This window comes from Argiope bruennichi, chromosome 10 (genome assembly GCF_947563725.1).
Source record: "Argiope bruennichi chromosome 10, qqArgBrue1.1, whole genome shotgun sequence".
Lineage (NCBI taxonomy): Eukaryota > Metazoa > Arthropoda > Arachnida > Araneae > Araneidae > Argiope > Argiope bruennichi.
This window is the reverse complement of record NC_079160.1, coordinates 42870777-43447492: the sequence shown is the minus strand read 5'-3', so window position 1 is coordinate 43447492 and position 576716 is coordinate 42870777. Positions and strand designations below refer to the sequence as shown.

The 576716-nt window shown below is 29.2% G+C and overlaps 7 protein-coding genes across 8 annotated transcripts in view; 2 read left to right on the top strand and 5 right to left on the bottom strand.

Moving 5' to 3' along the window:
- LOC129987514 (uncharacterized) overlaps positions 1-116979 on the bottom strand; it is a 501789-nt gene extending 384810 nt beyond the window's left edge. Inside the window, exons 1-2 of the mRNA XM_056095487.1 lie at positions 116799-116979; positions 59770-59931 (exon numbers count right to left, since the gene is read on the bottom strand). Of these exons, the coding sequence (XP_055951462.1) occupies positions 59770-59931; positions 116799-116979 (343 nt within the window). The remainder of the gene's footprint in view (positions 1-59769; positions 59932-116798) is intronic.
- Positions 116980-157164: 40185 nt separating this feature from the next.
- Positions 157165-450217, bottom strand: LOC129987513 (uncharacterized). Its single transcript, XM_056095486.1, has 5 exons — positions 450136-450217; positions 416927-417053; positions 286985-287089; positions 157694-157869; positions 157165-157172 (listed from the first exon to the last, which is right to left on the bottom strand). The coding sequence occupies exons 1-5, from the start codon at positions 450191-450193 to the stop codon at positions 157165-157167; spliced, it is 474 nt and encodes a 157-aa protein (XP_055951461.1). The 5' UTR covers positions 450194-450217.
- A 20123-nt stretch (positions 450218-470340) lies between these two features.
- Positions 470341-495016, bottom strand: LOC129988838 (peroxisomal carnitine O-octanoyltransferase-like). The gene is made up of 16 exons (XM_056097114.1): positions 494683-495016; positions 491371-491515; positions 489124-489248; positions 488698-488876; positions 486939-487063; positions 485877-486085; positions 484477-484590; positions 483708-483809; positions 481919-482002; positions 480792-480902; positions 478470-478600; positions 478194-478317; positions 477002-477080; positions 475749-475842; positions 474710-474829; positions 470341-473780 (listed from the first exon to the last, which is right to left on the bottom strand). The coding sequence occupies exons 1-16, from the start codon at positions 494698-494700 to the stop codon at positions 473660-473662; spliced, it is 1881 nt and encodes a 626-aa protein (XP_055953089.1). The 5' UTR covers positions 494701-495016; the 3' UTR covers positions 470341-473659.
- A 31432-nt stretch (positions 495017-526448) lies between these two features.
- LOC129989490 (elongation factor Ts, mitochondrial-like) lies at positions 526449-535530 on the bottom strand. Its single transcript, XM_056098061.1, has 6 exons — positions 535347-535530; positions 534320-534467; positions 532757-532885; positions 531239-531358; positions 529824-530025; positions 526449-528418 (listed from the first exon to the last, which is right to left on the bottom strand). Exons 1-6 carry the CDS (start codon positions 535352-535354, stop codon positions 527964-527966), a joined length of 1062 nt encoding a protein of 353 aa, XP_055954036.1. The 5' UTR covers positions 535355-535530; the 3' UTR covers positions 526449-527963.
- Positions 535531-535742: 212 nt separating this feature from the next.
- On the top strand, positions 535743-549793 carry LOC129989043 (UDP-glucose 6-dehydrogenase-like). 2 transcript variants are annotated; one of them, XM_056097355.1, is made up of 13 exons: positions 535743-535826; positions 536997-537166; positions 537271-537408; positions 537708-537872; positions 539266-539463; positions 541924-542071; positions 542825-542919; positions 544288-544418; positions 544501-544596; positions 546097-546137; positions 546715-546806; positions 547658-547843; positions 548911-549792. In XM_056097355.1, the coding sequence occupies exons 2-12, from the start codon at positions 537008-537010 to the stop codon at positions 547826-547828; spliced, it is 1434 nt and encodes a 477-aa protein (XP_055953330.1). In that variant the 5' UTR covers positions 535743-535826; positions 536997-537007; the 3' UTR covers positions 547829-547843; positions 548911-549792. The 2 variants fall into 2 exon arrangements, with proteins under 2 accessions (XP_055953330.1, XP_055953329.1); XM_056097354.1 differs by lacking the exon at positions 535743-535826 and adding an exon at positions 535860-535981 and having other exon boundaries at positions 548911-549793.
- Positions 549794-551372: 1579 nt separating this feature from the next.
- On the bottom strand, positions 551373-563464 carry LOC129988388 (U3 small nucleolar ribonucleoprotein protein IMP4-like). Its single transcript, XM_056096611.1, has 9 exons — positions 563335-563464; positions 562096-562204; positions 561928-562008; positions 556304-556413; positions 554015-554147; positions 553069-553223; positions 552688-552782; positions 552013-552086; positions 551373-551600 (listed from the first exon to the last, which is right to left on the bottom strand). Exons 1-9 carry the CDS (start codon positions 563335-563337, stop codon positions 551476-551478), a joined length of 885 nt encoding a protein of 294 aa, XP_055952586.1. The 5' UTR covers positions 563338-563464; the 3' UTR covers positions 551373-551475.
- Positions 563465-563714: 250 nt separating this feature from the next.
- Positions 563715-576212, top strand: LOC129989071 (heterogeneous nuclear ribonucleoprotein A1, A2/B1 homolog). The gene is made up of 8 exons (XM_056097394.1): positions 563715-563848; positions 570492-570755; positions 570847-571057; positions 571155-571283; positions 571705-571818; positions 572898-573032; positions 574103-574185; positions 574723-576212. Exons 1-7 carry the CDS (start codon positions 563840-563842, stop codon positions 574159-574161), a joined length of 921 nt encoding a protein of 306 aa, XP_055953369.1. The 5' UTR covers positions 563715-563839; the 3' UTR covers positions 574162-574185; positions 574723-576212.
- Positions 576213-576716: the final 504 nt, after the last annotated feature.

Sequence of the window (576716 nt, the reverse complement as noted above, 5' to 3'; positions counted from 1 at the left end):
ATATCATTACATATATATGTGTGATGAAATTTCCCTTTCAAACGTTTATAAATTAATAAAAAAATATTCTTACTTTTAATTAAAAACAAACATTTTTTTAACAGTAAAACAAATCGAGACGCAGTTATCTGATATGTTATTATCAGCATTGCGTAAATAAAAAGGCATACTCTGTTTCGAATGATTGATATATCCGAATATTTATTGTAAAGGATGCATAGAAAAAGATCAGTATTTGTGGCCCTTGGTATAATCGCCAAGCAAATGAGAAATATCGCCAAGATGTTTGCATTATGTATGAGCATGACGAACTTAAATTCGTCAGATCATATCTTGATTATGAACTGGCATTATCTACTGGTACCAAAAGGTCTATAAATTAACGAATGCACATGTTACTTTTATTATTTTATGGAGTATATGAGAACTGGGGGTACAACTTCAGATACTTAATTTAAAACTATTAACGCTTTAAAAATTGAATTTTATTTAAATAAACTTAAAACATTAAGAATAATCAAAGATTCGCCATGCTTAAGATTACCGGAATTTTATAGTTATGCTTTTAGTATTGGCATATTACTTTATTTTGCAAAATAAGAACGAAACAATGATTAATTCATTTCATTGTTTTTTTTTTCAAAGCCTTCATCAAAGAAAGCTCGAATGCAATTTGTGCCTAAATGTAAATAATCGAGAACAAAACATTTCCAGCAGTGTGTGTAGTCGTGGGAAACTCTAAATCTGTGTAAACAGAAGAGGGATAATAACACTTAAAAAAAGAGTAAAAAAACCTCAACCAGTGGTCAGAAGTTCACAATCGTAACTTCCCATTCACATCTCCGGCAGCTACAACAATCCTTAATTTACACTCGCCAAAGAACGAAAAAAAAAAAAACTTGTTCCCAGAATAATCGTCTATGCACCTGAATAACTCCCTGCTTAACCCCTGCCGCTTAACAAGTATAGCTCAGTCTACCCTGTATCCGCGACATACAAAAAAATAAAAAGAATGAATATAATGCACCTTATTTCTGAACAGCATGAGTTCCCTAGCGACCCATAGAACAATACCGGGATGGATTGCAACATTCCTGGCTCTACTAAAGCATGACGCAAAAAGGTTTTTTTTTTTTTTTTTTTTTTTTTGCACGGCGTCCATCTCAAAGTTCTACCTGTACAGGGTGCATCAGACGAATATGTTGAACAAAGGTGCTGCTCACATGTACTTCTGCAGACGATAAAGTCAAAGGAACATCATTTTCCCCGGAACAGAATTCAATTGTTCGAGAGTTCCGTGATGGGGCCGTGTTCTACAAGTAGCGATTATTTCGGACGTGAGCTACGTGGTGTTTCGGATTCAAGAAAAGTTAAGCTCTAGAATTTTCCGGTGGAATAAATTGAATGTGTTTTTCTACACAAATTTCGCCTTCGTGTTACAATTATCTTGATTCTGTGAAAACGTCACGTTTGGTTGCTAAAACTGAAGCTTAATGAGGAGATGTAGCCTGCTTTCACGAGGATCAAGACCCTATAACGTGACATTTTTAAGCGCAAAAGTATACATTACTAAAAGCAAGGCCATTAAGTACTAGTATAATGAAATACATTATTTTAAGTCTAAGGAAATATGTATATCCTTTTTTGTTAACTAAGACGCAGACAGAATACTGCTAAAGTATCAGATCTTCTGTCTATAATTATCCATCAAAATTTAGCGGCAAGAAGATTGCAAAATTTTTCAAGATTTTTTGAAATGTTATTGTTGTTAAAAGCATTTGCAATTCATGAAAATTTCGAAATTTTATCAGCAAACAGTTTTATTTTTGGTGATCTAGCTCAAAGTATTCTCAAGTTATTGTGTTTCAGAGAGAATTATGCACAAAAAAACAAGTGTTTACTAATTAGGGAATCATAAATTAAAATTTGGCGGCAAGCACATTTCAAAATTTTCAGGATTTTTGAAATGTTATTGCTGTCATAAGCATTTCGCAAATCATGAAAATTCTTATTTTTGCTGATCTAGCTCAAAGCATTTTCGAGTTATTGTGTTTACAGAGATAATTATGTCCCAAAACAAGTGTTTACTAATTAGAGAATTATAAATTAAAATTTGGCGGCAAGCACATTTAAAACTTTCAGGGTTTTTAAAATGTCATTGCCGTCGCAAGCATTTCGCAAATCTTGATAACTTTGAAATTGCATCAGAATTTTCTTTTATTTTTGCTGACCAAGCTCAAAAAGTAGGCAAAGTTATGTACAAATGTATTATGTACAAAAAGTTAGTATGCATTTTCTAATTAGGAAGGTTTGAAATGCGACGATTCACCTAAATCTGGCGTTCGAATTCTTTGACGATTGCATTAATTCACATTCGCATTTATACGTGAGAAAGTAAAAATTTGGAATTCTGACCATATCTGAATCTTAATAACTCTGAATAATGCACGATGTTTAGAAATCAATTTTAGAACTAATATAATAAAAAAAAGAATATGAAAATAAAATAATCTAATTTTTATCATGTGTGACCATTGTTTGGGGTTTTTGGAGCCTCAAAATGCAAGGGCAGAAAATTGTGATTTATCGCTTTTAGGGTTATTTGAAAATAATAAAGAAAATTTGGCCACTTATAGCCAACGAAAAGTTATAACTTGGAGAGAATGTCCACCATTTACCGATTCTACTGTTTGGCCAATAAAGGTCCGAGTCGATATATATATAAATTTTCAATTTTTCTAGCTGGCAAAAAAAGTTTTGGAACCTCAAATAATCTTGAGATTTAAAAAAAAAACCCATCGCTTTTCTAAATATCGATGTATGCGTAATCTGACAGTCAAGTAATTGTTTTAACTCGGTTTTTTATAAAAAAATTCTGGCCTCGAGAAAAAAAAAAAAATTTGAATGATTTTGAAATGGTCAAAAACCATCGCTTTTCTAAATGTTGGTGATTGAGAAATATGAATCATGTGGAAGCATAATATTTTTCTGTCGTATTGATACCATGCGACTTAAAAAATAATATTTTCACATGATAACTTGAAATCTGTGATAGCAGATTTCAATACGTTTTATTTTTTTTTTCTGATCATCTTATATTTGAAAATTATCTGGACATATTTCCCAAAAGATTAATTAAATCAAAACCCAATACATTTCATTAAATATATCTCTCTCAACAATATATCGCATTAGTCCATTACATAACATTTTCTTTAAATTAAGAAATCATCTTTCACTTTTATCATCGAAATTCACTAGAAATCATTTCTCCATTACGTTACTTTTCTTTAAATTAAGAAATCATTTCTCACTTTTATCATCGAAATTCATTAGAAATTATAAGTCCATGACATTAAATTTTTTTTAAAATAAGAAATCACCACTCATTGAAATTCACTAGAAATTATTAGTCCATTACATTACATTTTCTTTAAAATTAGAAATCGCCACTCACTTTTATCATCAAAATTCTTTAGAAATTATTAGTCAATTATGTTACATTTTCTTTAAATTACGAAATCATTTTTCACTTTTATCATCGAAATTCACTAGAAATCATTTGTCCATTACGTTACTTTTCTTTAAATTAAGAAATCATCACTCACTTTTATCATTGAAATACACTAGAAATTATTAATCCATGACATTAAATTTTCTTTAAAATAAGAAATCACCACTCATTGAAATTCACTAGAAATTATTAGTCCATGACGTTACATTTTCTTTAAAATAAGAAATCACCACTCACTTTTATCATCAAACTTCACTAGAAATTATTAGCCCATCACGTTACATTTTCTTTAAATTACGAAATCACAACTGACTTTTAATGCAGTTCTTCCTAATAATCCAGACTCATTTAATATCTTTAATTTCCTTTACTATCCCAATCATTCCGGTACTCCTGGAGGGAATCGGAAGTGGGGTGACTTCCAATTATCCGCCCACTCTTCAAAACAAACACCAACAGGCAGTCGCCAGCCAGACGGGCCAGGCCTTCGGGCCATCTCATTCTCATCTGTCAATGACAGGGCGCATATAAATGCAGCATGCACCCCTTTAATCGGACACTACGATCTTCAGCGTTAAGTATTTTCTTCCCATTGTTTCCAATTCCTTTTGTTTGCCACTTTCGCGTGCGTCTATTAATATTTATACCTTCTGGGAAGACATGCATTATTTATTTCGGTATACGCAAAACGCCGCGGAGCCTGCCTATATTCTTTTTTTTTTATTGCTGCAGCACTTCCCTTTCCTTTCTTCTATTCCCGTCGGATTAAGTTTGATAAATTTCCGTCCTTTTTATAAGTTCAGATGCCGTTTTAGATGCTGCTAGGCAAAGGAATGTTATACAGCAAACCGCCACCTAAGGTGTATCGTTTTGGGTGTAGTGAGGGTTTGCAAGCGTTTTGGATATGCAGGTTGGAAATTTAATCATGCATCAAAAAGGCGATCATTACCGTTCATTGGATAAATTTGCTTCAATTTTTTTATGATTACTTTTATTATTCAATTAAAAGCATCATTGTTCTAATATTTTTAATGGTATATTTTGAAAATGAAGTTTTTGATTCAATAGTACATATAATCATTATTATTAATAATAATAAAAAATGATCTCTTGCTAGTTGGTCTGAGCACTCAGTACACCTATCTATGTCTGTACACATAAATTATTAATAATATGAAATGGGTCAGTGGGTACCGATCTAAATATCCAGCATAAATATCCATGTTTATATACAAATCGAGTTGTACACAAAATCATCCTTATAAATGGCATGAAAATGATCAGCAGGTGACTGATCTGAACGTTCAGTACACCTATCTATCTCTGTACACATAAAATCATTATTAATAACATGTAATTGGTCAATGGATAGCTGATCTAAATGTTCAGTATAAATATCCATGTTTGTACAAAGATCGAGTTGTACACAAAATCATTATTATCAATAACATGAAATTGATCAGTAGGTTGCCGATCTAAATGTGCAGTACAAATATTCATTTTTGTACAAGGAAACATTATTAACAACATGAAATTGGTCAGTGGGTAGCAGATCTAAATGCCTAGTATAAATATCAGATAGATCGAGTTGTACACGAAATCATCATTATCAATATCTGAAATTGATCTGTAGGTGACCGATCTAAATTTTTAGTACAAATGTTTATGTTTTTACACGGAAATATTATTAATATGATATTGGTCAGTAGATAACTGATTTAAATGTTCAGTACAAATATCTATGTTTGTACAAAGATCGAGTTGTACACAAAATCATTATCGATAACTGAAATTGTGACTGAAGTGACTGATGTAAATGTTCAGTACATATTTGTTCACGAAATCATTATGAATAACATGAAATTGTTCAATGGGTAGTTGATCTAAATATTCAGTACAAGTATCCATATTTGTGCAAGGATCTAGTTGTACACAAAATCGTTATCAACAACATGAAATTGATTAGTGCGAGGTTGATCTGTATGCTCACTAACAAAATATGTTTGCACATGTAAATGGAATTTTTAATAAAAACTTCAAGTTGCTCAATGGGTGAAGGATTTAAATGCTCAATAACAAATGTTCATATCTTACAAAAACTCAGTATGAATATTTATATTTTAACAGAAACTGGTTAGATTATATTATTCGGGGGGGAGGGTGCAGAGATTAAAACAAAACACTAAGGAGAGGCTGGTTGGAATTTTAATAAAGCCTTAAATAGAAGATAAAGACGTTTCATCGATTGATTGGATGAATTTGTATCAAATTTTTGTACAACTTGTTTTAATAGTTTAATGTTTAAAAATCTTATTTTTGCAATACTTTTATTTTTATAGCTTGTAAATGAAATTTTTGATCGAGTTACTCAAGGAATCATTATCGATAACAATAAATTGATCAGTGTATCGACTATTTAAAATTACAATAACAAATATCCATATTTTTCAATGATTTAAGGTAAACTTTCAATGTTTCGTGGTTTAAAAGAAACTAGGTGGATTATTTTACTTTGCAGCAGTGGGTGTAAAACGCTTATGAGAATATAGAATATTTTAATGATGTATAAAAAAAAGATAATTTTTTTAAATCTTATTGCTGCATAAAATGTGATTAAACTTTTGTTTGTTTGCATTTTTACTTAAAATGTTAACAAAATTTATCATTTTTATTTTTTTGATTTTAAATATCCGAGTGATACAATCTCCGATAAGTTTAACAATAAAAAAAACATACAAGTAACAATAATAACTATTATTTTAAGTATAGTACATTGCTTCAAACGATATTCTAGTAAACTTTAAATACCAGGATAAAACATTGCTATGGTTACCATTCAGTTAAAAACAAATCAAAAGAGAAAATGAGTTCAAGCATTAAGGTAAAGATTGATATAAATTTCGATTCAAATTCATTCACCACAAAGAATTTATTTTAGAACTTCGATTATTCAATGCTTCAAAACACTGTTGAGACAGTCCATTTTAATATTTTTAGTTGTATCTTTTATAAATTAAACTTATACTGAAATTGTACATGAAATTATTGACGCTGGTATGTTGTAAAGTAAATTATATTACCGTTTTTCCTATTTTTTCTTTTATTTAAAAAATAAATGATATGAAATAAATATAACTTATTATACTTATAATAATAAATCACACAAAATGTCCGAATAGTTGCAGATTTGAATTCAGAGTTTATTATTGCATTACTATGATGAGTGAGAGAATGTAAAACATAAAATCAGACATATAGAATTTATTTTCAATAGAAATAGATAATAAATGAATTAAGATATCATTAATTAATTTATTTCAGATAAATCGTTTGAATGTTTATGATCGTTGAATGAATCGTTTGCAATTTATGGATAAATTGCATTTAATAATTTTAGTTTCTTTGGGAGTTTTTTTTATCTGCAAATAAGAAAAAGGAAATTTATTATTGCAATGTTCTAAACCTTAAATAACATTAATCTTATTAAAGACTGATCACAATATTTTACTTCCGTATTAATGCATAACTTCTAAAAACAAAACAATTAATAATCATCCATCTTAAATTATTTTCAAATTCATTATATCATGTTTACATGGGATAAATTTTGAGTTCTACCACTAGTTTATACTTAACGATACGTTGATAAAGTCTCAAACTTCACTAGACAGGATGTTGCCATTATATTTTAAATAAATTTAATAAAAGAGAAGAAAAAAAAAATGAAACAGTTGTCGAGCAATCTGTTTTCTGTCAGTACCAAATAAACACATCTGCATATCAGTAAGGCAATAAACCTCCTGCTAAACTCTTATCACTGTTAAGTATCAACGAACGACGCCATAAAATTGAATATTAATTGCATAACATGAGCTGTTTAAAAGTATGTATAATGAGATAATGAAGCTTGACTTTTAGAAATAAATTTTAAACATCTTGTTCATTTGCAATAAATTTCAAGTATAAAATGCAAAGTTAAAATGATTTCAATTTATAACCTGCATAAGCGAAATTATTTTAAAACATTGGTATTATAATAAATATACAAGAATTATAAATAGTCAATTTACAGTAAGCAAGTTCCATAATTTTACTATATCTTTTCTGGAATAGAAAGATTACATTAACAAGAAAACAAACCGTTTTTCTGAATTCAGCTTATTTTTTTTTCAGATTATTTTGTATTTTATGACAGCTCGTTTGTAAGAGCTTGCTGATAATGTATCTATAAAGAAAACAAATATTTCTTTATTGTTTTTGTATTGAAAATTAAGATGAATATTTTAAAATAGACTTAAATAACAATATTTTTTATTACATTCGAAAAACTGCATACCAAAAAATTATGCTTAAATTTTCTTCAAAAAATTGAAAAATATTTAAGACCCACCCAAGAAAATGAAACAAAGGAGTTCTGTTGGATTAATTAATAACAATAAGCAACTCAGAAATAAGTTATTTCTTTTACTTTTGACTTAATGATATTAGAAAAGGAAATCAAAATACTTGTTAGTGCAGCTTTTTCCTTATATGTGAGTTATAAAATTAAATTTCAATTTTCTAGATAAGTTATTTAAATACCGGATTATTGAAAAGACTTTATTCATTTTGATTCCATCTTTGTTAATCATATTTTTGTAAAAATGCTTGAAGGCTGAAAACCGACGACAAATTAGCCATTATTTGGTATTTTTATAGTGTAATGATGTTAAGCGCTGAAGATTTCCCGGACAAATTCAGAATGCCAAATCCTGCTAAGCAAATCACAGGAATCTAGTGAAAAATCTCAGGTGTACCAGCAGTGGTACAGATTAACTTACTACCAGGCTGTATAATGCTATAGATCGCACAAAACATGCAAAAATGCAATCAAGCATGTCCCATTCTCTTCTCGAATGAAAGTAAGTAAAAAAGCCTAGTTTTTTACAGCTCGGAAACTCTAAATAACAAGCTGAAAAATTTCCCTCATATCCGCTTTAGATTGGTTCAGTATTATCTTGGATTTATCTTGTATAATAAGCTGAAAAAATGTCTCTGTACTTCCAGATTGTCCACAATCTGGAAGTTGAAGAAATCTTTGTTCTAAGGCTTACCATAATAGGTTGAAAGCTATATTTTTGTGTAGGATGTTCATTTCAATGATAAACTACATTCCAATCTAAGCATACCAAACCTGGTGTGCATTCTTCTAGGATCTACAGTCTTGAACAGTTAAAAAAAGGGAATCGAGACAGCAGAATTTGAAACTACATCAGCATATCCGAAAGTTGGATAATATGCCTTGTTGTCCAGATTGTTCATAAGCTGTGAACAAAGGACAATGCAGCAGGGCAATCTTTGCTGAAGGGTCTATTATTAGATGCAAAAATTTCCACTTCGATGCAGCACATTCTATTTGGAAATTAAACCAGTTTCCACACCTAAGTATGTCGAAGCTGATGTGTATTCTACTAAGATATGCCGTATTCCATTGCTTAAAGATGAATTTTAGCCTACAACATGGAATCATGCTAATCATGTTGGAGACAGTGCATTTTAATCAACGGGGTATACGCTGGAAAATTTGCTTTTTTTATGCCTTAAGCTGGAACTGAAGACAAGGCAGCTGAAATCTATAGATTAGGACCTAATATAGGATATAGAAAATTTCACTTTTATGTAAAATATCTGTCGGAAAATGAAACTTTATTATCTAAACATGTCAAATCTGATATGCATTTGGTTCAGATACGCTTAAATAAACTTACAAAAAAAAAGAATCACAGCCAGAGTTTGAAATTCCATCAAGCACATGAGAGAGATTGTTTCGATCTACAGTGAATGATGGAAAATATGCATTAATTTTTAAGTTAATCGAGTTGAAATATGCTGAATTTGTTACTTATTATGGGTGTATTTACCGTTATATGAAAAATTGAGAACTGTTTTTGCAGGTAATGTAAAGCAACTTTACAATCATCCTGTATAAAATCCTAATATCAAGTTTTTATATATTTGGCTGCTTTGGCAGCGATTTTACAAACGCTTTTCTCAAATAAACGCATAGTTTTAATAAAGATATAATATTATGTTAATAAATATGCTGAAAACCAACTTTATTTCAATGATTATAAACACTTATATTGATAGAAATATATCACTTAAATAAAAATAATTGAATTACCTGATTAGTACCATAATAATCTTATTTTTAAGATATTTGAAAAAGCATGCCACGACACATATTCAGAATTGACAAATAAAACTGATTAAATATTATATGTCATGCGTCTATGAACATTTGATAATTATATTTTGATTTTTAATTATATTTTATTTGAACATTTGATAATCAATAACTGGTATAATTAGTAATATTTATTTGAAGCAGTAAATCTAAATAAGTTTTGAATCCCTAAAAAAACTTAGTCAAACCTTCTGCCAGGTGAATTTTGATTATAAAATTTCGTAAACTTTAAACTTATAAATGTATTAAAATGAAAACTATTATTTCAGCTTTGACCGTTTTGAAAATACGAATCTGAAGATTTTTTTAGTTTTAAGTTATATTAGCGTCCAGTTTTAAAGCAACACTAAAGCTATTTTGGGAGGCACATCGTAACTTTGAACCGTGGTCAGATGATGAGGACGATACCTTAGCTGGAACCCCTCCCCCTCTCCAAGCTTTCACATCACACCAGCGGGAGGACGTTTGAGCCCCTACGGATTTAAAGTGCACCAGACACGCTTATACGGCGGTTCTTCTGTGGAAGTGGATCTCGAACATAAACCCTCTAGTTTCGAAGCCGAGATCTTACCAATAGGCCACCGAGGCCCTTACGAATCTGAAGAGCTTAATAGTTAATTTATTCAAAGATGCACTAAAAAAAGAAATAAAATGTTTATTTTATCTACTCAGAATTGCTGTATTTTAAATTTTTATGGCAACCTCTAAAATTTAAATCAGAAATCACGGAAATAAAATCATAATTTCTATAATTTAAGCATTATGAAAATTCTAGCGATAAGCATTAAAATGAAGTCCGGAATTAAAATAATGCAAACAGAACAAGAAATAACTTCCTTAACAAGGAAACGAATTTTCACCTGCAGAATAAGTAGATAATTTCTAGCTATTAAATATTTTAACTTTCCTTGCAATAAATAATTAAATTTGCGATAGAATTAGTAGCTTTGTAAAATATACAAATAATTAAAATGCAACGAGCATGCTTTAATAAATTACAACGATTCTTACTAAATTTTAAAACTGGCTATTTAATATATTATTTCATTAAAATGATTATTTTTAGAATGAATTGTTCAAATTCAAATTGATTGTTGTGAAGAATTTATTATCAGTATTATTAAAATAATTCCAGTTAATTATTTCTCGAATTCCTGAAATTGTTGTACGTGCTTTCTGGTTCAAATAAAAATTGACTTGGACAAAAGATAATTGAAAGTTAAAATCGGCAGCCATTTAAAAATGCAGCCATACTTTAAAAAAATCAAGCTGTTTTGCATTTAATTTATTTTCTATTCCAGATCGAAATTCAATATTTTCGCAATAAATTTAAATATGAAAATATAATAGTGCATTAAAATAAATTTTTGATTATATTTTTTTAAACATATAATAATATTTATAGCAACAATACATAAGGTATAAAATTAGCTTAATTGAAAATAAAAATAAACTGAAAGGCTATAATATTTTAAAATCTAAGATTCTACTAAGCGTCTGAAGTGTAAATAATTTTTTTTTTTTTTTTTTTATTATCCGATTTTTATTCTCTGTTCTCAAAACATATCTAAATCATTCGTTTCTTCATAGTACAAAAGTCATTAAAATGTGCAATTTTTTTTACTATCATAAAAATATAATAAATACTATTTTATATAAAAAAGCTCACATTTAAAAAAAATTAAAATTTTACGGTTTTTTAAAAAATTTAAGCCTACAGTGCATCATGTAACCGTTTGGTTAAATGTTTTTATTTTCATTCATAAGCTTCATATGACTGTTCCCAAGGACATCAATAAGTGTTAGAAAAAGTTTTTTTAAATGCTTTTTGATAAACATTTGTAGAAAAGGCAGATTTATGGCAATAGCAATAACTGGAAATTTGGGAAAATACCATGATGGCTGTTGAATGAATAGTTCTACCGTTAAAAATACTATCAAAATGTCTTTTACATTATAAAATATTATATTGGTAAAAAGGGTAATTGGTAATTTTTAATGCATTATAAGTTATAATAATATTGGTACCATTGGAATATTGTGTAGTTCTAAATGTAGCCATTTTGATTTGATTTTTTTTTAATTTCACAAAAAAATATAATTTTAATTTTTTTAAATATTTTTTTTAATTATAAGCAGTTATTTAAAACACATTTTTTGTAAATAAATAAAAATTGATTCATTGTAGGGTTAATATACTTTTCAAGCTTTTATAAATGTTAATCACAGCATTTAAGGCATAATTAATTTACTTTGATCACAAAAAAACGCGAAAAATTTATCTTATTAACAATCTTACATAATTATTTTTTTTAACATTAAATGCTGTAGTATTTATTTTCGTTGTGATTTAAAATGACATGAATGTTATAACATTCATAACTAAAAGCCACATTATCATACATTTAATTCCATAGAGCTTTATTTAAAAAAAATTATAATTCGATTTAACACGGTTGCAATGCTATAGCGTTTATTTTCGTTGTGATGCAAAATGACATTAATGTTAGAAAAAATCATATTTACAAGCTACATTATCACACATTTATTTCTATAGAGTCTTAATTTAAAAAATATCATTCGATTTAACACGATGACAATGCTATGGTGTTTATTTTCGTTGTGATGGAAAATGGCATTAAGGTTAGAAAAAATCATATTTACAAGCTACATTATCCCACATTTATTTCTATAGAGTCTTAATTTTAAAAATATCATTCGATTTAACACGACTGCAATGCTATGGTGTTTATTTTCGTTGTGATGCAAAATGGCATTAATGTTAAAAAAAATCATATTTAAAAGCTACATTATCACACATTTATTTCTATAGAGTCTTAATTTAAAAAATATCATTCGATTTAACACGATGACAATGCTATGGTGTTTATTTTCATTGTGATGGAAAATGGCATTAATGTTAGAAAAAATCATATTTACAAGCTACATTATCACACATTTATTTCTATAGAGTCTTAATTTAAAAAATATCATTCGATTTAACACGATTGCAATGCTATGGTGTTTATTTTCGTTGTGATGGAAAATGGCATGAATGTTAGAAAAAATCATATTTACAAGCTACATTATCACACATTTATTTCTATAGAGTCTTAATTTAAAAAATATCATTCGATTTAACACGATGACAATGCTATGGTGTTTATTTTCATTGTGATGGAAAATGGCATTAATGTTAGAAAAAATCATATTTACAAGCTACATTATCACACATTTATTTCTATAGAGTCTTAATTTAAAAAATATCATTCGATTTAACACGACTGCAATGCTATGGTGTTTATTTTCGTTGTGATGGAAAATGGCATGAATGTTAGAAAAAATCATATTTAAAAGCTACATTATCACATATTTATTTCTATAGAGTCTTAATTTAAAAAATATCATTCGATTTAACACGATGTCAAACTATTTCATTGAGTATTTCACCTTATTTTTTTTAATTATATTTCAAATATCCGCAAAAATATTAAAATAAATCCTTATTTATAACAGAAAGAATATTTTCTATCTAAACGGCAAAGTAATTCATTTGCATGTAAGAGCAATATCCACTTAATTTATTCCATACCCATAAGTCGATATGGTTCACCACTTTCCAATCCTTTTTGCATTGATTTTTTTTTTTTTTTTTTTTTTTTTTGCCATCATGGCAGCTGAATGCTGGCTCATTATACCGCAGATGGAACGCTGTTAAGACTAGCCCAAGAAAGCACAGAAAAGGAACCCCATTTACATCCAGCGGAATGACAGTCACCATTGGTTAATGATGAGGGTTGTCTTTAGCACGCTTTGTTGGCGCTGTGCTTGTTGTTTTGGTAACCGGATGGGCGTGGAGACAGTGTTTTCAATTGTTTTCATTTCGTTTCAGGTTGGGAGTCCTTTAAATGAATTCACTCATCCGTTGTCATCTGGTTTAAAAAGATTAATTAGCTTGGCGAAAGAAAGGAATGCATTAGACGGAAAGAGTTGAATTTACGGTCAAGATTAAATTACGTCCCGTCTTTGTCTGCGAATCACAGCCCAAAGGAAACAAATACAGAACTCTTTTGAAATAAAGGTAATTTAGGCAAATAATGGGTACATGCGAAGAAGCAATGCGAGCCAAAGTGAATCAACCTACAATTTTCATTAAACTTAGTCATGAATCTTGTCTTATAAGTTCTACTATCTGAAAGAGTTCAATTATTTTTCTTTATATATACCAGATTTGAACGAAAATATGTTTTTCATCACTGTATAATAGTGGGTAAAATATGCCGGCCAGTTCAATTTCGTCATTAATGTTTCATATGGATTAACTCTTTCAATACTGAAACGTCCATAACGCCCTTTGAAGCAAAGCAGAGCATGCGCCCATATATTTTAAAATTTCTACCCACACACACTCGTTAAGCAGCGCGTTTTTTCCCGTCTTTAAACTTAAACTTCTGAGATAAAAAAAATCTGGAAATCAAAGGATTAATAATTTTCTAATTATTAATTTAGAAGTACGCACATGTTTCGCTAAATTTAGCCATGCATTTTGTCTTATAAGTTTTACTTTCTGGTAGATATCAATTAAAACTCTTTTGATCTATTCTAGATCAGAACAAAAATATGTTTTTCTTATTTTTATTATGGTAAGTTAAATTTAGTAAAACTAGTCGACTTGTCCAATTTTGTCATCAAAATTTCACATGGATTAACTCTTTCAATACTGAAACGTCCATAACGCCTTTTCAAGCAAAATATGGCATGCGCCCATATATTTTTGTGAAATTTCCATAAGCTGCTTTTTCCTCCTTGAAGCTAGGTCGTCTGAGAAACCAAAAACTAGAAATCACAAGATTATCAATCTCCTAATTATTATTTTAGAAGTACGTAAGTGTTTCACTAAATTTTATCATGAGTTTTGTCTTATAAATTCTACTATCTAAAAGAGTTCATTTGAAATTCTTTTGACATAATCTAGATTTGGACGAAAATATGTTTTTCATATCTGCATTATGGTAAGTCCAGTTTAGTAGAATTTGCTGGCCTGTCCAATTTGGTCATTAATATTTCCTGTGGATTAACTCTTTTAATACTGAAACGTCCAGAACGCCCTTTTAAGCAAAGTAAGGAGATCATGTATATAGAGGGGTGCATTCAGTGCTTAGTACACTGAACAGAAACGTATAAAGTTTATAAAATAATAATATGAGTTATACGTACTCGTATTTGAAGTTTAAATATATTTTGACAAAGAAGCCATTAACAAACAGTTACACAAAATATTTAACTGAAATGTTTCTCACCCACCAATCCTGGTGAACCAACTGTTTGCCAAAGGAGGCTACTGAAATACGAAATAAAATCTTCAACTATGCACTTCTTGAAACACTACAAAACAATTAACCCTAAGTAAATTTCCCAAAAATTCTTTTCTAACTTAAAAAAGAAAATAAGGAAGACGAAACATTAAAATGCGTCCGCATTCTTTAAAAGAAATAAAATCTTAACAAATAATGCAAGTATTCTATGAAAAAGCATTTGACAAGCTGAAATTCTCAGTAAGGGAAAAAAAAAAGTATTTCGCCAAAGCAGCAATCTCCCGAATCTTTTAACTTAAAAATATTTAAAAGCACTTTCTGAAACAAAGCATTAAAGAAAATATCGCCAAAGCGCTTCAGACTAGACTTCTTAAGTAAGTTGCTCGAAGAGGATTAGAATTTAGTTTGAAGGGCTTGTTGAAGCGCAACTATCGATGCCTCCCTTTTACAGTCTCATAAAATTATTGATTGAGTTGTGGACTTTCTTTTTGAACAAAGAAATTTCTGCAACTTTGAGAAAAGAAAGAAGCTCTACTAATAGGAGAGTTCTGTCTTAGATATTTCAAAACAGAAACATCCGGGGAAGATTTTTGAATTGAATATAACGATCCCATTTTCTCTCTAAGCGTATAAATCGAATTGGAGCGTGTTACCAATTTGCAAGTATGAAATGAATTTCAACCCAAATTTTATTTTGTCATGAGTCTAATGGCTTTTAAAATATGAAATATATATATATATATATATATATATATATATATATATATATATATATATATATATATATATATATATATATATATATATATATATATATATATATATATATATATATATATATATATATATATATATATATATATTTGTTATTGAGAAAGGCAATTCTTACTCGTAGTTTTTATATTGGGAGTTAACAAGAATTCAGTATTCAATGAATGCGGGTAACGAGCCCGTAGGCACACAGATAAAATTTAATGACCGGACCATCGCTATAGCAACACTAGCGGGAGCTGTGGTTGGGCCCTAAGAGTCATCTCCGGCCAAAACACAACCCTTCCCTAGGGAAGTACGTCCAGTCATCGATGGGAGGTAACCAACTCCCAACTCTCCCAGCAAAACAGATAAAACTGAATGGCCCATACCATCAAGACAAAAACACTGAAGGGAACAGTGGTTGATTCCTAAAATCTTCGCCAGTCACGGCACAATCCTTCCCTATGTAAGTATGACCCGTTATCAATGGGAGGTAACTAACTCCCCACCTTTTCCAATAAAACGGATAAAACTGAATGACCGGACCACCACGACAGCAACACTGCCGGGAACTGTGATTAAGTCCTAAGAGCCATCGCCGGCCACGGCACAACCCTTCCCTAGGGAAGTACGTCTTGTCATCGATGGGAGGTAACCAACCCCCAACCTCTTTCTGTACCCACCAGGGCAGCGAGAACCAACCACCATACTGGAAGCTTCTTATCCTCATTTTTGAGATGCCCCTTCCCAGTGGGAGAGTGAGTGCTGGTAAAAGCACTAAAGATTACAATGGTTCAGAACCATGCAACAATGATAAAAAAATGTTTTAATTGAAGAGTTCAGAATTAAATATTTCAATACTGAAACATCCGCGAAGACATTTAATTATAACGATTCAGTCATCTTTCTAAATGAGTAAATAAAATATAAAACGAAATTAAAGTATAATTTAATTATTCCACTTATCGTAAAAGACTAATAACTTTAGAAATATGAAATAGCAATAAAAATATTGTTCAGCCCGGGAAGTTAATATTCGCATTTTGATTGCTGCTTTTAAATCAGGAATCAACATGCTTTTAGAACTCTACGAGTACGGTGAAAGTACTAAACAACACTTTGACTCTATTTCACATATGGTTCTGAAATTATATCTTAATGCAGCGAGTGCTATAAAAGCACTAGAGAGCCCTTTGGCTTTGAATCATATGTGGTTATATATTTATATTGAAGTTAGTGAGCTTTCAGAATTTAGAGAATGCTGTAATAATTCTAACGAGCATGTGCTCTCTCCACACTTCCACACCACACCAGCGGATGGACGTTTGGCCCCGATGGATTTAACGTGCATCTAACTCGCTTACTCGACGGTTCTTCAGTGAAATCGGGTCTTTAACCTGAAACCCTCCGGTTCCGATGCCGAGACCTTACCAACAGGTTACTGAGGCCATAATTATATCAGAAGTCAACGAGTATTTGGGATTCAATGTGTGCTCTGAAAGTACTAAAGAACAAAGTGGCTCTGAATCAATGTGCCTCTAAAGTAAAATGGGAAAGGAAAAGTACTTGAGTTTCATTTATAAAGGCTTAAACCTATCTATTCACATTATTCTTATTTTTTCATGCAGCTATTCATCTCTATTTTATATTATTTTTATTCGTATTTTCTTGTATAAGAATAAAAAGAAAGAACAAAAATAACATTACATTTCTATGTTTAAGGTCTCCCTGAACCCTCCCTCAAGAAAGTACATTTAAAATTGTCTATCTGACAGAAAACAAGATATTTCAAAAACATTATGATGGATGGAATTCGACAAATGCTTTTTATAATTAGAATTGGAAACTTACATCAGGTTTGGGATCAAGTGACTGACTACCTGTTGATCTGTGTGGTCGTTGGAATATGATTTCTTTTTTTCTGATTTAGATCTTTGTCACTAAAACAGAATATAATCTCTTGGATAATTTTTTTCATAAAATTCCAAAAAAAATTCTTGATCATTTTTGTGAAAAATAAATCGTTGCTATCTTCTTGCAGATTACTCTTCCGATCTCAAATAACTTATAAAACTTCTCATTAAAAAGTCTATACTTTAAAGAATTTGGTAATCATAAACTTTATATGTATTGAAAAACAAATTATTCAAGATAAAAGTTATCGAATGAATTATAAATCGTCAAAAATGACTACAAATTTTAAAAATTGGAGTAATTTTTAATTATATAATATTTAATTAATATAATATATTAATTAAAAATTATAATAAATATTAAATATTATATTAATTATTTTATTAATTAATATATAAAATAATTAATATAATATTTAATTATCGACATGACATAGTTAAATTGCATGAAAGTATTGATTAAAATACTATTAGTTGGTGGCCTTAAGTGTATGTAGTATAGTAATTTATATATTGAAATAGAATACCTCAAATCTTTTGTATGAATATTTCATGTAACGTAGATGCTTGTTCACCGCATTACAATGAAATATCCAGTGCTGAAAATGCTATCGATGTTACAATGAATAGAAGAAATATGGCACAGAAAAAATATTCACCAATCAAAGTTTTTTTTCGTATCGTAACAATGAAGAGAAGAAATGTGGCACAGAAAAAGCATCCACAAATCAAAGCTTTTTTCGTATCGTAACGATGAAGAGAAGAAATGTGGCACAGAAAAAAAATATTCACTAATCAAAGATTAAACCAACTCGTCTGTCGAAATTACAATGAATAGAAGAAATGTGGCACAGAAAAAATATTTCTTTATCAAAGCATAAAAACCAATTCATCTAGTATATAATTCGTCTATCGAGATTACAATGAATACAAGAAATGTGGCATAGAAAAAATATTTATCAATCAAATCTTTAAACCAATTTGTCTATCGAGATTACAATGAATGGAAGAAATTTGGAAAAAAATATTCGTCAATGAAAGAATAAAATGAATTCGTCTATCGAGATTCTAATGAATAGAAGAAATGTGGCAAAGAAGAAATATTCCTTTATCAAAGCATAAAACCTTCATCAAGCATCAATTCGTCTAGTATATAATTCGTCTATCGAGATTACAATAAATACAGAAATGTGGCTTAGAAAAAAATATTCATTAATCAAAGCTTTAAATCAAATTGTCTATCGAGATTACAATGAATGGAAGAAATGTGGTAAAAAATATTCGTCAATGAAAGAATAAAATTAATTCGTCTATCGAGATTCTAATGAATAGAAGAAATGTGGCAAAGAAGAAATATTCATTAACTGAAGCATAAAATTAATTCGTCTCGTACCACAACAAAAAATTTGCATATTCCACTAAATCTACATCTGACTTATTCACTAAATTGTAAACCAACTTATTTATTGAATTGTAATTGAATAATAAGTATTAAAACGTGAAAAAAAGAATAAAATCCATATATTTTCCCAAACATGACAGATGGTTCTTCGGAAATCTTATATAAAAGAGTATTTTAATGGAAGAAATTTCGTAATTGATCATATCCACCGGAATAAACTTAACTACCGTTTCTTCCAGGAACTTTCTTCACTATCTCAAAGGACACCTCGACTTTTATTTATCTCACGAAGATCTGAGATCTTTGCCGATTCAGTTCTCAACACAATGCGGCAACTTCTTGAATAAACTTCCATGAAAGGACCGAAGGCATACACAGAAGGGTGTTTTCTGCGAAAACTAAATTACTGCGATCGCGACATAGACAAAAATACCAATCTCGCCATTCTTGAAAAGAGAGATAGATCTTTTTTTTTCTCTGCCTCTCTCTTTTCCACCCAGATGGGGAGAGATTTGGCGCAACTGCTCCCTGGTAGCTACTTTGTTATTACTGAAGCATTTGATTCTCTGAATCACGGGTAAATTGCTTCTGGTCTAATCTGGTGGAAGCAATTACTATTCACTGGGTTCTGGATCGTTTCCGCGAATGAGAAATCTGCGAATAAACAGTATGGAAAAGTGGTCTACATCAACAGCATTCATTAGGGAAAAAACAAAGTCTGGATTCAACGGATGCTTCCGCCAATGAATTGGAATTGATTGAAAACATCAAATCGTTATAGAAATTTTACATTTAGGAAAGGACCTTGGAATTAAATCACAAAACGCTATACCGTTTTGCTTGCTATTACCGGATTTAAAGGAAGGCATAAGAAAAAACGTGGTGGTGGTGGCGGTTTCTTTTATTTGAATAGAGTCACAATGCTTCGAGACATAATTCTGACTTCGAATCAAAGACTTTTCAAATTTGTGATTTATTATCACAAGAGATATATGTCTAACTATTTTAAATTGAACTTGACGGCATTGTGTGAAATCTTGAATCTTTGCTATCCTTATACGATTGAGATTTAGTGGTTGTAGATTTTGCATTTCTGGATTCTAGGATCTCAGATTAGGCCCTCATTTGATTACTACTGAAGATTCAACATATATGCCAATTAAGAGGGTTTTAATCGTTAAAGGATCTCTAATTAGGTAATCTATTACTTTGTTTACGTCATCCATTCTACTTTAGTTATTTCGTTATTACTGTAGAATCCGATTCCCTAGCCGGCGTCCTGGCATAGGGGTAGCGCGTCTACCTCGTGATCTGGGCGTCCTGGGATCGAATCCCGGTTCGGGCATTGTTGTTCTTCATTTGTGTTCTATCTGTGAGGTGTGTGAATGTGCCCCCTGTAAAAAGGGGTTGTGCAAGCGAGTGTGTGTGAGTTTCATGAGCTAGAAGTCAGACTTCTGCCCTCGGGTGCTGAGGAGTCTTTACCCTCAGAAGCTACTGCACGCCGTTTCCATGGTAACACGGACATGACATCATCATCATCCGATTCTCTGAATCACGGGTAAATTGCTTCTATTTTAATCTAGAGGAAGCAATCACTGATCACCAGGAACTGGATCATTTTCATGAATGAGAAACAAAAAAAGAACGGAAAAGTGGTCTATATCGACAGCATTCATTTTGGGAAAAAAAGCCTAGATTCAACGGATGCTTTCGCCAATGAATTGGAATTGATTAAAAACATCAAATCGTTACATAAATTTACATTTCGGAAAGGACCTTGAAATAAAATCGCAAAACGCTATGCCGATTTGTGTGCTGTTACCGGATTTAAGAAGGGACACAAGAAAGAAAGTGTGTGTGTGTGGGGGTGGGGGGGTATTTGAATAAAGAGTCACAATGCCTCAAGAATAATTCCGTCTTCGAGTCAAAGAATTTTGGAGTTAGTGATTCACTATTATAAGAGAGCTGCCATATATGTACATCTAATTCAAATTGAATCCCCAAGTTGAACAATTGGAAATCCCCAGGTTTCAGATATCCCATTGTCCAAAAAACATTTATTTGGAATTATATTTGCCTGTTTATGAGCACGATAAATCGAAAATGCATTTTGCTTTGAGTTCAACATTGAGCACGAATCTCAGTATATTGTACTGAGATTCAATATACAGATACAAATACTCAGTATATTGTATCTGTATATTGTATACTCAGAAATATACAAACAGCAAGTTTGTATATTTCTATCCAATTTTGAACTGAATCTACTCAGGTAAAACTTGTCCTTTCGACTGCATTTGAGTTCTATAATTCAAAAACATAAAAAGCTAGAGAAATGTAATATAAAACATATTTTTATAATCAAATTTTGATCAACATATTGATATTTTTATAATCGATATGTTGATTTGTAATCAATTTAGGACCGAATCAGCCAATAAAGTGATTATCTATCATTTTATATATTTATATGTATGTGAAAATGCTAATTCAAAAACACCACGATTTAGATTCATGAAATTTAGTTTAGAAATCTTGAGACAAAAAGACATTGGCATGCGTTAAATTTTATATCCAACAAGAAGAAAGAAATTGTCCAAAATTCATATCAGCGTTTTTGCATTATTTTGTGTGAAAGAAAACAGGACGCATTCTATCTTTACACATGTAAAATGAGAATAAGAATAAGAGATAAGTGAAAGCAAATCCCTGCTTGCGGAATTTAATTTGACCTTTGAAGATTTGCTGCGTTCTGCTCCACCACTCGTGAAACCTTCAGGAAATGAACTCTTATATGGAAAAATTGCTTATTAGCTTTCCTATACCAGAAGTTTTACTCGTGAAACTTCAAAGAATTTGTGAAAGTATGTTTTATGTAGAACGAATTAACTCGGGTTGTGAACGTAATAACTTAATTCTTCCATCATGATTCTTAGGTATGCATCTAATCGTAAATATATGGAAGAAAAAGTGTTATTTTACTATATACAAGAAAGAAAGTTTTACAATCAAAAATACGGATGCTTGAAAATAAATTGAAATTAAAAAAAACAATTTAGGAAAAAAAGTTGGGTTGCCGTTCTATAGAAATCGATAATAGAAGTAAATACAACCATTGCAAACCAAAAACTAAATTCCAGAAAGAGAATAAAAGTAAATGCCTGATAAATGCCAAATGATAAAGATCATTTCATACTTTTCCCTATATCAAAAGTAATAAATTAAAAATTACTAACAAAATGATTTTCTTCTATGTAATTGCAATTTATAATTTCTTTTAGAACCCTATTTTAATATTTCAAAACGAGTGGATTCATTCGAAATATAATTTTTCTTTTTTTTATTAATAACAGAAATTATGCTGAAAAATAAATTTTCGAATATACGAAACATGTTTTTTTATTAATAACAAAAATTATACTAATATATATGAGCTCGGTATTAACTAATTTTCATTATTAATATATAATTGCATTTAATTGTGAAATATCATATTAAAATATTCAGACTTTACATGTCATGCAATTGTTCTTCGATTCGAGACTGCTTAAGTATATACTTAAAGAATTATTTTAGCAATAACTATTTAAAAAAATTAGAATATTATTAAATAAATTAAATTTCACATATCGTTTCCGTATAAGAATATGAATGTAATTACGAAATTTAGTATAAAATAATCTAACTAGAAAAATATGTTGCTGGAAAAACATATAAAAGTGAAAAAAAGGAAATTTTCATTTAAAGACGTTAGCGGATATATTTTATTTTATCCCGAGGAAAAAAAATAGTAAATTTAACTCAATTACAGCAGTAACTTTAACCATTTTAGAAATTGAGAATACTATTAAATAAATTAAATTTCAAAAATCGATTGACATTAAAAAAGTGAGAAATGCTATATCAAAAATCTTATATAAAAATATGTTATGAATAAAAAGGCAAATTTTCATTTAGAAATATACTCCGAGATAAAATGGTTCAAAATATTAATTACCATAAAATATCATTTGAATTGAACAATTTAACATTGGTGTAATTAAATTTCCCAATGTTAAGATCCTTGATTAAAAGATTCCAGGTTTCATTTATTTAATATTAGATTCAGTTAAATACTTTTTGTTGGTTTTTAATATGTTTTGAAATATTATTATCGGTTTCAAAATTTTTAAAATATTCATATCATAAAGGTATCATTTTCATATCATGAAAAATAATAAAAACATTCATATAATTTGAAACTATAGATATTTTTAATGCAACTTGATGCTTCTATTTTAATTTAATTAAACATAATCGATTTAAATTTAATTTTGCTAAAAAACTGAAACATTATTTAAATCCTTGATACAAGAACATTTATAAGAATAATGTCTTTAATTAAATATTAAATAAAAAGGAACAAAATAAATTAGAAGAAATTCACTAAATCTACATAAATTTCTGTATTATTTTTTTAAATAACGAAATTTGAGTAAATATATAAGATTAATTGATGATGGAAAAAGCTTTCAAAAATTTAAAACGAAACCTTTATTTTTGATTGCTGGAAAAATGATTTAAAAATATTCAAAAATTAAAATTTATATTTAATATAGCCAAATATATCTAAATACATTGAATTGATTCATATTAACTTCAAAAATGTGTATCACATTTAGTGACTTCAAAAATTCAATTTTAAGAGTAAACTTAAAATTTTGCGTCGTCAAGTTGTGCTTTAGAAAAAAATATTGACGCAAGATTCTAAAAACTCCAAGCAGTACACTTTTAAATCAGGAAACAACCTACCCTTATTCTTTTTAAGAAATAAGCAGCAAAATTTGTTGAAATTATTTAATATTCATTTAATATTAAAGAAACTTTAAATATTTATTTCATTACTTTCTAGAAAACAATTTTAGTTAAGTCTTCTCGCATTTTAAAGTCTTTAATCGCAAATTTATTCTTTATATAATTAGAGAAAAAATTTTATTTGTGTAATGCACAATAAACAGGAAACTGCAATTTTGATTTAATAATTGTTAATTGAAGATGAAACTTAGATTTTTTTTTCAGAAAGAAAATTAATAAAATGATTAATCCACAAAACGTAAACAAAATATAACAAACGATCAACAAATTTTTTTATATGTGTATTTAATAAATAAATAATTAAAAATATTTTTTAAAAAATTGTCTTGTAGAAATAATTTTATCCAAGTAATGGAAATTCTTTTGAACTTAATTTTTTTTAATATGAAAGTAGGAAAAAAAAAAATGCGCTATTTGGGTAAATTTATTTAAGAATGCATGAATTATTTTAAAGTAAAAGAAAATTTTCAAAAAAAATTCTAACATTGTAAAGTTTGATCAAACGATAAGCTTGAATGACTATTTCAATTAAAAGTTTTAATTAAAATATCTTTTTTTCATAGAAAAGAGAAATTTTAAATAAAATCCAATAAGAAAATTAATAATAAGAATGGAATATATCGTCGGAAAATGAAGTATATATCACATTAAGAAAATTAAATAAATTCGTTAAAATTTCATGAACAAATAATTCATCCATTAATTAATAACCGATTTTTTAAAGTAAGTTATTAAAAAATATTCAAATAATAAAAATTGATGACGTTTTATCCATTCACTTTTTATTGAAATGTTGTTAATTTTTTAATCGAATTTTTTTGGAATTCTGAAAAAATAGAACATTTCCCATTCAAGAATTTTTTTGGGACAGAAATTTTTCACAACGCGTATGTATAAACTAGCCCATTTTTTTTAAAAACAAAATACTTCTTTATTTAAATTCATTTTTTTAGATCAAAACATAATATTTATATAAATTACTTTTGACAAAATAAATATTTCCAAACTGTCCAGAAATTCATCTTCACGGAACCATGATAAATTGAGTTTTGCTGAATATGAAATGCACGAACAAAATTGTATAAAACGGTTAGCGATTAATAAAAAAAAAAAATGATAAAATGCCAGCTGTTGCAATTCTTGAGATTTTTAGATACATAAAAATAATCAAATTAATATTTCAGAAAACAATATCCATCGAAAATCTATACGAGAAACAATATTTATTTAATCAGTTTTGAATGTTTTTTTTTTAATTTCAAATAGAAAATTACAACTGGAAAACGCATATTATTAATTGAATATGCAATTATCATTACTTTTTCTTTTTTTTGAAAAAAATTAGAATACATGTATTAAATACGAAGCGAACACCTTTCAAAAGATTCTACTTTCCGTGAAAAATAGTTTTATTTTTAAAATAAATTCTTAAAATTAGTATTAAATATTTGAATTTTCTTTAATATTCAACTGAAGATATAGTATAAAATTAAAATAAACTTCTTCTATTATTTTATTTTGTAGTATAAAAAAAATCACTACGAAATTGTTTTAAAAAAAGAAGCTAAAAATGTTTAAATCTCCATTTCATTCCTCGCTTTTTATTAACTTATTATAAAAAGCATCTACTTATAATTAATTATTAATATTAGAACTAATATTTTACAAAGCAAATAGATCATTTATATAGCAAACAGATCATAAAATACGCAGAATCTGTTTCGAGCAATGAATTTTACAGTGAAAAAAATGTATTATTAATAATTATAAAATTATTTTTTAATATTATTTATTATTATAAAAAATAACTAAAGTGTTAAAAAAAAACTTACATTTAGTTTCCGATAGCACGATCCAACAACTTCACGTCACACCCGCACAAACCACCGCAACATAAAGACCTCTCAACCTGCTGCAATCGGATTGCGGCGAAGACTTGATCATTCCCATCGACAAAAACGAAGAAGGAGATTTCACTCTCCTTCGTTCCAACCCTAAAACGAGGAAAGAACGAGCAACACACGTCCGAACCCGGCGGATTCTACTCCGCATCTGCTCATCCTGAACGTCGAGCTGGACAGTCGCGAACCGACGTCGCCCACAGGTCGTTAGCCGTGTTCCCATTGGTCGAAAGGATTCATTCCTAGAGGGGGGTGGAAAGGCAACAGTGGCCCTCCCCTCTCTTTCAACGAGAGAGTGGAAAAGCGATGCACAGTGAGACGAAAAAGAAAAAAAAAAAAAAAAAAAAAGGGGGAAGGGTGGAAAAAATAAAATGAAATTTTTCTAAAAATTCTGGATTTATTTTAGTAAGGATTTTTCATGTTATTAATGACTTTAAGAAAAGATTCCTAAACAAGAATTCACTATCATAATTAAAGTTTTAATATGCAGTTTAAAAATGTACGAGTAGAAGCATTTTTTTTTTATTTATTTAAAGGAAGCTGGTGATAGAGAGAAACTAAAAAGGTATATAAAATATTGAGTTTTACGGTCGTGTCTTTAATTAGCAGTTCATGCAGGTAATTCGGTCAAAATAAATTCCAAGTCGACTATTTATCAATTTTGAAGCCCCCTTTTTCGCACGTCGCTGTTTTCGATTATTAATTATTATTTAAAGTTTATTAATGATTTTGTCTGGTTATTTTTCTTTGGTTTCGTTATGAGAGTTATTAATTATGGGAAGAGTTTATTTTATCAATCTTTTTCGTGTAGCTGGTATTTGCTCTGTAGATACTATTATCAGAAGCTCTACTAAAAGGATAAGATTTGGGAAGTTAAAAATAACTGAAATATTTAGTTACGCTTTTTTTTTTGAAGAAGAAGTATCACATATTTTTCATGTAAAGAAGAATTATTTTAAAAAATGAGAAAAAAAACTTCTTATTTTACTTCACGGAAACAACCTTTCGACACTCTATAATTCTTTAATGAAACTTACAGTGTTTTATATCAATTCATTTTAGTATTAAATAACATAACGTAAAAATGAAATAAATTAATTTGAAAGACATTTTTTTTACAAAAAAGGAAAACAAAAATCGTATTTTTAATATTTTAGCTCTAAACATGTAGGATTTTTTTACGGAATTCACATAAGAAAATAATAATTTCGAATTGATATTTAAAAAATTATGTGAAAGAGAAAATACATATAATTTTGATTAATTATATTTGTCGCGAAAGTCTGAAAAGAATTTGCATAATTTGTATCTTTTTGATTCTTTCGAATGTATACTGAAATTTTTCGTATAATGGAAATTCCACTTGTAAATTTTAGAAATTTCGAAGGAATAAAATAGGAGGAATAACATAAAAATGTTTCCTCCTATTATAAAAAATGTAATTTCAGTTAAAAATATATGCATTTAAAAAAATTAAGTCAATATTGTATTAGATTGTTTAGATTTTTAGAATTTTAAAATTCCAGATGATATCAGAACGCGATTACAAAAGTATAGAAGTACTTATAAGAATAATTTATAGCTCTTAATAATATATTAAAAAATCGTTCACAAACTTAAACAATGAAACTATATAGCATTTTAACAGAACTCAAATTGCTAAAATGATTATTTAAAAGCCAAATCATATTACGGCATTTTGCGAAAAATGTGTTCCATTTTTACATTTATTTCAGTCTATTCATACGATTCAAAGTAACGGAAATGCTTTATTCTAAAATATATCGAAACATCTCACGTATTAAAAAATTCACTAAGTAACTTTTCAGGAGGTTTCATTTTAAGCTGCTTAAAATGAAACATATTCTAAATCTATCTATTAATATTTATTCTAAGCGGGTGTTTTCATACCAATAACGAAATCTATACTCTACGTTTTCTTTTCTTCCTTTTTTTATAAATCTATTTAAAGCAATAAATTATGCTAATCTTCTTATCTTTATTTGATAAAAATATTTTAAAAAGGAACTGTCATTAAATTGAATTTGAGATTATTAATTTAAGTACAATTTTAAAAATTAAAGCCTTGCAAAACGATTAGTTCATTTAATGTAATTAAAGACTCCTCTAGTTGTGATTACATGTAATTAAATAATGTATAATAATCTTAATACTAGAGTAAAAATCAGAGAACATTTTATTGAAACATCTTCTTTCTTTTCTAAATAATTTTTTTAGAATAAAAAATTGCGCATTCCTTTCTTTGGATAAAAAAAAAAGAAAATCCCACTAAAAATATAGTTTATAGTCTGATTTAGAATAATTAATTAAATGATAATGTACTCTTGTTGATGTTAAAACAAAATTAGGAAAAAATTCTTTTGAAATTCATTCTTTCTTTTAACTGACATAAAAAATTCTTTTCGAAAAAAAGTTATGCATTAATTTCGTGTATGCAGAAAAAAAATTATATATTAAAATTTTATAGTAGATATAGTATTCCATTTATTTTTTAAAAATAAATTTTATATTTATAAAAAATATTTTAAATTATAAATCATTTTGTTTATAAAAATAATCTTATCTAATTGCATAAATTGATTGAATTTCTGCGCATAAATATTCTGTGGGAAAATTGATTTTAGAGATATCAACTCTGCAATTAATTATATTATTATATAAAATACCTGACAATTAGTTTAAAACTCTTTTATTTAACTTGACATATTCCCTGTTTGTAAAGATGGAATTTTATATTCGATTTTTGATTTACTTTATAATCTATAAGAAGTTTAAAATTTTGTGCTTCAGTATATTCTAGATGTCAATTCATTTGTTTTAAGATTTGTTTCAGAATTAAATTATATTTCGACTCCGTATCTCAGGAATTTTGAATTCACTCATATCGAAGAATTTAACGCAATGCTACAATTTTATTTACAAGATAGTTTACCAAATTTCATTTACTCTAACCCTTTAAAGGGACATTTTTTTCTAGTCATATTATGTTAAAATATTTTTAGGCTTGAAATTAGAATAAGAAAAGGGATTCATTTAACTTATTAGATAAATTTAATTTGAATAATTAATTAATTTGGTTGATTAATAATTAAGAAACAAATCAAGACATCATTTTGTGTGAGATAAAGAACTGAAGCATCTAAGTTTCTGACTTACTAAAAAAATTTGTCAGAACTTATGCCAACCTACATAAATTCATACAAAGATAGATAAATTTGGTGGGAGGCATACTTCCCACGACCCTAGAAAGGGTTAAACAAATGCGATTTCTATTTGTAGTATTCTATTTCTTCTATTACTTTATACTATTTCTATTTCTATTATTATATATTATTTAATAATATTATATTTATTATATTATTATTATTATTCATTATTATTATATATTATTATATTATTATTATTATTCATTATTATTATATATTATTATATTATTATTATTATTCATTATTATTATATATTATTATATTATATACATATCTATATTATAAGAAACAATTGTATTATTATAAGAGATTACAGATTGCGAAAGTACAGATTGACGGACGCTCATTTCTAGAAAGTATCGGATTAAAAATATAATATATATATTTATACATTTTATATTATGATACATACATTTTAGATCATGATTCTGTGCATCAAATCTTTTTTTATTTAGCTCTTTTTTTTTCTTTTTTTTTTTTGCAGTAATCATTTTTTAAAATTCCAACAACCAAACCGACATGATTCCTGTGAGCAGATTTCTTTCAAAATTTGATAGAAATTTATAAATTTTGCGTTAAGTCAAATTCATACCAAATTTCATTTATCTATTCCAAGCATATTTCAATTATCGTGTTCACAGATTAATAGAGCAAAAGATATAATTCTAAAAGTGAGTTCTTCGGTCACAGGGAAATCTGAAACGTGGAGATTCATCTAAGTCTGGAATCCGAATTTTTAGACGGTTAAACAATTCCCTTTTTGTACATTTCCCATTCGGGGAAGTAAAATAATCTTTTTTTACATGAAATCTCTAATGAGAATTGACTTTTAACCCTTTACATTCGCAAAAGTAATTCTATGCATTATTATTCAGTTAATACATGGACTTGCTTATTACTCCAAAAAATAAAAACACACTATTGTTTTAAATTGTGTTTCCCAGAAAAATTCATCTACATCATTTTACCACAATGTAAATATTTTTAATAATTAAATTTTAAATAAAATAATTGTCAAAATGATACGCCGTCTTAAATGGGGATTGAGAGAAGACATCCTAGTGCAAAGGGTTAAAATATCAATCAGTTTCGGACATTTGAGTTACATTCAAATCACTATTCAGTGTCCTTCTATCTGCTCTAAATATTCAAAGAATTTTAATAGAAATATTATTAGAAGAGGGTTTTAATAAACACAAAGGGCAGAGTGAAACTAAACCCATTCATTGTTGGAATGGATTAAGAAACAGAGTAAGTTTGTATGGAAGTAATATACCATGAAAGGAAAATTAATCTTTCAGCCTCTAGAAAAGTTAAACATTTATAGTTAGAAATCTGTCAGGGCTGAAAAATTCATTATTTTTCTGAGTATAAGCCCTTTGAGTCACCACGCTCGATGTATTTTAAAAAAGAATATTTTGTCTGCCCATTTTGTGTAAGAAAAATTAAACAAGAAAAAAAGTTCATCTCGACAAGCTGGAAGGCAAAGGTAGATTACTTTACATCTAAGTTACTATATGGCAACATAAATTGTTGATGTTAGAAACAGTCTTGAAAATCATGTTTCAGCTCCTAACTTCCAAGATATTGAAGTTATCTAAACACTTTAAGTGCAAAAGTTGTTCGTCTTAATGAGACACTAAATTGGCTAAATTAATTTATTTATTTATCTTCAATATTAAGAAAGTTATAGCAAAATGAAAATTTCAACCCACCACCATTTCTACCCCCTTTGAGATAGATGGATCATTTACGAATTTGCGCAAGATTTTTACATTTCTAACAACATATTCCTAGCCAGTTAAAATCCAAACAATATTACTGTAGTTAGCTTTATATTATATATTTTAACTCTAATTTCAATTTAATTAATTTTCAAGATTTTATCTTAATTTAGCCTATAGTAACTTCATTCTAAAATATTCTCTTATTTTGTGATCCAATTCCACTGTCTCTACTTAATTAATTCAAGAGAAGCTTTGTTAAATTGTTGAATCAGCTAAAATCTAACTTTCCCACACTGCGCGTGAAGAGATAAAATACCGCTGATCAGGCAAATTCTTTTTTAAAATCTCCCTGTGTTTCCCCTAACTTGTCCACGTGTGTAACGAAAATCCCTATCGAAATCTCATAATACATTAGCACTGTAAAGAAATATTTTCCCTATATAAATCATAGGTTATATAAGACCAGGGATAAAATGTCCAAGAGCTTTTTCCTCATTCCTTTTCTTTGTCGTTTTGTGTGCTCATCGCTTGTACATCTGCCTGCTTCTTCAAAATGAAATAAAACGACGTCACGAAATTAAAAGTATCTTGACTGTCTTCAAACTGCATCATGCTTCACAACAAATAATGTTACATATATATATATATATAATATGCGTAGGTAGTTTTGGATTATAAGGGACATGATTAAGAACTGAAGAAATTTTTCTTGAAGTCTTGTCATGAGAACTATTGGTATGTAGTCTGCCAATATGAAATCCTCCTGTAGGAATCTACCTAATACTCTGAAAGATGCCAATATGAGTTGATTTAAAAGAGTATTACTGTACCTTTCAGAGTATTACACAAGATCAAATATCGTAATAGATCAAATAATTCACATAATTTCATTGAAAAATGATCGAGATTCGGTTTTACTGCATTAAATGCAAAAGTAACTTTATATCGTGAAAAATTCATTATTGTCCTGAGTATAAATTACCATCTTTAATAAATTTTTTGGGTATCAATCTAAGCCTAATTAGGTTGATTCGTAACTAGTTGAAAGATTATATAGGGTGTTCATTAATTATTGTTGGGGTTTCTGTACCTCATAAATTTCGAATAAAAAATATTACGCAAAAACCGATTACGTATTCGTAAATTACAACTCAAAGAATTTTATTAGTGATATTAAAGTGTAAAGCTTGCACAATTTGCACTTTGTAATCATTCAGCTGAAGGCTATAATGTATTCGTAAATTACAACTCAAAGAATTACGTATTCGTAAATTACAACTCCAAAAATTATGAATACGAAAAGTACAACTCAAAGAATTATGAATACGAAAAGTACAACTCAAAGAATTATAAATATGTAAATTACAACTCAAAAAATTATGTATTTATAAGTACATAATTTTTTGAAGAATCAATAAAATTCTTTGAGTTGCACTTTACGAATACGTAATCGGTGTTTGAATAATATTTTTTATTCGAAAATTATGTGGTACGGAAACCCCGACAATAATTAATGAACACCCTGTATTACCTATTAACATTAGTGCTAAATAATTTGTATGTTTTAATAATAATGACGATAGTAAAGAACAGGTAAAACTGGTTGTTTATTTAATGTCTTTTATGTTCTTATAACATCAAAATAACTTTATTTTAATAATTTTAGAAATTGAAACAAAATAATATTTATCACTGTGTTTTAGGAATATACTGGCTTAAAAATACTATGTGATGGCACAATTTCACGAGAATTGTCTCTTATGCCATAAACCACACTAACTAATTTATGTAATTTAACATTTCTAACAGTTTTTAGTGAATTGTAATTTTAAGTGATCTAATTAAAGGATAGCAGCCAATTAAAACTGGACAAATATTTATTTTTTTAAAAAAATTATGTTAAATTAATTTTCAACATCAATGCGGGTTTAAGAAGGAGCTGTTCACAGCGGAATTCCAATTGTGTTGTTCTCATCATAAACCAAGTGTAGGCCAGTTCTACATAAAGACAACATGTCCAAAGTACCAAAATAAGAATTTTATCTCATTCTTACCTAGGCGCACCTAGGTACGAGAGGTACTTCTATGACTTATGAGCAAAAGTAATAAGACTTCTACATTAATATGAACCTGTGACTAGTGGATTTGGTTAGGCATAATAGAAAAGTAAGGTTAGAATCAATACTATTATAGCAGCCCATGCTCATAAGAAAAAAACATCTGCCGGTTCGACATTTGTATCTCCGGAAAGAAAGGTTTAAACAACTTTTGTGGTATGCGTTAATTTACGAATAGGTAAAGCCACTACACAAAAAAGAACATCCTGTTGTCTACAGACAACAAAACGCCGTAACCAATTTAACCTAAAAAATCGCAATCCTTAACACAAAAAGACTTCCAGCAGTCGTCTGGGTGCTAGAAAAGGCTGATGGACGATATGATCTTCCAAACAATCCACCACCAGCCAGCATTTGCATAGATTTCGAAACGACCACCCTCAAAAGAAGCCCTCATGATGCAAACCTGCTCATGCCTGGCGCTCAAAATTGCTAACGTAAGACTGTTTCATTAAGTGCCTGGCGGTTTAAAACTCATTGAAGCTGGAAGCGGACCTCGTCATAAGAGAAAACCTGGGAGACAGCTTATTATACGGTTTGATGTTAAAAGTAGTTTTGTCCGCACGCCTACGTGATTCAGCTATCTGAACCGAGGTCGAGCGGTCATCTTTTGTGCGACACCACTAGACCGTAATTCCTGAGATATGAGAGCGCATGCGCCACGCTGAGTGGTCATTCTGTTTTTAATCCTCTCGCCCCCCCCCTCCTATATTCCCTACCTCACTTTCATACACGTGCTGCACTCTGAAAAGTTTTGTTTTTTCTTTTAGTACAATTTATTTGTTCTTTTATTCATTTATTTATTTATTTTTCATCTTTTTATCATCAGTGAATGGCAACAGGTGAAAAACTAAATAGCGAAAAGGGAGGGGCGGATAAGAAAAAACGATTGAGCATTCCGCTACGGGTATTTGGCGCCTGTTTGAGAAATGAATGAGCCGGATAATTCTATTGAAGTGATTGATAAGAATGAAGTCTTCATCTGAATTTCAGCTATCCAAATTTCCAGTAATCCGAACGGCTTTCAATGGAAAAAAAAAAAAAACGCAGACAAATATTCACGAATAAAAATAACAAAACATCTGAATTTGATTGATATGATTAAACAATGTTAGTTTAATATATTTTGTGAATATATATATATTAAAAAGCATTACTTTTGTAGTCATTGATTACTTTTGCATTAGAAATTAGCATTATTTTTGTGGTCATTAATTACTTTTGCATTAGAAATTAGCATTATTTTTGAGGTCATTAATTACTTTTGCATTAGTAATTGGCATTATTTTTGAGGTCATTAATTACTTTTGCATTAGTAATTGGCATTATTTTTGAGGTCATTAATTACTTTTGCATTAGTAATTGGCATTATTTTTGTGGTCAGAAATTACTTTTGCATTAGTAATTGGCATTACTCTTGTAATTAGAAATTAATACACTATAAGTAAATTTCCTTTTTTATCCCATAAAATGTAACTTATTTTCGACATTTACAACAACTAACGTTCTCCGAATCGTGACTGATTCAGTTAATTTAGATTATAGAAATTTTACTGCAATGTAAATTTGTGCAATCTGAAAAAAAAAATAATTAATGGGAAAACTTTTAGAAGAATTTGGCGAAAATTTTAAAGCCATTAGTTTATTAAAAATTTGAAATTTTAGGTTTTCTTATTTGAATATTTAAGAGATTGAGAGATAGAACATAATAGCAAATATTTTTGAAAGCTCTTAAAAATTACTATGTAAAAACTCTCCAAGATGAGCCATTAAAAAAAAGCATGCTCTAGAGAAATTGGTATAAATTTCATAATATGTAGGAGAATGCCTTAATTCGTTTAAAAGTCCTCTGCGGCCTATTTGGTATTGAAAAAGTTGACGCAACAGAAATCTATTCCCACGATACTTACGTTTCATTGGTTATGGTGTTTTATTAATTGCATTTTTCCTCCTGAACTTGAAGTTTTATTGTTCACAACACTTGATATATCACGTTAACGAAACAGTTCTTTGAACACTAGATACTTTTGTTAATCTCAATAAAATCAATAATAATCATATGAAGTACATCAATGAAAGTGTTGCGTAGACAAATTTCTAAGAAATCTAGCACTATTCTTTTAATATAATTAGAAGTATCTAGCCTTCCCCCCCCCAGCCAAAAAAACAACTAAATATGAGGAAATCGACTTGGGCATTTTACAAAAAATATTACAATTAAGCCTGTTGAATTAAAGAGCGACGATTGTAACTAAAAAATTAGCTTTTTTTTTTTTTTTTTTTTTTACATAGAGCATGTAATTACTATTTTTATTTATCTTCAGTAGTAATACTTTTATTATTTCAATTTTGTTGTTGAATAGGATAGGAAATAAAGACAATTGCTCAAGTGATTTTAGCAGGAACACATTAATTTAAAAGGAATGAAATCATGGAAATTTCTAATATAACAGTTGTATCTATCCATTAGGCAATGTAAGATTTTGGCATATCCAACAAACACATAGTCCGAAAACAAAACAAAAAATTAACTAAACATCGTTAAATATCGATATTTTATTTTAATATATGCTATATATTAAAAAGATATTATACAATTTTCAAGAAAAATAGTCTATTGTATTTTTTATATTTATTTATAAATTCTAAATACTTGGAAATTTGTAGTTTTGCTTGTATTAAGTATTTTGTTGTATTTAAAACATTGCATTTTTGTACTTCAATTCCTCATTCTTGAAGATAAACAAATGTTTTTTTTAAGAAATCAATGAGGTCACATGATATTATGGGTTTTTAATTCACCTAAACATTATTCAAATAACTATGCGAGGCAAAAAAATGTTTTGAATGTTGAAAATTTTACCCTTAAAAGAAAAATCTCTTATCTGAAGAAACAATGGTTCAAAATATATCGTTCCTCAGAAAGTTCTAAAAAACCAAAAGGCAAATAATAAAAATCTCGCATTCTCAAACTCATAAATAATGTTTAAAAGCAAATAACAAAATATTGGAAAGAATGGAAAAATTTATTATGTGATATATTATGAAGATATTATATAATTTTCAATGAAAAAAATTATATTGTCTTTTTTATATTTATTTATAAATTCTAAATACTTGGAAATTTTTATTTTTGTTTGCAATTAATTTATTGTTGTATTTAAAAAATTGCATTTTTCAAATCAATTCCATTTCCTCGAATCTAAATAAATGATTTAAAAAAACAATGAGGCCACATGATATTATTTGTTTTTAATTCACCTAAACCTTTTTCAAATAATTATGCAAGGTAAAAAAATATTATTGATGAAAATTTATCCTTAAAAGAAAAACCTCATATTTGAAGAAACAATAGTTGAAAATATATAGCGCAATTCAGAAAGTTCTAAAACAACTAAACTACAAAAAATAAAAATCTAGCATTCCCAAATTCATAAATAATGGTTAAAAGCGAATAATAAATTATTGGGAAAAGTGAAAAAAAATTATTATGCTATATATTATGAAGATATTATATAATTTTCAAAAAGAGTAGCCTATCACTTTTTTTATATATTTATTCACAAATTCTAAATACTTGGAAATTTGTATTTTTGCTTGTATTTAGTTTATTGTTGTATTTAAAAAATAGATTTTTTTACTTCAATTCCATTTCCTCGAAACTAAACACATGTTATTTTTTAAAAGAAAATAATAAGGTAGCATGATATTGTGTGTTTTTAATTCATCTAAAAATTATTCAAATAACCACGCGAGGCAAAAAATAGAAGTTTTTGATGAAAATTTTATCCTTGAAAGAAAAATCTCATATTTGAAGAAACAATAGTTGAAAATATATCGTTTCACAAAAAGTTCTAAAAAAAATGCAAAAAATAAAAATCTCGCATTCCCAAATTCATAAATAATGATTAAAAGCAAATTATAAAATACCGGAAAGAATGAAAAAAAATTCAAGAAAGAAATTCCGAAATAAAACTTTTAGACGGCATTATCATCTCATCCTTTTATGCGTATTTTTTTCTCCTTCTTTCTTTAAAAAAAAATTAAAAAATGCCTAAAGACAAACATTTTAAACATTCTTAGAACAAAAGGGAAAAAAGTTTTAAACAGGTAAAATGATAATCAGATTCGTAGACTCTAAATCAGATTAAAACAAATAGAAGTATGAGAAAAAAATACAGCACATTTTTTACAAACGAAAGTGAATGTTACACAAATTAATGTATGCAAGAAAAAAAAAGAGAAAGAAAATCAGACACTAGATTAAAAATAGAAATAAAAAAAATTCAAAATCAATTACACTTTTATTTGCAAAGATTTTTTTCTTTTTTTTGCAAATAGAATTCTTTTTTTAACTCCATTTCCGGATTTATCATTGAAAATAGAAGTAAAATATCGTTTGTTAGTTAATATTTAAACTCGATAAATGATTAAAACAAGAATTATTTTTAAAAAATAAGGAAAAAAACTATCAGACCTCTGGCACCATTACTGTTATTAATTTTAAATTAATTCGAGTTTTTTAAAATTTTTGTTAAAGAGAAATTTCCTAATTCTTGATATAGTTTTCTTTTAAAATTTTACACCACCGAATATTCTCGATGACAAAATATTATTTTATTATTTTTAAAATTTTATTATTAATTAATTAACTACTTTAATTAAATTTTGATTCTGTAAATCTCAAATCTCAAGAAAAAATAATCTCAAGATTCGGTAATTTTTATAATAATGAATTGCAAATTAAAACTCTTTAGTTTTCTATTTGTAATTCATTTTTATGAATACTCTCTTTAGAATAAAAAATAATTCACAAAAAATTCTGAAACTAAATGACTAATACATTTATAGAAGCCTATATTTAAAAACTGGTTTCATTAATTTTTTTTAAGAATATATTTTTGAGATTTTACTAATTATCAACTTTTGTGTCTTATGAGAATCGATTTAAAAATTCTACAGATATTACATAAATATTACTGATACCTCTGCCTATTTTTTGATTTTTTTAATGATATTGTTTTTACATTACTTCAATAATTAATTAAAATTAACTATTGGGGGATGAAAAAGGATTTGAATTAATCCCCATCCAAGGCTTTATATTCAGTTTGTAAATTTTCAGTTGATAGTTTTGGATGCAGTTTGACTGCCTGGGAAATTTCTCCTTAATAGCTTAGCAAAGCTTTCGTTCGCTATTAGCTAGCTATCTTTATAGACCCACTTGGAGTCAGCGCCAAAGAAATTTTGGCTTCAATTATTTATCGCCAAAGAACAGACAGAAATCAGAATTCAATCTTTTTTAATCGGCATGGCTAAAGAAGAAAGGTTCTTTTAATCTCTTTAATTTTCATCTTTTATTTATATAATTCAGTTGTTTAGTACAATGATAATCTAACCTAAGGGTTGCGCGTCTTCCCCGTGATCTGGGCGTCCCGGGTTCGAGTCCTGGTTCGGGCGTGGTTGTTCTTTTACTCTTTGTTCTATCTGTGAGTGTGTGAAAGAACCCTCTTTTAAAAAGGGGTTGTGCAAGCGAGTGTGTGAATGTCATCTTCATATGAGACTTCTGCCCTCGGGTGCTTAGGACCTCTATCCTCAGAAGTACTGCACAAAACTCGGCTTAAAATCGCGGATTTAGTCAGCGGGATGGTCTATGTCAAATGCCATAAGTAACAACAACAATAAAATTTTAATTTCATATTACAAATGCATGTGTTTAGTACAAAATGTAGTTTGTGAGTGAATTTCTTTTGAAAACATTGAATCATTTTTTAAAAAGTTTAGCGTATTGATACAATTATTTTTTTGAAGATTCCTATAGAATTTTAAAAGTATGATCTTTAAGATGATTTAATAGAAATCTAGGACACAGTATTACGACTTCATGGAAATAAATGTGTGTTAAAATAATTTTAGATATCTAATTATAAAAATAAGAGATTAAAACATTATATATTAGTAAAAATACACAGTCTAATATATATATTCAAAAGGCATGAAATAGACCGGCTTACAGTAGGGTTAATTTCAATTAAAATATCTTACAATGTAAAAATTTACGAATGTATTCAAGAGCTTTTCCCTCAACAGTAAAAGCGCCGCCGGAAAACGACTATTACAGAGTTGCTGTGTTTTTCGTCATTTGATAGAGAAACTTGGGTTATATCTGGAAGTTTTCTACAAACCCAAGAGTATTAATGCCTTTAATTTTCCGTTCATGAAGTATGCAAAGAGGAAGTATTGTGATTGTTGAAAAATTACTTGCATAAATTAAAAGAAATGCATGGTGTACAAAACATAGCACAATATGTAAAAAATTATAATAGGTATATTACACAATTTAGTATGTGGCATCACACACACAAAAATGCATCTATTGTCACCGTACCCATTAATTAAAATTAAATTAAAATTTTCTTAAAAATTAAAACACAACAAAAAGTGAATAAAAAAGCGATTACACAATTCCGTCTTCATTTGAAGCAAGTAAAACTAAATAAAAGTGTTTCGAAAAAAATAATTTTATGTTTCAAAATTCTTGATAAAAATAAACAAATTTTATTTATTTCTTGTGTGTTACAAAAATTTACTAATCGCTTTCAAGAATGTCAAATAAAATCATTCTAAACTCAAATGCAATAGCTTATGTGACGGGAGGGAGGGGCTCCTTATAGATATAAGGCTCCCGAAGATTGTTATGGGAACAAAGTCCCGGATATGAGGCGATACTGTTGGGTGAAAGTGAAAAAACAGAATAAGAGGGAAATGTTGGGTCGGAGCCTCGCGATTTTTTCATTGCTTTATCGCTGCAATTTAATATTTTCCGATTTTTTTTATATGCTCTTCTATTGCAATCAGCAAAGCAACTCATTATAAGCCAGTTACAGTCGCAGGACACAGCTACAAAGCGGATAATTAAGTTTCGGTCTAAGAGGATGAGATAGAGAAAAAAAAAATCTTAAAATGAAGAATGAACACAGGAAGCCATTTTTTTTTTAAAGTCTAGAGTGTAAAGGTATGTCTGCGGAAAGAATTAAGAGATGAATGTCAATTTTTTGACATTAAATTCTTATTTGAAAAGTCTGAGAGACATTAACAACTTTATCATCTCATTTCTTGACTTTAAGGGTTTTTTTTAATATTTAAAATATCCTTTTTTATTCATTTATTTGTATAGCCCATTTTCATAATTTTGAATTTATTTCCCTTCATTTGATCATCAAGTCAAAGGAAGGTAGAAGCTATTAAAATATGATTTTGTTAAATATGCGAAAATAACATAATACCTTTAAATGCATTAAAGATTTAGAAATTTTGAAATTTCTTGTAGCAATAATTAGCTTTTAATAATGACATTATTTTCATACTATGTGCCGCAATGGGTTATCATTTGTATTCCCATCATATCAACCTAATAGGCATATATAATCTATAATACTAAATGATATTAAACAATATTCAAAATAATGCACAATATTATTGAACATTAAATAATATAATATAATTCCATACAATAATTGTGCCACAAGCTTTGCTACCTAACTTTTAGCAAATAGGCTGTGGGTCTCAATCGGGATTTTTTCCACATAATGAAATAGTGTTTTTTTAGATTTCTGTAAAAAATGAGGATTTGATTGGGATGGCCAACTATTTATGCTGTATCTGGAAGTCAAGAGCTTTAATAAGTAATTAAAAGTCCTCTCGATAAGCTGAAAGGCAAAACCAGATTCCATTACATCTAAGTTAATCTTAAAAACCACTTTTCAATCCCAAACTTCTAAAATATTGCAGTCATCCAAAACCTTTAAGTACAAAAGTTGTTTATCTTAATGAGGCACTAATTTGGCTAATTAAATTAATTTTTCTATCTTCAATATTAAGAAAGTTATAGTGGAATGAAAATTGCCACCCCCCTCTTTAAGCGAAATGGAACATTTACGAACTCGTCCAAGATTTTTACATTTCTAACAATATATTCCAAGCCAGTTAAAATCCAAACAATATTTCTCTAGTTGTCCTTTTCACAGGATAGCATGGGCATAGCGTTACACACGCCTATATAATCTTTTGAACGATGAGTGGTTTTGGGTTCTGGGGACCATGATCTGTAAAGAACTGAAGGAATTTTCCCAAAGCCTTGTCATGAGACCCACTGCAATAGGTAGTCTCTCTATAGGAATCTACCTAAAATCAATGAAATAGGAATAAAGTTTACATTTGGAAGATTGATTGTTTTTCTTAGACATTTTTTATAACATATATACTAATATATAGGATCTAATTTCAAGAATTAATTCCATTTAATTGTGATTCGAATCTAGATAGCAAGAAAAAGGAATTATTGTATTATTATTATTTTGAATTTATTCAAGAAGTAATAACCTCATCCTTTTATTATCAACACAATACATTTTTCATGTTTTATCTATGGGTTTCTTAATCAATTCCAAAGAATATCAAGAATTTTTTTTTTTTTCAAATCTTTCAGATTTGGATAACGTTTGCTTTAATCATATTTTAAAAATCAATAAAGGAAATAGAATAAAGCCATCATCATTTCAAAAATTTTGAAAAAAATTTCTGACTCTATGCCTTTATTATGTGATTAATTAATTTTTCATTTCTTTTTATTAATTTCTTTATATGGATGTATGGATTCTTTATATGGACACAATAAGGAGTAAACTACTCCTTTATGGGTCTCTTTATTCAATAATTGAAATGCAAATAAGTGGTGTGAACTGCAATCCAATGCCAAGAGGACTATGAAAAATTAATTTGGTAACAACACAGCATTTTATTAGGACGAAATTCTTTATAACTTCAGTATGAGATAGATGAAAACAATAAACGATTTTCAAGAACAGTTATTTCATTATTTTTCAAGTTTCACATTTCACGTGACAAAACAAACACGAACACGAAAAAATACGACAATCACTTAGAATACAAGCTTAATAATGATCTCAAAGAAGGATCATGGAAAATATACCTTGATGTTAATAAGGTAGCGCCATCTATTGTATCAAAAGGGAAGGTAGTAAAGTTATGTAACCGCTACAGCATTATAATTTAGTTACGTAATTACGCAAAAAACTAGCTATATTTCAAAATGTTGTTTTGGAGGTGGGTTTAATTATTTTAATGTATTAATAACATCTATGTTGCTATATAAAATTACTACACATATTTTGAAGCAAAAGTCTCATACAGCGAGCGTAATTTATAACTAGAATTCCGCTATCAGGAATGAATCGGAATTCACCATCAGATACTATTACGAATGATAAAAAAGTAGTGTTTATAATGAGTGAAAATTAAACCCGCTGTAGCATTGATGAAAATGTTAGTGCAAGTATATGCTTTTTCCCTTCTTTTCAATAATGGTACACTAGCCAATTCCAGTACTTTTTCAATAGTTTTAGACTTCTGTTTTAATAAATGAATGACTAGTAACTGAAGATATCAGACATGCTGTTCAGAAAAAACATTTCATGCAAGCAGTGGACATTATTGGGTATTTTTATGATATTCCCGGCGTTCCAGTCGCAGAAATTACTGCATTCCATAAATTACAGACTTATGTCATCCAATCGATAATACGTAAGAGTAAACAACATGTTTGGGTATGTGCATGGCGGCCATGAAATAACTTTCCCTGTTAGGAAGGATATGAAGCTAAAACTAATGAGCGTAAAGAAACCTATTTCATATTCAGACAGTAGACAGCACGAGAGAATGAATAGAACGTAAAAAGTACCAGAAATGGAACAATACAATTGGTTCGAATTCCAGGTTAATAATAGAAAATTAAAAAAAAAATTGCCAAAATGCAAGATTTTGTTGATAATCTATTTTAATTTGTATTTGTATCATTAAAAAATAATTTTTTAAATTTTGAAACGGAGTAAAATTTATTTTTGCCCATTAACATTTTCAGAAGTTATCTCAAGAAGGCGCCGATGTTTCTGTTAACTTTTAATTAATTTAAATTCTAATTAAAATCTCGAGATACACCTAATTCCACCCTAAAAATTTATATGTGCCATGCTTCGTAGGGTTTAAGACAAATGTTTTGGCTTGTTAAGTGTCAAGATGCATACACACAATCAGACACTCACACGCACACATCTTCCTCTTTATTGTTAGTAAAGATAAATGTAAATTCCATATAGTAATAGATAATTTAAAGATAAAACATAATAGATAAATAAAAGCAAATATATATTCCCAAATTAAATAAATAAAAAAATATTATCCTAAAATATATAATCAATTTGTTACATCTATTCTTATATATGAAATCAAATAAACCATCGTATTAAGAGAGAAGGTTTCATAATATATATTACTTAGGGTCTTAAAACATATTAAAGACTTCCGACTGTAATTCGAAGATGAGATCATGAATACATGGTTAATTAAAAATGATAAAAATGACCTGCTTGAATAAATCAGGCATAGTTGAAAGAAAAAACATTGACATTTCTTAATTTAAAACATTTTTAGCATTTAAGTAATTAATTTTAATCTCTCGAAAATGGCTGTAAACTAAACAAAGGAACATAAATAAACAACTGATTAACAAAGAATTAAAATAAACACATATTAAAACACTTCGCGATAAAATAGATAAAGAATAAATTATTCTTTAATAAAAATTGAATAAATAAAAAATATTATCCTAAATAATATAAGTAACTTGTTGCAAATGTACCTAAATGTGAAATTAAATGGGTCATCTTATTAAAAGAGAAGTATCATAGTATGCACTGTCTAGGATGTAAAACATACACATTACATACATTATAATGTGCATTACATAGATTATAATATATGCAATGTATCAATACAAAACATTGCATACATTATTCGAAGATGAGATCATGAAAACTTCATAAATCTGAGATGATAAATAGCCTAATTAAATGAATCATACATTGTTAAAAAAAATATTGACATTTCTTGATTTAAAACATTTTCAGTATTCAAGCACTAAAACAGTGAACTAAAACAAACAACATAAATAACTCAACAAAGAATTAAAATAAACACATAATAAAACCCTTTGTGATAAAACGGATAAAGAATAAATTATTCTTAAATAAAAATTTAATAAATAAAAAAATGTTATCCTAAATTATACAATTAATTTGTTTGAAATGTACATAAATGTGAAACTAAATGGACGATCTTATTAAAAGAGAAGTCTCATTGTATGTACTGTCTGGGGCTGCAAAACATACTTATAAAGTAAGTAATGTATCAAAACATTACGTACATTATTCAAAGATGAGATCATGAAAACTTGATAAATCTAAATAGATAAAAATGACATACTTGAATAATCACACATAGTTTAAAAATAAAACATGGACATTTCTTAATTTAAAACATTTTCGTCATTTAAGTACTTAATTTTAATCCCACGAAAAAAGCTGTAAATCAAAGCAAGCAACATAAATAACCAACTGATCAACAAAGAATTAAAATAAACACATATTAAAGCACTTCGCGATAGAACAGATAAAGAATAAATTACCCTTTCCAATTACCAAAGAGTTAAAAAAAATCAATCTCCTAGTTTTAAAAGTCAATATCCGTTGTATACTTATTTATCTAAACCCTTCCTGCGAAACCCGGGAATGAAATTGATGCCAGGGGTAGGGCTGAGCCCTCAAACCAAAATCACTCTCCAAAGGGAAGATGGTGGGGGGGATAGTGAGGAATATTTATTCTACGTCGACCCCATTAATCTTCCTCGCACCCCCTTGGAACACCCCTAACTTTCACCGCCCGGCGTTGATTTACGGCCTCAGATGAGATATATCGGCCCAGTTCCGGGTTTACATAATTATGATTATCCTTCACGGGAGTATAATGAATAAATCTTTTTATTTGTTTATATGTTTATCTGTTTATTTTTTATTCCTTTTTCCCACCTCTCGAGAGAGAAGATTTTCTCCTCGAATACCAATCCTTAAGGAAATTTAAGAGCAACAGCAGCAAGCAGAATCGGAGATTTCCCAATGAAGATTTCTTCTTTCCTTCGAGTGCAAATTTTCGGTAATTGCATTTGAAAAGGGAAAGGAGGCTTCCAGGATGACACGAAATTAATTTAGCAAACGAAAGTTTCTTTTCTCCCTAAATGGAGCGGGAAAAAAAACGGTGGATAGAAAGAGAGTATTGTTGTATCTACCCGTGAACAGTTGTTGAAACGTGCGACGACGGCGCGATGTGGACTTAGGCAAATCGGATTTCGAGAGTTGGAGTCTATCGACTATTCTTTGTTAATGAATGATAAGTAAATTGGACATTTCACTCACTGGCGATGTTCAGTTTGATCAATACCGAAAAGAGTTTTCTTTTTAAAACAAAGAATTTAACTTGTTCGAAAAGCTATTTTTATTGTAATTGTGTGAAACTCATTTTAACATTTATTATTGCTTAAGTTTTTGATTCTATAGGGTAGATGGGCATTAAATAAATACCAATACTCATAACCAGAAAAACATTTGGGAAAAGTTAGATAAATTTATATTACTAAAATATATACTATTAATTTATATATTTAAAATATTAAATTATTTATTTAAAATATATATATTTAATAATATTACTATATATATTATTAAAATATAATGATATTTTAAAATCTAATTTAAAATCCAAATTAATTTCCAAAGTTTTATCTTAATTTATCCCATGTTAACTTCATTCGAAAATGACATCTTATTTCCTGATCCAATTCCACCTTTTTCATTTAATTAAAGCTGCACGAGCTCTGTGAAACTGCTTTTGTCCGAACTTTCACACGCTCCAAGCGAAGGGATAAAAATTTGTCATTCTAAGCGAATTATTTTAAAAGATATATTTCCCTTTCCTAAGTCTACAAGTGTCAAATAAATTCCTATTGGAATCTCTTAGTATAAAATCACTTAGTATATAATCACTTAATTAAAGCTGCACGAGCTCTGTGAAACTGCTTTTGTCCGAACTTTCACACGCTCCAAGCGAAGGGATAAAAATTTGTCATTCTAAGCGAATTATTTTAAAAGATATATTTCCCTTTCCTAAGTCTACAAGTGTCAAATAAATTTCTATTGGAATCTCTTAGTATAAAATCACTAATGAAAATATTTCGTTCTCTTTTCGCTCTTTTCTTGTGTCGAGGACACTGAAGTATCTCGTTGCTTCTTTCTTGAATATAAATTATGCCTCCCGGGAGGGAATAAAGCGAGATTTTAAAATTTACAAAAGTGTCTTCTCTCTCTTTGGCAAGGCTACTGCTCATATATATATATACTGATATAATATATAATGTATATGTAATGTAATGATATAATCTGTAACGTTTAATCTAATTTAAGTCATAATTAATTTGTAATTTTTATCTTATGTTACCACGTTTTAATTTCATTCCAAAATGTTCTCTAATTTCAATACTTTCTGACGTTCCGAGTGAAAAGATAAAAAAAAAAATCTTTAATGCTTATACATTTCCTTTAAAGATACTTAACATTCCCTTTCCTAAATCGAAACGTGGCAAAGAAAACCTTATAAAATTCTAGTAAAATCACTGAAAGGAAATATGTCTCCTCTTTTGCTCTTGTGTCGTGATGTAGATTGGGACATCTCTTATCGCTTCAACCATATATATAATATGCCTTCCGTGATGTAACAATGTATATTATACAGTGTAACTCGATTATTTTATCTGCTAAACAATGCAATTACCTAAAGCAATTGAAAGTTTGGTTAACAGGATTTAACTGCCATGCTTATAATGAATATGAATTCATCTAATGTAATCAAGATCTATAATACCATAGTGTCATTAAGAGTATCTTATATTTATATTTTATTTTCTAATTACATGTAGTTTTTGGTGTTTATTGTAAATTAACTTCTTATTCTTAATGTCAATAAACCGCCTAGATAATAAACACAATCATTCTTCCTTGGTTTTTCCCCAATAGGAAAAAATAACCGTTAGATTAAATATTTAACGATTAAATAAGTAATGAAAATGTTGGGAATTTCATTGCAAAAATGACGTTATTGTTGAAAATTGTGACAAATTTTTTTTTAAATGTTTGAATTCGGAAAAAAATGACATTGCAGTTAAATTGGCGCAATTAAGGAGATAAAAATTTCTTTTTCAAAACAATGTAAAAATAAGTTTTATGCAATAACATTGTCGAAAGTAATTGCAGAAAAATGTCAAAATCGGATATAATTTGTAATAAACTGAAATTCTAATTAAAATATTTCAAAGAAAAGATCATTCCAGTTGCACATTTCTACCTTCTAAATTATATATATTCTAAATTGACTAACCTATATTAAACAGTTTGACCTACAGATGCACTCATAACGAATTTCTGATTCTGTTCCATAATAAAACATAGGCGAAGGAAAAGGAATCATAAACCACATTTTTCAACAATTTTTAAAGAAATGTGAAAGAGATTACAAGTAGATTTTTACTACACTAAGAATCTGTTGGAGATTTTAAAGGCAGCGGCACCAATTGAATTCGGATTTTTGACGAAAACTTTCAGACAAACATTTTGAATTTCGGCAATTATGTTTGAAAAGGGGGTATGACATCATCGGTTTAGAATTGATAAGGCAATTGGCTTTTAGGAAGATGCAAAATTAATTTATAAATTTAACTTTCTTTTCACTTAGGTTGGAAAAAAAGAAAAACTTTTTTTTAATTCATGAACACTTACTGAGATACATAACGGGGAAAGAGACGAATCATGCCTGGAGAATGTTATCTATCACACACACACACACACACACGCGCGCGCGCGAGCGCGCACGCACACACATTTCACAAGGGGCTGGAACTTTCCGAACAGTTGCCTTCATATAAACCACCAGATCGTTGATTGGAAGCCATTGAAGTTACATGGATCAGTAGGACATTGACAATTATTTACAAGCCATAAGTTCCTCTGAAGCAGATTTGGAATGATAAAGGGATTTAAAGACGAGTGATTGAAGTGAATGATAATGATGATGACAAAAAACAAAAATGCAAATCAGAATTGGAAAGCGCTGAATCTATGGTTTCTCCTTTTATAATGTATCTAGTCAAATTCATTTGATACACTTCTACTGAAAATACGAGTTGGATGGATTTCTTCGATACACAGAATCAAGATAAAAATGGAAAAGTCCATGAATATCTTTTGAAATGTATGTTGAGGTCAAGAAAGAAATCAGAGTTAGCAAGTGGTGAATTTATGGTTTCTCCTTTTATAATGAATTATACTTATATTTCCATTAAATGTAATTACTGTATAGGCAACGCAAAATGTATGTGCTGAATATAAACTTTAAAAATCAATACGTTATTTCATAGCCAGTCAAATAATACATTGTCTGGGGATTTTCCTGGATTTCATAAATATTGAGAAAAAATCGAGGTTCAGAAATCTGACATAAATATAAATCACATGATTTTTACTTCTTAAATACAAATAAATTTTCATATGAAGCATTCTATTTGCATTTCTATGATGGATATTTTTTACATACTATAATTTTATCCAATAATAAATTTTTTTACTCTCTTATATATGACATATACAGAGAGAAATAATTGAATTCATTAAAAAGATTCCAACTGGAGACTTTGGAAGAGTCAGAGTCAGTTAGAATTCCACATTTCTGAAAATAAGCCTATATCTGAATACAGTAATTCAAAAGTGCTTTAAACTAAAAATGAAACGATTTGAATGAACGAAATTTCATTTTGTGATCATGTGAGCGCGATTTCAGTTCTCTGTCAAGTTTTAATTTCAATCGATTGAAAGAAGTTGAGATTCAAAGGTTGAAATCGTCTAAAATATATATTCTGATACCTGTGTATTAACCGCATACCAATGATTTCACGGGGGAAAAAGGCCACGCGTTAATGGACTGTTTAGTAACTATTGTTCATAAGGATATTTGATTAATGCAAAACCACCAGTTTTGTTTATCATATTATGAAGCAAAAAACTCAGAAAATTAAAATTTGAACATTCATGTTGTTCTTGGTCTATAACTTTATTCTCAAAGTCTATGATCTTAATATAGACCTGATCCATAATATTATTTTCAAAGTCTCTAATAAATTTATACGGTAAGAATAACTCCTATATTAGATTGTATGCGGTAATGTTTTGGGGAGACTGGATTTATTACATCCCTTTTCTGTGATATCTAAAAAAAATTCCTCTAAAATATTAAGCTTATGAATAAAAATATTTTCATTGCTAATCCCTTATTCTTTTTATATACATGTTTTAATTTATAAGTTGAAACACGATAGTTTAGAGTTGAAATCATGTGCATATTTCTTATGTGGTATAAAAAAAAGGGAAATCGACCTAATGAAGGAGCTATTATATAGGCAATTACTAGACCCCATGAAGGTTTAAAATGTTAAGCTTATTAATAAAAAGATTTTCATTGCTAATCCTTTATTCTTTTTATAGACATGTTTTAATTCATAAGTTGAAACACGATATTTTAGAGTTGAAATCATGTGCATATTTCTTATAAAGGTATAAAAAAAGGGAAATCGACCTAAGAAATGAGCAATTATAAGACATGGGCAATTACTAGATCTCATAAAGGTTTAAAATATTAAGCTTATCAATAGGAAGATTTTCATTGCTAACCCCTTATTCTTTTTATAGACATGTTTTAATTTATAAGTTGAAACACGATATTTTAGAGTTGAAATCATGTGCATATTTCTTATAAAGGTATAAATCGACTTTGGTAATGAGCAATTGTAAGACATGGGCAATTACTAGACTCCATGAAGGTCGTTTCTGAAGACAATGAGCAAAAGTGGTGTGCGTCTCTAAAAATCAAGCACTGGCTATATACACTTAATACAATTTAAAACTGAAAATAAATCTAAATATATAACTAGGCGCAACAGATACAATTGAAATAAAAGAAATTCACCATTCCTGGCGAACAAACTGGTCCTCGAAAGCAGCTAGCTTTGTGTTATATCTGACAGAAGTTTTTTTAGAGTTCAGAATTAAATTGACAAAAATAAATCACGTTATCTTCTGTTATCGATATATATCCATATCACATTCTTTCAATTTACAATTAAGAAAACGATCTTTAAATAAAAAGATATTTCCCAAAGAAATAAAATACATGTCCAATTATTTGATAAACTTGTATAGAACGGCCTTTAATAAAACAAATAATTGTTATCTCTATATGATTTTCTTCATTGTCAACAATTACAATGAAGACAATATTACATATCATCCTCTTCTACTAGTTCATAATAAATTGAGAATGCTGGTTGAATATTATATAAAATATTCAAAATAATTTCGCCATTATATAAAAATACATTTCAGAAACGAATTCAATGCATATCCAGATAATTGATGAAGTTACATTATAGGGATTTTAATAAAAGAAATTATGTTATTGCTAAATAATTGTATTCATTATCAACCATTATTTATCATCCGCTTTTACTAGTTTATAATAAATCGAAAATCATGGCGCCATTATATGAAATATTCAGAATAATTTCACCATTATATAAAAATATATTACAGAAAGGAATACAATGCATGTCCAGTTAATTGATAAACTAACATAATAGAGCTTTTAATAAAACGAATTATTGTTATTGCTAAATAATATTCTTCACTATCAACCATTATTATTTCGCTTCTATTAATTCATAACAAATCGAAAATCATAGCGCCATTATATGAAATATTTAGAATAATTTCGCCATTATATAAAAATGCATTTCAGAAAGGAATACAAAGCGTGTCCAGTTAATTGATAAACTTACATAATAAGGATTTTAATAAAAGAAATTGTTATTGATAAAAGATTGTCTTCACTGTCAGCCATTATTTATCATCCACTTCTAATAGTTCATAATAAATCGAAATTCATAGAGCCATTATATAAAATATTCCGTACAATTTCGCCATTATATAAAGCATTCCGAATAATTTCGCCATTATATAAAAATGCATTTCAGAAAGGAATACAATACATGTCCAGTTAATTGATAAACTTACATAATAAGGCTTTTTAATAAAAGAAATTGTTATTGATAAAAGATTGTCTTCACTGTCAACCATTATTTATCATCCACTTCTAATAGTTCATAATAAATCGAAATTCATAGAACCATTATCTAAAATATTCCGAATAATTTCGTCATTATATAAAAATACATTTCAGAAAGGAATACAATATATGTCCAGTTAGTTGATAAACTTACATAATAAGGCTTTTAATAAAATAAATTGTTATTGATAAAAAATTGTCTTCATTGTCAACATTATTTATCATCCACTTCTAATAGTTCATAATAAATCGAAATTCATAGAGCCATTATCTAAAATATTCCGAATAATTTCGCCATTATATAGAATATTCCGAAAAATTTCGCCATTATATAAAATATTCCGAAAAATTTCGCCATTATATAAAATATTCCGAACAATTTCGCCATTATATTAAAAAATCCGACCAATTTCGCCATTATATAAAATAATCCGAACAATTTCGCCATTATATAAAACATTCCGAATAATTTCGCCATTATATAAAACATTCCGAATAATTTCGCCGTTATATAAAAACACATTTCAGAAAGAAATACAATACATGTCCAGTTAGTTGATAAACTTACATAATAGGGCTTTAAATAAAAGAAAGTATTGCTATCGCTATATAATTGTCTTAATTGTCAACCATTGTTATTCGTTTCTACTAACTCATACTAAATCGAAAATCATAGCGCCATTATGTAAAATATTCGTTTCCAAATTAATATAATATCTGTCGTGTTTTACATTAACTGCGAAATAGAATTTTCATAAAGCAAATTTAAAGTGAGTGATTTACATGATTATATTCTATTGTCGACATTTATTCATCATAACGTTTGCTAATTTCCAATAAAGAAAACATTATGCAACTAACCGAATGAGGACATCTACTGCCAAACGAGCACAACTTAAGCCCTCCATCACCCTAATATATTCTTTATCACAAACAGTCCCATTACATCCAATGAATATATCTCCAGTAGAAGAACAAGAATTTATTCATGCGTCCATGTCTACCATCCAATAGGGTTCCGAGTAAAAATTTATGCCTTAATTATCAAAGAGGAACCCCGCTTTGTGACTTACGTTCGAATCGAAATTAAATTTTCAACCCTAATTTCCCGCAAAACCATGTTCACCTTTCACTCTATATATGACAGATAGATATCTGTGCGGTTACAGAATGGTTCGGGTCATGATTAGGTTTTAAGGAAGATGGTTCGTCGCTGGTGTTATAAGGCATTACTTCTCGTTTTTGACGTATTATGACGTAATAAAAACGTCGTCATCAGTTTTGCGAGCAAATACAATTTGGGGGATATGAGAGTACGGTGATATTAAAAAGGAAATTGGGGGAAACTTTGCAGACAGTGTTTTACGGTACAGAAGAGGAGAATGTGAACTGGAAACGTAGGATGTCAAGTTTTTTCCTCTTTTTTTCATTCTTTTTTCCCCCTTTTGTCTGCAAGAAGCAAGCAAGGCCTCGTGGGCTGGCGGAAATATAATTATGGGATTATAAGCGGGGTTTTTGCTAGATTGTATGATGGTTCGTCCTTCTTTTTTGGTTATTACTGTTCTCGTTTTGCGCGGGAGGGGTAGGGGACTGGAGAGACAGGCGGAAAAAACGATTTGTCACAAAAGGCTTTTAATGGGTCAAACGGTCGATTTATTTATTTTTTTCACTTTATTTTTCTTCAGTTCTGGTTGAGATTCAATCTCCGTCTGACCTTATCAGTGGAACAATGAAATCGTTTTTTTTATTTGCGCATTTGGTAAGGTTTTATCTAGTTTGTTATATCAGGAGAGATAATGGTTTTTATTTCCAATCGCTATCTCAGACGAAAATAGCTTTATTAGTTTTACTTCTATAAAATAATTTTAAATAAATGAAAATATAACAATACGAGCAGCAATGAAAGAGCAAACACTGGAATTTAACAGAAAATATGTTGTTGAAAATCTGTTTTTTTTTTGTTGTTGTTTTTTTTGCAAGCCCAGTTGGTCTAATAATAGCGAAGAGGGATTGAGGGATATTTTTATTGGCTGCTAAATAGGTGCTAGATCAATGACCTATAACCTTAACGGTAGATTGAAGTCTTTGCGACGAATTCGCCAAATCTGGCGACACAAATGGAGGTTCTCAAAAATACAAGGATTTTTTCGATATCTTTATTAGGAGCTGAGATCCATCTATCCTTCTAGAAAACTCTACACTCCACAAAGAGAAATTTATCATAAAACAGTCGAGAGACCTAATGTATACCAGTCAAGTGATTTCTCTCTTTCAAGTGTTGATCGTAAGAGAGTTCTCTAACTGCACCCAGATAATTTTCGCATTGTTGATGTCGTTTAGTCAATGATTTACTGTCTGCTTGCGTATCTTTGTTTCTGCATGTTTTGTCTTTGTATACACTTGAAACCACCTGTGTTTGGCATTTTTGGAACCCTTTACCAGTCTTATTGGGAAATTCACACTATATACCTGCCAGAAAACTTAGAAACCCAAGAAATATCTTTCCATGAGTCCAAGATCTAACTCAGAAATAAGATTAAAAAACTAATAATTAAGGATTGGAAGATGATGGAATAATTCCATCAAGGGGCGAACCACCTATCGACATTTTAAAAACGTCTCGGTTAACCGAATTAAGGATGCTTTTTATCTTAATCAAGAATACGCTGGCCATGCTGTATTTTCTGTGCATCAAAGTCATTTCTTTGACTAAAGCTCGAATTGTCAGTATTGCACCTAAGAAGGATCTATAAATCATGTCATCAAAGCCTGTGCACTATGGTAAGAACTCGGAATCAGATGGCCAAGAAATGGTACATCTCTTGAAATGTAAGAACTCTTAAAAATTCCAGTCATTAAATCTTCTATTAGGGGCATATTGCTAAATCTTTTGCATTTAACTCTCTCCTAATGTAAAAAGTTAACACTCATTTAATGTATTTTATGGATTTTTAATGTTTCACAACTTAATATGAAATGTTTGTTTTTTCTCAATTCTTTGTCTGTACCAATATGCGTTTTCTCTAGAGGGTTCTGTGTTGCTTGTAAGGGTCCTATGTCATCAAGTGTAGTTTTTCCTTCGTACTAGGTGGGTTGCTCTGCGGTGGCCCCATCAATGGCCTCTGGATAGGTTGGGGCAGATTGGGACGGATAGGTATACTGTTCGATACCTGTCTGTCTGATAGGTATCGTGCAGTATACCTATCAGATGGATTTCCTATATTATCAAGAAAAGTAAATTATATCCAGAAAGGTAAGCTCCGTCCAACTGTGGCATCCGGAATTAGTTGCTGAATGTTAAAAGTTGTAGTAGAAAAGTAAATTCTAAAAGTAAGCATATGATTTTGTACGATGTTTCCACGACGTTATTCGATATTTTGAATGCTGGCCAATACCGGTGAGATACTGTAACAATGTTCTCGGGAGTATAAGTTGCATGTTAAGTAAAAGTAAGCTGTCGATTAAAAACAACAAATACGGATAACGCTTACTTACTTGATTAAGGTATCTGATTAGTTTCGGAGGAGAATGTTTAAGAAAATGATGAATAATTTTTTTTTACAGTTCCTGGTAGCAGAAATAGCCTCAAAAGATCACAGTAAGTCGAAAAAGAAATTTATATATTAACTGAATAGTTAATGTAATTGGAGCACAATTTTTAGTGTTAGTGAAACAGCAAAAATTTAAAAAAGTGATAGAAATGCATAATTTTTATATTATCTGTATCCTTTTCAAACTATTTAGGATGTCACAAACTTCAAAATAAAAACTATTTTGATAAATAAATATTTTATAAATATTTGAAATTGCCTTTAATGATTTGTTTGCCATGATTTCTCAAAGATTCTGTAAATCATGATTAAATAGAGCCATTTTAAAATACATAGTCTATTATACCCTCAAAGGTACTTCGCGCATACAAATCAAATTTCATGAAATTTTATTGAGTTGCTATTGTGTTATATTTTTCCTAAATAAATCACAATGAAATATTCATTCTTCAGAAAATAAGTGTGAAAATTGTACTTGCTGATTAGTTCATTCAAATATATTATAAACAAATTCCGTTTCAAACTTTTTTTGAACAGGATCGTGTGACATAAATAAGCATATGTGATTTTTTAGGCAGAGAGTTAATATTTTGAATATTATTTTTTTTTCACGAGGGTAATTTAGTGTATAATTTTATCTTTAAAACCTTAGGTTTATAAGAAATTTGAGGCCAAATTTGACAGTGTTTTACAGTCTTTTACAGTTAAAAAGAGGAGTCGAAATTATATAGTCAATTGCTCTTTAAAAAGCGATGGAGCTAAACACAATATGTACCATGTTGGAGAAGTATATGAGAAATTCCATGAAATAAAACTCCACCTGGAATTTTACTAAATTTTCAAACATTTATAATTTATTGTCTAATTCAAAATATATAAGAATTAAAAAAAGAAAGCAATAATTAGGCATGCATATTACCGCAGAATTCTAGATGCTGTTGTTAGAAGTATTGAAATTACTATCAGCGATATAAGTTCTAGTTTAGGGCTACACTTTCTTGAAGAGCACCCCTCCCACCCCCTCTCTTCTCCAAAAAATTTGTTTTTGTGAGCAATTGTTCTAGATACTAAATGTGTATTTAAAGCTGACTTATATCTGAACCGCAAAAGCCCTTATATATAAAATATCTTAGGGCCTCATGAATCCTAAATTCTGGTTGTAATTTAAATAAGAATTATTTGAAATTCATCTTTACTTTCTCGTATATGTAGTACAGAGAAAGTACAGTAATGTCCAAAAACTTCGAACTCAAGATTTTGACGAATCTCCACGTTTTAGACCTCCTTTAACCGAATGTCAGAGATTAGTAGCCAAAAAACCACGCCAAGAATCACAGAATAAAATCATTAAACAGTCTAAATGCTAAATTCACCCCAAAGGCTAACATTTCATAGCTATTGTATGCCAATTCCATGTAATGTGGTCTCTAGAATAACACCTATATTAGAGTTTTTTTTAGTTTAGTTAGTTATATTGATGTCCCGCTTTAAAGCAACACTAGGGTTATTTTGGGATGGACCTCGCAATTTTGAACCACGGTCAGATGACGAGGACGACACCTGGGTTAGCATCACCTTCTCCACACCAGTGGGAGGATGTTTGGCCTTAACGGGTTTAAGGTGCACCAGACCCACTTACACGATGGTTCTTCAGTGGAATCGAACCTAAAACCCTCCGGCTCCGAAGATGGGACCTTACCACCAGGCCACCGAGACCCACCCTTTATTAGAGTGTATGCGAGTAAGCTTTTAGGAAGACTACTCCAACTGGTTCATATTAAGGTAAAACCCTTATTCTCAGTAAGCCAAAAAAAAAAAAAAATCAATACAAAAATCTCAAATCAGATACATCTTTTTTTTTTACAAATTTAAATCTTAATTTATCTTCATTTAAAATATCAAAACTAAAATATCATAGCAAGAAGGATCGAGACACAATTCAAAATCTTTTACTTTAAAACAACTAGGAGAAACTTTGCAAACGTCCATGGATCATTTGCAGAGGAGCCCCGTGATCTCTATAGGAAACTACGCTAAATCCATCGTGAATCAATCACACAGAAGCTAATTAGAAAACTCCAGCGTGTTTATGCTATTTAGGTCCGCGTGCTCGTGCCAGAGAAACCCACCAAATCCGCTCCCTTAAAACCTTAGTCGTGCTTTCATTTCCGCAACGGATGGAATATATTTTTCGAAATCTTTAATTGTCCCTTGCGTCATTACCTCCCGATTTAACAGAAATCCCTCGGCGCTTCTCTGCTTCCGAGGCTCGTATTTTAGTTTGTCTCGGGTGGTAATATCCGTTTTTCCAGGGCCCCGGGCTGTACCATGGGGAGGGGGGAGATGAATTCGGTTACATGATTAAGTGGTTGGCAACCGTTCTCTCTCTCTCGCTTTCTGGTCTGCGGGTTGTTGGTATTGCACTAGATTTAGAATCGTAATCAGTTGATGATATTTTGCTTCGTTAAATTGGATATGTATACGAAATTTTTATTTAAAGGAAGTTTTGCTTCAGGTAATATTGCGGTATGGATATGATAAAATTTTTGAAAATAAACTGAGGCTTAAACAATCCTATCCTTAAGGGGTAAGTTTGTATCACAAGAATTATAGGTTGGAACGGCACTAATTGTTCTATTATTTAAACAATATTATTAAATCTTGGGAAAATCTGTGGCAGTTTCAGGGAACTTTTAATTATGAATATTTCTATCGACATGAGTGTAGGTCCAAAATTAAATTGGCATAGTTACACATTTTATGCTTATATTTTTCTATTGGATTGAGTTTTCCTTTATCGTAGACGATTCCTGCATAAAAAAAAAATATTTTAAACATCAAAACAATGGAACTCCGAATTTTGACGAATCTCCACGCTTCAAACTTCCTAGAGAGACATATTTTTGGAATTTTGTCTGTCTATCTGCCCTGATTCAAAAATGCTTTAATTTGACTAGCGACACAAACACTTTAACCCAAGTTCATAGACTTCTATAGAAATTTGAACGAAATCTATTCGGTGGAAGTCTGGTCGGCATCCAAGTATAAATGAATACTATAAGTACAAAAAGAAGGATAAAATTTGGCACACAAATTTAACATCTAAAGGGCAAATTATTGATTTCGAAACTAAATCCACCAAGGCTTGATAGTATCTCTGTCTGTACTTTCTGATGTATAAAAATGCAATAAATAAAAAAAAACGCATTGATTTTAATAAATGATATTTGGTATGTGATCTTATGACTGCAATTGCATCTACGTCAAAATTATCGATTGAATGAAAGGTGACAAAAATACATCTTCGATTTTCTAGTACTTGTATTAAAGATTAATCACCAAAAGTAGCATGTTAAATGTAGTATATTCACTCTGAAAATCGATCTTTTGTAATTATTTTTCGCCAATTTCATGCAGTTAATACACAATTTCCTTTGCTCTACTCCAAAACACACAACTATCACGAGAAAAAATAAAAATCTGTGCATTTGAGGGCTTCAAAGTCTTGCACAAGATCCATAATTTTAAACGGAAGGAAAAAGGGCAAGGCTTTTAATAAACACCATGATAGAAAATTTCTCTTGTTTTATCCTGATTTTCTCTCATATATTGAACTTTTAAATTAGCCATTATGCAATATATTACATTAGCAGGAAAGAAATTCTATAGTAGTTAATCTATAACTTGAACTATTTCCCTGTACTACAACCAACGTACTACAGTCCTTTAGTTTAGTTATATTAACGTCCCTTTTAAACCAACACTAGGGCTATTTCGGGGCAGACCTTGTAACTTGGAGCCACGGTCAGATGACGAGGATGCTATCTGAGCCGGCACTCCCTCTCCAAACTTCCTCACCAACGGGAGGATATTTTGCCCCGATGTATTTAACTTGCATGAGAAGCGCTTACACGATAGTACTTAGGCGGAATCAGGGATCGAACCTTGAAGCCTCGGATCCCGAAGACGAGGTCATATCACAAGGCAAGCACGGCTCTTGCTACATTTGTGATAATATCTTATCAAGTACCAGGATGTCTCATGTAAGAGTTCTGCTACATCAGTTTCATAAACTGAAGAAATTATATTGAATAATACAATCTTTTCTATAACTTTTATATAATTTGTTTTTACATTCTATTTTGATTCAGAAAATAATGAATCAATGCACGATGTTTTCTTGAAAACTTTGAAGACCTATCTCATTTTAACCTATTAACCAGGAAACTAACTTTTTAAAAATCTCGTTTTGCACTGGGGACATTTCATGCCGCGGAAAATTATTTATGCTTAAAGTGCTAAAAGAAAATTGCTTTTCACTTGTTGATTATTTATTTTGACAATGTATTTTATGACATATTTAGAAAATATATAAATAAAATATTGCAAATTACAAAGAATTAACTATTAAACTATTAATTAGAATTAACTAACTAACAAATTAAAATAATTATTTCGCGGTATAATATTTCTTGAAACAATGTTGCGTACATAAAGCGACAATATAATCGGGACATCGAGATCTCGATTCCTTTCTCTAATCTTTTGAATAACATAATTTACTCCTGGTTGCGTTTTCTCTTGAGGAATCAAGAGACATCTAATTTCAACGTATTCCAATTAATAAAGCTGGTTTTGATGCCACAGAAGAAAGACATGTAGCATTCGATGAAGACTGCCGTCCACTTCTGTATTTTTCAAAAGTGTTTTGCCTATTTTTCTTCCTCAAGATAACTACTAGTCATATCTTTAAAATGCATAACATGCAAACAGTGATATTATTAAAATGTAAAACATTCAAATGCACACGATAGAATATGCAATATTTATTTTTTATGAAATGTTTTGTGACGTTTGAAATTCAACTGTGCAAGTTTGAAGTATTTGCTTATAGCCACACCAACTTTTAATAGGTGAGAAAGACGTAAAACTCAATACAACCCACTTATATCTTTAAAAACTGCCTATGACGAAAAAAATCGTTATGCTCATTGGAACTGTCTTCGTTGTATGATGGTTTCGCCATACCAGTTAACAGGTTAAAGTGCCGAATGACATTCGAATGCCGTAATTATGGAGAGAATATTGATAATTAGAAGGAGGTGTGATATTGTATATGAAAAGAAAAATCACTTACGAATACTGTCATCTGATGTGAATGCTAAAGTTCTATTCCATTTCAGAATAATAGGATTCACTCTTCCGTATTCATCAACTTGCAATGGAATGCCATAATCAACGTGCTCTATGTTTCCACTTATAGACCAGTACGCGTCAATGGAGAGACTCGTAAGTAGAGCTGAAATAAAAGAGGCGATTTATATTTAGATCAAAATTCTTATAAAAATATACTTAAAAAATAAAATTATTCGAAAGTATTATATAATTTGACTACTTCCTTAAATAGAAATTTAAAAGATTCAATTAAACAAAAAAAAAATCAAATTACTGTTTTAAAAAAGAATTTTTAAAAAATTATAAATTGATCAACATTTTTGGACTTCTCTGTTAAAATAATTAATAATAATGATTCAATATAATTAATAATGAATTTTATAGCATTCGTAACATTCATTTCAATTTAATATGGCATTTCGTAATAACATTCATTTCTATATTGTATAACATTTCGTTATATCATTCATTTTCATTCCCATGCGTGAATTCGATAACATTCATTTTTATAGTGAGCAAAATGACCTGCATTTCATAGCATTCGTAACATTCTTTTAAATATAATATAACATTCCGTAATAACATTCATTTCTATATAGCATAACATTTCATTATAGCATTCATTTTCATTCACATGCATGAATTCGATAACATTCATTTTTAGCTTGAGCAAAATGACATGCATTTCATAGCATTCATAACATTCTTTAAAATATAATATAAAATTCTGTAAAAACATTCATTTCCATTCGCATCCATGAATTCGATAGCATTCATTTTCAGCATGAGCAAAATGACATGGATTCCAAAGAATTCATAGTATTCATTTCATTATAGTATAACATTTCGTGATAACATTCATTTTTATTCGCGTCCATAAATTCGATAACATTCATTTTCTGCGTGAGAAAAATGACACGAATTTCATAACATTTGTAAAATTCATTTCAATATGGTATAGCATTTCGGAATATTTTTTTATGATGATATAAAATGACATGAATTCCAAAGAATTTGTGATATGCGTTTTAATATAGTATAAAATTTGCTAATAGCATTCATTTTCATTCGCATCCATAAATTGGATAACATTCATTTTCAGAGCGAATAAAATGACATGAATTCCGCAATATTTGTAATATTCATTTCACTGTAGTATAACATTTCGTGATAACTTTCAATTTCATTACAATGTAAAATTATAAGAATGTTTTAATATTAAAATAGATAGTCACATTTTCATATTCTTTATTGCCTTATTTCTTTAAAAAAAATGTTCTCAACCTCAAAGTAATGGCTATCTATCTGGTTAACTGTGTACTTATTATTCTTCTTCTTTTTTAATTATATTATCCACAGAAATGTTAATTAATTCTTCATTTGATTAATTAATTCCTCGATTTTTGATTCATTGTATTTCTTGAAAATGGAGTAAAGAGTTTTTTTTTCTCTATAAATGGAATTGTGTGAGAAAAAATAAGAAGTTTTTATCCAACATGAAAGCAATGAATACAATATGAAGACATAGTTACAATTTAATTTGTTTCATATATATATATATATCCTGTTCTATACCAAATGTTCTTTTCTATTAACAGGCAACTTAAGGCTTAGCAGTATTCCTGCGTAGCATCGCTGTAACTGCAACTATCCAGTCACGCAATGAGGCAATTTTCATCCCAAAACTTAAACCTTTTAAAAACAAGGATTTAGCCGAATCTCGAGAAGAAATTATCGCAATGGAGGGAAAAAAAACTACGGAGTTCTACCACATCCAATATCTCTTAAATGTGCGGATTTCTTTACTTTTTTATGTTTGAAGATTTTTTTATCCATCCTTTCACACACCCACAACTTTACTCCCACTCCTTTCCCACTTTCCCCTTAACTCCTCACTTTCCTATCAGAAGATTCACCCCTCCTTTTTTTTATTATTTTCTACAATTTTCTTTTCAACTTTTGTTTTATTTTATTTTATCTTATTTACTTTTTTTAATCTTATTTTTATCTTCTTTTTTTTTAAAGTTTTCTTTTTTTTAATCCGCGCTGACTTCAGCATCCGAAGGAAAAAGGAATCACGGCAGCAATTTGCACCATAAAATCTAAAAAAGAACCACCACCACCACCATTGCTTTGAAATGGAAACGAAAAAGAACACACTTTTAAAACTCCAGGCATGAAAACCACCGAAACACGGAAGAGGGGGGTTACTGGGAGTGAAAAAAAAAAGAAATGAAAAGAACGAAATAGAAATAGTAGGGTAGAGAAAGAGAGGGAGAAGGCAAAAAAAAAAAAAAAAAGGTAGAAAAGAACGGAGAGGGGTAGGAGATGGGATTGCAGACGTTGAAACATAGAGGTGTATTTTTCTACATGTGGTTCTCCCCCCGTGAAAGTCGCTGACCGCTACCTCTGCAGAAAAGTCTCCCGCAGACTTCTGGATTCGAAACAGCTGCCGATTTCTGGCGATTTCCTCTCGAACCAAACGATTGTTTCTGTGAAATTCGAACTGTCGTTTTCTTTCTTTTGATTCCTTTTTTTTTATCAGTAGAAATAAATTCAGGCTTATTTTAAGTTATCTATAGGAAGATTAAACGGAAGAAAGTACCGTAAGAACTTTTTTCTTACCTCTATCATTTTTTTTAACTTTATTGTATATAAAGTATACAAAGAGAAATATAGTAATCGTAAAAATAAAAAAAAATATATAGATATAAAGTAAATCTGAATTCGGGATTCTGATGTATTTTGACGTTTCAGATTTTTCTGAATCCGAAAATCCCATCCTGGGGACTATTTCTGATTGTCTGTGAATACGAGATTAAAAAGCCGTATATCTACTATGGATTAGCTGGGTTTACTTTTAATAACTCAAAGTATGTTTTAAGATAGATGGATGTTATTAAGAATTAGGTCTTTACAGAAGTCTGTCTGCCCGAATGTTCCGGAATGATAATCAAACCTTTAAGGAATCGTATAGATAAAATTATGCACACGATTTTATTATCCAAAATACAGATACATATTAAATTTAAAAGTAAATCGGCCGAGGGGATGACCATCTGTTGATACTTTAGTATACATGTAAACGTGATGGCACAAAAATGCTAATACTTGCACATTTTCAAAATTTGAAGCGACGGTTATGGTTAAATTTTTTGCCAAATCCTGAAACCTTCTTTCAGTCTGAATTCTTCTGTTTTAATGCTATTGTGAGATAATGGAACTTTATTAGGAAAGCTCATATTGTTATGGATTGCACTACTGCTAAATCTGTAAAAGTCTCCGGGGTTCGCTTATAGTGGGTGTATGATTCGAAAACACAATCAGTAGGCCTTAGTAGAAAACAACAATGATGTTTATTTAACACGAATACAAAGAGGACAAATATGTACAGCCGAGACGAACACACAGCAGCACACTACAACACTACAACAGTGTCCCACAAGTTGAAATCGACCACAGCACACAAAGCGGCCAGACAGAATTCAGCAGAACATGGGATCCTCGGAACTCGCTCTATGATCTCTCCAAACTGCTGAAATTCTCCTGGCTTTAGCTGTATCCAGCTGCCGATTCACTACTCCACACACGACACGACACTGCTTCTACAATAAACGTCAGGACTCAGCACACAGAAGCACTCGCTTGGGCTCCACACAAAGCTGGATTATTCCATCGTTGCTCCGTTATTCTCTCGACGACTCGTTACTTATCTATGACTCCAACTACGCTTACTTGTAGCTTGAGGCTGCCGTTCTTTTATAGTTACCAGGAGGTGGGCCGAGAACCTTCTGGGCTTCGTTAAAATTCTAGAGGTTTCTAGCATTATCTATTTTGTCGCCAAATTCGCCGTCAAGTCACCAAATGAGCGCCAAGTTTGTCGCCAAGCTCTGAGAACACTAATACGGCATCCGATCAGCACCACAGGGCTCATCGTAAAACGGTCTTTCCAATGATTCAACTAACCGTGCTGGGAAACAACTTTACAGGCTTGAAACAATATATACAATAAACAAAACAGATGTGAGATTCTTAAAATAGGGTAGATTAATGTCTCTCGCAGTTTGTTGTATACAATTATTTTTCTTGGTGAATAGGAGGACATCAATGATTTAATTGAAATGAAACCCAACCAATATTGTCGGCAAACCATCTGATGGCCAAAGCTGCTGGTATTATTATAATAGTGGCTTAAAATCTAAAAGTAAGATTAAATCCTTAAAGTAGTCCTTAGACTCTTGCATTTGCTTGATCCTTGATCTTTTTAGCCTTAAGACTATTTTAGAAGCAGTTAGAACAAATTTATGATGGGCAGAGCAAGAAGATGCAAAAGTAGAAATTAAAGGGGTATTAAAGGATACAGAGACTAAGAAAAGATCTAGAGTGGAAATTAAAATGAAGAATTTCTGTAACAGAAGAATATTTCAGACAATCTTTTCGATATTCGATATGATTGTTTTTATAATATATTATTCATTTTTATTTTTTAAAGCAACTTTGAAAGTAAACGAAGTTTCTGACGAATTGCAAAATATAAAGAAAAGTTATTGTATGTCGAGAAAAATAACAATGAAAACGTTGGTAAAAAATATGGATTTTTTTTTGCTTCTATTTACTTTTAACAAATTCAATCAGATTATATGCAGTATTCTGAAAATCTATTGAGAAATAATGCTTTATTAAATTGGAATTAAACTTATCACTTTGAAAACTTGTGAAGAGTTGTGCATGAAAAACAATATTTCTAGAAAAATTGTAATATTTAACGAATTTCTAAAAAAAAAAAAAAAAACAATAAAGTAAAATAAAATAATAGGTTTTAAAATTCAGTGGAGCATTTTAAGAAATGTGAAAAACCATTCACAATTAATATTGATTTTAAAGCTAAATACATAAATAATTTACAGTTTCTAATTTAACTTTGTGTAACGAAGTACAATGCGCAATGAAATATATCTGCATTTCTTTCGTTTTTAATATTTCAAATTAATTTTTAATTATTAATTAATTAAACTGCTTATTTCATTTTTAATTTGAAGCACGAATGGTTTGGTTTTAATAAAAGACATTTTTTTTCAAGAGTTTATACTTTTTATTAATCATTTTTAATTAAAAATTAAGCTGACAGTTTTTTATCATTATTTCTTGCGTATTATTTTCGATTTATTTTCGCAGATTTACACAACTATAAATAAAGAGAAAAAGAAAAAAAAAACCCTCATATTTCAATCAAATTTTTTCCCTACAGGATTGAAAATAATTTAAGGTCACATGGAATTTTTTTTTCTCGTTTTAATATTTGATCAAGATATACTGAATCTGAGGTTTACGTATTTTTTAAATTTTAATGCTGAAAGTGGGAACAGAAGCTTGTATTATTATAATTGAGGAACTAAAATAATAAATAATCTAATTTTGCATAATATTTTCTGCTTAAATAAAAACACATAGAAAATGATATCAGATATATCTAGTTTGTTTAAGATTAAAGTATCTTTATGTCTAATATCTTTCATGGAAAACTTTGTTTAAATTATATTAATGCATAAAATCTTTTTATCGTCTGAAACATTTTTGAAGAATTAAAATTAGAATATCGTTTGTGCCAAAGGAATCTTAATATCCTACAAAAGATAATTTTTCTTATAAAATATTAAAAACTTTTAAAGAATGACATATAATATGACTAAACATTGGATGTGGCAACTCAAATATATATATGTCATAGCTATAAACCAAGTACACATAATACAGGGTGTTTATAAAGTCCCGGACCCATTTTGATGTTTAATAACTCATAAAATAATAAAGATAGATTAAAATTAATAACATAAATGGTTAAATAGACTCAAAAAGTTTCATGACCCTTGTCAATGAACTTCCACGTGTGCCCCCTTCGTCGCACGGAGAATATCAAGTCGATAGTCAATTTCACGCCAGGTAGCGACAAGCATGTCGGCATCCACAGAGCCATTTGCGCACTTTATGGCGATTAACAATGCCAGAAACATGAAAGGATGCTTCATCGGAGAACATTATGCTCTTCAGAAAATCAGCAGCATCTTCTATCCTCCTTAGAATATCTGTTACAAAGGCCATCCTCCTAGGCCTATCGTTCGGTTCCAAAACTTGAACAATTTGAACTTTCTATGCATGCAGTCTTAATTTTTTCTTAATATCCTTGTACACCATCGAAATTGGCATATCCGATTCTGTTGCCGCTGATCTCACAGATATTCTAGGATTGTGTAAGAATGTCTCTCTGACACGCTCAACATCAAAATCACTTGCGCAAGGAACGTTTCTTATCTTCGATACTTCCAATTTCTAGAAAATTCTTTTTCCACCGCAAGATGCTGTTTTTGGATGGAGGATCTTTTTGGTAAATTCTTCTGAAATTTCTCTGTGCTTGCACTATCGATTTCATTTCTATGAACCACCATAAAATCTGTGCTTTCTCTTGTGGTGTACGCATTCTCCTTAATATCCACTCGAATAAAACATCACATACAAAAGTACTACATAGAACAAACACGTCAAAAGTAAACATAACATTGCAATAGTTGCCAAAAACAAAAGAGAGAAAAATGCAATTAATAAGCAGACAATATTTAGAAAAGTACAGATATTTAGACTGGAAAATGAAATTATCTGAAAATAACCACACGTGCAGACGATATTTACAAAAGTAAAAATATTCAAACCTGAAAAGGAAAATATATGAGTTATTCCATCAATAAATGCCATAAGTTTGTTTATATCTTTATTATTTTACGAGTTATTAAACATCAAAATGGGTCCGGGACTTTATAAACACCCTGTATTTTCTTTCCGTAATAAAGGCCTTATTAGGGATTAAATATTCTTTTTAAAAATAGATTAAAGACATATTTCCTAATTAGTAGTAAAATTATCATTAAAGTAATTGTTGGGAATTCTTTATTAAAATATCTTGCTTCATAATACTTTTAGACTATATTCGAGAAAAAAAACTATTCAGTATTTTGGATTTTTATAGTATATAAACTTTTTTTACGTATTTTGTAATTCAAGTTTTTCCTATGCTTCACTACTATGGGATCATCATCTTTTGTACAATAATTTTTACTGCCATGATTCGAAAAATCACTCTCTTCTTTTTGATGTTTCTGCACCTGGTTGAAAATTGTCACATAGTATTTTTCCATTTTCTTTCTAGATGCCTTATTTCGTTTGGCAAGTGCTCAATAACCTTCAATGACCCTTAAGGTCACTCGCTGTTTCAGATAAATTGCAAAAAAATATGAAAATTAAACGATAAATTGCCTGCTAATTTATTGGAAAGATAACTATTCACTCTTTAAGATGGTATGTAAACCAATTCAATCCAAAAATTATCGCAGAAATTATTGATGATAAACTAATTTTTTTAATTTTTCAAACAAATCAACTTTATAAAAATCTTTTTTAAATTATTTTTTATAAATACATTTCTTAGAATATTTTTGTAAATCTCTGTGTGAATAGCAAATATTTCAAACAAGAATTAACTGCAAATTTAAATTTAAACTTTGCAGATGAAAAAATTTTGCAATTCAAAAACTGAATTATAAGATTTTATAAATTTCAAATATCGACGAATCAAGAATGTTATTAATTTTGTCTTGTTATTTTCTCGTATAGAAAATATACATAGTAAAAAATACTTTAATAGTCAAAAAAAAATTCTGAAAAGTTAAAGTATTGAAAATATTTTTTATCTATAGTATTAAAAAAAAGTGAAAGCATTGCAAAATTTCTTTATAAGAATTTTCCTTTAATTTAAAAAAAAACTGATTATCTCATACAGATATGGTGGTTTTAAAAGAAAAAAAAAATCTAAGATATTCAACGTATGTTTCAAAACAAATATGGTTGTAAAAAAAAGACAAGTCTTTAATTCAATGCTAATGGTTCATCAACCTAGAAATTTTGAATAACTTTTAATGAGCAGCTGCAGATAAGGGAAAGTTTTTATACAGAGTATGGCTTGTGAAATGAGCCTGCGTTCTTCTATTTTTATATAATCCAAATATTCCCTTATACATTTTTTCCTTTTTTACAGAATTACCCATAAAGTTCCTTTTACTTTTTTTTTATTTGTTATGTTAAAAAGCACGCTTTTATCTTTAAACAAAATTTTTTTCGTACCTTGCTTTTCATTATAAAAAGCATGCATAAGAAAAGTATTTTTTTTCTTAAAATAAATTTTATTTGGATATCGAAAAAAATATCGCGATGAAAATATTATTTTATTTACATATTTTCCATTGCCTAAATTTCTTTAGTATATTCGCAATTTCTTTCTATACAGTAAAAAGCTTTTTTGTAATATCTTATAATAATAAAACATATAACATGACATAGATTGAAACTTGGCAGAATTTAGTTAAAACTGTTAGTCCATTAGGTTATTTAAGGCGAATTTTCTTTTAATCTTGAGATTTATTTTCAATTTTTTAAATTAATTCTTTGAGATGCTTACTTTAGATATCTAATTAAGAAATTTCAAACATATCATCGATTGTATTTTAAAAACATTTTTAAAAACTTTTTCATATAAAAATCTAGTAAAAATCAAATTTAAATAATTGATTTTAAGCATTTGATGAATCATTACCTTTTCCTTAGTTACCAATAGAACTCTTAGATTTACATCTGTTTGTCAGTCTGTTTATGAAGAAGGGGAATTCAGAAATTCAAAGTATTAGAATGAGCAAATTTGCTATAGAATCTGCCCCAGCAAGGAGTTATCCTCATACTGCTTAGGTGTCCAGAATTATCTGAATGCTCATAGTCTCGCAACATAGGTGGAAGCTGAGATGTAATTCCGTCCTTAAATGATAAGTTCCGTCATCTAAGTGAAGGTAACCCAATAGCTTATTATTATTGCTATATCCACTAAGGAAGCAAGACCGTAATTATTTACAAGGTAACTTCTTTTTCATGTACTCGTGACATCCTTTCATTGGGAAAATTAGATTTTTATCTTAGCTTAGAATGCATAAAAGTTAAGTCTGTCTGTCTGTCAGTCCTCTAGTATGCAGGTGAACACAACAGAGCATTATATGCAAAAGCTTGAAATAAAATTTAGCCTAAGGTTTTTTTTGTTAGAATTGTAAATATATCGATTAATATTTATGATTAAGTTTCCCTTATCATATTTAACCTCTTTAAATATGATATTCATGTGTATATAACCTTGACAGCTCAAAACAAATCTCTAGGTGTGTGAATTTTAGTTCTTATGATCTTAACGTCAATACTGTAAATCAGTGTATAAACAGTTTCAAAACTATTTGCACTTCTCGTCAAACAGAGATTCAGAAAATGAGCGAATAAAACTCTAATAATATAATAGTACAAGTTGCACCATTCCGCCTGTACCATACTGGTACAGCAACAGGACCTGATGTGAGAAAACATTCAAAAGATGAGGCCAACTTGCTAACTCTAATTATATTACTAGAGTTGGAAAGTTGTACCAGTCATAAAGAAGAGGGAAAACTCATTGGGAAAAGATTATTCAGAAAATCCTGAGATTAAAATTCTAATGAATTAAAGCTATAAATTGTACCAGTTGGTAGAAGGGAAAACTGCTGGTGTTGGTCCTATCGATAATATAAAGATAAGAAAATAAGAAGTGCAAAATCTTTAAAGACTATGAAGTGAAGACTGCAGCTGGAGAAACAGCATGACATTAGAACTTCTCGATAGAAAGAAATTATTCAGAAAATGATGGAAAAATTCAAATGGTTTAATAGTATAGTTTGTATCAGTTTATTTAAATAAATAAAATTGCAAGCGCAAAATGGATATTTAGTCAGAAAAAATTTCAGAATTTGTGGTAAATGAAGTCTTAGTGACTTAATAGTAGAGGCTATACCAGCTGCAGGACAGAGAGGTTTACTGCTGATATAGAATAAGTATTGCCTTGAAGATTCAAATGATTGTAGCTGGAGAAACAGCATGTCATCAGAACTTCCCGATAGAAATGAATTATTCAGAAAATGATGGAAAAATTCTAATGGTTTAATGGTATAGTTTGTATCAGTTTATTTAAATAAATAAAGTTGCAAGCGCAAAATGGGTATTTAGTCAGAAAAAATTTCAGAATTTGTGATAAATGAAGTCTTAGTGACTTAATAGTAGAGGCTGTACCAGCTGCAGCACAGAGAGGTTTACTGCTGATATAGAATAAGTATTGCCTTCAAGATTCAAATGATTGTAGCTGGAGAAACAGCATGTCATCAGAACTTCCCGATAGAAATGAATTATTCAGAAAATGATGGAAAAATTCTAATGGTTTAATGGTATAGTTTGTATCAGTTTATTTAAATAAATAAAGTTGAAAGCGCAAAATGGGTATTTAGTCAGAAAAAATTACAGAATTTGTGGTAAATGAAGTCTTAGTGACTTAATAGTAGAGGCTGTACCAGCTGCAGGACAGAGAGGTTTACTACTGATATAGAATAAGTATTGCCTTCAAGATTCAAATGATTGTAGCTGGAGAAACAGCATGTCATCAGAACTTCCCGATAGAAATGAATTATTCAGAAAATGATGGAAAAATTCTGATGGTTTAATGGTATAGTTTGTATCAGTTTATTTAAATAAATAAAGTTGCAAGCGCAAAATGGGTATTTAGTCAGAAAAAATTACAGAATTTGTGGTAAATGAAGTCTTAGTGACTTAATAGTAGAGGCTGTACCAGCTGCAGCACAGAGAGGTTTACTGCTGATATAGAATAAGTATTGTCTACAAGAAAAAGATTGTAGTTGGAGTAACAACATGACATCAGAACTTCTTGAGGTAAATAAATGATGGAATTAAAAGTCTAATCTCATAATGGTATAGTTTGTATCACTTTATTTAGAGAAAAAAATTGCAAATACAAAATAGGTTTTTATATTTAGAATAAATTTTAGAAATTGTGCAAAATAAAACTTAAATGGCTTATTAGTTGAATATGAGCCAGCTGTAGCACAGAGAGGTGTACTGCTAATACAGCGTAAGTATTTTAGGCACAAAAAAAATGTAGCTGGAGAAACAGCATCACAATATAACTTCTCGATGGAAACAAATTATTCCGAAAATGATGGAATTAAAAGTGTAAAGGCTTAATGGTGTAGTTTGTGTCAGTTCATTTAGAGATAAAAATTGCAATTACAAAATAGGTTTTGATTGTTAGAATAAATTTTAGAAATTGTGCAAAATAAAACGTAAATGAATTTTTAGTAGAATATGTGCCAGTTGTAGCACAGAGAGGTGTACTGCTAATACAGCGTAAGTATTTTAGGCACAAAAAAAAATGTAGCTGGAGAAACAGCATCACAATATAACTTCTCGATGGAAACAAATTATTCCGAAAATGATGGAATTAAAAGTGTAAAGGCTTAATGGTGTAGTTTGTGTCAGTTCATTTAGAAAAAAAAAAGTTGCAAGCACAAAATAGGTATTTAAAGTCAGAAAAAATTTCAGAGAAAGTGGAGAATGAAGTCTTTATGACTTATTAGTAGAGGTTGCACAAGTTGTAGCATAGAGAGGTATACTCTAATTTAGCATAACTTTTCAGAATGCACACAGAATGAGGATATCATATTGATGCTATGATTTCTTTAGAAATTTCAAAAATTGCTGATCCATACTTTACTGATCGAAAGCTGAATCGGTTTTTAGACGATCCCTCCTCAAAAGTATCGAGAGAAACAAAATTCCTAAAAAAAAAAAAAATCACTTTTTTTTTTTCCTTTTCACTAGTTCTCTCCTCAGGTTTTCCAGCCACGCCTTTCGAGAATCCTTTTATATTTTTATCAGACTTTCCAAAGTTTTGATTTCTATATTGTGGTATTTCACAAGACCCTTTGTTTTTCTTCAACAGCAGAGGTCGAATTTCCGTTTTGAGCTATTTTTCCCTGAATTTTTTCCCTTTTTTTTCCCCTTGAATTTTTACATCAAGTGAATAGATTTCTGAGCAACTGTAATTTAAACTTTCGCTTAAAGGGAGAATAAGGTGGTTTGTAAAAACGAACTCAAAAATCTAAGCATTGTTTTGAAAGAAGTACCTTTAAGTCTGGGAAGGATTTTAAGAAAATCTATCTGTATATTTTTTCGATATATTTTACCAACTATCTTTAGTGACCAGAGGGTGTGCCAAGGCAAATGCTTACTAAATATCGCAGTTAAATATTTTATGTCATTTTCTGTTAAAGGTTTCTTCAAAAAACAATTTTAAATTTTATATTATGATAGACAGAGTTCGTACCATTTAAAAAAACCTTAACTAATTCTATTCCTTATCTCCAAATAAGGAATAAAGTTTACTTCTATAGTGGGTGTGTTGTGATTTTCTAAGGAACTGCCCTGTTTTAAATGCACTATTTTTAATTTCCACAAACACAGCTACGTTACAAAATTTACAAACACACATAGAAAATTAGGTTAAAGAAAACAGATTGGTGGAGGGATTCCACTGTTTCCAGCCGAAAGCATTCGGTGTTAGAGCAAGGGTTGCGCATAGAGAAAAAGTCGACCACAGGATGCAGGTCTGCCGTTCAACTACTTGTCTTCTGTAAAACGCCACGAGGGGGAGCTCACTGCTCAAAGGGAAAAAGAGGTACTACATCTCTAATTTTTTTTTTTTTTTTTTTTTTTTTTTTTTTTGTTATTTCATATAAAATTGGAACTTTAGAATGAAACTAAACTTCAGTTACTACTGAAATTAAACTTTATCTTCATGTATAATAAGATTTTTTTAAAAAAAATTATTATTAGCATGTCTTAAACAGAAATCGACCTAACATGGGAAAGTAAGCTGTATCCTGATATCTTCATTAACAACAATGGAAGAAAAAATCTGGGAGGAAATATTTGTCGTAAAACAATTTGAATATAATGCTAACGTTCAATTATATAATGGTAAAATCAACTTAAAATATTTTTTTAATTTTTTAACAATATACAAAAAATTGTACAGTAACAAAATTTGAATGGGCAATTGACAAAATTTAATTTTTGACTGATAAAAGAATAATTTTTGTACTATAGTAGTTTTGGAAGTTATTGTGAAAAAAGGCATCACAATTTTGTTAACCTTTAATAAAATACGAATTATTTCTTTAAAAAAAAAGTCACTTTTAAATGCACGCTTCCATCTGCCGAAAGATAATGTTCCGTAGAGTGGCAACACGTCTTTACTATTAATAAAGATGGAAAGAGTATTCTTAAAAGTATGTTGGATGTCTATATTAATCAAGGCCTTGTAGCTAATTTCTAAATTTTTAGAATTAGGCGTATTGCTCAAATTCGAAGAATGAATTAAGAAACATAAAGAAATATGTTTTATATTCAAATAAATAAATGTAATAATGAAAAAATAGGTCTAAAGTTTTATTCGATCTCCCGATCCTGTAAGTAATATATAAAAAAGTATTCTGATACATCAGCATTTTAAACATAGATTCCTGCGTCTGATAATTATCTCAAAATATTAAATAAATTGCAATAAATTTCATGAAAACTGATAAAAAAATATATAAACTTTATTTACCAATTCTAATTAATACAACTTTCTCCTGATTAAATCCTTTACTAAATCCAACCCTAAATATTCCACGCATTTACCAATTTTATTAACAACTAACCGCCTTTGGCGACCAGCCGGTTGGCCAGTATTAATGATCGCTAAAATTTTTCGATTAAATATTTCATGTAACTTGGTCTCTTAATAGCTTTTTCTGCAAAATATTTTTAAAATGTCCTTTACCTTTTTAAACTTTTATTTTGTATGATTGAATCATAGTTATATGATTCAATCATACTATTATGTAGGCCTTAAACAATTCTGTTCATTGTTCCACTTATATCTCTCTTTTTTTAAAAAGAATATGTCAGCGCCTATAAAATTTCAAATTCAAATGAAAGTGGAATGTTAAACTGCAATTAATATAAAAACATTTTTTTATTGAAACCAACCATGTCTTTTTTTTTAAATATGAAAATTTGAAGCAGAGTCGTTTGGCATTGAAGTTATATGTGTACTGTAGAAATTATTTTCGTAATTCTTATAAAAATTAACAATCATTTCATCAACAAAAATTTCTCTGATTCGACGTAAAATTCAGTTTTTATTTTTACTTTCAAAATATTTAAATGGAGTAAATAAAAATATCTTATTTCAGTCAATAAATGTAGGTATAAAAAATTATAAAATTCAAATTTTACACAGTTCTTTTTTTCTAAGGAATCATTTTCTGAGGAATACTCTTGACACTTCAACTTTTAAATAAATAAATAAATGTATCCATCTTCTTTTTATGTATTAATTTTAGAAGAATCAACATTTTCATTATCATAGGCCATCAGCCAGTCGAGAAACCTTGACAGAAGATTGGCTTCTTTAAGACGGTCGATGAAGTGGTCTAAAATCGACAGGTTTTATAGAAGAGTGATATTAAAATTTCACAAATTAGTCAGTTTTAGTGATTGATTTAGTTGATTGGAGTTCAACAATTTTTATTTAAGATAATGATGTCTGAAGAATGTTTTGTTAAATATGATTCAAAAGGCAGAGGATCTATGTAAAAATTTAAAATTAGTAATTTATCGGAGAATTTATTGATTCAAGTTACATAAAATGAAATTATTTAGTTCATTTAGACCATTTTGTTAGCAGATGTATGTCCCAAATTAGCAGATGGGCGCTGATTAGAGTGATTACCCTATATATGAATATTAAACCATGTTTGTCTTAAATTAAATTTTTTATTGAATTAATAATACAGATATTGTAAAGGATCATAGAAAACTTTTCTTCCATTTACTTTTAGAAAATATCATATCTTAAATTTTTCTCACTTCACGCAGACAGGTGCTGAAAATTATTAATATTAAAATTTAAAATATTTAATATTTAAATATTTAATTTGCATTTTTTATCTGAACTTCTGTCAATGAAAGGGCAACATTTTGATAAAAAGCGAATTTTTTCTCATTGATGGGCTCGTGCAGATTAAATTTTATTTTTATTTCGCACGAAATATATTGCTGAAAAATATGATTAAAATATTTCTTTAAAAATTCGTTAAAAATCGAAACTTAATTTATATGTTAAAGCATTGGTATCAACAAAAAGATAATTTTTTGATCTTTAACTTGGTGCCAAAATCAATTTTTTACAGCAATATTTTCAAAAGTTATAGCGGAAAAACGCTGAAATTTCTATTAATTTTTAATTAAAATCTAATTAAAAATTCGAAAATAACTCCGAGGTGTACATTCTCAGCCTCCATGGTATACACATGCCAAATTTGGTAACTGTAGGTAGAACGGTTTGGCCTTCAGAGCGCCAACACACGCACGCGCGCGCACGCACACGCACACGCACACACAGCTTCATTATAAGTATAGATTTATTTTTAATTCTAAACAAAGATTCATACTTCTGATAATTACCTCATAAAAATGAAATAATCTACAGTAAATTTCATAAAAATTATTAAAAAAAATGTATAAACTTTATTTGCCACTTTTAATTACTACAACTTTCACTTGATTAAATCCTTTAATAAATCCAATCTTAAACATTCCAAGCATTTAACAATTTTATTAATAATTTCTTTAACATTTAAATCCAAAAATCCCCCCCCCTTTTTTTTTCAAACATTAAAAAAATTAACGATAATCGGGGCAAGAGGCTTGCAATCAAACGAACACCCATTGTTAACATTTATGATTCTTTTATTTTTGTCTTACCTTCAAGAGCAGGTGCTAATCAGAGCCATAAAAAACGAGTAATAAAAAAAATGGCGAAGTTCTATGGAGCTCTGAAAAAACTTGTACGCGATTTTCTAAGTTCTTAGGCTGGAGGCATTGTCAGATCAGATTGCCCCCCCCCCTAGAAAGCTGTTTTGAAGATAAAAATTCTCAAATAACAGGAGAAGCAGAGATATATATATATATAAATTGGCGTCTTACAAGAACAATAAAAAAAGCTAAAAGTGGCTAGGAAACAAAATTAATCGGATATAAGGGAGGCAAAAAGTCCAGCAGGTAGCTCTGGTTAATTAACCTGTGTCATCCGTCTAGAAGATGCTGTGACAACCATTGTCCTAGGGCACTTGTCAGAGCTCCAGCTAGAGGTTTCTTTTTTATTGTTGTGCTGCTAATACATATCGCATATGTTCTTTGCCAGGAAAAATTTCTTCTACTAGATTCATGTTTTGATTTCGGGGTTCCCTTTTTTTTTGTTCCGCGGAGTCATTTTTTCTCCTTTATGTCCAGAAGTTTGTTGAAATATCATTCAGCTTTTTTCTCTCTGTTTTTTTCCTGCGTAAATCGTTTTGGATGTCCTTTAATTGGATACTTTAAAATTCATATGGAATATTATTTTATAATTTTTTTCGGAAACGTTTGTCAAGTGGGAATTTATTTAATTTCAGTCAGTAAACATGCTTGAATTTTATCAAATAAAAGTCTTTTATTATCCAGTAATTTCCTCTTTTTGCAGTTACACTTGCAGCGATTGTAAAATTATGGAATCATTTAATTCTTTAACCTTTGAAAATACTCCCTATGCTGAAATTGTAAGACAGGTGGGTGGCTACATCTGGAATCCGAAAATTTTGCTCACGATATCGGGAGACCAATTCAATAAAAAACAAAGCAGGCACATCTGTTGTTGAAAGAAAAATAAAAAAAAAACTTCGTCTCCAAGATAGAAGAATGACATCAGCGGCCATCAGAAGTCAGTTGAATGATGCTGGCATTTATGTCAGTTTAAGAACAATCAGCAGAAAATTATTAGATGTTGGACTAAGAGGTAGAATTGAACAAAAAATCCTCATCTCAATTTAAGCAGCGTATAAAAAGATTACAAATGGGCAAAGGAACTCATTAATTGCCAGATGATCAGTAATCACAAGTTATTCGGAGTGATGAAATTAACATATTGTTATTCCTTAGTGATGGTGAAAATAGGTAAGACATAGAATAGAATAGACGAAGAACTACATCCTGACTGCATTTAAGGAACTATGAAGAATTCAGTTAGTGTTATGACTTGGTCATGCATATCAGCAGACAATATTGGTCTCCTTCATTTTATCGATGGGGCATTAAATGCAAGAAAATACATTGATACTATTCTAGAGTCAAAATTTAAAACTCCCATCAGTGATCTATTTCCCAACAACGAATAATTTATTTTTCAGCAGGATTCAGCTCCTTGCTATACAGCAAATATATCGAAAGAGTGCTTTAGTACAAAGAACATTGAAATGTTATCATGGCCAGGAAACAGTCCCGACTTCAAAATTATTGAGAACTTATGGTACCGTTTGAAAACTCTTGTACATATGAAGTTTTCGTCAAATAAAAGAGAATTAATTGAGGCTATAATTCTTTTCTGGCATCCTGTAATAACAAAGGAAGAACTTAAAACTCTGGTCAGCTCAATGAAACATCGATGTGAAGCAGTAATAAAATATAAAGGCTAACCTACTAAGCACTGATAACTCACTGCAGTCATCAGCATCTAACGTATCTGGATAATTATTATCACTCAACATTTTTGTATTGCAAATATTTGAATTTTGTTTTCAGTATTAAATTCTCTTTAAAATGATACGCAAGAGTTTGTATTTTATGAAATGTTACATTTTCTATAACAGTTAGAAAACAAAAATTTCTGAAAGTTTTCACAATTTTGGCTACCACTGTATATCGCCGACACTTGGCGCTCTTATGATCATTATTACCTCTTTCTTTTTTATTTTCTACATTATTCCTAAATAGAAATATTCAACACTTTTATTACTGATCCGACTTGACTGGCCACCAAAAATATCCTTGCTGTACATCCTGCACCCTTCGTTTAAAACAGAAACCGACCCGCCAAGTTAGAGTTTCCCTGGCCGATGATGCCGGTGAAAGGATGGAATTTGATTAGTTCTGCCATGTATACCGCCAAAATTTAACGTTTGTGTAACTATAGCTTCCTTTTTTTCTCCTAATATTATTCCAAAATAAGGATAATTACGTCCTAGCTAATAAAAAATTTATATTTAAAAATAGAAAGAGCCTAATAAATTTATCCGTCAACAAAATAATTGAATCGCATCGCAATTATAAATAGAATAAAACTGAGCCAATATATTATATATATATATATATATATATATATATATATATATATATATATATATATATATATATATATATATATATATATATATTTACATATTATATATTTTTCTAATATTATTAGTAATAAGGATATTAAAATCCTACTTTCGAATGTTACATCTTAACTAGTGAATAATTTATATGTTTTTTTTTAAAAAGAACCTAATAAATCTGTCATCAAAATCATTGGCTCGAATCCTACTCTAAATAGCATGCAATTCATCCGATATAGAATATATGCATCTTCTTTTTATTCTTGTTGACTAGAGCTTTTTGTCCCAAACAGTTTTTTCTTCTTCACAATTTTTTAGAAACATACCATTACCTTTTTAGAAACATACCATTAAAAAAGTCAGTCGCCACCCATTTACAAGATTCATTCCAGGTAAACTAACCAGCGGGTAACTGAAAGCGACGCTTTTATGTTCCAGTAACACGACAGATTGCGCTGGTGCACAGTCCTGCTCTTGAAAAACATTGCTGGCAATTGATTAGAAGAAGCTGCATCCCTTAGCGGTCGGGGGCTCCGTGCGTCTGACAGATATTGCACAAACTGGGGCAGCTGCTTTAGAAAGATGGGTCGGATTCACGATCTTGTTTCGTCAGTTGCCAGAATAAAGGTCTCTGTGTGTAAGTTAGAGTGGATTCCCCGCCGAGGAGATTATTTCCCCTCAAATGCACCATCTGCAGGGTGTGCTAATAATTTAAGACTTTTTCGTGTGTCGGTGGGTCTTTTTTTTATGTTTCTGGGGATGATACCTTTTGAAAATAATATAATGGGAAGAAAAGAAATGGTCTGAAAATAAGTTGTCAAAATCGGTGCTTTAAATAGATAGATGTTTTATTAGCTTTGAATAGAACTGTTGCAGTTTTTTTAAGTCTATTGTTCCATGTTTTGCAATGACATAAATTCATAGACACCATTTGGCCGCATTTTTCTTTTTGAAAGGCCAAATGCCTATATTAGAGAATCCCAATATTATGAATGATAATATCTAGGATTTTCAAGATATTGCTATCATATTAACCCTTTCTAGGCCCATGGGAAGTATGCTTCCCACCAAATTTATCAATCTTTGTATGAAATTATATAGGTTGGCATCAGTTCTGACAAATTTTTTTAGTTAGTCAGAAACTTAGATGTTTCAGTTCTTTATCTCAGACAAAATGATGTGTCTTGATTTGTCAATTATTAATTAACCAAATTAATTAACTAATCAAATTAAATTTATCTAATAAGCTAAATGAATCCCTTTTCTTATTCTAATTTCAAGCCTAAAAATATTTTAACATAATATGACTAGAAAAAAATGGCCCTTTAAAGGGTTAAATAAAAAAGGATTAAGATTCTTAAGATCTGTTTATATCTTTTGAGGGAGATGAAGCATCTGTAGAACAAAATTCATTATCTGCTCAAATTCAGTGATATGAAAATCTAAGGAATATGGTGATTTAATACTATAGTTTAATAATTTCTAGGAATTTCAAGGCACTGTTATTATACTAAATGAAAAAGATTAGGATTCTTAGGATCGGCTTATATCCCTTGAAGGTAATGAAGCAAGTGTAGGGCAAAATTCATTATCTGCTCATAGTATACATCACCAGAGCAAATCGAATGCAAGAATTTCCACGCCATCGCTTTCTATTCTGAAATTAAAAGAAATCAGCAACCACATTTGTTCCAAAATATATTTAACACCCCCTGCTTCCCAGGTATACATATATCAGTTGTCCATTTAAGAATTACTTGATAACTACCAGTATTTTCAAGATGTTGCTATAACACAAAACCTCATATACTCAATCATATCTTTTGAGTAGAATAGAGCATGTGTAGAAAGAAATTCGTCACCAGCTCAAAATATATAAGATGTAAAGAGAATTTTGTGAAAATTATTTTATCATGATCTCTTAAAAAAGCATCGAAAATACTTGTTTGTAAGCTCACCAGAATATCTACGAAAATTATAAAAGCACAAACAAGTATGAAAACGACAGTTCACGATGCTTAAAATTTGATTCATGTTATTACAGCCGTATTAAGACTTCCTTAATCTGGACTTTCTTTAAGTATGTGTTCAATTTCAAATAAAATTTCTTTAAATATTCAAGGCTTATAACTGCTTTTGGCGACTAATAGTTCGGACCATATTTAGTACCGTATATTAGTACCATATTTAGTCAAGCCAATAAACTTCGATGAATTGCAGCTTATCACAGCAAAGTAAAGTTTTATTTAAATTGTTTAATAAGCTTAGGACAATCTTATTACTATACAAGTAAAGTGAGGAAATAAATTGGCAAAATAGGTCCAGCTATTGAGGCTGGGGGATGTTTAAAAATTTGGTGTTGCGATAAAAATGGTGTGCATTGGTGTCGTATCTAACATCATGAGTTTTCAAATAAAATAAAAATTTGATAAATATTTGAATGGTTGGAACTTAGAAACTCTATTATAGTCCCCCCAAGGGAATGCATGGTGAAGTACATTTTTTTAGATATTTTGAAAGGAGGGATGGAGAAGGTTGGCCGATTGTAAACAACATAAGGGGTCATGAATTTTAGGGGTATGAAATTAAAATTGGCGAAATAGGACCATATTTGATATAAGTTTGATTCTTTTATTTTTTAAATTATTTTAAATATATGGATGTATATCTTTTTACAATGGATGATTAAGAGATATCTAGGGATCATTAATTTTCATATAAAATAAAAATTTTGAAACTTGACCATAGTAGGGATAAATCTTTTTGCTTTTCTAATTATTTTAAATATATGGATATATGTCCTTTTGAGACGGTTGATTAAGAGAGAACTAGGGGGTACCTAATAATTTTTCATATAAAATAAAAATTGGCGAAATCGGACTATATATGGGATTGTAGTCTGATTCTTTTGTTTTCTTATTATTTTAAATATAAGGTTTATATCCTTTTACGAACAGTTGATTTAGATCGCATATATGTTTCTCTACGCAAAGATATTTGGTTCCGAAATATGCTGCATTTTTTTCACCATAGCATTACAAATAAATAATAATGTTGTAGTAGATAATAATGTAATAATTGCATTACAAGTAGATAATAAATGGAAAATGATGTTAACAACTTAAAAAATGACGCTGATTTATTTAATTTATTTACTAAATTCCAACTAGAACCTTCTACTATAATTGTTTGTTTGTTTCAAATAATTTTCATTTAATAGCATTAATTATTTTGTAAATAAAGTCCAGAATTTGAAAAAAAAATTAAAATCTATTTTAGAAATATGCAGGCATTTTGCATAAAAGTAGATATAATGTGCAAATATTTGAAAAAGATAAATCTTGTGATCTTAACACATGGTTCAGGAGCATTCTGAACACATGGTTAAGGATTTCATTCCCAAATATTACAAATAGAACTAATGAGTCGTGTAGCAGTTGCATTACTCTTACTTCTCTTTTGGATACTAGATGGCGTTGCCTGATTAGGCTATCCCATAGTGCATTGTGATTGTAATAATAATGAGATGATATGCTGTGCTATTAAACTGAATGTCTTGTCTTGTCGTGTTTGTTTAGTGTAAATGTGATTATTAAAGAAATGTTCCCAAAAACATACATCCTGTTGCTTCCTGCATTGATCATAACAATCTACATTCCACCACAAGTGTTTATATGCACTGAAATCCTATCATTCAATAATCTATAAAATGTCTAGCTATATTGGGTTATTTTTGAAAGTAATAATGAAAAGGCTTAAAATGGAATAAGTCTTGATACAGGCATTTTTGAAATATTTATTTTAAGTAAATTGTGAAAACATTTTTAATGCATACATTGCTTCGGAAAGACAAAGAAGTTTTAATAAAAATTAATATTCAATAATATTATTATCATGAAATGTATCACATTAGAAATATAAATTTTTAAAATTTTATTTTGAGTTCGATATTTTAATCTTTAAATTCAATCGTGAACCCGATTTGCATTTGAATGTAAAATAAATTTGCATTGAATATGTACATCATATAATTCGAAATATTGTCTTATAAATTTATCAGAAGAAAAATATTTGCAGGTATAAAATTATAATTTTTTAGTTGGATATTTCAACTTAAACGATAAGAGTAGATATACAGTGACTATTTATTATTTATCTCTTTTTGGCTTCGAATATATAGAAGATTTACTGATGAAAAAAAGAAATTAAGAGAAAAATAAAGAATAAAAAGAAATTAAAAATAAGCAAGTTATTTTTGATAAATCTTGTATCATAAATATAATCATCCGTTATTGTATTTTAAAATGCCTATAATTCGATTCTGAAGTAAATAAACGATTTAAATGCAATCCCAAAAATCCAAAAGAACCGGTCCCACTCAGCAGGAGAAAAAGGGGAAAAAAATCACTTCCTCACAGAAAGAAAGGAAGTCTTGAAGAAAGCCAAACACAACTCAACTCTCAGGTCCTCAAACTGAAATTACCGTCTGCTGAAATTAGATTTATAAGATTTGGCAACACATAAAGTGAAGCGTTCTTCGTTACTATGAAACGAAAAAATTGTTCCAAGATAGAGAAAAAGAAAAATTCGAAAAATGGCACAGGGAAAATTTCTCTCGACCTAAAATCAACTCAATACGTACACTAATGGCATCGGGGTTAATATATTCAGGATTTTCTGCGACGCATAACGTGAAAAAAATGGCGAAATGTAATTTAATTACACAACTTACTTCGCGTAAAATGTTCGCTCGAACGCCGCCATTTTCTCCCGCGCTTTCCCACTCCCCTCCTCCTCCTCTCCTCCGCTCTCTTCCATTATCATCTGCCCGTGAATTGTTCGTTTGGCGACAGTTAAAAATGGCGAGTTAAAACCTTGAACCACAATGTCAATTAAAGAGCAGCGTCGAACAGACAGTTTAATTAGCGATTCAGCTAGTTCTTTTGCGAAAAGAAAAGTGTTTTATTATTAGATCGCGAGCTATTATGGAAGAGACTTCATTAAAGGCTCGATGCGGTCATGCGTTGCCACATTGGGTTTTATATTTATTGGGATCTTTGCAGAATCTTTCATCAGAATGAGAAAGGGGAGGGCTCGAGAAATGAGAGGACGATAGCCGGGGTTAATGTGGGCAAATAAATTTTAATGAAAAAGGTCTTAAAAAGTAGATTTACAAAGGGCAAGCACGATTTGCGTTTATATGTGTTTGCTCTTTTTTACATTCGAACATAGAAGTGAAAGCAGATTTACTTTTATAAGTGTGGGAAGAGGCAAGAAATATATAAAGCCAGAATAAAAATTGTTCCTTTTTTTCTAGGGATTAATAAGACTTTGCTACAGTTCTATGAAAAATTTATTTTTTGTATTCCTAACCATTAGATTTTTGATGAAAAGAATTCTAAAGCTTAGAAAAGGTCTGAAAGCTCTGAAGCGTAACTTCTTAACAAGGAAAATAAAATAACAAAGTGAGAAAGAAATAAATAAAAAATATTTGTTTACTGCTAATATTTAAATCATGATTGTTCTTAAATGATTTTAAGAAATTTTTTTACATAATTCATCTTTTCATTGAGTTTTTAAATAAATCATTCTAATTATATAGTTTTAAATTTTAATTTATCAATGAAAAATGTTTTTGTTCCATAAGCTAAAAGCTTAAAACGATAAATTCTAATTTTGAAATAGCATTTAAGCAATGGAAATTCAATTTCGCAGAAGTTAATTGTATAAAACGATAAATATTAATTCAAAAATGGTATGTTAGCAATTGAAATTTGATCTAACAGAAGTGAATTGAGGTTTCATTTGATATGACATGGAGTGAAGATCGATTTGATATTAAAAGAAATTGATATAACCTGTAAGGGATCAAATTTAAATTTATTTTCATAAGTAAGAATTCTTAAAGCGATAAATGCTAATTCGAAAATAATATTGAAGCAATTGATATGATAGAAGCTGATTGACAATTCACATGACATAAAAGATTATGATTAGGAATTTTATTGTTTTAAAGACGTATTAAAGAAGTTCTTTTTATGGAAGAGAAAAGCATATTCTTTAGAGCCATTTTTCACAAAGGAAAAAAAAATATTTTATCTGAATATACTTAGCACCGATTTATAAAATATTAAATCTGACAACCAGCTTAAATTACACCAGATCTTAAATTCAAATATAAAATATGCAAACAAAAAATATGTTCTTATGATCAATGAAAAAAAGACTGCATATAAAAATAATGCACGGTATATGCCTAGCAAAATTTCTAAGTATTTTTGAGCCACAAGTCATTAATGATATCCAAAATGAATTTTGTTGAAGCAAAATAATGAAAATAACTAAAAAAAAGATATTAAAGTTTTTCTGTTCCGAGTATTGATACAGAAATAGAAATTCACTAAATATACGAATGCCAATCCTCGATTATACGAATTGAATCAGTTAACTGTTTCGCTCTCTTCGGAAAAATTGTGTCGCAAAAATTTAGGGATGTCACTACTTATTACTCCTGACGAATAAACTCGTCATAAAGCAAAGTGTTCTACTTCTTCCATGACGTGTATATTCGTCAAAAATAGTTAACTGGTTAAGAAAATAAAAATAAAACTGACTCAAAAATGTCTTAATGAATATACAAGCATCTTTGTATGTAAATGATTCAATTCGTAGTATAATAATAGAATCATAGTCGCAGTGCTTATTAATAAAGCAAATGCAAAAATATGTTTTTTGAATTATTCATTATCTATGTCTTTAACAAGTTTTTTCAGAAGGAACTTGAAAATCATTTCTTGATAACAATCGTCTTTCTTTCTAGTATTATTATGGCTAAAAAACCTCAAAATGAACGCACTTTTTTTATTCATAAATTTTGTGCTATTTATAAGCATAGCTTCAAACTATAATGTACGATGAAAGGAGACAAATACTTGCTCACTGTTTCATTGCGAATACAATTTAATAATCTGTTTCAATAACATGCGCATTTACGCTTAACATGTGATTGTCGAACAACACAAATTAATTCAATTATTGAGCAAAAAAAAAAAAAAAAAGTGAATAGGGCTAAACGTCATCTAAATTGGATTTTGTGATTATTGCTTAGATTAACATAAACAAGTTAGTTAATAAAACAATATGTAACATTTTCTCTCAAATGTTGACTCGCAGTCACCATTCAAGACTGCACATCATTTTCTATTTTATTTATTAAATTTCATTTTAATTATTACAAAATACCTACTAAATGTTAAAAAGATAGGGATTCATTTTCAGGGAATTTCAACTTAAAACAATTGCATGTATTTATTTTTTTGGTGTAATAAACAGAGCCATGTATTAACCCTTTCTAGGGCAGTGGGAAGTATGCTTCTCACTAAATTTATCAATCTTTGTATGAAATTATGTAGGTTTCCATCAGTTCTGACAAATGTTTTTAGAAAGACAGAAACTTAGATGCTTCAGTTCTTTATCTTACACAAAAGCATGTGTCTTGATTTGTTACTTAATTATTAATTAATCAAATTAAATTTATCTAATAAGCTAAATGAATCCCTTTTCTTATTCTAATTTCAAGCTTAAAAATATTTAAACATAATATGATTAGAAAAAAAATCGCCCTTTAAAGGGTTAAGGGATTATATATATGCACCGAATACATATGCACTCTTTCCGAGTGCAAAGTTTAAAATATCTTCAAAAAGTATAATTCCATACAAAAGATCGCCAATCATTGTCACTAACACTTTTTTCTTCTGCAAACTCCGAATTTCAAGTAGATTATAATTCCAATTTTTAATAATTAACAACTGCACCAAAAAAGACATCTTTCTCAGCACCTTAAACACTGTGACTAAACCCTTGGATTTACTACCCTGTTCTCAAAAGAGCTATGGAACTCAACGAAATAGTTGTGAACTTTTGGCGACGCAAAGCGCACTCGGTTTAATCGAAGAGAGTGAACCGTAGCCGTATTTCTCGCCAAATAGGCCGCAAGCTCGAGTAATGGCCGATTCTAACTTTGGAACGTGCTGCTTTTGCACCTCGTAAAATACGCCTTAAAATCCCTTTTATGCCTTCGCAGCTCTGAGGGAAAGGCGTCTTCAGCGAGAATCAATTAGGGCAGAAGGAAGGCAACAACTCGACTCGGAGTGTTTTAGAATAATTAAACGTATTCTCTTGGGCAGTCCGTTGACTGGGGAAAGTGACACCTATTGTTAGGATCAGAGCCAATTATGATTCAAAAGGAAACACTTCTTAGAAACATAAAAATTACAGGTTAATGTGTACTGGACACAATTAGGTTTGTACATATTTAATATGGCATGATTTCGATCAATTATCAAGATGTGGGAGGGGTAATGTGAATTAAAATGAAGTCATGATAAGTAAAACCAGCATTGGATTCAGGCTATTTTTTCCTAGATTGAAGAAAATAGAAAAGTGTCTAGATTTCAATTAACTATCTCGGAGTCTTCCAAATTTTATTCATAATTAAAAAGTCGACTTAATGACCAACGAATTTAACTCTTTAACCGGCTGTAACGTAAAAAGTCGCCCCAATGAAACTCTTATATAACGGCACGGATGTAGAAAGTTGTTCAACATTTATTATCCTAAAATCGGCTGAAATTGTCGGAAATCGTTTTCTGAAACGAATTTTTTTTACGAATGATTTTCTGAGACGAAAAATCATAAATGCTTTCCCCTTTTACTATAAGAGCCATTTTATGATGATGCAGATACTGAATAATAGACGGCTATTAGTTAAAATGGCTATAAAAGTTAGACTTTGATTAATTTCCTTCCATATTTTACTACATATGCAATACGGTCACCTTAATGAGGTCAATATGCATGTATCAATGTGAAGAAACCAGCGGGTCTGCTTTCTTCTAGACATCATTTAGTGAGACAATAAGTACTTCCTGTTCTTCTTCTATCCCCCTCTATATCTTCCGATTCATAGAAAAATGATAATGTATGAAAGAAAGCGTCAAACCCTCGAAGATTATGGCTCATAGCAGTCAGTATCCCTATATCAGCATATAGTGACGTAATATGGCGTTTAATGTGCTTCATAATACAGGGTGTTCATTAATTATGTCAGGGTTTCCGTACCTCATAACTTTCGAATAAAAAATATTACGCAAAAACCGATTACGTATTCGTAAATTGCAACTCAAAGAATTTTATTAATGATATTAAAATGTAAAGCAAATGCGCTAAGATCGCATTGTTGCAAAGTAGAATTCTTTGAGTTGTAATTTACGAATACATAATCGCCTTCAGCTGAAAGCCTACAAAGTGCAAATTGTGCAAGCTTTACACTTTAATATCATTAATGAAATTCTTTGAGTTGTAATTTACGAATACGTAATCGGTTTTTGCGTAATATTTTTTATTCGAAAGTTATGAGGTACGGAAACCCTGACATAATTAATGAACACCCTTTATAATAAAGAAAAATAAGCATGTATTTTGGAAGCCTTCGTTTCAATAGGTTGAATTATAAATTTGAACCAAATCTACAGTTTTGGAAACAAGATCCCACTTTAAATATCTAAGTCGGTTCGATTTTGTGTAATCGTTCGCAAATATATGGGAATATAAAGATCAATAAATAGCGATTCTTTGGTAGATTTAGTCCAAAATTTAATACGCGTATATAAAACTGATAATTAAATTGTATGTCAAATATCATCCAAATAGTTCTTTGAATTTTCAAGCCATCGGGTTCGCATCCAATTCGACAGACAGATTTTTTTTCGAGGATTTTTTTTCTGACAGAAATTTGCAAAGATAGTGTTGAAACTATTTTCCAAATTTTATCATTCTATTTCAATTAAGTTTTAAATAGATTTCTTTAGGAAAACTGCATATTGCATGGGTTCTCATGACAAGACGTTGGGGCAATTTCTTCAGTTCTTCACCGATTATGGTCCCTAACCCCAAACTACCCTTCGTTCAATATATTATATATATATATATATAAGCTTATTTTGGTTGAAGCAGAATGCAAGTTCGAAGACATAGATGAAACATTTTACATTTTAAATTAATTTTAATATCCATTCTGGAAAAACAATTATTTACAAGCAAAGACGTGGACAAGGCAAGTCCGCCACAGCGAGACACAAAAGCAGAAGTAAGAAAAGGAGGTAGCGAAACAAATGATAACATGGGATTTCCGGCCACGTGGCGATTGAATACACGTGTTGACCTTTGACAAGGGAAACGGAGAGTTCATTTTCACTCGATACGTAGAACTGATTGCGCAGTAATTTTAACACAGCTTCATACATGGAATGGGATCAGGAAACAAAAGAACACTTTAGAATGACATGGACCGAATTAGGCAAAAAATTTAGGAAATAAATTTGCATTAAATTAGATATTGAAATATATATATCTTGTAAACAGGATAATTAGAGTGATTTTGTTTGGTTTCTAATTGGGGAATATGTTGCTATAAATGCAAAAATGTCGGACGAGTTTGTAATTGGCCCATCTAGATCAAAGGGGCTAGAAATAGTGATGGGTTGAAATTTTTATTTTGCAATAACTTTCTTAATATTGAAGACAGAAAAATGAATCCAATTAGCCAAATTAGTGCCTCATTAAAATGAACAACTTTTGTATAGCTGCAATATCTTAGAAGATAGTAGCTAAAAAGTGATTTTCAAGCCCTAATATTTACTGGTTCTAACATTAACAATTTGTGTTGTCAGTAGTAACTAGGAGGAGGTTTGGCCCGGACGTATTTAAAATGCACCAGACCCGCATACACGACGGTTCTTTTCTTTTCAACTGTTTTCATTGGTTCAACTATTTTCTTTGCTTCATCAAATATTTAACATGATTTTCTTTCATTTTAAAAAAATTAATGGAAAAGAGATTCTTTTTATTACCTGGCTTACTTCAGGGGAAAAAAAGAAAGTTACATTGCTACGATTCCACATACAAAACGACAACAACCTTTACATACAACTGCATACAAAAAGATTGACCAAACAATTACGTTTCTAATGGTATGCCATGTATTGGATTTCAGTTCCATAAAGAAAGTTCATGCGCATGATATACAGCTGTTAAAACTCTTTTACGGCTTAACAAGTTTTTAATATATTTCACAATTGATAATTAAAAAGCTTTTGTTGAGGAAATCATGAGTATCAGATTTAATTGAATTTTAGAATCTCATTGATTTTAAGGGATTAGACTGAAAGTAAGTCCTAATCAATATTCCTTCGGATCCAGCTACTTCATAATATATGAATAAAAATAAATTTAAAAAAGAAAAGAGAAGAAAGATTAATTTAGCCTACAGTATTATCACATTATTGAGTTTCGAATAAGATATTTGAAACGATTTTATGTATTTATTTTTTTAAGTACTCGGTTTTAAATTAAAAGCTTTTAAAAATTTTGAAAACATTTTCAATTAAATCACCAAATGACGCTGATCACAACTTTATTTTTCAGTTTTCACATATAATTTTAAGGTATCCAACTCAGTTGAAAACATGAATTTGGTGGAAAATTCCCATTTTTATTTTATTACAATTCCAAAAAATAAGTACGTTTCTGTTTTCAATTATAGCTTTATTTTGTTTCTAGTCAATTAGAAGTTCAGTTAAAGTGAACTGTTGATATGTAAGTGATGCTTATTTATAAGCATTTAAAAACTTTAAATGCATTTTCTGAAAAACGAGTTTTTCATAATTATACTGTAGGAATATCGTCATATCTCGAAAAATAAGAAAGATATCTTAATGGAATTTATAATTAGGGCTCTTTATATTATGCAGAATATAATGAATCCTGGATTTGATGTTAAATGCTATAGAAGAGGATTTATGATTATTTAATGCAAATATTGTTGTAGAAAATTCCAAAATTTCAAAGATAATTTCATATATAGCACTAAAAAAATTTATTTTTGAATTTTATTCTTAGATAATAGTTATTTATACTCTAAGATATGTTGGACCATTTAATTTTATATGGAAAAATGAAAAACGTTACCGATTGTTTTTTCTATCCTAGTTTTTGCAAATAAATGCTAAAATTAACATCAAACATGGGCTTTTTCTTTAAAAAAACATATATATTTAAATAATTTCAGTTTTATTTATCAGTTTATGCTTATATCAATAAAAACATCAGATAAATATTAAAATAAAAATAATAGATTAATCAGTTTTATAATTATTTCAATAAAAATAGATAAATATTAAAATATAAGTAATAAATTAATCAGTTTTATACTTATTTCAATAAAATCATCAGACAAATACTAAAATATAAGTAATAAATTAATCAGTTTTATACTTATTTCAATAAAATCATCAGACAAATATTAAAATATAAATAATAAATTAATCAGTTTTATACTTATTTCAATAAAATCATCAGACAAATATTAAAATATAAATAATAAATTAATCAGTTTCATTTATCATTTTTTTTTTTGAAAAATCCCCGTCGAATTTAGTCGGATACCTTAAGTAAAATGTTTTGCAATAGAAGAACCCTTTAGATCCAAATACTGAATATCAGAATCAAACTCATTTTTTTCACAATCAACCTTCGAATAAAAGCCAACAGAATGAGAGAATATAAAATCAACTCACGATATCGCCTGAAAGCTGACAGGTGGTTTAAAATACAACAGATGAGTTCCGTCAACAAATCGGTGCCATGGCTTCCCCACGTCTCTCAATTACCACAAAGTACATTCACATGAAGGAATCTTACACGCTGAAAGATCTTCCTAGTATCATGAAGTATCAAATCATCCATTCACACAATACGAAATATCCACAAGGCCCTTTCCTGACTGAATGCATTAATCAAAAGTTGCCAAATATTATTCTATTGAGAGTGGAACCGAAAGGGTTACACACTTGTTGAGTCTTCCTCTGGAGGTTACAGGTGCAGTCTGCACGCCGAGCCGTGATGAGACAGGAATTACTTCACCTGGTCTTGCCAGTCGAATAATTGTGCTAAATCTTTGTTAACTGCACAATTAGGCAAAAATTTAAAGTCTAGACGATGTTCTGTTGCAAGCAGAGATTGGTTTTTAAGGACCAAGTCACGCTTTTATTAGAACTTACTGTGTGATTAACTGATGTAGATATGCGATTAGCAATTTATAAATATTTGCTTTTATTCGTATTTTAATGAAAAAAAGAATTTTATTTTTTATCTGTGTTATGCTAATGAAAATACTTCAAAATTGTTGCATGAATGGATGATATATTAATCAAATATTGGGATAGATTTGCATGTTTTTTAAATAAAATCATAAAGCGAATTAACAGACTAAGAATCTATTCAATATACAAAGAAGAAATTATTACAGAAAAATATTTTTCTATTAATGAATTATTATATGCTTAAAAGAATTTAAGAATTTTGAGTGATATGTATAAAAATATAAGAGTTATGGTTGACAATTAACTAATAATAACTCGACCTATAATTTGTTTTTCAGTCTATTACTATTTGAACTTCAACTTTTATTTTAGTTTTTTTTAAATTTCACCGATATATAATTGAATTTTGAAATTTCAAATAATAAACATTAAAACCTTTTCATAGTCATTTATATATATATTATTATTCTATTTAGAGGGCGTATAATTTTTATATTAATGATATGTTTTTAGTGTAATTTTTTTTCAAATAGCCAATTTTTATGGACATAAAAATATCCTCCAGATAGTAAAAAAACATTTAATTTTTAAGTAATAAGAATTACAATTCATTGAAAAACACGGTATGAGATAAACAAGAAAAACTGAAATAAGATTATTCTTAACGAATAATGCAAAGTTCCAAACGATTATTTGATATGCGTTGAAATTAATTTATTTTTAACTAAAACGATGCCAGCTATTAAATAGAAACTCCTCTTCGGGTTATAAATAAGAAAAAAAGTTAAAGTGCGACAGCAAATAAACGATGCAATTTCTAGGGTCCAAATAGCCACTTTAGTTTAGAATCTTTTCTAAAAGTCTTGACTTTATATTTAATTCTAACAGCTATATTTAATAAATAAATTCGTTTTCTTTCTGTTAGTTCAAAAATTTCCTGTATTAGATAATTTAATTTCACAGATTTATCATATAATTGGGTTTTAAACTAGAAAAAAAATTCTACTATTTGTATTTGTTAAATTATCCTTTTCTTTTAGCACAAAAAATTAATGTTTATTATCATTTTTTCTTCTATAAAATATCTGATATGCGTATTGAAACACTAAGTTACTAAGGCTTTATTCTCTTTGATGTACCAATTTTTGTGTCTCTTAATCATTCAGTTAATAATTTTAACCTGTCCTATTAATCACTTCCATTTTGCTAAATTTATTGTTTAATGAATAAAGGAAAAATAGAACAATTCAAATGTGGATAGAAAAGGGCTGCAGATAGAATATCGCAATAGCTTGAAAATAACGAATACTTTTGTACTTTCAGCAGAAATTCCATTTTAAAAAAAGACTCTTTGAGATTCTATACTCCTGTAATCTAAAATCTAATAAGAAACTAAATATATATAATTTACATTTTCTTTTTTTTTCAATTAAACACGAATTAAATTACATTTTCTAAACCAAGGCACATGCATCTAAATAAAGACCAGCCACATAAAAGAAGGAATTTGAACTCTAGTACTTGGAAGATATTTGGAAATTAAAATTATTTGAATAACCTGATGCCATATACGTAAAACGCAAGAAAATATTATAAATAACTGGAATTAAACTATTTTTGAATCACTAATTTTATAAAAATGATTATTAAAAACATAAGTAGCAACAAATATGCATCATCAACAAATTAAAAATGATTAAGCTTTATAGTTCCTATTTTTTTTCAACACATTTCTGTAAATCTATATTAAGAAAATCAAGAAACAAATTAATTTCAAAAATTATTAAGCACTTTATTAAATGTTAATCAGTTAAAAAGTCTATAAATATTTCATTAAATTGCTGCTATTATCAACTTTTTTATATTTCAAGTCAAATACATGAATAAATAGCTTAATGGATTAATAATTATTCTGTTCAAATATAACATTAAAAAAAGAAATGAAATTTGAATATGTAGCATCATTCAAAATTGTGTTTAAAGATCTTAAAATATTTATATAATGGCTCTAATATAATATAAATATTCCGAAAGATATTTCTAACGAAATTTCAAAATTTACTTTCTATTTATTATGAGCTCTAACTCTTATACGTGAACTCGGTTGCAATTCCCTAGACATTTCCTATAATCGATACGCAACTGTATTATTAAATATAGTTGATTTCTCTAGAGATAAATTTTTTTGTCAGGCTTTTCCTAAGAGTTAATTATTTTTTATAGCGTATTATCTTACCTTCAAACAATTCAAGTGTTTCAGTAGGTTGTTATTATTCTTTTTTCGTGGACTGGATAACAGGTGGTGCGAGCTTATTAGAATGTTAACTGATATTATGAAGTGATATTTTGTTACATTTCGCACTGTGAGGTTGCTGTAAAATATATTTAATAAGCAATTTGCGCCAAATACTAGATGTGAAAATTCACATCTGGATGTTGTTAGCAAAATTGATTATTTAATTCTGATTTTGACCAGCCTGGAAAATTGTTTTATGCAATTTCTATCATGTAAATTTAGAATATAGTATATAATCACTTCATTATGAGAAAAAAGAAATTTTTTTTCGTAATTTTATTTTTTATTTTTTTTGTAGTTTTATTTATTTTTATTTTTTGTTCGTTTATTTTTTCGTAAATTTTTATGAACCATTTTCTTTCTCTCTTTTTTTTTAAATAAAATTCATATTTTACGAAAATATTTTACTCGCTTAATCTTTTGAAGCTATTACTTTCATAATTTGGAAAAAAGTATCTGGCACAAAGTTTTAGTTGCTACAAATATACTATTCGTGTATATTCAATTTCTGATGCAAACCTCTCAATTTTGAAAATGCATATTTATCGTTCAAAGTTCCAACAAAATCACTATACATAATAAATATTTATTTTCTATTTTACTATATTTCATATATAATAAATTCTTATATTTAACAATTTTTTTTTATGCCGGAACTTTTCAAATTTATTTCAAATTCGGGTCGCGGTTTTTTTATCCGAGTTCCCTCATAGAAAAAAACCCTCTCTTCCTGGATATGACAATAAAGCCATTGATAAAATCTTCAGGCCGAGTTCATTTTTATTTTGACTATTATTTAATTAAAATCATTTTCATAGTTTTCATAACTGATATATATATATATAGTATATATATTTGATTAACACTTTCCGTTTTAGATGCAGTGGTATTTTGCAAGTTCTAAAGAAAAATTTCCTAATAATTTTTTGATAGGTCGAAGTCTTATAAATATTGCGTTTTTGGCTTTTTCCAATTATTTTATTCTTTATTTTAATGTGAAATAAATGTCATACTGCCATAAATTAAATTTTTGAAAAATTCAATTAATAAATTTAGTTTTCATGAAACTTATTTCACTTTTAATACAATTTGAATAGTTTTCCCTTCATACAAATTTTACATTTTATTGCAAAAATTATGTATTTCTTCAATTTAACCATAAATATACAGATACTCTCATGAAAGCTCCAAGATAGTTAAACAATGTATTAGAACAAAATTATTTTCTTGATAAGTTCTGCTGGTAAAAATTCAAAAATGAGATTTGTTGTTTCGTGCACAAAAAAGTCGTCTGTAAAAATATTGTCGCGACAAATAAATAAATCTTAGAACAAAATTTTATTTATTTCAAATCTAATGTAAAAAATAAAAACACATTTAAGCTTCGTGCATATAAATTATAATAAAATACATTCGTAAGAATTAAAACATGTATTTATTATTTCCAGATCTTGTTAAATCGATAATTTTTACACTATGTTGCCAGTAAACCTTTAATAACTTTAAAAAAAAACAATCAAAAACATAAACGTGCATCCAATTTGTAATTTCAAAGAAAGGATATAAAATAAATAGGGAAGTTTTATTTAATTGAATATGACAATATTATGATAATTTAAACAATATGTTTTCAATTAAATCTTTAATAGCTTAAAGAAAATTAACTAAATAAAAAGAACATAACCGTGACCCTAATTTGCAATTTCAAAGAATGAATATAAAATAAGTAGGAAAGTTTTATATCAATGAAAATGATATTACTGCGATACTTTTAACATTGTGCTTTCAATAAATTTTTAATAATTAAAGAATTTAAAGATATAATTTTTAAAAAACTAACTAAATAAAAGAACATACTAATTTGCAATTTCAAAGAAAGGATTTGAAATAAATAGATAAGTTTTATTTCATTGAATATGGCAATATTACGCATTAGCTGAATTGTATTCAGTTAAATGATTCACTGTTAATAAATGCACGGATGCACAAAAAAAAAAAAAAAAAAACTTGAAATATACATTCTTTACATATCAAAGCCCGTCAGAGTTTTCGCCCCAAAAAGTGCGCTTAGTCACCGAAACCGATAACCTTCCGCTTGGCAAACGCAGGTGCAAAATTCACGTTCTGGAAGTCCGCTGATGCCGAGGGTTCGTCCTCCAAGGGACAGGTTTAGGTCTTCGTGTGGAACAACATGCAAGGCAGCTGTCCGCGGTGTCAAAAAACCTCTGCTCAGCCGTCAAGTCTCTCTCTCCCGGGATCTGGTTTGATATATAAAACCTCTCGGCACGAAGGAGGGATTCGCAGCTGGTTAAGGAGAAAAACAAGAAAAGGCCTGGGGATGGCAAATCGAACGAACCCGCAGAGACTCTTCATAAAAGATTGAGTAAGGAGGGTGGTTCGGTTGCGTGATTTCACCGTCTTTATTTCGTGCATAATTTCTAGGTGCTTATAATAGTCAATTGCGTTTGAATGAGAATTTAGTTGCAAGTTAGTCAGATATGAAGCTATCTCTGACGTATTTATGCACTTAATTCTTTTTTCTTCATTTTTAATAGCGAAAGTGTGTTGTTAATGAATTGCGTTGTAATGCTTGATTTACAGTAGAAGATTTTTTTTTTAATTTTTGTAAATGTCACTGTAAGAAAATAGAAGATGCGAACAAGTTATTTATACTAGAAAAAATATAAAAAAATTGATTGAAAAATTTAGAAACTACTAATACTATTATATACTCCCTTTTACAGATTTGTTTCTTGCCCAATTCAACAGCTGAAACTTTTAATCTTTCATTTTTTTTATAGTAGTGAAAATTGTATTGTCTAATGAAGAAAACAATGTTACGACTTGTTAAAAGAAGATTATAGCTTGCTTATTGTAGTGCACTGAAAACCATTATTTTTTGCAAGCTATTCTATAGACATGAAGAAGAAAACTCAATCAGCCCACGGACATGCGAGTAATTTACAAACAATATACCCAAAATTTGCTCCGGCAAGCCAAACTAGGTTGATATTTAGATGCCTTCAGTTTCTATGGCTCTTACGTTTTAAATAACATGAAAAAAATATAAAAAAGAATTCGAATACTCATCTTCATTTCTGCATCTACTAAAAATAAACATACATGTGTATATATATGTCCCTCTCTTTCTCTCTATGTGTGTGTTTATATATGTCTTTCTGTGTGTTTTAACGGGGCCGCGGTGGCCTAGTGGTAAAGTCTCGGCTTCGGAACCGGAGGGTTTCAAGTTCGGGACATGATTCCACCGAAGAACCGTCGTGTAAGGGGGTTAGTTACACGTTAAATCCGTCATGACCAAACGTCCTCCCGCTGGTGTGGTGCGGTGTGGAGAGGAGGGTGCCAGCTCAGGTGTCGTCCTCGTCATCTGACCGCGGTTCAAAATGACGAGGTCCGTCCCAAAATAGCCCTAGTGTTGCTTCAAACGGGACGTGAATATAACTAAACTAAACTGTGTGTTTTAACACTCCACAGGCCAGAATATTTGACGTAAAGCTGACAAATTTTGCGCATATATACCTTAGAAGGAGATAGGAGCATTTTTTGAATTAGAATTTTTAATTAATTAAAACTAATTAAAATTCCAACGTCCCTCCATAATTTCCGAAAATATTAGATCTCAGAGGTTATTTTTTACTTCATCTTAACATTCGAAAAGTTATCATTTTAATGATATCAATTTAATACTTGTGCAATATTTTTTCTGAGTTTTGACAATTTTTAAAAAATTGCTTTCTTTCCTCTAAGATTCTTCTTTTTTTTTCTCTAAGATTCAAACTGTCTTCTTTATATCATCAAATATTTAATCGCTTGATGTGCCCCTATTTTTGAAAGATAAATAATAAGGATTCTTTCAAATGTCTGTGTTGCTTACAAAAAGAATAAAAAAGTAAATTACAGTGGCGTGGAATTTAGAAGATAGATGGACCTCACTTTTACATTTTTAATATAGCTGGGATGTCATGGAATTAGTTTTTATTAGAAAATGTACGCAATGAACATAACTTATGTAAGACAAATAAAATTACATGGTTTCAATGTCTGAGATATTAGAAAGATTCATACATTCAAATGAAAGAAATACCTGTAAGACAACTAAAACAACACGACTTTAATGTCTGATAATTGATGGAATCATTAATCATAAAATTATATCCGAAATGGTTTCATTTAAATTAAATCTAACCAATATTCCAGGCGAGCCAGCTAATCGTCAAAAGCGACTAATAAGGCATAATTCTAGTGTTTACATAAAAGAGTAGTTTATTGTATTGAAACACTATGGATATTAGAAGGTTTGCAAATAGAAGTTGTCTTTGTTGCTTACAAAAATATGAGTCTTAATTTAAAAACTGGAGGCCCAAAATTACAATGAATTACAGGTCCAATTCCATTCAATATCCAAGAATGCTCTAATAAAAATGTAAAATTAATAGGTAAATAGGCTTATTCCAACATATATCATTACCAGGGAACCGATCAAACCATTTCCGATGCTTTTTACTGCTGAAAACGGCTGTCAATGTCATGGTCTACTGCGCTGTATTAACCCGTTTTCCCTTATGCAACCCATATTTTACAAAAGTCTTTAGAACAGGATGCACAGCATGACACCTATTTAAAAATTTCCCTACAATCTAGACTTAAAAAAATCTAGTTTCTTAAAAAAATTGTACAAGCAAAGTTTGAATCTGGCATCCTACAAAATGTCTTAGAATGTTTTGTAAAATATGAAATGATTAATCTTTTTCATATTTCTTAAGCATTCTATGCAATCTCATATGACAAACTGTCGAAGTATGAAACATTTCTTTTTGAAATTATGTGAAAGAGCATGACTTTCTCAAACTCAGAATTTGTCTTTTGCATTTTACACATAGCTCAATTGTAGAATATATTATTTTTAAATAAAAATCTTAAATCATATTTGCTATTTTATATAATACCTAGTTATTACATACAATGCCTTTGAAACTATATAGCTTATTCTAATTACTCTTAAATTTCATATTAATCTAAAAGTGCCTAGGTTGTCTATAGAGTGATTGATGGCATTTCATACCTTGTTCTCACAAAAAAATCGAAGACATTTTGTTATTATAAACCTTTTTTAAAAAAATGGTAATATCGTCATGTGGAAAAAATGGCATAAAAATGCAATTAATGTTTATGTATTTGGAAAATCTTGAACAAAATGGAAATAAAAGTGGTCACAGCACAGAGTAGGAGGTTAAGTAATAAGCGCATGCGCTGTACGTTATACAATGCAAAATTAGTTGCATGTTCAGAAAACATGAGGAGATATGTTTAGCTTGAGAAAAATCGTATCGCATGAATTAATTATATATACATTTCAAATGAAATGAATTGGATCTGAGTATTTTATAAATTTAAAAGAAGTGATGATGAACTATAGTCGAAATACCAATAAAAGCGAGTAGCATATATAAACTTTGATTTTGAGTCCAATAACAAATACGATCTAGAAATTGGTCAGTTACAATAAAAAGTGACATTTGGCTTAAACTATATAATCTGGTCTTTTTATTTAATCAAACAAAGTACCTTGTTTTTTCGCCAACATATTTTTATTTCTGACACGATAACTATTATTGATCGAGAGCCAATTATGGATTCAAAAATAGCAAAATAATACCCTTTTTTTCTGTTTTACAAATCAATATAAAAGCGGAAAAAGTAAAAACTTATCCTACGCGTGATGTCTGATTGCATACTAGCTCTTATCTAATAAAACATTGAAAAAAAGTTATATACATCGAAAATAAAATTACATGCGCTTTAAAAGGCTCACAATTTTCTTTTGCGAACTGTGGAGAACATTGTAAGCTGTTATTAGGGAGAAATGTCTTTTTTGCAAGTTATATTTCATTGATTAATCTATTTCTGTCTCATATTACAACTTGTGTATGCAGATTATATAGCACAGTTACTAGCGTGTTTTTTGTAAGTATTAATCACTTGGTTCACAGTAAAAAATCAGCCATTGGCTGATTCGAAATGTGATAAAGTTTTTCTTTGCTATATTTGAAACAGGCTTCAAACCACTACTTTACAAAATGATATATAAATAAATGGCTATTTATAAACTATACATAAACAGAATTATTTGAAATTAAAGGTTGTATGGAACACTAAATGTGTATACGAGCGATAATAGTGTTGAGAGATGTAATAGGGGATGAAAGTTTGGCATTTACAAGAACAACAATAAAAAAAACTAGTTGTTAAGAGACAATGGTAATATTTTATAGCGCTCAATGCCAATTATCTTAATGGGTCAGCTTTTTGATAAACTATATACTGGCTTTAAATGTGGGTTTACACTCGGCCAGTTATAAGGTGCCAGTAGGGAGCGCATGCGTAGAATGGCTGAAAAATGCTGTTCAGTCCATAGCGAATACTTGTTTCGACGGGACAACAGAATATCGCTTCTTTTTTTTTAACTGTGCAACCATTCGCAGAATTTGGAATTGTTTTTTTGGCGCCTTATCATAAATTAATTCCGCCATTTTTTGCTCTTTGTTCTTTCTGATGTGTGTTTTTATTCATTTCATCTGCGATTTTCTTATAGTTTACAAATTTTGATATGCTGACCTTTCATTATATTTTACCCCATTTCTTTGAGTAAATATCCATAAATTTAATATGATATGCAGTGAAAAAGAAAAATTCAGGGACGCCAAAACAGCAATTGGCAGCCAAGCATGGAACGCCTGAATCTATCTAATGAAATTGTGGCAAACATAAATCAGTCCCTTTCTGCACATGCGTTGTCTTAAGAGCTGTCTTATAACTGGCCAAGAGTAAAACCACCACTGATGAGAATTTTTTTTTTTTTAAATTCTCAGTGAGTATCGTATTATATTATACTGTTTATCCCTAATTTTCTGCATCATATGCTATTTTCAAAAGAAAAAAATCGATAAAAACTATTCAAATTGAGATAAAAAGAAATTAAGACCTATTTTAAATTTTATTTGTTTTATAGTTTGACTTATAAAATTTAAATAAAAAAGCATTTATCTACTAAATAATAAATTATACAGCCAATAGGTTTGCATATATGTAAAAAATAGTGAATAAAAATATGATTTATAAATGTTATTTCCTTGTTCATTATATGTACATCAATTTCGAAATAATAATCATTTTCATTTAATTTTCTGTATGTTTTCTTTCTGTTCTATATTTCTTGTACATTAAATTCAGAATACGCCAGTATCGAAAAAAAAAATAGGCGAGCTTTTATAAAACAAATGTATTAGAAAATTGATGTTTTTAATCAAATTTAATAAATAAGGCATAAAAACAAAGCATTGATTTCTCACATGGGAAACAAAAAAATGTAAATATTTTTAATGATAAATAATATTTTTAAAGTCACGTGGGTATTAAAATGTAGTATATGGATTTTGAGTTTTAAAATGTAATATTAAAGTATCGACAATGATTATTCAAATTCTATTATTTTCTGGTACGTGGTTATAACCTTTTCTAATTTTTTTTTTTTTTTGAAATTTTGTGAATAAGATAAAACAAATATATCCCTCAAAAAGCAAATGCATATTCATTATTTCTTTTTTGTGAGATATTTACCTTTTTTATTGTTATTTCTCTTGGAAAAAAGGAATGAATTGTTGCTATTTTTTTCATATGGTTGAAGCATTAGAAAGAATATTTGCAATTGCGAAATATTTTTTTTGAAACACCAATTAACATATCTTGTAGCCCACACAAGCTGCAAAAATTTGATATATCATTAAAGTAACACATTTTAAGAAAATCTTTAAAAATGATCAATTTTTAGTGCATAAGCCTTTTTCCGTTCGTTTTCATAAAATCATAATTTTGCTTTTTTCTACCTTAATTTAATTTTTAAGAATTTAATTATAAGTTATTTTTTTACATAGTTTCTGAACATTTTTGGTAACTTGACTTCTTTTTTTCTCTCTCAGGAATTTTTACAAATTTTTAAGTTAGCTTTTTCTAATAAATCTTTTTTACATTTATTTTCAACCTTTTAGATTACTATTTTTCTGTTCCTGTAAATAACTAAATATATAGAGAAAGTAAAGTTTCTTTTTATTTTCTTGCAAATATTTTACTATTTATAATGATTTTCTTTTTAATGATAAGCAAGACAAACATTTGAGAATAGAAAAAATATTTTGTCTCCAAAATAATTCTTATTTTTTTAATTAAATTTGAGAAGTAAGCCATATTTATTTTCTACTAGATTTTCATTTTTTTTCTATTTTTTTCGCCAGATGAGAAAAAAATGAAAAGAAATTATACAAGGAAATAATTAGTTTATTTTAATTGTTCATCTGTTTTGGATATTTTTATTAAATAGAAATTTCCCTTTTAATAAACGTTTGTCTAATCAAACGTTTTATTCCATGTAAAATAAACTGCTTATGTTCTTTTTCGTCAGAGGAAATAAAAATCGTCTGAAAAAATTTAAATAATAATAAAATACATTATCATGAAAACGAGTGACATTGAAAATTCGTTCTATAAACCAATGAGAAAATAAACAGATTGCACTTTCTTCCTATTTAGATTTACTTTCTATTTTTCTCCACACACTTTTCTTATTATCTGAAAATTAAGATTTTTGCACATTAAAAATTTTTTGTTTTCATTTCTGAAATAAAAAATTGTCATCAAAATATTTATTTCATTTCTTAGTTGTGTTGTAAATAGTAAATTACTTTAATTTATTGTTTTCGATGGCAAATCATTTATTTCTTATAATGACTCATATGAAAACATTTCATACATTAGTATATTAATTATGGTATTTAAAAATCTAATTTTCTGAAATTGTATTATCAAAAATAAAACATAAAAATTATTGAACATAGAAACATGGAAATAAAAATTCTAATATGAATTTACTATAACGAATATTTTCTTCCCTTTTTTCCAAAAGAATCATTTAATATTTCAATGAAAAACAAGCAGGTGATATTTACAGTCAACAACTTAAAAATAAATTCTCACACATATGATTAAAAGCAAACGATCTTTGAGAAAAAAAAAATCAAGTTTTTTTTTTTTTTTTGTTCAGCAGGGGAAAAAAAAAAGTTCTATAAAAATAAACTTAGTAACATTTCTCCTATTTTAACGGATACTGATTTCTTTGTACCATTGTAAACCAAACATAACCGCATTCCAATTCCTTTAAGGCCCTACTTATTTATAAAGTAAAGAGAGATTTCAAAAGAGAAAAAAAGGAGAAAAAAATTGCTCCTTGCTCTTTTTTTTGTACTTATTTCTCTCCTGTTAACATATACTAGACTAGAATTTCAACGATTTCAGATAGTAGAAACCACACACACACACACATATATATATATATAGAAGGGGGGGGGGGCAAGGGTGCTTTACAAACCAATTACGATCCCAAATCGTAAAGTGGGGAGTTCAAGAGCAAAGAATAAAGGGGAAAAGTTATTTAGTAGCAAGTGAAAACATTTTCTTTTGAAATGTACTTTTGAGCAATTTGAGGAGTACCTCGTTTCGATATTTAAGAAAAATATCTAGAAGATTTGTATCAAAGTATCTTTCTTAAAGAAATGATTATTCTTTTTTTTATCCCTAAAGAATAAATAACTTTATTACAAGCTGTTGTATAATGAGTTTACAGAATAATGCAAAATAATAAAAAAAGTTCTTCACCAGATTATGTTAGGTTTTAAAGAAGTAAATATACTCACTAAAGAAAATAGTAAGAAAGAATGAAAAAATGCACGAAGCTGTAAAGATAGATGATAAATTTTCTTAGAATAAACTTATTGCTACATATGTTACAGCTAAAGTACAGAAATCAGTTATTCTGTAAATTTGCTAAGTATTCTCAACATTAACTAGGGTGCTCCGTTAAAGTACGAAAAATTGCTTCATTTCGCAAATTACCTAAGCAATCTGCGAATTATCTAGATAATCTCCACATTACTTACTAGGCACTCGTTAAAGTGAATATATGATCTTTGCTCGAACAATAGCAATGTTTCTGTACGTTTAAATTAATTGTTTATTTATTTTTATAGAATCAAGTTAATACAATCAAGAAATATATTAGTTGATAGAATCAATTAAAAAACTTCAACACAAAGAATCAAATTGTTTAAAATATTATTGCAATTGACATAATGTTATTTATTTATTTTTCGATTGCTAAAGAATCACGTTAATATAATCAAGCAATCCACACATTAGTTGATAAAATCAATTGAAAAATTATAATACAAAGAATCAAACGATTTAACATATTATTAAAATAAGGAAATAAATTAGCGAAACGTATGATAAAATTATGATCATTTATTAATGCAATTTAAAGATTCGTTGACAATTTGAATTGCAAAGAAATTGGTTTTTGCTACAAACACACCTATTTGTGGTACATTTAGTTTTGTATACACTTTTTAGAAACCCTTCTAGGGAACCAAGGGATTGTTTTATTGCTATTTGACAAAGATATTTCTATAGTAGGGATATCTTTCGTTAAAATCTCTTTTTGTAAACCCAGAATTCAAATCTCACATTCAACTTTTGAACATTAACTATACGGAAGCCTCTAATGTGTACATTATCTAGTTAAAATGTAGAAAACTCTTTATTCTGCATTTTAATGGAGCAAATCAATTAATATTTCAAATTAGCTATTTAATCCGCACATTAACGCCTTTCTAGCTTTAACGGTAACACATATAAAACTTTGATTTGATTTGATTTGTTCTACTATGGCAAACATGAAATTTTGTGATGAAGTTTCCACTTTTATCTTCATGCGTTAGAGAACTATGATTTTCTATTCTGTTTTGCCATTGATATTATAGTATTTAAATATTTCCAGATAGTAATTATAGAATAGAAATTTTACTATGAGTCTAATGCAAAATGATCAAATTACTGGCTCTTTTACAAATTCAAACCATAAAACATAAAACAATTTTCTTTAAAGAAATTTCAGTGTTCATTTTCTTTCCCGCTGGCTAAATATGTAAGCACAAAAACGCGTTTTACACTTTCGTTGCAGCGAAATAAATTTCCTTTTTTCCGAGACTTCATGTTGATTTTCTGAAAAATAAATTGCTAAATTTACTAGTGATAAATATAAAATGTGTGTGTGTGTATTGGAATTCTACAGGAAAGAATATTAGAGGGTAGAAGTGGGTTTCTCGGAGAGAGATTTTTGAAATTGTCATTAGAATGTTAAATAATTAAAATTTAAGCATGTTTATTTGCAATAGCATTTGAAAAGATTATTGCACAAAAATGACTATTATCATTTAAAAATTCAAATAAAGTATCTTTTTAAAAGGCACTATTTTATTCCTTACACAATTTTATTCTAATAACACAATTTTTTGGATTTTTTTTTTGCAACATTTTTAACAATATATTTTACTATCGCAATGAAATTGCTCATTAAATATTTAATTATTTGATTCTCTGTATTGTTAAAAAATAGAATGTTAATTAACTAAAATTTAAGATAGTTTATTTGCGATAATATCTGAAAAGATTATTGCACAAAAATGACTTTTATATCATTTAAAAATTCAAATAAAGTATCCTTTTAAAGGACATTATTTTATTCCTTATACAATTTTATTCTGAAGACCCACAATTTTTTAGATAATTTTTTTTTGCATCATTTTCAACAATATATTTTACTATCGCAATGAAATTGTTCATTAAATATTTAATTATTTGATTCTCTATATTGTTAAAAAATTAGAATGTTAATTAATTAAAATTTAAGATTGTTTATTTCCGATATCTTCTGAAACGATTATCGCACAAAAATATTTTTATATCATATAAAATTTAAGTAAACTATCTTTTTAAAGATAAATTTATTTGTTACGTAATTTTATTCTGATGTTCGGCAATTTAAAAAAAAAATAATTTTTTGAATTCATTTCAACAATATATTTTTCTGTCTCATCAAAATCAAAACCTTTTTCATTCTTCATTGAATATTTAATCATTTGATTTTTTATATTATTAAAAAATAAAGAATGATTTAGCTTATAATATTTTGATAGTTACAAAGAATCTGTAAGTGAAATAATATTACTGCAAAAAGTAACAAGAAATATGATTATCAGGACACTTAAGCTTTTAAAGGAACAAAAATGTTACGGAATTCTAATAGAAATTTTCATGTACTCAATAAACAGAACAGATGTAAGAGGATTTAATAATGATGACTTTAAGGACAGTATTACTCTGATACTTGTTTTGTTAAAAGAATCGTGAAATGAAATTTTGTTTTGTTAAAAGAATCGTGAAATGAAGTTTTGAAAAATTTTTAATGAAACTAAACACAACCAATGTTTCTTGCGAAACAATGGGTCGTCAAAACTTTTAGACTTTTTCGTCATAGAGATGTGCGCTTTATCTTTATATCTTCTACTAATAAAAAAATTAAATAAAGTGTTGGTTATTTATATGATTTTGTAATGATATTTTGTTGTTTCTTATGGCACTTGCCATGGACAAGTCCGCTGTTACGAAGACAACGATTTTAAGCTGGAGGGAGAGCGTCTCTTGTTTTTTAGTAGCGCCATCTAAGGCCAAGAGTACAACTTTGCTACTCACACATCACTCCTTCGCTTGCACAACCCCTTTTTACAGGAGGGCGCATTCACACATCTCACATATAGAACAGAGGAAGAACAAGCATGCCCAAACCGGGACTCGAACCCAGGACGCCCAGATCACGGGGAAGACGCGCTACCCCTACGCCAGGACGCAGGCGTAATGATATTTTAAACAATTTTAATCAGTTGAAAATGAAAGTATTTTTGACGTTTTTGCTCTGTAATATACGAAAATATTTTTGCAGAAAGATGAATTTTACAGCAGAAGGAATTTCCCAAAACTTTTTGCATACTCTCCAATAAAGATCTTATCCCTCTCCTTTCCGGCAAAAAATTGTGGATCTCGGGTAAGACCGCAATGCCTGGTAAAGCATTGGCAAACAGTAATTACGAAATATAAATTTTTGAAGTAAATATAGCATTTTTACTTAATCTAATCAGGAAATAAGTATTTTAGGCGGGGTTTTTTTGTTTGTTTTTTGTTTTTGTTTTTTTTATCTATTGGAACAAAAATTTAAAATAAAATTACAATTGTAATCAAAAGATCATATACCGAATTTTATTGATTAAGACATCGCATCAACTAATTATGGCGCTTAAATTCATGAAATGTACAGACCAAAACAGCAAACCCTTTGAAAAATTAGGTTCAAAATGTAATAATGACCAATATTTTAGTTTTTACGAAAAGATCGAATTTTATTTCTCTAGTTCTTTACGTTTTGTAGTTAACGATTTCTCTTGCATTCGAACAGCAAGACAAACTGTCTTCCTCTAAATGGATTTGATTCAAAATTTGCTAGACATCTACAAATTTCATTTTAAGTCCATGAACCAAATTTCATCTATCTAGATCAAAGTGTTTTACCGCCATCGTGTTCACAGATACTCAGATATAAAATTAAAAATGTGTTTTTTGCTCAAGGAAGTCTGATACTTGCATATTCGCCAAAATTTCGAATTCTATGTTTATGACGATTACTTCTAATAAAGAAAAAAAAAAAAATTTTAAATGTAATTTTCACGGCACCAATATAATTATCGTGCAGTTTTGTTCCTGAATTTAAAATAATTAAGAATATCTTTCAATATTAAATCCTATTGTTGTAATAAAACTAAAATCATTTCCACTGCTTCATCAAATTTAGTTATATCAACGTCCCGTTTTTAAAGCAACACCAGAGCTATTTTGGAACGGAATTCGTAATTTTGAACAGAGATCTGATGATGAGGACGACACCTGAGTTGGAAGCACCCTTATCCAAAGTTCCACACCACACCAACGGGAGAAATTCATCAAATTTGAATCGTACAATTTTCCTCCATAACTTGAAGTTGAGAAAGAAAAATTCTATTAATTATGCATGAGGAATCAGAAAGTGAAATGATATTACGGCATAAAACATTTTCACGGCATAAAACATTTCACACTGTAGGTACAGTGTGAAATGAATGACCCGAGTTCTGTAGTTTTTGATTTTAATATCATACAATGGGATTCGACTGATTTCAAAAAAAGTTCATGTACACAATACCCGGTAGAGATATTAAACTACTAAAATAACATGGTTTTAATGCTTGTCGCTTTTTGATACTTAAAAATCTCTTTATCGATGGAGTCATAAATATCAATATCTGGAAGACAAAACTCCGCTTGTTAGTGTTTTTTTTTTTTTTTGAGAAAATATTTAAATACAAATCATATGAATCTTATACTTATAACATATGAATATTTTGTAATCTTACCATGCATAGGAACTAATACTGGTTATTTAAATAAAATAACATTATGAATGCACTTAGTTTAAAATGTTATTTGGAAACAGTCTGTTACATTACAGTATTCATTTTACAGCGTATCTATTATTAGTTATATTTTTGAACTTACGCTCAGTTTCATCATGGTGAAATCGGGTCCGAGATGACACTGTATGACATTGTCAGCATGAAAGCAGACAGAAAAAGGCGGTAATAGCTAGTTATAAAAAAAAAATTGTGTGTTTGTGTAATAGCGTTTTTTTTTTCAAGAAATTCTTCTATACATATAAACTTTAAAAGCAAAAATATTAAATATTAAAAAGTAAAAAAAAAAAAAAAAAAAAGCGATAAACGCGACTCGAACCGAGGACCCACAACACACGCGTCAATCATGTTGCTCGGATCATTATACTGCATTGGCCAAACTTCGATTCAGAAGCAGAATATGCTTATTCTAATAGTTAGTTATAAAAAAAAAATTGTGTGTGGAGGGGGTGGGGTAAAATTGCTTTCAGGAAATACACCTATACAGATAAACAAAAATAAAACCCTTTATCTAATTATATAATTTGATCCAAATCGGTGGAGCTGTTTCGAGATACACAAAATAAATTTATATATATATAAGAATTAATTGCTTATTTAAAGTTATAAGGTATTATGCAAAATCGATTTGATTGAATTTAAATACAACCAATATTCCCGGCGAAACGCACACTGAACACTAAAATCGGTTGGTATGGTTGGTTGGTTTATAAATTCGGATATATTATATGTGATAGATTAGTGCAAATTTACATAGCTACTTCTGTTAATAATTATTTTCTAAATAAATGTAGTAATGTATTGTGTGTGGAGGGGTAATTAGTAATTAATCATTAGTAATTATTAATCAGTAATTACTAATTACTAAATTGTAAATAGTAATTTATTACTAATTACAATTTAAAATACCATTTCTTTTTAAAAAAACTTCCTCCTTAAAAAATGTACACATGTTTTAATTCTTTTTGATATCATGTTAATTTCAGTTAAATCTACTGGAAAAAAAAACATTGAAAATTCTCAACCACAGAATTCTAATTGAACAAGAACATCACCAAAATCTTCATTCATTCAAAAACAGGTTAGATGATATATTTCTTAACAATAAGGATATCATCATTAATTTCATGACGTTTCATTATCGAAACTAATAGCATTAGAGAATAAAAAATTACATCATTTCGAAAACAGGATCACACCTCTATCCAAAACCAATTTAAATATTTTACTTTTAAATAATATCCCATAAACTACTTTCATGTTTTGAACCTCTAAAATGAACCACTCCCATTTCCTCATCAGTTTCTCTCTCTTCATATGTAACAGTATTTACAAGTCAATAAAATATTTCACGTGCGTGGACATTGTAACAAATGATTAAATACTGTACTCACTTAAGCCATCGTGTCGCGTTTCGTTTAAATTGGATTTTCACTCGAGATATGAATTATGCAAAAATGTTGATCAGTACGTCATCGTGATAAAAGCGTTCCGTTGATAAATCGGGTTTTAGAGGCATGTTTATCATGAGATAAACCCAGTAATAAATTAATATAATTCCTTTCCATACGGATCTGATGTTAAAGTTCAAACATGTACTGGATGTAATTGTCAGAATAATAATAAATTTATTGTTTTATTCTATTAATTGTGATAATATTATTGGCATATTCTGCCGCAAGATCCTTTTGTACGATAAATTGGGCCTAAGCCTAAATTCAATAAGATAAAATTAAATAAAAATGTGCTTAAAGTATAAAACAAGAAAAAGCGAGAAGAAACGAAAAAAAGTGGGAGTTGACTTCTCAAAACTTTAGCAGATAAACTTACCTTGTCAGAGAGGGCCTTACATGACATGAGCGTACTATAGTTGCGAAATATTAACTTTTAGAGAGAGTTTAGCATTTTTGCTGAATCTATTGTGTCATCCTTAGAGAGTTGCAGTATCCAAAAATCGAATATGGGTTTTAGACATGTTTTTTCCAACCAATTGAAACAAAAATTTCACACAAAACTGTACTTGCAGTCACTAAACGCCGTACAAAATTTTATATACTTAAGTCATTGCGTTTTTAAGTTGCCGCGTTACGAAACTACAGACCGACAGATGATCAACTCGTAGCTGCATTTGGCTGAAAGTTTGAGATTATCTACAATATAAATGCACGTTCCACAGGGGCATCTCGAAATTGTGGATGATAAGCTTCCGGCATGGTGGGTGGTTCTCGCTATCCTTGTGAGTACACGAAAAGGTAGGAGTCTGGATCCTCCTATTGATGAAGGGACGTACTTCCTTAGGGAAGGGTTGAACCATGGCGGGTGATGGCCCTTAGAATTCCACCACAATTCTTGCCAGTGTTGTTGGTGCGGCGGTTCAGTCATTCAAGATTTTCCGTGTGCCTTCGAGCAGCTCGGAGAAGTTAGTTTATGATTACACTATAAATGTTAAATCTGTGTACAGAATTTTACTTTTCTGCTTCTCTTCGTATTGTAATTATAGTGTCAACAACTTATATTCGAATAGCCGCACAGAAACTTTCTCTGGATAGAATTTATCAAAATTTGATAGAAATCTGCAAATTTGGTGTAAAGACTGTATAATAAATGTCAAATGTCTATCTCAAAGCGTCTTTGAGTAGTTATCTTCGTCGCAGACAAATAGACAGACAGACATTTTCCAGAAATGTGTTTTTCTAACTCTAGGAAGTCTGAAACGCGGATATTCGTTAAAATCTCGATTTCGAATTTTTTTAACAATTACTGTCCTTTCTTTATGCAACGTATACGAGAAACTAAAATTGTACGACTAGTAAAAATCAAATATCATGTAAAATCATCTTGTTTTGAAGTCTCATGGAGTCTGTTTTCTGAACATTGGCCAAATTATGAAGAGAATCTATATCTGACAGGTTAGTTAATTAAGAGTAACGTCAAATTTTGAAGTTACAAATATCTTTTTTAAGATTAGACTGTGATTTCGAATCCTGATTACATGTTTAGTTTAGATGATGTGCCGTTTTAAAGTTTCATGGAGTTTGTTCTTCGAATTGTCAGATTGCAAAGACTAACTGCACCTGAGAATTAGTGACTTATGACTAATGTTCCGTTTTGAAGTTACAGAAAGCTAATTTTAAATTATACTGTAACTTTGAATCAGATCCAGATGTTTAGTTTAATTTAAATAAATGAATGTCTCATTTTGAAACCTCATATAGTCAATGTTTTCAGGCAACAGCCAAAACCTATTAGAGTTGAGGTATAACATCCTTATTAGAGTATCCGAGACAGACGACTCCCATCGGTTTAAACAGCTGTCACAAATTCAGAGATTTGCGAACAGTCACAAAGAAAAAAAAAATCTCATCAACAGCAAACAATATTGGCTCCCTTAATAAATAGACATTTTGACATTAATGTAGATAACCTGAAGTTGCTGAAAGCTTATTTTGGATTATACTATAATTTTGAATCGGATCCAGATGTTCAGTTTAACTTCAATAAATTAATGTCTCATTTTGAAGCCTCACATAGTCAATGTTTTCAGGCAACAGCGTAAACCTATTAGAGGTGAGGTACAGTGTTAATACAAATGATGGACCCGATTTAAAAAAATCATATTTTCGAAACTACCGCACATATTACAATAAGTGATACATGAATTTAAAGAGAAATACACCAAGTGTTTTTTCAGTTACAAATGTTCGATTTGTAACTCTCTTGTTACACGGTTACGTGCAATCTGTAATCCAGTTCGTTCCAAATTTTTTGTGGCATCACTCTGTCAATGGTTCTGAATGCTGCACAAATGCGTTCTTTATGTTCTGACAGCGTTTTCAGCATTGGTGGGGCATAAACAATGTCTTAATCACAAAATTTAAATCACAAAATCTTAAATCACTTAATTTACTTAAAATATTAAAATCACTTAATTTAGAAAGCATTTGGGCAGCATTCAGAACCATTGACAGAGTGCTGCTACAAAATGTTTGGAACGAACTGGATTACAGGGTGGACGTTTACCGTGTAACAAGAGAGTTACAAATAGAACACTTGTAACTGAACAAAACTTGGTGTATTTCTCTTTAAATTAATGTATCATTATTGTAATATGTGCAGTAGTTTCGGAAATATAATTTTTTTAAAAATCGGGTCCATCCTTTGTACACACCCTGTATAACACGTACTATGAAGGTACCTTCATTAGAGTATTCGATAAACTTTCGGTCAGACGATTTCCGTTGGTTCAAACGACTGTCACAAATTCGTAGATTTCCAAACAACCACAAAGAAAAAACACATTAATTCTCATCAACAGTAAACAATATCGGCTCCCTTAATAAACAGACATTTTGACATTAATGTAGGTAACGTGTGTCAGTTTTTGACGAGTTCACATGAAAATTAATTCTCTCCTCTTTCCTAATAGAGCACCGCTGGAGGAGAAAAACTCGTACGTTCTTATTACTTGAGCTGTCACAGGAGGCCGAGTAAGAATACCATTTATCTTTCAGATCTTTTTCCGGGAGTCATCAATAAAAATATCCATTCTTTCCAGCCGAGTCCCGCCCTGTACTGAGCTGGGTGAAAGTGTAATGCTGCTTGCTTCCTTCCACGAATGGAAATTATGAGTGATAATGTGGCCCTCCGTTTACTTGATTTGTTGTAATTTGAAAAATCGAGACTTTTCTTCGTTTCAGACTGATTTATAACCGCCGTGGTTTGTTAATGAGTTCTATTGCTCTAAACTTCGTTCGAAGGCAGCGTTTTATAAGTGTAATAGATGTAGAAAAAGGAAATTTTCGACACCAGGAGATGCATTGGTTGTTACAGCCACCTCTGTACTAAGGAAGAATTAACCTATGCAAATTATGACATAAAAATAATTGCTGTAGAAAAGTGTGATATTATATATGGAAATTGGTAATTTGGAGAAGCAACGTCACGCAATGCGATTATGTGGTAAACATACAGGGTTTATATTTAAATTAAATAATTCATTTAAATTCCAGCCAAGTTAGCTTGATGTTAAGATTGAACCAGATAATTTAGCTTGCCTTTGTCGAACAAATGTTGGTTGCGAATATTGTTTGCATTTAATTTAAATTATTAATAACTATATATTTATGATTCCCTCAAGAATGCATTTTCAAACATCAAATTGTAACAAAGATTATTTTAATAAACTTATTCCTGTTCTGCTTTTTATGTACATGAACCATCTTAATGTTATTGTTGCCCATGATATCATGGTACCATTAAAATTGTCATTATTTCAAATGTTATGTTATCTTCTACAGTAATAGAATTTTACAATCTGTTACATCTTCTTACGTCTAAATTCAAGTCAAGTTAGCTTTATGTTAAAATCGAACGAAACAATTTACTTTAACCTTAGTCTCTTTTGACAATCAACTGTCCGCTCCAAATATTGTTTGTATTTAATATCAATAACATTTTTTATTATTAAATTGATATTCAAAAGTAATATATTAATTGATTCCCTCAAAAAAGGCAACTCTAAGCATCAAATTGCGACAAAGATTAAGAAGTGGTATTTTAATAGACTTACACCTGTTCTGTTTATTATGTACATGAACCATCTTAATCATGGTGCCATTAAGATTTTAAGACACTATTTCCAATTATATATTATTTTCTACAGCAATAGAATTTCACTATCTGATTCATCTTGTTACCTCTAAATTCATATCAAGTTAGATTTATGTAAAGATAGAAAAAGGTAATTTATTTTAACTTTAACCGCCTTTGGCGATCCATTGTTCACTGCAAATATTGTTCGTATTTAATTTCAATCCTATTTCATATTATTAAATTACTATTTATGATCTTCCAAAAATGGTATTTTAAGCCTCAAATTGTGATAAATATTAAGAAGTTCTATTTTAATAGACCTGTTCTGGTTGATATGTACTTGAAACCATCTTAATATTATAGATGCTCGTGATATCATGATGCCATTAAAATCTTAAGTGTGTGGATATTTTAAACTGTTTATCTTCTACAATAAGGAAATTTCCTTATAATTAATGTTAAAATAATTCGCTATAATTAATTTAAATAATTAATTAAAATTAAATAATTTTACTATCCCTCGGCTAATTAATTGAATGTTTTATTATTATTATTATTTAGTTTTCATCAATGGAAGAAAAATCAAGCGATTAAATAACTGATGATGCAATGAAATTGGTTTAAATTTCAACAATGAAACGTTAAACTATGGGAAAATTGTTATTAAAAATTGTTAAAATTCAAAAGGAAATTGCAAGCCGATTTATTTTATAGCATTAGAAAGACAATTTCTTGAATTTCAAACTGATGCAAATTTTCTACAATAACATCTTCAAAAATTATCGTCGAAAAAATCTAACTATTTTTTTTATTTAATTAAAAGTTTTTAAAATATTGCCCATTGATGTTTAATCTTTCACATTAATCAATTTATATATTTTTCCATTCAAATTATATATGTGTTAAATTTTTTGGGTCTAGATCTAGCAACCTGACGTGTAGAGCATTATCAGGCACACATGCAAGCATTCTCCATGGTTATAAGTTACATTAGTTTAAGCTCCTAACATTAGTTATATCAGTTTACATACACGCATCCTAACCAGTTTCACAGCGAATGAACTTTAGATCGCTTTAATAAGGGCCAATACCATCTGTTTTTGAGAAAAAGTCCTAAAATTGCATAGAATTATGTATATTTGAGCTTAATATTGATTAACATGAGCTTTGAATATTTATTTTAATTTTATGAGCTCTGAAAATAATTGTAACTAAATTGTCACATGATGCTATAGACCTATGTGAGCTTTTAATATTTTTTTAGGCATTGCTTTCTGAAAACTGGGGGCAAAAACCAATGAATTATAAATATCTTTGAAGAATATTACATAAAGATCTATCAAATACAGAAGATCTGTTAAATGAACTATCAAGTGGCCATCTTATCTTAACCCTTCCCTTTAAAGGGCCATTTTTTTCTAGTCATAGTATATTAAAATATTTTTAGGATTGGGATTGGCATAAGAAAAGGGATTCATTTAACTTATTAGATAAATTTAATTTGATTCATTAATTGATTTGTTTAATTAATAATTAAGTAACAAATCAAAATATGGAATTTGTGCGAGATAAGGAACTGAAGCATCTAAGTTTCTGTCTTATTGAAAAATGCGTCAGAGCTTATCCCAATCTATATAACTTCCTTAGAAGATTGATAAATTTGGTGGGAAGATACTTCCCACGGCCCTTAAAAGGATTAAACAGTTAATTTCGAAACATCATTGGTTCTGTTCAAATTAAATGTTAGCTAAGAGTATCCACCAACGGCCGAACTTACACTGAGACAGTCGATTATCTGCATGAGCTCGCTTTCCCGAATTTAGTTATTTGAAACATAAATACAGAATTAGACAGAAAGTAGAAAGGGATTTGAGACTGAAGCTGTCAAGTTTTAATCCAAATATTAAATATCTCATTGTTGGCAAACAATGTCAGAAATTCATTGAATATTCCCAATCTTGTCTATATATCGTGTGTCTTTTGCTTTTACTTTCTTGTATACATAGTATAGAGAAAGCATAGTAATCGTCAAAAAATTCGAACTCTAGATTTTGAGGAGTGTCCACGTTTTAAACCTCCCTGATTGGTTTGGTCTGGTTATATTAACGTCCCGTTTGAAGCAACACTAGGGCTATTTTGGGACGGACCTCGTAATTTTGAACCGCGGTCAGATGACGAGGACGACACCTGAGCTGACACCCCCCTCTTCACACCACACCACACCAGCGGGAGGACGTTTGGTCATGACATATTTAACGTGCAACTGACCCCCTTACACGACGGTTCTTCGGAGGAATCGGGTCACGAACCTGAAACCCTCCGGTTCCGAAGCCGAGACCTTACCACCAGCCCACCACGGCCCTTAAACCTCCCTGAGTTCGTAAATACATTTTTATTAAATGTCTGTCTGTCTATGACAAAGATAACTCAAAAATGGTTTGAGCTAGGCCGTTGAAATTTGTTATACGGTCTTTACACCACATTTGACGATTTCTATAAAATTTTGGGTAATATCTATTCAGAGAAAATCTTTCTTATTCGAATATACACCAATGCCTTCAAGGCGTTCTCTGGAATAAAATCTTTATTAGGGTGTATGCGAGAAAGTGTTTGGAAGACCACAACCACTGGTTTACATTGTGATCGCAAGTAATAATAATGGATATTTTTTACGTCATAGGCTATACATTTATAATTATTTTAAAGGAATCTTTAATAATTTTAGACATATTTGTGCAAATAATATATGTTTGTACTTTTTTCATTTCCCAAAATATATTTTACATAACAGGTGGTCCACATAAACTAAAAGATTGGGAACCGCTGCTATGAAAGATTTTCTTTCAGAAACTTATCTTCTTACAAGGGATGTTCACATAAAAAGGTACGAAACGACACTGTGGGTATAAATGAAGACTTTATTCAAAGTATTCCCCGTAAGCCTGAGCACAACGATCCCATTGATTAACGAGCCGAAGGATTCCTTGTTCCCAGAATTCCTGTGGCCGTGACGGACCCAGTCCTTTACAGCGTTCTTGAGTTCGCCTTCCGAGTTGCAACGCTTCCCTTTCAGATGTTTTTTCAGATAACCAAACACATGAAAATCGCAGGATTCATGTTCAGGCTGTAGAGCGAATGGCCGAGCTGCTCCCACTTAAACTTGGCCAGTTTCGCTTATGTGATCCTGGAGACGTGTGGACGCACGTTATCATGGAGCAGAACCACACCCTTCGTGAGTAGCCGTGAGTTCTTGATGGACTTGCGTAGTCTTCGGAATGTCTCACAGCATGCATCGGAGTTAATGTTTCTTCTGTGCTCGAGGAATTCAACAAGTAGCAGACCTTGGACGTCGAAAAAGATGGTGAGCCTGCCTTTGGTTTTTTTTATGGGAAGATGACGACGTATGCTTCTACTGCATGCTGTACCGCTTTGTCTCTGGCTCGTAGTGATGGTACCAGCTCTCATCACTTGTGATGATCCGCTCCAGGAAAGCGGAGTCTTTATGATACCGAAATAAATGTTGAAGTGTTAGCCCCATACCCAGTTCCTTGTGCTGGTCTGCTCCTCAACCACACCCTCCGATAACCTCAACCTGTTGTGAACAATTATCCAAACTGTTCCAACGCTGACATCCACCTAAACCGCCAACATTCGCAATGTGACACGCCGATAATACATTTATGATGCTGTGATGACTGTGTTTGCCTGGCCTGGTCTCGGATCATCAACTAAACTCATACAGCCTACACGAAAACGGACACTCCATTTTCTCACTGTCTTGTCCAACACACAATCTTCCCCGTATACGGTGACCATCCGGCGATGAATAGCGGCTGGTGTAACAACTTCCGCTGACAGAAATTGGATAACGTTGCACTGATCTTCAATTGTCGAATTTTGTAATGTGAACGCCATCCTGTCTTCACATGAACTACCATGTCAATTGGACGGCGCTCTTTATAAAAGCCTCTCCTCTCTCCTGCGCATGCTCCGATCTACGCCGGAGACACAAATTGCATCAGATTACAAACACATCGCATTACAAACGTTTCGTACCTTTTCATTTGAATATCTCTTGTAAAAATAAAGAAAACATTTATAATATAATTGCATTACGAGCAATTTTATACAAAACCTTCATTCACTTACGACAAAATTAAAATATGTCTTTGCGAACTTCCTTTTAAAAAGACCCGGAAAATAATAATAAAAATGTTCTTTTTAAAGCGGAGATCGTTATCCGAAGAGAATCGAAAAGCCAAATAAATAACTACTTCAATCGAACAAAAAAATATGACCCCCATTATCGGACAAATATGGCTGATATCTGGGACCCAGAAACTAGAACTCTTACAAACAAATGCCAAAAAACAAAATTGTCATGGAATCCAGAGAGAAACCAATCCGTCTGTATAACAAAATAAATATTTCTACTCGAGCGGGTTTAAGGGAACCTATCGGAGCTCAAACAAACATTCTTTTTTTTATTTATTTATTTTGTTTTCTTTTTTTATTTTCTGATCATCTGCCTCGTTCGTCGTTCGAACATGTCGGAGCAACCCTTAAATGAAATGGAAAAAGCGGCATAATACGTTTCTGGGTAGCTGACTCGCACGTTTTTAAAACCCGTAAAATGACGTGAAAATGCAAAAGCTCTGTGATAGTATTTTCGCTCATTTATATAGTAAAAGAACGAACGGATTTCGGTTTACGTTGAACAAATTTATACTGAGTTCTTTTAGTGTCTTTTTGAAAAGTTCAAAGTTTAATATTTGGATGGAGAGATCTTTTATAATAGAAGGTTTTACAAGTTGCTCTTGCACATTGTTATCATTCTTATAGACTTCCTTGTAAGTGAGTTTATGCTTATTGTATAACCAACGATCTAGAAATTGCAATGCTCACGAATTTAATGCGAAAAACCTCGCGAGTACAAATTGAAATTTTACATTATTATTTTATTTGAATGGTTTGCAGTGGCACCGTGTTAGAAACACCATAAAATGCATGAAATATACAAAGAAGCTTACTATAAAATGATTTAAAATAACATATTTGAGAATATAAGTAAATTTTGTACTTTTTTTTTATCGTGCGACTATTTAAGCCAATTTTTTTGCGCAGTAGCTTTTGAGGCCCCTGAACACCCGAGGGCAGAAGTCTGACTACTAGCTCAAATGAAGATAGCACACACACACACTCGCTTGTACTACCCCTTTTTACAGGGGGCTCATTCACGCACCTCACAGAGAGAACACAAGAAAAAGAACAACCATGCCCGAACCTAGATCACGGGGAAGACGCGCTACCCCTAGGTCAGGACGCCGGCAATATTGTACTTATTCTCTATATAAAAAGCTATAATTGTTTTTTTAATAACTTGCTCAAAAATTGGATTAGACTAAAGACTACTGTCCGGTCGCCAAAATCGAATTAATTCCGGGCGATTACTTGTCAAATATTATCCTGACAATTTTTGTTGCAACCCTAAAATATTTTGCAACCATTTCTATCCTCTATATAAGGCGATAGACTTGGCGAATTTGTGGAAGACTGGTCTATATTTTGACGTACTTCTCGTGAAAAGAAATAAATTTTAATCCGTAATTTGAATTAAGTTGAGAATTGGAGGATTAATATGATATGAGGGATAATATATTAAGGATTAAATAGATAAAATATTTGATAGAAGAAATTGGAAAAATAGAAATTAAATTCAAATAATTTAGAGCTCACTATGTCAAAGAATGAGTTAAGTACTGAAAAAATAATAATTTCATATCTTTTGTAAAAGCATTCAAAGAATATTTGAATATCTTAATTAAATGACCAAAAATTATCCCTTGATTATACTCAGTGATTATAAGATCTCTTTTTCTAAATAACTTTACTATTTTCATAACCGATGAATTCGTACTTTAATGATTCAAATATTGTTCTGTTTAATGTTTTCAGAACATGTAAAATGGTAAGTGAGATTCATTTTATTTAGAGATTAAAATTAAAAATAAAAAGAATTAAAATGCTACTTTTTAAGACTTAGATACCGTATATTAATGTGAAATTCTAAAAGACAAATTTTTTTATATCCCCAGTATTTATCAATACTATTCAGAAAATAAATTCTAGTTTTTATTTTTGATCTATATGCCCATATATATGAAGATTTTCTACAATTTCTAGCTAGAAAAAGAAATATTCAGTCCCAAAAGAGCAATAAAAAAACCGATTTCTAAATTATTAAAAAAAACTTGGAGATGAAATGAAAGACAAACATACATTTTTTAAGAAATAAATTTCTTGTAACATTTTCAATAAAAATAATCATATTTAAAGGGAAAGTTATTTTGTCATTTTTTATTACTAGTTATATAAACAATTCAAAACTAAAATGCCTTAACATAAAATTTTATCGCAATAAATGTTCACCAAAAATCTAAATTACACTAAGTGCGAAGTTTTATACTATATGCACTTCAATAAAGATACCTTTATTGAGTAACTTTACAGTTAAGTAATATTTTTGATAAATGCAGAAAGTTTAAGAAAAATTACTGATTTTATCTGGGGCCGACTGTAGACATATCAAGCATTTTTTTTTTTTTTGAATAAAAAAGCAAAAATTCTAGAATACACGAGAGAGAAATTTGAGTTTCACTTTCAATCCCTGCGGTCAAAACGTAACTACATCAACTTTTACTTCTTTATGCCTTGAGGCTTATGTCGGCTGTATGTAGAAGAAGTAATAAAAAACGAATTACTTTCTTCTTTTCTCTCTCTCTCTCTCTCTATGAGTGTTTATTGCCTGGTATGCTGTTTCAAACAATTTATTTAAAAGTTACGACGTACTTTTTTTTTTCTTTTATGTTCTGAGAATTTTTATATAAATCTTGACGCATTTTTTCACTTACATTTGAATAAATCTTTTTATACAAACAGTTTTATATATCTGTGATTTGGTTAAAGCTCGGAAGTTATAATTTATATAATGTTCCAGTAATAATAATTAAATAAAGGTAAAAGAACGAAAAATGTTAACAGTTTTCTAACAGTTATATGAAGATAAAGTAGTGTATTTAGGGAACAAAAATGAAATAAATATATATAGTTTCACTTTTATCAAATTCATTTCTTAAACTTTATTTTTCTTTTCTTTTATGATGCAAATATATTTAATTTTTATGTTATTTATTTTTCATTTGCATGAAAAGGAGTCAAACTCTCTTTCAAAAACTAAACCAGTTTCAATTTGAAGCATAATAGTTTTTTATTTTTCAGAGCATTGTGGCAAGAATAAACATAATAACTTTTTTTTTATCCAAAAAACCTTGAATACAGACGAAAATAATTTTATATGATTGATTCAGACGATAATGAATGCAAAATGATTCAAATATTGAATGTAAAATTTAAAACATATTTCGATGAAAAAAGCAAGAAGCAGTTATTAAAATATATTTTTGAAAAGCTATTAAATAGAAATTAAGTTTGCATGAAATTTCAATACGTAAACCATAATCACAATATAACGTTAAGAATCTGAGAAAAGCAATTAATTATTAATTAGATTATATTATTATATTTATTTATTTAAGTGTCATACAATGTATCTATTAAATATTAAAAAATTCCTTAAAATAATAATAACAAAGATATAAAAACAGCAGAACATTTATTGAATGTCGACATTCTATTAGATTTGCCTTTTGAAATAATGCGAACTTTTGATAAAAGATTCTTAATTTTGCAAGATCATATGAAGACACCTTTACCTCATAATTTGTCTACTCTCATGTGTATATTTTCTCTATAGAATAGGAGGAAGTTTGATTGGAGTAGATAAATTTTCTTACGAAAAGGGTCCCAAACACAAAATTGAAGCTTAATTTATCTCGAATCCCAGATTCTCCAATTCAGTTACAAAACTAGTCAAATGACATTAGCACAGTACAACATCACATATATATAATTAGGGATTGCAATATCAGACCAAAATTTCAATACCGGTATTCGGTATTTTTTCGATCTTAATACCGATATTAGAAATTTTAGAAAAGGAAAGAACAAACATGTGTTTCTTTGTTTTATTTGCCAATTTTATTAGAGAGAGTAATTATCACAAAAAATAATTTGTAACTTATAAATTATAACAGTATATAAAGAATCACAAAAAAGTAAAGGAACATCTTATTTATTTAAATCACAAAAAAGTGTAAATATCACTATTCAGTCTGTGGTACTATTTCAAATTTTTGAAATGTGATCTTAAAAAACATAGTGCATCAATTGTACTGTCATTAAGCCTGGAACGTAATTTTGTGCAAAAATTATCAGCTGTCGAAAGCGCTCTTTCGGCATCTACGCTAGTTGGTGGTACTGTTAGCAATGAGCGATATACTTTTTCCAAGTATTTACCTCTAAATCCCTCATCTTCAAATAAATCGATTTATCGTCGGATGGTTTTGGATATAGCAGATTTCTGTATTGTATTTTGGTTCGTTGAAATTTTCTTATTTATCGCTAATTCTAATTATTGTTCAAGAGACAATTCCTTTTCACTATCGACATTAGTGTCATCATAATCTTCGATAACTGAACCGAATTCTTCTGAATATGAATAGGTTAGTAGGTAAAAAATTTTAAGAAAATTTACTGTAAACTTGATCAGATTTGAAGTCTCTTTTCTTCTTTCTTCAATTTCATTTTTAAAATCATTATAATCATGTAAATATCATAAGACATTATCTATTTCGATATGCCTTTTTCCTGTGCGATTTTTTAATGTAATATATAATTCTTCAGACAGTAATGTATGCTCCTCTTTCAGTGACTGCAACACGAAATTTATTGTTGCATTAGGTGTTAATAAATTAGAATCTCTCCGACATAATGCCTCAATAGTCAGTTTTATTGGAAGTAGAGCTGATATAGTTCTGGATATTAAGTCGAATTCACTATCTGAAAAATTAATTTGCAGGTTTAAGTAGATTACTGCTTTTTGGATTGGATTTATCAGTTTCAAAAATCGTTCCATCATTAGGAGTAAACGGCTCCAACGTGTTTTAGAATCTAATATTAACATATATTCTGTTTTACTTTCAGTTAGTATATATTTTAGTAAAATGTCATTTTTTATAGGGGAACGTTTAAACATCTTAACAATTTTTCGAACTTTATAAATTATAGGAGGCAATTCTTGATGGGCTAATATTTCATCCTCATTAGCAATATCTTCTTCAACAATTAAATTGTCATTATCTTCATTGTCTATATCACTCTCACTTTTACTCACTTCAAAGTTGGAATCCGAAGTTTCTATATCCACAATATTTAGATTCTTCTGTTCTTTATTTTTTTGGTAAATAACATCGATTACTCCTAATGGAATTCCATGAGCAAAGCACAATTGCTGATTTGCACCAATCAACTTTTCAACTATTTTCATAACTGTTGCTCCATAAATTGTTATGGATACAATAGCTTCTTTCAGAGATAATCCATGTTTCGCTAATGTAGATTTAAGCTATTAATTAGGCGATTAATTAGATAATTAATTACGCCCGTTAGGGAGATATAAAAATCAAAAACGTATACTATTTTGCTATGTTGGCCATCCCTGAACATATAGTGGAGACAATTTTAAAAATTTCTAGTAAATACCGAAAAAACGGTATTTAAACTTGTGAATACCGGTATTACAAAATTGTACAAATGGCTCGAAATACCGGTATTCGGTATCCCGGTATTGTAATCCCTATATAGATGAAGAGAAAGTATAGTTTGAGCGATAGTTAATATTATTTTATAGTTTACACAATAATATTTATTAACTCTTTCATTACTAAACCGGCTCAGTCGGCCTGCAAATTTTATACTGGCTTGATATTTTATTTTTGTTTGTATAGCGGTGAAGGATGTAAAGCATTGATATATTTGATGATAGTTTGCTTTACATTTTGCATCTCGCTTTCGAAATAGAAACCTGTTCGCCAGTATAGAAGCTGCACGGTCGGTTGGCTCAGTTTAGTAGCGAAAGGGTTAAATCTGTGTAATCTGAATGAATTCAGAAAAATGATACAGAAGTGTTGTATCTCACTAGATTTACTCTACAAATCATTTAAAATTTGTAATGTGCCCTGATGAAAGAACTTCGTAAGAGAGAAAGGATTATAAATATAGAGCACAGTAAGACACCTTCTTAATCAGTTTAGTTAAAAGTTATTTCAAGTATATTTAAAGTTTCAACGGTGTATTTAAAAATAAAAGATCTTGAAACGCTTCCCGCGTCTTTTTATGACACATTTATAATACTAAATAAACGTAATCATGAGACATAAATAATGAACAAATTTCTTCTAATAATAAAGGAAAACGTGAATTTTTCTCTTTGTATGTGTATTGGCACTTACAAAATAGACTGTTTAAATTAGAGTTTACCAAAATTGGTACAAATACAGACTAGATGATGGAAATAGGCATTTTGAATGATTTTAAAATATTTTATTTAAATTTCAATTAATTAAAAATTAAGAGAGGTGATGAAGCTTTTCAATAATAGTTACCGAAAATATCAATGCACACGACAAACATTCATAACAACTTAAAATTAAAAAAAATGTTATTTTAATAAAACCAATCAAATTGTTTCATGCATTCTGACAATTAAAAAAAATATGTATAATTTTCTAATATACACATCAGTGGTTCAATGAAATGCGAAATGTATCCAAAGTTTCATGAAATATTTAATCGCTTGATGATCTTTTATATTTCATAAGTTAAAAAAAGATAATTTTTATTAATTATCTATTCAGGTTTTTACGAGGGAAATCAGCTATTTAAATTTTTACCCAGATATTTAGATTCCCAATGCCCCTCTGATGTCATGGAATTTGAATCCATTAGAAAGGTTTATTTACATAATAAATAGAACCTGCGTAAGGCTATTAAAATAACATGGGTTTAATGATTTCCATAATTTGATGCGTCTAATTCTTTTGCTGAGGAAATCACTATCATGAAATCGTCCGCAAGAAAATTAATAGAAATAAACATAACCAATATTCCTGGTCAAAGGAATATTGGGCATCAAAAGCTGCTAGTAAATTAAAAAGAGTCAAGTTAGTTAAATACATAATCTTCAAAAGGTATGTATTATATTAGAAAGTGAAATTAATCATCCCATTCTTCATTTTTCATCAAATAATTTCACAAAAATATGTTCTCTTTTCTTCTCTCTAATTTTAAAAGTTCAGCACAAATCATCCAATAATCACAAATCAACGTCTAAAGAAATAACGATTCATTTCATGCGAGATCCGTTTCAACGTTTCATGCATAACTATTCCACCACCCCACCCCACCCCACCCCCCTCCCAACAAAATTGCTACCATCTCGACGTTGATTTATCTTTTCACAAAAATAATAAATGTACATATGTGGACTTATCGTGAACTTTTCTTTCCCTCCAAAAAGCTAGGGGGAAAAAAAGAAAGAGCCATCATGTGACGTCATGGGATTTGATACCATTGGAAAGGCTCATTTACATAATAAAAAGAACCTGCGTAAGGTTATTAAAATAACATGGATTTAATGTTTGTCATAATTTGATGCTTCAAAATCTATTATTGAGGAAACCAGGAGCATCAAATTATTGACAAGAAATTCAATAGAAATAAACATAATCAATACTCCTGGTGAATCTAATGGGCATCAAAGACGGCTACTAAGTTAAAAAGCGTCCTCAAGTCAGCTATGCATAAACTTCAGTGTTATATGTTATTACTTTGTTCAATCAAAACGACTTAGAAAGTAAAATTAATCATCCAATTCTTCATTTTCCATCAAATAATTTCACAAACTTATGCAAAGATATTTTCTCTAATTTTAAAAGTTTCCGCTGAAGACGCAACACAAATCATCCAATAATCACAAATCAACGTCTAAAGAAATAAAGACTCATTCCATGCGAGATCCGTTTTCAGGCATATGTTTCATGTTCAGGCAATGTTTCAGGCATAACTACTCCATCCCGGCAAAATTGCCTCCATCTCGACGTTGATTTATCTTTTTACAAAAATAATAAATGCATATATGTGGAAGAGGAGAGTCCGTCGTATTTGTTCTTCGCTTTTGGTCCTCACTTACCGTAAAACTCTTCTTTCCCTCCAAAAAGCTCGGAAAAATAAAAAAAGAAAGAGCCATCTATAAAGAATGCCGGGTATTTTCGCACCGAACATTTTAAAATCAAATCACGTTTATTTGAATTTCTGTGTTGGCTGCATTTTTAGTGGCCAAAGTGCTTTCTGAATGCGATTTGGCTCAGAAGTGAAGACTGAATTTTCCGAAACCTTTCAGGCAGGCACTTATTTTCCTTTATTTTTATAACTTCACATCCTCTCTAGCTCGGTGAAGTTTTAAGCTTCTGCAAAATGTAAGGGGGAAGCAAAAAGAAAAGGAAACTCTTTCTTCTTTTCTTCTTCTCTGGAAGCTCGTGTGTGTGTGTGTGTAGGTGGCGCATCTTCCGGGCTAATATCCCGCCAAAAGTTTTTTGCTGTTTCCGATTTGCATTTTTACGGAATATCCCTTCCTAGCCAAGTGATATGCCAGAGCTAGCTGCCTTACTTTGCATGCAGACTTGGTTTACGGTCGACCTGCTCTTAAACACTGAATTTTCACTTGAGGAAAATCAAATTACAATCGCTACTCACGATTTTTCGATCTATTTTGTTCGTTGTTTCTGGGAAGAGATTAAGTACCGTCCTTGTGTAGGAAACAATTATTTAAAACAAGGAGTGATCTTTCTGTAGCCAAATTGTGTTGAGAAATGTTGTATTTCCCTAAGTTTTACTCAGAACCCTTATATTGATAAGTCGTTATCTAGATTGATTTTATAAAACTCACAAATTTTTGACCTTTTATTGTGAGTGTCATAAGTTAACTTATATTGTGTAGGAAACAATTATTTAAAACAACAAGTAATGTATCCATAGTCAAATTTTGTATTTCCCCAAATTTTGCACATCTCCCTCATCTATTGATAAATAGTCCTCTAGATTAATGTTATAATTGAAAACTCTTTGACTTTTTATTAAGTTTGTGTTATAAGTTAACCTAAAAGTACCAAGATTTATATTTATTGTTTCGGAGATCTATTTTGTTCGTTGATTCTGAGGTGAGAATAAGAACCGTCCTTGTGTAGGAAACAATGATTTATAACAACGAGTGATTTTTCTACAGTCAAAGTTTGTTGAAGTATTTTGCATTTCCCCGAATTTTTTATAGCTCCCTTTTCTATTGATAAGTCGTATGTAGATTTATAACGGATTGATTTTATAACTGAAAAATCTATGATTTTTTTATTAAATTAGTTTTAAAAGTTTAGCTAAAAATATCCAATATTTTAGATATATTTTGTTTATTATTTTTTGAAAAGAGTTAGGCTATCATCATCACGATCGTAATTTCAAACAAAAATTAATATATCTAACGTTAAAATTTTTTGACTTTACACAGACAAGGTTAAGCACTTATGTGTAGAAAATAACTATTTAAAACTAATTGTAATCTATCTACAATCACTTTTTATTTATACATACTTTTTTTTAATTTAAAATCTACTTAAAACAAGAATTAGTATTATTTTCATGTGAGAAACAATAAAACAGAGAATGATCAGTACGGCCAGATGTTTTTTAATTTTTCATAAATCAAATTTTGCATTTTTTTCCCTATCTTTGAATCTATCTTCCCTATCTTGAATCTCTTTGAGCTTCTCTTAGCTCATGGTAAATCGTTTTCTTAAATACTTTTTCGTTAAATCGGTGTTAAATGTTAACTTAAAAGAACAAAGTATTTAATCGATTTTATTTGCTATTTTGGAAAGAAGAAAAAATGCCATTCTTTAGTAGGAAACAGTAAATTAAAATGATAATTTATCTATCAGCGACATTTTTTTTTTTTTTTACTCTTCTTAGATTAAATACCATTGTAGCGTAGACACAATACTTAAAACTAAGAATTATCTATTTAGATATACATTTTTTTAAATCTGCTTGGAACAAATTTGTATCCGCCTATTCATTTTAACAGCCAGTTAACAGTCAACCGTTTTCTCGATTATTATTATAACCGATAAATGTTTGACTTTTTATTAAGTCAGTATTAAAATTTCATGTCAAATTTCATGAATCAAGATTCACGATTGATTTGGTTTGTTGTTTTTGAGAAGAGATTAAGCATCAATCTGGAACATAAAACATTTGCTTGATGAAGAGACATATCTTTACGGTCAAATTTAATTGACTTTACTTAAATCAATTTTAAGTCCTATCCTCGTGTAGGAAACAATTATTTAAAATAAATTTAAGTTTAATACAATCACTTTATATAGACTCTACTTTAATCAAATTTTACATTACTTCCTTTATTTTACAAAACTCATTCAGTTAGTTCTAGCTTATTATGTTGATTGCTGTTACAACCGAAAAATCTTAAATTTTTATTTAATTCGTGTTCGGTTTGAAATGATAAGCATCATTAATATTTACCGCGATAATTTCTGAAAATCTTGCAATACAAAAATTACTTTTACATCTTAAAATTCAAAAACTATCTTTTGAAATGATACTGATTTTTGTTTGGACTTCACTTTTTTTTTTCTATTTTTAATTAATTTTTGAAAATATTTTAAGCATATATTCATGCAATATATTTTTTACTATTATTATAATAAAAAAGTACTTTCGGGGAATAATAAAATACAGAAATGTAAAATCTTAAAAAGGCAGAATGCATATAATTATATCAACAAAATCTGAGACGATACCACAGTATATAATATAGTCTCTCTGACAGTGATCGGCATATCTGATGTAGAAGTGGCTTAGAAGATCTGTCAGCGGGCTTATAAAGTGCCATAAACAATAACAACAACAACAGAAGTGGCATAGCAATTCACTATGCTTCACAGTTTCATATTACATAAAAAACCCCACCAAACTTCGGAAATGAAAAGTGAAAAAGTTGTCAGAAAAAGAAAAGTTGCCAATTATTTCTTTTACAAATAAAACTATTATTATGGTAGTCAAATTCATCAGTGAAAATACTGATCCTTCCCTCCATTCCTCCCCTTCTAATTTCTAATTTTTTTAAATCATGAAACTCAGATTTTAAATTCGATAACTCAATAATTTTTTTACTAAAAGCATTTCTGCAACTCATGCTATTTGAGATTTTGTAAACAGCTGCAGTAGAAAAGCATCAAATCCTATTTTTTAACACATTAAAATTTTTAAAAACTTTTAATAAAATAAATATCTCTATGGTGCACATTTCCACACTCCGAAGTATATTTGTACCAAATTTGGTACGTTTAAATTAAGCTATCTGTCATTTAGTGTGACAAACACATATTTTCCTTAAAAATTAATAGAGATTTCTGAAAGCTTTTTGGATTTCCAAAGTTTCAAATCCTTAAAGAATCTCGAAATTAAACTTTTAAAACTTATAAAACAAACATACCATCTATGTCACTTACCAGAGCTTTATTTAAATGGAAATGAATGTTTATTTAAATATTTCTTTCGATTCAGGAAATATTTTATTTTAGGTTTCCGTAATAATTTATACTAAAAGATAAAGACTGTTAATGTACTTTTCATGCAGCGTGGAACCAATGTAAATATACCAATATGGACAACAAACTCATAAATTTATAATTGTGGGCAAATTGAAGAATACCGAATGCATAAATTCAACATGTGGACATATATTTGTAGAATAAATATTAGATTAGGCACGAATTTCTTCCACTTTTAATCTCCCTGAAAAGATACCAGGAATTACATCCGAGACCCTAAAAAGAAAATGCTGTTCCGAACTCTATATCTTCTTTCAAAGAACTCAAAAATTCCACCTAGAACTCCAGATTTTAAAGAACTATTCTGTCTTTTATAACCAACACTAAAGTAAACGTCTCTGGTCCAGAAAGAAACAAATAAGACTCTAAAGTAAACACATAAATAAATAAATCCAGCGCCACCCCCCAAAAAAAGTTCCATTTTGATGGCAAGCGCTCAGAATGGAAAACTTCCCAGCAATTCCTATTTCCTGTTCTGGGTGACCCTATATTTCTTATCTATGATTTGTTACACTCATATTCGAAACAGAAAAGTTTAATATCTTTCCCCCTTCCCCTTCTGATCCCTGATAGGCACAAGTTGGATTTTTATGATATCTGTCAGAAGTACACGTACCTAGGTCGCGTTATTGGCAGAAACAAAGGCACTTATCAGACTAACAGGACATCGTTTGCAGCGCTGAAAGAAGAATCTTCTTAGATATATAATAAAAAAAAGTTGTTCCCTTCTTTCACTTCCGATTTGTTTTGTTGGATTCTAGAAGATATATTATTCGACACTGAAATCGTGAAAATATATGTTACGTTCTGCCATAGGGATGCACTATATTAAATCTAGGTGAAATTTATTGCTTCATGGTATTTCTTCTACTCACTTAAAGTGATGGACAAGGCATTCATGCGCTTCGAAAAGAATGGAATTTAATCCAATAATCATTCAATTTAAAGTCGGGGGAAAAGTTATCTGTTACTTAAATGAAGAGAGTATGGATTGCTGATGAATTTTATGGTTGAAAATTACTTCTTCATTTAGAAGGAGAATTTACAATAATTTTGTTATAGAATTTCAGTTAAAAATGATGTGGTTGTGAACTTTGTATATTGGTGTTTATGACAAAGTTTTGGAAACTAAAACGTTTCAAAATCGAAAATCGTCGAAATTTGAATCGTAAATAAATAGATTTTTTAGCATTTAGATATTATAATTGATGTAAAAATTAGAAAATATAAAAAGAATGATCTGCTTTCATTATTAAAAGGGCATAAAATTATCGAAAATAAAAGGAATTTAATCCAAAAACAATTGGAATTAAAATCGGGATAAAGGTCTCTGCTACTTAAATAAAAAGGACATGGATTGCTGATGAATTTTATGGTTGAACGTTATTTCTTCATTTTCATGAATTTTGTTTATTGGTGTACATGACAAAGTGTTGGAAGCTAGGGAGTTTCAAAAACGAAAAATTTCGAAATTTGAATCGTAAATAAAGGGTCTTTTTTAGCTAGTAAATATTATAACTGGTATAAAAATTAGAATATATGAAAAAAATGAATTTCTTTCATTATTAAAAGGGCATAAAAATATTAAAAAGGAATGGAATTTTATCTAAAAAATCATTCGATTTAAAGTAGGGGGGACAGTTTTCTTTTACTTAGATGATTGCTGACGAATTTTAAAGTTGAAAATTATTTCTTCATTTTTAAGTAATTATTACAGTAATTATGTTATAGAATTTTAGTTAAGGATGATGTAGCCATGAATTTTGTTTATTGATGTATAGGACAAAATGTCAGAGACTAGAACGTTTCAAAAACAAAAATTTTCGGAACTTGAAACGTAAATAAAGGGTTTCTTTAGCTAGTAAATATTATAACTGATGTATCCTTTACTATTATTATTAACAGTACTGGGTATTCCGAGTTTAAACTTAAAATATTTTTGAATCAAGTTGTCATTTATTTCCCATTAAATAGGCATTAATGAAGGTGTATAACTGAAACCCCTTAAATAGGTAAAAAAGAAAGTAAAAAAAGTATTATACTTAAATTATTATCATTTCAAAATAAAATAAGAATAGTTGAACGATTAAATATTCATTAGCATATGGCTGCTTTAAATCCTAATTCTTTATAAAATTATGAACAATTTAAAAGGTGATATAATAGTAAAAAAAAGTCACTTTATTTTTGAACTTTTAAAACAGTAATTATTGTTTAAAGTCGAGTTATTGAAGAAACACAAAAAACAAGGGGAAAACAAGAACTATACACATATTACTATACAAGCATTAAACTTATTTTTAAAAACAGTGTAAAAATAATAATATAATATAACGAATTCACAAAACATATTATACAAAATATTTAGTCTTAAAATTTCTTTACTTGAATAAACTCTCATTTAACTTTCTATTCTTATTCATAAATATACATTTCTGAATCTTTTACGAAAGATGCATTATTAAATAAAATAAAAATTAAACACATAACGGATAGCATAGCTTAATGACATCACTGTTTTTTCGTTCTTTAAACTTATTTGTTGAAATATTAAGTCATACGTAGCCCGTGCTCCTAGCTTAAGAATTCATTAAGAATTTTATGCTCGCGTTCTTTTGCTTTTGTGTGGCCATTACTTTACTTTTTGTTTTGAAATAAGTTATTATTCTCAGCTTCTTAGTCTTTTATATTTTGTTTGCTCCTAAAATCCTTCAGTTGACTGTACTTAATTACATTTAAATTCTTTTTTTTTTCTTTTACACTTCGTGCAAAAGTTTCTATTTTCAGTGGAAACGGCAGAAATAATGCACTTTTTTCTTCTGATTTAATTATGGCAGTCAGATTCAGAATTAAAAATAACGTATGTTGAAATTTTTGTTTCAACATTTTCTAGCAATGAATTAGTAAAAATGGACCTTTTTTTTAAAGTTATATTTCAAAAATGTAGTTCGTAATTATGTGTATATGGCTTTCTACTTAAAAAATGAAAATTTTAAGATTAATAGTTAATTAAGCAATTTCATGGTTCAATTACGCTTCGACTTCGGATTTCTAACCTCGATTAAGGAACCCAATGTTCGAAAAGTTAAATCTTATTCTCGTGTAAAGCACCAATAAGCCTCTATTCAAAAATAGGACATAAAATTATAATATTCAATATGTATCATTAGTTTATATAATACTTCATACGGTAATTATATTATACCATCCGGTAATATTTATCGAAACATAGCCGTCTTTGCCGGCCAGTTTATTCACATAAAATATTGGCTTTCCTATCTATAGTATGCAATTCTGTCAATAATTTATTAATGTGGTACATGTTTATTTAAAATTTCTATTTATAATTTGCTAAGACTGAAAAATAAGAATTTAATGGAATTTATCTACTGCAATTTACTGTACGCGCAAATAAAATTATGTATAATAATAAAAAAAAAATAATGTTTATAAATAAAATGTAATAAAAAGATGTAATGCATATAAATAATGAATATAAAATAAAGCATATAAATAAAATATAATAAAATAATGCAAGATATATAAATAATTTATATAAAACAATGCATATAAATAATGAATATAAAGTAAAACATATAAATAAAATAAGACAAGATATATAAATAATTTATATAAAACAATGCATATAAATAAAATAATATAATCTAATGTAAATAAATAAAATGTTATAAGATAATGCATATAAAACGCGTGCATGATTTAATTTAAACAATTCAACTCAATTTTTTGTAAAAAACGCAAACGATAATTTAAGAAACCTCTTTTGTAAGTATTAGTTTTATTAAAGTTCTTTTTTTGCAATTGAGCGTTATTTTGTCACATAAGCAAATTTACCTAGTTCCATATTAATTGTATGTATTAAAAGAATCTAATATTGGCATATTGGTAATTAGAGATGTTTTATTTATAATATTTTTTCAATAATAAATGCTGTTGTAATAATATGAAATTATTGTTACAGACTGAATGATCAAATCAATTTTTTTAAATCACTAAAATTAAACAAAATATTTGCTGGAATGAAGTTGACATCATTTATATTTTGAAATAGTGTATTTATTTACCTTTTTATTAACATATTTTAAATACGTTTTTGAATTTTAAGATGTTGACATAGACATTCCTTTTTTTCTAGATAAGCGCGTGCGCGAAACTTCATCAAAATTGGACGAAAATTGTTGATTTGGATAAAGGACGCGCAGGCATTAAAATATAAATAAACTGCATCGCACGCAAATAAAATTTGAATTTACTTTAAATATGGAATCGTATTTTGCGAGGAAATACCTACCATTTTGAAATCAGATATCTTAGAGATGTCCTTTAAGCAGCAAAATTTTACTGAGTTTGAATAGTAAAATATTACTTAGTTTGCGTAATAAAATTTTACTTAGTATATACAGTAAAATTTTACTGAGTTTGAATAGTAAAATATTACTTAGTTTGCGTAATAAAATTTTACTTAGTATATACAGTAAAATTTTACTTAGTCTATACAGTAAAATATTACTTAATTTGCACAGTAAAATATTGCTAAATTAAACAGAAATATTGCTTAGTTTGCACAAAAAATATTACTTAGTTTGCACAAAAAATATTACTTAGTTTGCACAGTAAACTATTATTAGATTAAACATTAAAATATTACTTATTTTGCATAGTAAAATATTACGAAATTAAACAGTAAAATATTACTAAATTAAATAATAAAATATTACTTAGTTTGCACAGTAAAATATTATGAAATTAAACAGTAAAATATTACTTAGTTTGCATAGTAAAATATTACTAAATTAAATAATAAAATATTACTTAGTTTTCACAGTAAAATATTACGAAACTAAACAGTAAAATATTGCATTCTAAGCAGTTTTGAAAATTTTCATGAGAATATTTCGTCAAATAAGTACAGTCAAGTCTTTTCAAAACACTGCAGCTTATGAGCCTAAAATTAGGAAAGTGAAAAGCTGACAATGCTATTCTTGCAAATATGATTGGAATGTGCCATGCAATAAATATCGTCAGACATTTCCTTGTCTATATGCTTTTATATAATTACTTTTTATTTCAAATTAGCTAATTTTTTTATTTAAAAACAGTTAATATTATATAAATTACTTAAATAAATAAATTAATTCGCAGGGGAAATATACATTTTATACATACATATCATGCACATATAGAGCAAATTTACTTTATAAGCAACTTTTATCGACTTTTATCCAATCTGTCTAATTTCATTTTTGGATAGATTTTTCACTCATTCTTGCAGTCCTACTAGTTTGATATTTAACACTCTGATGTATTTTCAATGACATTACACTTTTCGTAAATTAAATCTGAATGAAATTAATCATTTAAATTTGCTATATTTTGAATCTCTCTTTTAATTTTCAAATTCAAAAGATCTTCTGAATTTCTCTTGTCTTATTAATGAAACAACGGTAAGCAAATTTGAGAATGAAAAAATTCACAAAATTCACAGAGTTTTTAATCATAATTTATTAAAAAAAAACTACAGAGTAGAAAATAATTTAAATAAAAGTTTCTATTTTTTGGAACACTAAAAAAACACGTGTTTTCATAAAGTATTTTTAATAAATTTATTTATTATTTGACGTGGCTTATATTTCATTTGTGAAACTCAAATTTCGGGATATTTTGTTCTCATATTTTGCTGTGGTTAACTTGAAATTTTGCACGCCTATATTACCAAAAACAATGCATTAGCTTAATATTAATTAATGAAATTAAATTTTGGTCGATATTTTAAAAAAAATGATTCTGTAGAAGACAAGCCATCTGATAATCAATATTAGTAAGAATTTTTTCAAGAATTCATAATATTTATAACAATGAATCATAAACTAAAGATTAAAATGTAGAGCATAGTTAAAAGTAAAAATGAATTCTTTAACGTCTAAGCTCTGAAAACGTATGTTTTTAATATCTCTTTTTATGAAATCTTTCTCTTATTTAAATTATTATTTTATATCCATAAATTGATCCTTTGTAATTGATTATTCATTCGTTTTTCTAATATAATGGAATTTCGTAAGAGATTATTCATTCTTTTTCTAATATAATGGAATTTCGTAATTTATTATTCTTTCGTTTTTCTAATATAATGGAATTTCGTAATTGATTATTCATTCATTTTTCTAATATAATGGAATTTTGTAATTGATTATTCATTCGTTTTTCTGATATAATGGAATTTCGTAATTGATTATTCTTTCGTTTTTCTGATATAATGGAATTTCGTAATTGATTATTCTTTCGTTTTTCTGATATAATGGAATTTCGTAATTGATTATTCATTCATTTTTCTAATATAATGGAATTTTGTAATTGATTATTCATTCGTTTTTCTGATATAATGGAATTTCGTAATTGATTATTCTTTCGTTTTTCTGATATAATGGAATTTCGTAATTGATTATTCATTCATTTTTCTAATATAATGGAATTTTGTAATTGATTATTCTTTCGTTTTTCTGATATAATGGAATTTCGTAATTGATTATTCTTCCGTTTTTCTGATATAATGGAATTTCGTAATTGATTATTCTTTCGTTTTTCTAATATAATGGAATTTCGTAATTGATTATTCATTCATTTTTCTAATATAATGGAATTTTGTAATTGATTATTCATTCGTTTTTCTGATATAATGGAATTTCGTAATTGATTATTCTTTCGTTTTTCTGATATAATGGAATTTCGTAATTGATTATTCTTTCGTTTTTCTGATATAATGGAATTTCGTAATTGATTATTCATTCTTTTTCTAATATAATGGAATTTCGTAATTGATTATTCATTCTTTTTCTAATATAATGGAATTTCGTAATTGATTATTCATTCTTTTTCTAATATAATGGAATTTTGTAATTGATTATTCATTCGTTTTTCTGATATATTAGGCTTCGAAATTTTGCACAATTATATATGATCAATGATGATATACTATTTTGATATTTTCAGAACTTAATCAGGCTAATTAAATTTTTAAATCTCCGCTGAAAGGCACCATATGAGAATGAATATGAGAAGAAAGGATTTCAAGAAGTCGTAATATTTATAAAATAAAGTATAAAAGCAAAAAACTTGAGCATAATTAAAACTTTTAAAATTCACTTTTTTATTCATTATTATATCTACATCTGTTTAAAAACATTTTTTTATTAAATTTATTTCACACATAATTGATTTATTATTTTTTTATTTTATTTATTGCCTCATTTTTTATTAATAGGAAATTTTTATATATTTTTCTGATGTGACAGGGTTTTAAAATTTTATGCATCAAGATGTTATCAGTGATATAATACATTAATTTAATATTAATTAATTAAATAATATTTTGATTAATAACTAAACTGTCATTAAGTTTTCGATAAAAACTCAATTAGTAAAAATTAAATTTGATCGATGAATTTAATTAATTTTTTAATTCCATAGGGGTCTCGCCAACTGATAATAAAAGAAAAAAAATTTCATATATCTATAATATCATAAATATGATGGATTCTTGGAATAATTCTTTTATAGTATCATAAATTAACGATCTAACAAGCAAAACTTAATTTTAAAAAATGCACTTTTTGCACATTTATAAAAGTATTTAAAAAACAGTTTTTATTAAATTTATTATTAAAAAACGCGATACCCACAAAGTTAATGAACGAGACGAATCAGCTCATCCCACGACCTAAAATTAACCGAGAATTTAACAACCCCCTAAAACCCCGTTGTCAAATTCAAGTTCTTGATCGCTTCAAAATGGATGCAATTAGGAAAATCCCTCCGGATTTCGATTTTACGTCCGAACCGTATGTCTCGAATCCACGCAACAACCAATCAATGATCGATGTGTCGTCTCCTGCATTCTGCATTTTATTGCCATTTCTTCACTCGAAAAGAGGAGAAGGGATTATTATGATTTGGGATGGAGGAGAAGAGGAAAAATGCGCATTTATCGTCGAGGAGATTTGTCTTTCAGGTTTTATACCTCTGTAGATTGACAGAATAAAAAAGTGGTAAGAAGATGGAGTTCGCGTCTTTCCCAGCAAGAGATATATAATTAAGCTTTTTTTCCCCCCACTTTTCCCTTTTCGGCGAATGTGTTTATGGTTGGAAAAAAAGTAAATAAAAGATGTTTCACAAAGTGAAAGAGGATTATTCATATCGTTGTCGTTAGTGTAGTGTCTTTAAAGTAGAAAGGTCAGAAACAGAAAGCTTTTATGACTTTTTTTTGTGTGTGTGCTGTGCAGATTTATTTATTTATTTAAAAGAGGCAACGAGACGTTAATATCTTGATTAGTTGACAGAGCAATTTAAATGCGAGAGAGAATGTGTTACAGTTAAAAGAAGAAGGAAAGTAAAATTAAGACTTAATTGCGTTCCATTTAATAACATATTCCGAAATGAAGTGATAATGCCACAAGTTGCTTTGAAATAAATTCGCCAGAAAGTACTTTGAAGTAAATATGTTTTGAAGTAAAATATTTAAAAGATTCTTTTTATTTTTTATTTATTTATTTATCCATTTTTTTTGGTAAAAGAATTGCTCTTAAGAAAGATATATGAAAGAATTTTTCATTTAAAATGTATGCTTGGTTACTTCTTGTAGATTTAGAGTATCAAATGGAAGACTAAAATTTAGTTGTTCCTTTCCTTCTTCGTTTATTTTTGTTCTGAGGTCAGTTGTAAGCAAATTAGTGTTAGAAAATATTATAATTTTATTTTTTAATTCTTATTTAATGCGATTTAAATTCATTATTTTATTTTAAAAGACTATAATATTTCTTTAGAATTTATTTTTATTGATAAATACAGTTTCACAAATATTTTTGTAATCCAATAAAGTCAAAAAATTATTGAAAGTTGATCATTATATTTAGTTTAAATGTGTCGAAAAAAATCAGCATCGAAAAAGTAAAATAAATTATTAAAATAAAAATATTTATTTTGATTTGGTTTTAAAAAAATATTTTTATTCAATAGTATCATAAGATAAAATTTTTAATACTGGATAACCCAAGTATTTTTAAATATCTTTATTTAATTTGGCTTGTTTCACAACTTCAAGAATGGAAATTTGATATTTTTTTTTTCACTCGCTTCTCGATGTTCTAAGTTTTGGAACTTGGTACTTTCAAATATTCGCGATTTTCATATTCTATTTCAATATTTTCCAAAACTTTATAATCACTTAATTGAAGAATTTATTCAAGCGTTGACAACATGCACGTGGCGACACCTGGTAGTCAGTTTCTGAAGTTCATTTACAAATTCCATAATATTTATAATAATAAATTATAAGTTAAACAATAAAGAGCAAAGGATGACTGGAATAAAATAAATCTACGTTTTAATACACAAATAAAAGTGCTTTTTAAAAGTTTTTTTCTTGAAATTTCAATTTGAAATAGAAATATGGAGACACAATGAATCCTTCCTGTGACATCTATTTATGGGGACAGAATCTAATTCCAATTAAGATTCTGTCACCATAGAGAGAAGGAAAATTTCTTCCGAACTGTGTTCACTGCCAGTTTTCAGGTATTTGAAGATGAGATATTTCTTTGTAGAACCTACCATTTTCCTTCAACTATCCTGGAATTTTAACAACAATATCAATCAAATTGATCCTTGGGAGTTGGGTTTTAGCATTCAATGATGGAATATGGGAATTAAAGGCATTTACACAAAAAATCAGCATGCCAGTTAATCAAACCAATTAATCATCATTTATTGTTTGTTTGTTTCTTATGGCACTTGCCACTGACAAGCCCACTGTTACGAAGACAGCGATTTAAGCCTGAGGGGAACGTCTCTTATTTTTTATAGCAGCGCCAACTAGGGCCAAGAGTACGACTTTGCCACTCACGCATCACTCATTCGCTTGCACAACCCCTTTTTACAGGAGGGCACATTCACACATCTCACAGATAGAACAACAGAAGAACAACCATGCCCAAACCGGGACTCGAACCCGGGACGCCCAGATCACGGGGAAGACGCGCTACCCCTATGCCAGGACGCCGGCAATCATCATTTATTCATCAGCAAGCCATTTAAGCAAGCAATTTAAATACTAGATTTACAGTTTCGAATAACTGGTAGTGACATATTTCTGTACATAGCATATTTGGTTCTAATTTATGTTCCAAGGTTCTGAAAGGTTTTGTCATTAATGGGAGGGAGGGGAGGGTCAGTACACGATCAAATCTTTAGCATCGGCAAAGAACTAATGAACCATACAAACATCATTTACCGCTCATATGATGAAACTGAAGCATCATATCTGGATCACATGGTAGACTTTTGATGGCATTGGGTCATGAAACCGATGCTATCATAAAGACACTAGCGCTTTCCCAGTGTTAAAACTCATTTTTTAAAGAAATACTTATTGAGATTATAATATCAATGATTAATTTTACACCATTTTTTCTTTTCTTAACCATTCCTAAAATCATTTGAGTTCCGATACCTTCGAATATTGAAACGCCCGAGTTTCTTTTTCAGTGACTTTTGATGAACTCTTTTAAAAACCCTCAAAAACTACAATGTAGACTTGTGTCCCTAAAGGATTGATATAGAAAAATAAAAGACCCCGCTAGACTGATAGTAATTAATCAAATATATTTCCAGACAACTTTTGTGCTCTTAGAAAACTTCCTTGTCCCCAAATCTATCTGGGCGAACGTCTCAAACGGACAAGGCATTCACACGGGTATTCAAGTAAAAAGGCTAAATTCAAACTAAGATCTACATTACATAATTATTGCTCATAAATGTCTAGAAAGATATTAACGGTATTATCCATTATGCGGATGAAGGGAGATAAGATCTTTATTACAGAGTATATGAGATATTTTTAACGAAAAGGGAAGTGGAATTTTGCAGTGATATTTAGGTATTAAAAGCGTCCGGCGTAATTTCGTTGATCGGGTATTTATGCCTTTCAGCATTGAGAGAGTTAAATACTCACCGTAACAGTTTTTTTTTTTTTTGAATTTCAGAAATAATTTATTTGAAATTAAGATCATCAAATAAATAAATAAGAAATGGAGTTTTTGAGCAAAGAAATGGAGATATATAGTTATTATTATGTTTAATATCTCGATTAACAACAAGTAAAAGTCTCTTATTATATACTAGACCTTAAGGGAATTCTAGGAACGAATCTGTATATCAAAGCTAGAGATGATAAAAACTATTCTAGATCCATCGAAGTACAAGTGCACACACCAAGCGGAAAATAGGCAAAATAAAAAAAAATAAAAAAAAAATCCTCTTATCCACTACAATAGGGGCAAAAAAAAAAAATTCAAATCAATGCAAAGACATGAAAAGTAGCACACAAAATCGGTTCAAACATGAAATAAAGAAAAATACAAATTCAAAGAGCTTTTTTTTTTTTTATTATTGGAAGGAAAGAGGGAAAAAATCTAGAAAAATTCAACTTCAAGTAAAACACTGAAAGAAGTTTCTTAAACAAGAAGAACGGAAAAAGAATGCACAGTGAAAGGAGGGGTGGGTGTACATATACATAAAAAAATAAAATGTGGGGTTCTTCTATTTACATTTTTCAAACTCCTTCAAAATCGAACTCAGCAAATCTTTTTGACAGATAACACTGGTTTAGGCATCGTAACAGAATTTCGTACTTAAGAAAGTTGTGCGTGAATTTTCCCTCCTTTATATTTTTTTCCCCTTACTACCATTGTCATAAAATGTTGAGGGAAAATATAACGATATAATCGAACCCAAGTATATTTTCCCCCACTCTTCCCAAACTGCACCTCTCCACACGACGAGATCAATACTTTTTCCCAGAATGAATGAATGAATAAATAAATAAATAAAATATATATGTATAAATATCCAGAGGAAATATCGGAAGGGGGAAAAAAAGGGAAAAAAATCCCTTCTAGTTTGTCGTTAAAACTTGCCCCGATAGCTGGAAGCAAAATGCATGAATTTGGCCGTAAAAAAAGGAAATTTCCAGCGAAATAAAACCAGAAAAAGTGACACAGGCAGGGTAGCTGAGCATGTAGGGGGTGTTCATTTTATACGCGATAAAATTTCAACTGCTTTCTAGTACATATAGATATCGTAAAATTCGAGAGTGACAAGGATTTCCAATCTTTCCTGGATATCATGGTTTACTTCAGGCTTTTGGTGGAGTTACGATATATTTCTTGTTTCAGAGAGAGGTGTTACGGAAATAGATTCACTAAAATTTATGTAAAATAACGACTAATATGGGACTGTGGCGAGTTAATGTGCAGTTTGTTTTTTATAGTCTTCTGCCCTTCCATAGTGAGCTTTATGCAGCGTCGTTGGAAATCGTGTAAGTGGCAGTAGAAACGCTTAATATTCAGACGCTAAAAAGCTAAATCAGTTTTATTAAGTGTCTGGATAGGGTTATAAAAATAAGATGCAATTCTCCTGTTTAAAAAATATGCTCAGTTAATATTTCAGAATTAGTTTCCATGTGAGATTTTTTTATATAATAAATTTTCTATTGAATTAAGAAGCCATTTTTTTATTATTAAAAAAACTATAAACTATGAGAAATATTTTTGAAATACGATTAATACCCGGCAAATTTTTAAATACTTTCTTTCGTATTTAAAGAACTGAAAAGTTTAACGATAATTTTTTTAAAACAATCAATCAAAATTATATAAAATGATAAATTTCTAAATTATCAATTAAAATAAAGAAAAGTACAGATTACACATCTCAACTTATAATAAAGATGAATACGTGTGCGTCTGTTTCTGTATTTGCGTGCATGTCGGCAATTTACATGCTAGATCATTTAATCTGAACTTTTGAACATGGCACTTGAAAGCTGGAAATGTGCAGAAATTTCTTTCTGAAATTTTAATTAATTAAATGTTAAGCGAAATTCTGGCGTTTCTCCACGATAACTTCTAAAAATATTACAATACAAAAAAAAAGCTTTGCCTATCATCTTAAAAAAAAAAAAAAAAACTTTTATTTTAAATTATATAATTTTGTGCCGAATAATTTTTTTCTAATTTTAATTAATTTTAAAGAATGTTTTAGATGTAATTTACAACAATATGTTTTATTGTTGAAGTGACACTCAAATCGTTTTCAAATCCATAACTGCTGACTTTTTTTTTCCATTGTTGTAATCAAGATATGACGATTCAGCTTACTTTTGCATGCTGAGTTGATTTCGGTTTCACACAAGCTTTTAATTTTTTTCTTTTTAAATTTCGTTGTATTAAATAGTAAGGTTTAGTTTTAGAACTACACAGTGATGAAATATTTCAGAAATTTACCCATTTTTAAACGCTCTGCTATTTTGTATGATATCAATGGATGCACAAAGACATAGACCAACTATTAGGGAAATGTATAACTTAATGGAGAGTTTTAATTTAGTTTAGTTATATTAACGTCCCATTGTAAAGCAACACTAGGGCTATTTTGGGACGGACCTCGTAATTTTGAACAGCGGTCAGATGACGAGGACGACACCTGAGCCCCCTTTCCATATCACACCATTTGGAGGACGTTTGGCATGACGAATTTAACGTGCAACAGACTCCCTTACACGACGGTTCTTCAGTGAAATCGGGTCTCGAACCTGAAACCCTGCGGCTCACAAGCCGAGACCTTACCACGAGGCCACCGCTTAATGGAGAGAACGTAGCAAGATTTTTAAAATTGTATACTATATATACCAATTAAAATTTGAAGTTAAAGATATTTTTTGGGGAGAGCTATTAACAGCAAGTTTATTTTTAAATATTTATTTGTAATTTTTAACAAGTGTTAATCTTGGCGAACCTACGAGTAGCTAAAGAAGACAACTACTAAGTAAAGAAAATTTCATTTGTCCTTAATGTTAATTTCATAAAACCTGATCGTTGAGATTGTTAAGAATTAAAAATACGAGTTCAATATTATACTTGTAGCGAAAGTGCAGAATCTTTTTCGATGGCCAAAACTGAAACACCGTACTGAAAATTCCTTGATCAGAATAAGTATATTTCGCCAATGTTCAAAGATGGATACTTTAAATTCAACTATGCTTAATATCTATTTAAAAATTCCTCTCACCGATCTAGAAGGCAAAGGTAGATAGATTCCTGAGCTAGACGGGCCATTTACAAATTCATCCGAGATTTTTACCTTTCTTAAAAGATATTCCAAGCCGGTTAAAATCCAAACAAAATTTCTCTAGTTATCACAAGCCTTATATCTGTATATATACATAATTTTTAAATGGCAGGTGGTTTTAAGTTCTAGGGACCATAATCGGTAAAGAACTGAAGAATTTTTCCTACGTCTTTGCAATAGGTAATCTTCCTATAGGAATCTACGGCTTCGGAACCGGAGGGTTTCAGGTTCGTGACCCGATTCCATCGAAGAACCGTCGTGTAAGGGGGTCTGTTGCACGTTAAATCCGTCATGACCAAACGTCCTCCCGCTGGTGTGGTGTGGAGAGGGCGGTGCCAGCTCAGGTGTCGTCGTCGTCATCTGACAGCGGTTCAAAATGACGAGGTCCGTCCCAAAATAGCCCTAGTGTTGCTTTGAAACGGGACGTTTTTATAACTAAACCAAACCAAAGCAACCCAACCTATAGGGAATCTACCTGAAGTTAGATTCTTCTTACAAGCCCCACACTATTCCCACGAAAATCAATATTATACCTTTAATAAGTATAAAAAAATTCATTTCGAACAGTTTAGCTCAAACACCTTATAGATTTAATGAAACAAAATACAATTGTTCCATTTAACTTCAGGTTTACAATTATTATATTCTAAATACTGAACGTTCACTTCATTAAATTAAGTGTTTCATCAAGTCCATCTAAGTCCAATGTCCCTTTATTAAAATTCCATTGCTCTTACTACATCAGCTACTCAAAAATCAATATTAAATCATTAGAAAAACTAAAAGAATCCTTTTTGAATGTCTGAAATCAAACCCCATGCAGATTTCAGGAAGGAAAATTTAACTGTCCAAAGTTCCGTGCTCACAATAAATATATTACATCGATGCTCAACGCCCATTTCATTAAATTACGAATTTCACTTCCGTTAAACACTTTTGATCCTAGTTCACTTAGCAGACGTTTAAAACGCCTCCATGGTTGTAAATTCGGTACCGACCGTGTTTATATTAAATGAAACCGCCGGTAATGCAAATAAAATCTTATTGATTCAACCCCTGCGGCTGAAAACGGTGTTTAAGTCTCGGTAAAATGTTTATCAAAGATTTTTGTCGGGGATAAAGTTTGGATGGATGCATGAGTTTAATTTTAAATCCCTTCAACCCTCCCCTTTTCAGTAAATTTTTTTTTTTTTAACTTCTAGTTCGTAATCGTTACATAGCGCTCGAGGAAAAATTTTGCGCTGAGTTTGAAGATTTATTTAACTTTGTTTAGCAGATTTTAGTTTACTTTTTCGTGCCTTTTTATTTGTGTATCAATTTTTTTTCTTTCAACTTCCATCTGAATACTTAAGCTGAAATCAAACAGATAAATATTTTGCTAATTAATAGAAGTTTTATTTAAAATAACGAGGGCATTTCGCTTTGCTCATTGGAAGAAATCGTACATTTTTAGAAAAGGTTATGGAATTAGTGACTTCGAATGAAACGAATTCTTTGGAAAGATTTTTTTTTTTAATCTCAAACTTAAATTAGAACTTTGAGATCAGTAAACTGAAAAAATGTAAAGCAGTATTCGTTAGATTAAGTCTACCTTTTACAGCACTTTAATTACTTTCCTTTATTTATAAATATTTTTAGCTTTTGATTGAAATATTTTTATTTTATCATTGCATTGAATTCAACTACTCAAATCCGCATATACATTCAAAAGAAAAGTTGTTCTTTCATGAAATGAATAAAGAGGATTTTAGTAGATAAAATAATTAGATGGATGAGAAAATTTGGAAATATAAAACTTACTTGCTTACATTTTAATCAAAATCAAATAATTCTATAAACTATACTATTTTCAAACAATCATTTCCAAACTTATCTGAATAATTTAAACAATTCTGTGCATTACATTATTTTTAAACAATTAATTCCAAACAATAATTTAAGCAATTCTATACATTACATTATTTTTAAACAATCAATTTCAAACTTATCTGGACAATTTCAACAATTCTATATATTACATTATTTTTAAACAATCATTTCCAAACTTATCTGAATAATTTAAGCAATTCTATACATTACATTATTTTTAAACAATCAATTCTAAACTTATCTGGACAATTTCAACAATTCTATATATTACATTATTTTTAAACAATCAATTCCAAACTTATCTGGATAATTTAAACAATTTTATATATAACATTATTTTTAACAATCAATTCGAAACTTATCTGGTTAATTTAAACAATTCTATATATTACATTATTTTTAAACAATCAATTCCAAATATATCTGGAAAGCATTCCTTTTAAAAGCTCTGTTTTTGAAATTTTTATTATGGATAAGACGACTTTAGAGATAAGACGAAGAACTGAAGTTCCAGTTCTATAAAAGATCCAGTATATAAACGGTCTAGTACAGTTCTAATCCTTGGAGGTCAAATCTCAACTGTGTCGACAATCAGTGTCGAAGTTTCAGTGGATGGTGATAGTTCTAGTGCCGATATCGTCGTCTGAACATGAGTAATAAATCCTCTTTTAATTTGCAGCGAAACACCTCTTCAACACCCAAGAAGGTATTTTAATTCCAATAGTTGTACATATGTTTCTAGAACCTACATGTTCATACTTTGTAATATAATTTGTAAAAAGTTATATTATTTACTATGAATAGGTTCATTGGTATTGTTTTTCAACATAACATTCAGAAATAAAAGATAAATATCGACAATCATGCAATTGTTTAAAATTAAAATGCTGCATGCAATTTTATAAATTTGAAAAACAAAATACCGTTTTAAAATTATCGTACATGTAAGTTAAGCTTTTCTAAGCATGATAGCATACAGATAGAAATGTTTGTTCGCTTCGATTCTTTTAAAAAATCACTGTTTACTCAATAAAGTTTCATAACATTATAGACTCACAAAAAAAACCATTGAAAAAAACCTATAGATTGTTTGCTGTATTCATTTTTCACGTCCATGCTCTCCTTTCTCAAATTCGATTGTTTTGGCGGTTTTAGGATATAAATAGTCCACATTCGTACACCTTCCCTTCACATGTTCAATAATATTTTTTTTGTCTCATAACCTTAAATTTCAAATTTAAATATAAATCCTTAGAAGTGCTTTGAAGTAAGAATTTTTTATACTAATAGAACACGCATGACATTACAAATAATATAAAGAATGTCAGCGAAATCAAAACTAAAATAATATAAAATAAAACTGTAGGAATAAAGTAAAAAGTAATATTGATTTTCTATAAGCATTTATTTGCTTTCATTTCCATGGCAAAAGTTATCTTTAAGTGAACTGCAGACTATAAAAATTGAAACAAATATCTGAAAATGAAAATATGTTAAAAAGAGAGATATAATGATATTTGAAAGCAAGCGATTTTCTAGAATTTAAACTATATAAAAATAATTTTTTCTGATTCTTGATTATCTAATTTGGCTCTTTGTCAAGTCACTGAAAAAGCAGAATTTCAGAGAAATAAAAGTAGAGCCAAGAAAATAGTTAATGAAAACTTGATTTAAAAATCTAAGTTTGGTAATTTTTTTTTTTTTTTGTTTCAAACGAAAAATAAATAACTTTCAAAAATTTTAAAAATAAATTTTGCTTTGTTTTAAATAAAAGAGAAATGTTTTTAAAAAATCTCCAAATTTTTTTTTAAATAAATGAATTAAAATATCGGATGCAGAAATTTCAGTTATAATTCTTAAAATGTTATTGCGATACGTGACTATTTTTTTTTAATTCAAAATTCAACATATACCATCAAGCATGTAAACAAAATCTCTTTAGAGAGGTAATAATTTGATGTCATCAGATTATTATTTTCTACAATAATTAGAACTATTACTATAGACAAACACGAAAAAATTCTTGAAGGTTCGTGAAAAAAATTCAAGGTGCATTGAGCTACCAATACGAACAATTGTGTGATGAATTTTATTGTTGTAGGAACAATATATTTATCTGAACACTACAGATACCCTAACGGGTTATTACGAAGCCGGTTAATTAGATGCCGGAGAAGAGATATTGTGCTCTGTTGAACGAGAGATCCATCCCTAAGCTATGCTCATGAAGTTTAAAAATGGGACATACCTCAGGATGACCTAAACATTTAATAATCATTGAAATCATTATTCAGAATATTTGCTTTGGAAAATACTCCACAATTGAAATTATATAACTCTGGACATTTTTCACATCCTTCCAGAAAAAGAAGTTAATTGATTAGAACTAATTTGGAGCTATGATTGCAAATTCTATAATCCCCAGGAAAATCCTACACACAATCGAAATAAGTGACCCTAGACACTTTTCAAATCCCTCCAGAAAAAGAAGTTAATTGACTATAACCTATTAGGAATTATGATTGCAAACTCTACAATAGGCAGAGGAATTCTTCACACAATCGAAATTATGTCACCCTAGACACTTTTCAAATTCTTACACATAAAGAAATTAATTGACTAGAATCAATATGGAGCTATGATTGCAAACTCTACAATTGGAAGAAGAATTCTTCACACAATCGAAATTATGTAACCCTGGACACTTTTCACATTCTTCCAGAAAAAGAAGTTAATTGAGTATAACCTGTTTGGAGCTATGATTGCAAACTTTACAATTGGCAGAAGAATTCTTCACACAATCGAAATTATGTCACCCTGGACACTTTTCACATCCATCTAGAAAAAGCAGTTATTTGACTATAACCTATTTGGAGCTATGATTGCAAATTCTGCAATTGGCAGAAGAATTCTTCACACAATCGAAATTATGTCACCCTGGACACTTTTCCAATCCTTCCAGAAAAAGAAATTAATTGACTAGAATCAATATGGAGCTATGATTGCAAACTCTACAATTGGAAGAAGAATTCTTCACACAATCGAAATTATGTAACCCTGGACACTTTTCACATTCTTCCAAAAAAGGAAGTTAATTGACGATAAACTATTTGGAGGTATGATTGCAAACTCTACAATTGGCAGAAGAATTCTTCACACAATCGAAATTATGTCACCCTGGACACTTTTCCAATCCTTCCAGAAAAAGAAATTAATTGACTAGAATCAATATGGAGCTATGATTGCAAACTCTACAATTGGAAGAAGAATTCTTCACACAATCGAAATTATGTAACCCTGGACACTTTTCACATTCTTCCAAAAAAGGAAGTTAATTGACGATAAACTATTTGGAGGTATGATTGCAAACTCTACAATTGGCAGAAGAATTCTTCACACAATCGAAATTATGTAACCTTGGACATTTTTCACATCCTTCCAGAAAAAGCAGTTATTTGATTAGAGCCTATTTGGAGCTATGATTGCAAACTCTACAATTGGCTGAAGAATTTTTCACACAATCGAAATATGTAACTCTAGGCACTTTTCAAATCCTTCCGAAAAAGGAAGTTAATTTATTTTAACCTATCATAAAATAAGTATACTCGTGCACTGCGATCCATGTTTATTACACCGCTGATTTACGAATCAGTGAAATAAACGAGCAGTTAATGCAGCTGAATCACCAAGACTCCACCGAACCTATCACCTTCACTTAACTCCACGGCTAGTTATTTAAATAGGTGCCATAAAGAAGCAAGTGGACAAGGCACTTTCAGCACTTTCCACTTCAACGACCCTTCCTATTGAGAGGTCATCTTCACATAATTCTCGGACAGGCAGGCCACCCACATCCAGCAAAGTGGAAAAACATCTCTTGATAGATGGATGGTAAGGACGTATGGATGGCCAGTCTGATGGGGGGGGAGTGGGGGAGAGGTCAAGCTGTGGTCATTATACGAAGCGACGGAGGATGTACGGTTATTGTTGGGGTGTTTCATTCAGCCGTTATAAATAATTGGGCTGAGTGACTTTCGATGGCGGAGTCACAGGCGATGATTGGTTGGATGACGGAAGTTGCTTGAAAAGAACGTAGACTCGGGCAACGGAAGTAATTCTTTCGTAGAGGAACTTCTTTCTAGATGAGATGCATTTGGAAGCCATAAATCCTCTTCGAAATAGCAAAGAAATATCTGGCTGGTTCCTGTTCATTGGCTGCTGTTTGAAGAGAGTGGAAAGCTATTTTGATTTTACTTTTACTGTTACTATTGAAATCCATATTCCCTTGATGGACTTAATCATGTTGCCTTCCGAAAGAAAAATCAGATTTAACCATAGAATTTTTAAGTGAAGGAATGACAACTTAATATCTGTTGCATTTGTAAATAATGCCTTTTATTTAAAGGTATTCTTTATAAAGTATTATCTCTGTGAAGGAAAACCACAATTTAAAGGGCCCAAACTAAGAACTTTTTGCATAAACTTTAATAAAATATGATACTCTTAGATATGCCATGGGGGAGAATGTTATTTTAATCCATGTAAATAGCTTCTAAATTTGCAGTATTGCAATTTTATTTGTGGTTAACTATGTAATAATTTATTGTTAGCATAAAAATTTATTATATTGAATTACTCTTTAGATTACTCTTAATGTATTTGATGACTTATTGTTAGCATATAAATTTGAATGTTTGAATATTATAATTTTATATTATAGTTCTATATAGAATATATTAGTAGTAATAGTATCATTAGTCTATATAATATTACTATATAGAATATTATATTGAGAGTTTCAATAGTTAGTATTTGAATGTTAATAATAAAAATGAGTATTTATCTGAATTTCAAATGGATTAATTGTACTATTCGTTTCAGTATTCTGAGACGACCACATTTCGACGATTCTTTCTTACTAAGGGGTGGCACATGGAAGGATGTGCGCCATTTCCGGAATTTATTTTATTGTTAAATGTAAACAATTCCCTTTTTCCTCGCACCTCTATATTGCCGAATTAAACACATCCTAACGCATGCGCAAAAGCGCTGAGGGTTTTAGAATCCGTTGGCAAACAATATATATAAATGCTTGTGAAACTATCGATACTTTGTGTTGCAAGGGTTTGATTATATTTATATCATTCTATTAATATACTTTTTAAAACTTATTTTGTATTATTTATTATTTGATTCATAATTTGAATTTATAATTTCTTCTCTGAGTGTTTTGTGAGTTTGTTACTTTTGATGATATTCTTTGATTTTTGAAGCGATTAATTAAAATGAATCGTCTGCAGGTATATTGTTGAATTTGTGATTTTTAAATCCTTTTTTTAATGACATAAAAATAAAAATGAAATCTACGATTGCAAATTTCAAGTTATCATGTGACAGCATTATTATTTTTAAGTCATTAACCAGTTTAAACCGGTTTGAAACAATCACGAGACTTCTCTATTGGTCTCTATCCCTCTAAATATAATGATAATTTTTTTAAACTTTCATTTTCAATTTTTCTAGCTGGCAAACAAAGTTTTGGAGCTCGACCGATTTCGAGATGAAAAAAAAAAAAAAACACCCCATCGATTTTCTAAATATCGACGCATGCGTAATCTGCTAGTCTCGTGATTGTTTGAAACCAGTTTAAACTGGTTAATGACTTATTTCAGACGATTCGTAAGAATTAAGAGAATGAATAATTTGGAAATCAAGTAATAATTTTATTTGGCGATAAACCGCCAAGTATGACAACTTCTGCATTATTTTCTAATAACCCTAAAAGCGAAATATAAATCTTCAATTTGTTGCCTACGCATTTTGAGGCTTCAAAAACCTCAAACTAAAACAATATCAGGTTCTCATATGATAATAAGGTTCAAAGAAAACTTATCGAATAACAATTTCTGAAATAAAATAATTACTTTTGTCTTCTTATTTTTAAAGATTTACTACTCCAAATTTATTTTTCAAATCAAAATCTATTATTATATTGACCTTCAACCTTCAAACGATTCAAATAAAACTTCAGCATTCATTACAATTTCTTAAAAATACATTAAGGTATAAAAAGAACACAATTATCACTGATAGTAATACGAATTTTTATAAGATATTTACATTTTTTTGGTTCAAAACAAGAAGTATTTTATCGAAATATTTAATAAACCTAGAAAAATAATAGTTCTGAAAAGTTGCAAAGCTACCATGCTTAGAACATTTTATATTCCTTGCATAAAAAGGCGAATTATTCATTAAAAGGAATTCATTTACTTTCCTATAATATTATGTTATTCAGGTTAATTAGGAGACTTAAAAAAAGACAATAATTGACAATTTTTAACATATTTTTTAAGTATATATATCCTTATAAGCAGCTAACCTTTATGCATTGCATGTAATTTAATGGAGAATCAATCCTTTCGGTAAAAACATTTTCACGGATAAAATAATTAGAAGAATACTTTCTATAAAATGCTTAAATTTCTTTATTTAGAATAATGCAATTAAAGCATTTAATGAGCTCAAACAAGTATAATTCTTAGAATTTGTAAAGCTCATCTGCACTAATTAAGATATCTTTTAACCAAAATAAAAATTTCTCATTTTAACAACTTGAAGTAATTTTATTTAATGTTTGCTTCTCTCAATACACCTACGCAAAATGTTTCGTTAAAAAGGTAAGCTTTTGTTAAAAATCCTTAACTTAGATTCCTTTTTTTGTAAAATGCATTCATTCAGTTAAGTAAGAAAATTCATTCTATTTTTGTATAATAAAGTTATTTAACGATATTTCGTAAAAAGTAAGGCTCCATTTTCTGACAATACAAAGTTTGATTTTTGCTTAATATCCTACATTTGTTAAAACTTTAAAACAGTAAAAAGTTTCTTCGGATTTCCAGAAAAAAAAATTTTATAAATTGCAGAGAAAATGAATCGTTTGGAACAAAAATCATGTCTCATTTTGCAAGAATGAATAATAAAAAAAGAGATTGAGTAAAATAGTAGAAAAGAAAATTAAGTCTTAATGTTTTTACTTTATTCGCAGTATTTTAATTACATTGTAAATAATTTAGCTATAAATATTGTCTTTATAATGACTTGTTAACCTTTCTTGATCAATAAAAGATATAAAAATAGTCACATGTTAATAAATATATTCCAAAAACTTAGAGAAATTTCTAACGATAAACTGTCAGGGAAATTTATCGATAGTTTTAAATTTTTCTATTTTCTTCTCAGGCATTAATTTGTGCAACAGGCTTGTCAAACTTGCACTCCAATCGATAATTATGTTCATATCTAATAAGATCTTGTAAAGCTTGTAACGAAATTTTCTGATAAATTTTTCCTCTTAGATTTTATTTTAAAATCTTGTTGTTTGATTAAAATTTTATAAAATATAAAAAATATATTAATTGAAATGGTTCAAGATTAAAATTCGACTTCAGAAAAGCATTAGTATTTTTTTTAATTTTTATTTGACATTTATATTTTGTAGATTTCGTATTACAAAGACGATACCTTATCATTTGCAAAATGAAGACTACAAAATTCAGAATAATTTTTATTTTAAGTAAAAATTCAATCAACTTGAGAAGTCCAAATTTAATTACTGTTTATTTATCAGATTTGAAAACATTAATATCAATGTGAATTTCGCTTAATAATCGAGAACGTATATTGGTAGATTCTAATATTAATGATAAGAAATATGTTTCCTGAAAATAAATGGCATTCATTTGGGTTCATATGGAAAGCAATTATTTATATTAAAATTTCAATAAATGCATGAAAAGTGATAGCACAGAAGGTAGGTACTAAAAATATATCATTAATTCAAACAAAATCTACTGAGATTAAACTTAAATTATCAAAATTATCATAGAAAACATTTGTTTTCACATCAAAATCGACAATAAATAGCTTCAAATATGAAATGCGCTAGAAGATTAGTGCTACCAAAATTATTTTCAATTGGGAATCCAGATAATTTTGAGCTTTTCTTTTTCTTTAAACCCTCTTCCAGAAGAATTATATTCAGAAATAAACAACAAAATGTAACAGAATTTAATGACGATTAATTAATGATGAATTTTTTTTATTATTGTTTAATATTCACTCGGTAAGTTTTCATTTTCATGACATTTTTATTATCAAGATTATTTTCTCAACTAATTTTAATGAAAATGAAGATGAATATGAAACATGAAATCGGAGTGAAAATTAATATAACCCATAGCTCAAATTCCATATGATAATTTATTTTAATATCACCATACTCTCAAAACATAAATTGATGTTACTGATTCCCTAGTTGATGTTATTCTCTAGCAAAATAAATACCTTCTCCATCAATGGTTTGAAATTAAAAAACATGTCCTAAAGCAGATATTCTCATAGGATGTATTGAAACATAAATAGGTTGTGTTTAATCAAAAACGTGTACCAACACAAACATTGTTATAGGATGCATTGGAATATAAATAGGTTGTGTTAATTCATGCTATAGATCTTCAATTTCCCATTAATTTAGAATTTAAAATCCAGTCGCAACACCTACATTCTCGAAAGATAAATTCAAACATAAAGAAATCTTTATTATTTGTTTAAATCTTATCACACAATGAATGTTTTTTTTAAAACTCATCATCATTGGGAAAAAATAATATGTAATTATATAAAAATTTTCAAAAGATATATATTGGAACAAAAATAAATTTTGTTAACTCATGGGATGGATCCTGTCCTAATTTTACGGGTATTTAAAAATTTAATAACCTATGTCAAAAAATAACTTGTGCATTCTCAAAAAATGAATTCAAACACAAATATTGTTAATTCACATACAAAAAAAAAGTCTATTTTTTATATTCACAACCGATTGAGAATGAAATTATATATATTGACATGAACCTTATAGAAAGATATATTAGAATACAAATAACTCTTGTTGATTCATGAGATGGACCGTATCCTGAATACCTTGATGATTAAGAATTTAATAAGCTGTTACAAAACTCATATTCTCATAAGATAAATTCAAACATAAATAAATCATGTTAATTAACAAAAGGTATGCATTTTTCAAATTCTAACATGAAGATTCTAGAAAGATATATTGGAATACAAATAAATCTTGTTGATTCATGAGATGGACCGTATCCTGCATTCCTTGGTGATTAAGAATTAAATAACCTATTGCAACGCTCATACTCTCGAAAGATAAATTCAAATTCAAATAAATCGTGTTTATTCTAGAAAATGATGCATTTTTTTAAAATCACAACCAATTTGGAATAAAATAATATGCACTAACATGAAGTTTCTAGAAAGATATATTGGAATACAAATAAATCTTGTTGATTCCCGAGATGGATCGTATCCTGAATTCCTTGGTGATTAGGAATTTAATAACCTGTTGCAACACCCGCATTCTCGAAAGATAAATTCAAACACGCATAAATCTTGCTGATTCACAAGATGGATGCCATTCTAAATCCGCCATCGATTGGGAATCTAATAATCAAATAGTTAAACCGCTAGTTGTAACAGAATCGCAGTGAACATACCATTAATGTCCGCGAAGGGAGATTTCTAATCAGTAGTTCTGTTCTATGCGCGGTATAAGGTCCGAAATTAATGGAGAGAGCGCTCCCACAGTCACTGGCGACAGGTAATTAGCACCACCTGTCAGCGCCTGTCTCGTCACAAGACGCACGAAATTCCGGAACATTCTATGGAACTTGTCTAAGACCCTACCCTACCAATGGTGGTGTATTATCCCCAGTTCTAGTACACTTCCTGCCAATAGGAGCTGATACTTTGGAACGAAATGACTTGATGAAACACTGGGATGGTTACAGAACAACCATGGCATTTTGTGTCCATGAAAGATGCTGTTGAAATATTTAGAGCTGTGTTCGTTCATGGTGCATTTTCATGTTAATAATATTTGAATTGGACTGAAAGGAATTGAAATGGAGAAAAATTTCATTGGAAACTAGTTGGTTGATGCAGCAGAAGAAATAATTTTGGAAATGTCGTTTGAAATTTGAAATAGCCACCTTGTTTAATTAGAAATAACAGAAAGAATGGTGCTTATTTTCTGGATGAAATTGAATGACACATAAAAGGAGAAATATAAATAATATATCTATTTTTTTTAACTTTTATTATTCAAATATACGTTAGGGTAGACAATATTTTTTTTTCCGTTTTCAGCAAAAACAAATACATTTCTTGGCAGTCCGACTCGTGAGCATCCAACATACAAATGACCATGTGAAAAACATGGGTTTTCTAGCCTCACAGTCATTAATTTTATCCAATCGGATGAACGGTACGGCAAGGCATAAAATACGAACAAACAAAATTTCATTTTTATAATTTTTTATATATTAGATTTAGATTATAGAAACATATTTGTATCATTAAAGAGATTGGAGGTTTAAACAAAGATAAAAAATACATTATATTTAAGGGTTTTTTTTATAAATGCATTTATTATTTAATGTATGGACATATGATATTTATTTATGAATTAATAATTTATATAGTTTTACGGAAATAATTTTATTTTCCTTAAAACATTCTTCTCTACAGAACTTTGTAGCTTCTCAAATTTAATAAATCAATAATTTCAAAATGTTTTTTACAGCATCATTATATTTTTATGAACTTCCAGTAATTCGTTGAAAGTTATTATTCGATGGAATTTTACGGTGAAATTTTAAATGAATTAATTGTAACATTTATATATATGTTAGAAGCTGTAAAATATATAATTGGGAATAAATTTTACGCTTTTGGACAGTAGTACTCAGTAAATAATTATATAGGTGAACATCTTCACTTAAGTTCTTTCTATATCACAACATCGTAAAATAAGTTCAACAGTTTGATTAAGTAGCACTCATTTCCAATGCATAATTGTAGTTCCAGACGCAGTAGACAGTATAGATCTTGAATTCGATACGAAATTTGGCGTATTTTGTATTAAAGTGAAACATAGAAAAAAAAGCAAGAATTTATTAACAACAGGTTACGAATTATTGTAGTTATCTTTATTCAATATCCGATTCGTAAAAAAATTTAGCTCAGAAAATGATTTTCCCATATATTCTATGATAATCATGGAATTTTTTATGTCATTCCAACTACATCCATTCTAAAACCAAGCAATTTTGCTCATTTTATATATCCAGAAAACGAATGGAAAAATTCTAATAAAATTTCATATGGATTTCCACAAATAAGTGAGAAAAGCAATTACCATTCATTAACGATGATACGAATTATAATTGTCAAAAATAAAGCGTTTCAGGTATTCTTAAAAGCCAAGTAAAAATATTAAAGATGAGATAGCTCCTGTTACGATTCACTTTCTTAGTAATAGAATCTATCCTTTTTTTCAGAAAAATATAATATTTATATACTTGAAACTAGTATTTCATTATCTATATGTAAATATTGTTAAATTTAACTTTAACTGGATATCATTGATTTCTCAGTAAAAAGATAAAGCTTTTCAGATAATCCCTAACAATTTATTTATTTTCCTTTTACTTCGGAAAAACAAAACTTATATCAGTTATAGTCTTTAATCTCAAATTAATCAAATCTGAGATGAATAAATCAGTTTCAGTTCCTTGTATACAAGTTACTCATATAAAGTCTATGATAGGCGAAAGGTTTAAAAGTTGTTATTACAAACCATTCAATAAAAAACTGACTTTAAGATTAGGCATCAAGATAACGTTATTTTGCAGTTTAGTTGCTATAAACAAGAGCAACAAATTCACGGAGCTCTTTAAAAAAATTCATCAAACGACGAATAAGATACGACTAAATAAAATAATCTATAAAAAATAGTAGCTATTTTATTTACTGAAAGAAAAAAAGAACTTTGCCATTCAAAAACAATTTTACGAAAAATTCTTCACTGACCTACAATTTTATCAGATTACATTTACATTTTTTAAAATAATCGTTTGCGTTTTGATGGGAAAAAAATACTTTATCCGAATTGAGATGCAAAAAAATAAAAAATAATTCACATATGAGACAAAAAAATAATTAAATATTTTTACAGTACGAAACAGACGATTTCATTTCCCATGTTAAAGTAAATTAATAAAATGAAATGATAGAAAAGGGAAAAAATAAAATTGTACTGAAAGAAAAAAAGAACTTTGCCATTCAAAAACAATTTTACGAAAAATTCTTCACTGACCTACAATTTTATCAGATTACATTTACATTTTTTTTAAATAATCGTTTGCGTTTTGATAGGAAAAAAAATAATACTTTTTCCGAGTTGAGATGTAAAAAAATAAAAAATAATTCACATATGAGACAAAAAATAATTAAACATGTTTACAGTACGAAGCAGACGATTTCATTTCCCATGTTTAAGTAAATTAATAAAATGGAATGATAGAAAAGGGGAAAAATTAAATTGTACTTACGATGGTTTCGATAAAATTGTTTCACATGACATTGGCCATGAAATGTTATATTCATCATGGAAGAGTTTGCATTTTCTACGGTGGCTTCCAAATATAACTTTTCAATTTCAGGGCCATGTATAAGCAGAACAAAGGAGTAATGTCTTGGTTCAGCATGATAAACAAGTTCACTGCCTCTGAAAAATAAAAGGAATTGGTAAATGTATTTCTCTAATAAGAAAAGAAATGTTAATAATTTTTTTTAAATATCAGATAATGTACTTAATAACAACGTTTTACCATACTACAAGATGTATCCAGCAAAATAATGGAATGGTAAATTAGAGCTCATGGAATTCTATTTCGGAAACTGAAACAATTATTGATACATTTATTATTTTTTTTCTGGTCAGAATGGCTTGTTATTTTTTAAGTCTATAGGAAACAAGACTACATTAGCACTTAAATGCTAATTTTGAAATTTAAAAACTAAAATGATTAGAAGAATTGATTTTATTCTAATAAATTTCAACTAGCACGTTTGGTAAATTTTTCACTGCGAAAGATGGTTTAGTTGTGCTGGTGGATATGAAAAAAAATATGTGGAATCTAACTTGTAAATTATCACTTAAGAATTTGCCACAAAAATAATTTACATATAATCATTTTAATTGTTTTTTCATCAAGATTTTCCAAGATGTTTTATACGCATTATACACTTTTACGAAACAAATAAACAACAAAAAAAAAACTAAGTTGTATTACCAATTAAAGTTAACCATTTGAAGAAAAACGTATAATTTAATATGGGCCAGATTTGGTAGTTTTTAGATCAAACGATTTGTCTTGTAGTGAATATACATATTCTTTTTTATTATTAGAGATAGACATTATAATCCATTGGTTCAGAACTTTTTACAGAACCATCGGTATATCGTATCGGCATATTTCTAATTTTATCAAAAACTCCACTTCTTACCAATTAACAATTAAATTATGATTAGCAGCTGTCTCCTTATTATAAAATCAAGAGATAAAAAGAAATAAAAAAATATCTTGGAGATTCAGAAATTCTTTCTTGTCTGACCAATTTTTAAAACTTCTGAAAAATCTGTCCCTATTTGTAGTTTTACATCAAACGATCTGCCTTGTAGAGCGCGAACAATGCAGACTTTGTAGAACATATTCTTATTATTAGTAGAGAGAGAATATAATTCATAATTTAAGAACTCTTTTTCTGAACGATCGGTATATTTCAAATTTTATCACTCACTCCACTTCTTAGTAATGAACAATTAAACTACGCTTAACGGCTGTCTCCATATTATAAAATAAAGAGATAAAAATAACAAAAAAGTTCCCAAAGATTTAGAATTTTTTTTCATTTACGATCAATTTTTAAAAGTTCTAAAAAATCTGTCCCACTTGCGTTATTGATTAAGTTATATTAGCCCCTTACCCGTTTTTATTCAAAAAGTTTTTAGTCTTTACTCAGAATCGTTTCACCCAGGGTTAATAAAATCGTGCTCAAAAGAAGACAAAAAAAATCTTTTTCTTAATAAAGCCTATAATTTAGTGCTGACAAATTCCCTTATCAGAGATTTCCCTTAGAAAATATAAATCATGGTAAAAACTTATCTCTTAAGGCATTGAAATTCTGAAAAACATCTGCGTTAGAAATTTAAAAAGAATGAAAAAAAAAAACAGATCCTTACCTACAATGGGAAGAAGGCTAGAATGAAGCCACCTTGTTAAGGCGACGAGAAATGTCAAAACCGTTGATTAATGCATTTCCAATTTTCTCCGGCCCTCGTGGGACAGAGAAAAGAGGAAAAAAACATCAGAATAAATAAATAAATAAACAGGAAAATGAATCCTCTTTTGCCTTAAAATAAATAATAAACTTAAGGTAGGAACTTATTTCGCCGAAGATTTTCCCTGCGGATGCCGTGGTTCAACAAGCGTTGAAAATGAAATTGGCCTATGTCAGTTTTCAATGGAGGACTTCAAGTAAAGAAGATTTTTAATTAATTAATTAATCAATTGAGTCGTTGATTTTTTTAACAGTTATATTTCTTAACTGTTTTGAAGTCTCTTTCTCTTTTGAAGTTTGACAAAAGTTAAATTATAAAATTTATGCATATTTGAAATCATGTTAAGTTTATCTATGATTTAGTTTTAAATTAAGAATAGTTAATAAAATGAAGATATCTGAAAGGAATTTTCGAAAAAAAGAATTATTAGAAAATATAGCCCGAATGGATAAATATATTTAAACACAGATATAAATAAGAGGTTTTAATTTAAATTTAATTAAGATTAAATTAAAATTTATTTATGTTAATATTTTGATTGAGAAAAATATTTGCTTGAGAATTCAACATTTTTTAGATATTTGTCCGAACCATTTTGTTCCAAAAATTAATAATTCAGCTTTATGCACTATGCTAAAACTAAAATAATAATTAAAAAAACTATAGTTTAACAAAATTTTTATGTATTTTTATAATAAATTTTGCAAAAATCTTAAAGAATAGTCGGATTAACATTAAATTATTTGTAACAGATATATTTTAGCTGAAAGATTATTGGAAAATCATTATTAATTTATTGGAAAGAAAAATATTCAAAATAATTTAAATTAATCGAAAAACAAACGATACATTTTTGCTTCATTTAAGAAATGTCTACCAGACGATTTCGGTTTCCCATATAATTCTATACAATATGATGCAATGCAATTCGTATTCTTGGATTCTATTAGAATATTCTTAAAGTGTTTATTTGAATATCTTAAATAATAAAAATCCCCAAAATCTTACTGTATTAAAAAATATAACATCAAATATTTTAAAATGTTTGCAAAGATTTCAATAATAAAAATGTATGATACGAGTTTAATATTGATTTAATTCTTCAATGTAAAAAATAATGCAAATTAAATGAAGTTGAAAAATGATAGTTTTAAATATTATTGATAAATCAAATTGTTGAATTTTGTTTTTTTATCTAACTGCGAAATATACAACAATGCACACGAACAAAAAAGTCATATTTCGTCATTTTATTTCAACCAAAATCTTCACGATATGATTGTTATAATTATGGTAACAATCTAAAAACACATTAATAATATCATCCAAAAGACAATCAATTTAAATTTTAACTAATTTAAAATTAATTCCTTTTAACTTAATCAGTTGTATTTTGTGAACTCAATTTCACTCAGATTTATAACAGGATTAATTTTAGAGCTTGTATTTAAAAAAATTTATATTGCGCTCTGTAGAAAATAACGAAATCAAAAAAGGAAGAATAGGTACATTTTTTCTTTAACACATCATACCAGAAATCTATTATAGTTTTCTTTGTATTACATACAAAGCAATCTAGATAATAATTGGTAGAAAATTCTCAATTTTTTTTAAACGCATTCTCGAAAGAAATTTGTAATTTTTTTATTCATAGTGACCATGAAAAATAATAAATGAGAATCAATTCCCTTTGATATAAATATTTTGGTTATTTGGTTCATGTGCAGTTTCTCTTAAGATAAAAAAATATCAGTATATTTTTATTTTCATAGTCAGTTTAAATAAATAATTTTATACTGAAATAATACAATTAATCCATTTCAATTCCCGAAACCCATTCACATAAACACATCTGTTCAAAATGCAAGCGAATTTTTATGGGATGCATTAATTTGCAATAAATATTCAAAATAATTTTTGCTATAGGATTTAAAGAATTTTCTTTATTTCATTTTAAGACTTATTAAACTCAAGAAACTATGTAATTTTCACTACAAAAATTTAATATTATATTATGTACAGCATGATATCTTTCATAACTCATGAGAAATGAGTATAAAATCATCATAAAATGGCTAAGTTTTGTCTGGTTTAGTTATGACTTTAATTTTTGTTTTATTTTTAAATACTCCATTACATTATACCAAATAACGAATTTTATTAAACGAAATTATCTATATTAGCTTGCAAATCATATTTCCTTCATGCTACGATAATTCTCTCTGGAAAGTTAGTTCATGCTTTAAGAAATAATCTTTTTCTATTGACAAAAACATGAATGGTTTTGTTTCTAATAGCACCGCTCCAAAATTTAACAAATAGAGAGTTTGGTATTAAGAAATGAAAATAGGACAAATTATTTTGATTAAATTACAGTCCTTAAATAACAACAAAAATATAGTACATCAACAATTCAGCCTAAGTGCTTACATTGCTTTTGTTACTACTATTCCATTTACATTTTAGCAAATAGAAAACATATAGTAAATACAAATACATGGAGTTATTTACCTTTGTTTTCTTCAATGATTATTTTCAGAATATGTTTTTTTAAGTTTTCACTGAATGAGATTTGTTATTGAAACCATTGCCAATAAAATTTGTTTTATTTTTTAAAGATCAAGGATTTAAGAAAGATCAATGTATTGTATATTACAATAATATAAATATAAAAGAAAAAAATTAAGGAAATATTGTAAATTATAATCGTTTTTATAGTTAAAAATAATATTTCAAAATAAAAATATTATAAAAATTTCAAATCGATTTATTATGTTATGTAATTTTTTAAAGCTAAATACGATGTAACTTAATATTAAGTGTGCACTGCGTAATGATTCATATTTCAATTACTGCAAAGATTTACTTGCATAGCACTGTTTATGAATATAGTTTACAGCATTTTGTGTTGTACAAAGATGTACTTGCATAGCACTGTTTATGAATATAATTTACAGCATTTTGTGTTTTATACAAAAATTTACTTCATAGCACTGTTTATGAACAAAACCATTCAATGAAAAAACATGATTCAAAAAACAACGACATATATAAAAGAAAGAAAAAAAAACTTTCAAAACGAGTTTCGAATTGAATCACAACATAATATTTTGCTTGAACTACTGCTATTTCAGTGGTTTATGGCATACACTTAAAAGTGACATCTTCTTAAAAGATTAACTAAGTTTTGGGAACTACGCTCAAAACAGAAAAAGACACAAAGTGTTGACGGCAAAACGCAAGACAATCACAATCTGCACGAAAAGATGTGACAGTTAATTAGAGGCTCCATGAAAAGCTTGCATCTGCTAGAACTTAACAAACACAAACTGCCAGCAGAGACACTTCAAAGTGCTAGAGCAACGCGAAAGACAACAAAGAAGTTTCACCTGCGCGCTGGCTGTTTGGGCCACTATTGTTCTAAAGATGAAACACGAAACACATGAAAAGGAAAACTTGAAGAGGGGCTTAAAAAGGGTGTTTCCGGGGAAAATCTGCCTAATTATTTCCTTGGGAGTTTTCAGGGAGAGAGTTGGGGGTGAAAGAAAATAATGAATTTCTCTTTTCTGGGAGACAATTACTTTAGAGCTCCGAAAATAAGCAAGAAGGGAAATTACGAAGAAAGTGGAAGGAGATGGGGAAAAAAAGTGGGCGGACGTTCCCTAAGCAGTGGAAATATTAGTGGGTTATATATTTTTAATATCCTTCACTTTCCACTCGTAATTGATTTCGTTGGATGTCTTCCATTTAAAGTATGGATAATGAAATAAGTGAGGTATTTAATTTTTGTGATAATTTAACATTCAAAGACTAAAAATGCAATGGGAAGTTAAGAGTTTGTAAGAATTGGAGGGAAACCAAGAATAATTTATTAACTCGCTGTTTTAAAATCATTGGAAATTAATTTATCTTGTAGTAATTTGTTATTTGTACTATATGTTGGAAAAAGCACACTGCAATTTAGCAGTAAGCAAAAGTATACCATTTTATTGATTTGAATAAAATATTTTTCCTTAACAAAGGAAAATATTCCTATATAATAGTCTATGCAATGTTTCATATCTTCTAGTGAACGATTCAAGCTTTAACGATCGATTTCAAACTTTTTTTGTTAAGACAAGAGAAAGAATATTGTTAACTTTTCGAAGTGCAAAATTTAATTAAATATTCAATTAGTAAGAAAAATTAAACGAAATTTCATTATTTTTCTGCAGCAACTTAGTGACAAATAACCTTAGAAAAAATGTTTTAATTGATTCTTAAATTCAATTCTTTTTTCTATATTATCAATGCTTTTTTGCACAGTATTTATTTTAGTTATTATTAATTTTTTATAAGTTAAATGTATTAAAATTAATATTAACCTTGAATTATTCTATCTCTATTTTTTTTAAATTTCTGATTTATTTTAAAACATATCTTTTCGCAAGATTTTCATTTGTTTCAATGCATTGATTTAACAATGGCTAAAAGTAAGCATAAGTCAATCGTTAAAACGGAATCAAGAAAAGCTTTGGAAGCAATTGAAGCAGACATACGACGATAGTAATCTCCTTCAGGCTGTGAAAAAATAATATATATTTTGCCTTTCTTCCGCAAAAACTTCGAAAAAAATTAATCCAAAAAATTATACCATCAAAAAGATTACAAAATTGGCATTTTCAACTACACCAATTTCTTTGCAATTTTTCTTTTGTATTTAAAAAATAATGAAGACCATTTTGGAAAATGAAAATTTGTAAATAGAAAACGTTGGACCTTGAACCTTTTTCTAGACAACGTTGGACTTTAAATTAAACATGTACAACTATTTCTAATATTTCTTAAATTATTTTTATTTCAATGCAAACGTCTTAAAAAGGTATTTGTATCTCATAATATTTTATACAAAAGAAGTTTCTATATTAAAAACATTGTACATAAAGGATTTTAATCTCAAGCAACTGTGGGTATATCTGATAGTTAGATTTATATATAAAGATATATATGTCATATGATATAGATATATATATATTAGATATATATGTCATATGATATAGATATATATATATTAGATATATATGTCATATGATATAGATATATGTATATTAGATATATATGTCAAGTTTAGTTTAGTTATATTAATTTCCTGTTTTAAAGCAACACTAGGGCTATATATCAAATAATATGGGTGAGACTTACTTGTAGTGTTTTTTTATACTTTTTATGCATAAAGAAATTATCTTTAATCTCTTGTTTATGCAACACTTACGAATATTTTTTTATATATTTTTTTATTAATAGTCATATGACTATTCCATAAAATATTCAACTAAAAATTTTAAAATCCATCAAACCCGTTGAACTAGCAGCTAACCAAAAGCGACTAATGTATAGATAAGGAGACTGGATAATATATAATTGTTGATTGTAGTTTATTCATGAGTCTTTATGTAATAAAGTTTTCAAAAAAAGTTATAGGTACAAACCGCTATGGTTAGCTTCATACAAGATAAAGAAATATAGGGGGAAACATTACATTATGGGTACAGTGCTCGTATAAGCATGAAATATTAAATCTATAAGTATGTAAAATGTAGTAAATTAGATTTTTTGAAGTAATTCAAAAATGAAGAACAACAATAATTATAATAGGAGTATATAGATTCAAAACCTACATTAAAATTGATATACATAATTTTAAAATGCCGATATAATTTTATTCTCTCACTAGAGAGTGCATTTTATAGCAGAGATCCAAAACTTAAATTTTTTTGAATGCCTGGAATTTGGCAAAAATACTTTTCAAAGAGAAAAAAAATAGTTTTAATTCTTTATCATCTATATTTAGCTTATGAATGTGCCTTCTAAAACTACGTTTTTCTTCACTGTATTTGGTCAATGTACATTTTAGAACTTTCATTATTCAGATATAGAGAAACTTTGAAAGTTTCTTCCATAGCTTATGCCTAACTAAGACTCTCATTGTAATTCGATAAAAGGAATTAAAAGCTCTTGGCATATGAGTATCATTTGCTATATTGACTAGTCAGCATATTGTTTCAATTTCAATGCGAGCGCTACTATAATAAAATCAGATATTTTTCAGCAGTTCCTTTCTAACTATTAATAACGAAGATTTCCCTTATTAATTTCTCGTATGCGTCGTATTGTGAAAGCATAGTAATCTTCAAAAAATTCGAACTCGTTTGACGAATTTATAAGATTTAGACTTCCCTGATTTCGAAACACACATTTCCGGGAAATGTCTGTCTATCTGTCTGTACGTCTGCGGCAAAGAAAATTCAAAAACGCTTTGAGCCAAGTAGCCGAAATTTGGTATACATGCTTAAAACCAAATTTATAAGTCTATCAAATTTTGAATAAAATCAGCTCAGAAGAAGTCCGTATGTCTGGCTGTTCGAATATAATTTAATACGATAACTACAAAATGAAGAAAATTAGATAGATAAAATGCAGTAAATATTTAATATGTATGGTATAGATACTTATCAAATTTTGTACTTTCAGAAACATAATGAACTTTCAGAACCTTTAAATGATATAGCTAAAAAACGCGTTGACTTAAATTTATCAAATGTGATAAGTACATTTGTGATCAAAAGTGTAGTTTCGGATTAAATTTTTGTTTCAGTCGTTTCAGAAAATTGCAGCACACAAATTTAATATGTATGGTATAGATACTTATCAAATTTTGTATTTTCAGAAACATAATGAGCTTTCAGAACATTTAAATGATATGGCTGAAAAACGCGCTGACTTAAATATATTAAATGTAGCAAGTACATTTGTGACTAAAAGTGTAGTTTTGGGTAAAATTTTTATTTCAGTCGGTTGAGAAGAATGCGTCTGAAACAAAAATTCGATTTTCTGATACTATTAATCGCATGCCAGGGGTTAATCCACAAATAACTCGCTAAGGATAAAACGATAGATTCTGTAAAAATTCTAAATTCAAGCAAAATATTAATATTTTGTAACTATTGTACGCCAATGCTATGCAGTGCATTATTTGAGATAACATCTATATTAGTACATGAGAAAGTTTTATGGAGACAGTTTTCTCGCTAGTTTTATATTCTTAGTTAAGATCCTTAATGGAAAAAGTTAGAAAAATTAATACTTTTGTATATTTAAAGAATGATAATATGCTGATTAATTGCCGTATTTTTTTTAATTTAAATGTTAATATAGCTATAAGAAATTATCGAATAATCTTCTCCAATCTGTTTCTAATTATTAATAAGAAAGCTTTCCCTCATTTATAATCCTTAGTTAAGATCCTAATTGTAATTAGTTAGAAATAAGTAACTATAAGTGTTTCAGTGTTTACTAATTATTGCTAACAGTTGTATCATATATGTTGATTATTATATATTAACTATAGTTAAATAACAATTCTGGCATTTAATGTATGGTTATTATTATCTTGATTAGTTATCATGTTATTTTGTTTCAAATGTTATCGTTGCTATAGCAAATTGCCAAATAATCTACACCAGATCCTTCCCAAGAATTAATCAGGAGTCCATAATAACGCCACCAGAACATTTCCATTTTCCCTAACAACCATAACAGACAGTGAACAGGATGATAGACACACCAAAGACGCGAAAACGGCCACCATGGAAGCCGTATCGAATGTGGCCCATTTGAAAATTCATCGATCCTGGACCCTTGTACTTGCAGGGAACCCTGCAAGCGGGGATCCGTTGCCAAGTGACGAAAATGCGAAACACTACAGGGTGGTAGAAAAAAAGGGCATCTTGGACTCAATGATCGACATTATTTTCGTTTATTAAAGGACCAGAAAGGTGTCAGAAGGTTTGATTAATGCGTCCTCAATTTTTCGTTCGTGTAGTCAAAAGTGTCACTGACGGCCATTGTTCAGGTCTGCCGGCGATTCGCTGAAAATATCATCGGAAATGACCATCCATTATTGACCAGCACTTCACTCTTTTGTTTTGATTGAATTTCCTCCTCTAAGGAGTAAAGAATGTTTTAATCGTGCGGAAGAAGGGGTCTTCCAAGAATCTTAACGTTTAGTTGGTGTCAGAGACCTTATAGCAATATATATATATTAAAATTAATTAAATCTAAATTAAAACTCGTTTTTAAAGAAGAAAATTAATGTTACCTATCTTATAACTTTAAGCGAGCAATTTTTGTATATATGTGATGATATTTTAATTCTAATTTCAATTTAATTAATTTCCAAGATTTTATCTTAATTTAGCCCATAGTAACTTCATTCTAAAATATTCTCTTATTTTGTGATCAAATTCCACTTTCGGTTTAATTAATCCCTTTGTAAAAATAATGCGCCATCAGTAGTACGTATTAAATGAAAGTGATACTTTTACCCTTCAAAAGGTGTCAAAGGTCACACGTGTATTGAATTGGCACCTGGCCAGAAATCCAATGTTATATAAGGCTAGTGATCATCTGTTTGGCCCCTTCTTTTCCCTTTCCTTACTTCTGTGTGTGCCGCGCTGCGTTTTCTTGTATATAATCAAGCCTGCCACTCGGAATAGAATAAAACGTAATTAAAAATACCAAGTCTCTTCACTGTTTCGAACCTGCATTCTACTTGAATCAATATATATATATATATATATATATATTAAAATTAATTAAAATCTAAATTAAAACTCGTGTTTAAGGAAGAAAATAATGTTAATTATGTAAAAACTTTCAACGAGCAATTTTTGCATATAAATTTAATTCGTGTACCTCGGACACGGCTATAGAGATTTAGAGCAAATTTTATAGCTAGATAAGGTTTTGCGTTTTGTTTATTTATAAACATGTCTTTCCTGAAAAAAAATGCAATTTTATACACACACACACACAAAAAAAAAAAAAAAAAACTTTTTTTTTTTATGTAACCAGCAAATATAGCTTTTTTCTATTTGCTCTCATGCCGACAATGTCATACAGCGCAATATCATCAATTTTTATGGAACCAGCATTGTTGCCACATGATAATTTATTGGCAGCTCAAAATTTTGTGAGATGGCGCTATATGACATTATTTGAATAATATTCGGCTTACATCCAATAGCAACAAGGCAATTATTATATTAACCAATTCGAATAACATTTTCAACTAAATGCATTCGTGATTTTTTTTATTTAAATGATTAGTTCATACGTAGGTAAGAATGAAAAATATTCATATGTAATCAGTATATAAATCGTATCTAACTTAGTATTTTCTCCGAAAAAAACCCTCACGATTTTACAAACAAAAATAAAACTTTGCGAGACAAAGCTCGGTCTCTTAGATATTGTTAACTGAAGAGACCTAGCAGAATTCCAAATGTAGTATATTAAAACGCATGTTTGTATGATATATAGAAATTCATTTTGAATACCATATGTTACTGCACAGAATGAAAGGAAAAGTATGCAGAAAAATATTTATATTCAAGTGCAATTATGTTTTCTTATTTATATAAGTGAATGGGTGTTTATATAATTTTTTTATTAATATAATAATTTTTTATATATATAACAGACCACGTTTTAACAATATAGTGTTTCGTCCTTTAAAATTAAACTGATTATTTTTGCAATAATGATAAAAAAAAAACTAATTTTATTTCTTGGTCAACATGCTTTAATCCGAATTAAAGTGCGTTCGAATTAAAGAAATGCTAATTATGTTAACTAAAGAGAGCAAGTAGAATTTCAAATGTATATTAAAATGGGAATTCGTATGCTCTGTAGAAATTCATTTTAAATAATACATGTTATTGCATAGAATGAAAAGAAAATTGCAGAAAAATATTTATATGCAAATGTAGTAATGCTTTTTTTTTTCATTTAAAAAAATCTGCTTTTGAGAAATTGGTCTATGAATGAAAATAAAGATAATTTTTCAAAATTTAAAAATCAATTTTACGTTCTTTCTTAGTATACGATAGGTTCTGTAAAGGAAATAAATTAGGCTGGTCATGCTCCCTTAAGGACAAAGTAGAATTTTCAATTACGTACTAGACAATTTAAAATATCCTCTAACCAGCTGATTCAGCGGGAATCATACTTGTGTTCAATTTCAATTAAATCTCATATGCATAACTTCGAGTTCATGATTTTCTCAACCAAGAGTTTTTTAGCATCAAATTATGACAGAAATTAAAGTAATGTCGATAGCTTTACACTTGGTTCTGTTTATTGCGCATACTAAACTTCCTAACAGTGTCCAGTTCCATGATATCATAGTATCAGTAAAAATAAATATCTTAACAATCCATCAAAGTTCCACTTTGAAACGGTCGTAAAAGGAAACCTACTGACCAAATGTTACAAAACTTGGTAATGATTTAAAGGAGGTCAGGGGAATTTCTTTTCCACCAAAAAGAGGTTCAAAAACTCACCACCAGGGATGAAAATGGCTTTGTATGCAATATTGATAAACAAAATAGGACATGAAGATATCGCTTTAAAATGTGTTTAATCATTTCTAAAACGTGTTACAAGCATGTTCAATGTGGCATCCACCATTTCTAAAAGCAAGTTAAATCGCATTACTGCATTCTGAACAGTAGTTCTTAGCATATCAGGAGGAATGTTAGCACATGTCGATGTATCGCATCTTTCAGTTCAGCCGAATTGTTTAGGTTATCATCATAAACAGTGCTTTTTGAAACAACATACATTGAACATGCTTTTTAACACGTTTCAGAAACGATTTAAACCGATGTCTTCATATCCTATTTTGTTTATCAATATTGCATACAGCTCCATTCCCCCCCCCCTGGTGTTTAGTTTTTGAACCTTTTTTTGGCGGAAAAGAAATTCCCATGACCTCGTTTAAACTATTACCAAGTTTGGTAACATTTGATCCAGTAGTTTTCCTTTTATGACCGTCTCAAAGCGAACCTTTAATTATAACCACCCTGTATATTTGGGCAAAATGCCAGAATCTCAATTTTTAATTAAATAAAATTCTAATTAAAGTTTCAAAAAAATTGCTCTATGGTGAGCATTTTTTTACTCCAAATTTATCAAAGTGAAATTTAGGAACTTTAAATAAAAAAACTCTGGCTAGTGGAAAGTCAATACTTACATACACATAAACACATTTTTTTTTTAAATTTTAAAGACAAAGGTGGATTCAATATATCTTATCATACATTTTATTCTATAATTTGCAAACGATGGAAACTTATCTTAATTTTGCTTCGATAAAGTGGAAAAGAAAAACTAATCAATAAATAATAGAAAAAGGGACTGTTAGAACGCATGCCTGAACTAAAAATTAACGCCTCTAGCATAAAAAATTCAAAAAAGATGAAAAAAACATGTTCGCGGCTTCTTCAAGTTATTTGTAGGTGACATCTATTTTGAAGTGTTGATCAATACGAGATTGGAGCACACCGGAAGCACGTAAAAGCAGTGGCACCTCTTTTTTTAGCACCCATTTTACGATCCATTTTATCACGCGCAACGGCGATAACAGATGTCGGTAAGTCTTTTCTAAGGCTTTTTTCTATCGGCACGACAAACCCGATACAGCCTCTTCGAACATCGCCCTATGATGCACTCGTGCAACTAGACAACGATTTGATTCAGGGATTACTTTCCCTCAAACGCGCAGAAAAAAAATAAAGTCGGCAACTCTCGAAACAGGTGATTAGTGCCAAGTTGGCGAAAACAGGCCCTCCATCATTTCGCCATGAAAGAGGCAATTTACACCAAAAAAATAAATAAAAGAGAGGAAAATGATAAAAAATAAATAAAGATAGAAGTTTTCCTTCTGCAGAGAATGACAAAAGACTGTGGGATTCAGTTGGATTGGAAGAGAAAAAAAAAAGAAAGAACAAGAATAGATAAATTCCTTAAATTGAGAATAATGGAAGGCCGGAATTTGAGAGAAAACTAAGTGAGAGATGAAGTTCCTGAAAGAAGTTTCTTGGCAGAATTAAGGTTTCCTGAAGAACAAGGATTGGCTTCCTTAATCTCCATAGGTGGTGATGCCTGGAACTTGGCTTACGCGAGATCTTTCGATTTGGCTAACATGCGCATCCTATCAATTTTTTTTTTCGAGCTTTCTTCATTCAAATTGATGAAGATTTGATGTTACATAAAAAAAAATTATTCCACCAATTGTAGATATGTCTAAATTTTCCAAGACATGAAATAGATGCCGTATCTAAATAAAAGTATTTAAAATGTTTACAATACAACCTATTCCTAAGCCTATAGAAAAATGTCCAAATCGGATCTTCGATAATCCATTAATTTTGTGATAATGACATAGATTTAATTAATAAAAGACATTATACAGAGAATCTTGGATCTTATGAACGCATCCAGAGCTATAAACCTAAATACATTTATCTGTTTCGATTCAAAATTATTGATACAATGAATAGAGTAGTATAATGCCGTCGAATGGCACGATATTTATGAAATAGTGATATTATCGGTAATGTATCATTTGGTTGTTAAAGAACTGCCCATTCTACCCCTTCAGGAAAATTTCCAAGCCGGTTATTCGATTATCCATTAATTTTATGATAAAGATGGAGCTGCAATTAATGAAAGACATTAAAGATAGAATCTTGAATCCTGTTTGTGTATCTGGAACTATAAATAGAAATACATTCGTCTGTTTCGATCCACAACTAGTAAGACAACGGTGAGAGCAGTCGAATGCCATCGAATGGCATGACTTTAATGAAATAGAGATCTTATCAGCTATTTACCATTTAGTTGTTAAAGAAATGCCCATTCTGCGCCTTCATTAAATTTTCCATATCGGATATTCGATTACCCATTCATTTTATGATAATTATATGGATGAAATTAATGAAAGACATTACAGAAAGTATCTTGGATCATATTAAAGCATCCGGAGCTATAAACCGAAATACTTTCATCCGTTTCGATCCACAATTGATAACACAACGTAGAGAACAAGTATAATGCCGTAGAATGGCATAATTTTTGATATCAGCTATTCACCATTTAGTTGTAAAATAATTGCCCATTCTATTCCTTCTGAAAATTTTCCAAACAGGATATTCCATTATCCATTAATGTTATGATAATGATATGGATCCAATTAAGGAAAGACATTATAGAAAAAATCTTGGATCATATTAAAGCATCCGGAGCTATAAACCGAAATACTTTAATCCATTTCGATCCACAATTGATAAGACAACGTAGAGAGCAGTATAATGCCGTCGAATGGCATAATTTTTTATATCAGCTATTCACCATTTAATTGCTAAATAATTGCCCATTCTATTCCTGCCGAAATTTTTCCAAATAGGATATTTGATTATCCATTAACTTTATGATAATGATATGGATGCAATTAATGAAAGGCATTATAGGGAGGATCTTGGATCTTATTTGATCCTTCCGGAGCTATAAACCGATATAATTTCATCCATAATTAATAACACATCGGAAGTAGCAGGATAATGCTGTCGAATGGCATAATTTTAATGAAATAGGAAACTTATCAGTTACTTATCACTTAGTTGTTAAAGAATTGCCCATTCTAAGCCAGACGTAACTGAAAAAGACAACGTGCAAATCAGAAAAGACAATCCAGACACTTAATTTTTAAAAAGCACTAAATTGTCCTGATACTCCATAAAGAAGGTTCTTGTATGCAATAACTGGACAGGCAATAAAATAACGATATAATTTCATCCATAATTAATAACACATCGGACGTAGCAGGATAATGCTGTCGAATGGCATAATTTTAATGAAATAGGAAACTTATCAGTTACTTATCACTTAGTTGTTAAAGAATTGCCCATTCTAAGCCAGACGTAACTGAAAAAGACAACGTGCAAATCAGAAAAGACAATCCAGACACTTAATTTTTAAAAAGCACTAAATTGTCCTGATACTCCATAAAGAAGGTTCTTGTATGCAATAACTGGACAGGCAATAAAATAACGATATAATTTCATCCATAATTAATAACACATCGGACGTAGCAGGATAATGCTGTCGAATGGCATAATTTTAATGAAATAGGAAACTTATCAGTTACTTATCACTTAGTTGTTAAAGAATTGCCCATTCTAAGCCAGACGTAACTGAAAAAGACAACGTGCAAATCAGAAAAGACAATCCAGACACTTAATTTTTAAAAAGCACTAAATTGTCCTGATACTCCATAAAGAAGGTTCTTGTATGCAATAACTGGACAGGCAATAAAATAACGATATAATTTCATCCATAATTAATAACACATCGGACGTAGCAGGATAATGCTGTCGAATGGCATAATTTTAATGAAATAGGAAACTTATCAGTTACTTATCACTTAGTTGTTAAAGAATTGCCCATTCTAAGCCAGACGTAACTGAAAAAGACAACGTGCAAATCAGAAAAGACAATCCAGACACTTAATTTTTAAAAAGCACTAAATTGTCCTGATACTCCATAAAGAAGGTTCTTGTATGCAATAACTGGACAGGCAATAAAATAACAAGATTTTAGCAACTTTCATAAGTTGATGGTTAAAAGAATTTTATAGAAGAAAATTAAAGTTATGCATAGAAAATTTAGTTGAAATTAATCCCAACCAATATTCTCTGCAAACAGGTGGCACTAAAAGCGACTAACCAATTATAAAAATAAAAGAGTCAGTTGAAAAATTCTTTTTAAGATTTAATTCTATTTGATAACTATCTAAAAGTTACCTTATTTATAAGCAAATATCATGTATTCTATAAATATAACGCTAACGTATGTGGTTCAGAAATGGATCTTATTACTAACCGTCGAATGGCAACAGTCAAATATAAACAAAACATCATACGAATTACAGACTGCTTCATTCATTGAACATTTCTACAGCTGTAAATCAAACATTTCTCTTAGCTAAGTAATGGAGCTGCAAAATATTGTTAGAAATATTCTGGAGATAGTTCGCCATGTCACCAGAGGAAAGAAAATATAAAAGAATCAAGAAATAGGCTTCAAACAAAAAGTTCAATCAAGTTCAAAAATAGACTTAGCTGCTTCCAAATAAGAAATAGTGGTAAGAATTAAGATTAATGTACCATTACTCGCCAAGCATGTCAAAATCGTGCCAATCATCCAAAAATTCTCTAAAAGTCTGCAATCTTGGGTATTATCTTATAAAAATGCTTTTTGTATTTAGGTTAAAAAAAATTTCCTTTTTAATTATGTTAATTTCCTTTTTGTACAATTTTTCCTTTAATTTTCCTGTTATTTTTAATTCAATTTGATACACCATCTGAAACAATGTTATGAGGGAATTCAAATTCACCATCAAAACATTCAAGCACGTACTTTTGTAAGTCATTAAATCAATAGTAGAATTTTCACTTCCATTTTTATTTCGTATATTTTTCCATTTTTATGCCATTTCAATGCTCTTTTTTAATTTGTTGTTTGAAATGCTTGCGGGTAAATGTTTTTTAAAGAAATGCATCCATATTAACAGCCTAAAGAGTCAATAATCTAGGCGAACAAATTTGTTGCCAATGGCGCCAAGTAGTATATATTTCGAAAACGGATGATTATTTTTAATTAAAGGCAATAGCAATAGCTAAGTAATACTACATAACCAAATAACACTTCGCCCAGACCAAATATTTTAGAAACATAAAAGTTTTTATGGATCGTTTATTTACCAATGTTTGGGTCGTGACACAAAACACCCAATGTATCCAACAGAACTCGCTACTTCCACCAATAAATGGCGTTCATGTTTGTTTGTAGCAGAGTGAAAAATGTGCACTTCAATGCTCCGAACACGAGAAAGAAAAACGAGCAAACCGCAGCTGTCATCCTGGATGAAGAATAGACTAGCAAATCCCAAAAGCAGGGGAGAAAAGCTCGACTGACACATTTCTTTCGACAACCTTTTACAGAAGAGGCTCCGGCCCCGGAAATCTGCTTTAAAAGTGTGACTAAAATTCTTCCAAGAACCAGCCATTTTGTCTTGGTTAAAGCATATTTAAGCCTTTCTTGTACATCTTCCGAGTGTAAGGGTTATTCGTTGAGATGTTATAAAGTAAATCTGGCTTAGTTGGAATAGTTTTAAAAAATTAACTTCCTTTCGTGATAATAGTTTGCATACTGAAAAATTCGGGGGTTGGGATGGCGGTTTCTAAAATGCTACGCGGAAACAAATGAACACGAGAAACCATGCTTTTTTATTTTGGTTTTAAATAGCAAATTCATTTTCAAAAATCTTGGCTGTTCCGAAATCCAAGAATCCGGTTATGGGGTGGGGGTACAGGATATTTGACAAGAAAAAAGTTGAAAATAAGTAAATAAAATACATTAAAGTTCAACAACAACTTAAAAATTACATTGTTAAAAAAGTTGGCCGGAATAAAGACCACATAAATAAACTATGGCATTATTAGGTATTTATCATTTTGGCCATATTTGAACCTACATTTTAAATTCAGTAAATGCCGGGCCATTAGGATTCAACGACAACTAAAAAATTATGTAGTTAAAAAAGTTGGCTAGAATAAAAACACATAAATAATCTATGGCATTATTATGTATTTACCATTTTGGCCATATTTGGATCTATATTTTAGATTCAGTAAACGCTGAGCCATTAGGATTCAACGACAACTAAAAAATTATGTAGATAAAAAAGTTGGCCGAAATAAAGGCACATAGATAATCTATGGCATTATTAGGTATTTGACATTTTGGCCATAATTGAATCTACATTTTAGATTCAGTAAACGCTGGGCCATCAGTATTCAACAACAACTAAAAATTATGTAGTTAAAAAAGTTGGTCGGAAGAAAGACACATAAATAATCTATAGCCTTATTAGGTATTTATCATTTTGTCCATATTTAGACCTACATTTTACATTCAGTAAACGGTGGGCCATTAGGATTCAACAACAACTAAAAAATTATTTAGTTAAAAAAGTTGGCCGGAATAAGGACACATAAATAATCTATGGCATTATTAACTATTTATTACTTTGGTCATATTTAGGAAGTGACAAATTAAGTATTTAAATAATTAAAATTAAACAATTTAAAAGTTGTACGGTAAAAAAACATAAATAATCTATGGTACAATTAACTATTTACTTTTTTCATATTTGGGACTATATTACAAACTCAGTAAACGCCTGTTCATTAGGATCTCACTCTTGCTGTGAAACTTATCTGTATTCTGCAATCATGATGTTGACGATATTGCAGATTTAACACAAGTAATAATACTTTTTATTTTCTCTTAATTAAAGCATATTCATTTTCAAAAATTTTGGACGCTCCGAAATCCTAGCATGCAATCTAAGAATAGGGTTATGTGATAATGTAAGGGATATTTCACAAGTAAAAAAAAAATAAACGAGTAAGTAAATGAAATAAATTGAAGTTCAACAGCAGTTAAAAAATTAAATAGTTGACAATGTTGGACGGAGTAAAGAATCAAATAATCAATGGCACTATTCACCACATTGGTTATATTTGGGACTAGAGTATACATTCAATAAACGCTGGATCATTAGGATCTCGTTCTCCCTTTGGAACTTGTCTGTGTTCTGCAATCACATGGGTGAAAGCTTAACCTCTTGTTAAAATATTGCCCAATGTAAGATGGTTAGGTTTAAGACATATTATTAAAGAAGAATTGAAATTCCACACTGGTCATGAAAAGGAATTAAACAGTTTATCAAAAATGAGCTGTAAAGAGGAGAAAGGATTTATAACAGAGTCCTATAGTAAGACTACCTATTGCAATGGTTCTCATGACAAATTTCGGGAAAATGTCTTCAATTCTTCACCGATCATGGTCCCTAGAACCCAAAACCATCCTTCATTCAAAAATTTATATAAAATATGCGTATAACGCTTTGTCTGTGTGAACAGAATAACTAGAGTAATTTTGTTTGGATTTTAAGTGGCTTGGAATATGTTGTTAGAAATGTAAAAATCTCAGGACGAGATCGTAAATGGCCTATCTAGTTAAAAGGGAGTGGTAATGGTGGGGGGGGTTGAAATTTTCATTTCGATATAGCTTTCTTAATATTGAACATAGAAAAAAATAGCCAAATCAGAGCCTCATTAAGAAGAACAACTTTCATATTTAAATTTTTTCGATAATTGCAATATTTTAGAAGCTAGGGGCTGAAAAATGATTTTCATTCACTAATTCTGACTGTTTCTAACATCAACAATTTATGCTGCCAAATTGTAACTCAGATGTAAAGGAATCTACCTCTGCTTTGGTACTTACCTACCTACCTTTGCTACCTACGGGTTTTGAGAATCAAGATATACGCCAATCGAAAATTAAGTAATATAAAGATTGTCTTTAAAATGTGAAAGAAAAATAGTATACTATGTAATCACCAGAAAATAAATATCAGTTTTTAATTATTTCGCCCATACATAAAGCCAAAAGTAGCGAAAAAAAGCCGTTTTTGATGCAAACACCAAGCTAAGAAAAAGCGACAGATTTTGGAAAATTAGTTATTGACCCCAAAAATATGATCGGAAATATTTTGCGTGAACCGTCATCTTTGTTTCCTACCATGTTTCTTTTCAGTAAAGGAATCATATAAACATATATTAATCATTTTTAGTCATTAAAATCTTTAATGAATAATGTCATATTGTTTCTTTATTTAAAAATATACTTTAGTACTGAGCCCTTAGTTATAGAATTTTTTTAATTTATCATTTTAATACATTAATAATTAATATATAATTTTAATATATTAATTTTCGTGTGAGTATGATTATATTGATAAAGTTCCCCAATAAAGTATTTTTAAGCCCTAATTTGCAGACAATAAAGTCATATGTGTTCTGTTTTGTTATTGTTGTGACTTGATGGCACTTTACAAGCCCACCGATAGTTATTTGTCAGCGATTTAAGCCGAGTAAGCGTCTCTTGTTTTTTCAGTAGCTCCAGATAGGGCCAAGAGTACGACTTAGTTACTTCAAGCTTCATATTCGCTAGCACAACCCCTTTTTACAGGGGGCACATTAACACACCTCACAGATAGAACACAGAAGAACAACCACGCCCAAACCGGGACTCGATCGCGGGACGCCCAGATCACGGGGAAGACGCGCTACCCCTATGGCAGGACACCGGCATGTCTTCTGTTTAGTGTACATATGAACTTTTTTAATAAATTCGGTATCATTAAACATATGTTTGGATAATCTATTTCAAATTTTACATTATGTTTTGCAGTAAGGCGATCATAAACGGATACCCCGTCTCACTCGTAAAAAAGAGCAAATTAAATGATTCAGAAAGCTGTGATAGCATAGGCGGGAACTGAGTCCTAAGCGCCATCACCGGTCACGGCAAAACAATTCTAGAAGGAAAAATGTCCGTCACTGGTAGGAGGTGGCCACCACCTAATCTGCACCTACCAGTATGGCAACAACCAGCTACCATCACGGAAATTTCTCATCCTGTTTTTGAGATTCCTCCTGGGGGCTCTACAGTAAAATTATTCAAATTTCTGATTTCTTCACGAAAACTCCGCCGAAAATAAGCAAAATCTTTCTTTCTTAGTTTTTGGAAAGATCTGAAAATCACACAATTGAATATTTGATAAAACAATAAAAATTCATTGTTTTATCAAAAATTTGAGTCAACAAATAATTATTTCATGAAATTTGAATTTCATAATAACTATGCAACTCATAGTTAAAAATTATGTATAAAATATTTAAAAATTGCAAAAAAATCAGATAAAGTTTTCATTAAACTGATGTTATTAAAAGGAAAAAAAATTTAAGTCTTAAAATGATATTGATATTAGCTTTGGTCATTAATATCTCTGTGAACTTTTTGGTTAAAGCCACAATATCTTTCTTAATTTTCAATAATTTAAGTTTTAAGTGCACTTACTATGTTCCAAAACATATATATATCAAAATTAGTAGCTCTAGATCAAATAATCTGTCTCGTGGTGTACCAATATATCACATACAACATACTTCTTTATTAAAAAAAAAATAAGATGATTCACAAAGATAAGGTATTAGAAGGATGTGAAAAGCCTGAATAAGAGGAATAAGAAAAAGAAAATGTTGAATAAGAGGAATAAGTCTATCTTGAATAAGAGGAATAAGTCTATCTTGAATAAGAGGAATAAGTATATCTTGAATAAGAGGAATAAGAAAAAGAAAATGTTGAATAAGAGGAATAAGTATTTCTTGAATAAGAGGAATAAGTATATCTTGAATAAGAGGAATAAGAAAAAGAAAATGTTGAATAAGAGGAATAAGTATTTCTTGAATAAGAGGAATAAAAAAAGAAAATGATGAATAAGAGGAATAAGTATTTCTTGAATAAGAGGAATAAGTATATCTTGAATAAGAGGAATAAGAAAAAGAAAATGTTGAATAAGAGGAATAAGTATTTCTTGAATAAGAGGAATAAAAAAAGAAAAATTTGAATTGAGGAATAAGTATATCTTGAATAAGAGGAATAAGTATATCTTGAATAAGAGGAATAAGAAAAAGAAAATGTTGAATAAGAGGAATAAGAAAAAGAAAATGTTGAATAAGAGGAATAAGTATATCTTGAATAAGAGGAATAAGTATATCTTGAATAAGAGGAATAAAAAAAGAAAAATTTGAATTGAGGAATAAGTATATCTTGAATAAGAGGAATAAGAATAAGAAAATAATAAGAAGGTTCAGAAAAAATTAAACTTTATAAGAGTGAAAAAAGCTCGAAAATGAAGAATAAGAAAAGCATTATAAGAAGATTTAAAAAATAAGACATTAGAAGAGTGGGAAAAGCTGGAATAAAAGGAATAAGAATCAAAAGAATAAGAAAAGCTTGAAAAGCCGACAAAATCTAGGCAATTGTAGCGTGACAATCCAAATGCATCTGACTTAATATAAACCATATGATTCAAAAACGAGCAAAAATCAAATTTTTAAAAAATCCAAGATGAAAAAAAAAATGTAAAATCACAAAATATTAGAAAAGCCTGATTGTCAGCTTCGTTTTTAAATTCTTGCAGAAAAGATTGTTATCAAAAATCTTGTTAGGGAAAACCGTATTTCTTTCGATTTTCTAACAGATGTTTATTTATTTTCTTTTAGACATGTTTCTCCCCATTCTTTCATAAAAGATCTTGAGAAAATTCTGCTTTAAAAGCCTGTCTTAAACTCACAAAGACGTTGGCATTTTGCTCTTGGTAAACTACAACTGCTTCTTCCTTACATTTAATCCAAGCTAAACCTTACCTTGGGTGGGAAAAAAAGGAGCCTTCGCCCACCCAGCAAGGCGATTTAAAACACACAGACTAACCTCGAATTATTTACCGCTATAAAAGCAATTTAAAAACTAATCTCCTCTATTTTTTCACTTACAGTTCTATTTGAGTCACCTGGGTGTTTGGAATCCGACTGTGAAAAGATTTTCAGGGGATGAGGTTTCGGTAAACAGTTCACCAAACTTATGAAAACAAAGAGGAGTCGGGAGGGGAGGGGAAGTAATAAAATAAAATAAAAAGCGAATAAGGGGAATCGGTGCTCGCTCGTTAGAAGATTACGAAAAATAGATGTGGGTAAAGAAGAGAGTGAGAATAGAAATCTCTTAATGGAGAAAACAACTTTTCTGTGAACTCTTTTCTTTGGCGGAAACTTTTGGAGAAAACTGTACGAGTGTGCGGGAGAAAATAGTGGTCATTACTACAGCATTCTATTTTCTGTTAGCGGCATTTCCAAAGGGGGTCATATATAAATTGAAAGAGATAATTTTTAGGTTACTTTATTTGATTACAATAAAAAATATGAGAGTTACAGTGCATTATAAAAAAAGGTAGCTTACAATAGTTTGTTTTTATTTTATAATGTTTTATTTTTATTTATTTCCTAGCTGCATTTGTTGACTAATTGGTTTCTTGATAATATTGGCTGTGTTTAACCCTTAACTGGGGAGGTGAAATTTTAGGACTTAACTGTGGAGGTGCGGTCTACGAGACCGCATTTCATTTACACTCAAATTTTCTAATGAATGTATTAGTATGAAAAACTGCCAATATATTTTGCAGATATTTTACTTGATATATAGATATGTTTTAGAAATTTTTCAAAACATATTGTCATTGAAAAAAGTAAATGCGTTGGAACATACATTTTCTTCTCAAATTACATGTTGCAATAAATAATATTCTTGAAAAAGCATATTACCTTTTAAATCATATTTATTTTTACAGTACATGAAGGTATTTAGAAGACAATATAATGTAAAATTCAACAATTATATGAAAAATAAAAAAATTAACAATGGGTAAAATTGGCCCTTTTTTTTATAGGCTTGTCTGACTTTCATAGCACGGTTTTCTAGGACATTTTAAACATACATGTTAAGAACTAGTATAAAAATCAACTTATAAATTCTGTATATATATATCTCTTGGTATATTAATATATTTTATAAATTTTTTAAAATACATTATCATTAGAAAAATTGATTATGTTTGACCATACATATCAAAATCAGTTCAAGGCGAACTTTCATCGAAAAACTCTTCTGTACAATTATCCTTATCACTAAAATCACTTTCTGCTTCATTTAAAAGTTTCTGGAGCACTACTTCATAATAGAATCAGTAAACTAGATGATATTTAGGGGCCCACGTTTTAGCGCCATCTGCTAAGCCTTGTTTATCACTGGGACACTAACAGGGAGATGCGGTCTTAGAGACCGCGCTAGAAGAAATAACTGAATTATATTTAAAAACATCTGCTGAAATCGTTAAAAAAAGTGCACGTGTATTCAAGATCATAAAACAGGAAGCTACAGGGTCAATCCATTCAATTGAGCTAAAAATAGAATAGGGGTGACAGAAAATCCATCGCTAGCGGTTTCACAGACCGCTCGTCCCCAATTAAGGGTTAACATCAGTTATTCTCTTATACTAAGCTTGAAGTTTATGGTTCCTTAAAAAAGTTATTTTGAACTTCAAATACTGAAAAAAATTAAAGCCGTAATAAACTTACATCTATTCTATTAATTATGCGTAATAACTATTCATATGCAATCGAGCAGTAAATATCTATCATGTATGTGAGCTTTCTGCATGTTCAAAATCTAATGCCGTGGATCAATCGGTCTGCCGTTAACATGGTGTAGACGTTGGGAAAGACGGGATGACAGCTCAAGTACCATCCTCGTCATCTAAACCAAGCTTCAAATTACGATATTCGTTCCCATATAGTTCTAATAAAGCTTCTAAAGGAAACATTAATGTAACTAAACTTAACCAAATGGAGTCCAATCCCATAACATCAATGTACTATTAAAAAAATGTAAGTATCTAGATAATCTATTTACAGATATACATTGCTTTTTGCTTTCTAATTTCACATTCTGGTTCTTCATGTAAACTATGCAGATAATTAGTTGCCCTTTTTTACCTATTTGATTTTAAATATTTGATGAGGCAGTAAAAATGATTTGAATTTCATAGTAGCAAAGAAATGCATTGTAGAAAATAATGAAACTTCTATTTACTCAGATAAACTGTGTAGAAAATCAATTGAATGGTTCTACTTTAAATTTCAACAGAATAATCAAATAATAAAAACAATTTGAATTTCACAGCAGCACTAAAATGCATTGTTTAAAATTATGCAAATAAATATTTATAAAATATTATAAAGATTCAAAAAATAATTATATTATATCGAAATTGACATGATTAAAAAACAATTTTTCTTATAATTTAAGAGTGATTTAAAAATTATTTTTATGCTGTATCCTTTTTTGGTATTTATGGCGATAAAAAGAACAAAATAACATTTGGCTTTTAATTAATTAAATCTTCAAAAAAAATTGTTCCAAGATGCATATTCAAATAATTATCTTAATCTATCTAATATGTCCATTAGCCCAATAATTATTTTAATCTATCCGATGTGTCCATTATACCATTAATTATCTCAAGTATCAATTATCAAGGATTATTAAAAACTTGACGCGCAATATTACGGTTATAATATAAATATACCTATATGCTCAATGAATTCTATGTAGGTTTAAAAGACAGTAATCCGGAAGACAGTATCTATTTAATAACAGTATATGTTATGAAATTAATAGATTATAAGCAGAATGTATGTGTAAGGTCTTAATCTTAGAATAGGTTCATTAATCTATATAATATATATTATAATATGGGGTATATATTATAATAGATTAATAATATATCTTTGCCAATAGAAAAATCGCCAAATAATGTAGAATTCCGCCAAATTCGCGTATAGTTTACAATCCATTAGCCGGGAGCAAGCGAAAAATCGCCAAATAATGAAGAATTCCGCCAAATTTGCGTTTGGTTCACAATTGGCGACATTTGCGCCCGACTAACGGAAAAGTACCTACTTAAATAAATCTTATGAAGCTGTTTAAAAGATTATTTCAACTACTTATATATATTCTAAATGATATATCATTTAATAAAAATGATGGAACAGTCAAATATTCCTTCTTTTTAAACAAACTATATGAATAATCAACCACACGACGTTGCTTCGCGATTTATTTTGATGATTAATCCTTATTTATTTAACAAAAAAATAAGAGTAAGTAATGATTTATTAAATATAGTTTAATGCATATTTTTCGAAATAGCAAATTTTCATTAGTAATCTGGAGATTTTTTTAAATAATTTTAAAATGGCGAATACATTTTTCAAATATTATTAGTAAACTTATATTGTGTTTACGATATGTTATATATCGAATATATGTTATAATATTTTAATCTAATCTAAAATATATTAAATATTTTAGAACAAAAGTATTTTATTCTTTTATGATATTTACGAATTTTCAGAACCTTTTAAAATCCGTAAGATAAATATCTGAAACCAGAGTGAGTGGTTTCCCCGAAACTTTCTCGCATATTTTATAATAAAGTTGTTATACCAGATAACACCTTTCATAGCATTGGCATATAATATTTCGTTACAATAGTTACAAATTTCATATCATACAATAATTACAAACTATTAACTATTGGTGTGAATTTAGCATTTTTACTGAATCTATCGTGTCATCATTGGCGAGTTATTTGGCGAATAATACCTGGCATGCGAAAGTGTATGAAAACCGAATTTGTGTTTTAGACGCATTTTTCCTCCCGATTTAAATAAAAATGTGACACAAAACTACACTTGTAGTCACAAAATCATATAATAACTTTGATACATTTAAGTCATTGTGACTTTGCATTATTGCATTTATATGTTTTTAAAGCGTACAGACCGACAGACGGCTAGTCCCTTGTTGGATTTGGCTTGATTTGATACGTCTCTAGACTCTAAATAATTATTCTGTGTATCTAATTTTAATCTATCTATCTCTCTTCGTTTTGTAATTATTGTGTTAAATTCTATTCGAATAGCCGGAACGACTTACTCTGAATGGATTTTGCTCAAAATTTGATAGATATCTAGACATTTGATATAAAGACCTATACAAAATTTCATCCATCTAGATCCAAGCATTTTTGAATTATATTTGCCACAGAAGAACATTTCCTGAAAAATTGTTTGTCGAACTCAGAGAGGTAAAAAACATGGAGATTCGTCGAAATCGTGAATTCGAATTTTTCAAAGATTACTATACTTTCTCTCTACTACGCATGCGAGAAAGGAAAAAAAAAGTAAAGCTCTCTTCTTAATGTGATTAGCAATATTTTATAATTATTAAATTTATAACGGAAAGTCGTTCTATTAAATAATTTTAATACCTTTCAGTCAAGTTTTAAACTATATAAACCTTAACCCTTGAGCTACTTATTCCACGGGTTGACAATCCGTCATTTTCTATAGCATCTCGTGTTTTTCGTAGTTTTGATTGTCTATTTTTACGATTACAGATTTTTATTATATCATATTATTATCGTGTAACATATAGTATCAGTTCATTTTGTTTGAAAAATATTTGTTCTTATTTGTTAACAACGTATCTAAATAGTGATTTAAAAAATGAAGCACTCAGAGGGTTAAAAGTAATATTATGAATAAAGTTATTCCAACTAGCTATTGGAGTGACATCTAAATGAGATGTATAAGAAAAAGCAATCTTTCATATCACTTTTATCCATTAGTTTCGAGATAAAAAGTATCTTGCAAATTTTTAAGCTACCCATTTCCTGAAGGTATCACTACCGTTGAATTTTATCGCTTTTACCTATTGCAAAATCCCACTATCTCTTTAATCAACATCCACAAGTAGCATAACATTTTTACCAAAATGGTGAAACAAATTTCCTCTACTGTAATTTTGCCGCATTATCACATCTGAATAATATGAACGATATGCATATACCAACATTCTATTCCAAAGCACCCCATAGACAAGTATTATCAGCAAATCGCACCCTCCCAGTTCTATTATGTATCATAATTTCCATTCTAGAACATATCCCCCCCTCGGGGAGGGTCTTTTGAAGAAGACAGAAAGAAAATTACAAGTTTGCAAAGGAACCAAGACAATCCCAGCAGTGCAGAGCGGTAATGGATAGTACTACCACCACTCGGTCACGTCTTGGGGTCTTTGCTTCAGAGATGCAGCGCTGATAAAGCACGCGTGCCTCTTCACAGTTTAGACGACCATCTTTCAACCACCGCAACGTTCTCCTCCTCCTCTCCCCCTTCGCTCTCTCTCTTCTGGTAATGCTGACGATGACATTCCCTATTATGCAAAAGCGGAGTGTTTTATATGCTGAAAGTACAGAACGGTCAGGATGAGAGATAATGCGCAAGAGTGCAAGCAAAAATAAAATTACTGCAGTTATTCATCAAGGAATATTATACTCTGCATCTTGTTAGTTTGGAACGGATTCATTTTGGCCTGGGCCCTGTGCAGATTGTCAAAAATTTTCAGAATTCAAAATTACCCTTTAAAATAAAGCACTGTTGCGGTGATACAGATAGTAGTATGTTTAAATATTCAAAGTAGAGTTTACAGTCACTGTTTATTTACGTTGAGAAACGTTCATCTCATTCATTTAAAACCCAAGAACAGATAGATTTAAAGCTTAGAATGAACCTACAAAGCAAAATGTTGACAAATTACAAATCTTGAAAGTATTGCATCATTCAATACTTTAGGATCGAAATTTATTTAAAATTAGTCCCTTTTAAGGACCTAAAACGTACATAATTCAAAATTACCCTTTAAAATAAAGCACTGTTGTGGTGATACAGATAGCAGGATGTTTAAATATTCAAAGTAGAGCTTACAGTCACTGTTTATTTACGTTGAGAAACGTTCATCTCATTCATTTAAAACCCAAGAACAGATAGATTTAAAGCTTAGAATGAACCTACAAAGCAAAACGTTGACGAATTACAAAACTTGTAAGTATTGCATCATTCAATAAATACCTTAGGGTAGAAATTTATTTAAAATTAGACACTTTTAGTGCCTTAAAACTCACATAATTAGAAATTTAAAATAAAGCGCTTTTATGTTAATACAGATTGCAGCATATTACACAGATTGCAAGTGTTTCAATGTTCAAAGTAGAATTTGTGCTTAAAGTTTATTCGAAAAAAATCGTTCATATGATTCATTTAACAAAGTCTAATTTTAAAGCTCAGAAAATGGGCCTACACACAAAACGCTGTCGAATGACAAAACTTGTGAGCATTGCATTATTCAATGCATATTTTATGGTCGAAATTTATTTATTTAAAACTTATCACTTTTAGCGACATAATACTTTCATAATTCGAAATTACATTTTAAAATAAAGCACCGTTGTTGCAATATTGATTGCAGTATGGTACACAGGATGCAAATGTTTAAATGTTCAAAGTAGAGTTTGCAGTTACTGTTCATTTACGTGAGAGACATTCGTCTACATTCATTTAATACCCAAGAACAGATGTAAAGCTTAGAATGGGACTATACACAAAACGTTGACGAATGACCAAACTTGTCACGATTCCATAAATACTTAAGGATCGAAACTTATTTATTTTAAACTAGTCACTTTTAGAGACCTAAAACTTTCAGAATTTGAAAATACCCTTTAAAATAAAGCACCATTGTGGTAATATAGATTGCACCATGTAACATCGGTTTCAAATGTTTAAATGTTCAAAGTAGAGTTTGCAGTTACTGTTCATTTACGTTGAGAGACATTCGTCTACATTCATTTAATACCCAAGAACAGATGTAAAGCTTAGAATGGGACTATAAACAAAACGTTGACGAATGACCAAACTTGTCACGATTCCATAAATACTTAAGGATCGAAACTTATTTATTTTAAACTAGTCACTTTTAGAGACCTAAAACTTTCAGAATTTGAAAATACCCTTTAAAATAAAGCACCATTGTGGTAATATAGATTGCACCATGTAACATCGGTTTCAAATGTTTAAATGTTCAAAGTAGAGTTTGCAGTTACTGTTCATTTACGTTGAGAGACATTCGTCTACATTCATTTAATACCCAAGAACAGATGTAAAGCTTAGAATGGGACTATAAACAAAACGTTGACGAATGACCAAACTTGTCATGATTCCATAAATACTTAAGGATCGAAACTTATTTATTTTAAACTAGTCACTTTAAGAGACCTAAAACTTTCAGAATTTGAAAATGCCCTTTTAATTAAAGCACCATTGTGGTAATATATATTGCACCATGGTACACAGGATGCAAATGTTTAAATGTTCAAAGTAGAGTTTGCAGTTACTGTTCATTTACGTTACGAAAATTTTTTGTACGAGGTCCGTATAAAAATTTAAATTTTGTATTTTTTGAAGTTTAATCTCCTGAAAATTTTAATCGATTTCATAATATTTTACACCTTTTTTTACGCAACTTTGTAATTTACGATATATGTCTATGATAAATATCTAAGGAATAAAAGCCGTGGTCAAGGTTTTTGAGACACCCTGTATATAGAATCTCTATAGTGTAAAACCCTAGAATATTCGATGGAAACTGTTGTATTGATGTGAATATAATAGGCACTAATTCAAAATTTAGTGAAATTGCATTGAAAGTATATCTTCACGAAACAGCCAAAATATAATTAAATTATAATCATGAGGATTTAATAATATTTAAATCTTTACTAAAAGATCAATGAATATTTTCAAGGCATATATATTAACCAATTATAAATAATGTAACATTATTTTATCTTATGATTAAATTATTTAACTATTAAAATTATTTAGGAGCAAAGATTCAATCCCTATACCACAACCCAAATATAATTGAACCGATTATTATTTTATATGAAAGCTCATGACTTATAAATATGTCATTAATGGATGACTACACCTTCCCATATCTCATAAACACAATTTCATCAAGCATTCGTCCCCCCAGCCTAACTACTGCATCAATTTAACCAATTTTTATTACTTGAAAACTTATGACATTTAGATGCATCAAATCATCATCTACCCCCTCCCCCTTCCTCGTCTACATTCCATTTTCCAGAGACATCTCAAATTAAAAAAAATCACCAAAACTCAACAGTTGGACCTATTTCATCAATTTTGTTCACTATTTTATTTCAAAATTTTATGTGCATAACAAACCATTCAAAATGCCCTATTTATTATGCAATTATAATTTAAAATAGTATTTTCCTTTAGTGCATTTCTGTTATAAGTTGCAGTTAAATGAAATTCATTGAAATTAATTAATCATTGCTATTCATATGGAAGGCGAACAGTTGGTCATCAATGGCTGCAAGCAATTATTAACCACTTATATTATATTCTAATTCCCTTTCAAGAAATAATATATATATCATCTTGATAAACTATTTCTAAGTATTACTCGTAAAGACAGCCCACATTTTTAAACATCATTAAGCTATAAATAAGTAAGAGCAATGTTGAGTTTTTAAATAATTAAGTATTAAATATTTCGCATTTTGATTCAAGATATATGAATTCGACAAATATACTCTTTTATTTAAAGCATTTTAATAGCATATTTCGATTAATCTTTTTAACAAAATAGCTTAATTTTCATCCAAATATTTTCTAGAATTTTTTTCGCATTATTTTGCTAATATTCAAAGTTGCGTATCTTTATAAGCCAAATGAATTTTTCTAAGATTTTGAACGAAAGTAGAAAAATTTAAATATAAAAAACTTTACAATTACATTTTCTACTTAAACTTCTAAATGCCATTGCTTTTTAATCTGATAAATCTAATGAATCTATAAATGCAGTCAAAACTAATTGTTTTACTAACAATTCTATATAGTCTTAAATAAACTGAGATGAAATATTATATTGACAGTCATAAAGAAAATTTTACTTACAGATTTTTTTTCTGGTGTTCGGTGCGTGTTTTTATTTGATATGAGAAACAGTTTTATCAATTCAACTTTATTTTTCTTTACATTACATTAAAAAAAAGCAAAGTCCCAAATACATAAAACAAAGTTTTGAATGAACAACAATAATTTAAAAATCAATTACCGGAAAGTAAAGCAAGTAAAACACAGTGCAAATCCTTCCGGAAAAAGAGAAGCGAATAAACAAAATAAAACAAAACAAAAAAACCTAAAGTAAAAAGTTTTGGGAAGATATAAATATACAAGCCAGTTAAATCCGTGCATTACACCTGAAGAAATGGCGAGCGTGTTACCATAGCAACAAGAAAGAAAATGGCGCTCCTTTTTCATTCGGTTGTCATTGAAATGGGGCCTAGAAATATGTTTATGTTTCTAAAAAGAAATGAAATAAAGCTCATCACCAAACGGAGAGAGGGGGAAAGTGCTTTGGAAAGATTGAAAGACAAAAAACAATTTGAGCAGAATATTATTTTTTCGCTTCTCAATTCAAATGCTTCGGAAAAGCGACAGAAAGATATTGAAAATGTTCTAAAAGCAAATGACATTATTCAAAGGTCGTACGTAGTGGCCTTAAACCAGTCGCTTGGGAAATGAATAAAATATTGGCAAATAAGGGTTTTGCGAGAAAATAGTATCAAATGGATGAAATTATTTTCTTAAGCTTGTTTCGGTAACAATTCAACAATCTCGGGCTCCAAATATTCCATGGAGAGTTCTGGGAATTATTTGTTGTTTATATTTCATAGCGTCGGAGCAAAATTGTATTTTTATTGCGTGTTGTTGCTTTTTTTTTATTGGAAAACAGAGTTACGTGTCTAAAGCTTGGGATAAAGTTCGTTTCTCAAAACAAGAACGTTTGTAGGCCCGATCAATCTTTGAATAACTTATTTCTGTGGTTGAAGAAAGATTTAAATATTTAGGGAATAGATATATTTCTGGAATGATGAAAGCAATCAAAGATTTTCTTAAAATGCTGGATCAAAATTACATATATTTCCATAGATGATTCAGTAATGTTTACATGATTTGTTAATTTCAGTTACTTTAAAACAATGCTCAAAATTATTAAAAATATTTTACATGAAAATTGACTTAAAATTTTATAAAAAAAAACGTTCTTTTTTTAAAAAAAATCGAAGACAGCATGCGGGAGAATTAAAATTCAAATTGAAAAATTTATTTCATGAAGCTCTTATGGAATTTTATGAAACTGTATGTTAAAAAAGTAATTTTATTTTACATTTTCATTATTTTATAATTTATAATTTATAAATTTTAATTATTTTATCAAAAAACATCATTTTTTTAAAGTATCAGACAATAAGCGGAAAAATAAAAATTAATTTTTATTATCTAATTTATGAAGTTATGGAATTTTAAGAGGTTGTTAAAAAATGATTTTATTCTACATTTTCATTATTTTATAATTTATCATTTAATAATCTTAATTATTTTATCAAAAAACGTTCTTTTTTTAAAAATTAAAGACAGCGAACGGAAGAATTAAAGTTAATTTTTAACATTTAATTTAATGAATTTTTATGGAATTTTATGAAGATGCACGTTGAAAAATTAATTTCATTTTACATTTTCATTATTTTATGATTTATTATTTAATAATCTTAATTCTTTTAAAAAAATTTATAAAGAGGCAAAAAAAAAATTAAGACATAACTAGTAAAATATTTATAAACAAGAAACTCTGCTTCAAGAAAATTGTACACCAAATAAGCAGTCGGCTCGTAAAAGCAGTTTTGAGTCGTAATCTATTCTAATAATAAAATTGAATGTATGTACTTGTGTACGAGTACTCTGCTGGACAGACTGTTTGACCTACATTTACCAAATTTGGCATATATCTTGGAGAATAGGAATGTGAATTCCAAAGCAATTTTTTACATGGTAATTAAAATTTTAATAAAAATATTAATCTGAATAATGGTTCTTTTCCCATGATAACTTTCGAAGATATTATAGCACAAAAAGGAATTTTACGCTGTTTCAAAGTTTAAAAATTTATCTTTTTAATTATATCAATTTAATGTGCATGCACAATTTTGATGAATTTTGACAACCTTTCAAAAATATTTGGTAGTAATTTCTAATCTTAAATTATATTGTTTCCCTAAAGTTCAAACCATTATCATTGTTTCATTAAATACCAAATCAAGAGGGTTTTTCTCACTATTGAAAGCTGAAAAAAGAAGGATTCTATATAATACCTGTGTTGTTTATGAGACAAATAAAAAAGTGAAGTTACAGCATCTTGAAATTTAGACAATAAATGAACCAGATATTTAGATTTTTGGTAGAGCTATGATGTTATAGAACTGTCTCCATTAGAAAGGGCCCTGTATACGATAAACAGAATTTAGTTAAAATAATTAAAATGATACAGTTTTAATGTCAAACATGAACATGAAATTATAAAAAAATGATTTATATGGGATCAAATATAACCAATATTCCCATTGAGCCTACAGGTCACTTGAGGTAATAACTAAATAAATAAAAAGAAATACATTTTCAGAAAGTTAATAAAATAAAAAAAGAAGAACCTAAATTAAATCATGAATATGTTAAAAATGTGTTGAAATGAGAAACCAGCTTAGTTTAGTTATATTAACGTCCAGTTTACAGCAACACTATGGCTATTTTGGGACTGAACTCATAATCTTGAACCACGGTCAGATGACGAGGACGACACTTGAGCTGGCAACCCCTTTCTACAAACTTCCATACCACACTAGACAGAGGACGTTTAGCCTCGACGAATTTAACGTGCACCAAACTCGCTTACACGTCAGTTCTTCGCAGGAAGTGGGTCTCGAACCTGAAACCCACCGGTTCCAAAGCCCAGACCTTACACCACCAGGCCACCGCGGCCTTCAAAATGTTAAACCAGATTGACAATTTTATTAAATGAAGGACCTCAATATATGTACTACCTAGAATCGCAAAATACACAAATCCGGCAATGTATTATTTTAAATGTAAACTATTTGAGTAATTAGATTTCGTTTAAACAAAACACAACCGTAACATAATGTGTATTCCTTTACTGATTATACTCGATTCATATTTGAGGTTTTCATTCAATTAAAGATGAAAGAAAGTTCTCTGTATTCCATGATTTGCATAGATAATTTTTACTAAGTAACATCACTTTTCCGAGTTTTGACAGTTAGATTTCTGCTATTTAAGCAGTCCAGCATGTGAACATAATCAGTTAATTTTAAATGCATAGATATTCAATCAAAACCAAGTTGATTTCATCTTCAATGAAAAGATGAAGGTAGATTTTCTGGTAGATTTTGGTATCGTGTGAAAAATGCTTTAATGACTAATTTCACTTTGAATCAAATCCATATTTACTAATTAATATGATTTTCTTACCATTTAAGCAGATGCATGTTTAATTTTCCAATTTTTCTTTTAACCCTTTCAATACTGATCCGGCCGAAAGGGCTTTGCAAATTTTATCCTCGCAAGTTGGTTTCTGTTTCAAATGAGGGATGTAGGGTGTAAAACAAGTTATCACGAATGTTATTTACGCTTTATAACTTGCACTCCTGGTTTGAATAGACACCAACCCATCATGATAGAATTTGGTCGGGCGATTCAGCCAAAGAAGTAGAGAAAGCGTTAAAAAGTTTAAGTAAACTTTGTAATTAGTCATTGTAGCATTTCTTGAATTATAATATGGTTAAAGTACTGTTTCTGAGAAAAGTTTTGGTAATTCTAACCTAGAAACACTAGAAGAAACGCTAAATAAATACATATTATAATATATATATATTATATATGTATATACAGTACACTCCCGATTATCCGCGGAAATGGGTGGCGCGGTCGCCGCGGATAACAAAAATCGCGGATAATCCGAAAGAAGTTAAAAACGGATTTAGCAAAAGAGAAAACAGTCATTCCAACTTTGAAAAATCGTTTTATGTACAATAAAACGTAAAATAAACAGCAGTAAATGTTTAACGAACGCTTAATATTTTAGTATATCACTCAAAACTAACCTAAAATGCATTTTGTTAATGAGAACAAAAAAGTGCTTTGTATTTACGAGAGGCGTCAAGGATACACAGAAAAATGAATACATATGTACTGTTTTAATACTGTAATGTATTATGTAATTACAAAAGCATAACTGTAAAACTGCACCTTTTTGAAAAAATCAGTCAAAAAAAAAAACTTTGTGATGTAGGCGCGGATAACCCGCCCGCGGATAATCGGGAGTCTACTGTATATATATCTCCAAGACTTATTGAAAGTTGTTCCTCACCCTTGGGGAGCAAAAGCCTCAAGACGTAAGAAAACTCCATTATAAGTCCCAGGAAGAAATTAAAATATAAGGATGTCTATGTTTATAACTTTGTTCTATGACTTTCATAGTTATGTTCTTAACCAGTGGGAGAATTCGCCCCAAAACTTTCTTCCATACTGTCATGCCAGCGAGCGCCTTACATGGCATTGGCGTACAATAGTTACGAACTACTAACCTTTGGTGTGAATTTAGAATTTTTACTGAATATCTTGTGTGATAATTGGCGACTTATTTGGCGAGTAATCAATGGCATGTATTAATAGTATACGAAAATAGAATTTCTGATTTAGACGCGTTTTTGAACAAAATTTTGAACAAAAATTTTGTAGCCACAAAATCCTATACCATATTTTCAAATCAATGCGCCAAAATCCCATTTATATTCCAGTCATTGCGTTAATGAATTATCAGGTTATATGTTTCTGAAAGTACAGACCGACAGATGGTCAACCACTTGTTGCATTCGGCTCAAACTTATATAAGTTTGTACGCTACAGATGCTAACTCTGTGTTCAGAATTTCAATTATCTACCTCTCTTCGTTCTGTAGTTATTGAGTTAGCTTATATTCAAACAGTCGGACAGACAGACTTCCTCTGATCAGATTTCAGTCAGAATTTGATAGAAATCTGTATATTTGATTTAAAGATCGTATACCAAATTTCAACCATCTAATTCAAAGTTTTTTTTTTTATTTATCATTGTCACAGACAGACAGATGGACGGATATTTTCTAAAAATGGGTTTTTCGAACTCAGAGAGGTCTAAAACATGGATATTCGTTACAATCTCGACTTCGAATTTTTTGGCGATTACTTTACTTACGGGAAAGTAAAAAATTTTATTAGTTAGGGATATTTAAAAAAATCTATAATTCAAACAAAAATGCAATTTAAATATGCATAAATATGTTTATATTATAATTTAAGAATTTAGCAGGTTATACATTTTTATGCACTATATTATAAATCTAAATAAAGGTTAGTTACATATAATAAATGAATATGTATATTTACAGCATCTTAGTTCGACTGTGAAACAATATTAATGAAAAATGGAAATCCATTGAAAATCTGTTGGTTGCACACAAACAGCTTTAAACATCAGAACATGTTTTCGCACTACTTGCTCAGAAATTCATTTATTTCTAGACACATTGAATAAATTACCTTCAAATCTCAACTTATTTAAAGGGGAAACAAATATAAATCACTTGAGGATTTTCCTACGGCTTTTGCGAAATTCTACCAGCAGAAAAAAACAATAACTTTAAGAATTTAAAATGTTGTATGTCGTTTATTTCCCTCTAAAATTTACATAATTTCAATTCACTGGGGTTTAGATGCAAGCAGAATAAACTTGTTTCAAAAACAATTTCTGAAAACACACTTTTAGTAGTATTAAACAAAAGAATTTTTTATTTCAATTATTCGCTACTTTTTAATCTTACATTCAATTACATCCAAAACTCGTTGTTAAGTACTGTCATTTATAAGGAATCAAAATTCAACCTAATTAATTATTAGTTGATAATTGGCAAATACTAAAGCAATATTAAACGAAGCAACATTATCACACTGTCAACCTTATTAGATCTTCTTTAGATTAGAAATTTTTTAGTATTATTCAGGAATGTAATGGCACGTTGTATATGAACATCCATACAACATTCAAATTAAATATAAGGAGTATATGTCAGAAAATTTTCAGTATTATTCAGGAATGTAATGGCACGTTGTATATGAACATCCATACAACATTCAAATTAAATATAATGAGTAGATCTCAGAAAATTTTCAGTATTATTCAGGAATGTAATGGCACATTGTATATGAACATCCATACAACATTCAAATTAAATATAATGAGTAGATCTCAGAAAAGTTTCAGTATTATTCAGGAATGTAATGGCACGTTGTATATGAACATCCTTACAACATTCAAATTAAATATAATGAGTAGATCTCAGAAAATTTTCAGTATTATTCAGGAATGTAATGGCACGTTGTATATGAACATCCTTTCAACATTCAAATTAAATATAATGAGTAGATCTCAGAAAATTTTCAGTATTATTCAGGAATGTAATGGCACGTTGTATATGAACATCCTTTCAACATTCAAATTAAATATAATGAGTAGATCTCAGAAAATTTTCAGTATTATTCAGGAATGTAATGGCACGTTGTATATGAACATCCTTTCAACATTCAAATTAAATATAATGAGTAGATCTCAGAAAATTTTCAGTATTATTCAGGAATGTAATGGCACGTTGTATATGAACATCCTTACAACATTCAAATTATATATAATGAGTAGATCTCAGAAAGTTTTCAGTATTATTCAGGAATGTAATGGCACGTTGTATATGAACATCCATACAACATTCAAATTAAATATAAGGAGTATATGTCAGAAAATTTTCAGTATTATTCAGGAATGTAATGGCACGTTGTATATGAACATCCATACAACATTCAAATTAAATATAATGAGTAGATCTCAGAAAATTTTCAGTATTATTCAGGAATGTAATGGCACATTGTATATGAACATCCATACAACATTCAAATTAAATATAATGAGTAGATCTCAGAAAAGTTTCAGTATTATTCAGGAATGTAATGGCACGTTGTATATGAACATCCTTACAACATTCAAATTAAATATAATGAGTAGATCTCAGAAAATTTTCAGTATTATTCAGGAATGTAATGGCACGTTGTATATGAACATCCTTTCAACATTCAAATTAAATATAATGAGTAGATCTCAGAAAATTTTCAGTATTATTCAGGAATGTAATGGCACGTTGTATATGAACATCCTTTCAACATTCAAATTAAATATAATGAGTAGATCTCAGAAAATTTTCAGTATTATTCAGGAATGTAATGGCACGTTGTATATGAACATCCTTTCAACATTCAAATTAAATATAATGAGTAGATCTCAGAAAATTTTCAGTATTATTCAGGAATGTAATGGCACGTTGTATATGAACATCCTTACAACATTCAAATTATATATAATGAGTAGATCTCAGAAAGTTTTCAGTATTATTCAGGAATGTAATGGCACGTTGTATATGAACATCCATACAACATTCAAATTAAATATAATGAGTAGATCTCAGAAAAATTTCAGTATTATTCAGGAATGTAATGGCACGTTGTGTATGAACATCCATACAACATTCAAATTAAATATAATGAGTAGATATCAGAAAATGTTCAGTATTATTCAGAAATGTAAAGCAATGTTATATATGAACATCCACACAGCATTCTCACCCGCAAATAAATGAAAACCAAGTTTAACTGTTTCGCCTTAACACGCTTAAAGCAAGCCGATTTCCACAATTTAAAAAAAAAATTAGAAACATACGAATAAATTCTGAGTTGAAGGATTTAATATGCATTGAAAATTCAAAGAATAAGATATATTTTGTCCCTGGTAGACAAGTAGCAGTACAGTTGTGAGTATTGGTAAATTGAGGACGATCAGCGTCGTACACTTTACGAGATTTGGAATGATATAAAAACCATCGTTATCTAGGATTCCGATACTTTTACCACTTGATCCATCTGCAGCAGTGTTGTTCCACCCCCGCTCCATCCCTGAAGAGACTGTAGAACACCAAAAGAAGCCAGATGGAAAGCGGTTTTGTTTCTAGATATATGGTAGATGTCAGGTTGGACAAGTCTTTGGGGAGCAAGAGGAACGAAGAACGCAGAGACAAGAAAAGATTTCAAGAAAAAAAAATTTATTTCTATCATTCCTTTAGAGGATATCCTCCTTCAATAGGTGTCACATAAATTTAGGTTATAGTCAGTAGTTCTATACAGATAATATTATTATTTTTGGCTTGCAGTTTTACTGGCGTATCGGAAGAAAGCAATGCAATAAAAAGCGAGGGAAAACGTATGGTGGATATCAGGAATTCGGTTCTGATTTCCCTGCTTGTACAAACAAAAACAAAAATACAAAATATAAGAATTTAGCTTGATGTAATTATTCTTAAACCAGAGCATCTTCTAGTAATGTTTCACTATATTTGAAAACGGATACTGGAAAATATAACAAGAAATATAATGTATTGTACTGCTTTTAATTGTAAAATTCTTTAAAAACATCAATGAAATTAATAATAAAGAAAGAAAATATTATTGAATGTTTTATTATTAAAAAAAAGGGATTTTGGAAATTATAACAAAAATATGATATATTGTTAATGTTAATGTAAAATTCTTTCCATTCTAACTGCTATTTCATTATGCATACTTCATAGGGGGGGGGGGAACAGCCTCAGAATTCTACAAGCACTGAAACGACTTCACCGATTTTTATTTCATTTCAAAGTCTATGATGCTAAGATGCGTCATCAATGCTTCTTCTCTCCACCTTCAAGAGATACCAAGAAATACGTCATTACCACAATTCCCGGATTCAATAATTGGACAGCTTTCATCTAGTTTATTTAGTAATTAATTTCGCTATGTTAGGTCCATAATTATTCAACTAAAACTCATCATGCAATATAATACAAAACAAAACAAAAAAGTAAACAGCACAATTCAAAGCGTTTTACTTAGAGTGACGAAATGCATTTTCTCAAAATCCGTTAATATTATTAATATGTTGTGCTAACAGCTACTACTACAAGCATCTATTACTTACTAAAAGATAAAAAAAAAATCGGAACTAATTATTAAAAGGTTTCTGGCATAAAAAACACGATTTTCGAAAGATTACTTCATTGGTTTTGAATGAATTAAAATCAATCTTTCAACAAACAATGAAAATAAAGATAGATCTTTATACACAACATAAAAAAATATCTGTTGAATATTTATTATTATTATTTCTTAAATTTCAATCATTTTTAATTTGTCGGATATAAAGAATAAGCAGTAAACATAAAATGTCATTATCAGAGAAGTAGAAGAAACAGAAAAAGTATCCCCCAACTTTGATATCTATGTCCTTTTTTTTACTTTCTCGTATGCGAAGTACATAGAAAATAGTAATCGTCAAAAAGTTCTAACTCGAGATTTTGCCGAATCTCCTCATTTTAGACCTCTGTGAGTTCAAAAAATAGTTTTGGCATTATGTCCTTTTGTGACAAAGATAACTCAAAAATGATTTGAGCTATATGGATGAAATTTAGCATGCAATCCCTACTAAACTTCCAGATTTGTAGAACTACAAAAATAAAAATCTAAAAATCCAAATTTGAAGAATCTTATCAAATTTTGAATAAATTCCGTTATAGAAAAAGTCTGTTTGGCTGTTTTCGGTTATAAGTTACCATGATAACTACAAAACAAAGAGAGCTAGATAGGTAACATTCGGTACACAGACACTATTCGGTACATATAGTGTACATACCAGGCAAACTTTGAGCCAAATTCAACAAAGGGTTGACTATCGGTCAGTCTGTACTTTTAGTTTAGTTTAGTTATATTAACGTCCCGTTTGAAGCAACACTAGGGCTATTTTGGGACGGACCTCCTAATTTTGAACCCTCGGTCAGATGACGAGGACGACACCTGATCTGACACCCCTCTCTCCACACCACACCAGCGGGAGGACGTTTGGTCAGGACGGATTTAACGTGCAACAGACCCCCTTACACGACGGTTCTTCGGTGGAATCGGGTCTCGAACCTGAAAAATTCCAGTTCCGAAGCTGAGACCTTACCACCAGGCCATCGCGGCCTGTCTGTACTATTAGAAATATGTAAAAGCGATAATTCGTAAATAGATAAAATTCGGAACAGATTTAACATCTTGAGTGTATACATTTACCAAATTTAGGGCCAAACCCAGCAAAGAGTAGAAAATCTGTCTTTCTTGAAATTTCAGAAAATCTAAAAGCTATACCTCAAAATTACAATGAGTTAAACATATCGAATTTGGTATGTGATTTCTTGACTACCAGTGTAGCTTTTGTACAGTTTTTGTTTCAATCGGTTGGGGAAAAATATATCTGAATCAAAAAGTCGTTTTACGGATACTATTAAACGCATGCCAGGGATTATTCGTCCAAAAATTTGCCAAGGATATGATAAGGTCACATGATAGATTGTGAAAATGAAAAATTCACACAAAAGGTTATTAAACCTAAAATTTATTAAATTAAAGTTATTAAATTAAAAGGTTCCTAACTACTGTATGTAATAAATGAAAGGCATTTTCTGTTTGTGAATGAAAGACGTTAAAAGTTATTAATTAAAAGGTTCCTAACTACTGTACGTAATAAATGAAAGGCATTTTCTGTTTGTGAATGAAAGGCATTAAAAGTTATTAAATTAAAAGGTTCCTAACTCCTGTACGTAATAAATGAAAGGCATTTTCTATTTCTGAATGAAAGGCATTAAAAGTTATTAAATTTAAAGGTTCATAACTACTGTACGTAATAAATGAAAGGCGTTTTCTGTTTGTGAATGAAAGGCATTAAAAGTTATTAAATTTAAAGGTTCCTAACTACTGTACGTAATAAATGAAAGGCATTTTCTGGGATGACACTTTTACTGGAAAGTATGCCAAAAAGTGTGGGGAGAACTACTCCAGTTGGTAAATTCATTGCATTCAAAAAAGGCATCCTTAAATTTATGATTATGTCTCTCCATTTGTTTTTATTGATGTAAGTGAAAATGATAAATCAAAAACAGAAAGATTAGAATAATTTAAAGATGGTCTTTAAGTCAACAGCGTCAAATCTTGGAATAAAAGTCAATTCTCGGAATACTGCCTGTCTCTTTGCAATTATGTAATAGTTGAACACGAAATTGAAAACCACAGTCAACTGGATAACTGAATTTTCATGTGTATCTCTACCTGAACATTTTAGTTTTTTGTATCGAGCTTTGGAATCAATCAGCCATTTTGTTGCTATACGAATTCCGGATGCAATTCAATATATAGCGAAACGATATTTCAAACTCTCTTATTGCTGCCTGAGAAAAGAATTCTTCATATCTAAATGTTTAGAAAATTTTTAGTTTTATAGGAGTAAATTAAGCAGAGCATGGAATTATATTCAGTTCCAGTTGCCAGGAAATTCTTACTGATAAAAAAAAACATACGATTCTTAATAGTAAATTTTTGGATAAAAATATAAATTTTATCTTGAAAATAAAGCAAAAAGTCTTGAATAAGATTAAAATTAGAATTTCATTTATTTACTTGCCCAGCATAGACAACTTTTATAGGATAGATGTAGCACTATAAACAATAATGGCATGACATAATGGCAATCCAGTAAAGATAATCAATATAATTTAGAAGTATGATTAAAAATAATCATAGATCCAGAATATAAACCTAGTATGGATCTCAATATGAGATAACGATCTTATAAATAAATAATAACCATACTCAGAGAATATAAACCAAACATATAAACCAATAAAAAAGTTGTATGTTATAAACAAAATCATAGACCAGAATATAAGCCTAGCATAAACCACCAAGATACTTTTACTACAAACAACAATCATATAAACAATCTATAATATAAATTCAGCACAGATCTCCAATATAAGATAGCTGTACTCTTACCAATTACCAATGAACAGAATATGAATCTATAATATAATCGCAGCATAGATCACCAATATAATTTCGTTATACTCTAACTAACTATATACGGTATTTAGTTAGAGTATTAATTAATATATTAATCTATAATATGATCTCAGCATAGATCACCAATATAATATATTGTACTCTAACGAACTACCATAAAAGAGAATATAAATATATATCATAATCTCAGGATAGATCACCAATATAAGTTATATTCTAACCAACTACCACTGAACAGATTATAAATCTATAATACGATCTCAGCACTGATCACCAATATAAGATAACTGTACTCTAACCAACTACTATAGAAGAGAATGTAAATCTGTAATATGACTTTAACGTAGATCGCCAATATAAGATAACTGCACTCTAAACAACTACCATAGAGTAGAATATAAAGACAGCTAATAAAAGAGTTTTACTAGAACCGATAATCATACTCCGAAAATAGAAATGTAAACCCAACATATAAATCAAAATAACTAAATATTATAAACAATCATCATAGATCCCGAATATAAACCTTGCATAGACCATAAACATAAGATAATTGTACTTTCAGTAACAATCATAGATCTATAATATGATCTGAGCGCAGATCACCGATATAAAATAGTTGTACTAAAACTACCGAAGAAGTTTATATAAATCTGTAATATGATCTCAGCATAGATCACCAATATAAGATAATTTTGTTGTTGTTTCTAATGGCACTTGTCATAGACAAGCCAACTGACTTTATAAGTCAGTGATTTAAACCAAAGGGTGCGTCTCTTGTCTTTCAGTAGCGCCATCTAGGGACAAGGGAACGACTTAGCTACACACACGTCACAACCCTTTTTACTGGGTGGACTTCGACATGGAGAACTTTGTGACCACGACAGATTTATACGTGCGCCAACCACCACACACACAAGGAGTCTTCGGCAGGCTGGGTTCGAACTCGCAACCCAAGGGAGGCGAATCCAACGCCCTACCAACCTGGCTATCCCGGCCCTATAAGATAATTTTACTCTAACCAACTACCATAGAAAGGTATATAAATCTATAATATAATCTCAGCATAGATTACCAATATAAGATAGTTGTACTCTAACCAATTACCATAGAAAAGAATATAAATATAGCATAAACAAAAAAAAATAGTTCTATTAGTAACGACATTCATAAACCCAGTATACAAAACCAGCATAGAAAGCCAATAGATAAGATGAGATAAGACGATCAAAGAACGCAAGAAAAAAATATCCTAATAAACAAATTGCTTCACTCCCTAAAACAATTTAAAAAAATATATAACCCGCGAATAATTAATCACCTCACACACTCTTTTGTGTTAAACAAGCATGTTCTAACGCTTCCAATCCCATTTCTCCAAACAACACATCGAACTGAATGGCATCCAGATTTTTCCACTTAGTCCAAAATTGGACAGAAGCGACAAGCTGCCATTTTTCCAATAACAAGAGAAGACAGGGCGAAAAGCGATACGAAGGGATACAAAACAAAATCTCAAAAGTTTTCAACCCCATCTATTCCTTTTTAAAAGCTCGTTCTCCGGCTTCGAAACAAAAAGAAATTGAAACTTATCTCAGAAGAGATTTTTCAGTGGAACATAATCTCTAGACATTTGTTATCCGTTGCATTTCGTTCTCCCCCCGACCCTCGACCCCCAATTTCCGATATCCGATAAATAGATTGTTCTTTTCGTTCGACTCAAGACCCTCCTCGAAGAGTTTCGAACGAGAATAGGGAGAGAGCGTTTCGAATTCGAGAATTTCCCCGGATTCTTAACAAAGTGAGCGGTGTTTTTCCGATAAGTGAGGATCACAGGCAATGATTTCAGGTAAAGAGGATTATATAATGCATTGGTGATACATAGTTGCAAAACTGTGCATACTTGAAAACAAGATGGTGGATTGATAAGGCAGTCAATATTCTAAAAAGAGGATTATACAATGCACTGCTGTTACATATAATTGCAAAACCATGCATGTTTGCACAATATGACGGATTGATAAAGTCTGGCAAACATTCTAAATAGAATTATATAAAGTATTGCTGATACATATAGTTGCCAAGCTGTGCACGTTTTAAACAAGTTGGTAGATTGATAAACTCTGGCAAATATTCTACAGAGTATATAATGTATTAATGATACATATAGTTGCAAAACTGGACATGATTGAAACAAGCTGAGGGATTGATGAACTCTGGCAAATATTTTGAAGAGAATTATATAATGTATTGCTGATACATAATTGCAAAACTGTGCATACTTTAAAACAAGATGGCGTATTGATGAAGCAGTCAATATTATTAAAAGAGGATTATACAATGCACTGCTGTTACATATAATTGCAAAACCATGCATGTTTGCACAATATGACGGATTGATAAAGTCTGGCAAACATTCTAAATAGAATTATATAAAGTATTGCTGATACATATAGTTGATAAGCTGTGCACCTTTTAAACAAGTTGCTAGATTGATAAACTGTCGCAAATATTCTACAGAGGATTATATAATGTATTGCTGATATATAATTGCAAAACTGTAAATACTTGAAACAAGTTCATGGATTGATGAACTCTGGCAAATATTCTGAAGAAAATTATATAGTTTATTGCTGATACATAATTGCAAAACTGTGCATATTTGAAAACAAGTTTGTGGATTGATAAAGTCAATATTCTAAAAGATGATTACACAATGCAATGCTGGTACATGTAATTTCAATAATTTGTCATAATGTTTGCACAATATGACACATTGATAAAGTCTATCAGACATTCTGAAAAGAATTGTATAAAGTATTTATGATATAGAGTTGCCAAGTTGGTGGATTGATAAATTCTGGTAAATATTCTACAGAGTATATAATGTAATAATGATACAGACAGTTGCAAAACTGCGCATGCTTGAACCAAAAAGTGGATTGATAAAGTAATCAATATTCTAAAAGAGGATTATGCAATGCACTTCTGGTACATATAATTGCAATACTATGCATGTTTGCATAATATGATAGATTGATGAAATCTGGCAAATATTCTGCAGAGGATTATATAATGCATTGGTCATACATAGTCGGAAAATTGTGCATACTTGAAAACAAGATGGTGGATTGGTAAACTGACAAATATTCTGAAAGGGATTGTAAAATGTATTGTTGATGCAGAGTTGAAAATCTATGAATGTCGGAAACAGATGGTGGATTTGTAAACTCTGGTAAATATTCTGAAATGGATTATATAATGTATTACTGATATTATATATAGTTGCAAAACAATACATGCATGAAAAAGGATGGTAGACTGATGAATTCTGGCAAGTATTCTAAAAAATTTTACAATGGCGTTTATCCAAATAGAAATAAAACCATCATGTTATAGAATAAATGTACTGAAATCGCAAAAGTTTTGCCATCAGATAGTACATAATAAACTGAAAAAAAAGCTGCAACAATGAACGAAATATATAAATTTAAAAATTGTTTAATATATTGGAATGCTGTTTATTTGTCACAAAAGTTTGAATAATTTTTTTTTCTTTCTTATATACAAAGAAGACTTAACTTCATCGTATTTTTGTACCAGAAGTTGGTATCAAAATGTATAAATTAAGAACATCAAAAATTAGGAATTTGTTAAGCAAAAATTCTATGTTCAATGACACAAATTATTCTAAACCACACATTCCGTTCATAACTATTATATTTACAATTTTTATTTCTTGACATTGAAGGTAAAAGAGAAACGAGTTATGTTATTAAGAAACAATTCTTGACGTTGAAGAAAACAATTTCAGAATAAAAGATAAGAAATAATAGAACTAAAAATTATTTGAAAAATTACAATACCAACCAGATGAAGAGTTGTTATAATTATCATCTAAAATTACGTTTTATGGCGAAGAATAACCCTTCAGTGACTCGATTTTGTTAACATTTAAGTTAAACATGAAACAAGAACAACATTAAGTAACAAGAAACCATAATATTAATTATGATATCTTATTAGAATTCATTTTTAATTGCAATTATTTTTCTTAACTTTTTAAGCGATGATTCTTGCATTGATTTGGATAGCTTAGTAAAGAAAATTTTCTAAATTAAAAGTGCATTAATCCTTATTGACCATATACAAAAACATTTTTTTTTCGACGTGCACTTGCCAACAAATTGAGAAATTCCAAATACCATTGAGAAATTGAATGCAATGATAAAAATTACAGAACACAAAAAAATGTTCTCGCGACTGGAAATGTAGATTTTATTCTAGAATGGAAAAAAAATGTACCACAATGCTGGAATTGTAATTTTAACAGAGAAAATCATTAATTCTTTACAATATAAATGATAAGTAAGCTAAAGGGAAGAAAAATATCGAGAAGAAACGTTTTTCAATGATTTTTACTTGAAAAGACCAAGGAAAATAAATATTTGTCTTTTCATTCAGTCTGACAAAGTTCGACATCGTTTTCAGAATTCGTGAAACAGCGTGAAAGTGGAATCAAATATCTTAAAATAATGATTATCAAAAATTTACATTTCATCACATTATTTTATAAATTTTCATTAAAGATAAATACTGTTTGCCACATAATTTCATAAAATTGTTTTAATCTTATTTCTTATAAATAACTGAAAAAGCAATTGCTTTCCATTTTTGAGGACTTAATCACTAAACACTAATAGAATCATATTTTTCTTTGCTAACGGATGAAAATTTTAAATTATCAGCAAAATCTTGAAATGTGGACAAAGTTTTTCTATGCAATTAAAACTTTCTATTAACTTTTTTAAAGGCCGTTTTTTTCCTAGTCACGAAATATTAAAATATTTTTAGAATTGAGATTGCCTTAAGAAAAGGGATTCATTTAGCTTATTAGATAAATTAATTCTGTGATTAATTAATTCTGTTAATTAATAATTAAGTAACAAATCAAGATACACAATTTTGTGTGAGATAAGGAGTTGAAGTATTCAAGTTTCTGTCTTACTACTTTATGCCAACCTACATAACTTCATACAAAGATTGATGACTTTGGTGGGAAGCATACTTTCAATGGCCTTAGAAAGGGATAAAATGTTATATTAAAACATGAAAAAAGGATATATGTAAAGATTTGAAGATAAGGAATTGTTATCAGGATAGGATTAATTCACAGACAGTAAAGAATGTTTGAAGCAGCTAAGTTTTTTTTTTTTTAATTATTTCTAAGCTTATTTGTAACAGGGCTATGATAAGGATTTCCAAATCGAAAAACCCTGTGTGTGCTTTTAATGTATTATAATTAACTGTAATAATTTCATATTTTGTCTATGTAAAATAAAAATTGTTTGGATATGTAGATACATGAAGATTAGAAAGAAACAAAAAATGTAATCTTTGAATAGTCAAAGGTATTAACTTAATATTTTAAGATGAATGTTAGCAACATTTTCAAATCAAAATTGATTAAAATTATTAAATTTGAAAGCGATGTTCATTCGCAAATAGGAAAACGTAAAAAGAATGCCCTCGTTTACAGATTTTATGCTTTCAATACAGGATTTTTCCAAAAAAGAGTCAGCACCTTTTTGGAGTTCTCGAAAAATGAAATTTTTCGAAACTCTTTAAGTTAAAATAGAAGTATTTTTATATAGAAATGCCTTTTTTTTAAATTCTGTAACGTTCAAAGCAATTTTAATAACCTAGATAAATTGTACATCTATATTTCTATAAAAGAGATTTCGTTCGGTGGATATTCGGCGGGACAAGTTTAACAACTGATAGCGGCATTTTATTCTACAAGAAATCGAAAATATACGAAGCAAGACTAAGGCGACTCAAAAACAGAAGTCGTGTTGATATTTCAAAGTAGGAATTCACTAAACTGGCTCATTTCAATTTCCTCTCATATGTTTCTGGGGAGGAGAATAGAATTTTTTAGATCTTAGATTTTAGTTTCCAATAGAGATACTGTCATAATTCCTGCATTTTCCAGACCTTTCATTTTAGTCATCAAAATTCCCAAATAGGGCACCAAGTACGGGGACCAATTATTTGTCTTTCATTCGACATCAATTAATATTTGCAAATCTCTATTTTTAATGATGATGCTAAGAATGCAGGAAAACAATATTACAGATTCGTAACAATATATTTCATAGTATATGTAGCATTTAGACAACAAGCATAATAATAATTTCATACCTTATCCCATACTGACATTTACTTAAGATTATGAAAACATGTCCCCAAACGCGGGAAATCTGGATTCCCGATTACATCCAGATTTCCTTGCAAATCTCTTACGTATAAAATTTATGAACTTTATTCCTTTTGGCTATGCAAAGTTTAATAAATCGTTTATCAAAAAAAAAAGAAATTTGTATAATAAAATCCAACAATAATCGTACAGAGATTTCGCCACAATTCCTGTATTTTCTAGGCCTTTCATTTCAGTCGCCAGAATTGCCAAATTCGTCGCCAAGGTTTTGAACCAATTTTCTAGCTTTCATTCAATGTCCAATAAGAATATCTGCAAATTTTCCTTTTTAGCGATGACACTAACAATGCAGGAAAACAATATTACAGATCCGTAGCAATATATCTCAAAGTCTACACAGCATTTAGACAACCAGCATAATAATAATTTCATACATTATTTCATATTGACATTTCTTTACGATAATGGAAATATTTTTCCAAATTCGGGAAATCTGGATTTCAGATTACATCCGTTCTCTTGCGTATAAAATTGCATAGAAAATTTTATCAATATTCCTTTTGGCTCTTTAAAGAGAACGTTTAAATAAATAATAAATAAATCGTTTATCAGAAAAAAAGAAATTTAAATAATAAAATCCAACGATAATCTTACAGAGATTTCGCCACAATTCCTGTATTTTCTAGGCCTTTCATTTCAGTCGCCAGAATTGCCAAATTCGTCGCCAAGGTTTTGAACCACTTATCTAGCTTTCATTCAATGTCCAGTAAGAATATCTGCAAATTTCCCTTTTTAACGATGACGCAAACAATGCAGGAAAACTATATTACAGATTCGTAAAAATATATCTCAAAGTCTACACAGCATTGAGACAACCAGCATAATAATAACTTCATACATTATTTCATATTGACATTTCTTTACGATAATGGAAATATTTTTCCAAATTTGGGAAATATGGATTTCATATTGCATCCATTCTCTTACGTATAAAATTGCATAGAAAATTTTATCAATTATTCCTTTTGGCTCTTTAAAGAGAACGTTTAAATAAATAATAAATAAATCGTTTATCAGAAAAAAAGAAATTTAAATAATAAAATCCAACGATAATCTTACAGAGATTTCGCCATAATTCCTGTATTTTCCAGGCCTTTCATTCGGTCGTCCAAATTGCCAAATTGGTCGCCAAGGTTCTGAGCCAATTATCTAGCTTTCATTCAATATCCAATAAGAATATCTGCAAATCTTCCTTTTTAGCGATGACGCTAACAATGCATTAAAACGATATTACAGATTCGTATAAATGTATATTTTAAATTATACATTGCATTTAGACAACCAGCATAATAATATTTTCATACATTATTTCATATTGACATTTCTTTACGATAATGGAAATATTTTTCCGAATTCGGGAAATCTGGATTTCAGATTACATCCGTTCTCTTGCGTACAAAATTTATGAACTTTATCGATATCCCTTTGGGTTATATAAATTTTAATAAATCGTTTATCAGAAAAAAGAAATTTAAATAATAAAATTAATTTCGCGCATAAAAAAAAGGTATCTCAACCAACGCCCTATCTCCGCTAATTTTTCATTGCCGGGCAGGTACAGGTAACTTCACCCCTAGCCCATTCCGCTTCAAAACTGAGGTGGCGTCGATATTCTCGGGTCGTTAAAGACAGCTAATTAATGCACCTTCTATTATCTTATCGGAACCAATCAGAACACCGGAGAGCCAAGTCGAGGCATTAGCAGATAATAGTGTAAATGGCTCCCTGCGTTGGGTATCAAGCGGGATTAGGTGGAAATTCAACGGAATGAGCGAAAACGGAAAATGGCCATAACTTTCTCTTAACTCTGAAACCGCGACTGCTATTTAGGATTAGAAGGGGGAGGGGGGGGGGTAAAAAAGAGGTAGGAGAAATATTTTTGTGTAACGGTTGGTTCATTGAAAGGATCAGCGAGGTTGACAAGAAAAGGTGTGAGTGGCTTAGAATTCTTCTTGGTGGACAGAGGTTAAGAAGGGGTAATATTAAAGAGGCTTTTATTCCAACATTTTGACATGGATAAGGTGTCATTAAAATATTTTAATGACACCTTATCCAAAGCATTATATTTCTTTCTTCCTTAACTTTCAACAATGGAAGAGAATCAGACGATAAAATAGTTGATGGAGCAATGAAAACGATTTGAATTTCAGAGCAACAATGTAATCTTATGTTCAAAATAAGGTAAAAATCATTTTTTTTTAAAAGTAAAAATTCAGAAGAAATTAGAAGAATTATTAAATTAATATCACTAAAAAGATTTATTTATTAAGTTTCAAAATGGTGTAAAAATCCTATTTATGCTGTAATATATTCAGTAGTTAAATGGAAAAAAATTCAAAATTTCACTTGATTTTTAATCATTTAAGAACTTTATTAAAATGTCGAAAAACAGGCCATTCCCTCAATTCAGATTTTAAAGCTAGTCTAACTGTCTGTAGTTCGTCAGGACACACACATTTCACTTTATTATTAATTAATCACCTTTGACGACTTGCCGGTTCTTGAAAACCAGTGGTTGATAAAATTTTCAATGAAACATTTTATGTAAAGGCGTTCATCAATGAAGTATTTTGTTAGACATATAATACTGTTCTATTAGACTAATTTAGAAGTCTTGTCCATTGTCTTATACATTTCACTAATTTTCAATTTATATCGTTCTAATTCCAATAACGACATCACAGAAACGATCGGCATGGCTAAAAATGAATGTGTTTCCATTATTGTTTGATTCTGAAGTTAAATATTTATTGTAAAAAATTTAAAAAAAAATTAAAGCATTTATTAGAAACATGCCTTTTACTGAAATCTACTTATTGTACTAAAGACAGAGATGGAAATGATGAGATATTAAACAGATTTCTTCTTTCTTCGTTTTCGTCAATGGAAGAAATTCGCGTTATTAAATATTTGATGAAATCATACTAAGGGTTTGGCTTTTAAACACAACAACATATTTCACATGTTGAGCCTTTAATCACAACAATGAAATGTTGTTAATAAAACCCAAAAATATAAAAGAAATATTAAAATATCTTTTAAAAATTAAATATAGGATACAGAAATTTACAGCAACTAAAATATTAGGATAAGAAAGATAGTACGCTGAACTTTAAAACGGTGCAAAGATTGTTTTTGTGCCGGAATAATTTCGGAAGCTATAGCGAGAAAAAAAAAGGCAAACAGGCAAGAGCATTTTTTGAAATGTGTGATAAAGTTCGGAAAGAATGTTTAAAAAATTTTTTATAAAATGCTTATATTTTTCATTTTTGCATTAAAAAGAATGAATATTACATGTAAACAAAAAATTTTAAGTAAAAAAAAAAAACTTTTTAGGGGGTTAGTTTAAACAATAATACCTAGCAAAAACCTTTAAGTTCAAAAACTTATCAAACTGACTTGTTCAAAAATCTTACAGATAACTTAAGAAACATATTACCTAGTTCTTGAAATAAATAAGAAAATAAGTCATATTTCTATCCAATATTTGAATCCCGAAGTTTAAGTAGTGAAAAGATAAAAAAATAATTTTTTGCTTCGCATTTTAAAGCTCAAAAATACATGTAAAAGTTTATTTAGATGAATATATTGTTTATTTTAGAGTACAGAAAAAAAATTAGTATACAAAATTTTAACAAAAACTAAACATTGATAAAATTTCGTTACTAGAAATTTCTACTAAAATTTAGAATCTCGGGAAATAGCTTTTAAGGATACAAATAACGCTTTTAAATGCAAAAAAAAAATATATATATATATATAACTTCCCAGCAAATGAACTGAAAAACAAAATTCAAATGTTTTATAAAATAACTTCTAAGCAAATAAGTATAATGATAAAAATTATTTTCCATATTTTCACTAAAAAATTGTTATTTTTTCCCAAAGTAATAACCTATCTTAAAACAATAAAATTTATTTTCGCAACTTGCATTAAACCCCTATTAAATTCACATTTCTACAAATACTCTCCAAATGAGAGTTTAATACTGCAAAAAATTAATTCATAAAATAATTCATATTATTTAATTAAGTGATAGTTACAAAAAAAAATCACAGTTACATACCCACTTCAGATATCACCCTAAATTTTTTTATATCGAATATCATTCCAAAATTAATGAAAGAATTTTTGGTAAGAGTCATTTTTTTTTCATCGTAGCAGAAAAATACTCCTCGCGCACTCAGCTCGTAACATCTCATTTGAAATTCGGCCCGAATTTTTATTCCACATGGTTTGGTGCCGTTATTCTGCCGGAAGAGAGGACCACTTACACATTCGTGGGTTCACTCTAAATGTGATCTCATCCATCAAAATCCTATTCCGAGGATTTTTTTTTCCTCTCTCTCACACATACACTCTCGTCTCCTGCTTAGCTTGGGGCGTTGCGGAACAAGCTCAGTGATCGGTAAGGAATAAAAAACGAATTTCGAATTTGACTTTTCCCGAGTCGCAAAGCATTTCCCTTCTCTTGGAGGGAAGAAGTGACGAGACAATTTTGAGGGCTGTAGAGTGTACGAGTTGAGTAACAACAATAATAAAATAAAAATATATATAAACATTAGACTAAACATTTTTAAAAGTGAACCAATAAATATATCTTTTTCAACAATTAAGGTCAAAAGACGACACTTTTTATTACAGACATACTTTGATGTCTTCAACTTGCTTACATATATGAATATACATAGATGGTTACATATATGAAGTTCATATACAGTGAAGCATACCGAGTTTGACTTAGTCGAAACGAAAGCATTTCCTTTACTTGGAGCAAAGAGAGAACCGAGTTTGACTTTTCAACTAGTACCATATTTGACTTTTCACCGAGTACCGAGTTTGACTTTTCACCGAGTACCGTGTTTGACTTTTCACCGAGTACCGTGTTTGACTTTTCACCGAGTACCGTGTTTGACTTTTCACCGAGTACCGTGTTTGACTTTTCACCGAGTACCGAGTTTGACTTTTCACGGAGTACCGAGTTTGACTTTTCACCGAGTACCGAGTTTGACTTTTCACCGAGTACCGAGTTTGACTTTTCACCGAGTACCGAGTTTGACTTTTCACCGAGTACCGAGTTTGACTTTTCACCGAGTACCGAGTTTGACTTTTCACCGAGTACTGAGTTTGACATTTTGAACTATAATGAACTATATTTGAAACTATACTTTTTTCAAGAATAAGGTTCAAAAGAAATCATTTTTATTACAATCACCCACTTTGGAATATGTTTAGCTTCCTCATGAATATCAACAGCTAAACTCATGGCTGTATACTACGTATATTAAGAAGCACCGAGTTTGACTTTTCAGAGTCGAACGTATTTCTATCTGTAGGAGTAAAAAGTGATTAGATAATTTTTTTTTGTACTTAAAAGTGTCTAACATACGAAAATACAGACAGACAGACAAATGATCAACCCCTTGAAAAATCAGCTTCCAAATTTGATATAGATTTACATTTTAGATGCTAAGCATGAGTGTAACAAATTTTATGTATATTCTTACGATTTATAATAATCATTTCTATTCACAGATTCAGACAGACAGATTTCCTTTGAAAAAGGTTTAAATCAAAATCTAAAAGATGTCTATAAAGTTGATGTGTAGTCAAAATACCAAATTTCATTCTTTAAGCTCAAAGAGTTTTTGAATTATTTTCATTAATCAATAGATAGACATAATTCCACAAATGTGTTTAGGCCCATTCCACGGTAATGTATGTGACAATCGGACTAAAAGATATACATAAATATCTGATAAATTTATGTACAAATGTAGTGAAAGTCAAAAATTTAATTTTGTTAGACAATTAAAAAAGAGTTTTAATAAATGGTAATGAAAAATATATTTGTATTTAAATTTTGAGAGACCTTTTAAAATTTTTTTTAGATAGTCACGTATGTGACAAAAATTGGAACTGTGATTTGATAACACCAACTTTCTTTAAAAAAATCAGTGAATTATATGCATGAAACGTGCTTAAAAAAAGTTTCCCATAAGAAAAAGGTTTAATGAAGACAAACTAATAAATGCATTAAATATTTCTTTAATTTTTCAATTAAAAAAAAAATGTAACTTTACAGGTCATGTATGTGACAAGTAGTCATGTATGTGACATCGTTCAATTTCACATAACTGCATTTTGAAATATTACAGTATTGCGACCGTTAATTATAGGTGTTGGCAATACTCTAATTATGTCATCCCGCTGAATAACTCCTATATCATTCTCTTGATAAATGAAGTTGCATACGGATACCTGCTTTAGGAAAATAACATTGATTTCGGTGTTATCTAATGCAGACACCTGTGCTACATAAGGCTTCCAGGACTTTTTTCCAAACACTTTTACAAGTAAAAACTTGCCAAGTGAAATATATGCAGAAGTGTGATTTTGTGCAAGTAATGGAGTTCTTTTCAAACACTGTTCTGTATTTTTACAAAAGCATAGCTCTTGCACAGTTGTATCCAAATTTTGCTGACTTGTAAATAAACAAATGTGTTCATCCAAACATTTAATTATGTGGGCTTTTTTAATTCCTGGAACATCCTTAGCTAAATTCCAATCAATTTGAGTTTTATCTATATCCTTTTGCAGCATAGGAATGACAGTGATATTTTGTACTACTTTTGCAGCAACTGTAGCAAAATCAACTGCATTCTGTACTATAGCTCTTCTTGCCTTTACTTCCGCATAGACTCGGGACTTTGCAGTACCTCCTATCCCATCAACAACTCCCTTTCCATGGGAAGTTGCTGAATATTTCCATTCGAAACTAGAAAAATGCTTTTGTGTTTTGAATAAAATAAAGAGGAAGTAACAAATAAATTTGTTTTTAAACTCGCTGGATGGTCCATCGCTCCAAATTATTAATTTTGGTTTATTTGCCTGAAATTTAATAATTTCCAAAAGCTTCAAAATGAAAGCAGACACAGATAGCTTAGATTTATCTTTAGTATCACTTACAATAAGATAACTCTGTGTTTTATGATTCTTTTCAAATAATGCAGCTGTAAACAAAGTTACGTTTTCCCGGCTCCATAGTGCAGACTGTATTTCACTTTGCCACTCACATGAATAACTCATAGCAAAATCTACTTGCAATACAACAGTATTGCTTTGCTTTATATCAGATTGAAAGGCAGCAGCTTGGATTCGTTTAATTTTTACATGCTGCTTAAAACTTTGAAAATTTTCTAAAACATTATCAGTTAATTCAGCTATGCAACCTTCATTGGTTTCTTTATAGAAGCGCTTATTTTCTGACTTAACCCATTGGTGCCATTGTACATTAGAAGCATTATTTAATCCTTTTTTGCCAATAAAATCTAAAAGCAATTTTCCAGCATTACATTTATCACATTTTGTTTCCCAACACTTTGATTCCAAGTCTGAATTGCACAGCACTTCTTTCCAAAAATCATTGTTATAATCAATATTTAATCCTTTTAACAAAAGAATGAAATTCTCATGACTCTTGCATTTACACTGATCACTAGGTGTGTCTTTAAGAAGAAGAACATTTTTAGGTCTTAAACTGCAAAATTTTGAATATCCAATATTAATGCTTGGATTTTCTTCCTTAAACAAAGCATGTGCTTCTTTCATATACATTGTAAGAAAATGTTTACGAACACGTTTTTTAATGCCATTTTCCCAAATTATCATTTCATCATGCATTCCTGGAGCAGTGTAGACTATGTCTGCTCGGCACAAGAAGTCTGCCACAAGTTCTTTGTTTTGATTATTATCACTGATATTGGACTCTCTTTCCTTTTGCAGTTTTAAACCTACCTTTTCCACTAAATTGCTGACTACAGCCATTCGTTTTCGAGGTGAGGTTGGTAAGGCTTTCAAAGTTTTTTTAACTGCTTTGCCAAGTGTCTGGGGAACTGTATAAGGAGAACATTCTGGGGTAGTCGCAATAGAAGAATTCAAACTTGAAATTTTTGTAGAATTACTTATCTTTTTGGCTGCTCTGCATTTCCTCTGCCTTTCTCTAGCTGCTTGCTTTTGTTTCTTTTTCTCCTTTTTTGTCATAGTTGCTGCTTTTAAATCTCTTATTTTTTTCTGCCTTAGCTTTTCTTTCTCTTTAAAATCAGGATCATTTCTTTTTTTCTCATAATATCTCTTTTGTTTAGTAGCATTTTTTATTCTTTGTTCATCATCCATATTTTAAGCTTAAAATAGCAAAATAAGACTAAGATGCTTAAAGATAGCAAAATCTGACTTGCAGCATACTTCAAACACAGTGTGCTGTGAACCTTTGCTTAAAAACAAACATTAGGTTATAGCTGGAGAAGTAAAGGAATGTACTGCCATCTGGTGAGATGAAGTTAAAATAACTGCTTTGGATTTTATAATTCAATGTCACATACATAACTGCTTGAAGTCACATACCTGACCATTGAAAATTATAAATTAATTATAATATTTTTTAAATTTTTAAATGCAGTTTCATCAAATAGTATGATTATATTTAGAAAATAAAAATTTAGAACTTTCTATTAATTTAATGATGCAAAAAATAAAAAAAAAGTTTTAATGGTCATGTATGTGACACTCCACAATCTTCATTAGCTTTGATTGTTAAAACAAAGCCAAAATAGACATTAATTTGTAATTTTTTGATATAGTATTACTAAAAACATATTAACAATTGAAAATTAAAATTCTATAGGCACCTTATGAAAGGTGAAATAATTATAGAAACCTTTAAAAAATATAATAATGAAACAGGCCATTTACAAATTCTCAGCCAAGGTTTTAAAAAATGCAATTTTTGATGAGATCTAATATTTTTACACAAAAATCAAGTCAACAACAAGCAAAATCAGATATTTTTCATTAAAATTATGTGTTATAACCATGATAATAGATTAAAAAAAAATTTGCCCCTTGGTTTCAAAATCCATGGAATGGGCCTTAGCAGATTCAAAAATATCTGAAAAATGAAAAAATCATCAAAATCTTGAGTATAAAATTGAATTCATTGATGAATATAATATGCAATTCGGATACAATAGAGTAATAATAAAATATATCATTCCTTCACAAATTGGTGAGAAAATATTTGTAAATCCCACAATTTCTTGAACTTATTTATTTTCACTATAAATGAAAAAAAAAATACTTATCTTTCAATGAAAACATCAAAATTTAAACTCTACTAAAAATTTGTCGCCAAATAAAGATAAAAATTAGATTTTTAGAAAAAAAAAGGGATTAGAATTTAAATACTTTGTCAATATTCCCAAGGCTATTGATACTCCTACACTTCCTTTTAAGGAAGTTAAATAAATGGTATGAAAGGAAAAAGAAGAAATTTTTTAGAACTATTGTTTGAAAGATATGAAGCTGTGTTGCCTCCAGTTATACACCTACTTTCGGAATGTCAATAAGGTGTGTATTTCTGAGAGAATAATCACTTTTCAAAAAATTATTTATGTATAAAATCTTTAATATTATAGATTTGATTTTCTAGATATAGCTTTATGTTACGTTTTTATTTTTTGTGCCCATTCTTTTAAGACACCTTCTTTCCTCGTAAAAGAATCTTCTTATAAGTTTAATAGTAATAAAGTTTTAAAACTGAGTTTTATTAACACATGCCAAATTAATTTTTTTTTTCATTTCAATTGTTTTCCATTTTTTTATTTTTTTAAAAGTCGTGATTTCATTTTTTTATGGAACATTATAATCATTTTTTTCTCATATCCACTAAAAATGGCGTAATTCCTAAGGAATCGGAAATTATTTAGTTCATAATTAAATTCTGTAAATAACAAAATAGTATAAACATCGAGAATTCTGATTCCAAATTTCATAACTCTACCACATTTGTTATTATAGAGCGAAAAATCGGAATCAAAATTCTATCTTTATTAACATGAAGCAAGTTAGGTTAAAAACAATTGTGTAAAAAATAAGTTTTAAATTGATATAGTGAAGCTGGAATCATTTGAATAATATGTATCACATTTTGTTAATAATAGCTATTTCTAAGGAGTTTATTAAATGAATTATCAGTTACATATTAGAAAGAAAACGAATAAATAATTGTTAAATCGAAATATAAAACGGAATACTAATTTTTAGTGGAAAATAGTTAATTATTAAGAATAGAATTAATTACTTTAATTATTAAAAGTAATGTAAATTTTAATTTTACAAATTTTACTACTTAAACTAAAAAAATACTTAACTTTGGGGCCAAGAATATTTTATTATTATATTTAAAAAATGGTGAACCAATAAAATCAGATATTCTTTTTTATTTACTGTTATAAACACCGAACATTCGTTGAAACTCATGAAATAACATTTTTATTTTTTTATTTTTGACTAAATATTCGCTAAAATTTTCGTCGAGCCGATTTTGCGAAAAGTGCCTGATATGAGAATCAAAATATATAAGTATATTAAAGTATCTTAATAAAACAACTGATATATATTTTTTTCTTAGAAAAAAAAACAGGCAATGGAGTGCTTTTTTTTTTTTACCAACATTAAAAAAATGAATTTTTACAAAACACATAATAATATGTTAAGAATGAAAGAATGTGACTTATTCCATTATTGTTGTTGAAAAAGTATTTTGAAAGTAAATTATTTTTTTCTTTAACGAAATTAACAAAAATACTATATATATATTATTATATAACTATATAATAATATTTAATTAATATTTATAATATTAACTAAACTTTAAAACAAATTTTGAAAATAAAATTATTTGTTAAACCATTCTAACAAGGTTAAGGATAAAATATATTTTCATAATTTTTTTTCACAGATATTGGCAATCAGGTATTTAATTTCTGAAATATCCAGAAAAATTTAATAAAATTTTGAAGTTTGTTTTTTCTGCTCTAAACCCAAACTACACATAAATTAATTAAAAAACTTCGTAAAATGTATTACAGCCGGACTTAAAAATCTGTAAGTAAATAAATTAAAAACAGCCTTGATGATATTTTGATAGGTCTGTTGTCTATTCGAGAAAAAAAATGAAAGGAAAAAATACTGTGATTAGAAAAAGGGTTGGTTCGAAAAAAATTGATTTGAAAAAATGTCCTTCTCTTATATTTTTCTTCTACAAAAATTGATTAAATCTAGACAAATCAAAACAAAGAGTGTGAGACTAAATTTAATAAAAATCGTTTTTTATTAATTCACAAAAAAATCTTTATTTTAATTTTTTTTAAACTTTTAGCTTTTAATTAATGATTTACTATTACAAATATTATATATACTGCTCATTATAAGATGGCGCTACGTGCAGGGAATAAAAAAAATTGATTAAATGAATAGATTAGCTGATAATTCAGCTCTAAACATTTAAAATAAAATATAACTATTAAAAACGCCCAAATTTTAAAAAATAGCTCAACAAGAATTTTTTTTTTTAATATTACAAAATTCTTTCTTTACAACAACAATTGATATCAGAACAAACAATATGAAACAATTGATATCAGAAACAAATAAAAAAAAATTTTAATATTAAGATTCAACTAAGTTTTCAGCAAAAACTTCAGAAAACATTAATTTTTTGGATCACATTTATTGATTAAAAATATTCTGTCTTTAAATCAAAAATATCAAAAGTAATTAAGCATATTAAGCGGATTCGACCCGAAACAACATTTTTTTTCTTCTGTTATTTAGAAGAAATTTTCCTTATTTGCCGAGACTAGACGAAAAATATGCAGAAACGTAGATTCTAGAAATATTTTATGTTTAAAAAAAATTTTAATTATAAAAATTGTTATTAAAAATAAACCTTTTATTAAACAAAACTTCTGATTTAGTTTTCAGCATTTATTGAGCAGAATTATTTGAAGAGTATTCAAAATAAATTCAAAATGCTCATACCAAAAAAAAATATTTAGATTCTTATGACAAAAATTTTTTAAATATTTTCCAAAAAACGTTTTCTTTTTCTTTTTCTGGAAATATCGATTTTTTTGAAATATTTGTAATGCTTCTTTTCTAACCGATAAATTTACAAAATGATTTCTATTTCCATTAAGCTGAATTTGTGAGTTTAATAAAAAATAATTCAATCAAATTGTGTAATATATATTTAACTTTTAATATTTTATTACATGCATTACATTACAGGAATAATACAATAAAACACACATATATCAAAACAATTATTTTTAGCAAATAATTTCAAATCTATATAAATCAGTAAGTAATAATTTAATAAATATTTATCATCATCATAAGTAATATCTCTAATTTTTATTAGTAATAATTAAGATTTTTTTTTCAATTAAGAAAATATTTAACTTTTACTTATGAAAATTTTACTAGATAATATAATTATGAATTAAATCTTAATTCTTCTTGGGAAGTTATATATTTAAAATTTTAATACGAAATAAAACAGTCTTGTAAGAAACAGTTGCAAATGTAACTTGCCGGAAATGAAATAAAATAATCTGGTGGACATATACTGAGTCATTCATTTCAGGTTTTAAACAAATTTGACGATCGAATTTGAAACAGTTTTTTGATATTGTTTTATCTGGAACTTTGAATTCTCGCGTAACACTCGCTCTCACTTAACAATCATTATTAAATGATTATTTTCTGTTATCTCGTAGCATTTCGAAACTTATCAAAATTAAAGTAAATAAAAATATCGTAAATTGTTCATCTTAAAAGTAACCCAAATGAACGGACAGGTATTAACACAGAAACATTATTGTAAAAACATAATTGAAAATAAACATTGAGTAAACGAAAAAAATTTCAGAATACTTTATTTCAAAAAACTGAGTTCTTGTACGAGTTAAAACATAAAATACACAATTGAAAGACGCGGGACCAGTGTTGTCTGTCAAAATGACTTAGTATCTCGCAAAATTCTTATATCGTTTTAAAATTTTCCCGAAATTTAGTTAATCGTTAAAAGATTATTCTAAACTCAAAATTCAAAAATTAAAATGCTCATTTTTTTTGTCTAATTTCCCTTAATAGTAACTAAATCATTCAGGATTCAGTGAAAAAAATTAGCACAAGAATAAATAACTTCAAAATAAACTATTCTTGATTTAAACAAGGAATGAATTTTATTTTTTAGAGAACAGATAGTTATAACAAATTAACAACCCCAATCAATCAAAACTCGAAATCAAGAAAATATGGAAACTAGAAATCGTGTCTAAATATATATTTGTATATATATGATAATAAATACAAGGAAAAATAAATAAAGATTTGATATATTTTTTAAATAAAATTTTTGAATTGCACCTACTAAGAGAAAGAGAAATCGCTGCTGAAAAAAAAATTCTGATTTAACTACTTTACTTGATTAATGACAGACAAATTATTTTAAGAGTAAGTATTTCAGAGTATACTTTTACTTGAAATTTTTATTTATAAGTACAATAAAAATAAAAACTTGAAACTACTTAATAAATGGAATAAAATAAAAATACAGTAAACACTTCGCACTATTTAAGTCATTAGAAAAAAATAAATTATTAAATTTATTATATTTAATTTGAAAATTATATAAAGTAGCATCGCACAACTGCGGAAATATAACTTATTATGCTATTATATCTATGAAATTAGATTAAATATAACAAAATACCCCAACTAGGAGTAAAAAGGAGTACCCTAAGAGTCTAAATAGGGCTTTAATCTTCTTATGAATTATGAAAAAATAGAAAAGAAAAACAATTATTTTATTCAGTTAATGGCATCTTTAATAATAATACCACAATGAATAATGAGTATTTACGGCTTATTAAATACTCATTAATCAATCAAATACTCATTAAATTAATAAATCACATAAAACGGATAAAATAAAATATATTTATTATTTTATTTAAAATAAAATAATATTTTTATTATTTTATTTCATATTAAAACTTTTGAAAGAAATAACCATATCTTCATAAAATTGTTTCATAATTTCAATTATTTTTTATACAAATTACTTAAACAAGTTCTCAATAAAAAAACGAAATAAGAAAAATAAATATTGAACAAAAAAAAAAAACAAAGAAATATTTGTAGAAAAATAATAATCTTCAGAATATGCGAAGGATCATTAAAAGACAAAGAAAAACTATGTCATAATAATAAATAAGACATTTCAAAAGTTAGAAAGTTAAACAAAAGTTAAGGTTGAATGTTGTTTGTTAAACAACATTCAAAGTTCGAAAGTTTGAAATAGCAATAACTGTCTATGAAATTTTATTCCGTTTATTTCATGATTTATTATTTTAATAAAAAAGTAAATATATAACATATTTATTGAGAAACATATATCTAGTTACACAATAAATTAAAATATGTAATAGTGTGAAAACGATAATCGTTTGAATCTCGATTTACACTGTAAATATTTTTTCTCAAACTGCTTAAATAGTTGAAATTTTGAAATTCGGAACTAAGCTAAATTTTTGATTTGAGAATTGAAATGCAATAAATTTAATAGATTCATATGAATTATTTTGTATAATACAAAACTTAATAAAAAATAATCAATTCTACTTTATCTTAATATTTAATTATAAATAATCTAAATTATTTTTGATATAAATAACTTGAATCTATTAAACATTTTCATACGTTCTCGGTAAAAAAAAAAGAAAAAAAATATTTGCAGAAAAATAATTTTTTAAATATCCGAAGGACCATACAAAGATGGAAAGAATTACGACGTAATAAAAAAAATAAGACATTTCAAAAGTTACGTAATAATTGTCTATGAAATTTTATTCCATTTATTTTAATAAGAAATTCAATCGATATCATATTTTTTGCGAAGCATATTTCAACCTTTAGTTACACAAGAAATTAAAATATGCAATAGCGTGAAAACGATAATAGCTGAAATCTCGATTTACACTGTAAAAGCTTTTTCTCAAAATGTTGAGAGGGTTGAAGTTTTGAAATTCGCAACTAAGTTTCATTCCTTTTATGAGAATAGAAATAGATTCAAATGAAACGAGAATTATGATTTTTTTTCCAATTAGATATATATATATTTAATAAATATTGATTCATTCGAGAAATCTTATGCAAAGCATATGCATGAAAATTTGAGCGCCGTGTCAACAAATATTCTGTAACTCATTCACTCACCAAAGATACATTCTCAAGAGATCTTATGTTATTCAAATGATTTAAAAAGAGAATAATATATTTGCTCATGCATTTGCAATAAAAAATGAAATAAATTCAAAAGAATAGAAAATAAAAAAACTATGAAAAACGCAGTGTATACATAGATTCTTTATAGAAAGACTGTCTTTTTCACTAATTTTGATGGCACTATTTCAGAAAGATTTCTGCATTACTGCGATTATTTCTCTGATAACTTAAAATCACTTCCTCTTTTTGAAGTTTCATTTGCATACATATACATGAAACTAGATGATTTTGTATTGAATTTGAGCTTGAAGTGTTATGTTGAAGGGAATATGAAAGTATCAACCGACTTCGTAGTCTCTCCTTAATAGACTAGTAATCGTAATAAAGGAGATAGAAAAATAATTCAAATTAGACGAAATATTACCTAATGACAACTAACAACTTCTGTATTAAAAGTGTTTTCATATTTATTATCTTTAAAAAGTTAATAAAATTTATTTTCCTCACCTAAATTAGATTGTTTTTTATCCTATAAATGTGAAAATTTTTATTATTTTATCTTTGCAGCTCAAAGCTTTATATGAAATTAAAGGTGTCAAAAAAGCAACAAGGAGGTAAATTGTTTTCTTACATCTCCGGGAAAAAAAAGAATTATTTATCTCATTTAAATGAATCAGCTAGCATGTGTAGAAATTATTTATCTTTAAATATAATTAATTTCATTCATCATCAAATTAAACTAAAATAAAAAAAAATTCCAAATGTCTGTAAAAATAAGTAAATCTTCTGGGTGCATAAAAATATTTAATATTTAGTATAAGTAATATGCAGACAAAATGAGAAAACAATAAAAACTGAGATAATATTTTAAAGAATAATAGGGAATTCCAAACGATTTTTTTAAATGTACTGTAATTGATTTAGTTTTTTATTGAAATATGAATAATGAAAACAGAAATAAGAATATTTCAAAAGAATAATACAGAATTCCAAACGATTTTTTAATGCATTGAAAATGATTTATTTTTCATTGAACAGAAAATATTGCCATCAACAGAAAAAACTATTCGGACAGAAAAAGAAAGTTAAAGCGCCACAATAAATAAATAATGCTGTTTCTGAAGTCCAAACACGATTAATAAAATTTAAAACATATGTAGATTCGAAAATTTTTAGATATTATAAGTACAAATACAGAACAATTTAATCAGAAGCCTTAAAATAGCTCTAGAATAAGAAATTTTTTGCATAAAACTGATATAATGACTTAGATTTTTTTTAGTAAAATAGTATTATATATGTTTGGAAATTCGATTTGTCCTTTAAAGTTTTCGGTAAATATTTTTTTTATTTCTTCTAGTTTTCTAGCGATATATTTCTCTTCCATAGAATTTCTTTACATTTCTTGTCTGAGTTCAAATGTAAGTTATATCTAAAGTTTCTGTTTATTTTTATATTTTCCAGGAATTTTATTTCCTTTCAAGATATATTTCTTAATTCATTTCTTAGTTTTTCTGCCTGTATCATATCCATTCACTTGAAATAAATAGGAATTTTCAAAGCTTAGAAAATGAATTTTTCATGAAACTTTGCTCAAGAATAAAAGAATTGTCTGATAAAGTTTGCATTTTAAATATTTATTAATGATCTTTGTTTCTGCCATATTGTTTTATAAATATTAGACAGTAAATCTGCGTGTGAAATTTGATTATCAGAAAATTTTTAGGAAGGAAACGAATAAAAGAAGTTATAAGTTTATTTCATGGAAACTGAGAGTTTTCTTATTTTTTAAATAAATTCTATAAATAAAACTGAACGTTTTAAAACGATTTATAGATTTAAAATATAAAATTTAACTTAAATAATATAATTTTAAATATATTTAATAAAATTTAACTTAATATATATTTTTAAAAAGCATGATTTTGAGGAACCATTGTACTTTACAAAAATCAAACAATATTTTGAAATTTCAGGTTTTTATCATGGTTAGTAATATTGGATTTTAAAATAATTTCATATAAATTCTGATAGAGATTGCTATAAATTAATTTGATTATTTTAATTAAATGCGCGCTGTATGAATTGTAACAGTTATTCTATTAGTATACAATTATGAAAACAAAAATGACAATTGAATATAATAGTTTTAATCAATATATTCAACAAAATAGTATTTACCCAATGATAACCAAGATAAACGAATTCTTTAAAATATAATACTTATGCAAGTTTTGGACGTTACCCTACATTGTTTCAATTGAAAACAATTTGGCAAAAAATTTATTAAAATAACGACATCAACGATAATTACTATTTATTAATGACATTATACGAAACAAAGTTTTATAACAATTTATCCATGGAAGAAATGATCAGCGCCGAAAATGATTTTATCAAAATTATTTATAAATGCTAATTTTGTCATTCATTTCATTCTTTTTTTCACTGAATCATTTCTGTCATATGTTTTATCTTTTTATCTTATTTGATAATTCTAACATTCATAATTTTCCGAAGTGTACAAAACCGACAAAGAAATCAACCTTGTACTATGGAAAGTTATCTTCCAAACAATATTTTTCAGATGCAAACGATTCTCAAAACAATACAGAAATAAATAATTAAGCTTCACTTTTGTCAAAATTTAATTCTACATGGTAAGTAAATCTTGTTCAAGGTTTGGGTGAAAAGTTATGTGCTTTTATCACGTTACAAATAAATATAAAACTCATGAAAAGATAGTAGATTTCTAATTTTTACACGTACATATCGTAATACTAACTATTCTTATTTTTATAATTATGAAATCTCCAAGTTGGGATCTCAAAGTCGAAAAAAAGGCTGTTTTATTAAAGAGAAATTAAAAGTATGGACATATCGAAATTAATAAATAATATCATTATGGTATATTTATAATGGTATAATATTAAAATTTCCTAAAATATTTTTATAATCCTCGAAGAAATTCTACAAAAAAGGTCACAATGTCAATTCCCTCACACTTTTATCATTATTTCTGAAATATATTCACAGTTTTCTATCATATAATTGGAAAAATTGTTTGAGCCATATGTATTTTTTTTTTTTTACATTATGTTAATCACTTTTCAAAAGTAAAATTTATAATTTACTGCGATATAATTCTGATACTACTACTACAAATTTTTAATTTTTATTAAAATGGTTATTACATTGTTTATGTCTATAAAAAAATACTCAAATTTTAAATATATTTAAGTCCTAATATATCAATATCAAAAGTTCAAAATAATATTCAAATAATAAAGAATACTTTCATGTACTTTGTAACAAATATTAAATTGCCTTCAGTGAATTGTATATAAAATTAAATGATGTTTTAAAGTGTGTTTTTTGTACAGCCTGAAATCCTTCGTTAATTTTTAATCTGTTAAAATCTGTTAATTTTTGGACAACATTTGAATCTGATCTAGCATGTAAAATAACAAATAATTCATATTCTATAAAGGAAATAAATAGATAAGAACAAAAAAGTTTGTAAGATATATTGTCCTCTACAATTTGCAGAATAATCTACATTTCGTTTCTTCTTAGAATTCGTAAATAACTCTCATAAAATTCTTCTCATTTTATCCTTTGATTAAACTATTCTCTTACATTTGATCTGATAAATTATAAAGTAGAAAATGGAACAAAAAGTTAAGTTTTAAGATAAATAAAACAATTATTCAAAAATAATGAAACCGATTTTTATTATTTTCCAATCAAACCTCTAATTTCTTATTGCCACTCCATTAAATGTCAAACTATAAAAATATTCATAGGATAAAGAAAATTTGATGTATCTACTAAAAATTGATAATTTTAACTGTTTTTATAGCATGCAGCATTTTATTCAAAAGCCATGAAGAAGTTATTAGATTATTTTGTTCAACATTTTTGGAATTATTTTTCAAAATACAAAGTATTTATATCATGAATCGCTCTCTCTTAAATAAATTTATGATAATAATACTACACTTGATTTAAAAACATCTCTGATAAATATTGAAAATAAGGGAAATTTTGAAATTATTCATTTAATTATTGATTCATTGAAATATTCCAACAATTTAATTAAGTTCGACAGTTTTCCGAAAATGAGAATTTCATTAATTTATAACGTTATTTAAGAAACGGAGTTATAAAACAACCATAATTAAGAATTTGCAAAAATTGCAGTAAGCAAATTATTAATGAAAAATATTCTGTTAAATTTGTGACTTTTTTTAGTACAGTTCGTGAGATATTTATTTTAGGACATTATATGAGTCGCATATTTTATCGTATCTTTCTTTGGAATAGAATAAAAAAAAATCCATTGTTAAAACTTTTCTTTAGTGATCAAATTACTGGTGAAAAATATTTTTTTAAACTTATGATTTCTATAGGACAGTTGGCGAGATATTTATTTTAGGATATTATATGAAAGACAATTGTTCATCTTACCTTTTTCGAAAAGAATAAAACAATTTTTCTCATGACAGAAGTTGGAATTATGCCTGTAACAAGTCAGTAAATATTTTGAGTTCTTTGAATATAATAGGCTTCGCTGACTTCTGAGATAAAATAATAAAGTTTCCCCAAACTTACTTCAAAAGTTTTGAAATGAGAATCGTTTGGAATTTCAGTAATTATTTAAATATATAACAAAATATGTATGAATTTTAAATAAAATTTCTTATATACATATTTTTTTATCTTTTAAAAATGAAATTTCGAAACTAACAATATAATTATTCAGAGAACTCAGATTTTAAGTTTCTAAACCAACTTTGCAATTATTCACAGAAATGAGATATTCAATTTCTAAACTAACTATGCAATTATTCAGAGAACTGAATATTTAACTTATTCAGAGAACTGAATATTTAACAGATCGACAGATTTTATAAAGGATTGACTTAGTTTTTCCGATATAATTCGCCGAAAATATCAATATTAAATATCACTTTAAACATAAAGTAATAACTTATTTCGAATACTTATTTTTAAAAAAAATTCATAAAAATTATAAAAATCTACTTACCAAACGATATTTTTCAGTCATCCGCACCGATTTTCCGCAGCACCCTGCTTTTCACCCATAAAAGATTCGTCTCAATTTTTTAGCAGAAAAACCCCGCTAAGGGGGGGAAAGGAAAAACCGCACTGGGGGAGGGGCCATCTCCAAGGGACGAAAAGACATCTCTTTCTCTCCAAGCGTAGTTCTTTCCGCCTAGTGGGGATAGATACGACGTTTCAAGGTATGGGGATCCCAGCGAAGTGGGGAGAAACTCACAGGGTGGTTGGTTCTCTAGAAAACGAATATCGATGTGAAAAGAGTTGGAATCGGCGCACGCGTACAGCGGCCCAGCTTCAGAAGAGGGTAAAAGAAACTAACTCTGCACCGGAGAGTGTGTGTGTGGATTACTTTGAATTCTGATCGAAAAGTTAAACTGATCTAACAATGGCAGTGAAAAATTGGGTTTTTAAGTGCTTTCACGGCACCGGAGCGCATGGTAGCTAAGAGATTTGCTTTTAGGGAAGGATGCCGGTTCGATTTGTTGAGAGGGGGTTTCTGCGAAGAGGTGTATATATATATATATATATTTGCATTGGGAGCGCGTCTGTTAAATATCCGCTAGGGATGAGTTTTAAAGCATTAACTGGGGAGATGTCAATATTTCATGATGGCTTTTATTTATTTTGTTGTTATTGATTAGATAGTTAGGATCAGAATTATTGCGATATTTATGTCAAGTCACGAAAATATACGTTACAGTTAATCATATAACCGAGGGAAATATATTGGTAAGGAGATTAAATTGATATTATAATTTAATTGCAACTGAAGTTAATTGATTTTTGGAATAAAGTTAAAATCCAGGGCCAGAATTCAACTAGGCAGTATGTATAACTAGCTATCTTCTGCGATTTGTTCCAACAAATTTAGAAATACTTTCAAATTAACCCAACAGCTGCGTATCCCTTGATTTCCGCGTGTTAGCAATCAGTCCATTTTCTTTGCAGTTTAGAGTGTTTATTATTTATTACATTATTATATAACATACAGTATCAATTCACTTTCTTTGAAAAATATTTGAACTTATTTGCAAACAACTCATCTAAATAGTGATTTTTAAAAATTACGCAGAAAGTGGGTTAATGAACTAGATTTTATCACAATAAAAGAAATTATTACTTTAAATTTTACTTGCACAATAAACTTTGGACATTGTAATTGGTTAGTTATGCTTGTAATGAGGTGAAATTAACCCTTTCCACTCGGAAAAGTAATTCAATGCATGGTTATTCATTTAATACAAAAACTTGTTTATTGCTTTAAAAAAATAAATATATATAATTGTTTTAAGTTGAATTCTTCCGTTTAATTAATTTGCATCGTCTCACTACTCTGAAGGTATTTTTAACATTCAAAATTAAATAAATAAATAAAACGTCAAAATCATGCACCATCTTGAACGTTGAGAGAGATGGCGATAAAAATGTGTCATTTGTGAAAAAAAAGTATAAAGTGTACCCGACGTGTTTTAATTTGAGTTACTTGGTCATTTTAATCTGAACGAAAGTGAATTCCGATTTTAAAGCATGTTCAAAATGCACCTGTTCAAAAACTAGTATTTATTAAAATTTTGCAATGATCCAACTGATTTCTGTAAAAAAATTTAGTGGATTAAATAGATTTGTTATAATAAATAGATTTGATAATTGAAAATTTTCCTGCAATAAATTATTATTATTATTATTTCAATTTCAGACATTAATCGAAAGTTAAAGTTGTCAGTCCTGGTTAAAAATGGGATAACAGGTTACTTCAAATGAACGGACATTTTTTTATTAAACGGAGTTTTCAATTTTATTATGTTTTACTTTTATAAAAAGAATATTCTGCTTTTGGTATTCTCATTAGTTCTTGGGCATTCCAGTGGTTTTCTGTAAAATGCTTAGATAAATTAAACAAATGTGATAAATAGAAATTTTAGATGGAATAAATGGCATTTTTCCAATCCCATATAACTATAAAAAACATGGACTATCCGCCTTAATGGAATTCACAATGCCTAACTTCTTTAGTCTAAAAGAAAGTAAATTTTGATTACTGAAAATATGTTTTAATTTAATGACCCTACTATAAAAAAAAGGCAATTTGTCTGATATTTTCACAATGATCCACTAGATTTCTTTTTCAAACTTTTTGGCAGAGGAAATGAATTTGATGTAATAAATGGAAATTTTTGGTAGATAAAAAAAATAGATTAGATAAAAAGATTAAGGTGTATGTACACACTTGAAACTTCGAAAATCGTTCAATATATCGAATATTTTTTTTATTGCTTAATAATGTTCTCTGATCCTTCAGCTTTCAAACGATACCAAGATGTTGTCAGTATTCGAAATATTTCCCGAGTTATAATTATTTTTCTTGAAGTGCTTTCATTAAAAACTCTAGTTACGGTGTTTTTAAAACTCATTTTATGAGGAATGATATTTTTCCACTATGTTGCTTCATTCAAACAATCATAACTCAATAAGAAATTAACCAAATACAGTTATTTATATATCAAAATAATCTGTATGACGCAGTGGATGTTTTGTGCCTCAATCAAAGATATATATATATATATAGAAATAAATTTTTAATAGCTATTTAAATGTTAAAATGACAGAAAAAAATCTCGCTTTTTCTATTCATCGTTGATGAAAAAATTGGTAAAAGAAAACTATATATTTTTATAACTTGATTGAGGCAGACAACATGAAGACTAAGGCATAATTTCCAACTAGAATTGTGTGTCTGTATATATTAGAATTTAAGATATCATATTTCAAAAAATGTGCTAATTAGCTCATTAAATATTATTTAATTAATTAATAATTAGTGTAATATGGTTTTTTCTCACTGAAATGAGTTTAAACATATATTATTAACCTATTGTGAAAAAACTGGATTTTTAAAGTTAAAATTTAAAAAAAAATCTTCAAGTGTGTACGTACACCTTAAATAAAAAAGAATCAGGTCTGTCTGTCCCAGTTAAATTTCAGATATCTGACCGGCAACATAATAAGTATGCTTCTAGTTCATAATTCTTTGATTTAAAGGAACTGTTCTTCTTGGATATTTTTTGCAACTATCCACTGCATTTCTTTTAAAAAATTTTATAAATTAATTCAAGATTGATAAATGAAAATATATCAAATCCAATAACATAAATGAAAATATTTTTAAATATAGATAAAGGCCAAAGCTGAAGTCTTGGTTTAATTCGACATTCTGATTACATAAGTCTGAACAAAAACGTATTTTGATTATTAGAAGTATGTTACTATTTTTTGATACTTTACCAAAATAAAAGCATTCTTTCTCGGGATGTTTGGGGGTGTTTTCAAAATAATCATGATTCGTTTCAAATTTTTGATATATTAAATGAATTTGACGAAATAAATGGATTTATTAAAAGGAAATTTTAGATGCGTTAATATATTTGAAGGAATAAATAAAATGAATTTAACGCATCAAAAGGAACATTTTGATGCTTTAAATGTATTTGAAAGAATAAATGTAAATAATGCTTTAATATATTTGAAGGAATAAATTTTTGATGCATTAAATGTATTTGAAGGAATAAATGTAAAATTTTGATGCATAAGTGTATCTGAAGGAATAAGTGGAGAATTTTAATGCATTAAAAGGAATAAATGGAAATTTTTGATGCATTAAATGCATTAAAAGGAATAAATGGAAATTTTTGATGCATTAAGTGCATTTGAAGGAATAAATGGAAAATTTCGATACTTTAAATGTATTTTAAGGAATGGAAAATTTTGATGCATTTAACATATTTGATGGAATGAATGGAAAAATTTTATGCGCTAAATGTATTTGAAAGAATAAATAGAAAATTTGGATTCTATAAATGTATTTGAAAGAATAGATGGAAATTTTGATGCATTAAATATATTTGAAAGAATAGATGAAAATTTTGATGCATTAAATGTATTTGAAGGAATAGATGGAAATTTTGATGCATCAAATGTATTTGAAGGAATAGATGGAATTTCTTGATGCATTAAATGTATTTGAAGGAATAGATGGAATTTCTTGATGCATTAATGTATTTGAAGGAATATATGGAATTTTTTGATGCATTAAATGTATTTGAAGGAATAAATGGAAATTTTCGATGACCGAAATTTTTACTCCCTCATGAAAACTACATATTAGGACTATCTAGTCTAGTTTCATTAGGAATTTTTGGTTACTTTAATCTGTACGGAAATCAATTTTAAATTATTAAAAATATGTTTTGCTTTTACGATGTTCCTTTTTTCGGTATTTTTATCACGTTCCAGTGGACTTCTTTTAAATTTCATGAATCTTAACATAACATGAAATATTAATTCAAAGCAGTAAACAATGAGAATTTCCCCGAGAGATATGTTAACCCGATAGTTGATGACTCGCATATATTTCGCGCAGAACTCCAGCAACGACGCAAACTGTTGAGGGCCAACCAAACCCTGACATAATGATGGACGACCCGGAGAACAGTTAACCTTCGCATTCCAATTAAGCGTAACAATTCCGAGGCACGTACCGAAGAATTCCGAAACGTTCTTTCCACAGAATTCGAAAAGAAAAGAAAAAAAAAGTGGAAAGTGGCGCGCCCCGTATCGTTTCCTCCCTCATAAACAGGTGGTTGTTGTTAAAGTTTATTTCTTCCTTGCCTCTCATATTACTTGGGATCGAATTTATAGCGACGATTATGCCGACTCACGAGTTTTCGTCGTAGCTGGGAACGCTTTAAATGGGTATAACGTGACCCCGTGGCCTCAACTTTTGCAGGAATGAAAACAGGATTTATGTCCGAAGAGTTTTAAGCTTGAATTGTACACATTTGGGAAAAAAAGAAAGAAGAAAAGATAAAAATTATTTTCCAGGGTTCCTGTAAATCATTGAGAAGAAGGGTTCCCGAGCCAAACTTATAATTACTTTTCCGAAACTATCATCATATATTTATATCTATAGTTTATTTGTATAATTACCATCTGTAGAGGCCAAGTATCGAGCATTAAGTTAAAGGGTAATTTTATTAGAATTGCGTCTAGACACACGAAATGCCATTTCTTATTCCTTAACTTGAAAGATTTTGTTTTTCCTTTCTTTTGAAAATGAGTTAACATAATATAATTATTCCTAAAATAAGTGAAGTGTGCCGACCTTTGGATATTGCATATACAGTAAAGGAACTGTGGTGGTAATATTATAAGCCAGATAACAACTTTCGGAGAAGAGAGTACTCTTTTGTCTAGTGGTTATGTTACTCGGCTATGAACCCTAACGTTGCGAGTTCGAACCTCAACCTGCACAGAACGTTTACATGTCTATATATATTAGCGCTAACGTACGTGACACAGAAATGTCTCTTATTACTAATTGTCGAATGGCAACACTATCTTACGAATACTGCTTCATTCATTGAATATTTTTACAGGAGCTTTAAATCCAACTCTTCACTCACCTAATTAATAGAGCTACAAAACATTATTAGAGATATTCTGGACATGTTTTGCCATCTCACCAAAAAGTACATTCAGTCAGAGGAAAGAAGATATAAATGAAATAAAGAAATAGGTTTCCAAACAAAAAATTTATCTAGCGCAAAAATAGGTTTAGCCATCTCGAGTTAAGTAATCGCGGTAAGGTTTCAGATTAATTAGCGGTTTTTCGGCAAGCACATTAAAATCGCGCCAATATTCCAAAAACTCGCCTAAAAACTGCTATTCTGGATGGTAACAAATAGGTTTTTAGAGACTGCAAAAAAAATTGGCAACAAATCGCCTCAAAATATATTTCAGTTTTGGCGATCGTACATTAGTTTTAAGTCTAGAAATATCGTTATGACCTATGGAAACTGATAATCATATTTTCTAAAACAATTATCTTTCTAAAGGTAATCTTTGTATTAACTTATGACTCAAAAAATTATCTTTTTAATGCTATCCATTTCATTTCTGCACAATTTTCTCTTTAAAAGAAATAATATTATTAATTCCATCTGATTCATTGTCTGAAAAAAATGTTTTTAAATTCTGTGAAGGAATCAAACAATAAACATTCAATCTTATGTTTTTACCAGTCATTCACTCAGTAGTAGGAGTTAGCTTCACTTCCGCTTGTATTTCGTAATACAGGGTGGTTATAATTAAACTTCCCCTATAAACAGCATCTTGCAATGCAAATGGTTGAACGAATTGCAGCGAAATTTGGTATAAAGACTCACACGAGATGCTCTCACGGAATATCGAAACCAAAAATAATAAGTTCCAAAATGTCCACCAGAGGGCGCATGTTTGAAGTTCCAGAAAAACATCAAATTTAACACAATAAAAGACCAAAACGGAATACAGAAACAACATTAACAATTCAGAACAAGAATAAAAGAGTAATAAAATGTAAAAACGGGAAAAGATGTCAATTCTAGGAAAAAAAATATTGAGGTTTGGTTTGGTATAGTTATATTAACGTCCCGTTTAAAGCAACACTAGGGGTATTTTGGGACGGACCTCGTCATTTTGAACCGCGGTCAGACGACGAGGACGGCACCTGAGCTGGCACCCCGCTCTCCACACACACCACACCAGCGGGAGGACGTTTGGTCATGACGGATTTAAAGTGCAACAAACCCCCTTACACGACGGTTCTTCGGTGGAATCGGGTCACGAACCTGAAACCCTCCAGTTCCGAAGCCGAGACCTTAACACCAGGCCACCGCGACCCTGAAAAAAATATTGAGATTTGCATGCTTGTGAAGAACAGGATGCTTTGTGCAAAACAGTTATGGTAAGAAACGTTTGCAATCGTTGTCATGTTTTATGACGATGTTTCCGGCTGTAATGATGACGGTATCCAGTTGCGACGTTGACTGAAAGGAAGAACTCCATAATGCTTCATGGGCGAAGCATCACATCCACGGACTTGAAATTTTGCAGGTGAATGAGGGTGGTCACAAGGAGCACTTTCGTTGCAATCTGCTCACCCCTTTGCGTTGTATGATATTGTATAAAAGGGAAGTTTAATTATAACCACCCTTTATATATACTTTAATTTACAGTATACTGATTGAATTCACATTTTTCAACCAATCCAAATAACAAATTACTCATTTAACAACCAAGAAATTGGATAAACTGGGCGAACAAACAGATCGCCAAAGACGGCTAGTGTATAAATAAAATTTCGATAAAAAGCTTTGATTATAACAAATTAATGCATTTAATTTTCGAATACATTGTATTAACGAGATCAATTTTTTGGCAAATGAGTCAGCCTTCTGATAATTCTCACGATTTAACACAAGCATCTCTTCATTTCATTGATGACAAACTATTATACCATGGAAAAATTTTTATTTTCAGAGAGGCTATTACTGCATTACAAAATATTTTATTAATGTTTCGGTGGCTATATTATTTTTTTTCTTGGCACATTTTAGAATATTTATTTTATTTAAATACAACTTCTTAAATAGAGAGAAATGTATTTAATACCTTCGTCATATCAATCAGCAGGAGAATGAACGCAACAACAAAAATGTATATAATATATCTATACAGATAAATAACAAGGCACTGTTAAAATCAGTAGCAGTGATCACCCCCCCCCCCAAGCTTCTCGCAAAAAAATCCTAATATAGGTATTAACCCAGAGAATGCCTTCCATAGCATTAGCATACAATAGTTACGAAATATCAACCTTTGGAGGGAATTTAGCATTTTTACTGAATTTAAAGTGTGATACTTTTCGATTCATTCATGGCATGTGGTTAATAGTATCCGATAATAAAATGTGTGCTTTAGATGCGTTTTTCTTTACAAACTGAAACGAAATTTTGAAACAATTCTAGACTTATAGTCATAAAATCTCATTCCAAATTTTATATATTCAAGTCATAACTATTTTGAGTTATCGCGTGTATACATGTTTCTGAAAGTACATGTAAGGAGTTGACCGTATGTCGGTCAACTCCTTATTGAATTTGGCTTACAATTTGGCAAGCATCTAGATCCGCGGTTCTTAACCTATGGGTCGCGACCCAAAATTGGGTCGCGAAGCATATTTCTTGGGTCGCGCTGAGTCAAACCAAAAAAGTTAGTAATACACCAAATTTCAGACATTTTAGAAATGACGACTTGAATAAATATCAACAATCGAAAATGAATGTGATTAACAAGATCAAAAAATATCAGCTGATTAAAAAAGCGAGAGCAAAAAAAGTACGTATGATGATAATAACGGTGAGAACTAAATGGAACAAAGCTGGCGAGGGCGTACAAGAGAAGCGCTCCAAATATTTGAATGCCATTTAATTTTGATGTAAGTGATTTGCATGAGGAATTTGTTAATATTAATCAATTTCAAGAACAATTAATAGAAATACAAAGTGCTTTCTGGTTAAAATTAAAAACCTAAAAGCCAATAATTGTTAAAGAAGCCCTAAAAGTATTATTGCCCTTTGCAACAACATATATGTGTGAGGCTAGTTTTTCGGCTCTGTGTGTAATCAAAAACAATTACTGAAACAAGTTAAATCCTGAAATAGATATAAGGTGCTCCTTGACAAGCATTCAACCGAGGTTTGAAGATCTTTGAAAATGTATTCAAGTACAAGGTTCTCATTAAAACTGTATGACTTGCATTTAAAATTTAAAAGACTAAACATATGCATTGATATTTCTTTTTTTTTAGGAATAAGTTAAAATGTCAATTATTTTCAAAAAGTTATAAATATATTTTAATTTGGTCAATAAAAATTATTAAAAGCACTTGATTATTAATTAAATTTTCCTTGGATCGAAAAGTACTTTTGTTTATCTTTATTATTAAAAAAATAAATAAAAAATTTGTAAGTTAAAAAAATCATCATCGTAGGATTGAAGATTTTTTAAAAATACGATCTAAAATAAAGCAATGAAAAAATTGACTTTTTTCGGGTCGCGACATGAACATATTTCTCAAATTTGGGTAGCGGCTTAAAAAGGTTAAGAACCACTGATCTAGATAAAAGATGTTAAATCTGTATATTGATTTTTATCTATTTCTTTCTCTTCGTTTAGCAATTACTGTGTTTAATTATATTCGAACAGTCAGACAGACAGACGCCGTCTGAGCGGATTTTGCTCAAAATTTTACAGAAGTCTACAGAAGTTTGATATAAAGATCTTATACAAAATTTCATCCATCAAGCTCAAAGCATTTTGAAGTCATTTTTGTTATAGACAGACAAAAGAACGCACATTTTCCGAAAATGTGTTCTTCGAACTTAGCAATATCTAAAACGTGGCGTTTCGTCTAAATTTCGAGTTCGAATTATTTGACGATTATTATACTTTCTCTACGTAAATTACATAAATGAAAAAGCAAGAATATAGCTTTTAAAAATTAAAAAGGCAATTCTATACGACGTAAAGGACAATATGAACCAAATTAAAACTTTCATAGTTAAAATTTTTTTTAAAAAATTTAGTTTAATAATACGATGTAGAAATCCATAGACACATATGGACAAATAGTTTCAGACAAATCCAACATTTTGTTATAAAGGCAGTACACCAATTCTTTTTTTCTTGCTCGTTGCATTTTCGAATAATTATTTTTTGAAATAATTTTTACACAATCATTCATTAATATAAAAGAGATCCGATTTAGAAAATAAATGTATAAAATATCCCACTCTTTGTTATAGAGAAGTGCAAGAAATATAAATAAAATTGTTTTTTTAAATAATCTTCACGTAATAATTTATTAATATAAAAAGAATCTGATTAAGAAAATATATCAAATATATCATTCTTTGTTATGGCAGTGTATAAGAAATTTAAATAAAATTCTTTTTTAAATAATTTTCTCTCCATAATTTATTAATATAAAAAGAATCTGATTTAGAATACGTATATAATATCTCACTCTCTCTTACAGCAATGTGTAAGAAATATAAATAAAATGGTTTTATTTAAATAATTTTCACGCAATAATTTATTAATATAAAAAGAATCTGATTAAGAAAATATATCAAATATATCATTCTTTGTTATGGCAGTGTATAAGAAACTAGCCGCCTTTGGCGACCAGCCGGTTCGCCAATCTTAATTTTCGTTAAAATTTTAATAATTAAATATTTTATGCAATTTCTACTTTAATAGCTTCTTCATCAAAATATTTTAAAACTTCAAATTTTGATTATCATATAATTCATTCATAATATTATAAAGGCCTTCAGTCATAACGTAATATGTATCTCTCTCATTTTCTGTTAGCACCCGTAGAATTTATGCTTTAAATTAAAGTGTAAATGATTAATCTTCAATTAATATAATAATATTTTTTACTGAAACAAAGCATTTTTTTATAATCTGATTACTGAAAATAGAGTCACTCAGCGTTTAAACTTTCTGGGCACTAAAGAATATTTTTTTAAATTTATGTAATATCTCAAGAGTTGGTCAACAAAATTTTCTTAGATTCATTATGAGCAGATCGATTCATTAACAATGTTTAAATTTAAATGCATCAAACACCAAGAAAATAAAACGAATCGTTTAAAATAAACGGTTGAAAACAGGTTTTAAAAAAACTACTTAAAAAACGATGTACTTAAAACTATAAGCATATACATGTTGTCATGGCAACAATCAGAACAGAATGCGCATGCGTGAATTTTCTTCGCCGGTTACGTAACGCAAATACGTGATTTTTTCTACGCCAGTTGGGGTAACGCTATGCGGATTAGAAATTTTTAATTTCCTTTATTCTGTTTTGTTTTAATTCAAAAGTACTTCAGAATGAATCTGAAAGATTGATTCATTAACAATGTTTAATTTTAAATGCATCAAACATTAAGAAAATAAGCAGAACCGATTGAAATAATCCGCCGAAAAATTTTAACCCTAGCCTCATTACTGTTGGGAGAAAAAAACAACGGAAGCCTTTCTCGTTTGGCGCTGGGGATAATGGAAGATTTTTTTGGCGGAAAAGTTGGCGGTGGGAAAAATGGAAGATTCTTTTGGCGGGAAAGTTAGTTTTTAATTAATAATTAAAATTCTAATTAAAATTTCAAAAAAAGGGACCCCAGGTGCACATTCCCGACCTCTAAGGTATACATGTACCAAATTTGATAGCTGTATGTCAAATGACCTGGCCTGTAGAGCGCCAACACACACACACACACACACACATTGAGCTTTATTATAAGTATAGATATAGATATAGATATAGATTTAAATAAAATTCTTTTTTAAATAATTTTCTCTCCATAATTTATTAATATAAAAAGAATCTGATTTAGAATACATATATAATATCTCACTCTCTCTTACAGCAATGTGTAAGAAATATAAATAAAATTGTTTTATTTAAATAATTTTCACGCAATAATTTATTAATATAAAAAGAATCTGATTAAGAAAATATATCAAATATATCATTCTTTGTTATGGCAGTGTATAAGAAATTTAAATAAAATTCTTTTTTAAATAATTTTCTCTCCATAATTTATTAATATAAAAAGAATCTGATTTAGAATACATATATAATATCTCACTCTCTCTTACAGCAATGTGTAAGAAATATAAATAAAATTGTTTTATTTAAATAATTTTCACGCAATAATTTATTAATATAAAAAGAATCTGATTAAGAAAATATATCAAATATATCATTCTTTGTTATGGCAGTGTATAAGAAATTTAAATAAAATTCTTTTTTAAATAATTTTCGCGCCGTAATTTATTAATATAAAAAGAATCTGATTTAGAATACATATACATGCATTATATAATATCTCACTCTCTCTTACAGCAATGTGTAAGAAATTTAAATAAAGTGGACTTTTTTTCAAATAATTTTCACGCAATAATTTATTAACATAAAATCTGATTTATAAAATATATATAAAATATCTCACTCTTTGTCATAACAGTGTAAGAGATTTAAAAAGCTTCTTTAAGGAGAAAGCGGATAACGCGTCAGCATCATAAGATGAATAAGTTCCTTCAAATATTTCAGTTCGTTTTTAAAGCCCTGAAAATAGATTGTGTTCTTTACGGGAGAAGAGTTTGACACTTCTTGTAAAGGGTGTTCAAATTTATAACTTCCGAGAACTCTAAATAGAATTTGAGTCACCGGTGTTAAGTCGATAAATGTTGATCGAAAGCCTCTTTTTGGTTCGGAGCAGCAGAATGTGTATTTTCTGTTAAAAGAATGCGAAAGTGTTCATGTTTTAATGGATGAATTGCTGTTGCTTTGTGAAATTTTAAATAAATTTTACATGAAGTAAGATTCGAATTCATCATAGAGTAGGACCAACTATAAAACATTTATGCTCATTTTACGCCCCCAGTTTTCGAAACTGGATGCTTAAAAGTATAGTGTTGGACTGATACAGTTAGAAAAAGCAAGGATACAGGCCTTTACGTCTAAGTTATTAGAAAACAACATAAATTGTTGTGTTAGAAACAGTTAAAATTAGAGCTTGAAAATAACTTTTCAGCCCCTAAATTCTAAGATATTACAGTTATCGAAAAACCTTAAATTTAAAAGTTTTTCGTCTTAATGAGGCGCTATTTTGGCTAATTAGTTTTGTTGGGATGAAGCGACCGGACTATTTTTCTCGCGTAGGAATATCTGTGTGATTACGCTTCTGGCGCTCCGTTCCGATCCATTCCTCCCACGAACTGCTTAACACGATGTTGTGTGCGTAATTGTGAATACCAGTTTTTTTTTTATTTATTTATTTTTTCCTTTTCGTTTTCTATGTCTAATAAATGTGCTGTCTTTAAGAACTATGCTGAGATTTATTGAAAAGTAACAAGTTTTATTTTTCTGTCTTCAGTATTAAAGAAGTTATAGCGAAATGAAAATTTCACTGCCCTACCACCATCATTTCCAGCCTCTTTGAGCTATATGGGTCATTTATGAATTCGTCCGAGATTTTTACATTTCTAGCAACATATTCCAAGCTAGTTAAAACCCAAACAAAATCATTGCAGTTATCTTGTTTATAAGATAACATGGGCAAAGCTAGGGACCATGATCGGAGAAGAACTGAAGAAATTTTCCCGAAGTCTTCTCATTAGAACCATTGCAATACGTAGTCTTCCTATACGAATCTAATTAATATAAGATGTAGCTAACAATTGTAAATATATTTTATTATAATCAAATTTATATACCGTCGATGTTAGTATTTTGTCAGAGTTTATCAATTGGTGCCAGAGTTTATCAAATTGAAACAATAAAATCGCTTATCGTGAAGTTGAAATTTACACTCTGAAAAGTAATGAAGTATACTAATAACAAAAGGGGGGGGGAATTCTGAAAATTCTGAAAGAATACAATATAGTAACTTTGGAAAACTCTGGAAAAGTATGCAAAATAGTAGAGTCCTTTACATTTTGAAAAGTAATTCGAAGCACAATTATTCACCTAATACAAGGACTTGTTGTTGCTCCGAAATATTATATATTATATATATATATCAAATAATTTGAATTTTCAAAAAAATGAATTCTTTAATTTTAGGAAACAATTTTTAAGGTGTACGTACACACTTGAAGATTTTTTTTTTAATTTTAACTTTAAAAATTCAGTTTTTTCACAGTAGGTCATTAATATAGGTTTAAACTCATTTCAGTGAGAATAAACCATATTACACTCATTATTAATTAATTAAATAACATTTAATGAGCTAATTAGCCTATTTTTTGAAACATGATATCTTAAATTCTAATTTGAATAGACACATAATTCTAGTTGGAAGTTATACCTAATATTAGTCTTCATGTTGTCTGCCTCAATCAAGTTATAAAAATATATAGTTTCTTTTAAACATTTTTTTTATCAACAATGAATAGAAAAAGCGAGATTTTTTCTGTCATTTTAACTTTTAAATAGCTATTAAAATTTTATTTCTATAAATATAAATTTGATTGAGGCACAAAACATCCGCTATTTCATACAGATTATTTTGATATATAAATAATTGTATTTAGTTCATTTCTTGTTGGGTTAAGATTGTTTGAATGAAGCAACATAGTGGAAAAATACCATTCTTCATAAAATGAGTTTTAAAAAAACCGTAACTAGAGTTTTTAATGAAAGCACCTCAAGAAAAATAATTATAACTCGAGAAATATTTTGAATATTGACAATATCTTGGTATCGATGGAAAGCTAAAGGATCAGACAACATTATTAAGCAATAAAAAAATATTCGATATTTTGAACAATTTTCGAAGTTTTAAGTGTGTACATACACCTTAATAATCAAAATTAAAAAATAAACTAATAAAACTTCAAAATATACATCATCTTAAACCCTGCCTGAGAGAAGACAAAGGATTAAATGAAAATTAGGATTTTTAATTAAATATCCAACAGAAACCAGCGTAAAGTTATATGTTTTTTTTTAAGAGAAGCTGAATGGTATAATATTGTTGCATGGGAATGTACAGCATTTTTCAAAACAGTTTTCAGTTTTTCAAGAATGAAATGAAAACTGTCTTCTCATATTTTCTCGGTCAAGTAAAATTTCCTAGCATTTAAGTACTTTCTCAGGTAGAATAAATTTCAAAGAAAAATTAAATGTAAAGTAAACTGAAAGTTCTATTTGAAGTGGAAGTTGATAGTTTTTAAAATGGCTAAATGGAATAGAAATTTTTATTAATTTTACTGCTTATTTTTCTAAGTCTCCTGTGCCATAATATGTATTCATTATTAAAAGATTTTAGAACGATTCTTTTCCTGACTTTTGAAAACAAAATTAGAGATAGAGCGATTATGATTTACTATTAATTCAAAATAGCTATGATAGATTTTATATGACATTTTATGAACCAGATGTTTTGCTGAAAATAGTAGTGTGGGGCAGTTAAGAACAGATAGTAAAACAAATTCTGAAATAATATATAGAAGCTTTTTATCATTTGACATATATCTATTTAAATTAAATACTTACTGTGAAAAGAAATCGAAATACCTGTTCCCATCACCTTAAATAGTCTCTAGAGTAATTGGAAGTACACAAGAGTAATTATGATTATTCATTTAAAATAGATTGGTTAGTTAATAAATTATTTTGGAAAAAGGCATTGTTTTATTGAGTCCTGATGAACTCGATTTTGTTTTCACATAAATTTTTTTATAAACCTGGTTTCTGTCTCAAAAAATCAATTTTTTTTTTAAAAAAAAAGAACAGTTTCTGCAAATCTTAGTCCAAATTACCCAAATGAACACCTTTTCAATTACTTTGTTTGGTATTTGCACTTAATCAACATAAAAATGGTAAAACAGAATTTAATATTTTTTGAATCTGTGTTTTATTTGCTATTGATGATTTCCGATCACACTAAGTTGATACAAAAGATCACGATTTACAGATTTCGATCGTAATCATAATCGAATTAACAGATTTCCATTATTCTCATTTTTTTTTTTATTTCACTATCACTTGAAATTTCTAATTGCATTACACGTCACTTCCCTGCAACTACGTCACTATCGGGCTGATTATTCTGAATATTTGCAAAACAGCCGTTATTTTGCTCTATAACAAAGTCGGCGCCCAAAGAATCAAAATCAAATTCGTCATCATTACATCCAATTTTATAACACATTTTTTCCAGAAATATTTTTGCCATTTTAGAATATTATTTAAAAAATAATTTAAGAAAGGAAAATGCGTAATTGCATTTAACCCTTTATTTACTGAATTATGTTGCCACCATTTTTTCAATTTCATTTTTTCACTAGTAGTTAAATTTTCTTGCAGAATAATCCCAGGGAACCCAAGAAAAATATTTTACTTAATAGAAATATCTTAATTTAATTATTAATTAAATATTTTTAGTTTCTACTTTTAGCTTATATTAACTTCTTGCTATTTGGGTTACATTCTCCGTGTTCTTCAGAATACCATCAGCAAAAATTGTCATATTACGAAAATATAAGCCAGATTTAAATGGTACTTTTAAATACCGTCAGTAAATAAAGGGTTAAACTCAATATGTAAAATATTATTTCGATATTTTATGTATCACTAAAACTTTCCAATTTTATAAAATATTTTATTTTCTGAGCAGACTAGGCGACATTATGTTGTAAACTATGTATTATTTTAAGTATTATTTTGTTATTAATTATTTAAGAATTATTTAAAAAAATTAAAAGCTGAAAATGTATAATTACACTAAAACTGAATATGTAAAATATTATTTCAAATTGTATGCATCACTCAAACTTTCCAATTTTATAAACAGACGATGCCGGATTATGTTTTAATTGCTGTTATGAACAGACATACAATTGGGAGGGTAAAGAACAAACTTCAGTTGAAAATAAACATTAATTACAAAGGGTTAATTCCCCATTTTTGCCCAAACTTCAATAAACGAAAACATAACAAATAAAATTCCACCAAAAACCATCCTATCGTTTTACGACCCCTTGCCCACCAAATACTCATTCCTTAATGATACTTAATATCCCTAAATAAAACACGATATGCAATATAACGCAGATCTGAAGAATAATGATTCAATGTCCCTCCCCACCAAACGATTTCTCCTACAAACAAAAATCCCCTCCCCGTAAGACTCCCGGTATCTTTCCAGCGATGAGTGGGGCATAGCAATTAAACGGGAAGGAAGATCTTCCCTCTCCGAAGACTTAATGCAGCGTGGAGTTGCACAAACGACTCTATAAGCACTAAACCATTCCTCTTCCACGCCAAAAAGTACCCACGATGAGATTTAAGTGTACACTTACCCCTAACAATCTCCCTTCTATTCAGAGAGAAAGGCCAGGATGAAATTAGGCGAACGCTTCGTAAACTACACTGAAAGACTGACCGGTTGTGACCGCCGCACTCGGACCTAAGCAGGCCACTAAGCAGTTGGATGGGCCATCTTAACTAGGTTAGCGGAGGAAGTATTCTTCGGACATTAGGTTCGAAAGGCAAGAAGGGGGGATGTTGGTGCATTAAAAGGGGATATTGGGGTTGCTGGTTTTTGCCATCAAGATATAGGATCCAAGACGAGGCATATGACTGCGCTCGGGATAATTTTTTTTTAAAAACGATATAAAATAATTATAAATTTTTGAATTTTTGCTATAAGAAAGTTGAAAAGTTATCTATGAAACTAAAATATATAAGATAAGTGGGAAAAGGTTTTTAAAAAATTTGTCAAAAAGATTTTTATTTATTTTGGCAAAAAGAGAATAAAGTAAAAATTTTCGTTTTAAAGGGTTATCAAATGATTTGTTTAAAATTTTGCAGAAACCTTATATTGCTCTTGAAGTTTGCGTGTTTATATAATAGTATCACCAATTTAATTAGAAATGCAAGATAGGGTATGTATTTATTCTTAATGCATTAACGAAAAAATACATGCGGGATTTCAGGGTTGAAGTTTTTAGAAAACGCTCTAAAGTAACGCTAAACGCTCTAAAGAAACCATATCTAGCTCTTGAAGATTTCGTGTTTATATAATAATATCACCAATTTAATTAGAAATGCAAGATGGGGTATGTATTTATTCTTAGTACTTTAACGAAAAAATACATGCGGGGTTGAAGTTTTTGGAAAACGTTCTAAAATAGTTATATTTTAAACTTTTTGCTTAAAAAAGATTTAAAAAATATATATGAAACTCAAATATGTAAGTCAAGTTACAAATTTAAAAAAAAAATTGGTAAAAAGATCCTTTTACTTTGACTGAAAAAAGGTATAAAGCAAAAATCTTCTCGTTTAGAGAGTTACCAAATAATTTGTTTTAAATTTTACACATACCTTATCTTGCTCCTGAAGGTTGCGTGTTTTTTTCATAGTATCTCCAATCTAATTAGAAATGTAAGATAGGATATATATGTATTCTTAGTAGTTTAGAATCGAAAAAGTACATGTGAAGATATGTGATTACAATGGGGATGAATTGTTTTCGAAAAAGCTCTAGAATCGTTGTATTTTTTAATATTTGCATAAAAAAATGTTGAAAAAATATCTACGAAACTCAAATATATGTTAAATGACAAAAGTTTTTTTTGTGGTAAAATAATCCTTTTATTTTGGTTAAAATGAGGTATAAAGCAAGTTCTTCTAGTTTAATGGGTTATGAACTGATTTTTTTAAACTCTTGCAGATACTTTATCTATCTTTTGAAAATTGAAGATACAATGATAAAAACGCGCAATGTAATTAGAAATTTTAAATCAGATATATATTTATTCTTAGTATTTTATAAACGGAAAAGTTTATGTGTAAGATATGTGACTATATTAGGGATGAGATTTTTGGAAAAGTTCTAAAATAGTTTTTTTTTTTTTTTTTTTTTTTTTGCATAAAAAAAAATTGAAAAATATTTATGAAACTAAAATATATAAGTGACAAAAAAATTTTGAAAAAAATTGGAAAAAAGGACGTTTTTTGGCGAAAAAAAGGTATACACCAAAAAATTTCTAGTTTAGAGGGTTATCAATTGATTTGCTTACAATTTTGTAGATAGCTTAAGAAATATATTAATAAATTCTTGCATCATTTCGATTCATTCTTTAAATATTGGGTTTCAAATGATAAATAAAATAATTTTTTTAATTTTTTTTTTTCACATTGTGCAGTATTAAAACAAGTATAAAATGTTTCTAACTGAATAGTTTACTTATTTTTTAGTTCAGAAACTACAAAAAAAATATTGAAAAATTATAATAAGTAATTTGAACCAAAAAATATGCATTAGATTTTAAATTGTGTGGTTTACATAAGAAAGTGCCATTAAAGATTAGAAACTTGGAAAAACAGCATCTAAAGATGTAAAATAGCATTAAACTTATGCAAATTCAAATATAAAAATAAAGGCAACTTCCCAAAAAGTAGATTTAGAAGCAAAATTCAAACCAATCTGTCTGTATGGGTAATGTTTTTATAACGGTTTACCCTCAGATTTATATAACTGTCAACATAACACTAAAGAATTTTCACCTACTCTTACAATAACTGTACCAACAAAGTCACTCCTTTCACATCTTCTCATTCACCGATCAATCACAATCAAAACAGCGTTCAGTTTCGGTGATAATTCCGTGGATTATCTGATTTCTGTATCTTTCTAAATCTGGAAGGTTCGAGTCATTTCGTCTTGTAGCTAAAAACAGATGTAAGGTTTAATTCCTTGAATAAAATCTCGAGTTGAGATTAGGCGAGTGTTATCTATGACTTTAGTTAACACATGGTTTATCTACACAACAGTATAAATGAAGAGTTTTTACCCACTCCCACACTAAATAAATCAATAAAGCCATTCATTTCCTCTTCTCACCCACCCGTCAATCACTGTCTAAAGCAAGGTCACCGGCACGCCATCGCTACCTCTTCCAAAGAAGCGAAATCCCAATTTGGAATCATATTCATATCAACATGATTCCAATCTCGGTGTAGATGCAACAACCGATCTTATGGATTACCCGATTACTCGATACAAAAGTATTATGTAATCGAGTATCAGTATCAGTCAGTACATAATACAGTAAAAACTAGTATCGACACACCTCTAACCTCACAATTTTATAATAAATCTCCCATTTATTATGCTATTCGAAATAATTAAAAAGTAATCTAAAAAATGCATGATAAACAAGGTGGTCATAATAATTTTTATCTGCCCCTACCACATAAATTATTTCACAAATAAAAGTCTCATCCTCTTTGGAATGAAAGAACTTCGACGTGATTCCAGATGATGAGTGCAGCATTACAATTATCTTAGAAATAACAATTCTCAGCAACGGGGACTTAATGCAGCGTGGAGTTGCTCCAGTGACTCTATAAGTACTAAACCATTGATCTTCTACAGCAAAAACGAAACAACTCTTCTGCTCGGACTTACGTTTGAGGTGAAATTAGGCGAAGCCTTCATAAACTGCGCTGAAAGAAGAACCATTTGTGATCGCTGGTTTTGGACTTAAGCAAGCTAATAAGCAGTTCAGATGGCCTATCCTAACTAGGTTAGTGGAGAATGTATTCTTCGGACATTAGGTCCGAAAGACAAGAAAGAGAATCTTAGTACTCTAAAAAGTAGATACTGAATCTGTTTTGCGCAAGTCAAAAACTGGGATCATTGGCTTAAAAGCTACATGAACTTGATTATTGCTACAGTGGATTAAAATATTGTTACAAAATTTTTTCTACAACAAAATACCGTCGATCAATCATAATAACGTAACGTATTTAATCGGTATAGTTCAGCAGCTTTCTTGCTGTCTAATCCTCCAATTTCTCTACGTGTCGGCGACTCCGACTCCTCTCACGCAACACTTCTGACGATACACACGACTTCCTCTTCCCAGCTTCAGAGTGCTCGTCTTTTATAGTTCCGGGAGGCGGGGCTAGAATCTTCAGACCAATCAGGGCGTATCTCGATTATTACTGGATGGATCGTGAAACTTCTCGAACTTTCCGGTATTATCCATTTAGTCGCCAAACTCTCCAAATTCATCGCCAAATGGTCGCCAAGCTCAGCACGCACAGTACAGATCTTACAAAGGTTTTAACGGTTTTTCCAGGATGACACTATTCGTTCCGGGTAGCAAAATTACAGATTTGTAACAATGTATACTACTGGAATTTGTAAATGAACGAGAGCCAATTTTTCTGACTTAATTGACTATGTATCCACTATTCAAGAGAAATGTTGCAGATGCTATTCAAAAATCATTTATAATTTTATTTTAATTCAGAAGAATATTTACTGTGTCTACTCTATTCGTGACCCAATAAGTACTTTCTAAAACATTAGAGAGAGCCTATATTATTAAAAATCATGTGATTATAATGAATTTCAATTTTAAATAGAAAATGTACTGTTACAATCACTGTAACCATGAGCCAATAGCTAATTTAATTCTTATATATGGACATAAAAATGGGAAAGCACTCTTAATGGTGTAAAGATTGAATACGTAATAATATATTATATTTCCTTCCTTTTTAGTTAGTTTCCTGTTAGAAAAAAGAATTCGATCGACAAATAATTCTGCCCGATGCTGAATGGATAACGTATCAATGATCTCTGACATTAGCAGCAAAAAGTACCAAAATATTCGAGAATCTTGGTGATTGTTCCATTAGAACTCTAATTCTTGCGTTTATTGTAGAGCATTCGATCATTTGATATAAAAGAGCTATAAAATCTAAGTTTCACAGAGTTAAGTTGAGCTCAAGAGAATAGTTGAGTGAATTCTCTCTTTGGAGTGCTGATCTCCAAAGAGTTTTCTCTAAGCGAGTTAGTCCGTTTCAATTGTTTGATAGCGATTTGCTGCTTGTTAATTTTTGCAAATGCTGTTTTGTGCGGGTTTTGTATGTGTGTGCTTATATGTGTATTTGTGTTTTTTTAAATAATAAAATAAAGCACTTGATCCGGTATTGAACCTGTTGAACTTTCCATTGCAAACTCCCCGGACGAATTTTTCCCATTATAATATTTAATATTGCTTGAGTAAATATAAATATACTTCAGAAAAGATTCATTCTAGATCTTTATATAGTAGTTCATCTTCTCTCCTTTTAACTAACAATTTAAGTGAATTAAAGATTTTAGAACCCTTTCATTTCAAGTGATAACAAAGTAAAGATGTAAATGTTTAATCAAATTTTAATTCCTCAAGAGTATTCTTATTTCTCAATGCATTTAAACAAAAATATTTTTTTTTCAGAAAATAAGTTGTAATTATTATCTTTACAAATTATGAATTTACCAAACGATTCTTCTCTTGCTAAATGCGCAAAAGTTCTCTTGCTAAATGCGCAAAGATTATAGCGTAAAGTTTTATAAAAGAAAGAAAATAAAATTGAAATGACATTTAATAAAATCAGATTTACTTTTAGTTACAAATATGTAAATAAATACGTGGAATACATTTCTAATAGTTAAAACATTCAACAATTATTATGAGAGAATAATTTTTCTGTAAAGAAACTGTAGCTCATTTGCACTTATTGACTCTAATAACGGGATATCTTGAGTTTACTCTTTAACTAAAATGTTTTAATAAGAAAAAAAATAAAATTAATAAGAAAAGTCATTCCATAATGAAAAAGCCATTTAATTCAAATGAATTAATTACAGATTGAAACTTAATGAAATCTTTAAAATCGAGAGGTTTTTTTTTTACTATTTGGTTACCTTAATACTTTACTTCGGTCACCCTTTTGAGACATTTTCAAGTCTAGGCTGCATGATAACGAGAAAATATTTAGATGTTTGAGCAATTCATAACATACCTAGAACATTAGTCTACGTTTTAAAATTAGAATATTGCAATGAAGCTTTTTGCACATAATTACCCCCAGAAAAAAAACTTGCTTGCTTCAGATAATTAACGATAATGATTCATGATTTATTGCCCCTATGGCCTTCAATAGCTGAAAAAAAACTCATTTTTAATAATTCAAAAAAAGTGCAACTCATTTATTTGTTATAATTTCAGAAAGACTTTATTGAGCTTAAGTAATGAATTTTAGAAAGCTTAGTAAGGAAAAATGCATTAAGATTGCGTTGAAAATATTAAGCAAAAAATAAAATAAACTCTCCAAAGGGCAACATTTTTTATATGAATATTGGGAGGGGGGAGGAATCTTGTAATCAGCTAATTTTTATTAATGGTTTTATCAATTTTAAGCTAATTAAACATTAATTTGCATAAAAAATAGAAGTATACATATAAACATTCCCCAGTTTAGAATTAGATCAAGAAAAAATCGATTAAAATATTAATTTTGAAGCAAGAGACGTTAATAATTGGCTTCATATTATGACATTTTAAGGAAAAATTTAATTATTCTCAAAATGACAAAGTTTCATAAAGCATATTTTAAATATCATGTCATCTCTATTAATAATAAAGATGAATGTATGTATTGGCACTCTAACGTTCGATCGTTAGACTTTCAGTTCCCAAATTTGATCATATATGTATACTTTGAAAGGTGGAAATGAGCACCTCGGAGCGATTATTTTCTTTCAAATTTTAATTAAAAATTAAGTTAAATTTTAGTTTTTTTAATAAACTCCGAAAATATTACATCAGGAAAATGATTTTTTAAGTTACTTCAAAATGCTAAAGAAATGAACTATTTAATATTATCAATTTTTTTACCTCATAATTTTTTTCTATTTTTAAGGATTTAAAGAAAAAATTAAGCATATTTTACTGTACATTTCATCCAGAAGCGAATTTGAAATTGTTTTCGTTGCTATTACTAATATTATATCTGGTCTTTTTTCATTCTTGATGGTGAAGATATAAATATTTGGCTTATTTTTTCATATTCAGTAGATTTTAGTATAAAATATGCTTTTAATAAAATTTTTGAAATGTATAGTAGAATATGTAATATACGCGGTTTATTGCAAAATCAAATAAGGAATGTTACTATGTTAAAATAGGATGTATAAAGATATAGATTTTTAAAAAATTAGGAAGATGCATAGCATAAAAGACTAAACAGAGTAAGAAGTCTAAAACTGCACAAGTTACATTAACGGGCCTGCCTTTGATGAATTTTGTCCGAATTTTTGTTAGAAACCTTCAATTCTGATATTAAGTCGATTCACCAAATTTCATACGTCTAGTTTAATGCGTCGTATTCACAAACAGATAACAGAATTGCATGAATGTGTTTCAGGATTCCTAAAATGCAGATATTTGTTAAATCGCGCGATAAAAGATTTTTAACCTTATAATATTTCGAATAATATTTATACGAGAAATTAAAAGCTAAGTATATACATACAAGCCGCCTTCAGCGGCTATCTTGTTCACCTGGAATATTGACTATTTAGGCAATGAGATGATTGGTATTGAATGAATTTAATTGAATCAGTCTACTACAAATTATTGAGTTGCCAATTAAAAATATAAACTATGACATAAAAGCGGAAACAGGAATCCTACTACAAAGGTAGTGTCCAAAAAAAAAGTAATTTATAAATCTTAATTTTAACGCTGACAAAAGCACGCGATTGCATTTTTGATGGATAAGTTTGAATTTCATCGTATTATTGTTTCAGACTGAAGCAAAAGTAAATTAAAATAAAAAAGAACAAAATGGAATTAAACTTTATATCATAAATAGGTAATTTTTTTTGAATTTTCAGAAAATATAAATCTGTTTTATGGAAGATATAAACATCTGTTTTCATTGACATGTCATAGCGATTATCCATCTGACTGCGATAAAGCCTATTTTCGTGTCTATTAAAACTTATTTCTCGGTTATTTCTATCACCTTAATTTATTTTACATATTCTTTCCTCTGACTAAATCCAGATTATTGTTAAATGGCAAACCCAGGAAAAAGAAATTTAATAATATTTTGCAGCTCTAATTATCAGTTAAGCAAAGCACTGAAGTGTAATTGTAAAAGCACTTGGTATGAAACAGTTTTAAACGTTCGTATGACGCTTTGTTTGCATTTCATTGTTGCCATTCTACAATAAATATTAAAAGCGATTTCTGATTCATCTGTTAGAGCTTTATATATATAGATGTATTTATGACTTTCTGATATCATCTGCTTAATAATCCACCCTCCCAAATTATTCCATGTTCATACAAAAAGAACCAAGTGAAACAGCAAAACCACACCCTAGAAATTCTAAAAATATTTTGCAGCTCTAATTATCAGTTAAGCAAATTATTGAAGTTTATCTGTAAAAACCTTAATTGAAGCAGTCAGACACGTTTGTATAACATAGTTCTCTCACATTTCACTGCAGCCATTCTACAATAAATAATAAAAGTGATCTCTGTGCCACATTTGTCAGATTTATATGTAGAGATATATTGATGATTTTGAATGCAATATCTACTTAATAATCCACCCTCCCAAATAAGGTCATTTTCATATAAAGAGAACAAAGTGAAACAGCAAGGCCACACTTAAGAAATTCTAATCATATTTTGAAACTCTAATTAACAATGAAGCAAAGCACTGCAATGCAGTTGCAAAACCTCTAATGAAGCAGCCGAAAACGTTTGTATGACGCTTTGTTTACATTTCACTGCAGCCATTCTACAATAAATAATAGGAGAGAGTTCTGAACCACATATGTCATTGTTTTATGCATATTTATATATGTTCATTGGTTTGAATATAATATCATCTGCTTAATAATCTACCCCCCCCCCAAAAGTTACTTCATATTTATACAAAAAGAATAAAGTAAAACAGCAAACCCACACCCAAGAAATTCTAATATTTTGCAACTGTAATTATCAGTTGAAGTGCAGCTGTAAAAACGTTCAATGAAGCAGTCTGAAACAATTGTATGGTATTTTGTTTGCATTCCACGGTTGCGATTCTACAATAAATAATAAAAGTGATTTCTGTGCCACCTATGTTAGCGTTTTATAAATATAGAAGTGTTGATGGTTTTGAATATAATATCATCTGCTTAATAATCTACCCCCCCCCAAAAAGTTACTTCATATTTATACAAAAAGAATAAAGTAAAACAGCAAACCCACACCCAAGAAATTCTAATATTTTGCAACTGTAATTATCAGTTGAAGTGCAGCTGTAAAAACGTTCAATGAAGCAGTCTGAAACAATTGTATGGTATTTTGTTTGCATTCCACGGTTGCGATTCTACAATAAATAATAAAAGTGATTTCTGTGCCACCTATGTTAGCGTTTTATAAATATAGAAGTGTTGATGGTTTTGAATATAATATCATCTGCTTAATAATCTACCCCCCCCCCAAAAATTACTTCATATTTATATAAAAAGAATAAAGTAAAACAGCAAACCCACACCCAAGAAATTCTAATATTTTGCAACTGTAATTATCAGTTGAAGTGCAGCTGTAAAAACGTTCAATGAAGCAGTCTGAAACAATTGTATGGTATTTTGTTTGCATTCCACTGTTGCGATTCTACAATAAATAATAAAAGTGATTTCTGGTGCCACGTATGTTAGCGTTTTATAAATATAGAAGTGTTGATGGTTTTGAATATAATATTATCTGCTTAATAATCTACCCCCCCCAAAAAAAATTACTTCATATTTATATAAAAAGAATAAAGTAAAACAGCAAACCCACACCCAAGAAATTCTAATATTTTGCAACTGTAATTATCAGTTGAAGTGCAGCTGTAAAAACGTTCAATGACGCAGTCTGAAACAATTGTCTGGTATTTTGTTTGCATTCCACTGTTGCGATTCTACAATAAATAATAAAAGTGATTTCTGTGCCACGTATGTTAGCGTTTTATAAATATAGAAGTGTTGATGGTTTTGAATATAATATCTGTTTAATAATCTACCCCCCCCAAAAAAAATTACTTCATATTTATATAAAAAGAATAAAGTAAAACAGCAAACCCACACCCAAGAAATTCTAATATTTTGCAACTGTAATTATCAGTTGAAGTGCAGCTGTAAAAACGTTCAATGAAGCAGTCTGAAACAATTGTATGGTATTTTGTTTGCATTCCACTGTTGCGATTCTACAATAAATAATAAAAGTGATTTCTGTGCCACGTATGTTAGCGTTTTATAAATATAGAAGTGTTGATGGTTTTGAATATAATATCTGCTTAATAATCTACCCCCCCCCAAAAAAAAAATTACTTCATATTTATATAAAAAGAATAAAGTAAAACAGCAAACCCACACCCAAGAAATTCTAATATTTTGCAACTGTAATTATCAGTTGAAGTGCAGCTGTAAAAACGTTCAATGAAGCAGTCTGAAACAATTGTATGGTATTTTGTTTGCATTCCACTGTTGCGATTCTACAATAAATAATAAAAGTGATTTCTGTGCCACGTATGTTAGCGTTTTATAAATATAGATGTATTGATGGTTTTGAATATAATATCATCTGCTTAATAATCTACCCCCCCCCCAAAAAAAAATTACTTCATATTTATATAAAAAGAATAAAGTAAAACAGCAAACCCACACCCAAGAAATTCTAATATTTTGCAACTGTAATTATCAGTTGAAGTGCAGCTGTAAAAACGTTCAATGAAGCAGTCTGAAACAATTGTATGGTATTTTGTTTGCATTCCACTGTTGCGATTCTACAATAAATAATAAAAGTGATTTCTGGTGCCACGTATGTTAGCGTTTTATAAATATAGAAGTGTTGATGGTTTTGAATATAATATCATCTGCTTAATAATCTACCCCCCCCCCAAAAAAACAATTTACTTCATATTTATATAAAAAGAATAAAGTAAAACAGCAAACCCACACCCAAGAAATTCTAATATTTTGCAACTGTAATTATCAGTTGAAGTGCAGCTGTAAAAACGTTCAATGAAGCAGTCTGAAACAATTGTATGGTATTTTGTTTGCATTCCACTGTTGCGATTCTACAATAAATAATAAAAGTGATTTCTGTTCCACGTATGTTAGCGTTTTATAAATATAGATGTATTGATGGTTTTGAATATGATTCATCTGCTTAATATGCTTAATAACAACCCTCTCGCAAATAACTTCTTGTTCACATAAAAAGAGCATAATAGTAAAGATAAATCTGTCAATAATTTTTCGCAATTAGCAAACCACCCCCGAGGACGTTACAGCAGCATCTGCCGTGGATGGGAAGAGGATCCTGTTGAGCTATAGAGATGCGAATGCATCGATGGATGGGCAGACATTCAACGAGCGATGACATCGGCGCTAAGTCCACCCTCTTCTCCGCTTATTAATTGCTAATAAGGCCCCGCTGGTCACTTTTACAGGCCTCCGTAATTGGCTCCATAAAATGGCTGTCTCAGTCCGTTGGGTTTATGGTCTGCATTATTGTCACGTTTTTCTAACCATCGGACTCGGACGAATCGAATTCATGATCTTCTCGATAATTTGTTCTAAAATACGATATATTCTATGACGATAAAATATTCACACACGAAACACATTCGCGAAATACGAAATACTGGATTCGTAATCCAGTAAGATTTTATTTATCAGATTGATTTTAATTTAGCTTTGTGCAGTACCCGATTCGTCTGGCGTGAAGCAAAAATTGTTCCAAAAGCTTTATAAGAATGATCGTTAAATTTAGAACTACCGCATTTCGAATGTTTTTTTTTTCTTTTTTTGTAGTAGCTGTTTATTAATTAAATTAAAAATTATTTTGTGCGCTTTAATGTTTTTTAAAGCGCATTTCAAAATTTTAGATTCTCAATTAAAAAAATCGAAATTTTAGTATTAATCCCCATAGTAACTTTAAGCTTATTGTTGAACAAAATCTATTTTTACCGCATTTTAACCCTTTAAAGGGCCATTTTTTTTCTAGTCATATTATGTTAAAATATTTTCAGGCTTGAAATTAGAATAAGAAAAGGGATTCATTTAGCTTATTAGATCAATTTAATTTGATTAATTAATTTGGTTAATTAATAATTAACAAACCAAGACACATCATTTTGTCTGAGATAAAGAACTGAAGCATCTAAGTTTCTGACTTACTAAAAAAAATTGTCAGAACTTATGCCAAACTACATAATTTCACACAAAGATTGATAAATTTGGTGGGAAGCATACGTCCCACGGCCCTAGAAAGGGTTAAAATTAAAAAAGAAAAAAAAAGTTCAGTAGTGTCAGTTTCATTTCCGTAAATGTTTCCTCTAAAATAAAGATACTTTTAAGAATCTTTTACAACAATAACTTCCATTGTTTTAGCTACTATATTTATACCTGCATGCTTTGTGATAAAAATAAATGCTTTTCTGTGTGTAATTTACAACTTCAAAAAAAATTAATGTCAAATTTTATTGATAATTTATGGAGCTATAGATTAGAAGTTTTAATCTGTTCGTTTTTCTTTTTAAATCTAGAATATTCACATTTTTGATTATAAATGTCTCTTTGTATTATATTATATTATATATATGTAATAATATTTTAAAATCTAATTTAAACTTAATTTATTTTCAGCTCAATTTAGCTCATATTAACTTCATTCTACAATATTCTCTTATTTCCTGATCCGATTCCACTTTTTCTATCTAATTAATTCAACAGAAGCTTTGTAAAATTGCTGAATCGGATGAAGACCGACACGCTCCCACACACCGAGCGAAGGGATAAAATATTGCTGATATAAACCAATTCCACTAAAAGATCCCTGTGTTTCTCTTGCTTGTGATTGACATGTGTTAGAAATCCCTATTAAAATCGCACAGTATATATTCACAGGGATAAAATGTTCAAGAGCTTTTCCTCATTTCGTGTTGTGTCGTTCTGTGTTGTGTGTGTACTCGTCGCTTCTGCTTGTACATAATGCGTGCCTCCCCGGGATGAAATAAAAAGATGTCAAAAAATCGAAAGTTTCTTCACTGTCTTCGAAACTGCCTTCTGACTAAAAAATTATATGTTTACATTTTATGTATATATATTATATATCAAAGATAAAATACTATGTGTATAGTTTAAAAATATTCAATATTTAATTTAATGAATAACGGGTTTGTAAATCAACCGAGTATTATTGATTTTCCAATGATTTAAATTAGTGTACACCTTGACTTGACTCTTCCTAAAACTTTCTCGCATACTCTCCAATAAATAATTTCCTTTGTTTTGTAGTTATAGCCATTTTTCTAACCATATTGAGGGAGATTCTAATATACGCACTTCTGTATAATACATATATGAGTGTGTACGTGTATATATGATTGTGTATGTACATTAGATTGTACATTAGTACATGCACATTTCTGTACATTAGATTGTACATTAGTACATGCACATTTCTGTACATTAGATTGTACATTAGTACATGCACATTTCTGTACATTAGATTGTACATTAGTACATGCACATTTATGTACATTAGATTGTACATTAGTACATGCACATTTATGTACATTAGTACATGCACATTTATGTACATTAGTACATGCACATTTATGTACATTAGTACATGCACATTTATGTACATTAGATTGTACATTAGTACATGCACATTTATGTACATTAGATTGTACATTAGTACATGCACATTTATGTACATTAGATTGTACATTAGTACATGCACATTTATGTACATTAGATTGTACATTAGTACATGCACATTTATGTACATTAGATTGTACATTAGTACATGCACATTTATGTACATTAGATTGTACATTAGTACATGCACATTTATGTACATTCGATTGTACATTAGTACATGCACATTTATGTACATTAGATTGTACATTAGTACATGCACATTTATGTACATTAGATTGTACATTAGTACATGCACATTTATGTACATTAGATTGTACATTAGTACATGCACATGTATGTACATTAGATTGTACATTAGAAATAAGTGCACATTTATGTACATTAGATTGTACATTAGTACATGCACATTTATGTACATTAGATTGTACATTAGTACATGCACATTTATGTACATTAGATTGTACATTAGTACATGCACATTTATGTACATTAGATTGTACATTAGTACATGCACATTTATGTACATTAGATTGTACATTAGTACATGCACATGTATGTACATTAGATTGTACATTAGAAATAAGTGCACATGTATTTTATATATTTATTTATAATATATTTACATTTGTCATATAATTACGAAAATGAGAACAATAGTTACAAATGTCTAAAACATGCGATCCTTTGCGATTAAGTCCTGAGATTCGAACGTGTATTTTCGATGCCGTTTTCCCGATCAATTGGAACCAAAATGTGTCGTGGAACTAAAATTGTAATCACAAGATCAAATTTCACTTATTTATATGATTGCGTTTTGAATTATCACGTCATGCATGTGAAACCGAGAGATAGTCAATATCTTGTCAAAACTTAATACTTTGTTATCAGATCATTTTTTTCGTTTTATGAATATCGTATTCACTTGTATTCAGATAAACAGACTGACTCATTTTCTCTAAATGCATTTGATTCATAATTTGATAGAAATCTACAGATTGGTGCAAGAACCATATACCAAATTTCATCCATCTAGATAAAAGCATTTTTGAGTTTATATATCTCTATCATAGTCAAAAAAACAAAGTCCCAAAAAAGATTTAAAAAAAAAAAAGAAAGAACTACTTGTTAATTTTATAGCTCTAAAAACAATGAACCTAAAACATTTCTAGTATCAGTCGACGCATAAAAAATGCCACTTTATAAACATTACTATGTTAAAAAAAAATGTTAAAATGTAAAAGGTTTAGTTTAAATCCTATAATAACTGAAACATCAAAGAAATGTAAAATGATTCTATTCTAGTATGCGGCCTAAGCTAAATTATTTCGGACTGCCCAAACCGGCCTCATTGTTATATTTTATGGTAATCTTAAATCTTACCTCTTCACCTAAACATATTTATTTTCCCCGGGAGGAGGGGGGGGGGAGCCACGTTCTAACTTTAAAAAATCTTCATACAATCATGTTTTCAATTGCATTTATTCATGTATTTTGTAATCTTCAGGGTTAAGACTAACATGACCTAACATGTTCTGGTGACAAATCACAAGATAGCAAAAACGCATTATTGGCGACATCTTGGCGAAATAAAAATGACGCCAATAGGCCTTATACGTGAGCTGCTCTTGTAAAAATGATCTTCTGCTGGAAATTCTGATTAAAGATCATAATCTAATTCAAGCAAAACTTTGAGTAAGTCCTACAAACCTCTTAATGGCAAACTGTTACATAACAAGGCTTTTAGGGGTTAATCTTATTACTCGAAACTGTAATTCTTAGAGAGCTTGTAGCAAAGGATTTGAACTTAATATTTTAACAGCAAAGAAATAAAATAATTAGAAATTATTACTCGGTGCATATTATATCGATTATGCTTAAAGTTACTTCAAAGAATTACTTTTTGCTTACAAAGAAACGTAGTAAATTCTTTCCCTTAAAATATTACTGTAAAAACTAGAATATTGTTTAATATCTCATGAATTTTATGTTTTTTGAAAAAATACATATTTAACCGTAAATATTAGAATAGCAATAAATTAGAGGAGTAGGAAAAGTTAATATGGCTTAAAATGTTTCGCTTTAATTATTTATTTATGCGAAAAATATTTTTTAAATATCTGTCATTGGATTATTTTAGTCTGTATGCAAAATGGCAAATGTAACTCCGAGCGAAAGTGAAATATATTTCTATGTTTCGTCTTATTAAAAATTCATAATGTATCTCCTACAAATTTCATTTAATTTTCATTTCATGAATATACAGATTGTTCATTTAGCTTAATTTTATTCATTTAGTTTATTTAGAATATTAATGAGTTCAGTTTATTGATTAGTAAATTTATTTCATTATTAGAATGTACATTTTCAGGAGAATCAGAAAATAAACTACATTAAACAGAAACAGAAGACAAGAAAAAAAATGAAATTGTAGTGGAAGGAAGATCATTATGATCCGTGCAGTGGAAGCAAAAGGACGTATGTTTTCAAGTACCTTTCTTTAATGATCACATTTTCCACAAAACAAACACAAACACGAAAGACAAGGCTTTAACGCGCGCACACCTTAACAGAACAGCATCTCATCTCATTTGAATAACAATCGCAATGTATTGTGGGATTCGTATTAATCAAGCATCGCCATCTATTATCCGAAAGAGAAGATAGAGTAATACAACTGCTACAAAATTAAAAATTTATTTGAATATAGTATTTGAAAAAGTTTAAACAAATGGAATAAAAGTGCTCAATTCCTACTTCTTTTTTTTTCTTTTTACTTAAATATAAAATAAAATTAAATATAAATATTTATTTTCTCTGATTTATCATATTCTAATAAAAAAATTATAATAATAGATGCAAAAATAACCAATGCTAAAATACTTAAAGAACTTTTATACAAGCCATAATGCTAATAAAATATGAAAATCAGTGTTAATAATATATTCTAGAAAAATAAATAATCTTAAATTTTATTTAAAATTTTTGTAGTAGATCAGGTTTTTCTAGATTTCTGAATTCTTATACAATTCAAATTTTTATTTAAAATTCTGGTCAAAAATTCAATTAAAAATCCTGTGATCGATTTAATTTCGTGGGGCTGAAAGGGAAGAGCAAATTTGAATAACCATTATTTAGCTGTGACATTTCGTTATGACCATCGTATCGTATCTATTCCTCATCTAGCCTTCCCGATTTCAGATCATATGGTGCCTTACAGAACAAATCATACTTTTAGAACGATTTAAAAATTCGATATTTCCTTGACGGTCTTACAGAGCAATTTCAAATTCAGAATGTTACTCACTTCTTCATTGGAGAGCTGCGAAGTTGTCGGCGTTTTGAAACACAAAGCAAACAACCGCTCTCATTTTCGTACGACGTATTTCTTATGCTCCGAATCGTCATCCTGATTACCAATACCATATTTTCATAAAATTGCATTTGTCTACAAACTTTTTGTAAAAGTTGTTTGTTTATTTTATGAATAAAAAATTGTAGATAAATATTTTGGGGTAAAATTGCTGTATTTTCAATATAATAGACATAACATATATGTACAGTAAGTTACATCGAAATACATTAGATGCAACAAAAAATAGTCAAAATATATCATACTGCCTACAAAATATACCTACTGCCAAAATTATATATATATAACTTTTTCCGTTACGTTACTTTTTGAATGAACTACAATTTATTTTACCACGGGAGGCATAATTTTTACTCAGGAACCAAGCAAGAGGTATTGGTTCGTACCAGAAGACAAGAGCGAAAGTGTCAGAATATTTCCTTTTAAAGGTTTTATTCTTATGAGATTCTGATAGGGATTTCCTTTACACGTGTCGGCTTAGGAAAGGGAATCTTAAGTATCTTTTGAAACACCTATGTAAGCAACAAGGATTTTTTATTCCTCCTTTCGGAGCGCGGGAAACGAAGAAACGGGAATTTTTAAGAAGTGTTGTAAATAAATAAAAAAAACTGGGATTTAAACCATGAAATAAGAGAACTTTTTAGAATAAAGAAATTACATTCATATTATATCATTTGTAATTTAAATATTTAATTAAAAAATAAGCATTATTTTGTTGTTTTTCATCAAGCAAAAATATTATCTCACATAGTTTAAGATATGAAAAATTATCTTATATAACTTTTTAATGATAGCAATTTTACTATCGAATAATTTGTTCTCTAATTTCAATAAATTTTTAAAATAATTTTTTAATTTAATCTTAGGGAAAATCTGTGATGTAATTAATTCATACTAATTATATTCTTGCCACGTTCTTTTTATATAAATCTATAGTTTATGTCCGATGTTAATAACATTTGGCACAAGTGCTTGTAAAGATAAGAAAATCACTATCATGTTTCAAAGGCCAAATCTAATTTAAATATTTGGTTGAAAAATGAGTAATAATTTGTTATTTTTCATCTAGCAAAAATATTGGGACAGAAAATTGAATTTTTCATACCTTAAAGCTAATTTTTTAAACACCTTTTGAATTATAGCAATTTTATTTCCGAATAATTTGTTCTCCAAATTAAATAATGTTTTAAAAATTTAATTTGAGGTAAAATTCAAAATGAAATTCAAACTAATTCTATTCTTCCATCAAAACTGTTCTATCACGTACATTTTACCGGCGCGACTGCATCCGACTATGTTCGGGACGAGGTTTTTTTAAAATGTTCAAAAATTCTTATATTTTTGAATATTTCATTGAAAAAGATCAAAAAACATTTATGAAATCAAAATATACCCGATATTAAAATATAAATATTAAAAATTGGTAAAAAAAATGGCTTTTTTTGGCTAAAAGAATATATAAAAAATCTTCCATTTATAGGTTTATCAAATGATTTGCTTAAAATTTTGCAGATAGTTTAAGAAATATATCTATTTTATATACTAAAAAAATAAACTGTATTTCTAACCATTCTTTGAGTACTGGTGTTCGACAGAAATAAGACGAAATTTTCAAATGTCTTCCACTTTGCGAAACATTAAAACAACTATAAAATATTTCTAAATGAATAGATTATTTATTCTTTAGTTCAGTAAATACAGAACATATTAAAAAATTATTATACCAAATTTGAACAGAAAAATATGCCTTGGATTTTAATCTACAGAGTTTATTTTTGCATAAAAATTCTATCCAAGATTAGAATTTGTGAAAATGATTTTAAAATGTTAAATAATATTAAAGTGTTTATAAATGCAAATTTAAAAAGCAGTGCAACTTTCCAAAAATAGACAAAATTTTAACTATTTAAAAACAAAATTCTAACGATTTAAAAACAAAATTCTAACGATTTAAAAACAAAATTCTAACGATTTAGAAACAAAATTCTAACGATTTAAAAACAAAATTCTAACGATTTAGGAACAAAATTCTAACGATTTAGAAACAAAATTCTAACGATTTAGAAACAAAATTCTAACGATTTAAAAACAAAATTCTAACGATTTAGAAACAAAATTCTAACGATTTAGAAACAAAATTCTAACGATTTAGAAACAAAATTCTAACGATTTAGAAACCAAATTCTAACGATTTAGAAACCAAATTCTAACGATTTAGAAACCAAATTCTAACGATTTAGAAACCAAATTCTAACGATTTAAAAACAAAATTCTAACGATTTAAAAACAAAATTCTAACGATTTAGAAACAAAATTCTAACGGTTTTATAAAGAAACTTGCTCAAACATTATGAATATTAAATAAAAAATATTACATAATTTAGCAAAAAAATTGAGTTTTTAACTTACATACCTACCTAAAAATTAAAAAAAGTATTTTCTTTCTTTGCTATTAATCTTTGAATATAACTTTTATTACCATTTTTATTTCTTAATCTCTATCCTTTTTAATTAGCATTTATAGTAATTTGTAGCGAATTAATTTTTTTTAATCACAATTTTTGGTCTTATCGAATAAACAACATAAAATTTTAAATGCATGCAAAGTAAGTTTAAAAATAGTCTAAGAAACAAGAAAGTCAATATGCCGGGGGAACAACCGAGTCACCAAAGACGGCTAGTTAAAAATAGAGTTATAAGAGAGTTCATATCATCTTTATATGAAATGCTCCAACTTTCTTCAAATACAAAGGCAGTAAAGAAAAATTGTGATGACTGTTGAATTTTTAAAGCATAAAACTCAAATCATACGTTAACACAGCTAAAAAATTTTGAAGAAACACCACTTTTATACCTATAACACTAGACTTTTTTAGTCTAGAATCCTTCTCAGTTTATGACGGCAGAGGAGTTTTTTTTACTGTAAACGATCCAGACGATCATAAATCAGAACCTTCATTATTGGTCTAGATTTTGGCACAGGAAGAGGTAAATTTTCTTGTTTGTATGCACGTGTATGATATGAGGACATTTTTGTATTCCAAGATAGGTTTCCATGCATACAAAGTACCCGATCTGCATAGAAAGCAAGCAAAGGGGGCGAAAAACTCCTTAACTTCGGCGTGTTCTTCAGATATCTCTTCTGTGATATCCATGTGGTCAACCCAGCAACATATGCTTTTAAAAAGTTTATCAGTTTCTTATCGTTCGACAAGGGGTAAGTGGGAAGCTCCCGATTAACAGGTTGTCATGACTGGGTTATAAATGTTTGATTAAAGAGGCCTCGTGTCGAATTTATTGCCGCAAAATGGCAGCATACATCCAGCAATGCGTTTTTACGACAGCAGTTTTTATGATAATTTTTTGGGATTATATTCCCATGCAACTTTTATGCATGCTGGAGCAAAAACGTTGGATGTAGAGGTTGTTGCCAGCATGGCGCCGGTGCGAATTATTCATCTAGCACGGCAAGCAATATTCAAGCGTCATCTAATTAAGAAAATAAACAAGATAAAAAGCGTAGTGGCAACAGGATATCGTTAGATGGAAGCCAAACGATCTTTTTTCCTTTCTCATATTGAGCTTGAATAATTAAAGTTATAAAAAAAATAGGATCGTGCGAAATGCTTTTTGGAAATTAATTTGTATTCATTAGCGTAATTCAGAAGCAGCTGACAATGCAGTGCCAAAAGAATGCATTAATTTCTGAAAATTGCATATGATATTGAGTATGGCATTTAGTGGAAGCAAGCTAGTTTTCTGTCATGCTATTTGTAGAGCATATTCTTTTTAGGAAGTTATTTGTCATATGACAAACTATTTTCCTTTTTTTTTTTTTTGTATGGGGTTGTAATTTTTTATTGGGCAAAAAATTCCATTTATTTAGTTTTTATCTCTAAGAAGACAAATACAGGAAAAGTTATTTTAAAAAGTTACAAAGAATTACTTTAAATTTTACAAAGAGATAAAAAAAAAATCACATAGAAATTTACCTCAGTTTTGGACAAATATATAGATTAATTTTCAACCTCTCCTCTAAAATCTACAAAGTACCCAAGATTTGTGAAATTGTAATATTATTTACATGATAGATTACGATTATTATTATCGTCATCATTTCTTTCATCGCTATTTGAAATTGATTCTTTTAATTTATCCAATTCATCGCTTGTTAATTCTATTGGGTTTGGAGAGCTAGAAATCGTAACTCCAGCATTCTACGCAGTTTTTGGAACTATACTCTTTTTAATTAAGTTTATTATTTTATATAAAATCTATAGTTTATTGTGAAAAATATAATTTTATTTTATTGAAATTTAATAAACGTGTTTTCAAAAAATTAACTAATTAAAAGTTACTAAATTTTTGAAGATTCTAAAATTAATTTAAATATAATTAAAAATTTATGAGTTTTTTTAGCTATATTTACCGAAAACAATATCTCAAAAAAGTAAATTTTACATTTAAATTTAAAACCCTACCTTTTTAATGACATCAATTTCATTTTCATTCAATTCTTCGCTAATTTTAATGCATTTTTTAATTTAATTTCCCGTTATTTCTGGTAATATCTTTACATTTATAATGAAATCAAAACTAATTCCACCATTCCATAAAACCATTCAACTGAATACGTTTGGCAAACTGAGATCGAAAAAAAAAATCGTATCTTTTGAGAGCGAAGTACAATTTTCCCTTTCATTTTTTTTTTATTTTGTAGTTAATAAACTATTTAATTTATATGAGCAATAATTTACGATTATCTGAACTTCATTAAATTCATTTTTTTTCAATCTCGTCAAATAATAAATAAAATGTGTTAAATAAATGGATTTCATATTTATTATTGAATAGCCAAGTAAGTTGTTACTGCAAGACGAGTAAGCTAGTCGCCATGTGGCTAATAGACAGATATCAATTTCAATATGATTCACTGTAAAAATATTTGGACCATTTAGAAAGCATTGCATTTTAATAGCGATCAAATATAAACCTACATTGGAAGGTGAACATAAAATTATATTATAGAAATATATATTTATTATATTAATATATATACTGCAGATATATTTTTCAATGAAATACTTCCCACTATTATATCTACAATATAATTAAACTATAGAAATAAGAGATACAACTTTAACATTCATGACTGCTATATTTGATATTTTAATCTTTAAAACAAAATGAATAAATCATTAAACTATTTTAAATAGAATTATTAGAATCATACTAGAATTAAGAAAAGTTTTTAAAGCTTCGTATTTTAAGAAACAAGCAGTAATGATTTGATAATGACTATACATTGTATTCGCACCCGAGTAATATTAGGTCGCAACTAGAATGTGGCAGTACAAGCCATCCATGAGACCTGAAAGATAATAACGTCCATCCCCACCCCGTCCTTCGACTCTGCATGTTCCCAAAATAGGGCACCCTTCCGTTCAAATATTATTCTTAGAATATGATTGGTTCCCTGGGTGTTAAAGTGGATAAATATTTACCCATCACTCCAAGCCCTTATGACATTACAGAAAGGGGGTCAGGCTGGAACGGTCATGTCATAATTTTCAGCTTTAGATATAATGCCAGCACAATGCTTGGCGAGATGTTTGAAAGGTGATTTTACAAGCGGAGAAAATATCTTGGCGGAGACGTGTTTATTCATTTCTGCGGCGAGCGAAATGTTGGCGATAAAAAAAAGGCGGAGATGACAGGAAATTGGATTTATGATAGAATTTGTAGAGTTGAGACGATACAATTGACTTGACAGAAATTATTAACTATGAGAAAGTGAATTCAATGTGGAAATATGCTGACATATATTTTATTAAAAACAATTGGAAGAAAACATTTAGTACTACTTTTTTTTGCATAGTTATGATATCACTAGGAATATATAAATGTTTCTAATTTCAATGAAATCATTTCAATCAAAGTATACGACTAGATTTCGAGAGGATTTTTAAAAAAAGCAAATATTTTAATATTTATATGGCGATTTTCATTAATATAATAATAAAATAATAGCTAAAAGTAAAATTATTTAAATTATTTATAGCTTTTGAAGAAAAAGCATATTTTTATGTAAATTTTAGCATTTATTTACAAAAACTAGGATTGTTCTAGAGATAAAAATTGTTACAGTTTTTCATTTTTCTTTGTAACATTTCATATGCAACACATCTTAGAGCATAACTAATTATTATTTAAGAAATGTATTAAAAAATATTTTTTTTTTTTTGCGCGTAATATATGAAATTATTTGTGAATTTTTGGAATTTTTTCAGCAATATTTAAATTTTAAAAAATCATACATCCACTTCCAGAATATTCAACATCAAATCCATGGTTCATTACATTCTGCATAATATAACGAACACTAATTATAAGTATCATTAAGATATCTTGATTATTTTTTGAGATATGACGATGCTCGCTCAGTAGAATTATGAAAAAACTCGTTCTTCAGAAAAAGCATTTTAACGTTTTTAAATACTAATAAATAAGCATTATTTACATGTCAATAGTTTGCTATGATTTGGTTTCTAATTGAAAAAACAAACAAAAATAAAGATACCACTGGAAATTAAAACATACCATTTTTTTAAAACTGCAAATAGATAAATAAAAATGTGAATTTTTATCCAAATTTATGTTTTTAAACCAGTCGGATACCTTTAGGGTTACTTGATACCCATGATTTTCTCAAATATTTTTAAACATCAAACTTTGGTAGCACTGAAACAGTTTTATTTTAATAATTTTCCGGCTGTTCTTTTAAATGGAGATGGCTGTTTTTATGGAGTCGAGTTCTGTGACATCATAGTATCATTAAAATCTTTTGTATAAATAAACATTTCTAATTAGCTATTTCAATAACTATTTATTAATAACTGTTTCAAATTGCACTTTTTCTTTTAAGGTAATTTGATAAACAAAATCCTTTTCCCTCAACTTTCAACAATGGCAAAAAAAATTACGCAATTAAATATCTGATGAAGCAGTGAGTTTGTTGCCACAAATTTATTCAAAAAATTATGTAAAAAATATTTTTTTTAATTGTCTGAGTTTTGGAATTATTTGCATAGCAATTAAATTAATATCATAAAAAAATTTATATTTAAAAAAAATTTCAGTTTTAAATTCAATGGAGTTTTTGAGAATTATCGCACAAAAAAATCCAAAATTTCGTTTCATTCATAAATTATAAATAAAATTTCAGAAAAAAAATCTTTACAAATTGCACATTTCCTGTGTTCAATATTTGATAGTTGTCGATTAAATGACCTAATCTGCTCACACATAAACACATATTCCCCGTACATAACACACATATGAATAAATTGCTATTTTTATTTTTAATTATTTTTTTTCTATTTATATTTGTGTATATTCTAGGGTGTTTTTTTAATTATTATTTTCTTGTTCTTGTTCTTATTTCTATTTAAAATTTTTATAGTATTTGTTTTATAATTTTGTTAATAATTTATAATTATTTAATAATTTATAATATTTGTTTTATAATTTGTTTATAATATTTGTTTTATAATTTTTCTTTTGATAGGCATGAGTACTTTATTTTTTTCCATTTGAAACTTACTTTCTCCATCAATTGAGTGCTGACTTATTTTAGTAAGCTATGTATTTATTAGTTGGAGCACAAAGAGTTTATACCTATAAGCTAAATAGAAAAAAATATACGAATGAATAAATTATTAACGTATTGTAAACAGTGCAGTCAATTGATATTGCCATGTGACGTCACAGTTATATAATAATAGTAATAACTACGCATGCCATTTAACTGTATATTTTCTTATGATGATTTGAGATATTAATAATTTATCACACTAAAAAAATGTGTAATTAATTCGAAAATTAAATCATACAAAGTATTTTATACATAATATGTAAGCATGAAATGACTTATTATGCACGTTGATATCAATACATGTCAATATATGTATATAAATTTAATTTTAAAGGATATATGATGTTAAAAATCATATTTTTCATTATAAATCTTAGATTTCTTTTAATATTAAAGGAAAATGCATGTTTTGGTGCTTTGCAAAATGTCCTCTTAGATCCTAGAAGCTACTGAATTATTGAGGAATTTTGGAGGACAAGGATATATTCTCGTTCTTATCTTTGAATGCATCTAGGAAATTTTGATTAAATTATAATTAATTAAAAATTAAGCGAAATTTTAAAGTTTTCCTCAAAATTGTCGAAAACATATTATACACCTATTTTAGGGCATCTATCATATTATTCAAAAATCTATTCTTTTCAATGATACCAATTTGTTACACAGTTTTTGTCTATTTCTAATTAATTTATAAAAGCATATTTATTTATTTTTTTTACAACAATGAACTATATTATAATACAATGTCATTTTTATTATATATAATTTCATTCTGGATATTTATTGATTACGAAAGAATGAGTTTATTTTGGTTTAGTTATAATAACGTCCCGTTTTAAAGCATCACTAGGGCTATTTTGGGTTGGACCTCGTAATGTTAAATCGCGGTCAGATGACGAGGATGACGCCTGGGTTGGCACCCGAGCTCCAAGCTACCACACCACACCAGTGGGTGGAAGCCCAGACTGATTTAGCTTGTACCAAGCCCTCTTAACGGCAGTTCTCTCGTAGAATAGGATCTCGAACCCTAAATCCTGCGGTTCCGAAGCCGGGACCTAACCACCAGGCCACTGTGCCCCCCTCCCCCCGAAACTATGAAAATACAGCTATTTTTCTATTATAAAGTTTTTCTGTTGAAAGTAGACTTTAATAATTTTTTTTTCAAAATTTTGCTATGAATACAATTACGATTTAATTTCAAAGATGAACTGTAGTGTTTTACTTTTTTCTAAAGTTTTAGCAAAAGAGACTCATTAGTTAAGATTAATTACTGCTGCTTTAAATTAAAGTTCAAATCATAGCTGAGTTGACAGAAAATCATTGAAATGCGTAATACAAAGAGGCAGAAAGATCTAAGGTTTCTAAAATAATACTTGATACATTTTTATAAAAACTTGAAATTTAAAAATATTTTTGATAATTGTTATATAATTACGTAAGCCATTAAGATACATAAAATATTTAATAGAAACCTTTAGCAATTATTAATTATTATCGGGTATTAAATAATTTTTAAATATGTATTCAATACATTTTAGTAGAAAATAATAGCATTTAAAAAGCTAACATAGAAAGTAAGTCATCTCGTATTTAACGAAGTCTCTATAAAATATATAATCCCGTCAGATTAAAAATTGTACGAAAAATAATGATCCAAAAAGGCGCGAAATGGTAAATAAATCCTACAGGAATGAAATATGACAAAGAACCCTAACTGAAAACACGAAACACGTAATGATAAAATGCAGAAACAATAGAGCAGGTAAAAATGGATTACCTCTGAAACGTCATTGGCCGAAAGGCAAAGAACCGGGAACAGCACACGGTGTTGCCATATTTCTCATCTCTTTTTCTCTCTTCTTGGTATTAAATTAAAGTAGGATAAGAAGAAAATCGAATTTAATCGGAATGCTTGTTTCTCTCTCAAGCAGAAGTGAAAGGGGGGAAAAAAGTCAGAAAACGTCTCGCAAGAAAGAATATTTATGAAGAAAAAAAATGTTGGATTTTTTTTTCTGCTTCTCCTTGCATTTTTTGCTGTTATTTATCCTTCATATTTGTTGAAGAATAAGCTAGCCTTTTTCCACTCTACGTAGAGCATTTCCACTTCCATTTTCCGAAAACACTCCGGATATTTCATAATGGTAAAAAATTTCATGTTGTTATGGCTCGAATAAATACAAACCAATAACAATTTTCGATACACATTTCACTGTAATATATGGCCGAACAAAACAATCTTCAATTCAAAGGGCTATGAATACATTAAAGCTTTTCTAATTTTATCAATGGAAAAAGTCTCCCTGAAAGTTTCAAAATAAGAGAAAACTAATATAGCCGTTAAAATATTAAAAATAGTCATCATAATGGACATACCAAAATAAGATGGTAGCTAAAAATTTACATTGAAGCATAGTAAAAAAAAGTTTGCTTTATAAGTTTCATTAAAAATAATAATTGTAGCAGCAGCACTTCCGGGAAAAGTTTTATTATAAATTGAGAATTTGCTTTTAAATATTGCTAACAAAAAAAATAATTTTATACTTATTTAGAACTATTTATATAAACAAAAGGTGAAAACGCAGGAATTTTTAATAACAAATCTTAAAACATTTTCACTCTTTATAGGATTTCAAAAAATATTTAGAACTAAATATCGTAGATAAAAATACACGAATTTATTATAACAAACCTTAAAACATTTAATACGAGGCGAAACTAGTCGAATAATTAAATTTTTAGTAGAATAAAAAGAGAAAAGAAAAAATATCGTTTGCCTGAATGAAATAAGATTTTTAGAAATTCCACAAAGCGAAATGAAATATTTCCTTAAGATGCTCTTTTCCACCAAATTAACTTATTCCATTTTACACAATTACTTTTATTGATAATATATAACTTCTCATTATGATTTTAAAAAATTAAAAATGTTCACAAAAATTATATCAAAATAAGCTCATAGGTTAAATTTACATTGAAGTATTATTATAAAAAATTTGATTTACTAGCTTCATTAAAAGAATGATAATAGTAGAAAACAATTCCAGGAAAAATTTTATTATAAATTCAGAATTTGCTTTTAAATTTTACTAACAAAAAAAATTCATTTGAAATTTCATCTATGATCACTCTTATAGAGTTTGAAAAGTTATTTAGGACTATTTACAGAAACAAAAATACATAAATTTAAGATAAAAACCTGAAAACATTTAATATGAGGCTGAACTAATCGAATAATTAAATTTTTGGCAGATTAAAAGCAAGGAGAAAAAATACCGTTTGCCTGAATGAAATAAGATTTCCAGAAACTCAACGAAGCGAAATGAAAAATTTGAAATTTCATCTATGATCACTCTTATAGAGTTTAAAAGTTATTTAGAACTATTTATAGAAACAAGAATACATACATTTATCATACAAACCTTAAAACATTTAATATGATGCGGAACTAATCGAATAATTAAATTTTTGGCAGATTAAAAGCAAGGAGAAAAAATATCGTTTGCCTGAATGAAATAAGATTTCCAGAAACTCCACGAAGCGAAATGAAAAATTTCCTTAAGATGTTCTTTCCCGCCAAATTACTTATTCCATTTTGCACCATTACTTTTCTTGATAACTGATCTCATTATGGCTTATTAATCATCTCTCGGCCTCATTAAGCAGATTTAAATTATTCATTTGATTATACATCGTCTTTTTCGACGATTGGAATAATTAAGGTTTTATGATCTCACGAAGAGATGAGCTGTGAGATAGGATGTCAAAAGTGGAGGTCATCGCCATCTTTATTTTTTTTATTCCTTTTACTCTTTGCTCTTATATCTGGATATTAGTTTCATGAAATGGGGCTGAAATGTTTTGGTTGTGGTTAAAAACAAAATGCGAAATCCTGTTTTTGCCCATTTTGGTCATTTAAAATAATATATTTTTGACAATTATAGTTGGATATGGAACCATCTCCAAAGATTGAATTGTTTTTCAGATAGTTATTTTCGCTAAACTATCCGAAAGAGTAGAATAATTATTTCTAATAAAATAACCGTACGAACTTTTTTCGTGTAATTGTTTTAATACTTCCCATATTCTATTCTTAGTACATACTTATTTCTTTAATATTTTATTTTTATGCAATTACTTTCTCCTTAACTTTGATGATTTTGCGTTTTTTTATGGTCTAAGAACCATGAAGTTAAATAAGCATAGCCAAACGAAAAGAAAAAAATATATCAGAGTAAAAATATAAAACTTTGATAAGACAGGAAAATGGAGAAAATTCCTCTAAAATATTAACATAATTCAAATGACGGGCTAAAATTTAATGAATTTTAAAAATTTGAAAACTCGAAAATAAGGCTTTTTGTCAAGTAGAGTCGACAATAAAATACAGGAATTAAAAAATCATAAGAATATAGAAATATGAACCATTCTGACAATATTTTATAGGCTGATATTTGTCAGTTGAATATGTAAGCCCAAACAAAAAAAATCATATAATTGTAAAAGAATAAAACTTTGGTAAAACAGGAAAAGGGAAAAAAATCTTTCTAAAATATTAATATAATTTAAATGATGGGTTAAACTTAATGTATTTTAAAAATTTGAAAACGTGAAAATAAGGTTTTTGTCAAATGAATTCGGCAATAAATTACAAAAGTTGGAAAAAAAATCCCAAGGGCATAGAAATTTGAGCCATTCTGACAAAAATTTACAGGCAGATATTTGTCAGTTGGTGGCTTTGACCACTGATTTATTGACCAGAAATAAATGATGCATAAATCTAGATATATAAATGTGCAAATGAGATAAAAGAGTGGTTGCGTTTATATTTGTAAGTGAGGGCCAAAATTGTACGAGGGGTCTGTTCGCACGAAGTTTGCTTTCTATTTCATCTTTGAAGTCGACTTACAGAACAATTCTTCTCAATTCTAATTGGAGCAAAAGAGATTATGCAATTAATAATGCATGATGCATAGTGATTAAAAATGCTGGTCCCACTTTTGTATTCACTAAGCATTATAAAGTTTACTCTTTCCATATTCTTTCACTCAATATATTGTTTAATTTTCCTTTTTATCATCGATGCCAATTTTCATGTATAGTCATATTCTTTGCCATTTGCTGGTCTTTAGGCAATTGATTTTAATATGTATTTTTTTCATTTCCTTTTTCTGTATTTTAATAATGATTACCATAACTATACTCTTCACTTACTTATCAAGGACTATACTCAAATGAAAGATATAAATTCAATTTAATATGGCGTACTCCACCTGCACACCAATGGTACACGGGAACATCCCCCACACTCTGCTGAAACTCAAATGTGACCGTGGCTCCCAGACTGTTCTGTCTAGACTAAAAAGTGGTAACCTTAAGTGCATTTCCTTTGAAAGTGGTAGAAATATTCATCCACTTTCGGTCCATGCTGTGACCGTCCAGCTTCACCAGATCACATTCTGGGTTGCATCAGACTTTAGAAAGGAGACTTAACATCCGATCCCATTAATATTATAGATTTCTTGGAGGTCTACACCCTACTATAGCTGATCTGACATATGTCAGATCTTTTGAGTATAAGCAACAACGATAACAGTTGTATAATTAAACTAAACCTCAAACTCTTACAACGAAGCAACAGTTTTAAGGTGTTAAAATTATCCAAAAACCGAGGAAAAAATTTAGGATAAAATTTTATCAAAATTAATATTACATTATAAAAGTAATCTGTTATATATATATATATATATATATATATATATATATATATATATATATATATATATATATATATATACAGGGTGTCCTAAAAAAATGTATACACACTTTAAATAATTGTAAATTTGGGGTTTATTATAATTCGAATAATTTTCAACATGTAAAAGATTCTACAAATATCATTCTATTGTCTTGTTATCGCATGTTCTCAAACTGATATCCGTTCTGCTCCAGACACTGCTGACAACGTGAAGCGATGGAAAAGCACACATGATGGAACAATTCCTTTGGGATATTCGTACATGCATGTTCAATGGTTGCCCTCAATTAAACAACTGTTGCAGGTTTATGGACGTCCTGAACAGTTCCATCAGCTTCAAACTTATCTCTAATTCGTGTAGTAACTCGTGTATAATTCGTATGGTAACTCGTGTAGGTGGTTACTCCCACTTAAATTGTCTTTGCACTTCTACTGCATTTTCATACTTCCAGTAGCATTTTAGAATAAATTTCCTTTCTTCAAATTCAAGTCTGTCTGCCATCACTCGGTTCAATGGGTTCAGTCAGTAAAGAAAGAAGAAATAACTTAGTTATCAGCTGCTAAAATGTGTATACATTTTTTGGGATATATAGGTCACGATTACAAATAGTAAGATCTTAGCTTCGAGACCAAAAGGTCAAGGTTTCAAGATATATTTCTGGGTACGCCAGAGCTAAGCTTTGGACTTAGTTCTCAATCAATCTAACGTTGAATGTCAAATATTCTCACTGAACAGAGGTGATAAGTATTGGACAATGATTTATCGTCTTCTTCATCTCACTATAGTTTAAAATTAAGTAGCTCATTCCCAAAACATATCCCCTATAGCATCAAAGTGAGAGCATTAATATAGCAAACCAATGTAATTAAAAAGGAGCATGTGTAATTCGTTAAATTTATATGGTAAATAAGGCACTTAAGTAGAGTTTGAACATGTGCAACTGATTTATGTAAAATGGTATCTCTTTTCCAATTACACTGATTTTGTTTAATTAACGATAATTTAAAAATTCGTTTGTATTCCATTTGAGTGCAATATTATAAAGAAAAATTATATAGAAAATATAGTATAGTTATAGAACAGCTATTTTTACCATATATATAGAATATATATAGCAAATATTAAATAGAAAATGAGAAAAATATTTTTCAGGTTTTTGTCATTTTGTAAAAACCATACAATTTTACTAGATTATACAAGAAAAACATTTTGCTATTAAGCGATTAATATTCTGCACAAATGAATTAATTTAAATTCAGAACAAATTCAATGAAGAAGTTCGTTTGTCTTTCAACTATTGCTCTACATTTTGTTTCAAATTACAGCAGTCATGCTAGAAAATAAAAGCAATTGATTTTTCAAAATTTGATCAAATAAATTTAAAGTTTAAACTATGATCGAATGCTTGATTATTCACATTTAACCCTTTCTAGGGCCATGGGAAGTATGCTTTATCAATCTTTGTATGAAATTATGTAAGTTGGCATAAGTTCTGACAAATTTTTTTAGTAATTCAGAAACTTAGATGCTTCAGTTCTTTATCTTACACAAAAGGATGTGTCTTGATTTGTTACTTAATTATTAATTAACCAAATTAATTAATGAATCAAATTAAATCTATCTAATAAGCTAAATGAATCCCTTTTCTTATTCTAATTTCTAGCCTAAAAATATTTTAACATAATATGACTAGAAAAAAATGGTCCTTTAAAGGGTTAAATTAGGAGGTTACTGGTTTATGCCTACTTATACAGAATTCTTGGCATAATTTGAATGATTGTCGTAATCTTGTTTATTTAAAGAAATACATGAGTAAAAAACTTTTATTTTTATTAAGAAATAGCTGGTACTCGACGCGTTGCTGCCACAGAAGAAATAATTTTGGAAATATCGTTTGAAATTTAAAATAGCTATTTTTTTTAAAATTAGGAATGACAGAAAGAATGGTATTTATTTTCTTGTCGGCAATGAATGCATTCATTGAAATTGAATGATCTACAAGGGGGAAGTATAAAAAATATTTATTCTATTTTTTTATTTTAGATATAATAAATGTACTATGCCTATAATCTTCACTCAAGTTCAGCAATAAGTTGGCAAAGTTTTATCGTAATCGGATGATCGGTACGACAGTGCATGAAATACGAACAAACAGAAATTCAATTGTATGTATTTAAATTAAATAGATTTTATGATTTTTACTTCTAAAATTTCGTGATTTTTGCAAACCTTATAGAAAGAATGAATAGGAGAGTTGTTTTTCCATGATACGAAGAATTATTTTATTTTAAATATCACAACCTAATGTCATATTTTAAGTTTTGTAAAATTAATAAAAATTATAATAAACTTTACAAATTTTTTGTTTCATATTTTCTTTTTTTAAATTTTATTCTGAATGTTGTTAAATAAGAAGGTTTCATTCAAAATATAACTCCAAACTGAAAAAAATGTACTAATATATGAAAGAGTACATAGTATTTGGAATAAGAGTTTTTTTTATTTATAAATTTTTATATTTGGTATTAAACACGGATTTTAACTTTTTCATTATTTTAAACTTTTTTTCAGCTTTTTGATCGCATCTCAAGAATAACACATCAACAACTTCCCTTTTTAAATATAAGCGAGCAAATTACCTAATTTTTTAAAAAAAAATTTCTTAATACAATACGATTATTGCGTGGCTTCGGCATATTAAATCACCCTGCTAATCACAAGGAGACAGAATTTTAATTTAAATAGCACATTATTATTAAAAGCATTATTTAATAATAATGTAAAAATATTATTTAATAATAATTTCTTCCCGGTAAAAGTTTCTAAATTATATTCTTAATTTTAAAAATGTATTTTAAACTTGAAGCCCTCAGTGCTTATTTGTAAAATTGTGTTATTTTCCAAATAATTTTGAATAATTTAATAATCGAATTAGAAGATATTTGCTACTAATTATTTTTAATCTTTTAACTAAGAAATGTTTGAATAAAAATTGAAATTATAAGGTATATTCTTGAATTCCAAAAATCGTCTGTATAGGTTTGCGTAGTTTTAATTGAAAAGTTAAAATGTGTGGTACAAAATAAAAAAAAATCATTTTGATATTTTCACATTTTCTGTCTATTCAGTGTAATTTAATCAGAACCAGCACACATTTTAATATGCTAGAGACATTTTCTGCGTGCATATTCTTTCAAAGTATTTTCATCCAGTTGAAAAAAATTAATATTGTGATTGAGTGATTTAAGAATGGCAGACGCTGGTTAATTCCAATAAAATTATATTTAAGATCTAATGAGTTATAGTCACAAATTTTAGATACAACATTATATATTTTATTAACACATAAAATAATTTAAACAAATCATAACGATGCTACATTTACGACTAGAGGTGGATTACCTGTTTCACTCTTTCACCGCTAGAGGGCTATCCTTCTATTTGTCACAATATTAGAAAAAAGGAAATTAAAAACTAATAACAATTTGAATTTGAATTATATTTACATTTAACGCAACATCTGTTTCATCTATCCTCTTACAATTTACTCTAAAGTCTATTGCAATCTTGAATGCAATGATTGCATAGTTCACCAATCGTTCCCAATTCCATGAAACTGTTTCCAATAAAACATAGTTTTACAACTATATTTACGCCATAATCACCAATTAATTTTCTGTCAAACACTCTAAAACAAGGAAACGTGCTTCTTGATGAAGTGAATACTCGATCTTTCCACTTCACAGGAAATGGAGTACTGCACTTCAGGTACTGAGAATATCTCACATTCCTAATTTTGTCGACGTTAGAATCGTTTGCAAAACTAAAAATTTACATATTTGGAGAGTAAATTCAAATTACTTTTGTTTTGATTTAGACAAACAAGTTTGTAAGTTGTATAAATATATAAATAATTAACGATATGATATATTTTCTGTACATCAAAACCGTTTCTTTGGCGGAAGTTTGACTTGTCGGTGTGGCACCGACAAAGTCTATAAATCACGTGATAAAAGCTTGTGCACTATGCCGAAAACACACTCAGATGGTCAAGAAATTGGATGTATCTTGAAGTCGGAAAACTCTCAGTCATTAAATATTCTCTTAAGGACATTTTGTCAAAGCTCTTGTCTTTAGTTCTCTCATAATGTAAAAAATTAACGTGCATTTTAATGTTTCGCACTTTAATATGTAATGTAAAATTTAATGTATTTTTTCCTTGACCAATATGTGTTTTCTCTACTTGGTCCTTTATTGTTTGCAAGTGTCGTTTGTTCCTTAGTGCTAGGTAGGGGTGCTCTTCGGCGGCTCCATCAAGTTTCCAGCATGGTCATTGGCTAGGTCGGGGTATGGCTTGCATATAAATAATAAACGCACTTTTAACTTCAGTCCTATTTTGCATTAAAGATCTGAATCACGGCGGCTGAAACGAAGAATTTACACCAAAATGAATGCTTTTATAATTCAAAATAATTATTTTCCCCTTTTTCACTCAAACTCGAGATAATTTCTCATATTATCAAAATATAAAACTAGCAGGGTAAATAATTACAAAACTTTATTTATATTTCGTATACCAGAAAGTAAAAATAAAGACAGGTTGCTAATACATCCAAATAAAACTCACCAAATTTTTACGAGAAATAGTAAGGTCATGGATTTAAATCCATTATTGTAATGTTAACTGCAGTATGAATAATACAGACTGTGTTAATAAAGAAATGATCACATTTCTCATATAATCAGCGGGAGTGAATTTCCCGAAACTGTCTCGTATGCTCTCTAATCAATATATTTGTGTATTATTAATGACAAGATACTAGCAAACAATAGTTACGAAAGACCCTACTACTGTGCACTCTTTGACAACAATCAAGATGTGATACATGTAATTAAAACGCAAAATGTACATTTTAAACAGGTTTTTTTTCAACTGATTATAACTACAATTTAACACTGATTTACCATTGTAGTTACAAATTCAAACCGAATTTCATAAATTTATGTCGTTCTGTTTTTGAACTATCACATTTATATGCTTCCAAAAATATAAACCAATAGACGGTCGCACCCTCCAAGGAATTGACTCTAGAGCTGACAGTTATATACGCTTCGAATGTTAATTTTGAGTACCAAATTTTATCACTCTAGCTCTATTCGTTTTGTAGTTGTTGTGTTAATTAATATTTGGATAGCCGTATAGACAGACTTCCTTTGGATTGATTTCTTTCAGAATTCGAAAGAAGCCTACAAATTTGTTACATTTAAACACCATGTATCAAATTCTATCCTTACAGCTCAAAGTGTTTTTAAGTTATTTTCATAGACAGACATAATTCCTCAATTGTATTTTTCAGATTGCGTTTATATACATTTTAAATGTTTCGGAGAGCTCTAAAATGTTTAAATCCCTTAAAATCCTGAATTAATTTTCTTGCTTCAAAACACAGTAAACGTTTTATTTTTATTCCTAAAGATTGTAATTTTTCAAGAAAAATGTAATTTCTTACACTCCGTTTCCGGTAAAAAAGGCAATAACACATATTATTATATATTAGGATTGAATTTTATTCTGATGTAAGAATTTAAAAGACAAGTCCGCTTAATAAAGGGTGTCTCAAAAGTAACGCAAGATTTGAATTTGTCACCATTCTTACAGTAAAGTGGTGGCAACTCTATAAAAAAGATGATAGTTTAGGTTTAGTAAAAATTGAGTGTTACACGATAGAACAACGTGTTAACACAAGATTTGGATTAAATAAACACAATTATTTTCTTTAAAATTGCCATATTTTTATTGAATCTTATTACACAGGATAAGGCTATGTATAGAATAATAGGATAAATGGCCTTCATGGCTTTACTGGCACATACGCACTCTTTCATCGAAATTTTCCATTACAGTTTTGCATAAATGTGTCTGAATTTCGTTGATGCAGCGTTGGATTTCCTCCTTCAATGCGCGCGTGCTTCTGGGCTTGTTTGGATAGACCTTTGACTTCAAATAACCCCATAAAAAGAAATCCAAAGGTGTTCAATCACACGATCTAGAAGGCTAATTCTCAAATTTTCAAACTGCGGCCAACAGACTTTCATTATTTTTTGAAATATTTTTCAACAATGAAAACACGTTGTTCTATCGTGTAACGCGCCATTTTTACAAACCCTAAACCATCAACTGTCAAATGGTTTGTTTTAATATGGTTACCAATTCTTTACTGCGCGAATGGTGTCAAATTCAAATCTTGAGTTAATTTTGGGACAGCCTTTATTAAATGCTTATTTTACAAAACACAGCAATACAATATATCTTTTCATCCTATTTGAAAAGATTTAAAAAAAATTTCTTTTATACGGTAGTGACTCAAAATACATCCCCATATTCTCTTTTTGAGATTTCTTTTCTTTAAAAAACTATTTTATATTCGACTTTTGGGAATAACAACAATATGAACGTGCCCTCCCCATCCGCAACTAAGCTCCGCCCATCTCGCACTTCGAATACGTGACATCTAGCGAGAAAAATAATAATAAATTTAAGGCGAACGGAACGAAGAGACAACGCTCCGTAGAAATCCAAGAAAATATGTAAAAAAAAAATTAAATTTCCGAAAAAAAAATGAGATAAAAAAGTAACATTACAGGCACGAATATAAAAAAAAATTCCTCTCTCATCAAAATGTCATTAGAGCTAGGGTACCTTCAAAAGCGAAACGGGCAAAATTGAAAAAAAATTGTCAGATTTAATGTTAAATTTAGGGTTTTTTTTTTCCTCATCCTTACCTTGCATACCTCGGTAAGCTAAATATTTTACACATTAAAACGCTTAAGGGGTCTCTAGGTATGGGCTGGAAATGTGAACATTTATTGGTTAAATTTTTTTCTTAAAGTGGACTAAGTCGTCTGTCAGAAATAAACTGAAACTCGAGCCTTTTTTTTTTCACGTGAATATTTCAGTGAAGTATCTTAAGAATTTTAAGTGAACTATAAAATGTAAATTTTTTTGTCTCACTGTATGTCATTCATAATTTAAATTGTAAAAAAAATAGTTTCAGTTGTTTGAGAGGATTTTTTTTTCATAATTTATAGTGTGTTGCAATCTTTAAATGAATCATAAAAAAATAAAAAGCAAACAAATGGAGACGACTTTTTTATGGATTAGTAATTTTTTACTAACACTAATTTAAGATTGATTAACAAAAAATATTTCCAAATTTATAACTACTTGCATACAATATCTATTTTTTAATTGATAGGTTCGTTGCTATAACTATACGCAGTTAAGAAATTCAGTTCAGATGATAGTGTATCAAATTGTATACTTCAAATTGTATATCAGATAGTGTACTTCAAATTGTATATCAGATAGTGTACTTCAAATTGTATATCAGATAGTGTACTTCAAATTGTATATCAGATAGTGTACTTCAAATTGTATATCAGATAGTATACTTCAAATTGTATATCAGATAGTATACTTCAAATTGTATATCAGATAGTATACTTCAAATTGTATATCAGATAGTATACTTCAAATTGTATATCAGATAGTATACTTCAAATTGTATATCAGATAGTATACTTCAAATTGTATATCAGATAGTATACTTCAAATTGTATACTTCAAATTGTATATCAGATAGTATACTTCAAATTGTATACTTCAAATTGTATATCAGATAGTATATCAGAACTAACGAGTTGCAATAGTTCGTATATCAAAATAAAAATGTAGAATGTTAGGATAAGACAATCAACATATTCAGAACTAAATATAATAATAAGACAACTAAATGAGGTAAATAATCCAAAGATTATAATATATTATAGAATATGCAAAAGTCCAAAAATAGAATCGCATATTCTCTAATAAGGCGAACAGTAGTTACGGAAAACCCTATTGGTGGACAATATTTGGTGATTAATCGCTCTGACTCGTTTAATATGCAAATACATGAAATTCGAATATGTAATTTGGATGTTAATGTTGGAAATCGGATTGAAACCCAAACTTTGTCACAGTACTAAAATTTATCAGAAAATCATCCCCAAATTGCACATATATAATTCTTTGCGCTTTTGATATTTTTTTCATTTACATGTTTGTGACTGACAGACAATCAACACTTTGATCGTTCGTGGTTCAAAATTTGATTAAAATGTACAAATTAAATGTTAAAACTGTGATCGAAATTTCTTTTATTAAATTGTTATTTATTGTATTATTATCACATTTATATGCATGAAAAACCATAACAGAATTTCAAAATTTTGCTTATTGTTTAAAATATATTTACATTTTACATAAATCTGTATACAAAATGTTATCCGTCTAGATCTCCTCGTTTTAAAGTTATCGTGTTGTATTTCGACAGCCAGATAGAAATATTTACACTGAATGGAATTTAATTGAAACTTAATAGAAATCTGCAAATTTGGTGTAATCGTATGCCAAATTTCATTAATCTAGCTTAAAGCATTTTTTTTTCGTACTCACAAGCAGACAGACAGATATAATTCCAAAAATATATTTATCGGTTTCAGAGATATCTAAAACGTAGACATTCGTCACAAATTGTAGACGATTACAATATTTCCTCTTTGTACATTTCATATACAAAAAAAAATTTATTCTCTTTTATTTACCGACAAACAAATTAGCCACGAAATCCCACAAGAGCCATGTTAAATGCACGACGCTTCAATTACCCTCAAAGCAAAGAGTTCAACTCACACAATTTCAGCCATATTCCGATTGCTGCAAACAACTGACAGCCATTTGCGATTAAGAGAAATGCCTGGCTCAGATGGAGTCAGGACCTCTCATTTAATAAACTATTAATCATAAGAGGAAATGAATTAGATAGCGCATGCCGTACGAGTTGGGCAATTAATACTATAGTAAGTGATAATACCAGTGGAAGTGATTGATATCTTATTAATTGGAAAGCCAATACAAGTTACTAATCGTTAATCACGGCAGCGGACTCGGATTTTCTAATAATGAAGCCATTTAAAAGACTGCAAGCAAATGAGAATTTGTGCTGGGGTTTGAAAATGTTGGAAGGAGTTTAAGGTTGGTGAATTGCTTTCGGTTAAGACAAAGCAATGTTTTTTGTTTTTTTTTCTTGTAAAAGAAACTATTATAACAATCAAATTCCAGATTCTGTCAAATTTCCATGTTTGAGATCTTCCTAAGTCTGAAAAATACATATTTTGGAAATGCGTCTCTCTATTTGTGAAATGGATAACACAAAACCCCTTTGAAGAACGGGATTAAATTTGGTACACTAAAGTCGTAGATATTTATCAAATTTTGAAGGAAAGAAATTCTATTCAAAGTATTAGTTTATTTTATTTATATTAACGAGCCGTTGTAAAACAACACTAGGGCTATTTTAGGACGGACCTCATAATTTTGAACCACAGTCAGATGATGAGAACGACACCTGAGCTGGCACTCCCCTTTCCAAATGTCCTCTCGCACCACAGTAGCGAGAGGACATCTATTCCTGACAGATTTAGCGTGCACCAGACCAGCTTACACGATGTTTTTCGGTGGAATCGAGTCCTGGACCTAGAATCCTCGGATCCAAACAACGAGACCTTACCACCAGGCCACCTTGGCCTCCATTCAGAGGAATTCTGTCCTGCTGTCCGAGTAAATAGGAACACGATAACTACAAAATATAAAGAACTAGATCGATAAAATTTGGTACACGAGTTGAATATGTCTAATATGTAGATTTTTAATGAATTTGGAACTAAATCTGCCGAGGAGTTGAACTTCTGTCGGTCTGGGTTTTTGTATGCATATAAATGCGTTAATTCAAAACCGCATACATATTTAATGTCAGTAAATGAAATTCGGTTCATAGTTTTAACGTCTTAAATGTAGATTCTTGTCAAACTTTGAACCAAATCCACCGATCCATACTGTCTGACATATGTAAATCGTATAAATGAAAAGCGAATAACTTAAATACATGAAATATAGAATGTCATTTTAAAACTAAAATTGTACCTCGAAATTATCAAGTTTTCATTTCAATCAATAAAAAAAATCTCCAAATGCATACTCGATTTTCTGACAATTGTGTATAAACCTCATAACAACAAAACCTTATACAAAAAGAAGCATTGATTACTTGAGAATTGCATTCAATTTTTTTTTCTATGTTTGAAAAATTGTGTTTGTATAAAGAAACAAGTCATATATTTAGAAGAAACAGAGTCATTATTTAAAGGCTTTTTTTTTCAAGAAATGAATTTTCTTATAGTTATAAATCTGGCCCTAAAAAAATTGTAGCCTGTCTTTACAAAGACAAATCTTTTATAATGAATAAATTGATAAATTTTAAATGATTTCCAGTGAAGAATTTATTATTTTATTTTTTGTAGCAATTTGGCCAACTCAAAAATATTTCACGCATTTGAATAACTTATTTCTCAGATTTTGATTCATAGAACTTATTTCCACGTGCTATCATTAACCTATAGATCGTTTGACTTCCTACCAGATAGTGAAACTCTTTCATAATAATCCTATATAATGCAAATAAAGGAGCAAAAAAATAACTTGAAAGGAGGGCGGAAATTTTCACATATCTTGTTTCTCAACGAGATGAAAAGAGGTGAAATAATTTGCTGTCGTAAACATAATTTAAAACTATTTTCCATAATTTAATTAACATATTTTTAAATACTATTTCCCATCCTAAATTTAAAATAGTAAAACTTGATGAAAAAAAAAGCTTTCTATCTTTTTTTTATTTTACATTTGAACCCAGTGAATTTTTAAAACATGCAGCTTAAAATTTTATTCTTGAATTTTATACACTATTTCTCATACACATAGTTCCTCATTTTTATTATCACGTGCGATAATAAAAAATGAGGAACTATGTATTCGGATGTAAATAATAATTTTAACTATTGAATATTTGTTTTGATTACTGTGCTTATTAATTTCAATTATTATATACTTTCTAATTGTTGTATTTTTATTTTATTTTCTTTGATATAAAAACCAAGGTTTTTATCCTTAATCTAAATATTCAAGAAGTTAAGCCGTTTCCAGTTCACTGTACGTTTGAACGTTCATTTGAACATTGTATTTAATCAATGTTTATTGATTAAATACGTTATTGATTAAATACAATAAACATTGCCTTTAAGGGTAATTTGAAAGTAGCAAAAAATGGTGAAAATATAAAATATTCTTTTTACTGTTTCTTAATCGGTAAGTATTTGCTTATATTCAACAAAATTAGCATCATACAATCCATTATTTATTAAAATGAATTAAAAGGCTTAGAAAAATAAATATAATTTAATTACTTTTTTTTAATGGATGTTCTAATTGGATTCAAATATTTTTGTAATTTTCCTAGTGTCTTAATTTCAAAAATTACATAAAATTGATAATGAAGATTTCGGTTAAGCCTAAAAAAATATTTAATATGAATTTTGTGTTTCAAATTTTTTTTAAATTTTTAAAAGTCAGTTTGTGGATAAAAACATTTCGGGAAAAAATTTAATTTTAATTGGAATTATCGAAATCATACCCAGTTTTGTTCCAAATATATTTTTAAAGGATACTAAGAAAAAATAATAGAAAAAAATTAAAAATTATATTGCGTGAAATATTTTAAAATTTTATAAAATTATATATTTGAAGAATTTTAAAATATTTTAAAGTAATATATTTTGTTTCAAAGATTTTATTAAATATATTTGACAAATTTATATTTTAATACACATCTATAAAAAATTCTTAGCTCTAAGTGAATAATTTGCAAAAATGACTGTTCGAATTCCGCCGTGCCCTTAGTTACAAAAAACAATTACAGTTACAAAAAATAGAAATCAGAAAAAAAAAATTGTATACTTAAATTATATCTTATATATAATTACCTATAAAACTTGCGAATTAATTTTTCGAACTTTCTTTCATTAATAAACTTTAGATTTTAAAGTTTCCTACCTTTTATCACGGCAATGTCTGTTTAACAAGTTCCAAACACTAATCGTTGCATTTCTTGGCACACACCAGCATGTTTGTGTATGGTGCCACAAAGCAATTTCAAATCTAAGAAGAAAGAATAAAAAGGAATGATTCAGAAGCCTTCTGAAATATATAAAATTTAATAATTTAATCATTTAATTGAGACTTAAAAAAGCTAAAATATTTAATGACAAGTAATCATAATAGATTCTATGATTAAAATATTAAAATATCAAATATTTAACTCAATCTTATATGGCGAATTATAACAGTCTTCGAAGTTCAGAATTTTTCAATTAATTTTGGACAATTTAATTATTTGAAAACAAATAGTTCATTTATAACGCTTCTAATATTACTTACGAAATATTTTTGATAAATACATTTCAGTTAAATAATTAAAATCATCTTTTATTAATTAATTTTAATTAATATTTCAGAATCATTTAACAAAATTGATTTTCAGGCTTTGATTGTATCCATTTAGGTTTGCAATTGTACAATTCTAAAAACATTTTCACTACATTATTGTTATTGATTTACTGTTTCTGATTATAATGTTCAATACTAAATGAAGGTTCGGATTTATTTAGTACTAGCCGTCTTTGATGACTAGTTCGTTTGCCGAGATTAATGTGGACTAAAATATTCAGTTTAGAATTTGATGTAACATAGTCTCTCTTTATAGTTCCTCCAGAAAAATATTTTTAAGCTTCCAATTTTGATAGTGATATAACTCATACCATTATAGTCATTACCTGTTCCCCTGTCATTATTTACAATGTGCTCTCTAATTTTCATTCAGTAATGTACTCTCCCGTGATATTTGAATTTAAAAATAAAATGGAAGTAATTTATTTCCAATTAATACAAAAACATTTTTGTTGAAAGCAAATACGATTTTCAAAAATATGATTTCAGAAAACAGAATTATTCAGCATTGAAGACATATACATACAAAATATTTTTATATAATTTATGCAATATGTTCAAAAAAATCACACAATAAATATTTCACTGAATCATCATAAAATTCAGTTTTTAGTTTTACTTTCAAAAGGATTTTAATGACGCAATTTTATACAGTGCTTCGGTGTAATCATAGCCATATTCAATGAAAAAATTTTGAAACTCCAACTTGTAAATCAAAAAAAAATAAAAGTTTCATCCTCTGAGATCAAACCTGCCCGAGTTATGAAATTTTAAATATTGCTATTTTAGAATAATCAGCAATTTTATACTTCTGGATTAAGCAATCTTATGGAAACTTCGGGTGATGATAGGTGTATGTTCCTTGAAACAGTAAATGAAAAGGTATAAAATTGTACATTTTTATAAGATAGTGATGTTTAAATTTTTCATAATTGACTCTTGATCAACTTTATTCGCAATAGTGAGGACCTTTCTTTTATTTAAAATGCAATTTCTTTTATTTTAAATGCAATCTTTTATTTAAACTACTTACAGGACCGAAGGTCTGTATAAAATATAAAATTCGTAATTCATTAGGGCATTTATTGATGCAAATTACATAAAATATTATTCTTACTTTGCTCTTTTTTTCTATTAGATGTATATACTTAATACTAACTGTTTAGCAATTAGGTGCTGGGATTGGAATGGACAACTTGTACATAGACATAAGATATGTTTGCGTTAAGCACTACAGAGTTATTGAAATAATAATATAAATATTTTAAGAGTTCCTAGAAACCTTTTCCTTGCACTTTCCTTTCCAGAAAATGTCATGTCTCGTGTTTATTTCTTTTTTTACAAGCATGCGCTGAAAATTATCCATCTTTCTAGGTTTAGTTTGCAGTAAAAGTTATTTAATCTTATAATTTAATTTTCTATGATAAAAGTTACATGTTGATAAAAAGTTAATTTTTCGTGCTAATAAAACATAATATTCGTGCAATACAGACTATTAAAATTTTTCATGCTACTAAAAATATTATTTCGCGTTTATAAAAGCTAATTTTGCATTCTGGCAGATTGAATTTTATTTTTTTTATTTCGTATGAAATACATTTTTGGAAAATATGATTAAAACATTATTTTAGAAATTGATTAAAAATAGAAATTTAATTTATATGGTAACAAATTAGTATCATTGCAAAGATAATTTTTGTGAATTTTCAGATAATGTAAAAATTATTTTCGTACTATGATATTTTCAATTGTTATCAGCCAAAAGTTCAAAAATTTGTTTCATTTTTATTAGTTAAAATTCTAATTAAAATCTTTAAAAACGCTCCGAGATGTATAAAGTTTGGTAACTTTAGGTCAAACGATCCGGCCTTTAGTATGACAATATATATTCATTTTTATTAGAAGTAAAGATTATTCTTAAAATATGATGCATATCTGTTTAATTACTACAAAATATTAAATTACATGAAAGTTATTTTGCTTCTAATAATAAAAATTCGAGGAAAATATTTTATTTATTATTTATAAGTGAAAAAATCCATGGAGAGTTTTTTATACATTTATAACTTTATAATCTTATAAAAATTGACTATAAACGGTGAATAATTTTTAAATGTTTCATATCAATCGAGCAACCTTCACCCGAGCAACTTTTTATTCTAAGATAAAAAAGTTTCATCAGAGCATTTGTTTCTTCAGAATTTGCAACATACACATTTAGGAGTTATTAATCAATTATTTATTAAAAGATTCAATATAAAAAGACTTGTTTCAAAAATTTATGAATTTCAATTACATTGTTGCTTATATTTAATAATAAATACTTTAAGGTTTGGCTGTCAAGAAAATAAAACATTAAAAAATTATTGAAATAAATTTTCAAGTTTTATTAAAGTACCGATTTAATCCAAAACGGATGAAGTTACATAATTAAAAAAACTAGAATTTAGCAATAAGGAATTAGTTTTTAAAAAGTATCTTTTATAATCTGTAACTGAAATTTTCATCAATCTAACTGGTTTTGTTCCTTTTATTCAAAAAACAAATCGACAAGTATTTCTTGATATTAACTTTGGCAAGAGCAATCAGGGGGAAATAAATCGGATGAATGGGGAAAAATTCGAAAAATAACTGAACTGAAATTTAAAATACTTCTTCATATCTGTTATTTAAAAGTTAAAGATGTAATTTAACATTATTTTTAACATAAAATACCCAGTACATAACATTCACTGCTAATTATTTCATTCTCAAGAGAGAGCAAGACAATTTTTATTCTAAATTGCTAATGATTAAAATCGTCTGAAAAGTTCAGAATATTAAAAGAATATTTCAGATAGCAGACGATTTCTTTGGAATAACAGTTTAGAGTTGTAATTAATTTAGCTCGAATGATATCTTTTTTTTTATTCTTGCGTTGATCTAAAGTCTTTAAATTTTTCTTGAGTTATTTCTAAAAATTGTAAAAATGTGGGATTAAAATAAAAAGGAAAAATTAAATAAAGACCTGAAAGTTTCTTCAAAATATTTTCCGTTTTATTCTTCTTAAATCTGGTAACATCATTTTCTTTATGTCGTTCATTTCAAAGCGATTTTTATTAATATATCAAGTATTTAAGATACTTTATTTATATTTCGCAATTATCTAGCGAAAGTTTATATTCATTTTTATATGTATATTAATCTTTTGTGGCATCACTGCTTCAGGATCATGAATAAAATGGAGGATGTATTGTAAGATGTAAAAATATTTGTTTAAATGAATAATTAATGTTATTCGTATTTTTCATTGAAAATGAATACTTTATTGAGAAATAAAAGTTTCAATATTAATAATCATTTGTTAAAAAGTGCGAGTTCATTTCAAAACTGATATGATATAATGTAAATGAAAGAATAATCATATTAATTATGAATTAAATAAATGGATTTAAGAGTGAAATTGAAAAATCGTAGAATATATTTCCCAGAAATATTTGTGCATTTTTAAATGTTTCATAATTTTTTTGATTGTCCCATTTAGAGGGAGAATTTTTCGAAAACCATTTTTATAATAATATTATGTTCCTTTTCTTTAGTTTATTAAGATACATTTTTTAAATTTTATTTTTCATTGTTTTAAATGCGTTGGAAATATTTTTAAAATTTATTCAGACATTTGATAAAAACAGATAAAATTACATCAATTTTAACTAATCTGTAATTTTTTTTAATGCTTTCCACATTTATCTTTTCAATTTCCTTCAAAAATTTCGATTAAACTACAAACTCCTTGAAAAACTACAAAGATTCTGAAAAATGTCTCGATATTGAAATATTTTGATATTCACATTTTTTTATGAAATTATATAAATTCAATGCATTAAAAATTAAAACCTAACGGATGAACAAATGCCATTATTACTGTATGTTAATATGTACTGTATGTTACAATACAGTACATATACATTATGTTATGTACTGCATGTTATATATATATATATATATAATGCCCATAGAATATTTGTAATAACATGAAATAAATAAGTAAATTGAAGTAATAAGTGCAAAGCATGGTTTTGTTTAAGAATTGGATTTATTAGATGACGGCTATAAAATATCACACATACTACAGACCAACAATCATTCAAGTCAATTTAAAGCTAAGTTAAAATTAAACATTTGATTATTGGAAGCTTTAATTAATTGGCCTTGTTTTTTGTTGTTTGCTGCGCCATCTATAGTATAAAAAAGTTTGTTGTTAAAACAGTGTTGAGCGCCAAGCAGTCGAGAAGTGGTGTGTGTACCATCAATTTAATAATTCTGAATTAAAAATGAATCCATTAGCTCAGTCTTTATTTAATGAGCTTTGAGTTCTTTAAAGGATTGTCAAGGTCACATCGAATTACTTTTCCGAGGGCAAAGGGTTAAAAGGATTCTATTCGCGGAATTAAATACATAATACTAGTTAGTTCATAAAATTTGAACTGAAAAAATAACATCGAGTTGGCTATTGAGAGAAATTTACTTATCAAAAAAAAACAAAAAAAACATTAAAAGCGCATTTAAAATCATTTATGTTACATGCACAAAATTTATTTAAAAAAAAAATAACTTAATAATTCTAAAAAATTGTAATATATTTCTTAAAATCAACAACAGGTCATCAAAGTGAATTCAATGAATCTTGTTACTAAATTAATATTTCTTTGCTAAACGTTGATTTCAATTACTTGAAAAAAAGACTTCCAATGTATATATATTATCATACTATAAAACACAAATGTCTGATGTACGAGACTGAAAATAAAAATAATTGCATCCGGGGGTATCTATCTCATCCAAGGTCCGCAATTTATTGCAGGAAGAAGTAGAATAGCAACTTTATTAAGTTTGATTATATTAACGTCCCATTTTTAAAGCAACACTAGGGCTGTTTTGGACCTAATTTTAAACCGCAGTCAGATAACGAGGACGACACCTGAGCAACTTTACTCAAGAATGTGCAATAAATTTTCGAAGTGACCATTGACATTCATTTCTTATATAAAATATAAAAACGATTCTGAGCTCTACCATGTCTACAGGATAGTTCACACAAGACACTTTCAATATCTTTACAACATAAAATTTGCAATACACATAGAACGATTTGATATCTTAAGCAAATGGAAGAAGGAACAAATAGACATCACCTTAACAGATTACCAGCAATAGATTAGCATTAAAGTTGTTTGATAAGTTCCAGGATAATTTTCGGTCTATTTACCAATATGACCCCTTAATTCCCTATAATATTATCCTACGCAGATTTGGTGCCACATATGGAACCCTGTTGTTAATAATATTAGTTAGGCCTCTATATGAGCAGCCCATCATTGTAATCACTGCACATTTATGATAATTCAAAGACGGCCAGAGCACGCATGCGAAGGAGATCATGGGCTACTAAATGGGATAATTTGCACCCAGTCAGCATGGAGCTTCTCCTGTTTATATTAGCTCGCGATAAGGTTGTTCGCCGTCGGTTCAGTTGGACACAAATTGTGATATATAATACACCACTTACTGGGAGGTGTGCGAAGGCAGGGATAGTGTCCGTTTATTCAGGGAACACTGGTGCTTGGACAATTATATATAATACAAAATTAGATAGGCATTGCATTAAGGCACACGCGAAACAAAATTGTACGAAACATTGAAATTCTAGACTCTTTCTTTTACGAATTTCTTATATACGAATTATATAAAATGGAAATATTCCGCTTCAAATTTTAATAAATTTCTAAGTTTCAAACCTCCCTTAATATATATGAGATACATGAAAGTCTGTGGACACGATAATTGAAAAATGCAAAGAGCAAAAGGTGCACATTTTGATATGTGGTTTGTATCATTGTAATCAAATTTGCAGATTTTTTTTTTTTTTCAAATTTTAAATGAAATTTTTTTATGGAAAGTATTTTTTTGCTCATACTAATATGAATATAATAATTTAAGGTGTACGTACACACTAGAAGATTTTTTTTTAAATTTTAACTTTAAAAATCCAGTTTTTTCGCAGTAGGCCATTAATATATGTTTAAACTCATTTCAGTGAGAAAAAACCATATTACACTCATTAATTAATTAAATAATATTTAATGAGCTAATTAGCATATTTTTTGAAACATGATATCTTAAATTCTAATTTATACAGACACACAATTCTAGTTGGAAATGATGCCTAATATTAGTCTTCATGTTGTCTGCCTCAATCAAGTTATAAAAATATATAGTTTTTTTCTCACAATTTTTTCATTAACGATGAATAGAAAAAGCGAGATTTTTTCAGTAATTTTAACTTTTAAATAGCTATTAAAATTTTATTTCTATAAATATATCTTTGGTTGAGGTACAAAACATCCGCTATTTCATACAGATTACTTTGATAGATAAATAATTGTATTTGGTTCATTTCTTGTTGAGTTATGATTGTTTGAATGAAACAACATAGTAGAAAAATATCATTCTTCATAAAATGAGTTTTAAAAATACCGTAACTAGAGTTTTTAATGCAAGCACCTCAAGAAAAATAATTATAACTCGAGAAATATTTCGAATATTGACAACATCTTGGTATCGTTTGAAAGCTAAAGGATCAGAGAACATTATTAAGCAATAAAAAAAATCGATATTTTGAACCATTTTCGAAGTGTGTACATACACCTTAAAAATGCAAATATATGATTAGATAAAATTAAGCAAATAAATTCGTCATTCAAATAGTAAATCGGTACGAAATTTTGAACTAAATCTATTAGCGGATTGACTTTTAATTGGTCTATTTCTCTATGAATAACTCTAAACCATAACGAACATGAACTAATTTTAATATATAATCTTCATTATAAAATTTTATTTTCCCTTTAAATTTTGGACTTACGTGATCCAGGAAAAGATGTTAATATGTATACTGGACTTTCGTATCTACACGTCTTTGTTAAATACAAAAAAGGTAAATGACATATTGTTTACGGATACTAGGTCCGCCGGTATCTTATCTATACTTATAATAAAGCTCAATGTGTGTGTGTGTGTGTGTGTGTGTGTGTGTGTGTGTGCGTGTGCGTGTGCGTGTTGGCGCTCTACAGGCCAGGTCATTTGACATACAGCTATCAAATTTGGTACATGTATACCTTAGAGGTCGGGAATGTGCACCTGGGGTCCCTTTTTTTGAAATTTTAATTATTAATTAAAAACTAACATTCCCGCCAAAAAAATCTTCCATTTTCCCCACCGCCAAATGAGAAAGGCTTCATTTCTTTTTTCTCCCAACAGTAATGAGGCTAGGGTTAATATTTTTCGGCGGATTATTTTAAACGATTCTGTTTATTTTCTTAATGTTTTATGCATTTAAAATGAAACATTGTTAATTAATCCATGTTTCAGATTCACTCTGAAGTGCTTTTGAATTAAAATAACACAGAATAAAGGAAATTAAAAATGTATAATCTGCCTAGCGTTACCCCAACTGGCGTAGAAAAATTCATGCATTTGCGTTACCTAACTGGCGAAGAAAATTCACGCATGCGCATTGTTCTGATTGTTGTCATGACAACCACTTTCAACGGATGATTTAAATTATTTTTAGGTTAGTTGCATGCTTTTGTAAGTAAATTGTATTTATGTTAGTTATATATTTTTTTGTATATGCTTATAGTTTTAAGTACATCGTTTTTTAAGTAGTTTTTTTAAACCTGTTTTCAATGATTTAAATTATTTTTAGGTTAGTTGTGCACTTTTGTAATTAAATTGTATTTATGTTAGTTATATATTTTTTTGTATATGCTTATACTTTTAAGTACATCGTTTTTTAAGTAGTCTTTTTAGACCTGTTTTAGACCGATTATTTTAAACGATTCATTTTATTTTCTTAGTGTTTGATGCATTTAAAATGAAACATTGTTCATTAATCGATCTGTTCATGATGAATCTGAGAAAATTTTGTTGACAAATTCTTGAGATATTACATAATTTAAGAAAGATATTCTTTAGTGCCCATAAAGTTTAAACGCTCAGCGACTCTATTATCAGTAATCATATTATTAAAAAAAGGCTTTGTTTCAGTAAAAAATATTATTATATTAATTGCAGTTTAGTCATTTCCATTTTAATTTTAAGCATAAATTCTACCGGAACTAACAGAAAATGAGAGAGATACATATTATGTTATGGCTGAAGGACTTTATATTATCATGAGTGAATGACTATCAAAATTTGAAGCTTTAAAATATTTGATGAAGAAGCTATTAAAGTAGGAATTACATAAAATATTTAATTATTAAAATTTTAACGAGCATTAAGATTGGCGAACCGGCTGGTCGCCAAAGGCGGCTAGTATTTCAATAAAAAGTAAAAAATTTTGCAATTCTTTTCATTTCTGAATTCATTTTGATGACCTGGTGCTGATTTTCAGGATTTATAGCCCCAATTTGTCAGAATTATAAAATTTATGGAATTATTTTTGGTAAAGACACAGATATTTCTACACTTCGTTTCAGAATTCCGAGACTAACAGTTTTTGACGATTGAACGCCTCTAAAAGGGTGTTACGTAGAAAGATGAGTGGTTATTAGGGCTCCTAAGTCTGCGAATAATTTAAATTCGCCTTATTGCCAAATGTAAACATCTCCTCGTTTCATATTTCCTCTCACCACTTTTCTAACGAAATGAACGCCTCCTGACGCATGCGCAAAAGCGTCGAGGGTTATTTTACTGTCTTCACCGTAAAACCAGAGCAGTAGTCATTTTATTAAAATATTTTATGATCAGTGACTTGCTTATTTTGATAAGAGACAAAGACTTGATTAGTCACAATATTCTATTTTTGTCTGTCTATATAAATCGTGTTATCAAAATTTTAACCCTCTGCACTTGGAAGGTGATCACCATTCAAGACGGTGCAGCATTTTGATGTTTTATTATTTTTTTTTAATTTTGATTTTTAAAAAATACCTAAAGAATAGTAAGAAGATGTAGATTAATTTTTCGTAAAAATTCAACTTTAAATTATAATAAATATTTTATTTCATAGCAACCTTATGTAAGCTGAATAATTTAGCATCCAATTGCTTTTCCGAGTGAAAAGGGTTAATTCTTCAGAATCATATGACCAATGTAACCGAGTACGTCATCTAAGATTTATTGTTGTATATTTTACTGAAGTACCTCTCTCTCTATCTCTCATTTTCTCTCTTTGTCTGTCTCTCGCTATCTCTCATTTTCTCTCTTTGTCTGTCTCTATCTCTATCTCTCTCTCATTTTCTCTCTTTCTCTGTCTATCTGTCTATCTCTCTATCTCTCTCTCTTTCTCTATCTCTCTCTCATTTTCTCTCTTTCTCTGTCTATCTATCTGTCTGTCTGTCTCTCTATCTCTATCTCTTTCTCTATCTGTCTATCTCTCTATCTATCTATCTCTCATTTTCTCTCCTTCTCTGTCTCTCTCATTTTCTCTCTTTCTCTGTCTCTCTCATTTTCTCTCTTTCTCTGTCTCTCTCATTTTCTCTCTTTCTCTGTCTCTCTCATTTTCTCTCTTTCTCTGTCTCTCTCTCACATTTTCTCTCTTTCTCTGTCTATCTGTCTCTCTCTCACACACACATTTTCTCTCTTTATCTATCTGTCTCTCTCTCTCACACACACATTTTCTCTCTTTCTCCATCTATCTGTCTCTCACATTTTCTCTCTTTCTCCATCTGTCTGTCTCTCTCACACACATTTTCTCTCTTTCTCCATCTATCTGTCTCTCTCTCACACATTTTCTCTCTTTCTCCATCTATCTGTCTCTCTCACACACATTTTCTCTCTTTCTCCATCTATCTGTCTCTCTCACACACATTTTCTCTCTTTCTCCATCTATCTGTCTCTCTCACACACATTTTCTCTCTTTCTCTATCTATCTATCTGTCTCTCTCACACACATTTTCTCTCTTTCTCCATCTATCTGTCTCTCTCACACACATTTTCTCTCTTTCTCCATCTATCTGTCTCTCTCACACACATTTTCTCTCTTTCTCCATCTATCTGTCTCTCTCTCACACATTTTCTCTCTTTCTCCATCTATCTGTCTCTCTCACACACATTTTCTCTCTTTCTCTATCTATCTATCTGTCTCTCTCACATTTTCTCTCTTTCTCTATCTGTCTCTCTCTCTCACATTTTCTCTCTTTATCTGTCTCTCTCTCACATTTTCTCTCTTTATCTATCTGTCTCTCTCTCACACACATTTTCTCTCTCTCTCTCAGTAAACTACAAATAGTTTCGAAATTGTATTGGGTCGATACTCTTTTCAAATGTCATACGAATTTTTATGAATTCCATTTTAATTCCACACAAAGTTTATCTTGTATTTATGCTTTTGTATTTTAACGAATTATTAAAACTTCATTTACTGAAATTGTTTTGAAAAGCTTATTAAAAAATTTCCTCAAAGAAAATTCTTAAAAATAACGTCACCTCTCATTAAAAAAAACCTCATTTTTCTTGTGTTTTTTAATAAACTCGATACGTATCTAAAATAAATTGTTAAAAGTTCAAAAAAGACACTAGAAAGAGCTCCCAGTTAAGAATAAAAATCAATTCTTTTAATACCGATCAAAAATTCCGAGCGGGGTACAAAAAGGAAAAAGAAGAAAAAAAAATCTATTATTTTATCTAAGAATTTCAAAACATGGAATAACACTTCAGTTTGCTCTCACGGAAGAAGTTTTTCACTGGAACCGTAAAAGAGTAAAGAAAAGGGGAGGGGGGGGGGTTGAGTTGAAAAAAAATGCAAAATGTTTGAAGCCATAAAATCAAGCGGCGCCGTTTTTAAAACAAAAACATTAATTTTCGCAGAAGCACGAAATAAGGCACTTACTTTACATAATAAAAAGATAACCGCCTATTACTCATACTGTAAAAAATTTGAAGCAAAACAAGACAAGTGTTATTTCAGAGGCAAGAGGAACAGTGGAAGAGGGGAAATTTTCTTCTTTTGGGAACTTCACAAAAGAAAGCCTTTGGTCTATATAAACATGGGATATGTATATATATATTTATTTTTTTCAAAGCACTTCAAGTTAAATTGACTCTGGGCATTTTTCAGCTCCTCTTTTAATCATCACGGGCATTTTGATGAAAATAAACTCTGGCCAGAGAGCACTTGATATTAGATGTATAAATTTAGGGAAGAATTTTTTTTTACCTCGAGCTAAGTTAAGGTTGATAATGTTATAATGTATCTGGAGAAAGAAGGTTTATTTCTCAATTCCGAATATTATACATGAATTGTATCGAACATAAATAACGGCCTTTTAAATAAAAAATAAAGATTTTATTTAGATATTATTTTGTATTAGTATTTATTTTGATCAAAAAAAAAATTGCACAAATTTTTATGAATATGTTTACTATATCATCGGAATAATACAAAAAATAATTTATAATTTAATATATATTTATTTATAACTTATTACAATAATTATTATATTATCAATTTATTATTTTATAACTTTATAACTGTTTTATAATTTAATATTAGTTACTTTTATTTATATTATTAATAATATATTATTGATTTTTAGTTGAAATTAATTAATAAAATTTTTTGGGAGTAGAATTCCTATTCCCAACAGACACTGCTGTTTTTCATCATGACTTTAAAACTGGATATCTGATGAAGCAAAAATATTTAAACTGTCATTATTTATACTCGAATTACAAAAATTCTATCTAAAATTTAATTTTTCATATAATTTTAAATATTTATATATTAATATTTATAGACTGAAATAAATTTTCGAAAAAGTCACCAAAGGCAACCGACTATACATAACCATCATATATATATAAATATTTAAAATAATTAGAAATTTTAAAGAACCAATGACCTATTCTTATCCTCTAGTTTGATTTCGCTAATTTTTATTTCAAGTTGAAACTCATGACATGAATGGTGGCTTGTACCTTACATTTCCTCATATTTACATGGAATCTCAGCAGTACTACTGAGTTGTAACATTGCTTATGAGAAAGAGCTTACGACAGCGTTCTCCAACTCCAACTGTTGCACTGATTTCATTCATTTTTATTTCATTCGAAAGTTCATACCCCCTAGATATGTCATCAGTGCCCACCTGTTAACCATCATCCACCATTTTCAAATGGTGTGAAATAAAACTTCGATAGAGTCTTTCCTTAACACCAATAGCATTTCGAACCATAAAGTAATGAATAGCTCATCTAAAAGAAACTAGTCACTTTTTAAAAAGTTTAATACTTTTTTTTTGGCAAAAAAAGAAAATATTTTCATTACATCAAATGTCACGTGAGAATCATAATTCACATGTTCATATAACATATAATTTCACGTTGTCATTAATTGTTGCATTGTCGCACTTTTTGTTTTGCAAGTTGAATTGTGATTTCTAAGTTTCAATTGTTACATCGTGCTTTAGTAGAATCAATTAATGGTCACATGATACAAGTAAAGTCTTTTTGGTCCACAAATTACATATAAAGCATCATTTTCAAGCTCTCTCTCTTTTTTTTTTTTTTTTTTTTTGTCAGACAAAACTTTTTCTCCATATTCTTTTATTTAACTAAACCTTATTCAAATTTCAATTTCCATTATTGTAGGGAAGGAATTCGTTTATAATCGATTTTTCAACGACTTTATAGAGTTCTAAAATGTACGTTAATGCAGTCCCGATAACATTGATATTTTCTGGAATTAATAGTCAGTTAATCGATTAATTTTAGTTTTAAATCCATATAGAAGTTCCATCTTAGTGTGAATTTGAGATATAAAAAGATCACAATATTTCATATTATTTAAAAGGATAATTTAACATACAGAAATAGAAAACGATATTTAGAAAAATTTTAACAATACATTTTAATGATATATTAAAAGTAAAAAAGTTTTTTTTGTCAAAAATCTTGTGATTCAAATCGTCAAAAAAAAAAAAAATGAAATCTGGAAAATATAAAAGGAATTTAAGCCATAGTAATTCTCAAAAGAAAAAAAAAGTCTAAGCGTTCAGTAAAAAACTTTTTTTTAATATATTTAGAACAATATTTTAATAAATCAATGCTTTAATAGCTCAGAATTTTGTTTTGGACGTGAAAAGATTTTTATTTTTTGCTAATTCTAGTCTAAACAGAAAAAAAATAATGTCTTCGTATTCACAAAATTTTCTGAAATCAAAAGAGCAATGCGTTGAGGATAATTGCATCTGAATACTTCCATTCTGATCTGTATAATGCGCACTCTTATAGATAGATTAAATTAATTCGATTCGATTCGATTCGATTAATCGTTTTCTACTTGCAAAATTATTTTTACTATCTAAATAAGGTAGCATTTAAAAGACGGAATGTATATTTTATTCATATGCTAAAAGGTAGAAAAACGTTTTTGTAAAAAATCTCGGAGTTAAAATCATTGAAAATAAAACATCAGAAAGCTAGAGAAAAAAATACTATAAAGAAATTAAGTCATAATAATTTTTAGAAGAAAAAAATCTAAACATTAAAAAAAAACTTAAATATATATTTAGAAGAGATTTTAAGAAATCAACGCTTTAATCGCTCAGAATTTGGTTTTGGTCAGCAAATCTTTTCATTTATTCGTTTATTGCAAATTCTAATCTAAGCAGGAAATAAATAGCGCCTTCATATTCGCAAAATTCTATAAAATCAATAGAGTAATGCATTCTGGGAAATGTGAAAAGTTTCATACAGATTCGTATAATGTGCATTCTTATAATTAGCTTTAATTCATTCGACTAGAATATTAAATATAAAAATTGTTTGCTACTTTACAAAATTATTCGATTTATTTAAAAATAAAGTAGCATTTAAAAGACAGAAAATAGCCCTATTAAGAAACGTTAACCGATTCCAAAATACGAATGTTCAAATATATTATACATGAATATATCAATTCATATTTATTCCCCTTTTCCTGACAGGAAAAAAAATAAAAGACCGTAACAAGCGCTTTCCATACTTTTTTCAAATTCTCGTATAAGCAGAAAAAAACAATACTGCCATCGCAGTCGGAAAAGTTCGTTTCCATGCAATCAAAGGAGCAATGCATGATGGGTAACTACGTGACTTCTGATTCGATTTATGGGATTCAATAAAAGTTCTCGTCAGCATAAATTCCATCTGACTTCAGCACGCGGACGATTAATCGATTGCTCATAACTATCGATATCTACTCTTCGATATTAGGGACATGGAGCGCTTACTTGACTTTTAAGTTTCCTGGCGGAACATTCCATTTATGTCTTACACGAGGAAATTTTGGGGTTCAATAAAGTTATTTAACGGGTCGAAAAAGGTTTTTCTCGAGTTTGCAATGAAATTTAAAATGAAAAGACGGCATTTTTCCGATCTTAATTTGATCTTTTCATTTATTGGATATTCGGGATATTGATTTTTAACCCTAAATACGTTAAGAGCTGCTTAGAAATGATGTAAATGCACTGCACAAATTTACAAAACTGAAATTTAATATCTCATTACCAAAACTAAATAAGTAGTAATATAAGCTAAATTTGACTTGGTAAGAAATAATCTTTTTATATAAGAATTATCTGAAACGTATAGTAACCCTATTTTGACGTCTTTTTTTAATGGAAAAGAATATGAATGACAATGATTTTTTTTTTATGTAAGTTTACATTTAGGACTTGAATATATTCATAAATGCACATATGCATAAAACTGAGTTATTTATTTTCTTCTATTCGATATTTTTCTTTCTTTTTTATATTCTATATTTCGCAATACATTCTTTTTCTAGCAAACTTTACATTTTATTTGCATTTTTTAAGCTGGATTATAACAAAGTTTAATCAGCTGAGATCTGCAATATTTTCTTTTTTAAAAAATTTATTTTGTATTCGCATATTTTTATCTTAATTTGATGTAATAATTCTTAAACTTTTGTCTCGAATACTATTTGTATTAATTTATTCATTTTATGATCCATTTATCATATTTATTTTACTTCATGAAGTTCCTATTTAATAATGAATTCTGCTAATCAAAGTTCGATTTTAATTTCTGATCAAAACTGATTTCTGTCTATTAGTTGATTACTATTTGTTTCAAGCCGATTTCAATCATTATTTTTAATCTGAGAATTTGTGAATATTACGAATAGAGTAGATTTCATTGGAACTGCAAAGGAACAAAACTTCTGATTTTATTATATATTTACATTTAAAATGTACTACAAATAATTTTTAAATTTTTTAGCTCCTCTGTGTATCAGATATTTTAATGCAATTATTATTAATCTTGATATCATATCTTATAATTTTAAACGAGCAATTCTTGTAAATATAAAAATTTATTTCGTACACCTCGCAAGCGGCTCTAAAGATTTGGATCAAATGTGGCTATACCTGACCTGCATAAGCGTGTCCGAGATGGAGTAGTGGTTAGGGCTTCGGACTCCTGTGTATTTTCCTCATGTTCGATCTCGCGTTTACAATTCAATTCGATTTCACTTATGACTTGAAACAAGGCATAGAATAGGATTTTATTTGTGGTTTTACAAATAAAAAAAAAGAAAAGAAAAAAGAAACTGCCGAGCGAAGCTCTGTCTTCCACGTACTTTCGAAAAATATATTTTGTGTATTCTTTTGTGAAGTTTTAATATTTTAAAAAACGTATTTTTTTATATCTTGCCCTCTAATTTGTAATTCGTTGCTATAAAAAAAACCATAACAAGCATTTAAAATTTAATTCACTGATATTTAAATTTTGAAAATTCTTAAAATAATGTGTTGCTATCCAAGGTTAACAAATTCAGAGGAATTCTATCTTTTAGCATACGGAAAAGAGACAAAATTTCCAAGTTACAAACTTCCAAGTGGTCAAGAGAACAAAATTTCAGTTTTAAAGTACGAACAAAAAATTTCTAAGTTAAATAATGTAACTTGAAAATCTTAACAATATAGCCAAAACTGTTAATCTTAAATAACTAAACAAACTAGAAACTGAATTAAGAAAATTTTAGCAATGCACAAATAGAAATTTTGAGAGAGGCAAATTTGTACTTAAATTTGGTTATCAATCTGCTAAAGATAACATAATAAATGTAAAAATGCACCACACTGAACCGCCGCTTGTACAATGAAAAATTATTGCTCAAAAGTCCTTTATTAAAATCTCAAAATGTTAATTTTCTATAGAAATTATTCATGTATCGCTCACATCATAAGGTCCCTTAGGTTATATTTTTGTTTGAAACATATATTATAAATTAAACAAATTGATTAACAGAAGTACAAGGGCGATATATTTATTATTACGTATCAATACGTCACTGTAGTAAAGTTTCAATTTAATCAATTAGAAACATTTAAGGGAAGAAAATGAGACATTAATTATTAAATGAATAGGGAAGAATAACAAGCGAGATTAACAACTATTAATTTAATATTTTAATGTGTTTAAAATGTAATAAAAATCATTAAGGAATGGGTTTTGCACAAAAAAAAGGTTTCTAAAAACGAAAACTTTCATTCTTAATTGATGGCAACGACTAATACTAATATAATCATAATAGTATCACCGACATCATTTTGAAAAAACGTTGTCATATTAGCGTTCTATAAAAAAAGAATAATTTTGATCAGATTATGATCACCAGTGACGATATTCGTGGAAATTAATTTTAAAGTTGCGTTTTCATTTTTTATCGAATTTCTTTACTTATTCACTCTGTATGCTTTTTGCTTACTTTTTCACTTCAAGAAATCGATAATCAAGAAAAATGCCGGAAAGGGACTTGGGACTGTCGGCAAACAGCCAATGAAATCACCCAGTTGATTTATTGATAAGATCAAAAGTAACCCTTTCGCACTTTTGTATTTAGATGCGCTGTAGCTGCAGTCAAGTCAGTTCCGACTTGGAACAGGGCAAACTGATTCCGCCTGTATTTCTCCTCTCCTAAAAAATACCTCTTTATTCATTCTGTCTCTCCCTATCTCTCTTCCCTTTCTTCTTTTCTTTTCTTTTCTTTTCTATCACTGGATGTCAATGGTTTCGATCTTTGCTATCTGTAGCGAAAGGCATTTGTTTTATTTAATATTCCTTTTCTTATGTCAGAGAATCACTCTTTAAAAAATGCATGGATAATTTTGTAAATTATCCACGAATCTTTCTCATGAAAATGCAATAACTCATAAATGAAATGATTTAAATAAATGTAATTCAGTAGGTTAGCTTGTGATTACAATTGTAATTTAGTGGCATTTTTATGTCGATCGAATTGCCAAAAAGTGTAAAATGCATATTCTCATTATAGAGAGTCAGTAAAAATGCTAATTTTACATCAAAACTACTATATATTTCGCAATTAACGCACACCAATTCCATGCAAGTATTCGCTGCCTTAACCCAAAGTCCACAATCTTGTACAGATAAAAGAAGATAAGACGTTCATTGGAGAATATGCCAGAAAAATTAAGAGATGGCCGCTCTTGCAGATTCAGTCTGGTTGTTAACCGAGAATAAAATCTGCCCATGATACAACCAGCTAATTGCTAAATTTTACTTTTCACGAGGCAGTAAAATGCAGATATATTGTAATAATAATCTTTGGTTACTTTTTTTGTATTTGAAGGTTAGTTTTATGCGAAAAATATTTTTTGTTAAACTTTCATCTTTATAAACATCTTTTACGATGGAAAGGAAGTTAAATGTAACAAAAATGAAAGGTGGATTATCATAATGTTGCTAAACACACACATCAAAATATTAACTATGGTAATTTAAAAAATGTTCAAAATACTTCACAACAAATACATTTTTAAAAAAGAATAAATTTATCAAAATTTAATTCCAAAAATAATTTTGTAAGGGTATGATGTTTACGAACATCTCTAATACGCCACTCTTGAATAGAATTTTTAATCTAAAATAACTCATCCTCTTTTCCCTTCTTTGTTTTTCAAAAAAAAGAAGCAGACGATTTTAAATTTAACTAGAATGTTGCCATTCAAAAGGATCTAAAAATAAAAAAAAGAAAAATTTGCCACGAAATAATTCTGCACTTCCTTCAAATAAAAATGTTGGAAAAACGTTTCCAAAATTCATTCTACCTGAACGATTCAGATTAGAACTCCTGGATTGAAACAAAGCAAATACTGCGAGAGAAAGAAAACTTCCAACTGAAAATGGCGACCGGTAAATAACTCGGCGCCGTAACGGGGAAACTTACCTCAGCGCTTATGGATATGTATCACACAATTTTTCCTTTTCACGCCAAAATGGTTTTCAATTTTCTACTCGACTTGATAAGTTTTTCTTTTTAATTTCAAACTCGGGGAACGGAGGAAGGAATTCGCCCTTTTCTTGAGTCTGCGGGTTATTGATTACGGAAACTCAGTGCAAAGTAGTAGAGAGAGAGTTACGCTGGTTGGCGATCCAATGTCTTTCTTCATTCGGTTAATTAGTTTGGCACGCAAATTGCAGTCGTTGTTGATAAAGACGCGCGAAAACTCGTGGTGACATTATCTGAGACCACCGATGAAAATTATCTAGTCACTTTGCCCCAAAGAACTTTTTCAGAGGGGTTACCAGTGGATTTATAGAACTTTCAGGAAAATGGATTTTTAGAAAAGCTCTGAAGGGTGAGCTTACATCACTGGAATTAATTTTCTGTCGCTGGCTAAGTGGTGTGAAGACATTATAAATAAACTTTATGGCAGGCGACAGGTCATTGCAGAAGACTTTACCATTACCAATGTAATAAAATAGTTTTATGTTTTTTATAAAGTGAAGGTGATTACGTTGGAAATATTTTTTGAGACATTATGAATTTTTTTTTATTTAATATTCTTAATGGCTGAACTGGATTCTTTATAAAACTATTGGAATTTTGTTAATAAGTCCATTTTGGGAGATGTTACATTGATTTTTATACTTGCATTAGCTGGTACTCGGCACGTTGCTACCGCAGAAGAAATAATTTTTGGAAATATCGTTTGAAATTTGAAATAGCTGTCTTGTTTAATTACGAATGATAAAAAGAATGATATTTATTTTCTTGTTGAGAATGAATACATTCAATTTCATTGAATGATGTATAAAGGAAAAGTATAAATATTTATTCTATTTTTTTATTTTATTATTCAATTATACTTTAGGGTGTACAATTATTTTTTGTTTTTCCGTCTTTATCAAAAACAAATTTCTGGGCTATCCAACTCGTGAGCATCCAACATACAACTGGCCATGTGAAAAACATGGATTTTCTAGATTCAAAGTAACAAGTTGGCGAAGTTTTATTGCAATCGGATGAATGATACGACAGCGTATAAAGTACGAACAACAAAAATTCATTTTTATATATTAGATTAGTAGATTTTAATGCTATTTTGCACTTTTAAATGCTATTTTCTCCAATATAGAATAGATTTTCCTTACGATTTAGTTTAGTTTAGTTTAGTTATACTAACGTCCCGTTTGAAGCAACACTAGGCTATTTTGGGACGGACCTCGTCATTTTGAACCGCGGTCAGATGACTAGGACGACACCTGAGCTGGCACCCCCCTCTCCACACCAGCGAGAGGACGTTTGGTCAGGGAGGATTTAACGTGCAACAGACCCCCTTACACGACGGTTCTCCGGTGGAATCGGGTCTCGAACCTGAAACCCTCCGGTTCCGAAGCCGAGACCTTACCACCAGGCCACCGCGGCCTACTTTTCTTACGAAAGATCTCACAAATTAGAATGTAATGCATATTTTTTAATTCAAATTTGGCATAATAATTTCACAATATGTTCTTCAGTTCCTGAACTAGAGGATAAGTAATCTAATAATTTAGAAATATTTTATAGTTGTTTTAATGCTTCACAATGTGAAAAAAATTGAAAATTGTGTTATTTATCTCCAATATTTAAAGAATAAATAGAAATATAGCTTATTTTTTAGTTCAGGAACAAGATAATAAATTTCTTAAGCTATCTTCAAAATTATAAGCAAATAATTTGATAAACCTCTAAACTAGACCTCTTTATCTTATCTCTTATTTATACCTTTTTAATTAAAAACCGCTTTTTCCAATTTTTAAAAATCTTGTCACATAACATATATTTTAGTTTCATTGATGTTTCAGTTGTTTTTTTATAGAAATATTTAAAAATAATAGTTTTCGAATGTTTTTTGAAAAAAATTCATCCCAAACGTAGTCTCATAAGTAGTCTTAAATTTTTTTCAAATTCAAATTAGGGTATTTGTGTATCTGAAAACTTAATTCATTTGTCAGGTAATAAAAGAATTATACCATCAAAAATCTGCTTCACTAATAAAATTGTACTTTCCACTGATCAGGTAAGATTAAAATAGGGAAATATTAAAAATAGTAAGCATTGTAAACCAAAGCCAAAAATAATTTTCAGCACAGATTTTCAACTTAAAGTGCCGAAAGAATGATACTAATGAAAGTAAAAAGCTATAAATGCTTAAAATTTGATAACTTATTGCTGGCTTTTGGTCAGTTTCTAGCATTTTTATTGTATTATTGTTTGCGTTTTTGGATATGAAAATGTATAGGAGGGGTATTGCAATCAACAACCGATTTATCGAATATCATCTCTGTGTACTGTCAGTTGAAAAAAAATGTTCTGATTATTTCATCCGTTTCCATTGCCTCAGAATATTAATCAAAACATTTTTTTTTTCAATTTCAACAATTTTTACTTTCTCGTAATCAAAGAACATAAGGTCAAATTATTGTAATTGTCAAAAATTCGAATTTGACATTGACAAATTTCCATGTCTTAGGCCATCCTGATTCATAAAAACCCATTTTTGGAATTATTTCTGCCTGTCTGTCTCTGAACACGCTAACTCAAACTCGCTTTGAACCAAGCGGATAAAATTTAGTATACGGTCTTTACATCAGGCTTAGATTCTATCAAATTTTGAACGAACGCCATTCACGGAAAGTTTGTCTGTTCTGCTGTTCGAATATAAATAAGAAACTACTGAACGAAGAAGGTCGCACTGATAAAATTTTGTAACATTTAAAGTGTAGACATAGATGAAATTCGGAAACAAATCAGGCAAAAGGTAGTTGTCAATTGGTCTGCACTTTCCCAAGCATGTAAACACCGTTATTCAAAATCACAATGACTTAATTATATGCAAATTTATATGTGGTTTACAATTGAATGTGCAATGCAGTTGTAGTTTTATGTCAAATTTATCGCCAAATCTATTTATCGCCAACAAAATCGAGGAAGATCTAAATTTACAGGCTCTTCTAGAACTATTGCTTGCTAATAGTATGCAAGTACAATGGCATGCTCGCCAAAAGAATGCATAAAAAACAAGCACATTAATTATTGAGTATGCAAGAAGGTTTCAAGGAGACCACTGCCGCTGATTTATTGCTGTAACCTTTAAAAAATCTAATTGAGTAAACTTATAAGTAAATTCTGATAAGTAATTCTGAATTTTGATCAACAAATATGTAACTGTAAAGATTGATATACCAGATTTACTCCTTTGCCCACTGCTTCACTGGTTACTGGTTAAATTTATCAAACCAAATTAAAAATAAATTTTTAATTTAATTGCGAAAAAATGAATTAAAGGGCGTAAAGAAGAAGGAAAAAGGCTTTATCAAGTGTCACCCTCGGGTTTCAAATCAGGGATTTTTTTCTGTAAAGGGTCTGACATTCATCTAAATATTGACCCCTCGTGACCCGAAAATCCCAAGACATTGAGGTTTCTTGAAGAATTAATATCAATAAAGAAATAGCATTAAAATTAGACAAAAATAAACAAAATATTATTTCGAAATTCAAATCTAATGAAAGCAACAATAAAATTGAATCTAACCAAGTCACTATAAGACAATTATCAAACTATAAAACCGCAAAACATCAATAAGATGTAAAAGCAAAGAACATACCAGTTAAATGCACCAAACTCCAAAAAATTCTTCAAAAGATTACGAAGCCATCATACTCCAAAAGATTTTATGAAGGAAATTAAATTTATTACTACAGACAACTAAAATTACACAATCTAAATTCAACTTTCCCGCGCTTAAAGCTAGCTGAAAACGCCCACAATGCTTGGTCAAGTACTACGTCATCATATGAAATTAACTGAACGATATTAGCGCCATCTATTAAGTTGAAATAGAAACAAAGGAGAATAAACTAGAAAGCATATTATCAAGTGTGAAAATATTAGAACATAGGTTGGAAAATAGATAAATCTTCTCTTATTAAAAATTTTAGATTGCAATAGATTTTGAAAAAATCATTAAAAGTTAAGTGTTTAATAAGATTGTTTGTTGTTTTAATGTAAGGAATTTTTTATTACACTTTTCCTTTATCCTGTTAAATTATGGGAAAATCAATGTCGAATATTAAACTATAAAATGGCAATTGTATTGAGTGTGCAGACGATTTTTTATACCAACTTGGAAGGAATTTTAAAACAATTTACTTTATGTCCTATGAACTTCCTTGAAATGTTCTTTGACATAAAACTCAGCTTCGGTCAGTTGCTGTTGTTCAGTCCATTTGGAAGAGTCAAGAAATCGTCAAATATATGTGTAAAACAAAGAGCCAAAACGTGAAATTCCTTCCCGTAAAAAAATTAATGAAGTGTATTCCAAAATATCATTTAAGCTGACTATGCTACAACAAGAAGTTAATTTTAATTTCTTATTTCTTTATTAGAAATTTTTTTTTCCTTTAAAAATAAGGGAATAAATTTTGTTTTGTTCAACGTTCGGTTTTACTTTCTCGCATATATGGTACACAAAAAAGAAAGCATTAAAGTCTTCTTCAGTTTTTAACCAATCTTCAATTTGCAAACCACTCTGAGTCCGAAAAATATATATATTTGAAATGATGTCTGTTCATGAACAAGTTAACGCAAAAATACTCTAAGCCTGAGGGATAAAATGTAACATATGATCTTAATACAAATTTTTCAGGTTTCTATCAAATTTTTAACGAAATCCATTTGGAGAGTCTGCGTTGCGACTTAAGGCAATTTACAAGCCCGTTGACAGTTATCTGTCGATGATTTAAACCGAGTGAGCGTCTCTTGTTTTTCCAGTAGCGCCATCTAGGACCAAGAGTACGACTTAGCTACTTCATACTTCACATTCGCTTGCACAACCCCTTTTTATAGAGGGAAACTTTCACACACCTCACAGATAGAACACAGAAGAAAAACAACCATGCCGAAACAGGGACTCGAACCCGGGAAGCACCGATCAGGGGAAGGCGCTCTACCCCTACGCCAGGACACCGGCATTCTGAAAATCGGGATCTGCTTATTATCTGCTTATTAAGCTATCCATATACAGGAAAATGTGATGACTACTAAAAGAAATTAGAGAGGTGGATAAAATTTGATGCACTTTTAGCTTCTAAAACGTAGATTCTCATCTTGTTTTGAACTAAATAAGACGAAAAGTTAACCGTCTGTATATATGTCTTTGCTCACGTATGTAAACGCACGGACTTAAATAAATGAAATTTTGTATGTTATCTTGTGACTACAATTGTAGCTCTATGTCAAATTTTAGTTTCACTCAATCGAAAATAAAACGACCAAAATGTATATTCTGTTTTCTGATACTTGCGTATTAACTGCTTTCCAAAGATTGAACATTACTAAATTCTTTCGTGATATTTGTTCGTCAATGGTAACTGCCCAGTGCTTGGCAACTCTTTTCACAAAGCACTGGTTTTCTTTACCATAATATTATACAGCTTAAAACTCTCTTGTGCGGAATTTTGGAAACAACCAGGACAAGTAGTCCTTCCAAAACTTATTCGCATATTCTCTAATAAAAGTATAATACCAGATAATTCCCTCATGGAAATTACATAGAATAATTATGAAATATCAATCAATGGCAAAAATATAACTTTTTTATTGAAAATGTCGTGCTTGTTGAAATCCTTGGCGACTGTTTTGGCGATTAATCCTTTCATACTGTTAATATCATGCAAAAATCCAGTTTTAGTATTAGACGAATTTTTCCTAGTCGACTGAAACCAAAATTTAACAAAGAGCAACAATTTTGGTCATAAAATCCCATATACCAAATTTCATACATTTAAGTCATTATGCTTTTGAGTTATCGCGTTTACACGCTTCTGAAAGGGCGGACCAATAAGCGGTCCACCCCTTGTTGAATTTAGCTCAAAATCTACAAGCGCTACAGATGTTTAATCTGTGCACTAAATTTCATCTATCAAGCTTTGTTCATTTTGTAGTTATTGTGCCAAATTATATTCGAATAGATATATAGAGTGAAAACCGACATTCTCTGAAAGAATTTTACTTAAATTTTGATAGAAATCTGTTGTTCTATTGTGACTCATTTCACTTTACAAGCCCGCTGACAGTTATCTGTCAGCTATTTAAGCCGAGTGAGCGCCTCTTGTTTTTTCAGTAGCGCCAACTAGGGCCAAGAGTACGACTTAGCTACTTCATGCGTCACATTCGCTTGCACAACCACTTTTTACAAGGGGGGGGGGCACATTCACACACCTCACAGATAGAAAAACAACCATGCCCGAACTGGGGCGCCCAGGTCAAGGAGAAGACGCGCTACCCCTATGCCAGGACGCTGGCTGATAGGTATCTACAAATTTGTTATAAAAACTGTATACCAAATTTCTTCCGTATAGATCAAGGCCTTTTTTAATTAGCTTTGCCATGGACAGACAGACGGACATTTTCTAAAAACTTTTTTTCGAAAGCAGAGAGATCTAAAATATGGAGATTGGTCAAAATCTCAAGATCAAATTTTTTTGAAGATTACAATATTTTCTCTACATTGCCTATGCGAGAAAGCAAAAACTTGAGCACTCTTGACCTTCACGCCTTGCTGAAGTTCTACATCTTCATGTGCTAGCGGTTTAGGAGGAAAACATTTTTTTTAGAGAATATACGAGAAAATTTAGTGAAAACCATTTCCGCTGGTGCTTCATGGATTCGAGATAAAATATTTTTAATGGCACTCTTTCATCATCTTTTCAAATTAACGTTTGTATTTTTAAGAAATATATGTCTTTTATATAATAGCTGCATCATGACTTTCTGGTGGAATGTAGATTATTATAATCCGTGCAGAAAGCAACAGGACGTATGTTTTCAGGAACATTTCTTTTAATAATCACATCCACACTAAACAAACACAAACACGACAAGACAAAACATTCATGCGCACAGATTAATAGTACAGCATATCATTTCATTCTTATTACCATCGCAATGCACTATGGGATAGCCCAATCAGGCAACGCCATCTAGTGTCCAAAAGAGAAGATAAGAGTAATGCAACCGCTACAACTTTGTTTTTTTATATTTTGTTTACCATTCTCTAGATTGCCTTGATATTATATGCAATGTCTAATGCAGGTACGCAGTAATTCTCCTACTTCAGACAATGTCTGATGCAGGTATACAGTAATTCTCTTACTTCAGACAATGTCTGATGCAGGTATACAGTAATTCTCCTACTTCAGACTTAACGTAAACAGCGTGAATGGTCTCCCTAAAACTTTCTCGCATACTATCTAATAAACTGTTCATGCTAAAGAACGCCTTGAATAACATTGGCGTGCAATAGTTACGAAATATTAACTTTTGACGCGAATTTAGCATTTTCATTAAATCTATCCTGTGATCCTTGACGATTTATCCCTGATTTCCTTTAATAATATCCAAATATCGGTTTTGGGTTTAGACACGTTTTTCTCTATGTATTGAAACAAAAATTTGACATAAAGCTGCAATAGTAGTCACGAGATCCTATACCAAATTTGATATGTTTAAATCATTACGTTTTTGAATTATCGCATTTACGTGTTTCTGAATTTACAGACCAATGGACGGTCAACCCGTATTTGGATTTAGCTCTAAATTTGACAGGCGCCTACTTTATGAATGTAAACTCTTTATACAGAATTTTATCAATCGAGTTTTCTTCGTTTTTTAGTTATGGTGTTAACTTATATTCGAATAACCGGACAGACAGACTTCCTCCAAACAGATTTTACTCGAAATTTGACAGAAATCTGGGAATTTAATATAAAGATTGTATATCAAATTTCATCCGTCAAGCTAAAATAGTTTTTGAGTTATCTTTGTCGCAAACAGACAGACAAACATTTTCCAAATATGTGTTCTTCGAACTCAAACAGGTCTGAAACTTGAAGATTTGTCGAAATTACGCGTTCGAATTTTTTGACGATTATAATACTTTCTCTATACCACATATGCGAGAAAGTAAAAATGTGCATTATTTCCATGAAATAAGTAGATTTTCCCATAGAATTCTTGGAATTCATACATTGCCCGTTACATATATAATCTCAAATGACTTCCAAAAACCAGCTCTGATTTTCTAATCGCCATCGCAACGAATAAAGTATCTGCAACTCCACCACAACAGTATGGCCACTTTCTCTTCAACCACATTACTTCCACAGATAGTGAACGTCTCCGAACACCCCAGCGATGCCTTCTTGCATCCCGATGCCACCCAAAAACAACAGCAAGGGGCCCGAAAAAAGTCCGAAATCTACCGGAGTGAATCGGAAATCGGCCGAAAGGGAACTCTTATATCCGGCATCGGGTGATTCTTCTTTTTTTCTTCAGGGCAGTAAATGGAACACGAACTAAAGAGGATTAAGTCGAAGAGAAGAGAGCAGAGTCCCTTCCGCAATATGGGCTCTGGAGAGGGAGGGAGAGAGAAAGAGAAAGTGGCCCTACAGAAGGATATTAATATCCCTTACCTAGAGGTATTTTTCTTGCTGCGGTAATGTATTCTTGGCACAGCCATAAGCTACGCCATTGATTGGATGAATGGCGCGGAAGTGGATGACTGATTTGATTGTAAAGGGTTCGAGAGGCGTTTGTGAAGTTTGAAACAGAAATATAATTTTTAATCGCGATATTAAGAGTAAAATACAAAAGGGTTACTAATACAAATAAATGAAACGAAATGAATAGCAATTCCAGAGATTAATTTTAACAGGGGTTAAAAATGGATTTGGGTCATTAGAATTTTTTTAGGTTCATTATTTCATATATAAAAATTATATTCTTGGTACAGCAATAAGCAACATCATTGATTAGATGAATGGAGTGGAAGTAATGACTGATTTCATTGTAAAGGGTTCGAGAGGTATTTTGTGAAGTTTGAAAAAGCAATATAATTTTAATAGTAATATTAAATGTCAAATTCAAAATGATTGATAAAATAAATGAATGAAATGAAAGGAATGACAATTCCATAGAGGGTTTCTAATAGCGGTTAAAGATAGTTTTGGTCATCAGAGATTTTTTAATTTTAATGTGTCTTATATAAAAATCATATTCTTGGCGTAGCAATAGGCAACGCCATTGATTTATCAATCAATCATTTAAATGAATTTATATATGATTAGCAGATATATCTGCAATTTCATTTGCGTCTGTTTATCCTATAAGTATTTAATAGAACTCGAAATATATATATTTCTAAATAATAGAGATTTTATATTCAGTCCATAAGAAATTTAAACCTCGGCTACTGTTTTAAAGAATTCGGAACAAAAACAATTTTAGTGTCAGCATTTGTCATATATATGTAAAAATTTCTTTGATACCCCCTATTGACCACTGAGACCAATTGAATCTGGCTGCATATAATTAGCTATGGAAGAAACATAGAACTTCTAGATTCACAGTAGCGCTTTTAAAAGATTAAACTATAAAATAAACTAAAGATATAAGGAAAAGGTAATTTAAAGACACTTTGACTCAAATGCTTAATAGTTTTTTTTAAATATTAATTAGAAAATTTACTCCCCAAAAAATTTGGATAATAATTATTTTTCTTAAAAAATTCTTTCCATTCTTCATCTTTTTCTTCGTATTCTTTTTAAAAAAGGAATCTATAGTCTAAATCTAAAATTATTTTATTAAAACCAACAAGTAAATAATTTTCAAGATCAGTTTGAGCATTAGGAATGTCAAAGCGAAAATAAATAAATAAATATTTAAAAAATATTTTTAATTGGTGTATTATCATGTGAGAACATGATGTAGTTTTGGTTAGGAGGTTTTGAAGCTCGAAATCGCGCAGGCAATGAATAAAGCATAAATGGCCATTTTCATCAGCATCTTTTAATCGCATATATTTTTTACCTGCTTTTACCAGTATTGCATTATTATTACGCATGCTTCTTTGACAGCAGATGCGTTTTTAAAAGGTTGACGTAGAGCTATGACATCATAGCTGTTATTTCATTTCAAAATCGGTCGAGCTCCAAAACTTTGCTTACCAACTAGAAAAATTAAAAATGAAAATTTAAAAAAATTATCATTATTTATATATATATATATATATATATATATATATATATATATATATAGAGAGAGAGAGAGAGAGAGAGAGAGAGAGAGAGAGAGGGAGAAAGACCGATGGAGAAGTCTCGTGATTGTTTCAAAACGGTTTTAGCTGGTTAATGATTTAAATTAATTAAGAAAAATAATGACTTAAAAAATAATAATGTTCTCACATGATAACTTGAAATTTGCCATCGTACATTTCATTTAAATTTTTTATTTATTTTTAAATAGGAATCTAGTCAATTCATTCAAGCTAAAAGCCACTACAAAGATTCATGATATGCTAATTAGACACATTTAAATTTTAAAATTACTAAAATATGAAATAAAATTAGATCACACAATTAAAAAAAATAGCAACTACTTCAAAGATAATTTTTTTAAACACGTTCTAAAATCTATAACGTAACAGAACTCAAATTTAACCACAAAAAAAAAGATGTGTAGCAAAAGAAAAATAAGAAAGAACGAAGAAAGCAACTTAACTTAAACATTGATAGAAGTTTGCAATTTATAAATGTAAATAAACAGCAAATAGGATTCATATTTCAATGGAAAGAAAAGTCACTGTTTTAAAATACATTTTATTAATTGCCATTGTTTTTTAAAAATGATTAAAATTACATAAATAATCATTTAGAAATGAAAGTATGTTTGAAAAAAAGCTAATTTTTAAAATTTTATAGTTGATGTTAAAATAATTTCTGTGCAGTGATTTGTTTATAAGTCATTTCGGAAAAACATAAAATCCTTCAGGCTTTTATGTTTTATCAAGCAACCTTTTAGAGGGTCGTATAAGCATTTTAATTGTATATTAAATCTTTATAGATACCAAACAACATGTGTATTCCATTCGAATCGTATAAGTTTGTTGTATTATTGTATAAGTTTCAAATATCCAAACAAATGGATTCGCAATTTTATATATTTTAATTTTCAATAGCTAGAGAATTTGAGACAAAAATTGATTTCAATATTCCATAGTATTAATATTAATAAATTATAAATTGAAGACTAAAACGTAAAAATTAATTAAAATAAAAATTCTACATTTCAATACATTTATAATACTATTTTTAGAATGAAAAGGCCGTGTTTTAGAAACCAAATGCGATTCAACGGAACTAGCATTTCTCCTGTTCATGTTTAATCTGATCTTATTAAGTACTGAGTGTTCCGAAATTCAGCAGAAATATCGCAAAGGAAGCATTTCAAATACTCTCCCTTATTTATTGCAAGGCCTAGTTAAAGCTAATTAATTACTTCGTGTTTAAATCCGTTAGCTATCTGTTCTGGCTCATCTAATTTTATTCATTTAAATTTATTCATACATCAAAAGTATTCACGAATTTAGTTTGAAAATGTTCAGCTGTCTTCAGTTTCTATGTTGTAATGATTCTTAGTCTAATGATCTTTGGAATGAAACTTTGAAATTTTAAAATTTGTAAACGGATTGTTTTTGACTTATGAATATGGTCTCAGTTATTTCGAAAATTTATTAGATTAATGCTGCAAAAATTTATAATATACTAATAAAACTAGAAGGGTCTGATTTTTATTATTCGATCATAAAATGTTTGAAAAATTATTCTAAATATCTTAATGTAAATATCTTAACTTCAGGATAAACTTTTATTTTCGTGTGAAAGCATTAAAATTTTGACGTTTTCACTTCTTCTCTAATTGTTTCAAATGTGATTCTTTTCATTCCAAAGTTGATTATATTTTTCAAATTTTAATGCGTATTTATAAAATTATTTTCCCTACATTTATGTGAAATTTTATATAAAAAAACGTATGAACATTAGTATGACAAACCTATTTTTATTTATTTATGGGTATTATTTTATTTTAAGTGATTATTTACAATAGAAGATATCACATAATTTAAAGATTTTCAAATTAGATGATATTCAATACTTTTTTTTAACTTTAAATATGTTAAATATGTAAAAATATGTTCCCAGTAATAATTGAACCTATACCCACATGGTATACTGACTTTGGAGTTATTTTTAACGATAGCTATTGACCTCAATACGGTGCTCTTTTTTTTTTTTTTTTTTTTTTTTTTTTTTATCTGAGCATACCGATACGAAGCTAACAATTTACACATAATCTCATCATAGCAAATTTTAAATTTTCGATTAAAAAACAAACGCTTTAAGAAACAAATATTTTTAAGTTATTTTTTAAATTAAAAAAAGTCTAAGTTTTTCTATTAATACTTAATTTCACATTAAAATGAATATTTACAGGAAAAATTCCCCTTTATTTACAAATGAAATTTCGACAATTTCCATTGTTGAGAGCATCTCAGTTTCTCTAAAATATTTCTTTTAAAAGTATTAGAAAAATTGCATTAAACTGAACTTTACTCTCTAAATACTAAATTTTACAATAAAATGAATATTTACATCAAAAAGTCTTCTTTAATTACAACTGAAAGTTTGAAGATTTTCACTTGTGTGAAATTTTCAACTTCTTTAAGGAATTCTATTTAAAAATATCAAAAAAAATTATTACATTGAACCTTATTTTATAAATACCAAATTTACATCAAAATTTATATTTACACTAGCTATTACCCTCGACTCTGTTCGCGTGGAAATTTCGATGTGCATGTATAAGATCTGACTGTCTGATCAGCAGTCTGCAGTGTCAGTCTAATATCGCCTGCGAGCAAAACGACAACACCGCCCATCACCGCCTGATTGCCGCGGATGTCCTGCAGGCTGTGGTAGAACGCCTCTAATGCACGCTTGTACCCCATTGTGCACTCGTCCCATACTAGCACTTCTGCAAAAGGACTCCCCGGCCGCTGTTTTTGGTGACGTTGCATGTTGGGGTATCTTCGCTTGCAAGATTAAGCGGCAATTTCAAAACGGAATGTACCGGCCACCGAAGCAATGTCCGAAGCTACATTGTGGTCCTTGCGGAGTTGGGCTAGCAGGAGATTTAGCCCAAACGTCTTACCCGCACCCCCTGGAGGGTCAAGAAAGAATAATCCCTCCTCTCCAATATTTACTCGGTTGAGAATCGTTTCGTAGACTTGACGCTGCTTGGGAAGTAATCGTAGTGTCATTTCCTTGATCTGCACTTCTAAAACCGTGGCGTCGTAGTTTAGCTCCTTCACAACTTCGCCTGATAATTCCCCTCTTCGCTGCTGTGGGTATAGGCCGAAATCAGCGAGACATTTTCCAAATATGGAAATGATTTTATCCTCAATCCATACCAAAGCTTCGTCAATGATTAGGTCATTTGAGTGCGTTCCAGCCTATGCACGATATCTTCTTATAAAGCTTCCTTGTGTTTATCCCACAGCTGGAGGTGGTTTGATAGTCTGCAAGTACTCACTAAAATTGCAAACAGATTTTCTAGCTACTTTCATAACCCTAGCTTTATTTCTCCTCTTCGAAAGATTAGATTTGCATTTCGAAAAACTATCAAACAATAAACAAATAAAAAAAATTGAAACTAATCTAAAAAACGATGCACTTAAAACTAGAAGCACATACGAAAAATATATAACTAACATAAATACAGTTTAATTACAAAAACACTTAACTAACCTAAAAACAATTTATTTACGTAGTATACCTGAAATAAAACAAAACAGTAAATCAAGTCTATGTTTCTTTAAAATCAAGTCAAGTCTATTTTATTTATCGATCTAGATTGAGATAGTGTAATACACATAATTTTTAAACTTTTAATTAAAATAAAAGCACAGTTGTCGACAATCAGAACAAACTGCGCATGCATGACTTTTCAACGCCAGTTAGGGTAACGCAAATGCGGGAATTTTCTACACCAGTTGGGGTAACACAATGCAGATTAGAAATTTTCAATTTCCTTTATTCATGTTTTATTTTAATTTAAACGTACTTCAGAAATGAATCCGAAAGATCGATTAATTAACAATGATTGATTTTAAATGCTGAAAGCTGAAGTCTTATTCATTTTTCGCGGGATTTGGTCTAAGAGTTTTGGCTAGAAAGTTTTTAATCAATAAAAAGTTAACCACTGAATTAACCGTAATAAGTAGTAGCATATGTCCTATTCTAGACTATAATCTACCTCTGAGCTAAATTTCATCCAATTCCGTTCTGGCGTGATTGACTAACAAACATCCATCCATCTAAACTTTTCACATTTATAATAGTAGTATAGATGAAAAGGTCCTCTTTAATTACAACTGAAATTTCGATATCTCATTATAAAGAACAGCCTCATTCCTTTAAAACATTAAGCATTTAAACATTAAAACATTTTACTTCGGTATATGAAAAAAATATATTAAACTGAGTTTTATACTATTGATTAAAAATGACATGTCAGCTTCATTATTTCATAATTATATATTTTAATTTAAAATATTTTAAGTATTTTAAATTAAAATATATTTATTTTAACCACTAAACATGTTATATTGACTTTGGAATAATTATATTCAGGACTCTCCTTAAAAGATAATGTGTAAGTTCATAACTTTAATTCGGTACTATCTTTATTCAGAACACTTTTTTAAAAAATAATGTGCAACCTTAATTCTGTACACTCTTTATTCAGAGCATTCTTTTAAAAATAATGTGCAAGTTCACAATCGGTACTCCCTATTTAGAATAATTTTTTAAAGATAATGTGCAAGCTCATACGCTCAATTCGACACTCTCTTTATTCAGAACGTTCTTTTAAGAATAATATGCAAGCTCATAGCATCAATTCGGTACTTTCTTTATACAGAACTCTCTTTTAAGAATAATATGCAAGCTCATAGCATCAATTCAGTACTCTCTTTATTCAGAACTCACTTTTAAGAATAATGTGCAAGCTCATAGCTGCAATTTGGTACTCTCTTTATTCAGAACACTTTTTTAAAAAATAATGTGCAAGCTCATAACCTTAATTCTGTACACTCTTTATTCAGAACATTCTTTTAAAAATAATGCGCAAGCTCACAACAGGTACTCTAAATTTAGAATAATTGTTTAAAGATAATGTGCAAGCTCATAGCCTCAATTCGACACTCTCTTTATTCAGAACATTCTTTTAAGAATAATATGCAAGCTCATAGCCTCAATTAAGTACTCTCTTTAGTCAGAACTCTCTTTTAAGAATAATATGCAAGCTCATAGCCTCAATTCGGTACTCTCTTTATTCAGAACTCTCTTTTTATGTGTAAGCTCATAGCCTCAATCCGGTACTCTCTTTATTCAGAACTCTCTTTTAAGTATAATTTGCAAGATCATGGCCTCAATTCGGTGCTCTCTTTATTCAGAATACACTTTTAAAAATAATGTGCAAGCTCATAGCCTCATTTCGACACTCTCTTTATTCAGAATACTCTTTTAAAAATAAGGTGCAAGCTCAAAGTCTGAATTCAATACTCTCTTTTCATTGAGAGCACTCAATTTAGGTTGTGAAATTTCCCATTATCTCATCACAACACATTTTTAACATGCCATTAAAAAACAAACTACATTAAAAAAAGGCTAAACTACTTTAAAAACTACTTTTTAAAAAGTTAATCTTAGTTCAAAAGGTTATTTTTATCTATAAACACTCAATTGTTACATTAGAATTAATATTTATTTGGAAAAAAAATCTCCTTCCTTTACAACTAAAATTTCGACTATTTTCGTTATAATCAACGAACCAATTCCTTTAAAACATTTTACATAAAAATTCCAAAAAAATTATAATCAATTAAGCTTCATTGTTTTATTGATGAAAATCAATATATCAGTTTCAATATTCCATAATTTTAAGCATTTATGAATTTTAATTTATAGATCACTATTCCTTAAAATCAAGAAACTAAACTCATATATCGAAAATTGAGAAATTTAACATTACATCATCCATCCCACAGTAAAGAAAATTTGACATGAATAATTGACAAATGAATGAAAATATACCCCAATTCTATACAGCTGAAAAATCTCCCAACAGTATTTATTATCTCCTTCCTTCAACAACGAAGTGATTAATTCACTGCTTTAATTCATACAACATATCCTCATTTCACACATTATTACTCCCATCAGATATCTCCTTCAACAAGCAATAATAAAAAAAACACAAGCAAAGCGATAGTAAAAGTCACAAAGACATGTCTTCACATCTCCCAAAGAGAGTAATTGGATCAACTCAAATGACATGTCGAGTGGTTTCACACGTTCTCAAAGATAGCTTCCCAATTACGAAATGCTATTCAAGATCAATAATACAATTAACCGCCGGAACTTTAGCGTCTAATTGCGTTAAAGTTACACGCAACTTTTGCAAATTCCTCACTGGGGATGCGAATGAATACGCACTTACTCGATTCTTTGTGCCTAAAACATAAACAAATTACCCCAATTATGTTTTGAATACTGATTAAATACAAGAGGCATGCCTTCACTTTTCTTTGAGCTCAGTACGGTATATTAATTAGACACATACGGAATGCTTTTCTCGCACTTGTCAACTTGTTACAGATGGATATGGGAAAATAAATTAATCATATTATTCGTTCCGTTAAAGAGATAGGAAATTTCTTTTGCATGATATGTAATAGTGTATATAAAGGGTGTCCCAAAATTAGCCATTCGTGCAGTAAAGTGTTGGCAACCCTATAAAAAACCCATTCGACAGCAGATAGTTTAGGGTAGTACAACTCGAACGTTAGACGATAGAAAAACGTAATAATGAAAAATATGAATTAAATAAAAACACAGTTTTTTCCCTTTAAATTGTTATATTTTTATTGAATCGTAAAGTAGAAAGGGTAGGGTTATGTATGGAAAAATACATATGTCAAATGATGATTATTACTATGAATCTTTAAATCTTTCCAAAGTTCAATAAGCATATTTTGAGTAACATTTTGGCATCAGGTTGGTAAGTTTCCTATATTGGCTAAGTGAAATGAAAGATTTTTTTTAATGAAGGGTGTCCCAAAATTAATGCAAGATTTGAATTTGCCACCATTCTTGCAATAAGGTGTTGGCAACCCCTATAAAAAAACCATTTGACAACTGATAGTTTAGGGTTAGTAAAAATAGAGCGTTTGACGATATAACAATGTATTAACGCGATATGAATTAAATAAAAAATACAGGTTTTTTCCTCTTTAAATTGTTATTGTTACGAAATTTCCGGGGTTCGTTTGGATAGTGGGGGTTATATGGTGTGAAGAACGCTCAATCACCAGGCGGCAGTAGAAAATAAAACAACTACATTTATTTACACGAAGACACACAGGACAGCACAAAGACGACAACTATATACAGCACAGAAGACAATTATCTTCAGCCGAGACGTGCAGCATACAACAGACTCTACTACAGACAGTAGCACACAGCTTAGTTCAGCACTAGCTTCACTCCATCGCTGCTCCGCTTATCTCTGGAAGGCCAGTTCTTTACCGTCGGTTCCGACTACGACGACCGATCTGGTTCACAACCACTCTTCTCTGCCGCTTCCGACTACTCTTCGACTACTCAATTCACCGTCGACTCCCCGGCAGCTGCAGCTCGTTTTATAGGTCTCAAGAGGCGGGGCTAGAAGCCTCTGAACCAATCAGGGACGTTCGAGGCGTAGCTCGGTTCCTACTGGACGGATCGGGAAAATTCTCGATGTTTCGGGTATAATCTATTTTGGAGCCAAATTCGTCGCCAAATGGTCGCCAAGCTCTGGGACCTCCTATGGAACCAACTATGCTGGGGAGCAGCATCACAGATTCGTAACATTATATTTTTACTGTATCGTAAAGCACACAGGATAAGGTTATGTATGGAATAACACATAGGGCAAATGACCTCCCTGGCTTTGCTGGCACATAAGCACTTTTTGTCGAAATCTTCCATGTCCCTTTTGCATAAATGTAGCAGGATTTCTTTGATTTAGTGTTGATTTCCCTCCTTCAATGCAAGCGTGCTTGTTGTCTTGTTGGCATAGACCTTTGACTTCAAATTATCCCATAAAGCCAAATGCAATGTTGTTAAATCAGACGCTCTGGGAAGGGGAGGGGGCAATACTCAAATTTTCGAACTGTGGCCGCCAGACTTGCATTATTTTTGAAATATTGTTCAACAACGGAAACATATTGTTCCATCGTTAAACACTTCATTTTTACCAACCCTAATATACTAATTCTACGAATTTTATTCTGAGAGAATACCTCCGGTTAGCTGTTTGAGTACACAAGCTTGCATCTAAATTTAATACATCGGCACATTTCGTACATTTAAGTATATTTAATACTTTAAATTAATATATGTTGCATCTAAACATTTAATACACAAGCTTGCATTTAAAAAGTAAATTCTTGTCAATTTTTAAACTAAATTCCCAACAGGTTTGACCATCTGTCGGCCTGTACTTCCGCATGCCTATAAACGCAATGACATAAATCAATCAAATTCGATATGTGATCTTGCAGCAATATAATTATATATTGTTACGAAATTTCCGGGTTCGTTTGGATAGTGGAAGTTATGTGGTGTGGAGAACGCTCAATCAGCAGGCGGCAGTAGAAAAAAAACAACGACGTTTATTTACACGAAGACACACAGGACAGCACAAAGACGACAACTATATACAGCATAGAAAAGACAATTATCTTCAGCCGCTAGACGTGCACACAGCAGCACACAACAAGCCTCTATTGCAGACAGTAGCGCACAGCTTAGTTCAGCACTAGCTTGACTCCGTCGCTGCTCTGCTAATCTCGGGAAGGCCAGTTGTTTACCGTCGATTCCGACTACTCGACTCTCTGGCAGCTTCAGACTGCCTCCTTTTATAGGTCTCAGGAGGCGGGGCTAGAAGCCTCTCAACCAATCAGGAACTAGCGTATCTCGGTTCCTAATGGACGGATCGGGAAAATTCCCGATGTTTAGGGTATAATCTATTTTGGCGCCAAAGGCGCCAAATTCGTCGCCAAGTCACCAAATGGTCGCCAAGCTCTGGGCCTTCTGACGCGACACCCGGACTCCGTCCTAAACAGATGACTGTAAAACGGTCTTTCTGATGATGGAACCAACTATGCTGGGAAGCAGCATCACAGATTCGTAACAATATCTAATTATAGTTCCATGTCAAGTTTTCGTTTCAATGGATCGGGGAAAAGGTTTTCAAAATACGCATTCACACGCTACATTCAGTAAAATAATTCTAGATTCACACAAAATATCTATATTTCATTACAGGGGTGGAGGCGGGGATAAGACTTTTATTGAAGAGCGGGGGGAATTACAATGTGACCCCTCCCACTAGTGCTTCTGGTAGAAAATGTTTGTGAAACCGACGATTACAGTCAAATGAAGAATGTGAATTGGGCTGAGTATATGTTACATAGTGTAATTTTCCGACATTGTGATAATTTAAGCATTAATGATTAATTATGATTGATCTATTCGTGGTATGTTAGCTACCCTCGCATAGATATTTATGAATAAAACATTAAGAAACAGAGCTACATAACGTACACTCAACCACATTCCTATTCTTTATTTGATGTTGATGTAATGTTGATTCAACTAATATCATTCACTGACAGAAGAATCCACGATACAATTCTAAGTTCAATGCTACTACATAATATATCAAAGATACTACTTAAATACTTTGGTGTTTATGTTCGTTCAAAAACAAATAGCCCTTTCTTTTTCATGCCAAATTTATTTTTCATGACATACGCAGCCATCTACCAGAGAAATTTTTAAACTTTTATCACTTCGAATAAGACTACCCATTCTTTAATATATTCGTTTGCGCGGGGTTTATAATATCACTTTTTACTTTTTCATATACATAGTATAAAGAAACTATAGAAATCGTCAACAAATTCGAACTCGAAATTTTGAAATATTTCCACGTTTTAAATCTCCTTGAGTTCGAAAAAACAACACATTTTTTGAAAATGTCCATCCGTCTGTCTGTGAAAAAGTTAATTCAAAAACGCTTTGAGCTAGACGGTTGAAATTTTGTATACAGTTTTTATACCAAATTTATGGATTTCTATCAGATTTTGTGTAAATTATATTCAGAGGATGACCATCTCTCCGGTTGTTCGAATATAAGTCAACACGATAACTACAAAACTAAGAGAGCTAGATAGATGAACTTAGGTACACAGATTTATCATATCTAATGTAGACAAATTTTAGGTCAAATTCAACAACAGACTGTCTGTCTGTCTGTACTTTCAGAAAAAAGTATACGTGATAATTCAAAAATGCAATGACTTAAATATGTCGTTTGGTATGAGAATTTGTGACTACAAGTGTAATTTTTTTTATCAAATTTTTGGGGTGAACTGGAATTTAACCCCGTATTTCGCCAAGTTCTGATAAAGCGCCAAAGCTGGCAACATCCAGACTGGCAGACCTCTTATCTTTCGCCTTTATTATGCGCTATAATTGGACATCTGCTCCCTCGCTTTTGAACATTTCGCAAAACACGGCGCAAGACCATTATTGGCGAGTTGGCGATTTTCGAGAATTGCGTAAGAAGGGGTTAAACTCCGGTCGTACCAATTTTTGTTCCGTCTATTTAGAAAAACGTGTCTAAAACACAAATACGATATTTCCATGCTGTTAACCGCATACTAAGGATTAATCGCCAAATAATTCTCCATGTATCACACGATAGATTCATTAAAAATTCTAATTTCACGCCAAAAGTTACTATTTTGTAACTATTGTAAGCCAGTACCATGTAAGGTGTTCTCTGGCATGACAAATTTATTAGAGACTATGTGAGAAAGTTTTTAGGAGACCATTCCCAATAATTTCAACATGCGGTTTCATCCAAAATTTCAAGTGGTATAATTTACTCTCATTTCGTGCATTAACTTTCCCAAAATATACTTTCAAATACCGTTTCTATCATAAACACTAGCTCCCTTTTCGCTTTCACTTGCCCACCTCGATGGTGTCTGATACTAAACGCGATATTCACCAGTTCCAGTTAGTAAATCTTTAAACTCTACTAACCATTCGTTTAATGCTGGAAGCTTAATCTGTCTTTGATGAGACTGCACGATTTCCTATTGGCCTACTTTTGAAACTCAAAGCTCACAATGAGAACATTCATTGCTTATATTTCCAATATCCAAACATTGAATAAATGTTACACATTTTCTCGCCAACTTAGCAGTAGTTTGACCATCAGCTTTTCTTTTCGAATTGCCAGATTTTCGCTCCAGATTTTCTTCTGATATCGATGAATTACTCTTTTTCAAAAAACAATGTAGGGTTAATACATCTGTTGCTCTGATATTCAAATGATTGCTAGCCAAGAGACGAAAATTTTTCCTTACTTGAAAAAGGTAAACAAACCGGAAAGTTATTCATTAGTGTTGCCACAAACTGTCTATCTAAAAGTGGAATTAACAAATAATATTGTTTTAAATTCATTTGCTGTTAACTGGCATTATTTAAAGTTTTATTTTTCTTTTTTTGTCACTATTTTAATCTAATTACTTACTTTGTCCAATATAAATATTTGCTATGACGTAATAATAATTTTCATTAAATATTTGAAATAATACTGGCAATTCCAACCTGAAATGTCATAGGTCAGGTCACTCGTTATCTACCAATCACAAAGCGAATAAAATGCAATGTTTACATATTTTTTTTATATAATGGACAGATAACAAAAGCAAGCAGCAATAAGGAAAAAAAGAGAATACAGTTTTCACATTTCTTGAAATGAGTAATTGGATGAAATTAAATGGTATTTATCATGGTCTTAGAGGTTTTTAAAGATGATCTTCTAATTATGATATACTTATCAAGATTAAAAATACAATTATCCGCCAGAACTGAAAAGTCTAATTGCATTAAAAATTACAAGCAATTTTTCCAAATTTTTCGAATAGGAAATTAACGAATATAAATATAAATTTACAGAGCTGTCTGTACTGACAATCCGAATGAATTACCTTAATTATATTTAGAAGGTAATCGACTGAAAAAGATTTTAATTTGATAAAACTCGCTTATATATATATATATACACTTCACCAGCTGTTACAACAATTTCGAATGGATGCATGAAAAGGAATCCACCAAATTGCATATTGGTTTCTCATGCAAAGACGATCATTTATTTAAATAAACAAATGAGATAAATGAAGTAAATAATTGGAAAGTTTTAGAATACATCCGTTTAAAATTCATTTCCTTGATGTATTTCTAAAACCAATCATAGCAGCAGAATTAAATTTTGTCATATGACTGATACTTTTTCAGTAAACGTTTGTGAAATTTAAATTCTGTAGTTTTTCTTTTGATACTAATTCCAGACGAACTATTCAAGACCATCCTCGTTAATTCCAAAAGTGGGAAAAAGGTTACTACAACTGGTCCGTAGACTTGGTCACAAAGGGAGAGGAGTGACTTAACTCCAAATATCTGCTCGCTTTAGCTACGCAAAGTAGAATGACCTTCATACTTTGAATACCTTGGTAGAGGTATGAAGGTCAATACCTCAAGTGTAAAAAGTATACATTGGGCTTCAGCGATATTGGACTTCAACGCACTTTTCCAACGTTTCACAAGTTTTTTGATTCCATCGGCAGAAAAGTTTTTCGGTTTTATCAATAAACAATTTTACATCGCATCAATGACTTCTTCATTGATTGCAAATAATCTTCCCCATACTTTAATGGTCCAAACATATGAAAATCGATTGGAGCCAGGTCTAAACTGTATGGTGGGTATTTCAGCACTTCGAATCCCAACTACTTTATTGTTTCAGCCGTCTGCTGTGCAGAATGTGGTCGAGCGTGATCTTACTGCAGGATGACACCTTTTCGCAGTTTCCCACGACATTTGGATTCTTCGTCTATTTTCCATCACTGTACCCTCAACGACTTTCAGATTGTCCTCAGTGGTTGAGGTCGATGTCCTACACGATCCTTCGTCGTCACATAAAGAAGCTGTCGATTCGTAGATTTTGCTTCGCGATAAACAGTTGTTGCCATATTGTGCTCATATTCGACGAATATTTTCACAGATTTAACGCTTTGGGCAAATAAAAAGCGAATCTCTGTCTTTATTTTTCCGTTGTTGGAGCTGCCATATTTAATGGTCTGCTACATTCCAACGACTAATGCGGGAATAAAAGTGACAAATTGCATAGAAATGTTGCCTTCTACACGAATTCATGGCTGGATACTAGCAGTGTTACGAAACCCTGAAAAGAGAAGTTGCGAAAGTTCCTTTACTTTTTGACTTTCCCTCGTATAAAATATCACCTTCTTTATGGAGTCTTCACGTTTCTCTTCAAATAATAAAAACAAGAAGATGGATAAGAAAAGGTACAATGAATTTATCAAAAAAGATATCTTCTCATTTTCTGCAGCAAATAATTAAATAAACTCGAATGACATGTCAAGTGGTTTCACATGCTTACATGGATCGCCCTAATTACGATACCCTATTCAAGATCAATAATGCAATTAACTATCAGAGCTTTAGTGTCTAATTGCATTAAAACTTACAAGAAACTAGTGCAAATGTCTTGTTAGCAGAACGAACTAAAATTTTATTACTGTTCTTTGTACTTAAAGCACAGATAAATGGCTGAAATTATTGTTTGAATACTGATAAAATCAAAGAAAATCGGCTGAATATCGTTGGTAATAAGCTGTTTGAGGAACGGTTTTATCACAACTGTCAAAATATTTCAGTTGGATGAGTATTTGGAAATAAATTAATCGAATCTTTGATTCACTTAATATTCCAAGAATAATTTCTTTTGCAGAAGAGACAATGTAAACAGCAAGAATGTTCTTGTTAATTTGTTTTTAATTCATATTATTCATTTATTATTATTCTTTAATTCATTATATTCCAAAAAAATACTTTTACAGAATAGACGATTTATATTGCAGGAATATTTCTGAATTCAAATATTTCCAATTTATTTCATTCGTATATTATTGTTTTGTAATTCTTCAGCTATTTTAACATAATGTCAACTTATTGTTATAATTACATTGTTGCATTGTTACAATTACAGACAGTGATAATTAAATTTTGTTGAATATAATAGCAGAAAAATGTGAGTTTTAATTTATACAATTCGCGCTGCTAATATGTACATATATATAAGTTATTTATTTTTGAAAAGCACTTGAAGAAACTATGAGAAATCTTGAGAGAAGATATGAAGTTATTAAATTGCACTACTGTTATTGCGTGCATTTGCAGTTTACTTGTTCCTTAACAGCATTCGTAGCTGCATTTTGTAAATAAGTCTCATTATTAAAACATTTAAATTATTCTTAAAATGTTTTTTTATTTAAAATGATTAGCTATAAATAAATATTCAGAAAGACAAATTTTTCTCTCAGTTCATTTAAAATTGAGGATAACTTAGATTTAACTTAATAACGAATTGAGGATAACTTAGTCGCGATGTTATAATATTGTTACAAACCTGTAATTTTGCTTCCCATCACGAATAGTATCATAAGAAGGACCGTTTTACAGTCATCTGTATTGGATGCTGTAGGATGCCGAGCCAGTGATCCCAGAGCTTGGCGACTTGGTGACGAATTTGGCGACAAAATGGATAATACTCGAAACTTCGAGAATTTTGTCGATCCCAAACTTCGAGAATTTTCCATATTTCCTTTCCAATATTGCTTCCGCACATATGGACTGGTTAGATGAAGATGAATTACTCTATTTGAATCAAATTAGAAATTTCTTTTTTTATTTTTTAAAAATATTATTTTTTGGTTTTTTTAAATCGGTTTTAAAAGACAATTTGTACAACATTTCTAATAATATTTTCCATTGTTGAAATATAAGAATATATACAAAGAAACAGCTGTCAGCTATCATTAGCAGAATTCTGAAAGAACATTAAAAAGAATACTAAAAGAAGAGAAAAACGATTTACATCAAGAACAACTATTAATTTGTTTTTTTTAAATAAAAAATATTTATCTATGCGAATTTTAAAAATCGTTTTGTCCAATCGAATTCCTCATTTTTATTAAAATCGTGAGTCAGACGATAAAAAGATTTTCGTATTGTAATATTTTATGCAAAAAAAAGTTTTTTACTTTATAAATACCAGATAAAAAACGTTTTTTAATGTTGAACAAATCTGAATATATCAAATAATTTGAGATAATTGTTTGCATAGCAAATATCTTTTTAATCTGATGTCTTCAAATTCTGTCAAACAAATTGAGTAAAAGATAACGTGACGAAGTTTGATAATTCATTGCAACTAAATAAGTTGCACAAGATTTCATAGTTTAAATTATCACCGTGAATATTTGAAATTTATCTAATTTGATATTATATTTATTTTCAATCAAATTCATCCTTTATAAATATTCTATGGGAAAAACCGGATCTACTAATTTAATGAAGGTTATATTGTATACGGAATAAATGCCTCCTAATTTACAATAATAATATTTCTGAATAATTAGAATAATCAGGCTAACCACTAACATCTCAAAATCCCATTTGGGACTTAACGTAACTAAATGCTTAACGGTCTAGCAGAAACGGGGTGATAGTTGTCAGAAATAATTACCATGTGAATGTGCGTTATGCTAATGGCTATCTCTAAGAGTTAGTGACAATTATTTGACATACATGTATATTGATGGAACGCATAAACATGTTTGAAACTACTTTTATTACATTTAAAATTAAAATGGTGTCAAATGCAGATACCTCTTTGGTATTGAATGTACTCTCAGCATAACAGTTTTATCATATATTATACTATCCATTCTGATTGCTTTGAGCATAACGAATACGAATATTTACAGTGGCTCAAAAAATTGAGAGCACACTTTACTTTTACTTGATAAATCTGACTATCAATATAAATAACACATCACTGGGAAGTGCAAACATGTGTTTATTTTTTACACATAACAAATGGTTTTATTTAGTGTAAAAATAAAGAAAAATCAACAAAAGACTTCTAAACTGAAAAGTTTCAGAAGCATTTTAAATAAACATACGCAGAATTTTCTCTCAAAAAAATTGAGAATAAACTATTGAAATTTTTGTAATATCTCGCATACAAAGAACGTGTCAGTATTTAGTTGCATGTCTTTTGGCTTTTATAATGGACTCGAAACGTCGTGGTACGATTCGACCCATTTTTGGTGGTATCTGAAGATATTTTACACGATTCTTCTTGCACCACTTGTTTTAAATGAGTTTTGTTTCTAATTTTGTATTTTTGGACCACTGCTTCGAGTGTGGCCCACAGATATTCAATGGCATTGATGTCGGGGTACTGTGGTGGTGTGTGTAACTGCTGTTTACAATGAAAAAGACACCATGTTTTGAAGGGGTTTTTTTTTTTTCGATAATTCTCTCTAATAATAGATTTAATCTTGCCAGATGTAAAACCATACGCTTGGCGCTGCATGGCCAAAAATGGCGTTTGTGCCAAAAAAAAAAACAACCAACCAATAATAGATTACATTTTTGCCTTAAAATTCAAACCGCTTTCATTGCTTCGTCAAATATTTAATCAGGCGACTTTTTTCTACTGTTGAAAACCAAACAAAAAAAATATTGTTTAATATCTGTGTAATTTGCAAGACAAAGAAAAAGTGAAGTTTCTATATCACGAAATTTCGACGATACATGAACTGGATATTTACTCTTTTTATCGTGCCATAATATCGGGACTTTTTCCATTAGAAAAGTTCATACGCAAAATAAATAAGAATGTATATATATATAGTTACTTTTAATTAATTAACAGAATTATATGAAGTATATTTTCAAACAATATATTTCGCGGTTGAAATGAAGTTCAAATAATTGTCCCAGTTGCTAAAGCTATTCCACACTGAGTTTTTATCATTAATAATAATAAAAATATAAAGAAACGGCTTATTTTTCCATGCTGAGTAGATTTCGTATAAAGCCTGCTTCTAATAAATTGTTTTTAAATTTTGCTATACTTTCTCAAATAATTATTAATTAAAAAATTAAACCAGCGAGAGGGGTCTCCTGAAAACTTTCTCACGCACACTCTAATAAATTTGTCACACCAGAGACCGCCTTACATGCCATTGGCGTACATATTTATAAAATATAAACTTTTGGCGTGAATTTAATTTCTTTACTGAATCTATTGTGTCATTTTGGAGAATTTTTTGGCGATTAATCCTGCCATGTGTTAATGGTATCCAAAAATTAAATCTGTGTTTTAAACATATTCTTTTTAACCAATTGAAATTAATTACTGTAATTACTTCATAAATATGCACATTATTACATATTGATTGCATAGTACCAAATTGATTTAACACAAAACTGCACTTATATTCACATATTCTTAGTAACATAACTTTAATATATCAAATTTTATGTATTTAAGTCATTGCATTTTTGAATTATATCGTTCAAATGTTTCTGAAAGTATACCGACAGATAGTTAACCTGTAGTGGAATTTAACTGAAATTTCGATAAGTGTCTATACTATAGATATTAGATCTGCGTACCAAATTTTATCTATCTAGATTTCTTCGTTTTAAAGTTATCGTGTTAATTTATATTCGAATAACCGGACAGACGGACTTCCTCTGAACAAAATTTACTCAAAATTTGATAGAAGTCTATCAATTTGGGATGAATATCGTATACTAAATTTCATCCGTCTTTCTCAAATCGTTTTGGAGTTGTCTTTGTTCTAGACAGACAGATAGATATTTTCCAAAAATGTGTTTTTCGATATAAGGGAGGTTTAAAACATGGAAATTCTTAAAAATTTCAAATTTGAGTTTTTTTTAATATAATTTACTTTCTCTATGCTACGTATACGAGATAGTACAATATATATGTATATAATTTTAAAAATTCGGTTCTTTTCTGTTATATAATTGGATTATGTACTGCAAAGATATTGTCCCGAAGATGCAAATAACAAGTCACAAACGAACACGATACCAAGTTTATTAGCTTTAAGCAACTCGTAACATGCAGGCGAAGAACTGTTTAGTTTAGTTTAGTTATTTTAACGTCCCGTTGTAAAGTAACATTAGGGCTATTTTGGGACGGACCTCGTAATTTTGACCCGCGGTCAGATGACGAGGACGACACCTGAGCTGGCACCCCTCTCTCCACACCACACCAGCGGGAGGACGTTTGGTCTGACGGATTTAACGTTCAACAGACCCCCTAAAACGACGGTGGAATCGGGTCTCGAACCTGAAATCCTACGGCTCACAAGCCGAAACCTTACCACCAGGCCACCACGGCCTAGGCGGAGTACTGATCCCACTGTTTGTGGAACTCAGAATTTATACCTTTACAGAATAATCTAGGACTATTATGAAGGTTATAGAAAGTTCTAGAATCTAGAACATTAATAAATGAATAATAATAACCGTTAAATTAATGCTATTTCGCTCGGATTCGAACCCCCGACCTTGTACTCTACAAGCGCGTACTTTACCTTCGAGCAGCACTGACAACGTACAGATCCTTCTATTGCGACAATATGCACAGAAAGTTAGGGAAATAGATAGCATAATAAACAGAAGGTGTTTGGTTTCTGAAATAATATGAGTTATAGGTCTATCATAATTTGAAGTTGAAAAATATTTTTACTTGTAAATCATTAAATTATAATTTATTATTCAAATATTTAACAAAAATTTTAACACCCTAAAAGCGGCTCTTTGAACCTGGATGAGAAAAAGTCATCTTTGATCAAAGTGGATAATTATTCAATGAATCTGGCAAATAACTAATAAAAACTATCTCACTATATTAATATTAGGAATCTTTTGTACCGATTTTGCTCCTAATTTGAATAAACAAATACTTAAGCGCCTACTTTGAGAGAAGGAGCGAACCTCTAAACTCTTGATTCCTTATATCTCAACCCTCCCCCCGAGGCCCTAATGATAAAACCCTAGAGTTGCACGCGTATCTTCGTTCTTTCAATCGCGACCCCGATTTCCCACGATCCATCAGATTCCAAAAGCGCCGCATTAATGCCGGCTTATCGAAGCACCTGATAATGGTTAATTAAAATCCTTTTCCATCCACCCCACGGTGCACCTTACCGCCTCCAGAGCTCTTCTCCGTTCCTCTTCGATCCTTCTAGAGAAAAAATTCCAGAATATTTTTTTCTCTCTCTCCTCCCGCCCTTTTCTGTTACTCCTCTTTTTCTCGTTTGGAAAAATTCTTCTATCACTTTTCTAATGATCTATTACTTTGGGGTGGAGGCTTCGGTTCGGTTGTTATTGGGAATGAACTTTTAAAATGGGATCACTAATTTAGGATTATTAGGAAGAAAATGTCGTTCTTGTTATCGCTATTGAACCAGAGATCCCAGCCACCCCCTTCTCCTACCTTCCCTCGAAGCAGTGAGAGAATTCCAGGACTCTTTTAGTCCCCCCCCCACCTGCTATTCCCCTGTCTCGGTTTTAAATAATTAACACTGCTTTATTTTAATGAGCGGTGTTCTTATTTCTCCATAATATCAGTTAAATGGGATCGAATTAAAGAATTTCGATAAAATGGAAAGCGCCTGTAAAGAAATTCAATCAAAAAAATTCAATAAAAGAAGAAGAAGAAAAAAGAAACGTGTTTCGAAGCGTAATTATTGCTAAGATGATGGAAAGACTTTCAGTAATGTTTTTCCATATTTAGCAACTTATAAATTACTATTATTTTTTATTTGTTTATTTATTTGAAGATCTGTATCAACTAGTTTTATTTATATAATAAATAATTCGTATTTTTCTAGGAGCTACTCTAAAAGAAAAGAATAACAAATATGGCATATTATTAAATTTTATTCCAAAACGCTTAAACTAGATGCTTTACATGTACAAAAATTAAGTACAAGTTTGATTTTCAACGTGATCTCATAAAACAAATGAGGAAGTAAAAATTATTTTAATTTCATATATTGATAATTAAGTTTTAAACTAAAAAAACACCTTCTTGGCGTACACACTTGAAACTTCGAAAATCGTTCAAAATATCGAATATTTTTTATTGCTTCAAAATATTCTCTGTTCCTTTAGTTTTTCAAAGGATACCAAGATGTCGTAAATATTCGGAATATTTCTCGAGTTATAATTATTTTTATTGAGGTATTTTCACTAAAAACTCTAGTTACGATTTTTTTTTTAAACTCGTTTTATGAAGAATGATATTTTTCCACTATGTTGCTTCATTCAAACAATCATAACTCAACAAAAAATTAACCAAATACAATTATTTATATATCAAAATAATCTGTATGACGCAGTGGATGTTTTGTGCCTCAATCAAAGATATATATATAGAAATAAATTTTTAATAGCTATTTAAAAGTTAAAATGACAGAAAAAATCTCGCTTTTTTATTCATCGTTGATGAAAAAATTGGTAAAAGAAAACTATATATTTTTATAACTTGATTGAGGCAGACAACATAAAGATTAATATTAAGCATCATTTCCAACTAGAATTGTGTGTCTGCATAAATTAGAATTTAAGATATCATATTTCAAAAAATAGGCTAATTAGCCTCATTAAATATTATTTAATTAATTAATTATTAGTGTAATATGGTTTTTTTCTCACTGAAATGAGTTTAAACATATATCAATGACTTACTGTGAAAAAACTGGATTTTTAAAGTTAAAATTTAAAAAAAAGAAATCTTCTTGTGTGTGCGTACAACTTTAAATAACTAATTAACATACAGTGATAACTACAGCATTTAGATAAAGTATAGTAATCGTCAAGAAATTCGAACTCGAGATTTTGATGAATCACCTCGCTTTAGACCTCTTTGAGTTCCAAAAGCAAATTTTTGGAAAATGCCTATCTGTTGATATGTCTGTATGTTTGTGACAAAGAAAATTCGAAAACGCATTGATCTAGGAGGCCGAAATTTGGTTTACTGTCTTTATACCAAATCCGCAGATTTCTATCAAGTTTTTCTGTAGAATATGTTCAAAGAAAGCTCGTCTGTTTGAATATAACAACAACAAACAAAAACGAAGCAAAGTTAACAAAATGTAAGCGATAATCACAAAACGAAGAGAGTTAAACAGATAATATTAAGTGCAGGGATCTAACATCTGCATAGTGTAGAACCTATCAAATTTCGAAACAGATCGAACTACGAGTTGACCGTCTATCTATCTGTTACTTTCAGAAATTCGATCATTTGAAAGCGCAATGACTTAAATATATCAAATTTGGTATGAGATAATTTTGACTTCAAGTGCAATTTTGCATCGAATTTTTGTTTCATTCGGTTGCGAAAAAAGTGTCTAAGACACAGATTTGCTTTTTGGATGTTATAAATCGAATGTGAGTTATTAATAGCCAAATAACTTGCCAAGGATGACACGGTTGATTCAGTAAAAATGCTATATTCGCGCCAAAATTTAAAATGTCGTAATTTTAGTACGCCAATGGCGTGTAAGGCGTTCTTTGCTATAATATGATTATTAGAGAATATGCGAGAAAATTTTAGAGAAACACTCCCGCCGGTTATTATTTTATTCAGCACATGATGTCCATGTTTAGTTTATTTATATTAATGTCCCTTTGTAAAGCAACACTAGGGTTATTTCGGGACAGACATAATTTTAAATCGCGGTCAGATGACGTGGACGACATCTGGGTTGGCATCCCCTCTCCACACCATAGCGCACCAGTGGGAGGACGTTTGGCCCTGACAGTTTTAATGTTCAACAGACCCCCTTACATGCGGTTCTTCGGTGGAATCGGGTCTCGAATTTGATGCCGTACTGCTCACGAACCGAGACCTTACCAGTAGGCAACCGTGTACCCCCATGCTGTCCGTAATTCTCTCAACAAAGTTGGAATTTGCCTAGTGAAATCGACACCCGTAATATCTCATCCCTATAAATCCATGAACGGAGATTAATGTTATTTTTAATGCCTCTCCTGAAAGCTTCGCTGTTATTTCTAATAGCTATATGAGCAAATAATACACAAGTTAAGAATTAAAATAAAATAATGTTGTCCAAAATGGCAAAAGAGGAAAAATTCTGAAAGAAAAAAATAACAGGACGGAAGTCAACATCAAATTCTAACAAAGAATTCCGTAAATGTGCTCATATCTCTGGGCACCATCCCTTTGCGAAGTAAAATCGTCCAAAAAATGCTAGAGAGTACTAGTGCTACCCTAGGATTCTGAAGTAAACTTTATCTCTTTTTTCTTTTCTTGAATTTTTACTAACAATATAATGTGACAAAATATAATCTTCACTCATGAATAACTTGAGATATTTTAGAACATTGGTTCACTAATAAAAATGTATTTAAAAAAAATCTCATATGATTTACTAAGCACTTTTTACTTCACTTGATTTCTTTCATATTGGTAACGATGAAATTTAGAAATTTCTCAAAAAAAATATCAAAAAGATTTAGAAAAATCACAAATTAATTTCCTGGTGTGCAACAGTTTAAAAATTAAATCTACTTAAGTGTCCTGATAAGGAGGCATTAATTTAATATTTTCAGAATTTAATTATTAATTAATAATAAATTAATTAATTTAAACTACCAGTCCTCCTCTGGTTAAGAACTTGAGAAATAATAGATCACAAAACTAGAAAAGAGGAAATCGTTATACAAAAAAAAACTATTTAGTATTATAATAAGCGTTTGTTCTTGAAAACTGTGTTTAATTAAATTTAATGTAAAATATAACCACAGAATAGTATATTGAAATATCTGAAAGTCAAGAACCCTACAAGTTTTTTCATTAAATCAGCAATAGCGATCTCCACAAATTTTCTCGCATGTTTTATAATAGATTTGTCATGCCAGAGAACGCCTTCCATTGCACTGGCGTACAATAGTTACGAAATATTAACTTTTGCCATGCATTTAGCATTTTATTAATCATTTAGCATTATAAAGACAGTATACCAAATTTCAATCATCTAGCTTAAGGCGTTTTTGAGTTACGTTTGTCATATACAGACAGACAGAAAGACATTTTCGAAAAATATGTTGCTCAAATTCAGGGAGGTCTGAAACGGACGGAGGTGATAAGTCAAATTCCCGAATTCGAATTTTTGGAGTATTATTTTACTTTCTCTATACTACACAGAAGAGAACGTAAAAATGAAAAATATTTTTTAAAAGGAATTATATCTGATGTCACGCATTATACTAATATACTGTACAGTATCACGCAAATGTGATATATCATCATAAATAAAGAACACTAAATAAACTCACATTTAATATGGAATGAAAAATAACGAAACTCTCTCAGTATTAATAATTATTTTAATGGATATTTCAAATTTATTATTTAGTTTTTTTAGCGTCCATCATCGAAATTGAAAACTAAATTTTGATTATGAATATTCAACATTAGTTTTTTGTTTGTTTGATTAGTACGCTAGTGATGTTTTTTCCAAAATGCATTTAAGTAATTTCGCTGGAAAATGTGGTAAATATTTTCATGTTCCAAATATCTTACTGAGCTACCATGAATGGAACCGACTCATTGGTAAAATAATTAGAAATTGAACATTTATGAATATTTGGCAATGTAAAATGTGATTTAGTATAGTGCTTTAAATACCAGTTTTCAGTTGATTTACACACGAAACCTTTTGAAATTCGAAAACAATATAAGCATTTTCCAAAATCATAAACATTATCATTTTATTGAAGAATACTATATATTCATTATAAATCACGGAAAGCCATTTAGATGAAACCTCAGATTACTTTCATAAAATTTATTAACATTTTCTAAGGCAGAGGCAATAATAGTTACAGCATAGTGAAGAATTGCAAAAACATCTGATTATGATTGCTGTCTTTTAATAAAATATGTTTTTACAAAAATTTAAGAAGCACTTTAGTTATATAATAAAGTGTCAGCAATCAAATGAATTCGATATAGTTATTGATATTGATTATAAAATGCATTTCTATATCATATATAATTATTATTTATCTAATCTTGAGATAAAAATGCATCAACATCTAACATTAAAAAGAAAGTTGCTATAAGTTCTAGTTATAACGCGACAAATATTTTAAACCTTTATGTTATCTTTAATGTTATTGAAAGTTATATAAATATTCTAAACGGATAACAGAGAAATAATGACAAGCTTTGGCGATAAAAGTGATCACCATTTGTGGTTTTCGGGCACAAAAATGAAGTTTTTGGAAACTGTGACAAATATGGCCCAATCTTTATCAGATTCCGAGATCCGGCAACTCATCTCGAAAATTCCATATGCCATCACACCCTGTTAGAAAGCTTATATGAATTAAAGAGGTTGGATCGATTGTTTACAGTGAGATATAAGGTTTCTCTATTGAGCGATTTGCTGTTTATTGTGTTGTTATTAGCTTACAGGTGGTATTCTTGGGTGTGTTTTTCTAATATGTGTTCTGTGTTTTCTAGAATGTTCTTAGAATAAAGCATTATTTACCATTATTCAGCATACTGGACTTCGCTCACCACTGAAAATTTTTTTGCACCTGTTGTTTTTTAGAAGTTAGGATTTTAGAGTGATTTTACACCTCTAATTCTGATGACTTTTGATCATATTTATGTGGCATTTTACGAGAAATGTCTCATCAGATGTGTTCGCTATCATTTTATTTCTCATAATACCAAACATAATGAAATTAAAGGTATAAGTGAAGTTTATATCTTCTTTTTCAAACATCTCAGGACTAAATAAATCCTCTTTTATCTTCAGGTTTACCAACAAACTCCCTACACCTTTAATTCTAAAAGAGACAATCTTTTTATTTCTCCTTTATTAAAAATGAGCTGCGTTTGATGACCAGTTGTTCACTGAAAATATCAGTTACGTTTCAATTAAATCTCTTATGCATAATTTGATATTCATGATTCACTCGCCAAATAATTTTAAACAACATATAACTTCGGATATTAAAGCTATATTAATCATAGCCTTACATCTGCTTTGTTTACTCTTTTGATGCACATTCTTAATTGAATCCAGTCCCAGGTTATAGTAGTACCTTCAAAAACATAAACATTTCATTTAAAGCTTTTTATAATACATATTCTCACCCGCGGCATTGTGGCCTCACTATTCTGCTTTTCATGTAAATAAATGTGGTGAATTGCATATAAGCCAGTAACAGCGCTTCTACCCGGACAGCTGTTTTGGTAAAATCGGATCGTTACTGGACTGCTAAGCTAAAGGTCTCAGGTTCTATCCTCCCGCGTCTTTACCTCTAAATTGGTGACCTCGGACAATGAACCTTCGCACACCTGTTGTGACGCTATCTACCCGCAACTAAAGTCGTCAGACTCACGTGGCGCAGCAACCCTAAGCCGCCAGACACACTTGGCGCATCAGCATCCACGCACGCTCGACATAACGCTTGGCGCTATTCAAACTGGGTACAGACCCATTAAGACAACAGCTACTAATAATAATAACTTAAATACATCACCACTCAACATCCGTATCGTTCGTCTCCCCTTCGACTCACTGGAGGGAGAGTACTGTGGTGAATAGCATATAAGCCAGTAACAGCGCTTCTACCCGAACAGCTGTTTTGGTAAAATCGGATCGTTACTGGACTGCTAACCTAAAGGTCCCAGGTTCTATCCTCCCGCGTCTTTACCTCTAAATAAATAATAATTATAAGCAAAAATCTTTCAATTTCTGAGGCATCGATGACCTAATAGTAATGTCTTAACCGCAGATTCGGAGGACACCGTTCGGAGGAAATCCCTATTCCGCTCTCTAAAGTTGATTGTGTCCAAAGTTGACTCCTGTCCCATTCCACTTAAGATCCGTCGTGTTTGAGGGTCTGGTACACGCTAAGTGAGACGTCGCGTGCCAAACGTCTTCCCAGTGGTACGGTTTGAAAGGTTGATCAAAAGAGCTGGCTCAGGGTGGTCCTCGTCATCTGAGTAGGATACAAAATTATGAGGCTCGTCTCAAAGTATCCCTAATGTGACTTTCTAACAATCTTTAATATAATTAAACATAAGTTTCATATTCGTCTTTGAATAAAGAGAAAAAAAGTAATAAATAGATTTTTCTTCCCTCAGTTTTCAACAACTGACAAAAAATAAGCCAAGAAATATTTGACGATGCAATGAAAAATGTTTGAATTTTATTGGAACAAAGGATACGTAACTGAAAATTATCAAATGCAAGGAAAAAATGCGTTAAAAAAGATAAATTTTTTTAAAAGTGTAAAACGTTTTCTTTTGTAAAGTAAATACCCAATATCTCACTTAATTTTTAACTAACTAAAATTATAATTATATATTTTTTAAATGCTTCTAGATGCATATTCATACCCTCCAAAGTTTATTTGTGCCAAAACTGGTAGCAGCAGATCAAGTAGTTTGGGTTTGTACAGAGCCTGACAAGACACACATATCCTACTTTATCTATATCTTTTCTTAAAATAAAGATGAAGTGTGTGTGTGTTGGCGCTCTACAGGCCAGACCATTTGATCTACAGCTATTAAATTAGGCATATGTATACCTTGGAGGTCGAAAATGTGTACTTCGGAGATATTTTTTAAAGATATTTTATTTTAAAATATTTTAATTAGTTAAAAATTAAGCAAAATTTTGGTGCTCATCCGGGATAACTTTCGAAAATATAATCGCACTAATACTAATTTAAAATCAAGTCAAAGATCAAAAATTTATCTTTTTAATGATACCGATGTTTTAACCTATAAACTAAATTTATATTTTTAATTAATTTTTAAAAAATATTTTTACCATACTTTTCAACAATTTATTTCGCACAAAATATAAATAATTTTTTGGAGTTTTTAATTAATTAAAAATTAAGCAAAATGTTGACATTTTGTCGCGTTAACTTCCGAAAAACTTGTTTTTCATCATCTTAAAGCTCAAAAAATAAACTTTACAATGATACCAATGTTTTAATCTATAAATTAAATTTCTATTTTTTATCATTTTTTAGAAGATGTTTGAATTTTATTTTCCAACAATTTTTCATAGAAAATGAAATTAAAACTTAACCTCATGAATATTTTATGCATGATTGGGAAAAAATTAGTTCTTATCAGCGCTTGCTTTCAAGTTGACAAAAACCTCAGAATGAAAGATTACATTAATTTTTAGTGCAAACTAAATCTAGGAAAGTATAATGCCCAGCACGTGTTTGTATGAAATGGAATAAATAAAGAGAACAAAGTAAATAAATATTTAATTGAAAATTTTAGAAATATTGCTCCTGGCGAAGTAGCTGGTCTCCCAAGGCGACTAATTAGTAATGGGAATTAATTTGACATTGATGATAGGATCTTTACCGACAAATCCTTATGGGAATTTGTAAATACTGAAGGAATCAGTTGCCATATCTTGCTGAAATACAGTCAATTGCGGGCATTTGAGTTCCCCGAATTATGTGCTAAATTTTACATCATTATGTAAAATACCTCATATATCAAAAGGGTTTAAAAATGATAAATTTTTAAAAGTCCGTTAGGTTTCGGAAGTTATCATGAAAAACGCTAAAATCTCATTTAATTTTTAGATAATTAAAATGACAATTGTATTTTTAAACACTTCTAGGTGCATAGTTCTACTCTAACAAAGTATATTTGTGCCAAAACTGGTAGCTCCAAATCAAATAGCCTGACTTGCACCGTGCTTAAAAACAAACACATTTCCCTTTATTAACTTTTTCACCTTCCTGTCTTGTCCGCGAAAATTTCTCCGCAGCTGTCTTCTGTTTTCAGCCGCATGTAGTGTTTTTTCTCTGTATAGAATAGTATACCTATATCTCTGTATACTAATTAAATTATATTAGTATACATTGTTAGTATATATACTCTGTATACCATAGGTTCCCAAAGTGGTCCAGGTGGACCCCTAGGGGTCCATAGGAGAAAACACAGGGGTCCACGTACAAGTGAAAAGAAAACAGGGGTTCACAAGTTGTAAGTGGAGGTCCACGAAAAATTTTCTGGTTTTCATAATAAAGAACAAAAATTTTGGCTTGGATTTACCCATCAACGTATTAAGGTAGTATCATTCACTAGGTAGGTACTCAGAAATATTCGAGACTCAGTTCAAACACAGAATTGAATAGAACAATAGATAGTACAAGTGGGGAATAGTGGGAAATTGCGAGAAAAATTTTGATAGCGTTTCCCTCGTCATAACTTGTCAAAAGAAGTTTTAGTGCCGTTACCAACATGTTAACAAAGAAAAGGAGCAGATTGAACATCACAGAACGGGGAGATTTGAGATTACTTCTTACAAAACTGAAGCCAAATATTGATAATTTGCTGTCAATTCATCGAGTGCATCTGTCTCATTAAAAGCATGACTATTTTTTTTATTGGTGATTTACATTTCAAAGTTCATTGTTGATTTTTTTTGTCAATTGTTGTTTTGTTTGTAATAATAAATGTTTATATTTTTGTATAACCACAAGTATTATTTTAATAAATAGGACACAAGAAAATGTGCTACTTTTTTTTCTTCTTAACAGCCCCAATTTAGGGTGATATTTTTTAGGAGTTTTGGGAATACAGTAGAAATGTAGCAGCAGAGGGCCTACCAAAAATAGTAAAACTTTGAAAGTGGTCCACGAGAAAAAAAAAGTTTGGGAACCTCTGCTGTATACTATAATATATTAGTACAGGTTAGTTTTCTCTGTTCAGATTAGGAAAAAAAATTCAAGCAATTAAACTTTAAGTGTTTTAAACGTTTAAAAGTTTTAAAATGCAGAAGAAGGCTTGAAGCGCGCGTTACGGCCTCCCAGCAGAAGTTTCACTTGAACGCACTAGACGCGTTACGGACGACGAAGAGGTTAATAATAGGAATTAATTTGGCGTTGAGTAGTTGACAGGATCTTTTCCAACAAATCCCTATAGGCGTTTGTAAGTATTCACGGAATCAGTAGACATATCTTGCAGAGGTACACTTAGGTGATAATATACAAACTTCCCCCATGCTGCGCTAAATTTCATACCATCGTATAAAATACCTTATACATAGATTTGCAGCAAATGATATATAGTTCCCATATCAATAAAGCTCCTATCTATGGAGGGTTGTAAATTTGAATGCACCAATCCAGTTTCGAGTTTGACAAATGACATGGTCAGTTGGAGAGTTTCATATTTTAATAACTTCATCACAGCACACTTTCTTGCCGTGGCGATGCCAATTTATCAAAACGTTTGGCGAAAGGGGGGGGGGTAGAAGGGATCACCATTCCAGATACAATCCCTCATCCATAATTATTACCAACAGTTCTGGAAGTCTCAAAAGATTTAATAACAGCGAAATTGAGATGAGCGATGGTCCGAAACCTTAGCAAGTCGGCCGCCGCAATAAAGGGCTGAAATACCATCCGAAAACAAAGCCACTAAATTAGACGCGCCTCATTGATCAGGGAGCAGATGACATTAGACGACTGATAAACGAGGGGGTGAAATTAACGAATTGGGATAATTGTTTACGGCACATTTTCGGCTTCTGCGAGATGTAATAACGAGTCCCCCGAAAAGCGGCCACAAAATAATGGTCTTTTGTCATCACCCCAGACTGGAGTAATTATTGAAGGGGAACCGCAAAAGATGACATTAAAGCGCAGATTAACGACTGTACCGGAGCTTTTCCAATGGATGTAAGTTCTATGAATAAAATCACACTAATAATGGTTTTTAAGCTTTTATTGCGCTACAGTAGGAGGCTAATTAACAAATTTAATATATATTTTTTTCTCGCAATTCTTTTTTTGTTGAATGGGTGTCATTTTACCAAAATGAACAAAATGAGATATATTTCGATATGAGCATTAACACTTCAAATTGCTGATTGCGGAAAGCGTTTTACTTTTTATTTTCTCATATACTTTACTTTCGTATTCCACTTAAATATTTTTACCTTCACGCATACCCTCCGACATTGTCCCACGGGGGGAACCGTGTAGACTGTGTTCCCATTGCCAGTGTCTTCATTTGCTCTAAGTGAATTATGTAAATGTGGTAATAGAAATCTAATCAAAGGTTCAATCCCCATAGCAAGTATGCTTTAAACCGTTTTCCGACGATCTGTGCGTCTGCAGACATGGCACACTTCCCCCTCTTGCCCCTTTCCTGTGATTTTCCGGGGATCTTTGATGCCTGTTCAGTTTACCAACAATTTGCGGGAGACTCAGAATCGCGTACACAGACATCAAAAAAGAAAGAAACACTTTCCCCGCAAGAGAAGGGAAAGTGTGCCATGTCTGCAGATTCACAGGTCATAAGCTTTACATACTTTACATACAAACTTAGTCTCATGCGAGGAGCACCTCGTAATTGAGGATGAGAAGTTTCCAACATGGTAGTTGGTTCTCGCCGAACTTGTGGGTACACGAAAAGATGGGGGGTCTGGCTCTTCCCATCGATGGCGGGACATACTTCCTCAGGGTTCTTCCGTGGCCGGTGACGGCCCTTAGGACTCAACCACAGTTCCCGCCAGTTTGATGTTGTGCGGTCCGGTCATTTAGTATTATTAATCCGTGTGCCTTCGGATGGGTCGGAGAGTCAGTGATACACCTTCCAACATTATCCCACAGCAAGGGGCACCTCGTAATTAAGAAAGAGAAGCTTCCGGCATGGAGGTTGGTACTCGCCTCTCCTGTGGGTACACGAAAAGATGGTGAAAGGGTCTGGCTCCGTCCATCGATGGCGGGACGTACTTCTTTAGGGAAGGGTTGTGTCATGACCGGCGATGGCCCCTAGGCCTCAACCACAATTCCAGCAAGTGTTTCTGTCGCGGCGGTCCGGTCATTTATTTGTTTCAGTGGGCCTTCCAGCGGGTCGGTTAATTCTTACAAATATATTATTTATAACGAAAATCCGCAAATTATTGAAGAACAGATATTTCCAAAAAAAAAAAATTCAATTAATTAAAACATTAGTCAAAATTATTTAACAGATATTTATTATTGACTAAATATGTAAGCAAAATAATGTTAATAAAAAAAACACAATAGACATTATTGATCAAATAAATTAACACTAATTAATTTAGTTTTTATTAAATAACAAGCATTTGTACAGTTTAGAAATCATTATTGCTCCGTTGAAGAGTTGCGGTGACATGGTAATAAGGTCTTGGTTTGGAACCGAAGGATTTCAGGTTCGAAACCCGATTCCAAGAAAGAACCATCGTCTACGCGGGCGAACATCAGTCATTATCCTGGTTAAGTAACTTGTCACAAAAGGAGGCTAATTAGCATGAAACAACTATAATTATATTTTTAAGAGTCACTTATGACGAATTTCAATAATCTATTTAAAAAATGCAGTAATTGCACTATTTGAAGTAAATTCATTTTTAAAAGAATTAAAATGTAAAAATAGGACTTTATGAATTTTAAAAAAATTTAACTTCATTTATTAGAGGAAAAAGATTGAAAAAAATAGCCAAGATGCATTCAATGCGTAATTACAGAAGAATCAGTTAAATATTGTTAATTAAGATTAACGATTCCTAAAAGTAATTAAGATTTTTGCTCAAAAGGTATTAACTTTCAAATCGTAAATTAAACTTATTGTCCATTGGCTTTCAAAATGGTAATTTTTCCATGCAAGTTTAATTACTTAAGGCAACACTCGTATCGCTAAAACAAATACAGCTCTGAAAACGCAATGCAAATTAAAATGCTTCATTTATTGTAAAAGATAAATTTACATAATTTTCATTCATTAAATAGTTTAAATAATAAAAATACGTATACGCCAAACTAAACAAATAATTATTATTATGTTGCACTCAAGTGAAGGGATGCATGAATGCTCAATTCCTTTATAATGTCTTTTCTTAATTAAGATTTCTTAAGCATCCAATTAGCTACACGGTCAATTTTAAAAATAGACTGAATATTTTCACAGCAATTATATTTACAAATTACATATTATAACAAGTGTTTATATTTTTTAATTACATTAGTAAACACATTATATTTTTATGTAAAATTTTTAAAGCATTAATGGCTATTAAGGAATGCATATTTTGAAAATTGTATTTTTTCTTTCGCTTTTATCATGTTTTAAATTAAGGTTCATATATTAAACTTAATATAAAAGGTATTGTGGCTATGTTCTATATGTATGTATGTTCCATATTTCATAATAAATGATTGGACAAGTTTTAACCAAATTTTGCAAATTTATTCTTTATGACAATACTGCCAACTCTTAAAAGTAAAAAGTTAATTAAGTGCGCAATTAATTATAAATTAACTAAAATTTTGCACTTCTGCAGTAATCTGTAAGCAAATAATTTTTCCAAGAATCCATTTTAAAATTCAAAATTCATTTCTGCACAATATCTCTTTTAACTGTTATTAATTTTTATAAAATTAAGTGCATTAAATTTAATGTTACTTATGATTTATTATACCATTATTTTTTTTAATTTCTGTTTTATTTTCATACAAATCATTTTATAATGTTTTAATTTCTTTAAAAATAGAGATTAAGCAATGCCTAAAAGCAAACATAAGTCAATAGCATCAAAGGTAAGAAAAGTAAAATCCTTGAGAATAAACGAAACAGATGTTGAACGACAGTATCCGCTTTAGACTATGACAAATTAACTTATATTCGTCCCTTTTTCATGAAATTTCGGGGGAAAATAAAAATTTAATATTTAAAAGTTTTTACCCTTTCAATGATACCATTTAACTTTGGGGCAAATTTTCTTTCAATTTTTATTAATTCTTTAGAAAGATTAAAGCGGATTATTTTTAAGAAAAGTATTTTGTAAGAATTCCTTTGTTGAATAACATCAAAACACTGAATTAATCTACCACTTTTTTTTTCTTTTCTTTTATTTCAATACGTAAGTCTTGAAAGCGGCTTTGTATATTATGGTATTTTATACGAAAATAGCTCCTACGTTAACAACTTTCCCCAGCTAGGGTATATTAAAATACTTTTAGAACTGGGATTGGCTTAAGAAAAGGGATTCATTTAGCTTATTAGATAAATTTAATTTGATTAATTAATTAATTTAGTTAATTAGTAATTAAATAATAAATCCAAGACACACTATTTCGTGTGATAAAAAAACTGTATGTTTTTAAAGTATTTAAAGTATTTAACCCTTTCTAGGGCCGTGGGAAGTATGCTTCCCACCAAATTTATCAATCTTTGTATGAAATTATGTAGGTTCGTATAAGTTCTGACAAATTTTTTTAGACTGGACAGAAACTTAGATGCTTCAGTTCTTTATTTTACACAAAATGATGTGTCTTGATTTGTTACTTAACTATTAATTAACCAAATTAATTAATTAATCAAAATACATTTATCTAATAAGCTAAATGAATCCCTTTTCTTATTCTAATTTCAAGCCTAAAAATATTTTAACATAATATGGCTGGAAAAAAATGGCCCTTTAAAGGGTTAAAGTAACTAAATGTATTTATGTTTTTGTCTTATTGAAAAATTTGCAGAACTTATGCCAACCTACATAACTTCATACAAAGATTAATGAATTTGGTGAGAAATATACTTCTAACTGTCCCAGAAAGTGTTAAAAATAATATTTATGAAAGGATTTTAATACGGAATAACATTAAGTATATCAACTATTACATAAAAAACACAGGAATCATCCTAAATTCATTTTATAAGATAAATGTAGAGAATTAGATTGTATCATCTCTAAAAATCATAGTGGCAAAGATGAAAAAAAATCGATTTTCGAATTAAGACCTCTAAATGGTACCTACATATTACTTTCTTACATGTAAAAAAAGAACAGAGGAATTCTAACTCCTTGTTGAAAGGAGGCTACAAACGCTATTCAGAGAGGGGGTATTTTGGAAAGATTCGAATTGCCAGAATAAATCGAGGTTTATGGGCCAACAAATTGCATTGTTCTTTGGCAATTTGTAATTTTATCCTATTTCATAATCTGGCATTAAATGTGAAAATCCACTCACTGATGTGTAAAATGCGTATTCTTTAATTATATTGGGACAAAGGATATGCCATTTTGACACATTAGAGTCTTACAATCTCTTGAATTTTAACAAAAAAAAAGTTTCTTTCAAGCACTTTATAACAGTAAAAACATCAAAAAAAAAAAAAGAAAGAAAGAAAACAATTATTCAAACCAGCGGTAGTGGTCTCTCCAAAATTTTCTCGCATACTCTCCAATAAATAGAGAATGCTTTTTTTTTTTTTCTTTCCTTCTTCTTCTTATCCTAGAAAACGCTTTCAATGGCATTGGCATACAATAATTACGAAATATTAGCGTTTGGAGTGAATTCATTTCACATTTTCACTGAATCGGTGGTGAATTGAGACACGCGATGAGCGAGTATAGAACCTGGGACCTTATGGTTCGCAGTCCAGTAACATGACCACAATACAAGAGCAATTGCTCGTGCAACGTAGTTGTTAACTGGCTTATAAGCTATTCACTACAGACTCTACCTCCAGTGAGTCGGAGGTGAGACGAACGATATGACTGTTGAGTGATGATGTATTTAGCTGTTGATTCTAATACGCCAGTACCCATTTGAGTAGCGCCAAGCGTTATGGCGAGCGTGTGTGGTGGCTGCGTCAAGTGAGTCTGATGACTTTGGGTTGCTGCGTCAAGTGAGTCTGACGACTTTGGTTACGGATAGATGGCGCCACAACAGCTGTACGAAGATTGAAGGTTCATTGTCCGAGGTCACCAATGTGGCGGATTGTGATGAGCGAGGATAGAACCTGGGACCTTATGGTTCGCAGTCCAGTAACATGACCACGATACAAAAGCAATTGCTCGTCCCTGGCATGGAATAAATAGCATCCGAAAATCGAATTTGTGTTTTAGACGCGTTTTTTCAAACCTTTTGAAAGAATTTTTTTTTTAAAGTTGCAATTGTAGTCACTTGATATATTTAAGTCATTGCGTCTTTATGTTATCACGTTTTCATGTTTCTGAAAGTACGGACCGATAGACGATCAATCCCTTATTGGATTGGCACAAAATTTAAAAAGTGTCTATAGATGTTAATTCTGTGTCTCGAATTTTACCTATCTAGGTCTCTTTGATTTGCAGTTATCGTGTTAAATTATATTCGAACAGCCGGGCAGACAGACTTCCTCGGGGAAGATTTTGCTCAAAATTTGATTGAAATCTGCAAATTTAGTATGAAGACCGTATACCAAATTTCATACATCTAGATTAAAAAGTTTTTGTGTTATCTTTGTCAGAGTCAGACAGACGGACATTTTCCAAAAATGTGTTTTTCGAATTCAGGGACGTATAAAAGGTGGAGATTCCTCACAATCTCGAGTTTATATTTTTTGACGATTACTAGACTTGCTGTTTCTTATGGCACTTGCCATGGACAAGCCCGCTGTTACGAAGACAGCAATTTTAAGCCGGTGAGTGAGCTCCTCTTGTTTTTATAGTAGCGCCATCTAGGGCCAAGCGAACGACTTAGCTACACACATGTCACAACCTTTTTACGAGGCGGACGTCATTCACGCATTTCATTCAGTCTTCCACAGATCGTAATTTAGACCTGAATCAGAGAACGGTCACCCCTGATCCAGTAAACCAGTGATATTACTCTCGACCTGAAGGACTTCGTGACCACGACAGATTTATACGCGAGTCAGCCACCACACACACGGAGAGTTTTCGGCCGGCGGGGTTTGAACTCGCAACCTAAGGGACTCGAATCCAACGCTCTACCAACCAGGCTATTCCGGCCTATTACTGTACTTTATATACGTATACGAGATAGTAAAAACTGTTTCTCCTTACTTCAGAATGTAATATTCGTACATTACCGTACTAAGTATGCATCCTTAAATTTGTTGGTATAAAGTATATCTTTTTAACACCTAAGTGCCTTAAAGTAACCTTCCTTTAGGCAAATAAAAAGGTTTCATCTTTATAATAAAATCGGTAAAAATAATAGTTCAAAAATTTACTGCTCCTTAGAATCCTACTTTAAATTACTATTATTTACTTCAAAAATACAAAATTTGCACTTTCAAGTACAGACTAGGCATCTTTAAATCTTATGGGACAAAAGAAATACCTTTATTTGACACCTTAATGTCTTAAAATATCTTTCCTTTGAACAACAAAAAAAAGTGGTTTCAATAGAAATCTTTATAACGGGAAAAAAAATTCGAAAAACACAATAGTGCCCCAGCCTTATTCTTCCCAGACTTTCGTATCCATGCATTTCTGCAATACTCCCAATTCAAAATAAATAAAGAACACCAATTCATTTTTAAGCTTAACCGAATCGCAGGATAACTAGATTAGACTTTGTCTGCTTTGTCCCTGTTTTGAAAAGAATCTGAGAATGGTACCATGGTGCCCGTCTTGCACAACACACGCTTTTCCTTTGCCACAAGGTCCATAACTTAATAACATGGGGTAGGGTAAAAATACCCCCTGCAGTTACAGTTGCGGTTATCGCATTACCAGAAGCCCCAGGATGTCCCGGGGGTCCACTTGTGGAATTATGGGACAGTCATCTGCGGTAGACATTTGGGAGACCCACTGGAGAGTCTTTCTTCGATAATTTTTTTTTCCATTTTCCGTCTACCCCCCCCCCCTGGTTCATGAGCAAACTAGTTTTTCTCTCCACTTTTTCCGTGACCGATAGCATTTATTCATATTGCAGTAGTCTGTTTTGGAAAGTTTGTGGGTTTATATTTGGACGAAGAAATGTCGTACTCCAGAATGATTTCCTTTTATACTGGGAATTGGCTCTGTAGGTGGCAATGGGAGGCTTATTTCTGTTGGTAAAGCGTGTGTTAAAATAAGCGGAAAATTTTTGCTCAAAAGAATCTTAAAAAAAAAAAGTAGAGCTGTAGCAGAAACAAGCTGTTTTCGAGCGTAGGATGGTTTATATAAAGAGAGAGAAAGAAAGAAGAAAGTATTCAAGTTGTACTGAACAGAACAATTTTACGCTCTTAACATGCTATTTTTAAATATTATTAAAAATTAAATATGATGAATATATGATATGATGAGTTCTGGTGAACTCAAAAACAACAATAACATAAAATAAAAATAATAAAGACGATATAAAAAATAAGACTTTTTTTTTTAATTTTAAAATGATGTAATATTTTGTGTTATACAGTAGTATTTTACAGGAATTATAGCGTATAAATCATGAAATCTCGCTTAAATTTTTATTAATTAAAATTCTATCTAAAATTATTAAAACCTCACTCCGCAGAGCCTATTCCAACTTTCCAAAGTACATATGTATGGAATTTAGTAGCTCTAGCTCATATAATCTGCTTCAACATAGACATATGTTCTCATTCATTTACTGTTAGTAGATATTTTCGATAATGCTTGGAATCTTATTTGAATTACTAAGCATTTCTCTGTCTTTATCTCCACTAATAATAAAGATGAAACTGTGTGTGTGTGTGTGTGTGTGTGTGTGTGTGTGTGTGTGTGTGTGTGTGTGTGTGTGTGTGTGTGTGTGTGTGTGTGTGTGTGTGTGTGTGTGTTTTGCCTTCAAATCAAGGTTAAAATTTAAGCTATTTAAAACTAATTTTCAATAATATTCTTGTTTTTCTAATTTGGCTCCTTAACAAATCAGCGACGAAATAAAATTTCTTCGTGTGGATTTGAGTTTTCTACCGCAGATCGACGAAGAACATCGTTGAATTTATAGAGAAACCAATGATTTAGAAATCAAAGATAATTTGATATTTTTTTTTATTTTTTTATTTTAGAATATTTTTTTTTCTAACATTAAAAAAATTGTTCGAGTAATGATCCAAAAACTGTTTTGATGTGAAAAAGTGATTATTTTTTTTTAATTCTCAAAAATCTGTCAATTATCTCAAAGAAAAAAACACAATTTCCTTAGAACGATCACCTATTTTTATTTTGTTGGTGCACCGATTTTTTTTTCACAATCATTGAAAACATGCGAACAAAGAAAAAGTATGTGTGAAAAATTATTCAAACATACGCACAAAATATGAAATAACCTTTTTGCCATATAAAATTTTAAAATTCGCGCTTTCAGATGTATTGAGTCGATATATGAGTACCTGAGTTCCAAATTTCGCAGCTATAAGTGCGAATGAAATAACCCTTTTGCCATAAAAAATTTTAAAATTCACGCTTTGAGATGCATTGAGTCGATATATGAGTACCTGAGTTGCAAATTTCGCGGCTATAAGTGCGAAAGATTTGTCTGAACAATGCAGACACTCATGAAAACAGAGCAATTCATAAATATCGTTACGAATTTATAATATTGATTTTCTGCGCTATTAGTCTCATAGCGAGAAGGATAGCTTTGCAAGTGTTATAATGGCTACTGAATGGATACCGGCCTTGGCGATAAACTTGGCAACCTTACCACCAAAAATGGAGGATCCTGAGTATTCGAGAATTTTGACGAAAACTCCATTAGTATCCATTTAGTATTTTCTAGAAAATTAAATGTCCTGTCAGGAAATTATAAAAGCGAAGGTGTACAGACAAGTAAGTAGTCAAACAAGTCAAGAAAAAGAGTAGTCGAGTGAATTCTCTTGAAATATTATTTTCAGCAGATCTGTCTGAGTGGTCTGTGTTGTTGCGGTTGTTTAATGATGATTCCCTCCTTGTAGATTGCTGATTTCTACAAATAAAGATTTTGTATGCTTTGTCTGTATTTTTTTTTCCCTGTGTTTCGTGTTTCCGTACAGAATAAAGGGTTTTTATCAGTGACCGAGCATACTAAACTTTTCACCGTGACATACCTAACGGATTTTCTTCCGTAATAGTACAAATTAATTTTGATAGTAAAACAGATTAAATAATAATGTTAGGTATGGAACAAAAAAAATGGAGCTATGAAATTTTAAAATAAAGAATGCAAATTTTCATCAAGAAAAAAATGCATGTATAATCGATTATAAAGACAAATGTGGCTGCTGATATTAGATATGATTGTATGGCAACAGAATTGTGTAAAACTACTAAGAACTTTCACTCAAAACAAGCTTAGCCTCAGCATACTAGACTCAAATTCGTTTAATAAGATGAAAAACAAAATAAAAAGATCTCCTTTATGAAATTTGAAAATATTTATTTTGTAGTTTTCAAGATTTGCAAACCATCGAAGTATTTTGAAATTCATTCAGCCAAATTTAGATTACAAACTATGGTTATGGAATTTACGTGGTAGATGTACGGTAAAAAAAAGCAATCAATGGAGAATGGAAAATAACGTTTTAATCCACAAAAAACGCGAAGAGCAAGCAGGTAACAAAAACTTAGCTTTGGCGTGCACAAAGGACTACACCCATAGGAACACAGGACACAAGCAGACAAAAAACAGCAATAGCAGCTAGAGATATCCCTCCGCAATCAACACTACAAAAAAAACTCCTTGTATAAGCAATTCGCCTTTTATATTTTATAAAAAGGTATGGAATTCTTTAGAAGAATCTCTAAATCTCGACTCCAAACTGACATATCACCATGATTCTTGTACTGTTTTAAAAGTTTCATTTTTGTCAAAATAGTCGCTATGTTCATCGCTAAATTGTCAACTGTTGGCAAAATTTATCGTCAAAGCTGGTGATCATTTTTCTGGCATCCATTCAGTATTTATTAAAATATCTGTAAAACTCTCTGCCTGATTGTTAAATTAGCTGTGCAGGGAAGAAATATTACAATTTTTTAAAAAATACTCTTCCAATATCTGGTACTTTTTCTATTAACAAATCATGCGAAGAAGAGCAATTTTTAATAGGAAATAAATATTCCTAATTAACTCTTTTTTCTGCCATCTTAAATAAATAATATAATTTGTGAATTACAGTAGAAAAACCGAATTTAAAAATGCGAGTAAACTTTTCTGGCCACAAGATCTTCGCTAAACAAATAATATAGTTCATGAATTACAGTCGAAAAGCAAAATTGCATAATAAGAGTGAATTTTTCGGGAGCAAGATCCTGGCTTAAAAAGCATGTGCTACATTTAAACCAAAGATAATGTTGAATCTAATATTTCAAACAATACTTTAGAATTTATAACTGAAAACTGATAAAAAAGAAAGGCAAAGGCTTAAAGAGGAAAAAAAACTCAACAGAGTAAAAATTCTCCCTTTTGATTTCTAGTATTTTTTCATAAATTTATTTATAAGACAAATAGATTGATAATTTTTTAACATAATGTATACAGTTCCTTTCCGGTGCAATGGACCTACGCTAATGCCTAATTTGTTTAGTCAGAAATCCGTCACTGAAAATTAGATAAATATTTTTCAATCTCATTTCAGGAATTTATAAGAAATATTATTTTTCTAGTTAGTTGCATTTTTGTGCCAATGCATTTAAATATACAACATTAAGCACAAAAAGAAACAATCAATTAATTGATGAATTAACTCTAACGTTTTATAAATATCTGCAATTCTATAAGGAGCTTCTCTTCTATATGAAGTTTTATAACTCTATATGGAGTTTTAGCCCTCAAATTTGTTGCCTGTCTTTTCTTTCTGCAATTTTAGGATAAAGACTCAGTGCAAATTTCACTTTGCTTGCTCAGTTTTCAATTCATCGTTTTCATATACCGATCCATAGACAAACAAATACAAGCAATTGTTTTTAATCAAGAATGTGTAAAACGGGAAGACTCTACAAAATTTCGAATTTTTTAATGACCACTATAGGTTGTGAAAAAAAATTAAAATTAAAAAAACGCTTTAAGCTAGTTATTTCGTCAACAAAATATCACAAAAAAGATCGTTAAATCTCAAGTAAAATTACAATATGTTTCAGAAACATGAATGTGGTTTTCAAGCAAGCTGTGGAATGTAAATTGTTACTTAATTGTTCTGTTTTTATCGAACTCTTTTCAATTCAGATTACGTTCAGCGAATAAAATATTCCTTAAAGAAGGATCGTTTGAATAATCGTATACAAATTTGCTGAAGATTCAATGTGCTAAAATCGTATATTTTGCAAATTGCTTTAAAATTCAAATGTATATCTATAATAAGCAAACATTCCTATTCAAATCAAACATCTAAAACAACTAAAAACATCCAAGTTCCCATATTCACATGAATCTGAAATGACATACAAGCTCGAAAATTTCTCGCAAATGGGAGAAATATTCTGTTCTCTCTCCAAAATAAGGATCCGACATATGCAAATCAAGAAACAAATCCTTTGCAAACGCATCTCATTTTGCGAGTTAATTCAGACTTCAGATAAAACAAGTACAGAGAAAGGTCCGCTTCTGTGATTTTCTTTTCGTAGCCTATCAAACAATAAAACTTGAGAAGCGAATACTTAGAGAGTTTAAATGGGCTTGCGTTGAATGGGCTATTTAAAGTGAATGCGATAGTTATTAGGTTCTCTAGGCTCAGTTTCTCCCGTCTTTTGGAAATCTACCCTACTCCCTATTCTTACTAAGAAACGACAGTTTAACTTGTTAACTGTGTGCCGAGGGAACATTTCCTAATTGGCGAATAAACATGTTTTCGCAGTGAAGTTGGGGAAAAAATTAGAGACAGAATGTAAAATGGCACTTAAAGTACTTTTAAAATCTGTTGGATGTAAATCAATTAGTTGAATAGTATGTGAAGAATGAAAAAAGGCGGGAAAAGACAATAGTGGAAGAGAACGTAATGGTTGTAACGTAATTAAAACGGCCGTTATTTTTTTATCGTCTGCGTGGAATAAAAATAAACATTGCCAGAATATTAGATTAATATTCTTTTAGGAACAAATAAGACATAACCCGAAACATAATTCTAATGACTACATAGGCAATAAAAATTTATTGATTATATAATATGATAATATTTTATTATTCTATCCTAGCAGATGGCAAAAAGAATGATTAAAAAAAATAGAAACAGAATTCTGCGGGAAAATTTGTGGAACAAAAAATACTACTACAAAATAGCTTATTAAAATTAGAAATGTCAATCATTTTCCCCTCTTTTTTGATGTAAGAATATCATTGAAAATATAAATTCGTACTTCTTCAATAATAAATTAATACTTTTTTATTGACTGAGTGGTATAAAAATAAACATCGCCAGGATACCAGAATAATATTCTTTTAGGAACTAATAAAACATAATTCTAATGACTAATTAGGCAATAAAAACTGTTTATGTTAATATTATAATTTTCTTATTGTTCAGTCTTAGCAAAAGGCAAAAAGAAGGATTCAAAATAGAAGCAGAATCCTGCAAAAAAATTTGTGGAACAGAAAATATTACTATAAATTAGATTATTAAAATTAGAAATGTCCATCATTTTCTTTTTTCTCTGATGTAAGAATATCATTTAAAATATAAATTCCTAGTTCGTCAATAATAAATTAATACTTTTTTATTGTCTGCGTGGAATATAAATAAACATTGCCAGAATATCATATTAATATTCGTTTAGAAACCAATAAAACATAATTCTAATGACTACACTGGCAATAAAAATTTATTGATAAATAATATAATAATTTTTTATTGTTCTGTCTTAGTAGATGGTAAAAAGAATGATTAAATAAATAGAAGCTGAATTCTTCGAGAAAATTTGTGGAATAGAAAATAATACCATAGGATAGCGTAGTAAAATTACAAATGTTAATCATGTTCTTTCTTTGTTTCTTCCTGATGTACGAATATCTTTGAAAATATAAATCAATAATAAATCAATTCATCAATAATAAATTAGTACCTACTTTTTTATCGTCTGAGTGGAATGAAAATAAACATTTCCACAATATCAGATTAATATTTTTTGGAGACCAATAAAGCACAATGCGAAACATAATTCAAATCATTACATAGGCAATAAAAATTTATTGATACATAACATTATAATTTTCTTATTGTTCCGTCCTAGCAGATGGCAAAAAGAATGATTTAAAAAAAGTAAAAGCAGAATTCTGCTAGAAAATTTGAGGAACAGAAAATATTACCATTTGATAGCTTATTAAAATTAGAAATGTTAATCGTTTTATTTTTATTTATTTTTTTTCTGATGCAAGAATATCTTTGAAAATATAAATTCGGTATTCTTCAATAATAAATTAATATATTTTTATCGTCTGCGTGGGATAAAAATAAACTTTGCCAGAATATCAAATTAATATTCGCTTAGAAATCAATAAAACATAATCTGAAACCTAATTCTAATGTTTACATAGGCAATAAAAATTTATTGATATATAATATTGTAATTTTCTTATTGTTCGGATCTAGCAAATGGCAAAAAGAAAGATAAAAAAAATAGAAGCAGAATTCTGCGTGAAAATTTGTGGATCAGAAAATACTATCTTGATAGTTTATTAAAATTAGAAATGTTAATCATTTTTTTCCTGATGTAAAAATACAGTTTGAAATATAAATTTGTAATTTTTTTAATAATAAATTATATCTTTAATAATAAATTCATATAAAAAATTTCAAAGCCATAATTAATGATTTTAAAATAATTCATAAAAACCTTTGGATCAAATTCTGAAGCACAATATCTATTTTAAATTATTGATTCCAATCACTAAATATTGCTGATAGATAACAGTGATTGGAGAAACAGCTAAAACCCAATACTTAGTTTAAATGCAGTCTCGAAAGATATTTATCCGTTTCTATAATGCACTTCCTTTCCTCTTTCGGAAATGTACTTTCTCTCTATTTGTATTAAGAAATACCATTTTAACTTGCTAACTATGTACCTCAGAGACATTAAATAATTGGTACATAAACGTATTCCGGTGATAAACTCCGAAAAAATAAATTACAGGATGTAAAAGGGCGTTTAGAGTACTTTTAAATCTTTTAGAAGTAAATCAATTAGTTAATGGCTTGTAAAGGATAAAAGAAGGAGGTAAAAGGTAATGGCGGAAAATATAATGGATGTAATGCAATCAAAATGATGAAATTACAGCATTTTATCGCCTGCGCAAAATTTTGTAAGAACATTACGTTATTATTCTTTCAGGAAAGTAACAAAATTACACAGAATTTTGAAACGCAATGGCGATAAAGTAAATACGTTCTTTAATTACCATTGGTATTATGTTCTTTTATATCTTCAGAATATGGTAAATGAAACTATTAAAAATATCTTTAAAAAATTTAAGAATTTTGTAGATATAAAAATGATAAGTAGTGGAAATGCTTGTAATAATAAGTAAAAATAGAAATGGTTGTTATTTCTTTCATTGCTTTTATTAAATTAAGTATCAATCATTTTTTTATGGCATCCTCAAATTTCAAATGCTAAAATAATGAAATATTCTACAACAACTGGACTAAAAACAATTTTCACAAAACACATAAGTTATCGTAACATACAACTTGCTGCCTTTGGCGACCAGCTTTTTTTGCCTCAATTATTGATTTTTTTAGGCTGGTAAATTCTTAATAGGAATTGCATTTTCAATTTTTTGGCTTGTTATCTAAAAAAGACGAATTCTATTGAATTAGCTCATTTAAAAAAATGTATTTATGTAAAATAAAAGTGAAAATTAAAAATCCTACTACGATGTTTATAGCTGACAAAAGCAAGCAATTGAATGTTTTCATAGACGAGTTTGAATCCCATCATAACATTTCAACATAAATTGGGTATCAAATTGGATTAAAAATATTATTAAAAATAAGGAGAAAATTACACTGAGATGAAATTAATATTATTAAAAATAAGGAGGAAAATTCTACATAAAGGAAATTTATATTATTAAAAATAAGAAAAAAAATTACATTGAAATGAAATTAATATTAGTAAAAATAAGGAGAAAAATATCAAATAAATTAAATTAATATTATTAAAATTTCTTAAATTAATATTATTAATATTATTATTTCTCCTTATGTGAAAAATTACACTGAAATGAAATTAATATTACTAAAAATAAGGAGAAAAATTGCAAATAAATTAAATTAATATTATTAAAATTTCTTAAATTAATATTATTAATATTATTATTTCTCCTTATGTGAAAAATTACACTGAAATGAAATTAATATTACTAAAAATAAGGAGAAAAATTGCAAATAAATTAAATTAATATTATTAAAATTTCTTAAATTAATATTATTAATATTATCATTTCTCCTTATGTGAAAAATTACACTGAAATGAAAATAATATAATTAAAAATAAGGAGAAAACTTATATTGAAATGAAATTGATATCATTAAAAAAACATTTTTTTTTTTTCTGTATTAGAAAGATCTATGGAATTTCTAAGACCAATTTTACAAGATAATTATTTTGGAGAATATGAATATCAATTTCCATTGGAAAGTCATAACAATGACCCATTTTGTAAAAGACGGTTGGTCCTATTTTTGCGTTGGATTAAACTTTTTGTTTGAAACTTATTTCTTGGTTGTTGTTTTTAATATCTTCTTTCTTCTAATTGAAAGGATTGTTTGGTGGCATAGCAAACCGTTTCCAGTACATTTCAAAGAATATTTTTTCTCCATTAATTAACGAAGTGAAACGATGAATTCAATACTACTCGAAAAACGGTCAATGAAGCAGTCTGAAATTCGTGCGATGTTGAATGTTGCCATTTGACATTATGTAATAAGTGGAATTTCTATGACAAGTACATTTATAAGGAGAAATAGTATGACTAGTATCGATACTGATGATTATTTGTAACGATATGATTATTGTAATTAGTAACAGACTTATTCCATCTGGGGTCAATTCCCCAATATGCAAACAATTAAACAGCAGCAATGAAATTCTTAAAAATCACTTTTATAAAACATATTCTCAAATAATAATTTTAAAAAATTGTACGGATAATTGAATGGATAATTATATGACAGCATTTACCACAGGATAAATAGATAGTAAAAACAATTAACCTATAAGTGGAGCCGGGAGTAAAATAACTCCGCTTTGTTCATTAGCTCTGAATATCACGTGGTATTTTGTCCTTAAATACAAGCATCTCCTCAGAACCTTCAAGTTGTTCTTTTAGCAGTATGTTGACAAAAGTGTAAGTATGAAATCATGTGTATAACCGAGTTATTCCTTTTCAAAGTTTTTGTTGCTATTTATGGAGTCATTGAAACTTCTTTTTAATTTGAATAATGAAAAAAAAAACAATAAAGAAATATTTTTAAAATACTGCATTCTTCATTTTTGTTTGTTCAATCCCAATAGTTATTAACATTATTGTAATTACGTAATATCTCAAAGTAAATACTCATAAAAGATTGTTTAGCTTTTTCTTACAACATCTTTCCACCATTTAATATTATAACATTTAACATTTTTAATATTTTTGGGTACTACATGATTTACAGAATGTATTGTGTTTCCAAAATAAATTCTAATGATGTTTGCAAAAAACGAAAAAGAAACATAACAATGGAATCCTTTTGACTCCATCTCTCTTCTGGCCGCGTAAGGAAATTCATGTCCTTATGTTAAACTTTAGGAGTTATTTCTATTGTCTTCTGTTTGGCTTTTAATTTAAAGCACCAATATTTAAAAAGATAAGCAGAAACACACCAAAATGATTTTACCTTAATGAACTCTTAACAATTAAAATTTTTTTATGCCGAACTCTTTAAAAATCTTTACATACATTTTTCTTTCAAAGAATAAACTATGCTTTAAAAAGTTATATCTTGCAAGCAAACTCAAATGTCAGTCGATTAGAAAGTGTTTAAGTTAGGTAAATCTATGTCCTACTTTGAAGAGTATCTGAGAAACCACCATATATTTAAAAAAATTCCCCCCGGCAAGCTGGAAGAGAAAGGTAGATTCATTTATATCTATTTTAAAATTAAATCAAAGGACCATCAAATTCATAAAATCTCCGGCATAACATGTTTCATTTTTCAAAAAAATATATAAAGAACTAATAAACAAGCAGCTTCTGGAAATTTTAAAGCTGAACGTTTTTACATAATGTTGTCATTAAATCTTTCTATTCTTTATTTGTATTTAATTAGTTTAATTAAAGTATTTAATCTTTACTCCATGTGTATTTAAATAATTTTAAATTACGAAAATGAACAAAAAGTAGAAGTTTTATTTCGTTTCTTTTTTCAAAACTGGCAACATAAATTGTTGATGTTAGAAACAGTCAAAATTAGGGCTTGAAAATCACTTCTAAATTCTAAGATATTGTACTTTACAAAAAGTTGTTTGTCTTAATGAGTTGCTAATTTGGTAAATTGGTTTATTTTTCTATCTTCAATGTTAAGGAAATTCTACACTTTCATTACTACTTACTTGAAATAGGAATCGTATCCTTAATACTAAGCGCTACGGCATTTCGCCGATACATTGAAGCTACCATTGGCTAAATTCTAGAGACGGGTACCGTCAAGTTTGGCGCCAGATTTTAAAGCTAAAGTTGCCAATATGGCAATCCCTCTACGCCTGCAATGTATGGCAACCCTGTGAAGAGAATGGGGTGATGTTGGTGATGTAATTATAAACTAATCAGGTATGAATTGACTTTGAATATCAACTAATTAGGTATAACTGCAGCTTTTCGCGGGGAATTTCTAATTTCTACTGCTCCCCAAGTCTTGTAACGTATTTTTTCTCTTGTATATAATATTCTATTAAATATAATTATTCTTATTTTTGTTCTTTTTGTATACTTCATGCCAAATTTTTCTCCTGCCATCGCCTCAAAGACGCTGTAATCTTCAGAAAAAAATCTCTTGAAAATAGTCATAATATTGAGAAATACAATTCTGAAGATTACAGCGTCCATGGGGCTTGGCGAGAAAAATTTGGCGGGAAATCGCCAAATGGTACCCGTCTGTAGAACTGTACCAACGATAATTTGACCGCTCGTGAGAGGTTTAGTATTAAATTGCTTTTTTGGACAGAATCTATGGTGTAATCTGACGGCCATGAGGTCCCTAATGATCGTCCATAAAAAGATATGTTAATAGAATTTGATATACAGGTTTATCATTAACATTGTTGATGCACATTAAATGTTAGACCAAATCTTTCAAAGAAATGGTCGGCTAAATCCTAGGGACGGGTACCGCCAAATTTGGCAATTCTGAAGATTACGGCGTCCGCTGGGTTTGGCGAAAAAAATTTGGCGGAAAATCGCCAAATGGTACCCGTCCCTAGAACTCTCTCGAAATGGTCATTTATTGGTAAGTATTTGTTGAGTATATTTGCACAAAAAATTCATCAAATTAAATATGAAACAAAAGCGCAGTGCTGCCATAGAAATCATACATTTATGTTAAATTTTGAATACATTCGTGAAAAGAAGGCGTCCAAATGTAATGAATTTTTACAGCCCCTGTAATAAGTCATCAAAAAATACAATCCAATGCCAACTTGGCGATTGGCGATTCGACATTAATAACCTTGGTGTAACCTGAAGATTGGCAAATAAGCCTTGGAATACCACCATCTTACCGAAATCTTGGCATCTTATGTATAATGGAGCTTTGTGATCTTGAAATAAAATAAAAATCTTTAAATATATCTATTGTTTTTATAATCGCCTAAAAATCTTCAAGTTAAAAAGGGAATGCAACCATCTTGCCGTAATCTTGGCATCTTGTGTGCAATGAAGCTTGGCGATCTTGGTGTAATCTGAAAATCGCCAAGTAAATCAGTTGGCTGAAGAAGAAAAAAAAGTAAATATCCTTTTCTTTATATTGTGAAACACAAAACATTCCACATTGTGGCATTACACATTTAAAGTTCGAGTTCGGTTCTAGCGGTCAGAATGCTATGTAATTTGAGTGTTGCCACCGTTCTCTTTACAAATTCCAAACTTTATTCATGAGATGCAAGGGAGCAATGTAGGATATCTGAGCCGGCGTCCTGGCATAGGGGTAGCGCGTCTTCCCCGTGATCTGGGCGTCCCGGGTTCGAGTCCCGGTTTGGGCATGGTTGTTCTTCTGTTGTTCTATCTGTGAGATGTGTGAATGTGCCCTCCTGTAAAAAGGGGTTGTGCAAGCGAATGAATGATGCGTGAGTGGCAAAGTCGTACTCTTGGCCCTAGTTGGCGCTGCTATAAAAAATAAGAGACGTCCCCCTCAGGCTTAAATCGCTGTCTTCGTAACAGCGGGCTTGTCAGTGGCAAGTGTCATAAGAAACAAACAAACAGGATATCTGAAAAGAATATATCGAAAGAAAATAGAAGTGTAAACATTCCCGTTGGATTTTCTATAAATATAAATGTTTCAAAAATTAAATTGTATTGTCCAGAATTTATTCTGCAGTTTTCATTTATTTGCGTAATTGCTACAGATTTTTAAGTAAATCTCCTTTATATTTATGGACCTAACATTTAAACCACCGCTGCTGCCATACATATAAAACGTGATCAAACAATACATTTTAAAATTCCTCAAAACCTCCAGGCGATAATTCAAAACTGCTTCTACCACTGTTTCAATCCGATGGCATCTGTGCTTACTCCCAACCACATAATTAAGTCTTTGAGGGTAATTTCTGGTATCGTCTTGCGCGCCTGTAATTCGATACAAACCATCTATAGGGCCTAACAAAATAATCCTAAATCCTGAAATGATCGTGGGGGCAATTTCCATTTCCTAGGAAGTACATTTAGAGGGAGGGAACGGATATGCGGAACTTCCGCTCCGACCGGAAGGACCGATTCATCTTTTTCCCGAGAGTGCATCGCGTGCGCCGCCCCGCTGAGTGCAAGAAGTCACGTGATATGCAGCTTTCGGGAACGAGAGAGTGCCTTTTAAAAGTTTAAATGGTCCCCCGGATAAATGGGAAACCTAAAAACAATAAGGAATCGATAAATCGATCAGGGCTGATAACACTGAAACCTTACAGTTCGTGTCCGATGATAATCTGGGAATTTTAATTTTCATCGAAAGGTTCTGTCGTTGTAACACACTTTATTAGTGAAATAGGGAGTGGAGTGTTTCTTTTTTTATCGATGTCGTTTCGCCTTTGTTAAATAAAAGGAAATAGTACGATTTAAAAGGACAATCAGAATTTTTTTTTCCAATTCTTTTATTGAATGAAAAAGACAGCAGTGATCTCCACGATACTTTCATGTATATTCACTAATAGAAGTATTGTTTTTCACCCCATCTCAACTCCGCATAAAAATCGTCGGTTTTGTGCAGGCCATGAACACTATTAGCAGACAGAATTTTATCTTCAGTCACCAACATGAGCATTTTGTGTTCGTACTATAAAAATGAAAACCGAGTTTGCATTTTGGACATCTCTGTTTTCGACTCTGTTTCGTTTTGGACATCTCTGTTTTTTTTGGAAAAGGCGATTTAAATCCAGTTAAAAATACTAATTAAAAGATAAAACAGTGAAAAATTATTTTTCATTGCAAAATAATATTGCACGAAATATACATAAAACTCGAATAATGAAACTTTTTACATAAAGCAGGATTTGTCTATTCCAATAGCAGATTAACCCTAGGTTCTGTAACTGTGTGTCTAGCCCATACATCGAATTGTATATAAATGACTCAAGCCTAAACCATTATCATGCACTGATATTTAACCCTTTCTAGGGCCGTGGGAAGTATGCCTCCCACCAAATTTATCAATCTTTGTATGAAATTATGTAGGTTGGCGTAAGTTCTGACAAAATTTTTTAGTAAGTCAGAAACTTAGATGCTTCAGTTCTTTATCTCATACAAAATGATGTGTCTTGATTTGTTACTTAATTATTAACGAACAAAATTAATTAATGAATCAAATTAAATTTATCTAATAAGCTAAATGAATCCCTTTTCTTATTCTAATTTCAAGCCTAAAAATAGTTTAACATAATATGACTAGAAAAAAATGAACCTTTAAAGGGTTAGGACAAGAGGTTCAATTGCTTTCTTAATTTTCCCGCCTAAATCCTTCTTTTTTTTTTTTTTTTTTTTTTTTTTTTTTGTATAAGAAGTACACAAAAGAAAGTACTGAAATCGTCAAAAAATTCCAACTCGCGATTTTGATGAATCTGAATTTTTTGGAACTCCTAGAGTCCAAAAAGCCCATTTTTGGATTTATGCATATCTATGATTGATCACGATAGTTCAAAAACCCTTTAAGCTAGTCAGGCATAATTTGGCCTATGGTCCTGAAGCCAAATGTGTAGATTTCCAACAAATTTTAAGCCAAATCTATCTACAGAGAGCCGAGTACAAATGAATACGACTAGTCAGACATAATTTGGCACATGTTCCTTAAGCCAAATTTGTAGATTTCCAACAAATTTTGAACCAAATCTATCTACAGAGAGCCGAGTACAAATGAATACGATTAGTCAGACATAATTTGGCACATGTTCCTTAAGCCAAATTTGTAGATTTCCAACAAATTTTGAGCCAAATCTATCTACAGAGAGCCGAGTACAAATGAATACGACTAGTCAGACATAATTTGGCGTATGGTCCTTAAGCCAAATTTGTAGATTTCCAACAAATTTCGAACTAAATCTATCTACAGAGAGCCGGGTACAAATGAATACGACGAGTGAAACGCTGGACAGGGTAAAATTTAGTACACAGGTTTACATCTAAAATTTAGATTCATATCAGATTTCGAACCAGATTCATAAAGAGGTTGACCATCTGTCTGTCTGTGCTTTTGCATGTATGTAAATGCGATGACTAAAAAACGCAATGATTCAGATAAATGAAATTCGGTATGTTACATTATGAATACAATTGCAGAAATTGTAGTTTTGTGGAAAATTTTTACTTCAGTAAGTCAAAAAAAAAAAAAAAAAGACTAAAATGTATATTCGATTTTCTGATATTTGTGCATTAATCTCATTTATCGCCAAAAAGTAGTCAAAGGTTTCTTCCTAAAAGGCTGTTTCATAAATATTATGCTATAATGTCATGCGATTATCAAAACTATTATGCGATAATGTCATGTGTTTGATAAATATTATGCTATAATGTCATGCACAAGTATTAGCTTTTTATTATTTTTTTACTATACTACAAAGCAGCCGACTCTCATGTGTTGGACTGTGGAAAAAAATATCTGAAAACTCATGGTACTTATGACATAACTCAAAACCACAATTTTCTATGGCAAGATGTGGATAGTTGGAGAATATGCGAGAAAATTTCGGAAAGACCACTATGGCTCGGTATTTTTTTTTTTTTTTTTTTTTTTTTATCATACCACTTTTTTTAGACCATCTCTACATTCTTACTACACAAAAATTCTTTTTTTACTCTCTTTCAAACAACTTTTCAACTATAACGAAATAAAGAAAAAAAATCGTCTCGTCCCCCTTCATCAAGAAGTAACGGCAGAAAAAAGTACCCTGGCAACATCCTACCCCCAAAAAACTTCATTAGATTCTTGGAACATGGTGCCCCCCTTCACTTCCACCATTTTGTTCTTTACTCCCGCCCAGTAGATCCCCAATCAAAGGGTTATCTGGAGAACTGAGCACTCGAGCGCTATGCAAAGGAGGCAGCGGCAATTTGGAGGAGCCAGTAGAGGAGAAGGGGTTATGCGATATTAGAATTGGAGGCCCTCTCCTCGAGTGCGGTCAGGAAAGTGTAGAGATGCTGACTCCGCCAGTCACTTACGTGTAACTGATAGCATTGTTAACTCTGCACTTGAACGGTGCTTATCGGGATGGCGGGGAGAAGGGAGCGTCTCCATATTGAAGAAATGACCAAACCGCAAAAGGATTGCACAGATACTTAGATCTGTATCGTATTGAGAAAATTTCAAATTTGGTATTCTGGAAAATTTTAGACAAACTATGAAGCGATTAATATTTTACACATTTTATAGGTACTCTGTATAAAGTTAAATCATAAAATGGCAAAATGAACAATATATTTTCATGATTCGTTTTACTTTTTACTTCTACTTATAATAAAAAAGTGTACGTGTATATATATGTATATGTATATGTCTGTGTGTCTCTTTGTAATGCGTGTGTGTATTTCTTATGTCTCCTTCTCTTTTTGTATATTTTTCATTCTCTCTCTGTGTGTGCATTTTTCATTTTCTCTCTTTCTCTCTCTGTACGTCTGTTTCTTTCTCTATCTCTCCATGTGTGTGTGTGTCTGTATCTCTGTGTGTGTGTATTTCTTTCTCTCTTTCTCTCTGTGTGTGTATGTGTATTTTGACCTCCCTCTCTATATATATGTGTGTGTTTGTGTGTGTGTGTGTATTTCTCCCTCTGTGTGTGCGTGTGCGTGCGTGCGTGTGTGTGTGTTTCTATCTCTTCTGTGTGTGTGTATTTCTGTCTCTCTTACTCTCTTTCTCTTTGTGCGTGTGTATATGTTTGCTTTTCTCTCTCTCTCTCTCTGCCTGTGTATGTGTGTGTACATTACTTGCTCCCTCGATATGTGTGAGTGTGTCTATGTTTTTTGTCAGAGGCTGGTAGACAGAGGTCCTAAATTTGGCATTGATATATGTTGCAGAATCGGAATATAAACCTCGGAGCGACTATTTTTTGAAAATTTAATTACTCAAATATTAATCCAGATTTACAAAATAATCAGAATACTTAGTATTGCTTTTTATCGCTACTATTAGTAAAGCAGAATGTGTGCGTTTGTGATACAAATATCAAAGTTTGAGAACCAAAGCAACTGATTTAAATCTAGAAAGAAAAATGAATAAGAGGTTAAATAAAATAAATTAATATTTAACAAACCCATTCGCTTAGTTTCAAGTTTAGATGCTAGTGATCTATAATTTTAGAAAATACTTGAATGGATGGTAGTAGAATACGAACATAGTATACGTTAGAATACTTCACTTGTGTACGATACATGATAAGTTCTTTGATCTTGGCAAATTCACATACTTTTTCAGCATAAAATCGCAAATTATTTTTATCCAAAGTTTGATGATAAATCCAAATATTCTCTTTGGAGTGTCCATTATATATATATATATATATATATATATATATATATATATATATATATATATATATATATATATATATATATATATATATATATATATATATATATATATATATATATATATATATATATATATATATATATATATATATATATATATATATATAAGCATAATTTTTGAAGCTGAGTCGTGGCCGAAGATAGAAAAGAAGATTTAGAATTATTAAGTTTATTAAGTTCGCTTTATTGCATCCCAGGAGAAACAGAACGACACAAAATGAAATGAGGAAAAGCTGATGAAAATTTTATCCCTGTGAATATATACTGTGAGATTTTAATAAGGATTTCTAATACGTGTCAATCACCAGTAAGGGAATCATAGGGATCTTTTAAAAGAATGTACTTAGCTGGACGTATTTTATCCCTTCACTCAGAATGTGGGAATCACTGACTAAAGCATTTTCACAGAGCTTTTGTTGCATTAATTAAATAGAAAAAGTGGAATAGGATCAGAAAAAAAGAGAATATTTTAAAGTGATGTTAATATGGGCAAATTTAAGACAAAACTTTGGAAATTAATTTAAGTTTAAATTAGCTTTTCAAATATATATATGTAGCATTAGTTTAGTTCAACTATATTAGCACCTCCTTTGGACGGAACACTTTGCCTATTTTTATCTTCTAATTTTGAATCATTTCACTTATAAGCACCTCATTTTTGGAGAGAGTGCACCCATATACCCCATTTGTCATACTAATTTTACTGTTCCCGAATTCTGATCGAATGATCTAGTTTTAATTCTTATCGTCAAAACTTTTTTAATTCCTCATTTGTAACCTTGATGGACTTGAGAGATGAAATACATCATCTAAATCTTTTTAACTTCTTAAAAGCTATTTGTTCTGTTTTTATTTATATTTGATACTTCCCTTTTTATTTTTTGCATACCAGCCTATTTTCATATCAAATATTTTTGACAAATTATTCCTATTTTAATGCTGCTTCAGTATTTGGTTTTAGCAATTATTGTTGCTTTTTTAAACATTTTATGTCATTAATTTCTAGATTTTTAACTATATGCATAATGCAGTTTAGCCAAGCAAAATTCTTTAAAAAGTAATTTTCAACCTGGGCCAGATGACGAGGACGAATGCATTGTGGAATTTTTTAACTATCACAATATTGTCTCTTTAAGCATTTCATTTGCGTGAAAATGAAAACACATTCCTTTCAAATCTCAGTCGATTTGCCATATCAGCATCCAATAATGAAACAATTAATGGTCAATAGCAACTTTAAACAACTTTCAATAATACACCGTCCCGGATTTGCTCCTGATTAGCTTTGTGATGACTCATGACTGAAATTATCATTAATGAACTAAGGTCAATGCTTATTCGGGAAATAAGGAGTGCATAACTAAGGCAGTAGGAGCAAGAAACCTTTCAACTTCAGTTTGACAGGATTTGTCAAACAGGATTTTAATAGGATTTTCTTCTTCAGTTGAGCAAGTTTTCCACTCTAATGAATATTAAGTGATTCGCGAAAAATTCCAGCACTTTCCAAGGAAGTAAAAGTACTAGCTCTCAATAAAATGACATTTTTTTCGCCGTACAGAAGTACTCTTTAGAGTAGGAATTTTGTGTTATCTTATATTACAATTATTTAAACATCTATTATTTGAATGCTTTTATTTAACTAGCCGCTTTTAGCGACTACTTTCTTCGCTAAGGATTCTGGCATTTATGGTTGTTGAACTTTTAATAAGGAATATATTTATTAAAATTTCATTTGTTATTTAATAAGTTAAACATCTTATACTTCAAACGAACAATCCCAGTATTTTTTATGTATTATAAATTTATTTCGTGTATCTCGGAAATGGCTTTAAGTTTTGGATAAAATTTTATAGTTAGATAAGGCTTTCCATTTTCAAGTTTATACTGGAGATAACTTTCATGACAAAACATGATTTTACACACAGAAAAATTTTATAGCTAATTATTTGAATAAGTATATTCAATTTCCGTTTCGAAGTGTGGGCAGTGTAGTAGAGTAGTCAGAACAACATAAATGACGCGTGTGTTGCGGGTCTTCGATTACAGTCACGCATTTTGCTTTATTTATTTATTGCTTACTTAACTTTATTTAATAGTTTTTTTCTCTCTTAAAAAGCGTGTTCTTTGGAAAAAACGCGATATTGAACGCACATTTTTTTATAAGTGACTATTAGAACCTTTTTTATGTCTGCTGTCATGCTGACAACGTCATATAGTGTCATATCGCACCCGATTTCACCACGGTAAAATTGAGTGCAAGTTCAAAAACATAAATAATGATAAACAAACTGTAAAATAAATACTGTAATACGGCAGAATGTTCCGAATAACATTTTAAACTAAGTGCATTCGTGATTTTTTTTTTTTTAATTTAAATGACCAGTTCATATGAAGGTAAGATTGAAAAATATTCATATGTAATTAGTATGAAATTCGTATCTAAATATTTTCTCCTTCAAAACAGGATTTTACAAAAAAAAAAAATTCTAGAGAAGATAATGTGAATTAAATGGGAACAGTTTACAATGAATTACTGCTCGTTCAAATTAAAATGTGTTTATGTTACCATTTATATAATCTATTTATTTTTGAAATAGTTTATCTTATTGTAAATAGTTTCCAGAGCATTTCTAATAATATTTTGCAGCTCCATTAATTAGTTAAGCAAAGTGTTGAATTAACTGCAGCTGTAAAAGCATTCATTGAAATAATTTTGAGACATACGTTCTATGTTTTGTTTACATTTGACTGGTGCTATTCGGTAATGCGAGTTCGCAAATTCTACAGACTAAGTCTATGGCAAAGGATACCGACGTGCTCTGATTAGTTTAAGCCTTGGCATCTTTTTGGCGATGTTTTGCACTCATAATAGTGTAGTTATCGCTTATTTCGCTCAAACCTTGTACCTTTCATTAGTTTTATGGAAGATACGAGTGAATATCAACACGAATCCAATTTTTATTAATATAATTGTCTTCTCTAAATATTACTAGTAATACTCCTAATACTGATTAATAATAATAATAATAAATATTACTAATAATACTAGTAACACAAGTAACTAATTTTGTTTATGCACAGAAGTATAAAAACTATATGAAAGTAATGACTCAACATATGATGCAGAAATGAAATAATTCTTATTTTTCTATGATTTTCGTACCTTTATTCGATAATTTATGCAGTCATTGAAACTTGTTGATGAACGTTTGTTACTTTCCCGCCAATTACATATGGGGAGATGATTACTTAATGTCCAAAAAGTATAAATATGTAAGTTTTAACGGAATATGTGATTTCGTAGTTAATTTTTTTAGTTATATCAAAATAATATTAAGAAGAAACAAACGCAAAAAAATATTTTTAATAAATTGTAATTTTTATATTTCCTGAATTTACGTTTCAGGATTTGATCTTTTCGGCTGTATATGTGCTCCATTTTAATATTACAAGTAAGCCGTAAAAAAAAAAGGGGGGGGGAGGGCTAAATTCACAAATTTTATTTCTTTTTAAATAAATATATTTCGGTATGGCATCTTTTTGGTAAAACATTGCCAAAAAGATGCCAATGCTTAAACCAATCAGAGCACGTCGGTATCCTTTGCCATAGACTTAGTCTGAACAATTTTCGAACTCGCTTCGGTAATAAGTGATAACAGCAATTTCTACGCACTATATTTCAATGTTGAATTATCTACAGCTGTAAAAGCGCTCTCTACAGTAATTTTGAGGTTTTTTCGATGCTTTGTTTATATTTGACTGTTGCTATACGACAAATAAGTAATATCAGCTATTTTTTTGTCCTGTACGTTAACGTATTACATATATAAAAATTTTCAGCAATAAAACCGTATAGTATAAGCGGTTTAAAATCAAAATTACAAAACTCCGAAATTCACATTTTTGTTCTCCATTGTTTATATGTGCTGAATTTGACAGTTCTAAGTCAAATAGCCTGACTTATAAAGCAGCAACACACGGACACCGTTATTAATAGTAGAAATAAATGAAAAATGAAGAACCAATTCCCAATCCCAACCACTTGTACCCGTTTCTTCAACTTTTATTTCATATGGAAGCTGATGATCCCTAGATATGTCATTAATGGTTCCCTACTTCTGACCATTTCCCATTTTCGAGAGAAATCTCAAATTCACTTTTTTTTCACTTCACAAATGGTTAAAAAAAATCCCTCAAGTTGGGTTTACACTCGGCCAGTTATACGATTCTAGCCTCACGCATGCGCAGAAGAAAGAATGCGCATGCGCTGTGAGAGCGAACAATAGCAAGTTCTTGTCTCGATGGGGCAATTACTTGCTACTGCACAGCTTCTGCGCATGCGTGGTCTTACTGGATGGTTTGTAGCTGGCTGAGTGTAAACCCACCTTTAATCCCAACCAGTGTACTTATCACACCAATTTTTATTGCATCTGAAAACTCATGTCGTTTAGTTAATAGAAGAACAATCGTTTAGGCCGGCGTCCTGGCATAGGGGTAGCGCGTCTTCCCCGTGATCTGGGCGTCCCGGGTTCGAGTCCCGGTTTGGGCATGGTTGTTCTTCTGTTGTTCTATCTGTGAGATGTGTGAATGTGCCCTCCTGTAAAAAGGGGTTGTGCAAGCGAATGAGTGATGCGTGAGTGGCAAAGTCGTACTCTTGGCCCTAGTTGGCGCTGCTATAAAAAATAAGAGACGTTCCCCTCAGGCTTAAATCGCTGTCTTCGTAACAGTGGGCTTGTCAGTGGCAAGTGCCATAAGAAACAAACAATACAATCGTTTAGTTAGAAATATCGTATGATAAAACATTGACTCAATTCCCAGCCTAAATGACTATCCCAATTTTTCCACTTTGCCTGAAAGCTAATTGTTATGAAGGCTTTATGTTTATTATGCAATTATAATTTTAAACAGTACTTTCGTTTCTTGAGATAAGATGTAATTTATCAAACTTTATTGCGATGTTATGAAATTAAAACTATTGATATCGTTACCAAATAACTGGTCACCGAAAGCAGCTAATGTTTGTTCATTTTCAAAACACTTCCGATATGATAAATAAAAAAAAATAACTCTCCTTTGAATTTGATTGTTCAGACAGTTTGTACAAATTAAAGATTTTCACATAAACCTTAAAATGAACCCTGCTTTTGAGCACATAGTTCTTCTCGATTTATGGTTAATTCTTAAAACTAACCATAAATCGGAACTACTCAACCATTTAGCACAGAATTATGACAGAAATAGTTTTTGTCTAACAGCTAACTTAAGTAAAATATCGATAGAAGGAATAGAAGCAAAAGGCTGAATCTAAAATTGAGGTGTTCATAGTACGGAAGTCTTTAATTTTCAAATTCAGAAAAATAAAGGAAATGGGGCGATAAATTTAAGGCACTTAATTTTGAAGGAAAGGCGCGATCGGCTTCATTAAGAGGATATTAAAAAACTCCGAAACTTCCGTCTAATTACACTTTTAATGCACTGGTTCAGGAACTAATGCCTGAAATAGGAGGATATTTGGAAGAAGCAGATAGTTGTGGAAGAGTTCGCTTTTTTAATAAAGGTATAATAACCTCTATATTAGAACTTTTAATGTGAGCGAATCATTTAGCATGGTTTTAATATCGATAGTAAGTTTTAGAATATTAACCTCATTTTGTTTTGTATGTGTTGTTTCTGTACTGATTGTTTGACAATTTCATTCACCAAAAAAGTAGTAGTACTATATAAGACTCGTTTACTTTAATTATAATTAATGTCTTGCTTCGAAGTAATGGAAGTTTATTTTGGGACGAATAAAGCAACTTTGAAAATTGATCAAATGATGATGATAAGATCTGAGTTAACACTTCCTGTCTAAATTTCCATGCCATATTAGCAAAAACTCAGTGACGCCATATTTAACGCACTGTCAAGAATATATACTGTACATTTAATATATATTGTTACGAAATTTCCGGGTTCGTTTGGATAGTGGGAGTTATATGGTGTGGAGAACGCTCAATCAGTAGTAGAAAATAAAACAACGACGTTTATTTACACGAAGACACACAGGACAGCACAAAGACGACAACTATATACAGCACATGAGACGATTATCTTCAGCCGAGACGTGCAGCATACAACAGCATACACAGCAGTATACAACAAGACTCTACTGTAGACAGTAGCGCACAGCTTAGTTCAGCACTAGCTTCACTCCGTCGCTGATCCGCTTATCTCTGGAAGGCCAGTTTTTTACCGTCGATTCCGACTACGACTACTGTATTCACCACGACTCCGACTCTGGCAGCATAGACTGCCTTCTTTTATAGGACTCAGGAGGCGGGGCTAGAAGCCTCTCAACCAATCAGGAACGTTCGAGGCGTATCTCGGTTCCTGATGAACGGATCGGGAAAATTCTAGATGTTTCGGGTATAATCTATTTTGACGCCAAAGTCACCAAATTCGTCGCCAAGTCGCCAAATGGTCGCCACGTTTGTCGCCAAGCTCTGGGACCTCCTATGGAACCAACTATGCTGGGAAGCCGCATCACAGATTCGTAACAATATCCTCTACTCACAACATATGTCTTTCCAACCACAAAAATGAAAGTTTAAATTTCATAATAAAGCATAATATTATAATTTTTCTTACAGTTTATTCAACAGATAGTATGTGTATTTTTCAAAGTATTTGCTATAATTTTATATAGATTGAACTCGTGTGCTTTATGCACGAATTTGAATGAAAATAAAGGGAAAATATTGCATATCGGGCATAAGTAGAAAAGTCTCTCACCACTTCATTCAAAATATTATTATATTGCATCAATATCCAACATTGAAGTAACACGAATATTACTTTAGAACAGTCATCGAGATTTTTGTTACCGTGATCAGAAAACGAGGCCAACACCTGAGCTGGCTTAGTTTAATTATAAATTCATCCCTTTTTAAAGCAACATGCATATTATTTTGGAAGACCATCACATTTTGCGTCATGGACAGTTGACAAAGACTGCAATTGAATCGGCAACTTCAGTTTCCCACCTCACCAGAAGGAGCCATTTTATATTTGGTCCAAACGGATTTAAAGCACATTCGGTTCATAGATATATAAGTTCCTTTGTAAAATCGAGTTTCAATCCCGAAATACTCCCTGAAACCTAAGCTGGACAATACTTCTCCAAAATTCCAAGCCACACAAATAAGAAAATGTTTGACTTTAACATTTGATTGAACTCGCATTGTGCCAATACACAGGGTGTCTCAAAAAACTTGACCGAATAGTAAGAGAGACAGAAATACACACACAGAGAAACCTTTTATTCCTTAAATATTGATCATAGACATATACTGTAAATTACAAAGTTGCATAAAAAAAAGGTGCAAAATGTTATGAAGGGTCATGTACAAAATTTCAGAATTTTATCATGAAAACTCTCAAAGATATGTTAAATAAAATTGATGAAGGGTCAATCACAAATTAAAATGCAAATGTTTACAGCTTCAGTCCAGATGACGTGACGCAGGAATGCATCCTAAGGAAATAAAATATGCTTCATATCTTTAGTTTTAAATACAAATTTTAAAATCTGCTTATTTCGAAATGGGCTTTATTATGCTTCATGAAAAATACTTTATCATTTTATACCATGAATTTTAGTCAATGAACTTGTAAAAAAAAATCTATGTAATCTTTCCTTTAAGTTATTATTTCTACAAATTTTTAATACTTTTGAACCAATAAATAGTAAAATTATTATTTATTTATTCATTCATTACTTTCTCTGTTAATTTGTGTACGACCCCTAAAACACGAACATCCGACATGATTTTTCCTCTTCGCGAACTCATGTCCAGGCATCGAAAAGCGGTTTAAGTCCGCCTTTGTGTAATATCATATCTTTCAGACATTTTGTGATAAATTGCAGAAATTTTGTACATGACCTTATTAGAAGATGGGGCACATTTTACTCCTTGGGGAATTTTTTTATATAGGGTCCGTATAAAAATTAAAATTTGGTATTTTTTGAAGTTTTATCCCCTGAAAATTTTAATCGATTTCATAACATTTTATACTTTTTTTTAATCAACTTTGCAATTTACAGTATATGTCTGTGATCAATATTTAAGGAATAAAATCCGCGGTCAAGGTTTTTGAAACACCCTGTATATATCAGATCGTTAGATCTTTGATATATGCATATTTCAGATATAGAGCCTCGGCTCTGAAGGTCATAATTATTTGGATATGAAATGATAAAAAAAGACTAAGAAATGAACCTCGTCTTAGGTGATCAGAGTTAAAACAGATTTCTTTTAAGAGGAAATGAAAGTTTAATTAGTTTACAGTATTCAGCTGCTGTGCTATACAGAATTAAAAGTATAATTTTGTATGCGGTAATGTATTATTGGTACATAAACTGTAAAAACAATACTCTAACTAATGCATCCAAAATAAGATAAGCGCATTAAGTTAGAAAAAATTTAACACGCATATATATTTCCAAGCATATAACTATTTTAAGATTATTTGAAATATAAATAGCGTGATAAAAAATTAATCTCGAAAGTTTTGTTCAAAATACTAGAATGCCCAGTTATCTCTAACTTGATGCAAATACTTTCAGTAACGGAAAACAAAACAATATTTATCAATTGCTCAAAATATATGGCACACATATTGCCGTGATAAAAACAACAATGCATATATATGCCGATACTCCCCATAAATCTTGTAGTATCGCGGCACATACAACCTCCCCCTCTAAAAAAGACCGCCAAGGAAAAGATGGTCGAAGATAGAGCACACATATTCGCAAAATGGCTGAGGAACACTCTCATATCTGGAGTAGGTAAACATCAGCCCAAAATGCAATGTTTGGCCTTCTTTCCAGCCCAACCCCTGCAAACGAAAATATATATATCTACTTAAGTGCACTGTTATCAGACCTTTATGGAGTAGTTTCATTTTTCCCTTGCGCGGCTCGAGAGATTAAATTAATTGTTTGCATTTAAGTTATGGAAGGAAAGGGTCGTTCTATGGCGCCGTCTAGCGGCAACACTTGGAAACTGCTGCCTATTTTTCTTCGTGCTTTTCGACCGGATGTCAATTTAGGTCTTCCCGTTTTCAATCTCTTTCGGGGTTTTAATTTTTGTCGTCCGAGATAAACTTTTGCAGACACATTTTCTAATAAAGTTAGAAGCGAAGCGATGAATTCTTAAAAAGAAAATATGAATTTGTCGGCTTCTCTTTTTAAAAAAAAATAAGAATAAAGAATGTCGTTTTTAAGAGTTTCGCCGCCGAGTCAATAACTTCGAGTGCCAACGCCTATCAAAGACCACGTGATTTTTAATACATCGCTCTTGAAGAGCGAAATATTTATTATGGAGTGAATATTTTAAGGAGGAAAGAGCAATATTGAATATATAGCTTTCCGAGTATGAATTTTAGATTGGACTGTTGAGATAAGATTCAATCTCATTTAAAACTGTGAATATAAAATTGCTGAAATGTATATAATCTTTTAACTTTGCTTACATATGTTTTATTCATTACATAAATATATGCGAAGCTTTCCTATGAAATAATATCAAACTATTAACTTTCACTATCCAATTTTATTTAAATTAAACATGGAAAGTATAGACAGTATCATTAATTGTCGAATTTTTTCTCCGCCATCCATTTTCGGGAGAAATCGAAAAAAAAAAAAAATTCACACTGCATATTTCGTACGGGAAAAAATCTCGACTCTTTCCCCTTGCCATCACTAGTTCCGATTTCTCGAATTTTAAGTAAATTCTTATAGGAAGGCTTCCTATTCTTGTCTTGGTTTTCGTGACAAGTTTTCGAGAAAATTGTTACCTTTCTTCACCGATCATGTTCCCTAAAGCCTAAAACCTATCTTCATTCAAAAGAGTGTGTGTGTGTCTTTCTCTCTCTCTCTCTCTCTCTCGTGTGTGTGTGTGTGTCTTTCTCTCTCTCTCTCTCTCTCTCGTGTGTGTGTATGTGTCTTTCTCTCTCTCTCTCTCTCGTGTGTGTGTGTGTGTCTTTCTCTCTCTCTCTCTCGTGTGTGTGTGTCTCTCTCTCTCTCTCGTGTGTGTGTGTGTGTCTTTCTCTCTCTCTCTCTCGTGTGTGTGTGTATGTCTTTCTCTCTCTCTCTCGTGTGTGTGTGTGTGTCTTTCTCTCTCTCTCTCTCTCGTGTGTGTGTGTGTGTGTCTTTCTCTCTCTCTCTCTCTCTCTCGTGTGTGTGTGTGTGTCTTTCTCTCTCTCTCTCTCTCGTGTGTGTGTGTCTTTCTCTCTCTCTCTCTCTCTCTCTCTCTCTCGTGTGTGTGTGTGTGTCTTTCTCTCTCTCTCTCGTGTGTGTGTGTGTGTGTCTTTCTCTCTCTCTCTCTCTCTCTCTCTCTCTCGTGTGTGTGTGTGTGTGTCTTTCTCTCTCTCTCTCTCTCTCTCTCTCTCTCTCGTGTGTGTGTGTGTGTCTTTCTCTCTCTCTCTCTCTCGTGTGTGTGTGTGTGTCTTTCTCTCTCTCTCTCTCTCTCGTGTGTGTGTGTGTGTGTGTGTGTGTGTGTGTGTGTGTGTGTGTGATTTAAACTATTTCCATATAATATCTTGTGAACAGAAAAACTAGAGTAATTTTGTTTATATTTTATGTTTGTTTTTAGAGATACAAAGTTTTTATTGTTTTTAGAGATACAAAATCCTCGAATGAAATCGCAAATGCGCAATCTAGCTGAAAAGGGGGGAAGGATTTTCATTTTACTATAACTTCTTTAATATTGAAGATAGGAAAATAAATCTAATTAGCGCCTCGTTAAGAAAAAAAACCTTGTATTTAAGTTTTTTCGACAGCTGCAATTGCTTCGAATTTAGGGACTAAAAAGGGATTTTCAAGCCTTAATTTTAACTTTTATGACATCAACAATTTATGTTGCCAGTTTTGAAAAATTTCCATGCCTTACAACGGGTTAAAGGTTGTATACACCTCCAAGTTTTATTTTCTAGTCACATTGTAAAATAAAGCCTTGACATAGCAGTAATTTACAATTGGACCGATTTTGACAGTTAATTTCGCCATTTTGCCAATTTAGCAACGCAATCGGAATGTTTTATATTAATTGTGCCATCATAATTTAAATGTTACTTTCATTTGTTCTCATGGGTGTAGTTCATTTGATCCACATTACTAAAATAATATCATGAACAAAACGGGTAAACAGTTGGATGACGAAATCGACTACAGTACACTCCCAAATATCCGGCCTAATGTGGAAGGATTGGTGGGATAGCAAAAAAAGCCGGATTGGCCGGAGTTCTATGAATTCATTTCTTGCCCACTAGTACCAGAAGAAAGTTTTTATACCAAAACTCATTGTTATAATACGTATTTTCTCTCTTCTTATTGAGTACTAAACCTCTCATTTATCTCAATGTAAAAGCAGCTGCTACCCTGTGAATCATAGAAGCAGTTGCCGGTAATGTGTCGGGTTAAAATAGAAGGCTCTGTACTGGTAGTCTATATACTGCATTGCACGTTTCAAGAATTTATTAAAGAAAAAATAAGTTAAAGGATATAAACTGTTCAGGTTTTAACATAAATTCTGTAATGCCCAACTTAAATGCAGGAAACATTAATGCAAATCGTAGGCCTAATTCTTAAAAAAATTGGCTCAAACTGAATTTATTTTTCACTGATAAATGATTATACAAATATGAAAAAAATAACCCTAAGATAAGAGTCAAAACTTACAGTTTTTAGGTTTTGTAAAAATCCTTAATAGATGACTTAATAGACACCTTGCTTTCCACATTTAATTACGTTAAAAGAAAATTATACCGGATAATATGGAAGCCGGAAAGTTGCGAGCCGGATACCGGGGAATGTACTGTACTTGTAATTTAAAGCACAAATTTCACTCAGGCCGTATCAAGCGTTGAAAAAAGTTTTTATCAAAAGATACAGGAAAATATTGCCACGTAGATACTTTAGTATAGAACTAAATGACAGACACAAGAAGTAGAGCTAAACCATTCATTAACTGAACTCAGAACACAGTAACTGATAAATCTTCTGCTTTTATACAAGCAGAGAAAGTTCCAGAATACTCTTCTGGAGACAGTAAGAAAAGTCCAGAACACTTGTCTGGTAAACTAAAGAAAGGTCCAGAATCTTCTGGAACATGAAATAAAGGAAAACATAAAATCAAAAAATTAAGTACATACATATACAATTAATCGCATTGTCTCTAGCGGGATTCGAACCCAGGTCTCTTGATCATGAGACCAGCGGCATGACCATTCGGCCATGGAGATTCGACTGCCTCTTTTCAATGCGGCAATATTCTTAATAGAAAGTTTACTTCAATTAGTAATATGAAGTTTTGTTTTAAAAAAGAATAAAGAAAATATCAACCATAAATCAATAAGTAAAAACAAAGAAAATGTTATTTTAATGGCATAACACATCAAATTTTACTTAATAAATTAAAACGGACATTTTCAAGTCATCAACCCTAAAAAAAATAATTTTAAACAAACACATTACGTCGATTGCACCAAAAACTCTAAAAGAGCCCATCTTTTATGCTGAAAGAAGAAAAAAAAAATTCTTCTAAAGAAACTGAGATTGTTCTGTCATTCCCAACTTAACCGAATGAAATTTGAATTACAAAACAGCGCTTTTCTTTTGTTGTAATGCCCCTAGAAGTCATTCAACTTAATCAAAGAAGTGGATATCATACAAAACTTTGGAAATCTGCCAGTCTTTTAAAGACAGCTAATTTATTTCGGGCTCAGAAATTTTGCTGTAAAACTAAGTTCTTGGATTCCTTTTAATACGTCCGAAGAACGGTAATGACAATAACTTTCAAAATAAGGCACATTTTCTGAATGAAGTTGAATAAATATGTAAATTAGTCCGCTAATGTTAAGAAATCATTTATTATATTTAAATCTTCTTCTTAAGGTTCTCCGGAGTGCATAAAATAAATCTGGTGACAGTCAACAGTAGTGCAATACTGAGAACAATGCCCAGTTTGGTATTCTTTTCTCCGAACCTTCACAGAATGCTTAAATGTTTGAGCATTTAGATCACAAACACATGAGGAACTAATTTTGATTAGCATATGTTTTTTATGCCCATTTCTATTAATAATAAACCTGAATGTGTGTGTGTGTTTTTGCATGTGTATGTATGTTCATTTTTTACCTAAAACTGTCAAACAAGGCAGATATTTACATTATAAAAGTAAAAAGGCTCAACTTGGACTTTTTTCTAAAATTTTAATTTCATCATAATTTATACATTATTTTAAAATTTAGATTTTTGTAATGATAATAATAATTTTACTACATAATTTTTTTATGTTTAATTAATTTTTTTTAAAAATATTTTGCGTTTATTTTAGAGTGATATATTTCATTGCTGAAGCGACATTCAAATCGTTTTCATTGTTGCTATTAATATTTTATACCGAGTTTTTAAAATTAATTTTTAAAAAAATATTTTGCGTTTATTTTACAGTGATATATTTCATTGCTGAAGCGACATTCAAATCGTTTTCATTGGTGCTATCAATATTTTATCCCGAGTTTTTCAAATTAATTTTAAAAAAATATTTTACGTTTATTTTACAGTGATATATTTCATTGCTGAAGCGACATTCAAATCGTTTTCATTGGTGCTATCAATATTTTATCCCGAGTTTTTCAAATTAATTTAAAAAAAATATTTTGCGTTTATTTTACAGTGATATATTTCATTGCTGAAGCGACATTCAAATCGTTTTCATTGGTGCTATCAATATTTTATCCCGAGTTTTTCAAATTAATTTTTAAAAAATATTTTGCGTTTTTTTTACAGTGATATATTTCATTGCTGAAGCGACATTCAAATCGTTTTCATTGATGCTATCAATATTTCATTCCGATTTTTTTTTCATTTTTGATAATCAGGATATGAAGATACTGCATTTTTTCCATTCTTGAATAAATTTGAATACAAAGCAAGATTTAAATAAAATCTTCGAAATTTTTCATACTTTATAATTAATCTTTAATTCCAGAATTATAAAATGGTAAAAAGCTTTTCAAAGTGCTTCCATTTTTAAATATTATTGTTCTCTCTTGTAATATAAATACATGGACAGAAAATTAGAGAAATACATATCAAAATATCTTGTATGTTGTAAAGCTTCTGAAATAATAAGAGTTGCATGTTTATCTCAAATTTAGCCATTTAAACAAAGTTCAAAATTTTTTCAATTACAACGGCAACATTTGAAACAAATCGCTCCTATGTGTACATTCCTATCATGGTATCAAGCAATTTGATATATCTAGCTCCCTTCGTTTTGCAATTATTGTGTTGACTTATATTCGAACAACCAGACAAACGAAGTTTCTCTTAACAGAATTTACTCAAAGTGTGATGCAAATCTCCAAATTTGGTGTTAATACCATATACCGAATTTCAGCTACTAGCGCAATGCGTTTTTGAGTTATCTTTGTCACAGACAAATAGGCGGACATTTTCCAAAAATGTGTTTTTCGAATTCTGGGTGATTTGAAACGCGGAGATCATCAATACCTCGAGTGTCAAATATTTTGACGATTATTAAACTTTTTCTATGCTACTTATATGAGAAAATAAAAGGAGGTTTATTTATATTACTAGCCGCCTTTGGCGACCAGCCGGTTCACCAATCTTAATTTTCGTTAAAATTTTAATAATTAAATATTTTAAGCAATTCCTACTTTAATAACTTCTTCATCAAATTATTTTAAAACTTCAAATTTTGATAGTCATATAATTAATTCACTTATAATATTATAAAGGTCTTCAGTCGTAACGTAATATGTATCTCTCTAATTTTTTGTTAGCTCCTGTAGAATTTATACTTTAAATTAAAGTAGAAAGGATTAATCTACAATTAATATAATAATATTTTTTACTGAAACAAAGTATTTTTCTGTAATATGATTACTGAAAACAGAGTCACTGAGCGTTTAAACTTTATGAGCACTAAAGAATATCTTTCTGAATTTATGTAATATTTAAAGAATTTGTCAACAAAATTATCTCAGATTCATCATGACCAGATTGATTAATTAAAAAAGGTTTAATTTTAAAGGCATCAAACATTAAGAAAATAAACAGAATCGATTGAAATAATCGGCCGAAAAATCTTAAGCCTTGCCTCATTAGAGTGGGGAAAAAACTGAAGCCTTACTCATTTGGCGGCGGGAAAAATTAAAGGATTTTTTTGGCGAGAAAGTTAGTTTTTAATTAATAATTAAAATTCTAATTAAAAATTCTAAAAACGGGACCCCAGGTGCACATTCCCGACCTCCAAGGTATACATGTACCAAATTTGGTAGCTGTAGGTCGAACGGTCTGGCCTGTAGAGCGCCAACACGCACACATACATTGAGCTTTATATAAGTACTAGCCGCCTTTGGCGACCAGCCGGTTCGCCAATCTTAATGTTCGTTAAAATTTTAATAATTAAATATTTTATGCAATTTCTACTTTAATAGTTTCTTCATCAAAATATTTTAAAACTTCAAATTTTGATTATCATATAATTCATTCATAATATTATAAAGGCCTTCAGTCATAACGTAATATGTATCTCTCTCATTTTCTGTTAGCACCCGTAGAATTTATGCTTTAAATTAAAGTGGAAAGAATTAATCTTCAATTAATATAATAATATTTTTTACTGAAACAAAGCATTTTTTTTATAATCTGATTACTGAAAATAGAGTCACTCAGCGTTTAAACTTTATGCGCACTAAAGAATATCTTTTTTAATTTATGTAATATCTCAAGAGTTTGTCAACAATATTTTCTTAGATTCATTATGAGCAGATCGATTCATTAACAATGTTTAAATTTAAATGCATCAAACACTAAGAAAATAAAACGAATCGTTTAAAATAAACGGTTAAAAAAACTACTTAAAAAACAATGTACTTAAAACTATGAGCATATACAAAAAATATATAACTAACATAAATACATTTTAATTACAAAAACATACAACAAACCTGAAAATAATTTAAATCCAGCCCGCATCCGTTGATAATAATTGTCAACACAATGCGGAATTGAGAACACAATGCACATGCGTGAATTTTCTTCGCCAGTTACGGTAACGCAAATGCGTGAATTTTTCTACGCCAGTTGGGGTAACGCTATGCAGATTATACATTTTTAATTTCCTTTATTCTGTTTTATTTTAATTCAAAAGTACTTCAGAATGAATCTGAAAGATTGATTCATTAACAATGTTTAATTTTAAATGCATCAAACATTAAGAAAATAAACAGAACCGATTGAAATAATCCGCCGAAAAATTTTAACCCTAGCCTCATTACTGTTGGGAGAAAAAAAAACTGAAGCCTTTCTCGTTTGGCGATGGGGAAAATGGAAGATTTTTTTGGCAGAAAAGTTGGCGGTTGGGAAAATGGAAGATTTTTTTTGGCGGGAAAGTTAGTTTTTAATTAATAATTAAAATTTCAAAAAAAGGACCCCAGGTGCACATTCCCGACTTCTAAGGTATACATGTACCAAATTTGATAGCTGTATGTCAAATGACCTGACCTGTAGAGCTCCAACACACACACACACACACATTGAGCTTTATTATAAGTATAGATATAGATAGATAACCACTTGCTTTATTAACGCGCATCATTTACAAGTGTTCAATGAACTTATTTCAGACAAGATTATATGCTACTTATTTATAGAACAATACCAAGCCATCCTTCTTATGCATAAATCATTGAAATGAATTTCTTCCATAAAAATAATAGTAAGTCAACTTCATTGTTCCATTTCCCATTTTACATTCGGCCCCCGCCATAAGAAAAAAAAATCACACACTTCGAGCTTGTTGAAAGTGCTGTCAAAAGCTCTTATATTTCCACAACTCTTTGGAATCCTTCCCATTGCTCCAGAAAAAAATATATATCGGAAATATCCCTCTTTTGCATGGCGCGGCCATTCAAAAGCCTATGGAAGGGCGTTCCCCGAACCGAGGGGCAAACAAAAGGGGCGCAGTTGTTTGATCGCCCTCTTGTAATGTGCTGACAAGACTGCCGTCCCTTGCCCAGGCAGAACTGACAGGCACAAAACGCCCATGACGCAGCGAATTACAGTTATAATTTTCTCTTTGGAGGCTGAAGTCGCTGATGCATTGCTTTCGTAGCAAAAGAATGAGATGAACCCATTGTTCTTTTTGCTTTCTAGTGTACAAAGTACTGAAAAAGAAAGTACTGTGATTGTTGAAAAAATTAACGTCCAGATTTTGATGAATCTTTACATTCTCGGTCTGCGTCTTTCTATAGATATGATGTCTCATTATCAGATTAAACAAAAGAAATGAAATCTGGATATGATCTTTGTGATGGAAAGTCTCTATTCACTGTAAAAAAAAAAAAAAAAAAAAAAAAAGAGCGATAAGTCTTTCTAAATTTTACTTCATCTAGTATGACACTATATTTGCAGAATCGTTGGATTTATTATAATGTTGGCTTCTATGCACTAAAATATGCTATGGAGCGTGCGTCATTTTATCATCTGCTCTGTTATGATAGAGAGATGGAGATATTCTATCATGATTTATTTTATCAAAGAAGAAGAATAAACTAACTTAAATATGTCTGTTACATCCACTGCTTTTTGCTTTCACGTATATGTAGTATAGAGAAAGTATAATAGTCGTCAAGAAGTTTGACTCCCAAAATTTTGACGAATCACCAAGTTTTAGAACACCCTGCTTTCTAAAAACACTGTTCTGTAAAATGTCCGTTTGTCTGTCTGTGACAAAGATAACTCAATAACGCTTTGATATAAACGGATAAAATTTGGTCTTTACACCATTTTTGCAAATTTCTGCCAAATTTTGAGCAAACACCACTTAGAGAAAGTCCATCTCTCTGATTGTTCGAATATAATTTAACACGAAAATTAAAAAGCGAAGAGAACTAGATAGATAAAATTTGGTACACATATTTAGCATCTATAGTGCATACCTTCCTCAGTTTTTGAAGCAAATCCAACAGGATATTGACCGTCTGTTGGCCACTTTCAGAAGCACGTAAACGCGAAAATTCGAAATGAATTAAATATATCAAATTTGTATGTGGGTTTTGATCACAATTATATTTCTGAGCTAAATTTTTATATCAATCGGTTGAGAAAAATATGTCTTAAAACATAAATTCCATTTTAGGAAACTTTTAAACCCATGCCGGGTATTTATCGCCAAAGAACTCGCCAAGGATCACACGATACATTCAGTAAAAATGCTAAATTCACGCCAAAGGTTAATATTTCGTGATGATTGTATGCCAGTGCCATGCAAGTTGTTCTCTGAAACAAAACAACTCCCCCTGGTTTGTATTTTAAACAACACTTCGTTTAAAGACTGTACAAATTTCAGACAAAGCATATCATAAAGAATTTTTTGTAATCTTTCTAGTACAAGTGACCACCGTAATTTAAAAACGCCAAGAGCTAAAAAATGACTTTAATACAAGTTTGGAACATTATTTTAAAAGAGTAATAAAAAGTATAATTATTTTTTATACCAGAAAGCAATTTTAAAAAGAATTTAAGACACAATGGAATCATAAATTCTTGGATATTCATTTAAAGTTAAAAAAACATTATAAACATGATAAAAATTTCAGCCTTGAGTAATTTATAAAAATATCACGATTTCTCACTTAAATTCTTATGGTTTTATTTTTATATCCATATTTTTGATTAAATAAAATTTACTTTAAATGAATGAGTTAATTATGTTTAGGAATTAAGAATAATATAAAAAGATAAGAATTAAAAAAATATTCTTAATATAGATTATTCCTAAATGAAATTGGAGTAATTACTATCCTGGGAGGATTTAAATATATCTATTATATATAAATTAGAATGTTTATTCTTAAAAATATTGTTTATTAATTCAGATATTTTATTCACTTGGACACGATTGAGTATTTCAAATGGTTAGGCAAATCAGCGATATGCCATGGTTTCTTTAGGGGATTTGAGATGCGCGAGGATAGAACCTGGGACCTTGTGGTTCGCAGTCCAGTAACATAAGCAGGATACGAAACACATGCTAGTGCAGCGGTGTTGTTAACTGGCTTATAAGCTAATGACTCTCCCTCCAGTGAGTCGGAGGTGAGATGAACGATATGGCTGTTGAGTGATGGTGCATTTACTGTTGTCTAATGGGCCTGTATCCAGTTGAGTAGCGCCAAGCGGCATGGCGAGCGTGTGTGGATGAGTGGTTGCTGATGCTGCGTCACGTGAGTTTGACGACTATGGTTAGCAGTGGGAAGATGGCGCCACAACAGCTATAGGAAGGTTGAAGGTTCATCCTCCAAGGTCACCATTTTAGTAATATTGGTATGATTGAAGACAGAAACTGGGACCTTGTGGTTTGCAGTCCAGTAACACAACCAGGATACAAAAGCATATGCTCAGTTAGCGTAGTTGTTAACTGGCTTATATGCTATTCACCACAGTTTCGTCAGGAATGAAGACATCTAAAAAGATCTTAGTGTCACAACTAGGGATTGCAATACCGGACCAAAATTTCAATACCGGTATTCGGTATTTTTCAGATCTTAATACCGGGATACCGGTTTTAATACCGGTATTAGAAATTTTAGAAAAATAAAGAAAACACAGGTGTTTCTTTGTTTTATTTGCCAGTTTCATTAGAGAGTGTAAATGTTACAAAAAATAATTTGTAACTTATAAAATATAACAGTATATAAAGAGTCGCAAAAAAGTAAAGGAACATCTTATTTAATTAAATCATAAAAAAAGTGTAAATATCACTATTCAGTCTGTGGTACTATTAAATTTTTTTAAAATTTGATAATAAAAAACATAATGCATCAATTGTACTGTCATTAAGCATGAAAAGTAATTTTGTGTAAAAATTACCAGCTGTCAAAAACGCTCTTTCGGCATCTACGTTAGTTGGTGGTACTGTTAGGAATGAGCGATATACTTTTTCCAAGTATTTACCTATATATCCCTCATCTTCAACTAAATCGATTTCTCGTCCGGTGGTTTTTGATATAGCTTTGATATAGCAATTCATTTTCACTATCTACATTGATGTCATCATAATCTTCGATAAGTGAACCGTATTCTTCTGAATGTGTATAGGTTTGTGGGTAAAGAATTGTAAGAAAATTTACTATAAACTTAATCAGATTTGAATTGGTTATTTTCTTTTCTTCTTTTTCATTTTTAAAATCATTATAATTAAGTAAATACCATAAGACATTTTCTATTTCGGTATGCCTTTCAACTGTGTGATTTTTCAATGTAATATATAATTCTTCAGATAGTGATGTGTGCTGTTCTTTCAGTGACTGCAACATGAAATTTATTGTTGCATTAGCTGTTAATAAATTAGAATCTCTCTGACATAATGCCTCAACAGTCAGTTTTATTGGAAGTAGAGCTGATGCAGTTCTGGATATTGAGTCGAATTCACTATCTGAAAAATTAATTTACGAGTTGAAGTCGATTATTGCTTTTTGAATTGGATTTCTCAGTTTCAAAAATCGTTCCATCATTAGGAGTAAACAGTTTCAACGTGTTTTAGAATCTAATATTAACATATATTCTGTTTTATTTTCAGTTAGCATATATTTTAGTAATATGTCATTTTTTATAGGGGAACGTTTAAATATCTTAACAATTTTTTGAACTTTATAAACTATAGGAAGCAATTCGTGATTGGTTAATATTTCATCCTCATTAGAAATATCTTCTTCAGCAATGAGATTGTCATTATTTTCATTGTCAATATCACTCACTCTCACTCTTACTCTCTTCAAAGTTGGAATCCGAAGTTTCTATATCCACAGTATTTGGAATCTTCTGTTCTTTATTTTTTGATATCTATTACTCCTAATTGAATTCCATCAGCATAACACAATTGCTGATTTGCACCAATCAACTTTCTAACTTTGTTCATAACTGTTGCTCCATCAGTCGTTATGAATACAATATTTTCTTTCAGGGATAATCCATGTTTCGCTAATTTAGATTTAAGCAATTAATTAAGCCATTAATTTCGTCCATTAGAGAGATATAAACGCAAAAACGTATACTATTTTGCTATGTTGGCGATTCCTGAACATTTAGTGGAGACAATTTTAAAAATTTCTAGTAAATACCGAAAAACCGGTATTTAAACTTGTGAATACCGGTATTACAAAATCGTACAAATAGCTCAAAATACCGGTATTCGGTATCCCGGTATACCGGTATTGCAATCCCTAGTCACTACCTTGTAAGACTTCCACAAGAAACTCACGACATGCTTCTTTGAAAAGAGACGAGTAAAACAATAACATCACAGTTAAAGAAATTGAAATTACGATCCTTCATTTAGAAAAAATACCAAGAGGCCTCAACTTCACACTATAGATTTTAATTCTGTGTATTGAATTATATCTATCCAGCTCTTTTCATTTGTAATCATCGTGTTTACTGCAGGCGGACTTCCTCTGAACGAATTGTACTCAAACTTTAATATAAATCTGCAAATTTGGTTTTAAGCCTGAGTATCAAATCTCCAAGTGTTTTATGGTTATCTTTGTCACAGACAGACAAACGGACATTTTCCAAAAATGTGTTTTTCAAACTCAGGAAGATCTAATCTGACACGGGTAGATCTATCAGAATCTCAAATTCGAATTTTTTAACGATTACAATATTTTCTATATACTGTGTATACAAGGAAATAAAAAAGGCATTCTGTGAAATTTTAAATTTATAAATGAAAACCAGAAGTGAAAACCAAAATTCTTTTAGAAACTTAAAAAAGACAAATATACCTATAGCCTGGTGTTTTTCATTTTTCTAGAATCCCTTAAAGCACCCCCAATTTTAGTTTGAAACGAAAAATTGCCGTATTTCCCTCTGGTGCTTGAGTTTAAAATAAATACATTGTTTTCCATCTCAAAATAAACTTGCATGACGTAACACCACTAATAATTAAATTGTTTACACAAATCATGACTGGCTTTAACATGTTGACAGTTCTGTCATGAAATAAAAAAACAAAAACTCACGAAGTAGAACTCAAGTGAATCTAACAATACTTTCCTCAAACCCATAAAATCCCCCCAAAAACGTCATTACGATTCTCAACTCCTACCGGCAGAAAACAGAATAAGAATGCAGGCGAAACTGTCGAAGAACAACAAGGGCGAGAGGAGTTTGTGACACGGGTCCCCCGAAATTTCATTTCCCCTCCTCGAAAACACATATCACCCAACTCCCCGCTGAAAAAGCAGAAAGAGGCACGGACCGGTAAAAATCACGCCACGCACTCTTCCATCAGTTGGCCCATCCCCAGAGAAAAATGCGACTTTTTGGATGCGCCCGGCATTTTAAAATTCACCACTGCTTCTTACTATGAATAATGTATGCCGGTGGAGGGATCGGCTTAGATTTAAGTAGAGCCCCAAGATTTCTTGCCTGTGAACCGTGGCACGATTTCTCTTTAAACCCATACACCCCCTCTCCGTGTATACACTGAAAGGTGGAAGAAATTTGTTGGCAGAAGAAGCTAATAAGTTCAACAAATGACGGCCGTTTTGTTGTCTGTTCACATTGAAGCATCATCTCAGTGCCCAAGTAATAGATTTTTTTTTGTTGATCAAAATAGATTAGATAATAAAGAAGAGTTCGCAAAGTAGCCCTGTACGTCGGTTGCATGGATGTTGAAACGAATTCCATTAAATACTAGCCACCTTTAGTGATTAGATGGCTTACTTGCAGTACTTAGTGTGTTAATAAATTTAACCCACTGACTGTATAGTTTTTTAAAATCACTATTCCCTATTTAGATGCGATGTTTGCAAATAAATTCAAATATTTTTCAAACAAATTTAACTGATACTATATGCTACACGATAGTAATATGAAATAATAAAATTCTGTAATATTAAAAATAAACATTCTATACTGCGAGAAACGCGGGATGCAATAGAAAATGGACCGATTGCCAACCCACGGAAATCGAGGGATACGCAGCTAGAGGGTTAAGCAATAAAGCTATATTAAAATAATAACCTTACATCAGTTCTGATAATTATATATATGAACATTTATAATGGAGTCGAGTCCCATGGCATCACATTACCATTAACCATCGGAAATGATCACTCCGAAACTTTCTCGCAAACTCTCCTGTCAAGGTTTTAATCCTTCTCCCACTGCATAAAATTGTGATCTTTGGTAATATCTAGAATATCTTGCATGATAATTAGTGAATTATATATACGAAATTGCCATGAATCCAGCATTTTTACTTAATCTATCGTGAAAATATGTATTTTGGATGCATTTTGTACCTTATTGATAACAAAATTCGACACAAAACTACAGTTATAGTTAAAATATAACATTCCAAAATTCCTTCATTTAAAATTTATTACATTTATGAGCTAGCTATTGCGTTTTCAAGCATGCGAAAGTACAAATAGACAGACGAACAACAGTTAAACGGATTTGGTTCAAAATTTAATAAGATAATACATTTTAGCGCTACACCTGTGTACCCAAATTTTATTTTAGAAGCTTTTTGCGTTTTATATCGAGTTCACTTGTAATCGACAGCTAGACAGGCAGAATTATTCTAAATAAATTTCGTTTAAAACTTGATAGAAATCTATAAATTTGGTCGTAATTCCATCTACCAAATCTGAGCCATGTAGCTCGAAACGTATTTGAGTTATCGAGACACAGACATAAAATGTATTTTTCGGACTCAGGTGGTCGAATCTGTGGAGATTCAACACAATGTCGATTTCGAATATTTTCTCGATTACAATACATCCTCTATACTATGAGTCCAGTCAGTAAAATGGAAGACAGCCTTAAATCCAAACTTCAAACTTTTCAATGCATTATGAAGCCAAAAATGCGCCAATTTGTGGTAATACATGAGAATGGCGAGAAGAAATACTCCGGCTGGATTCAGAAAAAATATTGTTTAATTAAACGCAAATTTATTTTCGGATTGATTAGGGCTTAAACTGTAATATCCATTAATTGGAACAATTCCAATTGCTATGAGATTTTACATTTGTCTACTTGACTGCTCAAACTTTTATAACCAACTAGCCTCTTTAGGCGATTAATTTATTCGCCAGAAATACTGGCCTTTCTGGTTTTTAAGCTATTAAATGTGTTTGTGGAATGCGGTTATGATTATTTAAAAGTTCACATTTGTTATGACTAAAAAAAATATGAATTTAATGGAATCAATCCACTACAAATATTTGCAAATTAAAAAATTTATATATTGTGAAATAAATGAGGAAATAAAAATTCTACTTCGAAATTTTTTTATTTTATTTTTTGCATTAGCAAAATCAGACGATATTTGATAAGAAATAAAATTAGTTTGTATTTCCTTATAAAAATAACAATATTATTGCAGGCTATGTATATGAAATCAAATCTTAAAATTTATTAAAATTAGAGAAAGGATTGTGCAGAAAAAAGTAGGCATCTTTAAAAGATATTTTTTTTTTAGTCTTAAGACAGCATAAAAATAATATTTATGAAATACTATTTTCGACAGATATGGATGAAAATGTGAAAAATGTCCTTAATTTTTAATTAATTAACTTTTTAAATAAAGATAGTGTCCATCTTCTTGTTTTGAAGAAAATATTTGATACTTTTTTAACATTCAATCAAGATAGAAAAAATTATAAAATTGTATAAATGGACATGTTATCAATGCATTCATCTTATAGATAAATAGATTGATTGTTTATTGAATAGTTTAAAAAAAATATGATACATTTCTGAAACTTTTGACTCTCTATTAAATTTAAAAATCTAACTTTTTAATAAAAGATTTATTATGATATTTTAAAAGTCATGAGCGTAATTGATAATACTTATTATTAGATATTATATATTGTTCGATTATGTTTGTTATCGATTTTGCTGATTAGAATCCTTGGCATTACAGCAACATATCATGAAAATAGATAATTCATTATGTTTTGATAATATATACTTACATTGGTAGTGATTGTAGTTTAAGTATTGCCACATGCAAAAAAATATAACAAGAAATTGGACAAACAATAGTAATAATGCTTCTGATAAAAAATTTGCGTTATTCAGTTTTACATTTTGGGTGGTTATGTGAATGTTTTACTGAGTTCGGTATTTATTACTCACTTTTGCTTAAAAATATATATTAAAACAAACATAAACAGTAATTATCTTTGAAACATTTAACTGTAATTTGTAAGACAGAATTTCAAACGAAATATAAGAGAGATAAAAAGGAAATTAGAATCTCTCATCTGGAGCATTGTTCCATAAATTGTACAAAATAGAAAAGCAAGATTCTTGACGGCGTCCTGGCATAGGGGCAGCACGTCTTCCCCATGATCTGTTAGTCCCGGTTAGGGCATGGTTGTTCTTCCGTTGTTCTATCTGTGAGAAGTGTGAATGTGCCCTCCTGTAAAAAGGGGTTGTGCAAGCAAATGAGTGATGCGTGAGGAGCAAAGTCGTACTCTTGGCCTTAGTTGGCGCTACTATAAAAACAAGAGACACCCCCCCCCCCGGCTTAAATCGCTGTCTTCGTAACAGCGGGCTTGTCCGTGGCAAGTGCCATAAGATACAACAACAACTGAAACATTCTTTAATTCGCTGAAAGATCAGCATCGAACACAATTCGCAACTGAGGTCTCTCAAAATTTCTTTATAATGGATCTCATTAAAAAATGACGATTATTAAAGCACATTTTATAAAAGTCATAACCATGTAAGTATATGAAATTTAACTAACAAACAATAGCATTTTTGAATAAATTATTATTGCTCTCCTAGTGAATGGCAGTAGGATAGACATGTCAAGTAATGGTAGTTGTTGTGTATTTCCGGGAAATTAATTTTATTTATGGACTTATTCACATAGCTAATATTGCTTACGAGCTGGTCTCTGAAGGCAGCAAGTACTCTGATAAATATCATTATTTATTGCAAGCTAACAAAGCCGCTCCTATTACATATCTGCACAAACACATCTCCTACCCATCTGAATTCTTTGCATGTCTTTAAAGTCCTTTCACAAATCCGTAACCTTCCGAGACCCAGAACAAGAAAGCATCAGCACGCTACAAAAGAAAATTTCATTTCCAAATATCTTTTTTCTTCTCTTTCCGGCATACAATGTAATGCACCCTTCTATTTCCCTCTCACACCCCCAACCCTCTCTTATTTAGATCAATGAGTGCGATAAGATACAAGAAATGCACGGCACGACTCAATTTCAATTTTTCCTCGCGCGCCCATGTATCAGCGATGCCCCCCAAAATCAACCCTCTCTGTAACGGATTTGCATTTCAATTTTTGACTGTGCACACAAAATAAATAATGTTGGCCCATAACCCCGGTCGTTTAAAATGCGGTAGCTTTTTCGGGGTTAAAAGCACGCAGCGGAATATTACGTAAGACCCCCTATGTCGCCGCGCCTAAACCCCGCAGCGAATAAATGGCATTTCTCGTCGTCTATAAAAGCGTCAAAATGTCTCCCGGCTGTAACCCCATCGCTTAGGCGGGCGATGTAATCAGCGCCTAAGTGCTTTTCGTTGCTTATCCTCACATTAAAAACACTTCCGCTTACATTAATGTGGTCTAGGGCGAAGTGGCTCGAGATATTGGAGACATATTTGGTCACTCCAATGACGGCCATTTTTACTGAAAGTGATACGAGTGCTATCGAGATTATGTGTAAGAGGATATCGAATATTTTGAGTGAATCTATTTTTAAAATGGTTAGTATCTAAAGGATCTGAAAACAAACTTTTAAACAAGCAACTTAATCTTATTTTTGTGAAATAACTCAAATTTTATAAGATCCTTTTTAAAAATTCTATATCATAAATAAGGCCGTTGTCTAACCCCCCCCCCCAAAAAAAAGGAAGGACAGATTTGTCTTTATAAATTTTGTTTCAAATATGGAAATAATTAATTTTTTGCAATTTTTTTGATAATTTTTTGAACATCTGTTCATAATTCTCCAGTGTAAATAATGTTTTAAAATCAATTTATTCACAAATTTATCACTATACATTATACATATGGAATTCAAAAATTAATGTACTAGTTCTTATTTACTTTATTAAGAATGGATTTTTCTTTATAAAATAAATTTTAATTCAAATATATTTAATTTTGTGTAATTTTTTCGATAATTGTTTGGACGTTTATTTCATAATTCATTTGTATCAATAATGCGATTTTCAAAATAATGCTCTATTATAGATAACACAAAACTGTATAAAAGGTCAAAATTCTAACATATCACAAAAATAGAGTTAAAATTCATTGCAATACTATATGTTTAGAAATAGGAAACAAGTCATTTTTTTTAATTATGTAGCAAGTTTTTAAGGCAAACATTTAACCCTTCAATTGATAAATAATTCAAAATTTACAAGATTTGAAGACGAATATTTTAATATATAAATAGACCAACAAAGGTTTATTAATAAAGCTATTTTCCTGTCAAAGGCGATACCGGATTTCCTTCATAAATTATATTTTATGTGGGAAAACTGGATAGCCTGCACCGTGTGAATAATTAATTTAATGCGGATTTTTTCCACCTTAGGATAGCGGTTTTTCTTTTTGAAAAAAATAATAATAAATTTATTATTAAATGTTTAAAACATGCTTCTATTAGTCTTCCAAAAAATAAGGAAGAAATTGTCAAAAATGCGATGTCAAAACAAAATCGGAAAAGTATGTACTATTGATAAAAATACCATACACAATTTAGAATTTAAAGCCCATTTATTATATATTTTCATTTTTTTTTCATTTGATAATAATGATAGTTTGTTTTGAACACGTAACATTTTTTCAATTTGATTTTGGCATCCTTGTTTTCGATTATATATATACAGCTAGTTTGTGTCTAATAAAAGCAGCTATTTTTACTGTTTCCTCTTTTTTATTCTTTCATATATTTCATTATTCAATGGAATATATAATAGAATCTTAAAATCATTTTGTTCACAAATTCACCACTAGATGGTGCCACACAAATGGGATCAAAATATAATTAAAATTAATCATAAACTCCTAATTACTTTCTATCTAAAAAGTAACATTGTAATCAGTAAAACAAAACTAAACAAAATATCAGGATAGAAGTGCATTTGAAAAGAGGGGAAAATGCAAATTCATTATAAAATTCTTTTAAAAACAAAAAAAATTCAAGTTAAAAATGAATAAAAGTGAAGAGAAAAGATAGAATTTTAAAATTATCACTTAATTTTTATTTGTTTGATATTTAACAAACTAAATACTTTATTAGACTAATTATATTTGTATATGGTAACTAAATTGCATAACAGTAAATATCATTACAATTAGACACGAACATGTTTATCAAAAAAATAAATATACACTTTTAAAATTATTTCTTTTATTTCTTACATTCGCTAATATAAAATTACTTCATTGGTATTTGAAAACATAAAATACATATTATAACACAAAAAAATTTATGAACATTGAATTATTATTTTAATTCACATAAATCAGTAAATATAATTTGTTGCTAAAATCAACACCAAAAACCAACTTATCATAACAATAAACAATAAAAATTTGATAATTATAATGTAAAAGTAAATTCTGTGAAAAAAAAATGCTTTTTTTAAATAAAAATTGTCGAAAAATTGGTGGAAAATAATTATAAAAACATTTTTTACAGATTATTTAAAAATATATTTAAAACAAGAACATTTTTAAGAAAAAAGATTGCTTTTGATTTCTTTAAACTATCTGAAAAATAAAATCGGGGGAAAAAATTCAAAATGAGTCACTTTGTCTTTTAAATATAGTTAGTTCAGTTGAAATATGTTCAGGGAGTTTTAAAATATATATTGATTTATTAGATAAACAAAAAAGAACAATGGAATGTGATCGGCTTAGCTACGGTAGTCAAAATATAACTGTCTTCAAATAAGGAAGTTGGGCATTAATGAATCAATTTCATACCTGGCAGTATGCCATGAAATGAGGACTAAAATATCGTCTGCTTTTATGTAGATTGATTTGCTTAGGATAAAAATAAATTCATTTGCATCAGTATATTATTAGATGTAGTATTTCGATTAAATAAATATGGAAGAAAAAGTATTCTATTTTAGATCAAGATTACAATTTCTAGGCATTGTTCGACAGTATGATTTTGACAGAGATGAATACGGTAATACCGAAAATGGAATTTACTGTTTGATATAAATATTCAATAGTTACATTATATTTAAATTTATCCTTAGAAGTCGGATATTTTAATACAATTTTTTTTATTACATAATTGGATTATTAGATTTTTTTAAGCATGATTTTAGAGAAAAAAAGAAATGAGATTAAAATAATGATTATGAAGTAATTACAATCTTTCATTAAACTGAATTAATAATTATAATTAGTTATTTTTAATAATCGAGTAGCATTAATTAATTAATAATTATAGTTTAATTCATTAATTATTCTATTATTAATTATTCTCTGCGAAGAATTTTATGTCTTGATGTCCCATTTTGTTTAACAATATTGCATACTGCGCCATTTCCTTCCGATGGTGAGTTTTTGAACATTTGTTTTTGGCGGAAAAGAAATTTCCATGATCTCTTTTAAACTATTACCAAGTTTGATAACATTTGGTCCAGTAGTTTTCTTTTATGACCATTTCAAAGTGGAACTTTAACTATAACCACCCTGTATTTTAAGAACCAAAAACAAAAAGAACATCGAAAAGTGGTGAATTTATTTTTATAAAGTCATTAGTAATCATTGCAAGTCAGCAATTAATAGCCAAAAGAAAGACCAAAAATGTTATTTTAATCATAGATAGAATTCGACTATGTCATATTTTAGTCAATGACATATTATTAATCTAACGTTTTCAGACTATAGGAGGTCAATAGGAAAAAATACCCAATCTTTTATTACATTACTAAAGATAGTAAATCTTAAATATTTATTAAAATTAAATAACAAAAGTAAATTAAGTAACAAATTTAATTCAAAATCATTTAAAAGTAACGATTTAAACATTTTTTATGGTAGTGTATTACTAAAGAACATTGAAAAAAAACAATTACATTTTAAAAGTATTTGATTTTGTAGTCATGATATCAGTATCTCAGATCATGTTTTCTGTTATTAATTTTTCAATTGTGAAGGATTTTGTACTCATGATATCGATATCACAGATCATGTTTTCTGTGATTAATACGTCAATCGTTAATAATTTGAAATGATAATATCGATATCACAATTCAAGTTTTCTTTTATTAATTCATTAAATAAATAATTTTGTTGTCAGGATATCGATATCACAATTCATGTTTTCTGTTATTAATCCATCAACTGTGACTGATTTTGTAGTCGTGATATCAGTATCTCAGATCATGTTTTCTGTTATTAATTCATCAATTGTGAATGATTTTGTACTCATAATATCGATATCAAAGATCATGTTTTCTGTTATTAATTCATTAATAGTGAATAATTTTGTATTCAGGATATCGATATCACAGTTCATTTTTTCTGTTATTAATTCTTAAATTGCGAATAATTTTGTAGTCATGATATCGATATCACAGTTCACATACATCTCTATGTATTCAAAAGATTCCAGTCTTTTTCTCTCACTAAAAACGATGCATAATCGAAGCTTTGCGAATTTTAAACGAAACATTATATCATTACGAAATCTCCGAATAAATCGAAATTGTTATAAAATGATGTATAAACGATGCTTCACTGCATTCTATAAATGATTAATAGTCCAATCTATTTTGACTGTTTCATCAAATATCAACAATAGATGCCCCTCCCACAACAACTTTCTAAAGCAATTTCGAAAATACCCCCCCCCTCCCATCGTAGCCTAAATAGTTTTGTCCGCAAAGCACAACTACACAATACTATAAACATATAACAGGTTGCCATGACAACGACGAAACGTCTATCTCATAATGAAAACTCTCCGCAACCAGTCCGAGAAGAAGGAAATTTTCATTAATTAAAGAGTCAAAGTCGTTAAATTTCGCAGCGATCGAAATCAATTCCTGGTCGGTTTTACGATTCTGCTGTTTTATATGAGAGAATAAATCACGTCCAAACGATCCACTAAATGACAACATGCGAGAAGCGTAGTGAGAAACTTTTCCGTGGAATGCGATATCATAACGGTTCGTCTTATTTTATTAATTAGATAATGCGTGGACAAGGATATTGAAATGCTTGCGTAGGTCTTTGTGAAATGGTACAAATTTGATAGGTGACCATCTTTGTTTGGTGTCCATAGCGTGCTAGATATAGAATACCCATTCTAATCATGGCACAAAAGGTAATTTCAAAAGAGACTATATACTTTTAGTTAGAAAAATTCCTTAAATGAGGAAAATAATTATAATTAGTATTATTTGAGTAATTAAATACACTGCAGAAAAAAATTAGGAATTTGTATTTAATTCTCCAATTTAAGGAATCACAACTACTATATTTTGAACTAGTTATAGAAACGCAGTATTGTATATATCTGATTTTTTCATTTTTTTTTTTTTTTTATTTTCTCGAATGCGTAGTGTAGAGAAAGTATAGTTATCATCACAAAAATTCGGACTCGACATTTCAATGAACTTCTGCGTTTTAGATCTCCCTGAGTTCGGGAAAATGTCCGTCTGTCTGTCTGTGACAAAGATAACTCAAAAACGCTTTGTTCTAGACGAATGAAATTTGGTATACGGTCTTTATACCAAATTTGTAGATTTCTATCAAATTTTGTGCAAAATCCGTTCAGAGAAAGTCTGTCTGTCTGTCTGTCTGTCCGGCTGTTCGAATATAATTTAACAATATATCTACAAAACGAAGAGAGCTACATAGATAAAATTCGATACACAGAACTAACACCTATAACCTAGAGGTCCATCAAAGTTTGAGCCAAATCCAACAAGGGGTTGACAGTCTGTCGATTTGTATTTTCAGAAACATGCAAACGAGATAATTCAAAAACGCAGTGACTAAATATATCAGATTTGATATGGGATTTTATGACTACAATTTTTCGGTTTCAATCGATTGGTAACAACGCGTCTAAAACATATATGCGATTTTCGAATACTATTAACTGCACCCCAGGGATTAACCGCCAAATAACTCGCCAAGAATCACGCGATAGATTTAGTAAAACTGCTATATTTGCGCCAAAGGTTAATATTTCGTAGCTATTGCACGCCAATGCCACATAAGGCGTTCTCTGTGATAACACTTTAATTAGAGAGTATGCGAGACATTTTTGGAGAGACCACTTCTGCTAGTTTCCTATATTAAGCACATTAAAATATTTCTATCTTTAAAGCATATCATTATTGTGGAGGGGGTGCGTGTGTGGGTGCGTATTGGCGCTCTACAGGGTTGGCCTTTTAATTTAGAATTACCGAATTTGGCACAAATATACTTTGAACAGTGATAAAATGCACTTAGGAGCGGTGGAATTTTTAGGAATTTTAATTAGAATAATTAATCAAAAATTAAGTGAAATTTTGAATTTTTTTCTCGATAAATTCAGAAAATATTATAACACAAAATTGACTTTAAACTATCAAAATAATTCAAAAAATTTATCTTTTCAAAGAAAATAAATCTTACCGCATTGCATTTTATGAAGCATTTTTAACATTTAAATTTCCCATTTTGACATATAAATTGCAAATTTTAGATAAAAATATTCTATGTTGCAATGACTAAATTTCTGCACCAGATTCGCTTACACAGTGATTCATTGATGGAATAAAATTTTGAATCTAGAAAATCCCAACCCCTATTACAAGACTTTACCACCTAAGAACCGCAATCCCTTAAGAAAAAAGAATTTTAAGGACTGCGTGTGCATAATTCTATACAAATCATTCGTTAAAACATATGTGGGTCGGATTTTTTTTTAAAGAGCTATCCATTTGTTTTCATATTTGTCAAAGTCGGTAAAACCTTAAAGTACAATTTATCCTAAAACAAACAAAAAAAAACCCGCAAATGTTTATTCCATTTATAACATGACTAAAGAAATTTTTTCATACACGCTTTAGTAACAACTAAACGATGCATTTTCACTAAAAAAAAATCATACCACAATAAAGAAAGAAAAAAATAGTAAGAACTAAACATCTTTTTACGAAACCCTAACAAAAAAAAAAAAATAGAAAGTGAGGAGAAGACTATGTACAACTCAACTCCATCACACCTGAATGAGATATACCTAAGTACACATCTGCGGAAACCCTTAGCAAAAGATTCTTCAGGGACGAGGCAGACACCCGGTAAATAAAAGGTTTGCGGCAGATACACAATATCTTTTAGATGGCACGCGAAACACTCGTAAGGGCTGGCAATGATTGATGTGGTCGAAATGGACGTTGCGTTGCGGAAACAGAAAAAAAAAAATAATAAAAATAAAGATATTACGAGTAGTGCACTCCTCCATCCCTGGAACATCCCTGTGCAGATCAGGACAGTAAAGAAAACGATGTTGTGAATTCTTTTCTGTGCTTGGCCTATTCCCTGAGGCGGTAGGGCGCTTGAAAATATCACTCTTGTAATGCTGCTTGTCTGATAGCAACTCTTGTAAATGGTGGACTGTTGGTGAATTAGTGAGCAAAAAGGATATATCTTTTCTGAACGTCGGTTTATTATTTATGTTCTACTGTTGCGAGCGAACATTTACTACGGCCAGCCCAATTTACTTAGTCTGGAAATCATTGCTTATAATAAAGGGATACAAAATGAGACAAAATACCAGAGAAATGCATGGTATTTTAGTTAAAGAAGACAGTTGACATGGACATATTAGTTGAAAAAAAGATACTTTTGTGAAGACTAATCCATTAAAATTATATTCTTGATTACTATAATGTACTTGTTGAAGACTCCAATGGCTTCATCCCACTGATAGCTGTTGCCATATCCCATAAACTGAGTAACACTTGCAAAAAAATGCGAATCCCTTTGACAGTTCTGATTCAGAATTAATGAGAATCTATCTACATTTGAGCTATTGAAATTGTCAACAAAATTCCATATACAGGGTTGATTCGTTTTTGAATTATTACATTTACATTCATGTAAAATTAAAGCCAACAAGCGGTCAACACCATGAAGGATTTGATTCAAAATAAAGATCTACATAAAACATGATAGACTTCTATAATAAATTTATTTATCCCTTTCTTTGCGTTTGCAATAATCCTGTTCACTTGTACTCGGACAACTGGACAGAAACGCTTCTTCTGATGGATTCGCGTCCCTTAGGTTGCGAGTTCGAACCCCACCGGCCGAAGATTCCCCGCGTGCTTGGTGGTTGACGCGCGTATAAATCTGTCGTGGTCACAAAGTCCTCCATGTCGAGAGTAATACCACTGGGGGTACTGGATCAGGGGTGATCGTTCTCTGATTCAGGTCTAAATTACGATCTGTGTATGAGAGAATGAAATGCGTGAATAAAGTCCGCCCCGTAAAAAGCGTTGCGACATGCGTGTAGCTAAGTCGTTCTCTTGGCCCTAGATGGCGCTACTATAAAAACAAGAGGGGCTCCCCCACCGACTTAAAATCACTGTCTTCGTAACAGCGGGCTTGCCCATGGCAAGTTCCATAAGAAACAACAACAGGATTTCGTTCAAAATTTGAAAATCTGTAAAGTCAATAAACCAAATTCCATCCTTTTAACTAAAAGCTTTTTAGAGTTATTGTGTTCATAGGCAGGCATTTTTCAAAAAAAAAAAATGTGTTTTTCGAACTATAGGAGGTCTGAAATGTGGAGTTTCGCCAAAATCTAGAGTTGGAATCTTTTTGACGATTACAAAACTTTCTCTTCGTATACCAGTAGCAAATACACTTATGTCAAAAACTGACTTTCGGTTGTGGAATTTCAATTCAGAAGTAAAGAAGAATTAACAACCGCAAAGAATATTTGTGAAAAAGATAAACTTGTGGGTTTTATTGTCTTATAAAAAAAATACGTTTATTCTCCTGTTTACGAGTGTAACTGCATATAATAAACCATTCAAATGTTCAATTAATTTTTTCCTAGCCTGTAGTTAAATAAAATATAACCAAAACATAACTGAGACAATTATGTTGGAAATTTCAAAAGCTAATAATGCGTTAGTCCTCCTATGCAATGATTTACAATTCACCTATTTTCCATTTAAATAATATACACTTGTACAATTTTTTATGATGAATTTGAAATCTATATTATTGTGATTAGCTTTCAGTCACTTATAATGCCTTAAAACGCGAAAAAAATCATAAATTAACCAGCGGAAGTGGTCTCTCCAAAATTTCATTTTATGGTCTCTAATGAACTTGTCATGACAGATAACATCACACATAGCACCAGTGCACGATAGTTACGAAATATTAACTTTTAGTGGGAATTTAGCTTTTTTATTGAATTTATTATGTCCTTATTGGCAAGCTTTTTGACGATTAATCTCTGGCATGAGTTTAATGGTATCCAAAAATCGAATTTGTGCATTAGACGTTTTTCCCAATCGATTGAAACAAAGATTTGACTAAAAATTGCACTTGTAGCCACAAAATCTCATATATTTAGATCATTTTAAACCTTCGGAAGAGTATTATTCGGAAGAGATTCCATATATTAGATATATATAAATATATTTTAGTCATTGAGTTTTTGAATTATCTCATTTGCATATTTCTGAAAGTACAGATAGACAGACGTTCAACCCTTTGTCGGTTTTGTCTCCAACTTTAACAGGTGCCTACACTATTGATGTTAAATCTGTATACTGATCTATCCAGTTCTCTTTGTTTTATAGTTAACGTATTAATTTATATTAGAACAGCCGGACTGACGGACTTCCTCTGAAGAGATTTTAGTCAAAATTTGACATAAACATGCAAGTTTGTTGTAAAGACTGCATGCCAAATTTCAACCACTTAACTCAAAGCGTTTTTGAGTTGTCGTTGTCACAAACAGACAAAAGGACATTTTCCCAAAAATGTATTTTTCGAACTCAGGGAGTGTCTAGAACGTGGAGATCTCGAGTTCGAATTTTTTGACAGTTACAGTAATTTCTCTATACTATATATACGAGAAAGTAAAGACCAGTTTGATTGAAATTCACTATTTGTATCCATTCATATCGCCAACGGATGCCAAGTCGCCAATGCCAGAAACAAGATAGCTGCTAATTTAAACTATGCTAAGAAATTGTTATAACTAATGCTTGAAGTTTAAAAGAATGTTCCTTTTTATTTCAATATAATTTGATATTTGTGTATTAACCACACGCCAAAGATTAAAGGCCAAAAAAAAACTTTCAAATACGTCTAGCTTATTGCAATAAATGCGAGCTGTCATGGCTGAAGTCTGACTGCTAGCCAGTGATATAGGTTAAAGTTAAAGTTCGCAAATGGCATACGATTCATACACAAATATCCAACATTTTAATACCTATATAACCTATAAAAGTTATGTTTGTTCTCTTTATAATATTGCATAGCATATTAACAGACATTTTGCTTACTAACACTGGCGATTTGGCCTTTATTGGCGGTATGAAGTAATACCAACCAGTGAATTCCAATTTTATAGAATTTTTTATATCTAAATTTTTACATCATTAGAGATTATATATATTTCCATTAAGAATAAGTTCAATTATCTAATTTGTGTCTCTTTTAGTTAGACACGAAAATCCCGAATTAGTACATTTAAAATTAAAAATCAATACTTAAAAGAATTCTATTGTTCTGCAATCAGAGTGAAACACTCTCCTTTTGTAGTTTCTCAGTTTCAACGTTTAATCTCAAACTGTCCCTTCAGATAAACTACTATTTTTTTTTATTAAAAAATGATTTTTTTTTCGAGCAACATTACTCGAATCAGGAGGAGGGGAAAAAATTCTCTTGTGATGTTTAACGCTTCAAACGAACACTTTTTTCTATATAAACCTGACATATTCACGAAAACGGGGGGAAGGGGGAGGCAAGGAGGGGATGGTTCAGTCGCAATTAAATCCATTTCATCGCAAATTAATGAATCGGAAGATTTTTTTCCCCCTTCAACGACCCACTCTAAATTCCATCATGGATTTTTTTTTTGCGCCATTTTTTTTCTCGAACAAAAACGCTTTGCAATATATGAGCATACGGTAACTTAATCTATTACCGGGAATTTAATTTACTCTTCCTAAAGATTTAAAACTATTTTGAGCCCTATGCCAAACAAAAATTATTTCAGGAATTTCTTGTTTTCATTTGATGCAGTAAATCTCAGCTCAAATACTTAGTTCATTCAAATTAGTTCATTCCGTTTTTCACTTTCTCAAAAACAAACAAAAAGGTTTATTAAAATTGTCAAAAAAAATCAAAATCGAAATGGTGATTTAAAGTTCCGCAATCCGAAAACAATATTTTTTGGAATTGTGCCTGTCTTTCTCTGATCATAATAATTCAAGCTAGACAAATGAAATTCGGTATGTGATGTCACATTGTCAAACAAATACTATAAATATACTTTTTCAAAATAAAAAAAGGAATAGAATCATACTGTGTATGCTTCAGTTTTTACTTTCTCGTAAACGTAGTATAGAAAAAAAATAATAATAGTCAGAAAATTCAAACTCGAAATTTTATTCACCTTTAGACCTCCCCACATTAAAAAACACATTTTTGGAAAATGTTTGCCCTATCTGTGACAAAGACAACTCAAAAACACTTAGAGCAAGATGGATGAAATTTGGTATAACTTGTTTACACCAAATAAAATCTGCTCAGAGGTGGTCTATTTTATCCGGCTGCTCGAATATAAAATTAACATGATAATTACAAACTGAAGAAAGTTAGATAGATAACGTTCCGTAAGAGAATTTAACATCTGTGGTGTAGATACCTGTCAAATTTTGATCCAAAATCCAAATACGGATTTACTGTCTGTCGGTCTGTTCTTTCAAAAATTAGTAAATGTTATGATTCAAAAATGCAATGATTTAAATATATTCAAATTTGGTATGAAATTTTGTGATTACAAGTGCAGTTTTGTGTCAAATTTTTGTTTCAATCGGTTGAAAAAATGTATCCAAAACACAAAGTCCATTTTTGGATACTATTAACTGCATGCCAGGGATTAATCGCCAAATAACTCGCCAAGGATGTTCAGTAAAAATGATAGTTCAGTAAAAATTCTAAATTCTCGCCAAAGGTCAATATTTCGTAATTATTGTACTGTAATGCCATGTAGGACGTTATGTGGGATAGTACATTTATTAGAGAATATGCGAGAAAATTTTGGGAAACCACGCCAGCTGGACTTTTTTTTATTTACTTTATAAAATCTATTAACTTCTTATTTCGAAGCTATGCAAAAACTCCTTCTAACGAATACAATAATTTAACTGTGATCAGACGATAAGGCTGGACTCCATTCCCATATCTGGAAGTACACCAAGTTGCGGACCACAAAAATTAACTCACATCAGGTACAAATGGTGGATCTTCAATGACAAAAATCAGTCTCATATGCGATATTCTCCTGCTGAAGTATCGTTTCCTTATTACAAGGCCACATCAAAACAAATTTTCATACCTCAAGCACAAGGACGTAAGCTTGTTTCAAGATTTAATATTGTTACGAATCTGTGATGCTGCTTCCCAGCATAGTTGGTTCCATAGGAGGTCCCAGAACTTGGCGATAAACTTGGTTACGAATTTGGCGACTTTGGCGCCAAAATAGATTATATCCGAAACATCGAGAATTTTCCCGATCCGTCCATCAGGAACCGAGATACGCCTCGAACGTTCCTGATTGGTAGAGAGGCTTCTAGCCCCGCCTCCTGAGACCTATAAAAGGAGGCAGTATGTGCTGCCAGAGCAGAGAGTGGCAAGAGTAGTCGGGATCGACGGTGAAGAGTGGTCGGAATCGGCGGTGGAGAGTAGTCGCAATCAACAATGGAGAGTAGTCGCAATCAACAATGGAGAGTAGTCGGAATCGATGGTATGTATGTTGTATGCTGCACGTCTCGCCTGAAGATAATCGCCTTCTATGCTGTAAATAGTTGTCGTCTTTGTGCTGTCCTGTGTGTCTTCGTGTAAATAAACGTCGTTGTTTTATTTACTACTGCTGATTGAGCGTTCTCCACACCATATAACTTCCACTATCCAAACGAACTCGGGAAATTTCGTAACATTATTCATCAACATTAGTCACGTAATGAATTTTCTATAGACAGAATTCAATATAAATCACTAAAATTGATAGATTTTTTTTAGATTTTTAATTATATGTGTATGTTTAAATACAATAATATTCCTTTGTATACGTATATGCATTTCTGGATGCTAACTATATCTGTCCTGCATTAACAGATTTGAAAATTTCCTGTCAGGCTAAAGAAAAATTTACATGTGATAAAAAAAAATTTATTGTGAAATTCTATTTCAACGCATTGACTGCCGCGCTGAATTACTTATAATATAATGTAAATGGGCCCACCGGTCACCAATGTCTCCCAGTCAAGGTGTGAATATGGCCTTTAAGTTAGTCATCGATATAGTAGCCCAAGCAAACCTTAATGCCTTTTCTTGTAACCTTAATGCAGATATCTTTGCTGCAGAATAAGAAACTTGTGACTAGAAAAGCTACGAGTTTCTTCTTTCTACAAAAGCTACGAAACAAACAACTGTTTTGCCTTGTTGAGTTGTATGTCTAATAGGTATCTTGGAATTGTTGGCATTCTAACAATACGAAGGATCACAATAAGTAAACTGCGCACTGCATGTGAAAGTAGATTTTGGACAAAGATTTGGACATCTAGTGAAGTAAATAAAGTATCGAGATAACCAATCATTCATATTTCAATAGTTACAATAGTATGTAGTTTAGCATAACTTTATGGTCGCCAAATTGTAAATTTTCGCCAGTGATAATTCGCCAAATATCAATCCACAAATTTAATTTCATTACAAAACAAATTTTACAAACAAAATTTCATACAATAATCATTACAAAACAAAAATTGTATGTCACCTAAAGCAAACTTTCGTTTTGGGCCGCTATGAAACATATACTTCTTTTAAAGAATGCTTCGCATAAACGAGCAAAATAAAATATTAAAAAAGCTCTCATAATAAATGATACTTCGCAGAGCAAGTGATGAAGAGAAATATTGACATCACATGCAAGATGGGCCTATGGCCCGAAAATTTGTGTGTAATAAGCCTTTGTTTGAAGTGAATCCTTATTTCTGCATAAAAGGAACTTCGGTCCGATAGCGTTGTCGAACACGATTCCCAGACATTTGAGCAAGTATCTATGAAGCTTTAATCGACGGGATTGTGTCTCTGACTAAGATTATGAGACTAGAAGCGGATAGCAACGACACTGACTTATTAGCTGATGGAAACTTATTAGCTGATGGAAAAGCAAAGTCAGAATTACCGAAGACATATAGAACTGCATTCTGTGTCAATGTAAAAAGTGACAAATGAAATTTGATCAGAAGAAAGGAAATTAATATTGTTACGAATCTGTGATGCGGCTTTCCAGCATAGTTGGCTCCATAGGAGGTAGCAGAGCTTGGCGACAAACTTGGCGACCATTTGGAGATTTGGCGACGAATTTGGTGACTTTGGCGCCAAAATAGATTATACCCGAAACATCGAGGATTTTCCCGATCCGTCCAGTAGGAGCCGAGATATACCTCGAACGTTCCTGATTGGTTGAGAGGCTTCTAGCCCCGCCTCCTGAGACCTATAAAAGGAGCTGCAGCTGCCGGGGAGTAGTCGTGAACCAGTAGTGGTGAATTGAGTAGTCGGAATCGACAGAGAAAAGTAGTCGGAATTGACGGTAAAGAACTGGCCTTCCAGAGATAAGTGGAGCAGCGACGGAGTGAAGCTAGTGCTGAACTTAGCTGTTCGCTACTGTCTGCAGTAGAGTCTGGTTGTATGCTGCACGTCTCGGCTGAAGATAATCGTCTTCTGTGCTGTATATAGTTGTCGTCTTTGTGCTGTCCTGTGTGTCTTCGTGTAAATAAACGTCGTTGTTTTATTTTCTACTGCCACATGCTGATTGAGTGTTCTCCACACCGTATAACTCCCACAATCCAAACAAACCCCGGAAAATTTCAAAACAATATTCTCAACATAATAACAACTTTGCAGTGAAATAAAGCGAAGCTGGTGAAATCATGGGTTATTATTGCATCGTATGTTGAGATACTGTGTCTCATTTTCGCCACCTTTTGAAGTGTAGCTAAACGCACACATATAATAGATAAGAAATTACATACTTATAAATATGGGTATTTTTATTTTCGAAATAGTTGTCTTATTTTTCATGGATTCTTATGGAAAACACTATTTCGCTTTATGAATAAGATTTAGGAACGGATAATATTCGTGAAGTAAAGTTCCACTGCAGTGCCAATTTAACCCTTTAAAAGGCCATATTTTTAGTCATAGTATATTATAAAATATTATTATTATTGAGATTGGCTTAATAAAAGTGAATCATTTAGTTTATTAGAATAATTTATTTATTTAATTAATTAATTTGGGTAATCAATAATAAAGTAACAAATCAAGATATGCCATTTTGTATGAGATAAGGAACTAAACCATCTTAATTTCTGTCAGATAGATGAATTTGGTGGGAAGTATACTTCTCGTGGCCTTAGAAAGGGATAAGGAACATTTTAACGATTGGTGAATGCCAACCGAACTTTGGCGAACTTTGCGATGAAACTCAATGGCGGATTTAACCACTTAAGGTGTACGTACACACTAGAAGATTTTTTTTTTAATTTTAACTTTAAAAATCCAGTTTTTTTGCAGTAGGTCATTGATATATGTTTAAACTCATTTCAGTGAGAAAAACCATATTACACTAATTATTAATTAATTAAATAATATTTAATGAGCTAATTAGCATGTTTTTTGAAACATGATATCTTGAATTCTAATTTGTACGAACACACAATTCTAGTTGGTTATTATGCCTACTATTAGTTTTCATGTTGTCTGCCACAATCAAGTTATAAAAGTATATAGTTTTTTTTAACAATTTTTTCATCTACGATGAATAGAGAAAGCGAGATTTTTTCTGTCACTTTAACCTTTAAATAGCTATTAAAAATTTATTTCTAAAAATATAATTTTGATTGAGGCACAAAACATCCGCTATTTCATACAGATTCTTTTGATATATAAATAATTGTATTTGGTTAATTGCTTGTTGAGTTATGATTGTTTGAATGAAGCAACATAGTGGAAAAATATCATTCTTCATAAAATAATTTGATAAAACCGTAACTAGAGTTTTTAATGAAAGCACCTCAAGAAAAATAATTATAACTCGAGAAATATTTCGAATATTGACACCATCTTGGTATCGTTTGAAAGCAAAAGGAACAGAGAACATTATTAAGCAATAAAAAAATATTCGATATTTTGAACGATTTTCGTAGTTTCAAGTGTGTACATACACATTAACTGTTTTGCCCGAGTGCCATAAATCAGCGGTTCTTAACCTATGGGTCGCGACCCAAAATTGGGTCGCGAAGCATATTTCTTGGGTCGCGACAGATGTAAGTAAAGATGCTAAACTCATGGTTTACGTGCGGTATCCAGGTTTAACAGATATACAGGAGGACATTTTATTTTGCAAACCAATGTCAACAACAACTAGAGGTGAAGATATTTTTCTTATGGTCGATTCGTTTTTTAAAAAAGAAGGATTAAATTGGAATCAGTGTTTCATTATTTGCACCGACGGTGCAGCTGCCATGAAAGCATCTAAAAAGGGATTTTCGACAAGAGCAAAACAAATGAATCCACAAATTATATCGATTCATTGTTACATAGACAAAATCTTGCTTCAAAAAAATTATCACCCGAATTATGTATCGTTTTGGATGAAATTGTTGCGGTAGTCAATTTTATCAAATCAAGAGCTCTTAACTGTAGAAGTTTCCGCGAACTGTGTTTCGAATTTGGTGCATAAAACGAACATTTATTATATTATTCTGAAGTTAGATGGCTGTCCCGGGGCAAAGTTGTTCAAAGAGTATTATCATTACGGACAGAAGTCGAATTATTTTTGAGAGAAAAGAAACACCCATTAGCATCTGTGTGCTAATCAAAATGTCAATTATTTTCAAAAAGTTATAAATATATTTTAATTTGGTCAATAAAAATTATTAAAAACACTTGATTATTAATTAAATTTTCCTTGGATCGAAAAGTACTTTTGTTTATCTTTATTATTAAAAAAATAAATAAAAAATTTGTAAGTTAAAAAAAATCATCATCGTAGGATTGAAGATTTTTTAAAAATACAATCTAAAACAAAGCAATGAACAAATTTTGACTTTTTCTCAAATATTTCTCAAATTTGGGTCGCGGCTTAAAAAGGTTAAGAACCACTGCCATAAATGCATCGATTTATCAAATTGTTATAGTTGTAAGCAAAAAATGAATCATTCATAACGATTATAATTCAATATTAAAATCACTTCATATACATAAATACGTCAATGTATTTCCATTTGAATCAAAATGAGAAAATATTCCCAAAATAGAAGGTGTCATCTTATTAGATAGTAAAGAAAATAAAAGTTAAGCGGTTAAGTATCCCTAGGCAGTGCTCTTTTAAGAGTCCTCCTATAATAAGATGATCATTTTAGTTCCAAATTTCAACACATTTTTAACATAGTAATGATCTATTTTAGGTTAATGATTTTTTTTTTCTTTTAATAACTCTTCTCTCTTCTTTTAATTAACTCTTCTTTTAATAACTCTGTAACTCTGTTTTTATTTATTCATTATGATGCAGAGTATCCGATATCCACTTTGTAGATAATCTTATTGAAACAGATGTCAAGTTTTATAAATATTTGAACAAATAGTGAGAATAATGAAACACGTAGGAACCTGAGTAATCATACTTGAAATTCGATTAAGATATCTGACTAGTTCGGAGGGATCATACATGACAGTGGATTAAGGTATCTGACTAGTTCGGAGGGATCATACATGACAGTGGATTAAGGTATCTGACTAGTTCGGAGGGATCATACTTGACAGTGGATTAAGGTATCTGACTAGTTCGGAGGGATCATACATGACAGTGGATTAAGGTATCTGACTAGTTCGGAGGGATCATACATGACAGTGGATTAAGGCGTCTGACTAGTTCGGAGGGATCATACATGACAGTGGATTAAGGTATCTGACTAGTTCGGAGGGATCATACTTGACAGTGGATTAAGGTATCTGACTAGTTCGGAGGGATCATACATGACAGTGGATTAAGGTATCTGACTAGTTCGGAGGGATCATACATGACAGTGGATTAAGGCGTCTGACTAGTTCGGAGGGATCATACATGACAGTGGATTAAGGTATCTGACTAGTTCGGAGGGATCATACTTGACAGTGGATTAAGGTATCTGACTTGTTCGGAGGGATCATACTTGACAGTGGATTAAGGTATCTGACTAGTTCGGAGGGATCATACTTGACAGTGGATTAAGGTATCTGACTAGTTCGGAGGGATCATACTTGACAGTGGATTAAGGTATCTGACTAGCTCGGAGGGATCATTCTTGATTGTGGATTAAGGTATCTGACTAGTTCGGAAGGGATTTTCCAAAGAAACATGTTACAGAACATGTACACATTTTGATGCACATTTTAGCATTTATTTACAAAAATTAGGATTTTTCTACAGAAAAAAATTGTTGCAGTTTTCATTTTTCCTAATAGTATTAAATGTGTAACATAGCTTAGAGTATAACTAGCTTTTATCTAAAAATTATATTCAAAACTAAAAGTTTTGTGTTTAATATATGAAATTATCTATGAAATTTTGGAATTTTTTTTTCAACAATATTTACATTGAGCAATCATAAATTCAATTCTAGGGCATTCAACATGAAATTCACAGTTCATTACACTCTTCTTAACAACGAGTACAAAGTATCAATTTCATTAAGATATTTCAATTATTTTTTGAGATATAACGATACTCGTATGGTAGAATTATGAAAAACCTATTTCTTCAGAAAACACGTTTAAAATTTTTAACTGCTTACAAATAAGCATCACATTTATATCAATAGTTTATTATAACTTGGCTTCTTTTTGACATAGATATATTACTGCAAACCAAAATGTATCTATTTTTTTAAACTCCAAAAAAAGGTGAATTTTTATTCAAATTCATATTTTGAACCTTGAAGGATACCTAAATATATCCTAATATTTTATCACTCTTAAAATTTGTGTTTTTTATAAACTTATTTATTTGATAATTAGTAAAAAAAAGGTTTATTTTAATCGATGTAGTACGTGCTGCCCTAGGCAGCGGCTCAATCTGCCCTAGATGGAAATCCACAACAGATGAAACCGTACAGTAATCTAAGTTGTGAGTCACGATTGATACTAACAAAGGTTTAAAATCTTTTGAATTCGAATGCCACTTTGATACTTATTTATAGCGAATATATGGGCAGCATAGTCAAATATGTCTATTGCTTTACAAAAAAAAAAAAATCATAGATCTAAAAACACACATTTCTGAGATAAATATTGTATTTTGTAACATAACATTAAATAAATACACCGCATCCAATCTGTATTCAAGGTTTAAAACTTATTTGCAAAACCCTCACAATATGTTTCAATTTATCTTCAAACTGCTTGCTTCTTTTAACAAAATATTGCGTATTCATAACGGAAACGGAAATTATAAATGAAGAATAATAATAATCTCATTATTTTTTCCATCAATAAACACAGTTCTTGTAGTATTCACAGAGCTTCATAATAATTAATATCTAAGAAACTTAATTATGTACTCCTAGAAGGCGGTACTCTCCAACCAAAGGAAAATATGACAGAAGTTAAGAATAATATGATTATGGAATATAGTTAATCATAATTAAAAGGCTCTGGGGTAAAACATCGCTTCGCCAAGCGTTATCAATGGGAAGGCAAACGCAAACAAATTTGTTCATAATTTTTCTAACAAATGTGTTTAAATGTTTAGGAATTAAGTTTATGGAGGTCGAATAGCGTTTTATTCTATCAATAATTTTAATTAATTTTTGATTTCCCCTTTGGAAAATAATATTAAAGAGACAACCTAACTGATAATTTTTTTTCGTCTATTTCAACTTAAAGTGGGTTTACACTCAGCCAGTTATAAGACGGCCAGTAAGAAAACGCATGCTCAGAAAGGGACTGATTTATGTTTGCCACGATTTCATAAGATAGATTCAGGCATTCCATGCTTGGCTATATATTGTCGTTTTGGCGTCAATGAATTTTTCTTTTTCACTGCATATCGTATTAAATTTATGGATATTTACACAAAGAAATATGGTAAAATATAAAGAAAGGTCAACATACCTCAACTACAGAAAAAAATGGGAAATAAAATTTTAAAAACACAACCTCGCATCAGGAAGAACAAAGAGCAAAAAATGTTGGAATTAATCTATTGATAATTGATCAATTTTCTCACGCCAAAAAAACCCTCCAAATTCCACAAACGCATGCGCAGTAACAAAAAAAGCACAATACAGCCGCATGTTGTTGTTCCATCGGGACAAGTACTTACCATGGATCGAACAACATTTTTCAACCTTTCTACGGATGCGCTGGCCTATTGGACGTCTTATAACTGGCCGAGTGTAAACCCCACCTTTAAAACAACGAATTTAACATTGGTTGTAAAAATTAAATTAGTTTAACTACAACTGGGAATTCAAACGTTACAATCGCCTTATAACATGCGTTTCCTCATCTTTTGACCCTTTTCACGGGAACATCGGGAACATAACTTTTATTTAACTACAAATACTAAAAATTTCCCAAGAAAAATATTTGTCTTTATTTATTTATTTAAAAACAAAGCTATAGCATCCGATACACTTCAATAAGTAAATACAAACTGATGTAAATGAAGTCAATTTTTCCGATATTTTGGTTTCACAATAAAACATGCATTCACTCATTGAATAAAATCGTTTGCATTTGAATATATACTCACCGAACAGATTTCTCTTTATTCTGGCAACGTTCCAAACATTCAGAGACAGTAATGTTTTTAAACCATTCGGAATCGTTTTCTTTTAATCTTTCGAAACTTCTGCAGGGACCAATCAACCAAGGTTCACCTGCAAGAAAGAATAGTTTATAAATATAAACTACATATTTATTTCCTTAATTACCGACAAAATAAAGATGAAAATTTTAATATTTGAATTCGGAATCTTTATACCTTTATCTTAAATTTAAGACTTAATAAAGTAATCAATCATTTTTACTAATACACGCTATCTAATTCCTTTTACAAATAAATTTTTCATTTTTTTTTCATTAAAGGTTTTTTCAATTAAAGACATATACAGATTTTGCCAGGAGAAGCAAAATTGCAGACAGATCATTAGGAACTCTGGAACAAACATCTTTTGAAAGGTGGCGGTCTTATATCTTAAGGTGGTTTTCTGATTTTTAAATACAAGTCAGAATGTTATCCAAGTAAAAATGAAACAAAATTTTGACATTCTTTGTCAAAGACTTCAGAAAATATTCACATACAAAAATTATTTTTGTGCCCTCTTAAAACTAGAAAAAAATTATTAATTAGAATTCTTTTTAATTTGATCAGTTTAATTGCTTTTTTTTTTTTGCTCTCATTTTAATACATTCTCAAAAATACTGTTACGAAATTACCGGGTTCGTTTGGATAATGGGAGTTATATGGTGTGGAGAACGCTCAATCAGCATGCGGCAGTAGAAAATAAAACAACGACGTTTATTTACACGAAGACACACAGGACAACACAAAGACGACAACTGCAACACAGCACAGAAGACAATTATCTTCAGCCGAGACGTGCAGCACACAACAGTATACACAGCAGCTCTACTCCGCTAGTCCCTGGAAGACGAGTTCTTCACCGTCGCTTCCGACTACTCTTCGACTCCACTGGTCCACGATTCAATTCACGACCACTCAATTCACCGTCGGTTCACCACTACTCTGCTCTGCTCTGTCACTTCCGACTTCTCCTCAATTCACTTCTCGACTCACTACTGCCCGGCAGATGCAGGTGCTTCCTTTTATAGGTCTCAGGAGGCGGGGCTAGAAGCCTCTCAACCAATCAGGAACGTTCGAGGCGTATCTCCGTTCCTACTGGACGGATCGGGAAAATTCTCGATGTTTCGGGTATAATCTATTTTGGCGCCAAAGTCACCAAATTCGTCGCCAAGTCGCCAAATGGTCACGAAGCTCTGGAACCTCCTATGGAACCAATTATGCTGGGAAGCCGCATTACAGATTCGTAACAATACTTTTATGCACAATTTACAACAATGCGTTTATTACGTTCAGTTTTTTTAAACTAATATTTAATTTACTTGTTTTTTTTTATTATTGTTAAAAGCTGAGATCAAACTCTTAATGAATTTTACTTTATTTTCTTATTTCTTCCATTTTTCTTTACAATTTATTAACAAATTTCTTCTCACCTGATTAGCATATGAGAAAATATATTCAGTTTGCTCAAAGATTATGGTTATTAATGATTAATTCTTTATATTTTATATTAATAGAACTCAAGTAATAAAAATTACTTAACAAGTTAACATCTTTCAAAGTTTCAAATCAGTTTGGCGTAAAAACAGGATTTATTTTCAGAATATTATTAAAGTTAATATTATTAATAATATTAATAAGTCTAAAGAAAATGAAATTAAAAGATGATAAAATAATTGTAACAATCCCTCCATGGAAAAAGTTATAGCCATTTTTTTAAGAATTTTACTAATTTCAATCGTAAACATTTGGTTGCCTATCACTTTAACGGTGGCGCGCCAATTAGAAACGAGTAATACCGCAGGAAGTATTCCTCTAGAGAATATAAATGAAATAAAATTTTTGAGTATCGACTTTGCTTTTAAATAGACCACATTTTTTATTGTAATTATCTTGATTCTATTTTAGGAAATCAGTGAAGCATTTTTTTTTTTTCGATGATCTGTTTTTATTAAAAAAAAGGATGTATTAAAGCTGGAGATTTTCCGTCAGAGGCCGTGAAAGCATAAACCGCAATCAAATAAAAGCGAATGCGAAAAAATTATTATAAATAAATAAAGAGAGATAAATATAGCTTTGGATTTGAGAGAAAAAAATTAATTGTACAATTAGTCGTACGTCAAACCTTGAACTATCGAATAATCACCAAATTCAGAGGGAGAAAACATCGAATTTCGCTTTCGAATTGTCAGTTAGTTGTTGCGCAGTTAGTGGGGGAAAACATCGAATTTCGATTCCGAATTGTCAGTTGTTGCGCAGTTAGTGGGAGAAAACATCGAATTTCGCTTCCGAATTGTCAATTAGTAGTTGCGCAGCTTTCGTGGGCTGTTTGATGTACAGCCTCGATTTCTGTATCTTATACTTATTGATTCAATATTATATCTCTTTTGTTTATTATTATTATTATAATAATTATTAGTTCATTTGCTAAGTTCATCTAAAAATTATATGGAAAAAAAAGGGAAGAAAAAAAGCTTTTACAAAAAATTTTTATAACCGAGCCACTACTGTATCATCTAAATTAAATTATTTTAATATGATGTTATCAGTGACTTTGTAGTAGAGAGTCGCAATGGTTGAACAGTGACGACTTTTATATTATAAATTTATTAAATATAAGATTTTGAAAAATAATATCTACAATGCTTTTTAATTTATCAGGAAAATCTTAGAATAATTCGTCCAATTTTATCTGCAATGTAGTTCTTCGTTTTATCAAAATATTTTCATTGTTTAAGAAGCCGTTTCCTGTTCCATTTAAAATTACTTAAAAAGTAGGAACATCCCTTACAATCCTTTTTGTAACTTGAAAACCAAACGTTAAACTAAGAAATCAGTCAATAAAATAGAAACAACATGAACCACGTTTCAAGAAAATGCTCAAGAACACAATACAACATTCAGCATTCTATCATGTGTCTAGACTGGTTTATAACAAATGGAAAGTTACGTCGCCAGCAGAAACATCTATCAAGAGCAAAAGCACTAAAACACTAGAAATTCTTCCACAGAAAAAAAAATGATAATTTTTTACATTGTACACAAAAGGGCGATTTATTGACTCAATACAGTCTGCAGAATAATCCAAAAATGTATTCATATTATTGTACTCTCCCCATATTTGAAAACGTTTTAATATTTCTGTAAGGTTGTCGTCAGTAGAAATTTTTCCACTGCGAGAGTCTAACCATTAGCTATTAAACTGATTTGCATTTAGACTCTGTATTCATAAATTATCTTATTTTTATGCTTTAGAAAAAAAATTTAACTGTTTATAATTGTCATTGTTCAATACAAAAATTATGTATAATGCATAAATATCTCAGATGTTTTCTCTCAATTCTTATTGGAATCAAAATGAAAAAAAAAACATTCTCAAAATAGAAGGGATTACCCAATTAGTTAGTCAAAAAAACAAATATAATTAATTGGTTAAACTTTTTAAATTTAACTCCCCCTTACGATATTAATCTTTTTATCTTCCTTTAGCTATCAATAGAAAAGAAAATATATTTTAAATTATGATTGCATAATAAGGATAGAGCATATTGACTGGTTGGTTGTGCTTGCCAAGTTGGCGAAATAAATTGTCGCCAAAAATTTATGAAATTGGTCCATTTGTTAAGTTTAAGGAATCTAACTAAATTATATTTTGCGGCATCTTCATTGTCCTTAAACGGATACGGAGTGAATAGATGACCTTGATGGCACATCTAGAGAGTCTCGAGCCTTTCGATAAAACAAAAATTGGCGAAATCGGTACAATAGGTATTTAATTTGGTGTCTGTAACTGGGAAACTGTTAAAAAAATTTCTATTGAGAATCTACAATGAAATATTGTTTGTGAAATTTCTTTCAGAAATAGTTGGTGGTGGAAAACAAGGGGATGATTTATAACATATCTAGGTTCCAATAGGTTTCTTATAAAATAAAAATGGCAAAATCGGTGCAATAATTGTGGCTGGGAGATTTAGCATTTATCATTAATATATAAACGGTGGGTAAACAACAGATCACCGAAGGCAGTGATTTATTTATTTAGTTTATATGAGACACAGTTTTGATTTATATCATTACTTGCTGTTGTACAGATTATTATAATTAAAGTCCACCAATTTAAAAGGCTCTAGAGCCGATTCCGTGGCACCCAATGAAATATAATTTCACTAGCATGTAATGCGAGTGATACACTCGGTAAAAATTGAATATATATTTATAATTTTTATTGAAGAAGTTCTAGGAAGTTGTTCTTTTAGGCTGACTTTTTGTCCCTTTTTCTTCTCTACTATTTCATGGATCGAGTTTTTAGTTTTTGTCAAGATTTCTTTGTCCAGGCCATAGCGAAAGTAAAAACGGCGAACCGAGTAGGTAAGCAGAAAAGATGAAAGGAAAAGTGTAAGAAACAACTTCGAACGTATATAGTTTTAGAAGGAATTTGCACATCTCGAGGTCTTGATTCCATAAGAAAATTTAAAGCCTGCACAACTCCGAAAGTAACAATTAAATGAAGTTACAATAATGAATTAAATGAAGAAAATCTCGACTTAATGCTAGCGATTAGGAAATAATTTTTTGAGCATAGTTAAATTAAAATTATCACATGCTTGTGCGTGCGCGCGCGTGCGTGTGTGTGTGTGTGTGTGTGTGTGTGTGTGTGTGTGTGTGTGTGAGCGCGCAAAATAAAAGGAGATTAAGTCGCATGACGCAATCTGTTAACACTTCAAAAATAAACTAAACGAACTAAAAATAAAGCATATAGCTATGCAAAAAAAAGAAAAAATGAAAAACAGCATTACACATTTTCAACAAATCCTTCCTTCTTTTAATCACGTATTCCATTTTGAAAATTTTCTATTGCGCAATATAAAGTGCCCTTTGTACAGAGCAAATGTGAAAAGTAAAATTGCCACTCAAATCTGAGATCGTCTGACATCTGCCTTTATTACTAAGTCCTTCAAAAACCTGCATAACCAAAAATCACATGGCTTAAGATCCGGCGATCATAATGGCCATTTTGCTTGTAAAATACCATTAATAAAACTGTCTTTTATGAAACGGTGTTTTAAGAAAGTTTGAAACATCGATGAAAGTTTGATGAAAGGTTGTTACAACTCAGGAATATAAATAACTTGACAATGTATTGCGATGTCTGATCCCATTTGCAGTAAATCTAATGAGTCTTACAAATTTTTGATTAAATCGTATTAAATACTGTCGCAGCGCCACCTAGTGATGGACATCGTAACTAGTTTTATTTCAGTTTCCAAAGGGCTATGTTAGCTTGTTTCCATATGTTAGTGAAATTAAGTTTCGCTCAAAGCTACAGAATCATCAGAATAGGCGAACTTATACTATAACAACCTTGTATTATTTTTCAAAGTCAATGTGATGCATCGTTTTCCAGTCTGTATATCCAGTAGAGTCCAACTGTACGAGAAAAAAGAAAAGTAACCTCTACCTGTAGTCTCTTAAAAAGAAAGCAAACTTGAATAATGCTGTGCATCTGAATCCTCGAAATCGAGATAGATATCCAAGCCCGAAACCAAATAGATCTCGAATGGAGACCTTTGCAAAGAGCGGGGGCACGTCTCCCGGCGTTAGGACTCGGATCGAAACGTCATTCCTCATCAATTCATTGGAGTAAAAAGCCGAAAAATCTTTTATCTTCCTCGGAGCGAATAATGCGCGCAACACGTGCGTCCGACTGCCGAGATTGTGGATGAGCAGACAAAAGCTTGTTTCCGTCATCATTAAATGGATGAGGAGAGGATACAACTGGTGGAGGGGAGGCCGACATCTTCGAGACCTGTCACGGGCACATGTTCGGCCTTCACTTCTGAACGATCTGTGAGCCCCGGACCAATGGAATCGGAAAAAGGGACCGTCTGCAAAAGATCAGTTTCTGTGTGCCATGATACAGGTGGTCGATGTTAAACATTTATTTAAATAAATCTCATTGATATGTTGACACAAATACAGAAAATTGTGTTTTTTATTTTCTCGAATATGTAGGATAGAGAAAGTACAAAAATCGTCAAAAAATTCGAACTCGAGATTATGATGAGTCTTCACGTTTCAGACTTCACTGAGTTCGAAAAGCACATTTTTAGAAAATATGCATCTGTCTGTCTGTGACAAAGATAACTCACAAACGCTTTGAGCTAGACAGAAGAAATTTGGTATATGGACTTCTCACCAAATTTATATTAAGTCTGTCTGTCAAACTGTCTGGTTCAGTTTAGTTATATTAACGTCCCGTTGTAAAGCAACACTAGGGCTATTTTGGGAAGGACCTCGTAATTTTGAACCACGGTCAGATGACGAGGACGACACCTGAGCTGGCACCCCCCTCTCCACACCAGTGGGAGGACGTTTGGCATGACAGATTTAACATGCAACAGACCCCCTTACACGACGGTCCTTTCGTGGAATCGGGTCTCGAACCTGAAACCACACGGCTCAGAAGACGAGACCTTACCACCAGGCCACTGCGGCCCTTGTTTAACTGTCTGAATATACGTTAACAGGATAATTACAAAACGAAGAGAGCTAGATAGATAAAATTCTGAACACAGATTTAACATCTATAGTGTACACACCTATAAAATTTTGAACTAGATGCAACAAGAGATTGACCGTCTGTCGGTCTGTACTTCAGAAACATAACTCAAAAATGCAATAATTTAAATATATCAAATTTGGTGTGGGATTTTGTGACTACAAGTGTAGTTTTGTGTCACGTTTTTGCTTCAATCCGATGGGAAAACGTCTAAAACATAAATCCATTTTTCAAGTACTGTTACTTGGTACTTACTTGGTAAGACACCACATGTTCAAATTTTTGCATTTTTGAAATCAATAGGTTTTTATCCACATATTTAAGTTTTCTTCATCTTTCTCAAGTTTTCATTTTTTGTTGTTGTTTTGTCTTTTGTTTTTGTTTGTTCTTGTTTGTTTTGTTTTGTTTTGTTTTTGTTTTTGTTTTGTTTTGTTTTGTTTTTGTTTTTGTTTTGTTTTGTTTTTGTTTTGTTTTGTTTTTATAGCTGAAATTTTATAATTTAATCCTGAAAAATACAGTTTGGCGCAGCATAGCCAACATCATGGCTCTTGTGCCAATAAAATCCACAAAATCCACAAATTCAAGTACTATTAGCTGCATGCCAAGGATTAATCGCCAAATAATTCGCCAAGGATCATATTATAGATTCAGTAAAAATACTAAATTCAATCCAAAGATTAATATCTCATAACTATCATACACCTCTGAACTGACATCTTTATTACCGAGAATGTTTTGGAAAGTTGGTTTCCATTTGGTGACTCTGTTGTTAATTGTAATAGCAAAATCTCGTGTCAGATTAGTATAATTGATATTATGTTCTATTTTGAAACAATATAGTTGCTAATATGGTACAGAACTCTCCGTCCTTTCTTCAAATTCTAGCCCTATTCTGTCTGAAAACTTCACCCACTAAGGATTTAAAGTTCACTTCACTCCCGTATTCTTCAGATTGTTAGTGAAATCCCATTTTTCAACAAATGTTACTTCATATTTTAAGACGATACTCTGTTGACAAACTACCATGACCCATCTTTGATAAGAACTGAAAAACCGTGAGTTCAAGTCCTGATTCAAGGATTCGCATATGTCATTAGATCAAGAAGTGAACGAATATTCTGCGAATAATTCATATGATCGCGTTTTTAACAAACGATGCTCTTCCTAAAGACAATAAGCGGTACCAGGTCATCATGGTCCATGTCTGATTGGAATCAGACGACCTTGAATTCAAGACCCAGTTGAAAATCAGAATTAAATATTCATTTGTTCTTAGTCCATAGAATTTTGAAGAAGGCGTATGTATTACTTTAAATTATACTCATTTTTAAAGCTTTGAGAACGTAATTTTGGAATGTATTTCCCAACTTTGAAAATTGAATGTTGAAAAGGAATAATTGTGATCCACTACTGCATTCTCTAAACTTTATCACGTCTGTTGCACGTTAAATCCGTCATGCCAAACGTCCTCCCGCTGGTGTGGTGTGGTGTGGTGTGGAGAGGGGGTGCCAGCTCAGGTGTCGTCCTCGTCATCTGACCGTGATTCAAAATTACGAGATCCGTCCCAAAATAGCCCTAGTTTTGCTTTACAACGGGACGTTAATATAACTAAACTAAACTAAACTTTATCACAAAAATGATCCCTATTCGAAAATATAATTAAATAATAATTTTAAAAGCTTTTTTCAGTTAATTGAATTAAAATTATTTCCTCTAATCCTTTAATTTTAATTTTAATAATGCTCGTGTTCGTGACTGTTACTTACAGGCATAAAAAGGGGGGACTATAGCCATTTTTGTCATAATTTACAAAATTTGAGACAAGATATTTATTTATTTTACATTTGCAGCTTCACTACACAAAAGTTTTAACATTAAGCTTCTTAACTTGTTATTTTTAAGAAATAATTAAGCGATTTTGGGAAACCAGATATTTAAAATAATTTAAAAAATTATTTTTTAAATAGCACACATTATACTTAATTTAGTGTCTTTCTATTCCAGAGCTAAAATATAACACGAAAATTACTTTTTAAGTAATTGTTGTATTATTAGAAATTCATTTTTAAAAAATTATAAGGATTGCAAATGTTCATATTGTAAAGCTAAGCAAGTAAGAATTTCTTGCTCTACATGAGTAAAATACAAACTCATCAAAATACAAACTCATCTGAAATTATCCAATTCAAATATAGAATTCAAGTTCACAACTAAAGAATCATTCGCATTCGCATAAACATAGGAATTTTGAAAAGTAATTAGCTGAAAATATCATTCATCTGTTTATATTTCAAATTAATCCAAAACTCATTACCAGCGTCTGTGATATGATATGACTGAATATTCTAAATACGAATAAGTAATCAATAATCCAAATCAGTAATTACTAAAACTCCATTTTGTCATCCACCAATCACCTTTGTTTTAAAATGAACTATTTTATCGGCACAACATTACTCATCAGCGAAACATTTACCGTTGCCAAGCGAATATGAATAAACTCGCGATTAGCAGACGATATTGGCAAATCTTCTCCTCCAAATGCGAACAACCGGAAAATTAATTTTGATTCATCGTTTCTACATTCTAAAAGGTACAGTGGATCAATGTCTTCCTCAATTTTATACCTCCAATGAATTTACCCAATTTCCACACACAAAAAAATCGATTTTAAATGCAATGCAAAGACGATTGATTTTTTTTTCAATTTAATTGTTCTTGTAATTTATTACTATGTTTCATATTAATAGACCTGTCAGAAACTATTTCATCAGCAGGATTTTTTTTATTAATTTATTTAATTCCAAGTTTATTCGCTTCGTGTTTTTAGAATTTGAGTTGGATGAAGCTCAGGCTGTGTTGCATGTATATTCGATAAGATGAATGTTCGCAGCGTCTTTTTTTTTTTTAAATATATGTAAACATATTTTCAGTATTTGCGTGGACGAAGAGAAGACACTTTGAATTTTTGATTTATTTTATCCCAGGAGGCATAATTTATGTACAAGAACAAGTGGTAAGAAATATGTCAGTCTACATTGCGACACGAGAACAGAAGAGACAGAAATTTTCCCTCTGTCATTTTATAATTAAATTTTGATAGGGATTCTTTAACACGTGTCAATTTGGGATAGGGAAATTAAGGTATCTTTAAAAGAATGTTGTAAATATTAAAGATTTTTATCTCTTTACTCGGATGTAATTCAAAATATTTATTTTTTTAATAATTAAAGGTTAAATGAGATTCAAATTCACTTTTAAAAATAGTTGGTTTCCTATTTCATGCTGTAAACACATATTGAAGGTTTTACTCTTAATTTTTAATAAAAGTATGCATCATTGATTAAACAACTAAAAAAATTATTATCAACTCAAGAAAAATTATCTTTTTGTGTATTTTTAAAAGATATTTTGGTTCACTCTTTAGTTTTTAGATAAACTGTGAGATTTTTATATTTTTGGTATTTTTTTTAATTAAATTTCACACAACTAAAGTTGTCGACGGTCAAAGAGTTTTTCCAAAGAATTCCGTGAAATGCTAACATAAAAATTTTCCACTGTCTCACATAAGATGTTTGTATCATGTAACTTTCAACAACTGATTTCCTATGTGGATAACTTTTGCCCTTACAATAAATATTTATTTTGCTATAAATACTTAAAATTTTTCTCAAAAATAATGAAATACAAGAAAAGTTATAATTATAATTTTAGGATAGTTAATTAATCATTATTTAAGCACAAAATAAGTTAATTAATTTTTCAGGAATTAAAACATTAAAATAATTTCGTCCCAATTATTCTTGAGTATATCAACTACTTCCAAATAAAAATTGATGTTTCTCAGAGCAAAGTATTTTTGAACTTCCAATTTTGATAGGCATTTAATCCATCTGCTTTAGAAGCTTTATTTTTCTTCAGTTCATAGTAAATATGAATCTTCCTATAAAATCACTCGGCATGATTTCATTGCAATATAAATTTGCAACTCCAATGTCATTTTTTATATTATGTTGTCAATAACCGTTTTTCACCTGACTTTCTGAACATATTGGATTTACATTAAAACGCAATGTTTATTTAAAATCTAAATAAAAGAAAAGAAAAAGCATCGTAGACACTGTGGATTTACCGTAGCAAAGAACAAAGTCGGAATTAAGTCGCAGAGACAAACTATTTTTAAAAAACTGGATTATACTGTTGTATTTATTCTGTGTAAACTCTTGAAAATTACACAGAGTGCTCAATTATTTCAATTACTTCTTACTAAATTTAACAATATTTTTGTATTTCTTATTCAAAATGACAAACAAAAAAGATTATTCCATTTTTATATCAAAACTGTATACAAAAAAGTTATTGTAACTTGTTAATAATTTTATGTCTAAACCATTATGTGCATATTTTGTGAATTTGTTGAGAATTTAATTTCAATAACAAAATATGAAAAAATTTTTGTTCAACTTCATATAGAGAATTGCTTCTTCAGAAAATCCAAACAAAGCACAATATATAAAGATTTCGATGAAGTTCGATCTATAGAATCTATAGGTGATCTATACGTAAAACTGTACTTTTAAAAATCCAAAGTTAATAAATTAAAACTATATGAAGAAAAGTAAAAATTAATTCTAGATAAAGAGAAATTTAAGGGCAAATATTCTGAAAAAAATTTCAAAGGTACCCTAAATTTGGTTTTAAAAGTACCTATTTAGCAATCCTACAGATTACTGTTAACCATCTCAATTTTCTTCAATTTAGAACCAATCGTTAATATTTAGCTTGAAATAGAGGAACAAGTTTAAAAAACCATTCATTTCAAATTCCAAAAAAAGACAAGAAAAAGAAAAAAAATATGAAATATGCACAAAATAAAAACAATGCATTTCATTAAATCTAATGCTAACTTTAATTTCCTTCCCTTTTCAATTACGCGGAATCGGAAAAAGATTTTATGAACAAATACTCAAAAGATGCTTCGATTCTCAAAGTTCTTCGAGAGAAAGAACGCGAACTTTAAACTCGAACAGAACTTTGAAATCGAAATCTTTTATGCTCATGGAAGCTTGCATACGAATTAGACAAAAGTAGATTTAATTCCAAAAATTCTAATTTCATATGCATATTTTTCTGAAAAAAATAGCAGACGATAATTTCTAGCAGATGGAAGTCCAGGTCACGAATTACAAAGCAACCGACCGTAAAATGAGTTGAGGTGTAGTCGAGCTGGTGGATTGAGTTTCGCTGTCATCCTGAGTTATAGGCAGCTATTTTCTAATCAATGGAGGCATATTTTTAGGCCGCTCGTTCAAAAAGAAAAAAATAATAAAACTATATCGATTTCCGACGTCTTAGGCACGCTTCACTTATTGAAGCACTCCAAAAAGAACTGGGTATTAAACTTCTTCCAAGAAAACTAGTTTCCATGACATCATGCTCTCTATATATGCTCGACCTTTATAAATCGAGTTTTATCTTAAAAGTGGAAGAACTAGAGTTTGTTTATTTTCTTTTTTTCGTTTAGGGAAAGATATGCCTTTCAAAGCGATTTGCTTTTTACTGCGGCAAGCGCGGTTGTGTGTCCAGTAAATGAAAAATTTACTTGAGTGCGGGTTTTCCTAAGTAAGCATGACCAAAGTTCATTTTTATCTGGCTCGGAAGGTTCCTTATTATCAGTTAGGAATTTAATGTAATCCTTTCAAAATATAATCGTAGTTAGTGGCATTGATCTTGGAGTGTCTCTCGGAACGAAAGAATCTCTGTAGTTCAGGCAGTCTGCAGAGAAAATTGAATTTTTTTTTTCGATAATTGTTGTTAGAATAAAAAGTAGATAAAAAAAACTAATAATGTTTAGAGTTTATTTGCATTTGAATTAAATCAAGAAATCAAATAACAAACATTCAGAGGCGATATTCATTAACTGGATTTCTTATAAACCAACAAAAAATATAGAGAGAATATAAAAAACGTGAAATGTTTTGAATTTGAGTATAAATGTGTGTTTATATTTGCTTGCGTACATGCTTTCTGTGTGTTTGTGTGTGTGTGTGTATGTGTGTGTGTGTGTGTGTGTGTGTGTGTGTGTGTGTGTGTGTGTGTGTGTGTGTGTGTGTGTGTGTGTGTGTGTCCGTCCGTCCGTCCAAATGTAACTAAATTATTCTATATATTACTTGCAATATACGAAACACCAGCTTTTAAATCAAAGTATAAAATATACGAATTATTTGACTTAGAATGAAGAATTTTAAGTCAAAAATATGAGGTTGTAGCACCTCTTTTTCCCCTTAAGCAGAGAGCGCCCCTTGTGACGTTTTACAGAAGACAAGCAATTGAACGGCAAACCTGCATCCTGAGGTCGACTTTTTCCCTATGTGCAGCCCTTGAGCTAACGCTGAATGCTTTCGACTGGAAACCGTGAAATCCCTCCACCATACTGTTTTCTTTAACCTAATTTTCTATGTGTGTTTCTAAATTTTGTAGTATAGCTGTGTTTAAATTAAAAATAGTGTATTTAAAACCGGACAGTTCCTTCGAAAACCACAACACACCCACTATAAGGTTTATTTGAGTCAGAATACTTAAACACTTTAGGTCGAAGCTTGAAATATGAGAATTATCTGACTTAGAATGCCAAGACATTTTAAGTCGAAAATTATTTGACACAGAATTGCAAAGCATTATAAGTTGAAAATAAGGATATTATTTGAATCAAAATGCCAAAGCATTTTTAAAATATTGATAAGATAATATGAGTCAGATGATTGAGAATTATCTGACTTGGAATTTCCAGACATTTTAACTCGAAGTATGGCAATACAAGAATTATTTTATTTAGAATGCCTAAGTATTTTAAGTTGAAGTAGAAATATGAGAATTATTTGACTTAAAATGCTTAAGCATTTTAAGCCAGAGTATGAACTGTACAAACTACTTGAATATATTATGGACTTTCCCTGGGCAGTAAATGTAATGCTTAGTCACATTATGGAAAAGCAAAAGCTATTTAGGCAAAGTTGGAACTGAAGGTAATAATAAGGCTTTTATTTAATAAACATGCTTTCTTCAGAAATACAAATATTGTTTAGAAAAAGCATTAAATGCGTAACATTAAAAACGTTTTATTCAAAACATTTAAAGAAAAATGAAAATTATATAAATAAAATTTATACTTTTATTTTTAAAGGAAAGAAAATACAAAATAACTAGTTGCATTAAGGAAAAATTTATTTTGATTGAACTTAATTTTATTTCTCATAAAAAGTCATTGTTAATCTATTTTATACTTTGAAAAACGCCTAGAAAATGCATAAATTATCAATCGTTTCATGCTTGGCCTAATATGGTCTAGATATTATACAGAATGCGAATTTCAAACTTTATCCATGACATAGATTTATATGTAATAATTTCAATTCAATCCCGTTTATAAAATTAATTTTCCTCCATAGTTAATTCAAATTTAAAAGACTAATTGATTTGGGGACTAATTGACACACAACTAATTACACAATCTTTTTTAATAAATCAAAACGTAAAGTTTGGAATAGCATTTTAAACACAAATTTCGATACATTTGGGCGAACAGGATTTTTTTTTTTTTTTTTTTTTTTTCATTTTTTTCTACGATCGTATCCTGAAACTTCACATTATTTTATGGCCAAATTATAAGTAAAGATTATGTCTTATTTATTTTATTATTCCATAAATGTAATGGTTATAATTTATTATTTACTTTTAATCAAAATATTTGAATTTTATTACTACATGTAAAATCATTATGAATTTTTATTCTATTATAACTTTGTTACACACTTCAACTGCTACAAAATTTTCTTTAACTAAATACATGACAGAAAACTTCCCATCATTTTGTAGTGGTTCCCATGTGTGTTTGCAATCCCGTGTTCTATTGTAATAAAGGACTTATTTTTATATGTTTGGTATATTCTGAAAGACTAAAAACTTTTTAAAATACTTTTTGAGGTGAAATTAACTCTGCATGGTTTTTCACTAGAAACATTAAAAAAATGAAAACGTATGTCAAAGACATTATTTTATTTTAATAAAACTATAATAAATAAAAAGTGGAAAATTAATAATTGGTTCAAGATCAGTTACCCAGGTTCAGGGAAATCAAAGAAAACAATTTAGGCTTAGCAAACAATGCTTTTTATTTCAGTGATTCGATTTTTTTTTCTATTCTTAAAAAGACGAATTACTCATTTTCCTGGAAAATTTTAATCACAAAATCTTTTATTCGTTTATCCTGAAAGCATTTAAAGCAAGACCAACTTTTAGCAAAAACAAAATCGTTTCATTCTTAGTCGAAGCAGACTTTTATAGCCGAATTCTTTGTCTAACTGATTGAGAGAAAAAATAAATAAAAACAACACAAAAAAATGTCTCATATACCGTATTCTTTCACAAAAGAAAATTTTCGGAAGTACCCAGACTGCCTAAAGCACAAACACAGATAATAAACATGTCAAATTGCGTCCGTTTTGATGCTGATGCCAGTAAATCGATAAACTATTAGCGAAAAACCTTGAAAAAGAAAAAAAAATGGCGAAACGTTTTAGAAATCAAAAGCACAGTTTTATTATTTATGAAAGAATTAAGGATTTATTCATGCAGTCGGCTTTTCTTTAACGCCAAACGATAAAAATAAATTTTGAAAGTATAATTAATACGCAGTTTTCACACTCTAATTATTAATATTTAGTGTTTTTCTAACGGATTATTAAGAATTTTCGTTGATATAAAGAAAAAGGTGCGTTTATTTTGCAAGTGACAATGGATGTATGATGTCAATTAAAATGTGAGTTATGTATTTTAATAAGTTTATAGATGAAGCATAAAAATGCATAATTTAAAATTTTTTCAAAAGAATTAAATTAGCGCAATTGTTTTTCTTGCGACTTTTCTTCATAATAATACAATATATAGCGGTTTTAGTTTTATAATAGAGAGTAAAGAAAACACGGTGTAAATTTTGGATGACATTTTTTCCGGCGATTGGAACCAAAATTTGATAGAAATCTCGATTGTTACTCACAGGAAAATATACCAAATTTCATCTGTCTAAGTTTCTGAGTTAGTGCGCTCACACAATCGAAGATATACAGAAAGACAGACGGTCAATCTTTTGACCGACAAAATAAAATCCAGTGAGTGTACTTAAACAAGTTCAATAACAGATGAAGACACTTGCACGAATACTCCCGTTGATGTGGTGTGGAAGTTTGGAAAAGGGTGCCAGCTCAGGTGTCGTCCGCATCATCTGATCGTGATTCAAAATTACGAGGTACGTCTCAAAACGGGACATTAATATAACTAAGCTAAGTTAAGCATCTACACGAATACGTAAGAAAAAAACACAGGTTAAAATATGCACAAACAGAGCGCTTTCAATAAACATCAGCACATAAGCAGCAAATTTCTGTTAAAAACACTCACTGGCATAATGTATTCACAAAGAACTTGTTGGTTAATGAATACTCCAAATAAAGACATCGTTTAGCTACTCGCTTGAGCTCCATTCATTAATACCTATCTTCTATACGCCTCTTTCTTTTTAGCTCCTGTGTCAGGAAATTGGATGTTCTAGAACAAACATTGGACCTCAAGTCCTAATGGGGTTATAGCAAGGATACTCGATTAATCGAAATTCTTCATTTTTGCCGCCAATTCCGTTGCCAAGGTTCAGGATCATCGATCCGCTATCCACTCAATGCCCATAAGAATGACTGTAAAACGCTCCTTCCTACAAGGACACTAACTACACAGAGAAGTAATAATACAAATTCATAAAGCCGATTCCAAGCTGAATTTATTCGTTCTGAATCCAAGCTTTGATATGAATTCACAATTCTAATGATGAGTCTATGTGAAACATTTTTTGGATTCATATAGAAAGAAAGATTCATATAGTAGAAGAGTAGAGGAACACACAAGCTTCCCATACACGGCTTTCGTTTAGAAAATGATTGCATTCTGAAAATTAGGTGAACAGACTACATACCATATCGCCTGGAAAATAATTTATAAGTGTGTTTTTTTTTGTTGTGTGTGTGTGTGTGTGTGTTGTTGTTTTTTTTTTAACTCAGGTAGATATGAAGCGGTGATTCATCATATCTAAGGCCAAATTTTTAGCAAGTACAATACATTCTTTTTGCATATTTCGCGTATGAGAAAGTAAGAAAGGTTTCAGTTTTCAAATTCTTGTTGGTTTTTACAATTCTTTTTGATTTAACGTTCCAAGAGAAGTCTTTGATTCAACGACCTCTCTGATGATGGAGAATGGCGGAATCGTTTGCTGGTCAAGGCAACTGTATAGCTTTTAAGTGAAGAATTTGACCTCTATTAAAAATTACGAGTTTAAAATTTAGAATTAGCAGTGTCTACTTAAGCACCTGTGTTGATCAAAGTCTGAAGAGCGGTTCAGCCCTATATCATGTATCAACATTTTGCAACCCCACCCCCTCCCTACCCCAATATCCTCAGGTTCAACAGCGGCTTCTTGCATTCTTACGAAGAAAAATGCGGTGCACTTTACAACTAGATCTATGGCCGGCGTCCTGGCATAGGGGTAGCGCGTCTTCCCCGTGATCTGGGCGTCCCGGGTTCGAGTCCCGGTTTGGGTATGGTTGTTCTTCTGTTGTTCTATCTGTGAGATGTGTGAATGAGCCCTCCTGTAAAAAGGGGTTGTGCAAGCGAATGAGTGATGCGTGAGTAGCAAAGTCGTACTCTTGGCCCTAGTTGGCGCTACTATAAAAAATAAGAGACGTCCCCCTCAGGCTTAAATCGCTGTCTTCGTAACAGCGGGCTTATCAGTGGCAAGTGCCATAAGAAACAAACAAACAAACAGATCTATGGAATTGTTGCTAAAAGAATAGTACTAGATACGTTTTGAAAAACTAACTTGAAGTAAACGTGGCACTCTGAAAAATAAATTAATGAATGTGGCGATTGTTTTTACCACAAATGATTTGAGGAGCAAATGAACTGAAAAAAAATTTCCTCCATGAAGTGGTGAAGGCGCAAAGGGAGTATAGACACCCCTCTTCTCAGTCTTAGAGATGCCATGAAGATAAGATATCTGAAGGATAAGATCACATGTTGGTGTTACTTATGACACTTGCCATAGACTAGCCCGCTGACGAAATCAGCTATTTAAGCCGAGTTTTGTGCAGTAGCTTCTGAGGCCAAAAGCCCCCCCCCCCGAGTGTGATGCTAACTTCATAACGTGGCTACGGACACTAGCGTTATGTTACGTGGCTACGGACACTAGCGTCGCGGGTTCAATCCTCGCTCAGGCAAACACCACATGAGCATCCGAGGGTAGAAGTCTGACTTCTAACATACTAAGATGATGCTTGCACAATCCCTTTTTACAGGGCGGTTCTTTTACCCGCCTCACAGATATAGAACACGGGGTAAAGAACAACCATGCCCGAACCAGGTCGCCCAGTTCACGGGGAAGACGCGCTACCCCTAGGCCAGGACACCGGCATGTCATTTGTTAAAGCCAATTATAATGACAAGGCAACAAAATAATAATTGGCACCAAATGCTATTTACATCTACTTAGCCATCAATGACGATTGAAGTTCAAATAATCTTATAATATCCAGAAGACCAACTGACTCTCGCTACGCCACTACGTAAATTACATGATTGAATCCATTTCGTTCATAAAAGACTCTAACCTTTTCAGTCTTAGGGACGCCATGAAGACAAAAGACCTTGTTGAAGCCAATCATAATGACAGGGCAAAAAAATAATAATTTGCACCTAATGCTGTTTTACATTTACTAAGCCATCAATGGCGATTGCGATTGAAATAATCATATTATACCTTGAAGACCACTGACTCTCGCTATGCCAATGTATAAATTACATGTTTGCATCCATTTCGTTCATAAAGAATTGAATTTTTCCAAACAATAAACAATCTAAGAATATCACGATCATTGTTAGAGTGGTTTCTTTTAAACACAAAATTGGCATTGTATTTTCATTAACATGCAAGCACCAAAACCTATGAAATTACTTTCCAGTCTTCTATGCAACTTTTCCAATCAGTTGTACCAAATGATCAGTTGTATCAGTTGATTCCGCAATCTCTAATGCTATTTATTCTGATTGATTGCTTGGCATGGTCAAACTTTTTTTCATTCTTTCCACTCAATCAGCGAGCGCTTCGATCTGAACTTTCAGCTAGGGAATTTCGGCACGAGCCCTGCGGAAAAAGCCGTCTGTTGCGAAAATTGGGGCATCTACCAAAATCACCACTGATCACCCTTTACTACTTCCAGAAGTAGGGTGGCCGGAGAACTTTTCTTGGGAAAAGGCACAGATTCTTCGACGAGTGAAGCTTTTCATCATCGTGAGAAGAGAGGGAGTGAATCGATCTGAATCCCGTCCCCACCCCCCACCCCACCTCGAAGGCGTCGTGTTGACAAGTTGAAGACTTCACCGCAGACTTAGTTCCAGCAAGTGGAGGATCCACCGCAAGCCTCGGATGGGATGAGGGGTCGGTCACAAAGTGAGCATGCTGGTTCTCATGAACATTCCTGGACAGAAGATTATTAAAATTCTTTACAATTTATCAAATGCAAAGTCTCCCTAACCCGTGATACATGTACCTGTCAGGGGATATAAAGTTCATTCAGAGCAGTTAGGGTTACGCAAAAGAGATAATATCAATGGCAGAAAACATGAAAGTTGCAGATTAAAATGAAAACAGAAAGTTTTACATAAATTCCGATAAATTGTATAAAACAAAGATTTAACATTTTAAGAGCAAAAACAATGATATAGATCACGAATTATAACAAAAACATTTCTCAAAAAATTTCTTAGAGTGCAATAAATACCTGTGTTACCCATATACCTGTTATATCTGTGCTATACCATATATTCACAATCTCAGATCTATCTAAGAAATTCTTATTTCAGGATTAATTGCCATGTCAATATCTGAAGAACCAAAGTTGACTCAAATAAGCTTTCCGCAATATATTCTGTCGAAAGAATTCTGCCTGATATCGTTTGAATTGATACAAAAAATAACTCAAATTGTGTACAGTCAAACCATAGGTAGAAAGAAAAATTATTATCATATAGAATTTGTCCAAATTTTATACTTTTAACCCAAGTGATTGTAATTACTGTATCGTCATAATACATTTTATGATAACATCTTAAATTATAAAGGAAACTTTCATTAGAATTCTCTTTAGGGTCCACAAGGCTTAATTCGTCCTTTTTTATAATCTTTAGAAGAAAAAAAATCCATAAAACAATGTTTCAATCATTCGTAAAGATGAAATATAATTCATTCGGAAACTATACACTTTGTTGAAAAGTAAATAATATGCTACCTTTTAAATAAGATAATACGTTGCTTTAATATGAAAATATTTTTTAACAAAGAATTCCAAAGAAAAAAATTATGCAATCTTAAAAACATCACATATCAGTGAATTATATTTCCAATCATGATGGGATAAAAGGATTCAAGCACTGAAATATATAAGAGAATGTAGTAAGTGGTATATATTTTAAAAATTAATCAATTTATATAATGACTGCTGTATAATAATTTTATCAGGAGCTTTATGCATATTTATTATAAGTACTATTAATTAAAGTGTATTTCATGAAATTAATTAATATATGCTGCATAAAAATGAAATAGATGATAAAAGTTATTGTAGACATTCACATGATTCAATCAAAATATATTGGGGTTAAAAGTTATCAATTTTTTAAAAAGTTTTTTGTAAGTAATCCCTTTTTTATTTTTTGATTTCGTTTTTCGTTTCTTTGTGTTCTGAAATACATAATTTTTTTAAAATTCGAATTTGAAGGCATTTAGTTAAATGACTATACAAAGTCACGTCTGAAATACTAACTGATATTTTGTGTTTTATGACCATTATTTTTCCCATTTACAGATTTATTAAGGATTCTTAACTTCTGAAATCCTACATATAATTTAAGTGATTTAATTTTTTGTAATTTGAAGCTAATTATTCAAAATTCCAAATATGATTGAAAATAGACATTGATAAAGTTGGTATTAATATTGTTTGTTTGTTTGTTTCTTATGGCACTTGCCACTGACAAGCCCGCTGTTAAGGACAGCGATTTAAGCCTGTGGGGGACGTCTCTTATTTTTTATAGCAGCGCCAACCAGGGCCAAGAGTACGACTTTGCCACTCACGCATCACTCATTCGCTTGCACAACCCCTTTTTACAGGAGGGCACATTCACACATCTCACAGATAGAACAACAACCATGCCCAAACCGTGACTCGAACCCGGGACGCCCAGATCACGGGGAAGACGCGCTACCTCTATGCCAGGACGCCGGCTGGTATTAATATAGTTACATCGATAAGTTAGATTGTATCCTTGAATATAGTATATATACTTAATTGATTCCCTATTTTCATGCATTATTACTCTGTATTATATTATATCCTTTGATAATAAATCACAGTCCCATTGGTACAAAATACCCGACAGTATTATTACTACATTGTCATGACACTGCAGGCATTCAAAATATCAAGTGTTATGAAAATATCGAGCATAATAAAAATATCGTGTGCTAATAAGGATTGGAATTTCAACTGGAGTAAATCTTAGTCCATTTCTACTAGAATTTCCAATAGAATCAATCGTCTGAGAAAGCACCTCATACCATCCCGGAGTTCTCGAATCAGTCCATAAACATGACAAAATCGATAGCAAGCGGGACTAGCCCACCTTTTATACTTTTAGCCGAAGTGGCTATAGAGAAATGCGGGCCTTGTGTCACCGGAGACTGATATTAGGAACCACACCCTCACTGTGGCGGATGAGGACAAAGGAGTAGAGCGATGCCACACCCTCTGGTCCTCATCAAATATTGAGGGGGACATACCTTTGAAATTTTGATGTCCTCTCCGATAAAGCGATGGTTCGTTTTTGCTTTTATTACTCAGAAATTGAAATAATAACAGTTCCTCTCGTTATCATTTCATCGTACATCTCAATCCAACGGTAAAAAAAAAACTCTCCACCAACAGAAAGTTTTATCGAAGGTAGGCGCGGAGTTTCCAAAAGTTCCGATCTTGTTTTAATGTATTCATACGCCGGAAAGGAGATAGACAAGGCCTTTGAATATAAAATTGATCTAATGCTTGAATCTTAAATGGATTATTTGAAAAAGTTGTGTTTCACCCATCAAATGGGGCTTTGCTAAAACCTATAATGTATATGGAGAGATATTATACTTTATTTTGTTAAATTGTGCCATTAAATTTATAGATGAAAATCAAAATTTATAGATGAATAGAAAGATCAGCAATATACAAATATTAAATTATTTAAAGTTAGCCTTTAAAAAAAGAAGAATGTTTGAATAAGGGGTTCTAGTGTGATCAAACTGCAAGATTTTGGAATTGCGGAAACTCTGATGACATATTAATTGGTAAGACCTTACTTTTTGCAAATGAAACAAATTATGAAGCATGCTACCATGATAAAAAATACTCGTTAAATTTCATCAAACATTTGCTTCTTTTGCCGGCAAGAAGAATATTAGAACAATTGGTCTAATCGTGATCAAATTCCAAAATTTTAGGAATGCAAAAACTCTGGTAAAATGTTAATTTTTAAGACTTTACTTGTTGCTAACGAAACAAATGATAGGCCGGTGTCCTGGCATAGGGGTAGCGCGTCTTTCCCCTGATCTGGGTGTCCTGAGTTCGAGTCCCGGTTTGGGCGTGGTTGTTCTATCTGTGAGATGTGTGAATGTGCTCACCTGTAAAAAGGGGTTGTGCAAGCGAATGAGTGATGCGTGAGTAGCTAAGTCGTACTCTTATCCCTAGTTGGCGCTACTATAAAAACAAGAGACGCTCCGGCTTAAAATCTCTGTCTTAGTAACAGTGGGTTTGTCCATGGCAAGTGCCATAAGAAACAACAACAACAAATGAGGGAACATGTAACCATCCTGCATGAATATATCCTGGGTTAAATTTCACCAAGCATTTGCATCTTTAACAGTTTTGCCAGCAAAGGGTACAAATCAGTAGAAAAAACTTCTTTGAACACAAAACAGTCAAATTTAGGATTATTTAAGAGACAATGGTCCAGAATGTCGGCATAGAACATCTATCTCAATGCAAGACAGAGTTTTAAGTAATATTCATAAAATACAGTAGTCGCCGCTTTTATTGATAGCGAATAAAACCATGAATCATTTTTACTTGCCAAACTAGCGAGGAACGGAACTCCTTCATTTAAATAGACTGCTCTTCCAGTTCTAATAATCAACAATTCGTTTGTATTGATAAATTTCGGTATTCGGGTGGTTCGTAGTGGAGGTGTTATAAAGATAAATCAAGATGATGACCCGGGTTCATTGAATAATCAACAAACCTTTCTAAAAAATCTTACAATGCCCATTTCAATGTTGACACAAGTTGAGAAATAATTTTAAAAATTACAGAAGAACAATTTGTAATCCACGTATGAATCGAAGAAATGACTGCGCATAATATAAGGAAGAAGAGCCAGAAGAGAAACCACCATCAACTTAGACACTGCAATTTTTTCGACCCTCAAGAAGATCAATCCATTACCGTCCTGGATCTTTTGCTGAATATTATTAATACGAACAGTTCATTCAGTGAATGCTTGTTAACTCAACAGTTTGGAAAACTTTTTAAGAAAAATTTTAAAAATAAATATATATGAATATTTTTTATTCCTGTATAACGTACCGAATTTTTCCTAATTAAAACACAGATGATGTTGTGAGGTCTTTTTTTTCAGCTGCCTTTGTATGTTTAGAACTGTATTATTTTTAAATTATTGCCTTATTTTAAAATTATTGTGGATATAGTGATCATTTGAATCTGGAGGTCTCTTTAGCTTCATCCCAAATTTCGCATATGTGTCTTTTAGAAAATAATGAATAATAATAGAAAATAATGAAATAGAGGACAAGTGAATTATTTGTCATTAAAAAGTTGCTGCCATGCTGTCTATAGATAGTGAGCTGCGATTTACTTGATAAAAACATATGTCAAAATAATTTACCAAGCAAATCGTTATGCTTGGTTAGTAAATACTCCATAAGAAATTTTATCGTTTTATTTTAATACTTTTAGGCGTATTACCTCACAAAGCCATTTTTATACAATTTTAAAATTCAGAAGATAAACTTTACAGCCTTTCTAACTTTGTTTCTGTACATTAATTCTCTAATTTTAATAAATTCTTAAATATATTTAATAGCAATATTTTTAATTCTTTCGGTAAATAGATTTTATATTTACGGGTGTCATGAGGATGCTAAGTAAATTTTTGAATGCATGTTTTCAATGTGTATAGTTAAGAGCAAATTTTAAAAAAAATGAATAAAATGAAATCTACTATCACAAATTTCAAGTTATCATGCGAAAGCATTATTATTTTTTAAGTTATTATTTGTCATAATTAATTTAAGTCATTAACCAAAAAACCGGTAAACCGGTTTGGAACAATCACGAAACTTCTCTATCAGTCTCTATCCCCCTTTCTTTCTCTCTCTCTCTCTCTCTCTCTCTCTCTCTCTCTATATATATATATATATATATATATATATATATATATATATATATATATATATATATATATATATATATATATGCGTAATCTGACAGTCTCATGATTGTTTCAAACCGGTTTAAACTGGTTAATGACTTAAATTAATTTAGTCAATTCGTAAGAATACAGACAATGTATAAATTGGAAATCAAGTTGTAACTTTAGTTCGCTATAAATCGCCAAATGTGACAACCTTCTGCAATATTTTCTTATAACCTTATTTTAATTAGTTGAAATTATCCCTGAACCAACAATTTTTATCGATTAAATAAACAATATTTTAACTTGTTTGGTTTATTTTTAAAAAACGTTGCGCGAACTAGGCAATAACACTGTGATTTCCAAGGGAAATACTACAACAGCAGACGATAGATAATTCAATAGCTATACAGTGAAAGCCGATTCCAAAATAAGACTACATTAACAGGCGATAGATAATGGAAAAACTATACTATGAAAGCCGACTCCAAAATAAAACTACATTAGCAGACGATAGATATTTCAAAAACTATTCTGTGAAAGTCGACTTCAAAATAAAAAAAAAGGGATAAATCGCCAATTTGTTGCCTATGCATTTTGAGGCTTCAACAATTTGTTGTCTTCAAATCGCCTCAAAAACCTCAAGCCAAAACAATAACATGTTCTCGCATGATAAAATAAAATCAAGATCGACTAATCAAATCTAAAACATTATGGCATTATGATACACCAAATTAGAGATTCGAATTTTGTTTAAAAACATTTCCAGACTTATAACCTTCCTAATGTTAATTCATAGAGTCTAGGTATTTCGCTTTCATACAAAAGATGCCGTGTAAAAATGTGCAATGTCCCGATACAAATGGCAACAAATTTAAAATCAAATAATAAACATTTTAAACTCATTTAAAAATTTGAAAGTATCATTTCCTGACGTATTACCACATATCTTTTAGTTATTTCGTTGGTAGAACGCTTGATAGTACATTTAATATTTTGGGAAGATAGTACACTTATCGTTGCCAGTACACTTATTATTTTGCGAAGAACTGGGATTTTAAGCTCAGAATATGCAAATAAATAATATAAAATGTTCGGTCCGTTCTCAAAAGGGATAATTTTCCATAGTTAAAAAAATTATTGGGAAAAATAATAAATTTCTTTTTATAAATATTTATTTAATTTAAATTTAAAAAATAAATTTAAATAGTAATTTTATTTTAATTGAAAGAAATGAATTAAAAAATTAAAAATATGCAATCGATACTAAAGTTAATTTTGATCTTGTTTATTTTTCTAAAATGTTTTTATAAATTATTCTTCTCAAACGAATGGAAGAAAAGACAAATGTTTAATGAATTCAATAAAAAAAAAATCTCAACTGAATTCGTTTTTACGGTTCGAATCATCGTTAGCTCTTCTCAGTTGCCATATTCGTAAAGCTAAAAATCAAATCTCAGTCAGACAATCTAAAGAATGGTAAGCATTACTTTTCCTGAAACGCTCTCCAAAACTGAAATGAAGAAAAAAGAAAAATCAAGAGATACAATTTCGAGAATAGATTTGACATCAGGATTACAAAATATCGTCACAGTATTCGCTTACGAAGCCCTTAAAATGAAGAGTGAATATTGTGGAACTGAATATAATATATCCACTCATGGAGATGAAGAATGAAAAAAAAAAAAAATGAGAAGTATCGCACGATTGAATATGATAAAAATATAAAAAAAGAAAATAACAAGAATAACTCGCGCCACTGAAAGAGATAACATTTCATTGGAGCGTCTTCACTTCTGGTATCTTTGAAAAGATGGCAAAACTGCACTTAGGAAAGAAACGCTTTTATGCTGCAACAAGGATAGAAAAAAGCAAATACAAGAAGAAAATAAAATAAATTCTGAATTACTTAATGTCGTTCTTCGATAACAATTGCAGTTGGGAAGATGGCAACTCGAGAAACGCCGTTGCCAGGACAACCATTATTCGAATGGAAAATATCGTTTGCAGATCACGCTGCGGAAATAGAAGAGGACGATTTTTCATGACTTTTTACAAAAGCTGAAATTCTCGAGTTTATTTTATTTTATTTTTTTACATTTATTATTATTTTTTTATTTCTTTCTTTTTACATATTTAAAGCAGCCATCTTTGAAATGGCTGGATAAAAATGAATAAACTAAATAAAGATGTAGTTCATTATGAAGAAAAGTAATAGAGCGCCCAAATATTCGCATGATTAATGATATACGAATGGAAATGAGGCAGTTTTATTCGATTTTTTTAACTTTATTTTTCTCCTGCAAAAAATTATTCCAAAACTCGAACATTTCCATAAAAGGCACAAAATGAATGGTTCAAAATCACCAAAAAGGGGTTCAAGCTATTTTAAATTCTCTTGCTTGTTGCATTGGAAATTTTCTATCAAAAAGGAAACAACACATTCTTAAATACGCCAGTCATTCATTATGTTTTGAGAAGAAAAAAGAATTTAAAATATACCAACTTTTTGATAAGAGATGGCGGGTTTTCAGTGATTTCACTTATCAAAAAAAGTTGTGTTGGCTTCATATTACTTTCTTTTTTTCTATTTTTATTTTCACTAAATATAGAACATTCCGGCGGTTATCTCTTTATGTCTGGGAGACGTAATGAAAAAGATATTGGATTTGTCGTATCGCTAGGATTTTCTAAAATACAGCTGGAGACAGAAAACTCTAATTTTTTTATCATGAATGTCTCGACGGTTTTGAACATAAAAAAAACTAATATTTAATTTAGTTTCTTTTGCATGTTATATAGCATAAACAAGCATTCATATCATTTGATGTTTTTTTTTCTTTGCTTAACTTCAGACGATTTAATGCAAATAATTATATTAATAGCTACATAAATTTCGAGAAAGAATTCAATTAAATGTTCTATAAAAAATTATTTCATAAACTTTACTATTTGCTGGTCAAGTTATATGCAGGATAATGAAATATTTCCTACGCCTGTTAAAAGAATTTGCAAAAATTCTGACATTTTCTGCTGATATATTATTCTTTATATATTCGGAAATCCTAATATTTTAAAGAAAATGTTTGGGTACTAGTTACTGGAACTTATCAGATAAAGGCCTGTACCAATACCTTATTTTTTCTTATTTAGATGGATAATTAACTCTTCTTTTGATTTAATAATGGTGTGCATATTTTTATAAAGATCAGTGGCTTGGTAGAGTCTTCTTTCTGAAGTATGCTTGCTTATCATTCTTTATTGACCCTCTACTTCTGTGCTGAACACACATTGGTTGCTGTGCTGAACATTGGTAGAGTGTTCGACACAGAAGTAGAGGGTCAATAAAGAATGATAAGCAAGCATACTTCAGAAAGAAGACATGGATTTCCATATTTGTTTTGCAAATAACAACGTAACATGGATTATTAAATATAATTATTTTTGAAAAAAATAAGAATAAAACATACAAAATATTTTGTAAAATTACAGATAATAACTGAAGAATTTCTATTCTTTATTTAAACTACATTTTCATATTTGTTAATTGATTCTTTCATTCTCTCCACCTTAGCTTCTTATTGAAAATAAAATTGAAAAAGAAATCTACGATAACAAATTTCAAGTTATCATGTGAGAACATTATTATTTTTAAGTCATTATTTGTCTTAATTAATTTAAGTCATTAACCTGTTTAAACCGGTTTGAAACAATCACGAGGCTTCTCTATCGTTCTCTATCCCTCTCTCTCTCTCTCTATCCCTCTCTCTCTCTCTCTCTCTCTCTCTGTGTGTGTGTGTGTGTGTGTGTGTGTGTGTGTGTGTGTGTGTGTGTGTGTGTGTGTGTGTGTGTGTGTGTGTGTGTGTGTGTGTGTGTGTGTGTGTGTGTGTGTGTGTGTGTGTGTGTGTGTGTGTGTGTGTGTGTGACCTTATTTTTGTTGAAGCAGAATGCAGGTTCGAAGACACTGATGAGAAAATTTACATTTCTAAATAAATTTTAATATCCATTCTGGGAAAGCAATTTATTTACAAGCAAGCGCGGACAAGGCACGTCCACAACAGCAGAAGTAAGAACAGGCACGAAACAAATATCATTAGTCTTATATAACATGGGATTTCCGGCCACGTGGCGATTGAATACACGTGTTGACCTTTGACAAAGGCAACGGAGGGATTATTTTAACTTGATACGTAGAACTGATTGCGCAGTAATTTTTACATAACTTCATACGTGGAATGGTATCAGGAAACAAGAGAATATTTTAGAATGACCCCGAATTAGGCAAAAAATTTAGGAAATTAATTTAGATTAAATTAAATACAAAATATCATTATATATATATATATATATATATATATATATATATATATATATATATATATATATATATATATATATATGATGTCATAGCTCTATATCAAATTTTTAAAAACGCATCTGCTGTCAAAGAAGCATACGTAATAATAAATCAATACTGGTAAAGGCAGGTCAACCTTTTAAAAACGCATCTGCTTTCAAAGAAGCATGCACAATAATAATGCAATAGTGATAAAAGCAGTGAAAAAAATATATACGATTAAAAGATGACGATGAAAATTGTTGTGAATGCTTTATTCATTGCCTACGCGATTTCGAGTTTTAAAACCCCCTATCCAAAATAACATCATGTTCTCACATGATAAAAAGATTATCAGGTTTTTACTATAAATTTTCCTTCAGTAAAAAGTTCTAACGGCGGAAGATTTTTGAATCGATGCCATTCTTAAAAGAAGTTAAAAGCCTCAAATATTTATTCATTGCAGTAAATATTTGTTTGGCATCAATGTCGAACATTAATATAAAATATATTTGGTCAATACAAAGTATATTGAGTTATGATTGTAATACTTTTGACCATAGTATCAAATGTATCAGGAGAAAATGTATCCCCATGAAGTGTAATACACGAATCAGCTCTCAAAAATTTAGCCATTTGCAAAGAATTATTTCAAATAAACTCAAATAGTATTTCTAGAAATTTGGTCAGGCGGCAAAAATTCTGCAATTCAGAAAAAAATGAGAAACTTTCTTCCTCAAGTAAACTTCTACAGTGTGTTGTGTTTATGTTTATTAAAAGGAATTCCCGTAAACTATTCGCTCCAAAATTCGAAACAAAAATCTATATTTTTGCTGTAAAGACGTACAGTAATTCATGGAGCTAAAACTTGCATTTTTATTTTCTCGTATATGTAGTATGCAGAAAATATAGTAATCGTCAAAAAATTCGAGATTTCCCGAATCTCCAGCTTTAGAACTTCCTGAATTCGAAAAACACATTTTTGGAAGATGTCTATTAGTCTGTGACAAAGAAAACTCAAAAACTATTTGGGCTAGATGGTTGAAATTTGGTATATGATCTTTTCACTGAATTTGCAGATTTCTATCAAATTTTGTGTAAAATCTGTTCTGAGGAGGTTCGTCTGTCCGGATATAAGATAACACTATTACTGTAAGACAAAGAGAGTAAGATAGATCCAATGAGATCTCCAATTTCAAATGAATTTACAGATTATATGTCTTTAGATCCATAACTATAATTCTAAATAAAATAAATTGTGCAATTCTTCTATATTGATAAATCCAACCATCTTCCATGGACAATCTTTCAATTAAATAATTTAAATAATTCATTTCATTTTTAAACAAATATCTTTACAATTTTTTAAACTAAACTTCGTGAACATTTTTTTTTTTTTTTTTTTTTTTTGCTTTGTGAATTTTTAAAATTTAATTTTAGAGATAAATTTTCGCTTTATATTTTAATAATTGATTTAAAAATTAATAACATTTTTTTATGTAAAAACAAAATTAAAATTTTGAATTTATTAATGAACCGACGATATGAATGTTAGAAATTGAAACAAAAATCCATTAAAAACATCTTCATCTCACATTTAACGTTTAAAAATATTTAAACTCGCATCGTTTTTGTAATATTTAAAAATCTGGATGGTTTCATTTAAAAAAAAAAAAAAAACAATAATTCTAAAGAGACATTTATTCTCTGTCCCCCTTCTCCCCTCGTTATTTCTGCTATTCAATTTCATTCCTAAAACTCATCGACTAATGCTGGTGGTGCCATCTTTTGAAGAAAGTTGAAACTTTTGTCATCAAATAAGTATTTCAAGCATTATGCATCGGAAAATTGCAAATTGACAATTGTAAAAAGGCCTTTTGTAATCCAATAATTAATTTAGATTGGCCCATTTTCAAATTAAATTTTTAGAAAATCATTACACAAAAAGATCCAACATCCGTGGAACTTAGAACCGTCGAATGCGGTTCATTGTTAATTTCTTCAATACTAAATGCTCGCTAAAAAAGTCATTAGAATTCTAATGAAATAGAAATTAATTGGAATTTTTACTTTTTTTCTTCAATAATTTCAAAAAATATAATGGTATAATTATTAATTTGACGCCACTTTAACTTTTCAATGACGTCATTTTTATTTCCTTGAATTTTTTTTAAAATTTTAATAAATATTTTAAAGTTAATTTTGAACATAATTTTTAACATTTCGTTCCGCTGCTATAACAAAATTCAAACTATTTTCATTTTTTCATGAAGCTCCTTATTCGCATGCTTTTGTTTGTAGTATTTAATGTTACGTTAAAATAAAAAAATATCTTTAATTATGAGTTCCAAACTATAACGTTCCCTTTCACTTTTATATACATGATTATGTTTTTGAAATGGCCGTTTTTCGGTAAATTTCCTGATGTGATTGTCGCTATGCAAAAAATGCAACAGTTGATGCATTCAAGCCAAGCGAAGACAGGCTATAGATTTAAATCTAAGACGTTAAAAAGTCAAAATTTCAGGATTTTTTTCATTTGTTTCGTATTTAATATTATTAAAAATCCCATCAATACTTCATGCAAATATTAAGAGACAGTTGATTTGTTCTTTGGGTAATAAATTAATTATGAATTACAGAATAATTCAATCACAAAAAAATCTATCAAAACAATAGTTTTTCTATTACGCCATATAAGCAAAACTAAGCAAGAAATTTTAAATAAGTTTTTTTTCACGGATGGAAGTTTTCACGGATAAGTTTTTTTCACGGATTCACCTGAGCTAATTCAAATTTAAATAGGTAAAGAACATTCCGTAATAAAAATGTGATTCATTACTAGTTTTTAAATAAATGCCATTCTAAAGCAAAAAATGAAAAAGTTTTATATTCGGAGAAAAGGAAACCTCGAATACAAATTGAAAAATTTGCGTGATTAACTTATATTATTTCGGAAGATTCTAGTTGAAATTTGACACGTGTTCATTTGGCGACAAAATGAACGGCGAGATGGAAAGAAATACCAGAAGCAGCATACTTTTTTTCATTACTTTTATTAAATGTTTATTTAAATGTAAGGGGAAAGAGAAACATATATAAACGTTAAGAATTAGAATATCAAGAACATGTTCACTAACTTAAGGGCAATAACTTTCGATTATTCATAACTGCGATTTCAAAATGAATTAAAATAAATATACAAAACTGGAGAAAAATTAAAATGAAATCTATGATCGCAAATTTCAAGTTATCACGTGAGAACATTGTTATTTTTAAGTCAATATTCGTCTTAATTAATTTAAATCATTAACCAGTTTAAACCGGTTCGAAACAATCACGAGACTTCTCTATCGGTCTCTATCCCTCCCTCTCTCTCTATATATATATAATGATAATTTTTTTAAACTTTCATTTTCAATTTTTCTAGCTGGTAAACAAAGTTTTGGGGCTCGACCGATTTTGAGATGAAATAACAGCTATGATGTCATAGTTCTACGTCAACCTTTTAAAGACGCATCTGCTGTCAAAGAAGCATACGTAATAACAATACAATACTGGTAAAAGCAGGTAAAAAAATATATGCGATTAAAAGATGATGATGAAAATTGCCATTCATGCTTTATTCATTGCCTACTCGATTTCGGGCTTCAAAACCCCTTAACCAAAACAACATCATGTTCTCACATGATAAACAATTATAAATTCCTTAACAATTTAATTAATACTCAATTACAGAATCAGTAATTTTTTAATCATAACATTATATTAAATTATAAAAAATATTTGAAAGCCAATGGTAACTAACTGAGAATGTTACAAAATAATGCTTCAAAATTTAAATAGCACTTCATTTTAATTTGAATAATTTCTATTGCATTAACTTGAGAATTTTTTTATCATACTTAAAAAATATAATTTACATGAATTTGTAAGAAATTATTATTATGGAAGCAAAAGAAAAAAATTTTAATTGATAATGTCAAAACGTTTCGAGGGTTGGGGGACCCTTAAAATTGCAAGGAATCCAAGACTATTGTTTATATTATCTATTTAATTCTTTGCACTTAGATGTCACCTCTTAACCAACATTCAAAACGATGCATCGTTCTGACATTTTATTTTTTATTTGTTAAAAATACCTGCAGAAGAGTAAGAAAATGATTTTAATTTTTCAAAGAAATTCAACTTAAGCAATTATATATATTTATTTTTCGAAGCAATAAGCAAATCTATAATAGTATTTGAGAAAAACATCAAAGTCATGCTTGGATTTTTATTAGAAAGTTTGAAATGAACAAAGTTTTATAAAATTTCGCGAGGTTTCAGTTTGGCCAAAAGACTTTTGCCATGTATTCTCCTGACAATTCATATTCCAATGACTCACTGATTTTTACATAATACGAAATATCTCTACAATATTATATTAATTTCAAAAATCACATATTTTAAAGACAAAGAAAAGGTACAATGACTGTTGATTTGAACTATTCAACAGCGGTTGCTTCAAACAAAGCGAATGTGTTATCTGCAGCATGGTTCAAGTAGAAGTTATCAGAAAATAAACAAAACGGCGGAAATTCCGTTTTACAGATAAGAAATCTGCCGCCAAATGAATAAAATATTGAAATAACTTACCTTGTACAGCTTGTAGTAAATTCACGAGCAGAATTAATCCAGGTATAAAGTGAAACATTCTAACGATCCACAAAAACAAACATTTCTTTATGAATATATGACTTAAAACTTGATAATTTTCGAGATTAAGACGACAAAGAGATTTGGGCTGTCAGTTGGGGTTGCCAGAATAAGATGAAATTACGTAAGAAGCTTCATGTTCTTTTTTTCGAAAATTGTGATTTTTAGAGATGCATTGATATCTTCAAATATAAAAAAATTCTCGATGATTCTTTAGATAGTAAAAAAAATTGTGTCAATGCAATGATATGAATTTTAATTCAATGCATAAATCGATTCAGCCCAGATGGTATTATAACTACTAAACAATTAATAATGCTTTTTTTTAATTTAATTAATTTTGGTAGTAGTTTATATTTTAGGTTTGCAGTTACGATAAAAATGAAGATGTGTGTCTGTCTGTGGTGCTGTACAGGGAAAAATATTAAACTGGGATCGACAAAATTTGACATAATTATATTTTGAAGTATTAGAATGTGTAATTCTGACAACTCTCTTTAAATTTTAAACTAATTTCTCAAAATTTGGACGTTTTTTGAAAATAACTTCCAAAAATATTATATGAAACTAATTTTTACACATCTTAAAATTCGAAAATTAACTTTCAACTGATACCAATTTACTTGGTATTATTTTGTTTTATAATTTTTTTCAAGTTCTTTGTGAAATGTTAGTTTATTTATTTTTTTTCCTTATTCTTTGTAATTAATGTCGTAATGAATTTGTATTATTTTCTAGTCGCTTTAGACGATCAATTGGTTCATTAGAGTTAATGACTGTTAAAAATCACAATTAAATGTTTTTTGTAACTTGGTTTTATAAGCTCCTTCATAATTTTTTTTTTATTTTAAATTTTAATATGTGTAATTATTTTAGAAATCTTATACCGTTTTGCTCAGTATGTTACCCATTTTCCAAATTTCCTCTCTATATTTACACATCTAATTATATCTCAAGAAAAACCAGGAATGAAAACTGAGACTGCACAGTAGAGTACATAGTTGTAAAATGATTGGAAATATAATTTAATCCATAATTACAATCAGAGTAAGAAAATTACGTTCCATATTTTATTAATTTAAGTGATTCCGTTTTTGAGTTTTCGCGTTCACATATATGAGAAAGTGCAGGCAGACAGACAGTCAGTCCTGTAATTATTTAGTTTCAAATTTCATACGTATTTACACTTTCACATTCCCTTGCGTTCGGACAAACAGACAGAAAGATTTCTTATCAATGGATTTCGTACAAAATTTGACATTTATCAAAATATTTGAGTTTAAGACCATACGCCAACTTTCATCTATCTAACTTAACATGTTAATTATATATATATATATATATATATATATATATATATATATTATTTCTAATGCCCTTTAATGTAAATATATAGTAATAATAAAAGTTTCGTTTTCCTTGCAATAGGATATTCTCTATTCATAAATTTTACGGACATTCAAATCAAAATTAATCAATAAAATCGGACTGAAATAAATAGTTGCCCACTAAAAGAAAAGATTGCAATTCCAAATAAAGAGTTAAAAAATTGCTAAAAATAATCTAGTAGAAATAATTTCCAACCGTTTTATGAAGCTAGAATGTAATGAATCAGAGTAATAAAAATGATAAATACAGAATTCAGCTCATTGATCTTTACAACAATCTATACAAAAAAGTAAGTAAAATATGAGTTCTACGGTAAGTAATATTTATTCATATTTAGCTTTATTCGCACACATGACAAAAAAAAAAAAAAATTGTCTGATTTGTCAGTAAGCCAAAATAAAATTTGGGATTTTGCATTCGGTGGGGATATTTTATGCCAAATTTTTGTTTCAATCGGTTGTGAAAGTTGCGTCTAAAACACAAATTCTATTCTCGGATGTATTAGTCGCATGCCAAGCATTAATTGCCAAAAAACTCCGCCACTGCACACGATATATTCAGCAAAAATGCTCAATTCACACCAAAAGTTAATATTTCATAACTGTTGTACGCCAATGTCATGTAAGGCATTCTCTGGGATAGCATTTGCACTAGAGAGTATGTGAGAAAGTTTGGGGGGGACCTCTTCCACCAATTAGGTGGGGACGCGGTTACCTGGTGCTAAGGCCTCGGCTTCGGTTTAGTTTAGTTTAGTTATATTAACGTCCCGTTTTAAAACACCACTAGGGCTATTTCGGGACGGACCTCGTAATTTTGAACCGCGGTTAGATGACGAGGACGACACCTGAGCTGGCACCCCTTTCGGCTTCGGAACCGGAGGATTTCCGGTTCGAGACCCGATTCCACCGAAGAACCGTCGTGTAAGTGGGTCTGGTGCACGTTAAACATCCGGGCCACACGTCTTCCCGCTGGTGTGGTGTGTTGTGGAGAGGGGATGCCAGCTCAGGTGTCATCCTCGGCATCTGACCGCGGTTCAAAATTACGAGGTCGGTCCCAAAATAGTCCTAGTGTTGCTTTAAAACGAGAAATTAAAGTAACTAAACTAAACTAAAATCCACTGATTAGGTACTGTGATTCTTGTGTTCTCTTTTATTAAAATAGATATGCAAGAACTTCCTGCGAAGGTACTTCCTTTCGTGCGTTTAAAATTTGATAAAATTTTATAAATTTGCGGTTGTGATCACATATCAAATGTCATCCTTCTAATTCATTACGTTTTTGATCTATTCTGTTCACAGGCTGACATAATTTAGACTTTCGATTAAAATTCGTCGAAATCTCTAATCCATATTCCTTGACAATTAGAATAATTTCGGTTTTGTGTGTTTCATATACTTCCTCATGATTTAAAATTTAGTCTCTTCTAACCCAAGTCAATAAGATAAGTGAAAATAGAATAGATCAAAAAAATTATAGATATATGAAAAATGAAAGGATTTGTTTTACTCTAAAGAAATTTTCTATTTCTCATTTTTACAATATTTCAGCTAATTAAATGCTGTTAGTAAATAGTATATAAAATCATGATTTTTTTTTTAGCCAAAAAAAATTATCGACCCCGGAATATTTTTGTAGAAACATTAAAAATATATGGCAATTTTAATCAGTGGTATAGCAAAATGTCAATAATCATGCAGCCTACCTACAGAAACGGACTTTCGAAATTAAGAGCAGTACTATTTCCACATGATTAAAAATAAAAGAATATATAATTTTTTAGTATTATTTAAGGAATATAGGCATGTATGTGTGTGTGTGTATGTGTACGTGTGTATGTTTGTGTGTGCGTGAGCATGCGTGCGTTTGTGCGTGTGTGTGTGCGTTTGTGTGTGTGCGTGTGTGCGTTTGTGTGTGTGTGTGTGTGTGTGTGTGTGTGTGTGTGTGTGTGTGTGTGTGTGTGTGTGTGTGTGTGTGTGTGTGTGTGTGTGTGTGTTTCACTCTACAAGTCAGCTCTCCTAACCTTACCTAATTTCATACAGCTAAACTTGAAACGGAAAGAATCAAGAAATTTTCATTTTTTTTTTAAATTTTAAAAAGAAATCGTATTAATTTGAAATGAATAGAGACTTTGGTGTTTTCTTGTTATAATATTTTTTAAATGTTGTTAAACAAAAATAATTTTTAAAAAAACTTTCCTTTTGATCTTCCTAAATTTTTATATTTTTTTTAAATGTATATTTTTAAATCAATTTCTTCCAATACTTTTCATTATTGCAATGAAATTACAATCGCTTTTATTGTTTCATTCAAATTTAATAGCGCGATGATTTTCTTCTGGTATGAAAGCTGAGGAAGGAGGTTTCTGCTTATTATCTATAGTTTACATGTTGCATCAGAAAATGAAGTGACAAATTTCGGAAGACAACATGCAATAGGAAAAGATTATGAGACATGTTTAATTTTTATCGACACTCTGATGTCAGGGGATTTAACTTTATTAGGAAAAATCACGCATACTATAAAATGAAGAAACCAGAAGCTATTAAAATAAAATGTCTTTAATATCTGACACAATTTGTTGCTATAAAATATTTTGCTAATGGAATGGTGAACGTCAAATTACGAATAACAGATTTATTTGAAATTAAGCAAAACCAATAAACTAACTGGCCTGAACGCTAAAGACGGCTGGTAACAAAAAGCGAACTACTGAAATATTATCTAACCGTATCCAGTAATAGTATTAAAAGACAAATTACAAAACACCTACAACAAATATCATTCCTGTTAATATATCAACCACATTTAACGAATTTGCAATGTTAAAAAATAAAAGTAATGAATTTTTTTTTCATTTATAAAAAGTAATCAAATTGTTTCCTTTATTACTGCAAATTTATTAATTTTGATCATACATAAATGTCTGCTTGATGTTTGTATGAAAGTATTTATAAAATTCATATTTACCTATATATTTATTTGTACTTATAAAATTCATAATGAAAGAATATTTTTAGTATAATATTCATAAAATTCTCTTTGTTTTTTTTTATACTTTAATCAATTTTAAATTAATGCAGAAACATTATTTTTTTTGTCTGTAATTATTGAAATATAATGTACTGTTTCTTTTTTGTTCTCATTTTCTTTCGAAACCCAACTGTGAACGAGAGAGCGATAAGTGTGCCAAATGTGGTTACCAGTGATGCCGGTAAGATAAGAGAAGAGCATCAATGTATAAACCGTGTAAATCAAAAATCGTATCTCAGACATGTAGGAGGCGATCGGCATGACGAACGGAGCACTCGCTGTAGATAAGGGTTAATAAAAAGCAAGAAGACACTTTTTTTTTTTTTTTTTTATTCTTTCACCATTTCTTTCATTTTAAAAATATATGTTTTCAGTGCAACGTCTCGTTTTTAAGAACTGCTGTAATATCAGACGTTAAACTATAGATTGGACTATTGTTATCTTTATATCATATCTATTATCTTATTATCATCTCTTATTATTTTTATTTTCATTAAATTCAATGCAACAACAATTACACACGATTTTGGGCAGATTCTTTATGGTAATTCTACTCATTCCAATGATTGTTATGGTTCGACTTTAGGGTATCATAGGGAATCCATTACGGCCCCCAGTGGCCATCTAACTTAAAGGGGGTGGAAATTTTCATTTCCCCATAACTTTGTTATGAATAAAGATAGAAAAATAAATCAAATAATGCGAAGTAGCATCTCATTAAAACAAACAATTTTTGTATTCAAGTTTTCCGATAGCTGAAATTGCTTAGAAATTAGGAGCTAAAAACATTTTTAATCCCTTATTTCAGCTATTTTAACAAGATCTGTACTGCCACTTTTGAAAAAATATGCAATACACTCCCGAGTATCCGGCCTAATGTGGCGGTAGGGCAGGCCTCATAACAAAAAAGCCGGATAGGCCGGAGTTCTATGAACTCCTTTCTTTGCCCACCAATACCAGAAGACAAAGTTTTTAGACCAAAACTCATTGTTATAATACGTATTTTATCACTTCTTATTGAGTACTAAACCTCCCATTTATCTCAATCCATATAATAGAATGTGAACGCGGTCGTGAGCCGATGAATCATAGAAGCTTTTGCCTGTAACGTGTCGAATTAAAATAGAAGGCTTGTTTGTTTGTTTAGTTATATTAACGTCCCGTTGTAAAGCAACACTAAGGCTATTTAGGGACGGACCTCGTCATTTTGAACCGTGGTCAGATGACGAGGGCGACACCTGAGCTGGCATCCCCCCCCTCCACACCACACCACACCAGCGGGAGGACGTTTGGCGTGACGGATTTAACGTGCAACTGACCCCCTTACACGACGGTTCTTCGGTGGAATCGGGTCTCGAACCTGAAACCTAACGAGCCAAGATCTTACCACGAGGCTACCGCGGCCCTTTAAAATAGAAGGCTGTGTACAGGTGGTTTATACATGTTTATATGCTGACAGCATGTTTCAAGAAATGATAAGATAAAAAGTAAGTTAAAGGATATAAACTGTTCACATTCTAACATTAATTCTGTAATGCCCGACTTAAATGCTGGAAACATAAACAAAGCAAGCCTAGTTCTTGAGAAAACTGACTCAAATTGATTTTATTTTACACTGATAAATGTAGAGTCGTTTTTCCAATCGAAAGAAGACTACACGTTTGCCTTTTCCATATTTTAATAGACGGACACAGGACTACACGGACATTAAGCAAAAGAACAAAAGTATAGGGTTGATTGCAGTTTAGGTGAACATAGAATGGCTGCTATCCTTCAACTTCAACGCTCACACTCTCCCGCTGCAAGCGTCTCCTTTCTGCCGTTTTCCTCGCTTCTCTATCTAGTCGGAACACTACTGCCATCTGCAGGCGAGGGAAAGACAGTAGCAAAGCAGCTCATACTAAATAAATGATTACACAGATATAAAAAGGTAATTCTAAGATAAGAGTCAAAACATACAGTTTTCAGTTTTGGATAAACCAGGCCGAATAATCGCGAACCGGATACTTGAAAGCGTTATTGTTGATACTTACGGCACTTGCCATAGACAAGCCCTCTGACAAATTTGGGGATTTTAAGACGAGATTGTGCATTAGCTTCTGAGGGTAACGGCCCCTGAGCACCCGAGGGCAGAAGTCTGGCTTCTAGCTCATATGCAGATGACACTCACATGCACAGCCCCTTTTTACATGGGGGGGGGGCTGTTTCACTCACCTCACAGATAGAACACAGCGTAAAGAACAACCATGCCTGAATCAAGACTCGAAACCGAGATGTCCAGATCACGGGGAAGATGTGCTACCCCTAGGCCAAATTGCATGCACTCAAGAGTGTACTGTATTTAAAATAAAACTTTTACACATATTTCCTTTCCTTGCTTTGAAATTATTTAAACCCATATGGAAGTAATAATTTGATTGGTTTGGTTTAATTATATTAACGTCCCGTTTGAAACAACACTTGGGCTACTTTGGGACGGACTTCGTAATTTTGAACTACGGTCAGATGACGAGGACGACACCTGAGCTGGCACCCACCTCTCCACACCAGTGGGAGGACGTTTGGTCAGGACGGATTTAACGTGCAACTGACCCATTTCACGACGGTTCTTCGGTGGAATCGGGTCTCGAACCTGAAACCCTCCGATTCCGAAGCCGAGACCTTACCATCAGGCTACCACGGCCCTAAGTAATAATTCGAAGAAAAACTAATTCAATAAAAAGGAAAAAACAGAAATATTTACTGGCAACATAATGGAAAAATTGATTTGCTGTGGAAAATTAAAGAAGCTGCGCAAGTTTCTGTTAAATGTATTTTACTATAATCTTTATCTCAGCAAGATTGTGAGCAAATTTCTTTTGTCTTTATCTCACTTTCAAAAATAAAATAATTATTTTCTAAAAATGTATGTTCTGTGTACTTCGGGTAAAAGAATGTCATTGATTTATATCATTCACTTTTGGAATTAATAAGTTCATAGACAATCTATAAGTTTGGTGCAAGAACTTGTTTCATATTAAATTTCTTCCGCCTGTCTCAAAACGTTTCGAGTCATCGTGTTCACAGATACACAGAAAGACAGTCGAATATAATTCCAAAATAAGTTTTTTGGATTAAGGAAAATCTGGATTGGTTTGGTTTGGTTATATTAACGTCCTGTTAGCAGCAACACTAGGGCTATTTTGGGACGGACCTCGTAATTTTGAACCGCGATCAGATGACGAGGACGACAACTGAGCTGGCACCCCCCTCTCCACACCACACCAGCGGGAGGACGTTTGGTCATGACGGATTTAACGTGCAACCGACCCTCTTACACGACGGTTCTTCGGTGGAATCGGGTCACGAACCTGAAACCCTCCGGTTCCGAAGCCGAGACCTTACCACCAGGCCACCGCGGCCATAAGAAAAATCTGGAATATGGAGATTTGTCACAATCTTGAGTTCGAGTCTTTTGACGATTGCAATACTCCCATTTCTCATAAAGAAAGCAAAATGGGGGTATGAAAAATTAAAGAGTCTTTCTTCACATAATGTATCCAAAACAACAATTTTTTATCCCATGTTTATTAATACCTATAAGCGAAAGATTTGATAATACTATAAAATTGGTTCCGATTTTTTAAAACAATAAAAAACGTCGCATATCATGCATAAATTAAATTTTAAAAATTTAATAAATTACTAGATTAACAGAATTTATAATTACCACCAAGAATTTGATAATTACAGCTTTTTTTTAATCCAGAAAAAAATTAATTTCTCCAACTAACTAATTTTTTTCTTTTGTTTTAATTTTTATATCCCTTCGATAAATTTATTAAAACAAGCACTTCATATTGAAATTGATAACTTACATCCATTGTCACAAGAAAAAAAAAATACCTTTTCATATGCACATGAAACTTTTTAATGAAACGCTAAAAAAACACAAATTATCAATAATTTAAGTGTGAAAACTACATTTTAATTATGCTTTCAAAATCTATTCGAATCACTTAGCTATTATAGAAAATTGATTGTATGAGCGATAAATTCTCTAGTTCTTTCATAAATAATTCTTAAAACATTGTCATTTATTTATTTATTTTTATTTTTTAAGGTTTTTACTAATACTAGTTAATCGATCTTGAAGTAACATCATCAAAACTAACGTTCTCTGACATGTTTATTATCTGCGTTTTGTGCTTCAGGCAGTCTAGGTGCTTAGAAATTTTCTTTTGTCAAAAGATATGGAATATGAAAAAAATTTTTTATCTTCTTCTTCTTCTTCCTTTTTTTTTTTTTTTTTTTTTTTTGTCTTTATGTTGATTGCGCCGTTTATATTAATTTTTCTTTCCGTTAGTTAAAGAATTCGCCCTACAAAAGTCCGATTTTATTAAGGAAGAAACAATTTTCTGCTTGCAAAATTTGATGTTTCTTTTAAATGTTTTTACCATAAAAGTATGAAGCAAATATATGATTAGTTTTCTTGAAATAATATTAATTCCCTTTTTTAACAATAAAAAAAATCTATGAACCACTGAAATAAATTTTTTGAAAAATTGTCAGGCCTAAAACAATTGCATTTGATTTTCTTGAAAATAAAGGTTGGTCTTTCATGAAACATTAATTTTCCACTTGATATTTATTGTAAAGAATTTTGATTGAAATAAAATAACAATCACTTCGAAAAAAATTTTATTACTTAATGCTTACCTTTAAAAGCTATAAAATTATTACATATGATTTTATACACATGCCCCATAAAAACGAAAATCGTTCACTTCAACTTATTTCAACAGGGACTGGGATATTTTTGAAACGAATATTTCAAACTTGACCATCTCGAAATATAAAACTATTCGAGTTATTTAAAAGGATCAAAAGTGAGTGGTTTTCCTGAAACTTTCTCGTATATTTTCTAATAAATGTGCTTATGTATTATTAGCTTTAAAGCAGTGACGAACAATATAACATTAATAATGCCGAAAGATTATAATAGCGAGCGATGTTTTTCTGTTTTTGGAGGGAAGAGGGGGAAGGCCATCAATCAGTGAAATGCGATTAACACAGAATAACCAGAAAATTGAATTTCTATTTAGGATGTACTTTTTCCAATCAATTGTAGCCAAGAATTTAACACAAAATTACAACTGTAGTAATAAGATAACATACCAAATTTCATATATTTATCATTGCTTTTTTTAATTATCATGTCTATATGCTTGTGAAAGTACAGAACGATTTAGTTTAGTTTAGTTTAGTTATATTAACATCCCGTTGTAAAGAACACTAGGGTTATTTTGAGACGAACCTCGTAATTTTCAGTCTCGGTCAGATGACGAGGACGGCACCTGAGCTGGCACCCCTCCCCTCTCCACACCACACCAGCGGGAGGACGTTTGGCCTTGACGAATTAGTGTGCAACAGATAATATGATATGATAAAAATTTACAAATTTCATATGAAGACCATAAAAATATCCCGGGTCTAGCTCAGCATTCTTGAGTAAACGTATTCACAGACAGACAAAAGGGCAAAAGCGTATTTTTCGGACCCAAGGAAATTTGAAACATTGAGATTTGTCAAAATAACGATTTTTTGTTTGTTTGTTTGGTACCTCTGAGTCAAACAGTCCGAACTGCGGAGCGCTAGCAAATACTTTCGATACTTTTCCGTTTAGTCGGGCGCAAATGTCGCCAATTGTGAACCAAACGCGAATTTGGCGTAATTCTACATTATTTGGCGATTTTTCACTTGCGCCCGGCTAACGGATTGTGAACAGTCACGACCAAACGCGAATTTGGCGTAAGAAATTTGGCGGAATTCTACATTATTTGGCGATTTTTCGCTTGCGCCCGGCTAATGGAAAAGTGCTATACTTTCTCCTTAACGACTGGTAGAAGCTGAATAGGTTTATTTTACCAAACGATTTTACCAAAATTTTTGATTTTTTTTTTTTAATTTTTGATGAATTACAAATAAGATTATATTCAAAAATAAATAAAATAAATAATAATGAAAGTTTTTCTTTTTTGTTTATTTTTAAATACTATTGTGCTTATTTTTAAAAAGATAATTGATGCACCAAAACACATTATCGCTCTCTGAGTTGTTCCTCCTTATCTGCACTAACTCTGATACGTTAGTAACAGAAATTCTCTTAAAATATTACAAAAATTATGAGAGATTTTGAATATTACACAAAAAAAAATCTCTCAGCTCAATAATTTCACTATTTAATCTTACATATTTCAAGAACACGTTATGATAAACAAAACTGGACAAACGATGAACGATTCTGGCACGATGAACAGAACAGGTGTATAATTTCTAAAACAGAGTGATTAATACCTATAAAAATATGAAATTTAAAAAAAAAATTTCAGGGGTTATCATTACGAACAACGTTATCGTTACGAATAAAAGATTTATTTGAAATTATTTTCACAAAATTATTTCGGCTAACCAACTTTTCTATAAAGGCCACTAGTCAACCTTATTAAAGCAAAATGGAAAATTCTGTTCTTTGAATAAAAACCTACAGAAAGAATGTTTTTTTTTTTTTAAATGTTAACTGTATTAAAAATTTTAATGAAACAAAGATTGTTTTTTTATTGCAAAAATAAAACTTTTTTAAAGAAATTATGTTTGAAATTAATCTTTAAAAATATATTAAAATCGAAATTAAAATTCCCAAAAAATAAAACTAACATCATTGAAAAGCTAATATATTTGAAATTTTAAAGCGATGTAAAAATTCTTTTGTTCAACAAAATGCTCCAAAGTTATCAAGAAAAGAGTTTAAAATTTCGATTCATTTTAATTAACCAAAATTTAATTAAAACTTTTAAAAATTCCTTCTTAGGGAACATGTACTACCCAAGAAGTGTCCGAGTGCCATATTGATGGCTCCAGACCAACGAAACTTTGCATTCCGTGCATAACGATTTTGGTATCATACAATTTACAAAAAACTTTAAAATATTTAAATAATAAGACGACTTTGGTGACCAGCTAGTTCGCTAGAAATATTGATTACTACCCACCTTTGGCGACCAGCCGGTTCGCCAATCTTAATGTTCGTTAAAATTTTAATAATGAAATATTTTATGCAATTCCTACTTTAATAGCTTCTTCATAAAAATATTTTAAAACTTCAAATTTTTATTGTCATATAATTCATTTATAATATTATAAAGGCCTTCAATCATAACGTAATATGTATTTCTCTCATTTTCTGTTAGCTCCCGTAGAATTTATACTTTAAATTAAAGTAGAAAGAATTAATCTGCAATTAATATAATAATATTTTTTACTGAAACAAAGCATTTTTTTATAATTCGATTACTGAAAATAGAGTGACTAAGCGTTTAAACTTTATGGGCACTAAAGAATATCTTTTTTTATTTATGTAATATCTCAAGAATTTGCCAACAAAATTTTCTGAGATTCATCATGAGCAGATCGATTCATTAACAATGTTTAATTTTAAATGCATCAAACACTAAGAAAATAAAACGAATCGTTTGAAATAATTGGAAGAAAAATCTTAAGCCTAGTGGGGAAAAAACTGAAGCCTTACTCATTTGGCGGTGGGGAAAATGAAAAGATTTTTTTGGTGGGAAAATTAGTGTTTAATTAATAATTAAAATTCTAATTAGAAATTCAAAAAAAGGGACCCCAGGTGCACATTTCCGACCTCCAAAGTATACATATACCAAATTTGGTAGCTGTAGGTCAAACAGTCTGGCCTGCAGAGCGCCAACACATACACACACACACATTGAGCTTTATATAAGTATAGATATCTAATTTAGTTTAAACCCTTTATACATGTCTTTAATCCTTATGTTCTTAGATATGATTAAATAATTTAGAAGTTCGTGATTTCATCAAATTGTAAGATATTAAAGTAATGTTATTTAACTATCTTACCCATGCTCTGTTCACTGAGTAATCTTTCTAATGGAAATCAATCCTAGACATCCTATCTCTATTAAAAATGTAAATGTCCAGTTCCATATTCTAATTTTCGTTGCATTGTAACTTTACTTTTTAATTCGTCCTGTAAATTACACAGATAAATAACAGAATCTTTCTTTAACTTTCAACAATAGTAGAAAATCACGCGAATCAAAATGTGATTAAACAATGAAGATGGTTTCGCCGTTTCAATATATTGAATTCTTCAATATATCTAATTTTTATTACAATAATAAAACAATATACAATATTATTACCAAATGTTTTATATTTTTATTGTTAATATATATTGTTAACAATATGCAATATATATTACCAATTAAACAATAAACAACATTACAACAATATATTGAAAGAATTATTTCAATATATTGAAAAATTAAATTCTTCAAATACTAGAAAATGAAACAAAATAATTTTTTTAATTTATAAAAAAATTGGATTATACCAACTTTTATTAAATTGGTATAATTGAAAAGTGAATTTTTTAAATTTTGAGATGCCTTAAAAATTAATTTTCGCTATGATATTTTTACAAGCTATGAAGGGAAAATGTCAAATTTATTTAGTTTAGTATAGTTATATTAACATCCCGTTTTAAAGCAACACTAGGGCTATTTTGCGACGGACATCGTAATTTTCAACTGCGGTCAGATGTCGAGGACGACACCTGAACTGGCATTCCCCTCTTGGTACATATACAGCCTCCAAACTGTATATGTACCAAGTTTTTGTCTGTACAGTGCCAACACACACACCTATATACACATTATTATTAATAGAGATTGACAGAAATCCAAACCAAAAATTCCACTACTTGAAAAAATTTAATATGCTGAACCAAACTTTATGACCCAACTCTGTTACTTGAAAATATTTGTGTACTAACAAAAATCCATGAGCAAAAATTCTATCACTTATAAATATTTATAAGTGATATAATATGTAGATATACTTAATATATTAATTATCAAAAATTATACCTAAATATATTTATATATCAAAAATTCCATAATCCAAAACTCCGCCACTTGAATATATTTGTATATATTGTACTTGAATATATACACTTGAATATATTGTACAAAAATCCATAGGCCGAAAAACTATCATTTATAAATATTTAAATTTTACCACTTAAATATATTTATTCATCGAAAATTCAACGCCCAAAAATTCCGCCACTTGAAAATATTTGACTGATGGGAAGGTCCCGGCTTCGGAACCAGAGGGTTTTCAGGTTCGTGACCCGATTCCACGGAAGAACCGTCGTGTAAGGGAGTCTGGTGCACGTTAAATCCGTGGGGCCAAACATCCTCCCGCTGGTGTGTTGTGGAGAGGGGGGTGCCAGCTCAAGTGTCGTCCTCGTCATCTAACCGCGGTTTAAAATGACGAGGTCCGTCCCAAAATAGCACTAGTGTAGTGGAGCACTACACTAGTGTAGTGCTTTAAAACGGGACGCTAATATAACTAAACTAAACCATAATTTCGGCATTTGAAAATATTTCCACACTAACAAAAATCTTTGACTCAAAACTCTTCCATATTTGAAACTGAAACTCATATTTAATGGCTTACGTAAAAATCCTTTCCCCCAAATTCCGGCATTTCACCGTATTTGAAACTAAAATTCATATTTTAAGAAACCCTACGCCGATAATCAATCGATATCCATTTAAGTCAGGATGACTACGCATTAAATTTTCAATAAATCTTTACTCACACAGAATCCTTAATAGCAATCTTGGAATCGTCCCAAAGACAAAAGGAATGAGAACCTTTGATCAAACATTAACTCGAATTTCTCGCAGAGCGTTCGTTCGTTCGATTCTCAAAAGCACTTTGCTGGCGAAATGTATTCGATAAAATCCCTCCCCTTCATAATTTTATCCTTTGATGAATTAGATTCATATATCCATTTGGGTCTACTGTAAAGACAAAGAGTTTCAGACAAGTTGAGTTAATTTCTATTGATTGATATTTTCGCCAACTAAAGGAAATTCATTTGTTGGAATTGGCGATCAACTATCTACTATTATTATCAAAACAGGTTTCGGCTCTTATAGTTTGGTGTACGCATTGGCGGATTTAGGCACTTGGTAAAGCACATTATGAGACCTCTTTTGCAATAATATGGCCAATTTAGTTTTATGTTTCAGCAATGTTTTTAACATGTTAATGGTTTATTTTAGATTTATTTTTATCTTTTCCTTTATTAAATTTGCGAAAATATATTGTGCTTTTTTATTTATCGTGTGACAATTGGCTTGCACGCAATATTAGTGAAGCAGAAATTCCGCGTTTATTAATATTTTTAAAAAAATTGACGTAATAAAATATAAAGGAACATGACCTAATACTAATATTTGATATAATATTTATAATAAAATATAAAGGAACAATAATACTTGATAAAATGTTCATATTATTCTAATAGTTTCAAATTTACTGAATTTATATGTTCTAGAAATTTGGCAAGTAGGAAAAAAATCTCAATTTTAGTCTCTCTGCAAGTAGATAAAAAAAACATTAATTTAAACTCTTCTCTATTTTTTCTTCTCTATTTTAACTCAACTCTTCTCTATTTTTTTGCACACTTAAATAATCGAGCATTTTCATTCTTGGTCTTTTTCATCTACTTCTGCATCGTCTGAATATATAGTGGAAATAGGGTACAAAGAAGGAAACAGCAAATCTTCGAAGATCTTTTCTGTCCGCAAGACTGGAACCCACTCGCGATGTCCGGGTGCAGTAACACACATATAGCACGTTTTGAACTTCATAATTTTTATAATTTTTTGCTGCAATTTGAACTACTTACTTTCCAACGATTGAATCCAAAACTGACACAGATCTACAGTTTTTTTTTTTTTTTTCCACAAAATGGCATCCAGATGAATTATAGAATTCTCTAACTTATGTCCATACCAATAAATGGTTATTCCTTTAACAGATTTGGTCCAAAGTTTAATACACATATACAATTCTGTTGATAAATTCTTATATTAAAATTCAAAGCATTTCGTTTTATCATGCTCACACGCATACAGAGAGATAGACAGAATTTCCATCAGTGGATCTCGTTACGAATTTCGATAAAAACATACAAATTTAGTTTTATAATTGCATGCTGAATTTCAACGCTCTAGCTAAATACGACTTTCAATTATCGTATAACCGATAAACATACTTCCACAAATGTATTTTTTTGAACTCGTAGACTTTTGAAACGAGGATATTCATCAGAATCTTCAGACGAGTTTTTAAACGATTGTAATTTTTTTTTCTTAGAGTAAAAAAAAAAAAAAAAAAAAAGTTTTTAAAGAGTAAAATTGCTAATAACAGACTTAAAGTAAAACTAGCGGAAGAAGTCTCTTCAAACCAATATCACAAACTTCTTAATAAAGGTGCTATCTTTCTTCTCTTACATAAAACAATGGAATTCATCTATTGCTGACACCGGCAAACAATATTTACAAAATATTGATCTTTGGCCAAAATCTACCAATTTTATTGAATCTATCACATCTGTGGCGATTAATCCTTAGTATGCGGTTTATACACAAGTATCAGAAAATCAAATTTTTGATTTTGAAGCCTTTTTCCCCACCAGTTCAAAACAAAATTTTACACAATACTACTTAGTTGTGTAATCTACTACAACAAGATTACACAACTAATTTCATTTATCTGAATGGCTGTATTTTTTAATTATCGCATTTGCATAAATATCGAAGTAGAGATATAAATTAAATCCTAGTGGATTTGGCTCCAAATTTGATATGAATCTATATTCCAGATATCAAATGTACATCAAATCTATCCTTTTATTTGTTTAGCGTTGGAGTTGTTGTGTTTGAGGGCCAACTGTTACAAATGATTAAAAAAAAAATCGGGTGTTTTTCAATTTACATAAGCAAATTCATGTTCCGCCCTCAATGCATTGAAACGAAATAGCGGTAAAAAGATCACAGCCAAGGTAAGCAGTTATTTAGACGAAAAGAGGGAAACGAAAGAAAGAAAACAAAACAAAAAGTGAACTGATTGCTCGAACTCCTTTCTATGATCCTAACTTTAATTTTTAACAATACGACATTATGGCAGAAAAGAAAAAGAAAAACATTTTCCTCCTCTATTAATGTCACTTTGCCCTCTAACATTCGTAGCAAAATAGTAATTTTTCCTATAAAGTTTCATAGCTGATACCTTTCTTCCTATTCGCAATGAAGTTCCATCTACCAATGATTGATATTCGCAAGCGCATTCTAGTAACAAAATAAAAATCGAATCGTCTGCTATTATCTATCAAAATCAAAGAACCGAATTTTAAATATGAAATATATACAGATGTTAAAAATAATAAATACAAGAAATATTGCAGATCAGTAATTTTAATAGACTAACAGCTTCTGTATTACGAAGCCTTAGAACTGCAGACGATAAATATCGGATCAAATAATGTAAAAAAAAAAAATATTAAATAAAATAAAAAGAACGAACGACAGAAAGAGACAAAGAAATTAAAAATTTACTGCAAGCGATGTTATTGTAATTTAAATTATTACTTTAAAAATAATTTTCATGATTCTTTTTACCTTAATTTTCATTTGGCTTGTTGCCAAATCAGTGAAAAAAAACAATTCTACCCGCCTATCGAATAATTAGAACAAATGAAAATAAATTATTCCAAACGTCCTTGTTTAAAATTAAAGCAAAAAATTCGAGATATTACCTTCAAAAATTCAAAATTTTGTAGTTATGTATCTTAAAATGTTTTAGGAGAATAGATTTTTTTTTTAATTCACAAAATTCAGTAAGTTATGCTACTTATAAAAAAGTCATTACAATGGCAATTAATTATACTTTTCAACTGCACATCGATATTTTTTCCCCGATAATTAGGAATATATGAGATAAATCAAGTAAAATACAAAATAAAAAATTTTCAGCATTTAATTTGAAAAACCAGTGTTTGATATGCATTGAATCCTTATCAGTACGACAAATTTTATTGCTGTCATTGAAACCGATTCATCTGAATTCACAGACAAGCAAATAATTTTTTAAGTAGATATATAACTCTCATTTCCAAATTTTGATGTGAACTATGGTATTTGTAATATTCATAAATAATAACAACAGAAACTAATCCATAACATTTTAATAAGCCTCGAAAAATACAGTAGAAATAACCGAGTTCTTAAAGTATGTTCTACAATGAATTAACAATAAAATAGTATATAAACAACTGCCTTCACTAAAATTCTTGGTAGAAAAATATACAATAACAATCACAAAAACTTTGTACACAGAAAGAACCACATTGCACATAAAAATGTATATAAAACGACAATAACAGTAAACAACAAAAAAATTAATGAATAATTGCATTGATATAAAGTAACTAAAATATAAATGAAAAATAACAGATTGAGCAACCCATTAAACCTGATTATGACATACATGTTCACTAAGAACAGAGTATTGTTAAACACTATCAAAATAAACAACAGATTCAGATATAAACATACTATTACTAATCAAGAAAAATAATTTAATAGAATATTTATCGTTCCATCACTCAATGGAATTTCTAGAAAAGAGTCTTTATTTTAAAGAGCAAGACACCATATTATGCTAAAGATTCCACAGTTCTTTGTAAAACTTTGTATTCAAAGACAGTAAAAAAATATTTTAAAAAATCGTCTAATAACTATTGAGTCATTTTATTAACCCATCAGCACACACATCGTATCTTTTTTGGCCCAATACTTCTTTTTTTATTTAGAAATTCTAGGAATTTATAAAAATTTTTACCTGTTATTGCCTATATCTTCATATATTGTGGAACTAGAAGAAGATATCAATGAAAATAAATGAAACAATCTATCTCATTTTTTATACGAGGGTTGGGGTCAAATTGACCCCTACATGTGCTAGAATTTCAAATTCTATTAATGTTATAACTGCAACAATTAGCAACACAGATTCAAAGAATTTCTAGAAAGTCTACCTATTTATGAACAAGCTGATAGATCAGATTCATCACATATTTATGAAATTTTGAAAAGTGGAACAAAGTGCAGATTCTGAATACTCTGCAAAATCTGATTGTCCTTTCAGTCTTTTCCTCTTCTTGAAAAAAAGCAATATATTCTTACTACATTCTTTTATGATATGAGTAAACTGAACTTAAAATTTATATTAATAATTCATTTTATTCTGAATGATAAAAGTATTTTTAGAGTATATATATAAAAATAAAAGGCAAAAGTTGCAAATTTTCGAAATTGTATGTTTAGGCTTCTTTTTCCAAAAAATTTCAAATGTAAGCTATATATAAAAATTCAGATTTTCTTATTCTTCCAATATTTTTACACAGGAAAAAACTACTTACATAAAAAATAATAAGTTTTATATGGATGGAATGGGAAAAGGAAAATAAATACAGAAAAAATGTGGGAAAAAAAAGGGTCCAAGTTCACTTTTGGTTTTTCTTTTTAAAAATCGAATTTGTATCTTAAATAAGAACATATTTGCATGAAAAAAACATTTATATACTCTACCTAAGGGGTAAGGTAAGGGGTAATAAGAGGTAAGTGCCTGAAAATTTGGGATCAAATTAACCCCACTCGTTTGCTAATGTTCAAAAAATAGGTGCCGAAGGGTTAAAATGGCTCAATAGTTATTTTAAAATCAAAATATTAATTAATAAAAAATAATAAATAATTTAAATTTATTTTTAAATTTTTAATCCTGAGTCATGAAAAAAAAAAAAAACGGTTTGAAAATTGAAATTACATCACTTTTTTTCTCTCACTCATCATTCAAAGAGGTCACCGGTGACAGATAGTTTACAAAGTTCTGCACAAAACAATAAGAACAAATAATACAATATATTTATAAATATAATTGTCAAATTAACCCTTTAAATGGTAAATAGTAAAAAGTTGTAGCGAAAAAATTTTGGAGTATACATACTAATTAGTATATGTATATAATATTTATATGTTCTATGTTTATACATATTTATTTTAATTAAATTTAATTAAAATATAAATTTATTTTAATTATTACCCAGATATCTGTGTTTGAAGGCATGTTTAAAATACCCATGTAAAGTATTTCAAGTTGAAGATCATTCATAAGAGTCAATGAAAATATGTTTCTTCTAAACAAAAAAGCCAGATAAAGGGTTAATAAAAAGTTTGTTTATACTTACAAATTAATAAACATCTGATCAACACTAATTCCATATCAATTGCACATTTTGATTGATTCCACTGATTTTAGAAATCAATTGCAAATCTAAATTTAAATTCAAATGCAGATAATTTCATTAAAACATATCAAATATTTCCTTCATATTTCACATTAAAAAATATGTACATGAAATTTTTAAAACAGCATTTCATTCTACATAAGTTTAAAAAAAAACACTCATTTTCAATATAATTACTTTAAGGAAGTTCGTATAAAGCATTCAACAGAACTTAAAAATTTAAGACAACAACAATCTAAAGGTTGAAAGTCAAAAATAACAATGTTGAAACATGGGAAACAAAATATATTTTACAATATGTTGTACTATCATTTTTTCCATTATTTTTAAGTATAATTAAAAAAAATATATCAAAGATAGATACAAACATCAAAAACTTTGTTTTATGGAATAATATTTGTTATATTAAAATCAAATTTAAATTATTTCACTTGATTTCAAAACAGAAATAATAATGTTTGTTCTTCCATAAGCTCTTATATATTTGAGTACATTTTTAAATAATTTTTTCTGTTAAATATTTTTTTCAATCATTTAATACAGAAACATAAGAATGGATTATAAAATACAAGACACTACACAAAAATTATTCATGAGATAAAGTACCATATAATAACTACAAGCACTTGAAACTTACTTGAGAAAAAAATTTTACTACAAAAACAATTTAGATATCAGTTTTTGATACTTATTTTTGAAAGTTGTAACATCCTTATAGAATTACTAAAATTAAATAGATATATCTTCTATCTTAAAAAGGCAACCCCTTTTGAATTTCATATGTTTTTCTTAAAAACATTTTATTAGTTAAAGGATATCAAAAAATAAAACCAAAACTAAAATTATATTGTGTAAGTTACCCAATAAAACAACCAATGGATAATAAACATAGAATATAAGCATATAATAGAAAGGTCACTGCTGGGAATCTTCATTTGAAACATGAAGTTAATTTGATTTTTGATCCAGGATCCGTCCATTATACTATGCCTCTCAAAAACCTATACCAAAAAAGCAGGAAGGGTCTTCCCAAAACATTCTTGCATACTCTCTAATAAAGATGTTATCCCAGTAAATGCCTCACATGGCACTGGCATACAATAGTTACGAAATATTAATCTTTGGTGTGAACTTAGCATGTTCATCAAATCTATCGTGTGATCTTGGCGATTAATCCTTGGCATACAGTCAAAAGTATACAAAAATCGAATTTGGGTTTGAGACGTGTTTTACCCAACCGATTGAAACAAACATTTGGCATAAAACTACGCTTAAGTCCCAAAATCATGTATGCCAAACTTGATATATTTAAGTCACTGTGTTTTTGAGTTCACATGTTTCTGAAAGTATAGATGACTTCTAGTTGTTCGTTCAAAATTTGGTAGGGGTCTAAATTCTAATTAAAAAATTTGCATTTTTTTTAAGACTAAGAATAGTGATAAATTTTCTTGCATCTGCTTTAGTGTTAAAAAGGTGGAATTCTGGGGATATAAAAAAAATTATTAAATCATATATAAAAAAATTATTATCATTTGATTTTTTTTTTCTATTTTTTTAAATGAAATGAAATTTTAAAATATACAGAAAAATATAACTCTTATAACTAAAAAATCTAACCATTATGAGAAAAAAGTACATGAAAATGGCAAATTTATCACTAAAGGATATTCTTGTCAAATTTGGAAGAATATATGAAGAAGCAAAATACAACCTGGATAAGATTTTCATGTCCATCTCCTCAAATACAAATTCCTTATCAAATAATCTGAAAACTGCAATTCGAGCATTCGAGTGTGTCAAGCTCACCAACTTATCAGAACTAGGTCATACAAATAACCAATTTAAAATCCCTTTTGTGGGTAATAAGATTCCATTTACAAAATAATAAATAAATAATAAATATTTGAGAGATTCCCTTTAAAATAGTCTATCAACATTTTCTACAACTGCAACTAAGAAAATAAAAGAAAATTAATATTTAAAAAAAAACGGTATCTTGAAAATAAAAATAAAAATTCTCTCAGTGGATACAAACCATATAAGGATATATATTTACACACAAAAATAAATCTCAAAACAAGATAATCTCCATGATACATGCAATATCAGTACAATTGTGCATTAACAATATCCTATTTCTTTTCATTATATGTTGAATATCTTATAACATCTTTCTTATTCAAATAACGATATGAAATTATAGAAAATAGTTTATAAAATAATTTTATAATATATCAAACATTTATTTGTCAATATACATGTAAAATAAATCAACATTTTGGTCATGTTGTCATTCAGGTAAAAGTCACCAAGTCCAAATCTGTAGTTTTAAACTATTATCAATTTTGAATAGTTATAAATGTGTGTGTGTGTGTGCGTGCATGCATGCATGCACGTGTGTGTGTGTGTAATGATCTAATTTAAGTCCTTAATTCAAATTCTTAATCTAATTTAAATTCTAATTAATTTCCTAATTTTTATCTTAATTTCACCCATATTAACTTCATTCTAAAATGTTCTCTTATTGCCTGATCCAATTCCCGCTTTTTATTTAATTAATTCTACACACGCCCTATAAAACTGACAATTTCAGCATTTTCTCACACTTTGAGCGAAAGATATAAAAATCCCTAACACTTAGAATATTCTTTCAAAGATACACAAGATCCCTTTCCTAAGTCTACATATCTCAAAGAAATCCCTATCAAAATCTCATAATAAAACCACTGAAGGGGAAAATTTCAGTCTATTTTACTCTTATATGGTAATGTAGGCTGATGTATCTCTGACTACTTTTTATCTGTATATTTTTTCACCAGTGATCATGATATGTAAATCATTGAGAATAATGTACACTTCATTCATAACACTATTAATCAATAAGTGATTTTTACACACTGAGAATAAATTTATTAAATATCAATTATTCTTATTTCAAGATTTAAATGGTTACAGAGCATAGTGAAATCTGGACAGCTCTTTCTGAACAATGAAAATTCAAAGCATTTACCAGACTGCAGAGTATTAATTGGGGATTACAAGGAAGTATATATCTCAAAATCACAATTTTTGAACTTGGCGAATTTTACCTGGACAATCACAAAATAAAACGTTAAGGCATTATTCTGCAATAGTATCCTGTCAACTCAAAATGCCCAACAATATTGTTATGATATCCTCACAATACTATGCAGTATTCCAGAATACTGATATAATCAGTAAATATCTTGTGCTAATAAGGTAGGATAATTTGGTAAATTAAGTATGTTTTACTCCTTTAAGCAACCAAATAGGATTCTTTTTCAGCTTTTATGCTCATTTCAAATGCACATAATACATGCATATCTTTTCTTAAAATTATACAGATAAAATATTCTTTAAATGTTAGAGAATAGAATAAATTCAAAAAGATTCCATTTACTTGGCTTAAAAACAATTTTTTAAAATCTTAAATGTAGTACATGAAAATACTTGAATGCTTAGAGGATTTAAACACTAAAAATTTTTCATAATTTCAACAAAAACAACATGTATAAATAGTTTAATATATAAATAAGAAACAATAAAATTTCAAATTGCAAGAATAATTCATCAACCTTAAGAGTTCATATCACAAATCTTTGCACAATTTCCTTTTTTTTTTTTAATAATAATTAAAAATAAACGAGTATGCAAGAAATATCATCATACTTTGTTTTTAAGGCGTAAAAATTGTTTGAGTAAAATGGGATAAAAGTTGGAGATAGTAGATACCATGAAAAGAGTACTTGCCCCAAGTACAAAGTTCTTAAAGGTTTAAAGTTTAGCCGATACCAATAACTGTTTCATATTTATTAAAGCCTTCTCGACATGCTGGAAAAACTTTGCAGCATTAGTTTCAGCACATCTGTTGAAAGCCGACACAGTGAATGTAAATCTGAAAATTTTTAAAAAATTAACACTTAAATAATTTTATTGATATTGTTATAAGTATATGAAATATTAGCACAATTGTGCATTAACAATATGCATATAGATATTTCTTTTCATTATGATGTATTTAATTTTAGCTTCATTGGAGATTTGTTTGAAATAAAAAGTTAAATTTCATAGTATTTGTGACAGTCAAGAGCCTTATAATTTCCCTTTAATTATACCAGCAAAACTCAAAAAACATATGTTTCATTTCAATCTAAACTAAATAACTATTTATCTAAGATCTTGTGCATTTAAAACTACTGGTTGGAAATTCAACAGTTCCATCAAGGTAAAAAACATCAATTAAATTTATTTATTGTAATAAATTAAAACCAAATTTAGCTTTCAATTAATAACTAAGAATATTATAATGCACTAGTTAAAGAATCTATTTATCAAATTTCAATAGAATTATCAAGAACCTTTCTTGGAGACAAAAGATTGAAATTTATACTGTAAATAAAGAAAAAATTTGGGGTTTCAGTTTCATAAGTGCAATATCACCTATTTTTTCCTCTAAATGAAAAAGCATGTTTCTTGAATAAATCAAATAAGATAATGCATAGCATGTCTATTATCATTAACTTATTTTTCTACATTGAAAAGCATGTTTCTTGAACAAATCAGATAAGACAATGGCTATTATGACTTTTTTTCTAATGGGAAAAATCTATTTCTTTAATAAAAGATTAGGTAAAGTAGGGCCAATAAGGTATGATAAAGCATAGCATACCTATTATCATTGACTTGTTTTTCTACACTGAAAGGCATGTTTCTTGAATAAATCAGATAGGACAATGACAATTACTACTTTTTTCAAATGAAAAAATCTGTTTCTTTAATAAAAGATAAGGTAAGGTCAATAAGATAAGATAATACATAGCATACCTATTATCTTCAATGTTATAAAATGATCCATAACCATTTTCCGTCATGGGCATTACGCAACCACCAAGTGGTGTATATCCAACACAACTTGTAGAGAGAACAAAATTTCCACTTCCACCACTAGAAAAAAATAACCATAGTATAAAATAACAATAATATAGAATTGAAAGTATAATCTGTAAAAGAAAAAAAAAGATTTTTTACATTACATTCTATTAACCACACTATAAAAAATTACAATGATATAAAAATTATGTACATTTCAGTAAAAATTAGTTGTTTTTTTTTTTTTTTTGTCATCTGCACAATAGTGAAATTATAAAAAGGCAAGATTCAGATATTTAAATTTAAATAGATCAATTATTAAAATCAATCTATTGAATTACAAAGTTCAATAAAAATTATGAAACATGTTAACATCTTTTATAATATTTTATAATCACATTTTGATTTCCTGAAGGTATGGCAGTTGCAAGTTCATTTAACTTGCATTCTAGCAATTAGAAGAAAATAATTAAAATTAAAATGCCTATACATTTACAAACTATTCTCACAAAACAGAAAACAAGGCCTTCCTATGACATATTGCTTTTCTTAACAAATTAATTTTCTTACTGATGTTGAGCTTCATTTATTTTTTTAATTTGATTTTACCATTTTTCAAATAAATCTCTGAAATCCATTAACCATGAGCTACAGAGAAAATTAAATCTATACTTTTAATAATTTTTAGATGAAAATTTACAAAATTACACCATTTCAAAAGTCAAATTGTTTTTTAATTTAAATTAATTACCAATTAATTCACTTCTGAAAGTGACTCAGAAGAAAAGTGAGGGAGGGGGAGAGAAATTACAATTTGTAGCATGCATTTTGATATAGATATAAAAATTGTTTAAAAAATAAACAAACATTGGAAATCATTCGAAACATCTTGAAATGTAAATCCATATACTCATTTTCAATATTCTGTCCTAAATATATGAAGATATTTTTGATATAAGAAGACATGTTAAAACAATTATAACAAATAAGTTACCTTTTAATCCATGAAGGATCTAAAAAGATCTCAGGTACATCTATTCCAGCTTCCATTGCTATCATGTACAAACCAAGTAAATGCCTATCACATCCTGAAATTTAAAAAAATTTCTAAGAAATAAATCAGAATAAAATTGCTAAATATAAGGTAATAAATTTTAAAAATGTGAATTGAATTTTAAAAAATCAAAATGTGAGATTTTGATAAAAAATTAAAATTATATTAAAGAATTTAACTACCCATATACAATAATAAAATTATTAATAAAACTATTGTTAGTAAAATTATTATACAGATACGAAACTTTATCATTTTTTTATTTTATCACATCAACATATAAAAATAATTTTTTTTAAAAACTGATAACAATTCCCCCCCCCACAGTGCACATTATACAGATGCAAAAATACATTTGTTTTTTTTTTTAACTCACCGCTTAAATCTTTATTTCACCTCAAAATTCTGCAATCAAATATTTTTTTTTTTAATTTTATGCTTTTAGAATGCAATTTTTTTTTAGTGAAAAGTGAAGTAAAACATTTTTTTTTAAAGATGGGGCATTTTCACCCAATATTTCAAAACAAAAATTAGAAAATTTACATGTAATACCATAAAAATCAGGAAGAAACTCCATTAAATCTGCAAGATATCAAGATCAATAACATCATGAGTGAATATTCACATTAAAAAGAAAAATGTAAATGATATATTTTTTGCCCAGATTTCTTATGTGGCATACGTCTGGCTAAAAAAGTCTTCCCAAATCTTTAGATTCTTTAGTTTTACTTACATTAATATTCTACCTTTAAAGCAACATTAAAGCTAGTTTGAGACAGATCTTGTAATTTTGTACCATAGTCAGATGATGAGAATGATACCCGAGTTACCATTTTCCAACCAAATTTCCATACCTCACTACTGAAAGTATATTTGGCAATTTAACATGTACCAGACTCACATACATAGTATTTCTTCAGTAGAATTAGGTCTCAAACCTTGAAACTTCCAGTCCCAAAATACAGACCTTACAACAAATCCCAATATTTTGAAATTGATTATGATAAAAAAAAAAATTCTTTAAACATTATACTGTTTGGAATGAATTTTATCAATAACTAATAATTTCAAGCGCAATAATAAAAATAAGCATCTTAATATCTTTTAAAATAAGTAAAAATTCAAGATCAAAATAAATGGTATGTCATTTTTGCTATTGAATAAAAAATTCAATAACTGTTAAAAAGAATTACCTCTGTTTTCAGTGCAGTCTTTCATTAAAGACTTGAATTTATCAGCAGCAACTTTCATGAGTTTGAGCTTCTCACCAGACTAAAAAGCAGAAATAAATTATTAATTTTTATACATAAAATATATTTAATAATAAGTTTCAAATAAGAATTCCCTAAATTATCAGAAACATTTTTCTTCAATTCACTTTTTTTTAAAAATATAAGGAAAAGAATATATAAAAATCTAATAAAAAAAAGAGATTCATTTACACACTCAAAAATGTTATGCACTCAATAAACAATATTACTTTTTTCCTTTCTGAACGAATAGTTCTGAATTCTGATAGTATTGATTAATTTTATCAATTGTCCCAAAAAATTGCTCCTAAATTCTAAATTATCACAATGTGCGACAATTTTGGAGATGCTATAATGTTTTTGCTCTATAATTAAAAACATTTGAATTAAATTTACATATTTTTAGACACTTATCTCACTTTAGGACTAGTATACAAAAAATAATTCAAACACATTTTTAAAAAATATTGTACAATGAATAAAAACGGAAAATAAAGAAAAGCCTCTGTAAATTTATGTTTTTTACCATTCATTGATATTTTTACAAGTTGTAATTATAAAAATAATAAAAAGAATTTTTTTTTAAGCAGTCACAGCCATCCCTCTTAATTAAACTATTAAAAAATAATTCACTATAGGTGAACTCAATCATCTGAAGCAAAACAAGTAGAATTTACCACCAAATCCTGATTCAATTTAAAACATTCTTTAGTTATATTATAAGCCTTTTAATATGAATATCCATGTATTAGAAAATTCCTAAATAATACATGAAAAAGTTTGATGACTTGGTTTTATTATGCAGAATCAATTTTTTTTAAAGAAAATGCTTAATTTCATTGCTAATTTTAAAACTATACCAAAATTTCTTCTTTTGGAACTTTTTAAAATATTAATTTAGTGATAGAGATAAGCTGCAGCAACTGATCAAATTTCAAAAGAAAGATCATTTCAATACTAAAGTAATTTTTTAAGCTTCAGTTGATTTATTTTTGCTTAGTGTTCATTAACACTTAAAAGAAGAATTTAAATCATTTGAGTTGCAGAAAAAACTAATTGATGCACACTTCATAGAAAAAAATGCAAATTATTAAAAACTAAAAACTAAATTTTTTTAAAAATTAATGAAATTTACAGATATTTTATCTTCTTTCATAGCATGAACCCATTCTACAACTTCAGGGAAACAAGATCTCATGGTTTCAGTCCTTCCATGATAAAATTGTCTTGTTGCTGCAGTAACATATGTAGGTGCTGGCCTAAAAAAAGAATAATATTTCAAAAATAAATTATTTCAATCATTGAAGTCTAAGAATTCACAAAAAGTGACTGTTAAAAATATATTACAACATTTTTGCTTTTTAAAACAAACAGTAATTTTTTTTGTTGTTGTTTAGGATAATATACTTGCCTCCCATGCATTGTAAAGTATGCTAGCTGCAGTGCAAATTGAGCATAGGTTTCAGGGTGAAAATTGTGTGGCTTCAGAAATGCTTTTCCATAATGAGTAAAACAACCTACTACAATTTCACAATCAGTAACCTATAAAAATTTTAAAATTTTTCAGTCATTTTTAATAGAATGTTTAATACAAAAAAAATTGATATATCATGAAAAGTATGGTGTTGGAAATAAGCATAAATAAATTATCCAATTTTATAACTGAAAAAAGTAATCTTCAAATTGAAACTCAGAGTAACTAGTGATTGATTGTTATTTTCATGCTTTTGTAATTCCTTAAGTATTTCAAGTTTACTTTTAAAAAAAATGAAACTAAATAATTTCAAAATTATCAAAGTATTTATTTACTTACTGCTAGAGCTTACTGTTCTACTGATCCTTCATGATCAACTTGCATTAACTTCATTTTTTAGGTACTTATTTTTTTTATACCCTCCACAATAATCGTTAAAAAATACAAACTTTCACCAAATTAGCAATTTGACATTGGCAGTCTTGATATAATCAGTATCTTGACATTCTTGGTGAAGTATTTGGTTTATTTTCTGTATATATTTACTTGCCATGTAAAGCAAGCACCTTGTAATACTTCAACTTTATTTGACATACATAATTTTGTTGGCAAGGTGACATGTATCATTTTTTTTATTATTATTTTCAGTTTAGTATCATCTGAAAATTGCCAAATAAAATCAAAGACCATAAATATAAACAAATATATTTTTTTTTTAATTCAAAGTCAGTGCATTTTAAACATCACTTATGAATGAGTTGTATTCTATTTTAGTTAAAATATTTTTGCTGGAATTTCATTAATTACTATTCTGTAATTCTGTATCTGTTTTTTTAAACATCTTAATATGGTTCAAAGGTTTTAATAGTACTTTAATAATCATTATTTACTATCATAACAATTCAACATTTTTTATTTTAAAAGAATTTACACAATAAATATTATAAAATCTGTGCTTCCTCTACTTTAAAAACACTTTGAACCCCTATGTAGGCAGAATGTTTTTACAATCCCTTTCCCCATTTTAAAGACAAATTTAGACAAAAACCCAAAAAAATAAATAATATAATATAATAAATCAATATTTAAAAAAATAAAAACAGATTTCATTGACAACTAGCATTGCAACAAATTTTATATAAACTATTTTATATATATTTCATTTTTTTTACAAATGTAGCAACAGCAGATTCTATCAATGCCTTTGCAACCCCAATTGCATTTCATACAACTTATTTCAAGTTGTAACAGTGGAAGTTATGATATAAGGTCATGTTCATATTGCAAAATTCTACTCCCCCCCCCCGTTTATAAATACCACATTATAATTATGAAATTGCAACATAATCTATAAAATAATACAGAAAAACAATTTAACAATGAAGGAAAATCAATCAATAAAATTATGTAAGGGAATAATAAAGAAAGAAAATTATCATATTATTATTCGGAAAAAATAAAACTTTGAATAAACCCATAAATAATCCTCTTGAAATTTGCATTGTAAAAATGAACTAAATGAAATGACTAAAGATTACAGTTTTATGAACACTATGCAACTAGTTACCAAAGAAGATTAAAAAAGAATTAAGTCAGAAAAATAAGGAAAATTTCAAATATACATACAAAAGCCATTATAGTAAGGAAATAACCGTTGAAATTACTGATATGATTTATAAGTCACACCAGTTTCCTTATGGCATTGTATTAGTTTAAACATTTTGTGAACCATTGGGATTTTGAAGTCCACTTCTAAGAAGTTCATTCTTCAATTTTTAGATAAGATTATTTGTCTCTGGAAACTTTCTAGAGAGAAGTATATAAGTTGATATAAGGTCAAGATGGATGCCTAAAAGATTGAAAATTGTCCATGTATTTGTATATATAAAATATTTGTTTGGATTTTGATAATTTATAATTTTTTGATATATTTTTAAATTTTTTATATTATGCTTAAAATTATTTGATAAAATAATTGTTTCACATTTTTCAGATTTCAAGCTACCATTAAAATTTCAGATATTGCTAAATAATATATTATTATTACAAAAATTGTGTTTCTGTAAAATCCTAAGGACACAAATGATTTTCCATATAATTAATGATCTAGGTGGGGCTTTATAAAAAAAATTGTGCAATAGGATGTTTACTCACAGCTAAATAGATATTTAAAAAATTATACAAAATTTAAGAACTTTTCAGAGATTCAGTATTAAAAACATTGATTGAAGAATTTATTTATCAAAAATTTAAACTTACTGTTGCCTGATATATCTTTTTAGATTCTTCAATAGCAACTTTAATGTAATCATCCAAATGAAAATCTAATCTTCTGGGAGGCAAAAGATCTCTTCCAACAGTTTTGGTGCCCTGTAAATCAAAATATCACTAATTACCAAAACCATTCATATTAAAGAAAAGGAAATAAAACTATCAAATAAAAAAACCTGAATATTAATTAAAATATGCTTCTGATTATAATGGAAAGGAATAAAATAAGAAAAATATTCTTCAAAAAGCCTCTAGCATGGGGGAAAAAACTATAGCATTATAAATAATAATTATTATTTTTGAATAAATAAACCTTTAATACGAATACGTTCAAACTAAACATTCAAGGAAAAAAAATCTTAAATAAATCTTTAAAAAAATTATAATTTCATGTAATAATTAACAAATGCATGAAATATTTTCAATCGAAGAAACTATCTAGTATTAAAGTAACAAGTATGCCAGGCAAGTATAATGGCATTACAAACAGTTTTGGAAGCTACCATTAAGAGCAAAATATTTGTGCACAATTGTACTTTTTAAAACTAAATATTATGATGGAGTCAAAAAAAATATCATACCCTAGGTATCATGTATCTTTAAAATGTCACTAATGATTATGTGAGGGAGGGCAGAAAAGAATTATTCAAAATTCTCTCTCACTACATTACAGTAACTGTAACTATGCATACAAAATACAAACTTAGTATTTTCAAAATTAAAGGCAATCCATTTTTTAATACAAAAAAAACAGAAGAAGAATATATAAAGACATAATTCCGTATCAACATCCAAGTTAAAATAAACAAAAAACAGTTTGTAGAATTCATGTTTTTACCGCAATTAGAGAAAAAATTCTTTACTGCTATGGCTTTAATGACATTTTTACAATTAGAATAAAATTATACTGAAGAATAAAGTGAAACATTAATTCATCTGATAAAAAATTTATTAAAACCATTGACATTTATTTCAATAAGAAACATCTCAATTTTCAGTTTAAATCATTTCAATCTTATTTCTGTAAAAGTTTTATTAAAATTGCTATTTGACATTTTTAAATATGAATAATTACACTTTGAGATATTGCAAAAATCAAAACTTATAATATTTACCTTCCAAACTCCTCCACATTCATCCAATGAAGAATATACAAAATGATTAGCAACTACAGGTACCAAGCCATCAAAAGGAGTATGCTAAAATATAAAGCACAGAAAATTAAAAAATCTTGCTAATAAAGAGATATTTGATATTTTTATATAGATATGCACTATAAATCGATTATAAGTTATAACATGCCTGAATCAATTACTTTCAGCAATTATATCGCCATAATTTAAGAAAATAAAAAAATTATTCAAACGTTTTAATTAATTTGAACTACAATTGTAATATCATATAAACTATTCTAACTCTAATGAATTAAATTACTTCATTTCTATAATACCATTATTCATGATATTTTTAGTGTGATACTACAAAAATTATTTATAAATTTATTGACTTCTTGAAAATTTGGAAAAATCCAACTAAGTACCTTAGAATTGCAGATTATAAATCAAATCATAAGCTTAATTCTAATCTTTAAATAAAGGAAATATTTTTCTCATTGTCAAATATTTTTAAGAAATAAATTATGCAGGTGATACATTTATTCAAAATTTAATACACTTGATAATTCAAAATGTTGTGTTTCAAAGTGAGAAAAAGCAATCCATATTATAATCTTATAAAATAAATTTCGTTTAATTAGTAGATTGCCATTTTTTAAAAGATTTACGTATCATAATTTGAAAAAAAAACCAATTGATTCTAATGGTTTGAATGATAAAATTATGCAAGGACCTCTAAAAATATCTCAATTCTTTTATATTAATGTTTTAAAACCATTTGAGGAATTTTAGTTAATGTTTCAACAAAGATTTATGTATTTCAACAAATATTTATATTTATGGATAAAAAATATAAAGCAAAAGCATTTCTCCTATATAAATTTATGCTCAAAAAAATTTATAATTTTTTTTTCAATTTATTGACAATTTAATTTTTAACTATTCTTCATAAAAGTCAGACTTAAGTTATTTCAAATATGAGATAATATGAAACATTAAATTTAACACACAAAAAGTTATTTAAATAAGAAACAAGTGGGTTATAGCAATAGCTAAAAATGAAAATTTTAATACAAACCTCTTGCAAGAACTTTATAAAAATACTCATAATTATATTAAATTTAAAAAGAAAATTTTAATATCAATCACTTTAACATGTAAAAAATATGAAGATGGTAAGAGTTTTAAATGGTGCGATCTTTACTTTTCTAAAAGCAATTGGTTTCAAAGTCATCTGTGAAAAAGTTACAAAACATATAATATTATACTAATGAATATAAAAAATGATTACATTTAAAGTATTAGAAGCAAGTAGTATGTGTACACTGATATACATTAATTTTTTTTAAACTTTGAAATGAACTTTAAGTTGTTAAGTTTCTTAAAAAATGTGCACAATCACAGAAAAGGGGTTTTTTTTCCCTCATTTTTTTTAAAGATGTATAACTTTATTTGATATAATTTTTTTTATTCTGGAATAAATTATAAATGACAAAATTGCATAAATTTAAAATACAATAATTTAAAGTACGAGCAAATCAATTAAGAGAATAAAAAATATTAACTATGCTTTATTGAATTTACTTCATAAAATTTAGAATGAAATATTTTTATTTTATAAACTTAGAATTTTTGTTAACAACTAAAAGGTATACAGTGGCAATTATTGATTTAAAATTATTTTCAAGATGCTTCCTTCTTTCTTTCTTCAATGGTATACAAAATGGTAAGAATCTAGAAAAAAATATGAAAGAAAGAATTCAAATTTCAAAAATAAATATTTTCTTACATCAGAAATCTGACCAAAAGCCCCATTGCTAAAAACTATATTAACAGTTGATTTATCAACCCAACGGTTGGTTGGGTCTCCTGTTAAAGCTTCTCTACAGATCTGAAAAAAATATAATTCACAAAATGAATGTAAGTCAATTATATCTAAATATTAATTTAATTCTTTTAAAATGTTCAATAATAGTCATTTAATAAACACTTTTTGATGAATAAACACATCAAGTTCAATTTTGATAAATTGATATGAACACTCAATGTGCAAAATTAATTTTAAAAAATCAAATTTACAATTAAAAAATAAAAAATTTAGAAAGAAATAATGGCAGTAAAATGGCTATTATTTATGAACCAATTTACATAATTTTAACATAACTGTTTAGTAATTATATTATTTTGCTATCTTTAAAAAATTTCTAATAAATTTCCAAATTTTAAAAAATGTTTTTTTAACTAAACTGTTTTGTTTTTAATTTTATTATAAACTCCATGATAGGTACATTAATTATTAAATGTTATATATTTATTAATCAAGAGTTATTTATAAACTTAATGAGAACTTTTTAAACTAAATTAATTCTGCAATTATTTATTTAACAAAGAAATTTAATAAGAAAAAACACTGGAAAGATTCGTGCAATAAAAAAAAATTATTAAACCAATTGTTTGGAGCATTTCAAATTTTTGCAACCTTATCCAATTATTGCACTGCATCAAATAAGTATTATTTGTAAAAACAATTAAGTGAAAAAGTTTTTAATATTCCTTACACCTGTTAAATCTGCGGGTTCTGCATCATCCAAGGTCAATACAGTAAGAGCCTTTTCTATGGTTTCCATATGCAGTACATTTTCTGGATGTATTTTCAACAACCATTCACGATTCTGTTAGAAAACAAAATAATTTGATTCATTATCAATAATTTTTTGCATTATTCTTAATAAGCTAAAACAAATTAAAAAAATGAAGGAAAAAGTCATTTTTATTGCTGTTCTTTTCCTTTCTTTCATAATAAAATAAAAACAAATTTTCACATAAACCATGAACTATAAATGGTACCAACATGTCTCTTTAGAATTAAATGAAATAAAATCATGATTCCTGTCAAATCTCAAATACCTCAATTAAGTAATAACTGTTTTAATAAGCATATCTATTGAATACCCATTTCTGTTCAAAATAATTTAACAGCATTCCTTGGTCCAATGAATAATTTTATAAAGCTTTTTGAATGCAACAATGATAAAACTGAATGTAAAGCATCATGTTAAGTTGATCATAAAAATAAATTAGTGGTATAGTTTCTTATTTAAAAAAAGAAAGAAAAATTGTTGTTTTTCATTGCAATTTATAACATACTTTGTGGGGGGGGGGACATAGATTTTAATAAATATGTTAGGTTAATAATTCATCATAAGGATGCGAAATGGCTTTGACAAATGGACCTTATAATTTTCAACAATGGCGACTTCTGAAAAAATATTAATTTTGTTTTCTAATAATATCAAATTATGTCACTTGATAGAACAAAAATACTTTCAAATGGAAGTTAAATTATCAAAAACATTAAAATTGCAATTCTTGTAAGTTTTTACAAAAATCTCATTTAAGAGATAAATACTTATGGTGTCCAATCTATAATATTTAATTATTTATGTATTACAGACGCATGATAATATTTTCAAGTTCACAGGGAAGCCATCCAGCTTAGCATGTCCAACAAAACAGAAACACAATGAAGTTTAAAATTTCTAATCAAAAGGAAAAAAAAGAACAAATGGACATTGGTAATTAGATTTTGAACACACAATTCCTCTTATTAAAACTTAATTATGAAAAACTGCCATTTAAAACTCAGTAATAAAAAGCCAGCAAGAAAATAATTTGTAATTTATTTTGTTTAATGATTATACATAGTTGAATGGTAATAATGGGGATACCATTTAAGAATATTATGAAAAAAATAGCAATATTCTTCTCCTAAGAATGTTTCTTACTTCCACAGCAAATTCTCAGAGATATTTGCATAGTTACAGTCATTTATAAAATCTATATCAGATAAATGATATTAATAAATATAGCTATTAACAAATACTGAAATGCTAATAAAAGCACAGAAAGACAATTTGTTCAATGAATATTTCCAACGCATTTCAATGCAAATACATACTTTTGCCCAAGTGGATCTATCTGCTAAGGTCAAAGCTCCGACTGATGCACCAGGGCTATTTTTACTGCACCAATCTTTAATCCTTTGGAATTGAAGCTGCAATTCAGGTGGGCTTAAAATGTCTCCATATTCATCCACTGCATCGAAAGTAAATATATGACCATTGTGCATTATCACGAGATTAGTCGGAGACATTGGTTCTTCCAATTCTGGAAAAGAAAGAAAAAACAATTAGCTTCAATTCCTGAAACCCAAGTAAAAGAATCAGTAAATCAGTAAGAATCAGTAAATGGAGCACAACAGCACCAGTCTAATGACTAAAAAAATTATTGCACTTTTTTTTTTCTTTTTGCTATGAGTTAAAGCACTAATGAAAGAAACAATTAATGAACTATAATAAACTTTATTTCCCATCTTTTTCAATAACAATTTGCCACATTTTTGCAACTTCATTATTTCATATTCATAGAACTTTAAATCCTTATCAATAAAAACTATATCTCTGGAAACATTATTATTCAAAGAATTTTGTAAAAGAATCAATGCACGATACTTTGATGGTGCAAAATCCAGACTTCATGCCGATTGAATCGTATTCAACAGTTGAATGCCAAATAATTTTTTTACAAGTCTCTAAAGATGCACATAGTCTTCTGTTGTCATGCAAAAACAGAATGTTTGAACCAATTAGCTTGATATTTTCATTAACTGTTTCGTCTAATTTCAATAGTTTTTTTTTTATTACATGTTGAAGACAATTCTTAATTCTAAGAAATTAATGGTATATTCTTACTTCAAAAATTTTCAAATATCATTCTTGTTTATTTGGAATTTCCTGCAGGATCTTTTAAATTGAGATTATGATAATTCTATTTTTCATTGCTTTTTATCATTTGCTTTGAGATGAATTGTTTTCAATATGCTATAAACTTCGGCTTTAATACACTTTTCACTGAATTTCCTTTAATCAATATAAAATAATTATTGAAAGTTTTTTTTAAAACTAAATTTTTAAATATGCATATTAATGGTTTTAAAAAATGTAATGGTTGAAATATGTACCTGTATGAAAATAACATTCCAATCGATCTATAACTTCACCTGGAATACGCACTGTATTGTAGTACCTACGAAACTGGTGCATGGTCCATGGAACATTGCGAGATGAGTGAGGTTTCAAATGCTCCCTTTAATTAAAAAAGTATATTAAAAATATAAAATTACACATTTTAAATGCCCTCTTCAGCTATCCCTTTTAGTACAAGATATTGCATGATATTTCCATGATGTTACTTGATATTTTGAATGTCTCATAATAACATGAAGGCACTGCTGAAGTAATGAAGAGCATTTTGTGCTAATAAGGATGAAATTATTGACTCATGTCATAATTCATGTAAATGTCATTTGTAAAACTATTTTAGAAAAAGAAATCAAAGCAATAATTAAATCTAATTATAAATTTGACAACCAAATTTTACTTTATTGTTACAAGTTATGCATGTGATAATATGTAAGTTTATATTAAAGCTAACCCAATTATAACATAAAGCCTAATAATATTATGATATCTTAAGCATTTAGAATATTCAGTAATATCATAGAGATATTATATACTATTTATCCAATATTTGTGCTAAAAGGCTGTGACATAGCAACCAGGGAGCAAGAAGAGGTAAAGAGAAAGGGATGGTCAGGGGACCAAGGAGCAAGAAGATGATCTAAGGGACATATTGTAGGAGGTGAAATAATTGGGACATACTATACTATATTATTTATTAAAGTGAATTAACCCAAAGAGTTGAAAGAATAATACCATGTCATGGGCAAAAACTACTCTTGCTATGCCACTGTTTAGAGGGAATTGCTTCTTTCAGAATTCTTGATGGGCACATAAAAATAACAAAATATAAAATAATAATAATTTTCTTATCAATAAAAAATTCTGGAACTATTAAGTTTCTCTTTCTAACTCTGAACAGAGCACAGAGGAAATTATGACAGATAGCATCTCTTGCCCCCTCGCCTTTTATAAAACAAATGTACATATATTTTTATTCATTTAATTTCAGTAATGGCATTTCATTAGTATTCTAAATTCAGTAACAATATTTTATGTCAAATATTCCTCAGAAAAGGTAATTCAACTTTATACATAGCCTAAAAGTTAATTTCTAAACTGTTAGGAACAAGCACATACATCAAATTGAAAAAAAAAAAAATGCTTTGAATTATGTAAAGAAATATATTCTAATTTTTTTAGATGAAAATAATTCATAAAAAAGTAAGAAAGTCTAAAATTTTATAAATCCCCCTCTATTATTGGTCATGTTTGGTATTATATTGCACCACCTCCTGGAAGTGCCAAGAAATAATTGGCAGTTCTTCCTCCAAGACTGCTAATGAAATGGTCTAAAATAGTGATATTCAAGATTTAGTAACTTGATCAGGTTTAGTTGCAGAAATTTGGATTTTCTCTTTGTGTGTTTGTTTAAAATCATAGTATAAAAAGAATATTTTATCAAGTATGATTAATAGGACTAAATTTATACTAATTTGAATGTTGTGTACTTTTTAGAAATACATTTATTGACACAAAGATAAAAAAATACGATTTTTATATCATTTGCAGTATTTTTTCACCTCCCCCTATAAAACACAAGGCTCAATAGTTATAAATTAACTATTGAGCCTCGATTAGAAAAATAACATGCATATAAAAATTCAAATTAAATCTGAATTTGATTTAATTAACATTAACACACACAGAAAAAAAATTTAAAAAATAGCTTCTATTTTAATTTTTTTAAAAATAACTTACTCCCTGAGAACTTTCCAAAATTGTAAACAAAAATGCATATATAGAGCTGCTCTTTCCAGTTGTGAACCAGCAGTTGGAAGCCATATTTTCTCCATATTTGTGAAACCACACATGCTGCAAAGAGGTACCAAAGGTGTTCTTTGGGAGAGATATGCCACATTCTCCCACCATTTTTCTAACTGCAAAAACATTCAGAAAGATAAATTATTTATAAAAATGCAAAAAGATTCATTTATCACAAAATGAAGTAGTGTAATAAATTGTTGAATTTTATGTGTCACTAATACTAATTCTTCTATAGTAGTTAGTTCTGTTGCTGACAATTCAGTTCAAATGAGAAATACAAGACTAATATTCTAAACTACATAACTGTCAATGTAAATTTATATATATTTATGCATATTTACCAAAAAATAGAATAATTACCCAGTTTCTCTCTGAGGCAGCTTTCTTTAAGAGCTTTGAATGCAATTCTTCTCCAATTCCAGTTTGAAATTTATGTGCAATTTCTACAGTTTTTAAGTATTCTTCTGGGGTTACGAGACTTTTTACTAAAAAAAAAAAGAGAGAGAGAGAAATGATAAAAATTGGTAGCAAAATAATTGATTAAAATGCATTATAGTTGAAATATTAACACAAAATATTAGACATGTAATTCAAGGCAGAAAAAATTGTATATAGTTTACATAAAGGGTTTACAGATTTTAACAATGCAAGCAGCTGAAAAAGTTTCACCTATCCTCTTCTTCATTTCAAATTCAGCTCAAAAGAAAATAATTCAGACTTGGATTATTTTTTTTTTTAATTTTTACAGGCTATTTTTTAAAAACAAAAAAAAGCATGGCATATCCGTTTCAAAGATCATTTATCAAAGTTTAAAGCTATTTATTGAAAATCATTAGCCACTGGCAGAGTTACTGCATATATAACAAATTAAGCTATTAATTATGAAGTCTTGCAGTTATTCAAATTTATAGTTATTTTCTATAAGCATTTGCAGCAAAAAAATATAATTTAAAAAAAGATATAAGTGTATTATTGTAAGATGACTTTCAGAATAATGAATAAAATTAAAACAAGCCTTAAAAACAATTTGAGGTAAGATATTTAAGTCTTTATGGAATTGGAAAATGCATTTGGAAATTAATTGGGAAATGCATTTCTACTTTACAATTTTATAATAAAATTCAGATGTAAGTTTGAAAAAGTATTTTAAAAAGATAATAAACAAAACATTCTTTTTTTTTTTTTTTAATTTTGAATGCATTAAACTTCTAAAGTTATAATGCATAGTTCATTATAAATGGGTTTTTTTTTTTTCATAAATAATGAAAAACCTTTTTAAATAACATAGCTGAACAGCAGAAAGTGAATCTTTAGGAAAATTAAAACAGTGCCGTATCTGCAATTAATTTTGGTTACTTTATTTGAATATATTTTTATTGGATACAATTCTTATAAATTCGTGCTCTACCTTTTTATATCAATTCTGGCAAAAGTCCGTGCTTTTATAAAAATGTCCCCTAAATTAATTCATTAAAAAAAATTATTGTGCCAAATTTTTTAGTTATAGATTGTATATTTTTAGATGCAAGAATAATTACGCTTCAATTCGTAAATATATATATGCATTTTAATTATTTAGAAAGCATTTTTTTTTTCAAGGTTTAAAAAAAAGCTATCATAAGTTTGTTTCATTTTTAACACTCATCTTATAATTATCTTTTAAAAAAATTCAATAGATGGCACCACAACATCTCTAATTTGTTCATTTTTTTTTCCAGAAAATTATATTATGGTTAAATAAGAATTATACACATTTGCACAATTTCAAGGAAATTAGTAACAATAGATAAAAGATTCCTTTCAACTTCCCATCTAAATTGCAAAATAGCAGTTTTTTTTATAATAACAATGAAAAAGAGCAATACAATGCAAATAAGGAAAATAAAATATTTACAATTCAACAGTAATTGTTTCTTAGCATTCATTAAACAGCAAACTGAACAATGACTGAAACAAGATATTTAATTTGTTTTTTCAGCTGCAATGATTGATAATACTAAAAACATTTTCAAGGAAAAATTCATCGAAACACTTCCTTCTAAATTTTACAAAAAAAAAGTATGTATTGAATGTTTTCATAATTAATGTATATTTGCAAAATTTATGTATGTTTATCAAGAGTGTTACAAATCCAAAATGTTTGGGAACCACTAATTTATGTTTTAAGAGCTATAATCTTGACCAATTAGATTTAAATATCATTTGTCAAATTAATCATCTAACTTTTAAATGAATTATTACTGTTTGTATAATATACCAAATTTAAAAAATTAAATTTTCTTGGCTATTTGTATTAACTATAACAATTTAGAATCTTTTTTTTTTCTTTTCTTTTTTTTACAAATGGACGGGAAATATTATTTCAAACATACTTTTCCACTGTTTTAACAGCAATGAAAATACATGCTATTTATCCCAAATACAACAATACATATAAAATCACATATTTTGCAATTTAGAGAATTTGCAGAAATTTTGACAGGTGTCATCTAACAAAAATATATATATTTCTGCTAATACTCATGATTGTGAACATTACAACTGATATAACAGAAAAGTATTATTTAATGATATATTATGCAAAAATCTGAAGTATAAATTATTAACCTGAATCCAAATATTTTTCCATAGTTTGACCAAGTGATGGAACTGGAAGACTCGGCAAAAGCTCGTCATTTGCAAATGTTTTTTCAGAATTTGATACATATAAGGCATCTCTTGCAGGAAAAGCAACAGGAAGGCTTGGATGATTCTGTGATAGAAATCAAAATTGAAATTTAAGGATTTTTTTTCATTGCAAAAGGGGCAACCATTAACAATATTAGTAAGCAAAATCAGAAACTTCTTAATAGAAATTAAATAAGAAATAAACAAATGAAAATTACTTGCAATTCTAGATTAGGAATTTTCGAAACATAGTAATGTACCATATTTGGTACTTGATATTTTGGTGCTTTACAGTATTTGATATATATGGTACAATTTTCACACAAAATGCTGCAAATAAAGTTCAAAATCATGTATTTTGCATTTTAATTTTTGTTTTAAATCTTATAATTTAAATAGGTATATATTTTTATTTTTTAGAGATTTTTGAAATTTACATCATATAATATTTTTTTTTAAAAAAAAAGAATGGATAAATGAAAATGCAATTCCAACAAAGAAATTAAGTCTTTCCAACATATATCTTTTTAAAATTGGATTTATAGCTATGTTAGTAAAAGAAAAATAAATATAGGAGATATGATTAACTTGAATTTGAAATTTACAAAGATAAAGCCTAAAATATTGAAACTAGTTATAGTGAAACAGGATCATTCATTACATTGATTATCATCAATAATCAACCCTAATATTTGTTATTATGCATTATTATCCACTATTTAGTGCAATATCAAAATATTTTTTTATTGAAATGTAAAAGTTTCATTTATGAATATAATTGAAAAACACAAATTTTAAATGTCATATTCTTGGATCATAAACAAAACATTAAAAGATATCGAAAAAACAATTATTTTTAATAGAAAAATATTTTTTATGATTGTATTTCTGATTCTTATTTATACAATGGAAAATTCAAATAATTTGAGAACCACTATTCTAGATGGTTTATGATATAAAACCCTTCTAAAATACAAAAAAAATATCAGCATTCATTATAAAACAGATTTAAGTTCAATTGTAATTTATATTTTTTAATATTTGTAAAAAAGCAACATTAAGAATTCGAGATATGGCTATTTGAAAACTTTATAAATACTTCATTTGGAAATGGAACTACATATATAAATTTTAAAATTATCAAGCTATTGCAAATAAGTTTTTTGTTTTCAGCTTTTCTAATATCAGCCGCAAAAAAAAAAAAAAAAAAAAAAAAATCAGCTAGCTGTTTTTATTTGAATGCTTCATTAAAATTTTTCAAATAAATATATTCAATCAAATTTTTTCACAATCCTCTATTTTATCATTTTGCTCCCCACTTCATGTATACTTTTAAAACCAAATAAGACTTAACTCAAATATCAAGATACTGAATATTTTTTTAACTAAAATAAATATTATGGTTAGGGAAAAAATAAAGGAGCTTTTGATTAGATAAGACATGAAAAAGCAATTATCACTTTATCCTGTAATGCAGGAATAATAAAGTGAATCATTTTAACCTGTGATACAAGAGTATATAATAACAAGGTATAATATTTTTTTAATTATCTGACTAATCATTACTAATTCTAAATTGTTTCCTTAATTTATCTAAAGTGAAAACATTATATTCTTTTAATCTACTCTGGTTTCAAAACACATTACACCAAAATCATGAGGTTAAAATAAATTATTACAAAATATAAAACTTATCTATTGTTTTTGCAAAATTTTATGAAAGAGTAATATTACTGTAGAGTTGAAATACAATATATTTTATATAAAAATATCTATATATGTGTTTCTGATGCCTATCATTTTTTTAAAATTTGTACTCGGACATATTTTGCTGAAGATATGTATCTGATTTTAATAAATGATGCAATAAAACTCAAGCATTTAAAAAAAAAAAAAAAAAAGGCTTCATTTTACTATTCAAGTAGTTACAGTATCATAGACAAGACTCATCATAGAAATTTTCAACCTTGAAAAAAATTTCCATTTTAGCATAAAATTTTTTTTATATTATATTTGAAATAAAAGTCTACAATTATGTTTCAAATTAAAATCTGAGCTTGAAAATAAATATAGAACAAAAGGCCAATATTTTGATGGATATAATTATTCAAATAACTATATTAAAACTTCTGAAATCTAATTATAAATATCTAAGAAAAAGCCGTCATTTTATATGCCCAATTATATCATTTACATATGAATTTTTATTTCAAATTTATTCAAAAATGTTTGAATAAATATATAAAAAATGTTTGTTTTCCCTTTAATTATGAATATTTGTAAATTAAAAACTTTAAAAATCATACTTTGATTTGAAAATTAAGGTTTCTAATGTAAATAAGAAAACAATGGTATATAATGATAACACAATATCAGGATTATTATTTATATGTATTTGAGCATAAAACCCCAATTTAACTAGCAGATAAAAAAAAAATGGACAATTGAGATTATCCAATAAAAATATTTTCTCATTTGTTATTCCCATTAATAATCTTAATAATGACTGCTTATATTTTATTTATGCAAATATATTTTATTTACCTCCTCATAATTCTGCCATATATTTCATGAAAACTTAATAGCACTAAAATAAGAATTCTAGAAAATGACAAAATACATATGTGATATCTTCATGAGTTTAGTTTATCAATGAAAAGTCACTGTATATGCTATTAATGAAGATATTTTGATTAGCCTTCATGAGTGATAGAAAATATCACAGCTAACATCCTCTTTGAGTCCTTTAACTCAAAGCACAACTCATTTCTTATCAAGAAACTTGACCAACAAAAAAAGACAGGGGGGGGGGGGGTTAAACAAGGATAACCAGTTTTTCATACAGCCTAATCATAAGAATCTTCCTTTTACACAATAACTGCAGGTGTATGAAGAGAAGAAGAAAGAAAAAAAATAGAGTAGATACTAAAAATAAAACAGGAAATACTTCTAAAGAAAATTATAGCTCAGTTATTACCAAAAAACTTTGGTAAGTTACAAATCATGAAAGTTTATTTCTATTATTAACAAATGAAAATTTAAAAAAGTCTTCTCAACAAATGCAAAGTATTTCTTTAAGATCTGATTTTGAAAAAAATCTTACTACAACAGCGTATCTTTCGCAAATGATTTTTCTGAAAATATAATAAATGGAAGATACAGCTTGAAAAGTCTACATATCAACAGTAAACTCTAGTTTTATCACTAATTATAATGTTAATTTTAATTCATATGGAATATAATAGCACATACCTGAGTTCTAGCAGACATTTTCTTAGATATTAATAAAGTTTGTTCAATGTCATAAATTCAATGTCAAGTCCGTATACAAGAAAAAAGCGGCGGCTAATTATAATAATATCCTTGATATTGACATTCAAAGTTCTAAAAAGAAGTTTGGCATTACCACTCGAATATCAAAACCTTGAGAAAGAATAAAAAGTTGTGTTCTAGATCTTAATTATTTAAAACTATTTTTGTGATATCAACAAAAAGAAAACACCATCTGCGATCTGTTTACGTTGCGATAACGAAACCAATGCAGCAGCTGGTTTTATTTAACTCGCCGCCTTCCTGTCAAGCTTGTTTCTGCTCAGCAATCTCAGCATTGCGTTTTGCAAGTTAGATAATTAAAAAAAGAAAAATGCCACACCTCCTAGTGAAAGACGATCACAGCGCCGCTTTGTAGTTTCTTTTTATAACTCTTGGCTCATGTACAATCGCCTATAAAATCGTTATTCTCGATTTGTTTTCCTCAATAATTTTTATTAAAAATTCATCTAACATATTAACAAATGATTAATTAACGATTTTAGAGTTTCCTGTTTTTTCTTTTTCTTCTTCTTTTTTTTTTTTTTTTTTTTTTGTTGAAAATTGCTTGTTTACACAAACATATATTTATAAATACATACATAGAATAGCACTGTTTTTTTTTTAAAAAAATTTTGAAATCGCATTTATATTTCATTCTATATAAGAATTGTCCATATGAGAAATTAATTTTTTAAATCCGAAAAACCTGCCCTCAACTTCTTATTTAATTCATTGATTCACATATTCAATTATTTATGGCCTTCAAAAATTCTTATGTCAGCAACAATATTTCACAAAATATTAAAAATATAAAAAGTTTCAATATCTTCTTAAAGATACCTTATATAAAGAAGTGAGAGAGAAAAAAAAATATTTTTTTAATTTTAGAAAATACTTTTTAAAAAGTATTTTCTAACAAATGAATCTTTTGTTTAAAAAAACTCTCTGGAAATAATTTTACAGACAAAGAAATTTAATTTTTCATTTGCCACTTTGTAATGCCATAAAAGTTTTGTTAATTTATTCTTTTTTGTCTCTGTTGTGTTACCATTTATATTTTGCCCTATGCAGACTTCACTACATTTTTTTCTGATCATCTCGATTTCGCTGAATAAAGAACGATTAAAACTGCAACATTATTCGTGCAGCTAAATTAGTCATCTGCAAAATCTATTTAATAAAGAAGAAATTTATATTTACGTCCATTTGCTCACTGAGCAGAGTAGTATTATAGAATATTCTTAGCGCAGAAAATTTGTGTTTTCAAAATTATCAAATCAACGATTTAGTGTTCTTATATATTCCAAGAATTCATCAATGGATAGCTGTCATATGCAAACATTTTTTTGTGCATATAATTCGTACTAATAATTATAAAGCGAATTTAGAAAAATAATAAAAGAAAACAGTTAAAATTCATTTGTTCTAATTCTTTACTGTGTATTTTACTTTCCAATTATTAGCCGTAATTTCATTAATTGTCACCCATAAAAGAAAAAAGAAATGTTCAAATTTGGATTTTACATTTTCAAATTTATTCATTTATTTTTATATTATAAAAAATAACAGATTAATAATTTTCTTTGAATTTTGAATTTTTCAGTGCATTTATATTTCAATTTTTCTTTTTCTTCCTTTTTTCCCCCCTTTTATGGAACTGGTGAAGAAAGATTTGAATAAAATTTCAACAACTGATTGAAACAAAAATTATATAATTCAGATTCGTTGCATCTAAACTTTAAATATAATCTTTAATTTCTTTTTTTTTTTTTTTTTTTTTTTCGTCTTTTTTGTTCATTGTTCAGTCTGAAGACTGCGGAAATGTGGATAAGAAAGGTAAACAGTTAGATATTATCTCCGTACTCACTTTATTTAACTAAACTGGAAAGAAAATGATTTGTGATATCTGTGAGATATGATTGTGAAAACACAATGGTAATCCATTTGACAGGTGTGTCAGTAATAAAAGCCGTGCGTAAAACACATTTCATTCGTAAAATGCAATTTACGTTTTGATTTTTCAGCTGATATCATAAATTAACTTGAGTCTATTTGTTTGAACTAAAAGCAAAAATAGCTGGTTTTTATTTTGTTTAAATATAGCTGGCACGTGTAATATGGTTCCTATAAAATGCATTTTTATATCAATCTATGTGATACGGAATAAAGAAATTGCACAGAAAAGTAAGGTCAGATTCCAAAAAATATTTTTAAATTATTATTGAAAGAAAGAGCTTTTATCAAACGATTTTCATCAAAAATATAATTTTTTAAAATGTTCTAATTTATATAATTTTTTTTTTTTTCCTACTGCTTCCTTTATTTCTGAGATGCACCTACTGAAGTCGTTTTCTCCTTTAAAAGATATATTCGCTCTCTGAAGTTTTTTCAAGATTATCTTTACTTCTTATCTGAAAACAGAACAGAAGGAACTTTTAATTTTATTTTTACTTGCTTTTAATTTAAGAGATTTGTAGCAAATTCATTATATGTTGCTACAGATACTTAAGAAGTATTCTCTTGAAATGTAAGTATCCTCAAGGGGAAGATCTCTGACTTACTAACCTAATAATTTTTTTAAAGAGTTTTTTTTTTTTTTTTTTTTTTTTAACGTTTTGCTTTTTTTTTTTTTTTTTTCCTCGTATACGAGGTATAGAGAAGGTACAGTAATCGACAAAAAATTCGAACTCGAGATTTTTACGAATCTCCACGTTTTAAATTTTCCTGGGTTCGAAAAACGCATTTTTGGAAAATATCAGTCTGTCTGTCTGTGACAAAGATAACTGAAAAACGATTCGAGTTAGACGGTTGAAATTTGGCATACGGTCTTTGCAACAAATTTTCAATCAAATTTTTGGTAAAAATCCGTTCAGGGGAAGTCTGTTTGTCCAGCTGTTTGAATGTAAGTTAACACAATAACTATAGAATGAAGAGAATTAAATACTAGATAAAATTCGGTGCACATATTTAAGATTTATAATGCAGATATATAATGTAGATGTAGATCTATAGAGTTGACTGTCTGTCAGTCTGTACTTTCAGAAATAAGTAAAAGCGATAACTCAAAAACACGTTGACTTAAATATATCAAATTTGTTATGAAATTTTGTGACTACAATAGATTCAGCAATTGCGGCAACTTTTGAAGCAACTTCGGCAAAGAGTCAACTAGTCTGTCTCTACATTCGAACGCATGTAAAAACGATAACTCAAAGACGTAAATAAAATGTAGTATATGATATTGTTTCTAAAATTCTAGAACTGTAACAAATTTTGATTTTAAATCGAATGTGAAAAGGTGTCAAAGTCTCATACTCGTTTGTTTTTTTTAACTACACTACAAAGAAGAAATTGTTTATAAGCGGGGCTTTAAAAATAAAAATCCGAGCACTTGTGGGAATTACGGCCTTGTCAAATTTAATAATTTTCATGCGTGGGCGGGGATATAACGCCTTCATTATAATAAAAGATAATATAACTCCTTATAAAGAATATGCGAAAAGGTTTCGGAAAAACCACTCTCAATTTTTTTTTTTTTTTTTCCCCCTTATTGTCTAGACCATTTAGAAAACATCAGAAAAGAAAAGAAAAAGATTACAGAAACACATTTCTCTCATTGAAGGATGTTCAAATAGATATCTAAATGTCTTCAAACAACGGACAAAATAATGCAATAGGGATTTTATTCTCTATTTTTACATCAAAATTGCAAATTTTTATTGAGTTTTGAAACGAAATTATTAGACGGGAAATCTTTCTGACAGTCTGCTCATGCACACGAGATCTCTAAAACGCTAAGATCTAGATAGCTGCAATTTATCATAGTGTTTTGTCGTCAAAATTACAGATAAGAAAAGAATTGGGGAATAAGAAATAATTTGGATTGATGGCTCGTGTGTTCATGTGTATATGAAAGTGATAACAAAAAAAGCAGTAGTTGGATACATAAATTTTAGAATTTGACATGTCAAAATCGTGTATCAGTATTGAATTTTCGATTAGATTGGACAAAGAGAAATAATATTGCTCCAAACTGTATATTGAATTCTCATTTCTTCTCTTCCTAAGATGAAGTTAAATGCAAAAATTCGTATAGTGTCAATTTAAATAAGAAAGTTTAGGACAAAAAAAATTTTTTAATGTAAATATTATTGAAAAAAATCGAAAATTTTATCGATAACTTCATATAATAAACACAAAAGTTTTATTTTTGAATATAATTCTTAGATAATAGTTACTCTCTAAAATACGTTATGCCGTTATGCACGTAATGTTACAAAAAAAAAATGAAAAATTGAAATAATTTTTTTTTTCTAAAGTAATTCTTTTTTTTTTTTTTTTTGTAAATAAATATTAAAATTTACATCAAATTATGCTTTTTTTTTCTCAAAAGCTACATATATATTTAAATAATTTCATTTATTCATCCTTTTATCCTTATATTAAAAAAACATCATATAAGCATTAAAATATATATATATATATATATATATATATATATATATATATATATATATATATATATATATATATATATATATATGTAATGATATTTTAACTCTAATTTCAATTTAATTAATTTTCATAGTAACTTCATCTTAATTTAGCCCATAGTAACTTCATTCTAAAATATTCTCTTATTTCGTGATCCAATTCCACTGTCTCTACTTAATTAATTCAAGAGACGCTTTGTTAAATTGTTGAATCAGCTAAAATCTAACTTTCCCACACTACGCGTGAAGAGATAACATACCGCTGATGAAGCAAATTCTTTTTTAAAATCTCCCTTTGTTTCCCCTACCTTCTCGGCGCCTGTAATGAAAATCCCTATCGAAATCTCATAATACATTAGCACTGTGAAGAAATGTTTTCCCTATCAAAATCATAGGTTATATAAGACCAGGGATAAAATGTCCGAGAGCTCTTCCCTCATTCCTTTCTGTGTCGTTCTGTGTGCTCGTCGCTTGTACATATGCTTGCTTCTTCAAAATGAATAAAACGATGTCACGAAATTAAAAGTATCTTCATTGCCTTCAACTGCATCATGCTTCACCACAAATAATATTACATATTAAAAAGTCGACAGGATTCGAATAATATTATATATATATATATATTTGTATAATCTCCTCCGAACCCAGTTGAATGCTTTAACTTAAATTATCGCAAATTAAATTATCAAGTTCAAGTCGTTATCTCTACTGAAATTGCAGCATTTATTACTTTTTCTATACTTCGTCAAAAAATTAACTCGAGATTTTGACAACCTCCATGTTTTAAACTTCCCTGGATTCGAAAAGCAGACAAAAGGACAGACATTAAAAAAAAAAAAAAAATGTCTGTCCGTCTATCAATTAAAGATGACCTAAAAACGCTTTGAGCTAGATGGATGAAATTTGTTATATGATCTTTACATCAAATTCGTATTTTTATCAAATTTCGATCAAAATTCATTTAGAGGGCGTCTGTATATAATAACACGAATATAAGAATCATCACAAATAATAATATAAATCAACACAATGACTACAAAACAAAAAGAATTAGTCATATGTTGTGCTATGGCACTCTACAAGCCTGCTGACAATTATCTGCCAGCGATTTAAGCCGAGTGAGCGTCTCTTGTTTTTTTAGTAGAGCCAACTAGGGCCAAGAGTACGACTTATATACTTCATGCGTCACATTCACTGGCAAAACCCCTTTTTACAGGGGGTCACATTCACACATCTCACAGATAGAACACAGAAGAAGAACAAGGACCAGGACTCGAACCCGGGGCGCCCAGATCACGGGGAAGACACGTTGCCCCTATATCAGGACGCCGACGAACCAGATGTATAAAATTTGGTACTCGGATTTAACACCTGCAATGTAGACAAATATCAAATTTTGAGTCAGATCCAATAAGAGGTTGACCGTCTGTTGGTCTGTATTTTTAGAATCATGTAAACACTATCTCAAAAAGCATAATGACTTAAATATATCAAATTTGTTATGTGATTTTGTAACTACAAGTTTAGTTCTGTGTTAAATTTTGATTCCAAACGGTTGGAAAAAACGCGTCTAAAACACAAATTAGATTTTTAACTATTATAAACAATTTAAATGCTGAATACACGCCAAAGGTTAATATTTCTTAACTATTGTGCGCCAATGCCATACAAAGTGTTTTCTCTTTACTCAAGCTCCACAATCGTTTGTGAGGGGGGGGGGAGTTTATTAGAAAGAATGTGAAAAATTTTTAGACCAGCCTCCTGATTATTATGAGTATTAATGCTTTTAAAAGCCCCTACTATTCTATGTTGTTGCTTTTTCGAGAATTTAATCTAATTATTGAATTGTGTTATAGAAAGGTGTGTTATATGGTGTACTAAACCTGGAATAGATCAATTTTTTGAATAAAAAAATTCGTGCTATAAAGCTTTTTACGCCAGTACTTTCGACGACAAAAATAATTTCAATAAAAACTTTATTTTATTCATTTTTATTTGAACACTAACTGCCCTTGGCAACCAGCTGAACCGCTGAGAACTAACGGTTATTAAATTTTTCAATTAAATACTTTATATAGCTTGATCTTAATAGCTTCTTGAGTAAAATATTTTAAAGCTTCAAATTTTGATAGGTATATGTACTATTTTAAAAGCCTTACATATTTCTAATCATTTTACAATGCATTTTCTTGATTACACATCTGTTCCCCTAAAATTCATAAAAAATAAATGCAATGCCTTTTATCAATATAAATTAGTTTCTAACTTAAAACAATGTAAAATGGGAAAATTTCCATCATATATGATACAAATTTAAATCGTGTACAGATTCTTCTCATAGTTAGCAAATATATCGTTAGCTGCTTGAAATCTACTTTGCCAATAACGTTAAGGACAGAAATTTAATTTCATTATTTTACATTTCGTTATTTTTTATATTAATATCGCTAGTAATTCGGATTGTAAAACAAAAAGATATCTGCGACTTTAATAACGATTTTTATCAATAACTTAGGTGTTCTTCCAGATTTCTTATTTTTTATGTTATTTTTCATGTTACGTTTTATAATCGTTCAGAATTCTTATGCATCTTTATATTCTTGACGAAAAATATGCTTAATATATTTTTTTTAAAGTAATTAAATATAGAACACAAACTTATACAACAACAAAAATGATACTATTGGAAAGATAATTTTTTGAATTTTAAGATGATTTTAAAAAAATCATTTTTTGTAGTGTAATATTTTCCGAAGTTATCTGGAAAAACGCGAAAATTTAGCTTAATTTTAAATTAAGATCTCAATTAAAATTTCAAAAAAAAATCACACCAGGTTTTTTTTGTTTTGTTTAAGTTTGCAATCATAATTAATTTCATTGTTGCTATGAAATCCAAACCGTTCATCAAAACATTTAGTTTCATTTGTTTCGTCTGTTGTGGAAAGCTAAGGAAGAAGTTCTTATTCATTATCTGGATAATCTACATGCGAAATCTTTACTAATAATAAAGATGAATGTACGCGCGTTTGTCTATTAGTGTATATGCGTGTGCGTGTTGGCGCTGTATAAGCCAGATTCTTTTACCTACAGCTACAGAATTAGACATAGATATATACATTGGCGGATGAAAATATAGATCTAAAGCCGATTTTTTTTTTTTTTTTTTTTTTTTTTTTTGCGAAATTTTAATGATTTAAAAATTAACCCGAATTTTGAAGTTTCTACAGGACAACTTCCAAAAATGTTACTAAGCAAAAATAAACTATGCTTTTTCAAAATTTTCTTTTTAATGATACTAATTTAATATGTTAATTTTCGCAGAATTTCGCCATTTTTTTTAAAATCATTTTTTTTTTGTTGTTTAGTTTTCAACATCAGATTGTCGTCTTGAAATTCAAACAGTTTTCCTTGCTTCATTAAATATGCGATTGCTTGATTTCTTAAAAGTTAAAGAAGAAGGATTTTGTTTAACATGTATGTAGTTTACAGGACATAAAAAAAAAGTGAAATTACAAGCCACGAAAGTTATTGAAAATAAATTAATTAGACAGTTACTTCTTTAATAGCTCTGTGAATGTCATAAGACGGTCTCCACAAGAAAATTTCATGCAGAAAATGGAAAGAACACATGTAAGACAATTAAAATAATATGTTTTTAATATTTGACAATTTGACTATGAATTCATCTGCATGAATGATGAACACGAAATTATATCTAAACTATTTAACGAAAATTAAATATCACAATCGATTGCCCCGATTCGCACAATGATAACACGAAAAAATCTGAATGACCAGAACATCAAGGGCAGCAGTAGTCTGCAGTTAAAGTCTCGACCTCGGAACCAGGATGTTTCAAGTTTCAGGTCCGATTCCACCGAACGGTCATATATGCGAGACTGGTTCACGTTAAATTTGTAGGGGTCAAAGATCCTCTCACTGGTGTGGTGCGGAGAGAGGAATTTCTAGCTCAGGTGTCGTCCCCGTCGTCTGACAGTAGTTCAAAATTACGGAGTCCGTCCCAAAATAGCCCTAGTGGTCTTTTAAAAACAGATGTTAATTTAACTGAGCCTAAACGCCGAGACGTTGGAGGGAATTATGATTGAGTCTTATAAGCCATCATCGGCTACGGCGCAACCTTTCCGGTAGAAGGCACGTCCCATTATCGTTGGGGAGTAGCCAATTACATGACGTTTCTGTGCACACTTGGGCATTGAGAATCAACAATCACGCCGGAAGCTTTTCATCCCCATATTTAAGGTACCGAGAAAACAAGCAATTAAAAATTAGATTTCTTGCATAGATATTTTTTAATGAAAATAGGTTTTCATGAAACTCGATTCCGTATAAAGGTTCATGTGTATAATAAGCAGAACAAGTAAAAGATGATTAAAATAACTATGTGCTAAGTCAATCTGCTGTTTCAAAATATTTTATTGAGAGAACCTTCAGCAAATTATGCATAAAGATTTAATAATTAATTAACTAAACATTATTAACACTCCTGGCGAACCAACTGGTCGAGAAAGACGGCTAATTATAAGTGCTCTGGAATCTTGAAATGATTTTTCCTCTTCCCAAATTCTCTACCTAGTGGCAACAAAAGTATGGAATCATCATCTGATAAAATTAAACGAATATTAATTAATTAATCGATTATTTGGTTCTGAAAACCTTAGGATAGCACGTTGTCAACAGGACAATGACAAGACGTATAAATGAAGAAAATTTCAAAACTTTAACACTTCAAGAAGGTAGAAGTAACATCGATAAAAATAATCATCTTTTCAATCAAGAAACAAGTCAAATTAAATAAAAGTGTTAAAGTCTTCTGGCTGGTTTGAATCGAGAATTTGATTATCACGAATTCCCGATTCCATCATTCATTCTCCGATAACGATGTGAATTAAATTTCTCGTCTTTGTTTAATATGGAGATCTACGAAGAGAAATATAAATTCAAGAATTATTTCAGATTTAAAATTGCGAAATTCAATTCTATTTACGATAGAATATTTTCATAACATGACTTTTAACAAATCAATCCATTAATCTACCAGATTCAAGCATTGCAATATCTTATGCGATATCGATTATTTGCATCGTAATTAATTTCGTACATAAAGGTGGCGGATTAAAAATAGAAAGGAAGCATTTAGAAAAAAATGATGAATCACATAATGCTTTCTAGCATAATTAAATAAAAGAGAATTTTTTCAACATCTATCGTAATATTGAGAGATAATAATAACATATATAAACAGAGAGAACTCCTACTTCAACTTGATCAAATTACCGTTAATTTATGAGTGGGGGAAAACAAACCCTAATCAAAGGAACAAAATTCTGTCTCGACTTTTCCTTTGTTAAATGATACGCCTAGTCTGTTCAAGGCGATGTTTGAATGACCATAATTCACAAGATAGAAATTCTCGAGTTTAGTCTTGCCAAAGTATGTACTTAGGGCGGAATTCAAAAGATAATTTTTGGAGGATGAATTGAGATATTGTTTGAAGACGATAAAGCCGAGAATTTGACTGCAAAAAAAAATTGTCAATCACCCATTATGCTAGTGATTAAATAAATCAGCATACTAAAAATAAACAGATACCAAACGATTATATAAATCTCAAGCAACTTATTTTTGTTACTATATTAACATACATTAAAATCGTTTGATCATTAAAAAAAATTATCTCTGATAATTGATTACTGGACGTAAAATGCATCACAGCTCGGATTATTTTTGTATTTAAAAAATATACATGACGAATTGTTCACGGCATAAAAATAAAACTGTATTTAATAATAATGTCACGTATAGAATTAAATGATAGAATTGCATATTTATTAACAAACTCAAAACAAGAGATTTATTATTATTCACTCGAGATTGAATAACAACAAATTAAAGAATAAAATCACGCTCTTAATATTTATTCATGTCACAGAGATTACTGGAAGTTTCTAAAAGGACAAATTGCTGCCTATCAGTTGTAATTAAGAATGATTAAAGATACACTATTGTTAATGAAATTGCGCCTAATTCCGAATATTATTTAAATTAGCATGAAGTAAACTAATTTTTTTAAAGCAGAAAATGGTTTTTATGGATTTAAACATGTTATTTCAAGGTTGGCATACAAAAGTACATTTTTTCCATTAAAATGGCACCATCAATATAAAAAAAGTAAATACATATATTTATGATCCTATTACTCCTAGTTTCCAGAAACAGCTTCGTGCTATTTTAGCACATTCTTTCCATTATTTTCCCTCTTTTAAGAGGAGACATATCTTTTCTTAACTTAGTTGCAAATCTGAGTCTATTTAAAAAAATTTTTTAATTATTTTTAATGTTTCAAAAACGCGTTGTGTTGTGCCACGCGATCTTTATTCGACTTTTAACTATTACCAATTAATAATTTTTTTAAATATATTAAAGAACTTTAATAATTAAATGAGCATAGGAAAATAAAAGGTCGCCAACAACTTAAAAATAAAACGTCACCAAACGATTGTTTAAATTTTAAACCAGTTATTGTTATCACTATAGCTAAACACATTAAAATCATCTTCTGCTATAAAAAGAAGCGTCATTTATATTTAACCAAATGAACATTTTTTTTTTTTTCTAAATTTTTCTACTATAATCCAAAACGTGCATCATCGTGCGAATTTATTTCTTCTTTGAAAAATTCTATTGTGAAATTTCTTATATTATCACTCAAATGTCTCTTTATAAGAATTGTCTCCTAAGCAAAAATTAAAATTCCTTCATTATCTTTTAATGAATCAAAGATGGTGGTCTTCGTGAAACTTTCTCACATATTCTCTAATACCTAGTCTTATACAAAAATTGCCTTTGCAAAAAAAATTGTGGCCCTTGGGTAAGGCCACGAATACCTTGCAATAGACATTGGCAAACAATAGTTACTATATTTTTAGCTTAAATCCAGCAATTTTACTGAATTTTTCTGTATGTATTTTGTATGCCTTCCCCTATTTTTATGCCTTGTATGTATTTTTATGTATTTTGTATGCCTTGTATGTATTTTGTATGCCTTGTATGTATTTTGTATGCCTTGTATGTATTTTGTATATGAATATGTATTTTGAATGCCTCCCCCCCCCGACTGATTAAAACCAGCATGTGATACGGAACTATAGTCGTAGTCACAAGAGCACACATCACGAATTTTAGTGATTTAAATTATTGCGTTTTTATGCACGCGAAAGTACAGATAGTAATAAGCTTAACCCCTTAACAGATTTGCCCAAAATTTGATAAGGATCTACATTTCAAATGCTAAATCTATGTACCAAATTTCATTTATCCAGCTCTTTTCGTTTGGTGGTTGCTGTGTTACCTATATTCGGACAGCCAGATTTCCCTTAAATGGAATTCACTCAAAATTCTGTAAAAATCTACAACAAATAGCAATTTTGAAGAATTTTTACATAACAGATCTTCCTGACTCCCAAATATATATATATATATATATATATATATATATATATGTAAGCATTATTTTATGTGAAGCAGAATGCAGTTTGAAGACAGTGAAGATACTTTTAATTTCGTGACGTCGTTTTATTTCATTTTGAAGAAGCATGCATATGTACAAGCGATGAGCACACAGAACGACACAGAAAAGGAATAAGGAAAAAGCTCTTGGACATTTTATCCCTGGTCTTATATAACCTATGATTTTGATAGGGAAAATATTTCTTTACAGTCGAGATTCAGATAGGGATTTTCGTTACACGCGCGGAGAAGGTAGGGGAAACACAGGGAGATTTTAAAAAAGAATTTGCATCATCAGCGGAGTGTGGGAAAGTTAGTTTTAGCTGATTCAGCAGTTTAACAAAGCTTCTCTTGAATTAATTAAGTAGAGACAGTGGAATTGGATCACGAAATAAGAGAATATTTTAGAATAAAGTTACTATGGGCTAAATTAAGATAAAATCTTGAAAATTAATTAAATTGAAATTAGAGTTAAAATATCATTATATGTATATATATTTGTAAATGTTCCTGTTATGCATTTTTCGGAATCAGAGAGGTTGGAAAAGTGGAAATTTATAAAAGCCTTCTTATTTATGGTTACAACAAATTAAAAAAAAAAAAAAAAACGCTTTTAGCAAGATGAAATGCGATGAAACGTAGAAAACTAGATCAATAAATTCGGTACAGAATTTCAGCATTTAAAAAATATATCCTGGTGGAATTTCGAACCATATCATCTGTTGATCTATGCATGCAAACCTAATAACTAACCAATGGGAGTGACCGCTTTAAAGCTTTATCGCTTACTCTTTACAACAGGTGTTATTGCGGACCTTGAATAAGGTTACGGTTGCCTTGCATTGCATTAGCGAATAATAGTTAAGAATTATGTGCCTCTGGCGATTTTTTTAATGACTAATCCATGGTATATAGCAGTAGGAATCCAAAAATCTAATTCGTGCTTTAGATGAGTTGTTTTAATCCGATTAAACTAAACTGAAACTGAAGTTACAGAATCACTTACCAAATGTTATTTATTTAAATCATTGCGTTTTTGAAAAAATATATTTTCAAGCTTGTGAAAGCAGAGATCAGCAAAAGTCAATCCCCTGACTGATTTGATTCCAAATGTGATACGCAACTACACTTTAAATGGTCAATCTGTGTGCCAGTTTTAACCATCTAGCTCTCTTCGTTTTGTAACTATCATATTAACTTTAACTTTAACTTAACTTTCAGACAGCACGACAGATCGACTTTCTCTGGTTGGATTTCGATAGAAATCTGCAAATATTGTATAAAGATCACATACTTGAGTTTTACTCAGAGCGCTTTTGAATTATCTTTTTCACACACAGATAAAAGGATAGGTAAACAGACTAATACAAAGAATGTGTTTTTAGAACATGAGAGCTTTAAATACAATATTTTCTCTTTTCTTCGCATATAGAAAATAAAAAACGTGGCAATGTACTTAGATGAAATTTGGTTTGTAATTTTATAACTAAAATTGTAGTTCTGGTCAAATTTTGTTTTCAAGCGATCGTAAATTAGGCATCTATTGTCTACAATACTTTGTGCGTTTCAGGGGGTTAATATTTTTATTTTGGAGTATGTGCAAAAGTTTTGGATAAACCAAGTGTTGGGAAAATATTTTTCATAATTCAAGAAGTTATTTAGATATTAAAAAATAACGATGTAAGCTCTTGTGTAGTAATGTAGGAATATTCCATGTATTTTTATCTAAAAATTTCAATGCGCTGTCCTATTAAAAATTTCGTGTTGCTGAAAGGAGAAAATATTCTTAAAAAAGCATTGAGAAAATTTTAAAAAAATAGAAAAAAAAATCATTAATATTTGCAAATCTTCTTAAAGTGATTTGATTTTTAATTTATTAAAATCTTATTCACAATAAATAATACGAATAAACTTATTTTATAACTTTAATGTAAGTAAAACTCAATGTGGCAATGTAAATATCATATCTCTTTCCAATCGAGTCAATTCCAACCGAGCTTTGAGCTCTTATTCTTTAGAAGTAGAGAAAAAAAAAATTACTATACACTTTCCAAAATGCCGAAATGATTTATTCAGTTAATACGGAATTAACCGAAATTTTTTGCTATTTTTCTTTATTAAATTCAGAACAAATTATCTAACAAGAAATATTTTAATACCATTATAATTAAACAATTCATTTATATGCATCTTTTTTCTTCAATTGTTATTAATTATTTAAAAAGTTAATGCAAACGATTTTGTGGCACGGTAACAATACGATTCAGATATACTCTTTCATTATTTTATATCGTTTGGAAATTTTTTATTTGTTTAAAATGGTTAGTTAACAATTCTTATAATAAATGTAATAAATAACTGATTTCAAATGACCAAGGCTGAAGAGCAGTCACTTAAGCGGTGTAATATAATTAAGGATTGTGTGTTTTATAATAATTTATATAAAATCAGTTTTAGCTCTAACAGTATTATACAAGAAAGTGTAACATAAAAGCATTCCGTATGTATCAACTAGTTTAAAATAAGCAGCTTTGAAAAATCTTATAGAAAGAAAATAAGTCATGATTTCAAATTCAATTTCTATTAACCGAATTTTCAACTATCTAAGGGGATTACTATTGTAATACTTTCATATCTTATTTGAGTTCTCTTATCGGTGTCGGTTCGTAATTGTTCAGTCGTCGTTAAGCCCTAAGATCTAATTTTAAACAAAAGGAAATAGTATTATCTGATTGAATTAAATTACAAAATGCTCGGGCGTTATTTAATTTCCTTCTTTCTTTCTTTCTTCTTCTTCTTCTTCTTCTTTTTTTTTTTTTTTTTTGGAAATAATTTATTTTTATATGTAATGCAGCGATGAAATTGAACTAATTTTACGTGATTCTGGGAAAGACTGGCCTCAAAAATTAGTTACTAAAATAAATAGTTTATCCTTTTCTTAATATAATCGCTATAAATTGAAAACTTGACTGTATTTCACCCATTTACTTTTGGTTTTTATCTTTTGGTTAAAAACAGGCATGAAATACCTTGATTAAAATTAAACTAATTTTGTTTGATTATAAATTAATTAAATTAAACTTAGCTTAGGTGTCGTCCTCATCATCTGACCGCCTTTCAGAATTACTAAGTCCGTCCCAAAATAGCCTTAGTGTTGGTTTACAACGGGATGTTAATATAACTAATCTCAGCTTGTAACTGTATGAAATAAAATAAATAAGAAATGTGCAAGAAAAAGCTTTCTATGATCGTTTGTAATAACTGTATTATTAATTCAATAAAGTAGCTTTATTTAAGGTATATACAGGTTACATGATTCAATGTAAAGATGATATCCGTCTAAATTCGGACCCAATAGTTAATTTGTAAATCTTTAGTAATATACTATTTAATATTGTTAAAATGGTCTAAATGAAATTAATAACCATATTTTTTTATAACTTGATTACGTAAATACACTGATGAATTATCAGTTTTAAATGTTTGTATACTCTACTCTGCGTGTCATATTTAACAACATATTTGTGATACATTATTATTTTAAATAAAAAGAGTTACACCATTCAACTTAATCAGTCTTTAAAATTGATTGATTTATGAAAAAATGAATATTACTAATTTATTGTAATGTCTTGATCTAGACTGATCAAATAACGAAGCAGAATTTCCAGACAATTCTTTATTTTACAGCCCTATATATACCCCAAGATTAGAACTTGTTCTAATCTTGGTTAAATAAATAGTTATTTACACCTGTAGTAGGAGACACAAAAGTCGAAGTCGAAGGTTTATCTTGAAACTCAGTTCTCCATTAATACGGAGATTCGTAGAAACAACACCACAGGGAACAAACAGGTTGTTAGTCAACACGACCACTCCAGAGGTAGTTCTCTGACTCCGAACTCGTGGGCGTAGTCCAACAGTCTCCCGGCAACTCGTTTCTCCTCCTCTCCTAAAAAAAAAAAAATCTCCGCACTTTATTTCGGCGACAATCTCCGCCTCTTAATTTACATTGGTCATTTGAGCTCTTTTTCGGCCAATCGGGGTTCAGCAATATGCTCTCTCAGCGGCGCCAGTCGGTCGTGGGAAGGTCCTTTGTGTGATGCACCTTTCATAACTGACTATTCTGGAACACGGAATTATCATAGTCATTTCACAATGAGAAATATTTAGTATCCAGATGTTTGGACACCCTTTTCTCTTTGAAGGTACTCTCAATATCTCTTGCACGAGGAATTCCACATGTGGTCTTTCACTGTAGGCGCTAATGAACATATGCGAGATCACCCAGGTGAAAAGATCCACCATCTGGCTATCTCGAGGAGTTTAGTAAGTAACAGCGACGACACAGCTGGCTGTAAATGTCTTATCAGTACTGGGAAACGGGGAATGTTACACTATAAAAACGTAAGCTTTTAGACCTTTCCATCCATCATCTTAAAGAAAATATATCAATTCATGGCCAATCAGTGCTCGGAATTTCTCCAAGGCTGATAATCAGAGGAATGTGTGTCTGCGCGCATGTGTGTATGTTGACACACCAGACCATATGATCTAGAGCTACCGCACTTAGCATATATACTTTGTAGAATAAAAATATATACTTAGACAGGGTGTTTTTTTTTGAAATTTTAATTAATTAAAATGTAAGCTGAATGTTGGCATTTTTCCGTGATCACTTCCGAAAATATTACAGTACAAAACTGTTTTTTAAATCTTCTTAAAGTTCAAAGATTATTTTTTTCATTGATCCTAATGTTTTAACTTATAAATTAAGTTTTTACTTTTAATGAATTTCTTAAAAAAAATATTATAATCATATTTTCCAGCAATTTATTTCGCACAAAACGAAAGTAAAATTTAAACTCCAAGCACATGTTAAGTGTGTATCTGCGCGTAATCATCACTTTGACAAAAACTGAATCTGAATGATTAAATTAACCCTTATTGCAAACTAAACTGAGGAAAGTGTGATATTCAGCAGGTGTTTAAATGGAAGCGTAATGTTATGGAATAAATATAAAATGTGTTATTTTCTACATAATTCCACGGCAGCTGATTGTAAGTTAGAAAGGTATATATTACAATGAACAAACTATCGTAAGGCTATAATAATAATGTGCGTTCCGTGACTATCAAAATTTGAAGTTTAAACATATTTTGGGAAAGAAGAGCAAGGTAAATAAATATTTAATTGAAAATTTCAGAAAGCATTAATTCTGGCGAAACAGCTGGACACGAAGGCGGCTAGTACTTATAATAAAGCTCATTACAGCACCAAATTGATTTTAGCATCAAGTTAAACTTCAAAAAATTAGCTTTTTAATGGTACCAATGCTTTAACCTATAAATTAAGTTTCGATTTTTAACAAATATTTAAAGAAATAATTTAACCATATTTTTCAACAATTTATTTCGTGCGAAATAAAAATAAAATTTAACCTGCGCGAAACACGTTTCGCATGCATGGGAAAAAAATAAGCTTTTACTAACGTGTTGCCATCCATTGATTAAACCTTCAATTAAAAAGTTCAATTAAAAGTTAAGCGTTACTGGAAATTAAACTAAGAAAAGTGTAATATTTAGCACGTGTCTGTATCAAGTGAAATAAATATAAAATAAAAAAATGTGCAAGATAAAGGTTTATATGATTTTTTACAATATCTACATTAAAAATTCAATAAATCAGCTTAATAGAAGACAAACATGGTTTAATATATATCCTTTTAATACAGTGCCAAAGGGCTAATTTGTAAATCTTCAATAATCGAAATAAATGTATGAAAATGATTTAAATGAGGTAAATAATTATATTTCATAAACTTAAGCTGAAAATTTGAATTTTACTATTCTATTAAAACGGGCGATTTTAGATCACTACATCAATTGTCTCCACGATGAAACTCCAATAAGCGGATAGGGTTTTTCAAGACGATTGGCTATGATTATGAAAATGTTGATTGTTCCGAACTATTATATTCAAAATTTCATAAATTGATCAGATTTGATAGCAGAAGATAGAAATGTTCATTTATTTATTTAAAAGTTGAAGTGTCAAGAATATTTCGAAGAATACAATTTCTTGGGATCAAAAGACTGAATAAAATTTAGGCTTTCTAATTTTTTAAGTATATTTATAGACCAAAACAAAATAAAATATTGTTATTCATATCATTTAAATCCTTTTGAAAGTAAAACTAGAAATTGAATTTTATGATCAATCTGAGAAAATTTTGTTGCATAATTCTTGACATAAATTATGAAATTACATAAATTATGAAAATTATTCTATAGTACACATAAAACTTAAATGCTGAACGACTCTGTTTTCAGTACTCATGTTGAAAAAAAATGGGTTTTTTTTTTCAGTGAAAAATGTTTTTTATATTAATTGCAGTTTAATCATTTCCGCTTTAATTTAAATTTGAAATTTTACAGGAACTGACAGAAATTTTGGAGAGATTCATAGTACATTACGACTTAAGACCTTTATAATAAATAGTATGAGTGAGTGACTCTCAATGTTTGAAGCTTAAAAATATTTTGATAAAGAAGTTATTAAAAGACAAGTTACATAAAATATTAATTGAAAATTTTGACGAGCATTAAGATTGGCGAACTAGCTGATTGCCAAAGGCGGCTAGTTAATAAATAAACTTAAACTAATGATGAAATTAAATTAATTTTAAAGTGATTCTGTGAAAGCGCTGACTTCAAAAATACTTACTAAAATAAACAATTTTTTTTTTTAATATAATAGTTACAAATTGAAAACCTGAACTGTATTTCTTCCATTCACTTTTTCTCCTTTTTATCTTTTGTTTAAAAACAGGCTTGATATATTTTGATTCGAACTTTGAATATGTAACGAATAAAAAACTATATCTTGATTAGTATTCGAACTTTGAATATGTAATGAATAAAAAACTATATCTTGATTAGAATTCGAACTTTGAATGTGTAATGAATAGAAAACAAGTGAAAGACCTTTAGCTCAAATAAATTCGAAGGTCACTCTATCGTTGAGAGCAGCTGCTTATACTGCTAAAAGGATATGACCCAAGGACTTAAATAAACGTTATCATAATACTACATCTATCTGAACTTTGTCCTGTAAATGCCCTATGCTAAAATAAGGCTAGTGATGAAAGAGAATATCTGTCAACCAGCGTCGCTCTGATTAAAGATTAAACATCGATTAAAGATATGTGAGTTATCAATATTTTATAAACGAAAAAAAAAAAATAGATACAAAGTATTAAATTAAAAGGTATGCGACTACGTTCGGAATAAAGTTTTTGAAAAATGTTAGAAAATAGTTATATTTTTTAATATTTTCATAAAAAAGATTAAAAAAACTTTTATGAAGCCGAATTATACCAATAACATGTCAAAATTGTTTTTAAAAAATTGAAAAAAATTGCTTTCTTTTTTGTTTAAAAAGATATATAAATCAAAATCTAATTTAGAGGTTTATTAAAACATTTGCAGACCTCCTCAGAAATATATTTTCTAGTTCTTGAACTAAAAAATAAATTGTATTTCTATTCATTCTTTAAATAGTGGGATTCGATTGATAAATAACAGGAAATTTTCAAGTTTTTTCACTTCGTGAAGCACTAAAACAATTATAAAGCATTTCTAAATGAACAGATTACTTTTTTCCAGTTAGAAACTTCAGAACATATTGAGAAATTATTATACTAAATTTGAATAAAAAATATGCTTTAGATTTTAATTTATCAGATTTTTTTTGAAAGAAAATTCTATTAAAGGTAAGAATTTGAGAAAATAGAATCTGAAGATGTAAAATAGCATTAAAACATATGTTAATGTAAATATAAAAATCAGTGTAATTTCCCACAAAATAGACTTAGAAACAAAATTCCAATAGCTTTATAAAGAAACATGTTCAAACCTTAAGAATATTAAATTTTAAAAAAATTCACAATTATGCAAAAAAAATCGATTTTTTTTTAAAGCCTAATCACCTATTTTTTTAAAAATCAATAATGCATTTCTGATTTATACAGTAAAAAAATTATCTATTTAATTGCTTTTTCTAAAACTTTCACAGCTACACGATTTTAATTTTTTGCAACGTTGTTCATTAAATTGTACAAAATAAAGCAAAAAAAAAAAAAAAAGTATTACAATATAAGAAACTTTACTGCTTTATATAAAATGATCCATGCAAATATGATTTATTGATATTTTGAAAAGAAAATACATGGAATATGTTCTAAATTAATTAAAACGCGTTTTAATTAAATTTTTTTAAAAAATAATACAATCCCATTTTAACAATGCTAACACTCATTTAGTATTTCCTTTTTTGATCATAGGCAGTAATTCAGTCCTCCAAATTTAACGCCATTTTGCAAGATTTACGCATCAAATTTGTAGGCGTTTTTTTCTTCTTATTCTTGTTTGATAATAATAACGAAGGTGACATTTCATAATAACACATAAATGCCACTACGTGATCAGCAAATGGCGACTGGCTTGCTAATGGTGCCGCATTGGTATCACCGGACATAAAATTATTGATGCTGCAACAAAAATATTTTTCTTTTTTTAATTAAAATCTTTTTTGAAAATACTAATAATTACAAAATTAGCATAATCGGCGCAGCATTGCCAGTAATAAAATGAATGCCAGTAAAATTAAATCTAAATAATGTTAACGTTATCTTAACTTTAAATATTTATTTACTTATTATTAATTTTTCCTAGTAATAATATCATCTGCTAAAAATAAAATCATCTACTAATAGTGAATTACAGACGATAAAATTGCTGAATAAAAGAGCTGAGATTTAAGACGCACTACAAAAAAAGAGAGACAAAAAAAATTGAAAAGTTTGCTGTAAGAATCAGAATCTAAATTAAATAAAAATAATTTTCATGATTCTTGATTTCTTAATTTGGCGTTTTGCCAGATCAAACGAAAAAAATATAACTTTTCTTAGTGGAACATCGAAGATATTTGAATTTACCAGGAAAATAATTAATTAAAAATCAATGGGAAAAAATTTTCGAATCTTCCTTGTTTTAAATTAGAGTGAGACGTTTGAATGAGGACAAAAAATAATTTGAAAAAGATTACGAAAATAGAATGTCAGATGCAGGAAATTCAGATACAATTCTCAGATTGCTTTGGAAAAATTGCTGTTTTTTGAAAATTTCTCGAAATGCAGTAAATTTTATAAAACATTTTTTTGAACAACATTTGTTTATTCTCTTCGACCCCCCCCCATAACCATTATAAACGATATTACAAGCAAATAGGCATGAAAATTCATGCCGTGGTGGTCTGGAGGTAGAGCCTAGTCTTCGAGAGCTGAGGGTTCCAGGTTCGAGACCCGATTCCACCAAAGAAACGGTGTGTAAACGAGTCTGATTCATGTCTAGTGCTCGAGGCGAAATGTTCTCCCGTTGCTGTGGTGCGAAAGTTTGGGGAGGGGGCTGGCAGCTCTGGTGTCATGTATGCCATTAGACCTCATTTCAAAATTACGAGGCCGTTCCCCAAACAACCCTGGTGTTACTTTAAAAATGAGACATTAATGTAAATAACTAAACGTACAAATAGTAATTCGTGCTAATTTATGGACAGGAATGTAAATAGAATCACTTGCAACGGCTTATTTTCAATGCGTGTAAAATATGATACCTTATTCAATTTGGTAAAAATATGTGGACTACTCTCTGATTTTTTAATTGCTAAAATGTAAAAAAAAAAAGCATTAACCTTTGAAATAATGACTTTTTCTTAGACATATCTATCTATGTTTCGGTTTGATATTATTGATTTTGATCTCATTAGCGTTTTGTTTCGAAATCACAGGATTATTTTGAAATAATCCTATGGAATAAAACATGATATCTAAGACAGTATCTCTCCAATTTAAATTTCAAAAAAAAAAAAAAAAGAAGAAGAAGAACAAGAAGAAGAATATCAACAAACTATTTAATATACTTGTCAAAAACCATACGATTTTTTTTTAACTTTCAAGAATAATTTTATTTAAATTATGAAAATCTCAATAGTATCCTGCTTTCTACTCTAAAATTGCCTGCCCTTTATACGATAATTTTGAAAACAAAATTTCCTTTAATCTAAAAAAAGCCGGAAAAAATAAAGCAAATATTTATAATTTAATTTTAATTCTTAGAGGCTGTATCACGATAATTCAAAAACGCAATGTTGTAAATATGTCTAATTATGGTTTTTTTTTTTTTTTTCTACAATTGCAGTTTTGTATCAAATCTTCACTTGAATAGATTGAGAAAAACATGTCTAAAGCAAAAATTCGATTTTTGTTTGCTACTAACTGCATGCCAGGGATTAATAGCCAAAAAATTTGCTCGGATGACCCGATAGAGTCAGTAAAAATGCTAAATTGAAGACAAAGGTTAATATTCCGTAACTATTCCGTAAGTCTGATATAACAGCTTTATTAGAGTATATGCGAGAAAATTTTGGTGAGACAACTCCCGCTGGTTTATTCTTAACTCAAAATATTTTTTCAGTGAATATTTGCAACTGACTACTTGTCGCAATGTAACTTCGCTTCATGATCGGAGGTTGTGGATTCGAGTTCAGATTCTATAGAAGATCGGCCATATATAAAAATATAATACATGTTAAATTTACAGAGAGCCAAACGATTTTTATTTAATTTTAGAATATGGAAAAAGTAATGCGTTCGTATGTCTTCTTTTTCTCGTTTTCTGCTGTGTTGTGTTGAGTGTGTTACTCCCATATTATGCATTTAAAAACTAAATTTTAATAGGGTGAAAGGGGGTATCAAAATCTATTCCATGGTCATTATATTAATAAGCTGACCAATACTTCCCAATATCAAGAACTTACAATATTAGATAAATATTGAGGGATATCCAACAATTTTACTTGTGTTATCACAAGGTGTTTAATTCCAGCGTTGCTAAAATTAAATAATAATATTTAGAAGAAAATGTATAAAATAATATTCGCAATGTATATTAATTTGGACTATTTTGAAGATTTCACACTGTTAGCTGAATATTTCACACTGTTTAATGAGCTTATTAACAAACAGACACTCATTAAAAAGACCCTCAAGGCCGAAATTCTTTCGAAGAGCTAACGATAAAATAGGCAAGGCAGTAAGGTCATCTGTTGAAAAGCTGTGGACGAATTTGTTTTGAAAACACGGAACTGGAAACACAGATTAAATATTTAAAGATAACTCCTATATGTACGCCATCTATTAACGAAAATAATAACTATAACTCTTTTCATTAATTTTTTTTACACTTTCTTTAGGTTTCGCATTTAATTCGTGTTCATTAAAATTTTTAAAAACAACGCAGATGAATTTTAAACGTCAATGAGCTTTATAAAAAAGAAAAATGGTGGTAGCTTTTTTTTTATTCAAGTGGCTACCAAAAAATATTAGAAAAAAATACAAATTTGTTAAATTACGTATTATATATTTATTATATCTATTGCATTATTATATTTTTAATTCCTTGTTGATGCATTATTATATTTTTTAATTCCATTTCGTTAACTTCTTTATTCAAATTAATACACTTTGCTCATTAATGAGTTTTTTTCCTTTGTTTTTGTCATTCATTTTATTTATTTATTTTTAATATTCAATCAGAACAATTCTAATTGAAATTTTTAATTATTTGCTAAAGGAACTTCAGGGAAAATTTAAAAATTCCCTTCAAATCAGTAATATATCATAGATTACAAACATTTATAAGAAAAAATGCCTAAATGGCAAAATCTAAAAAATATCTAATGCTAATAAAAATTCTCTCCGTCAGGGCCAAACGTCCTCCCGCTGGTGTGGTGTCGTCCTCGTCATCTGACTGCGGTTCAAAATAGCCCTAGTGTAGCTTTACAACGGGACGTTAATAAAACGAACTCTTAGTTAACTAAACTAAACTCTATTTCTCTCGGTTGACTATCTAAATCTTTGAGTCAAAAACTATCAAATTTGTCATAGATATACTTCAAAGGGTGATAAAATCCATCTCCTAGTTTGTTTATTTTAAATATTTCTTTAATTTTGTCTAGTTAAAGGTCATGTCAAATTTCTATCTTTTCGGCCATTTTTTTCGCCATCAACTTTATTTTCTTAAACTTTTCTTATATCATTATACAAATATATCTTTATATGATATTGGTTTAGTTATTATATAATATTTGGTATAATTTTTATTTTTATTATAATTATCTGAAGTCAAGGAATGTGGCATTCAAATATTCATGAGCGCGCAATGGACTTTTAATGATATTTCTTTGCTTACCGGATTAGCTTTTCGATGAACAATTTATTTTAATGTAATTATATATTTCAGGAGCTTCCTAATTTTCTTATTCAAGATAGTTGCCATCATGCAATATATGCGCGCACTTTAGATTTAAAAATACAATTTAACATGGATAGTGAAATTAATTTTCTAGCCTTCCACAGGAAACGACTTTCTTTTCTTTTCTAGAGAAAACGTCTTTTCGAACTTAATAGTTTCTGAAATTGCTATGAAGAAATTGAAATTTAAAATAATTTAGCGTTAGTTATTTTTTTCCTATAAACAATAAACTCCAAAATTCTTCTTTTTCTAATTTCCCTCAATATGTTGACAGATTTTTTTATACCAGATATTTAAAAAAAAATCATTTTTATGAAAACAATCTTTTTTTTTTTTGAAATGGCAAACGATATCAAGTATAATAATTAAATAATAGAAACCAAACGCTCAGTGTAAATAACTGCAACGAACAACAAATTCACGGATGTTTTTAAAATTTTTGATTTATTCAAAATAACCAAAACGATCTCCAGATGAACGTAGAAAATCGAAATAATTTATAAAAAAAAAAAAAAAAATTAAAAAAATACTTAATTTATAAACACGAAAAAGCACACCAATTTCATCTTCACAAAAAGAATTAAAAACAATGCTTAGTTAAATTACTAATTTTTCAGAATACATATACATTTTTTTTTTTTTTTTTAATAATCGTTTGCGTTTTTATTTTGGAAAAAAATTCTTCCTTTTTTTAGAGTTGAGGTGTAAAAAATGGTTGATGTTGAACCGTAATAAGAATGAAATATTTTTACAATATGAAACATATATCATTTCTACATCAAAATACTCCATATTCTCGTATACTAACATTAAATTTCCTAATCTCAAATACATTGAGAGCAGTCTTTCAAAAGAAATATTGAATTTGACGAAACCTTTAAATAATCGTTTGCATCGTTTATACAATGAATTTATGAGAAGCATTAATTTAATTAATAACTAATGCAAATAATTAAATGTAATAAAAAATCGTAGATTAATTTAAATGAGTTTATTAATTTTAATTAAAAATCATAAATATTAATTTTTAATTAATTAATAGAAATTACTAATATTTTAAGTAATAATATTTTTGTTATTCTAGTGTTATTATCAGCTATTATCCATCATATTATTGAAATAATAGTTTTAATAATAAAAAATTATCATTAAAGTAATTTTAGCACACACAGCACGACTAGCTTTATTCTGTTTGGATAATTCAAAGCGAAACTGATGACAAACACGCAAAAATACAAATTTAGCTTAATCTAAATCTTATTTATTTAGCATAATGAATGTTTATAGGCTGATATACATATTTGTAAATTTTGATATGCATCAAGAAAATAAATTGTTCAAAACCTTCTATAAAGCAGATACTTGGATCTGGAGTTGCTAAATTTGACTCTTCGTTACTTCTTGGATAGTAGCTGCTGAATAAGAAATTTTTTTATTATTTCTTTATGAATTTTAATGTTTTCTTTCGATAACTGCGGAAACTATTACTGCATAAAAATATTTTCAAACAATTTTAAAATTCAAAAAGTGAGTTCTTTAATGATAATGATTTTATTTCCTTCAATTTTTTCCGCCGTCAATAAATTTAAAATATGAACTGTATTTTAAATAATATTTTCCATTGCTTTTAACTGCGTTTATGCACATGCGCCTTGCTAATGTTTCTTTGAGTACACGTTATTATTGCTATTTGATTAAGAGTAAACTTTAAAAATAAAATAAAATATAGACCAATCAAGCCAACAATTTTATCAAGATATGATGTTTCCCGTTTGAAAATCAAATCTGTATTATGATTTCTTTCTAGAATTTAATTTTTTTTTCTCATGCTGATATCTGAAGTAAACAAAATACTTCATAACTTTAACCTTATTTTCGAAGGAAAAAAAAACAAAAAAAAAACGCAAAGTGAGGTCATTTCCTGTTATTTCTAGACAAAAGTTAGGGTATTTTTCTATATAAAAATAGACCGCAGAAGTTTAACGAATCAAAACATTCAAGTAACTAGATCAATGTGCTATTTTAATAACAGCTTATTTGGAATAAACAGGAAATACGAATCTTCAAAAAACTTCGCAAATTAGTTACTCAGCTTTTAAACTTTATACACTTATAAAAATTTCAAAAAACCATTTTGTATAATTTGACATTATAGTTCTTCTGTTAAAAAAAATTGGTTTTCGTATAAAAATTCGGGATGGCACTTTTTACAGGTAATATAAATACTGTTAAAACATTATTTGCAGGTACTGTATTTGCCGATAAAGCGTTATTTGTAGATATTGTACCTATAAAAAAAGCGATTTGCAACACATTCGTCTAGAATGAAAAATTTTACTGTATAGAATTTCGAATTCTGGTAATTAAAACAAACTTCTCTTCTAATATATGAGTCATTTTTTTAAATATACATTAGAATTATTTTAAAACTATTTGTTTTGTAAGTAATTTTGACTGTACCAGCATATTACGTTTTATCCGTAAGTATAATATCTACAAATGATTATTTCCAAGAATTTTATGTTATTTTTATTTATTACTTGAAATCGGCTACCAGAACATATTGTAAAAGTAATTGCTGCGATTTCTTAAATTAAATTATTCATAAAACATTTAAACATACTGCTTTATTATTTTTTTTGAAGCTTTGGTTATTGTTAAGATCCTAAATTAGCAAATTTTAAAAAGTCAATAAACTTGTCTTTATTTATATTTCGAATATGAGAGTTTATAAGACAGTAATTATAACAATAAATTAATATTCAGGTTTAACAAGCATCTTGGACATGTTTTCAGATTAAAAAAGCATTAATTAGAAAACGAAGTAAACGTTAAAAAAGAAAAGAAAAAAAAATCAATTTGCAACACAATCTCTTCGGGTTTCTCGGTCATGATGAATCTAAGAATAATAGCTTCCGGTTTCCGTAGTTTTCCGAAGGACATGCCCGGTGAGTGTTTTTTCACCTGTATTCACCAGCTAGAAGCCAAATAAATCTTCAGCCGATTTAACCGCGATATTTACCGAAACTTTTAGAGCAAATACCAATAATGTTGATGATGATTATAACATTTCAATAATTGTGTAGATTTTTCCAAAATTTTGGCAATTTTTTATTTTTATTTATTTACTAATCACCAAAGGCTACTTACTGGCTGTTTCATCGGGAATATTGATTATATTTTATTTCAGATAAATCGTTTAGATCTAACTTTATGTCCAAGCTTCCGCTAAATTGCCTGCAATTAAAGCCGTGTTATTTTAAATACCTTACTTAAGTTCTGATTATTGTATGCATAAAACTTTTTATGTAGAAACAGTCCCATAACATTATAGTGCGAAAAAATAAGTAAATATTCCAATCCTCTGTGTTTCAAATATTCATCCTTCTTACACAGATATTAAACAGAATTCTTCTTTAACTTTCAAGAATAGAAGACAAATATACGATTAAGATATTCGATGAAATAATGAAAATGATTTGAATTCAGAACAACACTGTAATCTATTGTTAAAAATGAAGCAAAAAAAAAAAAAAAAAAAAAAAGAGCAGCAAAAATTTCCATTACAATTAAATTGATATCATTAAAAAAAATCATTTTTTTATATATTTTAAAACGGTGTAAAATTTGTTTTTGTGCAGTAGTATTTTCGAAAATTATCACGGAAAAACGCTAAAACGCAGCAAAATTTTAAAGTAATTAAAATTTACTAATTTATTTTTAATATACTAAATTAAATAAATTGTGAAAACAGAGATGATCTCTTTTACAGCTGTTGGATCTTATACAAGATTGCCACTCAAATTTGGAAAAGAAAAAAAAAAAAGCTATGTTTTCCCTTTTCGGATAAGCAATAAAAAGGGAATGCTTATATTGGAATAACACTACTAAATGGTTTTAATATATAAAAAAAGCGAGATTCTTCAATAAATATGAATTTAAACAAGATGCAGTTTTTAAAACAGTTAAATTTTTGGACATGCATTCATACATTTTTATAATATTTTTCACAAATATAAAACACTTCTTTTTTTTCCAGTTCCACTAGTAATCAAGTAACTTGTAATCAATATTCCAATATCAGTATATATATTTTTTCAGCTTTAGATTTTTAAGATCATCAAGTTCTATCAAAAATAAATGTCTAATGTTTTTGTTTCTTCGATTATGCTTCTTTTGAGAATGTTTTTCATTAACTGTTTAAGTAAAGTGAAAAGATTTCATATAAGAAAGGCACAATTGGTTCAGAACAATACATTTTTTAAACAAATGCCTGCAGAATATGAGCAAAAAAAGAGATACTAATTTTCGAATCCATTTAGCTTGACAAGTATTTATAATATCATCACTCGAGGCAGATTTAGGAAAAGTTCTTTTTTAATTAAAATAAAAAAGGACATTTCTTTATGTTGTTAAAAACCTTAAGAATACTTTCACAAATACTGATATTTTCTACTCAGAGGAAAAATAAAGCTTCAATGAAAATTCAGAACCAGTAACTTCCAAGAAATCAGCAAGTCCAGCTGCACTATTTTTAAATATTCTACATATTACTCTGACAATAACATTTATTTTCCATTCAATAGATTTATGTTCATATTGAAATGCTTAATGGATTATGTGTAGTCCACAATACCTAGATATAAATTTCACAGTCATTTTCGCAACAAAATTTTGCTTTGACATGTTTTAAAAATTTTAAATTTACAGTTGGTTTATCCATACTAATTTGAGAAAGTAACTGCATGTCCAAACTTGATATAATTTCTTTAAAACTCTTCAACAATTAATGAGTAGTGGCATGCCTTAAAAATATTGAATTTGATTATCTTGTGGTGAGTCTATGAGTTAATTCACTCCAATATCTTACAATAAGCGCTTACAATTACAATATCAACAACTGTCCTTGCTATTTTTGTGAAATGTTGTTCAGAGCTTCGTCAAAACATATGAAAAATTTTTGTATTGTTTAAACATTTCTTAAAAGATAGTTGGAAAAACAGAGCTAATCCGTAACAAATAATGTATGGTATTTTTGTATATACCGTACATTATGTGCTACTATATAAAAATAATACAGTTAATAAATATAATATAGTTAAATATATTTTTTGGCTACTAAGTTCATAAAAGTTCAACTTTAAATGATTTTTCTTGGATTGTAAAGTTCGAAATCGACGTGCCATTTTCTCCTGTATTCCTTCTAGATATAAACCCGATGTCATCGATGATTTTTTTGAGTGAGTTTACGATGAGGTTTTATGGCGCAAAAACCAATTTTGGTTACGCTGCGCCAATCAAATGGTAAGATGATTTTTTTTTTTTTTTTTTTTTTTTTTTATGAACTAACATGTAATTTTGTATGTTTTCCTCTTTTGGCAAGTCTAGTAAGAACCTACTTCCGCATATTACTTAGGCTTATTATCTTCTTACAATGTGAGCAGCACGTAGCAAACGGATTTTGCGGTGCTTCTTTAACCCATTCAGTAAATTTAGGATAGATATTTTGATCCGTCCAAACTGTATTAAATACAGATTTTTAGCAACTCATTATTTTAAAAATTTCTTTAATCTACAATGGATCAGATTACAATTTCTCAAATAATAAGCAAACCATTCAATAAACTCATGTGTGAGTGACTAACGAGAGAGTAGAAAAGGGATGAATTTCCGCGATTACACAGTCGCGAATGGAGTTGTTTCGGTTTTGGAAAAACCGAACACCACCATGCGATCTTTTATTCTTGCAATGTTCTAAGATAAGCATTTTTTTAGAGGGGGAAAAAAGAGGGGAAAAATTTCCTGTTTTAATGGAGTTTTTTCACATTTTTCGATGATTTCTAAATTCTCGGAGCCTTGGTAACTCTGTATATTTTAGATGCCTTAAAACTTTTCGGTTTTTAATTCAGATAAAAGATTAACTATAAAAGAGAGTGAAGATAATCCCAAATAATAAGCAAACCATTCAATGAACTCATGTGTGAGTGACTAACGAGAGTGTAGAAAAGGGATGAGTTTCCGCGATTACACAGTCGCGAATGGAGTTGTTTCGGTTTTGGAAAAACCGAACATCACCATGCGATCTTTTATTCTTGCAATGTTCTAAGATAAGCATTTTTTTAGAGGGGGAAAAAAGAGGGGAAAAATTTCCTGTTTTAATGGAGTTTTTTCACATTTTTCGATGATTTCTAAATTCTCGGAGCCTTGGTAACTCTGTATATTTTAGATGCCTTAAAACTTTTCGGTTTTTAATTCAGATAAAAGATTAACTATAAAAGAGAGTGAAGATAATCCCAAATAATAAGCAAACCATTCAATAAACTCATGTGTGAGTGACTAACGAGAGAGTAGAAAAGGGATGAATTTCCGCGATTACACAGTCGCGAATGGAGTTGTTTCGGTTTTGGAAAAACCGAACACCACCATGCGATCTTTTATTCTTGCAATGTTCTAAGATAAGCATTTTTTTAGAGGGGAAAAAAAAGAGGGGGAAAATTTCCTGTTTTAATGGAGTTTTTTCACATTTTTCGATGATTTCTAAATTCTCGGAGCCTTGGCAACTCTGTATATTTTAGATGCCTTAAAACTTTTCGGTTTTTAATTCAGATAAAAGATTAACTATAAAAGAGAGTGAAGATATTTTAATGATTAATTAATAATTTGCTGAATATATATTGAATATATATTCATACTTTGATTAATATTAATAAAAAATGCATCAGAAATTGTAAAAATAAGTTATAAAATTCTACAAAAATTACTAACATAATTACTTAGTTGATAAATTGGGATAGTCTCTATCCAAAAATATATAGACTGTAAAAGAAGTATCATACACATTTTTTTATATTATGAAAATCTAAAATGAATAAATTTTATAACATTACATAAAATTTTTTGTTACAATTATTTTCTGAAACAATAGAATTGTGGTGAAAGCTTATAAGCCAGTTACAGCTACGCTGCACGAGCAATTGCTTTTGTATCGTGGTCATGTTACTGGACTGTGAACCACGTGGTTCTATCGTCACTCAATTCAATACGCTACAGAATCAATAGCACTATTACACATTAAAGTAATATTTACCAATTTTATCTAAGCAAATATATCAAAAATATGAAGATGCCTTTTTAAAAAGATGAAGCAAAAATTTAAAAAGCAAAATTGAAAATGTACACACTGAAGAAATATGCACAAATATTTTTTTTATATTAAAAACATATAACAGCAATAGCATTTACAAGTGGAATTTGTCCAACATTTTATAAATATGTGAACTGATTTATAACCAGTTTAATTCTATGGATTGAAATTCCATAAATGAATGTAGACAGAAAGTCCCACTAAATTGCTTTCTAAACTTTTCCTTCCTTAAACTGTCATATAAAACCTGCATTTTCAAGATATATGAATAAAATGAACATGAGCAATCTTCTATAACTAAATTTTATTGCTGATAATTGAAATAGAATATTTTCTAAAAGAAAAGAAATGAAGATAGAGTAGTTAAATGATAACTACGAATGACATTATTAAATAAAAAATGACTGAATAATATTCCAATAAACTGAAAATAACAGAGTTTTAATAATATTTAAGAGAATTTCAATAAGAATTTATGAGTATACTGCATAGAAAAATGTATCTCCATTTAGATAGTTTTAAATTACATTATCTTGTATGTGTGTATGTATGGGAGGGGGTCTTTTATTTGGTTTAAAAAAAGATTTCATTCCAATTAATTGTTAATTTTTATATTACTTAAGTAAAGTAACTGTTTACCTTATTAATCTGTAACAAAATAAAGGTATTACATATTTTCAAATACAATTATCTTCCATACTTATGTGCAAGCAAGTCAGCTTCAATTTCACCAAAATAGAGTTAAGATGAAAAGTGAAGGAGGAAAGAATGTATGCTGTCCTCCAGAAAAAAATCTTCTTACTGGTCCATGTATCAGGCCACTACAAAGTAAATTTCTTCTAAAAGGATACTCTTCGTTTTTTGAAACGAATAGTGCCACCCATATTTTGTTATCCTTTAAATGTTAAACAACCTTCAAATTAAATTTATAATAAATTTAAAAATAGGCTACAACTAAATAACACAAATAAGCCAAATACTACAAAGGGAGAAATGTGGTGGTTTTAAATTGTAATTTTCTGTTTACAAAGCTAAAATATAAGCTTCATTTCAATTTCCCTCTATATACAATATTATGATAGATAGTTTGTGTGTGAAATCTTTTTTCTTAGAAGTACATAGAATATAACAACATTTGTTGAAAGAAAGAAATAGTTTAATAATCACCGGTGTGCTTTGGTAATCGTAATATAAATTTTTAAGTGAAAAATGCTTCCTTAATATGCAAGAACAATTGAGGAAATTTATCAAAAAATATTTTCATACAACTTATGAATCGGAATTTTCAAATATATTCTGTGATTTCTAAAGAGAAAAAAAAAATTAGAATCTATCTATCTTTTTGTAGTGAATCTTACTATAATATATAAAAAAATAAAATTACAATACAATATTTCTCTCTCTCTCTCTTTTGTTTTTGTTTTTTTGTAAGCATTTTTTTCTTTCTATTCTGTGTGATTAATAAAACTCAAGTTCCAAAACAATTTTTTTAACACATTTGATATTATTAAATTAACAATTGCAACCTATTCCAGTAGAGCAAATATTTCATACAATACTATGTCTATGTATTTCTAAAAAAGTCTTACTATAAACATTACTTTAATAAATCTTAATTCCAACAATTCACATATATGCTTTTTAAGCTTCAGGACACATTTTTTTTTTCTTTTCAAATAGTCCATTTAAATTCCCGCGCTAGAAGCTTCTTTAGCTTCAGCATTTTCAACAGTACTTTCTCCACATTCAAAACGCTCAAAATCTACAATTTCAAGTCCATTCTTGAACAATGTTTCACCAACACTTGTATTAGGATCTAACAAAAATGGTTGAAAGAGTAATCTTGTTTCTTCACTGTCTTTTAAGTTAGAGGTAACAGTGTCTTGCTCTTCTGTTTCTTGCTCTGATTCATCGACAGGTTTCTCAGCATCTTCAACATCTTGTTTTCTTGCTGTAGCTTCAACTTCTTTCTCCTCTGGTTTTTCCCCTCTGGTAAAATTTGCAATATCTTTTTCTGTCAGTTCCCCAACAGATGCAGGATTCATTCCAATAATATGCTGACAAATATTAAGTCCTAAATTTTGCACATTTTCTTCACTTGTTTTGTTATCTTTGTAAACTAAAAGGGTACCATATTTACCTAAAATGAAACAATCATGTTAGTCTATTTGTCCAAGAAAACATTAATTTAGTAAAAAATTATATTAAAAAAAAGGACAGCTTAATTTTTTTTTAAATGCAAAAATTAACTATCCATTAATGCTGGGAATGTATACACTTGGAATTTTGAACCAAGGACAAATGATGATATTTAAGGTAGCAGCCCTTCTCCACACTTCTAAAACAATTCAAAAATTTGGATTTAAGAATGTTTAGGAGAACATGGCTCATCCACCCTGTGTTTTTCAGTACTGAAGATGAAATATGATGCAGATTTTTTTTATAAGTGTTCAGAGAAATTCAACTTTAATGGTACTACAGGTGTTCTAATCAGATGATAGATTTGTTTAGATTACTAAAACATTTTTATTTGAAATTAGTCATCTCAAGTAATCAGCTTACTCGACTGGAGTACATTTATGCTTATTTCAAATAAATTATTTGGATATACCTTCATGTCCATTTCACTAAACTGTTTGACAGTAAAACTGCATTATTTTAATTGTCTTATTTAAAATTTGTTTATTGTGATTGTGAACCTTTCTAATGATGACCAGTTCCATATGATCATAGTGCTATCAAAAATGCAAATGCCCGGTTCATCATTAAATTTTGCGATACAGCAACATCATTAAAAAAAAATTTGTCTTGTAAACTACAGAATCCTTTTTCTTAGCCTTTAGTAGTGAAAGAAATTTACATGATTAAATTTTCATGAAGTAATGAAAACAGTTTGAATTTCAGTGTAAGAATATAATATATTATTCAAAATTAGGCAAACAATATTTTTTATAAAACTGTCAAAATTCAGAAAAAAATTTGGAAAACTTAAAATTCATGCCATTAAAAACAGAAATTTTGTGAAATAGTATAAAATTCATTTCTGAGCAATATTTTTAGAAGTTATGGCTGAGCTTAATTTTTAATCACAATTCTAACTATTTCTTTTCTTTTTTTTTTTTTAATTTTTCACATATGAACTTTCTAATATTCTAATGTATATAGCTGCCAAATTTGATGTCATAGGTTTAACAGTTTAGCTTATAGAGCATCAACATTCTTCATTATTGGTAATATTAGTAACATTTGTTTATATTATATCACTAATCTGCAATATTAGTAATATTTTAGGATAACCAAAAATCTATTCACATACAAAAAGCATACATAATGATTTTATATTTATGCTATTACCATAATTGTAATGAAATAAAAAATAATGTAAGTCAAGAAAAATGAATTGAATGTATACATTCAAGCATTTAATTTTTCAAATTAATAAGAACCAGAAATGCAAATATATAAAAGATATATACAATAAAAAATAAAAACCATTTTTAAAAAGTTATTGGATTTTTTTTTTTTTTTTTTTCATTTAATCATACCTAAAGATCCACCTGATAAGGTTGGACATGGAGTACTTGGATGAGATAGACTACTCAAGTGGTGATTATCTGCAACTTTATAACAAACAGCTCTTTTAACCACTGTTTTTTCATTAAACTTGTAGAGTGCAGAGCTGACAAGTTCACTAACACTCGTTGAATCACATTTCATTTCACTCAGTTGTGCTTCATTCAGCAATGACTACATGTTTATAAAAAAGAAAATATATGGTTGATTATTCAGTAAATTGAATTTATATCCTATAAAAGGTAAAATGCTGTAGCATCACATTTTTTCAATATCAAGGTAAGTTAAAATTAATGTTTGAAAGTTCCAAAGAAAATCTTTGATGTTCATTATGATGTATTAATAAATAAAAACAATGGGTAATCACAATACAGAAAAGATCTTTTATATGACAGTTTTGGAATAAAGCAAAACTCAAATGAAATGGCAGCTTTAAACACAATTTCACTTTATCACAGTGGAAGAATCAGAAAAATTCTTATTTAACATGCAATATGATAGTTGGCATCTCACACAAAAATTATGGAAAGCTTCAAGCAATATTATTAAGTGATGATATCTTCTAAGGACCACGTTCTGTAAAGTGAAATTAGGAGAATCTATAGAGCAAGTAATAAGAAACTATTTTTAAAAAAATGTAGATTTAGCAGAAAAATGTAGAATCTTAAGCTATGTTAATATGGATTATGCACCCACATACTCAAAGAATTCAAATCACCATTAATAATAATATGATTACTAGCAAATACAACTTCTTTACCTAAAATCAAGAAATTGTGGCTATATAACACAAGAAACATTAAAAAAATCAATAGAAATAATTTTGAATAATGTTATTATAAGTAGTAAAAATAATAAAGTAACCAAAGGAAGCATTATTTTATATACATTATGTAATATTTTTAAAAATTGCATTGTTAAAGTTATTTCTTCTAACTATAAAAAGGTTCCTAATTTGCATAAGTTCCTTGCTTCACTTACAAAGATTCACATAGCAAGACACAGCATCAAGATCTTCACAACAACATTAAATGTAGATTATATTAAAAAAAAATTGTTATTTGTAAAATTTTTATTGAGAAATTACAAAACAAAATCGTCTTAACATGACAAACAAGATTGTTTAGTCTAATATTATATATATATATATATATATATATATAAAGATAATCTAGAATGGTGTTCAGAAATTTTTCAACAAATTTTAATACCAATTCATTTAATTAAATATACTTTTTAATATTTCAGTTACATGAAATATAAAATAATTATCATAAAATGCTTTTAAATGAGTATCTTAACCAGCAAACAGTACAAAAGTTAAAAATGATCATTTTTCTCAAAACAAGTTGTAAATATTTTACTAAGAGAATAAAATTATGCATACTTTAGTTATATCTCCTGTTACTGAACTGGCACTGATGTGGTTCACGCAACCAGACATAATATTTTCAACAAATTGCTGAAATTCAGCATTTTTTGCAACAAAATCAGTTTCACAATTGACCTAAAATTAAATTTCCAGGTGTTAATGAATTTAAAAAGTACAAGGAAAACACAAATACAAAAGAATAAATAGAATTTTGTTTGTATAAATTCAATATTTATTCAAAACAACACTATGCAGATAAATAATTTAAAAAAAAAAAACTGTATCACAACAAACAATTATTCTTAACAATTAAATTGAACAATAATTATTATAAACTATAATAAATTAAATGCAATGATAACAACTGACATGTCTTAAAATATTTTATAAATTATATTACTGAAAAATAATTATTTTGCATTATATAAACATACCTTCACTTAAAAATTCTTTGTAATATGTGAATATACATAGTTACATATATTTACACATTACAAAAATATATGTAGAATAATTGTAATATGTAAATATATGTACATACATTTTTTTAAAAAATCTTTACTTTTAAAAAGTCTTTGTTTAACTAAGATTTGAAAAAAAAAAAAAAAAAAAAACATTCATACAAATCAGCAAAGTAAAATTTAAATTTACTATTTCTTTCCAATCAATGGCATATATAAAGAAAGATATGGCTGAAAACAGCTAAATTTGAAATAATGAATGGATTCATATATGACTTTTTAAAAAATGAAAAAAATAAAGAACAATATAAAAAAGAGGAAATTATTAAAATAATTTGCAGAAAGTTGTATACAAATAAAGAATTCTTGAACAAATAAATGACAATCCAATAGTAGAATTTACAAAAAGTCAACATTAACTTATTCACAGAATAATGCCAATATTTTCTAACAAGAGGATAATGTAAAAATGACAACATTATTTGCAAAGTTAAAAAGAGAAGTATGATTAAAACTCAACACATTAACATGTTAAAGACAGTTAGATTGAATAAGATTATGTTATATTTAATGCAGTAAAACCTATTTCTAAAAGCTTCGAACATTAAAATATATATAAATAAAAACTAAATTTTGTGTCAGACCATAAATACAATTCATATTGAATTCAACCCCCAAAGTTATATTAGATCCCTTTATTTAATCAATTACATCTATTATTCCTCGTGATTTAATAATAATAATCTAAAGAGAAATTTTTCAAAGTTTTCAAAATGCATATATAAATAACACATAGGTGTACAATACAAATGGAAATATAAATATGAATTTTAAATTATTTATTAGATAAAAAATCAAGGCCAGTAGCTTATAATATATTCAGAGTTTTATTATAAAGATGGTGACAATTTCTTATTCTGACATCAAATGCTAGATTGAAGTATGATAAAAATTCAATAATTTTCTGCTCGATAGCACTAGATTATATTGTCAAGAAGATCAGGCTTTTAACAATCCTGCATGTCTTATAAAATAATGCTGAATTATATATTCAAAAGAAGGAAAGACTTACTTCAACCATAACTCCAATTTTATCTTTTGAAAAAACACCAATCAAACCTTGAGAGGCAGATCTAGATTGAATTTTTGCCCACTTTGCCCAACCTTCCTGTTTTGCTTGAGCATGAAGCCATTCTTCAGCCTACAAAAATCCGTTAATCAAAGTTGTTAAAAATATTGTATACAAATAGTAACAAAACAGATGTAATGTAATCCCTTTTAGAAATTCTTCTTTCAGCAAGAAGAGACAAAAGGAACTCTGTTTATACAATTAAAGGATATAAATATGCTAAATCTAAGCTAAAAATTAAACCAAGAAAACAGTTGTTATAGCAAAAAGGATTATAATAGATCAAAACTAAACTTTTATTCATACATTAAATTCTATAATATAGTCTTATAATACTGGCTAAGAACTAGACTTAGATCAGAAATTACAATGGAAAAATACATATAAGTTCAGAGAGAACAATATTTATTGAAAGTAGAAAATCAATTCTAAAAACAAAAAAAATTAATGAAAAGTTTGCAAAAAAGGGGGGGGGGTGTGATTATTACAGGTTTTTTTGACATCAAACTTCAGATTTTCAAAATTTAAAAATGTTTCTAATCTATTTTTTTTCTTTTTCTTTTTTTTTACTGAACTTACTTTTAGTAGCATTATATACTCATTAGCTTATAGTTCTGCAAAATCTACTAGAATAAAGTTTGAAATAAACATACAATTTAATTTCTTCTTTAAAAAATTAAACAGAAAACAGCAATGACAAATACTATTTACTTCAATATTTTCCATCTATTAGCAAAGCACATTCTTTATGTATCTAAAATCGTTTAATTCATAGTTTAACCCAATACCTTTTTTTTTATTTAGCTTTTTTTATAGTCACAATAGAAAATCAAGTTACTCTATAATTAAACATTCTTTTTCCAAGATAAAACTTGCTGCTACCCTTATTTGATACACTGATATACAGTTGTCTCATTAAAGTTATTTAGAAGGAGTTTCTCTAAAATATCTCCATCTTGAGAAAGATGGGCATAATACAAAATGATATCAACTTTCGTAATTATTTCATAAAAATAAAAACAGAAACTTTAGCAGCAATTAATTAATAAGAAAACAGAATAATTTCGTTAGATAACAGTTTTTCCTTTAAAATGTAAGCTTTTATTATTTTCACAGGGACATGCCAAAGTGTTAGTATCTTTGTTATATGGCTTCTTTATGAATGAAAAAAAAAATACATATATTATCTTATTTATGTTTCATACTGATTGTAGTATTAAAAAATTACAAAATAACTATTTACTATTGCTATAGAAAAAGAAAAAAGATTTAGTTTTTATGAGACAAATTAAATCAAGCTACTATTTTCTCTTATGAATATTAAAGAAAAGATCGTAAGAAGAAGGAATTATGATTTTCTTTCTTTCTTTTTTTTTGAAATCTACTATGTGTTTAAAATTATCTTCCTTGGAGTCATGATTCATTATTTAAGAAATTTCATCAAAAAGTAAGGAACTGAAAACTGATAGATGAATTTAACCTCAATCATTTTTTAAACCAACTTACTTTAGAAACATCATCAGGGAACAGTTCCAAAGCTTTTTTACAATTGGCTACAGAATATCCTGTGGACTTTCTCAGTTTACCCAAGGCTGAACTTCGCCCAGCTGACATGCATACTTTACTAGAATGATAAAATCGACGACTGATCACTCTGGAAAAGAAAAATTTCTTATATAGTAAATAATACTAATCACAAAGATTTAAATGAAAAATCTTTTTTAAACAAATAAAATTGCAGAATCTCAAACTTAACATTACAAATAAGCACTGATTATAAACTATCAGTAAAAAAACAGAATCAAAAAGCAATAAAAATTATTAGAAAAACAAAAAATTGATTAAAATTTTTTTAAACCTTTAAAAAAGTAAAAAAAAAAAAATATTAATATATGGAACATTATTTAATTTCTAATTATCTTGTTTCTCAGTTTAATAAAATTATCTTAAATTCAAGCAATATTTAATAATTTTCAGACTTGAAAAAAAATTCAATTACTAGCATAACTTAAATCTCAGCATAAACAGTATTGTAGATTAGTTTATTTTGAAGCAATAAAAGTTATCATTTTTGAAAAAGATAGTATTATAATAAAATAATATATATTTTAAAAACGGCTTAAATGACCATTCCTTCATACTGTCTTTAAAGCCTTACTGACAACATCTCAACAAAATCAACATTTGTCAGAATATTAAAATTATTACATAACCAGTATAATTCTGTACAAGACTATGTTACTATTTATGCAATAATATAATAATATGTGATATTTATACGGTATATATATTAAAGCTTTCAGTGCTTCAAATAATGAGAATATAGCGATTTTGACATTATGCATCCTTAAAATATTTTTACAGAGTAATTCGATCTTTTCGGCTGTTATATAAGAAGTGTTATAATAGTGCTAAGAGAACTGAAATTATATAGAAATCTATATGCATAATAACTCTAATGTATATCAAGAAATGGTATTATATATATTTAAATGTGCATATAATAATTTCATAATTATGTATTTTATCTCACCCAAACATGATACCGGTAATTTCTGTTAATAATAATCAACAATTTAAAACAAATCTTCGGAATATTTAAAGAACAAGCGATAAATCTGCTGTTCGAAAATAAATCTTATTTTCGGTAGTTAAACGAAAGGAAAACTTATTTATTTCCAGAAAAATGAACTTGAACTAGCGGTCTGCTCTGATGCAATTTCTCCTGTATGAATAAAGTTATGGTCACATTTTTAGACTAATTTAGTGATAAGTTTTTTCATCATATTCTTAACAATTCTCTTTTTTTTTCAAAAGCAATTTCTATCGAATACACTTCTATTTTAAATAAATGTATTTATATTTGCATTAAGTATAATAACGAAATTTTATCTCAATTAATTTTTCTCAGCCAATATTTTTTAACTGTCGGTTCATACCTTGACACGCTTGACGTCAATAGTTGTCTGCTAAGTTTCGGTAAATTCTTTTGGTCACTTTTTATATTGGTGAAGTAAGTAATATAAAGTAATTTCTATTTTTAGTTTAATTTCTTTAATTTAGGAAAAGTAGTGGTTTTGGAAGTATATATATATAAATTACCGCCACTTCTTTCAAGTATTTTATGAAAAGATTCTAAATACATTAATAAATCCATTTGTGAATATTGTAAGTCTATATAAAAATTTAAGTACTGGATTTGTATCTGTGCTATTGTTTGATGTCAATTAAAGTTTATGTAAATTGTAACTCAGAAATTCCTCTGTTGTAAGATACCGTTTTTCTGTTGTATTAAGATTTTAGATAAGTGACTCATCATTAAAAGTAACTTAAGTAATGTTTGCTTTATATGTTGCTTTCTGAAAATATACATAAATAATTAAAAGGTTAGAATTCTTTATGAACAATGTAATAAGGTTTTCTTATTAAAATACTATTGTCATAAAGTAGTCATGCATTTTTATACTCTTTTTCATGTTTTGATTAATTTAGAGCTTCTAGAATGCTATCATCTGAATATTATAACATATGTTTAACTCATACTTTACAGGATTTATTATAGATCTTAGTTAATGCTTGTATTTGTCATAATATGTCAGAAAATTTATTTAAATTTATACTGACTATAAAACATGAAATTTGTCTCAAGAGAGCTGAGTTTTCAGGAAATATTTTGTTTACTTTTAATTTAGTGCAAGCAGACTAAAAAAGAGATTAAGTAATTTTAAACATATGACACAAATACTGTGGATTTTTAGGATTAATTATCCTATTAGCCATTAAATGAACTTTGTCTGAAGTAAATATTCAAAGGATTTTCATTTCACTCCATTATCAAATAATAGTTATATTTTTATAAGAAAAATGGTAAGCATAAGTTATGAAATTAGTTTTTTTAATAAGTGTGCATGTATAAAAATAGGTATTATCATATATATTCCATTTAAATTTTTTAAATGAAGTATAATCATGGTATTGAAAATTATTTGAAAAAAAATCATTTCAGTGTTTTTTTTACAACTGTGGAGAAAATTTAAATTGTATGGCTGGAATTTAAAATTTGTTTGTTTTATAATATTTTAAAAACAATCTAAATTAGAGATTAGTATAATTTTTTTCTATTACTCAATATTCAAACCAATATATCTGTGTACTTACAATAGAATTTAACATTCTGTTGCAGAAAATTTCACCATGATGGTAAAACAGATTTGTTGCATTGGTGCTGGATATGTTGGTGGTCCTACCTGTAGTGTGATTGCTTTAAAATGTCCAGATATAAAAGTTGTTGTAACTGACAAAAATGAAGCAAGAATAAAAGCATGGAACTCAAATGAATTACCTGTTTATGAAGTATGTATAGAAGTATTGATTTTCATGTTAAATGGGAGAAAGGCAGCAATTTATTATCTTTTCTGTGAAAAAAAAAAAGCTAACATAGATATTTTATTTTGCAGCCAGGCTTGGATGAGGTTGTTAAGGAATGCAGAGGTCGTAACTTGTTTTTTACAACTGATGTTGATACTGCTATTAGAGAATCGGACTTAATTTTTATTTCTGTCAATACTCCAACAAAAACATTTGGATTTGGAAAGGTGAGTATATTTGTAATCATAAATAGTAGCTTGATTATAGTTATTATGAAACAGTAGTAAAAGTAACTTCCATCATCTGAAACAATGAAATTAGATCATATAATGCAGCTTGGTGTTGTAAGTGGTACACTGTTCACTGTTTGTGCAGTGGTAATAATGTAATCTGTGTTATAATGATTTACATACTGACAGCTGTACAGCTTATGAAAAAATAATTTCATTATATTTATAAAATTTTAAACATGATTGATTAAAAATTTATTTATTTCCATTAAAATGCTTATAAACTGTATACCTAGGGCCGTGCAGCAGATTTGAGGTATATTGAAGCTGCTGGGAGAAGAATAGCAGAAGTTGCTAAAAATAATAAAATTGTTGTTGAAAAAAGCACTGTTCCAGTTCGAGCTGCAGAAAGTATTAACAGCATTTTAAGAGCTAATACAAAACCTGGTGTATCATTCCAAGTAAGGAAATATTTTGTATTTATCTTTGTTAAATCTTGCTTGTAATGTTTCTAAATGAATTACTGAGCATAATCCAGTGAAGCATGTAGAACAGCACTTGATTATTCTTTCCTAATTAATTCTTGCTTATATGCATCTCTGTTGTACATTAAACCTCTAGATTGCAAATGTTCTTCATGTGATGGCATAAAAAATTTTATAAAGAACATGCTTACTCAAATATTATCATTATTATGTCACCTTATTTCAAAATTACAAGGTTCCTTTCAAAGTACCTCTTGTGATAGCCATGATCTGAATAAACTCTATGAACTTCTTGTCATATAATCATGGAGATAATAGAGAAATTGTCTATAAGACTTTGAAGTTTGAGCATAATAAAGTTGGTTATTATACAAATGTCGACCATTTTGCAATCGTTACTTTTTTTCTTATTCGTCATCTTTGAAACATTTCTTTAATACCTGTAACTGAATATCTCATGTTCTTCCTGCATGGGCATCATGTTTTTGTGTGGATTTAGCCACTTCCAGATAATTCCCATTTTGATCTCAACTATGCAAGCTGCAATTTTTTTTTGTTTGTTTGTTTGTGTGTGTGTGCGTGTCTCACACTCTCTCTCATTAAATTTTCAAATAAAGTTTAAATTTTTTAAAAAAAATTGTGTTACTTTATATTGATGAATCTCTCATATGCATGTGATTTTATTATCAGGATCATAATTACATTACAACTGAACTTTAACATAAAATAAGATTCTATTTAATATTTGTTGTCTATGGAATGGTCTATTACTAATATATAGAATTTAAAAAATGAATGACAAATTATGTGTTATTTTTAATGTGATTCCAAATTATGTGACTTATTCCCAAATCGTTGGATAAAAGATGTTAAGATAACTTAACTGGCATTGTTATGTAGAATTACCCTTTGTCTTATTTTTTAAAAACAAAAAAGTTTATATATATTTTCTCAAATGAACCTTTTATATAATTTAGTTTTGTCATGAATAAATATAACTTTTTTGGTATAATAAGTATATTTTGCTAATTTTGTATGTCCAAATTAGTACAATATATTTATTACAATTATCATATTATACTGCAGATTTTCAATTCATTAAATATATAAAGATGAATCATTTTGAAACTTTCTGATTTCAAACTATCCTATATAAGGCACAAAAATTATGATGTTTGGTAATTTAAATAAGATTTCATTTTAGCTTTTGAGAGAGTTTATATATGAATTTATAGTTATCTAATTTTTTCTATTTCTGTTAATATGATTTTGAATAATTTGTATACAAGACACATACTAAAAATTTCATTATATATATTAGATCCACACTCATATTTATGATTTTAAAACTTTTTGTTATCAAATGTAGGTTCTTTCCAATCCTGAGTTTTTGGCTGAAGGATCTGCTATCAATGATTTGTTGCATCCAGATCGTATTCTTATTGGAGGTGACCAGACAGAAGAAGGAAACAAAGCAGTTCAAGCATTATGCACAATTTATAAACACTGGATACCTGAGAATAAAATATTGACAATGAATACTTGGTCATCGGAACTTACAAAATTGGTAAGTTCATTTAAAGCTGTATAAAAGTTAAATAATTTATTGGTTCTGTAAAAATTAAGAAAACACTTTTTTTACACCTTGATATGCTATTGTTTTCATATATATGCATAATTCTTACTGTTGTAACACTGTTTTGTATATAATAAAATAGGATTTACAAAAAAATGTATAATTTTCTTTAATTTTATTCGCCTGTTTAATTTAGCATTTAAATTTTCTTATTATAATTGTACAGTAATAATATAATAAGAAATATATTTATATTCTTTAATTAGCAATTAGAAATGTTTGAGTGGTGTTTTTTATGTTTACATTTTCTTGTTAATTTCATTTCTATGAATTATTTCAGTTTTAAAAATTTAATTATTTATAGAATTCATTTTCATTTGCCTTATTATATCAAATGGAAGACTGTGGTTTTCATATTGCTTTATATCAATTTTAAAAAATGTGAATTTAGCATTTATCTTAAAAGATTTAGAAAGAAAAAAAAATGTTAAGAAAATAAAGAAAAGATGAAAGTGAAATAAAAGAATTAAAAGAAATTACAGTTATCTGAAATAAAATGATAAAAAAAATTAATCTATACTTATAATAAAGCTCAATGTGTGTGTGTCTGTGTGTTGCGCTCTACAGGCCAGACCTTTCGACCAACAGCTACGAAATTTGGCACGTGTATACCTTGGAGGCCGGAAATGTGCACCTCGGGGTTATTTTTTTGAATTTTTAATTAAAATTTTATTTATTTAAAAAATAAGCGAAATTTTGCCGGGTTTCTGCTATAACTCCCGAAAATATTACCACCCAAAAAAGATTTTTACATCAAGTTAAAGATCAAAAATTTCTCTTTTAAATAATACCAATGTTTTAACATTAAAATTAAATTTCTATTTTTAATTAATTTTTTTAACTATATTTTTCAACAATTTTTTTTGTACGATATAAAAATAAAATTTAAGCTGCACCAGCACGTTTCGCATTCATGGGGAAAAATAAGCTTTTTTCAAAGTGTTGCCATCACATTGATTAAAGCTCCAATTAAAAATAAATTAAATCTTTTTGGAAATGAAATCTGCAAAAATATAATTTTCGGCACATGTCTGTAGGAAATGAAACAAATATGAAATATTATTTTTTATAAAAAATAAATTCAAGAAAATTTATTTTATGATCTTTTACACTATCTATATCATTAATCCAATAAACCAGTTTTATTTTAAGGCAAGTTTTGTTTAATATGAACAGGATATCCATTCAAATCAGGGACACACAGCTAATTTGTAAACTTTTAGTAATAGACACAGATCTTTTAAAATGGTCTAAATGGAAAATGATTATATTTTATGTAACTTGATCCAATAAATGCTCTAATAAATAACGAATTTTTGATTTTACATAAAGCGTCTGCTGTTGAAATCATGTTTAACAAAATGTTCTCGAAACACTAATATTTTAAGTAAAAAGAGTTAATTTCCAATCAATTAAATCAATAACTTAAACTGACTGATTTATGAAAATTTGAATATCACTATTCAATAAAAAAGGATAATTTTAGATTTTTCCTTGATCATTTCAAAGAAAATAAGCCAATCGGCGCTCAGGATTAATTGGCCTAAGATTATGAAAATGTTGAGTTTTTCTAAATTTTTAACATTCAGAACTTCATAAATCAGTCTTAGTTGATTGTGGAAAATAAAAACATTAATTCATTTATTTAAAATTTGGTGTGTCCAGAATATTTCTCGGAATATGATACCTTACTGCATTAAATTTAGATTTCATAATTTTTGAAATATATTTATAGACCGGAATGAAATATTATTATTGATTTCATTTCAATCCTTTTAAAAGCAAAACTAAAAACTGAATTTTATGCTGAATCTGAGAAATTTTTGTTGAATTATTTTTTGAGATATTACATAAATTATGAAAAATATTTTGTAGTTCACATAAGACTTAAATACCAAGTGATTCTGTTTGCAGTACTCGTATTCAATAATAATAAATAAATAACAATAAAAATGATGAATAAAATAAAACGCTTGATTTCATTAAAAAATATTTTTATATTAATTACAATCTCAGCATTTCCACTTTAAATTAAAGTTGAAATTTTACCGGAAATGACAACAAATTAGGAAAATATATATAGTAAACGATCTAAACAACAGTATAAGTTTGGTATGACTATCAAAATTTGAAGATTAAAAATGTTTTGTTTGAGAAGCTATTAAGAGACAAGTTACTGAAAATATTTAATTGAAAATTGTAGCGAGCGGTAATACTGGTGAACTGGCTGGTCGCCAAAGGCGGCTATTAAATAATAAAAATAATAAACTAAAATAAAATAGTTATTCAGAATTATGAAAAATGTTTCTTATATTTTTCCTTCAAAGACTTAACATAATTTCATAAACTAATAATTAAACATAATTTTTATTTCATAAATTCTGCTTGCAGGCTGCAAATGCATTTTTAGCTCAGAGAATATCAGCCATTAATTCAATATCAGCAATATGTGAAGCTACTGGTGCTGATGTCAGTGAAGTAGCTCATGGAATAGGTACTGATAGCAGAATAGGACCAAAATTTTTAACTGCAAGTGTTGGTAAGCTATATGCATGGAAATGATTTTAATTCATATTTTATTATTTATATATATTAATATCAGAGCTCTTTCATTTTATTTGATATTTAATGTACAATCTGTTTTTGAAATGTTTATATAAATTTCTCCAAATCCATTTCTGTTTTATGTATATTCTGTACAAATAAAATATTTAAGTAACTTCAATATCTGCAAAAATTTTGTTATCAAATCTAATTAAAAATTATAATGTATATTTACATTCTAAATTATTTTGATTGCATTTTAAATGTTTTTGTCATCAGTAACAACCACAAAATAGATATGAATTTTTTAAGATGTCAAATTTCTAAAAATATTATAAAAAATAAAATATATATGCAATCTGTTTTTGAAATATTTATATAAATTTCTCCAAATCAGTTTCTGTATATGTGTATTCTGTACAAATAAAATATTTCAGGTAACTTTAATATAGATATTAGACTACAAAAATTTCCCCATTATATGTTATTAAGAATTATGGTGTATGTTTATATTCCAAATTATTTTGCCAGCATTTTAAAGTTTTTGTCATTAGTAAACAATCACAAAATAGAAATAATTTTTTAAAAAATGTCAAATTTCTAAACATTTTTTAAAAAATGGAATAAGATGCTTTAGTATAAGTCAAATGTTATTTATTAGTTCAAATTTAGCTATAATAATTTATATCAATATTTATAATAGTTGAGATATTATATTTTTATTTAAAAATTTGTTTGTTGTTTTTAGGTTTTGGTGGTAGCTGTTTTCAGAAAGATGTCTTAAACATTGTGTATTTATCCGAATGTCTCAATTTACCAGCTGTGGCTGCATTTTGGCATCAAGTATGCTTCACCTTAGAATATCAAATCATTGTGAATTAAGAACTTTTTTAAAAGAAAAGAGAACTATTTAAAATTTCGGATGTTTTTCCAAGAGAGATCATTAGTAAAATACTGAAATTCATCAATATTGATGAAGACGTTTTTGATTAAAAGATTCACTAACATCTTATAAGCAATAAAAGTATTCATCTATAGTTATCTATATTTTCTTTCCCATCCAAAAACAGGTTTCAAGTGCTAAAAAGTTTAAAACACTTTATGATCAATTATCTAAATTCCACAGGTTATTTGTAATTTTTTTAAAATGATTACTTGGAAATTGTTGTTTCAGCTTTTATTCTAGTTTTTATTAAATCTATCATTTAATGTTGATTTAAAGCACATCTGAAATATGAAAAAGTTCTATAAATATATATTTGCTAGATACTATTCTAATTTTTTAAATGCAATTTTTAGAGGATATTTTCTACTCTCTGAAAACTTTCAATAGAAAATATTGTTTAATTAATTTGCTCAAAATTATAATGTGACTGTATTTTATTTCATTTAAAATTGCAGTGGTTGTATTAGTTTTTTTACATTTAATAATTATAAATTTACAGTTATGAAATTACTAAAATATTTAAATTGCTATTTAGGGAGCATTTTATTTATGACAAATAAATTGCAATAAAGCAATGCTTTGTTATGTTTCATTTTTTTAAAATGTGAAGTAGGAAAAATTGCCCTACTCTTTGAAAGTTGTATCCAAATAATTTATTAAATCAACACTATAAATTATTTTTATATAACTACTTTTAGTTCTAGGTATGAGATTTTAAAATGAATAATCTATACTTTTTTTAAAAAAAATCTGTCCCTAAATCTTTGTAGATTCATTTACAGTTCAATTAAATTATTCAGTTTATGCATAGAAATAAAAGCTTATTATTAATTTTGTAACTCAACATAAGAGATAGAAAAGCATCTCTAGTCACTTGGAAGGCTTAATAACATGTTAATAAGTAAATTATTTAAAATTCAGTTTTCTTAAATAATTTCATTGTTGCCTGTTATGACTTCTTTAATGAGGAACAATTATTTCTGGTACCCTATCTGGTTCCATAATTCAGAGTGACTTAAATTATATATATTGATACAGAGTAACTGAATATATATTATATATATTGATACAGAGTAACTGAATATATATTATATATATTGATACAGAGTAACTGAATATATATTATATATATTGATACAGAGTAATTTGAAAAGCAAATAGAACCTAATGTAGAACAATAATTTTTATTATAAGTTATACATTATTTAAAAAGTAAAAATCATTTATTTCAGTATTTAAATAGTAAACATTTCCATTCTTTTTAGGTTATTGAAATGAATAATTTTCAAAGAACAAGATTTGCTCGTCGAATTACTGAAAACATGTTCAATACAGTATCAGGAAAAAATATTGCAATTTTTGGTTTTGCATTTAAGAAAAATACTGGTGATACAAGGTAAATGTTTATTTGATTTTCTATAGGATTTTTAATGTGCATATCTTTATATATTAAATTGTGTACTTGTACTTTTTTTTAGAGAATCTCCTGCAATATATGTTTGCAAGCACCTTTTAGAAGAAGGTGCAAATTTGCACATCTATGATCCAAAAGTCCACGAACAACAAATATTGTTGTAAGTTTCATTCTTTATAAAATAAGGGATTTTCTTTCATTATATGTTGTATTTCTTCTTATAAGTAATAAAGAAAATAAATTAAATCACTGTATTAATCAGCATTCAAATATTTTTTTTTATAAATATTGAGTTAAAAAAATTCTCAAATATATTCTTTATAAAAACTTTATTTCTATTGTTATTTTTCTTATTTATTTTTTTTAGCAAACTTTAGGTATGATTCTTTTTAAATCTGATTATTATATAAGTTAAAAATTTTAAAGTCTTTAATGATTGACCCTAATAAATAATCATAGATTTAGCCTTTTTTTGAAAGGAGGAGGTTTATGTTCAATAAAAAAGTAGTGGACTGTAGTTTCTAAACAGTTTATTTCAAAACTCAATAAAGATATGCTAATTAAATTATTAAAGCATTAAAATATTGCAACATTGGTTCACCCCTTCACTTAGTAGAGAAGCATCTATTTCCTGGCTCAGCTCGCACCAGAACTCGAAACTGAACTGAGGGGTGTCCTCTTTTGTCATCCCAGGAGGGACTGGCACTGCAGGTAACCTTGAACGAGGACAGGGGGGGGGCTATGTTTTTAAATTTTTATATTTTTGAATTGGCTAAAATTTTGAAGAAAAGAATTTTTTTATTATCATAATTTCTTTTTATAAATTTATAGTTGCAATATGTAAAATAGCTATATGGTATTTGTAGTTTCCATATACCATATGTTATCAAGATTACCCATAAAAGTCTAGAAAGCATAATAATAATTTTTTTTAAAACTTTTCATTTCAACTATTGGATACATCTGGTGTTGTTTATAATATTTTCATGTATTTTATTAATAAAAAAATCAACTGTTTAACTGTCTCAAAATCTTCAATATGCTTCAGTATTTCTGAGCAAAATTTTAGGGGCTTATAGCAAAGGTAATAATCTATATCATATGCAAGGGATTCAAAATATATTTAATATTAGCTTGGTTTTTGAAACTTTCTATGTAACGTGCTTACTGTAGAAATTTCTTTATCTAAAATAATACATATAAATATTAAAATAATTAAATAAATATCAACAACATTAAAATATTTTTAAAGCATCAAAAGTGCCTTTTTTATAAATTATTAATAACTTTTAAAGACTAAAACAAATTTAACTAAGCCTTAAAAGCTGTGCTTTAAACATAAATAAAAGAAATGATTAAACATATTTTTGTTCAATAGAAATAATTACACAAAAGATATAATTTTTTTGAATATGGAAATGAAGTTTCATTAATAAAAAAATAACTTTTAAAGGAATGATCATAGAACTATCTTTTTTTGCTTTGTAATATATTCATTTTTATTTATATATATTAAAATGCTTATTTCAACTGTTATGGTTGAAATTTATTCAAAAATGTGTGTCCAAATATAAACAGCAAAATATTTGTAGTAAATGGATTAAAAAGTAAATATATATTCAAAATGCTTAGGAATTATAGCATATTTATTTTGTTTCAGAGATCTGACATATTCTGAAGGAATTGAGGATTCATATAAAGGTTTGTTTCTATTTTTTTTTCTCTTAATTATGAATTTTATGGCATTTATATGGAATGTATCACAAAAATTGATAATCTTGAGCTTTAAAAAAAACAACCCACATATATTTTAAAGCAGAGAATGATGTATTTTAATATTACTTTTTATTTCAGTAAAGTTATTGAAATATCTTATTCAAAAGTCGTAATGTGATTAATTTGAAAATCAAAATAAAGAATTGAAAACAAAAAAGATCAAAAAGAAGAGTGGGACAAAGAGACAAGAAGCACTGCTATAACCAATATAACATTTTTTTTCTTTTTTTCCTTTTTAGTAAGCATGAATAATTAAAATTTTTATTTTGTGAAAGGTTCTAAACATCTATAGCAAACATTTATTTTGAAGTCCTAAAAATCCTACTGAAACAAACATTTAAAATTTTATTCTTAAAATATATTTCTTTTAAAATAGATTCTTATTAGAAAATTGTTTACTTTTTAAAATGAATATATGTATTTTTTAACTTATGCTTATTTCTTGTATTATGTTACACTTTTCATTATTTTAATTTCTAACAAAATATCTTTTATTTTTCAGTTGAAGAACAAGTTTTAACATTCTCAAGTCCATATTTAGCTGCTCAAAATACTCATGCTATTGTTGTTTGTACTGAATGGGATGAATTTTTGGTAATAATTTTGAATACATATATAAAATTTAGTATTTTTCAAGATTTATATCTTTTTTTAAATATTCAGATATGTCCATATTTCTATTTAATATATTATAATTAAAAATTATAAAATAAAAGTGAGAATTTTATAAAAAGCAGGTGCAAAAAGAGATAATTAAAGCAAAACAAAACAATAATTACTTATGCTTTACTGTTTTATAATTTTTATTTATTTTTAATATGAAACATTTAAGATAGGTTTGTGCTGATATCTATCTCTACATCTTTGATTTATGATGCCTGAGAAACTCATTATGTAATTAAAATAACAAACTTTTAAATCACAATAAAAATAATGATATAAGTCTCAATTTGAATAAAGCAATGGAGTGTATAGTTATAATTAATTCAATTATTTATTTTTAAAACCTTGTTAGCCATTAGCAAAATATCTTAATTTAATATCAGAAATAAAATTCTAATTTTTTAAGTCAGAATTCTAATTTTAAAAAGAACTAAATATGAGAAAACATTATTATATCATGGATATTAATTAATTGATTTTCAATAAATGGTTTAAAAAAACTCCTTTCAAAAGATATCTTCAAAGTTGGTTGGATTGCATTTCTAAAAAGTTAAAATGTGATGTGCCATCTGATTCTTAAAATTAATAACTTTTATCAAGCACATCAAATTAATTATGAATTGCAAATATGAATGTATGAGTACAGTAATTACCATAATTAATTTTTGTATTCTGTAACAGTTTGCAAATACTAAATAATCTGTTGCATCAACCTGTTTATCTAATATATTATAAATTTAAAATGATTTCTTAAATTATTTATTATTTTCTTTTGTTTATAGGAATTAGATTATAAAAGGATTTATGATAGCATGTACAAACCTGCTTTTGTATTTGATGGCCGTAAAATGTTACCTATTGAAAATCTCCAGAATATAGGTTTCCATGTAGAAACAATTGGTGTGAAAACGAGTCGAAAACAGAATAGAAATGTGGCTGATTGTATCATGTGATGACAATGATTGAAAGTATGTATTGAATGTTTAGTATACAATATTCTTCATTCATTAAAAAGGGGGTACCTTTCTTATATTTTTAGTACTAATACAATTCATTAACCCATCATCTCACATTTATAATTAAAATTTTGATCTTGATTTGATGATTGAAATGATAAATAGTAAGAAATTCTTTAAAAAATTTGAACTTGTTAGCTAAAAATAAAACTTTAAAAAAATGGTATGCAACATTTCTCCACATGCATTCTTCTTTTTTATTTATGTTAAATTTGACTTGTAATTCTGATGTATTATTTTTAAATTCTTATTAGATGGCAATTATTATGAATCATGTAATAACAAGAATTCTTAGATTAAATTATTTTTATAAATGAAAAGATTTAGAATTATAGAAATAATATAAGCTATTACAGACATTTTCACATAATTTTCTTTATAAAAAAATTTATTAATTAATGTTTCCAAAAACTTGCAGTAATAAATTTGAAAGAGGTGTGTATTCATTTTGTGCTAATATAACAATTTAATTCTACTGATTTATTTAACTTTTGGAATTAGCATAGCAAATTTTAAAAAGTAAAGATCTTATTCTAATTTTATCTAATTAAAATTTCTATGATGTTGAATTTTAAAGTCTCCAAAATATATATTTTGTATAAACAATCATTATGACTATATTATTGCTATTTTTTAGCTCCGGATGTACCCACTTGAGTATATTGTCACACATCTCGTGTGACCACCTATACTAGATAATTTATAAAATATAATATATATTTCTAAAAGATATCAACTCACATTTAAATACATGAATAAAGCTTAATTTATTATTAATATTCCCTTTTTTAGGTTGGTTTGAAATTTTAAAAAATGTATTTCTTGTAATTGGTGCTCTTCTGTAACTAACAAAAACTGTTTTTATTAATATTAAATATTGTATAATTTTAAATCGCAAACTTTCTTCCAGACAGCATTTTGGAAGTAATTTAAATTAGAACTTTTATCTCTTTTGTTTGAGTAAATTTTATCATTTGAATCTATAATATATATTTATACATGTCATTTCTCTTTTCCAGGATTTAAAATTATTCCCACAGTGCCTTTTGAAATATTGACTTCGGCCAGTATATTTGAACTTCCCCACTTTCAGATTATTCAGGGTTATTGTTATCATACAAGAATAGGGTATAATCTTTGGTGCTTAAAATTTTTAGATGGTATACTTATTCCTTTTTTATTATGATTTGTAGAACATTTCTTTTATAACTTTTCTTACACTAGCACTTGAACCTCTTTTATGTATACTTATCTTTTGTACTTTATAGCACAGTTTTGTTCTACTTAATTTGCTGACATGAAAGAAAATCGAGTTAATTCAGAAATTTGAGTTATAAATTGGGTCTCGGCTATTTTTATCATTTTAATACTTATAGAACCTTTTTTTTTTTTATATAATTTTGAATACTATTCATTAACCTATATGTGCTGAAATTATAGAAAGAAAAAAAAATTCTTATACATTTATTTTTATAAGTTTGATTTGTTGTAAAAACATAAGGTTACCCTTTGGAAATTTTTTAATTAAGAAAAATGCTTTGATCACTATAAAAGTTTATCTTATTACCTAATTAAAATTACTTGGTGTTTGTGTATGTGTAATAATTTTTATATTGCATTGTAACTATTTTATTTTCATTATGTGGTAAATTTTTTGTATATATACATGAAAATACTCGACAAAATCAAATTTCTGCATTTATTCCTTTTATTACTCTTATTGTACATTAGTGCCAAGATTTACTGAGTCTTTGTAAGATTTAAAAATTATTAATGATCTTTTTAATGATGAATTTATTTTATAGTTTACTACCATAATCTCAGAAAATAGTTATTAATGATGAATACTCAAATTCTATCTTAAAATATGTATTTTAATATCTTTGTTGTACATAAGTATTCTTGTGTATTGTTAAAATTTGAATGGTTACTTTCAAAGTAATGTCTGTTACTCTTTTTTTTTTTTTAATAGTATTATCAATGATTTGAAGAATTGTAATCAGTAATCTTTCAAAAATTCTCTAGATCACTGGACAATTTATGGTTTAGAAATTTATTCTGCTACAATGTGTATTTATTTTTTGAATAACTCAAAATTCTTTTTATTTCTTAAGAATACTCATTTTTTAAAAATCAGTGTCATAATTTATTTAAGATGAAATAATAATGAAAATGTTTATTATTTCAATAATGGAAACTAATGTAACTGGATTTGACTTCACTATACTACTTGTATAATTTCTATCTTCTTCGTTCATTATAATTTAGTGATTTTTTTGTATGAATTATATGGATTTGCATTTAAGTTTTACTGCTTTTTTGTTAACTTTGATATACTTTAACTTATTTTTGTCATGCTGGCATGACTATCTCAAATCATTGTTATACATTAAAAAAAATAATGATTTTATGATCCTGAAACCTTTATTATTATTTCAGTATTTTTTTTTCCAATAAATTCTTTTTCCATTTTGTCTTGCTCTTTTTCTCCATGCTTCATTAATTTTTGCCACTCAGTAGAAATAGGATGTTGAAGACTCTTGAAACAGTCAAGTTGTGAAGATATTTTAAAACTGATAAATAAGTTGACATGAGTTTACTTATATCAGATGTACAAATGCCAAAATAATAATTAAATTTATCAGCTGTTAAATACTAATACTGTTCAGCAACGGATTGTAAAACCCCCCACGCTTTAGAACATGCGTTAGGATGGATTTAATTTGCCAAAATAGGGGTGAAAGGAAAGATGAAAGGATGTTTACATTTACTAGTATCTAATACCGGAAATACACTCGTTGTTCTACGTCTCGCCCCTTAATGAGATGGAGTCATCGAAATGTGGCTGTCTCAGAATGTGTTGACGAACAGTATATATAATTTTTGTAGACACTAACAAACTCATTTCATCCTATTAGCAACATCTGCATTATATTCACACCCCTTAATCTCAACATGAGAATATATTAGATATTGCAAAACACCAGGTGAATATTTTTGGACAATAAAATATATTTGAAATTTCTTTATTAAATAAATTAATGGTGCATAATTATTTTGTTAAAGAGAATAATTTTAAAAATCACCTGTCATAATTTTTAATAGCAGATTTCCACTTTTTTTGTTAGGATCAGTAAAACTAAGATTTAAATTAGAAATTTATAAATACAAGTTTTAAATATTTTTAAAAATTAGTATTAGCTGGATATATTTAAGAATTTATACTCACTATATATAAATGAAAATAATGAACTGTGCTAAATATAAACACAAGGAGTAAAATAAGAATGATTAACAACAGAAAAATTATTTGATCACAAGAATGAAATTTCCTTTTGGAAAAGCTGAAATGTACTTTTCAAATAATTATCTCTCTATTTGTATATGTAAATATCATGTGTCATGATATAATTTTTGACTTCACAATCAGTTTAAGCCCTCCAGATATGACAAATCTTAGCAATGAAGTAATAATAAAAAATAATCTTATGTACAAAAATTTATTCAAACATTTTTCTGTACAAAAATAAAATAAAATCCATATTATACAATCTTCAGCTTGAAGCTGAAAATATTACACTAAACTATTCAAACAGTGGATCAGCACTTAAAAATTTCCTTTTCTTAGCAGTATTTGTATACTGATTTAAAGCCCATTCAGTATCAGCTGTATTATATTCATCCATAGTTCCACGTTTTATGACAAACACTGAAAAAAAAAAAAAAATTAAACAGAGAAAAACACTGAATTTTTAAAACATATCCCCCCCCCCCAGTTCTAAAAGGATGCATTTTTATAGTTAATTTTTTAATGCACATGCAAGACAAAAATTGATACATTTTTTTTTCTATGATTGAATAATTAAACAATTTTCTGAAGTTTTAATATTTCAGATGAAAGACCAGATTACGTATATAATAGAAAACAATTTTCAGCTTTTGAAGAACTAACTACACTCTTTAGTTGCGAAGCTTTGTATCAAGTCATATACTTAGCAATGATGATAATTTTGGTCTTATACTAAAGAAAGTTACAATTCATCTTGACAATATTATATAGACTAGCATTCAGAGGCAACAGAATGTCTCTATACATAAGATATTATGCAAAAGCAACTTACATTTTAAAACAAATCGGGGACCTAATTCAACAAGTTGTATTTCTCCTTTCTCATCAACCATGTGAGTGTGGTGCCTATTCATAAAAAAAAGGGATAATTTACGTAAGCAGATATTATAACTTTAAAGTCAGTAATACTTATAAACATATTATAGATGAAAAATTTTACCAATAGAATTCAATTAACTAACTTGTACATAATTACTCTAAATATGCAGTTGAAAGTATCAATTCAAATTCGGACACCATCTGCAAATTCGAATCTTTTCAAAGCATAAAATAGAGGAAATCTACCAAAAACTTTTTTTAATGTTCTTTGTTAATGATACTTTTTAATTGCTACATTTTCTGAGAAATATCTATATGCCTCAATACTAAATTCAAGAATTCTATAAAATTTAAAAAAATTTTCATGTACTTAATATTAAAATTGCATACTAACTTTTTATTAAACACTGTTGCTATTCAAGACAGAGAAAATTTTATTATTTCAAATAACAATTTGTTCTTATTAAAAATGTATTATTAAAACTTCCAACTAAAAAAATCAGTACCAATTTAATACCAATCAAAAATATACATGACATAGTTCTACACTTCTGTTTTTCAAAACAACTAAAAAAAAGTAATTTATTTTAAATATTTCTGTAACTATATAAAATAATTTCTCAATTACCTAAACAAAATCCAATCATCACAATTCAAAAAGGAAATTAAACGTTTGCTCTCTTCTTTTGGAACAGGGAATAAATGTTTCAAAATGCTAGTTACCTAGAAAGACAAATGCAAGAAAAGGTTAATCATTGAAAAATGAAATAATCGCAATGTTTCCTTTAAAATAAAAATACTACAAAGTAAAATAAGTATAACTGAAGGAAGCCTATTAAAAATATTATCTTGGTAAACAGTCCTTTAATTTTATTATTTCAAATAGAAATGTTTTATTAAAACTTCCAGAAGTGAAGGAAGTACAATATTTTTAATGTATTTACTTGTATATATTGCATTATATACCATTTATACACAAATCAAGTTATAATAGTATAAAATTACTTACTCTACTTCCCAGTTTACTTTTAAAGTTATGAAAGGCAAGGTGTGGATATTCTTGTGGCATTGTACCAATATCCGGAATATCATGCCTCATGACAGTATCATAGATAGCAAAACGGGCTGTCGGCCCATAAGGCAAATGACTGATAATCAAACCATCTGCAAAATACCATATTTTTAATCAGTCAATAAAATTGATCAATACACACAAATAAAGTATATTTTTATTAAATATTCTTTCCTTTATGAAAGGAATACTTTGAATAAACTTTTCATGCTGTAATAAAAATTTAAAATACAATCAAATGTTTAAAAATCATAGAGTCTTTAATTTTTTGTAGATTGTCCCTTTTCTTTATAATATTTTATTTGATAATAAAAGTCTAGATATTGCTTTAATAATCAATCATTTTCTAACATTACCAATATTCAGATTTGTTAGCATTGTTTTAGTTCATCTAATCAAGATTGCACTGGTATTTATATAAATATATTTAATGCTTTTTAATTAAATTATTTCTTAGGTAGCTTTTTTTAATACATTAACAAGTATGCACAAGTGCATTGAAAAATTATTAATGCCTGAAAGATCATTCTACAATTATCATACAGGTTTAAATAATTTACTTCAAATCAAACCCACACTTTTAAAAGCAATGGATTATTAACAAAAATTAGCAAACATTATATAGCTGCTTATCAGTGACTGCTTACATGACCACAGCTAAAAGACGAGTAACTGTTTTTTACCCTCTATGAGAAAGCTTCACAAAAATTAAAACATTAGAAATATTATATGAAAAGTGGAATTTGTGTTAGAAAGCATGCAAATAATTAAGAAATTATATTAATTAACTACACTGAGAAAAATTTACATCTGACATCTGAAAGGAAAATTTTCATGATATTCAACTTCCATAAATAAAAATATTTTAACTGCACTGGCATACCAGGTTCTCCTCTGGTCTCTTCTATCATGATGAAATCTGTTATTCCATTTTTCTTACAAGATTCTATAAGTGCTTTAAAACTATAATTTCCTCTATTTATTCTTTGTGAATTAGGGAAGACAAGTCGAAGCTCCTATAAAAAAATTACACACAGAAAAAGTGAATAAATTATTGAAAAATAATTTTAAATTATATAACCAAATATAAATGGAAATATATAAAATTGCTTAGTTTTCATTCAGATTCTTTGCAATAAATGTAAATTTAAAGATCATTTTTCTCTCCCTAATATGATTGCTATCAACTTTATAATGATTACAATTTTAAGAACTAAACATATAATTATGGTGTTGAATTATCCAAATAAATAAGAATGCTCTAAGGTTACACCACAATCGAGAGGAATTTTTTCCCCCACAGATAAATTTAGTTATGGAAGATTATCAAATCAACTTAATTAGCATAACATAGTAAATAGGATCAGAAGGATTTGTATTCAAAAATTTATGAACTTAATATTATGATATATGTTCCCTATTATAACCAGGAGTAATTGCAACTCCATATTAAAAATTTGGAAAACAAGAGTGAAAAAAATATATAACCTTTTGAATAATTCAGAATATTAAGGTGGTGCTATACCTACATGCATATTTCAAAGCATGTTCCTTTATTTCATGTTCCAGAAGATACTGGACATTTCTTTAGTTTACCAGACAAGTGTTCTGGACTTTTCTTACTGTCTCCAGAAAAGTATTCTGGAACTTTTGTCAGCCACTGTATTATCAGTTCTGAGTTGAGTTAATAAATCGGTTTAGCCCTTGCGTGTGTCATTGAGTTCTATATCATAGTATCTACGTGACATTAAAACAACTAACATTTCACTAATGAGTAAAATTTTTAAACAAATTTATAATATTCATATTTCTAAAACCATGCATTCAGCAAAGAAAAAAAATGCAATTTTGAAAATTAATTGTATGATATTACAAGCAAATATTAGTCAACACTTAGTTTTCTAAAGTTTCTTTAAATAATTGGTAAATTTACGTTACTCGTTAACAAAGCAAACAGTTTTGGGAATTGCGAAGTTTACATTTTTTAAAATTATTTCATGAAAACACAGTTTGGTTAAGGCAACAGTTTTTGACTTAACATCTCCAGAAAAATTTAAAATGCCAGTTAAAGTACCCATAATAACAATTACTGGAGAAAAATTGAAATGGGAGGGGGGAGAGAGAAGCTTCCTGTAACTAAAGAACCTTAGTAAGATATCATAAATGGAAGATTTAATAAATTTTCCATAAAATCTTCGGACCACCCAAATTACATGTGCCTTTTTGTTTACAGACAACAAATAATATTTCAGGTCTGCTCGTGTAAAGACTGTCCGTTTTCAAAGGTATTGATCATAGTATCACCTAAATAATTAAAATGGCCTTCCAAAATAATTCATGGAAGAAGAAAAAAAAAAAAAAAACTAATTTAACTGTTTTTGTTCAGACTAAATAATTCATCCTTTAGTTTGAACACTTCAACAGAAAAGTGAATAATATCAGAATTTTCAGTTCCTGATTAAGACAACTGTATTAGTATTTATTAGTTTAAATTTCTTGGTCTAATAATTTTTTATGAACTGAGATTAAAGTTAGAAAATTATTTATCAATTTCACAAAAGCAATGAAAGTTGTTGCTTCATCATGTAGAATAAGATTCAAATTATTACACTTGATGAAGATATTTCTTTATAAGCAACTTTTTTCAACATCTAATCAGTATTTAATGCAAGTCTCTTTGAGAATGCACTTTTTTTTTAATTGACTTCACTGAAATTTTTAATAAATGTATTCATTAAAAAACATTTATCTTAATAACTTCAATAAAACTTAAATTATCAGGAAGACAATTCTTGAAATCCTAAACATAAATGTTCAAAATTAAGTTTAAAGTTACAATGAAATATTTGTTCCAGAGAGAATTATGCTTAAATCCTTGTTGACAAGCTAGCAAAACAGCTGCCTTCTTGACAGGAACAAGATGGGGGGGGGGGGATTACTAAAGAAACATTCCTTTCTGCTTTCTAGAGTCACAAGCAATTAAAACAATCTGAATTGGTATTAATGAGTCATTGTTTGGAAAAAAATTCTAATTTAGTGATTATAACAGAATCTTCTGTCTAGACAGACAAATTTTTATCTAGAATACAATAACTCCTATGCAACAATCTATTTCATATATGAAATTATCAATTCGAAATTCAATAGCATTAATTAATAAGAGAAACATTACCTTTGCAAACTGTTTTAATTTGACACTTGGATCACGACTTGTAGTAATGACAATCTTAGGATCTTCTACAAGGGCATAGCGATATTCATCATCAATATCTTCTGTTTGATCTATTAAATAAAGAAATTAAAATTTAATATAAAATTTTAGTGAAAACATAAATATGATATGAAGTACAAATATAAAGCAAATTATTTCAATTAATTTTTGGTTTAAACATTTATTATTTTTCAATCAGTCCTTAAAAAATTGTGGACATTTGAACAAAATCAATCCATTTTTTAAAAAAATAAAAAAATAAGAGGCAATATTTTCCTCATTAAAAAAAAAGTTGTTTGCATCATCCGTCTTTTAAAGAAAAACTAGCTACCTTCTGGATTAAGAAGTATCACCCGTAAAAAACATTCCATAATAAGTAACTGTTCTTCAACGATTTTTACAATTCTTTAAACCAAAGCATAACTTATTAAAGCTAATTATATATAAACACACATAGAGAGACATGGATTATACAAATTCCTTGATAAAGCAGCACTGCATCATGGGTTAATATGAATAATAAAAAAAAAATATAATTGGATTAGATTCAAAAGACAAAGAAAAAATTGCTGGGCAATTTAAATACACTCTGTACAATTCATAAAAGCATTACAAAAATCTTGCATTCAATTTCTTTTCAAAAAGCCATTACTCTTATTTTCAAGAGCTTTAAATGTGATGAAAAAACATTTGTTTTTCAACAACTGAAGCTAGAAAGGATCAAGCAAGCTCATTAAGATCAGTATAGTACTGAAAAATTTTTTAAGCAGTGTTTTCCCAGCCCTAATGAAATTCAGAATTGTTTTTAAAAATTATTTAAATGTGTTATACATTCTTGTGTTTTTTGAAATGAGGGAAAAAATGTACAAGCAAACATGACTATATCCACTTTCAATTATAAAAAGCTTTATACGAATCAGATTTTTTTTGTTTTGTTATTTCTTCAACACTTTTTATTATTTACCACCATTTAGGTTCAATTTCTATGTGCATATACAATTTTATTGAAATATGTCTAGTGTTTCCTGAAACCACATTAATATTTGCACACTTGGACCGTAACTGGACAACAAATTTCTGGAAAGTGAAAATATGCTATCTTAGATAGGCCACTCAGATTTCCCTATTTGAAAAATATCCTCTAGCTCTTAAACACCAAAAAAATTTATAAATAATAAAATTTGCTGCACAGGTGATACAGTTAAATCAGCTACATAGTAAATAAAGTTAGATAGTTCACTTTTATTCTTTATTTACAAATCAATTACAGAGAAAATAAAATTTAAATTCTTCAGTGGTGAAACATACAGTCTAAAAGATATTAAATGTTACATTTTGAAAACTGATGTAAATGTTACAAATTTACAGATTTTCTTTCTTTTGAATTTTAGAAATAATTAAAAAAACTAATTATTAACTAATAAAACTTTATTAATTAATTTAAAAAATTATCATTGAGAATTATCCCCAAATATATCCAACTAAAAGTTGAAGCTTACAATATACTGAAATATTATAACCCAATTTACTTAAATAGTAATATCATATTTAAACTAATGACAATAATAAATTTTTGAATTTAAATTGTAAAATGCATGGGTTTAATCACCTGAATGTTCACCAAAATCCGCAATAAATTCATATTTAATTAATATAATCTGTAAACAAACAAAATAAAAGTATTTTAAGTTTGAACTTAAATGGCAAGAGAGAACTACATTTTAAGACTCGAGAGTTACTCAACACAAGAGATATTATAAAGTTTTAATGCATGTCTTTTTTAAAGGAAGTATTTCTTTAGTCTTAATTGATTTTGATAAGTGATGCAGAGATCTTTAGTTTAATATAAAGAATAATTTATATAAGCAAATACTTAATAGTACTTCTGATAGGATTTTACACCTTTGCTTGTTATAAGGATGAATGTGAGTGTTGAGCTGCACAGGCTACGCTGTTTAACTTAAAGCTATCAAATACAGTACATATATAATTGGAGGATGGAAATATGCACCCAAGAGTGATTTTTTTTTTGAAATTTTAATTAAAAATTAAGCAGAATTTTGGTGTTATTCTGCAATAACTTAAAAATATATTACAAAACAAATATAATTTCTAAAATTTTTTTAAAAAAATTAATATTTTCAGTTATACAGTTTTTTTTTTTTTTTTTTTTTTTGCTGTATAAATATTTATCATATTTAATAAAGATTTTGAAAGATTTTTAGACATTTTTCAAGAAGATTATTAAGAACTTTAAACAAATATTAAACATATCACAAACAATAATATGAAAAATGTAAGAATTTTTGAAGAACACCAAAATTATTGATAAAAGTCACAATTAAGATTATTTTTGGTTATTAATCTAGTGCAAGCTCATTTAGAAGTGTAAACTGCACCAAAGTTTAAGGTTCAGAACAAAATTGTAATTTTATTCAGAAAATAAATTAAAAACCACATAGATGGAATAGAACCAGAAATGGAAAAAGTGAAATAAATTCAGATATCATGTAAACATCCATTTCTTTCAAGAATGCAAAAAAGAGGATATGCAGTTTTTGTCCAATTTGGTATGGCAGATCACAGATATCTGAACTAATACACTTAAAATGTAATAAAGTCAGACCTAAACAATCTATTAAAATATGACATGTTAAAATGTCCTCACAATGACTGCAAGTTGGTGGAGCTTCTGAAAATAGTAGATATTAGCAGGTAAGCCTTGAATGATCAATCCTTAACCAGGTTTGGATGTCATTGTATTAGAGGTTTAGAGAAAAAAATCCATGGTGATATCATAGGTTTACATTGTACTATTTATTTTCCGTCCTTTTTGCCAATTTTAAAAAACCCATTTTTGGATGCACGCTCACACATCAGCATATGTTACAAGATGCATATAAAATTTATTTGCAGATATTGCAGCAGAAACAGCATCAGCTTTCTAATCTCTCTGGATATGAACATGAGCAGGAATCCCAGAAAATAAAATATCAAAATCATTCTGAAATAGAGTATGGAGCAGATGTTGAATTTTAAGTATGAGTGGATTATCTGGATTTGAGCAAGTGACAAAGTGCAGAAAACTCCAAGTACCAAAGCAAATAATAAACTTTTTAGAAATCATTATTTCTCACAAATTGAAAGAAAGGGTGAGGGGGAGTCACTCTTAAAGTTGCAGACAATTTTTCATTTTTGTAATACAATTTGAATGACTATCTTGTCCTTAACACAAATCAATATTGATAAAGCAGATTTAAACTCATACTTAAAATACTATTAACATTTAAAAAATGCTAAATTTTACATTATTTTATTTAAAAATTAGGTTTTACTGTTTAAAGGTCAGAAATAGAAAAGTATATCAATTTTTTTCATGAATTCTAGAGAAACAGACAGAAAAAGAAATACATTCTAAGATGAACAAAATGATATAAGGCTTCTAAAATAGTATGAATTATATATACAATTAAATTTGAAGACTAAAAATATTTTCTGAAAAAGTCATTATATAATGTTAACGATTATTAATCCAAACAAAACAACTAGTCACCAAAGGCTGCTAATATTCAGTATTGTTGGGAGATTGAAAGAAATATTTAATCCTCATGTTTACAATTCATTTTATTAATTTATTAAATATTTTTAATTTTGATTAAATCCCTTATTCAGGGGTGTTTGTGGGACCCCAAAAAATCCCCTGAAACTTTTACGGACTTACTACCGGCATTTTGGAGTTTCGAGAAGGGGGGGGGGGGGAGAAATGAAAAATTACAATTATGAAATATTGAATGACCTAATTATAAAAGTTCAATAAATTACTTTTTTTGCAAAATTAATAACCATAAATTTTCAAACATATAAACTACTACATTTTATGCAAATATTTTAAATTACCTGAATTAATTCTTTAAAAAAATTATCTAATTTCTGCTGCTTTTTTTTATTTTCTGATGTTTGTGGGCTTGTCTTTCTTTTGTGGTGAACTTCATAATTGCAGGAAGATTGACTTTTATTTTCCTCATTTACAGTTGAAGAAATTTCCTCGAGAACTGCACATGCAGAGGTAGAAGCAGTTTGCTTTTCTGCTAATGTAGAAGGTTTTTCAGAGACTTTTATAGATGACTCATCTGAAATACATGTTTTTAAGTCCTCTTGATATGTTTTCCAACTTCTGTTCATATTCAGTAAGAGATCTTTGTGAATTGGATCAGTCATTGGATTTTTTGAGCCATATTTTTCACATGAGGTTTCTTTAGAAGCCATTAAATCATATTTAATAGTCTGCACTGCATCTAGGGAATCAATCTTAAGCGAGGTTCTATAGTCAGTGACAAGTGTATCCATTAAGTTGAATGCACTTTCCACTAATGGGCCATGGAAGCAGCTAAGGCAGGCTTTGACCAATTTAGCCAATGTAGAATACTTATAATCATTTGTGAAATCATCTTTTAAATTAAAAACTTTAGACCAATATTTATCAATTGTACACTTGACTTGATTTCCACTTTCATCAGATGTGTAGAGCATTTCTTTGGTGATATCAATATCACTCTGGTATAACCTTATTTCAGCTTCTACTTTTGACTTTTCATTATCACTAAAAATATGGGACATAAAAGATGATAATTTTTCAAAAGCTAATATTGTACTGGTTTTACCTCTTAGCTCTGAATCTAATGCTGTAAAACTAATTAGATATGAATTTTTAAGGGGTAATTTCTGTTTCATATGCTGAAATTTCAAACTGAAATTCTCTTGCGTACATAAATAAAAAAATATTTCAATAAGAGAAACGAAAAATTTACACGTGCATCAATAAATGAAACGAAAATTTTACACAGCGGAGAAAAAAAAGTTGCTAAGCGATCCATGACAAATAGCTAATACGGCGAAAAATCCCCCTTCTCTACTTATTGGCGCCACGCCAGGAGAGATAAGACCTTTGAACCCAGAGTCACGTGATCGCACATCTGGTCCCGAAGTCTCTCCCTTTTTTTTCTGCCGCGCCTACTTGCCGAAAAGAATCCAGAAGAGAATGTCCGAGAAATGGGGGAATGAGTCATAACTCGCAATAAGGAAAGAACAAAAAAGAATTTTTTTCCCCCTTTTCACGCATTATCACTGCCTTTGGAGAAAGAAAGGAAAAGTTTTCACCACACACGCTGACCTTGCGTTTTCTGCTTTCAAAGCAAACAAAATCGCCCAGATCAAAATAAATAATTCATTATTATTCCTACTTCCTTTTGAACGACGATCCCTGGAATTTCCGGGTATCGAAGTTCAAAATCCCCGGAATTTCGGGGTTTCCCCGGAGCACAAACACCCCTGCTTATAAGAATATGCCACAAAGTCATTTTATATTGTATAAAAAAACTTTTTGAAAACATATTTTTCTAATATAAAATGTAGTAATATATTTAATATTCACATTGAACATATTCATGCTGAAAATGAAACAAATAATTTCATAAGTAAAATTTTTAAAAAATCAATGAAGTGAAAATGATATTGTTGTAAAAAACACTTAAAGTACATTGATGCATAAATGTATCTATAAAAATTTAATATACTGAATAACTCACTATCTGCAACATCATCCCATTCCAAAGAATCCTGTATCTTCAAAGCTTCCTTTTGTACTGTTGTAGGAAGAACTTTGTTTTCTGTAATGATAATCAATTTTTGAGTATTAAGCAGCACATTTAATTAATATAGAACATAAAGTAATTATATAATATAAATCTTTCAACCTGTTAATGACTTTTTGACTTGCATTTTCTTTTCTAATTTAGATTTTTCTTTGCGCTCCTTCATTTTTCCATAAATGAACTCCCTGCGCATTTTTGCTTGCCTCGCAAACTGAAAAAAAAAAAAAAAGGATAAACATTTAGAAATACAATTAATGCTTTTAACTGAAAAAATTTCCCAAATTTATACACAGAATATGATTTTTAATACAAATAAAAAACAGTTAAGTGAGTTCATAAATGAAAGTACTGATATGCAAACAAAAATTGAGGTTCTTGTCAATGTAATTAATGTACATTACCAGGTAATTAATACAGAAACATTACTACAATAATTTTAATAATAATATATTTTTTATTATACCTATAATATATTTTTGTGAATTTTGGAATGCAAGCAAGGTGAATGAAATAATTACTACTTATTAAGAAAAATTTTGAAAAAAATTGTTTTGCTGCTTTATCTGATTCTTAAAATTACCTCAGACTGTCTGTACATAATTACATAACTACATAATATATACAGACTACATAAATTAAATCCTATAAATAAAAAATATAAGTCATAATATATTTGTTGAAGCAGTTAGTATAACAATGTTAACAATCGAAAGTCATTTGAATTTTCATATTTTTTGCACTTTTTTAATATTTGTAATTAATAGCTTGCTACGAAAAATATTACTCCAAATATTTTAGGAAAACACTTACAGAAAACATATTTCAGTGTGCAAACCAGCAATTCATTATTGCTGCTTTGTGTGATATCTATTGTATATTTACAAATGTTTGTACAAAAACAAATAACTGATTATTTTTAAAAAATTATTATCTTGAACATCAAAAAAGAGAGTTTAAAGGAATAATAATAATAAAAAAAAAATACAGAGAATTATGTGAATTTAGGCCTATTTTTTTTTCTTCATATAAAAAATTTGGTTGAGAAACATCAATGAATGATAGCGTCATGATTGGGAAATCATCATACGAAAATAATCAATTAATTTTTATTGTATTGTATTGCTTGATCTAGCAAGTTTCACAGTATAGCATAAACATCGAAATTATTTGACATGCTCAATTATACGACACAAGGTCAATATACATAAAAAATGAATAAATAAAGTAAAGGGGGTAAAAAAAATCTCATGCTTATTCTAACAGTATAATACAAAGAAATGTATTACGAAAACGTTTATCTAATGCTTACATATCATTTCAATTTTTATAAACAAAACTTACCATTTTGAATACTTGACAAAAAAGAAAAAAAACTACGATCACAATTCAGTAAGAAATATAAAAGCAAATAAAATCGTTCACTACAAGATTTTGGATTTCCTACTGCAGCCGGACCACATGCATGAAATCGTTACGGTCGTGAAATGAGTTATTGTTTTGGTATAATGATAAAAAAATAGAATATTTATATTCGAACAAAGTCAATGAACTATATAAATTTTTGTGAAATAAAGGTCTTTAAAATATTTTTAGCATTTATTTAGAATGCCTATAGAATTTTATATGCCTTCAAAGACATTAGCGATAAATTGATCAAAGCAATTGCTATGCACACGAACCTGGCAACAGAATTTTTCTTTATTTTTTTTTCTGAAAAATCGAACAGATTACAGAAATCGGAACTAGCGTCTCCTTCTGGATTGCTAATAGTATTACCGGCGTTAAATTTCATAGAAAAAATATCTTTGTGTGAAAAAGTTCTGAAGCATATTAAAGAAATTTCAAGATGAGTGATGTAAGTAGAAATTTAAATATATGAATCGAATTCGTTGAATTCTCAAATTTTGTTTTAAAATGAAGTTAGTAACTTGCTATTCTCTTTGAAAATGGCTCTATGTTGACATACAGAAATCATTATGTTCTTTTAAAGCTGATCGTTTAAAGTTTTTTTCTTTATTTCAGAACTTGCTTTTATGTGGATTTTTTCTCATGATTGTTATAGTTAATAAATCAAAATGATTTTTATGCTATGTTTTCTTTTACTTTAGCAATTCCCTATAGATTAGGCATAACTGTTAGTAAGCAAATTATTATATTGATCGCAACTTAAGAAATGTAGAATTTCGTTTAAATTTTTTTTATCCTCTGAAAGCAGTCGGATTATTTTTCACTTACTTAGTTACGTTTTCTTTCTTCGGAAAAGTATGTATTTTATATCAACATAAGATAGAGAATTTGAAAATTTAACTCATCCACTTTTAAAATGTGATATATTTGTCATTTATAAAAGTGTTTGATGAATAGATACAAAATTATAACATTATAGTCCAGAAAGCACTTGGATGCTTCTGAATTGTATGCCAGAAATTAGGTTTTTGGAATATGAAATTTGCTCCTGTTGAATATTTGGTTCAGAAATTTTTTCATTAAATAAGTTTATATATTTATTTTTATCTCATCTTTATTTAATCTTTTTGTGTCGAATTAATTTTTTTGCATTTATTTTTAATATTCATTGTAAATGATGGGGAAAATTTAAGAATGTATCCCTTTACATTGGAATATATTTATCATACCAGATATTAAAAAATTAGAATATCTCATACATAATATTTAAACAAAAAATGATATTTTTAAAATATAATTTTATTTAGGTGTTTTTGAAACCTATATTTACACATAAAATTAAAAAGCAGAAATTTAATTTGTTTGTTCAGTATAGTTTATTCTAAAAAGCTGTACAGTCTATTGCTATTTTTGCTTAGATGGAATAAATCTTTCAGTATATGTGAATGGAATATCTTTCAGTATATATAAATCTTCAGTTTTTTTTTTTTTTTTTTATGGATAATTGTTAGTTTTTTCAGTTTTTAGATGGCATCTTTATCAGTTTTCTAGATATTTCGTATATTTTTAAGCTTTAGAAAATGAATTCAACTTTTGAAAATCCACTTTTTGTAAGAGGATTTCTTTGGAATACAGTCCAAAATAGGTACTATTATGCATTTTCAAAAAGCAAGCAGGCTCAAATTTTCATTAAATGTGATTGAGCTTCTATGAAGCATCAAAGAGTATTTTAAATAGTTTAATAAACGAAGAATAATATTTTTGTTTTCCTTGAATTGATATAAAATATGCTGCTGTATAATTAATTTATTAACTGTGATGAAGTATCCTTTTCTTTCCATTATTAATACAACTTTTGTTTCTTTGAATTGGCCACAATTCAAAGAAACAAAACACAATTATCATGCAGATAGATAAATCTTTTTTTTTTTTTTACATTGAAATTATTTTCTGAAGAGTTTTACTACATTCTGAACATTATCTTAAAGGGAAAAAGTGGACATTTAAATATTCTGTATTCTCTTATAGTATGTGCTATCAAAGAGTTTATTTACAAGAAAGTTTGGGAAAGTAAAGAATTCTTGTGTTTCTGAGGATTATAATTTCTGACTCCAAATTGTGGATTACTGTAGGACATGATGACTTATTCACAATTTTCTTACTTTTTTAAAATTATTTTTATTAATTTTTTATAACTTTTATTTTGTAATTTTTATGAGATGGGTTAGATATTGTTTCTTTTGATGGCTGTTGGATCCATTCTGTTTTGCTTTGCACCATTACAATGTATAATGTGATACAGTTATATATTGTAGGATGTTAGCATACGTAAATCATGAACAATTTTTTTTTTATTTATACATTTTGCAGCCATACTTTTATTAAGTATCTGATCATACTAATATATAATTATTTCCATGTTAAATATTAATACTGCCAGTACCTAAAAATTCCATAAATTGATGAATTTTGTTAAACAGATCTGAAAGTGGTCTCACTTTGAAATATTGGTTATATAAGTCAAGTTCCAAGTTATCGTTAAAATAAAGATGCTTCTTTATTTCATATCTTTCCTTTGATATTGGTTAATTTGCAATTAGTATTTTAATGTTAGAAACTCGTGTAATAAGCAGATTTCGTTCCTGAATTTTATTTATAATTCAAACGCTTGATAAATGGAACAATTTTTTACCATAGGATCAATGTAAAATAGGATAATGCTTTTCATTTGCTTATTTTTTAAGCAGTAGTATGGCTAAAGAGAAGACACTTTTGAACCTTTAAACTCGATTTATTCCATCCTTGGTGTCATAATTTATGTACAAGAATAAATGGTAAGAAATACATCGCAACACATGAGCAAAAGAAATTGACATTATTCCCTCATTTTTATATTATGAGATGCTGATAGGGATTTCTCTGATGCATGTAAATTTAGGTAAGGGAATTTTAAGTATCATTAAAAGAATGTGATAAACATTTAAAGATTTTTATCCTGTTACTTAAAGTCTCTTTACCTGTTTGAAATGAACTCTACCTACAGTAATTTGTTTCTTTAGTGACCCCCACAAGCATAGACATTTGGCAGGGAAGTGTTCTCCAGGTGGACGCACAGTAAAAGGAATACAGGAAAGATAACATATCAAACCAAAAAATGTGAAATTTAATGTCTGAAAATAAACCAATTTTGAATTTTTAGTTAAAGAACTATAATTTAAAGCTGAATTTTTATGGCATTAACACTTGCTGCATCACATTTGTTCTTTAATGCATTCAATTATATAGCAGAAATATTTTTACATATGTTCATTGGAAGTGAAATCAATATTTTTACGATTTTATATCATTTTTTCATAAAAAAATTAAATTAACCTTTTAAACAGCTAAGATTACTTTTTCATTTTCATCTTTAGTTATGCAGTAAAAATTTGTGTTTCTATGCATAAAGTTCTTTAAATAAAACATTTTTGAGTTGTAAAAAGTTAATTTAAATTCAAAAAGAAAAAAAAATATATTAATTTATTTCAAAAGTGAATTGCTTAGAGTTTTCAGTTAGTAATATAGAATAGTAGACTGCAATCATTAATAATTGTTAAGTAATTAAATAGTAAAACAAAAATATGAAGCAGATTATTAAAGCATTATATGTGTGATTAATAAATTATACACTTGTGTGCCTAAGTGAAAAATATTAGATAGAGATAGGACATAATAATAAGTTTTAGATATAATAGAACTAATATCACTGAATCCTTTTAAAGTATATTGTGAAATGTTGCAAGATAGATTGGAGACTTTCAAAAATATGTCAAAATATATACCACTTAATTTTTTTTTTAAATTCATAATTTTTTTTTCTGCTTGTTGTATGATGCCAAGGTAAAAAAAAAAAAGATGTTTTTATTTTTAGGAAATTAAATATGATAGTAAACACAAATTTTACTAAAACAACTTCAGTTCAGTATATTTTTGTTAGAATTTGATAAGCTAAATCATAATTAACCCTTATGTTCATTTCGTATTATATATTCATATTGTATGTATATACAACTTTATAAAAATATTCTACAACTATAAAATAATTTTTAACTTAGTTTTATTACACGATTTTTTTATTTATTTTTTGATGTTTTTTATAGCATAAAGTAGCTAGCTACCTATACACATTTTTTTTTTTTTTTTTTTTTTTTTTTTGCTTTTCATCAAAAAAGCAATCTTGCCACTATAAGAGTTAAAGATAAAGTGGAAATTTGAAATAGAATAGAATAGAAATTTTAAGAGTGAAATCCATTTTCTATATATATATAATGTTTTGCTACTATATTTGGCAATTCTATCTAATAATAATTAAAAATGTATGAACAAAATTTATCTTCTGAGAACCATTGCAAATTTTATGGATTTTGTGTTATATTTATTTATTGATGGTAGGATCATTCATTTTCTTTCACCCTATTAAACTATTTTATATGTGTCTAAATTTAAAAGAATTTAGGTAAGTACAAAAAGAGAGAGATGATAGAATTAATCAAATTGGAAATAAATATTAATAATATTAAATACAAAAAAGGGGCCAAAAAGGAAGAAAGAATGAATCTGGCCTGAAGATTTTTTCAAGGGTCACTCTCATGCAGGGATTTTTTCTGTGAGGAGTCTGACTTTTGTCTAAAATATTGACCTCTTGTGACCCAAAAGTCCCAAGAAATTGAGGTTTTGGAGATAAGAATTAGTATTGTGATATCAAAGACAATAAATTAATTGACAATTTTTAAATCTAAACAAGATCACAGCAAAATTGAATAAAACCAAACTACAAAAACATCATTAAAATATGAAAGCAAAGAACATACCAGTTGAAAGTAAAACTCCAAAAAACTTTGTGGAGAAAATAAATCTATCAGTGCAGACTTTAAACTAAATTCAATTTTCCCACGTTTAAAGCACCTACTACGCTTTGTCCAAGTGCCTTATAAGAAAAAATTAAACAATCTCAGCACCATATATTGAATTAAAAAATCAAAGTGAATAAACTAGAAAGCTTATCTTTAGTTGTGAAAAAATGGAATAAGTTAGAAAATAGATAAACCCTCTCTTATTAAAACTTCTATATTGCAAAAGTTTTGGAGAAAATCATTAATAGTTAAGTTTTTGATGAGATTGTTTGTTGCTTCAATATAAGAAATCTTGTTATTTTTTTTAATTCAGTTAAATTTTGAGAATATCACATTTTTGAAAACTTGAGTTTAAATTAGAATGGTAATTATTAAGTTTAATTACTTTAAAGTTAAATTTATCCCTTTTAACATAAATACATAACAAAGTTTTTCAATGAGAAATTTCTATTTTTAAATCTAGATAGGTAGCTTTATCTTGATTTTCATTTCTTACAGTTAAAACTAAATATTTTAGGTAAAAATCAATAACAACATTAGCATTATCTAAGTTTAACAAAAATAAGTCGTATTTCCAAGTGTTTATTAAATTGTGCTTAATTATTTTTTTCTCATAATAATGTAGTGAAATATTAGCTAAAGCACCTGAGGAAGCTGTACCAATTAGACTTTACTTGTTTATAAAATTTTAATTCCGTTAAAAATGTTAAATTTATATAATTTAAACCAGTTACTTTTTGTAATAATATCTCTATTTATATATTTGTCATTTATAAAAATAGACATCTATTAATTTTTCATGAGGTAGATTAGTGTGCAAATTTTCAAAAACATAAGTATTAAGTTTATTAATGTTATCTTTTAGAAAATCCAGAACTTCTTTGTTACTATTGATTATAAAATTATTTTTAATTTTATTTAGAATAAATTTAAGTATTTTTAAAGAAATGTTTTCCCGTATAGTAATCATAACTGCCAGTGCTACATGTTACAAATCTAAATTTTAATTTTTTTTTTTTTTTTTTTTTTTTTTTAAGAAATTTTACTTTTGGGAACAAATAAAGATTGTTTAGAGAGCAAGTTTTAGTTAGAACTTAGTTTTTTAGCGAAAGCAGACATTCTTTTATCCAATTTCTTTTTCCCGATACTATTTAAAATGTATGTACGATTAGAGTGTATTCATTAATTAAAAGTTTTTTATAATAATATTTACTAATTAAACTGAAATTATTTTCTGATTTATCTTCTAATATAATAATAAACCTCCCTTTTAAATTTTTTATTTCTTTTTTCAGTGATTTGTTAAAATAAATTCCTTTTTTTAGTTCTGCTGTTATCAGTTTTAGACATTGTCTTTCCTCCTCTAAAATCCTCACTTTCCATTCTCTGAAACCCTTCTAAGGCCAATGGTACTTCCTACATAATTTAGAAATAAAAATATCCAAATCTTGTCCAATAGAAATTAAGATTTTTTTTTAATGTTTACCTTTTTTCTCAACCTAAATTTCCTTCCCTTTTCCCATTAAATCTCTTAAAGAGCTGGAATCATTTTTTAAATTCCCTGTTATGGTATGGCCTTTATCAGCATCTATATAATCTATATAAATTTCTTTGTTACAATTAGAATCTGTTTTGTTTAACTTATTTCAATTTTTGCTATAGTAATTATAGTTACAAATTTTTTTCCTTAAAGTTGCTGAATACTAAATGCGATTGAAACAATTGCATTATCCTTTAAAGGAAAAAATCCTTTACTCTTGTGCAGAATTTTAGGTAACTTCAAGTTCCGAAACTAATATCCAAAAATCTTACTACACAGAACTCAGTAATTAAACCTCTTTTATTAGGTTCAGTACCAGTTTGTCCTATATAATTCAAATCACATTCTTTACAATTCATCAATTAAATAAGATTTTTGTTTTCATTAAACATCTCCAAATTTGATATTTCATTTTTAATTTGTTCTTTGACTATTAGTGGACAAGTTTTACATTTTTTGTTAATGCAGACTCGATATTTATTTATGTTTTCATAATTTTTTAAACAAAACAATTGTGCAAGTCCCAATCACAAAGCTATCCACAGTGCCCCTTGGTGAAACATGTGATGGGCTATGATAGAATTAAATTACTAAGTAAATATATTTGTTAATGAAGATTAAAATGCTATTTAGTATTTATGTTATATGTTTCTTTGCAGCATGAAACTGAACCTGAGCAGTTTCGCAAGCTTTTTATTGGAGGTTTGAACTACAAAACGTCTGAAGAGACATTGAAAGCTCACTTTGAACAATGGGGTGAAATTGTGGATTGTGTTGTGATGCGAGATCCACATACAAGAAGATCCCGTGGGTTTGGATTTGTTACTTTCAAACGTGCCCATATGGTTGATGATGCTCAAGCAGCTAGACCTCATGAAGTTGATGGTAGGGAAGTAGAGCCTAAGAGAGCTGTACCTAGAGAGGTATTTCTACATTATTATTAATATAACAATTAAATTCTTCTTGAATTTAATGCACATTTGTATTATATTTAATTGCTGTAAATTTTTTTAGGATTCTGGGAAACCAGAAGCTCAAATAACTGTCAAGAAATTGTTTGTTGGTGCTTTGAAGGATGATGTAGAAGAGGAAGATCTTAGAGATTATTTTAGTCAATATGGTAATGTTGTGAGTGTCAGCATTGTTACTGATAAGAACACTGGCAAGAAACGAGGTTTCTCATTTGTTGAATTTGATGACTATGACCCTGTTGATAAGGCTGTGTGTAAGTTAATTTTATTTAATTCTTGCCATTTAATATAAAAAATTTATAAAAGAAAATAAATAAAATTATTACTGATTGCAATTTCAAATTTTATTAGTAAGAAAACACACAATCAAAGGTAAAAAAGCAGAAGTGAAGAAAGCATTGTCCCGACAAGAAATGGATAACATCAAGAGGACTAAAGAGATGAAATCATATGGAGGCCGAGGTGGTAGTGGAGGTGGTGGTAAGTTCACTTTTCTTAACTGTAATCAGTATTTATTTTGATAGATACATTGGATACATTTTGTATAATGGTTAAGAAATTTGTTGGTAATTTAGGTTATATATTAGTCTACAAAATATCTTATTTCTATATGCTTTTTATTTATTATTTAGTTTAATAGTATTTATATATTTTAATATAAAAATGAAAAGTGTGATGTGTTTTATCAAGATTGTAATTAGTATATGGTATAAAAAATTTTTTATGGATGATTTTTATTGTAATTTTTTATTTCTTCATTGTATGATTTTTTTATTCCACTTTTCATTAATATTTTGGAAATTGAATGTATCATTTTAGACGCAATTTTACTACCATAGAAATCTACACTTAAAGAATTTTAAATGAGCATGATGTATTTAATTTATATATGATTTATTAGGTGGCTATGGAGGAGGATACGGAGGTGGAGATAATTATGGATATGGTGGTCCAAGTGCGTGGGGAAATGGAGGTGGCTATGGTAATGGCTATGGAAGTTCTGATTATGGCTCTGGTAAAAATTTCCAACTTTTTTGGGTTTTAACTCATTGCTTCAAATAATTACATACATCATATTGTATAAATGAAAGTTTCTTTATAATAAGGAGTTAAAACAAATCCTGTTTTAATATAAAGTAAATTATGCTTATTTTATCTGCACTTATATGATATTTTTTATTTGATGTTTTAAAAATGGTTTATTAATTTAATAAATGTAAGAAGTTTTGCTGAAATTTTTTTCCTCTCCTTCCCTTTTTGTTATTTAATTCAAACAGTAGTTTGCTATAAAAAATGTTTTTTGTTCATGTCTAGATATCAAAATAAAGGAAATTTTGGGTATCTTTTAAATATAATTTAAAATCTTAGAAATGCATTTTTTAAAGAAACATTAATGACTTGTTAAATGTCTGATCTCCAGAACATTCACCGTGTAGTTAAATGCAGTTATTAGAAGTAATTTTAAAATTATTAATATTTATGCTACATGCTAATTATTAATTTTCAGTTATGCTGCTGTAGCTGCTTTTGGTTTACCGTATAATTTATATTTAAACAGAAGTTACATGCAGAATGTTGATCTTTTTTGCAGGCTTTGAATTAGAAATTAGAAAATATTTTAGATTGTAGATTTTATTCTAATGCATTTAATGTGAAGTGTCACGTTAATTTTATGCTATATATTATTATTAATCTGTTACTAAAGTTTGACAAAACTGCATTACTAGGAACAAATGTTTGTATTAACCCTTTCACTAATAACCTAACCTTGAAAGTTTTATACTAATGGACTATTTCATGTTTCAAACGAGAGATGCAGGATTTAATGCAAGTAATCACTATGAATGGACTTCACTTTACATCTTTAATTCCTTGTTTAGAAAATAAATTATGCGGTTAGTATAGAACTTGCATGGCCAAGTTAGTAGTGAGAGAATTAGATACATCTTCCATAGTAAATACATAAGTTCAATCTTTTTATTTTGATTTCACAGGGCCATAAAATTTTAAGATAATTTGTGTAATACTAAGTGTTTTATATGAAATTATGTTATGCATGTTATATTTTTACAATTTTATTAATGGTATTGGTAGGTGGAGGTGGCTGGGGTGGAGATTATGGATCCAGCTATGGTGGTGGCCCTGTCAGAAGCAGTGGCGGTTATTCGCAAAGGAGTCAAGGACCATATGGTGGTGGTGGTGGTAGAGGAAAAGGCTCTAGCTATTCAGGTATCTTATTTATTATTATGTATTGTTTATATTTATTATTTTTTTCTTTTTATAAAGCTTAGTAATGCATTGTGCTGTATTTTGTTAGGTTTGTTTAATTAAGTCTATTTTATTTTAAGTGCTTTAAGCATAAATGATACTCTTCTTCTTTTTTATTAAACTTTTGTTTAGGATTCGAACAATATTTCTTTATTCTTGCAGAAGTAAGATACTTTTATAAATATAAAAAATATATCTTAAAGACTGCTTTATGTTATTTAGATTAATAATCTTATTTTATGTTGTAGACCCATTTCATTGTAAGAAACTGATATTGATGTAATTTAATTGACTCAGAGAAATATATATTTCTTTTGTTAAATGCTGTAAAATTCAGTGCCTGAAAACATTTCAAAACTGTAGTTTAACATTTGGTAGTATTATTTGATTATATTTGGAATTTTTGCTGCAAAAGCTATGTATCATATTCTTGCATATATTGACACAGAAAAAGAAAAAAAAATCAAGGTGTGCTTTAAGGAAACTGCTCATAAATTAAGCTTTAATTTTTTTTTTTTTTGAATAATGAAATTATAACTGGTAGATAAATAACATCTGTATTGTTTAGCTTAATAATGTAAAATTGTCTGGACATTATCAGATACATAATGATGTTGTGAAATTAGGAAAAAAAAAAAAAAAAAAAATGCCACTTATATTGTTTAAGTCTAATCTTAAATAAGCTTTTTAAGAAATTTTTTTAATCATCAAAATGTAACTAAACTATCTGTAAAATAAAAGTGTTTCTTTTGGCTTATACTTGGAAAGTGTATCAGAAAATGAAATCGGTAGATCTGTATGTAATTAAGTATAAAGATGGAGAAAATTTTAATATTTTTGATATCATATAGTTCATTTAAGAACTATTTATCTGTTTATATCAATTTGGGAAATTATTTTATATCTATTTTTTTTTTTTCCCCTTCCTAAGAATTTATATTGTGATATCATAGTGTATTGAACGTTTGATTTATATCTATATTGTATTTCAGTTTTCTCAGATTGAATGTCACACTTTTATGTGTTTTTAGGTGGTGGTGGTGGATATTCTGGCGGACGAAGTGGGGGTTATGGTGGATACCGGCGATAAATCAGTTTCAGTTGCAGTCTTGGGGTAATTAATACTTTTTTTAATCCAATTTATTTTTAATAGAATTTGATATGTTGATTTTGTTTCTTTTGTCATTAAACATAGCTCAGTTTAAAGAATTTTTAGTTTGTTTCTGATTAAATTACTTATAAGTATTTTTCTCTCATGACATGATTATTTTAAAGCTATATTAATGTGTTGCTTTGAAATTTATAATTTTAGATTCATATATTCCAGTCTGATTAGCGCTATGGTCATCAAAGTCTTGATTGATACATGACATTAAAGATATTACAAAAGTTTGGTTCATTTAAAAATATGTTTCTGCTGTTTAGTAATGAGATAAAGCATAGTCATGTAGACGTAAAGTTATTTAGGCTGCTATATATGAATTCAGCTTTATATTGTACATTGATAATGAATAATTTTTAAAGAAATATTTTATGAATTTAGGTAGTGTGAATGTTCATTATTTCTGTTATCAAGAATTCGATTAAATAAGAGCTTATATAGTTAATTTTTTCACCAAATAAGATACTATTTCTTGCATTTTTGATCTAGGAACGTTTTAAACTGTCATAGCCAGCCTCCCCGCAGTATAAGCCAATACGCAGTAGGTGATAGCAGTTAGAAGAGAGTTCGTGAAAGAATTGAAGTAAAATAGGCAGGAACAGGATTTTGAGGATTCAGCTAGGTCTAGTTCGTCAGTGCCAGAGAGAAAGGAACGAGTTAGCTTCACCTACAATTTATACTGTGTCTTCAATTTTACATTCCAAATTTAATAGTTCAGGCCAACTTTTTATTTTAATTCCCCAAGACTGAATCTCGATGTAGCTTTTCAATATTTTTCACCATTACATTTTAAATCCCATTATTGTAAGACGTGCAGAAAGTGAATGTGAATCTGTGTGACATATTGCATGTTAGAACTTATCATCTCAAGACTTTTTACTTAAATAAATAGGTGTGTTTAAGTTAGGTGTTTTAGCTTTCTTTAAAAGATTATGACAGCTTAAAAATTTCTCTTAAGCTTTTTTTTGGAATCTGAATTATTTTTCCTCCCCTGTGTTAGCTTGACTCTTTTTGGTTTGCACAAATTATTTCTGAGTTGTAGAGTAGTTTTTATTTTTTTGTGTGTAGAACAAATATCTTAGATTGGAGCTATTTGTTTTTGTTTGCACGCATGTATTTATTGCAAGCATATAAGCTTATCGACGTATCTTACTGGAAAGAAAGTTAAGAAAACTCATTGCATTAAAACAAAAGCAAGCAATATTTATTTTAATGCTAAAATGCTGCCAATTCATGAAATAAATTTTCTAATCCTCATAGTTTAGTTTTGATTTTGTACAAAGATTGGAAATTTTTTCTAAGTCATTTTAAACTAAATATAATGGCATAAAGATAAATGTAGCTTGGATTTTTAACAATTTTTATCTTAATTTTTTTTTCCTTATATGTCCTATAATTATCAAACTATTTGAGTTATTAAGATTAATTCCTTCTGCCTTTTTGATGATATAAGGATGAAGAATTTATCTCTTAGAGAATTTATCTCAAATTTCTTGCATCCCAGCATTTTTTTTAGAAACTTCTCTTATAGGTTGTTTCTTCACTCTTGTATCATTTACTTGACTTCACTCTTATCATTTACTCTTGTCCCACTTGCCTCGAAATTTTTTTATTTTTTATTTTCATATTTAAAGATATTTAAGTTTTGTATAGATTTGAAATTTATGTTGCTAAAAAACCCTGCTTATTAGCAATGCAGAGTGCATTATTAAATTATTTCTGAAGAGTAAATATAGTTTTATATTTTATTTAATGTAGATTTTCATTTTGTTTAAATGCTTTGTAGCAAATTAGAGCAAAGCGATTAAATTCAAAATGCTTCGAAAATTTTGTCATATTAAAAGTTTTATTATATATCAAAATGGATCATATGAAATATAAATGAATAACATTTACAGGTTTCTACCTTGGAGAACATCTTTTAATATATATTTTATTATTTTGCAGAAATTAGTTATTCCTGATGCAAATAAAAGTGAATTTAAATAATTGTTTTCTGTAGTTGTAACTTTATTTTTAAGAATTCATGAGATATTTTAAAGACATTACACTTCCTTTCACTGTTATGAAATGTAGAGTTTCAATTTGGAACAAAAATGGTAATAAAAAACCTCTTTACATTATTTTATTAGTTTATGAACCTTATGTAAACCATTAAATGGACATACTTAAATGTATTCAATGTGGATTATTCTATGTGCAAAATTATATTCACTGGGTTATTTGTATACATGGGATTTAAATTTAAAAATGATGTTATTGGGATGGAATGAGGGATACTTTATTAATTATAGTTAAACAATTTATATGCAAGTATTTTCTGAAAATTATACACAAACAAATCCTTCAATATTTTTGAATATATTTTATTGGTTTATAAAGTATTATAAAGTGATATTTCAATTATGAATTGATTTAAAATTATGATAAAATAAGCAAACTCTCCCTGAAATATTATTTAATAGTTCATTAAGTAAGAAGTC

Bases quoted from the DNA above. Each gene is read 5' to 3' on its own strand.
- LOC129989071 (XM_056097394.1), top strand. The intron at 570,756-570,846 runs GTATTTCTACAT...AAATTTTTTTAG, and splicing joins AGAGAGCTGTACCTAGAGAG to GATTCTGGGAAACCAGAAGC. The intron at 571,284-571,704 runs GTAAGTTCACTT...ATGATTTATTAG, and splicing joins AGGTGGTAGTGGAGGTGGTG to GTGGCTATGGAGGAGGATAC.
- LOC129989043 (XM_056097354.1), top strand. From the start codon at position 537,008: ATGATGGTAAAACAGATTTGTTGCATTGGTGCTGGATATGTTGGTGGT. The intron at 537,167-537,270 runs GTATGTATAGAA...TTTATTTTGCAG, and splicing joins ATGAATTACCTGTTTATGAA to CCAGGCTTGGATGAGGTTGT. The intron at 544,419-544,500 runs GTAAATGTTTAT...ACTTTTTTTTAG, and splicing joins AAAAATACTGGTGATACAAG to AGAATCTCCTGCAATATATG.
- LOC129989490 (XM_056098061.1), bottom strand. The intron at 532,886-534,319 runs GTAAGTTGGTTT...GGATTTTTGTAG, and splicing joins TCCCTGATGATGTTTCTAAA to GCTGAAGAATGGCTTCATGC. The intron at 531,359-532,756 runs GTAAGTCTTTCC...ATTTAATTTTAG, and splicing joins AAATTGGAGTTATGGTTGAA to GTCAATTGTGAAACTGATTT.
- LOC129988838 (XM_056097114.1), bottom strand. The intron at 477,081-478,193 runs GTAAATTTCATT...TCTGCTTTTTAG, and splicing joins TGAAAGAAGATAAAATATCT to TCTGGTGAGAAGCTCAAACT. The intron at 473,781-474,709 runs GTATGCTATGTA...AAAAATTTTCAG, and splicing joins TATAACATTGAAGATAATAG to ATTTACATTCACTGTGTCGG.
- LOC129987513 (XM_056095486.1), bottom strand. From the start codon at position 450,193: ATGTTTCACTTTATACCTGGATTAATTCTGCTCGTGAATTTACTACAA. The intron at 287,090-416,926 runs GTGAGTATATAT...CTTTCTTCTTAG, and splicing joins AATAAAGAGAAATCTGTTCG to ATTTGAAATTGCTTTGTGGC. The intron at 157,870-286,984 runs GTAGGAAACTTT...TTTATTTTTCAG, and splicing joins AGACATTGCCGTGATAAAAG to AGGCAGTGAACTTGTTTATC.
- LOC129988388 (XM_056096611.1), bottom strand. The intron at 556,414-561,927 runs GTGAGTTATTCA...TTTATTTAATAG, and splicing joins ATGGGATGATGTTGCAGATA to ATCAAACAGAAGATATTGAT. The intron at 552,087-552,687 runs GTAATTGAGAAA...TTTTATGAATAG, and splicing joins GATGATTGGATTTTGTTTAG to GCACCACACTCACATGGTTG.